Below are 576,716 nucleotides of genomic sequence, written 5' to 3'. Positions count from 1 at the left end.
TACAACTGAACCATATACCCAGCTCATTTTAATTTATTTTGAGAAAGGGTCTCACTAAGTTGCTTAGGGTCTTACTACCTGCCCTCAAACTTGTGATCCTCCCAACTCAATCTCCTGGGTCACTGGGATTACAGGTGTGCTCTACCATGCCCAGCTTAATTGTGTTTTTGAGTATTCATTTCATTTATTTACAAAATTATTGTCAAGAAGGTGTTTTTAGTATCCTAATGTAAGATGTGTCCGCTGGGCCAGAAGCACCAGAATCATCTAAGATTTTGCTAAAAATGTAACTTCAAGCCTGGTGTCACACCTGCTCAATCAGAAACTCTGAGTGGGGCTCCAAAGCATAAGAAGTCCTCCAGATGACTATGATGTGTGCTCATGTCTGAGAAGCACTGTGCTAGTGAAGCTCTACGACACCCCACAACTTTGATATGTAGTCTTTTTATTGTCATTTTATTCTAATTTATTTTTAATTTAAATTTTCATTGTGAGTTCTTTTTTTGTATGTTCTTTTTTGTTATGCAGACGGATTTTTCGCTTAATTCTTATATTTTTGTTCTTTTTTTTTTTTTTTGACCTCTAACTTAATTTCACTGTGGTCATGAAATTAGTCTTTTAAAATTTGTCTTAATTAAGGCCCAGGATACATTCATTTCTGGTAAGTTTTACAGGAACTAGAAAATAAGGTGTATTCTGCAATTTTGTGTGCAAGGTTAATATATGTGAGTTAGATCAAGTTTAGTAATCATCTTCAAATCTTCTACTTTGCTCTTTACTTGCTTTATCTCTGAAACAGTATGTTAAATCTTCCATTATGATTGTAGGTTTTTTTCTGATTTTAGTTTTGTTAAATTTTACTTATATTAATAAATGTATAAAAATTAATTTTTTCCTCTAAATTTCTTAGTTGACTGACAATTTTATCATTAAAATGGACCTCTTTATCTCTAATAATGCATTAGCTTGACCTCTACTTTATATGATGTTAATATAGCTAGTATAACTTCCTTAAGTGTTTTGATGGCATATCTTTTCAAAAATTCTTTTGAACTTAACATCTCATAATGAAGTCGTGTCTCTTGGAAACAGCATATAATTAGAGCTTGGTTTGTGTAAGGCTTATAAATTGTCTTAATTGAAGCTTTTATTTAATTTCATAAACCTACCATTTTATATCTGTTCCCCATTAATCCTACCCATTCAACTTTACTATTTCTCTCTGTCTAGCTTGTATTACCTGGGTGCACCTCCCTGCCCCCAGATTTTATTCTTTCTCTCATATATTGGCTTATTACTTTTGCTTCTTAAGTTTTTATTCCACTTTTAGTGATTAGCCTATTTCAACCTGAATTCTTGTCTTATTAGAACCTTCATTATACTGATAACAAGTCAATTTCCAGAAAGTTCAAGGACCTTAAATACTCAAGACAGGGAGACAGGGACCATAGGGACAAAGGGAAAATGGACTTCTGGGCCTTGGCTCATGGCCTGATAGCAAAACCCAGGAGGCTTGGTGGGTGCCACCCTTAAGCACTGTCAACGTGGCGTTGCTGAGGTCAAGGTACCCTGCATGCATTCTCTTGAACAGCTGCAGTTAATTATCTTTATCACAGAGCAAAATGCTTGAATTGAATACACAGAAGCCAATTAACATTTCCACCCCTGAAAGTAACCAATAAAATGAGCTCCTGTTCTTTCATTGGGAGAGCCAATCTGAAGTCTTCTTGTTGGAGCTGTGGTTCCTTTCTAAATGGAAGCCCCTGTAAAAGACTTGCCTTCCTGTCTATCGTGGAAGGTTTTAATTTCATCTTCCATCCTGAAGCTTAAAGTATTAAATTTGGGACTGTCCTTCAAAAAAAAAAAAAAAAAAAAGACTTGCCTTCGTGTTTCCTCACCTGACTGGATCTCATTTCCATTGTCATTAGGTCAAAAGATCCTAGTGTCCAGCATCACATTGACCTCTTTCAAAGGTTTGCATTCTCACCATCATGTATTTAATTCTACATTTTAAATTCTACAAGTTATTTTTTAATCCATTTAGGAACACCATATTTTTTTAATCCTTCCCATTATTATTTCTTATGAATTTAAATGTGCTTCCCAGAAGAGCTCCCTTTAGTGTTTTCATTGTTTGCTTAGACAGGTTTGCTATGGATAATGTATCTTAACACTTTAAAGATTTAAAAGATACATTTTAAAGGATTTTCTGGTTTTAAATTAGCAGGTTGTCAGTTATTTCAATAATTTGACATGCATTTTATGTTCTCTTTTGACTTCACTGATTTCTTTATGAAAGTAAGCTGACACTTTCATTGTTTCTCTGAAAATAGCATGCCTGGTTTTTCCTGTTGAATTTTCTCTTTTCTCTTGGTTTTAAGTAACTTGCAATGATAGCCTCAATGTCTTTCTTTGTGTTTATTCCCCTGAGATTGTAGTACTTCTCTTTTCAGTGGCTTGTTTTTTTCAGGAATTTTGACTTCTTAAATCTTTTCCTCAATACTTTCCATCAGATTTTTTCCCCATTCTTTTTCCACAGTCGGAAGTCACATTTTCTGTGTTTTGCTCTACAACTCTCAATGTATTGACTTTGAGTCTTACGCTTTTCACCTCATGGCCCTTAGTTGCTGTAGCACCTCCAGATCACATGTCTATATTTCCAGGTAAGAAGAAGGAGCAAATGAAAGTGACTATGGACTTTAGTTTACATTTTATTTGATTTCCATGTAGAAGGCTAGGGAAAAGTTTTTAGCTTTTGCACTTTACTATGGAGGCAAGCAGGGCAAGTTGAAAATTATCTTCAATTAGTAAGTTATCAACACCTGCCACAATGATTACTGACAATGACAATATCTAGGATTTAACAATGAAAGAAAATGAGTAACTGATGTCAAATAACAGATAAGTAAGAAATTCAAGGAACTGTTAGGCCTGGACCTAAAATGAATTTTCTACATGGATACTGAAATCAGCAATAATCAGATGTACTAGGAAAGAGAAAACTGATTTGGTACAAAGACCTTCCATACCTATGGTGGGAGACACTTGAAAAATAGGAGTAAGGGATGCATTGTGTGATGCATTTGTTTTGCAAGTAACTGTGTGTGTGTATATGTGTGTGTGTGTGAGAGAGAGAGACAGAGAGACAGACAGATGGAGAGAGACAGAAATAGTGGCCTCAACAAAGGAGATACTTACCATATATTTATACCTATTTTCTGAACATTCTGTCACTTCTCATTCTAACTCAATAAAAATGTAATGCCTCTTGAAGACACTGCTTCTTTTATTACACTCTTAAATGTCAACTTCCACAAACTTTCGCCAATGGCATGAAAATAGAATGAATTCACTTGGGTTTTTGCTGCTCCTTTCCTTTTGTCTCCCTGTTACTCTAAAAGTCACTAACTTTATGGAAACACTTGATATTTTGTGGTCATGGGTTTAAAATGAGAGCAGTCAATATGATCTCATACTTTTTTTTCCAGCCACATTCACCCAGATACATACTGAGTAAGCAGGAAGTTGATTATTACCTGGTAAGTATAAGGAAATAAAAATCAGAAAGACAAGGGTGTCATTTATTATAATACATAAAAACTGAGTTTATACTGAATTAGGAGAAAAATGAGATGTGGATCAAATGAGGGCAAGTACAAAAGGTGGTAGACTCAGGTGGAGTTGAACAATATTTGGAAGTGGAATAACAGCAGAATTAAGCTAAAATGATGGAAGATGGTAATGAGAGAACATAATAACTGACACTGAGAATAGGAAATGGTTTAGGTTAGCGGTAACTACAAGAGAGGTTATTCCCAAAATACAGTAGATGACTAAGGTAAAATGTAGGTCAAATGTAGGAATTGAGAAACCCAGATATTTGGAGTATTGCCTGTGTTGATATTGAAATCACCAAGAAGGATGAGAGGAACGCTGTTGGAGACAGACAGTGCTCTTGAACCTGAAATGTAGACCTTCAGGAAACGAAGAGTGAACAAAGAGCTCTACAGTTGTCTCCAACAAGGTGAGGTAAGATATGGTTTGCTTGGACAGAATAAGTTAGTGACTTAAATCAGAACCCAGAATATGGGCTGTGTGTAAAACACCATCTGAGAGCAATGTCACCATTTGCTGGGGAGTGTGTATGAATAAGAATGTATTTTTAAAAACATAATCTATTTACACAATAACATAACGAAGCAATATTTCTGCTTTTGTTATCATAATATTTGCTTGAAATTACTCCTCTTTTCTGACTACAGTTTACTTTCTAGCTTCTCCTTGATGTCTTCAATGACTTACGAAAAGATTAACATGATTTAATTCTTTGTTTTAAGTCTGGTCTCGTCCCTTGTTCTTGTAGGAAAAATCGTACATTTTGCTGATGTTTTGGCCTATTCTTATAAACTCTGCTGTCCGTGAAGTAGGAATCATTCTGACAGATTTTCTCTTTGGGAATAGAAATATATTTTATTGAGTCAAATATCTGATAAATCACATTATAGTTGAGTTTTATAGTTTTTATGGATAAACATCTTTACTTGGAAACCCTTTGTTGCTGACAGTGTTAATGCCCATGATTCAAACAATCCTTAATCTTGTCATTAGGACTATATGTAGAGAAGAACTCTTTGGGAATTTAAAAATGGCTTTTCAACACAGCTTCTTGGATTCATTTTTTCATATTTCATACATGATTCAAAATGAAAATTGGGCAGATTTAAAATAAAAGCACAAAACCAAGAGATTCTGCTTAATAAATACAAGAAAATAGCTAAGGTCTAGAGGTGGATTTTTAAGTCCCAAGTATTTATTTCAAGCTTGCTATCAATACCTTCCATTGTGAAGAATTACCAATTTGAGGACTAGGGATGTAGCTCAGTGGTACAGCGCTTGCCTTGCATGCAAGAGGCCCTGGGTTTAATTCCCAGCCTCACAAACAACAACAACAACAAAAGAAAGGATACTAGTAGCACCAAATAGAGACATAAACTAAGAATGCAGTAACACAAAACACCTGAGAAATTAAGTCACATAGGTTTTCATGTAGATCAAAATAGGCAGCATGAAGTTATCTTGCTAATAGTAGATAAATGGGTGGTCTGGGTTTTTTAGGATAATTATGATAATGATTCCTTCTACCTTTAGTCAGTTACATGCTGAAAGTTTTATAATAAAAGAGGCATAAGCTGAGGGGATGACTCTTAAAAGGAGAATAAACATTTCAATGGTTCAAGTAATTAGGAGATACTGAAATCGCACCTTAGAATTTTTTTTAAACTTTAAAATTCCACCTCACATTTTGTCTGAAAGGTCAGGCAACATCTGGATTTTTCAGCTCAGTTATTCAGGGCCTATTACAGACCACACAATTTTGATCTTCAAAAGAAACCTGAAAGAAGATGTAATTAAATTCATTTTAGAGCTGAGGAGACAGGTCTTGAAAGACCAACAGCTTCCCTAAAATTGCAGAGTGTCATTTGACAGATAGATTTTTAACTCAGGCCTCCAGGTTTCCAGCCTTTGCTCTCACTTCTACCGCTTGAAGGGCATCACACATTATTAGGTTGGGTTTTATATTTTCTAGATTGCATTTAGCATAATTCTGGGACTTAACAAAGGCTCAATAAGTGTTTATTAAATGAATAAAAAATGGCCTGGAGGTAATAAAAGTCAATATTTTATTTTATGGTTGTAACTTTCAAACAAATCCTATGATTATTCCTGGAATTTATTGCACACCACAAATCAAATGTACATAGCGACTTTTTTTTTTTTTTTTTTTTTTGTTAACCATACCAGCCAAATTGACATTGAACTTCCTTGTTGAATGATTCTGATGCAGGGTTTAAGGAAATTGTAAATGTGTTTTGGGGTTACAAGCAAGGATTGAGAAGGGAGATAATATTCATTTGCAAAGTTTGAGCATGTACAATCCTAGAAGCTCAGAAATAATTTATAGCCCCTATTCTAGGAGTTCTGCAAACAAAGATGCTGAAGAAATGATACATTGCCTATGAATACAGGAATGAATAAACAATGACCTATTGATTGCTTATTTATGAGAATTATTTCCTTATTAATATAAAATTAGAAGACAAAATCAGCTGTATGACTTGCACATGAAATTGAGTTGAGTGTAGGATCCTAGGTCAGAATGCAGCAGGATTTTAAAATACAGAACTGAGGCATGGTGGCACACTGAGTTGACCCCAGCAACTCAGGAGACTGAGGCAGGAGGATTGTAAGTTTGAGGCCAGCTTTACCAACTTCAAGACTCTGTCTCAAAATAAAAATAAAAAGGACTAGGGATGTGGCTCAGTGGTAAAAGGTCCCAGGGTTTCACTCCCAAGTACCCCAAATAAATAATAGAATAAAAGCAATACCTAGGAAATCTGTTAGTGTAGGACCAAATGTGAGTTCTGAAAAAAAGCCTAAACATGAAATACTTCTTTGCTCAACAACTTAGATAATACAATCTGCTGAGCCTCTGTGGGCTCCTGTATAACCTGGAGTTCAGATGCCTCTGCTGTGGAGCTACTGTGAGAATAAAACAGGACCTCGTGGAAGCATCAGCCTGTATAGGCAACATCCACTTCTGCCCTCTTTCAGAAATATTTTTATATTTTAGATATTAGTTGCTCAAAATACACTGAGCAGTTGGACCCTAAACTGCTCACAAGTGACATTCTAGAGGCACTTTAAAAATACTAGGCATTTAACCTTCTAGATGATATAAACTTTATAGTGGTTTTACTTCTCAATATTAACTGTTGAAGGAAAAAAATCATGGAATTAGGAAAAAGTGAAACTACCTTGAAATGATGGGAGTAGAGCAGAGCTTGAAAAAACCATGTTTGGAGACAAGTCACAACATAAACACAGATCCACATCCCACCGGTGGGCAGAACAGTGGAGTGTATCCACAGTGCCTTCAGAAGTAATAGAGTACACCACGATATCTAGTACAGCCTTCTCTTTCTCCTCTGTGTGCCTCAGTCCCCCCATCCTCTTTCCTATTTCACTTGTCTATCTCCTCACCTCTTTTCCCACAGGTGTAGTAAAGTTTCTGGTTTATGTGATACCTGTGTGGCTAGAATGCAGCAGCCACACGGAGGAGGTACAGAGGTTAACTCACCTGAGTGGAGCTTTTGGAAGCCCATCAGAATCTCTAATGTGGGAATGTTAAAAAGCATTCCCAGCAGATAGGAAGATTCCACATGCACAGCAGGGGCTCAGCAGATGAGAAAAGCTTACCTTCATTTTGTTCCTTTTCGCTGGAGCTGTAAGCTCCAGTCATTGTAAATGTTCTGTTTGTTTTGTTTTGCTTTTTGGCAATAGAGATCCAACCCAGAGCATTGTGCAAGCAAGCCAAGAGAACACTCTCCCACCGAGCTGCACCCCCAGCTTCTTACAACATTCTTTATGACAGGATCTAGCTTTAGTATTTCTGTTAAAGAAAATGCTTGACGACATTTGGAGATTCCAGGTTTCCAAGCCAAAGCAAGCATCAAGACCATATTCTCTTCTTGTAAAAAGAGCAAAATCAGTGCTTAGGCAACCTTGGCTGTCTGTATGTCTAAATGCATCTTGGATAATCCACCCCACACAGTGATAGTCTGATTCTGCGTTTTGGGATATGTTTTATAAAAGGATAAATCCGATGATTATGGTCTCAGAACCCTAATCGTAAGTCCATTTCTGACTTTTACTAATAGGCACCTACCTATTGGACATACGCTTTTCAAAGGTTTAGCTGTCTATGAAAACAAAGTTACTTCTATGATGATGACCTAGTAGAAGAACATAATTTGTATCGGTCAATGTACAATGTGCTAAAAAAAAAAAAAAAATTATCATCCTGTCAGCAGGTTTTTTACCTCAGTCTTCTTTTTCATAACATCAACTTATTCTTCTTTTTGGTGCCTACATCATCACTGGAGTCTGGTTTCTTTTTGTTGTGGTGGTGATGTTGGGGATTGAATTCAAGCTAGGCAAGTGCTGTACCACTGAGTGGCACTCCTAGCCTGGCAGCCATTTCTGTGTGCTAGTTGTCTTTGTTTTTTTTTGTTTGTTTGTTTTGTGTGTGTGTGTGTGTTTTTTTTTTTGTTTTTTTTGGTCCTTTTATTTTTTTTCCACTGTAAATCTCCTATGTCTTGCTCCTTTTCTCCTTTACCCTCTCCTCCTCCTCACATGATTCAGCTATTGAAAATACAAAAATTATTCAGTGAAACATTTCAAATCTATTTTCTCAGTAAATACTTACCTCCCCCATGGAAGGTATTTGCAAAGAATTTTCATATAAATACAAACCAGTAAAATTATAGATTTTCCTGTCTTTAAAAAATATAAGTAGTACCACATTACCCACATTTTTTTCATTCAAAAACAGATTGTTTTCAGTCCTTTGCTATTAAGAGTTGCAATAAATAATCTCATACGTGCATGATTTTACATACGTGCAATTATATTTTAGAATAAATTCCTGGAAGTCATTTTGATATATATTACCAGAAAGCTCACCAAAGAGGCTGTTCCAGTTTATGTTCTCATCAGCAATGAATGAAAAGCTCTCTCAAATGATCAATCAAGTGTGTCATAAACTTTTGGATTTTTGCCAGACTGAAAAGGGAGGGCAGTACAATGTTTTCCAGTGTTGTTTAAATTTAAATTTCTCTATTGCAAATAAGATTATCTAAAAATGTTTAAGAACTTTTTATATTTGTTTTCCTGTGAATTATGTTTGCATACTCTGCCCATTTATTTCCCAGTGAACTATTGATTTTCTGACCAGTGAGTGGGAGAGTAACACTTTGTGACATAAATAAGGAGTACATATTTCTATTTAGTTTGCCATTTTATTTTGACTATGGTTATGATATTGTTTTGTGCAATTTAAAAATATTTGATTTTTATGCAGTCAACTGGCCCTATTTTTTCCCTAGGGACTAATTAGAAAGGATCTTTCTTTTCTTTTCTTTTCTTTCTTTCTTTCTTTCTTTCTTTCTTTCTTTCTTTCTTTCTTTCTTATTCTAATTTGTTATATATGACAGCAGAATGCATTACAATTCATATTACACATATAGAGCACAATTTTTCATATCTCTGGTTGTACACTAGAAAGGATTTTTCTTAACCTGAGGTTATAAATTAATTTTTCCACGTTTTCTCATATGGTTTTGCATTTCACATTAAATACTCATTTAAAATATTTGTTGGCCTATAGTCTATATTATGGGGTAGTATCCAATGTTATTTTTTATATTTGGCTACCCTGACATACCTACACCTTGGTATTATTAAATGGTCCATGTTTTAAAAATCTCCTCTCCTGGGAAGATGAAAGGTACACTTTTCCCTGTTTCTACTCCCAAATATGACTGAAAGCATATTACATGTAACATAAACATGAGAAGACTCTGAAGATAGGCTTGCTAGGGACTTTGAAATCCAAAGAATGAAACGATGTGGAGTCCCCTGATTTTGTTTTTTGCCTCTTACTCTTCAGACTTGGAGCTGATCAAAAAGAAACAGAAAAATGCCGACGATTATAGATTTTTAAAAAGCCCCAATGTAAACCCAATCTCTCTAGCTAAATGACCCACCAAAGGAACAATGTAGGGACAGAAAACATTGAGATAACTTCTTAGCTAAAAACACAGGGAGGGAAAATGTGGCCCTACCTCCACCTGTACCAGTAAAGGCTGATGCTCCTCAGCAAAGCCTCCCCCATGACCCATGGTGTCAGAGAAGGCGCAGTAGAGGAGGAGTTCGCTTCTTGATATCTAGCAGAAGGGAGATCACCCCTCCTCTGTGGTGTCAATGACAGCCACAAAGGATTAACAATGTGACACTGCAAATTCCATGATTTTGTTTTTTTTTAGTGCTGCGTAATACTCCATTGTGTATAAATGCCACATTTTTTTTATCCATTCATCTATTGAAGGGCATCTAGGTTGATTCCAGAGTCTAGCTATTGTGAATTGTGCTGCTATGATCATTGATGTGGCAGTATCCGTATAATATGCTCTTTTAAGGTCCTCAGGGAATAGTCCGAGAAGGGTGATAGCTGGGTCAAATGGTGGAATTTGCAGGGAAATGGATGGCATTAGAACAGATTATGCTAAGTGAAGCTAGCCAATCCTTAAAAAGCAAATGCCAAATGTCTTCTTTGATATAAGGAGAGCAACTAAGAACAGAGCAGGGAGGAAGAGCATGAGGAAAAGACTAACATTATACAGAGACGAGTGGTGGGAGGGAAAGGGAGAGAGAAGGGAAACTGTATGGAAATGGAAGGAGACCTTCATTGTTACACATAATTACATATAAGAGATGGTGAGGGGAAAGGGGAAAAAAAACAAAGGAGAGAACTGAACAACAGCTGATGGGGTAGAGAGGGAAGATGGGAGGGAAGGGGAGGGGGATAGTAGGGGATAGGAAAGGTAGCAGAATACAACAGTCACTAATATGGCATTATGTAAAAATGTGGATGTGTAACCGATGTGATTCTGCAACTTGTATTTGGGGTAAAAATGGGAGTTCATAACTCACTTGAATCAAATGTATGAAAGATGATATGTCATGAGTTATGTAATGTTTTGAACAACCAATAAAAAAAACCAAAAAACAACAACAATGTGACACTTCTACCCTTCCCACCCAGGGAACAACATCAGAGGCTTAATGTGGAGCTATCACTGCCACCTCTCAGTAACAAAGAGCCCTGCTTTCCCTTAATGTCAATAGAGACTTAATAGGGAACCTGAAATTGTACCTTCCACCAGAAGATGCAGCTCTTTCCTCTCCTCCTGCCTGAGTTCTGTCAGAGGAAATTGGCTAAAACAGGTTTAAATATCCAGAGTCTCATAATACCCCAAATGTTTTGGTTTCAACAGAAAGTCACTCATCAAACCAAGAACCGGGAAAATCTCAAAAGGGCAATAGATGCCAATATGGAGATGACAGAGTTGTTAAAATTTTCCGATAAATATTTTAAAGCAGTCATTGTAAAAATGCTTCAAAAAGCAATTGTTAACATGCTTAAAATAAATTAAAAATAATAGTCTCAGTAAATGAATAGAAAATTTCAGCAGCAAAATACAATTTCTAAAGAAGAAACAGATAAAAATTTGAGAGCCAAAAATATATGAGCTGAAAGTAAAAACTCTGGATGGGTTCGATGTCAGAAAAGTATGAGAGGAAACACTGTTGGGTGTTGAAAATGGAACAAGAGAGGGCTGGGGATATAGCTCATATGCACAAGGCCCTGGGTTTAATCCCCAGCACCACCAAAAAAACATAACAAAAAACTCCTAAATTAGAGATATTTTTAAATATATAACAATAATGATCCATTAAATATTAATATAAATGTCATATATTTTAAAAATATTCTTCAAAACAGAAATAACTCATAAGAAGACTGGTACTGTTACATGTTTGCAAATCATAATGATGTCTGGCTTAATAGAACACAGCTGGAGTCTTGTATATGCTTCTGCATGCAATTCATTATGGTATATTGTTTTGGTTAAAGCATGTATATAAAATTTGTTTTCACACAATGTGTGTGTGTGTGTGTGTGTATTTGAATATGGAGAGTATTTTAATAGGTTTTATCAGATAATTATAAATGTCCTTCTTTGACATTTCACTAAAACTCAACAAGTAGTTGGGTTTTAAATGTTAGTTTTGTGAAATTTTTAAGCCATATCAATAGAGTTTTGGTGTTCTGTTACATTAAAATCCATCGTCTATGTTACCCTTTGAATGGATATTTTTGTAAAATCATACATTGGTCATTTGGGAAATATTGGTTCACTGACATACAAATCTTTCAAATATTGACGTGTTTTATTAGATAATATAAAAGATTCATAAACATTATCCCTGATCTCATTAGAAAAACCTTTAAGTATTAGAGAGCTGTCGAGCTCTGAGCACCAGGCATAGTTTTTGCAAGATTTTAATTTTGCTTTTGCCAGTGTTTTACCTTAAACTGTTAGGCTCACTTTGTCCACTTTCAAAAACATGTCTGCTAAATGCTAAAAGCAGATTAAACACAGATTTTGTCAATTATTCTTTCAAGTAAAGGTGGTGTTTCAGGAAGAAAGCAGCTTGTTCCACTCACAGCTGAAACTGTCGCCCAAGTGATTTTCCTTAAGATAACTCTCACTCGTTGGTGTGAGTAGAAGTGTCCCATGTTTCTCCTATTTTGTTAAACAAAATGTTAACAAGACATGTGTTCCAGGTCTAAGCTATAATAAAATTCAATTTTTTAATAGTTTCAATAGGATATACTCATATAAATCTGTTTTTTAAATTTTAATTTCAAGTGACAAATGCAATGAGTACTAATACAATTAGATATCACTGCTCTGATTTCTATTACAATGCAAACAATTTTATCCACTATATTTATGACCATTGGAGCAAATATCTACACAACAGAAAGAGCAAATAACAGTTTAAATTATTATGAAAATATGTTGACCTCATAAACCTCCTCAATCTGTTTGCCAGGAATCTGAGATTCAATGCTTTAAGAACCACTGGTCTAATAATGTTTTCAGTCAGTTTCTATTAGTTCTCTAGTAGAAGCAAGGGTAAAAGTAGCATATTTCCACATCTTTTTCTCCTTCCTTCCACCATCTGACTTTAGTCAGTAATGCTATTTTTCTTCATATTTACCTTTGTATAGTTGAGTCATAGAAGTTATTTAATAGATATTTGCTGAATATTATGTTCAGAGTGCTTCCTTTCAGGAACTAGGCTAGAATCCCAGAATTCAGGGATGCTGTCTTCCCCAAAAGGATTGAGGTGGGTACATTGGAATCAAAATCTTGAAAAATGACTGTGAAATGTGTTTTCATTTAAGTATACCCAGAAAGCTAGGGAAAATAAGGATGGAGATCAACAACCTGGGAAGGTAGAAAAGGCTTCCTGGAAAGGAACAATTTCAGCTGCAGAAGGAAAATACTGTAGAATGATATGGGCATTTAAACTGCACCAACGACTGAGTGATTCAAGACGATGGCAGAAATTGATGGGTGGGGCAACATGGAGAGATTATGCTGGGAGGGTAGGCAGAGCTCAGCTACCAGGGGCTTTCTGTGATGTGGTTGTGCTATTTGGACTCCAGGTACAGGAGAGTCGGTAAGGATTTCAAGCAGGAAGGGGAAGAAATCACTCACCAGCAATTGGAAGTGAATCCTCACCAGCAATTAGTATAATCAGTGTTTTAAAAAATCTTATCTAATAAGTCTATAGTGGTATCTTGTCTTAATTAACATTTTTCTGATGACAAACAGCATTGAGCATCTTTTCATATGTTTCTTTACTATCTGTATATGCTGGTAAGGTATTCAGCACATCACTTTGAATGGGTTTGTTTCCTTATTGTTGAATTTTATGAAAACATTTTATTTTTAGATATAATTCCTTTACCTTATATGGGTTGTACGAATATTTTCTCCCACTCTGCAGTTGATCATTTCATTCTTTAACAGTGTCTTTTGAAGAGGGGAAATTTTTAATTTTCATAAACTCCAGTTTAGTAATGTTTAGTAATGTTCTTTATTCCATGGATCATGTTTAGAGTATTTGTTGTATCTAAAAATTCATCCCCAAATCCAAGTAGATTTTTTTCTAATAGTTTTGTATTTTTGCAGTTTAAATTTAGATAATATTCAGTTTTTAGTTAATTTTGCTATAATACCTAAGAACTGTATCTAGGTTCATTATTTTGCTATGGACTTCCAATTATTCCAGCACCATTTGTTGAAGATTAGTTTTCCTACACCTTTGTCCAGATCAGTTGATTTTGTGTGTGTGTGTGTGTGTGTGGTGCCTACCATTGTCTCTTAGTTCCACTGACATATGTAACTTGACTTTCACTAATGTTATGCTACTTTAATTGTTACACCTTTGTAGTAAGTCTTGAAATCAGGTCATATGAGCCCTTTTAGTTCTTGGGTATTTCACTTACAACTCTTTAGCTGTTTTGCCTTTGTAGGTAAATTTTAGCATCTACAAAACAGTTTTCTGGGATCTGATTTGAATTGTATTGAATATATGGATCAATGTGAGAAGAACCAACATCTCAACAATATTGTGTCTTTAATTCAAGACAGACTCTATCTCTTTTTATTTAGGTCTTTTTTTGATTTCTTTTATTTTTGAAGTTTTCTACATACCGGTCCTATACATATTTTGTGGATTAATACCTAAGTATTTCACTTGGGAATATTTTGGAGTATCTAAGTATTTTATTATGTATTTCAATATAAATTGTTCTTTTAAAATACAAATGCTAATTGTTTGTTGTTGGCATATAAGAAAGCAGCTGACTTTTTGTTGACTTTCTATCCTGTTATATTTGCTTATTAGTTCTTAGAGATTCTCTTGTAGATTCTACAAAGACAATCATGTCATCTGCAAATGAAGACCATTTATTTCTGCCTTTTATTTCTTATTGCATGGTTAGGGCTCCAAATATTGCATAAAAATACCTTGTTCCTTAGGAGGAAAACATCTCATCTTTCATTCTTAATTATTATGTTAACTGTAGGTTTATTTGTAGATGTTCTTGATCAAATTGAAGTTCCCCTTTATTCAGGATTTCCTGAGAGTTTTATCATGAATTGGTTGGGTTTTGTCAATTGATTTTTATTTGTCAATTAAATGATAATATGTCTTTTAAACTAATTAATATAGTAGATCATCACATAAATTGATACTCTAATGTCAAATCAGCTTGAATATTGGGAATAAATCCCACTGTGTTACGGCATATAATAGCCTTTATACAATGCTGTGTTTGATTTGTTGATATTTTGTTGAGAACTTTTGCATTTGTGTTCATGGAAGATATTAATCTGTAGTTTTCTTGTAATATCTTTATCTGTCTTTAATGTTATGATATATTGCTCACCTCACGAAATGAGTTTGAAATGTTCCCTGTGGTTCTCTATTAAGGAAGAATTTTTGATCATTGGAATTATTTCTTTGATTGTTCAGGAGAATTCACTAGGGAGATTATTTGGGTTCTTGTGTTTTGTTTTTGAAAGGTTATTAATTATTGACCCAGTTTCTATAATAGATACAGGGTTATTAAGGTTATCTACATTGTATCTGTTTTCTTGGCTTTTCTTTCAAGGCATTGATCTGTGGTCTATAAGTAATCAAATTTGCTTGCCTAGAATTGCTCATAGAATTTCTTTATGATAATTTTAGTGTCTATGAGATCAGCAGTGACGATCCCTCTTTGATTTCTAATTCTGGTTTGTGGGTATGCATGATTGTGTGCATGTGTCTGTCTGTGTCTCTCTCTCTCTTCTTGGTTAGCCTGGTTAGAATTTCACCAGGTACATTAATGTTTCTAAAGAATCAGCTTTGGTTTTGTTGATGTTCTCTTATTTTCAATTTCACTGGTTTTGCTCTCAACTTTATTTTATTAGAATGATTTATGTTTTAGATTGCTTTTCTTTATCCAGTTTCCTAAGGTAGAAGCTTAGGTACTGATTTGAGATCATCCTTGTTTTCTAATATATGCTTTTTTATGTAAATTTGCCTCCAAGCCCTGTTTTTGCTGCATTGCAGTTTTAATAAATTATATTTGTTTTTCAATTAATTCAAAATAGTTTTTAATTTCTCTTGAGATTTATTTAGCCCATTAGTTACTTAGTAGTGTTTTGATTAATTTCTAAGTATTTGAGAATTTTTTCCCCAGCTATCCTTTAGTTTTTGATTTCTAGTTTAATTCCACGGTGATCTGAGAGCATATATTATATAATTGCTATTATTTTAAATTTGTTCAGGCATGTTTTATGGACCAAAATGGTCTATCTTGATGAATGTTCCATATGTGCTTAAGAAGAATATACGCCAACCTACAGTGTCTCCCAGGCTGAGAATTGAAACAAGAAAATGGAGGAGAAATGAAAGATTTTTGGAGCAGGAAAGTGGCAGGAATACTTGTATTGACAATAATAAATTAGAGGTGGAAGCCAGTCTGTATCTGGGGCAGGGGGTGAGGGGCCAAGGGTAGTGGGTGGAATTTCATGTTTGAGAGGACTGGAAAAGAACTGCACTCAAAAGTATTTTTTAAAGGAAATATTGAACTAGGCACTGTGGCACATGCCTGTAGTCCCTGTGGCTCAGGAAGCTAAGGCAAGAGGATCCATAGTAAGAAGCCAGCCTCAGCAACTTATCAAGGCTCTAAGCAACTCAGTGAGACCCCATCTCTAAATAAAATACAAGAAAGGAGGGCTGGGGATGTGGCTCAAGCGGTAGCGCGCTCGCCTGGTATGCGTGCGACCCGGGTTCGATCCTCAGCACCACATACCAACAAAGATGTTGTGTCTGCCGAGAACTAAAAAATAAATATTAAAAAAAAAAAAAAAGAAAGGACTGAGAATGTGGCTCAGTGGTTAAGTGCCCCTGGGTTCAATCCCTGGTAACAAATAAATAAATAGATAAATAGGTAAATAAATTGATTCTTAGTAATTGTAAGGTAATAGTGCAAGTAGTACCTAGGATTAAAAACTAAGGATTTTTTTTTTATTGTCCCTAAAACTTTGTGCTCATCTCTTGGCCACCCTCAGATAGAGATCATGTTTTATCAAAAATAAAGTACAGCAATATAATTTAATTCCAGCAAACTATTTTGGCTCTGGTGTTGGATATAAAACTTGTGCTTCTTTATGACCTTTTACCTCCAAGTTGTTAATGTTCTTCTTAATCTCTGTAATCCCCATTCATAGTATACTCCCATGGCCCAATTCAATTTGGGACTAAATTGTCATTAATCTCAATTTTTCTTTCTCTGGGGTTTAATCACATGTTTAATCAACATGTTTCAACATGTTTCCCAGTACTTTTGAAAACCTTCATTTTTCTGACAATCAATTTTCTCTTCAATCTTGGTCCACTTATTAAAAAAAGAAGAAAGAAAGAAAGAAAAATTTCTTTAATCTTTTCATTAACTAATACTGGGCAGTCACCTAGTTATACCTTTTGGGGGACTATTACCACTATGCATGGCCATTCTCTAATCTATAAAATCCATGTGGTTTGATCTGCCATTTCCCATCCTCATCTTCATCACAGTGATTTGTGGACTATCTCACTTCTTATTTCTCAGGGGCTTTAATAGCTAAATCATTATAATCCATTCTAATTTTGGATTTCAGGCAGCATTCAGTGTCTGTAACTGGACTATTCCATTCTCAAGCTTCAGTCTGTGACCTCTCTATTAGTCGTCATTGTCTTCTCTCCATATTAGCAACCCACGTATTTGACTACACTCTAAAAATCACTAAGATTCCAAAATAATCTTAAACTAGCTTTAACATCCAAAATTCACCTGCCATTACTCCACTTCCATTGAACTTCTGTTCATTTATTTATGACAACCTCCACGGCTTTGAATGCTTATTCATTTCCAAGAATGTCCATCTCAATTATGTTCTTGTTTGTCCACACCCAGATTGGGCTCCTTGATTTTCCATTTCAATTTTATTTTCACTTGTATTTCATTTGTTCACATCTCTTACTCTACCCTTTAAATCATCAGCACGGAGAAAAAGGAACCACCTCCTTTCTCCTTCCAAGGATCCACCCCAGATGCCCCCTAAGCAAATAATTAGTTCCATCTCAAATCCCCTGGTAATGCTCAATGATTATTTCTCTCTTACCCAATCCAATTCCTTTTTGTCCTCTTTGTTCGTTTTTCCATGCATTTTTATGCATTCTAATTTTTCTACTTTATTAGTCCCCTTATGTATCTGATATCTTCCTAATTTCTTAGAGACATCTTCTTCAATGCCTTATATGGCTCAATGTTTACTTACATTTTCTTCTTATTTCATCTTTTCACAAAATTAATTACTTCTACTTCCTCTGATTTCCCTCCTTTCAAATCTTGTCTCAGTAATTTTAATTAATAGTAATGATGTTTTTAACTATTTTATCTAATCTCATCTTTGAATCTTTCATTTCTGCCTTAGCTTTTGCATCACAGTAACCCAAATATACAACAAGAACAACTTAGAAAATGGAAAGTTTATTTGGGGATCAGGGTTTGAGGTCTTAGTCCAGTGATTCCATGGCTCTGGGCTAAGGTGAGGCAGCACATCTTGGGAGAAAGGCCCAATGAAGGAAAGCTGGTCCGCTCCATATGCTTGGAAGTTAAGAAAAAGAATAGAAAACAGAGAGAATGAGCGAGAGGGCAGGGGACCAGTAAAGATGCACTCTTCCAGGCTATATCCCAGTTACCTACCTTCTCCAGCCACACCCCATGCGTCTAAAGTTACCACCTATTTTAGTTAGCTTTGTGTCACTGTGACCAAAAGACCCCACAAGAAAATCTTTGTGGAGGAATGGTTTATTTTGGCTCAGAGTTTCAGAGGTTCAGGCCACAGTTGGAAACTCCATAGCTCTGGGCCCAAGGTGAGGCAGAACATCATGGCAGGAAGGGCATGTGGAGGAGGCAGCTCAGGACATGACAACCAGGAAACAGAGAGAGGGTTCTTCTCACCACACACAAAATATAAACCCCAAAGGCAACCTCCAGTGACCACTTCCTCTAGCCACATCTACCTCCCTAAAGTTAGCTCCCATCTAGCTTCCAATCGTGTCACTTCTGAAAATTCTTGAATTGTCTTACACCTGAGTTGGGGGAACACTGTAGAGCTAAACTATAATACTGCCTCGTGGGTCTACTGTAATAGGATGGACTGATTAAGTTTATAGCTCTCACCATCCAGTCATTCCACCTCTGAACCTCTGCATTGATAGGTGCTTTTGGAGGGCACCTTATATCCAAACCATAACAATTCCTTTTTTTCTCTTGAATATTTTCCTCAGCCTCCAAACATACGGCGCTCTTACTTTGTTGTTATGAGTAGGATCTGAAGTGTCCTCTGAAGGCTTCTGTGCTGAAAACGTTGCCCTGGAGGAGTTTATCTTCTTCCTGTCCCCTTCCTTCCTTCCTGGCTGCCATGAGCTGAGCAGCTTTCTTCCACCATACCCTTCTGCCATGGTGTTCTGCCTCACCTCAGGCCCAAAGAAATGGAGCTGACCATGAAATGAATCTTCTGAAACCATGAAGCTCCCCAACAGATATTTTAGTGACAGCAATGAAAAGCTTGACGAACACCTTTGTTTTAAAAGAATACATAAGAGCCAGGAGGATTGCTGTATACCTGTGATCCCAGCGGCTTGGGAGGCTCAGGCCGAAAGAACACAAGTTGGAGGCCAGCCTTCACAACTTAGCCAGATCCTGTCTCAAAATAAAACGGGTCAGGGGTGTAACTCAGTGGTAGAGCACCCCTGGGTTGAGTCCCCAGTGTTGCAAACAAATAAATAAAATAAAAGATACTTGTTTTCATTATTTCACCCCTCTTAGAACACCTTCTCTTTTCTATTCTGGAAAGTGTTATCTACTTTTTCTGCTGCCACGGGGAGAAAATGAAATCTGATAATGGTGTGTATACTGGATGAGCTGACAATGAGAGTTGCCTTGGTTTTCTCTCACTCATTATCAAGTCTCCAGCAATCTGGCTTTAATTCCTGTGACTTTACTATGACTGAACTCTTGATTGTTCTCATTAATCTCCTAACTTACAAAACATCATGTTATTTTGATCATGTAAACTCATTTTTCCTATCCTTAGAGGATAAAAACAAAGTAATATCACAAGGCAAAGATGGTAGTGGGTGGGGGAACTGCTTCATCAACTAGAGATTTAAATATCGCTGCATTTGTCCTTTCTGTGATAGTCACTTTAACATACCATTTTTTAATAGAACCGAAAAGCTTTGTGCCAAGAGTAAAGCAGACCTGGGCTTAACTCCCTAACTGTGTCACCTACTACTGTTGATGTTATCAAGCTACGTACCCTAAGCTTCAGTTTTCCCAACTGTAAAGGGTTCCTAATATCCTTTCCCAGAGTGCTGGTGAAGACTGAATGTGTGTAAAAATGCTTTGTTCATGAAGTAGGCACTGAGCAGTCCTTTTTATCTCTGGATTTACCTCTGTCTTGAAAATAGATTTGCTTCTCATGACATGTCTTATCATATTTTGTCCACTCTCCTCTTTAAGCAAACAGTGAGTGGCCAGTGAAGGGGTTTCTACCATTTCCCATGAGATAGTGTTACACAGATGAAGCGATCTCACTGCCATGGAATGTTTCTTGATCTTTGGCTGAAAGTAAATAGCCTCACTAGTACCATATATAGAAAGTTATGATGAGCAGGGTTCGTACTTGATGCTTTTCCATCAACCGTGCACAAAGAAAATTTAGGTTTCATTTAAAATCTTTGTCCTAACCACAGTAGTCCCTTTAAAAAAGAAAAAAAAGAGACAAAGAATTGATTTTCTTTATTCCCATTGTGAAAACTCGCTTGCTTTCCTAAGTGAATTTTGAATTCACATGTAAGGTTTTAATCTTTCTAAATAATTGTTTTAAGATGTCTCTTCTGGTCATTGGAGAACCTCATATATGGCTTACCCCTTGTTCTTCAGTAAAGCTCAACATTATGAGCAAGATGATGAATTAAAACTAACAGAAGTCATTTTATTATTTCATCATTTAAAGTTTATAGCATTTTAGCATGGAATGTATTTCAGCCATTATTACTAGGGCAGTATTCACGGAATACATTATTTCATTCAACCTCATTAATCTAACGTAGACTTAGTCATGAGTTATAGTTCCTTCACTTTAAATAAGAGAATCTTAGTAGCCAACTTTTTGCTATGTTTGACTATATAGTTTCACCCTAGTTCCTTTCAGAATGTCCTAAAATAAAATCTGCCATGAACTCATGACTAACTCGGGCAAAGTGGTAAGAAGTAGTTTTGTGACTTTGAACAATGGAAATAAACACCTTGGACAGTTTGCACCCCATTTCCCACTTTTTTATTAATAACATTTACTGAAAAGTCACACTGGATTTTTAGGTAATTGTCTCAATATTCTTCCATGTGACTGAGTAAACATAGTTAACAGATCTGTTTTACATAAGAACTGTTATGGAAAATTCAAAACATAAGCCTGGCAGAGATTTCCAGAGGTCATCTGGAGCATCTCACTTCCTCTAAGCAGCCTTCTTTTCTTGTAAATCTTTCTGTGACAGAGAATGCCTGTCTCTAGGTTCAGATTTGCAGATGACACAGGCTGAACGATCTAGCACATAGGATTATGATTTAAAACAATAACCAAGAAAAGGGAACTCTCTGCCAGTATTAGAAGAAGATGATAGTAATAAACGAGTTCTGTATTTCACTTCAGGTTCCAGTTGTGTATGTGGAAACTGTGGAGCAGTGAAGAAAGGAGAGAGCTGGATCACACCTTGTACTGTGGCCATGTTTCACTGTATGCACTGATGGGTTTGTTCCTACTTGACCTCAGCCAGCTGCTTTCACTCTCAATCTGGCAGGAAAATGAATGGTCTTCTACTACTTTAGATGCAGACTGACCATGAGAGAGAACAAAGGTGCCATATTCTTAGCTTATATGTTAAAATGACACTATTTAAAGGAGAATAACCTTTTTTTCTTCCTTTCTTCCCCTATAAAAGATTCTCTCAGCTACAGAGAAACAGAAAAGGTCCGATAGAAAAAAAAACAACTGTTAGGACTAGAAGCATTGTACAGAAACATCAGTGGTGAATTCTTCTTAAAATACAGAAGATTGACCTTCAAAAAAAATGGTGCCTTGGCCATTCCTTTGGAAAACTCTAAGTGTAGTTAAGATTGTTGATTCTATTTCTTACTGCCATCTTAATTGCAAGCTAAGCATTATTCCCACAGTAGATCATATAAAATTTGGGAAGAAGATGGGAGACTATCTAAATTCAGGCTTGATTACTGTTTCTCTAAATGATGTGTTCCATCCTCCCCCAACATTCTTGTGGGACCAGGCCACTGTTGATTTTATTCCTGATTGTATCCTGAATTAATGGATAGCCAAGCTCTTAACTCCAACTACTTATATGCTGCTACTACGTGATTGCATCTGAGGAACAGGGTGGTCATGGAGTAAGCTTTCTTTCTCTCAATGCCCCTTTCTTCTACTTCCCTTTACAACACCTTTAGGTGAAGTATATGGTTATATCAGACATAAGCTATATAGTTGGTGAAACAAAAAAGGATGTTCTAGATTTGGTTTTTGCATCTCCCTAGATTTGCTTTGAGTTCTAACTACTTGCTCCATAGAGACCTTCGGCTGTCTTTCTACTTTCCTCATCTACTGGTGTGGCCACCTGTTTCAGCCTCTCTGTGTGAGGTCTGGGCTGGCTGTGTCCCAGCCTTCATCATACCCACTAAGGTGAGAGCCATAGTGGCTTTGGCACCCAAGTCTAATTTAACTGAAGCCACAGACCATGCTGCCTCATACTACTGTCCAATTCAGATGAAGCACATCAGTGCCGGGAGTGGAATCTGGCTTCCCAGGGTGGCCAGGTACACAAGTGGGAAAGGGAGAAGACTTGCTTCCTAGGGATGAATTGAACTTAGATCAACATGGAAATTTAAAAGGATGGCATTTAAAATTTTCCACTTTCTTCAAATGTGTGACTCTTTCCACCCCTCATATTCCAGGGATGAATTTTGACTACTTCATGGAGAAAATTCATTATTTTATCTTCATTTTTTCAGCTATATGAGTACTCATTACTGGCTCCCAGTAACTATTTGGTGTTTAATAAATAAAAATATATTACATAATTATTGTCTCAGCTTTCTACTACCAAATCTATAAACCTAGTTACATCTGCTGCCATCCTGCCTCAGGTCTCCTTACATCTCAGTGACCATAACAGAGATCCATGATGTGTGTTGCTACAAGGCAGACTGGGAAATGTGGCACCTTGAAAGGTAAATGGGATTGGTGTGATTGTTTTAACCAAGTGATACTCATTTTCTGGAACTTAGTACATTGCCTCTCTGTATAAAATTATGGATTTGTTATCAAGCAAACTTGTAGAGCTGTGGTTTTAGGTAATAAAACAGAGGGCTTCTGTGGTTGAGGACTTGCATCCTCCTCCATTTGAGTACTATACACTAACCATGGCTCAGAATCATTGTTCTACCAACTCTGATATAGCACCTTCCGTGCATTTCTCCAATTTTAGAAATAGCATATTTTGAATGTTCCAAAGCTTGCTTAATTTAAAATTGTAATGTGACAAAAACTCCAGTGAATTTTGACCCTTAGTTGAGGAAGAAACATGTCTACACATTGACCATCAACCTCATCTCTCCTTCTAGAAAATTATTTCTTACAAATTGGTGAGGCCGCTTCAGTAAGACTATAAAGCAATTACTACATGATGATGTGATTAGGAATCTTTTAATACCTCCTCAATTTAGTAAGTTTTATTATGTTCCATGTCTAGTTTTCACTCTAACTAGTTTTCACTCTAACTAGTTCAGCACTCCTTATGATATTGTAGCTCAGATTGTGGCAATACCTCCATAGTGCCCTTCTGTTGTGTTCCAGGAACTATATGGCTTGGGTCTATTTGTCTATAGTTATTTTTTACACTGTTTTTCTACCAGTTTGATAATCATGGTGAAAATTTACTCCTGGGTCTAACTTCATGGGATTATTTTAATCTGAGATACAACTGAGTACTTGACTGCAAGTCTGAAATCTGGTGATAATTCATCAGGAGTAAACAGTAAAATCAACCTCCCTCAATGTCTAACCTTTAAGTGGAGTCACATTAGAAGGAAATATAAATTAATTATAGAATCCTTGAACCTAAAGGCAGAGTTTCCAAGGGAGCAGGCAACATACTACACACAGTAAGTCTTTCTAGATAGCGCCACTCCTGTCTTTAATTTCCACTATCACATGAGTTAATAAAAACTCCCTTTTCCTCTCTGAACACCAGGCAGATGCTTTCACTTATTTCCACAAGCATAGATAAAATGTTGTACTCAAGTTCCTATTATCCTGAAGTTTTTTCATCTTCTTGGTGCACTTTAACTCCTTGCAAAATTTACTTCTTACATTCTGAGTGCAATTCGATTTATAAGCAGCTCTCCTGGATTTTTGACCAATAAAGTTCTCTACCTGTTACAAAAACTACTGAGACATTTACACCTGATTCACTGACATAATTGTACTCAGAGAATCAAGAACCTCTATGTGAATGTCCTAATGTAAAACTGTGGTTGTAGGTTGGGAGGTGGACCAGACATCGAGATGGAAGTAGGAAATGTCAGATTGTATTGGAGATCAATGCCTATGAGGGGAAGAGGAAAGGAGCAGGGCTGAGAAGAGAAGCTGAACTCCAATGCAGACCTAACAAAGCCTCTGCCAGCCCGGCAAGGAACTCTGAAATGAGTACTGCCCACTGGAGTATGCTCTGAAATGGCAAGCTCTCTCAGTTATTAAATATGGAAGGTCCTGGGGAGCACATGACTGAGGCCAGACGACTCTGTTCAGCCAAGGTTGATGGAGATGATCTGTTGCCCACAAGCTTTTCAGCAGAGCAATGGGAAATTTCTGGAAGGGGAAGGAAGGCAGCACAATGAGTCTACCACAGTCAGCCCTTTGTGCTACTCAAATGGATTTCTCTGTGATTGTTCAGGAAGAAGCTCCTCTAGGTATCAGTTGACAATTCTTCTAGAAGGAGACAGAACAGGGAGGTAAATGGAACAAACTGCACTCCCTGTTGTATTTTATCTCAGAGCAGCAATTAATACTTTTCATCTCATCCCTCCATTACCCTCCATTTCTTTATACTCAGCATGTCCTTACTGGCCTTGATGGCTTACTTGGTGGTGTCACCTAATCTCAGGGACCTGAGGTGCTGGTCACCACGAGCTTCTCAGGTTGTGTTTACTGTATCTGTCCATTTGCACTCTGAATTGGGCAAAGGAGCCATCATGTCCTCATCAATACAGTCTTCCCCGACCTCGATGTATAATGGCATGTTTTTTTCTCCTAATGATCAGGATCAATTACCCCTGCCAAGTCGGTATTCATCTTCTTGCCTACTGGTCTTGGAAAGGGTCTGAAGTGTTCAGACAGCAGTTGTACCTTATAAGTCAATGGGATGCTTGCTGTGTCTTTTCACCAAAGTATATCCCCTTTGCAGATGTGGAACTTTAAGTATGAAGAGCTCAGAGTTGCAGGGACTGGATGCACAAAGTCCCTCAGTGGGCCTTTTGAAATGATAATAAGCAGGTCCTCTTTTGTTTCTATCCCTTGGTTCTTGGATCATTGTGTCCTTATTATTGAGAACATAGCACTATATTAAAGTCTTTGATTCGATGCACATATGGCATCCTGGAAAATGGCTTTCCATCTTTCCTGAGTCTTACCTGTGAGCCAGCACATGAACTATGCTCTCAGAAGGGCCCTCCAATGCTCTGTCATACCAGTGGCCTCCCAGTGGTACACTGTGTGATGTGACCAATGTGTGATATGTCATGTGCCCACTCACACATCTGTGTGGTTGTAAAGTGAGTTGCCTGGCCTGACTATAGTATTATGAATGGATCAATGCTTAGTTGTGCTTATTGAGGCTTTGCTGTAAGGATAGGAATTCTTAGACTATGCATCCCTGTGAGGACAAAAATCTGGGATGGTAGCAACTTGCCATCAAGTGGCTGGTTTATTCTTTTTGAGGAATTGTTCACATTAGGAGCCCCACATAGGTCTATATTGCTAGCAGATTGGACATTCAGTCATGGGAATAGACTAAAGCATCCCTGACAAGTGGGAAACCATACTGTTGGACCCATGTATAGTTTTCAGCCCTGTCACTGTGCCCGCCTTGTTCCTGTGTACATCGCGCCAACATTGATGACTTCAGCTGTAATGTCAATTGAGCAGGTGGTTTTGTCTTCCTGCTTATTCATTGCTTCTCCCACAGTGGATGCATTCTGTTGGGCATTAATGTGTCAGACAAAAATCTTCACATTTCATGCTCCCTCCCACATTCCTACCCTCATGCCTGAATCCCACACCTTATCCTGATTTTCCAGACTTTTGCCTTTCATATCTCTGAACCACTGGCCAAAACTTTTGCCCAGGAGCCTACATATAGATTCACTGCCTCTCCCAACTTCATCACCAGTGAAAGTTTTTACATTGATGGCCACCTTATGCCAGGGGCTGTGTTCCTTCCTCAGTAAAGGACTCCTCATTTCAGTTGAGGGACGAATAAGTGGTGCTCAAGTCCCATAGTATCCATGGCTTACTGGATCACTACTAGTGCTGATAATCACAGGTGAGACTGTCTAGAAGCAGATGCCGAGAGATTGGGTTCAAACAGGGAGTTGTCTAGTAGTAACTAACACTGGGAAGGGGAGGAAGTCAATCATGATCCAGAGCTGACAAAACCTTACAGACCCTGAAGGAAGTTCTTGGTAAATATGGTCCACAGAGTGTTCCATATTTGGGCCAAAGTAGCTCGCCCTATACTTCATCCTCACTCAGTCTCCAGATGAAGGCATGACTTTAGATGAGGAGGGTCTTCAGCTGTGGCCAACAGGGAAGGAGCTGACTGCTGCAGGCTACTACTAGCCCCACTGGGCTTAGCTGGTTAGGAAGCTCTCCTGGCCAGGAAGGAGATGTTTGGTGAAGGTAGTAAAGAGAGGAGTTTCCCTTTCCACCAATTCAAATTTCAAGAGGTTAAAAATCAAAGGAATGTGAGAGGAAGAAAGGGGTAGAAACTTGAGTCAGAGACAAAGGAAATATAGGACATAATGGGTCATAGCACACAGAAGAGAATGGATAAAAGAGAGGTTTACAGTTTGGAAGACGATGAGAAAAAATTAGGATTGAAGAACATTATCCTTTTCCGCATTGCTAAGCCATTTGGCCTCTCTGATTTTAATTGCAGCCTTACAGGGAGATGTGGCCATTGTTTGTGGAGTTCCTTGGACCTTCTATTTCCTCCTGGTCAGAAAAAGTAAATGGCATCAATGAGCAGCTGCAAGTGAGCCGGTGATTCTTAGTTCTGCATGGACATTTATACTCAGGGCTGGGTGTTAATGTTTCTGTGCTCGTATTTTAATCTTCTTAGCTGACTTGGAAAGATTTGAGTCTGAGACTTAACAGAGCCTGTCAGAGCTGATGGGATAATGTAGGAAAGGTTCACAGTTCTCACTACAAGAGATGCCAGTTCTCTAGAGCCTTGATTTTTAACACAGGGCTTAATGTTTCTTAGGTCAGCAACTAATTTATCAGAATTAAGAGGAACGAACAGGTGCACTTTTCTTTGTTGTAAAAAAGTTAATAGTAAAACTGTTAGTGTGCACTGTAAGCAGAGACCTCCTGGATGCCTGCCATGTGGCAAATAGCCTGAAAAAGTGTTTTCCTTACTACTTTCGATTCATAGGCTATCAAATGTCATGTATACATATGTAAATGCTTTTAAAAGAAAAATAGTACAATGCCCTAAAGGTGTCTATTTTCTTTTAACAGTATATAAGTTGCATCTATGTCAATAAATACATGACTAAGCTATCACTTTTAATGACCATTTATATCCCACTATATGTTTTGCCATAATTTACTTAGCTTAAAATTCTACATTTGTTCACTTTTTTGTTTGTTCAATTTCCTAGGCCCTTTATGCGTGTGGACTTACACAATTATTTCTTCACATTAAATTCCTACAAGTTGAACAGGTTTAGATATATTAGATATATATTAAAAGTTACTAAATACTTTCCAAAAAGCAGTATGAATTTATACCTAAGATGGATATATGTAAGACTGTTCTAAACTCTCCCTCACCAATATCATTTTTAAACCTCTACTCATCTGTGTTAACATCATGGTTGAAAATTATAATCCGTTTAAAAATATTTTTTTTATTATTAATTGGATATTATGTCATATATTTATTAGAAATTTATTTCAATCTTTTGTGAATTGTTTCCTCATGTTCTTAACTCATTTCTCCATTTTTATCTTTTCTTTAAAAGGCATGTTATATCTCAAGAACATTCCCTTTGTTTTGGCTTATATATATCTTTTTTGAATATCTTTTTTCATCACTCTTTCCATGTAAATTCGTATTTTAAAATTTAGTTTTTTAAAATTCAAAAAGAACTTCCTTTCTTGTTTCTAGCTATGGTCTAATGCTTATACAGACCTGCTGCAATATAATGTAATATAAATGCCCACATTTAATAGTTTGGTTTTGACAGTTAAAATTTTTGATACATTTGAAATTTACTTTCATGACAGATTTTAAGATATCTAAACATACCTTTTCCAGTTATTGGGATACTTGACCCCCAAAATAGTATTATTTTTTAAATAATTTATCTTTTTCTCATGGATATGGTTGAGGGGGGTTTAATTCTCTTATATTAATGTCTTTGTAGTCTATTTTCATTACTGTATTGCTCTAATTTTTGTAGCTACATGACATACTGACATACAATATTTTAATACCTTCAAGAAACAATGGCTATTATCACATTTCTTCTTTCACAGTAAGAGTGAAACTCAATTTTTCTTCAAAACTATCGACAAACTAACTTAAGCTGAGTTTAAACTAATGGAATCCAAACAAAAACAAAACAAAACTTCTCTTTAAGTAGAAGACTACTTTGAGAAAGTAAAAGCAGCAAGGCCTTAAGAACAAAGATGGTTTAGTCAACTTTTATGTGGCTCAAAATACCTGACAGAAAAAACTTTAGGGGAAAGAAAATTTATTTAGGGATCATGGTTTCAGAGGTCTCAGTCTATAGATGGCTGACTCAATTGCTCTGGCCCAAGATGAGGCAGCACATCATGGGGGGAGGGCCCAGTGGGGGAAAGAAGCTCAACTCATGGTGGTGTCAGGAAACAGAGACAGAAGAAGGGATCTCAGGAAGAACAACCTTTCCAGGGCATAGGTACAGTGACCCTCCTCCTCCAGCCACACCCCATCTGCCTATTAGCTACCACTGCTAAGTCAGTCCTCTTGAACTAGAATGAACTGATTAGGTTACAACTCTCATAATCTGATCATCTCACCTCTGAATATACACTTCACATTTAAACCATAACACGGGGAAAGTGGAGATAAACACTGATAAGTTTCTACCTCCTGAACATGTTGGCCTTATTTTCTCACTATTCTTATTCTTAGAGTGGGAAATTGACTGTTAATAGCTCAAAACTTATATTTTAAGGCCTCAACCACCAGATAGAATTAGTCTCTGTATTTTTAACTGGGATTGCCAGAATTTTCTGACCAGAGACAAGATAACTAACTTAGATTGGCTTCCACCATTTTAGGATGTTCATGGAGTTAGGGTTAGGAACTTAACTCTTGGCAGGAAATTTTGTAATGAGTTTTGGAATGCATGAGTAGGTAAAGTAAGTGGTAAACAAATCATTGTGCATCATGGTTAGAACTGTTTATTGAAATACCTGAATAAAAAGAAGTGCAAAATAATTATGAAAGAGGTTTTGTTTTTATCTGTCATAATGGCATATTGAGATGGTACTTTGAAAAGTGGGTCTACTCACATGGTTTAAATGTTTGAAATTTATGCTTAGTATTTGTTTGAAAGTAGTGTTCTAGAGCTGTTGGATTTGTTTTGAACCCTAGCAGTTCATATGACAATGGGCAACCATGATCTGGACACGTCAGTTAGGCCAACATACTCTAGCTATTGTAGAGTCGTGGAGAAATCATGAACTTCATGTAAAACTGATAAGTAGGAAGAGGAAACATAGATGTGGACTTTTCCTCTTTTAGTTCCTTTTATTAATACATATACATATATATGTGAATATTTATATGTTATATGTGTATATACCAAGCAAGAAAATTTAGTTGTGTTCAAATTAACCCAAGAGCAAGCTTGAACCATGCCTTTCATTTTTATTACATGCTCTATGAGTCCTTTACCTGTGTGGTTCCTTCTGTGTAACAGTCATAGCATTTGTTCACACACTAGCTTATCTTTCTCTTAACTCATCAGATAACTCATCTGCTATCTCTCACTGTTGAATAGTTTTCATTTTATAGGATTTTATATAAATTGAATCATGTAGTATACTTTTTTGTAGGGGGAGTGGGCTAATTTCTTCAACTCAGCATAATTATTCTGAAATTCATCCATGTCTTTCATGCATTATTCGTTCATTCCTTCTTATAGCTGAATCTTCTTCCATTGTGTGGATGTGTCACAGTTTTATCCTTTTTATCCTTTCATGGACATCTGAACTATTTCCAGTTTGAGGCTATTGCGTATGAAGCTGCTGTGAATTTCACATGTCTGTCTTTTCATGGAAGTTTACTTTCTTTTCTCTTGGGTAAATACTTCAGATTTTGATGACTGAATCATACAGTGCATGTTTAAGTTTTTAAGAAACTACTAAATTGTATTCCAAGAAGCTGGCTTATTCATCATTGGTTGTTTTTTTTTTTTTTTTACTCTCTACTCCCCACCCCCAGCAGATTTAGCCATTCTAACCAATATGTGATGCTATCTCTTTGTGGCTTTAATTTGCATTTTCCTTAGGATTAGTGATGTTGAACATCTTCTCATGTAGCTTTTGGCCAACCAGAGTAGTTTCTTAGGATTGTTATAATAAACTATCACAAACTTGGTGGCTTGAAACAACAGAAGATTGTTTTCTCACAGTTCTGAGGGCTAGATGCCTGGAATGTTTTTCCCTGAGCAAGGTAACATGGAATACAATCTATTCCCTCACTCTTTCCAGCATTTAGAGTGGCATTCCTTGTATTCCTTGGTTTATGAATACTTCCTCCTTCTTCAAATCTGGTGGTAGACATCTGTTCTTTCTCAGAGCCTTCTCTGTCTGCCTCCTACAAGGAACATGTGATTAAATTTAGGGTCCACTGCAGTAACCCAGGATTAACTCCCCAAATCAAAATTCTTAATCGCATCTACAAGTTTTTGTGGTTTTTTTTTTAACCAAGTAAGGTAATTTTCATAGCATGTTGGTCAGATCTCTGTCCGTATAACAAACGACTGAGGTAATCAACTTATAAAGAAAAAGATTTATTTCAGTTCACAGTTACAGCAGTCTCACTGTCCATTCTTTGGCCCTGTTGCTTCTGTGCTTGTGGCTAGATAGCATGTCATGGTGGTGCATGGCAGAGCAGAATGCTCAGCTCGTGGCCAGGAAGAAAGAGAGGAAGACCCTGGAACGCCAATATCTCCTTTGAGGACATATCCCCACTGATCTAAAGACCTACTACTAAGGCCCCCAACTGTGAAGCTTCTACCACCTCCAGTAGCAGGAAGCTTTAACACAGGGGCATTCGGGGGACATTCAAGCTCCAAACCATAGAACATAGGTTCTAGGAATGAAAATGTGGATACATTTGGGGAAGCTGTTTTTCAGTCTGCCACATTATTCAGTATTTCTTCTTTGGTAAACTGTATGCTCTTTTTTTAATTGATATTTTTTCTTTTTAAATTCAGTTTTGAGAGTTCTTTATATATTCTGGAGAAGTTTTTCATAAGATATAAACTTTGCAAATTTTTTCTTTTGGTATGGTTTGTCCTTTCATTATCCTGAAAGTTTCTTTTGAAAAACTGAAATTCTGGGCTGGGGTTGTGGCTCAGTGGTAGAATGCTTACCTAGCATGTCTGAGACACTGGGTTTGATTCTCAGCACCGCATATAAATAAATAAAATAAAGGTACATTGACAACTAAAAAAAAAAATTAAAAAAGAAAAACTGAAATTAGTCCAGTTTGTCAGTCTTTTTTCTTATATGGATCATGTTTTTGGTGTCCTAAGAAATCTTTGATAACCCCAAATCATAAAGATTTTCTCCTGCAGTTATTTTTTTCCCAGAAGTTTTATGTTTTTTAACTTTTAAATTTTTAGGGGATATGTGGGGTACTGGGGATTGAACCCAGGGGTGCTTTACCACTGTAAGTATCATGTTTAGATCTGTGGCCCATTTTGAGTTAATTTTCCTATGTACTCTAAGTACGGCTTTAAGTTCATTTTCTTACATACATTTTCAATTGCTTGAATACCACCAAAAAGCCAGTCCTTTCTGCACTTCCCTGCCTTTTCATCTCCATGAAAAACCATTTGTTTATATATGTGTGTATGTCTATTGCCACAAGCTCTATTTTGTTCCACTAATAAGTCTATCTTAACGCCAATGCCTCACTGTCTTAGATTACGATAGCTTTATAATAAACAAGGTAGAATTAACCCTCTAATTTTACCTTTTTAATATTCATCTGAATTTTATGTTTGTCAAATCCCATCAAGAGGAAAACTCAGTTTAGATTTTTTATATGATTATATGTAACTATTTATCAATTGAGGAGAACTTACATCTTCAAGTCTTCTTATCTTCTCATCCATGAACTAGGTATATCTCTTTTCTTAGGTCTTATTTAGTTTCACTCAATGATATTTTTCAATTTTCGGAGTATAGGCATTTGTGTATGTATATTCTCTATCTGTCCCAACTATCATAAAAGAAAATAAGATGATGATACCAAAGTCAAAATTTAATCCTTCCTCTATATTTCTCTGAAAAATTATTCTACTTGATTGAAATATAGATTTTTTTTTTCTTTTGGGATAGATTTCTGTTTTTAAAAGTATTTCTGTCAATATGTTTCCATCCAAATAGAATAATCAGTATCTTATCCTGAATTTCTATTGTATTTTACATAGCCTATTTCTTTTTTTAAATTTTTTTTCTTTTAGTTGTAGTTGGACACAATACCTTTATTTTATTTATTTATTTTTATGTGATGCTGAGGATTGAACCCAACGCCTTGCATATCCCAGGCAAATGCTCTACCACTAAGCCACAACCCCAGTCCCTACACAGCCCATTTCTTAACACCCTAAATATGTACACCCTAAGTATGATTATACTAAATATAGGTTTCTCCTTTATCTTTACATCATGTATTTGATGAAGTTAAATTAAAGATCCTGGTAGCCGAATGACTTAACAACTTTTCCAGATTCACAACTTTTTAAGCAAAGGCAAGTATAGAAATACAATACCTATTTATTTGGATTATAGGACCTCTGATTATATTCCAGTAAATTAAATGTTTACTGGGGGGATTAAAAAAACTTTTTTTCCCATTTTTTTTGGGGGGGGTACCAGAGATTTAACTCAGGGGCACTTAACTGCTGAGCCACATCCTCAGCCCTATTTTGTATTTTATTTAGAGACTGGGTCTCACTGAGTTGCTTAGCACCTTGCCATTTCTGAGGCTGGCTTTGATTCTCCTGCTTCAACCTCCCAAGCTGCTGGAATTACCAGAGTGCACCACCGTGCCCGGCTTTTCCCAGTTTTTAAGGACCATGAAGTAAAGCTTTAAACGATTTCCTATATATGTATAGTTACTATTTCAAAAATTATAAAAAGATTTCTAAATACTAATGCAAATAGTATAATTGCCAGTAGGCAAAAGAGCTAAACATAAATGTCTTTTTGAGGTCCAAATCTTGAAATACTTTAAATCTCTATTTGTACTATATTATAGTAATATGTATTACTATAGTAACATAGTGCTCTATTTGCACTATATTACTGAGATAAATCATATTTCTTATTTATCTTCAGTTTAAGTAACATGAAGAAAAAAAATTTCTTCTTACTGATTCTTAGAGGTTATCACACAAAAATCCCATCATGTTTGTCATGTGACTTATCAAAGGCCAAAGCCCAGGGTTACCACCCTGTGAATTAGCAGTCAACTTTGAAGGGACTGATGTAAATTGTGTAATCATCCTACTAGTTGTTTTATTGAATGTTGGTTTTTTCCAAAAAATTTATATAAATATAAGTTGATAGTATCTGAGGGCTTATTCATTTAAAATCATTAAATACTATACATCTTATTTCAACAAATATTTAAATAACATTTGGTTCCTTTAAAAGCACATTTATAGCAGTTGAAGTTGAATATTTCAATATGAGCAAAGTCTCAAATATTATGTCATGATGCATTTGAAAGGATTAAATTCTTCTAACCAAAAAAGCTCTCTATTTTTAAAATTTCAAGATAAATATAGGTTGCAGCATCCTATAAGATTTCTAAGGTAATTTTACCTTCAATGCAGTAAATGACTGTCATTATGAATTTACTAATCTTTTTTTTTCTTTTTTTTTTTTTGGTCAAAGGTTATTACTATTTTTATACCACCAGCCTGGTATGACAGTAAAAGTTTCTCACTTCATTATCATGCCGAGGCCTTTAGAATATCACTTAAAACAGAATGAAAATATTTGTCTACTTTGGGTTTGGATGTTTGTGAGCTTGAATGATTATGGTGAATCGAATATAGTTGTAAAAAAGGGTTTTCACTGATGAATCAAAATCCCTCAGAGGTATGGGTACATGTATTTTTAATAGGTGCCTTTATTTGATTACCATCAGCCATTTGTACTGTGTTCCAGTTGCTCCCCTGTTAACAGACTTAAGAAAATAGTTATTAAGCCAAGACTTCTCAGACCTTCTGAACAAGACTGACTTTTATTTAAATGTAAATTCAAATTTATAAAGTATTTCAAAAACTAAATTATGTTTTTAGCATTCGGCTTATTTTGGAGTTAAGGATTGACTGACTTGGATGATTTCTTGTGTTGCTCTTTGCTAAGTTAGAAATAAGCATTTGAAATATATGGCAAAAAACCTACCACTAAAGCATCTAAATGACCCATTATTAAAGAAACTTACTTTTAATAATTAGACACTGGATTTGTTTACATGTAAGCTTCAGAGTCCTTATAAAAACTAAAATCACACATTTTTTACTTTCCTAAAAACAATGGTGGGTTTGTTCTAACCAGCTTCATTTGCGTTTCATCCTAAGTTGCTTTCAGGGCAAATAACTTGAATCGCTGTGTTGTTCGGGTTGATAGTATATGATGATTTAACCCTCAGAACTCTAGCACTGTGTATTTTGGCTTCAGTCCAAGTCACCAGGAGATACACATAGCATACACATAGTACTTTGTCTTGGCTGAAATCATGAAAACATCGCCATTTCAGGTTATTGCTACCTGCTCCAAAATAATAAACTGCCCTATCTATTACCTTCACACAGGAGCCTATGAAGTGTTCCCCACAGTTCCTTTAAAACTAAATGAGAAATGTGCCCTGTCAGTGGATGTTCATATAAATGTGTGGATGTGTGTGCTGTTGTTACCTTCATTGAGAAGTGGATTTTCACAGGAAACTAGCAACGTTTCCATATGAAATTTAGATCTCATTTCACGTAGATAATTCTTCCTGCCCCTACGTTCTCTCTGAGCATGTAAAATTGAACACACAATTACTTATTTGTACTGAAAGTTATGAAGTAGAGTTTCAAGCCAAGAGCTGCTAGTGTAGAGCAGTCTCTTTTGTTAGCATTTGAACAGGGAAGCCAAGCTACAGAAGAGTAAATTTTAAGATTAACAATGTTTTGGGAGCACTTTTAAAAGGAATCCTAGGACTACATTTACAACTATTAGGCTTAAATCAAAGGACTCCTTCCTGGAGGAGATCTGCGAGATAAGAACACACAAAGCCTTGGTAGTAAATCAGGTTGACATAGAATTTCAAAAGGTCTAAATTCAGTTAAACTGAATTTTTCAGCCTACAGAATACCAAATAATCTGCTTAAAGAAATATCTCTAAGATTTCAGTATAGAAAACAAGAAATATTTTCCTATTAAAATTTAGAAACTGAACAATATATATTAAAAGTTTTAGGAAAGTTAAGTATTTCTAATTTCCTATTTTGAATCTTTTGTATATACTCATCAGTATTTAAAATAGCATAATATTTGAGATGCCTGTGATATTATATTATAAAACTGTCCTAAGATCACTTTGGCAAACATAGGTATATCACTATCTACATAGATATAAATAGGGGGGGGGGAGAAAGAGAGACAGGGGCGGGGAGAGAGAGAGATATCTCATGTATACCATGAATATCACATCTTTTATTATCTTAAAAATTTATTCAGTAAACTTAATTTACTGAATTTTATGTTCGGATACATGTAACATAAGCTCTGTCTCAAAAGGGTTTTATTTAAAAACTATATAGAAATCAATAAAATAAACTTAAATGAACTTCAAAACACTTTTTATATTATTATTATTGCCAGGGATTGAACCCAGAGGCACTCAACCACTAAGAACATCCTCAGCTCTTTTTATATTTTATTTTGAAACAGGGTCTCACTAAGTTGCTTGGGGCCTCCCTAAATTGCCGAGACTGGTCAAAGCACATTTTTTTAAACAATGTAACTATCATTCAATATATTAAGTATTAGGTCTCCTTCTCAAGTGAGACACAGTAATTTTTTTTTTATCATTCCTCATGATCTCTCAAACAAAAAGTTGAAACAGAATAAAAGAGAAAGTTTTTGTTCAGTGTGATGGTTCTCAGCCCCCTAAAATTCGGGAGAAAAGCTGATGCTCTGGGCTTGTGTCAGTCAGCTTTGCATTGCTGTGACCAAAATACCTGACCAAAACAACTTAGAGGGGGAAAAAATAATTTTGGCTCACAGTTTCAGATATTTCATTGCCTAGATGGCCGACTCCACTGCTCTGAGACCGAGGTGAGGCAGTACATCATAGGGACAGACCAAATGGAAGAAGGCTGCTCAGCTCATGGTGACCAGGGAGTGGGGACGTGGAGGGTTGTAGGGAAGATGCACCCTGCCAGGGCACACCCCCAGTAACCTATCTCATCTAGCCTCATCCCATCTGCCTATAGTTACCATCCAGTCAGTTCATTCAAATCAGGATGAACTGATTCAGCTTTCATAATCTAAATTGTTCAGCTCTGAATATTCCTACACTAATAGGAATTTTGTGGGGGCACTTCATATCCAAATCATAACAGGGCTCTAAATGTCACTATGAAACTACCCACTAGAATTATCCTCATCCTTCAACCCTCCATCTCTCTAGTTCCTGTGACTCTCGATTTAGTTTCAATGGCCCCATCAAGTTCTTTGGGCCAGGAGATAATTAGTTCTCATAGGCATCTCCCCATCTTAGCCTTTCTGTCAACTAGGAAAGCAGATGCCAAGAGAAGCATTTCTTTAAAAATTTTTTTTCATAGTTTCAAACAGAATGAAGAGATAGGACAAGGAAGAAGAAAGTCACAGTATTTGAAAGTATTTTTAAAGGTTTTTTGATTAGTTAGGTATTATAATTTCAGTAAAGTAGAGTAACAAAAGTTGTACTGATAGCAAGGTCTTAAAAAGATATTTGGTGGGAAGAACCTATAAGATTTGTAACAGTACTTGTTAGAGAAGTTTTGAAGCGAAGAGAGAAAAATAGATAAAAATAAAAAATATATGAAAAATAGAAAAAAATAAATAAAAATAAAAGGTCCATTTAGTGAGCACCTACAAAATGTAAGAACAAAATAGAGCTTGAATAAATAATAAAATAAATAATATATACTTTACGACGTAATATTTTTATATGTTCCTACTTAGGTTTCACTAAGTATTAAGCCAGCCATTGGGGGAATAAATAGATATATACCAAAATCAACTCATTTAAGTTTATTTTTTACTACATCATAGAATAAAATTGCAAACTTCTTGGATTTCATTCTCTAGCAATTAACAATATGTTTTCAAGCAAGCTAGAGCAAAAACTATTCTTGGAAGAATTAAAACCTTGCAAGTAAAACTCAAGACCAAATACTCTATGAGTATATATGTATGTATGTGTGTGTGTGTGTGTGTGTGTGTGTGTGTGTGTGTATGTACATACATATATATAAAGTAGTATGTAATATTTTGTAGGCAAAAGTAATTTTGACACCGACAAGGGATTCACATCCTTGATTTGATCAGATTTTTCTCTCTTGGAATCTATTCAAGAGGCCTGAAACAAAAGCAAAAGTAGATGAAATTCTATCTTTTTTTCCTTCTTTCTAGCTTCATCACCACATATTTATGTTCTGGGCACTGGACTAGGTGCCAGAAAACATGAGATGATTAAGATCTGATCCCTGCAATCTAGGGGTTTATAGTGTAGTAGAAGAAATAGAATAAATAAGTACAAGAAATAAAGGGTTGTGGGCTTTTTCATTAACATACATACCTCTGAGGGAAAATAAATAAGCAGGTAACTATACATAGATGATCTGACAAGGCTTTCCAGATAGAATGATAGTATGAATGATTATGAACTTGGATTTTCCAAATGGATAAAGTAAAAAATATTCCATGTAGAGGCAACGGCTTTAGAAAAAGAGAATTCAAAAGACAAGGCATGAATGGAATGGTACAAATACTTTTGGTATGGCTGGAGCATGAAATGTGAGCATGGAAGAAGCAAGAGAGAGGCACCAGGGAGGTTAAAAAAAAGGCAGCTTTGAAGGGCATGCCATTTTAGAAGAGCGGAGTTGGTGCTAAAGAGAATGGAAACCTATAGAAGAATTTTCTTTTTGGGTTTAGTAATGTCATTTTTGCAGCTATGTGGAAGATGGATTGCAGAGAGATTCCAGTAGAAAGAAGGGAGAAAAGAGAGATTCATCCAATTATCCAGGCAATGACTGGGATCAGGACTAAAGCAGTAGCTATTGTAATATAGGTCGAAGAATGGGCAGAACAAGAGGATTATCTAAGGAAATTGTGTCAACATCCATTGAGTGGAAAGGAAAAGGGGCTATCAAGAATTGTTTCTCCCAAGTTCACCCAGACTAGAAGACATGTAGCCTTGATGGGCTTCTTATATTTATGTAAAATATAATAAAATATTTGAGGTGGTTTTCTGTATAGCATGATTTACTTTTCCTCCCTCTCTCTTTCTTCTCTCTCTCTCTCTCTCTCTCTCTCTCTCTCTCTCTCTCTCTCTTTCTGTTGTTGTTTTTAATTTAACAAAGTTAATGCTGAGAAAGGGTGTTTGGGCCAATTTGAGAAAAGGAAACTCATTTCTTGTGTGTGTATTTATTCCTTCAACAAACACATATAGCACTGGCAGTGTACTATATATAAGAAAATTATCTAATCTGTGGATTTAACTCGAAGATTTCACAGCAGTTGAGGGAAAACACGGAAACCACTATAATATAATATCATAGTTCCATATGGTAGAATACATGAACTTCAGACAAAACACAAGAAAGTAAATGTTTGAAATTAAACTTGAGAAAGGAATGATTTAATATGAGAAAAGGAAACCAGAGTAAATACATTTTATATTTAAATTTTCAGATGAATAAGAAAATCTGTATTTAAAATTTCAGATGAACTAGGAGCCTTCATGACAGAATTTTAAAGAGTTATGACCTGATCAGAATTGCCCATGCAGAGGAAAAAAGAGGAACAACAGATAAGCCCGTGGGTTAGCTCTCAGTGAGCACTTAACATACACTCTCTCAGTATGATGCCGTGGAAGAGTATGGTTTTGAGACCATTCAAACTTGGGTTCAGATCTTTGTTATTGATTTTTAGAGTTGGGCCAATTATTTAAGTTATTTGAATGTCTGTCATCCTCATAATGTTTAATACATAACTTGCAGGGTTGTTATAAAGAACAGATGTTAGCTGTAAAATATATGATGTCTTAGGTGTAGTCATTACTGCTACTAGTAAACACTATAGGAGCTGACATTCAAAGCTGGGCTTCATTCCAAAGAGGACGTAAGACATAGAACTACTCAATCAGCATGTTAGAGCCCCTTGGATACCATGCCTGGTTTGACAGTGGGCATATAACTCCTACTCAAATTAACCCTGAGAATTATATAGTAGATATGATCAAATAAGCTGTCTTTTTTTCTGACAAATTTATAGCTGTGAGGATGTGAATATAGAAATCCTTGCTACCTTTGCCACCATAAAGCATGAACCAGCCAAGGGGTAAAGCCAAAATAGGAGGCTGAGTCAAAGGAATGACAGGAAGTCCTAGTTCAGCTACACCCGAAGTCAGCCCACACTATGAGCTTTTTTAGGTAAATAATAACAACAATAATAACAATAACATTTATTTTGTTTTAATTCCGTTTACATTGTGTTTTCCATCACTTACGCCAATAGTACTGACCAATAAAATTGGAATTAATAATCTAGAAGCTCACTTTGGGTCAGCAATAACATAAGGCTGGTGGTGGGATTGTAATCAATAACAAAATAAGTCAATAAATAAATACGAGTAAGTTGAGACAGTCCGTGTAGACTCCTTGTTCTAGAAGCTCAGCCATATTTTAAAAAAAAATTAAAAAGGATAAGGTGCAGTAGCTAGAGTGGAGGCAGAGTTGAGGAAGTATTTATTCCTAAGATGGGAGAGACTTGAACATGTTTATAGGCTAAGGGAAGAATGCCAGCGGGAAGAAAAACGTTGACAGTACTGAGAAGAGAGGGGATAATTAATAGGGGAACGTCTAGGCAGACGCAGGATGTGATGAATATTTCTGTTCCTGTGAAATCTCAAGTAAGGTCTAGTGTCTGTTCGGATGGTAAATTTGACTAAAAGTGTTCAAAGCTTGTTTCCCCCTCTTAGTTAAAAAAAATATATATCTTTTTATATTTTTTTGTATGTCCAATTATCCTTTTATGTCTTCTCTAGTCTCTCCTACTTTTGTAAATCATATGAAGTCTTATAACACCCTACTCTTCCCACCAAAAGCAAAAAGAAAACACAAAAAATACAAACAAAACCCTTCCATAAACAGAACTAAACTCAAATTCTCAATTTAAACCAGTAGAGATCTTCATGATAAAAATAAAATTAAATTTAAAAAGACCTCGGGATTATCAGAAGCACCTCAAAATAGTCGTTTTCCAGCCTCTTGAGTTCTGCTCTTCTCTGTCTGCCTGAAATTTTGCACAATCTGATGCACAAAAACAATGGGAAAGAGGATTACGTCAAACATATGAAAGAAATGGCAGGAATCCAGTGGGAAAGACATGCCCTCCACATTTGGCAGGAGGAGTGCCGTGAGGCAGTGGGTTTGTACAGTGATGAGTCACACTTGAGCAGAGGCTCTGGAAGGAATTAGTTTAGGAAGGCTGGAGTGTTCCCTGCACTGTATGAGTGCCTCAGGCCATTAGCAATGTGTGTGCGACCACAAGTTCAGTTAAAAGACACCCTGAGATCCTCAGACCTTCTTTTTGGAACCAGCAGAGAAAAATATCCCTAGCTGCTTTTGCCCCTGTCTTGGCTATAAAAACCACAGCCCTTCTTTTGCTTTAGGGAGAAAACATGTCATAAAGAGTACCTTTTAGAAAACTTGATCTGGGCCAAAGTCTATAATACGGTGTTTAAAATGTGAAGAGATATAGAAAGCCATGAATCTGAAGGGAAGACTGAGCTGCTCCAAGATCAAGTGGGCCTCAGAATGAATGAGTGTGAGAAAGACTGAGCAAGAGACGGAAGACAGGAGACAGGAAACCAACTTGTTTGAACCAAGTAGCAAAAAAATGTGTCTGACTGGCAACAGACAGCTGCCCTATGGGCAAACTCTAAAACAACCAAGCAAAGAACAAGACCAAATCTAAATATCAAAGTTACCTATTGAACAATATTGTAAATATCAAATGCTATATATTATGAATCTAAAGTACTCAATTTTGCACTAGTAAACTGCTCAATATTTAATACCTCAAACAGGAATGGGGCCATTTTTTGCAATAATTAAAAGTCAGTGGTTCTAGTTTAGGATCTTTATGATGGCAAGCACCCCTTCAGTATTAGGAGAGGCACAATACAGAAATAAAGATTTTATTACTTATAGGTCCTGGGAGGTTTGCAGCACATCTGACAGCCACACACACAGGTCAGGGAACACAGGCAGAGAGAGAGAAAGGGATGCATGGGCCAAAACCTTTATTGAGGGCAGGAGCACTATCCAAACAGGTTTCCATAGGGAGTTTTAACTGGTGGGTTTAAAGCCAGCAGGCATGAGTTTGAGGACACCGTCACACTGTGACTGAGAAGTGGTCACTCTGGTATGTCTGCATAGTTCACTTGGGCACTGAGGGTCAGCAGGGCCAGTCAAGTTGGCTGTATCTAGCTGTCCTGTAGGGAGGAGGTCAAAAGCAAGTTGTATAAGGGATATTCAGATTAACCACATGGAGGAACTAGGAGGTAGTAGAGAACTGACAAAGGTGTCAAGGGCTACTAAGCCCTACTTCTGGTGTGAGAAAGTCCGACATATATTCAAAACAAATGCTGAGATGATATAAAATTATAAGAACTGGCAACATAAGTAAATATAAATATCTTTATATTATAAATATATCTTTATATTTATATCTTTATATATATTTTTTAACGGCTATTTTCCTAATCCTATTTGTGTATTATTTTATTATATTTATATAACTTTGAAAAGCAGTAGTAAATTCTATTTTTTCAACAATGAATTACATTTTAAGTCTGAAATACAGAATAACACGAATCTTTGTTGTACTCTTGCATGTTCAGAACTGACCAGAAAATAAAAAGAAGTTAGGTTTGTATAGGCTGAATTTTCAAAATGTGACCTAAATCCCACAATAGGTTTTTAAGTGAAGTGCTATGAAATCAATAAAATTCTCTTAACAAACAATGCAGTTGAGTTTGTCAGTTGCTTCATAACATTGTATCTGATGGAGCATTTTGTTTCTAAAGCATGAAATAATAGATAAAGTGGCACATCTATGAAAGGATAGATGAGTGCTGGGCTACCTAAAATGGATGAATAATTGCTGGTACAGAGGCAGCTGTTCCGCAGTGTCAGAACACAGCTCCAGTGTGCCAAAACATCTGCTGATTTCCAGCTGTTATAAAGCATACTTCTATCATTTCAAAAACCCGACAATCTTGATGGGAGGAAGGGGAGATCTTCCTAGTATGGAAAATTTACAGTGAAGACACAAAGCCTTTACAAAGAAATTGTGATCCAATGACTTGAACATTTCATTATTGCACTTTCATTTGCTTAGAAGAATAACCTCAACATTGGATTCATACGGATTAAAATGGAAGCTTCCACAAACTATAAACATTCCACCATGTGACCAAAATGATGTCAGCAGAGCCAGTGAACTGAGGCCAACAGTGGACTGTGAATAGGTGTCCTCTAATGCAACTGAAGGGAGGTTGGTGTGGCTTTGACTTTTAAACATTGCCATTTGAAGGGAGCTGGAAGCTGTAGGTACATGAGAGCTGATTGTCTCCATTCTCCGTTTGCATGAAAATTCTTGACTCTTTGCCTGGTTTACTTTATAGTTTGTATTACCTCATTATTTTTCCTTTCCACTAGTGTCCTGCCCTGAAGAGCTTTTCCTGAATGTGATTTTTCTGTCTCTGTCTTCAGAGTTGATCATGCAGAAAAAATACAATTAAAAAATGGCCAAGTATTGCCCTCAGGGCTATAACAGTGACTTTTGCTTGGAGATTGCAATCTATGTATTGAATGTAGTACTTCTGAGGAGGCTTTTTGAAAGATTTCAATACTTTATATTTTCCATTTTACAGATTCAGAAACTGAGCTTGGCTGGAGGAGTGCCGGGAGGTAGTGAGTTTGTACAGTGATGAGTCACACTTGAGCAGAGGCTCTGGAAGGAATTAGTTTAGGAAGGCTGGAGTGCTCCCTGCACTATATGACAGGAGAAAATAGCAGTTCTAATGGTCAGGTACATAAATTAATATAGAGCTGACAATAGCATCTACTTTGTGCCTGATTCTCTGCAAGGTGCTAGGCTTTTTAAGTATGTTTGTTCTAATTCTCTATTAACTTTTTAAATTAAATGAGATTGTCTCCATTTGCTGTTAAATCCCAGGGCTAGGCTAGGATTAGGTCTCTAGCCCATCTTCTTCCAAAACCTGCTCTCTTTCATATCATACAATGCTGCCTTTCATTGTGTAGGAGGTAGTTTTTTTACATGTATAAGTACCAGTTTGTTTCTTAAGGCATTTAAAAAAATTATTTTGTCCTCATAAGAATCTCTTTAGTTTAATAGAGGTTAATGGGTTTTTGTCATTGAAGAAGAAACTAAAAGTAAATGATGACCTTATGACCTGTTTACAAGGGTTAATCATATTCTAGGAAATAGAATTCAGGTCTCTTGTGTTGGAACACTGTGCCATTTACATTAGACCACAATGTCTATTTTTGTGTCTCTTTATTTTGTGTCTTTATTTTGGGATGGATCCAAAGCAGTTAAGGTCAATGATACATCTATCAGAGTTTCTGCAAGTAGCCATGTAATTTTACATGCTATTTCTCAGGCTCTAGGTAAGAGGTACTATTACACACGCTAGAGAAAAGTACAATTTTAATTTTCCTGAGAGCAGGAGCCCTATACCCTCAACAACTAGCATGGTACCTGGCAAATAGTAGGTAATAAATATTTACTGAATAAATGGAGAATAATTAACATTTACAGTTTGAGATCTTGTTAATAAGGACAGAAACACAAAATTGAATAGGAAACACTGGTTTGTGGTTAGAATTGCAAAGGTATAATTTCTCAGCTTATCTGTGAGGCTTACTGATGAGAGCGACACTACCCTCTCTCAAAGCACTTCATTAGGCAAATATGGCTGGAGATGCCATTTTTAATTTGAATGTTTACATAATAACAATTCAATCTACAACTTAAAAATCTACTAGGTTTGTAAATGTGTAGCACTCTTTCATTGAATACACTATGTCCCCAAGGATTTGTTAATTGTTTCAATCAGTAATTAAACAAATTTTCTTGAGTGCCTACAATTTGTTAGTCATTGGAGTTACTGGAGATACAGCAGTAAACAAAAAATAGAAAAATGTTTATGTGTTTTTCAGCGTTTGTCAGTATAAAAAATGTCTGATATAACCAACTTACCAAAAAAAAAAAAAAAGATTATTTTGGCTCAAATTTTGGAGGTTTCAGTCCATGATCAAATGGCTGCATTGCATTGAAGCCTATGTGAGGGAGTAGCAGAGCAAAGCCATTCACTCTATGGTTGGAAAGCAAAAAGGAAAGGAAGAAACAAGATCCTATAATCCCCACTGAGGGTTCAACCCCAATGACCTAAAACCTTCCAGTTGGTTCTACCTCTTAAAGTTTCACCACCTCAATTGTTCCAAACTGGGGATCAAGCTTTTGAACACATGTGCCTTTCTTTGGGAGTCACTCAATATCCAAACCAAAGCAGCTTCTATTGTATACCTTACATGCTAGTACAATAGTGAATAAACAAAAGGGTATTATAATGGAGAAAAATGGGGCATGGGATTCTTGTGTGTGTGTGTGTGTGTGTGTGTGTGTGCGCGCGCGCGCACATGTATGTGTGTCTGTACATGAGTGAAGTTTTAAGGAGTCCTCAAAGAAAAGTCAACCAAAGTTGTGAAGTCAGGTCTTGCTCTCTTGAGGCTTTTCATTGTACTAATGCAAAACTAATACAGTAGAGTCATAGAGGCAGGATATGTATCATTATAAGGGCTCAGAATTTTCTCAGTATGGGGAACCATTAGTGAACTTTGAGCAGAAGAATGATAGGACTTAATTTGTGCTTTGTAAAAATTACTCTCACCACTTACTATTTTGTGTATGACCAGGGTCAACAGTGAAAGCTATCACGATAATTTAGATGAGAGATGATGGTGGCTTGCTGGGATGTTGGCAGTGAAATGATCAAAGGTGGCCATATTCTGGATATGCATATGGATATGCATCTGAAGCAGAAGAGCCAAGATTTGACAAAGGACTAGATATGAAGTGGGAAAGAAAGAGATGAGACAAGGATGTTGCAGAGTTTCTTGGCCTGAGAAACTGGAAAGATTGCATTGCCATTTACTGAGATGGGAAGGACTCCAGGAGGAAAAGGTTAAGGTGATTAGGGACTGGGTTTAGAAACACAAAATAGATGGCTGGATATGTGAGCCTGGAGCTCAGAGGAAATGTCCAGGCTTGATAGATCATCTGCTTATAGATGGTATTTAAATACCTGAGACTGAATAAGCTCAGCTGGGGAAGTCCTATTGATAGAGAGAGGAGGTGTCCAAAATTAAGCCAATGCAGGATTGAGGACAAACAAAACCTGAGAAAGAGCACACAGTGAGGTAGGAGAAAAAGCAGGAGGATTCAATATCTGAAAGCTGTGTAATAAAAGTGTTTTAAGGAGGATTAATCAGTAGTGCCAAATATTGCTTAAATACAACAAGAGATGAGAGAACTCATCAAAAGATTTATTTAGCAATGGGAGATTATTCCTGACCTCAACAATAGCTGTTTCAGTGGAGACAAAGGGCCAAAAATCCTGATTGGATTGAGTTAAATGAAGAATAGGAGGAAAGTAACTGAAGGTAAAAAATAAAGAGACAATCTTCTACTTTGTGAGAGTGAGGAATGGAGCAGGAACTGGAGAAGACTTAGGAAGGAGAAGGGAATTGAGTAGTCTATTCTGATGATAACTCTGGTTGTATATTCTAATCCTGGTGGACTTAAGGAAAGGAAAGGGAAAATTTATAGGAATTGTCAATGTGGGAACACTTACCAGCATCCATATCTGGGGTCAGAGGCAGAGAAATGAGCAGTTCTGTTAGAAGGCTGAATGGGAATCTATGTCCTCAGGGGTGAGACATTTTTCACTTAGAGTTGAAGGTGGAAGGAAGTTTCACTGACACACTTGAAGATCCAGGATATTTTCCCATAGGTCCTGAGGGTCTACTAATGGACTTAGGAGGTGGAGAATAATAGGAGACAAGATCAGCATACAAAGCCACATGGACCTAGGGTCCCAGAGATCAGTAATAACCTAAGAGTCAAGAGCCTCTTAAAGTTAATGGACTTAAACTTGATAGTCTTAGGGCAATCATAGGGATAAGGTTGTGAGTGTCAGAGATGAGAGAGGAGATGGGCATGTTGCCAGGAGTGCTAGGGGTTTTGTTATGTGATACTTGCAAATTATTTTTCTTTTTTATACATGGTCATTTTATAAGGCTTCTGCCTGATTCCTCTTAGACTAAAGGTATAATAGTTACTACAGAAATATTTGTTAAAAAAATGAAGAATAGCAGAATAAACACATCATTCCAGAAGATGTTAAAATGCTGAATGAGACCTCATCCCAAATGGGATGGAGTAACTTGTGGAAGACCAGGATTTATTATTATTAAGAACTGGAAAAGCCAGATAACATGATGATAGCTTGATGACATCAGAGGCTGCTGAGGAAATAAACACTGGAGAGATTAAGCGAGAACATTTAGATTTGAGGTGCGCCAATGATGTGACCTCAGGACAATTGCCAGACTCTGGAGTTACAGAGGATTAAAGACAGCAAACTGATGTCCAGTGTCTTCCCATTCTTGAAAGGTGTGGTTATTCACCCTGACTCAGGGAGGGCATGTAGTAACTTGGAATGAATCTCCCTAAGACCTTTTGGAAAAGGTCTAAGCAAATCACCGTGGTATATACTTTGCAGGATGTTATAGCTCCCTTATTCCAAGGGATCTCTCCGGCCCAGTCAACGGGTCCTAAATCTAAGAACTCTCTCAGATCTGATAACTGAGGAAGGACTTTTGGCATTTTATTCTGGCAAATGCCCTCTTCTTCCTATCCCACCTTTCTTTGTTAAACTGACTGTTAAACTGACTTTGAGTAGAAGCATTGCTTTTTCTCCTAGGGACCTCAGGCTCTACTAATCCTCTATATTGTTTCTAGCGGGTCAGGCTTGCTTGGCTCCCTGTCCACTCATGGTCTCATCTTGCTGGCCACTTTGGTAATTTCATCTCCAGACTTATGATGAAGTCTGGTCTCTATAATTGGTTGGAGAAGCCTGAAGATCATCCCCATGGATGTTAATGAGCCCAGTGTTGTGACCACCTTTCCTACTTTCATTTCTAGTTTACAGAGCGGAACTACCTCTGGGCTACTTAGTGAGGCTGGTTCCCTCCATACCAGTGCATGCCTGAGAGCCTTAGCGAATGTGTGGTCCTCGGGGCCCTTTCAGGGAGCATAATCACCTACTGGGGCTTCATCCTTATATAATATAGTCACTGAAGCACGTCCCTTTCTCTCCACCTCTTTTTTCCTTCCTGACTGCCAGGGCAATTCAAGTATTCCACTTTGCTGACAGTTTGCCATTGCTTTTTCCACCAGTGAGTTTTGTCCTCCTTCCCAGGGTTTCTGGCTTGGGCACTGAATTTTGATATGATCTGAACATTTTTTGTCAACTCCAAAATTTTTGTTGAATAAAATTTGAGGTTCTGCCTTCACCAACAGAACTACCGACCCTGATAAAAGTTCTTGACGGAGGGAGTTGGCTCTTTTTCACCCCTTTCATTTCTTCTGCTACACGAGGACACCTTGACAGCTCTTCACCAGCTATGTACCCTGCCAGCACTTTGATCTGGGACTTTTCAGACTCCAGCACTGGGAGAAATAAAGTTCTGTTGTTTAGAAATGACCCAGTCTTTGGTATTTGTTATAGCAGCACAAAGGAACTAAGTCCCATGTCCCTAGAAAGTGTACCTAAATAAATTTTTGCTTATCAAGTCTTACATTCTAGCTTCCTGGATCAAATACATTCTCAGAATTTAACCCTGGGAATATTCACAGGGCTTATCATTACAAGTTCACTGCAATTGTAGGTGTATAATGTTTTCCTTCCTTATCAGGTCCAATGCATCCTCTGTGAGGTTATGCTGGGACTCAACCCTAGTAATCAGCTTAGCAAAAGTACAAATGGGGACAGATTCTAAGTGGCACAACTGATGCCACTGGGGAGTTTTCTCCATGATCTTTTAGCATAGCAGAAGTGCTGGCTCTTGCTAAGGAAGGAGGAGGTGCTATCTTTATAAGCTCAGAAAACTCACAGGGAGTTACAGAATCTGTATTTTCAGGTGCCCCCACGCAGATGTCTCCATCTCATGTCTTGGGGTCTCAGGTTTTATCCATCAGGGATGAGTTCTTTACATAACAGGACTACTTTGGTTGAACTTCACACATCTCTGCAACACGACAACGCCAACTGAAGTCTTGAGCCTGACACTCCACTTGTCTGCCCTCCAAACACAAGTGATAGAGGTCACTGTCAACTCCCAAAGCTTAGCAGAGAGGCTGTCTAGTTCTCATACAGCTACCAACTTCTTGGTACCAGCCTTCAGTCTTTATGCACGATGCCAATATATTAGCAGCAACCAGCTAACTCTTCTGTGTTTTTAGGCATTTTCCTCCCTGTTCTTTCCATACCTCTCAAATGCCTACATCATTGCCCCTGTCACAGCATTCCCTTCCACTCACACATTTACCCAGGTCACCACTAGTGTAAATTCCGGTCACAACTTCGTGCCGGGGATTATCCGTGTTCACTTATCAACTAGGATGGTGCCCTGTAAATGTGCAAACAGGTGGTGATTGATCCAGTCTTCCACATTCCCATGTTGAGAACTGTTTTTTGGGGATACTCCTAGTACCATTTATGTTAGTCCAAGAAATAAGACACTAAGGCCCACATAAAACATGCAATATTTAAATGAGGGGGGAGGGGATGCCTGTGAAGGAAAACGGGCAAGAGACCTGGAAGACTAGGAGAGCCATCAGTGGGGTGGAACATCCTAGTACGTCTGGCCCCAAGTGAAGAGGAGAGTGAAGGAGCCTTGTAGATAAGGGTCCTAGAGTATTATAAAGTTCTAAAAGAAGATTTAACATTATTGTTGGTGAGAAAGTGAGCCCAAATCACCTGTCAGAGGAGCCCCTCACATACTATGAACAGGCCTATTTCAGAATCCCTGCAGTTTACAGTCCCCAGTAAGGTAAAACGGGAATATGGGAATAATACCAGAAGTATGGGCAGGGTGCAAATGTGACAATGGATTTCAAATTGTGGCAACTCGTTCTCTTGATCAATTACATTTCCTCTAGTTGAAGATCTTTCTGGAACATTCCTGTTGTAGCCATGGCTTGGTTTCAGTCGTTATTGACTAGTGATTGATTTCTGGTTTTCCCTTAATCTATAGGCTAGAACTTTTTCAGGTGTCTTCACAGAAAAATCTAGTTTTGTTTGTTTTTTGTTTCAATCGATATAGTCCTTTCTTCCTTAGCAGCTCTTAAACTCTACTATTTTTCTCCCTTTGAGATTTGAGATTGCTGATCTCTGCTTAGATTTTTAGCTTGTTACCGGCTGCTTTCTACTTGGTAACCTGGTCTCTTGACCAAAGCATAGGAAACTTAGATACATCCCTTGACCAAAGCATAGGAAACTTAGATACATCCCTTGAGGGGAAATTGCACTCATAACACTGGGTTTGCTTCTCCATAATTCCATTTAAGATATTGGCCTGTCAGGTCCTAGCTGCTTGGGTAGCATTGATAGGGAACAGAGAGGCATGAGTGGTGGGAACATGAAATTAACAGAATCATTCTACAAAATGGGCCCACTGTGCTGACTCCCGCGTACATTCTTTTCCAAGAAGCAATTTACCTGCAGCTCTGGCGTAAGTGGGCAGGATAGGACACATTCCTCAGCAAACTCCCTGTTATCTGCAGGAGAGATGCAGGCCTGAAATAACATCCATAAGAGGATCTCAAGTTACCCTGAAGGGGAGACTTTTGTGACTCTTTTCACAGACCAGATCCCAGAACTTGGGGAGATAAGGGTAATGCCTCCTAACCATAACACCTGTAAGAATTTATGGTTAAGAATCCAATGAGAACCTGTCAGCATGGGCCCAGGTGACCTACAGTTGTCATGACAGTGGGGACTTGAAAGTCATCTCGCTGTCAGTCAAAAGTCAAGATGTGGACCTGGGTGGGACTCTCTGGAAATTTCTCTGAGATTCCCAATAAAATTGGAGTGCAGGAGAGGCCCATGGTCCCTTTCTTCTCTAAGAGGACCCACTTTGTCCCTTGAGAGTGTCCCCTTTTCCTTTTTTCACATCCCTTCTAATAAACTCATTGCCTGTTACCCTGAGCAACATGTTTGAAATATTTCTGACTTGATCTCAAGAATTGGAGTTTAGGGGGGCCCTTTTCACTGCCTCAGTTTCCCAGAAGATCCCAGCCCTGTATTAGTACTGATTTACATCTCCCCAGGTCAGTGAAACTGTTGCCAAATCAATGTGATGATCCTTTCTATTTGGCCTCTATGCCAAAGTTAGTTTACCAGAAAATCCCTTAAAGGAAGAAAGTAATAGCAAATACAGGGCTCATCTTCATGATTTCTCCTCCTCCTGGGACCTTGGTCTCTTAAATTCTGGCTGCCTTGGTTGCTCTCTGATGCCATTTATTACTTATTCTATATTTTCTCAAGCTTCTTGAGTTACTCTAGATAAGTAATCTACTTTTTTATTAGCAATTCAGTCACAGGCAAGTCATATATTATTAAAATTTAAAGCATCTGAATTAATACTCTTTCCCTCTTAAAGACCTACTTCTCTCTGAACTATTTCAACATTCAGATTCACCCATACAAAAGAAAATTAACATTTTCTTTCTAAAGAGAATGTATTCTCTATAATCTTTTTCTCACCATTGCTTCCTGTCCCCAGCACACTGTCCTTCTTCAGATAGAATTTGCTTTGAAGTATAGGCTTTCAGTTTTCTGTGTATGAAGCAAGTCCTCAGGTCTCATAGTTTAAAAGAATTAACAAAACTGTGTGTGTGTGTGTGTGTGTGTGTGTGTGTGTGTGTGAGAGAGAGAGAGAGAGAGAGAGAGAGAGAGAGAGAGAGAGAGAGCGAGCATGCAGAAGCGTTGGAGGAAGGATTGTAGAGGAGGCCTGTTAACTTTGTTTCTGTCTTCTAGGGAAAATGTAATAAATGTAATGAAATGGTAAACTACACTTTAGTCAGAATTATGAGTTTTTGTGACATTAAATTTTCTGTTTTTCTTTGCTTAAATACAAAAACTTTATATTATTAGTAAATATACAAGCTGGGCTCAGTGGCACACATCTGTAATCCCAGTGGCTCCGGAGGCTAAGACAGGCGGATCACAAGTTCAAAGCCAGCCTCAGCAACTTAGCGAGTCACTAAGCAACTCAGTTAGACCCTGTCTCTAAATAAAATACAAAATAGGGCTGGGGATGTGGCTCAGTGACTGAGTGCCTCTGAGTTCAATCCCCGGTAACATAAACAAATAAATAAAAAAAAATATATACAAGGAAATATCACAAGGGTATCCTTGATATATTTTTTAAATAAATATATTTACTGATATAAATCAGTACTCATACGGTAGGATTTATAAAGGAAACTGTATTCTAGGTGTACTGTGAACATTACATTGCATTCTGTAATCTGAACTGTAGTTTTCCAAGCTAAAAATTACTTGTCAGTGTATTTTATTTTTCAAAAATATTTTTAGTTGTAAATGAACACAATGCCTTGTTTATTTAGTTGTTTTTTTTTTTTTTTATGCAGTGCTGGGGATTGAACCCACTGCCTCATGCATGCTAGGCAAGCATTCTACCACTGAGTCACAATCCTAGCCCTGTTAGTGTGTTTTAAATACCTAATAAATAGCTACTCAACTTCTGAATTTTGTAAGTATGCTTTAAAAGTCTTTTTTAGAAATTATAGATTATGTCACTGCATAGCTATTTGATAGGAAGGAGTGTATATTAGTCACTATATTTTGGGGAAATAAAGTCAGGGAGTTTTAAATAATCAGCTTAAGTTGTATGGGTATAAGCAGAAAAGCCAGGAATTAAAACCATGTAGAGTTGACTCCAGAGCCTGTGTTTTGCATTATAAAAACATAACACATCTAACATATGAATGGCACATCCTTCACTCAACATCCGGGAAATTAAAATGAATAGATTAGATGATCCAGTGTCTTTATTCCAAAAGATGAGTGTAATCATTTCATAATGTCACCAAAAATTTATTGTATTTGTTAAATAACCTCCACTCTGATGTTTTGTAGTTTATTATGACAACCAGCAACATTATTTTGCAGTTAGTTGAATGCAATATGAAAAAAATTTGCATAATGGATAGACAATCAGCCAGGGTGGAGTCTTTATTATTGAATTTTATGTCTAGATGTTTAAACACTTTTTCTAAAAGAAGATTTTTTTCTTTTCCTTCAAGTGACTATTTTTTCAACAACTTTTGACATCTTGGGTAAAATTACATGATATTAAATAAATGTAGTGAATATATGTCAGAAATGGATTAGTAACCCTGAGAGTTATAAAACATCAATATTTCAGTGTGAACACTTGGATGTGAATCCACAAAATTTGAATTTCAGACCAGAGATTTTGCTGTTAAGATTTGTACATGAGAATTCTCTATAGATTAGTGTAATTTGTACTATTCTGCAGAGCATTCTCTTATAACCTGTTCAACAGCATCCAAGCAAAACAGAATTTCTCTTTTAATTAATGAATACTGGCCCATCAAAAAAAATGATAAGCATAATACACAAAAAAGCTAAGGTTTCATTGAAGTTATTAAATTAGTAAATACATTTTAATATTTTACTGTTTTAAAAAGCATATTCTACTGAAAATTTCTAAAATCAGTTATTTTCATAGTATAATAACTTATCCTTTGAAATGTATATATAATATATATTATTAAATGTATATATAATATAAAGTTATATTAAATGTATGTAGAAAATATATTAAGCATAGCAAATTTTTTAGAAAAGAGAGTAGATTTTTCAGTCTTCAGGAATCAACATACACTCCATCTGCTTACTGGCTTTCTGACCTGAATAATGAGGGCAAAAATAGATTTCATTTTATATTTCTGAGGATGTTAGCCACATCTCTTTTTGTGTCTCTTGAAAATCAAGTATACATGATATAATTTGGTGCTCTCATTAAAAAAATACTTTAGGAGGAAATATTAAAACCTACCTTTCTCTTTAGAAAAGATTCTAATCAAATACCACCAGTATACCTAAACTCAAATACTTCAGTTTTTTTAATAGCCAAAGAGAAAAGAAAATTACCCCTAAGGACTTCATAAAAATATCCAAATCAATGATACTTTCACTATTATTTCTACTCCTAGTTTTATTTTCTTTCAATTGAACACTATGTTTAGGTTACCAAAGGGATTATAATGGATTTCCTATCACATGATTAGTTACAAATTATTATTAAGATTTAGTGAATAAGCATTTAAACAAGGGAGGAAAAGCAAAAACATAGTTAAACATGGTTATAAGGAAATACTTTAAAACTCTTTCCTTAAATGTCATGAAAGACTATTTAAAAATGTATTTTTCTTTTAAATGAAATCTGAGTAAGGAAAAGTAATCAAAATATTTGTAATAAATTTACTTTTTGACTCATCAGTATCACTTTTAATATTCATGTGCGCACACACACATTATTTGACCTTTTCCCTTAGAAATAGGTTTAAATAAGATTTTTCTGAGAACTGATGAATTTTGATGCCAAAAGATTAAATTCAGATGGGAAATGCAAAATTCTTGAAACTTAAATTGCTTCTAAACTCCTATACTAGTTTAAAATTATATACAGGTATCCCTCAGTATCTGTGGGAGATTGGTTCTAGGACCTTCCCAGTCCCTGCAGATGTCAAAATTCACAGATGCTCAAATCCCTCAAACAAAATGACTTAATATTTACATACACCTATGCATATACTTCCATATGCTTAAATCATTTCTGGATTACTTATAATACATAATACATTGTGGAAACTATGTAAATAGTTGCTTATGAAATAATACAAGAAATAGTTTATTTATATTCAATACAGACAATTTTTTCCAAATATTTTCCCATGGATAAGTGGGCTGGCTATAATGCTTCCTTTAAGATGATTTGCTATGATTGCTGATACATTTTTTTCAAATTACCTAAAACAAAAATGTAATTAATATATTAAGTGATTAAAATGTCTATAAAGTGATCAAAAGTATAACTATAAAATTACAAAAATAAAAGTATTCATAAGTTAAAGTACATGAAATTAAAGTCAAATAACAGACCAATTTGGCCAGAGGTTTGATAATAATAATATTAAGTATCCCTAGTGATCTTTATAAGTTATACCTTTAAAAACTCAAAATTAGTTGTCTATAATATAAATTCTTTATATAGTGGTAAAAATCTGAATTCTACATGCAATTAATTTTGTATGATAGATTACAACTGCCAATTGTTTAAGTGCTCTTTAGAGCACCAAAAATAAAGTAATCTTTGAAAGAATTTTAGAAGAAACATCTCATTTTTTTAGTAGGCTATAGAAACTGAGAGAATTACATGTCTCCAGTATTTCTGGGGAGCAACATTGTAAAATATAACATGCTTATACTCTTAAAATAGAATCTGCTCATAGCTAGCTGTATTACCAAAGTTTAGTGATAACCTAAAATATTTTGCTTTATTGATGGTGTATGATAAAATAAAAACCCAATATATTGGAATATTGTATAATAAATTCAAAGTGACAAGCAGGCACATCAGTTAGTTATGCTTATTAAACAACCTATAATCATACATCTATAAATCAAAAGTTATATATTCATGTTTTACCCCTTCAGTGATTTCAAAAGAGTTTTCATAGGTTAACAATAGGGCTTTCATATGAACATAAGTGCATGCCAAAGATTTATTGGACACATTAATGAGCAAACAAGGAGAAAGATATTTCAAAGATAATGTAGAAGAAACAGAAGTATTTATAGTGACTGAATAAAAGAATGGTATAGTAGGGTTGCAAAACTATCCACACAACTGAATAATGTCTCATAGGGCAAAAAGAGGGGTGTGGGGGTGACAGGAATAGGGAGGAAAATAACCTAGAGTTTAAGACACCAGTTGCACAGGACAAAATTGATTAGCATTGCTATCAGTGATGGATGTTAGATGTGTTAACACATGCCTACACCCTTGGACATTATTCATTCTCTCTCTCTCTCTCTCTCTCTCTCTCTCTCTCTCTCTCTCTCTCTCTCGTGTGTGTGTGTGTGTGGTACTGGGGATTGAACTCAGGGGCACTCAACCATTGAGCCACATCTCCAGCCCTGTTTTGTATTTTATTTAGAGACAGGGTCTCACTGAGTTGCTTAGTGACTCACCGTTGCTGAGGCTGGCTTTGAACTCGAAATCCTCCTGCCTCAGCCTCCCAAACCACTAGGATTACAGGTGTGTGTGCCACTTCGCCCAGCTAAACATTTTCTTAATTGAAAAAAAAAAAGAGTGTTTTCTCCAATTATAGATTTAGCAAAAGAAATTACATAACTTTCCAATAATATACTTTACAATTGCCTGGTTTAGTTTAAAATCATTCTTATTTGATTTTCTATTCGGAGGCTAGGCAGGGAATGGGACATGGTGTGTGTGTGTGGGGGGGGGGGGGATGTGATTTCCATAAGATTACAGCTGTACTACTTATGCATTTGTATGATTTTTTTTCAAGCTCCCTAAAATTTTCTAAGTATCTGGTGAACCAGGAATTGATCTTTTATGTCATCTATGAAGCTAGGATTCTGTAATCCATAGAAGACATCTAACCAGTTTCCTTTTACACTTTCATTCCACATCTAAATTACACTACTTTGTCCTTAATTTGTGGGCTTGTAGTTCTGATTAAATTATATTTATTCTCAGTTATGACAAGATTGTTTTATACATGGCCTTGTCTACACCATTGATTTGTTCACTGATATTCCTTTTTTTTAAATTTTTAAAATTTGTTCTAATTAGTTATACATGACCATAGAATGCATTTTGACACATCATACATAAATGGAGTGTAACTTCTCATTCTTCTGGTTGTACATGATGTGGAATTACACAGATCATGTAATCATATATGTACATAGGGTATAATGTCCAATTCATTCTACTATTGTTTCTACCCTTCAGACACTCTCCCCTTCCTTCACTCCCCTCTCTCTAGTATAAAGTACCTCTGTTCTCCTCTGCTCCTTGTTGTGAATTATCATCCGCAATCAGAGACAACATTAGGCCTTTGGTTCTTTGGGATTGGCTTATTTTGCTTAGCTCCAGGTCCATCCATTTTCCTGCGAATGCTATAATTTCATTCTTCTTTAAGGCAAAGTAATGTTCTATATATGCCATATCTTCTGTATCCATTCATCTGTTGAAGGGCACCTAGGTTGGTTCCATAGCTTAGCTATTGTGAATTGAGCTGGTATAAACATTGATGGGTCTGTATCACTGTGGTATGCTGATTTTAGGGCCTTTGGGTATAAACAGAGGAGTGGGATAACTGGGTCAAATGGTGAGTGGTTTCATTCCAAGGTTTCTAAGGAATCTTCATACTCCTTTCCAAAGTGGTTGCACCAATTTGTAGTCCCATCAGCAATGTATGAGTGAACCTTTCCCCCCACATCCTCACCAACATTTATTATTGCTTGAATTACAATTGTCATTCTGACTGGAGTGAGATGGAATCTCAGTATAGTTTTGATTTGCATTTCTCTAATTGCTAGAGATGTTGAACATTTTTTAAAAATATATTTGTTGATCAATTATATTTCTTCTTCTGTGAAATGTCTGTTCATTTCCTTTGATTGGTTATTTGGGTTTTTTTTTTAGTGTTAAGTTTCAAGTTCTTTATATATCCTAGTGATTAGTGTTCTATCTGAGTTGTGTGTGGTAAAGATTTTCTCTCATTCTGTAGGCTCTCTCTTCATGTTTTTGATTGTTTCCTTTGCTCTGAAAACCCTTTTTAGTTTAATTTCATTTCATTTTTTGATTCTTGATTTTACTTCTTTGTGCATAACTATTCTAATAATAATTTAAAAAAAAACAAATTTAAACTGAGCCTGAGGAAAAAACCCCTATTGTCATTAAAATTAAGATAGTCTAATGAATTGTGGCTCAGCAATAGGAAGATGATAAGAGGTTACTTTGTATAACCATCAAAAATATGGGCTGGAGATGTATCTCAGTGATAAAATGCTTGCCTGGAATGCATGAAGTCCTGGGTTCAATCCTTAGCAAAACACACACACACACACACACACACACACACACACACACACACACACTTCCCTTATCAGTCCAAATACTGTGTGGCTAGTTACTATTCCTCTTGATCTTGGGTTGGCAGTATGCATTCATGAAATTGTTGGCTTCTCAAATGAAGAAAACTCCCAACTCAGGATGTCACCTTCATCTCCAACGCCAGAACTAATGAGTCTGTTTCTTCGAGTAGATAAGAATATCTGCTACATGTCTTTCCAGGAGAATCCAGGATTTTCTTCCTCAAAAACCAAATTTCTGGCCTGTAGCAGAACCTTCAGATAAGCCTAAAAGAAAAGCATTAAGTATCTATGGATGATATAACTGAAAAGCTGTGGTTAGTTTATCACAGTAACCAATGGTGAATGAAGCAATATTCTTCATTAAAGTACATGTGCACTCTCTTACACAGATGTGATCAGTTTTCCCCTGAGTGTTACATAAGGGTAAAATGATCAAGCCTTCATTTTTAAATAAAGAAGAGAGATGTTTCTGCTTCCCCACTGCTCCTTTTTAGAATGCATCCTTAAAAATATCATTGGTTTGATAAAAGGCCCAATCTTTTGATATTACAGTGCAAGGTCTTAGCCTTCTGACCCTTGGAACTGCAAATACATGTAAAATAAATTCAGTAGTCTCTCTCAAGATATACAGGAGACCATCACAGGTACAGCACTTATATCTCAAGAAAATATGAGAAGTTTTAATTGTTATTTTCTACTTTTTTGTCCAGATTTTTTTGGACAGTTTTGCACTAACATTACAAACATGTAAGTCTGAAATGCTTATTCAATAATAACTTTGTTTTTCCTTTTCATTGTTGCTCTGACAGGTCTTTGGTGGGTTCCCTAATAGCTTTAAAAAATGGTGTTGCTACCCTATGAAATATGAGCAATTACTCTATTTATAAGTTAGTGAATTAGCCTATCATACTTTCATGGATGCTAGCAAAAGACAATAAAGGACTGTTTATTACTCACAGCAGAGCAAGCAGTATGATATTCATGCTTGTAACAGTTCCCTTGGCTAATCAATTCATAGAGGAGCCATTGCCAGTATAAAAAGGCCCAGGTGGGATATGGTACATGCAGTATATTTGCATCACAGCTAAGGAACTGAGAGTTTAGGAAACCTAAATCTTTTATAATGGGCTATAAGGAAATGAACTGTATTTACTAGAGGATGACATTAACTTCATTGTATTGACCGGTAAACATATCTATCTTCTACTCTAGAGAAAAACACTCTCTTCCAAGCCTGTTTGTTATACAAATATCCTTGGAAAGATAATCTGCAGCAAAGGTAATGAGTGCCACTACTCGTACAGAAATTCAGAGAAACCATGGGGCCTTGTCTTCCAATTAATAAGAGAAAATAATACTCCTAGTGAGGACACTGTAAAACCCAGGGCCTTCCTGAAAAGTGTGCAACTTCTAAAACAAATTTATTATAATAATAAGTTAACCATACAAGATTAACTATGGGATAGCCAGTGTCTCAGAAAGATTTCTGCCCTTCTTGGAGATTATCAGGGCTTCAGATAACACAAATGGATCTATAAGTAGGCAGATTTTTAGAAGATATAGGAAGGACTTGGGAGGTTGAGGCAGGATGATCACTAGTTCAAGGCCAGCCTCTGCAACTTAATAAGACCCTGTCTCCAAATAAAAAATAAAAAGGACTGGGGAATGTAGCTTAGTAGTAAAGCTCCCCTGGGTTTAAGGTGATCTCAGGAAAATCAACCAGAGATACGTAGAATAGAGGGAAGAGACTGGGAGAGGGAAAGGGGAAATGCTGGAGAATGATATTGGCCAAATCATATTGTGTACCCCTATGAATATGTAACAATGAATCCTACCATTATGTAAAATTATTCTGCACCAATAAAAATTTTAAAAATAGATTAATAAATAAAGTTTTTTAAAAAATCTCCCTGGGGTTCAACCCTCAATATGTTAAAAAAAAGAATAATATTAACTTTTCTGATTTTCTGAGGAAATAATATAAGCAGCTTAGGATGCTGAATTTAATAATCCCTTCAAGAGAAAATAAATCCAAATATTATAAAAAGCCATTTTACTTTTTAAAGTTTTACTCTATATTGATTGAATTAGGGAAATTACATTTTTCTTGGAATATTTTTAATACAAAATTATCAAATTGATCTGATTTGTCTAAGGTTCACGTTGTTTGTACTAACTTTGTTTCTTACAAGAAAAAAGCTGCTTTGGAGCTAGCCATTTTGATAAGACATGTTATTTTTTCTTCTTAAAATGCTAGTACATTTTACTATCTGAACTTTTGTGTATTTCTCAGAATATCAGAATTTTACCCGTATTTATTATTTTTTTTTACTTATCAGAACAGATATCTTATTTGGGGAGACTTTGTATCTCACATATGAATATTCTTGGAGTAGGAAAACATTTCACACACAATGAGAGGTCAAGCCTTTTCTCAACTATAGACAAGCACACAGAGACTTTCTAGCCTCAGTCTACAACATTATTCACAAGTCAAAATTCAACACATAAATAAAACATAAATCATTGGTCCAAATTCCAAAGTGCTTTCTTCTTTGCAATAAACATAAAATATTTTCTTAATTGATTTGAATTCACAGACAAGAAGACTAACCATAAAAGCCCTATAATTCAAATTTCTGACATCTGTCACCTCTCAGGGAATGAATTCCTCTTTTTATACACTACAAATCATTAAATGTTCAGGCCATGAAATCAGATTTTCATTTTGTGTTGCCCTATACAAAACAAACAAAAAGCAAATTTAAGACATAGAAAAAAACCATAGAATGAGAAAATAAAACAGAGAAACAAATCAGTAAGGGTAATTTTTACTGCTGATTGGCATATATATAAGAATGAAGAAAGGATATACTTTGCTTAAAACTCAAGTACATTTCATGGGATACTCAGTCATAGTGGTTGAGAAAGATGAGCTCACTTGGCATTTCAATAAAGCCGCTAAAACTGTTAAGGACAATTTTTGAAAGTTTAAAATATGCTTCCCATATAAAGTGAACACATGTCAAAGATTTATTTAATTAAGGGATAAAGAGACTTGCAAAGAACTTAGTTTCAAAAATACCTAAGAGATGGGTCAAACACTTAACAGACACTATGCCAAAGAAGTTATACAAATGCCAAGTGAGAATATGAAAAAAATATTCCAGGAAGAAAGGGAATAAAATAAGGAGATCCCTCCACACACTTGCCAAAATTGCCCAAATCAAGGTAGCATAATATTGGTAAGAATGTGGAGCAACCGTAGCTCTCATTGCTATTGGAAATACAAAATAATACAGTCTCTGGAAGACAAGTTGGTAATTTCTCATATTTCAATTCAGCATTTCTACTCCTTAGTATCTTTCAAAAAGAAGTCAAAATTATGTTTGTACAAAAACCAGTACATGGGTCTTCATAGTAGTTTTGCTTATATTTACCAGAACTTAAAACTGATGTGTTCCAGTAGGTAAATGGATGAATGGTGGTACATCTGGGCAATAGAATATCATCCAGTGATACAAATGAATGAAATATTGAGCCATGAAAAGACATGGAGGAAACAAAATGTATATTAGTAAGTGAAATAAATGAATCTTTTAATGCTACATACTGTATCATTCCAACTACATGACATTCTGGGAAAGACAAAACTACAGGTACAGTAAAAATAAATAAATAAATAGATAGATAGATAAATAAATAAATAAACTCAATAGTTTCTAGGGGCTGGTGGGAAGAAGGGATGAATGGGAAGATCACAAGATTTTTTAGGGTAATGAAGCCACTCTATAATTAAACTGGTGAATACATGTAATTATACATTTGTTCAAACCCATAAAATATACCCCAAGAATGAATCATAATGTAAACTATGGGCTTTGGCTGATTATGATGTGTCAATGTTACCAGTTGTAAAAATGTATCACTATAATGAGGGATGTTGATAAAAGGGAAGCTGTTCATATGTAGGGACAAGAATTACATGAGAAATATCTATACTCTCAACTTTCTGTGACTATAGAACTGATTTAAAAATATAAAGTGATACAAAACACACACATATAAAGGAAAGAGAAATGTATGTGTGTATGTATATACAGATACATATGCATATATGAAGTGGTGAGTGTTATGGTAAGTAATGAAGTTATGATGAAATAAAATTATGAAATTATATTCAAAACCATTTTTAATAACATTGTCAACTAGATTGGTTTAATTTTTATTTTGTATTTTTAGTTGTGGATGTACACAATTCCTTTATTTATTGTTATGTGGTGCCGAGTGTTGAACCCATTGTCTCATGTGTGAGGTAAGAGCTCCACCACTGAGCTATAACCCCAGACCCTCAAAACTATTTTTTTGAGGGGACAGAAAGGGAAGTTATTTATGGATGAGATTGATCAAATTTTAGACATGTAAAAATATGGCATAATAAATCTATTTATAATGAACCCATTATTATATATAATTACAATGCACCAACTAAAAAAAAACTAGTTAATGCCATAAAGGTAATAAATAATTAAAGTTCTTGTTTTGTAGTGTTTTCTATGTACAGGAATGATTTTTCTATTGATAATATAAATTAACCGCCATATTTTTAGATCAGAATAATTCATATGACTATCATATTTATACAAGTTTACAAGGACCCTTACAGAATTATAAAATAATTAAATTAAGAGCAAATAGTAAGCCAGGCATGGTGGCATACACCTGTAATCCCAGTGGCTCTGGAGGCTGAGGCATGAGGCTCTAGTCAGCCTCAGAAAAAACAAGGCGCTAAGCAACTCAGTGAGACCCTGTCTCTGAATAAAATACAAAGTAGGGCTGGGGATGTGGCTCTTATGGGGATATGACTCACACGGGGATATGGTCAAGTGCCCCTGAGTTCAATCCCTGGTACAAAAAAAAAAAAAAGAAAAAGAGTATATAGTAAGAATTTCATCCAGGTGATATACCAGGCAATAACAACAAAAAATAATGTAACAATTATTCCTAGATGAATATAATTACAGGAGTGTTTTGCGGTTCATTTAAGAAGTTGTAGAAACCCAGTAGAGCAAAAAGCACAAGTATAACTGAATGAAAAAGGGCAGAAGGAACAATTTTTGTGTTACCTTTGTCAGCCCATTCCCAGTCCAGCAGAACACCATGCCAAAAAGAATGCTCCTCAGCCATAATTTCTCCTGCAGAATAAAAGGAGAACAGAAGGCCCCAACAGTGTTTACTGCTAAGGATCCTGTATTTGCTGATGTGGAATTCAGCTATCAAAGCCTATACTGAAAGAAAGAAAGGAAAAACATGTGTCATGCGAAAATATTATTCCCAGCAAACCTATCCTTTGAAAGGGAGATAAAGTCTTTCCCAGAGAAAACAAAAACAAAGGGAGTTTGTCACAACTAAACAAGCCTTACAAGAAATACTTACACTAGTGTTCAAATTGAAATTAAATCCTGTTAAGTAAAAATACAAAGCATATTAAAGCATAATCTATTGGTAAAGGTAAGTATATAAGCAAAACTTTAATAAATAACATTTCTATGGTGGTACATAAATTATTTTTAAACATTGTATAAAAATAAGAGACAAAAATAGTAAGAATAACTAACAAAAATTGTTAGTTGTTGCATAATAAAGAAGTGCATTCTGCATTCTGACTTCAGGAACACAAAGTTGGATGAGATAGTAAGTGTAGAGTTTCCACATGTAATTAAAGTTAAGTTGTATCAATTTAAAATAGTTATAACTACAAGATAGTTTGTGAAAGCCTTATGATAGCCACAAAGGAAAAAAATGGTAAAAGACACACAGAAAATAGAGAAATAATCATAGCAAATCACTGCCAAAAAAAAAATCAACAAATAGCAACAAAAAATAAAGCAAAAGAAAAGTATGAACAAAACAACTGCAAAACTAATGAACAATAAAATAGCAAAAGTAATTCTTCACCTGTCAACAGTTACTTGAAGCAGAAATAGTTTAAAATTACAATAAAAATACAGAAAATAACTGAATGGATCTTTAAAAAAAATAAGATTCAGTGATACACTGTCTAAAGTGACTCACTTTATATTTAAGGACAGAGGCTGGAAGTCAAGAAATGGAAAAAGATATTGTATGTAAATAAAAAGCAAAAGAAGGCAGGGTGGCTGTACTTGTGTCAAACAAGACTAATCAAAACTGTTACAAGAGACAAAGCCATTGTATAAAAACAGGATCAATTCAAGAGGAAAATACAATTATAAATACATAAGTACATATTCCCCCAGTATCAAAACCCCTAAGTCTATAAAGTGAATATTGACAAATTTAAAGGGAGAGATTGAAAGCAATAAAACAATAACAGAAGGCTTCAGTAACCTGCTCTCAATAATGAATAAGAACATCTAGGTAGAAAATAAACAGCTGACTTCTACAGTGATATAAATCAAATACACCTAATAGACATGTACATAATTTTCCATTAAACCACAGAATACATATTGTTCTCAGGCAAAAATGGAACATCCTCCAAGATACACTGCATGTTAGACCTAAAACAAGTCTTAATCAAAAATCCCCCAACAAAGAAAAACCCAAGACCAGATCTCTTCACAGATAAATTGTACAATTCAAAGAAAACTAACCCCAGTTCTTCTTAGACTCTTATAAAAATAGAATAGGGAATACTGCCAGTTTTTGAGGCCAGCATGATTATTAATTTCCTTTTCAGATAGTTTGTTGTTAGTGTATAGAAGTGCAACTGATTTTTGCTTGTTGATTTTGGACACACTTTACTAAATTTATTTATTTGCTTTAACAGTTGTTTGGTTGTTATTTTTTTTTTGTCTTTAGGTTTTCTAGATATGTGATCATATCATCTGAAAGCAGATACTTTTCTTTCTTTCCGATTTGAATGCATTTTATCTCTTTTTCTTGTCTAAGTCTTCTAGCTAGGTCTCCTAGTACTATATGGAAGAGAATGGGCATCCTTGTCTTGTACAAATCTCAAAGGAAAAGCAACGTCAAAAAATAGCTCAAATCTACTCATTTAACATGAATCCCGAATTCCACGTGGTCCTATCTTTTTACATTTAGTTTTGTGGTCTAAGTTTTGTTGTTATATCCAAAAAACAATCACTAAGGCCAATATCCAGAAACTTTTCCTCTATTTTCTTTTCTAGTTTACAGTTCCTGTTCTGATATTTAGGTCTTTTATTCATTCTGAGTTGTTTTTAATGGATGGTACACAATAAAATTCTAATTTCATTCCTTTGAATGTGGATATGCAATTTTCTCAGCAAGATTTATTGAAGAGCCTGTTTTTTTCCCATTGTGTCCTCTTGGTGCTCTGTCAAAAAAATTATTATATTTATTTAGATCAATTTCTGAGCTCTCTATTCTGTTCCACTAGTCTATGTCTGTTTTTATGTCAGAAATGTACAGTTTTGATTACTATAGATTTATATGATTTTATTTTATTTATTGTACTAAGGATTGAAAATAGAGGTTCTTTTATCACTGAGCATCAACCCCAGATTTTTAAATTTTTTTTTTTTTATTTTGAGACAGGGTCTCATTTAGTTGGTTAGGGCCTTGCTAAGTTGCTGAGGCTAGCCTCCAACTTGGGATTCATCTGCGTCAATCTCCTGTCCTGAGTCACTGGGATTATAGGCTTGCGCAACCATGCCTGGCTATAATATAATTTTAAATCAGGAAGCATGATATTTTCAGCTTGTTTTTCTTACTCATAGTTATTTCCCATAATTTGTGAAGAATGTCATTGGAATTTTGATAAGGACTGCATTGACTCTGTATGTTGCTTTGAGTAGTATGGACATTTTAACAACCTTAATTCTTCTGATCCATGATCATGAGATTATCTTTTAATTTATTGTATACTCTTCACCTACTTCCATTAATGTTTTATAATTTTTAGTGTACAGATTGTTTACCATCTTGCCTGAATTTATTCCTGTGTATTTTTATTTTTGATACTACCATAGCTAGGATTATTTTCTGGAGTGCTTTTTTAGATAGGCCATTATTTATGTATAAAAACTGCTATAGATTTTTGTATGTTGCTTTGTATTCTGCAGCTTTACTGAATTCATTTATTATAATATTTAAATTTTAAGTATAAAACTTTAGTAGAGTTTTATTTTACTCTGATACATTTTAGATTTATAGATGAATTTTTAGAAATCATGGTGAGATGTTTAGTTGTTCTAGAAAAAGCAGCATATGTAAATTTTTGCTCAAATTCTGAAAAAAAGTATCTTCCTAATAAAATGCAGATAGTAATTTTGTTGTGTTTTTCTTGAGCATTTCATACTATTTAGTGTAATTCCCTTTAGCCAACACTATAATTCCCCCCCCACCACCACAACACACACACATATATTGGGTTCATGCAGGGTATAAATTGTGAATCTTGGCTGTGGGAAAAATCACCTGGAGTGGTTTTAAAAGAAATATTGATGCTTGGAACATACCTCACCACCTAAAGCAGAATTATTGGTGGTAAATCCAAAGTGTCAGTGTTTTCCATAACTTATTCACATTATTCAAATGTACAGCCCAAAGTTATAAATACTGATCCAATGAATTTCTAGGTGCTAGTTAGTTTATTACTGACATTTCCCCCTGAAGTTTTTAATACTTTAAGAAATTGTTACCTTGGGATTTTTTAAAATAAGAGTTCACAAAATTTTTATTTTACTCTTAGAAATAGACATGATCAGGGCTGGGGCTATAGCTCAGTGCTTGCCTCGCATTCTTGAGGCCCTGGGTTCAGTCTCTAGCACCACACATGTGTGTGTTCACACACATGGCACAAAGGGTAGACATGTTTTATTACTAACATTTGGAAAACTATTAACTAAAATATACCTTTATATAATATAAGGGTATGTCCCAACAGAAAGTATGCTGTTGGTCTAGATGCACAGTAAACTATTCACCCATATTTGCTCATACAAGTGACTTTAGTGTGTGCGAGGGAGGGGAGTATACAGTCAATGTTATTTCAAAGCAGAGAGCAGTTATTTTCAATAAAGGAATGATTCTTGCTTGCTATTGGAAGACAACCTAATTGATTTGTGTACTCTATAACCTAATCTAGATTGAGAAAGTTAAAGACAAGAAAATGCTATTCTTCATGAATAAAAAATGTGGGCTATTTTCATTCGGGGAAGAGTTGACAGGAATCTCCACTAACACACCTTTTGGTGAGGTGTCTGAGATGGTTATCTGTATTCATTGATGTGAAACTATGGGAGGAGGTAGAGTGATGCTTGTAACTAGTTGGGTAAAATCTCAGTTGAAAATTGTTTACAGGCACCTGTGCAGTGACTTGGTCTAAGAACCCTGGGAAAACTCAAGTGCCTGATTAAGATTTTTTTTTAATATTTTTTAGTTGTAGTTGGACAGAATACCTTATTTATTTATTTATTTATTTATTTTTATTGGTGCTGAGGATCAAATCCAGTGCCTCGCATGTACTAGGTAATCACTCTACCGATGAGCCACAACTGATTAAGTTTTAATTGTTTTATTTTTATATGTATTATATATATGATTTTCCTGAATATGAAATTTGAGTTTTTCACCCAAACCTTTAATAAAAAAAATCTTGTTAAATTCTATTGGCAGGTCTTAGCTATTGGGGAATATTCTGGGCCTGTGCTAGGAAAGAAGTACCAAAGTAGAGAGCAGCAACTGCCTGAAGGAAAAATCAGGCAAGGAAGTATGAGGAGAGAGAGGGGGGGAGGGATGGAGGAGAGACATCTTCAGACACAGAGAACAAGGTATTTGGTACAGGTAATAATAACCAGAATAGTTCTGGATCCTTTTTTAAAACATTCCTTGGTGATTCTAGAGGTACTTTGGTAGCAGAAAGTGTTCCAAGGTCAGACATCCAGTTATTGAAGATGGATGTTATTTGTGGTAAAATGACAAGGGACTTTCTCTTTTTCTTTTTCTTTCTTTTTTTTTGGGTGGGGGATGAATGTTGATAGCTGAGAAAGAAGAGAAAACTGGAATAATAGGGGGGAAAACCCCAACTTTATAAAAATATTCATTCTACCAGCCAGCAAATCATCCTTAATTATATTAGTTGCATATGTTGGTTCTATATTGCATATTCATTAACTGTATATATCAACTGGACCAGCTACCAAAAACTGATTTCTTTTAGAGGCGTGGTATTAAAAATAATTAATATATACCACAGCTATTTGCCAGTCATAGTACATATGAAGCTATTAATTATTACCTGTAATCTTATATCTTTGATAAGATGATCTTTAAAAAAATTACAAAAGAGGTTATTCTATACTAAGTGTGCACTTTTAAGCTGTAATTTTATGAAAAATTTTGCTTACTTGTTGTTTTCCTATATAATATTTCACTTCTATTTCTGGATGCAATTATACAAAAATGATTTGTCTAGGGACTGATCCATGGAGAATCCCTTTTAGCAGGATGACAGCATAATGAGAGAAGGTTAAATAGACAGCAGCCGGTGCAGCTGAGGATCATCACAGACCAGCATGGGAAGAAAATTCAGGATATAGAAGCCATCTGGCCAGAGGCAATTGAGCAAATCCTCACAAGGAAATCTAACTTTTGTTAATTTTAGGTACAATGCAGAACAGAAATATTTTTAATTCTTAAAAAAATGAATGATTCAGGGTTCCAAGAGATATGATGCCTTCAAATGATGATTCAGGGTTCCAAGAGATATGATGCCTTCAAACGTAGGGAATTTGAAAATTTCCCATTCTCAAAAAAACTCTAGCTAAAACTAAAAATGAGCTAGAGCATACTCATATTCAGCTACAGAATACATGATAACCACACTTTTTCTCCATGAGGAGACCTAGATTATAATCAAAGTGCTTATTTTACAGTTGACAACTTTTGTGATCAATGTTCACTGTTCTCTCTCTACATTTGTTTATATTTCCCTTCTTTTGGATCTTCACTCTTGTTTTCCTCCCAAGACTCCTCTCTTCTTGTACTTCTCCCATACCGACCCAATTTTGGAACTGACTTTTCCAATAGTGTTTCCCATAAAAAGAAGATATTGCAGAGAGAAAGAAACAGAAATGGGGGGGGGGGGCGGCGGATAATCCGGTGTTTATATAGCAGATTTTTAGCCCAATCTTTTAATTTATACCTGAAAATATACTATGACTGGGTTTACCATTTAAAGTGCTAAGGCATCTTGGATTCCTTGAAAATTGCATTTTTCTGTTCAACAGTTATTCATTGAGTATGTCCAACTACCAGACACTACTCTCGGTACTGGATATAGAGCAGTGAAAAAAATCAGACAAATATCCTGCTCCCACAGAACTTATATCTAGTAAGTGAGCATATCCATATCCAACTTTTCCTACAAATATTTTATTAGATATCTAACTTTTAATACACAAGAATGATATATTGGCTCATTTCTACCTATTCTACTGATGGCTTCCTATATTTATGAAGCTCATTTTGACTTTGATTCTTTCCTTTCTTACTCTGCCTTATCTCAGTTTTCTGCAACCAGCTAATAAAAATCAGGAAGAGGGAATCATTTGGGGCTAGTTTGGAGGCCGGGTACCCCAAGTATCAGTGACCAACACATTTCCTAACACATAGTGGTGTTTGCAGAGCCCAATGACACTGTTGTTCTTACTCCATGCTTGGCCAATTTTCAGCTCCATGACTTTGCTAGAGTTTTTTCACTTATCTGAAATGTTCTCTGTCTTTGGACCCTGCTTTATAATCAAGGGCTATTTTAAGGCTGAATATTTCACTTGGAATTGTCAGTATAAATTAACCATCAACACATTGATCATTACTCTTTTCTCCCATATTTATCATATTTTTTTTATAATTTAGTGTATGCTATGCTTTTGCATTCTATAAGTTGTTTTCCTGGTAGAACTAGATAATAGATTTTTCATAATCTAAGTTTGGGTTTTTTCCTACTTCATATTCAATACATGCTAAAGAGTCAACTGATAATTCTTTCAATTAGTAGTTAGCTCAATTTACTGAGTACTGACTATATTCATTAGTTATAGGGCAAAAACCTTAACATAATGAATGAGATCTTTTATAACTCAACCTTTCATCTACTTTTCAGCTCTCCCGATCTTCTACTTTATTCCCCTTTAAAATCTAGTTTTTCCGGAAGAACAGGCCCAGCAACTGGCACAGGGGAAAAGCCTGCTAGGTAGGCGGACCTGCGACTCACCAGCAGAATAGGCCCAGCAACCCGCACAGGGGCAGAGCCGCCACAGCGCCTGCTAGGTAGGTGGACCTGCGACTCACCAGCAGAACAGGACCAGCAACCCGCACAGGGGCAGAGCCGGCAGGGGCAGAGCCACCCCAGAGCCTGCAAGGTAGGCGGACCTGCGACTCACCAGCAGAACAGGCCCAAAAACCCGCCCAGGGGCGGAGCTGGCAGGGGCAGAGCCGCCCCAGCGCCTGCAAGGTAGGCGGACCTGCGACCACTGACAGAACAGGCCCAGCGGCCTGCAGAGGGGCAGAGCCGCCGCCCTCGCCTGCTAGATAGGCGGACCTGCGACCACCGACAGAACAGGCCCAGCGGCCTGTGGAGGGGCAGAGCCACCCCCGCGCCTGCAAGGTAGACGGACCTGCAACTGACAAACAGATCAGGCCCAGCAGCCCTTGGAGGGGCAGAACTGCCGCCGCATCTACAAGGTAGGCAGACCTGCTACTGACCGGCAGAACAGGCCCAGCGGCCTACTGGCATGGTAGGTACATTGTCCCAATTGGAGGAGGGGCAGAGCTGCCGCCCGCGCCTTCGAGGGAGACTTTGCAACTATACAAGAGCAATATAAATATATAGGGGGAAAAGTCAATAACACAACAGTTTCACCAAGCAGAAAGAAATGCAAGCAGTATGAAAAGACAAGGAAAGAAAGGACCACAAGCAATGCAGGTCAACTCAACATTAGAAGAGGTAATAGCTGCAGCAGATGGAAAGTCAGATAAAGAATTCAGGATATACATGCTTCAGATGATCTGGAGTCTCAAGGAAGACATTAGACAGCAAAATCAGAAAAATGAAAGATCACTTCAACAATGAATTACATAAACAAATACAAGAAGCAAAAGATCAACTATACAGGGAGATAGAGGTTATAAAAAACAAACAGAAATCCTAGAAATTCAGGAAGCAATAAACGAACTTAAAAACTCAATTGAGAATACTACCAGCAGAGTAGATCACTTAGAAGATAGAACATCAGACAATGAAGACAAAGTATTTCAACTTGAAAATAACATAGACAGCTCAGCAAGAGTGTTAAGAAACCATGAGCAGAACATCCAAGAAATATGGGATAACATAAAGAGTCCAAACCTAAGAGTCATTGGGATACAGGAAGGTATAGAGGTCCAAACCAAAGGAATGAGCAATCTATTCAATGAAATAATACGAGAAAACTTCCCAGACTTGAAGAATGAGACAGAATCCCAAATCTTAGAAGCCTACAGGACACTGAATGTGCACAATCATAAGAGATCCACACCTAGACACATTATAATGAAGATGCCCAACATACAGAATAAGGAGAGAATTTTAAAAGCTACAAGAGAAAGAAAGCACATTACATTTAGGGTAAACCAATCAGGATAACAGCTGATCTCTCAACACAGACTCTAAAAGCTAGAAGATCCTGGAATAACATATTTCAAACACTGAAAGAAAATGGGTTCCAATCAAGAATTGTGTATCCAGCGAAATTAAGCTTCAGGATGGAAGATGAAATTAAAATCTTCCATGATAAACAAAAGTTAAAAGAATTTGCAGCTAGAAAACCATCTCTTCAAAACATCCTCGGCAAAACATTACAGGAAGAGGAAAAGGAAAATAACAATGAAAACCAACAGTGGGAGGTAGTACAGTAAGGGGGGGAAAATAATCAAAGATGAAAAACAAACCATGTTAAGTAACATAAATAAACAAATATGGCCAGAAGAACGACCCATATCTCAATAATAACCCTAAATATTAATGGCTTAAACTCACCAATTAAGAGACACAGGCTAGTAGAATGGATCACAAAACAAGACCCAACAATATGCTGCCTACAGGAGATGCATTTGATAGGAAAAGACATACATAGACTGAAGGTGAAAGGTTGGGAAAAATCATATCACTCATATGGACTTCGGAAACAAGCAGGAGTGGCCATACTCATATCAAATAAAATAGATTTCAAGCCAAAGTTAATCAAAAGGGATAAAGAGGGACACTACATACTGCTCAAGGGAACCATACACCAACAAGACATAACAATCATAAATATATATGCCCCAAACAATGGTGCAGCTATGTTCATGAAACAAACTCTTCTCAAGTTCAAGACTCTAATAGACCACCATACAATAATCATGGGAGACTTCAACACACCTCTCTCACCACTGGACAGATCTTCCAAACAAAAGTTGAATAAGGAAACTATAGAACTCAATAACACAATTAATAACCTAGACTTAATTGACATATATAGAATATGCCACCCAACATCAAACAGTTACACTTTTTTCTCAGCAGCACATGGATCATATATTATGTCACAGGGCAACTCTTAGCCAGTATAAAGGAGTAGAGATAATACCATGCATCTTATCTGATCATAATGGAATGAAACTGAAAATCAATGATAAAAGAAGGAAGGAAAAATCATGCATCACTTGGAGAATGAACAATAGGTTACTGAATGATCAATGGGTTATAGAAGACATCAAGGAGGAAATTAAAAAATTCTTGGAGATAAATGAAAACACAGACACAACGTAGTGGAATCTATGGGACACATTGAAAGCAGTTCTAAGAGGAAAATTCATTGCTTGGAGTTCATTCCTCAAAAAAAGAAAAAACCAACAAATAAATGATCTCATACTTCATCTCAAAATCCTAGAAGAAGAAGAGCAAAACAACAGCAAAAGAAGTAGAAGGCAAGAAATAATTAAAATCAGAGCTAAAATTAATGAAATTGAAAAAAAAGAAACAATTGAAAAAATTGACAAAACCTAAAGTTGGTTCTTTGAAAAAATAAATAAAATCGACAGACCCTTAGCCATGCTAAAGAAGAGAAGAAGAGAGAGAACTCAAATTACTAGCATACAGGATGAAAAAGGCAATATCACAACTGACACTTCAGAAATACAGAAGATAATCAGAAATTATTTTGAATCCTTATACTCCAATAAAATAGAAGATAGTGAAGGCATCGATAAATTTCTTAAGTTATATGATCTGCCCAGATTGAGTCAGGAGGATATAGACAACCTAAACAGACCAATATCAATTGAGGAAATAGAAGAAACCATCAAAAGACTACCAACTAAGAAAAGCCCAGGACCAGATGGTATACAGCAGAGTTTTACAAAACCTTTAAAGAGGAACTAATACCAATACTTTTCAAGCTATTTCAGGAAATAGAAAAAGAGGGAGAACTTCCAAATTCATTCTACGAGGCCAACATCACCCTGATTCCTAAACCAGACAAAGACACTTCAAAGAAAGAAAACTACAGACCAATATCTCTAATGAACCTAAATGCAAAAATCCTTAATAAAATTCTGGTGAATCGGATACAAAAACATATCAAGAAAATTGTGCACCATGATCAAGTAGGATTCATCCCTGGGATGCAAGGCTGGTTCAATATATGGAAATCAATAAATGTTATTCACCAAATCAATAGACTTAAAGATAAGAACCATATGATCATCTAGATAGATGCAGAAAAAGCATTCAACAAAGTACAGCATCCCTTTATGTTCAAAACTCCAGAAAAACTAGGGATAACAGGAACATACCTCAATATTGTAAAAGCAATCTATGCTAAGCCTCAGGCTAGCATCATTCTGAATGGAGAAAAATTGAAGGCATTCCCTCTCAAATCTGGAACAAGACAGGGATGCCCTCTCTCACCACTTCTGTTCAACATAGTTCTCGAAACACTGGCCAGAGCAATTAGAGAGACGAAAGAAATCAAAGGCATAAAAATAGGAAAAGAAGAACTTAAATTGTCACTATTTGCAGGTGACATGATTCTATACCTAGCAGACCCAAAAGGGTCTACAAAGAAACTATTAGAGCTAATAAATGAATTCAGCAAAGTGGCAGGATATAAAATCAACACTCATAAATCAAAGGCATTCCTGTATATCAGCAACAAATCCTTTGAAATGGAAATGAGGACAACTACTCCATTCACAATATCCTCAAAAAAAAATAACATACTTGGGAATCAACCTAAAAAAAGAGGTGAAAGACTTATACAATGAAAACTACAGAACCCTAAAGAGAGAAATAGAAGATCTTAGAAGATGGAAAAATATATCCTGTTCATGGATAGGCAGAACTAACATCACCAAAATGGCGATATTACCCAAAGTTCTCTATAGGTATAATGCAATGCCAATCAAAATCCCAAGGGCATTTCTTGTAGAAATAGATAAAGCAATCATGAAATTCATGTGGAAAAATAAAAGACCCAGAATAGCAAAAACAACTCTAAGCAGGAAGTGTGAATCAGGCGGTATAGCCATACCAGACCTCAAACTATACTACAGAGCAGTAGTAACAAAAACAGCATGGTACTGGTACCAAAACAGGCGGGTGGACCAATGGTACAGAATAGAGGACACAGAAACCAATCAACAAAACTATAACTATCTTATATTTGATAAAGGGGCTAAAAGCATGAAATGGAGAAAAGATAGCATCTTCAACAAATGGTGCTGGGAAAGCTGGAAATCCATATGCAACAAAATGAAACTGAATCCCTTTCTCTCACCATGCACAAAAGTTAACTCAAAATGGATCAAGGAGCTTGATATCAAATCAGAGACATGGCCTCTGATACAAGAAAAAGTTGGCTACGATCTACATACTGTGGGGTCAGGCTACAAATTCCTCAATAGGACACCCATAGCACAAGAGTTAATAACTAGAATCAACAAATGGGACTTACTCAAACTAAAAAGTTTTTTCTCAGCAAAAGAAACAATAAGAGAGGTAAATAGGGAGCCTACATCATGGGAACAAATCTTTACTCCTCACACTTCAGATAGAGCCCTAATATCCAGAGTATACAAAGAACTCAAAAAATTAAACAATAAGAAAACGAATAACCCAATTAACAAATGGGCCAAGGACCTGAACAGACACTTCTCAGAGGAGGACATACAATCAATCAACAAGTACATGAAAAAATGCTCACCATTTCTAGCAGTCAGAGAAATGCAAATCAAAACCACCCTAAGATACCATCTCACTCTAGTAAGATTGGCAGCCATTCTGAAGTCAAACAACAACAAGTGCTGGCGAGGATGTGGGGAAAAGGGTACACTTGCACATTGTTGGTGGGACTGCAACTTGGTGCAGCCAATTTGGAAAGCAGTATGGAGATTTCTTGGAAAACTGGGAATGGAACCACCATTTGACCCAGCTATTCCCCTTCTCGGTCTATTCCCTAAAGACCTAAAAAGAGCATGCTACAGGGACACTGCTACATCGATGTTCATAGCAGCACAATTCACAATAGCAAGACTGTGGAACCAACATAGATGCCCTTCAATAGACGAATGGGTAAAAAAAATGTGGCATTTATACACAATGGAGTATTACTCTGCATTAAAAAATGACAAAATCATAGAATTTGGAGGGAAATGGATGGCATTAGAGCAGATTATGCTAAGTGAAGCTAGCCAATCCCTAAAAAACAAATGCCAAATGTTTTCTTTGATATAAGGAGAGTAACTAAGAACAGTGTTGGGAGGAAGAGCATGAGAAGAAGATTAACATTAAACAGGGGTGAGAGGTGGGAGGGAAAAGGAAAGAGAAGGGAAATTGCATGGAAATGGAAGGAGACCCTCATGGTTATACAAAATTACATACACGAGGAAGTGAGGGGAAAGGGGGGAAAAAACAAGAAGGAGAAATGAATTACAGTAGATAGGGTAGAGAGAGGATGGGAGGGGAGTGGAGGGGGGATAGTAGAGGATAGGAAAGGTAGCAGAATACAACAGTCACTAGTATAGCAATATGTAAAACAGTGGATGTGTAACCGATGTGATTCTGCAATCTGTATACGGGGTAAAAATGGGAGTTCATAACCCACTTGAATCAAAGTGTGAAATATGATATGTCAAGAACTATGTAATGTTTTGAACAACCAACAATAAAAATTAAAGAAAAAAAAAAGAAAAGAAAAGAAAATCTAGTTTTGCTGAATTTCTCAGCCAGTTGCAGGTATATCATTTGTTATTATTTTGTGCCTTCACATTTGCTTTTTCCTGCTCCCTTGCTACTTTCCCTCCCACACACAAATAATAAGCGAGTTTCAGTTCTCTCTTAGTGCTTTGCTTGTCCTTCTTATAGAAGATAGGCCAGCTGCCCATATATTCAACCATGTTGAAGTCCCAGAAACCAGTTTTATTCATACTTGCACACTCACAGCATAGAAGTCTAAGAGAGAGGAGGATATTGTATGGGACCAGTAGTTTCTACCAAAGCAGTTGGGAGGTAGCTATAATGTGTGTGTGGGAGGGGGGATCCCAAATATTTAAAATCTGGGTATTAAAAAGATTTCAAGAAAAATGGAGGTGGTGTGAAGAGACAGGTATATTGGCGGCCTCCACACTTGTCCATAGTACGGGAAATGGAACCCAGGGCTTTGCACATGCTAGGCATGTGTTACCTCTACCACTGAGCTGCACCCACATCCCAGAGACCTTCTGGACTAATTTTTCCTTTCCCTCATGATTCATCATGCTGTCTTTGTCACAGAGCAAGTTGCCATCTATTCACAAGTCTTCCATGGGTTTGTATGTCTTCCTGGGCCAGCACCATATTGTCTTACCTGTTCCCACATCATAATCAATACTGAACATAAGCAGCATAATACACATAATACAAAAGTAATATATGTTCAATGCAAAAAAAAAATTAAATAGGACAGAGTTGAAAGAAAGTAAAAATTACCCAGTAGAGATAAACTGTTAATATTCTGGTGTATAGCTTTATACTCTACATATGCTATATTTACAATTCATATTTGCATACGTGTACTCATGTATACATATACAACATATATGTATACATACTTTTTGCATATGTGTGTCATTAAAGAAAACAAAACAAAAAGAAAAATGGGTGACACATAACAGCAAGAACTCAAGAAGCATGAAGAAAAATTATAATAGAGGATTGACATAGAAAATGTCACCTAACAGCATGTAAGAGCCATGATGATACATGAGCAGTAATAAAGCATCAGTACTGAAAAATTGAGTTATTTCTCACTTATCAGAAAGTTTTGGCAGTGAGAAGAACGTAAATAATAGAATGGTTAAATAAAGATGTCAGCATTGGAAACAGAAATACTTTCAAGATGGAAGAGACACATTTGTTGATTTTAACATCTTCATCAACTTTTATTAGTAGTTTTTTAGCATGCCTATTTTTCCATGCCTTTAAAACAAGTAAGGAAAAATATAAAAAATATTAAAATAAATTATTAAAGAAAAATAATACCTAAAAGTAAAACACTGTTTTTCCCTGCTGTTCTACCCTTATCTCTCAACATAACCAACACAACCCAATTTGAGTGGCTCTCATTCCACACAGGGTTTTGTCTATGAAATATTACAATGATCAAGTATTTCTTGTTTATTTTAATTTTTCTCATTTAATTGAGCTTATTCTTTAACATGTATGTTAAATCTCACCATCTCTATGAAGTTTTCATAAATAGATTTAGTTGGAGTCTGTATGGAATCTCCCATATACTCCTACTACTTATTTATATTTCTTAGTAAAAGTAATTCAATCACTGAATCATGGTAGATAATACAGAGGTTCTCAAATATTCTTCATCTTCCACCCTCACTTTTATCTATTATAAAAATCTTGTATTGGTGTGGGACATTTATTTCATCAATGAACCAATTTTGATACATTATTATTATCTGAAGTCCTTAGTTTATATTTGTTTCACTCTTCATGTTGTATAGTTTAACGGATTTTTCCAAATATTTAATATCATGTATACCTTACAGAATAGTTACACTGTCCTAAAAATCTTCTGTGCTCCCTCTGTTCATCCCCTTCTCCCCTTTAATTTTAGATCTTTCTAAAAACAATTTAAACATTTTAATTATTTGCATAGTTTTACCTTTTGTAGAATGTTAAATACTTGGAATCATAAGTATGTAGCCTTTACAGACAGAATTCTTTCACATAGACATATGAATTTAAGCTTTCTCCATGTCTTTGTGTGGCTTATGAGCTCATTGCTTTTTATTGCTGAATAATATTCCATTGCATGCACATAGTACAAGCTATATAACCATTCACCTATTGAAGGAAATCTTGGCTGTTTTTAAGTTTTGGCACTTATATAAATAAGACTGCTATAAACATTTGTTTGCAGGTTTATATTTGGACATAAATTTTCAACTCTTTAGGTAAATACCTACCTGTGTGAATGGTAAATGCCTAGCTCTATGACACGCTGCCAAAACATCTTCCAAAGTGGCTGTACCATTTTGCCTTCCCACTAGCAATGAATCACAGTTTGTATTATTCCACATCTAACCAGCACTTAATACTGTTGTTATTTTGGATTTTAGCCATTCTAATAAGTGTGTAGCAGTCTTATTGTTTTAATTTGTAATTTCCTAGTGACATTTTATATTGGGGATCTTTTCATATACTTATTTGCTTTCTCATCTTCTTTGGCAAAGTCTCTGTTCAGATCTTTTGCCCGTTTTTCAATAGGGTTGTTTTCTTATTATTGAGTTTTGGGGATTATTTGTATATACAGACATACCTCCTTTATCAAATATGTGTTTTACAAATATTTTTCTCCCAGTCTGTAGCTTGTCTTTTCCATTTTTAAAAATGTCTATCATATTTAATTAAATGTTAGAATTGAGCAAAACGTTCTGTAGGGTGGGATTTTGTCTTAGGAATCTTTGTGGTTGAATTTAATTAATTTGCCAAAACTGGAAACATTCATGTCAGAATTCAGCTCCTGATGCTGTCATGATTTCCTCACAGAAGTGTGGAGCTGTTGAGAGCCTAGTCATCAGTGTTTTCTAAGGACGCAACTATTCATGTTTTTAATATGTAAGAACATTATTTTTCCAAGTGTATAAACAGTCAAATAGGAGCACATCATTCTAATTTTGTACATGGTCAACGTTTAACCTGCATATAAAATTTTCTCACCATATAGCTAGAAGATTAATATAATTGCTTCAGAGAAACTAAAAGAATTCATAACATTTAGTTTATCTTTTCTGTGTTCTCCATGGCTTCTGATAGAAAAACTGAAAATAACAGTAATGTAACTCTTTCAAACAACCAAATTACTGAATGGATTCTTGTCATACACAGAAAATGATGGTAGCTGGAATAAAATCCCAGAGCATAAAGATGGGGGAAAAAAACATGAAAAATCCTAAAAGAAAAGACGAGAAACATGTTTCGCAAACTATTGGCCCTTTGGGCTTCAGTAACTGAGTGAAATTCCAGTCCAGGAACTACGTTTCAACAGCCCAAATAACTTGGAAACATTTTATGTTAAAAGTTATAAATTTAGTTGCCAGTTTATTAATCTCCTTCCCCAACTTTTGAAGCATAAGCCGAGGAGCAAACAATATTTTTATCTACCTTCACAATGTATAATTTTTATTGTGTATGAGAATATAAACAATTTGTTTTACTTTTAAACACTTTTATTTTTTATTATTCCTACAACTAGTGGTAAAACAGATAAGGCACATTATTTCAAATTACTTGTCTCACCTGTTAGACACCTCCACCTGAAGGTTGCATGAATTCCAAATTCAATATGATCACTGTTTCCCCATCTCCAAAAATCTGTTATATTTTTATATTCCTGACGCAATCAATGACATTAAAACATATCCTGTCTCCCAGGCTGTAATCCTCATTTATACACACTCTCCATCTACCTCTCAGTCTCTCTTTCCTACTCATACTCCATCCTCTACATTGCTTTGAAGTATATAAATCTGATTCCAATCCCTAGCCTCAAAATTTTGACTAATGTCCAATTAACTATTTGAAGAAGTGTAAACTCCCTTTAATGTAATGTAAAGGCTCTCATAAGCAAGCTTTGATCAACCTTTCCAGTCTCATCTTTTTCTGTACCCCAAATACACTCTATACTGATTGCCTTGAACTTCACACAATTCCCACACACAATTTCTTTCTTTGATTTTACACTATGCTTCTGCTTTTTTCTCTGAACCTCCACTGTTTCTTTTTATGAAAATATTTTGAAGAATCTCTGTGACATGATTCATCTTTTCTTCTTGTATATTTCCTTTTTTTTTTTTTAGAGTGAGAGAGGAGAGAGTGAGAGAGGAGAGAGAGAGAGAATTTTTAATATTTATTTTTTAGTTCTCGGCGGACACAACATCTTTGTTGGTATGTGGTGCTGAGGATCGAACCCTGGCCGCACGCATGCCAGGCAAGCGCACTACCGCTGAGCCACATCTCCAGCCCTCCATTTCATTTTATTCCATTCCATTGGAGTTACTTTTGTGATTTCCCACCTAAACTATTAATTCCTTGAGAATGGGAACTAAGCCACTGAATTTAGTCTCGGTCACTTATCACAGTTGGTAGCATAAATTAAACAAACAGAAGGCTGAGTGAGTGAATGAGTGATTGATTGATTGCCAACATTTTGTTTCCAATGTCAAAATTTTTTTCTAGAAAGACCTCAGGGGAGTTACTTTATTCATGAGTACTCTATATTTATTAATTTATTTTTTATAAAACACACTCATGTGGTCAAGTATAAAGTACTATGTTGTTTCAAAAGTACCCAAGATATTTAAGGTCTAACCCTACATTCAGTGAGGGTTGTGGACTCCGGTTGGTGGATATAGAGCTAACTGACTTGGGTAGAAAGCAACGGGTACTGCAGCTTATGTTTCTGGGAGTGGAAAGGAAGGCAAAATTATTTTGAGTTTCATACAAAAAGATGGCATTTGCTTCAATTATTAAATTATGGGTGCCATTTAGACAATCAGAGATGCAAAGAAAACGCATTTTGTAGAGAGCAGCAGACGCCATGGCTGGAGAGAAGGGTGAGATAAAGCCAGGCATGATTCAATTGTGGAGGATCTTAAACATGGGGTTAGGGAGTCTGACATTTGCTCCACAAGTAACAGGGAGCGTTATGATTTCTGGACCGAGATGAGACATGGACAGGACTCTCCTCTGGGACAATAAATCTCTGAGATCAGTAGATTTAAAAAGTGGATTGGAGAAGGAATAAACTAACAGTGGAAAGAACAAAATAATGAAGTAATTACTGCAGCATTCTGCTTGTCAGACATGTAGATATTTGCTCCTTTTGCTAGTTAGTTAGTCTTCATTCTGTAGCAACAAAACATGGATTTTACATCTTCCCTTTACCTCTGGGGGTGGAGCATCTGACCTAGGTTTAACATTGGCAAACTATTTGGCAGTGTTGATACAATCTCCACCTCTTTTGTTCATTCATTTGTCCTGGCTGCAGGGATTGGTTCTAGGAGAAACAGTGACATTAAGGCAGAGCAATCAGAAAATTCCATACAATTCTGGACTGTTATAAATCATCCAGGAAACAGATTACCTTCTGATGGACTGGATATGGCTCTGTTGTGAGCTTGAATCTGCTGGGATCTTCCTATTGCAGTCTGAAAATAGAGGAAAGCCCAAACTCTAGACGATCTTAGTGATTGATATTATTATATGACCTACATCAAGCTTTGCCTCTTTATCATTGATCATCCACATGGTGTAAGATTTGGGGAATGAGGCATTTCAGATGTTTCTTTCCATTCTTCCCTCTTACAAAGAACTTCTAACAACTATAGTTCAAGACTTAGCTACAGGCAACAGTGGGATTTAGTTGAGCCTATTTCATGAATAATAATGACTAATAGATAATTAATGATTAATGAAAATAAAAAGTTATTTTGAGTTAAATAGCATATGTGAAAAACGTTTGTAAGCTACAAAGCATAACTCAAAAGTAAACTGTATGATACTCAATATCATTTTTTTGTATTGGTCTAATATTTATTACCTTTGCCTCCTGGAATTGGAAAAGTCTTTCTGTATTCTTCCTGTGCATGTTTGCTTTTCTCCATGGTCGCTACACTGACTTTCCTTGTTTGTCTGTCTGTTGCTTAAAAAAAAAAAAAAAAATAGAATTGGTAAAACTCATTTCTACAGAGAATTAGAATGAATTCATCTTTTCTCAAAGCCATTAAGAAAACATCAAGCTAACAATGGAGGCCTTTATTGCTGAGTGTTTTACTGATGATTTATACCCTTTAACCCTTGATTTTTCTATTTGATTGGCAGTTTTAACACACTCTCCACCTTTACTTAATATTGCCCTATGTTTCAGAAGTGATTTCACTAACAAATGAAACAACTTCTAAGCTAAGAAAAATAAATTTGAATTTATACTGCACAAAAACAGTTGCTGGGTGACACCAACAGAGAAAGTAGAGGTACATAACTGAAAGGAAATAGTCTCAAAACAAGGATACTGGCAGTTTATGAAACCTTATATAAATATTCCTTTTGGATCAGTCAAAGCTCAGAGCTCTCATTCTTTGAAATTCAAAAATCAGCCAGGTTTTTAAAAATATATTTTTCAACTTGGGAAATGTATTTTTATTACGAAGTTGAAATATTTTCTTTAAGCATGACTTGTCACATCTATTATTTAAGCTCTTTAAAATTAGCACTTCCTTTCTCTGATGGAATATTCCATTTCCTCATTTTTTTGTCATCTCATTTATTTAAATAAAGAATTATTTCCCCTGAGTCCTCTGAAACCCTTTATAATACTTTTTTTTCACCACTTGGAATAATATGCCTTTTATAATACTTACCTATGTCCTTGTTACACCTCCTTCACTCAATTTCTAAGGACTTTAAGATTAACTCTTAGTTTCTTCTTGTACTTCACTGTACACTCTTATCCCTTCACTGCCTGAAATCTTATTCCAAGTGCATGTAGAACAGAATGGGAGTGCAATGCCGGTTAATTTACATTTGTTTATTTTTTTGTTTTGTTTTGTTTGGGTTTTGGTGCTGGGGATTGAACCCAGGGCCTTGTGCATGCAAGGCAAGCACTCTACTGACTGAGCTATGTCCCCAGCCCTTGCTTATTTTGTTTATAAACTATCTTTCTCCCCTGTTTCCACAGTTCTTATTAGAACATAAGCTCCTTGAGGGCAGGGGTCTTTTCTTATTTCATTCAATGACATTTTCTGAGCATCTAAAATGTTTCCTCCATATATATTTACTGAAGAAATGAGTGTATAACTGAATGAATAATATAGTGCCTAAAAATGTCTGTCATTTTAAAAACTGAAAGTCACTACACTGTTTTTTTTTTTAATAAAAAGGTACAGTGTAGTCTCTATTTCTTGCGTGTATAATCCCAAAGTTACCATCGAGAATAAAGTTCTTTAATAAAACTTGTATGATAGCATAAGAATGGGAAAACAAAGGGTAAGCTTTATGTTTAAGCCACTTGATGCATATGCACCTGTTTGGCAGGCAAACACTTTCCTCTGCATTTCCTATCTGCCTTCACTTTGTCCTGTCTCATTCTTCCTATTTTTTTTATCATGTCTCTCCTCTGTGATTCTTCTTAAACTACTTTGTAAGTGTCCCAAATCCATCGAGTACAAGTTGAACCTTCTTCTCACAGGCTTTTCTACTCTTGGAAAGTGAAGAAATGTGCTGTTACCTGTTATAAAAGAGTAAAGAATAAAGAAAAATAGTCAATTAATGATGGGATATGAACTGGGTTTTGCTGCAAGTTGGAAAAAAAAAAAAGTACAGTTGACCAAAGCAACAAAAACAAAAATGCTATTTCATTACAGCATATCAGGACAGACTCAAGATTGAAAATGGAAATTTCAATTTCTGAGAGTACACTCTAAGCCACGGTGTTTATTTCTAGGATCTCTTCCAAAAATAAGCATAATAGATCCTTTTTATTTAACAAAACAAAATTAGTTCCCATGGTAAAATTATTGTTAAAACCCAAGATTGGTTAACTTTAACAAAGTTTACTTGAGCAAGGATAAAGATTGTAGAACTTTGTAGCCTCCCAGATTGAAGATAGCTGGAAATGGCCATTCTACCACATGTACAGGTTGTATTTATAGTCAGATAAAAGAAAAAGCCATACAAAAACAACCTGTTTGATTGGCTATAGTCGGCATTTGCCTTATATGGACATGGTTTGATTAGTTGGCAGCATGTGACTGGTTGAGATCTCTTGAAAGCTATGATTGGCTGGGACTTAGTTGCTTATTTACCAGGGTATATACTTTAGTTTAAGTTACAATTTGTTTTTTACATAAGCCAGGGCACAATTCATTATGTGCAGAGGCTGCTTTGCAACAAGTGTTATTACCTAGGTTGAAGGCTGGTTTAGGCAAAACTTACTTGAGTCTAACAGTGTTAAAATTTTGAAAGTTTGAAGAATAATCAAATGTGGTAAATTAATCAGACAAACTTTTTCTAGCTATTTGAGAAAGAAAAAGAAAGAAAGAAAGAAAACAATAAACAGCAGTGTTCCTTCTTTGAAAGTGGACTTTGGCTAAATTAATTTCCTAAGTAATGAAGTAGAAATTCAGTACATTGGAGTTACCTAAAATTTCAACAGACATTTCTATAACTTCTCAAAATTTAATAGCTACAAAATTTTCTCAAGAATCTTGATAAAATGTAGGTTGTCATTCAGTGAGTGTTGGTTGGGAACTGAGATTCTACATTTCTTAGAACTCCTAAGCATCTAGGTGATTTCAGTGATGCTGCTCATTGCAGACCAGGCCAAGTTAAAAGACTAGAAATTCTGGTGCTTTGCTTTATTTATTTATTTATTTATTTAGCAATGATTCAATTGCAATTCTCATTTTAGTGTGATCTTTATACTATATTTTTAACTTAAAAATATATTTTCTATGTTAGGTTCTCTTAGCTCAGCCAGTAACTGTTTCATTTAATCTCTTTTGTCTTTATGTGTGATGACTAAAAAACAAGAAGATGAGACAAGTTTATCTTTTCATCCAAGATAAAATAAATGAATGGATTTTACACCATTCATTTATTTTTCATTTTAGTTTAACAGGCAAAAATATTCTAAAGCATAAATGTCTAAAAATTCAGTCAAATGAAATTCATGTTTTACTTAAAGAACATAATAAATAAATGAAGGTGTTATGATTTGGATATGAGATGTTCCCCCAAAATTCTTATATTAACAGGAATGTTCAGAGGAGAGATGATTGGATGAAAGCTCTCATTTATTTATTGTGCTAAAAATAGACAATTTGCTGAACATGATAGCATATGCTTGTAATCCTAGCAATTTGGGAGACTGAGGCAGGAGGATCACTAGTTTGAGATCAGTTTCAGCAAGTTAGTGAGACACTAAGGAACTTAGTGAGGCCCTGTCTCAAAAAAAAAAAAAAAAAAGAGGTAAAGCTAGAGATTAGTGGTAATGAAACTTGGGTTCAATCCTCAGTACCTAATAGTAGACTTTTCCCTGTTCTCCCCTGTCTCCTAATTTAGGGGACTTTTAGTAACATGAATCATATACAACAAACTGAGTTGTATGTTTTCCTAAATGTAGAAGGTTAAAAATTTCCTCCCTTTTTTCTTTAATCAAATTTTTACCAACATATTCTTTACCTAAAAAAAAAAAAAAAAAAAAAATTGGAACCAGGTTCAGTTTTTAACTTCAAATGACTAGCTAATGAGGAAAAAATGTCTGTGTTCAGCAATGTTGATTAGAAACGTTTTTCTACTAGGTGCTCAGTTCTCAGAAACATGTTTAGTGATGACTGTACTGTTAATGAATTTCTGGAAACACCATTGGGGAATTTTCTCCCTAATGTACCACCCTCATTCTACTGAATGTTTTCAGGCCAGTGGTGAGGATGAAAGATGGAATTTAGAGAGATTAACCCAACCTGGCATTCTAAATTGCTTTAATGTAATGATGTTAAAAATATATACCTTTGAACAAATATGTCTGCTTATTGCACAAATATTTTTCTGAGCTTTGATTGTCTAGAAATTATAAAAACATTATTCGACAATGATTAGTAGTCCCAATTTTGTGGGGTTATATCTTCTCTAGCTTTAGTCTTCCCCATAACCATTTGTTTTTTGAACCATAACATTTAAGCCAGTTAATTAAACATATCAACATAGCTGTTGGAAAAATATAAGCACCATTTAAGTTTTACATTGAAGACATAGGAAATTATTTAATCATTAGACTTGTGGTGATTTTCTTTTTTACTTTGAGAAGAAACTATTGTAATTTATTCACATAGTTGCCAAGAATTATGTAGGTATTTGCTAACAAAATGTTTTATTTTTTAACCTATCTAAATTAGATGAGTTTGTCATTTCCTGCAGACAGTTTTGCTCTGTGTCAAAGGACACCTTCTACACTCCAATCATATGAAACTTCCTGCCTAGAATCTTTCAATAGTTTCCCAGAGCTTTGGTCCACAGTTCTAACTCTTTAGTTCAGCATGTCGCTTTCAATGTCCTGACCCCACATCCTAGGGGCCAAGTTTTGCTTTCTCCCATCACCCCTTCTACCTTCTTGTGTCCTGCCACTGAACAGTAGATTTCATCATAAAACACAAATGTAATACTTTTTTAATACTTTTAAAATTTCTTGACTATATACATTTCTCCATTTTAGAATTCAAAGCTCACATATTTTATTTTTTGTGTGATAGGTTTGTTTTTTATATGTGACAGCGGAATGCATTACAATTCTTAATACACACATAGAGCACAATTTTTCATCTCTCTAGTTGTATACAAAGTATATTATACCAATTCGTGTCTTCATAGAGCTCTCATATTTTAAATCTCTTTCTGTAGTTCAAGGAAGCAGTTTGCTCTTTTACTTTTCCTCATTTCCCCTCCTTGCAGGCAAGTGTGGGAGGGATATGTCGGCCTCTAGGACACTCTTTCCATCCCTTTTCCTGGTTCTGGCTCCTTCCGTAGTGTGCTGGGTAAAAAGGAGGGAGATAAAATGGATGCAGTCTTTTCCTTGTCGAATGTTTTTATTTTGCAGTCAGCTGTTGGTGGTTGCTGCTTCCGTGACCAGCAGTGGCCGGCTGTCAAGCCCTCTCTGCGGATGAAATACAAGTGCTTCAGCCCTTCAGCAGGCCCTTTCTGGGGCCTTTTAACTTGACACTTTCCAGATGTGGATAGCCAGCTCCACCTTGGCCCCTTCTACCGTGCCTGTCGTTCCACCACCAGACTCCTGCTGCTTGGGTCCCTCACCTGTCATTCTGTCCCGGGGATTTCAGCATGGTTGAGATGGCTCACACTGTCTTCCACAGTTCTAATTTGTCTGCAGACAGCACACAGGTTCTTAATGTGACAAATGGTTTGTTCAGGAGCTTGGCCATGCCTCTCCCCTTCCCTCCTCCATACCCTGGCATTTTTCTCCTATTCTCTTTGTTCTTGAGTTCAAGGAGGCACAGGTGGGAAATTCAACATGTCCATAATCTACACACATACCCAAGCAGGAAGCATGAGACCAATCTCTTTCTCTCTTGCCAGGAAGCCCTAATTTCTACAAATGATTCTCTTGGAGCCTCTTTTTGATGGGCTGTTCTTCTGGAAGATGGGGACTGCCCTCCCTCTCTTCTCCAAAGGAGAAAAGGAGGTGAGTCCTTCCATGTGAAACACTGCTTTCCCAGTCACCTCTCTCACCTCTCTAATTTTCTTCTTTTTAACTCAACAGCTCATGTCTTTATAGTCCCCCCTGGTGCATTCTGGAACTCAGGAAAAGCCCCACCTGACATGTGAACTTAGCACACGATGCAGTGTGCCTGGGTGTCCTGAAAGGGTCATCCTGCTCCCTCCTCTACACATTCTGCTTCCTTCTTCTCTTAAAGTCCTAAAAAACATACCCCATGCTTCCCCTTTTCAACAAGTCCTGTTATGGTAAAATATTTTTTGCTATATTTCAGTGCATTAATGAAACAGTGACTATCCCTCTGATCACTCATTATCACGGACATGTTTGTCTTTTATTTATTTGCCTTTCTTCCAGAAGACTTCTAAGTTTCTTGACATCAAGGACTATTTCTTAATGGATTTTATATCTCTAGCCGTTAATACCAAGATTATTGTACAGATTATGAGAAATGTGTGTATGTCAAATGAATACTTGAATGAAATATTGTTTTCCGTTGTGTTGTCAATAGCTTGAACTGTAGTTAGGAAATGAGATACAAATAAATTTCATGATTTTTTTAAAAATATTTAGTTAGTTAGTTAGTTTTAGGTGAACATAATATCTTTATTTTATTTTTATGTGGGTGCTGAGAATTGAACCCAGTGCCTCATACATGCTAGGCGAGCGTGCTACCACTTGAGCCACATCCCCAGCCCAAATTTCATGATTTTTAAAATTAACAAACACCAAAGAATGGAATTAACTATGTGTTACCTGTGCTCTGCTAAGCAGCAACTTTGCAAAGAAAAACTACCTCATATACATTATGTCTTTATAGCCATCCTTTTGTGTTGATAAGAAGACATGCTCAGGAAATAAAGGGAATAGTGTGATAAAACAGAGTTGGGACAGGTATTGAAATCTAAGACCTCATATCAAGTTGTTAGCTGGTAATCAGTCCCATACTTCACTGAGCAGAGATTGCCATATCCCGAGCCCTATATTTTGTATTTTATTTAGAGACAGGGTCTCACTGAGTTGCTTAGCACCTCGCCATTGCTGAGGCTGGCTTTGAACTTGTGATCCACCTGTCTCAGCCTCCCAAGCCTCTGGGATTACAGGCATGCACCACTGTGCCTGGCCTAGTTCTCAGTTTTGATAATGAACTAATAAGTTATCCCCTTTTCTGTGTTGAGTATATGTACCATTTCTCTGAATGTTTTTTGTTTTTTTTAATGTTAATTTTGCTCTGAATATTTTTTAATAGTTAATATTGATAGCTGATGACTCCTGAGGTTGCTTAATTGATAAAAAATATATAGTAAATTAATCCTAAAACTTTTAATTCAGTGAGAAACTATAGCTTCAAATGTTTCTAGATTGAAATTTAGTAAAGATCTATTTCAAGGATGTTCTTCAAAAGCAAAAATGCAAAATTGAGTGTGAAATCACTAATAAGAGAAATATTTATGGTTTTTCCTCCTCTGGTATTCCTTTCATCTAGAGATGTAGGAAGAAGTGTAAATTCTCTGAAAGATATTTTCTTTTCTTTCTTTATTTCTTTTTTCTTTTTCTTTCTGTTTTTTTTGTTTTGTTTTGTTTTGTTTTTGGTATTGGGGATTGAAGGATTGAATCCAAGTGTGCTTAACAACTAAACCATATACCCAGCCCTTTTTATATTTTATTTAGAGACAGGGTTTCACTAAGTTTCTTAGGCTCTTGCTAAGTTGCTGAGGCTGACTTTGAACTCAAGATCCTCCTGTCTCAGCCTCCTGAACCACTGGGAGAAAGGTATTTTCTTATAATGCTAAATCTTATTTTTGTCTTTCAATTAGGCTGAAAATCATAATTATTTCAAGTGCAATTAAAAAGAATAGAGTGAATACAATTTAAAAGTTTTCCTAAATTAGAGAGGTATGTTTGTCTTTCCCCACACTATATTTATGTAGTTGGAGTTTTCCAAACCAGAAAAGAAGTGTTGTCCTTTGGCCTAGTTTTATGAGCAACAGTGTATGTGTGAATATTTTTTTAAAAATTTAAACCAAATTATTGTTTTAAATTTTCAGTGAGTAGTCTCATTTAAACAATCCCTGATGAAGTATAAGAAACTGAGATGAGACACAGGAGAGAATTAGAAAAAGCTCTTGTAAACTTACAAAGCTGGAAGAAATACCTTAAATAAGAAGAGTTCACAATATAGAAGATTGACAATTGAGTAAGAATAAACCCAGTTGTAAGAATAACAATGGTTCACATTTCTTTTAAGCATACCTAATGTTTATGTGGAAGGGACTCAGCTAATAACTAATCTATTAACTTTACTTTTTGAAATTGAAATTGAAGATTTAAGCACAGACCATGTGTGTATGCATATGTGTGTGTGTGTGTGTGTGTGTGTGTGTGTAGCACATATCTGCAATTTGCTAAGACAATCTAATTAAAAATAGGCTTTAAAAAAATCCTATAGACTATTGATCACTTAAACTTTTCCAAGATGAAACTGATTTTTTCAGGCCATTAGGAAGTGCTCAAAGACATGTTAAGTGAGATACTTGGGTATCTTTACCATTATTAAAAGATTTTGAAAAAATAAATGCCAAATTATTGTCTAGGTCACACCATGAGAAACTTCCTCTTTTGCTTTTTTTTCTCCCATACCATTTCCTCTCCATCAACCTCCCTCTGGTCTTTTCCTCTAATGTACTGATCTTCCTTCAATTTTCATGAGATTACCCTCCAATATACACACCTTTCTTTTTTCTTTTTAACTTCCACATATGAGTAAAAACATGAAGACCCTTAATTTCCTGAGTTTGGCGTACTTTGCTTAACATACTATTGTCAAGTTCCACTTTTTTCCTGCAATTGAGATAAATTTCATTCTTCTTTATAGTTGAATAAAACTCCATCATGATATATATATATATATATATATATATATATATATATATATATATCCCCCACATTTTTAATCTATTCATCTGTTGATGGATACCTAGGCTGGTTCTATAGTTACTCTATTGTGAGTTGTGGTGCTATAATCATCTTCTTGCATATATCAGTGTAGTATGATGATGTTAATTCTTTAGTATAAATACTGAGAAGTGGTATAGCTGGGTCAAGTGCTGGTTCTATTCCTAGACTTTGAGGAACCTCCACACTGATTTCCATCATGGTCTTTTTTCTCTACATACTCTCCAGCATTTATTATTGCTTGTATTCTTGATGACTACCATTCTGACTGGTGTGAGGTAAAATATCAGTGTAGTTTTGATTTGCATTTCCTTAGTTGCTAATGATGTTGAACATTTTTTCATGTATTTGTCGCCATTTGTATTTCTTCTTGTGAGAAATGTTAGTTTATTTGCCCATCTATTAATTGGGTTATTTAGTTTTTTGGCATTTTTTGAGTTCTTTATATATTCAAGATATTAATCCTCTGTCGGAAGAGTAGCTTGCAAAGATAGTCTCCCATTTCTTAGGCCCTCCTTCACATTCCTAATTGTTTCCTTTGCTGTGCAGAAACTTTAATTTGACACCATCCTATTTAATAACTCTGGGCATTATTTCCTGAGTTGTAGGGGTCCTATTGAGAAAGTCGTTGCCTGCACATATAATGTGAAGTGTTGACCCTGTGTTTTCTTCTAGGAGTTGAGTAGGAGAAACTACCTTTTGAATAGCAGTGGCCATTAAGTCATGCTGTGGCAGCATCTGGTAGAAGTAGCTGAGTTTGCTTTCTTGCCTAGATCTCAATAAGTGTGGGGTAAAAGAATATAATAAATTATACTATATTTAGAATTGGGAAATGGCAGAGAGATACAGTTTTTTTTTAATTATTGAATCTTCTTTTTTTGATAATATACACTTGGTCTTGCCTCATCTCCACCCTTTTTACATTTTTCCTTTTGGAGTGAAAAAAAAAACAACAAGAACAAACAAACAAACATAAAAAACCAAGATACACTCATACATTGCTGGTAGGACTGAAAATTGGTGCACTGGTTCAGGAAAGCAGTATGGAGAATTGTGAGAAAACCTGGAATGGAACTACCATTTGACTCAGCTATCCCACTCCTCAGTTTATACCCAAAGGACTTAAAATCAGCATATTATAAGGACACTGCCACATCAACATTTATAACAGCTCAATTCACAATAGCTGAGCTATGGAACCACCTAGATGCCCTTCAACAGATGAATGAAATGTGGTATATATATATACAGAATGGAAAATTATCCAGCCATACAAAAGAATGACCCATGGCATATGCTGGTAAATGAATGAATCTGGAGATTATCCTGCTAAGTGAAGTAAAGCAATCCCCCCAAACCAAAGACTGAATGTTCTTTCTGATACACAGATGCTAATACACAAAAAGGGAGTGGGGAGGAAGAATAGAAGTTCAGGAGATTAGACAAATTGAAATGAAGGGAAAGGAGGGAATGGGAGTAAGAAAGACAGTAGAATGAATCAGACGTAACTTTCCTATGTTCATATATGAATACACCACCAGTGAAACTCCACAGTATGTACAACCACAAGAATGGAACCCAAATTAGAATAAGTTATACTCCAGGTATGTACAATATGTCAGAATACACTCTACTGTCATGTGTATCCAAAAAGAACAAACAAAAAATTAAAAAGAAAAGGAACCCAGAAAGTGTAAGCCACCTCAGCTACCTCTCCTCCTCCCTGATTAGCATCTGTCTCTTTTCTGCTCTGTTTTCTTTATTTCTCGTATTGCTTAGGACCAACATATCCCTACCACTGGCCTTAATTCCCTCTATTTGCCCCAAGTGCTTCTTCCCTTTCTAGCTCTTAATTTGCTCATGGCAACCCTCCTGTCCTCGATATTATCCCACTCTTCTTCAGAATTTAACTTAGCGGATACTTGTCTTTCCAAAGCTCCCGTTCTCCCCTGATGCCATTCTTGGAATACCTCTCAGCACTTCAGTTTGCTCTTAAAGAACAGAAAGAAAGTGTGATCAAGAAGTAAGATACAGTGTGCACATAAGCAGTGGAGAGCTACATATTGTCCTACACAACAAAACTTATTAAATAACTCTTTTCCTACATAAAATCTGGCATCACATATTTTCATTTGCTGCCTTTGTTCCCGTCCTCCCCCCCAAGAAAGATATGCCCATATCAGTGTTACTACTCACTCTAGGTTCAGTAGTACTTGACAAGTACAGGAGACCTGACCCAGATGGAGCCTGAAGCAACCCAGCCCAGGCCACTTGTAGACCCTTAGTAAAAATTCAACCCAATGAATTTTTAGACCTATGAGCTAGAAAGAAATGTTTGCAGTTATAGGGCACTGAGGTGCCAAGTTGTTTTTGATCACATCTGATTAATATAATGCCTTATGAACTTAAAAATTGTAGTGAATGTGAATTAAGTAAAATAAATAATTTTTTAGCGGGGTGGGGGGGAGAGAAAAAAGGAAAAGAAAGACTTCCTAAAGGTGACGACATTTACATTTTGTCCCTCCTCTTATTGTCATAACCACTATGATATACTTATTTTATCTTTAATTTATATATAAAGATTCTGAAGGATATACTGAATCTATCAGTAGACACATGTTGGAAATATATGAAGTGTGAAGGGAAAGGTACTGCTGAATATTTTTTTGTTTTTTTTTTTTACAGTTACTGGTTTTAAATGTGTATTTGTGCACTTCAAAAAATGAAACTAGGGTAGGAAAGATGGTGGAATGAGATGGACTTCATTACCCTAGGTATATGTGTGATTGCAAAGATGGTGCATCTCTATATCATGTACAACTGGAGAATTGAAATGTTGCACTCCATTTGTGTATGATGAATTAAAATGCATTCTTCTGTCATGTACAATTAATTAGAACAAATAAAAAAAGAAGAAAAATTAGAACTGGGGAAATGGTTGAGTGACAGGCACTTAGCGTGGGATCTAGCCTCTACATGCTAAATCCACATGCAACATTAATTCATGGCTCCCTTTATGCCATTGGGAAATATTGGGCAGAGAGAAGAGTAAGCCACTATGGGTCACTTTTCTGTTCATTGTGTAGGCTGACCTATCTCCACCTACCCACCTCCATCCCTTCTTCTCATGGAAAACCTTCCATTTTTTTTTTTAAGAGAGAGTGAGAGAGGAGAGAGAGAGAGAGAGAGAGAGAGAGAGAGAGAGAGAGCGAGAGAGAGAATTTTTTTTAATATTTATTTTTTAGTTCTCGGCGGACACATCTTTGTTTGTACGTGGTGCTGAGGATCGAACCTGGGCCGCACGCATTCCAAGCGAGCGTGCTACCGCTTGAGCCACATCCCCAGCCCCAAAAATGCAACCAAAAAATGCCCCACTGCCCCCAATTGTCAAATGTAGAGCCGAGTAGGGATGACACATGGCATTTTTGCCAGAAGGGATTGGTTGAGAGGTGACACCAGCAAGCCATTGAGATGATGATGGTTATGTTAAGCTGTGTATTCAATTGTATATTAGACCCCTGCTGTCCGCCTCAGCCTGCTACTTTGGAGTTCTTGCAGGGATTCCTGGGGAGTTCCAGCTGGTCCGGTTGGTGTGTGGCGTGTGGTGTGTCCCGGGAGAAGGCATGCGTGGAGTTCCTGGGAGTTCAGAAATAAAGTTTGTTACTGGTTGAGTGGCTCGTGATTTGTGCCCAGCCAGACTGCGGCAGAGCAATAGTATTTACACCTCACGTGTATCACAGAGTTTTTCCAGAAACCCAGCAAACGTGCTCTGAGGTGTTCAATGCTGCTGCATCTGGGCTACACATGGCCCCTCAGGAAGGTGCTGTCTACAATGGGAGCTTCCGAAGTGGAATAAACATGGATTAGAGAGCTTTGTTCCAGCTTTGTTCATTTGCTATTAAAGACCTTGACCCTTTTTTTGTTGTTGTTAGCAGTTCTGCCCTGGCATTTATATTCCACATCATGCTTGTTAACATCTAAGAATAGAATTTGGGTATTAGCAAAACTGAGAATGTTTCCTCATTTCATTTCCCAAGAATATATAGGGTGTGAAGATGATTAGCAGAATGTATTTCCTCATCAAGTCCTCTGCTGGTAAACAAATCTAGAGATTAAAACCATTCTCTCAGGCTTTCATCTCCTAACTTCAGAAAGAATCTCTGACATCTGCACTATTAGAACAGTGAATACAGGCTTATCCTAATACATTAATTAAATAAGAAGCATCTGCAGAAGGAGAAAGCATCTCTGGAACATGTCACCACATCTGACAGAAATCACCTTCCAGGATCAGGTGACCATCTCCAGTACCTCTTATGTGACTATACAGACACTGGCAAAAGCATAATGTATTTACTCCTGCTATACAACCACAGGATGCAAGAAAACTAATGTAACTATAGTCAACAATACTCAAAGAACCACTAGCAGTAAGAGTAGGACTTTCGGAATTTAAATGAGAAATACATCACAGAGAAAGGTCTCTCAGTATCCAAAAAGGTTTTAGCAAACTTACAAGCTTTGGTGATTAATTATTTTAATGTGGTGATGATTGCAATCTTGGCTTAAAAGGTGCTATAGAAGAACATTTCCAAATATTTATACACGGTGAGCCAAAGTTTTAGCAAAAGAAAATATTGTAACTTTCCACTAGGGATTATGGCTACATAGTCAAATTTATTTGCAACATCTTTTGTGCATATAGACTTTTAACAACAATCTTAACAAATTGCCAAATCACTAAAGAATAGAATTCATAATTTATTTTGGAATTCAAGACCAAAATATACTGCCTTCTTGCTTTTGCAACACATAATCAGTCTGTTTGGTAAATCAAAAAAAGGTTTTAACAAGTAAATAGCACAATTGCATTTTTTAAAAATTTTTGTAATAGATCCATGTACAGAGGAATTTTCTCCCTAAACAGTTCTAGTGTGCCACTAAATTCTGCTAAAGAGAGCTTGAGGCTGAATGAGAATTAGTATAAATCCTACCAAATTTGACTTGTGATAATAACCAAATATGAAACATCAGCCATAAAGTCAAGTGACTTGGCTGGGGATGTAGTTCAGTAATGGTAGAGCATTGCCTAGCATGTGCAATGACCTAGGTTCAATGCCCAGCACCGGAAAAAAAAAAAAAAAAAAAAGCAAGCGACTTACTGCACATTTACCTCAAGTGCCAGCATATTGTCCCCTTAAGACCACAGTAATCTTGACAAAGTTTTAAATGTGTTACACCAACAAAAACAAAGGTATGTCATTTAAAACCAATCACAAATACTGCTTTTAGTGTAATCATTTTGAAATCTAATATGGGATTCATGACACATTTCTCTTAACAGCATCACAAGCCAAGAAACACAGATGTAAGAAGTTTTAAAGATTTTTAAAAAAATGAAAATTTTCCTACAAAAAATTGAAGAAACTGAGAAGTCTTCCTAGATTATAAAAACAAAACTTTTCTTTCTCGTTAACTGCTAGATAAGAGAGACAATATAGTTATAAACTCATGGAAAATTTCACACTGAATTTTTACTATTTAAAAATAAAATAAAAATAAAAATAGTGCAGACCTCTTGCTGGGTGCAGTAGATTAGTCCTGCAACTGCAGCTAGTGGAGAGGCTGAGGCAAGAGGATCTCAAGTTTGAGATCAGCCTTAGCAATTTAGACTCATCTCATTTTTTTTTATACCAGGGATTGAACCCAGAGGCATTTTATCACTGAGCCATATCCCCAACCCTTTTTATTTTTGATTTTGATACAGGATCTCACTAAGTTGCTTAGGGCTTCATTAAGTTGCTAAAGCTACCCTCAAACTTGCAATCCTCCTGTCTCAGCCTCCTGAGCCATTGGTATTACTTTTACCATTAACTAAATAATTAACTAAATAGTTAATGGTACTTTTACCATTAACAGTCTATTTAAACCTCATATTTTACAAATACACAACACAAAAATTTGTGTTATCTTTGTATTCCTTGTTTACAGTGGCAGAATAAATAACAGTGAAACACTTATACATTGAGTCATGTTGATAAATGATTTTCTAATTTAAAATATCAATTTTAATGCCTTTTGACTGTTTTTGATTTTTTTAAACTGAAGATTCAAATGATTGAAATGCCAACTCCTAAAGAAATAGGTGTATACTTAATTCGTAAGAGCCAATATTTTTATAATTGCCCATTAATTTTAATATCTATAAAGAAGTGTGGATAAAAGAATGCATAAGAGTCTATTCAGTTGTCAATGACTTGGGGGTAGTTAAGTTGATTTGTGTTTAGACTTGTCATGCACATGTCCCATGATAAAGTTTCAGCACTAATAGAGGTCAACACAGTCAGAAGACAGATAAATGTACATTTTGAAGGAAAAAAATATACTAAGATTGCATTTCGAGGATGGAGCAATTTGCTTCTCGGTGTGAAATCTTCCATGAATAGATCTGTTTTTTTAGACAACCAATCAGCTGAGCTGTTGCAGAAATACCTATAGTTTCCCCTGTGAGGGCACAGGAGGCTGTAGGCCCCCCAAAAAAGGGAAGTGCTTCCCTCTGAAGTTGAAACCCACATTAAAGTTATGTCTTCTGTCGAAGTTATCCACAATATTGAAGGATGTAGAAATGATTATCATGTCTTCCAAAGGACTCAGTTAAGAGTGCAGGCCTCAGTGGAGGAGTACTTGTCTAGCATATGTGAGGCACTGGGTTTGATCCTCAGCACTGCATAAAAATCAATAAGCAAAATAAAGGTATTGTGTCCATCTACAACTAAAATAAAATTTAAAAAAAAAAATAGTGCAGACCCCTTGCTGGGTGCAGTGGATTACTCCTGCAACTGCAGCTAGGGGAGAGGCTGAGGCAAGAGGATCTCAAGTTTGAGACCAGCCTTAGCAACTTAGACTCACCTCATGTTTTTTTTTGTTTGTTTGTTTTGTTTTGTTTTTTGATACCAGGGATTGAACCCAGAGGCACTTTATCACTGAGCCATATCCCCAACCCTTTTTATTTTTTTATTTTGAGACAGGATCTCCACTAAGTTGCTTAGGACTTCATTAAGTTGCTGCAGCTGCCCTCAAACTTGTAATCTTCCTGTCTCAGCCTCCTGAGCCATTGGGATTACAGGTGTACACCACCACACCTGGCCCTGTCTCAAAAAGTTTTTAAAAAGAGTTGAATGTAGAGGTCTGGGGATGCAGTTCAGTGGTAGAATACTTGCCTAATATGTGAGGTCCTGGGTTCAATCCTTGTATTGACAAAACAGAAAAATAAACAAACTCCAAAACACCTTAAAAGCTCAATGTGAACTGGAATTTGTAAAATAAATTGTCATCTATCTGCAACAAAGTAAAATGAATGAGTTCATGGAATGACTGGCACTTTAGATAATTAATGAGGAATATTGAATATAAAGGAACAGAATTAGGAGAGTTATATCAGGGTTTATATAATAGTACACAAAGAAGAAAGAGAATAAAATCTAGTACTGCAACATTTCAAGCCCATTTAAGGGTAAGAACATATTTATGTCTATGCTCAAGAACAGGACTACAGATTATGGAAACTGACCTGTAAATAGAATTAAATTAATGAATTAAACAAATCGCCCCACTGGGGGGCTGCAGTTCACAGGGAGCAGTGTGGGGAGCAGAGCACGGGCAGGATTTCAGGTTCTGCTGGTCTATTGTCCCAGCATCTTTAAGATTTGTACAAATTGCACATCCCTAAATGGTGACCTGTGTTAAGTAATCTAATAAGCAAATGAATAAATACTAACAACATAAGACTTCTTCCCTGTTTTACAGTTTCTAAGCAGAATTACTAATAGCAGGATAAAAGTTTTAGTCTGCATAAATAACCCCCCAGGAAACTATAGAGATCACTTTTCCCTGATTCAGTGAATATCTTTCTGATTCATTATTAGTTGAATTAATCGTTTTCTAATTCATAATTTGGTTTCCAGCTACCCTGTTCCTAGGAATCTTGTAAAGGATAAGTATACTAATTGCAGTAGTTTTTATTCTTTTTCAATACATTTTTAGTAGTTTTATCTTGAAGATATAAAATTGAGTGCCATTTTCTTTCTTTTCTGATGCTTCAGGAAGGCACTCTTTAAGTTCAGCCATTGCAACCCCTGTTATTACTGTATTACCTTATGCATTTTTAGTATGCTATTAAATTTATTAAATAAATGTAGATGTAGAAAATAATTAAATCAGTCACTTGAGAATTTGGCTAGTATCAGTCAATCCCCCATAGACTAAATGCTTGTAGGTATTACTTTAATACATAATTAACAATGTACCTAGAACATCTCAAGTCCCCTGAGGGTGTCCCTGCCTCAGTGGGGAATTCTACCATTCTGATCATAATGGTGATGCTTGAAAATCTTGCATTCTGTTCCTTTTGTTGAAATAAAGTAGAAAACTTATTTCTGCACACTGGTTAAAATATAATGTAACTAAATATGTCTTATTGTTAAAGCAGTGTTTTCTTACTATCATAAGAATAGCAGCATATTTCAGTAGGCATTTGCAGAAAGAATTTCATTGTGACCTATGATACTTGAGTGAAAGAAATAGTACTAAAGCCATCGTGTAAAGAGTACATATCCTCATGAGAATGCCCCTGATAATCCTTCTGAAGACAGGGATGATATTAAGCTGGTGTAAATGTCTATTCGAATTCCTTCTGAGTAGGGTCGGGTCCATTCTTATAGGCTGGTGTCTGCCATATACCAGTTGCTAAACATATTGAGTAGCATCCCTGCAGCAGAGCCTGAATACCCTCATTTAGCATTCCTTCTGCTACGGGACCCCGTTTCTGTGCCAACAATAAATACCTGCATCCTAGACGTGGTTTAACTTTTCAACAACACTCCACACCTGGCCCAGGGTTATCAAGGACACAAATCACACCCTGTGCATAACATTATATTAAACAGAGAGATTTTCTCTTGTTTGGAATCCTGGGAAGTTACTTAGCCTCAGGTTTCCTGAGTTTCCTCACTTTTTAAACAGATTTATTGAGCCAGAATTCACATACCATATGTATTAGTCAGGGTTGTCCAGAGAAAGAGGACTAACAGGATATGTGTGCACATATTAGAGATCAAAAGAGACTTATTTTAAAGAATTGTAGGAGAATGGGGTAAGAGGACCTCGAGTTTAAGGCTGGCCTAAGCAACTTAGTGAGACCCTGTCTCAAAATAAAGAATAAAGAGAGTTGAGGATGTAGCTCAGTGGTAGAACACCCCTAGATTCAATATCCAGGATGGATGGATAGAAAGATAGATAGATGGATGGATGGGTAGATAGATAGATAGATAGATAGATAGATAGATAGATAGATAGATAGGACTATGGAGGCTTGACAAACCCAAAACCTTTAGGGAATATTAGAGGTTAGAGGCCCAAGGAAGAGTTATAGTTCAAGTACAAAGCTGTTTGCTGGCAGAATTCCTCCTTTTTTGGGTAGATCAATTTTTTTATATTAGCCTTCCAACTGGTTGGATGAAACTCACATTCTGGAAGTCAATCTTCTTTATTTAAGATACTGATTAAAATGTTAATCTCATCAAAAAATACCTTTACCAAATATCTGAGTAGCATAACCTAACTTAGCTGACATAAAATTAACCATCATACATATAATTCACCCATTTGAAGTATACAATTTCATGATTTTTAGTATATTCACTGGTATGTGCAACTATTATCAAAGTCAAGTTTATAACATCACCCTCAAAAAACCCCTCACACCTTCTGGATATAATCCTCCTATCTTCCCATTTCTCCCCACCCCAAGTAACCACTAATTATACTTTCTATCTCTAAAGATTTGCCCATTCTGGACATTTTATATGGAAAGAGTTATGTAGCATATGGTCTTTTGTGACTGATTTCTTTTACTTGACATACTTTTCAAGCTTCATCCATGTATTGGCAATATCAGTTCTTCATTCCTTTTTATTGTTTCATAATATTCCTCTGTGTGGCTGTATGCCACGTTTTGTTTGTCTATTCATTGTTGATGAGCATTTGGGTTGTTTTTATTTGAGGGCTCTTATAAATAATACTGCCATAAACAGTCATGTGCAAGGTTTTCATATGGACATATGTTTTTATTTATTTTGTGCATATTACCTAGGAGTGCAATTGCTGAGTCATATTATAATTCTATGCTTAATTGTTCAAGGGCGTGTCAGGCTGTTTTATCAAAGTAGCTGCACCATTTGACATTCCCAGCCGAAGTTATATAATGGTTCCAATGTCTCCAGGTCTTTGCTAACATTTGTTATTATCTGAATTTTTATTCTAGCCATTGTAGTGAGTGTGAACTGATGTATCTCATTGTGATTTTGATTTGCATCTCCCCAGTGACTAATGATTTGAGCATCTTTTCAACTCCTTATTGGTCATTTGCATATTGACCTTGGAGAAATATCTCATTTTTCAGTTGGGTTTTTTTCATCTGTTTATTATTAAGTTGTTAAGTGTTCTTTTTATATTCTATGCAATTCCCTTATCAAATATATGGTTTCAAATATAGTCCACCATTCTGTTGGTTATCTTTTCACTTTCCTCATAGTATTTCTTGGAAACACAAAATTTTAAATTGTTTTTTTAATTGACAAGAATTGTACATATTTATGGGGTACCATGTTCTTCCGATAACTACTGTTCTATTCTCTACTTCTATGAGATCAGAAAGTTTTGAATTTTGATGAACTCCAAATTATTTATTTTTCTCCAAATTATTTATTTTGGGATTCTTATAGGAATTTAATTGGATCTATAGATTAATTTGGGAGACTATTACAATCTTGACAAAATTAAATTTTCTGATTCATGAACATGGCATGTTTTTCCCACTTACTTAGATTTTCTTTAGGTTTTCAATCATGCTTTTTAGTTTTCAGAGTATAAGATTTCTATTTCTGCATATTGTTTTGAGGGGGGTACTAGGGACCGAACCCAGGCAAGGGCACTCAACCACTGAGCCACATCTCAAGTCCTTTTTTATATTTTATTTAGAAACAGGGTCTCACTGAGTTGCTTAGTGCCTCCATAAGTTGCTGAGGCTGGCTTTGAACTCATGATCCTCCTTCCTCAGCCTTCTGGCCATTTCTGCATTTAATCTAGTGTAACTATTTTATTTTGTATGATATTACTGTAAACTGAACTGTTTTCTGAATTTCATTTTTAGGTTGTTGCAAAAGTGTCTCTTCACCCAAAATAGAGCTTCCTTTACGGTCAAAGGGAGCCTCCTCCTCCTGACAGTACTTAACAGGAGTTTGGCTTCAGAAGCAGGGAGTTGGGAAATGGATGGGAAAACTCCTGTTCCTCCCGGGAGCAGAGGCTCACACTGGAGGGTGTAGAGAGCAGAGCCCTGTGCTCTGGGCTGTCTCCGACTGAAGTGGAGTCCTTAGCTTGCTGAGCTAGAAAGCAGGAGAAATGGAGAGACGGAGTGATCTCAGTTCAAACACCACCAACTCTCACTTTTCACATGGAATTTTGTGGATTTTCTAGGATTGGTGATTATTCACTTTCTCTGTATTCTTTCGGGACCATTTCCAGAAGCTGTAAATTGTTATGATTTTATAATTTTCACTGGAAAGTTTTTGCCTAGCTCTTCCCACTGTCATATCAGAATTTCCTGGTTTTAAAAATGGGGATAGTATTTCCTATTTAAGGGGATTGTTGTGAGAATTAAGTTTGTTAATACATGTACTATGTTTGGAAAAATTCGAGGTGATAAACCAAGGTGTTGATTAATATTTTCTATTAGTGACTATAACTGTCATCATTTCCTCAACTATCATTTCATTGGCTACCATTGACAATAGTGTAGAACAAGCCCTGAAGACAGAATTCTAACCTTAATTTTAAAATTTATTTAAGTTTTTTTGTTAATGGAAATAACACTGACAAACGCACCCAACGGGGCATAGTGGTGCATACCTGTACTCCAGTGACTTGGGAGAGTGAGGCAGAAAGATTGCAAGTTTGAGGGCAATCTCATCAATTTAATGAGATTCTTTTTTTTTATTGGTTGTTCAAAACATTACAAAGCTCTTGACATATCATATTTCATACATTAGATTCAAGTGGGTTATGAACTCCCATTTTTACCCCAAATACAGATTGCAGAATCACATCAGTTACACATCCACATTTTTACATAATGCCCTATTAGTAACTGTTGTATTCTGCTACCTTTCCTATGAGATTCTATCTCAAAATTTTAAAAAATCATAAAACAACAAGCAACAACAACACATATCCTTCTCACCTCCTCCCTCCAAAAAAGCCAGCACTATGACCTATATTTCTTTGCTTCTCATCAACCCATTCCCTTTCTCTTTTGACTCAAGTAATCCAACTCATGTTGGTTAACAAATCATTCTGAATTATGAAATTTTAAGAAAGTTTCTTTCAAAGATTTAGTCCAGGTGGCCTGGAGTTGTGGCTCAGTGGTAGAGCACTCGCCTAGCTTGTATGAGGTAGGTATTGGGTTCAATCCTCAGCACCACATAAAAAAATAAATAAATAGAATTTATAAAAGCAAATATTTGGGAATATTTACTATGCTATGATTCTTTATCATTTCCTTTATTTCTTATTATACCATGAAGCAGATAATACTAAAGAGTGCATACTGTTAAACCAATGCCATTCCATTGATATAAAGTTACATGCCTATTTCTGTATTTACATATATGCATAGAGAGATTTCCCACAATTTGTGAATAGTAATTACCTCTGAATAGTGATGTTTTCGTAATTTTTACTTTCTCCTTTCTATATTTTTAAATGTATTTTTCTCTCTTTTTGTAAATTGAACCCAGGACCTTGTGCATGTTAGGCAAACTCTCCACCACTGAGCTACATTTATTCCCAACTCTAATTCTTATTTTTTTCATGATGAACATATATCATAACTAGAAAAGGTAAAATAAAAATTGTAGTATAATTCTGCAGGCAAGAACAAAGCTTAGTTAAGCTCTTTATGACAAGCAATACCTCGTAACAAGGGTAATTAACTTGAACCTTTGTATTCTACTATTTTGAACCTTGCTCTGACTTCTATAATGTATTTTGCTATCTAGAAATTAGAAATCAACTAAATGTGTTCTATTAGTGTAATTAATTATATTTTGTGTGAAACGTCCTGGGGAGAATCCTGTGCTATGTATGTGTTTCTCTTATTCTTTTCAAGCCTGACCAAAGCCCAGCTTCTGAATTCATAAGCACCTGCCACAGTTCATCTGCCATTGAAATTTAACTTTCAAATTCAGTATCTGGAGGAGAGAATTCAGCCAGCTGTGGTGTTTTCTTGCTCTCAACATGACTTCAAATACTACCCTCTCCATAAATAGCTGAAGAAGGTGATCTCTGTGATACTTGTTTTTAATCTCTTTCAAGTAAATCCAAAAGGCTGAGTTTTGTTAAATAAGAAGATATATGGAAATAAATCATTCATGTCCTTTGAATAGACATCACAAAATTTGCTGCTGATTTTATTCACTTATCTAGTTAAAAAAGAAAAGACAACTAAAGCACAATTTCATAATAGGAGAATGAGACAACATGCCTTCTGATGCAAGTAATTTCCAAAAGTGAAATAAGATAAAATGAGAACTCTTCAATTTTGTAATACCTGAACTAAAGTTACTTAGGAATGTGATGACAGTTTTTAATACAAGCACCTCAATGAGTGTTTTAAATACTTGTACTTTTTGCTCATTTATCACTCTTTCTCTTCTATTGGCCCATCTTCTTTTTGCGAATGTGAAAAGGAACTTGAACATATTTAATTTATATTAAAGTAAATGGCTGTCATTCTAGTTGACTAAAAGGGTGAATACTAATTACCTCTGAATAGTGATGTTTTCATAATTGTTGTATGAGTGCTCATATATTATCAGAATGCTGGATCCAAGGAAAACTCTAAGATTAAGCCTATAGTGAAAAAATGAATTAATAAATTATCTATCAAATGCCTGTTTTAACATTGCTTTGTTTTGTTGTACTGGAGCTCAAACTCAGGTGTTCATGTGTGCCAGGCAATCACTCTATCTCTGTGCTGCACCTTCAATCCTGTTTTCAATTTTTGAGAACAAGCAATCTAAAATGCAAAATAGAGTATAAATCCGGAAATAATGTGCAAGTGTTCAAACTTTGGCAAAGATAATTATCAACATGACCTAGAGGCATGATATGGCTCTAAAGATTTTAATCAGCCAGATAAGATAATACTTCTAAAAAAAAAAAAAAAGCTAATCACTGTTGGAAGATTTTGTTCATATCATTCAGAAATGATAGACTAACTTTTCAATGATAGAATAACTTGGTTTTGCCCCCAACTTATCACTAATTGAATTATCTAAATCCACACAGTAATAAATTCATAGAACTGGAATTTCAATTGAAGTGTGTTCAGCAAAATGAAAACACTGAAAACAACCTAAATGTCCAATACTAAGTACTTAACTAAATAATAAAAAATTAAATCATGCAATGAAATATTATCGAGTTATTAAAGGCATTCTAAAAATATAGAAATAGTGGGGGACAAGCAATAAATATCTAATAAATTGACATTTATATTTTAAAAACTGATCATAGGCATAAGAAAAATGTTATCATAGTGGTTGTTTTGTGGTTGAGTTTTACGTATTTTTTGTTTTTGTCTATTTTTTTAAGCTTTTGATCCTCCCCCACACCATATTGCCATAACAAAGTACTAGAGACTGGTTGAAACAACAGAAGTTTTATTTTCTCATAATTCTGGCAGCTGAAAGTCCAAGATGAAACTATCAGCAGGGATGGTTTCATCTGAGGCCTCTCTGCTTGGCTTGTAGATGGCCATTTTCTCCCTGTTGTGTTCACATCATCTCCCTTCTTTGTGTTTATACTCAAATTTCTTCTTCTTGTGAAAACACTAGTCTCTTTGGATGAGTACTCACCTCGATGACCTAATATTAACAAGATAACAAGAAGAAAAAAAAAAAAACACCAGCTTTCTGTCAACATTCCTACTCTAAGTTAATGAGTTGGTCTTTTTATTTATAAATCTATCTTTTTCAGGTCTAGTTATTGGGAGTCTGTCCTTCCGAATCCTGATCAATTCTGTCTAACCTTTGAAACTTTGGCCTAAACTGTATGGATGATAATCCCCGAAAGACACTGCCCAACCGCATGCATTTCTTGAGGCAGCTGAGGACTCCACACTGTTAGTTTTTGAGCTGCAACAGCTTCCTTAGCTAAGAGGCCCCTAGTTTCACTTTTCTTGACAGGTAGAAAAAAAAAAACTTCCAGTTTAGTGTTAGAGGAAGCAATAATTCAAATCTCACACTTAGAAACTATAGTTATGTTTTCCAGGCCGTAGCAAGTAAAACGAAAACTGAATTCAAGAAAAGATTTTCAGAAGCCAGTCAATCAAAACTTGAGCCTTCTGTTGCCTGGCTTCTCTTAACATTGTGCTGTGTGGCACCCTGACAGGGAACTTGAGAAAAAGATGAGGAAGTTCTAGTAAATCACAGAACTTCGGAAACTCCTTGACCATCTCTCTTCTGGAAAGTATTACCTAGTTTTTGTTTAGTTAAAAAGAAAAAAAAGTGGGGGGGAGGGGTTGTTAAGGGGAGGGAGATTTTCAAAGGAAGAGTCTGAAGGAACAGCTGTGAATACAGAAAACAACTGAAATGGGAACCTGAAAAGGAGGCAGGTTCAGATTTACAGACTGTAACTGAAGAGCCTTGGGCCACATTTACTTGCATATTCTCTAAAATATGCTTGAAATCAAAATCTTGTGTAAATCACCAAAGAATATGTGTTGACATAAATTTATGAAATTTATTTTGATTATTCATCTTTGCTAAAGAGTGGAATCAGTATGAGCAAAGTAAATGGGAAAATATTTTTATAACACTCCACCAAAATCTTTTGTGTTGCTTCTTTGAATGACCCCTCCTAAAGTCATAAAGCATTCCCAGGTCATTTTTTTCAGTGGAATTCTCTTGTCTCAGTTATAAGTAAAGAGAGATTTACGGTTAGGAAAAGTGAATATGCCAAACTAGACCGTGGTTTCTCATTGACTTCCTCAGGGCTTATGACATGGTTTTCTTATTCTCAGGAAGAAAACAGTTTCTAAATATATATGCACATTAGAAACTGGCTTTATGTCCACTTTAATGTAAGTTTGTAATTTATGTGAATTCAAATGAACTTGAAACATTTAAAATGTATCAAGAATTTAAAAACACCATTAAAGTGTGAAGGAAACATGCCAGCGAAGGTAGAAAGTCAAATGTGTAGGCTTTAAAATCATCTTAAATACAGACCTGCCTTGACAGGGCGACATCCACATGGGGTGAAGCCATCAAATGTGAACTTGGAAAGAGAGGCGATAAGTTCACAAATAATTCTAGCAGCAAATTCTCATTGAATGGTTTCAAGTACTGCAGATCTCGCTCTCTCTTCCCGCCCTCCCACCTAGGTCAAAGAAACTTTGAAAGCAAATCTCTTTGATTTGGATTTTCTTCTATACACACACAATGTAAGCCTTCGGTTCTGTTCCTTGCTATATGTGGCTCTCATTTCTGTTCCTCTATCCTTGTTAATTTATTCATGTGTTTGTCTTGGGGAAAATGAACAGTGACTGAGCTCTGGGCCCTCCACTAAGGGAGTTTTTTTCATCCAAATAGGGATGCCATCTTTGGTAGTGTATTTTATTTCAAAAAGTTGGGCCTTCATCTAAGCCACTCTCACAAAGAAGTTTGTGGGTGGCAGCGTAGTTTACTTTCTCATTGAAAAAGGACCTGCAATGCTTTGGTGCTTCTGCTGTCCCAGAAACTTTACTTGGCACAGATTATGATAAGAAATAAATCACCAAAGTATAATAGCAGCCTCATGGTGTCCCCAACTAGTCCTTGTGGCACTTTGAAACCACCTTTCAGAAAAAGATCTGCGAATCTGCAAATGAATAAGATAGTAGGCCCCCTGGCAGGATCAAAATGCTTTTCTTCATCTGGTGTGAAATTCCTTCTATGGTTGCAGCTAGCTATGAAACCACAATAGAATTCTAATTTATGGCATATTTCTGGACTATTACAATACAATAGTTCCAGAATGTTCTGTGGTGGTTGAAACTGGGAACAGCTGAATTAGACACCAGGGTGGCCTTTAAGAATAGTGAAATTTAAAAAAGAATTTTTTTTTTTTTTTGTAGTGAACTGGGGAAAACATGAATTGTCCAGAGCTAAGCATTACATATGAAAATAATGTTGGAGGAAGTCCTGAAACATGAGAAAGTGGAGAAATGAATAAAAAGACAGACTATGAATTCTTCTGGAGAGAAAATTATTACATTAAGCTGTATCTCTTATTCTTTGGAAGGGCAGGCAATACAAGGACTTCTAGCCAAGCATGAGAATTATAACTCCTTTTATTTTTCATGTCTTTTACATCAACGTCTAGAACATTTTTAAGCATTTAGTAGAAGCACAGAACCTTATGAGGTAGGGGGAATTTCATCATTTAAGTGTAGATGGAGACAACACATTTCTTTTCTGATTCATTCTGGCAACCATTATCTGTTTGTGTATTGATGTCTTCCCATTGTGTCTTGGTAAGCTATTCAAAGTCCATTTCATGCATCATACCCATTTCTGTTAAACCCATTTCTGTTAAACCCATATGAATAAAAAGCAAGCTCCATGAAGGCTGGGAGTTTTGTCAGGTTTATTCTCTGATGTTTAGCTTGACTTAGGACAGCACCTGACACAACTGCTGAATACCCATTACCTGTGTGAATACATACAGTGGGAGCATAATTCTAGGTTCAGAATAAATGAGATGTTACAAAAAAAATAAATGAGATGTTTCTAAAATTAGTCAATCAATTATAATACACTCTGCCAAATGCACAAATAACTTGATATGTTCTGTATCCATAAGTGATTTAAAGCCTGATAGAGGAATCATATTGCATGTATACCATAATCCACTATCAATGGATACTTGCCACAATTTTTCAATATACAGCAGTGGGAGGAACTGTCCAATTTATAGAATGAAAACCTTGATAATGTAGTATTCTGAAAGCCGAGGGAAATGAGAATCCAAAGAAACTGAGGGCTATCACTAGAACAAGTACTATATTAATAGTAAAAGAAAGTGAGGTGGAGAAGATACATTGGGGTAAACTTTTAGGAGATTCACTTACAGACTCCATAGGAGGCTTCAGGTTATACATACTAAGAGCCTGTGCTCTGGATTCAAACCTCATAGAGTTCAAATCCTAGCTCCACTACTCAGTAACTCCATGTCTCCTCTATGCATCTGTTTCTTCATTTGAAAGATGAAGATGATAATACCTAATTCATGGGATCCTTGAGAGGAATAAATGTCCAAAAATATTTGTGATGCGTTTAAAATAATGCCTAATGTACTAGATAATCTTATATGTTAGAAATGTCAGTTTTATTGTTATCAAAATTGTGGGGAAAGGACCCAGGTTTTATGAGTTTAAGAGTACGTAAGGAAGTTTCATTCTGCCAACATTTTAGTAGGGAAAGAGTCACCGGTATAGGGCTCCTTAGGGTGCAGTCTAAGCAAAGCAATGTGTGTAAGACTTAGTAACTAACACCTGCTCCTGTTGGGTAGCTTCTGGCATGACTTTCAGTGATTATGGCCTCTTGTTAGTCACCCAAGAATCCTCTCTCCAGAGTGTGGGCCGGACTTTCTTCCTTTGCATCTTTCTCTTCTCACTCTTCTTCCCCCACCTCCTTCATTTTATTTCTTTATAGAGCACTTTTAGCTTCACCAGAAAATTGAGAGATAAGTATGGAGAGTTCCCACATACCACCCCCCACACACATGCACAGTCTCTTCCATTATCAACATCCCCTTCAGAGTAATAATAGTTACCATTGATGAAGATACATTGACACATCAGTGTTCATTCTTGATGTTATACCTTCTATGGGTTTGGACAAAGGCATAATGACACATATCTACCATTATATTTGTAGGCAGAGCTGTTTCACTACCCTAAAACTCCTCTGTGTTCTGCCTATTTATCCCTTTCTCCCCCCAACCCCTTGTAACCACTGATCTTTTGTCTTTTCCAGAATGCCATATAGTTGGAATTATACAGTACATAGCCTTTTCAGATTAACTTCTTTCATGTAGTAATGCATATTTAAATTTCCTCCATGTCTTTTCATGGCTTTATAGGTCTTCCTTTCTTCCTTCCTTTCTTTTGAACATTGAATAGTCAGTTTTTCCATTAATTTCCTGAGGGATATCTTGGTTGCTCCAATTTTGGGTAATCATGAATAAAGTTACTCTAACCATGCATGTACAGGTTTTGTATGGACATAACTTTTCAACTCCTTAAGTGTTCCTGCTGCATTATATGGGAAGATTATGTTTATTTTTGCAGGAACTGCCCAACTGTCTTCCAAAGTGAGCGCATCATTCATTATTCATTCATACCAAAAGCAAATGAGTTTCTGTTTCTGTTATCTTCTAGAAGTTTTGTTGTGTCATTTATTTCTCTTTTTATTTTCACTCACTCACTCAACAAAGGGTTATTTAGCTCCCACTGCCTTTTAAGTTTCTGATTTAGACATTGGACTACAAAAGTGGACAAAAAGATGCTTCTAGTGTAGCCTGTGAGAAAACTGTTAGTCATATTGTCACATAAATAGAAAATTACAAACTGTCAGGAGCACCACACAGGAAAGGTAAATCTAAAACAAAACAAAAAAAGGGATCTGACTTAAGGCAAAGAGTCAGGATGACCTGAAAGCTGAAGGATACAGAGTGGTTAACTAGGCAGAAAGGGAGGGGAGGGGACAGAATTCCATGCAGAGAGAAGCAGAGTCAGTAAATCTCTGATGGCATGCCAGGGAGCTAAGGGCAGTAAATGCTGGCTGAAGTTCCAAAATAGATGAGCGGAAGGAACAGAGGCCAGATGGATCAGGGTTTTGGAGCAACTGAAAACCACAGAAGAGTTTTGAGCAGAGAAAATAATATGAACAGATGCTTATTTTGAAAACAAAATGCAAGTGGCAGATAAATCTTCTCCTTCTTCTATAGTCACAAAGTTTCCCCAACAGGGGACCATCTAGGAAAAAGACTACATTTCCCAGCCTCCTTTGCAAGCAGGTATGTCTCTTGACTAACTTATGGCCAATGACATACACATAAGCAGAATTGGAATGTGGGTCGGCTTTTTAAGAATCTCTCTTTTGTTGTTGTTTTTGTTTTTGAGTTTTAAAAAGATTTTAGGATGCAGACCCACTAGGACAGGTCTGGTGGACAGCTGAGGGCAAGGCCCGTCCCCTCCCCCAGTGTCTGCAGGTAGGCGGGGGACTGTGAACAAAAGCAGAGCGGCCCCAAAGCCTGCTGAGGGGCGGAACCAGCCCCTCCCCCAGTGCCTGCAAGCGAGGCGACCCTGCAAGCCACGGGCGGGCGGGTCAGGCCCAGCAACCAGCCAAGTGACAGCAGATACACGCGCCTGCAGGGAACGCGGACTGGACCCACTAGGACAGGTCCGGTGGACGGCTGAGGGCAAGGCCCGTCCCCTCCCCCAGTGTCTGCAGGTAGGCGGGGGACTGGGAACAACAGCAGAGCGGCCCCCAAAGCCTGCTGAGGGGCGGAACCGGCCCCTCCCCCAGTGCCTGCAAGCGAGGCGAACCTGCAAGCCACGGGCGGGCGGGTCAGGCCCAGCAACCAGCCAAGAGGCAGCAGATACACGTGCCTGCGGGGAACGCAGACCGGACCCACTACGACAGGTCCGGTGGACAGCTGAGGGCAAGGCCCGTCCCCTCCCCCAGTGTCTGCAGGTAGGCGGGGGACTGGGAACAACAGCAGAGCGGGCCCAAAGCCTGCTGAGGGGTGGAACCGGCCCCTCCCCCAGTGCCTGCAAGTTAGGCGAACCTGCAACCCATCGGGAGGTTAGGCCCAGCAACCTACGGAGTGACACAGGTGCCCCTGGCGCCTGCTGAGTAGGTGGACCTTTGACCGACCAGAAAAGCAGACCTAGGGCCTGCCAGCATGGTAGATGGTTCACACTAATTGGAGGAGGATCACAACCACTACCTGCCCTGCAAGAGTGATTTTCCAACTATACAAGAGCAATATAAATAAATAGAGGGAAAATATCAAAGACACAACAATTTCACCAAGCAGAAAGAAACGCCAGCGGTATGAAACGACAAGGAAAGAAAGGACCACAGGCAATGCAGGTCAACTCAACTTTAGAAGAGGTAATAGCTGCAACAGATGGAATGTCAGATAGAGAGCTCAGGACATACATGCTTCAGATGATCTGGAGTCTCAAGGAAGACATGAGACAGCAAAATCAGACAATGAAAGATCACATCGACAAACAAATCCAGGAGGTAAAAGATCAATTTCACAGGGAGATAGAGGTAATAAAAAACAAACAAATAGAAATATTAGAAATGCAGGAAACAATAAACCAACTTAAAAACTCAATTGAGAATACTACCAGCAGAGTGGATCACTTAGAAGATAGAACATCAGACAATGAAGACAGAGTATTTCAACTTGAAAAGAACATAGATAGCTCAGCAAGTCTACTAAGAAACCATGAGCAGCACATTCAAGAGCTATGGGATAATATCAAAAGACCAAACTTAAGAGTCATTGGGATACAGGAAGGCACAGAGCTCCAAACCAAAGGATTAAGCAATCTATTCAGTGAAATAATACAAGAAAACTTCCCAGACTTGAAGAATGAGACAGAATCCCAAATCCTAGAAGCCTACAGGACGCCGAATGTGCAAAATCATAAGAGATCCACACCTAGACACATTATAATGAAGATGTCCAACATACAGAATAAGGAGAGAATTTTAAAAGCTACAAGGGAAAGGAAGCAGATTACATTTAGGGGTAAACCAATCAGGATAACAGCTGATCTCTCAACACAGACTCTAAAAGCTAGAAGATCCTGGAATAACATATTTCAAACGCTTAAAGAAAATGGATTCCAACCAAGAATCGTGTATCCGGCGAAATTAAGCTTCAGGTTAGAAGATGAAATTAAAACCTTCCATGATAAACAAAAGTTAAAAGAATTCGCAGCTAGAAAACCATCTCTTCAAAAAATCCTTGGCAAAACATTACAGGAAGAGGAAATGGAAAATAACATTGATAACCAACAATGGGAGGTTGGACAGTAAAGGGGGGAAAGTAGTCAAAGAGGATAACAAATCAGGTTTAGTAACATCAATAAACAAATATGGATAGAAGAACAAACCGTATCTCAATAATAACCCTAAATGTTAATGGCTTAAACTCACCAATTAAGAGACACAGGCTAGTAGAATGGATCACAAAACAAGACCCAACAATATGCTGTCTACAGGAGACGCATTTGATAGGAAAAGATGTACATAGACTGAAGGTGAAAGGTTGGGAAAAATCATATCACTCATATGGACCACGGAAACAAGCAGGAGTGTCCATACTCATATCTAATAAAATAGATTTCAAGCCAAAGCTAATCAAAAGGGATAAAGAAGGACACTTCATACTGCTCAAGGGAACCATACACCAACAAGACATAACAATCATAAATATATATGCCCCAAATAATGGTGCAGCCGTGTTCATCAAGCAAACTCTTCTCAAGTTCAAGAGTCTAATAGACCACCATACAGTAATCATGGGAGACTTCAACACACCTCTCTCACCACTGGACAGATCTTCCAAACAAAAGTTAAACAAGGAAACTATAGAACTCAATAACACAATTAACAACCTAGACTTAATTGACATATATAGACTATACCACCCAACATCAAGTTGCTACACTTTTTTCTCAGCAGCACATGGAACCTTCTCAAAAATAGACCATATACTATGTCACAGGGCAACTCTTAGACAATACAAAGAGGTAGAGATAATACCATGCATCTTGTCTGATCATAATGGAATGAAACTGAAAATCAATGATAAAAGAAGAAAGGAAAAATCAAGCATCACCTGGAGAATGAACAATAGGTTGCTGAGTGATCAATGGGTATTAGAAGACATCAAGGAGGAAATTAAAAAATTCCTAGAGTTAAATGAAAACACAGACACAACATATCGGAATCTTTGGGACACATTGAAAGCAGTTCTAAGAGGAAAATTCATTGCTTGGAGTTCATTCCTCAAAAAAAGAAAAAACCAACAAATAAATGATCTCATACTTCATCTCAAAATCCTAGAAAAAGAAGAGCAAAACAACAGCAAAAGAAGTAGAAGGCAAGAAATAATTAAAATCAGAGCTGAAATTAATGAAATTGAAACAAAAGAAACAATTGAAAAAATTGACAAAACTAAAAGCTGGTTCTTTGAAAAAATAAATAAAATTGACAGACCCTTAGCCATGCTAAAGAAGAGAAGAAGAGAGAGAACCCAAATTACTAGCATACGGGATGAAAAAGGCAATATCACAACAGACACTACAGAAATACAGAAGATAATCAGAAATTACTTTGAATCCTTATACTCCAATAAAATAGAAGATAGTGAAGGCATAGATAAATTCCTTGAGTCTTACGATCTGCCCAGATTGAGCCAGGAGGATATAGACAACCTAAACAGACCAATAACAATAGAGGAAATAGAAGAAACCATCAAAAGACTACCAACTAAGAAAAGCCCAGGACCGGATGGGTATACAGCAGAGTTTTACAAAACCTTTAAAGAGGAACTAACACCAATACTTTTCAAGCTATTTCAGGAAATAGAAAAAGAGGGAGAACTTCCAAATTCATTCTACGAGGCCAACATCACCCTGATTCCGAAACCAGACAAAGACACTTCAAAGAAAGAAAACTACAGACCAATATCTCTAATGAACCTTGATGCAAAAATCCTCAATAAAATTCTGGCGAATCGGATTCAAATACATATCAAAAAAATTATACACCATGATCAAGTAGGATTCATACCTGGTATGCAAGGTTGGTTCAATATACGGAAATCAATAAATGTTATCCACCACATCAATAGACTTAAAAATAAGAACCATATGATCATCTCGATAGATGCAGAAAAAGCATTCGACAAAGTACAGCATCCCTTTATGTTCAAAACTCTAGAAAAATTAGGGATAACTGGATCATACCTCAACATTGTAAAAGCAATCTATGATAAGCCACAGGCCAGCATCATTCTGAATGGAGAAAAATTGAAGGCATTCCCTCTAAGATCTGGTACAAGACAGGGATGCCCTCTCTCACCACTTCTGTTCAACATAGTCCTCGAAACACTGGCCAGAGCAATAAGGCAGACGAAAGAAATTAAAGGCATAAAAATAGGAAAAGAAGAACTTAAATTATCACTATTTGCAGATGATATGATTCTATACCTAGCAGACCCAAAAGGGTCTACAAAGAAGCTATTAGAGCTAATAAATGAATTCAGCAAAGTGGCAGGATATAAGATCAACACGCATAAATCAAAGGCATTCCTGTATATCAGCGACAAATCCTCCGAAACGGAAATGAGGACAACTACTCCATTCACAATATCCCCCCAAAAAATAAAATACTTGGGAATCAACCTAACAAAAGAGGTGAAAGATTTATACAATGAAAATTACAGAACCCTAAAGAAAGACATAGAAGAAGACCTTAGAAGATGGAAAAATATACCCTGCTCATGGATAGGCAGAACTAACATCATCAAAATGGCGATATTACCAAAAGTCCTATATAAGTTCAATGCAATGCCAATCAAAATCCCAACAGCATATCTTGTAGAAATCGATAAAAGAATCATGAAATTCATATGGAATAATAAAAGACCCAGAATAGCAAAAACAATACTAAGCAGGAAGTGTGAATCAGGCGGTATAGCGATACCAGACTTCAAACTATACTACAGAGCAATAGTAACAAAAACAGCATGGTACTGGTACCAAAACAGGCGGGTGGACCAATGGTACAGAATTGAGGACACAGTAACCAATCCACAAAACTACAACTATCTTATTTTTGATAAAGGGGCTAAAAGCATGCAATGGAGGAAAGATAGCATCTTCAACAAATGGTGCTGGGAAAACTGGAAATCCATTTGCACCAAAATGAATCTGAATCCCTATCTCTCCCCGTGCACAAAAGTTAACTCAAAATGGATCAAGGAGCTTGATATTAAATCAGAGACATGGCATCTGATAGAAGAAAAAGTTGGCTACGACCTACATGCTGTGGGGTCGGGCTCCAAATTCCTCAATAGGACACCCATAGCGCTAGAGTTAACAAATAGAATCAACAAATGGGACTTACTCAAACTAAAAAGTTTTTTCTCAGCAAAAGAAACAATAAGAGAGATAAACAGGGAGCCTACATCCTGGGAACAAATCTTTACTCCACACACTTCAGATAGAGCCCTAATAACCAGAATATACAAAGAACTCAAAAAATTAGACAATAAGATAACAAATAACCCAATCAATAAATGGGCCAAGGACCTGAATAGACACTTCTCAGAGGAGGACATACAATCAATCAACAAGTACATGAAAAAATGCTCACCATCACTAGCAGTCAGAGAAATGCAAATCAAAACTACCCTAAGATACCATCTCACTCCAGTAAGACTGGCAGCCATTAGGAAGTCAAACAACAATAAGTGCTGGAAAGGATGTGGGGAAAAGGGCACTCTTGTTCATTGCTGGTGGGACTGCAAATTGGTGCAGCCAATTTGGAAAGCAGTATGGAGATTTCTCGGAAAGCTGGGAATGGAACCACCATTTGACCCAGCTATTCCCCTTCTCGGTCTATTCCCTAAAGCCCTAACAAGAGCATGCTACAGGGACACTGCTACATCGATGTTCATAGCAGCTCAATTCACGATAGCAAGACTGTGGAACCAGCCTAGATGCCCTTCAATAGATGAATGGATAAAAAAAATGTGGCATTTATATACTATGGAGTATTATTCTGCATTAAAAAATGACAAAATCATAGAATTTGGAGGAAAATGGATGACATTAGAGCAGATTATGGTAAGTGAAGCTAGTCAATCTTTAAAAAACAAATACCAAATGACTCCTTTGATATAAGGGGAGTAAACAAGGACAGGGTAGGGACGAAGAGCTTGAGAAAAAGATTTACATTAAACAGGGATGAGAGGTGGGAGGGAAAGGGAGTGAGAAGGGAAATTGCATGGAAATGGAAGGCGATCCTCAGGGTTATACAAAATGTCATATAAGAGGAAAGGAGGGGCAAGACAAGATAATACAAATGGAAGAAATGATTTACAGTAGAAGGGGTAGAGAAAGAAAAGGGGAGGGGAGGGGAGGGGAGGGGAGGGGAGGGGAGGGGAGGGGAGGGGGGATAGTAGAGAATAGGACAGACAGCAGAATACATCAGACACTAGAAAGGCAATATGTCAAGCAATGGAAGGGAAACTGATATGATACAGCAATTTGTATATGGGGTAAAAGGGGGTGTTCATAATCCACGTGAATCAAACTGTGTAATATGATGTATTATGAACTATGTAATGTTATGAACGACCAATAAAAAAAAAAATGTAAGAAAGCTTTAAAAAAAAAAAAAGATTTTAGGATTTCTTTGTAAGTTCTTTCTGTTTTTTTTTTTTTGATGAGCATAGGAGAATTTATTTGAAATAAATTTGAAATTCTCTTTATTTGAAATGAAGTTGAAATTCTTTGATTTTTGTGTGCTTGAAAAATCTTCAAAATAATTTTTTTAATAAATAAAAGAAAATATACTGACTCTTTTAGAGTGTCCATTTCAAAATCACCTGGAGGTTATTTTCGAATTTTTTTTTTGGTTGTTCACAACATTACAATCTTTCTGATTTTAGGGTATATTCCACTAGGAATATACTGTCAAATTGCTGGGGTTTAATTTCATTTAACTGATTGCTGGGAGTATACTTAAGTTACCAACTTGAAACCCAGTTAGTTTCATTCATTTCATTGTGCTTTTCATTCTTATTTGTTGTTTCAAAGTTAAGTTTACAAAGTAAGATACTTTCAGAGAGATTTAGCTTTTCTCCACATCCCTACCATCTTGACATCTTTCTCCCCTCCCTCTAAAAATAACTTAAAAACAAAACAAAACAAAATTAGCTTCGGGCCATCCTTCTCACTTCTCCACTCTCTCGTTTTGTTTTGGTTTTAGGTTTTTTGGTTCTTTTTAGTCATACATGAGGTTTTGTATATTTTATTTAGGTCTGCGATCCATTTTGAGTTAGTATTTGTGAAGAGGGTAAAGGCTGTGCCCAAAAGGATTGATGAATTGATTCACATCTTTTGTTGTTCCAGCATCATTTGTTGAAAAGACTGTCTTTCCTCCATTGTACTGCCTTTATTTCTATGTCAAAGGTGTGGGCCTATTCCCGGTTTTCTGTTTCATTGATTTGTATGTCTGTTCTTTAAACAATTCTACACTATCCTGATTACTGTAGCTTTATAGTAAGCCCTGTAGTCAAGTAGTATCACTACTCCAACTTTGTTGTCTTCCTTTGTTTTGGCTGTTATAGGTTTTCTGTCTCTCTATGTAAACTTTAGAGTCAGGTTTTTTTTTCCAAAGCTATAAAACAAACTTGCTGGGATTTTTGATAATGCATTGCATGTACAGATCAAGTTGGGGAAAACTCATGTTTTGATAGTATTGATTCTTGCTATTCATGAACATAAAATATCTCTCCATTTATTTAGTTTTTTAATTTCTTTCAACAGAATTTTATAATTTTTATCATATAAATATTATATTTTATTAGATTTATACCTAATATTTCATTTTGGGAGAGTAAATTGAATGGTGCTTATAATTTCAGATTCCTCAGCTGTCTTCCCCCTTGAGATTGACCCATTCTCCCTTGAATAAGTATGTACTTTTCTAAATAAGCCTCTGTCTATGCCTTTGAAAAAAAATCTCAGAATCCTCTTGTTTATTGCTGATATATAGGAAAATGAATGACTTTTCTGTATTAACCTGTATTCTACAAACTAATCCCATGAGGTTTTTATTTTCTCAGGTCTTTCAAATTTTCTACATAAATGAGCATCTTCAAAGAATGACTGGTTTCTTCTTTCTCAATCTTTATACCTTTTTTCATTGTCCTGTCTTACTTCATTACCTGGAACTTACAATACTATGTTGAAAAACAGTTTTGTCAGGGCCGAGGAAGGCAGGGAAAGATAAGCCACTCTGGAAGGGGACATTCTTGCCTTATTCCTGACCTTATGGGAAAGATTCTAACCTTGAATAGCTGAAATAAATCCAACTTGGTCATGGTAGATTATATTTATACATAGTTAGATTTGCTTTGCTCATTTTCCTTTCAGTGCTGAGGCACAAACCCTGGTTCTCATGTATACTAAGCAAGCAGTCTACCACTTAGATTTTTACATCTATGTTCATGAGAGTTATTGAACTGCAATTTTCTTGTATTATCTTTTTATTATTTTGGTATTGGGTGATTCTGGTCACATAGAAGGGGTTGGGAAGAACTAACCAGTCAACCATCTGGGTCTGGTGCTTTCTGTTTCAGTATGTTAATCATTCTGTTTCAGTATGTTAATCATTATTGATTCAATTTCTTCTATAAATAGAAGACTATTCAGATTTCTTCTTCTGTGAGTTGAGAAAATTGCCTATTTGAAAGAATTGATTCCTTCTACCTAGTTTATGGAATTTTCAGGTGTAGCTTTATTCATAATATTCCTTTATTATCTATTTGATGTCCATGGGATTATAGCATGTAGTAATGTTCCCTCTTTTGTTTCTTGAAGGACCATGTTCTCTCAGAATTCCATAGCTTTGTACATGTTCTTCAAACTTAATTTATTATGATTTGAATCCAGAATGTCCATGTGCTCACATGTGAAGGCTTGGTCCCCAGTGCAGCAATGTTCAGAGGTAGGGTTTGGGGGAAGTGATTGGATCATGTGGGCTCTGACCTCATCAATGGATTAACTTTGAGAGGTGGTAGAAATGGTACAAAACAGGACCTAGTTGAAGGGAATGTATCCTTGAGGGTATTCTTCCCCTGGCCTCTTTTCCTTTCTTTCAGTCTCTGTCTTTGCTGCCATGAGCAGAGCAATTTTCCTCTGCCATGATGTTCAGACTCACCGCAGGATCAAAAGCAATGGAGCCAGCTAACCAAGGGCTGAGACCTCTAGAACCATGAGCCAAAATAAATTTTTCCTTCTATAATTTGTTTTTCTCTGATGTTTTGTCACAGTGTTTATTTCCCCTTTATTCATTAGACTAACCCTCACTTATCCTCTAAGATACAATTTAAAATATATTCCAAATGAAAAGCTTTCCTGGCCCTTCTTCATTCCATCTATTTTGGAAAGCTGTACATTTGTGTTCTGATAAAATTCTAAGGTTTTTTCTACAAAAAAAAAATTTCAAACTATATTATATGTTTAATTTTATATCTTCACCATTGGTCCGTGCATGTCTTTAGGGTTAAACCATGTTTCTTTCTTTGGAGGGGGAGAGGTACCGAGGATTTAACTCAGGGGCACTTAAACAGTGAGCCACATCCCCAACCCTATTTTTGTATTTTATTTAGGGACAGGTCTCACTGAGTTGCTTAGCAACTTGCTTTTGCTAAGGCTGACTTGAACTTGTGATCTTCATGCCTCAGCCTCCCAAACCACTGGGATTATAAGCATGTCGGGCTAAACCACATTTTAGTTGCCATTGAAGCTCTGACATTCAAGGAAGGAGGAAAACAAAGAAAAGAAGCAGGGAGAAAAGAAGGGAATGCCAGTAAGTCCGTTGGATTTAAAATCTGTTTCAAACCTCTAGCAGAGTGGACTAAATTATTAACCATCCTGAGTCTCAGTTTCCTCTTCTCATGAGGCTAGTAACTGTCCTTTTTTTCTTATTTATCATGAGGATCAGAGGAAATGATGCAGGTAAAAGTCCATGTTAATAGTGAGGTTTCATAGAAACCTACTGACAATGTACTATGTTCCAGGCACTGAGCTCAGCATGGAGAATAAAAAGAAGAATAAAATATGTCCCTGCCATTGAAGAACTTCAATCTGTTGTGAATGTCAAGGAGGTGGGAGAAGGAATTGTTGTCTATTAAGATGGAGGAGAAAAACAAGGAAAGATACAGACTGTGGCATTTGAGCAGGGCCATAAAGGAAAATGAAGCATTTGCTTGGTTCGGAATTATGAAATGATAATATTAACATGAAATATAAGAAACAAAAAGTGCTATGGGAGTAGAGAGAGGAAATGGATTAATTTCGCCCAGAGGAGTCTAATAAAGAAAGCTTCATGGAAGAGGTGACATTTAGGCTTGATACAAAAGAACAGAAAGTGTCTTCCCATCCTTCAATACTCAAGCAGGAGGAAGGAAATTCTAGGCAGCCCCTTACACTGGATGACCAGGTTAGTTTGCCCACAACATAGGATGTTATGTGAGGACTGCCTGCTAAGCCCTGAAGGTCTGAGCTGGAGTCAGTAGCAGTTGAAACCAAGAAGGGAGGAGAGCATGACTGAATGACAGATGAAGCAAAGTCACATGAAGACTGATGTGATGTAGGAAAGGCCAAGGCCAGAGGAATAAACCAACTGCCAGAAGGAAACCTGAGCCCAAAGACTGTAGCCATAAATGGATGGATGCCATGATGTCAACACAGAGGCAGGGCAAGTTTTCAAAGGCAAAAGTCGAGCAGCCCCACTGGGTTTGAGAACTCTGGGTGAACACCATCAGGGACAAGATTTCAAACAAGGACTGATGAGGCCAAAAAGCGAATCCAAGAAGGTTTAGATTTTGCTAGTATACATCAGCTGGTATCATTATTTCTAAGACTACAAAAAGTGCTTTCTGTGATGAAAACCTTTAGTTTCAGCTCCTAGCATCTGAAATTTCTACCTAATTTTGGGCAGCAAATGTGCTACTCATCTATGGGGCAATTATGTGTGTTAATGCCAGTATCAAGAATTAGAGCTAACAAGATTAGAGAGGGTCTCATGGTGAAGGGTCTAAAATGCCAGTGTGACAAGTTTCTCTTGATTTGGAAGGTATTTGGGAGCCATAGAAATATTTTGGGCAGGGAAGTTTCATGATTGAAGTTGAAGCTTCAGCAAACCAGCAGAAAAGACCATGGTAGAGTTGGGGATGTTTCCGATAAGTAGAATTGAAGTTATAAAAAAAGTCTAAATTGGACTGTTTGAAACACACATTAAGACGAATAGGTCATCAGTGTGCAAGTGTTCATTTATTAAAGTGGTGTTCCCCAACCTGCCACAAGGCCAGATGCTGCCATGTTCATGGACCATGAACCATCATCTTGCTCAGCATCTAGAGGCAGTGTATGTGTGGAGAGTGGTGGTGAATACTGTCTGAAGAGGAATCAGAATTCGAATTTTTATAAAATTCTGCATTACATCCTGACTGTAATGCCAGTGAATTTATAGGTAAAATTGGTCATGTATGCTGCTTATCCCTGTGTTGATGGCTTACTGTCAAAGAGAAACCTATTTGACCTTATTTCATTCCTTGGATTTGCTAGTTTCTGAAAACCCAGTAGGACCAGGGATGGAAACATCCTTGATCATGTCCAGGTGTGGTTCCAGGAACTGTTCAGTCTATTGTTTTCTGGTGACCTTTATCCCTTCACTCTGCGTCTTTTCATCCCACTAGGTCCCATCTGAAGTCGGCATTGAAGATACATCTTTGTCAGGGGATAGGGGCATTCTCCTATTTTTCTATATAGGAAAAAAAAAAGATGTTTTCTTAGAACAGATTCATGTGGTGGACAACTATAAACTCTCTTAAAATGATTGGCCTATTATCTATTAAATTCCATTTAGCAGGCTGTGTCTGTGGCTCAGCAATAGCACACTTGCCTGGCATGAGTGAGGTACTGGGTTCCATTCTCAGCACCGCAGATAAATAAATAACATAAAGGTCTAGCAACAACTAAAATATATATTTTTAAAAATTCCATTTAGTTCTATATTCTAATAGCCACAATTTCTTTTCAGGATATACTATATGTGTATATTTTTTAATACATAATCAGTAATAGATATTTAAATATTTATAAAACAAGTATAATATCTATATATGTATATATCTCTCCTATTTTCTCTCTTTGTCCTTGTGTTCCTCTCTCTTGGTCTGTTGGAAATACCGATGTGGTGGGGGAGTTACAACTTAATTTCTATTTACTGAGTCCAATATTAAGAATTTCTTGGGTGCCACCTTAATCTATTGAGAAGTTTTAACAATGGATAAACCACAAACATCTTGTTTTGTTTCTTACCACAAAGCCGAGTTTTTACTAGTCTTTAGCTTAGAGCATTTCTTTTCTTTCCTTATTTTAACTGCTAAGGCTTGAGAAATGATTGTCTCTTACATTCATACCAGATTCTAAAACTGTATCCTTTCCCTCTTTCCTTTCATTCCTTGTTGCAGATCAGTCTTCTGTGTTCTAAGACCATGTCTTTCTGACATCTTGTCAACAAGGGCTCTAAATTCTGCCTCTGACTTTTAGAGCTACAGGTTCATTAGATGTCCCACCTACCTTCTAGGCTACTGTACACTAATGGTTTGTCCCCTTCCCCCAAGATTCATAGGTGGAAACACATCCTGGGTGTGATGGGGATTAGGAGGCAGGGCCTTTGGAAGGAAATTAGTTCAGATGAGGTTGAGAAGAAAGAACCCCCAGGATGAGACGAGAAGGCTTTGCAAAGGGGCAGAGAGCCCAGAGCTCTCTCTTGTCGTCAGTATCTGAGGATACAGTGAGAAGAAGGTCATCTGCAAAGTAGGAAGTGGACCCTCATCAAGAACCTAAGTATGTTATACCCTGTTCTTGGAATTCCAGCTTCCAGAACTGTGAGGATAAATCTCCAGTTTAAACCACCATGTTTTAGCAGTCCAAACAGGCTGACCTAGCTATTTCAGTTGTTCATAAAATGATTGCTATCCTTTCACCCTGAAATATAAATTTCCTCTCTGCTGGCCGCCTTATCTAATGCTACATATTATGAGTTATTTGATACCAAGGATCACTTCTCAGTGACAATTCCTGTATTAGTGAGAATAAAATAGATAATGCTTTAGAATTCTAATCCCAAAGGCTTAGTGGCCTTTAGTAACAAAGGTTTATTTTAAAAAATAAAAGAGAGAGAGAGAGAAAAAAAAAACCTCATAAATCTGGAGTACATATGTCCAAGGCACTGCCATGATCTTTATATGTATTATTGCATCTATTCTTGACAAGGTGTTCATGATTGTCTCTATTTTCCATATGAAGAAAATGAGGTTTAGAGGGTTTCAGTTATTGTCCTAGAATACATAGATAGGTTACAGTGGTATTGAGATTCCAATTCAGGTCTTTTTAGATTCCAAACTTGCTCTTTTTGACCACCTAAAGAAGCTAAAATAAGAGTACCTTCTGCATAAATAAAAATCAGCTAGTCACATTCATTATTGGCCAGAGCTATGGCATGTAAGAAATATGCAAATCTGAGATATGCTAAACTGGGTGCAGTGGCACAGGCTATAATCTAGCTACTCAGAAGGTTAAGGCAGAAGGCTCACAAGTTCAAAGCCAGCCTGAGTAATTTAGCAAGACCCTGACTCAGAATAAAAAGGGATGGAGATATAGCTCAGTGGTAGAGTGCTTGCCTGGCATGTCAAGGCTCGGAGTTCACTGCCCATCAATGCAAAAAGGTAAAAAGAAAAATATCTGAGATATGCTGGTTAAATTTCTGCCTTTTTATTCTTTTGCCACTTAGTAACTAAAGGTGTGACTCACATCCATTTTGAGTATCTCAAATTGAACATTCAAATATTTTGTAAATTTCTTCTTTTAAAAAATTAAGATATGTGTAAAAATACTTTCTTTTGTTATTTTTTTTCTTTAAAGAATATACCTACAAAAATTGAAACAAAATTATGGACTATTTATAACATGGAAATAGTCTATCTTAAAAGCAATACTGGAATAACAAAATAACTTTACTATTAGGGAAGGAATAACAGTTGCACAGGAAAATTTTCCTACTGGAAAATAAAAATAGATAAGTAATAAATAAATAAGTGTAAAGAGATTGGCAATTTAATTGTACAGAAAAATGAAATATCCTTTTTAGATCTGTCCCTTTAACCTTTCTAGTTCGGATTTAGATGTTTCAATGAAGAAGTTTTACAAAACAGAGAGACCATAAATAGAACTTCCCCTGTCAAAAACTGAGCTGACTGGATGGCACAGGAAACTAAGTGACCTATACAGATGATTCCATGTAATCACCTGTCCATCAGATAATACCTGGTGGCTGTCCTCAGGCTCAGATCCAATCCGTTGCTGAACATGTTGTATTTTTCTCTTTACTGGTCATACCTGCCTGCATCATTCTTCCTTCTGAATTAGCCAAGATATCTCTGGTGAGGAAAAACTATTTTAAATGATGCTGATTTTTCAGACTATGTTTTCAAGTCTAGAAATAGTTTCAGTTAGTGTCAAAGTAATAAAAAAAAAAGCAACACCATTAACTTGGTGAGAAGTGGACTCATAAGCATCATTAAAGCAGTCCTTTCCATAATTTTTCTAACAATTTTAGGTTTAAATGAACCTTAAGTATAATTCAATGAGACATATCTTATGTTGGGCACCATGGTAGATATATGTCTACAATCCCAGTGATTTGGGATGCTGAGAAAGGACTATTGCAAATTCTAGGCCAGCCACTGCAAGTTAATGAGGTCCTGAGCAACTCAGTAAGACTCTGTCTCAAAATAAAAAATAAAAAGGGCTGGGAGTGTGGTTCAATGGTAAAGTACCCATGAGTTCAATGCAAAAAATCCAAAATAGTCCTGCTAGTATGAGATGTTTTCTTCCTTCTCTGAACTGTGATGTCATTTATTATGCAAACTGTACCTGTGGTAATAGTATATGTTATCATTAAATAAAACTCAGCATTTATGTACATCTTAAAATTTATAAACCACTTTGCATCCAAAAGCACACTTCTTTTCTTTTTTTGTACTAGGGAGTGAATCTAGGGGCACTTAGCCACATCCCCAGCCTTTTTTTTTTTTTTTGTATTTTATTTAGAGACAGGGTCTCATTGAGTTACTTAGGGCCTCACTAAGTGTTTGAGGCTGGCTTTGAACTCATGATCCTCCTGCCTCAGCCTCCCAAGCTGCTGAGATTATAGGCTTGCACCACTATGCCTGGCTCAAAAGCACACTTTTGAATGCATAAAAATCTCACACAAAAAATCAACATCCCCATTTGATAGTCAAAGAAGTAGGGATCAAGATAGATCAATCTACCCAAGTTCTTAAAACTAGTGAACTGGGACCCTTGTAATCGAAAGTTATTTTCACTGAAATTTACTATCTCATTTGTATGGTTGGGTAATTCTAACCACATGTATATTGACTATCAATAGGATTAGAGGCTTCTTGAGCAAACTATGTCTTGTGTAATGTTTTTTATAAGCAATCATTCACAGAAGGTCCTAAAAATGCAGGGTTGTCATCTAAAGAGTCTCTTATGGATAATGATATGGACCAGTTCCAAAAGTCTTTTTGCAAAGTAGGCTTACAAAACATTAGTCATCTTTGAGATGTATTTCCATTATACTAAAAATACATAGAGCTGTGGTGCATGCCTCTAATCCCAGTGATTTGGGAGGCTGAGGCAGGAAGATCACAATTCAAAGCCAGTCTCAGCAAATGAGCGAGACACACTCAAAATTAAAAATTAAAATTAAAAAAAGGGGCTGGGAATGTAGCTCAGTGCTAGAGTGTCCTTGGGTTCAATCCCTAGTACCATAAATAAATAAATAAATAAACAAACAAACTGAACTCACTTCCCAACAGAATTTTCTGATAGTAACACACCAAAATGTTTGCTTAGTCAATCTTTAAGCTTCTCATGGTAGGTTAAAATAAGTCAACAGAATACCTACTTACTTCAGTAAATTTCAAGTAAAATTAAAGTACAATTTTTGATACTTTTTTTTAAACTTTCTGAGAAAACTAATTACAGAAAAAAAAGCTACCAAAGCACATATTTAAATACTCCATTGGAGAATTTAATATAAAAATGTATTTTTTTGTTTCCTAATACAAAAAAATATGATGAGCTCAATAGTTAACGTCTTTGACAATGTACTTTTTATCAGAGGTAATTGATTTACAGTTGAAGGGAAACATCTCTGCAATAAAAGAAATATAATTTCAAATCTTAGCATAATACAAAAACTAATTCCTGTGCCTCTAAAGGTCTCAAAACTACTCAGCTCCTGAAAAACCTTCATGGCCTTTGTAAAAGAAGACAAAATGCATTTTTCTCTAGGAGATAATTTATGTTCAAAGAATTACCACAGAATGGGGCTCAGAGATTCAGTCTCTGTTGTCATCATCCACAAATCCAGCCTCTCTGGAAATAAAACCCACTGAAAGGCAGTCATGCAACAATAGACTATGGAAAGATTCCTTTAGGAGACTCCTAAAAGCAAACCAAAAAACTATGTTATTCTGCAGGAGATGTCTTTCTAAAGGAACGTACTTACTATCCTTGTTTGTACTGGAGAATTGTTCCAGTGTCGCTGTTACCATCACAACAGTTCTTGCTGAGAGACTCTGAGCAAGGGAGAAATGCACAGAAGGTAGGAAAAGAGCACCTCTCTACAGGGGCTCCCGTGATAATAGTGGTGATGCCACTGGGAGTCGTGGCCTTGTAGCTAAATAGCTGGATATAATTTCTACATGGCATTAATTTAATCCTCACAAGAATGCAGAGGGAGAAACTCAGGCAAGTATGATCCCCATTATGTAGGTGAGAACACAAGGCACAGAGTTCATTATGGTACCTAGGTCGTCGTCGTCAGCAGCCTGCCTCCTAATACAGGGAGAATTCTACTTATTCCAAGGTTAAACTGAGTAAATAGATTGATGAGGACTCCATGTTTATGGAAACAGAGGAGAGCTTTAATAATCTATAACCTCTATCCCATTACTACATAGATTCCCTCTATTTCACACAAATTTAATGAGTGTTCACCATGCTTGGGACACTGCTTAGTACTGGGTGACAGTGATAAAACAAATACGGTCTTTATGGAGTTTACAAGTCAGTAGGAAAAAGAAAGCAAATACATGCTGCCTCAAATACTTCAATTACATGTGTTATTTTGTTGCCATATGGAATAAGAAAATGCTTTACTAATATGAAGCACTAGCCCTATATACAATATAATGGCTATAAATACACAAATTGTCCTAATTTCTATGGGTCCATTTAGTTGCTGAAACTTCTTTCCTAATTTGTGATCGCTCTGGCATCTTCTCCCAGACCACCAGCCTGTGGGGTCTTTTCTTTCCAAGACTGTTCTATTGAAAGCTTATGTGTAAGTGTTCCAAGTCCGGTAGAGACAGTTTTCCTAGACAACTAACAACTGGGGGTTAAATGACCTCTACAATTGTCACTAATGCTCATGGCCAGAGCCTTATCCTCTCGTGTACACAGTAATTATGATGAAACCATATCAGAAAGACCACAGAACCGGGAGGCTGTGAACCTGGGATGAAGTTCTGGCTCTCATTACTTTAGATGCTATGGGACCAACAGAGTTATTACTCTTCATGCATCTCAATTTCCCTCCTGTGTGAAATGTTATCTTTAAATACTCTAACATCTCCTATACTCTAAGAAACAAACATACTGCTAATGAACTTCAGAATTTATTTAGACATAAGATTCTTGCAATGTATTTTATGGACAGATTATGGATTTAAATTGTTATTTTTACATAAACACTGTAGTTCTTAGAGAGGAGAGATTCATTTTGAATTCATATTCCTCCATATACAAAAGAAAACTAAGCATTTTTAGATTACTTAATAATTGTAAAAGTACCTAACAGTTAAAACTCTAGTCTACAAATAGCCATACTTTAGTTGATGTTAAATATACAAAAGCCCATGATGGTAGTTTTGTTTTTTTGTTTTGTTTTTACAGCCTATAATGGTCTGAATGTATCCCCCAAATTTGTGTGTTGGAAATTTAATCCCCAATGCAACAGTAGCAGAGACAGGGCTTTTGGTGAGGTTTTTAGATCCTAAGGGTTCCACTCTCATGAAAGGATTAAAGGTGATATGGAATGTCTTGACTGAAGGAGTTTCCTTCTGCCATGTAAAGAAAGTGCTTGTTCCTACAGGAGGATGTAGCATCAAGGTACCATCTTGAAAACAGAGAGCAGCTGTCACCAGAGAGTCAAATCTGCCAATGCCTTGACCTTGAACTTTGCAGTCGTTGTAACTAAGAGAAATAAACTTCTGATTGTTATAAGTTACACAGTTTTAGATATTATCTTCCAGCACACAAAATGTAGTAAGACACAGCCAAAGAGTTCTGAAAGTAATCTAGTGAGTTAGCATGAGAGAGAGAGAGAGACTATTTCCTGGCCCTTTCTCAAGCTTTTCACAGAAATCCATAAAAATCAGCTTGCACAGACATTCTGTGACATTTCTGTGGAGAAATATGAGCAATTTTAGTTAAAGTATGTGGGAAAGCTAGAGGAGACATATTAGCATGCAGTACTTAATGTGAGCACCCCTCTCCCTTTGGTGACATAAATGAACAATTTGCAAGCAGATTATTACCTAGCCAAGTGAAGAATTTTCCATCCTTCTTTTTTTAAAACTCCCTTTAAAGAAATTGATGTCTAGCTGGGGACAATTAAAAGAGATTAGCACATATGGCATAATGGCATAAGTCAAGAAGTTTTAACATTTTTATTTAATTTAATAACCATATTTAATGCCTTGTAGTTTTTGAAAGTTTATGCAGGGTTTAAATTAAGCCAGATTTTATTCTTTTCTTTTATATGTCCCCAACCCCATTGTAATATTAAAAAAAAAAAGAAAGAAAGAAAGAAAAATAATGGTCCATTTCCTTTACCTAAAACCTCATAGAAGCTTTTGGAAAAATTCTCCTCACTGAAGACAACAACAAAAACAGGATCCAAAAAATAATATCAGTAAGTTAACTAATAAGATAAGCACTCATAGATGAGAAGCAAAAACTGATAGGAACTCTTGAATTCCTCTTTGGTTCCTCCTCATTGCCTTTAGTACCAGTTGTGGCACTAAACTGCTAATCAAATGAGACTTGGCAGTGACTTTCCAGTGTAAAACCAACCAAAAACAACCCAGATTATGGGAAACTTCCCATAAGTAAATAAATTCTATTTCACTCCAGCCTTAAAGCAATATGACACTTACTTTCCCAATCAAGTTTTGTATATTTAAGCTAAACTGAATGTTTATAAAACTTGACAGCAATTCATTAACCTAAATAAATTTCAAGAGTTTTGCGTTTGTTATAATGTTAACTTTTTAAAGTTCTAATGAGAAAACAAGGCCCATCTCTTTAATGTGGCTAAGTTTTTCATTATTATATATGCATGTACATAGTTACACTATTTTTAGAGCCAAAAGGATTTTCCTCTCATATGCTTGAAACTCCTTTGTATCTCCATCATATATATATATATTTTTATGAACACAGTATGATCCTGTTTATCTCTTAAGGAGACCTTACCTTTTATCCCACAGGCAGCCTGTCCAAACTGAGCTCACAGTCTTTCCAATCAAGTTGGCTTCAAGAGCTCTTCTTTGCTCTCAGTTATTATAACCAAGTCAGAAGCTTCCAATTATCCTGGATTACACTCTACCCCTCATCCTCAGATCCAAAGATTGCTGAATCCCATCCACTGCAACAGAGAACTGTCTTTGAAGTTGAAGTCTCTTGCTCTTCATCTCCACAACTACAGCTGTGGTCCAGGCAAACTTTGAGAAGCAGTGCCACCCATTGTGAGCCCAGTGTTGAGCTAACCCTGCTAAGCTTTGTTTTCCTCAAATATCAAGTTCCGGAAGGTGAACTTACCCCAGACTGTGGCTGTGCAATTAAATGAGATAATGTATATAAACATTTAGCATATGTGTGGAATGTAGGAAGTTGAAGGTGAAGGATGAAAGAAAAGGGAAGGTTGTACTGCCCAGAGAGGATAGGGAATAAAAAGACTGAAATGTTTGAAGCATCATAGCCTGTTCAAGAATAAGAATTGCTTCCCAGCAGCTCAGAGGCTGAGACATGAGGATTACAAGTTCAAAGCCAGCCTCAGCAAAAGTGAGGCACTAAGCAACTCAGGAGACCCTGTCTCTAAATAAAAATATAAAATAGGGCTGGGCATGTGGCTCAGTGGCCACATGCCAAGAACACCTTGAAGAAAAGGACCCCCAGTAAGTAACAAACTGATCAGGCATCACCAGCTCCTAATAGAGAATCATGGGACATGATTACCAAGCTACTTTTGCCACACTTTATTTTCATAGTTGTTTATTTACAATATTAAAAATTAAAATTTGGGTATAAGCCCAAAAGTAGGGTAGCTGGATTAAATGTTGGTTCCATTCCCAGTTTTCCAAGGAACCTCTATATTGCTTTCCATATCAGCTGCCCCAATTTGCAGTCCCACCAGCAATGTATGAGTGTGCCTTTTCTCCCACATCCTAGCCAAAACTTATTGTTGTTTGTATTGTTAATAGCTGCCATTCTGACTGGAGTGAGATGAAATCTTGTAGTTTTGATTTGCATTTCTCAATTTGCAAGAGATGATGAACATTTTTTCATATATTTGATTAATGGGACACAGCCACATCAATGTTTATAGCAGCACAATTCATAATAGGTAAATTGTGGAACCAAACTGGATGCCCTTCAATAGATGAATGGATAAAGAAAATGTGGTATATATACAAAATGGAATATTACTCAGCATTAAAAGAAAATAAAATCATGGCATTTGCAGGTAAATAGATGGAGTTGGAGAATATAATGATAAGTGAAGTAAGCCATTCCCCCCAAAAAACAAATGCTGAATGTTTTCTCTGATATATGCTGCTTCATAATGGGGATGAGGGTGGGAGTATGGGAGGAATAGATGATCTTTAGATAGGGCAAAGGGGAGGGGGGTAAGGAGGGAGCATGGAGGTAGGAAAAATGGTGTAATGAGATGGACATCATTACCCTAAGTACATGTATGAAGACACGAATGGTGTGACTCTACTTTGTGTACAACTGGAAGCATGCTCTATATGTGTACTATGAATTGAATCGCATTCTGCTGTCATATATAATAAATTAAAATAAATAAAATTTTAAAAATTAAAATTTGTTGATAACTATACTCTCAACTTAAAATAATAAGTAATATAGTAACTTTAAACTGGTAATATATTTTTCAGTCTTTCAAGCAGGCTTCCCTCATTTGCAGTGATTATTTCTTTTTTTCTGATTTATTTCAAAAATTCATTCCTCCTCCTCCTCCTCCTCATTATTATTATTATTATTTTGCAGTACTGGAAATTGAACCCAGGAGTACTTTACCACTGAGTTATATCCCCAGCCCTTATATTTTATTTCACTAAATTGCCCAGGCTGACCTTGAGATTGCAATCCTCTTGTCTCAGCCTCCCCAGGAGTTTACAGGCAGATGTCCCAGACCCTGCTCATTCCTTTTACCTTAAATTGATTGGAGTTTATTATGTCTGCATCAGCCCAAAGAGAAGGAACAATCTTGGAACCAGTGCTGTAGGGCATGAATCACAGAGTCCAGTAGCTACTAGAATACAGAGGATATTAGAATTAGAAAGATCCCTGAGAGAGTCATCATGTGTCAGAGATTCTCTCTCTTCATCAGGTCCATTTTCCGGCAATCGATAGAGGACTTTCTATTCATTTTATCTGAAATCTGTATATGATTGTTTTTGTTTTGTTTTGTTTTTGGTACTTAGGATTGAACCCAGGGGAGCTTTACCATGAAGCTGTATCCCTAGGCCTTTTTATTTATTTTTTATTTTTATTTTTTTTGTAGAGGAGGGTACTGGGGATTGAACTCAGGGGCAGTTGACTACTGAGCCACATCCCCAGCCCTATATTGTATTTTATTTAGAGACAGGGTCTCACTGAGTGTTTGTATCTCGCTTTCACTGAGTCTGGCTTTGAACTCACCATCTTCCTGTCTCAGGCTCCAAACCCACTGGGATTACAGGCATGCACCACCGTGCCCAGCCCTTTTTATTTTTTGATAGTGGGTCTTGATAATTTTTTGAGGCTGCCCCTGAATTTGTGATCCTCCTGTGTCAGCCTCCTGAGTCCCTGGGATTAAGGTATGCCACCATGACCAGCTATATCTGTTTTTAAGTAACAGTGAAATGATCCTTTTCTTGTTTAACTTAAATGAATTGTTGTTACTCTCTCCTTTTACTGTTTTAAATAACTATGTTTCTAGCCATGGTGGATAAGTCTCTTTGTAAAATATAACTGCAATGATCCATGACTGCTCAGCAAGAATGGATTGGTCTATCCAAAGTGTCACAGAAAGTCCATTAGGTAGAAAATTATAAGGTCAATTAAATTTGTCTACCATGTTTAATAGTCCCCGAGCTTGGTAGAATTTTCTTTGTAGTTTTTTATTATTTTCTGTTTTCCATTTCTACCAGGATCTTTTTGAATTTAATACCATGTCTAAAATTTCTTCTGAGCCTTTGGTAGATAGTTTGTGTATCATATTTTCAAAATGTTTAATTATTTTCATGTAGTATCTTACAACGACTAGTAAAAATCAACATATGTAATAAAAAAATAAAGTCAGCTTAGTTGTAACCCTTAATTATACAGAAGATGATATTTAAGAGCAAGTTTCAAACAACAAAGCTTCAGGAGAAGTGAGGAATTTAGACTGGTTATGTCTAAGCAATGACAGGCCCCAAAGTGCTTTTGTAATTTCAGACTTTGGCTTTTGGTGGTGAAAGACTAGCACATTATTCCCAGCAACTACCTCAGCTCAGGTGCCAGGAGCAGGTAGATGGGAACACAAAGTGGCCACACCTCCTGGGTAGTGACTAAGCACGAGTCCCGGAGAGAGGCTGACACTGTTAACATCATATAAAAAAAAGCAACTTCCAATTCTAAAATTCTTGACTCAAGACAAAATTAGAGTACTTAAGTGTATTTTATTATGAAATATGAGTAAAAGAGATATTATCATAGGGAAATTCAACTGAAGAACAAGGAAATAGACATATGCTTACCATTTAGCTTAAAAATTAGAAAATTCACTATACTTATAGTACTACACTCCCATTACTGTGCACCTTTTTTGAAGTCAATATTCTAGAATTTGTATTTTCATGGTTAATACAACATATGTAGGTCCTAAAAAATATACTGCTTATCCATAATGGGGGAGGGGGCAGGGGACGAATGGAGGCACTTTGATTGGGGAAAGAGGAAGGAAGGATGGGAAGGGGGCACAGAGGCAGGAGAGATGGTGGAATGAGATGGACATCATTACCCTAGATACATGTATGATTGCACATATGGTGTGACGCTACATCGTGTACAACCAGAGAAATGAAAAGTTGTGCTCCATTTGTGTACAATGAATTGAAATACATTCTGTTGTCATATATACCTAATTAGAACAAATAAATAAATAAACCAACTCCTTAATTTTATCTATTTTTTAATTTTATATGCTAGTAATAAGTTACACTTTTAAGTATACCCTAGTGGTGTTTTCTCCCAGATATTATTTTTTGAGTATCATCCATGTCAATGCCATAGTCTAGTCATTTTTCAAAACTATAGGATGAACAATTGTATATATTTAAGGGTATCTAGTCTTTCATCTATTATTCCCATCTTTGTCTATTTCAAATCATGTCTCTATTGACATTTTTGTATGTTTCTCCAGATGTGCCTGCAGAGAAAGTTCTCTGGTATGTTCCTTGGGACAGAACTGCTGTTTTGGTGCCACCTTACATCAATTTTACCAAGTGATGCCTAACAATTTTCCAGACAGGCTGTAGCAATTTACACCCTTACTGGTACTTAATGAGTTTCTTTTGTACCCTATGCTTTCCAATATTTGTAATTATTAATCTTTCATCTTTTCATAGCTTAATAAAATTAAGCATTTTTCCCTGTGTTTAATGTCTATTCATTTTTCTTCTTTTGTAAAATGCCTTTTGTATTTTCCCATTTTTGTAATCTATTATCTGCTCTTACTTATTGTTTTGTGGGAATTCTTTACATATTCTGAATATGTGGTTTTCTTAGTCATATATTTTGAGAATATCTTTTCTTCTCTTAGTTTATTTTTTGTCTGATTCTTTTTATGGCCTCTTTCCATGAGCAGAAGTTCTTCATTATTTTAATTTATTAGAATATATTAACCCTTTCCTTTATGGCTTGGGCTTTGTATTCCTTATTTAAGAAGGTCTTCCCACTCTGATATGTTCTATGCTGTCAAAGTTTTTTTTAAGTCTGTTTCTTTAAAAACATAGTAAGTTTTAATAGTAAGTTTTAATCTAAGTAGAAGTGTGTATGGGGTATTATAAAAATCAGAGTTCAAATTTTATCTACTTTTTATGTATAGAAAATTATTCTAGTACTGTTTGTAAATAGTTCATTCCCTCCTGAGTGACCAGAATTTCTTTCGGTTCTATATCAGATAATCATCTATTCATAAGTCAGCCTGTTCTCTACCTGGTTCCTTGGTTTATTTTCTACACTAATACTACATTGTCTTAAATTTCCTTCAAAATATCTGATTTTTAATAAGACACTTTCTTTTTCTTATACATCTTGTTCTCCATGAATTGTTGGGCTACTCTAGATTCTTTCTTCTTGCATATGAATTTTAAAGACAGCGTGTCAAATTCCAAGAAAAACCTTGTGATTTTGATTGGAATTTTATTTAATATATTAATACATTTAAAGAGAATGACATATTTATTGAGTCTTTCTATCCATGGTGTATATATGTGTGTGTGTGTGTGTGTGTGTGTGTGTGTGTGTGTTTTGCGGAGGAAGGTATACTGGGTATTGAACATAGCGGTGCTTTATCACTGAGCAAAATCTCCAGTCTTTTTTATACTTTATTTTGAGACAGGCTCTTGCTAAGTTGCTGGAATCTCACTAACTTGCTAGGTCTGGCTTCAAATTTTTGATCCTCCTACCTCAGCTTCCCAAATCATTGGGATTACAGGCATGCTCCACAACACTTGGCCATGGCATATATTTTGAATATTAAGAGTATTTAAAGTCTTCCATTATAATTTTATTTTTTGCTTTCTATGTTTATGTATTCCTGGCTACCATATATTTTTGGTTCTTATTATAAATGGTACGCTTGTTTAAATTAAATTTCCTAACCATTGTTTAAAGACATAAAGAAATGTAATTGACTCTAATTGAACTCAGAAATTTACCATCTTCTAAGCCTTATCTACCAAAGGAAACAACTATTCCTCCATCTCTTCTGCTCTTCTCTCTTTTTTGCCTGACTAGTCAATACCTCCTCTATTGGTCCCTTACCTGAAATAATTGTTTCCTGAAAGGAAGGAAGTTCTCACTTAATCAAAATTTAATTAATTTATATCCCAACCCACCCTTGGGAATCAAATCCAAATTCACACTCTAAAAGACAGCACTCACACAGAAACTTGCAGACATCCTTTACTATGGGTTAGAAAATATTTCAGAAATATGTATAGAAATGAACTAAGCAATATAACTTTTAGATAAATTTGAATTTGCAAGTGCCCATCTACAAAACCCAGATTCCAGCCATTTGCTAGGTGGATTAAAACAGATTTCATTCAAAGTTGATGCACAAATTAAAATGAAAAGTGAATGGAAAATACAAACCAAGGTGGTAGGAATAATTGGAATATGCAAGTATATATAAATACATAAATTTGCCTTTTAGGAGACAAATTTTTAGAACATATTTGTAAAATCTCATCTACATGTCTTTAAAGAAACATAACTGAAACACAAGGACACAGAAAAACTGGGAAAAGGATACTTTATTGGTGAGGCCCTTTAGAGTCTGGAAGCAATTTCTCCCACATTTGGTGTCCTGCTCTGACCCTTTTACCAGGTGGCCTGAAAAGATGCCAACTTTCAGTGACACTCAGAGCAAGAGAAGGCTCCTAACTACCAGTCTGTCATACCAATGGCTTCACAACTAGGTCTTTATAACCCAGGAGGTACAATGATGTTGACTAACCAGGATGCTGAATGGACTAGCAGCCCTCATAGAAGAGTTGATATCCAGTGGAGTTATCAAGTAAAGCCAACCTCTTGATGGCAAATAGCTGTATTTCTGACAGAGTTTCTAGTTTACTACTGAGCTCAGGGGCTAACTGAATGCTTAAACACAGTATATTAGCAGAGAGTGTAACATGGGTTTGGTCCATAATCCCCCCCCCAAAACAGCCCAAACATTATAAACCCAAATGTTGAAATTCTGAAACATCAAAAAATCCCTAAAGTTCTAAATTTTATAATTCCTAAATTCCTAAGTTGAAGATGCTGAAAATTAAAATCTCAAAAATATAATTCTGGAAAAAATAATTTTAAAAATTATTTAAAAGTTATTTATTTATATTTTTAAAAAGGGATTTATTTGAGAAACATCAAAAGCACAACAGAATGCTTCATAAGTCACTCCACATGATAAAATAGATAATAGTAATATATATTTTTTTGTAAGCAAAAACACTCAAGTATATTAATGACAGTCATATAGGTATAATACTGATGTACTGACAAACCACATTCATAGAAAAAGTCAAAAAGTGAAATGTGTAAGTGCAAATAACTATGATTAGTAATTGTATGCACTCAGCTTTATAACTGTGGTCATATGAAATACTGTAACAGACAACCTAAGTCTTCTGATGAGACTGATCCAAAACTATGATGGATTAGCCTCTACATGCAATTCCCGAAGAGCAAAGGTCTCAAGAAATTTTATCTTTTACAAATGCAGAATTACAAAAAGGATATCTCTTCATTTACTGAGGGAGTTTCAATGATTTTATATGCATGCACAATGGTTACATAAAAAGTCAGTGTGATGATACCCTTTCCCAGAGGCAGAAACACACACACAAAAATGCATAAAATGAACTAGAACTCTCTAAAAGCCATTATACAATTTAAACTGCCAGTATTAAAATGATGTGGATATGAAATATGTAGCATAGAAATTATTTTAAAAATGCTAACAATTTATGATAGTGGGAGCAAAGACTTTAAAAAGAAAAAAATTAAATAACAAAAATAAGGAAAACTACAAAGAAAATTTAACACTCAAAAATGTGTATTAGACTTGGATTATGGGCAACTGCTTGGAGGTAGTCCATAATAGCTCACTGACTTTCATGATCATCAACTATATTTTGAAGGCTTGCATCATGCTAAATAGCTGTTTCTGCTCTTTTAGAGCATGAGTGCATAGAGAATATATTCACATTCATTTTCCACATGGTGAGGCTCTTTGAAATATATCATTCCCTATATACCAAAGTGAGCATTCCCTATTAAATTTTCCCATCATCTGTGTCAAGCTCTCTGTTGTTTTGAGTGCAGAGAAATCCATTCTGCATGCACTCACATAGAGACCATAGATTTGGCAGAAACAATACTGGCCATCAAATAGCAACACTGTGTGGTATGAGTATCATCCTCTCCTACCTGGCACATGATGATTTTCTAAACAATTAGTAAGTTCGCTGTTTTCTTCGAGCAAACGTGGCTTTAATTCATTAAGGGCACATGATGATTTTCTAAACAATTAGTAAGTTCGCTATTTTCTTCGAGCAAACGTGGCTTTAATTCATTAAGAGCTTCTGGAACTTTATCAGCTTGTAGGAATACCAATGCAGACAAATAATGCATTTTAAACTGATGTTTTTATCATCAATATATCCTAGAGACAATCCCTTCCCTAAAATGTGGCTTCTATGCCACTTATATAGCTTTTCTCCAACTCCAACCCCAGAAATTGCTGGTTTGGAAATTTAGGCTTTCAGATTTTAACTTATCAGACTGTGATTTTTGATACCTTAACTTCAGTGTTTTTGATCTGAGGGAATTTTAACTTTAGGGTTTTTGATCATGGGGGTTTCAATATTCAGGATTGTGGCATTTGGGATTGTATCTTTTGGGACCATGACTGGCACCAACAAGATCTTCATGGATTAGATACTAGCAGATCATGTATTTATCACTAATTGAAATATGCTCACCATCATTCCACCATTAATAGGAATTTTTTCAAGCTGTTTTAACTAACAGCCACTTTAAGAAATATTTTTAAAAGAGAGAGAGAGAGAGAGAGAGAGGGAGAGAGAGAGAGAGAGAATTTTAATATTTATTTTTTAGTTTTTGGCGGACACAACATCTTTGTATGTGGTGCTGAGGATCAAACCTGGGCCGCACGCATGCCAGGCAAGAGTGCTACCGCTTGAGCCACATCCCCACCCCAAGAAATATTAATCATCACTAATACCACCCCCTCACACACACACATACACTTGAAAAATGTTTTGCAAATAAACATACCTTTACTGGGTATAGTATACTGTGAAATTTTCTATTTTATTTTATTCTATTTAATTTCCAAATTCTGGTTTAAATCCGCTGTTTTAAAACCCACCAAAGAGCCAGGCACAGTGGCACATGCCTGTAATCCCAGCAACTTAGCAGGCTAAGGCAGGAGGATCACAAGTTCAAAGCCAGCCTCAGCAATGTTGAAGCACTAAGCAACTCAGTAAGACCCTGTCTCTAAATAAAATACTAAATAGGGTTGTGTTGAGGGCCACAGCCGAGTCGGGATGATGCATGGCATTTTTGCCAGAAGTAGTGGTTGAGAGGTGACGCCAGCAAGCCATTAAGATGATGACTTTTGAGTTCTCGCAGAGTTCCCTTTGAGTTCCAGTTGAGCTCTCAGAGGGATTCCTGGAAGAGTTCTCATTGGTTGGGGAAGTGCCGGAGGAGGGAATTTCCGGTTGGGGGTTCCTGGAGGAGCTGCGTGTCGTTCGGGAGAGTTCCCGAGGAGCGTGTGTGGAGTGTGCTGGTGGAGTTCAGAAATAAAGTTTGTTCCTGCTTCAATGGCTCGTGATTTGTGCCCAGCCAGACTGCAGCAGGGTTGGGGATGTGACTCAGTTATTGAGTGCCCCTGAATTCAATCCCTGGTACCAAAAAAATAATAATAATAAAAATAAAAAGATAAAACCCACCAAAGAGTGGTAACATCTGAGCTATCCTGCTTATATCTCACTGTCAGAGTTACTTTCAGTATGTGGCTGGGCCCTCAAGGGAGTCCCTTATGACCAGTTGACAAAGAAGAAAATATTGAGATGGGAGTAGTAATTTCACATGCTATGTCAATAAGCAAGCTTATTAATGAATTTCTCAAGTGGGTAAGAATTCCATAATAGCCCCATTTTCTGTTTTAAATGGTGAAAGATTGTCCCTTGATAAATCCTATTATCATTTGCTATCATCTTAAAGTCACTGCTTTTTTGGAACTACAAACAGGAATATCAACTCTCTTTTCAAGTAAATTACCTAGTTCAAGGAATGTCATCTTAGGTTATTTTACAATTAGTATTACATATCTGCAATCCTCTTAGTATCAAAATTCTTTACTACCGAAGTGGGTCTATAGAAATCAACTCTTAACTCCTCATTTTATTGATAGGAAAATAAAGGTTTGTAGAGAAAGAGTGACTTATTCAAGTCTCATAGTATTGAGTAATAGAGCAAAGTATACATTTCAGATCTGCTGATTTCTCAGCTAGTGTTCTTACATACTACTTGTGGGGTTTGCTTTTTCTTTATTTTATATATTTTTTTTAGTTGTAGATGGGTATAATACCATTATTTTATTTATTTATCTTTATGGGTGCTGAGGATAGAACCCAGGGTCTCACATGTGATAGGGGAGCACTCTACCACTGAACTACAACCAAAGAAGCTTCTCATTTTCAATCAATGTTTAGCAATGTGTGGGAAAAAGCACTTAGCTTCATCCAAATTTCCACAAGGGTGAGTCAATTAGTTACAAGCAAGTTCTAATGAGATCTATTGTTCAATTACTTTTCAGGTCCAGAAAGAGGAAAATATTCTTGGTATTGGCATATTATTCCACATGACTAGATCATTTAATAGCTAAAATAAAAAACACAAACAGTTCTCTGAAAAAAACTATATATATATATGTGTGTGTGTGTGTGTGTGTGTGTGTGTGTAAAACAAAGCAATAAGGGAAAATGAGCACAATATTAGGTTGACTTTTGGTGGGGGGGAGGTAACTAGAAATTTAACCCAGGAGTGCTCACCACTGAACTACATCTCCAGTCCTTTTTAGTTTTTATTTTGAGGCAGGTTTTTGCTAAGTTGCCAAGGCCAGCCCCAAGCTTGCTATCCTGCCTCAGCTTCCCAAGGAATTAGGATAACAGGCATGTACCACCATGCCCAGCCTATGCTGACTTTTACTGTTATTGCTTGTTTTTTTGCGAAGTGTCCTTTGGAAGCCAAATGTGGCATCCTTACACAAACTTACATGCATGATGGAATTTAAAATACTGTAAAAGAATGAGTGCTCAAACAATACCAATATTGGACCATCCCATTAATCTCATTAATTGATAGTCTCCTAAAAGTAATGACAAGGTAAAACTGAAAAATCATGCCAGAGTGAAAGTCATATATTGTGGACTTCAGATACTTCTTCATCTTTTACTGGATATAGCCCTGCTCATCTACGAGTTTACTAGCAGGTTTACTCTCTCAATTACCTTTCAGTCAGAAATAGTAAATTGGGAAGAAATTTGGCTGTTTGTGAAGATGTGATGCAAAATGGCAGCCACCAGCTTCATTTTTATTGCTTTATCCTTTATTTGCTCTTTCTACTATTTCTTTTATTTTTCTGATTCCTTACAAATTTGTGGTCTATTGTACAATACTAGAGTTTCCCACCATTATTGGATTTACTTTAAATATTAAATTTATCTCTGGCAAACTAAGAAACCCAGACATTGTTTTATATAAAACAAATTCAATAATACTTGGTATTGCTGTTATGGTCATTAAAAAATGCAGTTTTGCTAACATGTCTAAAGCCAAAAGAATCAAGATTTGGACAACATGACCTTTAACAGAATCATCAATTTCATAGTTACCAAGTTAGAAGAATTCAATTAATATCACTGTTATGGTTTAGATATTAGATGTCCCTCAAAAGCTCATGTGCGAGACAATGCAAGAAAGTTTAGAGGTAAAATTATTGTTTTATGAGAGCCTTAACCTAATCAGTGTGTTAATCCCCTGGTATCAATTAACTGAGTGGTATAGGCAGATAGGGTGTGACAGAGGAAGCTGGCCATTGGGGATGTGCCTCTGGGGTATATATTTTATTTTTGTTGAGCAGAAAGTGGTGTCTCTCTCTCTCTCTCTCTCTCTCTCTCTCTCTCTCTCTCTCTCTCTCTCTCTCCTGGTGGCATGTTTCCAGCTGTTTTCCTCTGCCATACACTTCTGCTATGATGTTCTTCTCATCTCAGGCCCTGAGGAATGGAGTCAGCCATTTATAGACTGAGACCTCTGAAAACTCTTCCTTAAAAATTATGTTGATCAGATCTTTCAGTCAGAGCAGTGAAAAAGCTGACTAAAACAATCATTATCAGCTTTGAGGGCATTAGCTCAATTACTCCTCACCATCATCTCGTGAGGAGGTACCATTAGTATTCCATCTTCAGTTCTGTGGATAAGGAAGCTGAGGCATATACAAATGTAGTTTTTCACTCAACACACAGTTGCTACTAAGAGAGGAAATAAGACTGTGAATGCAGGTGTATCTGCAACTACAGAATGATATATGCAGTTTTACACAAATGAAAATTAGTATGTCTTGGTTTGTTCAAGATGCTATAACAAAAATACCATAAATGGGATGACTTATAAACAACAAATATTTATTTCTCTTAGTGCTGAAAACTAAAAGACTAAGAGGAACTACCAAATATTGTTCATATTTGACTTTGGTCCTACTTAACTTTTTTTTTCTTTTTTCAGTACTTGTATTGAAGCTGAGCCTAGCTCATGCTAGACTACTATTCTACTACTGAGTTACATCCACAGCCCTTTTATTATTTTTTTTTCTTTTGGTGATCTTGATAAGTTGCCCAGGCTGGCCTTGAACTTATTGTCCTCCTGCCTCACCTTTCCAAGTAGCTAGGATTACAGGTGTGCACCACTGTGCCTAGCTCTTAAAGTCCACAATCAATGTGAAGTCAGATTCAGCATCTAGTGAGGGCCCATTTATCATAGATGGTGCCTGCTCAGCTGTGTCCTCACAGATAGAAGCAGTCAACAAGCTTCTTAGGTTTCTTTTGTAAGAGTATTAATTCCATTCATGAGGACTCTACCATCAGGGTCCCACCAATTTACAAAGGTACCACCTCTTAATATCCTCTCCTTGGGAATCTCAGCTGACTCTTAAGAATAGAGAGGGACAAGGTCAATTTTGACCAACTTAGTCTTAAACACCTGGCAGTAGGGTAAAGTCTTAAATCACAGTCCTATATGGACATTTAAATGGAAAAATGATGGCTTTAAAAAATGTAACTTAAGATGTACACTTGTGTTAGCCCTACCAAAAGTAAACAAAGTTGGAATCTATAAAGGAAGGATTCTTGTGTAAGAGTGCCTGATAATACTAATCACAAGAGTTGCAAATTTGTCCTGAATTAATTTGAGTCTGACTTCATAGACCTACAAATCTTCCTAACCTCTTATATTGATGAATTTGATCTGTTTTTCACTGATAAAATTATGAGTTACTATCCTTATGGTTTTCAGAGACTGGCTGAAATACCAATTGTTTTTGTGCTAATTGTTTACAAAAAATGAATGTTTTTCTGTCTTTATTATTGTCTTAGTATGATCCGTGGCCTACATATGCCTTGTCCAGTCACCTGCCATCTGCCACTGTGGACTCTGGACTGCTCTCATGCTAAATGCACTTAACTGTCCGTACCCCACCTGATAGAGAATCAATGTGAAGTCAGCTCACATTGATTTTGGGTTACATCCCCCCAACTCACCCCCTTTCAGCAGTAAGTAGCACAGAGATGTCATCGCCCACTTTCCATAGAAATGGAAGATAGAAATTAACGCTAGGGAATTGTAACAGGGGTTCATTTGATATTTTGCCTATATCCCTTGTGGATTTGAAACTTATGTATTTTTTTTCTTTTTCTCAATCTTCTTTTTCCTAAACTTCTCCTTCCTGATCTTCTTTTCCCTGATCTCCTCCTAATCTTATTTTCTCTGAATCACCACTTTAAAAGTCCCCTGTTCCTGTGGATGGGCAGAATCACAGATTTTGGAACAGGAGTCCCCTGTGTTTCTCTTTTGCTAGCAAAGCAATAACCTTCTTTTACCTTTTCTAAAAATAAAATAAAATAAAATAAAATAAAAATAAAAAATAAAAACTCATGTCCTTGGTGGTTAGCATTTTAACATATAAAATTGGGTGGACACAAACATTCAGGTGGACACAAACGTTCAGTTCAGGCCATAGCACAGAATATATAAAATAATTATAAAACAATTTCAGTATAATAAAAATGCTTCCAAAAACTAAGGCTATTTTTATACCTACGTTCAGCTGTGGCCAATGTTTGATGGTTCCCCTTAGTTGTGAAGGATAAGTCTTTTCAAAGGAGAAATGCTGCCTATTAATTGGGAAAATGAATGTAAGATTTAAAGTAGGAATTACAAACTGAAGTAGTAGCCAACTAGATAACGTTAGTGAGTGATGCAGAAAGGTTAAGGATAGACTGATCCAGTGGTTCACATGAACCCATGACCTGCAACATCAGCATTACATGGGTATTTCTTTGGCTCCACCCAGACCTACTGATCAAAACTCAGAGAGTGGGGCCTAGCAATCCCTCTTTAATTGGCCCTCCATGATATTCTGATGGATGCCAAAGTTAAATATTATCACTGGTCCCAAACCAATAGATTTGGCTATACGCTTTTTTTTTTTTTTTTTTTGAGTTGGGGAAAAAAATGCAGACCCTTTGCAAATCTTTCTGAATTTTCAAGACATGCCAGAAATATAGAATTTTATGTCAATTTTGAAGATATTTATTTCATTTTCTTCTAGCAAAAAGGAGTTGCTAATAAGAAGTCTGATATTAATCTTATTCTCATTCCTTGTTGTTACCACATGTTTTTTCTCCTTTGGAATACTTTTAGAATTTTTTCCATGATCCATCCCTTGTTCATTCCCTCAGATTTATGGATGAGATATGACTGAGAACTTTGGTTAAATGGATGATGAATGGCAAAAATAAGGATATCCTTATGTATTTGCGGGAAGACTGGCTAATGATCTTTATAATGGTCCATATAAGGAGATCCTTATACCAAGAGTAGAAGGCTTAAATCATTTTATGCCTAGGTTCTTTGAAAGTGTTTTCTTGCCTCCTTTCCTTATGTCTCTTGGGGGAATCTGAGGGACCTTACATTTTCCTTAGAATCTTTTACACATCCCAACTCCAGAAGATGTAATCCCTTTGTCGAGAGAGAAGATTTTGAAGTGTTGGCCTAAGCCAAGACAATCAGTGGCAGCTATGCTGAATACACAGTCAGTTGAAGAGGGTGAGGCATGCAATTCCCTTAGGTGATCTGCAAGCAGTTAAATTAATTTCCATGGTCTAGTTCTCTTTGCATTTATTGATTCTGAGACCTGAGCTCCTTCAGGGCTCCCATGTGACTATTAGTGATTGCTCCAAATGTTTGAACCATTTTCTTTTCTCTTTCTCTCTCTCTCTCTCTCTCTCTCTCTCTCTCTCTCTCTCTCACACACACATACACACACACACACACACACACACACACACACACACACTCTTTTCTAATTTCTCTGTCCGGAAGATCTCATCTGCTTTACCTTTTAAGGTTTCTTTATCAATGTGGTGCCATTTCTTTTCTGTCTTTAGAAATTCTTCAACATTTATGGTCTACTGATGGGATCTTTTCATATATATTATACTCACTTGCAAAATATGAATTCTCTCCAGAGAAATAGAACCAATGGAACATTTCTAGATAACTAAATAATTAATTATGAGAAATTGGCTTCCAATTATGGAGACTGAGAAGTCCTACAACCTGCCATTTGCAAGCTGGAGGCCATGATAGCTGATGTAGTTTCACTCCAAAGTCAAAGGACTGAGAACAAGAGAAGGCATTGGTATAATTCCCAATCTGCATCTGAAGACACGAGAACATTAGGTCCAATGGTATAAATCCTAATCTAAAAGCTCGAGAAACAGGAGCATCCTTGTTTGAGGGTAGGGAAGGTGGATGCCCCAGCTTAAACAGAGAGTAAATCTGTAATTCCTCTGCCATTTCATTTTAGTCAGGTCCTCAATAGATGGGATAATGCCCACCCACATTAATGAGGATGATCTTCTTTGGCCAGTTCACCTATTTACATGTTCATCTTTTACAGAAACATGCTCACACATACATCCAGAAATATGCTTTACAAGTTATCTGTGCATCCCTTATTCCAGTCCAGTTGATACATAAAATTTACCAGCACACCAAGCTAATTCTACCTTATCAAAGGTAGTTTCTCTCTATCCACTAAGTCTTTTTTTATTCTTCCTGACAGCTCCTTACTTCCCAATAGCATGCTATGTATTTATCTGTCTAGCCTGTCTACCACTCTATGTCTGGCACATGGAACAGTACCTGGCACTAGTGGGAAGGTAATAAATGCTTTGGGAAGTGAACAAATGAAACAGTAATGTCCACTACAAAACATGGCATCTGGATATTAAATATCTGTAAGTCCAATTTTATTATCTATTTCAGGCTAAGCAACAGAAAAAGTAAAAGATAATATTATTTAAGATACAGTTTGTTTCTTTATTCAAATAAAAAGTAGAGTAGGAATCACTACAATAAATTTGATAACTTTAAAATCTAAAAACATTGCTAAATGATGATGAAACAGATTATGTAACTGTTTCTGAAAACCCTTATTGAGAGTGTACAGCTTCATCATTAAACACCAGGAGGTGAAGAGACCATTATGCTCCTGCCTTCTGTATAGTTTATTTTCTGTTCCATTTATTATTTATAGGGTGCTTATCACCATAGTATCAATGCCTCATTACCAAAAGGCAAGCAAGAAAGGCAAGGGTTGAAAAATTATGCCCGCTGAACTACTTACTTTAAGGCATTCTACCCCAGAGAAAGAACCTCAAAATAGAATAACTGATGTTCTGAGTGACCACAGACTATCACTGTACCTGTCTCAGCCTCAATTTCTTCTTTGTGAAATGACAAGTTTAAAAGCAGATGATGTTTAAGATCTCCTTCAGCCCTAACCATTTGGATACACAACCATTCAATAACCCTAAATCTAGATAGTCTTAAATGCATTTCTGCAATTTTGCTATATTTGTTTTCTATTATAGTAATTACTAATTATGAAAATACATTTTTAAATCAGTGGTAAACATAAAAACAGTATAAATATAAAGCACACGTAAAAAAAAAAAAAAAAAAAAAAAAAAAAAAAAAAAAAAAAACAGTGTCATTTCCATCCCAGGATCTCAAACACAGCTCCCTGGCTTGTAAGACAAACATGTGGAAAGGCCTAAAATGTAACAGCTAACATCATGGAAACTAGAGCCTTTCAAATCTAGCTGGCTAGATTAAAATCTATTTTTCAACCTCTAGATAAATAACTTTAGACATGCTATTTAACTTCTCTGTACCTCTGTTTCCTTATCTCTGAGAATACTTCGAAATTTTACTATGAGAAATAAATTATTTCAATGAAGTCTTGAGAAATTAGTATCTAGAAAACACTAAATCTTTTTCTACTATTATTTTCTAATTTAAAGGGCTGACATGAGAATTAAGTGAGAAAGCCCAGTTTGAAATAACACAACATCTAGCAGAAAAAAAAATCCACTAGTCCTCTAGTCTCACCATATTTACTGAGGGGTTCCTCTATATAGACAGGAAGCTACATACCAGGGACCCAATAGTGAATTAAGCTCTCTGTGGTCCTGGAGCCTGCACCCTACTGGAGAGAGACAGAAAATGTACAAATAGACAGAAAAAGATCGTGTTTCTAGTAGAGAAAATGGCTAAAATAGAGATAATTTTGGAAGCCAGAGTGTCAGATGTCCTATTTTATTTAAGATAGTCAATGAAGTCTTAACAAGAATCATTTCCCCCCAAGTTAAATAATAAAGTAATGTCAACACCAGTCTCATCATCTCTAATTAAAATGCATTGTTATAAAGAAAGGTTTACAATTAGCGTATCCCTATGAATATTCTCATAAAAATCATAGTGATGATAAGTATCTACTTTGGATATTTCACTGATGCACTAAGAAAACATGCTATCATTTTAGTCACTTCTATTCAGAAAAGAGCACACAAATACTAATCCTCACAATTATGTTGCATGCCATATTTTCCCCAAAAGGAAACTCATTATTTCATTTTAGGTTCACAATTGCATATAAAACATTGAAACCTGGAACAAAACTCACAGTTAATAATACTACTGATTGTTATTTTCTGCAGCTCCTCAAGCTCAGTATATCTAACTAAAATCTTTACTCCCACTCTCCCACATATTGGATCTCTTTCTTACCTTTCTTGGCATCATCTGGGAACCTGAAACCTTGGAGACATCAGTGAACCCACCTGTTTCCTTATCCTCTTACCTACTTCACCACCATCATCTCTCCATTCTTGGTGGAAATACATTAGCTCAGGTGCTCATGGTTTTTTCCCAAAGCTATCACAATGACTTCTTTCTTAATATAGAAGAATCTCCAACCTGACCCCCTTATAATTCAATACAGCTAGGGAAGTGAGCCGGTCATGCTGATTGCCTAATTAACCATAAATACCCCACAGATCTTAGGATTAAGATCCAAACTCTCTCCACCTCAGCCTCACCAACTCAATCACATTCTCTTACTATTTACTACCTTTATGCCAAATTGACACATAGTTCTCAGAACACACTAGTTTTTCTTAGGCTACTGCGCAGCCCAGTACCTCTGAAAAAGAATGTTCCTTCCTCTTAGGCTGGGAGCTTGCATTCTTTCATGACCTGGGCCAGGCATCAATTCTTTTGTGTTCATGACTCTAACATCCTTGACTTGGTAGCGGAACCTCCCAGGTTCTGGAACCCTATTGCCCTGGCTTATTGCCATCCTGGCCGTTGTCCATTTGTGCCATGATTAAATATTTATTAAATGCTGAATTTCAAAGATAAATGACACAATCTATACCTTCAGTTTGCTTACCATTCTATAGTTCACTGAGGGAGAAAACTACACAAATTTTTTACCATAAGTGTTCCATTAATAGCAAGCCTTTAATGCTGATGCAAAGACCTCGTGTTTTCTTGCCCACTTCCAACCTCCTCATTTCAAAAATTTACTTTTCCCTCTTTCAGGACAGCAAAATACTTTACAAAGTTATCTACTCTGGACAGAGTGGGCCAAGCTCCATATAAAGAAGGTTAATGGATTTTTTTGTGTGTGGTGGGGGGAGGGGGCATTACCAGGTATTGAATTCAGGGGCACTCGACCACTGAACCACATCCCCATCCCTATTTTGTATTTTATTTAGAGACAGGGTCTCACTGAGTTGCTTAGGGCTTCATTGTTGCTGAGGCTGGCTTTGAACTTGTGAGCCTCCTGTCTCAGCTTTCCAAACTCCTGGGATTACATACGTGTGCCACTGTGCCAGGGGGTTAGTGGATTTTTGACTTCTCTGTTTTAACTGCTATGTATCTAGCTTATGGCTATTTGCTTTTGCCTCATTTTTAGTTTTCACGGGCTCCAGTGTATTACTATTTCTTACCCAGGCCCAAACAAATGACTAAGCCTTCTTTTTTTCCTTCCTTTACTATCTTCCTTCTTTCTTTCCTTCCAATTGCTAATGAACATTAATTGTACACCATGTACTGTACATTCTTAGTGTGGAGTGGTTCTAGTTTTAATAGAGCCTTAAGAATTTGCCATAGGAGCAGGGCATGGTGGCGCATACCTGTAATCCCAGCAGCTCAGGGAGGCTGAGGCAGGAGGATCACAGATTCAAAGCCAACCTCGGCAATTTAGGGAGGCCCTAAGCAACTCAGCAAGAACCTGCCCCTAAATAAAATATTTAAAAAGGACTGGGGATATGGCTCAGTGGTTAAGCACCCCTGGGTTCAATCCCCAGTAGCAAAAACAGAAAAAAAAATTGCAAAAGCTCAGGAAATAATACCAAGTGATAGCACCAAATTAAGTCTTCACATCAAAGGAAACAAGAGTATAAAGAGAGAACCTAGAGAATGGGAGAAAATCTTTGCTGATTACTCTTCTGATAGAGAATTACTATCTAGAATATATGAAGAACTCAGAAACTTATCAACAAAAAAACACCCCAATTAAAAAATGGACAAATGCCACATTTTTTTTTATCCATTCATCTATTGAAGGGCATCTAGGTTGGTTCCACAGTCTAGCTATTGTGAATTGTGCTGCTATGATCATTGATGTGGCAGTATCCCTATAGTACGCTCTTTTAAGGCTTTCAGGGAATAGTCGGAGAAGGGGAATAGCTGGGTCAAATGGTGGTTCCATTCCCAGCTTTCCCAGGAATCTCCATACTGCTTTCCAAATTGGCCGCACCAATTTGCAGTCCCACCAGCAATGTACAAGTGTACCCTTTTCCTCACATCCTTGCCAGCACTTGTTGTTTGACTTCATAATGGAGTATTACTCAACAATAAAAAATGACTCAGCAATAAAAAATGGAGTATACACAATGGAGTATTACTCAGCAATAAAAATGACAAAATCATGGCATTTGCAGGGAAATGGATGGCATTAGAGCAGATTATGCTAAGTGAAGCTAGCCAATCCCTAAAAAACAAATGCCAAATGTCTTCTTTGATATAATGAGAGCAACTAAGAACAGAGCAGGGAGGAAGAGCATGAGAAGAAGATCACCATTAAACAGAGATGAGAGGGGGTAGGGAAAGGGAGAGAGAAGGGAAATTGCATGGTAAAGGAAGGAGACCCTCATTGTTATACAAAATTACATATAAGAGGAAGTGAGGGGAAAGGGGAAAAAATAAGAGAGAGAAATGAATTACTGTAGATGGGGTAGAGAGAGAAGATGGGAGGGGAGGGGAGGGAAGGGGGGATAGTAAAGGATAGGAAGGGCAGCAGAATACAACAGACACTAGTATGGCAGTATGTAAAAATGTGGATGTGTAACCAATGTGATTCTGCAATCTGTATACGGGGTAAAAATGGGAGTTCATAATCTGCTTGAATCAAATGTATGAAATATGATATGTCAAGAGTTTTGTAATGTTTTGAACAACTAATAATAAAAGAAAAGAAAAAAATGGACAAATGAATTAAAAAGACACTTTACAAAATAAGAAATCCAAATGGCCAGCAAATATATGAAAAAATGTTCAACATCATTTGTAACTAGGGAAATGCAAGTCAAAACTACAGGGAGATTTCATCTCATACCAGTCAGAATGGCAGTCATCAAGAATACAAAAAAATAGCAGTGGCACATGCCTGTAATCCCAGCGATTTGGAAGGCTAAAACAGGAGGATTGCAAATTCAAGACCAGTCTTAGAAATTTAGACAGACCTTAAAGAAATTAGTGAGATCCTTTCTCAAAAAAAAAAAAAAAAAAAAAGGACTGGGGATGTGGCTCAGTGGTTAAGCACCCTGGGATCAATCCACAGTACAAGACAAAAAAAAATCAATAACAAATGCTGGAGAGGATGTGGAGGAAAAGGAGCACTTTTGCACTGCGGTGGGATTTTAAATTAGTACAACCACTATGGAAATCAGTATGGAGTTTTCTCAAAAGACTAGGCATGGAACCACCATATGACCCCGCTATACCAGTCCTTGGTATTTATAAAGATTTAAAGTGTGATGTCACGTGTATGCCCATGTTTATAGCAGCACAATCCCAAATAGCCAAAATATGAAACCAGCCTAAGGTATCCATCAATAAGTCAATAAATGAATGAATAAAGAAAAAGTGGTATATATGCACAGTAGAATTTTACTTAGCCATAAAGAAAAATGAAATTGTCATTTTCAGGAAAATGGATGGAACTTGAGACCATTATGTTCAATGAAATAAGCCAAAGTCAAAAGGTCAAGGGTCATATTTCTCTCATGTGGAAGTTAAAGGGTTAAAAGGAAAAGAAGATGGATGATGATCACATGAAAGTCAAAGGGAGATCAGAAGAACAGAGGAAAGGGACCAGGGGGTGTGAGGAAGGGAGGGAGCAGGGAAGATCTGGGGAGTGATATTGGACAAATTATATCATTATATTTCATGCATGTACTGATATGTAACAACAAATCCTACCGTTATGTACAACTGTAATGCACCAATAAAAAAGAAAAAAATAATAATTTACCATGGAATTAATATGAAATAACTATATTAATTATAATACAGGTTATCTTTTTAAAAAGAAAAAAAAATAATTTTTGCTGAAGAGGTTTTTAGGAATTTAAAGTTATGGGCAGTTTTTTGACAGAATGTAGCTTATGGTCTTTTTTCTAATAGAGCTGCTGACCTGAGGTGCATTCTGGTTACAGAAAAAAATTCTGATCTATTTCTCCAAACACTTTACTTCACTTTGAGTAGTATTGAATAGAAAGCAATCTCATTACTTGATTAACAACTTATGCCCTGCACACAAATACACACAAAATGCAAAAGTAGCTCCATTAGAACCTTTAATCTTGTCAAGCACGGTGGCATGTGCCTATAATCCCAGCAGCTCAGGAGGCTGAGACAGGAAGATTGTGAGTTCAAAGCCAGTCCCAACAATTTAGCAAGATCCTGAGCAACTCAGTGAGACCCTGTCTCTAAATAAAATACAAAAAAAAAAATGGCTGGAGTTGTTTAAAAACAACAATAATCAAATAAAACAATAATATTTCATTTTCACTTACAAATTTTTTTTATTTATTGAAGGATAATTGACAAATACAAATTCTCTTTCTGGTGTACATTATGTTTTGATATATATGTGTATACATTGTGAATTGATTGCCATAATCAAGTGAATTATAATACCCACCACCACAAATAGTCATCATTATTATGTATATTTGTATGTGTGTTGAGAACACTGAAGATCTACATTTTAAAATCAGTTTTTAAGTCCATAATCCATTATTATTGTTAATTACAGTCACCATGCTGTATGCTAGCTCTCTAGAACTCGGTCATCCTTTCAAACTGAAACTGCTTTGACCAAGATTTTTTTTACCTCCCTTCCTGTCAATCTCTGGTAACCACCATTCTGCTTCTAGGAATTTGAATTTTTTTAGATCCCACATATAAGTGAGATCATGCATATTTGTCTTTCTCTCCCTGACTGCTCATAGCATAATATCCTCTAAATTGTCACAAATAACAGGCTTTCCTTCTTTAGGGAGGCATGAATAGTTTTGAATCATATATACAACACATTTTCTTTGACTATTTATCTGCTACAGGACATGTAACTTGATTCTGTTTCTTGGCTCCTGTGAATAGTTCTGCAGTGAACATATTTAAACTGCAGAGTGTTGATTTAATGACATTAATTACTGCCAGGTATACTGACACATGCCTATATCCAACAATTTGGGAGGCTGAGGCAGGAAGATCACAGGTTTGAGGCCAGCCTTGGCAATTTAGTGAGATCCTAAGCAACTTAGTGAGACCCTGTGTCTAAATAAAAAGTAAAAATAGCTGGGTATGTGACTCAGTGGGTTAAGCACCCCGAGGTCAATCACCAGTACCAAATTAATTAATTAATTAATCAATTATTGATGTACCTTGTCAGTACAGGCAATGGCAACCTTCCAAGAAGAGGCATCACCTTAACTTTAATGACTAATTTGTGTGACCATATTTTAGTAGTAATTAAATGTATTGTGAAAGTGAGTATACCTTATCATGTATGTGAAAATCATGTAGATTGTTAATTTCTTGAGATATGGGATAGAAAGGGGTTAGCAGAATAAATTCGGACCCTGGAACTTGGTGGCTTTGGAATCTTTTTGTGTATATGGTACTGGGGATTGAGTCCAGAAGAACTCTACCACTGAGCTATGTCCCTAGCCCTTTTATTTATTATTTATTTTTAGTGGAGGGGTACTAGGATTGAACTCAGGGGCACTTGACCACTGAGCCACATCCCAGACCTATTTTTTTTTTTTTTCATTTTATTTAGAGACAGGATCTCACTGAATTTCTTAGCGCCTTGCTTTTGCTGGGGCTGGCTTTGAACTCGCCATCCTCCTGCCTCAGCTTCCTAAGTAACTGAGATTACAAGCATGAGCCACAGTGCCCAGAGCCCCTTTTATTATTTAAGACAGGGTCCTACTAAATTGCCAAAACTGACCTTGAATTTGTGATTCTTCTGCCGCAGCCTCCCCAACTTTTGGGATTACAGGTGTGCACAAATGGCATCCAGCTGGCTTTGGAATTTTGAACAAGTAATTAAACACTCTGTATTTCAATCTATTCTCAAATATAATGCGATAAAATTACTAGATCTGTTATAGGGATTAAATCTGCAGATATACACAAAGCGCTTAGCAGAGTACCTAGGATATAGAACATGCTCAATAAATGCAAAGTAAACATCATTATAGACTATTTTTCTTCCCAAAGACAGGACTTTAACCATTTAGATTTTGCACTGAGAATAAGAATACAATATATTTGATATTAATAGACTAGATTGTGGTAGAATAATGTGCCCCCCCTAATTTTTTTTCAGGTCCTAATTCTAAAAACATACCTACATAGCAAAAGGATCATGTGATTAAATTAAGGATTTTGAAATGGGAGAAATATCCTGAATTATTCAGGTAGGCCAATGTAATCACAAGAGCCCAGTAAGAGGGAGACAGGAGCAGAGAGGAGATGTGATGATAGAAGCAGAGGTAGGTGCAATGCTATGGCTAGAAGGGGGTCATGCAACCTGCTTCTAGAAGCCAGAGAAGACAAGGAGACACTTGGATTTTAGCTCAGTGCAGATGATTTGGGCTTCTGACCTCCATGACTCTAAGATAACAAGTTTGTGCTGTTTTATACCTCTAACTTTGTGGTGACTTGTTTGGGCACCAATAGGAAACTAATACACACAGAAGGACCTGAATTATTTTTTTTTTCTGCATGAGGCAAATCATATTTCTAAAGTTCAAATAAAATAACATAATACCATATACAAAATGCATAAAATCAATTTTAGTCTTCTTCACATGAGCAACTTAGAAATTTTTCTGCTCTAGCTAGACAGCTAGATAAACATATTATCTAGACCTAGATAAACATATTATATTTTCTTTCTTGCTTATCTTCTAACTCAGCATCATTGCAACTGGTGAGAACTAGGTATTCTTGCTAAGGATTCCAAATTTTATTTTCTCTTATTTTGGTGGCAGCAGGGGTGAGGGGGGTTGAGGTGCCAGGGACTTAACCTGGGCCTGGCACTTTCTAAGCGTGTGCTCTACCACTGAGCTGTATACCTCTAGCCCCTCAAATTTTAAGTTGAACCTTTTGAGATGAGCTGGTCCAGTGATTCAAGAGGCTGAGGCAGGAGGATCACAAGTTCAAGGTCAGCCTCAGCAACTTAGCTAGACCCTGTCTCAAAAAATAAAAAGGGCAGGGATGTGGGTCAGTAGTGGAGTACTCCCAACTTCAATCCCCAGTACAGATTAATAAATAAATGACTAAACAAAACAAAACAATTTAGAGTACAAGGAAGGTTCAGATACCTATATCTGTGTGTGTATATGTATCTTTATCTCCTTGAATAACAAATAAAAATAATTCACTCCACTAAAATTACTCAGTTGAATTTTTCCTAAACACTATTTTAAAAAATAAGATAAAATTTCTTTCAATTTCTGGTTTTTCAATTTTGACTTTGCCCCTCTCTGCTGATTTAATGTTTATTGTATGTATAATACTTTCAAAGGAGATAATATCTGGGAATGACTATTTGTGCTATAAAATAAATCAATGCAGGATTTCTTGAAATAAAAATTTTCTCCAGTGACTTTCTTAATATTTCAATTTTAAAAATGTGTATAAATGATAGATGTACATAACTTCTCTTGAACACAATAGTAAAAACTGAAGGCACCAGTGAATGTATAGTATCTGCACTGGGCATGTTTCCATGTATCAACTATAGTGTATGTATTTAAAAACCTGGCATTAAAAGGCAGAGCAATTCCTTAGGTTTATTTTGGAAGGATAAAACTATTATCTGTGTTGAGGTACAAAATGTTTACTCAGATTCACTTCTATCTCATCCACATTGCTTTATGCTGATGGAAGAGATAGAAAGTAAAGTTTCCAGACCTTAGCAAAAAGAAGGGATAGAGGGTTGGGGCTGTGGCACATGTGAAGCACTGAGTTTGATCCTCAGCACCACATAAAATAAATGAATAAATTTTTTAGAAAGGGTAAGAAAAAAAAAGAAGGGATAGAAAGGGGTTGGGGGGGGCTGTGTGAGAGAAAGAGACAGAGGGGGCATTAGTCAGTGGAATGTTTTACCTTTATTTATTTGCCTAAAAGAATAAAGGAGGGCCTGGTGGTTCATATCTATAATCCCAGCAGCTCTGGAGGTTGAGACAGAAGATCGCAAGTTCAAAGCAAGCCTCAGCATTTTAGCGAGGCCCTAAGCAACTTAGTGAGATCCTGCTTCAAAATAAAATATAAAAGCCTAGAGATGTGGCTCAGTGATTAAGCACCCCTGGGTTCAATTTCTGGTACCAAAAACAAAAACAAAAACAAAAACCCCAGAAACTCTTATTTAAAAGATGCAGTCTAATGCCCCAATATGTTGCAGATATAATAACAAAAATTTTAAGATTAACTTAAAACATCCCCCTGATTTATATATATATATATATATATATATATATATATATATATATATATATATATATATATATATATTTGACACCATAGCTTCAGAAGTCAAATGCAACTGAAATATTCGGTCTTAAGAATATGTATGTATGTATTTATAAATCTCTAATCTTTTCTCTGATTCTTTAGCATCCCCAACGCACACAGCATACTCCCTTGCCCCACCGTAATATAGACAGCTGCATGACTGCTGCAGGTTTTCAACAGCAGGGACTTGTCAATGCTGGATAAAGATTGCATGGCACACGGCAGCTCAAACATGGACATTTCCTCTTTCTGTTTTCCTGCTCCCAAAGGCCAGCCAATCCCTGGCGAAAACCCTCAGCTCTGGCACATTTGATTTAGAAGCTCAATACAAATGATTATGCTTTCATTCCAGCGCCTCTGCAGGTGACAGAAAGTAAGCTGCCTTCTCTCCAGGAGAGCCCATGTCTCTATGTTCGCAAGTGCTTTTTTTCTAAAAAGAAAAGTATTTACAATGCAGGGCACTGTTTAGAAAAATGGATAGGCAGCTATTCTTAAAAGCAGTGCTTCTGAAGTTTAAAACCATGGGCAGAAAGTAGAGAGGAATGTGGACTCTGGCTGTGGCTTCCTTAGTGGATTTCATATATAATAAATCTAATAAACTTAGATGTTTTTTTTCACTTTCAAATTATTCCCCATTATGACTGGTGTCTCTAAATCTTTAAATTTTCTGATAGAAAAATTAAATGCCAACTTCAGGAGAAATTCTACAGGGAATAGATAATTGTTTTCTTTTTATACATCTTAGAGACATTAATTTTTGCAATAAATATTTGTGGAATGTGAAAAAGAGATTAATGTGTATATTAGCTTTTTATTGGTATGTGACAAATTACCACAAATTTAGCAGCTTAAAAGAACATTCATTGCTGGGCTGGTGCACACATGTATTTCCAGCTACCTGAGAGGCTGAAGCAGGAGGATTGTAAATTTGTGATTCACCTGCAATTAGCAAGACCTTTAGCAAGACCTTGTTTCACCAGGGCTGGGTATGTGGTTCAGAGGCAGAATGCTCCAGGATTCAATTCCCCAGTATTATCCCCCACACCACCAAAAAAAAAAAAAAAAAAAAAATGGATAAGCTCACTGGATTCTCTGCTAAGGGTCTAAGGAAGCTAAAATAATTGTCAATTGGTCTGAGTACTCAGCTGAAAACTCTTGTGAAAAATTCTCTTTCAAGTTTATTTGGGTTGTGGGTGGAATCTAGTTCCATGCAGTTGTCTAAGTAAGGTCCTTGTTTTCTTTCTTGCTAGCAACAAGAAGACATTCTCAGATCCTTTTTCCCAAGCCCTCCCTGTTCATCTTCAAGTGAGCAATGACCTGTCAAGTTCTTGTTATGCTTCAAACTCCTCTGCTACCAGCTGGAGAAAAACCTCTGCTCTTGAAGGGCTTGTGTGATTAGGTTAGGTCCATTTGCATAATCTTCCAATTTTAAGCTCAACTGATTAATAACCTTAATTACATCTACAAAATCCCAGTTGCCATGCAACATAATAATCATGGGAACAACAATGGGGGTGGAAATCATGAGGGCCATTTTACCATTACCAGGTGTCTAGTTTAACACACCCTTCCTGGTTATCACCACCTTTTATTATCTTTGAACTATTTACAACTCTTTAGATTCCAGAAAGCGAATAATAATGCAGATGATTTTTTTCCATAGACATTTCAGGTGAAAGCTGGGTGTGGTTGTATATGCCTATAATCCTTGGACTGGAGGCCAAGGCAAGAGGATCCAGATCAGAAATTCAAGGTCAGTCTAACAAGCCTGTCTCAAAATAAAATATAAAAAGGGGTGGGGATCAGCTAGCTCAGTGAGAACACTTGCCTAGTATGTGTAAAGCCATGGGTCCAATTCCCAGACTGGATTGAAAAAAAAAAATAGCTAAACATGTCTGGGAGAAAATAAGTCATTGCTGCCCTATGGATAGACCACATTTACATATATTTGTGAACTTATGTCAGCATTCCCTACTGTTTATTCACATATGGTTTTTTAAATTTTTCTTTGAATTAATTTTAATATCTTACTGGTTCCCTCATTAAATATTTATATGTATATTCAAACAGTTTATATTTAAATGAGTTATGAATTTTTTCTTTAGATGAATTGACCCTTTAACAATATTTACTATATGTTGGACATTCTTGTGTCTCATTAGCACACAAAGATGCAATCTTAGATAAGTTTATATAAAGTTTGGTCTTTGGAAAATTGAAGCAAAAAGGTAAAATTGAGTGAAAAAAAATGTTATGTTTTAGGTGAAGTTGTATGCTATTGCCTACTAGAAGACATGAAAAGACTTGTGAGCCTCAATTTCAACAACTGAAGTATATATTTTGTTAGGGAAAAATATTGAATATGTATATCTAGTGATGTCAGCACAAGAATGACCTTCTTGAGCATTCATCAGTGCCTAAAGTCATTCTCTAACTGGAAGAAAGCCACAGGTGGATATGTTACAGGGGTTCACTCGATTTTTGACTATATGCCTTGTGACTTTGAGACTTACATGTTTTTTTCTTTTTCTCAATCTTCTTTTCCCTCAACTTTCCTTCCCTGGTCCTCTTTTCCCTAAATTTCTTCTTTCTGATCTCCCCTTCCTAATCTCATTTTCTCTAAATCACTCCTACCAAAAAAACCCTGTTCCTGAGGATGGGCAGAATCACAGCCTTTGGGATAGAGAGGAGTCCCCTGTGTTTCCCCTTTGCTAGCAAAACAATGACCCTTCTTTTTCCCTTTTCTCAAGACCTTGTCTTTGTTATAGGATTGGTGTCGAGGATGAGGACCAAGCTTTCCATCACAGGTAGACTTCCAGACTGAGAATCCAGAAAAGTAGAAGCATTAATCTCAACATGCTCGTGTTGTGGATAATATGACATTCATATGTGAAACTCTGAAACTGTCCCATTGTGGTTACCAGAGTCCTAGATCTGAGGTCTGACTCTGGGGATCCAACACACCAAGTCTATCCACTCCAAAAACAAAAAGAAAAGGTGAAAAGCATAAAAGGAATTTTAAATCAGTGTAGCTTCACTGGGAAAACAAAGGGACCCATGTCCTATCCCTGTCTTGGAGGGATTGACAATGAGCCTGAGGTTTTCCAGAAAGGTGAATGAGTGCCAGAGTCAGGAGTCTGCGTAGCTGGGGGGTTTTCCAAAGTAGGGGGTTTGCCAAAGTAGGTGATCTTGATCAGCTGTGTTCTGCCCTTTGTTATCTCAGGATTGGTCAGTGAGGGCCTTGTCCCTGATAAGAAAGTTGCTGTTGTGGGGTGGGGGTGGGGGTGTGCGATTCAACTCATCACAAGATGTTTATTCGATCAGACCTTGTTTCTGGAATCCAAGGTGACTCAGAGCAAAGGAGATGAATGCAAATGGAAGCAAAGATGCCAAACCTTTAATTCCACTTTTATCCACCTGTGGGACATTTGCAGACAAAAGTAAAGAATCTGATTTCCTTGTTACATTGTTATACTCCATCTTTTTTTTTTTTTTGGGGGGGGGGGTGCCTAACCATTGAGCCACGTCTCCAGCCCTACTTTTGTATTTTACTTAGAGATAGAGTCTCCCTAAGTTGCTGAAGCTGGCTTTGAGCTCACGATTCTCCTGCCTCAGCCTCCTGAGCCACTGGGATTACAGGCGTGTGCCACTGCGCCTGGCTCCATTTTATAATCTGTAGCCATATAGCTTGGTAGCCAATACTCAATAATTATCACAAAATTTGTAATTTCATTTCATTTGGTAATTGTCACATAAATATTTGCTATTCACTCTCATTAATTATTGTCTTTAGAGTATGTTGCTATAAATCAGGTAACTAGTATGCACTGAATATAAAACAGACACAGGTATTTGTCTTAAATGTTGCAAAGAATGGGCTCATCAATTAACTTATTTTCTGGTTGGAAAAAAAAAAAAGATATGACAAGTATATTTTTGAGTAACTGATTATGTTGCTGAAAGCTTGGTTCTTGTCCCTGATGCCAATCCAATAATGAGGACACAGTTTTGAGAAAAAGGGGAAAAAAAAAGTTTTATTGCTTTGCTAGCAAAGGAGAAACACACCAGACTCCTATCCCAAAGGCTGTGATTCTGCCCATCAGCAGGAACAGGGTGTTTTTAAAGAGGTGATTCAAAGGCTACATTCCACGTGTTTTACTTGTTAATCTGGGAGATAGTCATTTCTGAGATCTTTTGATGCCATCACCCAAAGTCTGGATTACTTTGTTCCTGTGATGCATGTGCACTCCAGGACAGATAACTCTGCCTAGGATGGGAAAGAAAGGTAATCTGTTTCCCTTGAGATTAGGGAGGTGGGGGAGAGAGTAGGGAGGAGCAGGGAGAGAGGAAGAGAAAGAAACATGTCCACTTTAAAAGTAAGTGCAGTGTAGCTATATTGTGATCCTGCAACCTGTACACGTGGAAAAATAAGATTACGTACCCCATTTGAATCAAATGTATGCTATGTCAAGATCATTGTATTGTCTTGAGCAACTAATAAAAAAAATTAAAAAAAAATAAGTTGCAGAGGCAGAGCAGCAAGGGTGGTATTCAAAGCATAAAGTGGACCACTATTATAATTATACTAGCCAATTTCAATGGCTCCACATCAAGAGCTTAAGTTTTAGACCAACATTTTTGTTCCATTTGTTTCAGGATATAACAAACTATAATGAACTATAATGGCAAATTATAGAAAAAGTATTTTTTTGTTTGAAAGCTCATCAGTGCCTAAAGTCAGTATTTTAGTTTGCTAAAAATAATCCAGGTGAGATTATCACATATTCTCTTTATGTAATGGTGTAACTGTGGGAGGAAAAGAAAGAAAATATAGTTAAATTTTCCTTTACTTTAGTCCTACCTTTATATTCAATTATTAGATGCAGACAGTAATATACCAGATGCTTTCTAGAAAGAATGTGTTTTTTAAATGTCTTCGAGTCAATGAAAAGTAGTTTATTCAGTAAGAGTATCTTAGCTAAAAGCTTTGTGAACTTCAGAAGGAAAATATAAGGCTATACTTGGCCTTAATTGTGACTGAGAAAAATAATTCTCAGAGGAAGCGTCCTACCATGACTCATTTACAGTTTTGCATCCATGAGAAAGGAAGAAGAAACGGACGCGGAACTCAGTACTAAATGGGTAAAATAAACTCATGAGATAGACTTGTGGGATTCCTCCAGCATGATGGATTAGTCGTCATTTCTAGATTCGGTGAGTAGCAAGCTCACCCTTAACCCTGCTCTTCTTGGCTGTTTTGGTTAAAGGCATTTGGCCAAGTAAGATCAGGCTGTTGTGTCAAAAATCACAAAGTACAAAGCACGACTTTTAGACTTTCTTTACAAGTAGAATACTTCAGTTTAAGTAAATTCTATGAATTGTGTTTGTTTTGTTTCTGTTCCAATACAACAAATGTTTGAGATGTTTTCCCTTTTAAAAGTGACCTAAGTATGATGCAGAAAATATTGATAAATCCAAGGAACAAATAAAGTCAATGAACACATTCCCCAAAATCAATAGCCACAGGCTGGAAATATTTCTTTTTCAAATATTATCTAAAACTGCGGTAAGATAGACTTGACATATAAATATTACACCTTTCCAGGATCATTTTCCAAAGCCTTTGAACAGTGGAGCTCTCTCACCGCCACATCAAGCTGGACTTTGAATTTCTTGCTTTGATGCATTCCTGATTTTATTGCTGCTTAAAGGCAAAGTTTGGGTTTTATTTATTTTAAAAGCATTAGAGAAATATTTGCAGAATGACTGGATTTATAATAAAGGCGTCTAACAAATATATCCGTTAATAAACCAAGAGAACGGCACCCTTATGGGTTCACCTAGAAAATGGTCATAGAATTGCCTACCTGATGAGTTTTAAACAAGAGATATTTTTGAGGCTTTTTAAAAGCTTTAGAGATTTTCCACACAAGGACATCAGTTTTTAAAATACATGCCTCTGTTTGGTTAGATTTCCACAAATGCAATACTAAAAAAAACTTGTTTAAATATGTATCATCAAAATAAAAGCCAAAAAGATAAAGGCTGGAACTCTATAGGGCCAAAATAAGCAATTAAAACAAGAAGAATTCTCTGTGTACACATGTGGCCTACGTTATGACAAAGGATCCGTAGGAGCTGGTTTTTAAACTAAGTTGATATTAGGACTCAATTCAAAATCACAAAATACTTTCCTTTGGCCAGCCCCAACTTCAGCTATCTCTTCAAGTCTTCTCTGACCTCCAAAGCATTATCCAAGTGAGATTTTCTCCGTGAAGTCTTTCCTGACTTGTAAATTACCTCAGTTTTTTCTCCCTAATAAGCTATCATCAGTATCATATATTTTTTCACTTCTCTACACACTGCATGTATTAGTTGCAAGGCGTGGGCTTGGGTGTGGGTACATGTACATGCGTGTGTGTTTCCAAGTACACTCCAATCTTGCAACTCCTTCTATGCAAGAGTTTGTGTTCCTCAATGCAGAGAGCATGGGCTTGTGCCTTTGTATTTCCCATACTGCCTGGTGCAGAACATGTTATGAAGCATGAAATGGCTCCACTGTAAAACTCCAGGCTGTTGAGGCCAAAGGGGTTTTTAATGGGGTACAGAGGAAGTATGCAGGAGTCCATGTTTTTGCCTAGTGGGGGATTCGTTTTCAACTTGGACCTAAGCTGGAATTTATTCTCCCAGCCAAAAAGCTGTAGAATATACACCCCCTCCTTGCAACTGCTACGGTGCTGGCACAACACAGAAGCAGTAGACAAAGAACACTCAGAGAAGACAGAAAGTTGCCCGGCTGCTCAGAGACAGAAGCCAGTCCCTGGATAATAAATACTGGCAGAAGTCATTCAGCTGACAGCAAGGAGCAAAACAGCCTTCACATTTAACGATATACAGTTATGAAGACTCTATTAAAATCTGAAAAGCAACTCTAGATAGAAACCAAGAGTTTTGTACTATTAGAAATAAGGAACTTCATACCAAGAAGTAATTATTCCAATTTAGAAAATCTAGGGGTGGCCAGGAGTGGTGGCACTGCCTATAATCTCAGAGACCCCGGAGGCTGAGGCAGGAGCATCACAAGTTGGAGGCCAGCTTGGACAATTTAGTGAGACCCTGTCTCGAAATAAAAAGGAGTAGGGATTAGTTCAATGGTAAAGCACCCCTGGGTTCAATCCCAGTGCCTCCCCACCCCCACCAAAAAAAATAAAAGAAAAAAGCTAAGGGTGTAAAGAAGAGGATGCATGTGACAAGGTGAATACAGATAAAAATTAATCTATGCTGTACCTGAATAGGCATGGATCTCATTAAGCTGGTAATACAGAACTGGAAAAGAACTTCCAAACTCTACCTACTGTTATTTCTATTTGGTTATATATAATTCTTAAGTATAAGTAAACTATACTTATTTAATACTTTTTGCATAAAGCCTTGATTTAAAGAAACCTTCTAGGTGTCATTAATGGTAGAAAGCTGAAGCTAGTAATGTGCAGGCGTGATTCTGGCCTGTATTTGGAACATACCAAGGTAGTGTTTTTTATAGAGGGCTGACGTAAGAAAGCTTATTCTTACAGGACACAGGACACTAACACTTGGCTGGCAAACACAGCTGTTCAATAAATACCTGTGGATTTGTTTAACAACCTCAAATATCATAGGTATAGGAATTTCGTCTTTTGAGTTCATCTCTAAAACAAAGCAGGATCACGCTACCCAGTCAACTCTATATATTTAAAAGAAAAAGGTAGATGAGGTTGGATACTTGATAACCCCAGAATTAAAAGTGAAAAACAGCTGGCTGTTAATAAGCCTTAGAGGGTGACATTTACCTTGGTCAGTTTACCTAGGCTCAGAGTTTGCCATTGCGGCCAAAATAATCTTGTCAGTCACCCAGAGTCTGTGAATGTCAGGGAGGCTAACTCCCATTTTCTGAACTTATAAGAGGCTGAAATATGCCAACCTTGTTCTGTTAGAACTGTTAGTGGCAAACTGTTGGTCCAGTGTCAAGCTAGCTTAAGCACAAAGTGAATTTATTGATTCGAATAACCAAAAAAAGTTTGGAAGTTTGGCTAGCTTGATATTGAGGCTGGGATGTCACCACAATTACCCGGTTCTCCACCTTGGATTGATTTATTTTTCCCCCACGTGTTGAATTCATTTGTAGACTTGATCTTCCCTCTTAATTGAAAACTTACCACTGCAGCTTCAGATTTGATATCCAGGGTGGAAAGAAAGGATAACCTTTCTTTCTCAGTCACCCTGAACCTCCTCCTCATGGATCCCACAGGTTATATAGATATCTATGACCCAATCACCAGGCCGGGGAAGATGGGATGTGCTACGTCAAGTTAGCCAGGCCTGATGCTGTGGGCTCAGTGGAGGGATTCATAATTACCCAAGTTGTTTAAAAGTAAGAAAGATGCTGGCGGGTGAGGGAAGAGAGGAGAGCCATTCCATTTTACAATTCGAAACACAACTGAATAAGATGTTGACCTCAGCCTGACCAGTGTATTCCTTTCCTCTACAACAAGCCAGAAATGGAGATAGAAATTATCAAAAATTGTCTTGGTGGACAAGGAATTACACTGAGAGAAAGGAGTTATACAACTCAAATATCATAGCAGTTACCTACTCTATTAATCTCCATAGTAATTGTACATCTATTAAGTGACCTGGACTTTTGCATGCAGGGGGCCTCACTGTACCCCTATTTGTCATCTACATCAGTCATATGATGACAATTCTAGTTAATTCTAGACGGTTAAGCAAACTCAATCTTAAATTTGAGACATCCAGTTTCAAAAGATTAGTGTTAGGACTTCAAGAGCTGCCCTGTCTGTGTGTTAGACTTCAGTGGACTCTATGGACTAGGTGATTTCCCAGCGTAGTACCATTAAGTGTAATTTCTCCCTCATTTTCTTGAAAGTAATATCCATTCACTAAGTGTGAAACTTTAGGCAAACAATTTAACCTTTCTGAATCTCAGACTTATCAATGGCAAATGAGACTTTGTAAAGTCTGTGTACCTTTCCATGTGCTCCATGATACTGTCTCAGTAAAAGAGGTCATTTTTTTTTCTAAACCAGGGACTGAACCCAGGAGCACGTAAGCACTGAGCCACATTCCCAGGCCTTTATTTGTATTTAGAGACAGGGCTTAGGGCCTCCCTAAATTGCTGAGGCTGGCTTTGAACTCTCAATACTCCTGCCTGAGTCTCCCGAGCTGCTGGGATTACAGGTGTTTGCCACCATGCCCAACTAAAAGAGATCACTAAAGTGTTTCTCTTAAGTATTGTATAAATTCATGTTGCACTTTTGCTGAGTTATCATACAGTAGCAATTTAACCCCAAATCTCAATGACTTAGAGAAACAGGTTTTCCATTTATGATAAGTCAGTTCCACGTCTTCTCCATTCAGGAACAGGATGAAGAAGCAACTTCTACCCACCAAAACTCTACCCACTTTGATGGCACAGGGAAGAGAAATGTGAATCCAGGGCCTGTACAGATCACTCCTCCTGTTCCATTGACTACAGCAAGTCACATAGCTAAGGCAAGTGTCAATGTGGTAGGAAATGAGAGTTTCACTCAGAAGGGCCAGTAGGTGGCTTTGAATATGTAATCCTCTTACAGGGAAGGCTGAAACTCAGCTAAGTGTTCTAGTTGATTCTGAATGCTCTAAGAGAGAACTTGGGGAAAGCTATACACTCAGCCATGATACCTACTGTCCAAGCACTTTACAAAGTGAAATTACATTTCCCTGTATTATTTTGTATTGCCTTATTTATGCGTGATAATATGAAATTTAAAAGTTCACCATTTTAGAGTCCCACATTTACAGTAAACTCAAGGGGTGAGCTAAGACTGTGGATCCACTTTGAGAAAAAAAATGTCAGTAAGAACCACATGTTTTCAATACAAGCTAATGATTGGTTGTGGTTTTAGGCAACTCAGTAGATTTGGGGGATGGTAATAAAACCTGTGGAGAGGGGGAAAAAAAAAAAAATATATATATATATAAGCCCTGGATTTGGGACTTTCCCTTTACTCCTTTTCAAATTCTGAACTTGGGTGGCACAAATAATAACTCACAACAAACTGAATATCAGATATTCACCAAGTAAGTGCCTTCTACAAGATATCAGTGGGTTTAGCATAAGTAAACATCATATGAAAACACAATATTGATGGGGCCTTGAGGATCTCCTTCTTCGGAAAGGTCACTGGGACAGCCAAGTCTGTCAAGTGCAGTAGTTCTCAAGGTCGTGGACTAGAGCACAGAATGAGCACTACCAGGATTTTTGTTAGAAATACCAATGTTCAGGCCCCTTTGACCTAGCGAATCAGAAACTCTGAGACTGAGGCTCAGCTAATTCTTCCAGTTGATTCTGAAATGAACCAGAGTTTGGAAACCCCTGGGTATAATAATAATTGTTCACAAGCCTCTGAGACTTCTACCCTACCCCTGTTGCTGAGTGGCTAATGGGGCATCAGCACCTTTTCCTGTTCACCTACCAGAATGTAGTGTCGTTTTCAATCTCCACCAGAGATTGTATCCTATACAGCCTGGTGTCCTAAAACCCCAGCTGAAACGTTGACATGGATTAGTGTGAGAAATATTTCTATATCACCACATATTTGCTTTAAAAATATGTTTCAGCTATTTGCTTCAGTAGGCCACTTTGACCAATGTTATGTGATCTTGAAATAAAAAACCTTGTCTTATTTTAGGGTTCTGCTTTGCCAAAAATATTTATGGCTTTCCCAGCTTTGCCAGGATAGGAAAGCTGCAGGGGTTTGGTTTATAGCAAGCCGACTTGACTTGGGTAGGTCAAGGAGGCCCGTGGAAAAATCTGAACTGTGCCTCTTTCCCAAACCAAATTCAGGCCATGGTCCAAACAGAGGGAAATAAACACTCAGGTGAAAAATTGTTCGTTTCTTCTGGAATATTTTAAAGATCTTTCCTAAGAAGACCTGTTTGGGGATAAGATAAATATGATTAAAAATAAGACTTTAGTGGGAATTGGTGAGTTTGAAATTTGAATTAGCTAATGCTTCATTTCCAACCTGTTTGAAATCTTCAAATCATCTTAAGATACCTCTTTAATAATATGTATTTTTTACTTTAATACAGATATATACTAAACCTACCAAGTTGCTATTGTTATTTTGATATATGTATATTAATATAATTTGGGCATTTTTTTGCAGATTTCTTAGGATAAACCTTATCTTCAGGCATTATCATCACCATCATCATCATCATCCTAGAGATTGAACCTAGGATTGCTCTACCATGGAGTTACATCTCCAGGCCTTTTTATTTTTTATTTCAAGACAAGGTCTCCCTAAGTTGCTGAGGCTGGCCTTGAACTTCCAATCTTACTACCTCAGCTTCCCAAGTTGCTAGGATTATAGGTGTGTGCCATTGTGCCTGGCTAGGTAGGACATGTGCTTTTAAATAAAAGGATAACATCTATAACTGAACATTTAGGGAGGGGGGTAGCAGGAATTAAACTCAGGGGCACTCTACCACTGAGCCACATCCCCAGCCCTATTTTGTATTTTAATTAGAGACAGGGTCTCCCTGAGTTGCTTAGTGCTTAGCTTTTGCTGTGTTGGCTTTGAACTCATGATTCTCTTGCCTCCTGAGTCCCTACGATTATAGGGTGTGCTACCAAGCCTAGCTATAACTGAACATTTTATGCTAACTTTTATTCTATCTTTGAAGTGTTTACAATTTACGGTTAGTTGTATGCCCAAAGTTTTTCCTGGTTACTGTAAAATTTTACATAATCATTTCCCTTTAGAAGAAAGTTTGAACTTGGGGCAAGATACAAAAATGTGTTGCTATGTTGATAATTAATGTAGAAGTGGAAAAGGGAGAAAAAAATAACTTGTAAGGTTTGTATATACAATCTCATTTTTCCAGGACACATCAGTTGAGGACACAGATACGGTGCTACAATCAAAGAATGTGGGTCAAAGTAATGAGAATGATGTAACAACATTCTAGCAAGTGCCATAGCTGCTGCAGTATCTCATTACCTCACTTTTTGTCTTCCTTACTTTTCCATTTCACCCACTGATTTGGTCTCATTTTTCCAAAAAGTCTAGCTCAAGTTTCTAAAAGGCTGTTCCAGAAGACAATCTGTATGATGTATTTTGCTTCTTTGCTCTCTTCTCTCAGTCTGTCCCAGTCCCAGTTAAAAAACAATCTATCAAGTGTGTGTCCCTTTTCTATTTTCTAGTGTCTGAGAAGTAAAGAGGTCACCATTTTTTGCCTATATTGTTTTTTGAAAATGGTAAACAGATTTTTTGTATTATAACAAAATCCCTTAGATAATCAACTTTATAAGAGAGAAGGGTTTTTTTGCTCACAGTTTTAGAGGTCGTAGTCCATGATCAGTTGATTCCATGCTTTGGAACTTGTGTGAGGCAGCACATTATGGTAGGAATATGTAGTAGAGCAAAATCATTCAAGTCATGGCTAGGACACACAAGAGAAAGAGGAAGAGGATTAGATCCAACCATCCCCCCAACCAGAGGGTGCACCTCCAATGATCTGAAGACCTTCCACTAGGTCCTATCTCTTAAGGTTACACCACCTTCCAATAGCACCAACCTGGTGGCAAAGCCCTCAACACATGCACCTTTGGGGGACATTTAAGATCCAAACTGTAGCAAATGGGTACCCAGAGCATTCTGCTGTGGCCAGTCTCCTGAGGATGGTCACACCTTTCAAAAATATACTCGGGGGACAAGTGCCATTAGAGATGACCAAGTTTGTAGTAAGTGTCGGCCCTTCCACTGTGACTCTGAACAACTAGAAATAGTCTTTTGTTTAGGAAATGTGAAAATGTCATTTATATAATTCCACTGATCATTATCTAGGTCAGACCTTCTGGGGTTCAGAGAAGGGCCAGGCTCAGGTTGCTTTGGAAGCATATGGTCCCTGGGCTGTGTCATGGAAGCCTTTTAACTTGATTATTGGTAACCAATTACTGCACCAGTGACGAGCAAAGCGACCTAAGAGCAGAAACCTAAGTAAGAAGGCCAAGATCTAAGACTAGATAGAATATTTTATTGAATGGAGCCTTGCAGTGAGGAAACTACTGGTTAAGAATGGGATTCACAGATATTAAAGAGACTGGTGGATCAAAGAGAGGTTCAGAGACAATTTCAGTTTCCTTTTCATTACTTGAAGACTTGGAATTTCTTAAACTTTACTTTGGGTGTTATCGTGCTCTGCCCATTCAATGCAACTTTGATCGCTGCTAATCAATCTTATTTTCCCCTTTATTTTGCCCATTTTTCTGTTGTCCACTAGATGCATTGCATTTGACAGCAATCTCCACTCCCAGTCTCCCCTTTCTTCATACTTGATGGTTGATTCTTTAGTAAATCTTTCTAAGTAATTATCTACTTTCTGCTAAAACACCATCCTTAACTCCCAAAGTTGTTGATCATGGTAAAGGACCATCCTTAACTCCCAAAGTTGTTGATCTTTCCATTTTCCAATGACTTTTGTGTTAATACATTCCTTCTTCTGTAGCTGGGTCACAAAAGTGTTTACCATGTGGTTTTACACTAGTGCACCTGTGCTAAAGAAAGATTCCAAACAGAGACACATAAGTGTTTACAGAAAGGAGCTATTGGCATTTACAGGGAAAGTGAGTACTGATGGGTGGGGCACTAACACCATCTGCTACAGTCCACCCCTGGGACCACCCAGTCCCACCCATGCCATGCTTTAAATTAAACTGCTCTGTTGCTAATTCTATAGAGGGGTAGCAAGTCGCCACTTCTCTTCCCCTCCATCCCCCCCCCACCACAATTTTTAAAACAAAGGCAACAGAAGGATTAGTGAGATATGCTACAAATCCAGCTATCGTAGGGGGCCAGAGGTTATAATGAATATTCACAGCTCCCTCTTCTACCACTGATTCTGAAGTCTCCTTTCCCCTCCCCAGGTCAGCACTTCTGCTGGCCTAAGTTGTTTTCCTGGTTAGTAACATGCACCTGGATCCAAGAAGGCTCTGGGCCCTAACTTGCCCTAATTTTGGCAGGTTATCCACTAGTACAAAAACACCAACAGGAACCTCATTGAATTGAATATGAGTTCCAATCATATTCTTTCCTGCTTCTCTTATGCAGAAGCAACCCTATCCCCTCATGATAATAATATAGTAATTCCCCCTTTTTGCCTCCTAATTTTGGCATGAGATGCCCAGGATGACTAGGTAGCAACCAAAATTGTAGGTGTAGTGAAACAGCCTCTGTGTTCCCCTGTGGAGGATTTGCCCCAGTCATCTTCTCCTTCCTCTTTGAGATTATCTAACATTCTTTTGAGTCAGCACCTTGGGACCTGCCGCTGTGTATGGATGTGTGTGAACCTAGCTCTCTCTGCAGCCAGAATAAGTCTCCAGGTGGAGACCAGCAGTAGGAAGTCACTGGTGGATACATCCTAAGGAATACCAGAGGAGAATCAATAGCATCTGCTATAGGATACTATAAAATATTTGTTAAAAAGGAGGTGTAAGATATAAATGTGTGCTTATCACTGTTCTATACTGTGGGCTGGACATTGATGTCACATAACTTTTTCTGGCTAGCTGGACTCTGTTGATTTCATCAATCAAAGCGTCCTTCTCTTAATTTTGTTATCATTTGGATGACAATTTTTTTTACATTTGGGAGAACTGAGGACAGAGAATAGGAAATAAAGAGAAACTAATTCAACCTGGTATTCTCTCAGTTTTCAGGACCTCTTAAATGAGGACAGAGAGAGGAGGTTGTAAATGTGAGTAAGACTTGAAATACTCTCTTACAGAGCACAACATATGAGTTTTCCACAATCAGTGGGAACAGAGAGTAGTCTGTTCTGATCTCACTTAGTTGCTGCTTGGGTGCAAGAGGAAACTTATTTTAGCTGTCAGCCCAAATATATTGGTTAAATTATTACCATTTTCATTTAAAGGCAGCTGAGAAAATATATGCCAATTACTCCCAGTGACCACTGGACTCAAGATGTCTTTTCATTCATTAATTATTAGGAATTGGGCTTTTGTAAGGAGGTGATGTTGAACTCTCTCTTCTTTCATTTAACACCTCCTTCATAGGGGTGTTGTGAGGATTTCTGCCTGTGTGGTAATGAATTTCAGTAGCCTGCTTGGAATTTCCCAGTGGAAAAGGTGTTATAAAATTTCAAAATAAAAAATCTACTACTAATAAGAAGGATGTTGATCTTGAAATGCAATATGAAAACCAAAGACTGGAAATTTAAAACTTGTAATGAAATGCTCTCAAGCTGTGATCTCTTTAGACCTTGGGAGTTCATCAGGGGTGGGCCCAAGGAAGACTTGGATGGAAGATGCTTCAGGATGTGGTGGCGGTGATTCAGTAGGTGGCCCTCTTCCATCCCAAGGTGGTCCAGAGCCAACTCCCAACCCTGGGTTATGGAGCACTGTGCTGCAAGAGAACCATCTATTGGATGAGATGTAAGACTAGGGTTCTGACCACTTGTGCTCATTAAAAATTCCAGGGCTTTTTTATAAGGTTAAGGATGTATCCTTGTGTTCTACAATCTGTTTCCAGCTGAGTAGCAATATTCTTAGTAAGATCTAGAAAACAGGAGATGCATGGAAATTTCAGGCACATGATTAACATTTCTGAGGAAGAAAACTCAGATCAAATTAAAATTTTATCCTGAACTCTTTATTTTCTGAAGTAGCAAAACAAAACACCTGTGTGAGTCCCTGTCTTACAAGCATATGAATGTATTTGTAGATGAAAAATTCACTTTCTCAAACCTATACAATAAGGGTAAAGTTAAGAAACCCTCTTCAGTATTTATATGTGGTGACGAAATGGATTATACTTCGGGGGTTTCTTCTGAGATTTTCCTCTGTCCCTTAAATAATTGATAACTTGAGATATGAAATGAAATAAGATATATGGTGAATAAGAATAATTCTTTAAGCCGGGCACCATGATGCACGCCTGTAATCCCAGGAGCTTGGGAGGCTGAGACTGGAGAATCTTGAGTTCAAAGCCAGCCTCAACAACTGCCAGGCACTAAGCCACTCAGTGAGACCCTGTCTCTAAATAAGATACAAAATAGGGCTGGGGATGTGGCTCAGTGGTCGAATATCCCTGAGTTCAATCCCTAGTACCAAAATAAATAAATAAATAAGTCTTTAATTTAAAACAATCTGAGAACTTTCAGTAAGCCCTTTTAACTATATGTCATCCATAATTTCCAGAATTCTTAGTTTTGTGTCACCTATAACTTTATATGTAATATATTAATTATAGAATAAAAATCAGAACAATAATATCAAATTCATTCTTTTCTCTTTCCTTTCCTTTTTTTTTTTTTTTATTCTTGGTACTGGAATTTGAACCCAGGGCTCTCTACTAATGAACTACATCCCCAGCCCTTTTTATTTTGAGATAGGGTCTGGCCAAGTTTCCTAATCTGGCCTCAAATTTGTGATCTCCTGCTCAGCCTCTCTAGTTGCTAGATTACAGGTGTACACCACCATGCCCAGTGCTCAAATTAGTTCTTTATGGTAAATGGACTAAAAGTTCACGTTAGTGGGTCTTTAGAAAAGCAAAGAACAAATAAGGAAAAAACAAGCAACTTAAGACTGGGTCAGGAACAGGAGGATGATGTTATGGTGGCACTTACCTGTAATCCCAGTGGCTCCGGGAGGCTGAGGCGGGAAGATTGCAGATTCCAAGTCAGACTCAGCAATTTAGGGAAGCTGACCTAGTGAGACCTTGACTTTATATAAAAAAAAAATTAAAAAAGGGCTGGGGATGTGGCTCAGTGGTTAAGCGCCTTTGGGTTCAATCCCTTGTATCAAAAAAAAAAAAAAAAGACTGATTAGTGGAGGAAATTTGTGCAAGTCTTACCTATGTTTGGGGGTTAATCCTTTTCTGGGATGGGAGGACCACATTGCTTTCTTCTATGCATCACTTGCTAGTCTGACTAAACTTAAAATTCCCCATTTCTAGATTTTTGGTTAAAGGGAATCCTTGCACCTAAACTCTGGATGTAATTTGCCATCTCTGTGGAAAGTTACCATAGTTCTGTGGTTTCAGCAGAATGAAAAAAATGCCTCAGAGTTTCAGGGCAGAACAACTCAGATTAACTAAGGTGCGGGCTCCTTCTCAGTCCCCGGATGTGAGGTATGGGTTCTATTGAGAAGCCCCTGCAATGCTTTCTTTTCTGGATGCTGAATTAGAGGATGGAATAACAGATATTAAGCTTTGTGTGTCTTTAAGTATAAATAATGGATATTTATAGACAATGATTACTTCTTTTCTATGATTTCTATGGGTAATTAGTTTTTAAATGCTGTACTTGGACACTTTTGTTCCCCTCTCACAGCATGGCTGTGAGTTAAAATCAACCAGACACACCATAGTATATAAGAGATAGTCCCTCTGGAGCCAGTGTTTTGGAGGAGTTGGGGAGTTGATAAATGCTATAGATGCTATAATACCTTAGATTCTGTAGGATCCAATGCAGCTATAAATAAAAAGTTATTCATGTGGAATAACTAGTCAAGCCACAGTATTCTTAAGTTACATTTACTGAAAGAGTGTGTGTGTGTGTACATTCATTTTTTCTTTTCTTTTTCTTTTTCTTTTCTTTTTTTTTTTTTTGTTGTTGTTGGATCATGGTTTTAACAGACCTAGATTCTAGCCTGAACTGTGGAGTACCTTAACGGAAGTACTGAAATATATGCACCACCTTTTTTTTCTATTTATCCAGTTGGGAAATCATCTATTCATTGTATATGTTTCATATTGAAAAGTGTAAATAAATTACCTCTGAAAGGAGAGACTAAAAGTAAACTTAAATACTTGTAAGCATTGTCAAATTGTCAAAAGACTAATATATTTTCCATTTTTAATTATAAATTGGTAAATTATTTTAATTTATAGGATAGGTACAATTCTTCAAAATAACCAAACAAATATCAAAAGAATACTAGTATTTGACCAGTAATAGAAAAATCAGTAATTTTTTTTAAATGAGAAAACTGGTAGTTCTTTAAATGACAAACTTAAGCAACAAAAGAAATAATAGTGATTTCCCCCTAGAATCAGAAATAATACCAGTGTACTTTTTTCTTTTTATATTGTAGATTCAAATGCAGTTGTAAGGATAATTCAGAGAGATCACAAACCTCACTCAGCATCTCTAATGGTAAGATCTTGAAAAGTACAGTAAAATATTATAAAGAGTTTATTGGCATTAATGCAATTAAGACTCATAATAGTTTCAAAATGATATATAAGTAGGATTATATATGATGATTTTGTGGAATTTTTTTTTTACTCAGTATAGTTTCTGGGGCATCTATTCAAGTTATTGTGTGTATCAATAGGTTTTTCTTTTTAGTTACAGAGTAGTATTCCACAAAATATACTTTTTAAACTCTAAATACTAGGAATGCTGCTTTATCTTGGGGTCCCTTGTTTTTGACAAATGTGTACATTCAAAGAAACAACATAATTAGAAAGCTATCACTTGCTGAAATCTATTTTTAAAATTTGTGATCATTTTAATGAATTCTGAGCGACAAAAATAATAATAAGGAGATAGATGGTGAACATAGAAAATGAAGGTTCCTGTTGCATTAACATAAATTTATATTCATGATCAAGGGAAGTAAAACAGTAGTTTTGTTCTCTTCTGTGTTAGAAAAATCAGACCTAGAGTATTTCAGAGTGATGTGGACAAGCAGACATGAAGATTGCAAGGATGAATAACCATGTTGTCCAATAAATCATTGTGCAAACCAGAATAAGACTTCATAGGGATTTTAAACATTTGAAATGCTGTTAGGTACAGAAAGTAACTGTTTTATTTGCCACTTATCCAAAAACAGAGCTGGAAAATATATTGGAGGAGGTGCAAAGTTTACTTCAATGCAAAAGACATTTTCCAAGAGTTCTCCAATTCCTATTAACTCTTAAGGTGGGGAGGGAGAGGCAAGGCCCTCAAGAAGGAAAAAAATCAACTTTTCAAAAATTGTGGTGGGACATCTAGATAGTCACATGCAAAGCGTGGAATTAAATTCCTACCTTACAACACAAAGAAGTTACCTCAAAATGGATCTAAGACCTTAATGTAAAAACTAACTATATAAAACTCTTAGTAGAAAACATAGGAATAAACTGCACGACCTTGGATTTGGCACTAGTTTTGTTTTGTTTTATTTATTTATTTATTTATTTATTTATTTATTTAATTTGTTCTAATTAGTTATGCATGACAGTGGAATGCATTTTGACACATTGTACACAACTGGAGCACAACTTCTCCTTTCTCTGGCTGAACATGGTGCAGAATCACACCAGTAGTGTAATCCTGCATGTATATAGGGTAATAATGTCTGTCTCACTCCACCATCCTTCCCATCCCTACACCCCCTACCCTCCCATCATTTCCCTTATTCCCCTCTGCACAATCCAAAGTTTCTTCATTCTTCCCCACTCCCCTCCCCATTATGGATTAGCATCTGCTTATCAGAGAAAACATTTGGCCTTTGGATTTTTGGATTTGGTGTACTTTGCTCAGCATGATATTCTCCAGCTCCATTTACCTGCAAATGCCATAATTTCATTCTTCTTTAAGGCTGAGTAATATTTCATTGTGTATATATACGACATTTTCTTTTCTTTTCTTTTCTTTTTAGAGAGAGAGAGAGAGAATTTTTAAATATTTATTTTTTACTTTTTGGTGGACACATCTTTATTTTATTTGTATGTGGTGCTGAGGATTGAACCCAGCGCCCCTCACATGCCAGGCGAGCGCACTACCGCTTGAGCCATGTCCCCAGCCCACCACATTTTCTTTATCCATTTATCTGATGAAGGGCATCTAGATGGGTTCCATAGTTTAGTTATTGGGAATTGAGCTACTATAAACATTAATGTAGCTGCAGTCACTGTAGTATGCTAACTTGGGGTATAAACCTAGAACTGGGATAACTAGGCCAAATGATAGTTCCATTCCACATTTTCTGAGGAATCACCATACTGCTTTCCAGAGTGGTTTCACCAATTGCAGTCCCACCAACAATGGATAAGAGTACCTTTTTCCCCCACATCCTCACTAACACTTATTGTTGCTTGATAATTGCCATTCTGACTGGAATGAAATGAAATCTTAGAGTAGTTTTGATTTGCATTTCTCTAATTGCTAGAGATGATGAACATTTTTTCATGTTTGTTGATAGATTGAATTTCTTCTTCTGAGAAGTGTGTGTTCAGTCCCTTAGCCCATTTATTATTCATGGGGTTATTTGTTTTTTATTTATTTTTTTGGTGTTAAGTTTTTTGAATTATTTATATATCCTGGAGATTGGTTGGCAATGATTTCTTAGAAGTAATACTAAAAGCACATGCTACAGAAAAAAAATGCATAAATTGGGCTTCATCAAAATTTAAAACTTTTGTGCTTTATAGGATACCGTCAAGAAAGTGAAAATAAAATGGGTGTGATGACACACACCTATAGTTTCAGTGGCTCAGGGGACTAAGGCAAGAGGATCACAAGTTTGAGGCTAGCCTTAGTGACTTTGTGAGTCCCTAAGTGACTGAGTGAGACCCTGTCTCAAAATACAAAATAGAGCTAGGGATGTGCTTCAGTGGCTGAGTGCCCTTGAGTCCAATCCTTGGTACCACCCCTGGTACCATTCATACAAAAAAAAAGTGCTGGGGACTTAATTCAGTGGTAAAGTGTCCCTGAGTTCAATCCCTCATAGAAAAAAGGAAGGAAGAATGGACGAAAGGAAGGGACAAAATATAAGCCAAACAATTGGAGAAAATATTTGAAAATTATGTCTGATACAAGACTCATACCCAGAATATATAAATAATTCTTATAACAGCATAATGAGTCAATGGAAATTTTTTAAGTGACAGAAAGGTGCACTTATAAGGTCCTTCATTAGCACCTAGATGGCCATCTTAAGTGACAGCTGCCATTTCAAGAAAAAAATTTCATGTTCCCTTCCAAAGGCATTGCTGAGAAAGGCTCCCCACACCCTCATACCAACCCAACCCCTAACTGCCTTGCATTAGGACCCACCCAGCTCTACTTCCTGAGCCTGCCCCATTCAAGTCCCAGAACCCAAGCCTGTTTTGCCTCTCTCTCCTATAGAGAGATGGCCTTTATTTGTCAGCTCTGACAAATAAACTCTCATGTTTATCTCTGCCTGGTCAATTTCATTTCTTGCTTACCCTTCAGCACTAATACATGCTCCAACTTGGATGAACCTTGAAAACATGCTAAGTGAAAGAAAAATCACCTATTGTATATTTTTATTAACATGAAATATTCAGAATAGAACATTGTCATAGAGATGGAAAGTAGATTAGCAGTTGAGAGGGGTTGGGGAAATAGCACATAAGGAGTGACTCCTAAAGGGTACAGAGTTTCTTTTAGGAGTAATGAAAATATTCTGGAATTAGATAGTAGTGATGTTTCATAACTTTGCTAATATTGTATAGGAAGTGAAGTATATACTCCAATGGGGTGAACTTGTGATATGTGAAGTATGTCCTAACATAAAAATTAAAAGTAGTGATATATTCCATCTTTGGAATTTTTTTAGCTGTAGTAAAAATTTTGACTAAGTGAAACAGAATTCTGAATTCTTTTAGGCTCAGGTTGTATTGGGGCTACATTTTATCTATTAATAACCAGCTCTGAAGCCAAGAATCAGAAGATTCAAGTTTTGTTGTTTTTGCTGCTTCATTAGCTTGAGTAAATCTCAATCCCTATGGGTCTTGATGTCCTTTTGTAACAGTGGTCTACTTTATGCTTTGAATACGGCCCTTGCTGCTCTGCCAATGCCATTTATTTTTAAAATGGACATGTTTCTTTCTCTTCCTTTCTCCCTGCTCCTCCCTAATCTCTCCCCTTCCCTAATCTCAGGGGAAATGGGATTACCTTTCTTCCCCACATATCTGTTCTTGAGCACACACCCACTGCAGGAATGAAGCAATTCAGACTTTGGGGTTGGTACCAGATGATCTCAGAAATGATTATCTCCCAAATGAACAAGTGAATTACAGAGAACATGTAGAATGTAGCCTTTGAATCACCTCTTTTAAAGCCCCTGCTCTCCTTGATGGGCAGAATCACAGCCTCTGGGACAGGAGTTCCTGTGTGTTTCTCATTTGCTAGCAAAACAGTAAAACTTCTTTTTCCTTTTCATTACTGAATTGGCATTGAGGACAAGCACCCAGCTCTTGGTTTGCATAAATTCCAGATGATAATAAAAACCTCACTGACATCACATATTCTGTGAAGATTAATTAGGATAATAAATATTAAATTACTTTAAAATCTGCAAAGCACAATACAGGTGTTATATTAGGATATTTCCAGAATTGTAAAATAGGCTCTTTTATGAATGATTTTTTAATCTACTTTCCAATTTCATTCTACCATTAAATATGCCTTCTCCTTAGAGTGTTTTTAAGGAAAAGAACAGCAGGCTATGGGCTATTCAGCATGGATCTAGTAATAAAATACCTGTTTTTTTTTCTGTCTTCCCTTTCATTAGTTGCCTAATTCTATACTTTTGATGGCTTATTAGAATTTCCTCCAAAATGATAAGATAATCCCAAACACTTCAGTCACCTTAGAAACATTGGTGGGTTTCATACAAAAGAGGATTAAATTCATAGACCAAAGATGCTTCTGTGCTACATAGAAATGTTGTCCTTGTGTTTTATGTTTGTATACATAAAAAATAACAGTGGGAATGCTATTATAGCTTTTAGATGAACTAAAAATAAACTTTAAAATTCAGTGGTTTTGAAATATAAAAAAGAAGTAGGCTAAACTTATATTTTCTTTTTTATCAGCTCTCAAATTTGTCCCCATAAATACAATTCCAGTTGAAGAACCATCCTTAAGTTCTTTTACTTATTTACTGGGGTGCTGGGGACTGAACTCAGAGGCACTCACCCACTGAGCCGCATCCCCAGTTGAAGGGAAAGCAAGGAATGAGAGACAGGTAACCAAAGAAATGAAGGTAGAGACCAGGCAGAGATACATACAAAAGTTCATTTGTCAGAGCTGACAAATAAAGGCCATTTCTCTATATAGCAGAGATAGGCAAAACAGGCTTGGGTTCTGGGAATTATATAGGGCAGGCTCAGGAAGCAGAGCTGGGTGGGTCCTAATGCAAGGCAGTTAGGGATTGGGTTGGTATGAGGAAGTGGAGAGCCTTTCTCAGCAATGTCCTTGGGCGGGAAAGTGAAACTTTTTTCTTAAAATGGCAGCTGTCACTTAAGATGGCCATCCAGATGCTAAGCAAGAACCTTTTATTTCCCCCCTTTTTGTTTTTTTTTTTTGGGGGGGGGGACAAGGACGCAGGTCAATTTTCTGTAATTGCTTCCCACTGGAAAGGGACTGCATTTGAGTTTCTCATTAGGGGAGTGGGATGTCATTGGAATGATGACAGAGGTTGAGTAGTAGTAGAATGCTGTCTCAGGTGGCCCAATTTTGGTGAGGGATTAGTTTTTTTTTTTTTTGGCAGATTTCACAGGAGGCAGAGCAGATAGAAAGAAATTGTAGGTCCTCTGGAGAGAGAGATTAAAGATGTGGTATTGGGGTAAAAGACATTGTGCAGGAAGGTAGGCATCTGTTGAGTGTCAGGTGGGGAAGAGTCCATCAGGGGACTAGCAAGGCAGAGGACCGCAGGTGGAGCAGGCTGTTGGAGGAGGGCAGTAGCCCTCTCTTCAGAGTCTGCCTTGTTGTTGCCCAGTTTCACAAAGGAGATGTTTGTCTTACGGGATTTACAATGTGAGATTCCAATGGCAGTGGAAAGCTTTGAGGCATGAAGGAGATTGGGGATAAAGGGGAATTAGTAATTGGGGTTCCCTTGGTGGTAAGGAATCCACATTCCTTTCAAACAGCAGAGTGAGAGAGAATTATGTGGAAAACATATTTAGAGTCAGTGTAGACATTGAGGGATGCTCCCTTTGCCAAAGTGAAGGCTCTGATGAGGGCAGCAAGTTCAGCCTGTGATTGGGTGTATTATCCAGGAGGGGAGCCGCTTCCACAACTGAGGTCAGAGAGACAATAGCATTCCCTGCCTGATGAACTCCCTCTGAAGGAAGGAAGAGCCATCTGCAAACCATGTGTATGTTGTCTGCAGGAAGGGGCCTTCCTGTATGTGGGAGGGATATAGAAGAAAGCTCCTCTAGAATTTCAATGCATGAATGAGTAAGAGGGGAAGAGGTGGAAGAGTCCTGAGGAGTGGGGAGGAGAGCAGCAGGATTTAAAGGTGAGCTCATGTGGAAAGTAAGACTGAGATCTTCCACCAGGGAAACCTGTAGAGATGAAAGGCGACCCAGGCATAAAGAATGTAAGCCCTTATAGGTGAGAAGTTCCTTTAGGTGATGGGGAGCCAGGATGGTGAATGGGACCCCAAAGATGAGTCTCTTTGACTCATTAATGAGTAGAGAGCTGCGGCCAATGTTGGTAGGCAAGGGGCCCATCCCCGAACAGTAGGGACAAGACCCTTCAATAAATAAGCCACAGGGGCAAAGGTTGGCCCCAGCATGTGTCCAAGGACCCCTAGAGCAAATCCCTGCTTTTCAGCCACGTAAAGGTAAAATGGACATGTTGGGTCAGGGAGATGAAGAGCAGGGCCCCGGAGGAGGACCTGCTGGAGCCTGGTGAAGGGCTTTGTAACAGAGTACAATAGGGGTTCAGAGAATGGGCCCCAGGTCATGTCATTTAGAGGCTTAGTCAATATAGAATAGTTAAGAATCCAAGCTCTAGGAATCCTGCCATACCTAGAAAGGAGAGAATTTTTCCTTAGTAGAGGGCATTGATATATTAGTGATAAGGCCCTTTCTATCAACCATGATGGCTTTGTGTGTAGGGGTCAGGAGGAGGCCTAGGTATGTTACCATTGCCAAGGAAAGCTGTACCTTGGATGGAGAAACCCTATAGTCATGGGCAGAAGTTTGCAGGTATCCTGTTGACTGACCTCAAAGGAGGGATTGCAAAGAAGGAGGTCATCAACATACTGTAGCACCATAGACTGAGTGAGATGTATGGATGCTAGGTCCTTAGCTAAGGCCTGTCCAAAGATATGAGGGCTGTCTCAGAACCCTGGGGGGAGAACTGTCTATGTCAACTGAGTGGAGTTATATGACTCAGGGTTTGTGTATGTAAAGGCAAAAATGTCTTGAGAGTCAGAATGGAGGGGAATAGAGAAGAAGGCATCTTTTATATCTAGCACTGAGAAGTTAGAGGCCCCAGAAGGAATGGTGAAGAGAAGGGTATAAGGATTGGTTACCATCAGGTAGATTGGGATGACCAGAGTTGTGGAATGGAGGCCTTGGACCAAGCCGTAGGAACTATTGAGCTTTTTTACTGCCAAGATTGGGGTATTATAAGGGGAATGAGTAGGTCTAAGGAATCCCTTTTGCAAGAGGTCTTGAAGGATAGCCTGTAAGCCTAGGAATTTTTATTGGTAGAGCAGGTATTGTGATTGGGCCAGAAAATGGAGGTTTTTTTTTTTTTTTGAGATGGATGTAAATGGGCTCATGGTGTGAGGTGATAGAAGGATTTAAAACATCCCAGATAGTAGGGTCCACCTCGGAAGCGGGTAATGGAAAGGCACTGGCAGACAGAATAAGGGATAGTCCTAAGGTAAGGGTGAGGATCAGGGGAGCAGCAGGTGAGTCTGGACAGAAGCATATATGAAGGGAGATGAAAAGTGTAGTCCCCAACTTTGTGAGGATGTCCCTTCCCATAAGGGGAACAGGGCACTGTGGAATGACCAAAAAGGAGTGGGTAAAAATTAAAGAGCCAAAAGCACAAACAAGTCTAGGTGTCTAGAGGGTTGTTAAGGTTTACCCTCTACCCAGACAATAGAGGCCATAGAACTAGTAGTAGGCCCCCAGAACTCCTTGAGGACTGAATATGTAGCTCTGGTGTCTAGGAAAAAGGAGTCAGGCCTACCTGAAATACGCAGAGTTACCCTGGGTTCCCACGGAGTGATGGCAGTGGTCAGATGATGGGGACCTGGGCCTCATCAGTCCTCTGCAGCCAGTCCTAAGAGCTGGAAAGGGGAACCAAAAGGTCTGGATAGCTGGGGGCTGCTATGGGCTCACGGACAGTCAACGGCCCAGTGTCCCTCCTGATGGGCATTTAAGACAAGGGCCTGGAGGCTTGCAAGGCTTAGGACATGTACAAGCCTAGTGACCCGTCTGATCACATTTAAAACAGGGTCCAAGCAGTCCCGAGGGCCTCTTCCATGGGCCAGGGGAACAAGGGACAGATGCTGAGGCCAGCCGGACGGCTTGAGCAAGCATCTGATACTTCTGCTTCCTCACCTTCTCTTCTCTCCCATTATATACCTTGAAGGCCACTCCCAGAACCTCAGCTTGGAAAGTTAGGGGCCCCCTCTGGAGGCGCCTTAGTTTGGCCTTAATATCGGGGAAACTATGGGAGAAAAATTAGGTCGTTAGTAGTTGTTTCCCATCTGGAGTTTCTAAAAATGCTGAAGGGGTTTCATTCTTCTCTTGGATGATTTCCTGGAGCTTTTCATAATTGATAGCCTTATGGGCTGCCTTTCTAAGTCCTGCCATGAGGCAAGTAATGAATTGGTTTCTACTAGTTACTCCTCTAGGCAAATTATAATCCCAATTGAGGTCCCAATTAGGGACTGCTTCAGTGCCAATCAGATGGGCAGGGGAGGTCTGATGTACCTCATCAGCATAACTTCTAGCTTCCTTCTACACTCACCTGCACTCCTTGGGCAGGAGGATATTAGACAAGACCATATGGACATCGTAGAAGGTCAAATCATATGATTGAGTCAGATTCTGAAACTCTTTGATATATGTGGTGGAACTTGAGGTATAGGACCCAAGCTGCTTTTCTATCTGTGAATGATTTGACAAAGAGAAAGTCTTATAAACCCGGATTACACCATCTACTCCAGCCACCTCATGTAGAGGACACAGAGATGAGGGTTGGGCAACAGCAGCCCGTGAGCCTGTGGCAGAAAGAGAGAAGGGTGGAGGAGCTGAAGAACAGTTGTCCTGGAGTCTTTATCAGAAAGAGAAATGTGGTATGGCAGGGGCCCATCCACAGGGTTGAAGGAGGAGGAGACCTGGGTAGGATCTTCTGTCCCTTTGGAAGAATTATATATAAGGGAGGTGAGAGCTACGAGGACCTGTGAGGGAGAGCAAGAGTTGCAGAGAGAGGGTTGTGAACGTAGAGAGAAGAAGGCCTGAACATATAACATCTCTTTCCATTTTTTAAAACACTCAAAATATTTGAAAAGATCCCTGATAATATTGGGATCTAGAGTGCCATTAAGCAGCCATTTAGAGTCATTATCCAAAGGATATTGAGGCCGGATCTGATTACACAAGCAGATAAATTTTGGGGGGTTTAGTTCAGGGGGGGAGGAGAGAGAAAGAGAGAGAGAGAGAGAGAGAGAGAGAGAGAGAGAGACTATAGGTTAGTCAGGAGGCAGCCTAGGGGACTATGGGAGGGAATGGATGAGGACCCACTCATAGTGAGACATAGAAGGTGAGTTTAGAGGTGGGGTGTCCCCCAGTTTCTAGTATCACCTAGTCAAGAGTATAGTTATGCTCAGGGGGTCGTCTCCACTGCTGGGTAAGTGTCAGGGCAGGAGCCTGTAGAGGTACTTGGGTGCTCAGCCAGGACAATGTAGTCGGGGTGGAAGCCTGTAGAGATTAACTCAAGGCCACGAGGTAGTCTCACTAGGAGCAATTCCCAGTCACCTTTGGTGGGCTTTTCTCAAAACCCAGGACCCAAATAAAAGACCACCTATAGACTCGAATGACATTAGGGATCAGCCCCGTAGCTGTGAAAGCTGTGGCTGGGGGTGCCCTCAACCAAATGAGAACCCTGGGAATGCTGATGTTTAATGGTCATTTCCCAGGACCCCTAGGTCATTGAGGTCGACCGGAGACAGGGGTCTTACCTGAAATGTGGTGGAACTTGAGGTATAGGACCCAAGCTGTCCAGTGGTGGGTTCGAGGACGTTCAGCAGAATGGAGAGCCTGGTCTTAAGATGGAATTCGTATTGGTCCTGGGGACACTCAGTGACCCTTGAAGAGGGGAGCAGGCACACCAGGAAACCTGATCCTGGGTTTCGGCACCAAGATGAAGGGAAAGCGAGGAATGAGAGACGGGTAAGCAAGAAATGAAAGACAGAGGCCAGGCAGAGATACACACGAGAGTTTATTCCTGAGAGCTGACAAATAAAGGCCATCTCTCTATAGGAGAGAGAGGCAAAATAGGATTGGGTTCTGGAACTTGTATGGGGCAGGCTCAGGAATCAGAGCTGGGTGGGTCCTAATGCAAGGTTGGTATGAGGGAGTGGTGAGCCTTTCTCAGCAATGCTCTTGGGCAGGGAAAGTGAAACTTTTTTCTTAAAATGGCGACTCTCACTTAAGATGGCCATCCAGGTGCTAAGCAAGGGCCTTATACCAGTTCTATAGATATAGGGCCTCACTGAATTGCTTAGCACCTTGCTTTTGCTGAGGCTGCCTTTGAACTGTGATCCTCCTGTCTCAGCCTCCCGAGCTGCTGGGATTACAGGTGTGAACCACTGCACCCTTCAAGAATCATCCTTAAATTCTAACACTGTAGAATGTTCTGCCCATCAGTAGCAGCTGTATAACTGACATGTGTATTTATGGAGTCGGTAGGGCTCAGTCTTGCACTATAATTTTACCAGTTCTTTCCTTATTCCAAAAAACTGGATATTTTGCATACTATTACATATTCCTTTCAAAGTTTAATAAAAGTTATTCCTCTTCATAAAATAATGGTTGGAGTATTCCTTAAGTAGAGGCCCATTTTTATAGAATAAAGGGAACATGGTTTTATGATATGAGGTGCCCCCCCAAAAGCTCATGTGTGAGGCAATGATCAAGTTATGAGAGCCTTAACCTAATCAGTGCATTAATCCACTTGACTGGATTAACTGGATGGGAGGTAACTGTAGGCAGGTAAGGTGTGGCTAGGAGAGGTGGGTCACTGGGGGCGTGCCTTTAGGGTTTATATTTTGTTCCTGGTGAGCAACAGCCCTCTCTGCTTCCTTGTTGCCAAGTCCTGCCCTGTGCCACTTTCTCTGCCACACCCTTCTAGCTCAACTTGACCCAGAGCAATGGAGTTGGGTGACCTTGGACTGAACACCTCTGAAAATGTGAGCTCCAAAACAAACTTTTCTTCCTCTAAATGTTCTTGTCAAGCCTTTTGGCCACAGCAATGAAAAAAGTTAACTAAAACACATGGATTGAAGTTCTTTCATGTTTTACTGAAAATCCCTGCCCACCCTTACCCTCTTGCATGTCCCCTGCCCAACCTTTTTCTCAGCAACAAAGCATTCCATTTCTTTGACTTATTTATACTATCATCTCTACTGTTATCATAAGACTCAATCCAAAGTCTAGTGGAAGAGATTTTTTCAAAACTAAAGTTAAATGGCCTTATAAAGTTTTCCCAAAAAGGAAGATTTAATACTCTGACTTCTGCCAGTGTATTGCTTGTATTTCAAAATTAGGATTGATAGTAATAATCATTGTACAGAAGTCAGGTTGTATTCAGCCAAATACCATCCTTCCACCGCCATTTACTTTAGTGCATACATTGAAAATTACTATGCATCATGATGGATCTGAGATGCTACAAGATTTGAATCACTGCTGAAATATTCAGTTAAATATGTCATGCTTTTCTTACTAAAGCAGAGAAGTGGAATAATGTATTTTAATAAAACTATTTAAGTTAGTAACGTAAGCAATTGCAAAGCTCTTATTAGTACACCGTTTGTAATATTTTGCTATTTATATAAAAGCAGAGTTACACATAAATGCATTGTTCACAATTCTCTCGATTCACTCAGGTGCTCTGCTCTTGTGATCAGTGATTTCCTTCTTCCCTTAATATCCTTGTCCACTGGGATTCAAACATGGTGCCTCCAAAGAATTCTGGAAAGGAAGCATAAGTTTTCACCTTCATATTGAACATCACTTTTTGACATATGCATGTGTGAGGCTACTAAATTAAAGCATGCTGATTTCACAAAAGAATTTATCATTAATTTGAAGACTTGAACAACAACATAGTATTTATGGTATTACTCAATAATTCAGTTGTCCAAGAGTTCTAATACTTGCAAGTTCAGAGGAAAAGTTATTGAGGTTATTGATGTTATGAACAGGAGCTGTAGACAAGATAGAAAACACCAGTGTGTGGTAGAAAAAATTTAGATTCTATATTTAGATTTGTTTTACAAATCAAGCAGTGAATTTCAACTAATCATTTTAAAATGAGATAAAATCATTCATGTGTTGTAAATCAAGTGAGGGAGTTTATGGAAAAGTAATAGTAAAAAAAATGCATGAAACTGTAAATATGATAGATCCTAAGATCTTGTAAGTTGCCTTATGTTTATTTTAACAGTCTTCTGAAGAAGGCTTTATATTTTATTAGTTGTTCAGACACTAGGTGTCTCAAAAAGATTCCCAGCTAGTGTGCCATAGGATGCAGGTGTGCCTAAGATTCGAATTTCCTTAGGCCCTGTGCCTGAGGACGTGTTTGCAAAAAGTTTTGTCCCTTTAACCTGATGTGACAACAAGGTATTTTCACATTCTGCAGGTGCCACAGAGTGAACAAGGTTGGGAAGCTTTGCACCTAATGCACTTCAATTTCCTTACAGACTTGTTGAGAAAGGGTGTAGCCAGCCATTAACAACTTAGGTATGATGTAGGGAAGGCCAATTTTGTGTCCAACAATGTTAGCATACTGGGCATGGAAAGTGAATTGCCCTGGCCATTTGTGCTACAGATGTCTGATTTATTTGTTGTTGTTAATAACAGGTTGGTTGGTTGGAACCAGTTCTTCACATCTTGGTTTTTGTCTTTAGTGTTTTTATGTTTGTTAATAATTATACATTCAAAGATGTTACGTATTTTCTTTGGAAATTAAAAAGAAGGGCCACACTTCACAGAAAGGAAAGAAAGATCATGCATCCAGAAATGCAAGATTTCTGCATTTTTTTTCCTATGTGTGAAATAATAAGTAGTAATGATGTCTTTCATGGCAAAATATATGCTTTTTGTTGAAATTTAAATTCAGCCCCTGTAGTAGAGTCAGTTGGCATAATTGGAGACATATAACACATATATTGTGTTATATGACTTTGTAGTTATTTATATTCAAACATCCCCTAATCTGGATTTCTCAGATTATTTGCTATCTAAATGCATAAATTTAAATTACATTTTCCCCTGTGCCTACCTGAAAATTGCTAAGCATTATGGACATTCCATCAGGTAATCAGTACAAAGTTTTCAAAATGTTGACTATTGCCAAATTCTCTAATAGATGAATAAGTTAAAGTGGTGATATTTATTTTTTAAAGCAAATTTCTGGAAAAGGTACTGCTTGCAAGATTTTGCTCATCAATCTACTCCAGGCAACAGAATCTTTAATGCAAGATTTAGAGGGATCTGTCTATGTGAGCAAATTAAATTTAAAAATATGTGGGATGATCTTTAACCTATGACTTTATAAAGATGATGAAATTATTTTATTTATTCTTTCATCATTTATCCACAAGGTATTTATTCCACAAGTGTCTATTGAGCATCCATCATCCTGTGCCAGACTATTCTGGTAATGGGAGATACATAGCAAACAAAGATATTTCTTGTGTATGGCACTTGCACCACGCTAAACAGAGATAGACAATAAACAAGAAAACAAGCAAATGAACAAGACCATTTTGGGTAGTGTTAAGTTCTATAAATACAATAAAACAGGACAGTATGCTAGTGAATGATGAAATGTATGTATGTACCTGGGATGTCCCACAACTTCTATTTTTTATTTTTTTTGGTACTGGGGATTTAACACAGGGATACTAGATCACTAAGACACATCTCCATCCCTATTTTGTATTTTATTTAGAGACAGGGTCTCACTGAGTTGCTTAGAACTTCACTTTTGCTGAGGCTGGCTTTGAACTCATGATCCTCCTGCCACAGCCTCCTAAGCCGCTGGGATTACAAGAGTGCAACATTGGGCCTGTCTCCCACAACTTTTTAATAAGATTTTAGAGGCTCTATTTGCTGCCTGAGCACCTCCAACCTGGGCCATGTACGTGTTCCCGGAAAGGGTCTGTCCCAGTTGGCTCTGCCCTATAGCCGCAGTGACCCTGCTTAGGCAAGTCAATGTCTGACCATGTGAAGGAGCAGATTTACAAACTGGCCAAAAAAGGGCCTGACTCCTTCACAAATTGGTGTGACACTGAGGGTCTCACATGGCATTGCCCAAGTATGTTTTGTGACCGGCAATAAAATCTTCAGAATCTTAAGTCCAAAAGACTTACTCCTAATCTTCCCCAGGATCTCCACCATTTAATTAAGAAAGTGGTTGCTGTTTGAAAGCATCTTGAGAGGAATAGAAAGGAAAAGGATGCTAAATTCCACCTGATTCTGATGGAGAGCCAAATTCACTGATTGGCTTGAAATTGTAAAACCAAGCGAGTCTTTCTTTGCATGAAAATTGAGCCTCTACCCTAGTGGCATAAATTTGTGTATGTACTCAAGCAATGAAATAATTGTTTAATTGAAAAACAAACAGACAAACAAACAAAAAACATTCTGGGAATTGGCCTTTCTAAAAAAAATAACATTTGTAGTTGGAACTGATGGAGAAGGAGCGAGGTGAAAACAAAATTTAGGTACTAGTTGAGGTCCCCCCAAAAGATTTCTAATTTGGTAAAGAACACAAATATGGCTTGAGATATGTGAGATGCACTCTTCATTACTGTAGTCACAAGCCAAGTGAGGCTATTAAAATTTAAGTTAATTTAAATAAAACACAAAATTGGGTGTGGTGGCATACTCCTAGAATCCTAGTGACTCCAAAGGATCACAAGTTAGAGGACAGTCTCAGCAACTTAGAGAGGCCTTAAGCAACGTAACAAGACCCTATCTCAAAATAAAAAATAAAAAGGGCTGGGGATGTGGTTCAATGGTTAAGCACCCCAACTCCCATCCCTGGAATAAATGAATAATAATATTACAAAAACTCATTTCCCAGTGGCACTAGCTATGGTTCAAGTGCCATTTGTGGTTAATGTGTACTATATTGGATAACACAGAATCCATTTCTGTCACTGAAGGAAGTTATAATGTAGCAGAAAAATTGGAATAAAAAGAGAGGACAGAGAAAGTGACTCTGGAAAGATCATGAAGGTCCTTGTGGGTTGTCAGGAGGACTTGGATCATCCAAGTGCACTAGAAAGACTTTGGATGCTATCAAGTAGGGGAGAGACATCATTCAACTTGCATTTTCTGACTATCATTCTGCTGCAAAAGAAAATCAATTACAAGTAGGGCAGGACCAATTTGTTATTGTGATTGTCATGATTAGACATGACGATGGGTTTCTGGATTGGTTATTATGAGAGCAGTGGTGAAAAGTAAATGGAATCAGGATATAGTGTAGAGGGAGAATCCAGTGGATTTGCTAATAGCATGGAAGAATTAACCAAGATAATCAGAAGTGTATCAAGGACAATGTCCTACTTGGGGCTTGAGGTAGGTGGTTATGTTCCTTACCAGATGAGAAAACACTGAGGAGAAAGAGTTTGGGTGTGTAGGTGGAAGAGATTAGAAAGAAGGACTTAGAAGTGGACGAATTTTTAGATGCATTCTCTTTTAGGTATCTTTCAGAAAAAAGAGTGTAGAGGTCAGGTGGGTAGTGGAGAATGAGTGAATCCATGTTAAGGAGAGTAACCTTTTTTTAAAAAAAAAATTTGTAGTTGTCAATGGACCTTTATTTTATTTATTCATATGCAGTGCTGAGGATTGAACCCAGTGCCTCACACATGCTAGGCAAGCACTCTACCACTGAGCCACCACCCCAGCCCAAGGTGGGGTGGGGGAGTAAACTTTTTTTTTTTATTAGCTACACATGACATTACAATGATCTTGGCAATTCATACGTTAAGCTTTTTTAAATCTTACAACAGTTTTACCTTAAGAGTAATTATATTTGGCAAAGTGCAAAGGATTTGTAGTTAGATTTGTTGTAGTTTGTATCTCCTCCACAAATTACTAATAAAACCACATTAATCAGATTTGGCTAAGTGAAGAGCTCATCAAGTCAAAGTTGAATTTTTCTTTCTATTGTTTATGCCTTTTCTTTTTCCACCTGTATATTTTCCTTATTCTTTTTCTGTTACGTCACTGTCTTAAAGTATTCATGCGTGATTGCTGAAGAATGTATACTGTAGGCATCATGGCTTATTTCATTAAGATGCTCTGCTAAATGTTCATTGTAAGTCACTTTGTTCAGTTAGCACAGGCTGTAGCTTTCTGTGTCTTTGTTTTTGTTCACTTCCCTTTGGTTTCTGGATGGTAACAGGGAGAAAAATCTACCTTCTATGCTTCTGGTGAAAGAAATAACTTAAATCAAAGTTTTGAAAAATGGAAGGGGAACCAGTGGTCAGGACATTGCTTCTGTCATACTATTGAGCTGCTCCAACGTGTCATTAACATACAGACCTAGTATTCTTGCTTTGCTGCTATTAGATAATGGCTTTTTTGTTTCTTTTCTATTACAACTTTTTAAAAGTTGTTTAAAAAATCTACTTTCCAGAGTTCAGATTTTGTGATGATGTTATCTTTTCTGAAGAAGGGAGATAATTGTGGAGTTAGAGGACAGAGAAAATGGAAATGTTCTAAAATCCCCCTCACTGTGATTTTCTGACCTTGATGTATGCCCAGAGTTCTACAGTTTTTTTCAATTCAATGTGCTGTTTTTGATGCCAAGAGATATTAGCATGATTTTCCAATCAAGGTTTTGCACTCTGAAGTGTCCCAGGTAGGATCTGGCATATGAATCATATGTCTAAAAAGGAAACTCATGAAAGTATGTGTGCATGCTAGGGGGCTCATTTGTCTTTGGCAAAGACCTTGCTATTCCTGTTTCCTTAATTATTAGACAGATGGTGCCACTGCCACTGACTAGCTGCCCAACTTGTACTCCTGTGTGGTCGCACAGTTCTGGACACGTGACACAGAGAAGCTGTATTATCACAACCCCTATCTATCCATTTATGCCATAATATTAATATGAATACCTGCCTCTCACTACAACACACAGTTTTCCATGAAGCTAAGTCTAAAACTATGCCATCTTCTTCCCCTGCCCCCATGAATTAATTTTATTTCAAGCACCTCCTTTTGGCATTTTTCAAGTCTTCATCTCTACACATAAAATACAGTGGCATTTTGAACCAATTATCCAAATACTCCAGGCTACAAACACACTTTAACCTGGAATGCCAAGATAATTAAGACAAAATTGTTTTATTATTAATATTAGTGAGAGCAAATGACATCTGAGATAGTCATATTAAAATTGAACAATTGTGGACACTTTTATTTTAAGAAGAAATCAGTTCCCAAGGAACACTGGAGGTTTTTTTTTTTTTTTTTTAAATTTCATTGAACAGATATTGAGTTATTTAAAACTTCTTTAGTTTCTCAAATACTATATACCATAGTAAATGAACATCCTTAATCCTTAATAACTAAGGTCCTGATTATTTTTTTCTCATAAGTTTAATCTTCATTATAGATGTTATATTTCACTATTTGGGCTTCTGAACTCTGTAAGCTTTTTTTTTTTTTTTTTGGTGCTGGAAATTGAAGTTAGGGGCCTTAGGAATGCTAGGCAAGAACCCTACCACTGAGCTACACCCCCAGTCCTTTGTATTCCTTCTTGAGGCATTAATAGTGCAATTTTATTATTAAGAGTGAAAACTGTTAATATTTGTACCTTGGATTTTTCTAAAGTTACACATTTTTTTTTTTAATGTATGATATCCCTTCCCCTTCTTTCTAATGCTATGGTGCATGGTCTAGATAACTGTGAGATTCTTCCATCATTTGAATCAAAAGGACAGGCTTGACTTCTCTGTTGAAAATAGATCTCTCAGCAGGAGCAGCCAAAGCATTACAATGTCACCTGAAACTGACTTGCTGTTGTACTTGAGAACTTACTAGCATCTTTAAATCAAGACAGTAGCTGTAGGTGTCATTTTCAATGACAGTAGCAAGTATGTTGGCTCCCATTGCTTGTCAAGTAGCCAAGCACAATCCTCATCCCCCACCCCCTCAGTGTCCTAGAAAGCTTAGTCTCAGTGCCAGACCCAGACCCCCTCATTCGCTGGCTGCCATATGCTGCGCGGTGGACCGGCCAAAGCAGCCACAGCAGCCCCTTCTCTAGCTTGTAAGTAGTAAGGGCCCAGCTGCGGGAAAAGGAGCAATCAAGCTGAGAGCAGCGCCTCCTCCGGGGGAGGGGCGGGAGCTCGGCTGAGAAAGCTTTCCTAGGGAGTTGCCTTAAAGAAAGAAAGCGGAATTGTCGATCACTCCAGTTGCCCGTTTAAATACAGTTTTAAGCAGTCATATCCACTCGTTTTCCCTTCTGCAAAACTGCAAATCATCACCAACCTTGTACCAAAAAAAAGGAGGGAAAAAAAGCAAATCTCATTCTCTCTTCTCACCCTCCCTTTCCTCTCACCCTCCCTTCCTTTCCAGCTCGATCGCTCTCCCGCCCTCCTTTCTCCTGCCGCAGCCGCCAGAGTCTCGGTCTGTCTCTCTCCGACGGGACTTAGCAACTTCTTGATTATTTCTCAGCCCTTTTCCCATTTTTTTTTCCCCACTGTTTGCCATGAACTGGACCGACAGACGCGGAGGAAGCTTTGCTTTCAGTCCCAGGGAATGGCGATTCGCGCCTCGGGGCCGAGCGGGGGAGGATCGGCCCAGGAGAAAGAAAGAGTGATAGAGAAAGAGCTGCGGAAAGAGAAGAGAGACCTCCATCAGCCGCTGGCCCGGCGCGCAGCAGCGCAGCGCGGAGCTGTGCCGGGAATGGCCCCGTGCTCGCCCTGCGCCCCCGGCTCCTCCAGCGTCAGACGCCCGGGTGCGCGGGATGCATTGGGCAATTTTTAAAATCCCGAAGTAGCAAGAGCCCTTTGAGTATAGAAATCGGGGTTGGGGGTGGAGCAGAGGATTTTCAAAAGCTATTCAAAGAGCGAAAAGTCAAAGCCTGATTAACTTGAAGAAGTCCCTTTGGAGCATCTAGCGTTCTCCTGGAGTTATTCGAAAGCTGAAACTTTCAGTGGATTGTGGGCCTGGGGAGAAGAAGGGATTCCGAGGGTGGGACTGGGAAGGGCGTGTGCACGCTCCCGTGTTGAGGGGTGGGGGCGTCGGTGGGGATTCGGTGAAGAAGGCACACCATGGCAATTGCCAGCGAGGCCGCCCGAAAGAGGGACGAGCCGGGCCACGGCTGGGTGAGTCAAACCCTGGTAGCTGGCCCGGACTGCCACCGTCGTGAGGATCCCCCATTGCCTCAGGGCTCGGGCTGCGGCGGCTGCTGGGGAGACCTGGTGCTGCAGCCGCTCCGGCGCTCCCGGAAACTTTCCTCGGCTCTGTGCGCGGGATCTCTTTCCTTTCTGCTGGCTCTGATGGTGAGGCTGGTCCGCGGGGAGATCGGCGGTGAGCTGGAGGAGAGTAAGGAGGCGGCAGCAACCGAGGAGGAGGAGGAAGCTGTCCCGGGAGCTGAAGGGGGCGTCTTCCCTGGCCCTCGGGGAGGTGTTGCCGGGGGCGGCGCGCCGCTCAGCCCTTGGCTGCAGCCCTCGGCACTACTCTTCAGTCTCCTGTGTGCCTTCTTCTGGATGGGCTTGTACCTCCTGCGCGCCGGGGTGCGCTTGCCTCTGGCCGTCGCGCTGCTGGCCGCCTGCTGCGGGGGGGAAGCGCTCGTCCAGATTGGGCTGGGCGTCGGGGAGGATCACTTACTCTCTCTCCCGGCCGCGGGGGTGGTGCTCAGCTGCTTGGCCGCCGCGACATGGCTGGTGCTGAGGCTGAGACTGGGTGTCCTCATGATCGCTTTGACTAGCGCGGTCAGGACCGTGTCCCTCATTTCCTTGGAAAGGTTCAAGGTCGCCTGGAGACCTTACCTGGCATATTTGGCCGGCATACTGGGGATCCTTCTGGCCAGGTACGTGGAGCAGATCTTACCGCAGTCCTCGGGGGCGGCTCCGAAGGAGCATTTTGGGTCCCAGCTAATTGCTGGGACCAAGGAAGATATCCCGGTGTTTAAGAGGAGGAGGCGGTCCAGCTCCGTGGTGTCCGCCGAGATGTCGGGCTGCAGCAGCAAGTCTCATCGAAGGACCTCTCTGCCCTGTATACCAAGGGATCAGGTAAGCACTGGAAGCTCCTTTCTCTGCTCTGGGGAAAACTTCAAACTCTTGGGAAGCGGCGCAAACTGAAGGGAATCCGGGCGTTGGCAGGAAGCTAGCCTAGGAAAGTGCTATAACTTTAGACTTAGTAAGAAACAAGCATATCGGGGTTTTGTTTTTCTTTCTCTTTTCTCTGAGTATTTTATAATCTGAACAACAGAAACACGAAGAAGTAACAAAACTAAAGGGCGGTTGCACCGTCTTTCACAGCTGGGCCAACTTTGCAAATATACTACACCTGGTGTTCTGCTTCCCTACAACTTTACTCTGTCCTTCTTCCCTTAGCAGAAATTTTATAATTAGTTTTTTTTTTAAGTAGTGGGTGATTTTCAACACATAGGTTTTCTTAGATTTCTCTCTCTGTGTCTTTCTTTTCTTTTCTTTTTTATTAATTTCTTATAAAGTGACAGGCAAACATTTACAAAACCAGTAAGAAAAAAGATTCTACAGCAAAACGAGGCATCCTTGAAGGTGAGGCATTGATACACACTTTGCTTTTGCAGGAAGTTTTATTTGGCGAGAATGCATCTGATGGTGCCCAATTGGTTTTTAAATATAATTTATTGACGTGCATTATATTATGCCAGTGTGTTTTGTATTCTAAACATAAACTTCAAATTTGGGGACTAATGCCTGAACTTCAGAATGGTTCCAAATTGTAGATTGTGCTGTTATTGTTAAGTAAAAATAACATTTTTCTTAGGTATTTGCATAATTAAGTGGATAGTTAGAAATTTAAATGGACTTATGCCTGTTTTACAGAAAATATTTATTCAGGAGGATATTTCTAAGGTTGCTGGTGATCTTTATATATCGTTCATAAAGGAGGAGGTGGAAGAATCTAGAATTATAAATGAAGGTGTGAATAAAAGTTTAGTCAGTTTGGGGAATGAATTTTCTTACTATCATTAAATTTTTTAAGTCCATAGAATCATTACTATAAATAGTGTCATAGAACAAATTCCAATTTAAAATACAGATTATACCTGAAAAGCCATACTTGTTCAATTCTGTACTTGAAGGAGATTTGACACTTGATGAAGAGGGTGGAAAGCTGGTAATGTACAGCAGTTGGAAATTCATGCTTTTCCTACTTAAATTTATGCCTACCTGTATGACACCATTAGGACAACTTCAGGGAGTTCAAGAATATCCTAACATACAGCAAGCTTTTTCTTTTTAGGTTATTCTGTGGATAATCATTTAAGTATTTCTAAGAAGTAGAAGTCACCATATGCTTTGGGTAACTAGTTTGTTTCTGAAAGGGAGTTGATTACAGAGATCTGTGGTTGGTTGACATTATTTAGGCAAGTGAAGGACAGCATCATAATCTCTTGTGTTTATTTTAAAACAAATGTACTTATTTAGCTTTTTATTTAGATAAAGCAAATATTTCTTGGACTTAAGCTTACTCTAAGAGTAAAGGAAAAAAAATAGGCCACTGACTGATACTTAGTTTGGGTAGAAATTTGGAGAACTTTGGAATAAAATAATATACCTATTTATGGGTAAACTAATTAGAGTAAAAACACAATTTAATTTGTTTTCACAGGTACAGGAGAAAATGTCTCTTAAATGAAGACATCGCTGGTTTAAATGTGTTTAGAACATGCTCTTCTTTAACTTATAGGGAAATTTGATTGTGGTTCTTGTAAAATTGAACCGTAATTTCTAAGAAAAAAAATCTGGACTTATGCATAAAAAACTTGACCCTAAATTAATATCATTTAGTCTCTAAAATTAAATTTCTTAAGTTTCTCTTAACATCTGAGGGAGTTAAGAATGGATTTAAGATAAGGTTCAGGTGAATGGCCTAGTCATGTTAATTAATTCATAGATTTTCATTGGTTTTTCTCTAGTTTAAATTAGCAGATGAGAATTGGAGTAATCTGTAAATTCATATAAAATAACAGAGCATGGCATTTTAAAATGTTTTGCTGATTAATGCTTTTGAAAAATGCATATTTGTTATGTATTTTGATGAATTTCTTGGGTTACTGGTTTTTTAAAGGCTGTGTTTATTAACAGTGTTCTAAAATGAGAGACTATTTCACATGGCTGAGGGTAAAATAAGATTACTTTTAGCAGAAATTTAGATCCTTGAAGTTTTAATGAGGGCATGGGTGAGTGTGCCAGTCACTGAAGACTAGTTTTATATATGACCCATTAAAGTTGTTGCTGAGTATAATTGTGGGGAGTGGGTGGGAACTAACATGGGATGGTATATTATGAGGGCGATATCTCATAGTTAACTGTGTGAAAAGTTCAGGAGCTATATAGTAAATGGCTTATCTGTTTTATCATAAGGAAACAAACTTCTGATGAAGGGTGCAAAGTGTACCACTGTCATTTGCATACTTTATGAAGTTAGCATTCAAAATAATTATAAAATGAATATAAAACACTTTCCTGAATGCTACCAAATAGTTCTTTTTTGAAAGAACATCTACTCTCAAGTCAAGACAATACTCATAAGCAAAAAGTGATTTTTAAAAAAACTTTATTCTTTGTAGTTATACATGATAGTAGAATACATTTTGATATATTTATACAAGCATGGAATATATCTTATTCTAATTAGAATCCCAGTGTTGTGGATATACACTGATGGTGAGATTCAGTATGGTAACAAGTGAATTTTAAATAGTGTAAGCACAGAGGTCTCCTGAGAATTTATTCAGAGATTGCTCATTGTGAAGTTTAAAGGTGAGAGAATTTCAGCATTTTTTTCCTTACGATGGATGACGGTGGATGTTTGCTTATGAATGCTGTCTTCGGTGTTTTTCAATCCTTAAAAGACAGAGAGAATATCTGATAAAATTCTCATAAGACCAAACAACTAACATGTATACCCCACCCCACCTTATTCCCTTCCTTCCAGAAATTTAAGTCTATAGAATGACTAAGTCTATAGTTTAGATGTTACATGTAGAATTAAGTTTTGCAGCAGGATGATAAAAAGATATTCTCAAGCGAGAAAGAAAATAGGTCTAGTTCTTGGTCACAAAATTAATCAGGAATTGGTTGATAAGCGAGGATTCAAGTGAATGTTTCTTCATTTTCAATAAATAAGTAAGTTTATAGCGTCTCTGTGGCTTATAGTTAAGTCTTACCAGCCCAGTATCCTCCAGACTGAGGCTGATTCTGTAGATGATTGTGTCTAACTGTACTTTCTAGACTGGCAGTGTTAAGTCCAGCATTCACCCCCTGTGGTGTATATATTCTAGTGGATTTTTACATTTGAGAGCAGGTAAGATATACTTGAAATCAGGATGCCACTGTAACCCTGTAAACACTGGAATATACAGAGGTACCTAGAATTTGTTGAGTTATTGGGTACTAATAATTAATAAATATGATTAATGTTTATTTTATGATTTATGATTAATTTGTTGAGTTATTAGGTACTAATAATTAATAAATATGATTAATGCATGATTAATAAATATTATTTTCAATGTAAAATTTTAGTTAACATTTGGAAACAACTGTATTTGAGGGATGTCTGTTCTCTTTGTATCATACAATATATATGTTGTTCCTCTGTAATTACTGTGACCACTTTTCTCATTCACTTTTGAAAGATTCCAAACCAAATGCAATTTTAGTTACATTAAGAAAAATTTCATATTTTTACCTGTGGTTTCACATAAATACAAGGCATGTGACTCTGTCCATGAATGCATTTAAATCACTTAATGATAAAACTCTTTGTGATGGGCAAAACTTCAGTCAGAAATGTACAGGTACATGCTTTATATTATGTAATTAACTCAGATTGTTTCCTGTGACTGTTTATCTAAGCTGTTAATTAAACATCTTCAGCATACAGTAATGTATTATTGTAGAAATATAAGTTGGTTTTTGTTATCAAAAGAATCAAATTTTTGATCCCTGATGTGGGGAAGACATTTTCAAGTAAAAAAGCAAACAAAACAAAAATAGGAAAAAGAGTATGGGTTTTGATGGCAGACATTGGATGGTAGGGATATGGTGGGTTTTATATCATTGGTAAAAGGTACAACTCACTTTTATAGATACAAACTACAGAATTTTTTTTTCTGAACATCTAGAATACATTATATTTTAAATTCTTAAATACACTGCAATATATTATATATTTCAAATTGAATAAATTTCAGAATTAATCATGGACTTTAAATTGTAACTTCTGTCATTTCCATAGCAGTATTCATCTTATGGGGTTATAAAGAGCAATGTTGATTATTTATGACTTGGTGACAGAATTAAAATTAATGCTAAATTCTTAAAATATCAAAAAGGAAAAACAAGATTTTTCTTATCTCCCAGGAAAGGTGAGGGAAAAGAATGTTTTGTTTTTCTGTAATTTTTTTTAAAATCATGATTTTATTTGTGAATATAGATATTTAAGGCATACTGAAAAACTTTTTTAACTGACAGAAATAGTCAGTGAATCTATATAAATTTACAGAGGTTGGAAGGAGTGAAAACAGTCATTTTACTCTTTCTGTATTGAGCCTGAAGTGTAAAAAGTTAAAACTGTAGAACTGAAAGAAATGCTGTGTATTCTGGGCTGTCATGTTAATTAAATAAACAACCAGAACACTGACTCTGTGTATGAAATACATTTTGAAAAGTCAGGGGAGGGGGTGCAGGCAGGCAAGGGTGAGTGACATTGGCATGAAAAAACATTCATTATATCTGTAGTGACATTTGTGTGAATTTGTAGTATTCTATTAGGAAATTCAGCTCTGAAAATAATCTCTTCAGGACTGTAGTTGAATAAAAACCTCACCAAATCTAATTTCACTTCTATTTTGAATATCTTCACATTTATTATGCTAAAGTAGGGTGTTTATAAAGTTCCAAATTATGACTGTATTTTTAAGTATTTTATATTTTAAGATTTTCAGCTAATACTGTTTGTGTCCGTAACAGCCCAGTAGAGTCTTTTGATTTCATTGAAAACTTGTGTTATATAATCTATAAAAAAATGAGTGTATTCTGGGATTAGGGTGGGAGCTACATTTTTCAGAAAATGTTATGAAATGTACCATCTTGGATATAGGAAGATGATCAATGCAAGTATTGTATGATGGAGTATCCTACGAGATTTTGACATGTTGAAACTGTGTCTTTGCATTGGGTCATGGGGAATGTTTCTTTAGCTTTATGAAATGATGCCTAACTTTCCATGTTTATGATGACTTTCTTAGTTCCTGTGTGTCTCCTGATCCGTGGAGTCTTCCTCCTTCCTCTTTTCTGCGTGGTATTGATAATCATATCTTCTAAAAAAAAGCCCTCAAATACACATTGAAAAATCAATTTATTAAATTCTACATTCATGTGTTTAACAAAGCTCTATCAAATAATTATGAAGAATGTCCAAAAATCTCAGAAAGTCCAAAAATCTCCATATTTTTATACTAAAGGTATATTCTGCTAATATTCCAATGGACATTATTTCTTTAGAGAGACAGTATACATATATGGTTATATATACTTGAACTATTGTGAGCATTTTTAAAAATGAGGGTGTATGTGTGTATATAAAGTAAGGATACCCTTGGGGATTATTCTAACTTTGAATTGAGAATGGAGGTTTGGGCCATTCTCAATATACAAATAATTGATGATGGAGGAAAAAAAAGTCTGAAAGATGTATCTAAGGTGTAGTTCAAAGGAAGATTTGTTGGGTAACTGTTGCCAAAAATGTTAGTTGGGCCAGGTGAGGTCACACACCACTGTAATCCCAGCTACTTGGGAGATTGAGGTGGGAGGATGGCAAATTAATTGGAGGCCTTTTACCTTGTGAGACAGGGTCTCACTAGCAACTTAGTGAGACCCTGTCTCACAAGGTAAAAGGGCTGGAGATGTAGCTCAGAGGTAGAGTCCTTGCCCTAGCATATGCAAGGTCCTGAGTTCAATCCCCAGTATTGCAAACCCTCCCCCAAATTAGTTGGCTATACTTGTTCATTGAAAATATGCTGTTTTTAAATGAGGACATTACACTTAATGTCACCTGTAAAGGCCTTTGGTCGATCAGTCAATCAGATGTCAAAATAACACATTTTATCTGTGCATTATGACGCCTTGTGTTAAATACCACAAAAATTGTACAGATATGACACAGCATCTCTCTCTCCAGGGTTTAGAGCTTATCCAGGATAATGAGGCATCCAAAGAAGAAGGGAAATCACAGCAAAAGATCTAAATGTCCCTGGAAGCAGTAGATGGAGGAATGAATACACATAATGGCTTAGGGTGGGTTTTTAACCTGCACTCAGGACCATTCCTTCCTTCTTTGAGAGTATATGTAGAACTTTGTTTGTTCATTTTATGGGGAAAATGCCTATAGTGTCATAGTTTTTTGGAAGTTCATCCCCACATCTAAAATGGTTTAGATATTGAGCAACTTGGCATGCGAGACATGGGAATTTTTTCTTTGTGGTGGAAATTAATTTTGTACATATACTATAAATACATCCTGAAGAAGTCTTTATACAACTTTACAAGATGTTTTCTGCACATCTGTATCATTCTCTTTCATTTGAGTATGCTGAGGAGGGAACCGACAAGAAGGAAGTCAGGCTAGCAGTTTGAAGTGTTTGTGTCTTGTGTGATTTTTACACATGAAGCCAACTCTAAATTCTCATTCAGAATTAAGGGGCCGAGTAATCAGATGGAATATCAGATGCACAGATCATAAAGCCTTTTTGCCTTTGCAGTGAGTCAAATAGTACCAAGTAGCCTATAGAATGTATTATTCTCGACTTAGTCCTTTCAATAAATACTGAGTGCATTCAGAAATCTAACTTTGTGTAGTCTTTATCTCATCACACAAAAGTGTTCAATGGCAGTGTGAATATTAACTTTTTTTGTCCATGTTAGTGTTTCAATGAATTGATTTGAAGATGTTCAGGATTTCAAATTCAAGGCAAAAAACAATCCCCAAATCAGTAAAACATTTCTTTGTTAGCAAAAACATTTTATTACATGTGTTCACCAAAATTATTTTGCCCAGTTTCTCAGAAATCCATTAAGATGTAAGCAAATAGAATGTAATATTGAAGGAGGTCATGAAGAGCATTGCTGTTTAGAGGATAGAAAGTTATTTGGGAAAAGTCTCAAACTAAACAACCTCTGCATGTTCGATTTTATTAGAACTGTCACATATTATTAAGGAAGTTATGAATGATTACGAATACTTTCAAGTATAGCCCCAGTCTCTAATAGAGTAATACAAGTACTTAAGGGAACTTGTGTCTTTCCATCCTAAGAAAATGAGTGGTTATGAAATGAACATTTTTTTTGTGTTGGGGTATGTGTACATATGTGTATGCATATGTGATCTTTTTTTTTTTCCCCCTGCCAGGAAATTGCCTTGGTTGTATCAATTTGGTGGAGAAACAGTGTCACCCAGTGGCTTTGGTGAAAACAGTTCAGTAGAAATTTAGTACTACCCAAAATACATATTTAATTTTGCATTTTCTAATAGTAACATGAAAAAATGAAAACAGGTGTAATTTATATTAGTATGCTTTATTTATATCAACTTGTAATCAGTTTTAAAAAGATAGTTTGTTTTTGTGCACTGGATCTAAATATATGTTTTGTACTTAGAACACATTTCAATTTGTTGTAGCCACATTTTAGCCATCCAGTAGACATGTGGCTAATGGCTGTGATATTGGATGGTGCTGTTGCACATTTTGAATATGGTGAAATACTTGAATAATGTCACCTCTTCAGTTATAGTGGAAAGTCTGTAGATTTAATAAAGAATCTTTCAGAGTTTGATCTTCATAGCTCATTTTTGTACTACTTCAACAGTTGGTTGGCAAGACCCTCTTCCCTGTTTCCTTCATTTTGCATTACTTTACATATTTAAAAAATGATTATTTTCATTGGAGGGGACACAGTGCAGTCGTTAATGAATTTTTATGTTTATCTGATTTATAATACAGTATCAATATTTCCAGTTCATTATGAATTTGTCTTTCATAGTCTTGTAGGTAACGGGGATTGCTTATGTGCAGTGTGAACACATCACATGTTCATGGTGATTAGTCTATAATTAGTTTATCTAATGTCTCTTTGGTAATGAAAGTGCTTATGTTTGTAGTGCAGGGTGTTATCTTTGTAACTTAGGAAACTAAAGTGACAAGCCTGTCTGTAGCTTTAATGGATGAAAATTATAGCAGTGCCTGTGAAGGGCTGATGATTTCCTCACCTTTACTTATGTAAACACCACCTCCATAGAAGGAAGTTGAAAATGTATCCATTTTGTATATAGAAAGGATTGGAGATTTGGCTAGTGTGGAATTTCTTACCTCAGTATTCAGATTAGGTGACTTTTGGAGCCCTTTTCTCAGTTTAGCCTGCAGGCTGTAATTTCAGACTGATTCAGGTGATACAGACTAGAAATAATTAATGTCGTGTTCCTCCTATCATTTCTCAAACTCTATGAATTCATTGTTTGTAGGTATGGTTCCACTGTTACATCAAGCATTAATGAGAAGCTGGGCGCAGTGGTGCACAACTGTAATCTCAGAAATTTGGGAAGCTGAGGCAGGATGATAGCAAGTTCAGGACAATCCAGGTCAATTTAGCAAGATGTTGTTTCAAAATAAAAACATAAAAGGACTGGTAATGTAGCTCAGGGGTAAAGCACATGGGTTCAAAGCTCAGGACAAAAAAAAAAAGTTTTTATTGCATGGAATGTTCTTTTATATGGATAGATAAATAGGTTGATTATTTTCTCCCCAGTACTGTGGGTTGAACCCACTGGTGGTTTACCTCTAAGCTATATCCTCAGTCCTTTTATTTTTCGAAACAGGATTTTACTAAGTTGTATGGGGCTTTGCCAAATCACCCAGGTTGGCCTTGAAGTTGATATCCTCCTGCCTCAGTCTCCTGAGTCTCTGGGATTTTAGGTATGTGCCACCATGCCTGCTCATAGGTTGAGTTTTTAAAAATCAGGCATTAACTTTGTGTATAGTGGTTTGTATCTATATAGGATACTTATAGTGACTTTTGGACAAGGCATATTAATTATCATTGTATTACAGAATAAAAATAATAGGATACATAGATTTTCACATATTACTTAGGAAATAATCTATAAAGTCCCAAAGGCAATAAAGTAATGGTCTACAAAATAGCACATTTGGATATAATAAAGTAATATGGGCTCTGGTTCACTTCCAGTGAAGCTGACTTATTTTAGACTTCTTGAAAGAGCTCACTGAAGCTCACTGTTAACTGCCATTGTAACACTCAATATTACTTGAAAGAGTTTGTACTTGAATGTAACTAGTCATTTGCCCTGGCTAATTTTGAAGTTGCTTTAAATTTATTCATCTTATAAAATTTTTTCACCCAGCCTCCTTTCCCTCTCTCCTTCTCCTCCTCCCTCTCCTGTCCATTTTATTTCATGTTCTTTTTATCTAATATATTCTTCTGCAGAGTGTGTTCAAAAATTAAAGGAATGTCTTTCTGTCCTCCAGAGTACCTTGTAAGAATATAGAAATGGTTTTATACAAGAAGCTTTGTGGTTTGGGGTTAATAGGATTTTAGTAAAAATTTCCATCTTCTGAAGTAAGTTGAATTAACTGAATAATTATACTGTGTTTGTGGCAAGTGTTTACCCTCTCTATGTGTGACCCACTTCAGTAAGCTTCAGAAGTGTGAAGTTGCAGGAATATTGTTTTGGGAGAATGTTTAATTTTTTTGGCAAACTGATGTCATGCCATGTGGAGGGAGCATCCTTAGCACATGTTTAAGCAGGTGTGAATACAAAGGAAATAGCTTTTCATTTTTATCTTAAATGTTTCAGAGGATCAAATTAAAGGCCCTCTTATGAAATACTCCTTAAGAGGCAGTGTTTTGTTCTTATGGTACGAATCACCCCCTTTTGGGAGTTAGTATTTCAGAGTTCGGTCTTGCCAACAGTCTCCCAAAATTTGAGCAAGGCCTATTGAACATTGAGAATTTGGTGTGTTGAGAATTTGCTTTCTAGGTTCTGGAACTGAAGATCAGATCATGATAAGTTTTTTGGGGTTTTTTGTTTTTTTTTTTTTGATACTAGTGACTGAACCTGGGCACTTGACCACTAAGCCAATCCCCAGTCCTATTTTGCATCTTATTTAGAGAAAGGGTCTCACTGAGTTGCTTAGTGCCTTGCTTTTGCTGAGGTTGACTTTGAACTTATGATTCAGCCTCCTGAACCTCAGGGATTACAGGTCTGTGCCACTGTGCTGGGCTTCATGACAGTTTTCATTACAAAATCACATTTTTGAACCTCCTTGTTTCAGTCATTTTTTAAAGAAAAATTTGGCCCAGTGCATTACTCTTTGTAGGTGCTGGCTACCTGGCAGGATAAATGCATGGAAAAGAAATAAGTGACTGTTAACCTGAAATATTTTTTCTTTCCCAGTTCCCTGATATTGCATAGTGACTGAATTCATTGAACCCATATTGTCCCATCATCCTAGATAGGGAACACCTAAAAAAATTAAGGTAATATTATATGATAATTATAATATAATAATATCAACAGTCATTAATATCAATGTAATAATATAGATAAGTTCTAAATTATGATTTCCAACCTATTTTAATGCACTTGTTTCAATTTCATTGAAATATTTTTGAATTGAAAACTTGGGATTTAATAGATTGAAGAAATTTCTGTTTAGAGATAAAAGGAAATAAACTATCAATAAATGTGTGAATTTAGAGTTTTAATATGTCTGCTTGCATTTTTGTTACTTTTAAAAACATCTTCTTATATATCTAAAGGGGTTAAATTTGGCCTGTTCCTTACTGGTAAGAAATTTCAAGTTCAACATGAGTCCTAGATATTTATTTTTAGTTCATGTCAAATGTAAATAAACAAGGCTACCAAGATCATTGTAGCATAAACTTTAGGAAGATCTTTGAAATTAGGGTCCAATTTTTTAGGAAAAAAAATCAATTTTTTTCCCACTTTTCACTAATAGAATAAACTGATTTCATTTTCTCTCATCATTGACACAAAGATTTGAAGTGTTCTGTTACTATTACTGATTTACATTTTTATTTATTTATTTTTGTACCAGGGAGTGAACTCAGGGGCACTGGGCCACTAAGCCATATTCTGAGCCCGATTTTGCATTTTATGAGCCCTATTTTGTATTTTATTTAGAGACAGGGTCTCACTGAGCTGTTTAGTGCCTTGCTTTTGCAGAGGCTGGCTTTGAACTCATGATCCTCCTGCCTCAGCATAGGCCTGCACCACCACACAGGGCTGGGCTTTTTTCACACTTTTTGTCTGCATTGTTTTGAAAGAGTTTTTTTTTTTTTACTCAATAGCTGTTTCTCCTGAAAAGTCAAATGTAAGGTAAATACCATTTTATTTTTATCATTTTTCTTTTTTTGTGTGTGCTGTGAACCAAACCTAGGACCTTTCTCATGGTATCCACCCTCATTTTACCTCTGAGCTATATCCGCAGCCCCTATTTTACTTTCTAATCGTGATCAGTTACAAAACATATCTTGAGATGGTTGCTCCCAGAGAAGACACTGTGAAATCGGCTTATTTAAAAATGTCATCCAGTTGCAGTGTGAAGTTTGATAGCATAATTTCAAGTCACGATGAGCTAAAAAAAAAAAAAAAAAACCAACAGTTCGTAAGTTTTTATTGAAAAGAAAATTTTAGTTTATCCAGTCATGTTTTTAAAAAATTTATTTTTTGCATATATGACAATGGTGGAGTGCATTACATACATAATTATCCAGTCATTTCTTTGGGAGGGTACCCTTAGTTTTTTTTTTTTTTGGTACCAACGATTGAACTCAGGGGCACTCAACCACTAAGCCACACCTCTAGTCTTATTTTGTATTTTACTTAGAGACAGCAACTCTCATTGAATTGCTTAGTGCTACCTTTAGTTTTTAACAGAACTTGCTTTGTTAAAATAAAACATTTTTGTCAATGGAAAACATTTTGTTGCTGTATTTTTTTTTTCTCCAATTCTTCTTGCAGTGCTGAGGATTGCACCCAGGACTTCAAGCATGCTAGGCAAGTGCTGTACTACTGAGCTACACAGACTGCTGTCTTAATGAAGATATTATCATATCTTCTTACTGAAATCAGAGATGTTTCTTTTGAGTTGTTATGCAGATTGTCATGAACTTAGATAACTTACAAGGACAATGTTTAGGAAAAAAGTTACTATCTTACGGCAACAAGTTTCTTTTTGTAGATGTCTTCTTGTCTTACAGTAGATTTTCTAGAAAAATTGCGGTTACTGACAACTTTGAGAGTTTAGAATTTTTTGAATAAATTATTTAAAAACAAATATTTTTGTATTTGAAAAAAATTGACAGATGAAGGAGTTATCAATTAATTTGAAAAATCAAAATGTAATCAAGCCATTTCTGAATTTATTAGACATTTTTATAAAAAGTTTAGAAGCAAAATCTTTTACATTTTTTGTTTGGGATATAGAGCTGTGTCTGTATTATCTTGAATAGTGACTGTTTCTACTCTCAGTGATTTGTTTTTGCTGTAGTTGGAATTGCTTTTGCTAGATAAACAGGACCTAAATTATTAGTAGTTGCTAAGGCAGTAGTCTCCTTTTATCCCCTTCTCTTCATTCTCCTTAACTTGAATAATAATTGAATTGACCCTTGTTAACCCCTTTAGAAAACTACAGCTAGAGTTTTTAAATGTTTTCAGTGGAACTTCTTTAAGCAATTAACTGGTCCTGATGAACAGCGTGAGAATTAGGCTGGGAATGTTAGATAACTTATCAGTGTTTAGTCATATCTTTATCTAAAAAAGTGACATTCAGAAATGGAAGCCCATGAAAATGTATTCACAAAACAATGTTAGTGCTTTGCTTGTGCAGAAAAACTTGATCAGGATCAAATGAATAATTCTTTAGTTTTCAAAATATATTTGTTGTATACTATTTTTTTTGGGGGGGGGCAGTGTATGTATGCTAGGGTTGAACCCAGGGATGGTTCAAGGAGCTCTACTACTGAGCTACATCCCCAGTCCTTTTCTTTTAACTTTATTTATTTATTTATTTACTTATCTATCTATCTATTTATTTATTTATTTAATGTGGTGCTGAGGATTGAACCCAGGGCATTGCACGTGTGAGGCAAGCGCTCTACTGCTGAGCCATAAGCCCAGCTCCCCCCGCCACCCAGTCCTTTTCATTTTTTAATTTTGAGATGGGAACTCACCAGTCATTAGAAATACAGGCCTGGGCCATTGCACCCAACTGTTGTATAGTATTTGGGGGAGAAATGTTGGTGCACAGAATCACTGTTGGGTGTTGGGCAGAAATTACAGACTTGCATTGTGGGCTTAGACTACAGTGGGATTTGTCCTTAGACTACCGCACTCAGGCGGTGCTCAGTGTAAGCTCTTAACAGTTTTCATGAACTTTTTGGACATTTCAGTACTTTCCAAGATACTGATTATTTAGTTTCTTAGCACATTTATCACTTTGATTTATAAATGCACCCTAATGGCAATCTTATGTGAACTTTTACCTTTTATGTGAGCAGAATTGATTAAATATGTCAGCAAGTAAGTGTATCTGACTTAAGATCTCAGACTCTGTACAGAATATTTGCTACATTCTAAGCACTTCAATATGTCTACATTCTTCTTTTCCCTGACTTTTCTCCAGTTGATGATTAGTCTTATATAACTATAATGCCATGTTAATCAAGGTGTCATTTGTGAATCATAACAGTAAATGCCTCCAATTAATAGATTAGTCAACTTCCTTTTAGATGCTTTTAAAGTCTGTGAGATTGCCTGACTTCACCTACTTATAATTACATATCATTTGGCACTTTCTAAATTGAGCTACATGCGTAATTCTCAAAATTTAGTGTGAATGAAAATCATCTGGGAAACCTATTAAAATGCAGATTCCTGATCCTATCCTCAGAGATCTGCATTTTTTTTTAAAAGGAGTAATCCAGATGCCTAAGTTGAGAAATACAGAGCTACGATCTTCTATCTCCTGAAACTATACAGGAAGTTCTGACCTGTATAGTCTGATTAGACTAATAGTAAAAAAGTATTTGACTTAGACAAGAAGCCTTAGTGTCATAGGAAAAACTAATTTGCACACACTGGCTGAAAAAATATGTATCATAAGGATGTACTATAAAAATAAGTATTACACAAATATTAAAAAGAAACCCTGAAGCAGACCTAAACCAAAAAAGACTAAATCTTTGAAATGTGTAGTAGTTTCTTGAATTTTCTGTGCTTTAGTGATCCTAGCTATATCATAGTAATAATCTAACCTACTTCTTAAGGTTGTGAATATTAAATTAATGGAAATGATAGACAGGGGTTCTTGTCCATCCAACTGAACAAGGATGGTGTCTGTTCTTGCCTGCTGAGGCTATCATTGATGAATGTAGGCTATATATCAGCACAATGTACAAAAAACAGACTTGCAAATCTTACAAAATATGCAGATTTTATGGGAGTTAATTAATGATGTTACAGAGATGCTTATATTGCAGCCAAAATCATTGACAAAAGAGGAACCCTTCTGAAGTTAGCCGAGGAAACAGTGGAAGGAGAGAAAACTGGTGGGGGTAGCCACATGTGCTTCAGAAGAAGATGATGTGATAGTAAAGCATTCAGAGGTTTTTAGGAAAGTTGGTGAAGTCCTTGAACATTTTACACAAATGGCTGATGCTACTGTTCAGAGCTAGCTGTTCAGTGTGTCACAGTCTTGATCTTTGCTTAAGATTTGATCTGAGCCGGGTTCAATGGCACATACTTGTAATCCCAGTGGCTCAGGAGGCTGAGGCAGGAAGGATCATGAGTTTAAATCCAGCCTCAGCAACAGTGAGGTGCTAAGCCACTAAATGAGATCCTGTCTCTAAATAAAATACAAAACAGGGCTGGGGATGTGGTGCACCATTCTTTGGTCCCCTACCCTTATAAAAAAAGATTTGATTTGTGCTCCGCCTGCCATCAAAACCTGTATTTTGTCTTGAAAAATAAAATTCATTTCAGAGGATTTTTGTTTGTTTGTTTTTGCAGTGCTGGGGATTGAACCCAAGGCCTCACGTATGCCAGGCAAGCACTCTACCACTGAGCTACATCCCCAGCAATTTCAGAGTTTGTTTTTTTTTTTTTTTCAAAGTAAACTCTGTTAACTTTTTTTTCTCATTATTTACTAATAGTACCATTATTTTCTAAAAACAGAGTCTTCCTGCTTTTTATCAGTCATGGCCCTCAGTCAAAGGCAGTGCCTGTTTATGACAATATTCCTCAAGGTTCTCCCTCCTTTTACCAGCTTCCTCAGGATCCTACTCTAGGCTTCCATTCTCAGATCACTTTTCCAGATTTTTCCACTTCTTGAATGATCCTTCAGTGTAGCCTGAGGTGGTTATTTTGGTTTAGCCTTGGCAGTAGGAAGAGTCCTGTTTAGTTTCACTCTACCACCTTGGGTTTCCATAGAAATTCCACTTGGGGTAGTTGTCTCTTTCCTAACTTGGTCATAGGAAGCCCTCTCTTTTTGTTTTGTTTTTTTTTTTCTTCTGTAATACAGGAGGAGGTATAGGAAGGTGAGGGGACAGGCCCAAAGACCACACAGGCCAGAGGGCGGTTTTCAAAAAGTATTGGTCCAAGGGGTAGAACTTCCTCTTTGCCCTCTGAAGGTTTGCTGGAATGAACTGACAATAGACCTTTTAATAGAGAAAAGATGTGAGAATTGATGAGCATGCGTGGTGGAGGAAGGCAGTGTTAACCCCATGAAGTTCAGATGCTTATATACCCTTCTTCATAGAGGAAAAAGGACTTGGAGGAAGGCAGGCTGTTTTGAGGGCCAGAAAATGATTATTAGGGAGAATGAATGGACCCTGGGAAAAACTTGTAAATGGTTTTCTTTAGAACTAGGATGAGCCTAAGAGGCAGACATTATCTTGTAACAGCAGAACCTCCCGGTGTGGTTACCTTCCTCAGCCTTGTTTTCTGTGATAGATGATGACATTTCAGGAAGGGGAAAGATGGTAGGTAATGCTCTTTTTGGTTGGCTCCATCTTAAGGCAGATAAGGGAATCTGCCTGCAGGAGAGAAAGGTCATGCCTGTGTGGGCAGGAGAAAGGGCATGGAGACCTTGATTTTAGAACTCTTTTTCCAGATCAGCCTGTGGAAGTGCCACACCTGAGGTTTTCTTTTCCCCCTTAAGAAAGGATTTTGAGCAAACAAAGAATGCAGTCAGATTCATTTGGAATGGGGTCACTCAGCTGGTGTTGTTTGAGAGTAGGTGTTAGGATGGAAGAAGGGAGACCAATGATTAGAAAAACTGGACCAAAATAGTAATGTCAGTGGGAAGATTGGTCTGTATGCTGAAAGCAGTACTAACAAGATTGTTATTGACTGGTGATCTTTGGCTGATCTGCTCTTTTTCTATTCTGTATTTTCTAAGTTTTCAACACTGTACCCCCCTTACTGGAGATTGAGCCCAGGGTTGCTTTGCCATTGAGCTGCACCCTGCCCACCCCCCAGACCTTTATTAAATTTACTTTTGAGACAGGTTCTCTTGCCCAGTTGTCTAGGCTTGCCTCCAACTTGACCTCCTCCTTCCTAAATCTCCTGAGTAGCTGCGATTACAGGAAAGTAAGTTTCTTTAAAGGTTTTTTTTTTTTTTTTTGTAATTTAGGAATATATATTATATTCAAGGATTATCTATTTTTGTTTCTTTAAAAAAATCAGATTGGGTTGACTTGTTTCACCTCAGTTTTAATCTGTGCCTGTGCCTTCCAAAAAATGTACCACTTGTGGGCCTGACTTTGAGGAAATTTCAAGATTTCCTCACATGGCAATGAATTTGAATCAAGTATCTCAACTCCTTCCCCAATTTTTGTTTGTTAGGATATTATAACATTTGGTATAATAAAGGTTAGTTTTGAAATTTTAACCTGATATAAATGTCTTTATGTCTTAAAATTTTCAAACCAAATTTTCATAAACTTAAGTATCATGTCCATGTTCTTCCTCTTAAACAGACATTTGTAGTTGATCCTCTGATATCTTAAGCTGTAAGATGGCAAAAACATTAAACCATTTAAACAAAATTCAAGGTTCTTCCTTTGCAACTACAAATGGTCTGGGAAGTTCCATTTCTATCAAAGGCATGTTGCCAATTCATCCTATGGAGGAAATACTTCTGTTTCATTTTCATATTAACTGAGGCCATTTGTCATCCTGCAGAGCACATCAGTGATAGGTGCTATGACAGCTTGATGGCACTGTAACTTTTCAGAGTTTGCTAATTCTACACTGTGTTTAACTTCTGAGTATGAAAATGTTTTACAAACTGCTTGGAAGCAACAACAGATAAGGATTTTAAAATGTGTGAAATGAAGAGTTTTTAATCACATGGGAAAATACTTTTGATGAGTGGAAAGAGAAATCAGGAAGCAAACTTTAGGTTAGGGCATATCTGGAGTTTATCATGCAGAGCAGAAAAGAGACTTGTCAAAATGTTAATAGTATGGGGAGTCATGGATGATTTTTGCTTATTTTTCTGTTCTGTATTTTCTAAGGTTTCAACACTACACAAATTTTTTTCAGAAAAACAAGCTTTATAAAGAAGTGTAGCTGGGCATGGTGGCTCACTCCTGTAATCCCAGGGGCTCAGGAGCTGAGACTGGAGGATCATGAGTTCAAAGCCAGTCTCGGCAACAGTGAGGTGCTAAGCAACTCAGTGAGACCCCGTCTTTCAATAAAATACAAATAGGGCTGGGGATGTGGCTTGGTGATTGAGTGTCCCTGAGTTTAATCTTCAGTACCAAAAAAAAAAAAAAGGAAATATAGTCATTTGATGTTTTTCCTTTGGCTATATTCACAGAAAAATTTGTAAAGGCCCTTTGCCTAGTAGTTGCAACCTCAGGTGCTTTTCTGAATGCTAATGTTAACATTCAGTACTGGATAAAACATATTTGGAAGTAAAAATCCTGATTCTTGACCCAGGTGGCTGGACAGGCTAAACGTTTCTTATTGGATTGCAAGCCCGCCTGGCATATGAACATCCAGAGGTAGGTAGGTTCCTGAAACTACAGATTGGCATCGAAATGGTTTTTGTGATTTTACCTAAAGGTATAATTTTATGAAAAAATACATATATATGTGTGATGAAATGTGCACATATATACTGAAACATGTCTCAGTTTTTAACTAAAGTTTTTTGCCCTATTTTGTTCAAAAGGTGGTAACAACACTTTACCACCACAGCCATGATGTATTGACATGAGGTTACTTAAGGGGAGAATTTTCTTTTTTTCTTTTTTCTTTTTTTTTTAAAGCAGCATAAGGAAAATGTTGAGCTACTTCACTGATTACCAGGCCATTAAGGTTGAAAATAAAAATTGGCTTCAAATGATTGTTTTTCAAAGTAATGAGCATATTTAAAAAATGTTCCTTGCCTGAAAGAATTCTTTGTATTACCTCACTTATTAAATACATAGCATATTTTTCCGATAATTTATGCATAGTACATAAATGTTTTTATTTTACATTTCAATTATCATCTGTAAATCAAGCAGAAATATTATGAGTTATTTCTCTATTTTGGTGTCTGAGGTAAATTTATATAACACGAATTTCAGTTTTCCTTCTCAGGATTATATTGATTATTCCTTGAATATGCTGTATCAGACTAGGAACTTTGTACATATCTTTTGCTCTTGCTTGTTTAAATAAATGCATAGGGAAAGAAAGCAATGTGTACATGATATTCTAAAAATTACTTCCACACCTAGGATTATTAACATATTTTTTCATATTAAGAGCTGTAAATTTCTGCAGGAATAATTTTTTAAAAATTTATTTGTGCTTTTTAGTTACATATGACAGTAGAGTCTATTTTGACATATTTATACAAACATGGAATACATCTTATTATAATTAGGATCCCAGTCTCTGGTTGTACATGATGTGGAGATTCTCTGTGGTGTATTCATATATGTACATAGGAGACTTAAGTCAGATTCATTATACTGTTGCAGGAATAAATTTGACACTATTAAGCCAGTTTCTGTAACTACCTGAGAAAATAGAGTATGGATCACATAAGAAAAACAAAACAAAAAACAACCTTCCAGAAATAAGTATAATAGAACCAGAGATAATAAGCAGAAAAACAAACAAAACCTCAACTTTACTCTAGCATTCCTCCCACTTTTTACCAAGGAGAGTTAGCTGGTTAACATGAGCTGATTATGTTTGAGATGGCTAAGTTAAGGTAACAGAGACTGGTAATCATTTCCTTTCTGAGTGTGTGAGAGAGGTTGGCACTGAAGTTAGCCTGTGGCTGGAATCCAGATCTTAACCTTGCAGGTCAGAGATGCAGTTTTTTCCATAAAACCAGAGGTTATCCATTGCTGAGGCACACTAATAATAAAACTATAACTCATCAATCAGAATGTCATGTTATTAATTTACACTGGGGAATTTAACTGTAAGGAAAACCAGAGTGCCAACACTTACTTATAAATACTTCTTTTTTTCTCGTGGAAAGTCACCTTTAGCATGGTTGGCTCCTAGTCTGCATCTGGGGATCTCTGGTTTGTGGGAATAGTCCTTAGAAAACTTCACTGTTTGCATCTTTTATTCCAGAAAATTTGAAGAGGGTCCACAATCTGCTAGGAAGGGGGGGGATTCAGAAATGGGCTCTCGTTGTACCCCTCCGTGAGCTCAGAGTAAAGATACTACATTAACAAATGACTACCAACAAAATGACAACCCTGCCAAGTGATAAATGCTTTGAAATACACAAAGTCATGAGAACTTTGCCCTCTAGAAAGGTCGTTGCTAAATTTAATGCTAGAATGCCATCACCCTCTTAACATGGATTTCTGGTAAAATTCTGCCTCATTTTCTGGCTTCTCTTTTAGGTTTATGTTGAACTTTCCCTTGTGTTTGTGTTCAGAGTAGGTGACTATAACCATCTGTGTTACAATATAAAGAACGCATCTGTAAAAGAATGTTTCTCTTTATTTCTCCTGTGGGCATGAGGCCCGGAGGAGAGGAGGGGAGGGTGAGAGTAAAGGTTGTGGTGGAGCTGGATGCCAGGTGTGGAGTGCATGTCTTGTTCTGTAGAAGGCACGTGAAACAGCCTAGATTTTGTGGTGAGGAGAGGTGGGGTGGTGGGAAATTTTAAGAGATAAGATAGGGGAAAATGAAGGGCAGGATGAAAAATGGACTGTTTTAAGACTGGGCTGAGGAATTTGAAAGTTACTTTGTATGCACAGATTTTTTTTTTTTTTTTTTTTTTTTAGACTGGGAAAGGAAGTAAATAGGGTAAACATAATTTTGATAGCAGTGCATAGGGACCAAATGGGCACAGAAAGAGACTGGAAGAGGCTCTTGTTGAAATTCTCTATACAGATATTGAAGTGTTTTTTTTTTTTTGTTTTTGTTTTTTTGTTTTTTTTGGGGTGTGTGTGTGTGTGTGTGTTAGGGATTGAATCCAGGGGTGACCTACCAGTGAACTATACTCCCAGCCCTCTTACTTTTGAGACAGGGCCTGGTTAAGTCCCTGAGGCTGGCATTGAACTGTCAGTGCTTAACCTTCAGAATTACTGGATTTCAGGCATGCCCCACCATGCCTGGCTGACACTGAGGATTTCTTAAGACAGTCGTGGCACAAAAGGAAAGACGATTTAATAAATACTTAAGATTTGCAATTGGCAGGATTAGTCAACAATTTATGGTGGAAGGTGTTAAAGAACATGAACACTGCTTGAAATTGTGACCATAGGAATCTAGGCAGATGGGAATGATGATCACTGAGCAGAAAAGCATCAGTTCAACTTTTTAGTCAGTTTGGGGGCGGGGGGAGTTGATTTGCATGTCTTCAGTGAGCTACTTTTGCAATCTTATATGATTCTTGTCTGATTTCATTTATATATAGGTAGGTGTGTGTGTGTGTGTGTGTGTGTGTGTTGTGTGTGTATAGTAGTGGGGGTTGGAACCAGAGGTACCGAGAGCACCACATCCCTTACCCTCTTTTAGTTTTTGAGACAGGGTTTTACTAAGATGCAGAGGTTGGCCTCTAGACTTGTAATCCTCCTGCCTCAGGCTCCTAAGTAGCTAGAATGTACACCACTGCACCCAGCTCAAGAAGTATATTTTAATACCTAGCTCACAAAATATATTTAAATAACTGAGTCATATTTGCTCACCCTGTTACCCTAATTGATATATACTTGCTTTTTAGAACTAGAAGCTGCTTGTGCCCAATCTTTAACTGCAAACACAAAAAGGTTGTCAGCTTCGGCCAGTTTAATAAATACTAAAACTATTCTCATATGATTCGATAGTAGGGTCCTAAATCTGCCAGGGCAGACAACTTTGTACTCTTGGTGCTGAATCTTACCAAGAAAAGAGATTACTGATAATAATCTCTGCAGCTTTTCTGTGGAGCTCTCTGATAGTCTTCAGGGTAATCACCTATCATGATCCTGATCACATTTTAAAAGTATATGGGCAAGGTTCTTATCCTGGGTCAGGTGACTGTTGAATCATTTGACTAATAAAGGAATTACTTCATTAATTGAAATAATCTATGCAGTCTGGAGCATTTAATCTTGTTATCAGATTTTCTACTTGGATTTATTTTTAAATAGCTATTCTGGATGCCTAGTATGATTTTTCCTTCTAAAAATTTTGTGTGTGTGTGTGTGTGTGTGTGTGTGTGAGAGAGAGAGAGAGAGAGAGAGAGAGAGAGAGAGAGAGAGAGAGAGAGAGCTGTAATCAATAATACTAGCTAACAAACACTATGGGTCAAGTTTCCATAAGCACAATCTGTTATCTATCTTTTGACCACTTACTGAAGTTTCCCATGTGGTAAAACCTCTGTTGCTCTCAATATTCTTCTTCACTTACCTTTATATATGATAGCAAATTTTTGGAGGACTTTTTTTCTGATTTATACATGTGGTGTTTTTCCTGAAAAGTATCATTGCTGTTATAGGGTTGTTACTGAAAACTTGGTCCTTGTCCCCCATGCCAATCCAATAATAAGGACATGGTTTTGACAAAAAGGAAAAACAAGTTTTATTGCTTTCCTAGCAAAGGAGAAACACAGGGGACTGCTGTCCCAGTGGCTGTGATTCCTCCCCTGGTGGGGGGCGGGGTGAGTAGGAGGGAGGAGGGGGCTTTTAAAGAGGTGATACAAAAGCTACCTTCCTGGTGTCCTTTGTCCTGAGTCGTCATTTACTTGTTAATTTGGGTGATAGTCCCTTCTTAGACTTTGTGGTGCTCTCCCTGAGGTCTATATTACTTCATTCCTGTGGTGGGTGTGTGCTCAAGGACAGATAACTGCCTAGGGCCAGGAAGAAAGGTAATCCTGTTTCCCCCAGATTAGGGCTGGGGGGCGGGCAGGGAGATTAGGGAAGGGGAGAGAGTAAGAGGAAGAGAAAGGAGCATGTCCGTTTTAAAAATAAGTTACAGTGGCAGAGCAGCAAGGGCTACATTCAAAGCATAAAATGGATCACTGTTACAGGGTTGCAGGGAAATTAAAGGTTGAGCCAAATTTAGGAATTCCCTAACAAGTGATCCTCATTCATCTGCCTAGTCACTTGGAGAAGGAACTAAGTTCCCTTCCATTCCCTTTCTGCTCCCAGTATCTTTTCCTAGCCTTTTGGATATCATGGTCTTCTGAAATTGAGAATTGAACAGTAGTTTAGATGTGGTTTGACTGGAACAAAGCAGAATGTGATTATCTTTTTTGTACTGAAATAATTTATCTTTTTGCAGCATATATAAAGGTTGACCCTAGACTTATTCTATATCGAAATGTGTGTGAACAGGGAGGAGGATGTGTGATTTTGTCCCAAGTCTACAAACGAAACGAACCACTAGTTCAGTTTGCGAGACCTTAGTATGCACTAAGACTGCACTTTCTATCTTTGTTTCTTTCTTTTTGTTCAGCAAAATAATCTATATAGTTTTTATCAGCTAAAACTTTGAAGACCTTCACCTGTTAACTGTATGCTTTATCTGAATTGTGCCTTTGGTACTTTGGACCTTCTGTTCTTATTTGGTTTAGATGAAAACAGGAAGATAGCTAAGGTTTCTGCTGTATTAAATATCTTCTGGTAATTTATGTATAGCTAAAATAATGACAATTGGGAGGAAGAAATAAAACATAAGAAACTTGGTCAAATTTTAGGGAATCATAGTGATTAAACCACTTTCTTTTTATTCAAAGTTAACCTTTAACACAATAGAAATCTGCAGTGTTGAATGAAGCTTCAGGTGTTTGTAGGCACAAACCTATACAAAGGAAAAGAATCAGTTTGGCAACGTGACATTTTGCCCACCGTTTTGCCCATAATGCATAAAACAGCTATGAAATCAATTGACAAATGTATATCGATTACTAAAAATCTAAAATGTATAGATATAAAATAAGACAAGAAAAGGAAGCTTTGAGATTTGATGCCCTAATTATGAGTGCTCCTGGAAATGTTATTGGCATATGGTGGCACTGCCAATGGTGAATGAACTTTCCATCCTAGGAGAGCGCTTTGCAATGGCAGTAACAATGGCTCTTTGTCTTCTGCAAGGGTAATTATTTCATGCTAGGCCTTTTCAAACACTAATCTGCCCTTGATTCTGATATGTTCTCTCTAGGGAGACCTCCCAACCTCCTGAATCAATGCTGTAGTGAGCCACAGTTACTGATGTGAGTGTCATATCCATCAGGTATGTTGATGTGAGAAAAAGAAAAGTTGTACATCGCAGCTCTATAACTTGATCCAAGAAGAGCACAAATCTAATCTATGGGCCAAGAGAGACTTCACTTTCCTGTACAACCTTCTTATAAGGAGAGATTTAAATAAAGATAGCTGAAGGCAGGGCCTTTTCATTTGACTTTGGTGAAATCTTGCCAGAAGCAATATTTGGTTTAGTATTTTCACTGGTCACTTGGATTTAACTTTCGACTTTTGTTACTGGTTTTCTAGTGTTGAATGGCAGACTATTTCATAATTTTTCCTTATAAAGTTACTTTCTATAGTTTATAGGTTAGTGCTTGTAACTTATAGGTTCATACTTGTAACTTAAAGGGAAATATAAAAAATAAGTTCACAGAGTAGCTAGAACTCCAAAAGGAGATCTCAGCATTAAAGGTGGCATGTATTACTTTTCATGAGTTGAGATTAAGAAGAAACCTCTTTGTGGAAATTCAGGCAATGAAAGAGGGGTTGCTTTATTTAACATTGCTGTAAAAAAAGGACTACTAAATTAAAGAGTTGCATTTGAAATAATTTTATCCAAGTCAAACATTGATTGGCATAATAAGTGAGCTATCAGAAAAGCATTTTAATAATCTTGAATTCTACATATCCTTCAAGAAGTACCCAAAATATTCTTCATAGAAGAATATTTAACTTTAAAATTCTACATATCCTTCCAGAAATACCCAAAATATTCTTTATAGAAGAATATTTAACTTTAAAATGTGAGTAAAATAGGTAAGAACTTGAATATCCAATTCTGTTTACTCTTTGTTCCCAAAGTTATAAATAAAGGATTGCATTAATTATTGACTGTGCTTAATTTTGCCAACAGGAAAAATTTGCTATTGTTCTGATTTGTTTTTAGTTGTTAGGACTTGGAGTGTGTGTGTGCTGATTTGACATTTAGTAGCTTGAGGCCAGGAATGCTGTTAAATATCTATCTTATAATGTGAAGAATTATTTGATCTCAAAGAGTTATATAACCTAAAATGTCAGTAGCACCAAGTTTGAGAAAAACCTTGAGTATTGTACATTTATGTTTTTATTTTTATTTTTTGAATTTTAAAAAATTTGTTTATTCTAATTAAGTATATATAACAGCAGAATTCATTTTGATTAATTGTACAATTGCAGCACAACTTTTCATTTCTCTGGTTGTACACCATGTAGTGTTGTACCTTATGTGCAGTCAGTCATACATGTACTTAGGATAATGATATCCATCTCATTCCACCATCTTTCCTGCCCGTGCATTTATTTTTATTAATACTCTACTTGGATGGAAAGATGAAACAAATGGTAATCGAATGTTTCCTTATTATAAGTATAAAAATAGTGATAGCAAGATCTGTCATTGGATGATTCTAGCATAGTGGCTAAGATGCAGGATTTGTTATCAGCTTTGGGTTCCAGTCTTCATTCTAGCCATTTATTAGGTGTCTGGCCTTGTGTGAAATGATTAATCCCTGTGAATGAACATATTAATTTATAATGTAGATATATTACTTTATAGACTTGCTCTGATCAGTAAAATTATGTTTGCAGTCTATAAGATATTAATGTTCAGCAAGTAGTCATCACTGTTACTAAGTTTAGAATGTAACTTAGGATTCATAGTATAGCTTTTATACTATAGTTTCAAAGGGAGAAAAATGGTAGACTATTACCAGTATAGATGAATTTCTATAATGAGTTGGGAATTTTTTTTTTTGCAGTTTAATGAGGAGATGTAGTTTCTGTGTGTATATAATGAGAAAAAACACATAATAACCTGCAGAGATCCATGAAGATGCTACCTTGAAGATAAAAAGCTAATGTTAAGCCAGTTGTGGTGGCGCACACCTGTCATCCCAGTGGCTCAGGAGGCTGAGACAGGAGGATCACAAGTTCAAAGCCAGACTTAGCAAAAGTGAGGTGCTAATCAACTCAGTGAGACCCTGTCTCTAAATAAAAAATAAAATAGGGCTGGGGATATGGCTCAGTGGTTGAATGCCCATGAGTTAAATCCTCAGTTAAAACCCGCAAAAGAAGAGACTAATATTAAAACAATGCTAGGTTATCAATTGATGTCAGTAATGAGGTTTATAAAGAAAAAAATCTTTTCCTTTTTTAAATTTTATATTATTCTATATTGTTATCTTGTTTTTCCCTAAAAACACATTTGATTTTGTAATTAAGAAAACAAATATTACAGCAACAATAAAAAGTTTCAACTTTTTTATTATAAATATTGAAAAATAGGATTCTTTTAAAAATAGTCCTCTTCTCTATTTTATAGGTTATCCTTCTTGCTGATTTATCTCTATTAGTTGGTTTCCCTCTGTAGTCACCTTTCTAAAAGTGTTTTAGCTGTGGGGCCCTTTAACATTTTCTTGGCGATAAAGCTGGTCATATTGATGCTTTTATCTTCTATGTTGGCATGTGGTGCTGTCCCTGAAGCTGGTGAAATTTGGTCTAGATCTTGAGAAGAGAAAGAGCCTAGGATAATCTACAAAGCTAGAATTCTTTCCTTGACTGGGTCCTCTTCAAGGGTTTATTACGAATAAACCCATTAAGAACATACTTTTTAAATTTGCAGTTGACAAAAACTGAGGGGCCTAGAGAATAGTTTAGATGATGGAATGTCAATTTCAGAATGTGCATAGATTTTAACAGTGGACAGACACTAAGACTGTAAAATTTAACAAGAGAAAATATAAACTCCTACTAAGTTAGTTTTAGAAATAATTTTATGATTTCATGAGGAGAGAGACTGAACCAGTATGGAACTCTCATTTAAATAAAGAATAAATATCTATGGGTTGGATTGCTGCTTGCTCAATGAAGTGACTGCCTCTAGACTAGGTTTTGATAGCAAACCCTACCCTTGTGTTTACAGCATTGGTGACCGTCCATATTTTAAGAGGAATATTGACCACTATAAAGTGGTCAGAAAGCCTGAAGTTAGTTAAATCCCCATTCTGCCACCTGTTAACTTGGTAGTTTTAGATAAATTATAATGCTTAATCTTCTATAAAAAGTGTTTTTGTTTTAGAAATTGACCAAGATGATGATGGTGCTAATAATAATAGACGTTGTACATTGATTGTTTTAAGTAAGGCTAAGTTGAAAAACATGCTTGCAAGTACATTTAATCGTCATTAGTTTTCTTTGAGGTTGGTGCTGTTGTTCCCATCTTACAGCTAAGGAAACAGGTACAGAGGCCACATATTAATGTCAGTATATTCTACTAATAAATCAGAGCTTAAAATTTCTGTGTTAGGCACTGTGTCATGTGCTTTCTTGACCTTTGCTGCCTTGGCCAGGATTAAGAAAGATTCTGTGGTCTGTTGTTAACTTAAAAAACTTGAAGAATTATACTTACAGTTTATCTCAAAACCAAGTTTGTTTCTGATAACTATAATTAAAGAAGTTTTATCAAGTTAATGTAGTAATTTGTATATACAAAATGTTTAAAATAGTAAAACATAAATGACCATACATTATTAAGTTAATATAGCATACCCAAAATCATAATTGGGTTCAAATACTATGATTAAATAATATTTCAAAATGTTTCTCAAACCTTATACTGTTCTATTTATACTCAATAAAGGTTTTAAGTTTAAAGTATAAATAATTGCCTTCCAGGTATATAAAGATGATCTATAAATTACATTCATTAATTGAAAGTTATGAAAATAGTCAATTCAGTCATAGAATCAGCGCATTTTCTTAATACCAACAAAGCTAATTATAAAAATTCTATCAAAAAGATTATAGTAAATGAAAATATAGGAAGGATTACTTATGACAGTTTTGATTAAATATGGGGAGGCTTAAAACAAGTAGAGGATTTGTCAAACACTTGTTGAACTATGTTTGATTTATAGAACATGTTGATTTATAGAACTCATTTCTCAATTAGAATGTCACATACACACACAAACAGTAAAATTAAAAAAAATAGATGGTTACACGCATATAACATAAAATTTGCCTTTTAAACCGTCTTTCAGCACACTATTCTCCCTTATCTCTGGGGATTATATACATTTCAAAACATCTCTTGAATGTCTGAAACTGGGGATAGAACCAAACCCTCTCTAATACCTTTTTTCTATACATACATACCTATGATAATGTTCATCTTGTAAATTATGCATTGTAAGCAAATAATGACAGTAATGAAACAAACGATTATAACAACATATTATAGTTATGTGAATGTGGTCTTCCTGTCTCTCAAAATCCTATACTGTACTCATTCCTCTTGTGATGACGTGAATTTATGGAGCATGCATGAGAAGATGATGTGAGATGAGTGACATAGCCATTATGATATCACCATAGGCTACATGGAAGGCTTTCTTGATCAAGAAAACTATGGTCCTGTCATTGTTGACCTAGGTTGACTGAACCCCCAGAAAGCAAAACAATAGATAAAGGGGAGCTAATATAGTCACATGACATGATGTTCCTATTGTAGGGGACCGTCCATTTCCAGAATATTTTCATCTTCCCAAACTGTGCCCATCAAATTCCCACTCTCCATTTCCTCTTCCCCCAGCTTTTGGTAACTACCATTCTGATTTCTGTCTTCATGAATTTAACCACTCTTGATCTTATCCTAATGGAACATTACAGTACTTGTTCTTTAATGACTGGCTGATTGCACTTAGCATGACTTCCGTGTTCATCCATGCTGTAGCCTGTGTTGGAATTGTCTTCCTCTTTGAGGCTGAATGATATTCCATTGGATTATTTGACTGTTGTGAGTGATTGCTGTGAACATGAGAGTACAAATAAGAAGCCTTTTCTATTGCATTGACATGGCAGTAATGTTAACTTTTTATATTCAACCACTATTTTGACTGAGGAGCTTCAACAAATGTTGAGGTGAGCATGGGAGCACTTAATAGTATTCTTAAAACTAGGGTAGTTTTCCAAAACTGATCCTGTCAATCACATCTTTATGGAAAGATGAGCGAGTGAGGACAGGAAGAGAATAAAAGATACATGGGAGACAGTTTTAGCATGTTAATCAGGACTTTTAAGTTTTGTGTTAAACCTGACATTTTCCTATTTGGTTATTATTAAAGAATGGAAAGTACTATAATTTTAGTTGTCAACTAGAGAAGCAAAGAAGTCTCAATACATGTCAAAAATGTGGAAATAAATCACATATTTGTTTCAGGAGCATAACATATTTGCTTTTCATTAAATTTTTTTTTTCAGCAAGGAGACGACGTTTTTTCTTCCCACCCCTAAGACCCATATAAGCAATATTCTGAATTCATATGGCTGTTCTGAGGATGGTCTAACCATTTTTGGCAAACCATTTACAAACTTTTTTTGAATGTTGCTTTAAGCACTCAATTTATATTAATTTTTTATCTCATCATTTCAAATGAGGTGGATTTTTATGCACCAATGATTAGACTGGACTGAAGAAGAGCAAGTTAATGTTTCTAGTCTCTGTAAGACCCCTCAGCTGACACTCTGCAGTTTTCTATCAGTCCTGTCCTGTCTCCTTCCAGTTTTGGACATTCAGAGGTAGATATTTCCCCTCATCCTGTCTCCATCCAGAGCACACATGAGTTCAGCAGCCAGGGATACGGGTGTCCTTTGACCTTCTCGCAGTCTGTTTCTGTGTTCTGGCACATCTTCCAAAGACCTTTATTTTAAAAAATAGGGAACTGTGAATCAAAGCCAGAGAGATAGGGAAAATGAAAAGCCCCGAGACATAGTCAGGTGCTATTGAGGTGGACTGTGCAGTTCAGTTCTTTGTTCTGAAAGTCCATGTTGACCTCTTAACTGGGTCTCACTGAGTTGCTTAGTGCCTTGTTTTTTTTCTGTGACTGGCTTTGAACTTGCCATCTTCCTGTCTCAGCCTCCTGAGGCACTGGGATTCCAGACCTGTGGCTGAGATTATTGTATCTCTTGGATTCCTGTTTCCATCACCTCATTATTGTACCCTGTCTCTAATGCTCATCTCTATCTTGATATCAAATTACCTTAGTTTGCAATTTCCTCATTTACTGCTTTATGATGCATTTTCTGATTATCCCAATTTCTAGTTCCTTTTACCTCCTCTGAGTCTTCATAACACTGTATCTGTTACTCTCTTATGACATTTATTTTCCAACTTGGATTATAAATATGAAAAGTGAGAGTGAATTCCTTGGGAGGAGTATATGTATGATTGAACTTATTTCTGCTAAGGCCTATATTATTTACCTAACAGTACTATGTAGATGATCCATAAGTTTTGTTTTTTCTTTTCTTTCTTTCTTTTTTTTTTTTTTTGATACTAGGGATTGAACCCAGGGATGCTTTACCTTTGATCTATATTCCCAGCCCTTTTTGTTTATTCTGAGACAGGTCTTACCCACATTGCTGAGCCTACGCTCAAACTAGAGGTCTTCTTGCTTAAACCTCCCAAGTAGTTGAGGTTATAGGTATGTGACACCCAGGTAGTCCACACATGCATTTGAGTAAATGAGATATCACCATAATTTACATGTGGACAGTACTTGGGAATTTAGGTACATTGCCAGGCACCGTGGTATACATATATAATGTAGCAGCTCCAGAGGCTGAGGCAGGAGGATCTCAAGTTTAAACTTAGCCTTAGGAACTTAGCGAGGCCCTAAGCAAATTGGTGGGAACCTGTCTCAAAATAAAAGATTTTTTAAAAGGGCTGGGGAGGTGGCTCAGTTGTTAAGTACCCTTGGGTTCAATCCCTGGTGGTGGTGGTGGTAGTAGTAGTACTACTACTAGTAGTAATAGTAATAGTAATAATAATGATAAAGAAAATTTAGATATCTTTTTAAATTTTTTAAAATTTTTGGTTGTAGATGGACAGAATACTTTTTAAAAATTTTGTTTGTTTATTTAGTTTTATGTGGTGCTGCTGAGGATCAAACCCACTGCCTCACACATGCTAGGCAAGTGTTGTGCCATTGAGCTATAGCTTCAGCCCCTTAGATATCATAAGTGCATATCATTCTCATTAAATCTAACGGTTAGTGTGAAATTTGATGGTTATCTCCAATTTATTGGTAACACTTGGAAGTTAACAGAGGTAGGGGCAGAAACTGTATATGTAGTCTTGTGAGTAGTTCTGGGGATTTTGGAAGAAAGGGCTTCAAGCTGAGTTGTGTGGGGCTGCCAGGACTGCCAGGTCAGGCAAAGCCTGGGTGCTTGAAGCTCTAAAGATTCTGATCTGATGACCTGAGGTGGATCCCAGACATTGGTGTTTTTATTTTTAATGTAACAATTTTGGAGAAAATTTAGCATTCTGAATTTTCGGGAAGAAATTTATGGATAGGATTTTATTATTTTATTGTAAACATTTGAAAATTGACTAATCGTTCACTTTTTCTTTGTTCTGTTTGTCTTTTATTTCTATAATATTGTCAATTTTTTTCCTGATGCTGAATTGAGAAATAAGCCTGTACCTAGTTGTAAGAGAATAGCCCTTCAGAGGCACACAATCCTCTGAAGCTATGAGAGTTAAATACCTCATGATGAGTACTATGGGTTGGCTCATATTTCTGTGAAACAAAGCTTGTGTACTAGTAAAGATTATATTTAAAATTAAGAAAGTTTTATGTATGAACGAGAAGTGTTTGATGAAAGGCAGTTATAAAGGAGTAGATAAATAATACAATCTTCCACTCATTCTATAGTAATGTCATATTTTTCTCTCTACTTAAGGAATGCCATCACATGAATTTTTACTGTTGATGTTAAACTGTTGATCAAATTCATCTATTCATTTTCTTAGTGTTTGGGCAAGTACATAGCACACAATAATTTTAATTAAGCACACTGACAAAAAAAAAGGTCAATTGTCATTTTATTTCAGAGCTATTTCCAATCTGAGTTTCAAATAAGAAAAAAGTGAGTACTGTCAATTATAACAAATTTTTATTTAGAGTTTTCTGGAACCATCAGAAATTTGATCTAGATTTTTCATACATAATACATATAGATAAATCTTGAGAATATTTACCTGGTAGACATTTGTTTTAGTTAGCTTCTTTGCTGATGTGACTAAAAGGCCTGACAAGAACAATTATAGAGGAGGAAAGATTGATTTCGGGTCTCACTGTTTCAGAGGTCTTAGTTGATAGAAAGCATGCTCCATTTCTCAGGTATTAAACTAAGGCAGAACATCATGGTGGAAGAGTTTGGTGGAGGGAAGCAGAGAATAAACTCAGCTCACCAAATATGTATCCCAAAGACACCCCCCAAAGACCTCCAGCTATACCCTACCAGACTACAGTTATCACTCAGTTAATCCCTATCAAGAGATTAATTCACTGATTGGGTTAAGGCCCTCATTTCACCTCTAAACCTCTTGCATTATCTCACTCGTGCGCTGTTAGGAGACACTTAATACTTAAATCATATATTATTCAATTTCTAAAAAGTTTTCATACTGTGAAGTTTAATTTAGTTAAAGTTCAATGTTAATACTATACTTCCAAATGAATTATTTCCTTTCAAAGTCTTTTCCTGGAATTTGTCGAATTTTTGGCATGTAAGTTTGCATATCTAAAGTGACTTCACTTGGCCAGATTTCTGAAAAACAAAATTTTAAAAGAAAAGTATAGAGTGACTTTTGAGGCTCTAGTGTTAAAACTTGGGGAGAACCTGAAGTAGAGACATCATTTGCCATATTGATAGGCATTTGTGTCATATTCTTAAAAATTCATTGATAATTTACTAATTTTGCTTCTTTCAATAAATTAGGTTTATTTGGAGGAAAAATATTATTTCCTCTCCCTGTTTTTCTGAGTTAAATTTTAGCAAGAAATGACTTAATTATACATTTAGAGCGTCATACTACTTAAAACTAGTTGAGTCGTGTACTCAGTAAAATCACACTATGTAGGAAGTCAAGTCAATGAAAGTTAAAAAAAAAGAAAGGAAAGAAACAGCTTTGGTAATTTTCTTTTTTTAAAAAAAATACTTTTATTTATTTATATGTGATGCTGAGGATCGAACCCAGGGCCTCACACATGCTAGGTGAGTGCTCTACCGATGAGCCACAACCCCAGCCTGAGCTTTTATAGGAAAGGTAGCAGAATACAACAGTCACTAATGTGGCAGTATGTAAAAATATGGATGGGTAACCGATGTGATTCTGCAATCTGTATTTGGGGTAAAAATGGGAGTTCATAACCCTCTTGATTCTAATGTATGAAATATGATATGTCAAGAGCTTTGTAATGTTGTGAACAACCAATAAAAAAAAAAAAGAAAAAAAATATAATACCATTAAGTTCCTTCCGGTCTGGAACCACATCTCTTAACTTGCTCTTCTTTCTGAATTTAACTTAGCACACTAATATGTAACAAGCACTCATTAAGGAATAAATTAGTAGTGATTTATTAGTTACAAAAGAACCTGTATGAATTCTAATATAGAACCTATTTAGAATTCTAGGTATTCACTCATGGATCTGGCTTTATCTAATATTTCTCTTCTGGAAATAAGGATCCCTAGCCATTCACCTCTGGGACCTGTCCACCTCAGGCTATCTTATTTGTGTATATCTAGATTATTTTCCTCAGCAGGCATGATTCACTTTCCTGGAGCTGTTACCTGCTTGTCAGGCACCCTTGCCCCTCCACATCTGTGTGGCTTGTGCTTGTTTTCCTGAACAGGACCAAGCACATAGAGGGCACATTTAGAGAAAGAATCAATCTGCTGGCTAATCCCTGGCCAGGAACCAATAATGCTGTTCTCTACCTCTTGCTGATTTGAACACAAAGTTTCCTGCTGGCCTTCTTGATCTCTTTTCCCCAACATTTATTCTGACAAATTGTTTTATTCAGAGGGAGAATGAATGTAAGATCAGCCTTGCTGTGTGAAGTTTTGAATTTGGTGCGAAGGAGGGAAAAGGAGAGGGGAAATAGGAACCATAGTACTTAAATGACTTTATGGTATTAATTCTTCCTCCCTCTCCTCATCAATTTTCTCTCCATCCCTGGGATGTGTGTTTTATCCGTTTCTGTTACTTGAGGGTTGGCCTCTAGAGTTTATAGCAGCCTCTCCCTGCTCTTTCTTATAATGTCCTATTTCCTATGAGCCTGCCATGGTCCTTTATACATTCATCCTCTTCCACGCCTTGGGATGACCTAATTTCTCTCCTGTACTTACTAAAATTCTGTTCCTCCTCATGACCTATTTCCAGACCTGTCTCACAAAACCTTCCTCATTCATATAGCTCATTCTTATGTCGCTGCGCTCTGTGTGCATAGAATCCTACAGTTGAGCATTTCCTTACACTGTTGTGTGGTTTTATTTTCCTGACCACATCATAGACTTCCCTTCTTCTTTTTATTTTTGGCTTTTCTTTTATTTTGTGGAGATATAATTGGTAAATAAAAATTGTAAGTATTGGTAATGTACAATGTCATGATTTGGTATATGTTTTCGTTGTGAAATGATTACCATAATCAAATTAACTAACACATTTATCACCACATAGTTGAGGGTGTGTGAGGACACTTAACATCTGTTTTCTAAGTAAATTTGTTTTTCTATCTTTCTTTCTTTCTTTTCTTTTTTTTTTTTTTTTGGTACTGGGGGATTGAACTCAGGGGCACTCAACCACTGAGCCACATCCCCAGCCCTATTTTCTATTTTATTAGAGACAAGGACTCACTGAGGAGCTTGGTACCTCACTAAATTACTGAGGCTACCTTTGAACTTGTGATCCCCCTGCCTCTGCCTTCCAAGTCACAGGGATTACAGGCATGCACCACCGTGCCTGGCCTTTCTGAGTAAATTTCAAGTGAACAATACAGTACGGTTAACTATAGTCATCACCTCTAAGTCACATCCATAGAACTTACTTATTGTATGTAACCAATCTCCCCTTTTTGTACTTTCCAGTCTTTGGAAGCCACCATTCTATTCTGCTTCTAGAAGTTTGACCTTTAAAGTTTCACATGTAAGTGAGATCATGTGGTGTTTGTTTTTCTGTGTGTGGCTTATTTCACTTAGTGTAATGTCCTTCAGGTTCATCCATGTTGCTGCAAGTGGTAGGATTTCCTTTTTTTTTTTTTTTAAATAACCGAATTATATTTTACTGTGTTTGTGTATACACACACACACACACACACACACACACCACATTTTTTTCATTTGTCAGTGGATACTTAAGTTAACCCAAATCTTGGCTATTGTAAATAATGATGCAGTTAACATGGAAGTACAGATAGTTCTCTGACATTGATTTGATTTTCTTTGCATACATACCCAGTAGTGGGATTCCTGGATCATATGGTAGTTCCATTTTTATTTTTTATTCATTTATTTTTGCAGTGTTAGGGTTGAACTAAGGGCCTTGCTAGTGTTAGGCAACTACTCTACAATTACCACTGGACTATACTCCCAGCCTCTTGGTGCTATTTTTAATTTTTTGAGGTCCCTCCATACTCTTTTCCATAATGGCTGTTGTTAACTTACTTGCCCACCAGCAGTGTGCAAAGATTTCCTTTCCTCTATACCTTATTTTTTCAGGTCATTATGTCGTGTCCCCCACACCCAACAAGAGACAAGCATTCTTACCCAGGTTCTTTTGTCTTTTGAAAATAGCCCTCCTAGGAGGTGTGCAATGATTTTTGCATTGTGCTTTTTATTTTCATTTCTCTGATAATTAGTAATGGGGAGCAATTTTCATATACCTGTTGGCTATTTGTGTGTGTTCTTTTGAGAAATGTCCATTTAGGTCCTTTGACCATTTAAAAAGTCTATTGTTATGCTCTTGAATTATCTGAGTTCTCTAAGTATTTTTGGATATTAATTCCTGATGAGATGTAGGTTTGAAGATATTTTCTTCCATTCTCAGGGCTGCCCTTCCATTGTGTAGATCATTTCCTTTGCAGTGTAGAAGTGCTTGAATGGGTTGCCAGGCTGCCATGCACACCATCACAGCAGGGAAGATGGAGATAGTATTTCCTGCTGTGTGCATGATGAAGAGGTCCATGGGAATCTGTTTGGGGGGACCCAAGGCGATGACCCAGTAGTACTTCTCCATTAGGATCCAGTCTATCTCCTGCACTCTGGTATCAGGTACTTGCTTGTCCAAGTAACCAACTGGGTCTAGTGAGTCTTCCTGGCTACTGCTGTGGTTACTTCTGCCCCTGCTACCTCCTCCAGGCCCACTCAGCTCAATGGGCCACTTCAACCATTGGCCTCAGGTGGCCACCAAGCCCCCCTGGGCTGTTATGACAATGGCAGCTTCCTGAGGTGGTGAAGGTCCTCAAGCAGAATATGCCTTTTTCTTCATCTGGTTAATGGGAACATTTTTCTATCTCCTAATGTTATTTCCTTAAGATAGTTTTCTTACAGCATCTACCAGTGTCAGGCTCATAAATACTTAGTAAGGTTCAGAATAGATGTTCACTAAAAGCTTTTTTTTTTTTAATTGAGCAATTTAGTTAAATTTCGATTGAGTTCCTCTATTTCTAGAAAGGCAAAAGAGGCAGAAGATAGTTTGACATGTCTTCTTGTAGGTGTTCCGGTTCTATAAAAATTGTGGCCTCAAGCTGGGGTTGTGGCTCAGTGGTGGAGTGCTTGCCTCACAAGCGTAAGGTACTGGGTTCAATCCTCGGCACCACATAAAAATAAATTAAAAAAAGGTATTGTGTTCATCTACAACTAAAAATATATATATTTTTTAAATTGTAGCTCTAATTCAGGTACAGTGAACTCTGTTAGGTTCTGGAGTTGGTTGCCAAGGTTCCCCAAAAAGGGCTGATCATGCTACTGGGTCTAGTTTATTAGATTAGATTAGACTGGATAGAAGCAGAAAGGTGTACCAGCAGGCCCCAGATAGTTCTAATTCAGAGATTCTGTGTCTTAGACTTAAAAGTTTAATTGATTGTGGAAGACTTCAGTTTAGAGTTTAAAGTTGATTTTTGTAAATTTATGACAGTTGATTTGAAAATTACTTCCAGTTCTGGCTTCTCCCACCCTGGAATTCATTATGTGTCAGACTTTTCTTGTACAAGAGTATAGTAAAACGTATTTTCTTTCAAGAAAAACTGTATTAGAAAATTCACATGTATAACTTCATATTTTGGAAATCTGTAAGGGTATAGATTAAGTTGAAAAATGTAAACGTGTTATCAGTTTTCCTTCATAAAATATTAGTACAGGACCTTTCTTTCTTGAATGAAAATTTACAAAGATTGATAGTCTTCATGATGTTTTACATTCTTGTATATGTACTGCTATTTGACTGTGTTTGAAAACACATCATTATTAGGGGCAACACTCTTTTACATGGAAAATTGGTTTAAGCTGACTTTAATTTATAGATGGTATTCACTGAAGAGTTTCTTTTCATGAGGGCCATTTATTTTTATTTCAAAGATGAAGTGGGTTTATAAATAATTTTCTTAACATAACGTCTGTTCTTACTTTTTCCCCATTCTGAATTTTCTTCTCATATATTCTGTGTTTATAATCTGTAAAATATACAAATGAGTTTTATACGCAAATATTAAATCCTGGGTGATTTTATAATTTATCACCATTCTTTTTCTCACTATAGTTTTCATTTCATTTGACACATTTCTCAAATCTTAACAGACTTTTTTAGTATCATGAAAAATTTAAAGTCTGTGACAACATCAATTATGTGTGCATACAGTTTCTGCTGAATTTCTCAAAGTGCAATTATGAATCCATCCGGAGTGAGGACTCAAAAGCTCCGAAGGAATGGCATGTGCCTTTTCTTTCCTTCCTTTCTTTTTCCCATTTCTCTTTCTTCCAGAAAGGGAATATCTGTGTCAAATGAAATCTTCTGTAAACTCATTGAATTTATAGGCTTCAACAAATTTGGTCCAGGCCTTTGAAGGCAGTGCAGGCAAGCCCAGAGCTCTAGCAACTTGGAAACATATCCACCTGAATTCCTCCTGGTGTAAGTCTTTGGTCTGATGCATCTGAAATCAGGAGCTTCAAAGTGATATTTACAAGATCTGTTCTTAATGATTGTTTGGTGAGTTAGTAAAATAGCACGAAGCTACATTCAAACTTGTATAGGTTTACTTTTTAAAAAATTCTATTGTAGCTTTTTTTAATCAATCAGTTTTGGTTACTTCTACAATTCCATCCAATATTTGCATATACTTACTAGTGTACTTATTTAAAGATGAATCAAATGTCTTTTCCTTAAAATAAAATAGACTTAAGAATGAATTCCTTAAAAGAAAATGAAAACAGAATTCTTACAAATATTGATGCTCTGGGTAATATTTTCTTTTTGGAAATGACCAAGATTGCAAATGTTTAATAGATGGGAAAGGTATTTATCTTGATTTATAATGAACACTTTCAAAATAAAGTTGCTGAATAAAAAAATAGAAAGTTCATGGAATATTATAGCTGGCAAACATTAGAGAGGCAAGAGAATAAATCTCTCACCCAAAGATGGAACTGTTGCTCTAGTATTTCTATGACACAGGCTTATTTGGTCACTATTTGAATACAGGAATGAAAGAGAACATACCACAATCAAATCAGTACAGACTGATGGGTGTATTAGGAAGAGGATGGTTTTGGATTAAATGCACATTGATGCAAGTTGTTATTCTGTTACAAGTTAATGATTTGATATTGGGCAAGTTGGAGTCTCTGCTTTAGTTTTTTTTATCTCAAATTAAATTTAAGTCCCAGCCTTTCAGATTTGTGGAATGCTAATATGAATACATTAGCTTATATATAAAGTTATTTAAGAAAATATTGCAATAGGATGGTTGTTACATTGAGTCAAAAATTTCCATTTTGACTTTGATGCCTTTTCCTTAATGTCTATTTTGTTTTTTCCTCCTAACATTTGTTTCCTGTTCTGTACGCCTCTTAGGATGCTCAGGTCTTCTCTCTGTTAACAATGTCCATTTCACTCAATTCTCCTTTGTTCAACGTGTTTTTTTTTTTTTTTCATCTCTTAACATCTTTCCCTTTCCCTGAGATGCACTTGTCCATTCTCTCTGTGGATTGGATTGTACTTATTTTGTAGCCTTGCTCAGGAAAGTCCTCTAGTTTGGTATGACTCACTTGACTCAGTGGGACCCAACTAAGCAGTTCATATTTGGATTCAGGAATTTGGTGTTGGGACCAAGGGAGAGTTAAGTCTGTCTTTCCCAAAGTGTAGTGTTAAGGAGAAAGTCAGTTTGCAGAATGAATGAATGGGAGGGGAGGAAGAGGGATTTCCAGTCATGATTCTAGCTCCTCTTTCCTGAGGCTGCCCTGTGTTCTTACCCCTTGTTCTATGAATAATTCTGCCCTAAGCAAGCTGGAAGTCCAGAGTTAGTTTCTGCTATTGCAACTACTATTTTCATCAAGACTATGCTTTTGTAAAAAGAATTAAGATGTACTCTCTAATATATGCACTGTGTGTGGTATTGGGGGTTGAACCCAATTTTTACTTGTAAAGTAGACTTCAATGAAGTTATTTAAAAAAAAAAAAAAAAGATGCCAGGCATGGTAGTGCATGCCTGTAATCCCAGCAGCTTGGGAAACGGAGACAGGAGGATCATGAGTTCAAAGCCAGCTTCGGCAAGAGCAAGGTGCTAAGCAACTCAATGAGACCCTATCTCTAAACAAAATGCAAAATAGGGCTGGGAATGAATGTGGCTTAGTGGCTCCTGGGTTTAATCCTTGGTACCCCTTCCCATTAAAAAAAAAAAAAGATGCTGGTTTTTAAGAGATTATTCCAATTCAGAGTTACACAAATACAAAAGAAATATTTTCAGATAGCAATCTATTTAAAAAATAAAGGCTAGGGCTCTGAACTGACATGATGATTGGTCCCTCTCTCTTCTCTCCAAATGGTGGCACTAAAATTAAAACCAGCGTATTTCCTGCTCCATCCACAGAGCCTTATCTGTTGTCTCCAGATGTCTAGAAAACATTTCCATTTAAATGTTGCCATCAGATGTGTTTGACCGTTCACACTCTTTTCCCCTGTGGGGCTGGATCCCCTTACATTATTTCTGTGGCAAATATTTACCCCATCTTTTAAGCTAGTGATCTAAGAGTAGTTAACCTTAATTCTCCTCTGACATTGAATTTTATTATATATTTTTAAATTAATATGTTAAATTGGGATATAATACATATGTATAATATAAAATTTATCACCTTAACCATTTTAAAATGTGTTTTGGTGGTATTAAGTTCATTCACAGTGGATGCACCTTCTGCCACTATCCATCTCAAGAATATTTTTCACATTTCAAAACTGAAACTGTTTATTAGACAACAAACTCACCATTTTTCGCTTCACCAAGTCCCTGGTAAATGACTTTCAACTTTTGCCTCCATGAATTTGATGACTTTAATTACTTCGTATAAGTGGAATTATACAGTGTTTGTCTATTTTTGATTGGCATTTTTCGCTTTGCATAATGTCCTCAAGGTTCACTTATGTTGTAATGTGTGAGAATTTTGACATTTGTTATGTTGCCATTCTTCTGCAACTTACTCTTTTCCTTTCATCTTTGTCTCTTTTGTTGACTACCATAGGGTATAAGTCTCACTTTGCACCTGAGTTGCTGAAATAATATCTTAACAGGTCTCTGGAAAGTCTCTCCCTCCTTTACAGCCATAACCTGTGATGCCAAGTCATCTAAACAATGACTATCTTCTGGTGGACATAGGACTAGCATGAATGGACTTCCATGGGTTCCATGGTTGGCACAAGTTAGAGCCCCTGAATAGCCCCCTCCTTGCTAAGATCATTATTCTTCCTCACTGGGTATTCTCCATTTAGTCTAGATCCTTCTCTGCAATTCCTGAGGGCTTCATAATCTAGTTTGAGTCTTCTTTAAAACGATTTCATTACTGTGTGCTTAAATGTATGCATTATTATTAGCCTAGGGCCTGCATAGTCATTTAATTTTCTTCATGTTTATACTTCTCTTTTTGCCTTTAATCCCTCTAAGATGAAAATTTCAACTTCCTATTATCTATTCAAATACCATGTTCAGAATAGTTCACTTCTTCATTAAAACATCACAATTGCTATAGCCCTGTTTATAGTTTACCTAGATACTCTTATTCTTAAACATCGATTATACTTTTGTGTTGTACTAGCTAATACTTTCCTCGGGAGAGGTCAGTTTTTTGAAAACTTTATGCCTTTTTCTTGTAGCATCATGTTAGCAAACTTTGCATAAAAATACACATTAAGTGGGGAATAAATATTTGTTATGTAAGTAGCATTTTATATCACTGGTACAATGGTGGGATAAATTATGGCTGGACTATAAAAGTGTTCATGATACAAGTGTCCTTTCCTACTTTGCTGTTTTTTCTAAACCATCCACCCTTAATTTTTGAAGGTGCGTTTCAGTTTGAAGACATATAAGTCAATTATTACTGTCATTTTTTTCTTCCTGAGAAGCACACAGGAAGCTTTCTTGATTCAATATATGTTTAGCCTAGCATCATGCCATCATTACAAGTTCTTGATATATCTATTTTCATTAGATACATATTCAAGAAAGGGAAAACCAGACACCATATGAATCAATAATATTGACCCAGGACATGTGAAGTATGTGTGAAGAATATTCTGTCGTCCTTTTACTTTTTACTTCTTCTGAGTTACTCCCTTTCCTTAATTCTCCTCCTTTTCTGAATGATCCTAAATTCAAGATCCTTGCTGAGTGGGAAGGTTGATGCTGACACTTTTTGTTCTTCTAGCTCAGGTAGATGGGCTTCATCAGCCTGATTTCCTTTCTTTCTGTTAACATTGAAGAACATCGTACTAACTGTAAAAGTCAAATACTGTGATATAAGCAAGGGAGTGCATGTTTAAAGTGAAGATATATTAGCTCATACAGTTCAATACTAATGCCTTGAAACACAGGTCCATCCTGTGCTGGAAATCAAATTATGAACAGAATAGCAGCAGCCTGCCTTTGTTGGTTTTATGGTCCAGGAGGAATATATTAACTAGTTAGAAGTACGTGAATTTGATTAAAGGCACATAAAATACTGAACAAGGGGTTTTATACTTTTCTATGGGGAGAGAGAACACTTTTGAGAAGGGACTCAAGAAACTAACACGTATAAGGGCCTGGGTGGGATAGCCGTGCTATAGAGGGCTGGAGGGCTGGAGGGCTGAGAGACAGGCACCTGATGGAGCCAAGCACAGAGAAGGAGTGACAGCCAACCCGAGATGTCAGGCAGGGCTACTTTTACCTGTTATGGACTTTGAAGTGAACCCTAAAGGAAGTTATTTGAAACTTGAGTCAGGAAACTGTCATGGTTTACATTGTGTTTTAAAGTTTGATGTTTCACCTGCATTACGGAGTGTGAATTAGAGGCAGCCAAGATTATATTTATGGACAAATATTTGCACATAGTTGTGAGTTGTCTTTATTGTCATGCTGTTCCCAAGAGCTATTTAGTGTTTTAAGTGTTCAAAGAAGAATAAATAGTGATTTGATTAGTAAGTGTGGTAGGGAAGGAGCCTGGACAATGGAGGATGGTGTCTTTGACCAGGTTGGGAGAAGGAAAATGGAGGGATTTCAGAGACTTTACTACATAAAAAAGAACTGTGTTCAATAAATTTTCCTTGATTTTAAGGGGTGACAAAAAGTTTTAGGAGGCAAAAATAGCTTTCAGGTTTCTACTTTCAAGAGTTGGAAGGTTATGGAAGATGGTGGAAAATAATGAAATATTCCCAAGAAAAGCAAAATTGGCAACAGTGAATTTGGGGAGATGGTCAAGGAGGAACTCTATAGTGCTATTTTATATTAAATGAATATAGAAAGATAAAAGAGTATTAAATATACTATATATACACATATATATGTACTTTATACATACAATTATATACACATACACTGTAAAATATATATATATATATATATATATATATGTATAATGGGCCTTTGAGTTATGTATTTTAAACATCTCTTCACAAGGTAAGGCTGTAGAAATACACAAGATTTCTTGGGAGTTTGTGAAAAAGTACAAATCTTGGGAATCTTGGGAATCCAAATATTTAGCAAGAAAATAGAGGTACACTTAGGGCAGATTTAGATTTAATACCATATAGGAGGAGTAAACCTTGTACATTCTCCAATCCAGTATAGTCAAAACAAAGGTGGATAGAATGAGACCATCTCCCCAGCACACAGTGATTTTTCTCTAAATCATGGCATGGAAAGTCTCTGAGGTCTCCCTTTCTAGTATAGGTTTTCAGAAATCAGATTCAGCCTCTTGCTATTTTGTCTGCCTTGAATTCTAAATTGTGAAGCTATAAGAATATTTTCCCTGTGTTTATAGTTAACATCCTTTGATAGCAAATTTTAAGACACCTCTTGAGTAATTGTGTTCAAGTAGGAAAAACAGTACTTGGCAAAAAAAAAAGAATGTTTGCTGAATGAAGGAAACAAATTTCTGAGACTATAAATTCTTTAAAGACACTCACATATTTATCTTTTCCTGGGCCAACTACAAATATTTGCATGTAGAAACACAATTATGTTGAGTTACTGTTTTTTCTTTCTAGTAGGAATCTTTTTTCATGGTTTACAACTAGGGCAGTTTTTGATATTTTTAAGAGTGAAAGGTTGATTTTTCTTCGTTTAATAGACATAAGAATGTCAAACACAATAAAACATTTTAGAATACTCATTATATTTTGATCTTAAGATCAAACCTTTCAGGATTGCTGAGAAAGTTAATAGCATCCTTTTTAACCCTCCAAAATATCTTTTATTTAAAGACTTTCTTTATTAACCACAGAAGGTCGAGATAGTTATGTGCTATTTATTGCTGATTTCTGTCTTTCTATTTTTTCCCTTCTTTTTGTATCGTGCCCATAGCAGCTGTTTCCCTAACCCTTACCCCAACCCACAGGCTTTCCCACGCTCCTTTTTTGGCTCCTTCTTGGCATGGATCCTTAGTTTGACAGATAAAACATGTGACTGTACTATAGTTATAGCCTGTCTATGATCCATCAGGTTTTCCATAGGGGTGGTTATGTTCAATTGATTCTGAAACAAGGAGGTCATTTTGAGATGAAGTATTCGGCTCACTTTAAACAAACATTTGACTTCCTTCTATTTAATTCCTCATTCCTCAGTAGCATGCTGACCAACGACTTTTGAGTTCTGTAAGTTCAGTTTGAGTGAAGCTCATGGGATATTAGAACTGGGGACAGTGACAAAGAGGCACCATGTGCTTCATTATTAGATAAAAATTGGTTTAGTCTAGACTTGGACATGAGCAAGATTGTGTTTCAGGTTCTAATATTCAGTTTCTACGAGTTTTAACCTTCTCTGGTATGAAATGAGGTAATAACGACCCGCCTTTTGCAAACTTTGATGCAAAGGAGTCATTTTGATGGAAATTATCACGATGGGACCCAGCACTATTTCATCTTGAAATAGAAAATCAATGTTATTAATTTTAAAGAATGCATCCATGGCTCAACACATACCCACAGAATAGTAATAACCATAGTGTAAAAACATCTCTGAAATTGATGTGTGAATGTGTAAGAAGTCATATGTGGACATAGAATAAATGACCTGAAACATGGAAATTCTCATTGATACCAACACCTCTGGAATGAAGGATCTTATAGTGAGTGTTCTAAATTTTATTATATAAACAAACTACTCTTAGGTTTTTTCCTCTGCAGCATCATTGACAACTAAATTAATTTGGTTTCTTGTGAGTTGTATTGTTTCCAGCAGCTGTTTAATATATTTTAAATGCTCAGGAAAGAATAAATTGTGGTTTAATCAATAAGTAAAGTAATAAATGAGTGTATTTAAGATATAAATTTAAATTCATAGATTTAAAACATAAGTGGATAAAATCCTTTGAGAGAGAGAGAGAGAGAGAGAGAGAGAGAGAAGAGAGAAATACAGAGACACACATTAAATGGTCACAGTATAAAATAAGGCTATAATTAAATATTCAAGAAACATTAAGCAACCACTATATGCTTTATAACTTTGTGGAGTTGTATAGTTATTTAAATTCACATGAACATCCTTTTAATTTTATATTCAAATCATATAAGGTGAGATTTTGTGTTTTTTCCTTATAAATTTGTCCTAAATATAATTGATCATTTTTATTTTAAAAAGACACACATTTTACAAATGATGGTTGGAAATTTTAAAGTGTGTACAATCTGTATAAATGATGAGACACTTGGTTCCTGCAACTGGAATTCATGGCTGTTTATACTCAGGGTAGATACATTTGATTTAACCTTACCCCTGTATTTCATAGGTCATTGTTTAGCAGAGCTATTTATATGACATTTATGTGGCATTCCTTAATTGTTCAGAAAGGGAGTTACAATGCACAAAAGTACTGTTACAGAAAAAGGTCATTCTAAGTCTGATAGTAGAATGATATTTTGTTCTGTTTTAGTTTGAATTTTTGAAATTGCCTTATTTGAAGTTAAATTAGTAAACCACAAATTATATCTTCAGATACTGATACATATAAGAATATTTTACAAAGCTATAGTAGCACCTAAAAGATAAAACTTACCCCTATTGTTAAGTTTTTTGGGTAGCAATTCACAAGTGAAAATTATGGTGATTGTGCTAAAAGCTTTGGCTGTTGTCTGGAGGAAGTTGTCTAATAATTGAGGAGACATCAAGAAGCGTGAATTCATCTACCCCAGTTCTAGCCAGAAATGCTTCTGAATGGTCCTGTGGCTCACTGAGACAATTAGAACACGATGATTTTCCTGAGTAAAGTCTGAAAGTGTGCATATACCCCATAAGTGTTATACAGAGGAGTAATAGTTAAGATGCATAAAGCAAAAGCATACTTGATATGGAAAAAGGGCTGGTATTTGTAGTGTTCATTATGTGATCTAGGCAGTTTACCTATATTGTTTCTGAGTTTTGTTCTAAAGATTAAATGAGTTAGCATAAAGCACATTTGTGCCTTGCACATACATGTTCTCTAATAATACAAATTATTGACTTAATTTTAAATTTTTATCACAAAGATTACAAAACTAATAGGTAGGAGAATCTGGATTTGAATTCTAGAGTGCTGAACTCCACTCCTCTTTTCATTGAGCTTTCACTAATTTTCCCATGTTAAGAATCTAGGATGTTAAAAAAAAGGTACCCAGAGCCTTCCTGTAAACCATCCTTACACAGACTTGAACAGGAAAGGTTGGCTTATGACCCTTGGAACTGCCTCTCACTAGTCGATGGTTTTGTATCAAGTTATCTCAACTGCTTGGATCTCTCCTTTTGTAAACTTGGGATAATAACGACACCAATCCTAGATGTTCTGGGAGGATTCAATAAAACATTGACTGCCAGTTGCCCAGCTCATAGGCTGCCATGTCACCAACACCCAGTGCAGTTGTTATTGGTAGTTTGAAGACTGGACATTGCGGGACTGACTGCATGGATTATCATGCTCAGCTTGTGCCTGAGTCGTGTGAATGACACTCGATGATAGGCATTTGTGAACTAACCTCACCCCTGGCTGTACCTTATTAGCATTCCTTTGCTTCTCTGGTCATGCATATTCCTTATCCTTTTAAGTTTTATTTAATATAGCTACATTTAAAAAAGATCATTAGTTAAAGAGCCAAAAGTAAATGATAATAATGATTATTACTGTTTTGTCAATTTTCTCCCAGTAATTGTTTAATGCTTTTATATTTTGCATAATTGGGATAGTAATATATATTGTTTGGTATTTTCTATTTTTAAATTAATGGTATTTTAGAACAACATTAAAAGTTTATAGACATAGTTTTTATACTTTTTAATTTTCCATGTATGATTATGCCATTTTATTAAGAATTTTTCTTTTATTAGGCTCATTGATCATCTCCAGGCTTTGTCATGTAAGTAATGTTGAAGTGAATATTTTTATAAATTCTTATTTGCATTTCTGATTTTTTTCTAGATACATTTCTATAGGTAGGGTTATAGGTGAAAGGAACTAAGAACTTTGTGCTCTAAAATAATGGCTTAACACTCAAGAGCTAGAACTGGAAGAAAATTCAATTTAAAATCTTAGAACAGTGTGATTTTTTTTTTTTTTTTTTGGAGGGGAGATGGGTACAGGGGATTGAATTCAGGGGCACTTGACCATTGAGCCACATCCCCAGCCCTATTTTGTATTGTATTTAGAGACAGGGCTCACTAAGTTGCTTAGCACCTTGCTTTGCTGAGGCTGGCTTGAACTCACCATCCTCCTGTCTCAGCCTCCAAAGCCACTGGGATTACAGGTATGTGTCACTGTGCCTGGCAGAACAGTGGTTTTTGAAGTGCCCTGAGACCACTCATTTGGGGTTGCTGTTGAGATGGGACAGCTGTGCACAGAAGGTAACCTTTCTTTTATGTCACTTTCTTATATCAACTAAAATTTTCTTTTTCACAACAAGGATGTATTTCAAAGTTTCAGGTTTGTCAAAAAAAAAAATAAAGTTATTGCTTCATATAGCTAATGTTTATCAGGTGGAGAATAGGTTTACTCACCAACTCACTAAAAATTTTCTTAGGGAAATATGAAAAAACATTTAGATGTTTGTAACAGTATGGAGAGAATACTATTCCCTACTCATTCCCCTTATTCCCAAAGGGCTTGGGTATCATATGGAGCTTCAGAGAAGAGGGAACATGTTTGCATTACAGAAAGGGACTGTTCTGGAATGTTCTTGGCAACATGCCGAGGGGGAGGGAGAGGAAAAAGTAGAGGGAAACAGGGGCTGCCAGGAAACTGCAGAGTGACCTTATCTATAAATCCCTAATTTCTCCATCCTAATAAGTCAAGTCTCATTCATTGGAGAGTGCTTCCTTACAAGTTTTACAGTATTTTTTAAGGCAGGAGAATGGTTGGAGCTTCATGCTGAGGTTGACATGATGTGGGGTAGAAGCAACCCTGGAATAAGCTGGCATCCAGGAAGAATGAAACTCAACTGGCAATTCCAAGTAGTAGGCATCTTGGCCAGAGTAAAGTTACCTCAGGAACTTTTAACTTGACTATGGAATTTGTAGACTTAAAGGTCTGTAAGAGACAGGAAGGCCCCATATGAAGGCTCCTCTGCACGATTTTTCAGGAGTCCTGCATAGGAAGCACAGGCCTTTCTTTCATTGTTTTTAGGGCAGAGTCTACAAAGAGTTGACTGCACAGATCTAAATGAAGTCTCCCTTTTTGTACACCAGATTTATCTCTAGAAATATAGGCTTTGGAGCTGGGTCCAGTGGCTCATGTCTGTAATCCCAGCATCTCTGGAGGCTGAGGCAGGAGGCTTGTGAGTTTGAAGTCAGCCTCAGCAACTTAGCAAGACCCTGAGCAAATCAGTGAGATCCTTTCTCAAAATTAAAAGGGCTGAGGATGTAACTTAGTGGTTAGCTGCACCTGGGTTCAATCCCCAGTACCAAAAAAAAAAAAAAAAAAAAAAAAAAAAAGGAAGAAATACAGGCTTCTGGACACTTCTGGGTTAAGGTGTAGTCATTTCACTTTGTCATCTGATTCCAGATAAGCTCTTGGGCAATAAAAGGCTGAATGTCCTGTCCTTTATTCATATGTCCTAAATCTGACAGGCGTTTGGACTGTACTTTGACTGGAATAGGGGAAGGGCAGGTATATGAGTGTTGTACTTGTTCAGTTTGTCACAAGTGGAAGGACTAGGACCAACAAACAGATGCTTTTTTACCATCATTGGAAGTGTATTAATATGAGCCCAGTTTTGTGGGGATAAAATAGAGGTCATTGGACTGGTCAAACCATAATAGTGTGGATAAATTCAATACAATAGCTATATTAGATGAATTTTCATGCTCCATGAGTCTAGAAATTGTGTAAGGTGTCAAATTAGCCACTTTATAAATACTACGAAGTTGGATTTTAGGTATATGTTTGTGTATTTTTATAGTATTTTTCCTCTCAAAAGCTGATTTTTTTTTTTTTTTCATTTGTTTTCCTCTTTCTGTGAATGTATTTTTTAAGGTTTTGATGTTCAGGAACCACTTTATTCAAACAGTAGCTCTAACTTTGATGATCAAATTAGTTAATGTTTTTATACTTGTCTTTATCGGAGTTAAATCTGTGTTCACATCAGATAACTCCAGACTGTGAGACTATTCTACTGGCTTTGAGGTTTGTTGCTTTAATTGCAGTCAAGTTAATCTGTAGAATTTAACAATTATACTGCCATCTGTCTTTAGGGTTTATAACTGGTATAAAATAAGCAAATACTGTAAAACACTTGTACCTATGTGTGCTGCTCAGAGTTTTATTGGTAATAAAAAAAAAAGAGAGAGAGAGAGAGAAAGAGGCACGCTCACTTTTGTGCTTGGGAACAGAATCCGTTTCTAACCTTTGCTGTTAACAGGAAGTGGGAGAGGTGAAGTGAGGCCTGGTTTTGTGGCCAGGCTAGAGCACGCTGTGTTCCTGAGAGAGGTATTCAGGTTGCATGTCTGTCTAGCTTCTTGCTCCTGTGAATAGCTGGCCTTTGAAGTCCTAAAAACATAGATTGGTAAATGAACGACATAAAGAGTGGGCAAATATTTGGAAAATCCAAATTCTGGGAATAGCCTGTCTAGGATAATTTGGTTCAGACTGTGTTATAACTATTTCCTTTTCCCACCTAAATTAGGAAGTTTTGCTAATGAAATAGAATAAATTTCTCACATAACAATAATTGAAAAATCTCATCTTCACTTGTAATTTTACATAGGGATGTTGCTGTATTTATTTTTCAATATCAGGGTAGTACTAATGACCATTTAGTCTACAATGATAATCCAGCCCTTAAACTGCCTTTTTGTGTAATCACAGATGAGTATCAGAGGAAATAATTCTAATATACTTTTTAGGTTATGTACTGAATCTAATATTTTTGAATAAAAGTAAACCTTTTATTCTATCATTGAGGGTACCCATTATGATATATACAGTGTATATATTTTTAAAATACCATCCTTGACCTCCCCAAAAAATGTTTAATAAAGAGTTCTTTCCATCAGGGTCCTGTTCTAAAAAATATACAGGAAGGACATCACAGAAACTCCATTTAGAAAAGACTGCTGTTTCATCTTCCTTTCAAGGAAAAAAAATGAGCAAAGTTAGTTAAATAGTCCCAAAGGAAAGATATATAGGAATATTTTTATATATTTAGTAATATATGAATTTTAAAAAAAGGCAATCTGAGTTACTGGCATATCTGTTTCATGCCTCAGAGACAGTTTCTTAAAACTGTAATTACAATTTCTTAGATTTAACTATCAGAATATAAGATATAATTTTTTGAACATAATTTTATAATATTGAAACCTTCATGTGATTTGTTATAACAATTATGTTAAAATAAACTCTATGTCATGGTATTAAACTTGGAATACTATAAATTCTGCAGCCTGTGAAACCTTGGTTGATTTTAGTTATTTTTGGTTTATTATAATGTCCCATTCTATATTCAGGTCTCTGAAAAAAATGTGGTGTATTTTATTTTTCAAAATGTATTTATGGGGGCTGGGGATATAGTTCAGTTGGTAGAGTGCTTGCCTTGCATGCACAAGGTCCTGGGTTCAATTCCCAGCACCACCCCCCATTACTTCCCCCCCAATATATATATTTATAAAAACTTTAGTAAATATACCTATTTATAAGGTATACTGAGGAAATAGATACAGATTTACAGTATAGTCCTATAAACCCTTATTTCTTCATAGGCTTAAAAGTTAGAAACATCATGGCAATTAGGTGTATGTCTTAGGAAGTCAATTTCCCTCTAAGTCTCTTTCAGTCTGTCTGTATCTATTAGATACAATGTGTACTCTTGTATATATGTGCTTGCATCTGTCTTGGCTGACTTTTTCTTGAGACTTTAATCCTGAAATGCTTCACACTACCCTTACAGTTAAGATTAAAGTGTTCTTTTTAAGAGCACACTTTTCATAATGCCTTGAACTTGTTTTTCTGTGGCAGAGGAAAACAACCTCATGCACCTGGACAAACAAAGGTGTTCCTTCAAAAACAGACTTTCAGAATCATTAATTCTGGTTTAGAAATAATTATAAAGGTTAAGTGGACTCTCATGCATAATTTCTTAGCGCTGGTGAGATCTGGGCTTTGCTTTTCCCTCATTTTCATCTTCTCTTCGCCACCTGCATTACTGTGCCTCTTCTTAGAGTTTTGAAGAGTTCCTTTCCTAGCAAGAGTGCCCAGGACAGTCCTCTGGCTTCCTGTAGCCACCTGATGGCATGCAGGGGTCAGGCTGAGATGACAGCACTGATGCCCAAACACTTCCCAAGGCAAGGGTAGGATGGTGTAGGAGGGGCTAGAGAGTGGATTTTTTTTTTAATTGATTTAGGTGCTGGAAACGTAGAAAGAGCAGATAGTAAATGAAATTAAAATTGAGTAAGAAGTAACTTGAGTGTGAGTGGAGTTATTGTGTTTTGTTTAAGGATGAAGATGGCCAGGTGTCTCCCAATGGAGTGGAAGTTGGTGAGATGGATGCAGAGTAGAAATGGAAAGTATTGTATTATTATATTTTTGTCATTTTAAAAGGATGATCATAAATATAAAAGTAAGCATTATACATACACACACACATACATACATACATACATACATACATATATAAATTTTTTCCCCCAGTACTGGGGATTGAATCCAGGGGTACTTTACTACTTAGCCATGTCCTCAGTCCCTTTTTCGTATCTTTTCTTTTTGTGTGTGGACAAGTTGCCCAGGCTGGCCTTGAACTTGTGATCCTCCTGTCTCAGCCTCACTAGTTTCTAGGATTTCAAGCATGTATTACTGCACTGGGCTCAAAGTAAAATTTTTTTAAAGGATAAATAATTTTTAGCTTGGAATTTTAATGTATTATAGTAATCCATTCCTTTAGTATTATAGAGTGGCCATAAAATAAGTTGGTCAATTTTTTCACTGTTAGGAATGTGTAGAGATGAGAAAGGAAAGAGCAGTGATTGATGCAGGGACATGTGAGCTGAAAGGAAACAATTTGCCCCTTTTTTGGGGAGGTAATTGACACCAGTAGACCTCTTTTTATGCCTCATTCTCTCCTCTTCTCTCTTTTAATAACTTCCCTTAGATTGCAAATTTCCATTTTCAGAGGAACATTATTCAGTAATTATAAATAGGTCTAGAGGAGCAATATATGAATCACTGACAACTGCTTTATAGGCAGAGAACTTGAACACCATGGGGTGTTATTTCATAAAAGTATCCTATCAATGGAAATTACTAACATAAATTCACAGATGAATCAACTGAAACACTGGGAGGTGGTGGAAATCCATGTTTGCACCTGCCTTATAGGTGGCTTCAGTAGATGCTGCCAGGAATGCATGTCAGAATATCAATTTAGTGGAAAGGCGTAGAAAAATAGGCAAGCTCTGTCACTCTCGTTGAAGAGTAAAACAACAGCTAATAACAAACTTGAATAAATCTTAACAATGATTATAATTAAAAAAAAACAGAGGCTCAACAATAATAGATGAGCCATCTTGAGACAGTAAGTCATTCTATAGAGGCAAGAGGATCCCATGCTAACATCCATTCATTGTGACACTCACATTCTTCTGTGTCTTTTCGCACAGTGACCATACCTCAAAGCCTAATAGGAGGGACTCTAATGCTCAGAGAATGCTAGTGATGGAATGCTTTTAGTATTGCTGGCTTGAAGCACTTAGTTAAAGGCAAAACTGACAGTCTACGGAATTTTGTGTCACTCATTTGAACTAATGAACATATTTGTAGATAACTTTGGATTAGCAAGAACTTATGTAGGTTGTCAAAAATATTTAGACAGAGGCATGCTCTGAGACTGGTTTAGGTGGTTGATAATAGGTGAAACGCATGATTTTCAAAGTAGTTTTTTTGTTCATTCATCAAACAAGGTGGGGATATACAGAAAGCTACTTGGGTTCTTTCTACCAGAAGATGGATGTCTAGAGTAGCTGAGTGCTTTTTTTTCCCCCCCCTGCCATACAATGTTTCTCATGGTCCTGCCTCCTTCAGTTCTTACCATGCTTTTCTTCTAAGAAAGTTTCACTTTTTAGAGAAAAATCTTATTAACATTTAGTTAAAAGTTTTTTTTTTTTGCTTGCCATAAGGAACTTCATAATTTATAAGTATGAATTTACATGTATGCATATTTGTATGAATGAATACATTTATATGATTAATATATAAAAAGAGCTTGGCTGGGTGTGGTGGTGCTTGCCTATAATCTCAGCAGCTCGGGAGGCTGAGATAGGAGGATTGTGAGTTCAAAGCCAGTTTCAGCAGTGGCGAGGCACTAAGCAACTCAGTGAGACCCTGTCTCTAAATAGAAAATACAAAATAGGACTAGAGATGTGGCTCGGTGGGGTGGTAAAGTGCCCATGAGTTCCATCTCTGGTACCAAAACAAACAAACAAACAAAAAAACCAACAACAAGAGCTTGTACTTACATTAGGCCAGTCACTTTGCTGATACTAATTTTCTAAAGTTTTCAGCAGTTCCTTAATGTAGACTTCATGTTTGGGATGGAATATAATGTCATGCATAGAATATCTTTGAACTCTACCTGAATAGTTTATCATGGTCTTATTTAGTAGAACTAAGACAAACGTATATGAATATGAATATGATATTCTCTTTGTTTTTGAAGTGTCTTTCACCAAGTATTTATTTGGGTTAGGGAGGCAGCATGATATAATAATCATGTGCCTCAGTTCTGGCCCTAGACTTCCTGGTTTTAAATTCTGGCTCTGCTTCTTATAGGGTTTGTGATTTGGGAGAAGTTAATTAAATTGTCTGTGCTATAAAATCAAGAGCTTACTTCAAAGAGTTGTTGTCCAGATTAAATGAATTAATATTTTAAAGTCCTTAGAACTATGACCCACACCTTAAATTCAGCATAATAATAAAATCCGTAAGTAGGTATTTGAATATTCAACACTACTCCGAGGAAAATAATCATTGTTGATGAAATTTTAAGCAGTGAGAATGGCAACTCGAACAGATTTTATAACAAAATATAGTGGATTATCCCACATATTTGTCCTTTTTTGGGCAGCGATACATCTGAGTTTTTTGCCTATTACTGGTTACTGGCTCTTAGAATATGAAAATTTTCAGTTTTGTGAAAAACATCTGGAGGTTTTACTTGACTACAAACTTAATATGAGCCAACTGTGATGCAGCGGCTTAAAAAAAATAAAAAAGCCCTCAAGACTTCCTTAGGCAGTATAAATAGAAATAAGAGTGTCCACATCTTGGGAAGTAATGTCTTTGACGTACTTTACACTGGCCGGATCACAGTTGGAATACTGAGTTCTGTCCAAGGCACCATAATTTGAGGAAGGACATTGACAAAACGGAGTGCCAGAAGTCTGGAAATCATGTAAAAAAATCAGAGGAAGTGGCACTGTGTGTAGCCTAGAGAAGAGAAGACCATCAGGAACTAAAACACCTGTCTCTAATTATTTACAAGGTTGACTTAAAAAAAAATGGCCACACTTGTGTATTGCTCTAGAAGACAAAAGTAGAATCACTATAGTGAAAATAACATGTCTATTTTAATTCAATATTAAGAGGGAAAACTAATGGGACTAGTTATCATTGTTATTCAACATGGTACTGATACTGGGTCCTACAAGAGGAATTCCTGTATATAATTAATGCTTATTATATTTACTAAAATCAAATTAATGTTTTCATATCCTTATTGGGCAGTAAAGGAACTAGATACCTGGAAAATGCATTCATATTTTTAAGGCTGTTCCGTGATTGCCTGGGTGATTACAATTAGACTTGATGGCTCTGTTGGCTCCCTTCCATAATGAAGGGAGTGGAAAGTCGAAGTGGTTCACTTTTATCCAGTCTTGTTTTTAAATCTTATTTTGGGATGAATCGAGGAAGACTGAGTGATCAAGAGCGACAGGGTGCCAGGGGATAGGTATGGTAGAAATTACTCTTAGTTAGCTTCATCGGGGATTCAGAATTCTTTCCATGTATGTCAGCAAAATAGCGTGATGACGGACTAATTGACAAGTACGTGGTATTGGAATCTGATCAGAGAAAAATCCTGGTGCTCATTCTTGATCTCTGCTTGCTTTAGTCTTAAGAAGGGTAAGAATGTTGTGGGTCTTTGAATATTATACTCGGGGACAGAGATGCACAGTGGGTAAAGGTCTCATTTTAAGGACTGAGTGAAAGGGAAGTGCATTCCCGTGAAATGGAACACAAGATACCTCCCGTATGGCCTTGGGATCCAACTGTGTGTTTTGTAGGCATGTTTTGTACGTATTTCATTCTTGTGTCTTCAAATAAGCTTTTCTTATGGCTAGGTGTATGTGAGATCTTAGAATTTTTTAAACTCCACCTTGTCAAAATGTAGGCCTTTACTGTACTAATATCACCAAGTTGTAGGTATTAGATGGTATCCAGTTTCAGCAGCCTTTTAAAAATTTCTTGGAAGCTATAAAATAGTCTTCATCATTATGCATTATTTTTTAAAATTTTTTTATTCTTTTTCGTTACACATGACAGTAGATTGTATTTTGACATACCATACATACAGTATCGTGTCCCATTTTCGTGGTGGTACGTGAGATGGGGTTACATTGGTCGTGTATCATTATGCATTTTTATTATGGGAGGTTGATATTTTAAATCTCATTTTATGAATGTAACCAAATAACATATGTATTTCCATAGAAGATTGCCTATGTAAAAAAAGTAAAGATTATTCAAATTCAGAATCTGAAAGGTACATTCACATTTCTTTCTTTTTCAGTGTTGAGTAATATTCATTTGTTATAATGTAGAGAATATGTTGGGCTCCTCAGACTGTTCAAGTGGGTCATGTTTTAATTTTGTAAGTATTTCAATGAAATTCACACAGGCACATTAAGATAGGTTGGATACAATAATATAGAGCTTATATAATTCATCATCATTCATAATAATGGTGAATCTTGTCACTAATCATTCACCTACTTTCTCAAAAAATATAACTAAAAACAATATTTACTTCAAAATTACTCAAACTGGTATATTATATTTATTGCTCAATTTAAGGAGTTCCATGAACGGGAAGACAAAACTCCATGTGTTAATCACCTTTGAAACTGGAATGGATCCATCTTAGGAATTGTGTTTGCATGTCCACTCCAGTCGGTTATTGTCCTAAGGTCTGACTTACCAAGATTTGGTGATGACCTGTCCTGTCCATGTCCTAAGCATAGAGTGTTTGCTTCCTGTTGTAATCTGTTAAATTGTGAAGAAACTTTGCAGATTAAACCATATTGTTTGAATGTTCATTTCAGTTTTTGATAACATTTTTTTTCATGTAAATGAGAAGATGAAAGAAAGCAATCATTTATATGCATGTAGTGTGTTTTAAGTGAAACGTGTACATTTTTGTATTTATTTATTTATTTATTTGGTACGAGGGATTGAACCCAGGGGTGCTTAACCACTGAGCCACATCTCCAGCCCCTTTTTTTTTTTTTTTTTGAGGCAGGGTTTTGCTAAGTTGCTTAGGGCCTTGCTAATTTGCTAAGGCTGATCTTGAAGTCTCAATCCTTTTGCCTCAGCTTCCCAAACTGCTGGGATTACAGGTGTGTGCCACTGTGCCCAGCTGTAGTCTTTTTGAAAATTTTCTAAGACATGGCACTGGATCTGTGCAATATTAGTGAGGTTATTATGCATCTAAAATTTCAGGTTGTAAATGTTTCCTTTGTTGAACTTTTGTTTAAAGGTAGTTGAATGGATGCCATCAATACAACGAACCAGCCTTGTTTTAACATAATCTTATTTGTAAAATGAAAACATTGTTAGGCAGATATTCTTAGGGAGGACTTGTGGAAGATGTTGACTTTATTTATTTATTTTTTTAATTTGTTGGAGATACACATGACAGTTGAGTGTGTTTTGATGTATTATACATCCATGGAGTATAACTTCTCATTCTTGTGGTTGTACACGATGTGGAGTTACACTGCTCATGTATTCATATAGGAACACAGGAAAGTTATGTCTGATTCATTCTACTGTCTTTCCTATTCTCATCCCTCCTCCCTTCCCTTCATTCCCCTTTGTTTAATCCAATGAACTTCTGTTCCCCCATCCTCTTATTGTTTATTGTGTGTTATCATCTAAGAATATAAGAATATTCAGCTCTTGGTTTTTTAGGATTGGCTTATTTCACTTAGCATGATACTCTGCAGTTCCATCTATTTACCAGAAAATACAATAGCTTCATTCTTCTTTATGGCTGAGTAGTGATACTCCATTATGTTTATATACCATATTTTCTTTATTCATCTGTCAAAGGGCACCTAGGTTTGTTCCATAGCTTAGCTATTGTGAACTGAGCTGCTATAAACATTGATGTGGCTGCATCATTATAGTATGCTGATTTTAAGTCCTTTGGGTATATATCAAGGAGTGGGGTAATAGGGTCAAATGGTAGTTCCATTTCAGATTTTCTGAGGAATCTCCATGATTTGACTTCAAATAACAATGTTATGAACATTCCTTTCCCATTCTCTTGTTATCATTTTGATTTACTGCATGAATTCTCCATCATGATCTCTGAAGAAAGTGACTAGTTGATCAAATGAATCAGCATATACCTAAGTCATGGTTTTGAGTATAATTGTGTTCTCTTGCTTAACATTGGCTTTGTGGAATACAGATTAGAACTATAGCATACATAGGTTCCACTTCTGATTTCTTTTTTCTTTAGTTACGTTTTGATTCTGTTACATTATATTTAACCTTTGTCTGACATTGTTGCCGGGTGGAGCGCTGCAACTAACTTATAATTCTTTTTCGAAAGGTTAAAAATGTAAGGGAAAAGGGCACAAGGTTAAAAATGTAAGGGAAAAGGGCACACGTAGGGCTGCCTCAGATGAGGAACATTTTGAATGCGAGGCTGTTTAGATGTGAATGTAGTGTTGGTCTCATCTGTGTTTGTGAACCTCTGTGACATGCTCTTGTAAGCCAAGAGCAGTTTTTACCCAGTTAACCCTGTGGGGTGGGAAGATGACCATAAGTAATATAATAGACTTATTTTAAATAAGTTGGTTTATACATGCTTTTCTGAGCACCTACTAGATTCAGAACACATGGGGAAGGAAGAATGATAAAAGAGAAGATACCATATGCATATCTTGGTTTGAGCAGTGCAGTGTATTTCAATTTCTTATTTTGTTTCAAATATTTTCACATTCATGTTCCATATATCCTCCATGCTGATTCTTTGTTTTTCTGACTTCCACCCAGCACCCAAATGCCAACATCTGCTACATTTTGCTGTATGCTTCCAGGCTTGAACTCTGAAATGCCCCCAAATGTTTTCAGAATTTATTTGTGTACATTTTCAAAATAACCTTCCTTTGAGTTCTCAGTTTTATGTGAACTGTAGTTAAACTCTTTTTTCCATGACTTGTAGCATATGGTATTTAACTATTTGCTAGTGTCGTTTTCTCAAGTAAACATATTTGTACAGAGACATTTTAAGAAAGCAGTGCACTTGAATCAGAGAGGAACTCCTTCAAGGTGACTCTCCTGCGTAATCATAGTTTAAAGATTTAAATATACATGGCTTAACACACTATTTCATTGTCTTTCAGAACTTATTAAAATATTTGACTTTTAGCAAAGCAAATAAGTGTTAAAATTTTTGAAGGCATATATGGACAACCTTTTTTGACTTCTATCCAGAAGTATCTGTCCCTAACAGAAGAAACGCAAATCAGTTGGCATTGTAGCCAGCCAGCATTGACTCTGAAGTTTTAAAAGACATCTATTGCATGTGGTTGGAGACAAACATAAATCTGGGATTGGAATTTTCTGACCTAATAGAGTATAAATTGCTTTCCATAAATTGTGCCCATTGAAACATTTTTAATTTTTTTTTTTTTAAAAATAAACCACCGAATTTCTCACATCTCTTACCTCATCCAGATTATCACAAAGAAAGGGCATTTAGCATTTTCCAATTCTGTTAGTCTTGCAACAACAAATTCATACTAATATTGGAATGCACATTCACTATCTAATTGTAGCTTCTGAGAGTGCAATTGTGTGGAGCGTTAGATGTGTTATCTGAATCAAAACACAGCTGTGAACATTTAGAAAGTGATTACATCTGTCATTTGTAAATCAAACATGTTTGTCACAGAATAGTTTGGAGACTTGCTCCAAATCCTTCCAATAATCAATGGCCCAGACTTGATCACTGCCCAGGTTTTTTAGTACTTCAGATTAATGTTTTCCCAGGAATCAGGTGATCAGACCCAGTGTGAAATAATAAAACAAGTTTGCAAACTCTGATTTTTTTCAGCCATAAAAAAAACTATGAAATAAAAATTTCAAAATTTGGAGAAAGGATAAAAATCATAAAAAACTATAAAATAATTTCAAAATTTAGAAACAATAAAGTGCTCAAGCATAATGTTTGTGTTTATGAGACCAGTGGCAAAATGATAGTGTGTCTCCAGAGCTGGGTTTTGTGTGGGTTTTGAATCTAGACTAAACTGGACTCAATCTTGGCCCTACTAATTACTAAAATTGTGGCCGTTGGTGAGTCATGTAGACTCCCCAAACTCTGGATTCATCATCCATAAAATATATGATAGTTACAATGTTATTGCAGTGCTTGAGAATTAGAGATGCTGTATTAAAACCACCAGACATCAATGCAAGAAACATGATTTTCAGCAAATTTGGAAAGATTGAGTATCCCTTATCTGAAATGCTTAGGATCAAAAGTACTTCTGTTCTTTTTTTTTTTTTTTTTTTTTTGGTTTGTTTGTTTGTTTGGTTTTTGCTTAGGATTTGGAATATTTACATATATACATAATGAGATATCATGAGGGTGGGACCCAAGTCTAAATATGAAATTCATGTGTATTTCATATACACCTAGTATACATAACTTGAAGATTATTTTATGCACTATTTCTAGTGTGTCTGTGCTTTGAAAGTGATCCATCATGTGAGGTCAGGTGAGGAATTTTCCACTTGTGGCCTCATGTGGATATTCAAAGTTTTGGGTTTGGGAACGTATTCAGTTTTCAAATTAAAAGTGCCAACAACATCTCCTGAAAGGGTAAAAGGAAATAATTATTTAAATCATCTTATTATTTGTCTTTTGTTAAAGTCTTGCTAAAATTCTGAGATAACATGAGCATAGGCATCTATGACATTCAGATTTTCTTAGGAAATTTCTTAGTTCTTTGACTATTTATTTTTCCATGGAGCAACTTTTACCTCTAGGAAAATGACAAAAACATAAAACTAAATATTAGTAAAACATTTGTGCAAAAATATAGTGTGTTTCATTTTGAAATTTTTGAAACAGTTCCTTGATATTAAGAAGACTCTGTTTTTTTCCTAGATGGAAATGTTTATGTAACGTTTACAAAGATGTTCTTTTGCTTATGCACCCGTTAAATGCCTTGAGGAAAGGGCTATTACTGGTTCCTTTGGAAGAGGAACTGAGCATTTAGTCTTTAAAGCAAAGTCTGAATTCAGGGTTGGAGAGCAGAACATGAGTCAATTATTTCAAATGGGGAAAGTTACTAGTTTGAGAAATTAGTTTCCTGAATTCTTAAGCATTTCACTTAATAATATGGAAGAAAGTTAAGTTTCACTTAACACCTCCTATGCCTTCATCACCCTGAATTTCTTCTGTGCGGGCTTATATGTCATCTCATGTGGTTAGTTTTCATAGTTTGAGAAGCAGTGAGTGCTGCCGGGAAACTGGCAGCAAACACCCAGGTGTTCTGAAGGCTGGAGAGCAATTTATAGTATGCTGCTTGCAGAAGAACAGGTGTCCCGACATCTATGTTCTAACGGAGATTAATGAGCATACATGTCTCCAGGCCATGCATAGATTTGGTGATCTACAGGGGTTTTACAAGTGGAGATCCCAGTAGCCTGAAGCATTGGATGCCTTAGATTACTTGAATTTGCAACCAGTGGTTCATCTGAATACCATGTGCCTTGAAACTAAGATTCCCTGTAGCTCCCTCTAATGGGCCTGGCAGATATTATAGTCTTGGATATTTCCGTGTCAGTCTCAGAGATAAACAGTAACTTGGCCCGTAATGGAGAGTATGCTTAACTGCCAAGCACTCTTTACCCTTGTATTTGTTCCATCTTTATGAAAAGAAAAAAATTATATGGAAAGAAGCAAAAATCCCACAAGTATTTTAAAAAGAATTGTAAAAAGACAATGAGAGGATTTTGGGGCTCCTCATTACTTTGATACTGGGGACATTGATGTGATGTGGTTAATCTATTACCTTGTCACAAGTTCTGAAAGACTGCTTTAAATATATAAAGTAGAAGGAAAAAAAATCCTGCGAAAAATTAGAAGACATTTATACCAATGATTAATGAATGATAAAAAGAAAAAAAATTACAAAACTTTATTCTTAAATAAGTGCTATACTGAGAAGACTCTTTTGTTTATTTCTACATCTCCTGATGCATCAGTATCCAAGCTCACATAACACACAAACCCCTGAAAAGATACCTGTATTCAATTAAATTTTTCCTGCAACAAATACATATTTTATTCCCTTCTGCATCATGAAATAGTTCTTCCAGGGAAGAAGGAAGAACTCAGGGTTTTGGGTATAGCTGATTCACAAATAATGTCCCTTCCAAATGCATTTGTTTTTCTGAACAAATTTTTTTGGCTAATATGAACAACTTGATGCAGGCTGAATGTCTTAAATCTGAAGTGCTCCAAAATTTAAAACTTCTTGAGTATTTTTTTTCAGTACTCAAAAAACTTTAGATTTCAGAGCATTTCAGATTTTGGATTTTTGGATTAGGAATGTTCAACTGGTAAAACTATGCATATATTCCCAAGTTCAAACAACTTCCAAATCTTAAATACTACTGGTCCCAAGCATTTTGAACAGGGATACTCACCTCTCATAGTGGCCTACTTCTTATAAACACCATGCCTTAACCCAAGCCTCTGTATTCTAACAATTTTTTCTGTCTGAAGGAAAATTAACCATTTGTTTTTGAAATGAATTATGCCACGTTTTAATTCTCTGCTTTGGGACAGAGAATAAGCATTATTTTGCTAATGGAGAGCAAATGTAAAATTTACATTTTACATTTATACTGGAAAGATCTGCAAAACCATAGATTTGAGTAAAGTTGAGAAGGGCTGCTGTATAGAGTTAGCATTTTATTCTCAAAAACTTCGTCTTTCAATGAATCATTCCCTCTTGTGTATATAAACATTGGCTGCTGCCGTGTCCCTGAACTCTGGTCCCTGCTTTTAACATCTAAACACTTTTTGCTGAACTTGAACGAATGGTGTTGTAGTGAAAATAGCATACACAGCCTCTGAGGAGGAGAACTATAGTGTGAGAACTACCTGGAATCCCTGTTGTTTAGGGTGTCCGTTGATTTCTCAACTCCAGGCAGGTCACTCTTTCTGGGTTGTCATTATTGCCACAGTACATAAATATCTGGTTCTGCTGGAAGATGGGTTTTACCTCTCTATCCTTCTAGGTCTGAGAGAGTGATACATCCGGTGTCTCATTTGTGGGAGGAAACATTATCTGTCCAGCCTTATCATTACCCCAGGATCAAGTTTGCATATTTATTTGTCATCTATAATTCTGTCTGAAACAGGTTGATTTTGTGTTTTGGAAATAAGAGATACAGGAGATGAGACCAGAGGAAGAATGGAGGAACCAAGAAAAATGGATTTGGGTCCTTTAATTTCTGCAGTTTCTCCTTGAAGGTTTAAGAGATGATGTTGGTGGTGGTGGTGTTGACTGAAGTGTTATATTGCCACATGGGTTCATATGTAGAGGGAAAGTCCTCATGTTGGAGAGGATAAGAAAGCTGTACATAATGTGTCATATTGGAGATGACAGGTTGTGGGGATGGTTTTACTAATTCTGTGACCCTGAGGTAATTGATGTAGCTGCCTTTGTGAGACTGTTTACTTCTGTTTAAAGTGGGGACATTTGAGTAGCCGTGAGGATTAAAGTAAATCAAATGAGTTAGGTGCTAGGACAGCGAGCCTGACAAATAGGGAAGGGTCAGGAAACACACACCATTGCCTTTTGGATACGCGTGTAGCTATAAGATGTCTAAGGTTTCCATGGTGTTAGGTTGTATATCAATTTTTTTTTTTGAAATTCAGTTAAAACTATAAAATAATAGCCAGGTACAGTGGTGCATGCCTGTAATCCCAGTGGCGTGGGAAGCTGAGGCAGGAGGATTGCAAGTTCAAAGCCAGCCTCAGCAACTTATTGAGGTTCTAAGCAACTTAGTGAGACTTTGTCTCAAAATATATAAAGGGCTGGAGATGGGACTCAGTGGTTAAGCACCTTGGGGTTCAATCTCCAATACTCAAAAAAAAAAAAGTGTAAAATAACAGAAGGCATGAAATCAAAGATAATGTACATGCCTTATCTTCTCGACTCTGTATAAACCCTTTTTTTAATCATTTATTATTTTTGGTACAGGACTGTATAAACCCTTTGAGAGAGAATGTATTCGTTTGATACATCAGTTAACAACACATTTTACGACCTCTGGAGGGATCATAACTTTCTGTTTGCAGAGAATTAAAGCAAAGTTTTAAAACAAATGAGACTGAGTAGCCTAGTGACATGACTGTACATACTAATGTCTGAGCACTTTCAATGTGCACTCTCAGCAGCCTGGTTTCTTTTATCTTTTATAATTTTTTTTTTGCCAAAAATACAGTGATAATGTGCCAATAATGATGAAATATTTGATTTAGGAAAGAAGTTTTTATTTACAGATGAAAAAGTTAAGTTTTTCTAAAAATTATTTTTTATTGGTTCTTTTTAGTTGTACATGACAGTAGGATTCATTTTGACATAATTATACAAGCATGAAAGGCCGATGGTGTTTAAATGATTTATTCTAGATCACATGGAAATGGTCGTATCTGATTTTCAAGGTCATCAGGTACCTAGGTACAAGAAGCAAAAAATTAAATCGTTATTGAATTAAACTATATTTCTGGAGTTATATGAGTTGCTGGAAAATGTCTTTTAAAAATAAGGAAGAGGGGGAAATGAAGAGGTGTTAGCCAACGGGTATGGTGATATAAAATGTTATAAGATGCTGTTATAAGAAGTCCCAGAGGTCTGTTTTAAAGCAGAATGTCTCTACTCAACAGAATCATAATAGTTATACTTAAAATTTTGTTAAGAGGGTAGATCTTATTTTAAATGTTCTTATTGCAAGAAAATAATTAGACAGGAGTAAGTTTTGGAGGCACTGGATAAGTTTATGGTATAGATTCTGGTGATGATACCACAGGTGTATACTTACCTCTAAACTCAGCAAGTTGCATACATCAAATATGTACAGCTTTCTATGTGTTGACCATACCTCAATAAAGTGGTTCTTCTTCTTTTTCCATTATCTTCACAAAATCCATAGGGCAGATTTCTTAGTTTATGTTGCCTTTTTTTCTGAAAAAAAAAAAAAAAATATATATATATATATATATATATATATATATATTTAATTAATTTGGTACTTGGAATTGAACTCAGGGGCACTCTATCACTGATCCACATCCCCAGCCCTATTTTGTATTTTATTAGAGACAGGGTCTCACTGAGTGGCTTAGCACTTCATATTTTGCCGAGGCTGGCTTTGAACTCTCGATCCTCCTGCCTCAGCCTCCCAAGCCCTTGGGATTACAGGCATGCAACACTGTACTGGGCTTGTACCATATGTTTTTAAAATCTGCATTATATTTCCAAAGCACTGTTCATGTGGTTTGCTGTTTAAACTGTTGAATCTTTGGTAAATTATTATTAAGTAATGAAATGTATCTTTCAGTATGTTTTTGTATACAGGATAATATCCAGCTGGAAAAGGATATACATGTTAATAGGCAACCTACAGTGGCTCACAAATGGAAGTCCTGAAGGTCTCAGGATTGATGTCATCAGGGAGTTCAGACCCCATTTTTCCTGAAATTCTCCTGATTGCACCCTCCTCCAGTGGGTAACGATGTAACTGAAGCACTTATAAGTACATGAAGAGTGAGGCAAAACTTTCCCAGAAGGCTTTAGAAATCCTCTTTCTGTCTTATGGGCCTGAATCTGGTTTTCTGAACAGTTCCCTGCAAAGGGCTATGGGTACATTCCCTGATCAGACCAACTTTTGGTGGGACACAGCAGACCTGTGACTCTAGGTTCATGGAAGGGGAATAGACACCCCAACAAATTGGGATTGTTTTAAGTAGGAAGAGAAGGCAAATGATGGACAGATGATGCTGCCTCTTTAAAAAAATGGAAATGTTATAATCCTAATATTAGAAAGTATAAGTGCATCTTTGAGGATCCATTATAGTGTTTAGAAAAAAATCATATTAAGATACCTGAGTGGCAATAGCCTTTGAAATTACATCAATTGGTGATGATGCATATTGCTTCTCAGTTTTGCTTGGGGGTTCTATATGCAGGATGACTTTATTTTATTTTATTTTTTTAGTAATGGCTTTAAAAAATAATTTGAAAAGTTTGACAAAAATTTAACTTAATTTCTCATGATGGCAGCTGCTTATTTATTTCCAATTTATGTAGCCTTTGGATTTAATAAATCCAAAACCAATAAGTAGGCTTGTATAAATATGATACCATATTTCACTTTTAGGAAAACAATTTTAAACACACAAACAATATTTCTGTAAGGTTGATAAAAGCATGTGCCATTGTTTTGTACCTATATAGATCAAGTGTGTTTTCTCTTAGAATTTTGCCTGTAGAGTCTTTGTTTCTGTTTATAGACTTTAGACACTGGAATTTCTCATTGATGGATTGTGGAGAAGGAGCTTGCGGAGATGAAATTCCTAGATAGTCCCAGTGTTACAGACAAGGTTGTTTTCCTCCACTCCAACTACTATTGAATGAGAATTGCTAGTTAAAGAAATTGGGTAATGAGTTATTTTTCCACTCTGAGATGTATTCTCATTTCACTTGAATTGGATTCGTTCTTCCTCAGACTCAATTTTCTGATGCAGTTGATATGAGGCTCATATATTTATTGTTAGAAAATAAAAAAGGTACAAAATGGTGGTATTTTAAAATATTATTGAAGTGTTTTAATCTTTGTTGGTTTGTTAAATCAAAATGAATATTGAAGGTAACTTTTTTCTTTTTCAGCATTTCAGCTGGGTTTCTGTCTCTTGGTATATAGCCTTGACTATTACCTATTCTTGCTCATGATTTTCTTGCTTTTCACCATCATATGTGGCCCAAATCATCCTGTGGACCAGGATGGGAACAGGCATTCACACTGTTGTAAACTTAGAATTTATTTCTGCTGACATTTTCCAAGAGTTTTGAATTTGTGCATTGTATTGTACCTCCCTAAAAGCTACTGAAGAAACCTCTCTTCTCGTTTTTCTTCATGTAAAGGTAGAGCCAGAGAGGCAGTTTAGAATTAAATTTTCTTTGTGGTGGGTACTTAGGGTTGAACTCGGGAGCACTTGGCCACTGAGTCACACCCACCGTCCTAGTTTCATTTTATTTAGAGACAGGGTCTCACTGAGTTGCTTAGCGCCTTGCTTTTGCTGAGGCTAGCTTTGAACTTGCGATCCTCCTGTCTCAGCTTCCGAAACTTCTGGGATTACAAGCATGAGCCACCTCACCCCGATAGAATATTTTTTAGAGAGCATTTTAAGTATTTTTTAGAGAGCATTTTCTGGGTTTTAGCAACCTCTAGACCTGGTAAGGACACGCCAGACAGGTACTGTGGTTACACGTGTGAAGAAAAGCAGCCCAATCCCTGTCCAGATGGGGAGTGTAGTCTAGTTGCAGGGACAGGTAAAGAAAGGGAGGTGTATGGGATTATGGGAAACCTATAATACACTTTTTCTAAAAATGTCGACTGAACCAAGATCTAAAGTTAAATGTCCACAATATCATGAAGGGCAGGCTTGAATTAGGTGTGAGTCTCTAGCTGTCTGTCTCTTAGTTGGGCTAACCTGATATTTGTGTAGAGTGGAATTTGTTGCATTGAGAATATATTTTTCAGTTGCTAGTCAGTTTGCAACGAGCAAAGTGTCCCTAGTTCTCCCAAGCATTAACAGTTCTAAATCCTCTTTCTTTATTTGTTCTAATTAGTTACACATGACAACAGAATGCATTTTGATTCATTGTATACAAATAAAGCACAACTTTTTGTTTCTTTGATTGTACATGATGTAGAATTTCACTATTCTAAATCATCTTTTGAACCATATTAATGTGAAAAAGAATCTGCCTATTAAGAGAGAAATGAGGGTTCACATTTAAACATTCTTTAGTAATTTATCACATTGTGTACTGTTATAAGAAGACTTTAGTTTATTTGATTTAAAAAATATTTTTGGAGTACCTTCTCTATACTATGCATTTTTCTAGGTGCTGGTCTATAGCAAGCACCAAGCAAAACAGAATGGCTTGGGGATTTCAGAATTTAACCTCCAGAAAGTCTTTCTTTGAGAATAAGATAGACAGGAGCTGCTTGTCGTATCTCATCATTACGGGGAATCCAATGGCCTTCCTTGTCACTGAGAAGTCACTGGGAGATTCCTGATTGTGGAGCATTTTCACCTAATTACTGACATTGATGATCTGTGACTGGCATTTGTATTCAGCTTGATTAAAGAAACCTCTCTGCTGCTGACTCGCAACTCGAAAATTCTCAAGTCTTCTATTTAGTTATATGTCATCCAGCAGAATTTAGGTCTCTTCTAGATTAAAAAAAAATCATTTAGGGTGTTAGGATGTAGTATGTACTGAAATAGCGAATCCGCAACAACCCCATGATGCCATCAATATGTGTTTTTTGCTTCCCATTGTACAATTACTGAAACACTAGTGTAAAGTATCAGAGGTTTGTCTTGGAGGGATGCGAGATGGGTGAGGTAAAAGTCAGTTTTGGTATGACTTTAGACTTAGGATTCCTGGATTTGACTTCTGCTAGTCAATAGAGCATGCACGTGTTGCTTAACTTGGTCAATCTCGTCTAAAATAGTAATTATATCTACTCAGCTCAGCTACAGGTATTCTAAGGATCATGTGAGAAATGCACAGATCTCTTTATATTGTAATATAAACACAAAGCCAGCAACTATCCATTTTTAGAGGAACATGGGGTCTAACCATTCATACTGCCATGTACAATATGGTGTGAGGATTGGGCAAACAAGTTATATCAGCAAAACTGGAGTGACTTTTCCTGCCCCTCTCTCCTTTTCTTTTTTTCTTTTATGTTTCTTACATTGTAGTAGGTGGATAAGATTGAGATTTTTGATGGGTGAAGAAATCTGTGGTGTCCTTCAAATTAAATTACATGGTAAATATGTGATAATAAATATGGATCATCTAAATATGGATTAGATCCTTGCCATTCCATGGGTCAGCAACATCCACACTATCTGGGAGCAGCTAGAGATGCTGAATCTCAGGCCCTACTTCAGACAACAGAATACAAAATTCTGCATTTTTAACACCCTCCCCCATTGCATACAGATTTTCTAAAGCACTAGGGTAGACAGACTTCTAAGAGTACCTTGTTCATTGCAAACAAAACAAAACATACCTCTTGGAAATATTACAGAAACTCTGACAGCAGTTGTTATATGCTGTTTCAGCACCACCTGGGAGAATAGGAGAGGCAAGAAAGTTCTACTGAAAAAAAACATGTTGCTTTCTGTTCCCAAGAACCATTTTAGGGGTGAAAGGTTCATATTCCATTATCAGTCCCCTGAGCCCACCAGTGTTCAAAAATGTTTTTTTTTTTTCTCCAAGACTTTTATGGAGCTTAAGTCAGACTTCTCATATTGGAATAACAGACCAAAAAATGACTGACAGTTATAGTGTCTGGGATTAAGGGGGAAATATTTAGTCAGAGGAACTGGGAATTTGTCAGGAGATATGTATGATTTCATCTCCAGGATTCTGGTTTCTAGTCACCTTTGCTCTCTGAAGGCTGCTTCACTTGTCTGTTCCAAGTTCCATGAGACGGACGTCCTCAGGGGCTCAGGGTGCTCTATAAAATACATGATGCTCTTTTTCTCTTGTGGAGGGAAATGGAGGCCAAGAGAGAGGCTTAAATTCTCAATTAGGATCACATGCATCTTTGAAAATTGGGACTAGTTCTTCAAATATGGAAAACCTTTTTAATGGCAAATTAGCCCTTCACTTCGGGCCTAAGCGAGGTTTAGGATGAAATGATATCATACTCAGAGCAGAGTTTTTCTTTACTGAACAGTCGAGCTTATTTCTATTCTCTCCTTCTTTGTGGAATGAATGCTTGTGACTTTTCTCCTCTGTTCCTCTTTTTCTTTCCCTCCTGTCTGGGATCCTGAGTAAAACTCAAGATGGTTTGTTGAGCTCATGCGCTTCCCCCGCCCATCTGGACTATGGTACTTAAAACTTGAGAATGTTGGGTGATGTAAGATAAATCAACTTTGAGACTCGTGATAGTGGCTCATGACAGTTTCAGGCCTTTGCTTCGTTGTGCTACAAATTAGTGAAAACCTTGTTATGTCCAGCATTTGGGATCTAGTGTTATCCCTGACTTCAGCCTTTACTTATTCAACAAATATTGATCGTGTCCCTGCTGTGTTCTAGTTATAGAATAGGTGTTGGGCCTAGAGTGGAAAGTAGACTTATGCCCACGCACCTTATGTTCTATTGAGATAGACTTCCTTTTGAGCCCAAAGTTCAAAGGTTTGAAATGGAAGGTTGTAACAGGTTGCTCATGTTAAAACATTTTTTTAGTATTATGTTGCTGCTGCTCCCTTTTTTATGGTTCTGAGGATTGAACCCAGGGCCTTGTGTGTGCTGGGCAAATGCTCTATACCACTGAATTACATCCCCAGACTCATGCTTCTTTTTTGTTGTTGTACTAGGGATTGAACCTAGGGGTGCTTAACCATTCAACCACATCCCCATCTCTTTTTTTATATTTAATTCAGAGACAGGGTCTTGCTAAGTTGCTTAGGGCCTTGCTAAATTGCTGAGGCTGGCTTTGAACTCCTGATCCTCCTGCCTAAGCCTCCTAAGCCACTGGGATTAAAGGCCTGGGCCACTGTGCCCAGTTCCCATGCTTTTGTGTGTGTGTGTGTGTGTGTGTGTGTGTGTGTGTGTGTTGGGAATTGAACCCAGGCCCTTGTGCATGCAAGGCAAGCACTCTACCAACTGAGCTATACCCCCAGCAATCTCCCATGCTTCTTTTTTGTACAAAGGAAAGTGATTATTTTTCCCAGTGAGACTACCAGTCAAATCAGGAAATCCTTTTGTTAAAAGTGTTTTCCAAATAAGATATATGCAAGGTGGTTGTTAATGTTCAGCCTTGTCTTAGAGTCTCCTAGAGCTGATTCTATCCTGTAAAGAAATCTTCTTATTCTTGGATGCAGTGTGTTGCTAAAAAACAACAACAACAAAAAAAAAAAACTAGTTGCATTTTCTGCAGGGTACGCCGACTTACTCCTATTTCTTTTTAAAGGAATCTCCTAACTATCCGTAGGTGTTCAGACTCCTAAAATTTCTATTTGTCTTCAGCACAACTAGCTTTTCAGTGTGTAGTGTGGGGCTTTAGCCATCTAGTGGGTCCCCCGTTAGCCAGGTCTGCTGGGTATAATGTTAAGGCTGAGTTGTTATGGCTTATCTCAAGCCAAAGATGTTTCTCAGCATTCCAAGGTCATGTGAATACACAGGAATAATTATATTCAGATGTTGACATTACATTAGTGATTTAGCAATATGAGAAAATATGATTCAAAAGTCATCCACCTAAAAAGTAATGCAGAATATAGTTGAAACAAACATGGTGTGTGTTCAAACACAGACCATAATAGAGAGACTTTGGAGCAACTGAACTCGCTTTATCTCATAGGATAGGGACAATGCTGTGTCTGAGTTAGCATGTTTCCTGTGATACAGCTAGATTCCAGAGATGTGCTTACTTCCTGTCAAATAACTGCTTTGAGTCACTGAATCAGACCAGTGATTCTTGGATTCTCTTGTCACTTAATGTGTTGTCTTTAAGTTAGCTTCAAAAGTAAAAAAATTGAAGTTTTTGCTTAATTTCAAATTATGATTTTTCTGCAGTTCATCATAATACAACAACATCACTTTAAAAGCTCTTAGCTTTGAAAGGAAGTTAGTTAAAGCAATAAGGAGATTTAATTCCTGGAGAAACCAAGACTCTGTTAGAAATTTTCTATTTTGATCCTAATGTTCATCTATGAATTATCATATACATTTTGTCTATTCATATCAGCTTATCTTCCAGGCAACATAGAAAAAGGAGAAACATGAATGAGGTTTTGTTATACTCATAGTATTGATTCTTTTCATTTACCAAAGAAAAATTATTTCTTACTAGTCTTTAAATTTGTGCAGTAACATTTGAAGAAAATCAAATAAAGACATCATTTGATGTGTTACTTAATTCCACTTGAAATTATAAAGGTCACTGAGTATTGCTGACTACTTATCTTGCTAGGCAAAATATTCTGATGTTATGGTATTGTCTATGCTGTGGGCAAAAGGAGTGTTTGCTAAGTCTTTACTTTCAAATACATGTTTCTGTTATTACCTTGGAATTTTGCAATGCATAAAACAAAATATTTGCAAAGGACAAGAAATTTATTGTTTAACTATCTGTTTCAAATTATAACTTTAAAAAGAAAATGGGACACCCTTCCCCATCCTTACCCCAGAGACAGATTTTCCATGACAGAATAGTTTTAAACATCAGGATGTTGCATAATTCAGTCTGGAAAAAAGTGGGACCAGATAGTTAGTACTACCTAATGGAGCTTTGCTTTTGTGACATTGCTTTGTTGTTTTTTTTTTTTTTTTTGTGTGTGTGTGTGTGCTTTTTTTTTTGTGCTAAATGAACTATCCATAAGTGACAATTTTCCTGCTTATTTATATATACTTTCAAAATCAGTAATTTTTTTGCTGACCTTTCTTCTGATTGATTTTATTTGAGCACTGTGTAAAAAATAAGGAAAAAATTAAAATCATATGGTGTAAGATCCAAAACAAAGTTTATAATTAAGTTTTGACACTAATGAATATGAAAGAAGCCTGTACCATGGATGTTTGAAAGAGTTAACATTTGTGATGAGCTGTGAAAAGCTATGAAAAATTAGTGATGTGCTCCGTTGAGAATATGGTTCTGCTTTGTTTTACAAGCAGTGGTTGGGATTTAATTTTTAAGTTTTAGCCTTGGAAAAGACTTACATTCCAAAATAATTTATAGAGGCAAATAAATTGGTGGGATGGCTCTGTGATCCTACAAGTTTGTTTGGGATCAACTCCAGAAGCAAGTTCAGGAGGAAGAGATGAAAGATCAAATCCTCTTTCAGAGTAGTTGCAATCAGGTGGTGAGCTTAGAACTGTTCTCTAAGCCCCCTTTAATTTTGTTTGATCACTTACCCTAAGAAACCTATGCTGAGGCAAGTGTTTTTCAGGTTACAAGGATCAAACTGCTGGTCCCATTGCTTTTTAAGCTGTTACTCAACAAGTCACATCCCTTACACAACACTTCTTCCCTACTTGTTTACTGCAGACAAAGGGTATCAAGGAACACTAAGTTTGCCTGGTGATGGAGTCTGGGGAAAAATCAAACTGTTTTCAACAGCCAGTTGTGTACACGGATCCTTATCTGCCTTGTGACATCTTTATGGCTCTGGGAGTGAAGAATGTTATCGGACCAATTGAGGAAGATTAGCTTTCTTCCCTTTCTGCTTCTGGAATGCAGGAGCCAGGAGTTTTCTATCAGATGCTGTAAATTTTCCTTTGGGATTTGCCATCAATATGACAGACCTTCCATTATTTATATGCAAAAGGATGAAGAAAATGACTGGCTTTGTGAAATAGTTGTTTATGATGCTTTTTGCAAAAAGAACACAGTATATATTATACCAATGAATTATAATGAAATTATTTGTTAGAAATGTATCTAATTCCTTGAATTATTCGACAGTGTAGATGAATAAGTTCAAGGCTTTACAATAAGTGCTACTGGGAACATAAGTGGATAAATAAGATCTCATACCGTCTGAAGAAAGCAGAGTACCTGCAAATAATATGGAATTAAGTGCCACAAAGCAGGTAGAATGTATGTTATGGTTAGGAATTGAAGGATTATTTCCTGGGACATACAGAGCCTTCAGAGAAGTCTTCATGGAGTAGACAGTATTTCAGATCCTGAACTGAGGGTGGAATTTGACATATGGAGATAAGGAAAAGACATAGTCAAAGGTAACATCAATGGTAGAGGAAGAATGAAAAAAAATATGGTATTGAAGGATAATGGCTTCTTTATGTCATTGGTCATAAAATGCACTGAATTGACAAGTGAGCTCTCACTGAGAGTCATGTGCTTTGCTAAAATAATCATTTTACATCTATTACTTATTTTATGATTAATCTAGAAGGTAGGAACTTATGGTTAAAGAATCCAGAATATTGTACTAATATCCTAATAATTTATCCAGCTAACATATGACAGAAGCTGCATCTAGAAATCAGAATGCAGCCTTGACCACTAACCTCTATTCCCCGATGTTGGAGAACATTTGATCCCACAGGGAATGATGTACATTTGATTCCGTAAGCTGTGATCACTCATGGGATCTTTGATGAGAAAGATGAGTAATGTGTTGCTTCCAGTTACTTACTCTAAGATCTGTCTCACTCACCTTCAATTCTGGTATATCCTTCTGTTCAACCCAGCCTTCAAATTACAGGAGAAATCTTTGGGAATTGCAGATCTGATCGAGTAGTACATCTGCTTACAATCTTACAGCATGCCCAGGATCTGCAGCATACATTTGTGCTCTTTCTTGTGGTGTACAAGGTCTTGCTTCATATGGAACCACTTTCCATGTTCTGAAATCTTCTTGTCACTTTTTTCCCTTTTTTGCAGAGATTGAGCCCAGGACCTCGCACATGCTAACCCTGAACTACGCCTCTAGTCCTCCTTGTCTTTTTTTTTTCCTGCTTTTCCTAGATTAGTGTCTCCTAGATGCTTCTTTCCCAGACCCCAATTTCTGGGAAATTTACTGTTCTTATTTAGCTTTAAATATCGAACTACTTACATCATGCAAAGTTTGAAAAATCTCTTTCTAGACGTGTAATGTTCTGCAAACTACTAAATCATGATGATCATTGACACCACACATACATATTAAAATGACCTTTAAGATTTTTTTTTTATATTTCTCATGTGACAGATAACTACAACTAGGTATGTACATGAGTAAGTTAACTGTAATAATAACAAACCACAAGAATCTTAGTGTTTTATAATAAAAAAGATTTCCTTCCTGTCCATGTGGGTTGGGAGGAAGATCCTCTTATAGTTACTTCTGAGGAAATGTCCACTTGGCAGGTACTTATGTTATGCTCGAATTCGGGACCCCCAAAGACCACCAGAGACCCAAGATCGATGTAAGTAGCAAAGAGGTGTTTATTGAGAGCTAGCTTGGTCCTCCGCATGCACACACAGCAACTAGTGACGCTGAGAGGCCCCAGCCCAGGGTTTGCAGCAGTTTTATACATTCTTTGGAGAAGGCAGGGACTTCACATACATCATAGCAAATCATCACACACCACGGGAAAATCAAATAACAACTCTAAAACATGATTAGCACATTCACTGGCGGGAACAAGTTGGGTAGGGGTGATTGGTCAGTACAAAAGGGGTATTCATTTGAACTGATTGGTTTGAGCCAAGAGGGGTGTACGTGCTGAACTACATGGTTTCCCAACTTGTTATCAACCACCATAAAATACTGGGAGGTTCATCTGGCATCCCAGGTATTTCCCTGTCTCATGCTGATTGGTGGCTGCTAGGGGGCTGCTATGGATCCCCACCTAGCCTGACTGAGTCAGGGACACCTGGCGCAGCAGATCTCTCCTGTTAATTGTAGATAAACAACTTAGCAGGGTGGGAATGTGCCTAGGAGTGCTCTGTGGGTTTTTCCAAGGACAAAGGCATGTCCCTTCCTTGGACAGGCTTTGCTCTGAGATAGAGGCTGGTTTTTCACTTCCATAATCATATTGAATGGTGGAGAAAACATGGTAAATTCTGCACCGGCTCTTGGAACTTCTGGCTGGTCGTGATGCATTCCACCTGGGCATACCTTCATTGACCTCACATGGCCTCACTAAAAGGTCAAGAAGAGAGGGAAGTGCACTCCTACCACTTGGCTGCAAATGGAAGACAAATGGAAATAGTTAACTGCATTGCCATGTGTTAAAAATTGAAAGTTGTAGGGCAGTTCTTTTGAGATTGGTTAGTAGTTTGTAAAAATGCAGTGAAATCTAGCAGTTTGGAAGTTAAAACTGAAAACAAACCTTAAGAGGCTTGATTATGTGTCTTTGAATATGGAAGCATATGTTTAAACTTAATAGATATAAGTATTTAATGGGTTGGAGCACAAAAATGGGTGTTAAAACTGTCTTGTCCACTGTCAGCATTAAATGAGAAGGGAGTATGACATAGCACATGTTCCGAGTCCTCCTTGGATGCACATATCATACTTGAAGGATCTTTTTGTGGTGATGTCATCATCTTTCATAATTCATAAGTCAGGGGTAATAAGCAGAATGTGAATGAGTCAGAATTCCACATTGTGGTGCTCCTCTATAGGTGAGCTTAATTCCATAAAAACAATATTTTTCATAATGTATGTTGGCCTTTGGTTTAGTTTTGTCAACACTAATTGCTGATTTTTATTTCTTTTTATAAGAAGGTATACAGAAATTGATTCAAGGGACATTATATGATTTAGATATGAGGTGTTCCCTGAAAAGCCAGTGTGTTAATGCAGGAACATTCAGAGGTGAAATGAGTAGCTTATGAGAGCAGTAACCTCATCAGTGGATTGATCTAGTTGCTGGATTAGTGATTGAATGGACTACTGGGTGATGAGTGTTATGACTGGAAGAAGTAGGTCACTGGGTGGTATGCCCTTGACTTATCCCTGGCTCTCATCGACCCCACCCTCCTGGCCATATTTCTCTACTTCCTGACTGTCATGAGCTGAGCAGCTCTCCTCCACCATGCCTTTCCACCATGATGTTCTACCTTATCTTGGGTCCAGAGGAATGGAGTAGGCCAACCATGGACCCAACCTCTGAAACCATGAGTTCCTCAAAGTTGTTTTTGTCATGTATTTTGATCAAGGGGAGGAAAAATTGAGCAACACATAAACAATATAAATATAACATTAGAGATAACATTTTATTCTATTCCATCTATAGATATTTTTAAACTGTGTCGCTAGCTGGTTCTCTCAACTAAAGTTTGGCTAACTGCGTGGATCTGAGGATGTGAGAGAGAGGACAAATTACAAGCACAGTTATTCCAGAATTACTTGCTGATACAAGCTACTTAAAATAATACCTTACCATGTTTTGTAATGAATAACGAATGTCAGTGAGTCGAGTATCAGATATAAAATGAGGAAATGTGAAAGAAATATATATGTGATCTAAAAATTTGACCAGTCATTGTTTTTTTCCTGTGTTCTTTTAATTGCACAACAAGGATATCTTCTTCTATTTTCTGCGTGTGAGTTACATATACCTGAGTAGATCCATTGACTTTCTCTTCTCTCACAGTAATTATGCTGAAAATTATGGAGAAGTACAATGGAAATCACACAAGAATCCATATTCCATGAAAATAATATTTGTTTTTTAAAATAAGAACAGGTATTTATTGTTGGTGTGCCATTTACATTCAGCAAGTGTAACATCATGCCTCTGCCTCTCAGAAAACTTCCCCAGATTGTTCAAAACTCCCGCTGCATGATTGCACTTGTGTAACCAATGGAGAGGGCAGCTAATTGTGTAGGTGCCAGTTTGTCGCCTTTTAAAGGCAGGTGCCTTTGTTTAGCTTCTTTGTGACAATAGGAGCTAAAGAAGAGCAGAGAGGCCTTTGCTGAGCTGGTCTAGGTAGCAGAAAGTTAAAGGAACACAGGAGCTTTGCAGTTACTGAGTGCATGGTAACCAAGTTCCTTTCCTAGGCTGTGTGGTACGAGTGGAAGAGTTTCTAAAGATGATACAGCACTTTGTTCCTTTCCCTTCTATTGCATAATCATGGGCAAATATTTATCAGATACCTGTTAGTTGAAAGTACCTGTGGGTGAGTTTTCATTTTTGTTCTGCTTTCCCTTTTCCTTCTCATCTAGCTCTCAGCTGGGAGAACCATCATGAATGTCTATTTTCCCTGTGCATTAAATCTGTCTTCCCTCTACTTAGCTTTCACAATGCCCACTTTTTCTTTCTGGCACTGAACACACAGAAACAATAACAACAACAACAAATAGTAATGTCTCTTAAACTCACAAGCCTTGTGGGGCAAGGAAAGGGGGAAGACAAAATTGGTTGTATTTTTTTTTTAATCAGTCTTTTACTTTTTTTTAGTGGATCATATAAGTTTATTTTTAAAATTCTAAATCCATTGACTTTATCCATTATTTACTCTGTTTTCTATATGTAGCAATTGGTTTAAGAATGTCATTGAGGTGATAGTAAATCATTGACATTTACAAGCACAAAAGTTAGCTTTCTGGTTTTTGAAATTCAAGAATTGAAAGCATTCATTCTCTGATCTGAACCATTCAAGAAGCAGCCTTGCTTCTTTTATAGGTCAGGCTGTGGAGGAAGTGAACAGGGTGATGGCGGTGTGTGTCTGGTGAATTAAAACCAAACTTGATTTCTGCAGATGAAGGGAAAGGGCAAGCCTTAAATTGTCTGCCTCGGAAATGATGAGAAGACTTAGGAATAGAAGCAGGAAGTGTTTACTGTGAAACATTAGTGTAAACAAAATAAATCAGTTTGTGTTCTGTTATGGAATCCAGCCTCCAACTTTGAGCAGAATATGTAGCTTTTGCACTAGGAAAAAAAATCTCATGTCGATCTGTTGAAAACACCTATTCTACCCAGCTGTCAGCAAACCCATCACCACAGCTAGTAGAATAATTCTGAAAGCAAATCAAGCTGGCAGAAATTGCACAAGTACATGGGTCACAAAAGAGTAAAATTGGTAACTTTTAGAGCATCATTTCATTGGGGCCCATATTAGACTGCTGACTTTAGAAACAAGTGGAAATCTAGAGGTGAAGCCTGGCATTAAATTCTCTAGTGATGCAGGAATAAGTGCTTACAGCTGGGCTTGTGTTCTTTTCCCCTGCCTTATCCTGGAAATATTTCACTATTTAAGAGAAACTGACTTTATACCTTGGGGAAAATATTTCTTTATTGAATTGTACAGGTCTGTGTAATCCCATTTCCCTCTCTTTTTGGAGTTAAATCACACAAGCAGTTGAAAAGCTTTTTCCAAATGCTTAAAAAAAAAAAAAAAAAACAACAGCTGAAAACATTTCTCAAAGACTTATGGTGCATCCAAGTGGTTGCAGAGTATAGCCAAATGTATATATGTGCATATGGAATGAAGCTGGTTTTTAAAATGTGGATGGCAGTGTCTGTAACTCAGACTTGGGATGCTTCACCCAGTAGCAGGAAATGGCAGATGATCAACTTGAAATTCTTTAAAAATAGATGGGAATTTGGAAAGACCAAGGTAAATAGGAATATAGCTTCACCTTTGATTTTTTTCACTGATGCCACAAATGCCTCCCTGGCTGTGTTGTTTATTGTTTCTTCCAGATGATCTTTGCATACCCGGTCCTTGGAGTATAGAGTCACTGCCCTGGACTCATTTTTTCCTTCCTGGAGATATAAATAGACCGATGACGCCCTATGCTCTCTGCAGCTTGTGCATCATTCATACCGTGCATCTCCTTTCTAGGTCACAAAGCTTTAAAAAAAATTTTTTTTTCAACGGTTGCAGCATGTGAGAAGATGAGCACATGACTCCTCCCTCTCACCTCAGAGTGAGCCTTTGATAGCATCCAGACAGCAGTGCATGGAAACATGACATTTGGTTGATGCAAGAGTATCAGAGGGGAAAATAGTCATTCTTACCAAATAACTTAAAAATAGCATAGTCTGAGTATTTTTCCCTCCACCCTTTCTCCCCACATGCCTGAAATGCAGCCCTTCCCATGCAAAGCATAGCTAGGAATTTGCATTTTGCGAGAATCTGAAGAGTCAGCCTCTCCTTCTGTAGCAGTCTTCTCCCTTTGTCCAGTTGAATAAGCTCAAGTCACGAGAAAATGTCATCTTCCTTATTCCTCTTTCCTCTCTGGTAAAGTAAAATGGTCTTGCATCCAGGCGGTCATTTATTATTGAGTGCCTACTAGTAGCGTGGGGAACAGTGTATTGAGTGTTTTGAGATGGGGCGAGAGAAGGGCATTATTTCTCTGCTTTCCTCTGGCTTTCTCATGATACTTTATATTTCATGATATCTTAGTCACCAATTCCTAAGAAAGATAGTTAATTCTCAGAGGTAATCTCACATTTGGGTAGGCCTGTGTACTAGTCAATCTTCTGTCACTATAACAAATACTCAAGAGAAAGAGTTTATAATGAGAAAGATTTATTTTGACTGAGTTTGGAGGCTTCAGTCTCTGCTTGGGTTGGTGCCATTGCTTTCGGGCCTGTGGTGGGGCAGCAAGTCAAGGCTGGAGTGTACTGTGGAGCAGAACCACTCACCTCATGGCTGGGGAGCAAAAAGAATGAGAAAGAGACTGGGGTCCCACAATTTCCTTTATGGACACGTTCCTAAAGACCTAAAGACCTCCCACTAGGCCCCACCTCCCAACAAAGCCAGCCGGGAAGCAGGCTTTTTATCAGGTGGGCTTTTGGAGGACACTTAAGATCCAAACTGTAGCAGGTTCAAAACAAGGTTAGTGAGTATCAATGACAGAGCTCTTGGAGTCACTTGAGTTTGTTCTCTAAATCCCAGGTTTCCATCATATTCTTTTCTTGATCTGTCAGTATCTTTTTAGGGACTATTGTTATAGTAAATACATATTGTGAGTCTACTATATCGTGCTCTATGTTAAACATTTGTAGCAGATAAATCTGTTCATTTTATAGTGCATTCTAACAATATATCAGGTGGAATAAATGCTACAAAGAAAAATGAAGCAGCTCCAGGTTTGTCTCCAAGTAGCCATAGGGTCTTTATTACTCTCTTATATAGTCACGAGGGAAGATGGAACTCAAAAAGGGACGATTGTTTCTCTCTGTCTTTATTTTAATTTTATTTTTGGTACTGGGGATTGAACCCAGGAGCGCATTACCACTGAACCACATCCCCAGCCCTATTTATTTATTTATTTATTTATTTATTTATTTATTTATTTTGAGGCATGATCTCGCTAAGTTGCTTGTGGCCTCACTAAATTGCTCAGGCTGGTCTTGAACTTGTGATCCTCCTGCCTCAGCCTCCCAAGTCTCTGGGATTACAGGTGTATACCAGCATTCTTGGTGGCAATTACTTCTTGAAAAGAGAAAGATAGCCAGGCACCTGGATATTTGGGGAAAATGCATTCCAGGTATTAAAAAATCGCAATAAAAATAGAAATGCATTCCAGGCATAAAAAAATAGCAATCTTACAGGTGAGGGCACTGCAGAAGAGCAAGGGCAAGAGTGCTGTGACAAGAAGTCGTAGAGGTGGTTCATGGGACACACCACGGAGGCCCTTTTTTTGAGGTCTTTGGATGTTATTCTGACCAACATGTGACATTGCAGAGGAATGGCATGATTTGATGTGCTTTTCTGAGGGGTAATGTGGAATGTAGATTATGCAGGGCAAAGGAAGGAGCGTCATGACACAGGGCTGTGTCTTGCAGACTGTTCAGAAGGCTGATAGTGGTGGCTAGGAGGTGAAGGGGGTGGGAAGATATCCTAAAGGCAGAGCCAACCGAATTTGCTCTTTGTGGAGCTGCAAAATATATATATTTGATCTTAATCTCAGTTTCCTTTTATACAGTTCCTAAAACCTTCAATCTCTGGAGGGATGAGTGTCTTTTTGTTTGTTAATAAGATGACCGGTGACTGGCTGCTCCCGAGTTAACATCAAGATCAGTGTTGGCCAGCAGAAAGATGGGTGCAAGATTAGAATGTTGGGACTTTCAACCCCACCTCCCAACCTCCAGGGAGGGAAGAAGGGCTGAATGTTGTGCTGATCACAAGTGGCCAATCATGCCTAGATAGCAAAACCTCCTTAAAAACCCCAAAGGAGAAGTTCAGAGAGCTTGGGCATAGCTGTACACCTGGAGATGCTTGGTGTGTGATGTATCTGAGAGGGCATAGAAGCTCCACACCTTTTCTCCCATACCTCACCCTAGGTATCTTCCATCAAGCTGCTCATCTGTGTCTTTTGTGATAGCCGTTGGGATGCATGGGGAAAGTGTTTTTCTGAGTACTTTGAGTTTCTCTAGAAAATTCATTGAAACCAGAAAAGGCTTCATGGGAACCCTGATTTGTAGCTGGTTGTTCAGAAGTAAAGGTCATAACCTAAGACTTGGAACGGCCATAAGAAGTGGGAGGCAGTCTTGTGGAAATGAGCCCTCACTGAGAAATCTGATATTGTCTCCATGTAGTGTCTGAATTGAATTAGAGACTTAGCTGCCGTCTTGTGGAGAATCGGGTGTCATAAGTGTTGAGTGGTTGTGGGAGTAGGAGGTACGCTTTTGGTTTTTCCTGCATCCTTTTACACTAATAGATTTTTGTTTTGAGAGCCACAAAGGACACACCTGTCATTTACTGAGATGAGGAGACATGAAAAGGAACCATTTAGCTGTATATTATAACTCCATTAATGATAGCAAGGCCAATAGTTCCAGGAAACTGGTGATCATTTTTTTCAAAGTGGACTGGGAAGCTTCTATGTAAGCCAAAACAATATTGGGAAGAAGACAGTTATTGTAACCTAGAAAAATTCTGAAGTGGGTATTTCACTTTTGTTAAAGGACCTTTCTGAATAAAGTACTTAAGGAAATTGGAGTCAAGTTATTTTTAACATTATCCCTTGATTTCCCTAACCTGAGTGGTTTCAACTCCTTTTCATGAATGTGAAGATGAACATAGGCACTTTCTCAAATAATTTGTAATATAGCTAATTCTGTTAGATTCTCAACTTCATTGAAAACATTTTTGCTTATAAAGAGTAATACTCATTCTGAGAGACAGAGGACAATACACAAAAGTTTCCATGCATTTAAAAAAAATGTTCTTTGGATCAGCATCTTCATATCAGAGAAAACATTCGGCATTTGTTTTTTTGGGATTGGCTTACTTCACTTAGCATAATATTCTCCACCTCCATCCATTTACCAGCAAATGCCATGATTTTATTCATATATATATATATATATATATATATATATATATATATATACACACACACACACACACACACACATACCACAGTTTCTTTTTAAAAAATTTATTATTATTTATTTTTTATTTATATATGATAGTGGAATGTATTACAATTCTTATTACACATATAGAGCACAATTTTTCGTATCTTTGGTTGTATACACAGTATATTCACACCAATTTGTGTCTTCATACCTTACTTTGAATAATAATGATCATCACATTCCACCATCATTAATAACCCCATGCCCCCCTCCCTTCCCCTCTAACCCCTCTGCCCTATCTAAAGTTCGTCTATTCCTCCCATGCTCCCACTTCCTATCTCACTATGAATAAGCCTCCTTATATCAAAAACAAACAAACAAACAAACAAAAATTAAAATAAAAAAGGAAAAAGAAAAATGTTCTTTGGTAATTGATAGAATTATTTTTTTCTCTGAATGGAGTTCGTTCATTCGTTAAGGCTCGTTATCCATCTTATCACATGCTTTTATCATCTACTAGATTGCTAAGTATGCTCCCCTTTATAAAAGTAATGCTGTAGCTAAAAAGCTGAATTTATGGGGTAGCAGCTAATGTGATTCAGCCATTTGATATTGTATTTTAATAATGGGACAGTCCAGACCTCACTAGTGAAAAGATTTTCTCCCTGAGACCTGTAGGAAGGGAAGATGGAAATATAGAGGAATCAGCTTATCTGATAGTCTTTATGACCTTTGCATAAGTGATAACCTGTATTATTCCAATTCTTTTTTATTGTTGTTTGTTTTATGGTGCTGGGGATCGAACCTAGAACCTTGTGCATGCAAGGCAAGCACTCTACAAACTGAGATATATCCCCAGCCCCCCAATTCTTTTTAATGATAGATAACCTTTAACTCATCTTAGTAGTTGCTACAGAAAAAAAAAAAGTTTTATAAGGCAAAATACTTCTTCTTTCTCCAGTCAAAAAGTTTGTTTCATTCATAAACCTGAACAATTTTGATGCTTAATTTTGTTGAGTCTGTTGTATTACTCATTCAGCTGCCTATTTTGAGTGTTTAATAGAATTGCCAAGTTGTCAAAGATTGTGCCAGATACTGGGGAACCAGCAGTGAATAAGACCTAGCCATCACTAGCAGGCCAGGGAGCATGAAGTAGCTCCTTTTCCTGCCTTTTGGAATTCTAATTTTAAAGGAGAGGCAGAGGAGTAAACGCCATAGTCTTAATTCCTTTATCTAACCTAGTAAAAATAAATTTGCATATATTTTTATTGGGCTAGCTAGATACTAACATACTTTGAGCTGTGTTTAATTAAAATGGAAAGCCTTTCATTTTGAAATTGTCTATAATATTTCACAAAATAATGTAAAAGGTATATGGGTTGAATATATGAATCTGCAGGGTAATATAAAATGGTACCTGGTCCTAACATTTTGGAGAATGCTATCTAAATGCCAGAATTGTACAAATATGTTTGGAAAACAAGTTGTCTTTAACAAGGCTATCTTTTCTCCAATGCAAGTTTTTTGGCTCCTTTGTCTAAAATAAGATAATTGTTATTTAGTGGGTTGGTCTCTGTGTCCTCTATTCTGTATCATTGGTCTACCAGTCTGTTTTGGTGCCAATACATGCTATTTTGTTACTATTGCTCTATAGTATAGTTTAAGGTCTGGTATAGTGATACCACCTGCTTCACTCTTCCTGCTAAGGATTGCTTTAGCTATTCTGGGTCTTTTACTTTTCCAGATGAATTTCATGATTGTTTTTTTCTATTTCTATGAGGAATATCATTGGGATTTTGATCGGAATTGCATTAAATCTGAATATTGCTTTTGGAAGTATGGTTATTTTGATAATATTAATTCTGTCTATCTAAGAGCAAGGTAGATCTTTCCATCTTCTAAGGTCTTCTTTGATTTCTTTTTTTAGGGTTCTGTAATTTTCATTATATAGATCTTTTACTTCTTTCGTTAATTACCAAGTATTTTTTTAATTTTTTGAGGCTATTGTAAATGGGGTAGTTTTCCTCATTTCCCTTTTTGAGGATTGGTCACTGATATACAGAAATGCATTTGATTTATGGGTGTTGATTTTATATCCTGTTACTTTGCTGAATTCATTTACTAGTTCTAGAAGTTTTCTGGTAGAACTTCTCACCAGGCACAAAACTCAAGTCAAAATGGACCAAGGACCTAGAAATAAAACCAGAGACCTTGTATCTAATAGAAGAAAAAGTAGGCACTAATCTCCATCATGTGGGCTTAGGCCCCAATTTCCTTAATAAGACTCCTTTGGCACAAGAATTAAAATCAAGAATCAATAAATGGGATGGAATCAAACTAGAAAGTTCTTCTCAGCAAAAGAAACAATCTGTGAGGTGAACAGAGAACCTACATCTTGGGAGCAAATTTTTACCCTTCACACATAAGATAGAGCACTAATCTCTAGGGTATATTAAGAACTCAAAATGCTAAGCACCAAAAAAAAAACCAAATAACCCAATCAATAAATGGGCCAAGGACCTGAAGAGACACTTCTCAGAAAATGATATATAATCATTCAACAAATGTATGAAAAAATGTTCATCATCACTAGCAATTAGAGAAATGCAAATCAAAACCACTCTTAAGATTTCATCTAACTCCAGTCAAAATGGCAGCTATTATGAAAGAAACAACAATAATTGTTGGCGAGGATGTGGGGAAAAAGATACACTCATACACTGCTGGTGGGACTGGAAATTGGCGTAGCCAATATGGAAAGCAGTATGGAGATTTCTTGGAAAATTGGGAATGGAACCACCATTTGACCCAGCTATTCCTCTCCTCAGTCTATACCCAAAGGTCTTAAAAACAGCATACTATAGGGACCCAGCCACATCAATGTTTATAGCAACACAGTTCACAATAGCTAAACTGCGGAACCAACCTAGATTCCCTTCAGTAGATGAATGGATAAAAAAAAAAATGTGGCATATATACACGATGGAATATTACTCAGCAATAAAAGAGAATAAAATCATTGCATTTGCAGGTAAATGGATAGAGTTAGAGAAAATAATGCTAAGTGAAGTTAGCGAATTCCAAAAAACCAAATGCTGAATATTTTCTCTGATACAAGGAGCCTGATTCATATTGAGGTCGGGAGGGGGAGCATGGGGGGAATAGATGAATGCTAGATAGGGTAGAGGGATGGGAGGGGAAGGGAGAGGCTTTAGGGTTAGAAATGATGGTGGAATGTGATGGACATTATTATCCAAAGTACATGTATAAAGACACGAATTGGTTGAATATAGTTTGTATACAACCAGAGATATGAAAAATTGTGGTCTATATGTAATAAGAATTGTGATGCATCCCACTGTCATATATAAATTAATAAAAATTAATAAAAAAGATATTTAATGGGTATATGTTCATATTTGGATGAATTTATCACATAAATTTTCATTGCAAGTGAAGATGCATGTTTGAATTTTGAGCTGAAATATCCTTACTAGCAGTAAGAAATATACCGTTACAGCAAGTGGGTACTGAAGAAAGATTTAGTGCTAACTTGGTTGTGCAAGAACTGCCTTCTGAGGGGGAGGACGTGTTCAAGGCAGGAGGGAGTTTTTAACTGAGTCAGGTGCAAATGTGAGCAAGAACACAGCCTGGTGACCTACAGCAATGTGTTTCAGTTTTACAAGGATTGCTGTTTCATCTCACAGTTAAACTTTAATCCCTTTGGATATATCAACAAAAAGTGTAGTATTTGGAAGTATTTGAATGCTTTGATCACTTGGGAAAGACTGGGGAGGACAGAAGTCATTGTAAAATGTCAGGTTTTCCAGAATGTTGTTCAAACTTCTAATCCAGAAAAGTTTCAGAGCTCAGTGTGTAAAGACTTCTCCTAAGCACTGTTCAGCACTGTGATTTTAGATTTTGTTTGTGACATTTTTGGATATCAGAGGGATCCTGATCTTACTTTTTTTTTTTTTTCTTTTTTAGGTGCCTGAGTTTGAACTCAGGGGCACTTGACCCCTGAGCCACATACCTATAGCCTTATTTTGTGTTTTTTTTTTTTTTTTTTTTTTTTTTTTTTTTTTTTTAGGGACAGGGTCTCACTGAGTTTCTTAGTACCTTGTTTTTGCTGAGGCTGGCTTTGAACACAGGATCCTCCTGCCTCAGCCTCCCCAGCCTCTGGAATTACAGGCATGCGCCACTGTGCCTGGCTTTGATTTTCCTACCTTTAATGCTAAAACATTGCATGGCACCATGGGGTCTAGAAGAATTTTTTCATGTAGGAGACAAGAACCCTGCACTTGTTTTGGAAATAGCCAGATTTTAGATATATTTAGAGATATTTGGTCCTATATTATGGTAGCACTTGAGCATACTAGACAGCTGTTTGTGTGTTTAACTTTGTGTTTCACACTGTCCTATGTGACACACCTTACTACCTTTCTTTTTGTGACATAGCTTTTACTTGATTCTCTGGGCCCTTGATATGCTCAGTCTGACTTGATCCTGTGTTTGAACAATCTTCTCTCTTATTGCCTGACCAAAATGCACGGCTTAGATATTACTTCCTCTTGGAATGCTTCCCTGAACAATGATTCCCACATTCCCAAGCCCAAGTTAAGTATTAGTGCTGTGTGATCCTGGCCCTCCTCTGTGCTTGTCAGACTAGTTCTCATGATGCTTCATGTATACTAAGTTGTGCAAAGGAGAGGATGGTCTCTTCTTGTTTATTGTTCTCATTCTTAGTGCCTCATTCAGTGTATGGAACATATAGCAGTCAATCTATTGCCTGATCCATGTAATTGAAACAAAATATATATATATATATTTCTTAAATTTGGAAGTTCGTTGTTTTAATATGTAATTTTCCCCCTGTCTTCATCATCAGTATTAGATCCGAAATCGTCTTTGATCATTTACCATTCCCCCTACCTATTCATTAAAATGTTTACAAAGATTTTATAATCTTTCTCTTGTAGTGTTTTTCTAAATGGTCATCCATTTTCCATTGTCCTAATTAGGCTCTTTTTTTTTTTTTTTGGTGGTGGGGGGAGCTATTGATGGAAAGCAGTTCATGGTTTAATTGCCAGAGGACCTGAAAAAAATTTTAATGGAGGAGCATTATAAATTTTGTACAGAGAGCATTTCTGTATTTGGTCAGAGTACCTTTTCCATCTCTGAGGACCTTATGTGGTTAATGAATTGCAGGATGCACCTGTTTATAAGATGGTGCAATCACCACCCATCGTTATCTGGGCAGAGCACTGTCTGACTTAGTGCTCGATTGCTAGCCTTGGGCAGCAACCACACGTAAAAGGAGCCTATCAGATCCCTGACACTACCTCTCTTGGCAGTTTTGTATCAGCTTACCTTGGTTAGGAATCAGGGCCTGGAGAAGGGAAGTATGCATCTTGTTCACCTGCTGAAGACACTGCTGTCTCTCCTCACAGTGGTACACTGTCTGTTTTCCTTGATGCTGTTTTTAAAGAGTTGACTTGATTTTAAAGTCAACTTTCTTCTGACAGATGCCTTCAGAAAGATTACCCTGGTACTTTTCTTCAATGCCTGCCTATACCACTAGTGCAGAGATCTCACAGCCAGTCCCATGGAAGTTGGGTGGCAAGCTTCTGGACTTTTGTTTACCAGATTTATGACTTAATTGATTTTTGGATACAAATTTGCTATCATCCATGGTTCTTTATGACTGTCTCTGTTCCTTTGCTGAGGTAAAGATATAGAAGTGGCAACAAAGGGAAGAGAAAATCATGATAGAGTATCTGAGAATTAAGTAAAACAAATTCAGAAAGGAGAGTCTATACAGTGTTAGATGTGATTTGCCCTTGTTTGGAAGACAGAGGGATCATATTGAGGAAATCATATTATTGACCGTCAATTATTCTGTTATACTTTTATGATGGTTCAGACACAGATTTTGGAGTCATTTTTTTTTCCCAGCCTATTTCACTGACATGGCACATTTGATTGATCTGTAAATTCTATTCTGCCAAACTTCAGAATGTATCAAGAGTGTCACCACTTTTTTCCCCTGACACAGTTGCTACCTTTTCTTGGTCACCATCATCTGTTGCCTCATCTATTTCAGTAGGCTTCTGAAAGGTTTTCTCTGCTTCCACCCTTCCCTTCTTAGAGTTCACCCATCACGCAGCGACAGAGCTCATCCTTTGAAAGGTGAGTCAGAGCATGTCACTTCCCTGCAGTCTTGTGACTGCTCCACTTCTCTTTCAGAATAAGATTCAAAGTTTTTGACCCAATCGATGAGTGCAGCATGACTGCTTTACCTTTGATATCTTTTACCTTACCTTCTAACACATTCCCTCTTATTCACTCTGGTTCCATCAGCTCATTGCTCTTGTTTGAACCTGCCTTTTGCATTTAGGGTTTCCTCTGCCTGGATTATGCTGCTTGTCATGGACAAGAACCAATATACATGGTTTGTTTTTTCATTTCCTGGCAGTCTCTGCTCATTTTCTTCATCAACAGAGTCTTCCCAGTACAACCTTATTTAAAGCAATTCACACCCCACTACTCCATCTTGACCTTACTCTTTCGGCATAGTCCATACCACCACCTGACACACGTTGGCTTATTGTCTGTATTTTCCAACCACCATGCAAGCACAATCAAAGGAGGATTTTGTTTATTTTATTCATTACTAAAATGGTGCTCGTAGCAGGGTTCCTGGCATATAGTAGGCATGTAATACATGCATGCCAAATAAATAATGATCAAAGAATATGAGCAAGGCTTCATGTTTATTGCAGCATTCAGCATTTAGTAAGATAGAACAATTTTTCATACCTTTGTATATAAAGTATGCTCGCATCAATTCATGGGGATGACTAAAATGTAATTGCCTGTTTGAACATTTATATCCAGGACATCTTGACCAACCACTGATGGTTCCCCTGTGTTATGGTTTGGATCTGGAATGCCCCCAAAGGCTCATGTGTTGAAGGCTCTGTCCCCAGTGCAGCAATGTTCAGAGTTGAGGAATTTTAGGAAGTGATTGGATAATAAGGGCTCTAAGATCTTCAAAGAATTACTCCATCGTGACTGAATGGACTAGGAGGAAGTAGTAGGAACTCTAGGGGGTGGAGCCGAGTTGAAGGGAGTGAGTACTGTGGGGAGGGGCATGTCTTGGAGACTATATCTTGTCTCTGGCCTCTTTTCTCTCTTGATTTCTCTGCTTCCTGGCTGCACCCAGGAGAGCAGCTTTCCTCGGCCAAACCCTTCTGCCATTATGTTCTGCCTCTTCCCAGACCCAAGGCCATGGAGACAGCTAACCATAGACTGAGACCAGGAGCCAAAATAGATCTTCCCTCCTCTAAGTTGTTCTTGTTAAATATTTTGGTGACATCACTGAAAGGGCAATAAAAACCCGCTCCATGAAGTGATTATCCCATATAACAGTATTTGTCCAATAGTCAGATGGTTTGTATTTCTGAACAGAGAGAATTAAAGGCACTTACCATGTTGTACCCTAAATAACTTTGCTACTGATGGGAGGAGGTCATATAACTTAAGTTCATAAAAAGGCAGGTAGGATATTATTTACTGTTTATTTATTGTGGTGCTTGGGATGAAGCCCTCACATATGCTAGACAAATGCTTAATCACTGAGTTACATCCCCCACTCTGGTAGAATTTTAAGACACTGAACTTGATACTGTGTTCTCTAGGACTTCTTTGGGAGATAATGTGATATAACATGTCACCAAAAGAGAGATTATATAAGCGCATTTGGGGAGGATTTAACCAAACATTCATATTTCACATTTGATTAAATTATGGCATTTGCAGGAAAATGGATAGAACTAGAGATCGTCAATGTTAAACAACATGAGTCAGATTCAGAAGGTTGAGTGTTGTATGTTTTCTCTGATATGCAGAAGCTAGAGAGGAAAATGAGAAAGGTGGGGATGGATCTCCTAATAATCAAAGGGAGATCAGTAGAGGAAATGGACCAAGGGCAGGGAGGGAGAAAGTGCTGGAGAGTGATATTGGCTAAATTATATTATTATATTGTTTGCATGTACAAATATGTAACAACAAACCCCAATAATATGTACAAATATAATGCACTAATAAAAAAGGTGGAAAAATATCACCTTTGAACCATATGCCATTAGATTGACTTCTTAGGAAATTATGTGTCTTAGATGTTGATGAAACCATGTTTCTTTAATGCATATGAACCAAACCCACATAACTTAAATTGATGACTACAAAGTTAAACTATAGACCAAAGCTGGAATAATTAAAAACATGACCAATTCAGGAAAATAACTGTAGACAAATTGATAATAAAGAACCCTTACCAAAACATTGGCTGGAAATCCAATTAGATATTTGCGTGTCCAGGGCAGAGTTGCCAGACATTGCAGGATAGCTGAATAACTAGTGACTGGGTGACTTCAGTTTATTAATATAGAATTTTCATAATCTTTTATAGCTCCTCCCTTTCTTTAGGGAGTAGCATGTTTTGTCACAGGTAATAAGAATTGAAGCTGCAGATTTGCCCACAAATGTAAAGCAAAGGGCTCCTGCTTTGGATTGTGTTTGCCAGCTGAGGACAACTCTGGGAATAGCTGTTTTCTCTCAGACTAGGTATGGGGATGCTTTTGTCAACTGACCTTCATTTTTGCTTTGTCCTCCCTTGGTCTGAGTTATGCCAAAATCTCCTACTTAGGAAATTTTTAATCCTCTTTTATGACAAGTCTAATAAAACATTTCATTCTCAGGGATGCATCAGTTTCTAACAAAAACATTTAAAAAACAAAAACAAAAAAATAACAAACCTGGAAACTCTATTTAAGAGACAGAATTTCAGGCAAAATCTGAGAAAGGATGTTGAGTGGAGAAGTGATCGTCTTCCTAATATGGAGGGTATTGCAGGGAAGGAGGTCTATTTCCTAGGTCTAAGCAGGGGAAGTTTTTTATTCATCAAAAAATTTTTTTTTTGGTATAGAGAATTGAACCCAGAGACAATTTACCACTGAACTAACTACATCCCCAGCTTTTTTATTTTTTAAATTTTGTTTTGGGGCATTCATTTTGTTTTAATATTAGTACTTCTATGGCTAGGTATTAAGTTTATAAAGGTAACTTAGATTTCCATAGGACTCTCAACAGTAGTCTTTCACTTACTGAGAAAATAAGGTATAAATGAATTAAAATATATGTATGTATACATACATACACATTACATGCACATGTACATACCTTAATTCATGTATGTTTTACCTTTTTATAAGATATTTTAACTGTAATTCTAGATACATACATTCTATACATAAGCTATTATTTAACTTAGTCTTATTATCTAAGTGGTTTATTCAGGATAGAATACAAGTTCCCATACTCTTACCTGGTAGGAAAGGGAATAATGAAGCATATAATGTTTCTATTCAAGGGTATTTAAGGATTAACCTACTTCGTTCTGGCAGATTACAAGTCAGAATATTTTCTTCTCAAAGTTGTTGTATTTGTTAAAAAATAACTCTTGGTATGATTAAATCTGTCATAGATATTTTATGGCAATGTTGTAAAGCATTTAAAAAACATCTGAAATATGGCCTGATTATATTAATAAACATGTCAGGTAGATTGTCAATTGGAAAGCATATTTCATTTCCCTGGAATTGCTATATCTCGAGCCTGTCTTCTCTATAAGTTTCATAATTCTCTTTATATAGTTAGATATTATGGCTATTCTAGTGATTTCATTAGATATTAATTTGTTAAGTAGCCCAGATTGGTCTTTGACATCTTTTCCTTCAAATTTATTTCTAGGTTTTTCCTTCTACATTTCAGGAACTTGGGAGTTAGTGAGTTTCCACCTTCCTGTGTGTGCTCATCCTCACATAATGTATTTATTATTTACAAACCAGTTAGCTGTGCTGCCTGTCACGAAAGTACAAAGGCCAGTGCCTGGTGACTTTGTAGCTTTCTGTCAAGGTTACTAATATGTTTCCAGAGAGTATTGATTGCCTCACATGTGGACATTCTGCCTGCTGTTTCCATTTCTGTTTAATGTACTATTGAATTTGTCACCACTATTTCTAATTTTTTAGTAAGTGCCCTTTTACTTATCCTAAATTTTATTAAATTGTATAAATATTAATTCCAGAAAACTATTTTAGGATGAATATGTAATATTGAGAAAATCTTTTGCATAAATTTAAGAGAGAGCTGGGTTCTAGTGTAGGAATGGCCTCTGGTCAGTAGCTCTCTCCCACGTCCCTAATGTGCACCAGAAACACAGGGAAAGATACATGCTGAAATCTGCAAGTGGGCTTTCAGCCTATTCCTCAGTCTGGGAGGAGTTTCAGCACTGTGGGCAGATAAACCTGTAATCAGCCCCTGGTTTTGCTATACTTGTTTGAATGTAAATAGTCAGACAAGCTGTATTTTCTGCAATTTTCAGAAACACAGAATTATTCCAGGAAAAAGGAAAGTTACAGGTTGGGGATGCTGTCTATCTATTGCATGAATACAGCATTTTGAGACCATCAAAACATTGTCTGCCACTACATTAGATAGTCAAGAATGTGGTTGATAGAGTGATTGAAAAACGCTTATGGAAAAATGTTTGGATCTTAAAACAGTTAATATATAAGAGAATAAAAAATATTTAAGTGAAAATGCATGGTTATAAGTTTAGAGGAACTGTGTACAGTGTTCAGAGTTCTTCTTTGTCAGACATGAAAGTTAGAGGTAACTTCCATAGTGTAATGTTTGTATTCTCATTTTTTTTACACTAAGCATCAGTTATTTGTAATTTGTGGCTTTGGGTATAAAGTTGCTCTCAACAAAAGAATAGGCAGAAAACTTATGAGCACCCCATTTTTAGCATCCATGATTTCAGGTAAAATTCTCAACATACTTCAAGGTAGACTTTTACCAGTAGTGTGCAGTTATGAAGTGGTCAGACTGGCATAGTCATGTGGTTGGACTCCTTATACTATACCTTCTTAAAAAAAGGAAATTATCTTGAGATAGGTTTCAAAGATAGAAATTATACTGAAAGACACTTGGTTGAGTAAAAATTTTAAAGACATTTTTGACGTTACTAGTATAATTTCTACTTAAACAATCTGCACATGTATATTTTCATGTGTTTTTTATTGAAAGTAATAACTGAAGAATTAGGAAAAGGAATAAATGAAGAAAAGTATGGACCATCAACACTGTCAATTTGACCATTGTTTAACATTTTAGAGTATGTTCTTCATATTTGTGTTGTGTATGTGCACGTGCATAGTCAAACATATATATTCACAAGTTTTGGAACTTCAACACGAAATATTCACAACTTTTTAATTTAATGCCAGAAATGATAGGAAGAGCAAATATTTTGGATTTATATTGGTGTTATGGTCCACCAGTAGTGCCCACTCAGACAGAACCCACTCTGATAGAAGCAGCAGGATATTGAATGAAAGGAATCAGTGACAAAGATAACAGACAGATGGAGGTGCAAAAGGGACAAGGGGTTGTTATCCACAGATCAGAAAGCTATTTCTACTCAGGGCAAGAGGCCACAAAATTGCATTTGATGTTAAATTGCTGGAGGCGTTGCTGCTTCTGCTGCCACTGTAATAGTGGTGCTGTGCTAATGTTGCTGAGTAGTCCCTCAGGAGGCAACTCTGGAAATATTTTTCAGACCATGAGGCTAGATTCTTCAGTTACTCACAGTGGTTCTGATTAGCCCTCTGCTAGTGATGGCTTTGTTGGAAGCAGAAAACAAGAACAACCCTCCCTCATACCCTTTCTCCCTTTATTTTTTGAGTCTCTAACCAGTCCCTCCCTCTGGCACAACTTGACATGAAGCCAGCTGGGAAGGACTAAGAAAAATGTAGCTTAGAGTCTTCCAGCCTCTTGTAAGTCAGAAAGACGGGGATGGAGTTAATAGCCAATGAACAGTCTACACACGTTTGTTCATTTACTCATTTTAGTAATTTCGTTCTTTTATGTTGCTTGTATTAATAACTGATTTGCAAGTAAATAATCGACATTAATGACAATTCATCTGCTGAAAGCATATACTCTAATTTATTAAAAGCTTAATATTATTAGGAAGTTAATGGTCGCAGAAATAGGATGGCAGCCAGAATGATATGCATTTCTCTAAGCATCACATACATAATGTGTAAGAATAATGCAGTATAAAAAATAGCATCCTGGTAAATTAGGTCTTCTTTCTTTGGGGGGTGGGTACTGGGGATTGAACATGAGGTGCTTAACCACTGGATAATATGCCCAGCCCTTTTTTATATTTTATTTAGAGGCAGAGTCTCACTGAGTTGTTTAGTACCTTCTTTTTGTGGAGGCTGGCTTTGAAATTGCAATCCTCCTGCCTCAGCCTCCTGAGTCACTGGGATTACAGGCATGCACCACCACACCTGCCTTTGTAGTAATATAAAAATTGTATTTATTCCTGGTGTGGTAGAATTTTCACAACTAATTGGTTAGAACAAAGACTATTATTTTATATTTATTTATTTATTTATTTATTTATTTATTTATTCTAATCAGTTACACATGACAAAAGAATGCTCTTTTATTCACTGTACACAAATGGAGCCTAATTTTTCACTTCTCCAGTTGTACCCAAAGTAGAGTCACACCATTTGTGCAATCATACATGTACCTAAGGTAATGATGATCATTTCATTTCACAATCTTTCCTACCCCCCCATACCTCCTCCACCCTTTGCTCCATCCAAAGTTCCTCCACTTATCTCATCCCACTCCCCATCATGGATTAGCATCCGCTTATCAGAGAAAACATAAAGGACATTATTTTATTCATATGGGCATTAATTTTAGTGGTTTTCTAAGGATTATTAGCAACACCTTTAAAGCATTTGATTTTGGAAAAGATGGCTTTCACCCCATTTATTTTGGAGGCTGTATTGTTTGTCAGGTTAAGTGGTGACATGGAAGAAGTGTTTTGCAGTGTTTCCTTCACCCGCCTTTTGGCTCACTGTGCCCATGTTCTGTCAATCACTACTCTCCCTCAGTCTTTCAGATCACCAATGAATGCCATTCTGGTTTTAGCTTAATCACCATCATTCTTGATAAAATGTAACTTTTGTACTTTAATAATACATGCCTGATATAATATATACAGTATTTCTTTTTTCTTTTTTATTAGTTGTTCAAAACATTACAAAGCCCTTGACATATCATATTTCATACATTTGATTCAAGTGGGTTATGAACTCCCATTTTTACCCCGTTGTTTACAGATTGCAGAATCACATGGGTTACACATCCACATTTTTACATACTGCCATACTAGTGTCTGCTGTATTCTGATGCCTTTACTATCCCCCTCCCCTCCCCTCCCCTCCCCTCCCCTCCCCTCCCATCTTCTCTCTCTACCCCATCTACTGTAGTTCATTTCTCTCCCTTGTTTTTTTCCCTTTCCTCTCACTTCTTCTTATATGTAATTTTGTATAACAATGAGGGTCTCCTTCCATTTCCATGCAATTTCTCTTCTCTCTCCCTTTCCCTCCCGCCTCTCGTCCCTGTTTAATGGTAATTTTCTTCTCATGCTCTTCCTCCCTGCTCTGCTCTTAGTTGCCCTCCTTATATCAAAGAAGACATTTGGCATTTGTTTTTTAGGGATTGGCTAGCTTCACTTAGCATAATCTGCTCTAATGCCATCCATTTCCCTGCAAATGCCATGATTTTGTCATTTTTTAGTGCTGAGCAATACTCTACTGCGTATAAATGCCACATTTTTAATCCATTCATCTTTTGAAGGGCATCTAGGTTGGTTCCTAGCTATTGTGAATTGTGCTGCTATGAACATCGATGTAGCTGTATCCCTATAGTACGCTCTTTTAAGGTCTTTGGGGGAATAGTCCGAGAACGGGAATAGCTGGGTCAAATGGTAGTTCCATTTCCAGCTTTCCAAGGAATCTGCATACTGCTTTCCAAATTGGCATCATCAATTTGCAGTCCCACCAGCAATGTACAAGTGTACCCTTTTCCCCATATCCTCGCCAGCACTTGTTGTTGTTTGACTTCATAGTGGATGCCAATCTTACTGGAATGAGATGGTATCTTAGGGTGGTTTTGATTTGCATTTCTCTGACTGCTAGAGATGGTGAGCATTTTTTCATGTACTTGTTGATTGATTGTATGTCCTCCTCTGAGAAGTGTCTGTTCAGGTCCTTGGCCCATTTGTTGATTGGGTTATTTGTTTTCTTATTATTTAATTTTTTGTGTTCTTTGTATACTCTGGATTATACAGTATTTCTTGAAATGAGGAGTCCATATCAGTGACGGTAGAAAAGACTTTAGATGCAACCAGAAATGAACATAGATAATAAGTTATTTGCTTTTTAGTTTATTCTAATATTTGTGTAAAGTAAGGGGAGCAGACTCAATTTGGTGTTAATAACCTTCCAAAACTTACTGATCACTTAAAAAAAAAAAAAACAGCAGGACTCGGGCTCAGACTTTGTAAGGAAATGCAATTTCTTGCTAATATTGAATACCTTTGCATTGTTTCTTATTGAATTTAGTTTTATGGTCACTTCTACTTACATAAAGCATTGCCTAGTGACATCAAACCTTAAATAAATTCAATGGAAGAAAATTTCAACTTAAATATACCAAGTGTATGATATTATGGGTGGTGGGTCTACCATATGGTAGAAATCACAAAGGTGATTGCCATGTGAAAGACTGAAATTTTGAAGAGTGAAATATAGCATATTTACTTCCACCTTATTTCTAGATACCGTTAACTTAAAAATAATACCATATATATATAACATATATAACATGTAGAATGATAGATGTATCAAGAAAAGCTATATTAAGATATTTTTGTCTACATTTTTCACTAAGTAAAATATATGAGTTCAACCCAGGAAGTGAAAGGGATGATGATGATTGATTGTTCATTAGATTGATTGATTTTTTATTTTCTTAAGTCATTATTTTGATAATTTCTATCAAGGTGATGATCTTGTGCAAATTTTCATGAATTTTATCCACTTGATTTACCAAATGCACAAAAAACAAATTCGAGTCAAAAATTTTTGATTTACAAGTTTCTAGTTACTCTTATTCTAAAAATGCTTTGTTATTTATCTGCAATATACCTAATTAGGAGATTTTTTGTAAAATGGCACTTAGACCAGAAATAAAAGGAATACACCTTGTTACTTTGCTCTCTACTTTGGGGCTCCCCATATTTGGCACCACCAAACAAGCATGATTACCAGTCCTGGATCTTGCCTATAATTTTAGGTAGAAGATATACTAAAAGTATTATTATTGTTGACAAGTGCTTAACTTCAGAATTTCCAGATCAGTTTTGAAAATTGAGAGACTAAAAATTAAACTACTGATTGGTGGTTTGTGAAGATTAAAGTTAGTATTAGGTCTCCTAACAAAATTGATTCCTTCTCTTTGGGATTGCTTTATACAGTCTTCTAATTTGTTTTTATTGATTTTTAACTTTAGTTTTATTTGCTTGGATTCTTTTAGATAATATTCTCTATTTTCCTAATCTTAGAAATTTTGGCATATTTTCAATGCTTGATAGCTATATAGCAATTATATTTCTTACGTGATGTGTTTGTATTTGTTATGTGATAGATTTGCACATCATGTAAGAAATACAATTTCTATATTGCTATCAAACATTGAAAATAACCCCAAATTTCTAATAGTAGAAAGTTCTAACAATGCCATTTTAAACATTGTAAATGGTATTGTTAATATCCAAAGTATTCCTTTTGTTGTCAATTTTCCTCAAGCTTTCTTGAAACAATTTGGTATTCATTAGTTAAAAAGCCCTTGAAAAGTATCCATATACTTTAGGAAAATCTAATCTGTACTCTGCTTATACTCAAGATAATCTTATCTATAGCACATTCCTACATCTGTCTAAAAATTGGAATAAGAATAGTTGCTGTTGTTTCCATTGAGGCTCTTTGAGAAAATATATGAAAATAGTCTGCAGGTAACTTAAGTTCCAGGCTTCAAAACTGATATGGTATGTAGGGCAATAGACTAGCACTCAGAAGACTTGTAGCTTAGCAGCAGCAGAGCTAGCTACATGTAAATATGTAGCTCCATTTCTTCATCTGTAAAATGACAATAATTACTTTTTACTTTCTTACCTTAGTCTATTATTTGCAGCAGTATGGTTTTAAGTAACCTGTATTTTAAATTTCAGACTCCACATAAATACTCTGTACTTGTTATTTGATGCTCACTCAAATCTTAATTCTCTCCCTTATAGCTGAGAAGATTGCAATTTATCCCTAGATGAAGAATCATATAAGCCTGTAATGCATATATCAAGAGGTGGTATTTCATTTATAACTTGGAAAACAATTCTCTAGATCTACAAGGATGTACATTTATAAGTGCAAAACAGTGTATATTTTGAGAGATTACTGATTTTATGCTTGTTTTTGTCTTTTCATATTTGTTTCAATATTCTCCCAGAGTATTTAAAAATATCACATTTTCTAATTATAAGAGCAGTCTGTATTCTCCAAGAAAAATGCAGAAAAGCATAAAGCGGGGAACAGAGCATCATGCTTAACCCACTCTTGAGGCTGGGCACTGTTCGTATTCTGGCTGGTATCGCTATTAATATTCTAGTTTCTTTCATTTTATGTGTGTGATTGTCATTCTATGTTGTATATATGTGAGTAGTTGTATTTTTTTGATTCTACAAAATAAAGATCATGCAATATGTAGTATATCTATTTTTATAGTTTGATTTTTTTACCTGATTTGTTTTTTTTCCCCTAAAGAGGAGAACTATTTTTTTATATTTATTTTTTTCAGTTGTAGTTGAACACAATATCTTTATTTATTTACTTTCATGTGGTGCTAGGGATTGAACCCAGGGCCTCGCCGGTGCTAGGCAAGTGCTCTACCACTGAGCCACAACCCCAGCCCCAAGAGAAATATTTAAAAAAAATTTCCTAGTTTAGGTTGCTAATGATATATTTGCTCACGATATTAAACTCACTTTTAATTTGATGTCATAATTGTGATTCTGCACTTGCCACTAGATGGCTCTATTCTCGGAGTGACGTTTTTCCTAAGACGAGTTCTTCTGTTGAAATGATGGGAAATTTCATTGGCTTTATGATCATTATATTGAAAATACACAAATATAATTGCATAATAATTCAGTGAATAGGTTTGAAATATTTTAAATGTATTTCAGGAGATCCATAAGTTTAGTGTACTCTTTCAGTATGGAGGTCATATCTATTTACAAATTCTAACAAGGCCCACCACCAGTTATTAAACCAATACCTGAGTAACTTTTCCACATCTTGCTTTTAAGACTATACCTATGATATTGAGTATATCATCATTTTGTCTATAAATGAACTAATTTTAATCAGAAATTTCTCTTGGGCACTTTATTATAGTCACAGTGTCATTGTCTAGACCCATTAGATATATTTTATGTATATTTATGTCAGACTTTTATTATGGATGGTTTTGAACATGAATCAAAATTACTTTCAAAGCATATATCTGTTTTTCTTTTATTTATTTTTTTTAATTACCAGGATAGTGTGTGATGCAAGTTTTCTTTTTCCTTGGAGACTGACTGCAGGGCCATGAATGAGGGAGATAGTCTGTGATGACATGAGACACAAGGATATAGACATTAGTTCCACATGGTAGACTAAGTTTTGTTCTTTGAAATGGTTTATGCAAGTATTGGGGGCATACCAACTAGTTACCATTAAACTATCTTACAAAGAGAAAATGAAGTATTTTAGGAGAAGCACTTCATTATAAACCTACAAAATACCACTAAGCAAATTTCAGTATTATAAATTAAGAAGCAGTGAGACTGTAAAAGTATTCTGAAGATGAAATTGGAAGCTTAGCCAGTGTGCATAATTGTTTACTTCTGTGTTTTAGTTTCATGGTATCCTATTTATTTCATTTTATCTTTAGAAACTTGAGGCTCCATGTAGCTTATAAAATTATGGGTATGTTTTTAGTCCATCAGACTTTCCTTTCTGAGGATAAAAGTTAATGAAACAGGATGTTGCTCTGTGGAATTTGTTCCCTGTATTAGTGTGTTTTTTCATTTCTGTAGTGTGTCTATTCCAAGAAGAGAATAGCCCCATGCTAATTCATATTAAGTTGTTAGATTACATGTGCTCACAGCTCTGATATCGTACCAAGTCCTTTGTACCAAGTTCTCAAGTGAAGTGCTGTGTGTTCTAGAATGTTAAAGATCTTAGATACTTTTATTAAAAATTTTAAAGTGGGTAGCATGTCCTGAATAAAAGAGAAAAAAATCCAAGTTGGAAGTCCCAGGGATGGATGGAATGGGTAAAGCAAATAGGACAAACAGTTCCTACTTCTTAGAACTTAAGAGACTATATTTAAAAGAATGTTCCAAAAGTGGGAAGCATTATAAATAATACAAATTTGTGCCAAAAAGTATTACTCATCTTAGAGCTCCATCTTCATGATTTTGGATCAATAATGAACCATATTTAAATAGAAGTGGTGCTGAGAGGCCACTGCTGAGTGTGAGGAGGCAGCAAACTAAGTCAGCAGGTTAAAACCTGACCCTCTGGCCCATTTATTTTTCTCTCTTTGGACTCTTGAAAAGCATGTTCCCTAGAGATCTATCCGAACAGTCCCCAGGAGTTTCAGGCCCACCCTTTGTGCAGTATGCTGAACTCTTATGCAACATGGAAATTACTCCCATTCGTGGTCCTGACAGCCTAACTCTTGGAAGTCAAGTGAGGAAAAGGATACTTCTGTGAAGTGCAGACACCTCTCCCTGTCTGCGTCGATCTGTGAATGAAACCATTTTTTTAAAAATTTTTTAAATTTTATTTATTTATTTTTACTTTTTTGGGTTCTGGGGATTGAACCCCTGGCCTACATATGGTAATCTCCTGTTCTACCACTAAGTGACACCCCCAGCCCAAACAGATTTTTTTTTTAATAAAATCTAAATGTTATAAAACACAGAAACAGAAAATTGCTTGACTCATTAAGAATTCTTCCTTACTGGAAAGCAACAGTTGTCCTGTGTCTCTGTAGTGAATGGGGTAGAAAGGTGCCCCTGGTGGACCATCTGACAGCACACACTGAGCTGTGTTTCACTGATTATGTGATCCAGGGACAGCCCCGAGTAACACTTTAAATGTGAATGCTTATTATTTTGTGTGTACATTTAAAGAAAACTTGTTTTAAGACCAAAATATGAATTAGTATGTAATTTAAAAATGTCTCATATTTGTTTATGTGGGGGTTCCAGCTCTGTTAGCATAGTCATTTTGGATATATCCAATCTGAATATAAAAAAAAATGACTGAATCCATTAAGAAGTGTGGTTGCCTGATTGTGATTTAGTGTGTACTAGGTGAAGTCTGAATGTTTCTGCCTTTCTCCTCACCCATCACCACCTACTCCAGTTATAAAAGGTACCTGGCTTCTCCCATCACTAATTTTTGGCTTGAAAGATAGAAAATCTTAGACGTATGCTTCTCATTCTGTGGTTATGAGGGCAAGAAATAAAGTGTCATTCACATTCGAGTGAAGTGCAAAATCTGTGGAAGTAAGCACAGATTTCATTAACTTTTTGGAGGCAGCTTTGTTTTTCTCATTGTTGGGTGGGCGGTCTTTATTAAGTATGCCTTCCAATGTTTTTTCTTGGTTGTTGAACTACTTGACTTATGTGTTATTTTAATGAGAACACTCAATTTTTATCTAATTGGGAGTAAAAGAAGACAGCTGTTAAACATAAATTCAGAGTTATTGGTTGTTTTCATCTTTTAAAAAATTCTGATATGAGGACTAGCAGATAGGCTTAGTTAAAATGATAGATTAGAAGTATGTGAAATGTCTGAAAGCATTTCCTTAAGGAAGAAGATTAAAGAGATCTGTGATAATGCCGTGCTTCTTTGTGTAGGAATCTTTAATTCTGAAATGACATAAATATTGGCTAACCAACCTCTCTTAAAATGGGTGAGATCAATGCCCTCAAAGTAATGGTTTCCTATATTCTTTACTGGTAATCTTTCCAGTATCCCATAACCTAGATGTTTCAGCATTAATTTTTTTTTTAAAAGGATTACCACTCTGGATTATATGAAAGTATTTTTTAAATCTCTCATTTTAATTTCCCCCCTAAGTACATGATATTCTTTTAAAAGTATTGAATATGCTTTCTGGCATCTTTTACTGAACTTTGATTTTTTATTCCTCACATTGTTAAGATATTCACTTTAATCTGACTATTTGAGCTAAACAGTGGAATGTCGGTCGATGCATATTTCTTAAAACACTTATTTCAATTAATAGCAAGCCTGTCTTTGGTAGCCAGCTTTGTGATTTTTGTCCCTTATGCTCAAGTAAGTAAATTGCATTGTTTGTTTTAAAATAGAAACATTGTTCTACAATGATTGAATTCATAAATTCATTATGGGGCATTTATTTTTCCATTTGCAATTGATTTCTGGATATTCCCTTTATGCTCTGGATGTCTCAGAATCTTTTTTTCATTTTAATAATATTTTGCATATTGCATATTTTATATTCGTATCTGTTGCTTATTATCATTAGGCTTTTGTCTGGAAATTAGAATGGCAGATGATTAAGGTCTGTAGTAGCCTGTGGTCTCAAGCAAGCTATTTAATCTCTCTGGATATCATGTTGTAATTTGTAAAATCATCCCAATAATGTAGGACCAGTAAGATTAATTTGAAAGATGAAACGAAAGGATAAAGATGAATTGCCTGGTGTGGTATCAGAATCCTAGTAAATTCTCTCGACTCGTGGTTCTATCAAGATGCAAGAGGCAATTCACAGAGCCTGTCGGTCCTTAATCAGTGCTCATGTTGCCTCAGAGCTACTTTACTCACATGTACATCTGCAGGCTACATATTCAGCATCGAAAGTGACTGACTTGTTCTGAATCTGAGAAATTAGTTCAGATTCTACTCTGTTGTTAATAACTATTTAGAAACTATTTTGATTTATAGACACCTCAAATTCCCTTCCAATAACCACAGATGCATTTACATGCCTAATTTAGAATACATTACATACTGAGTGATGTCTAGAAAAGTGTTATATTTGGGGGCATTATACAGTTTTTGATGATATCTAAAAGAAAATACATAGGAGGATTAGGGAAATGGTATTTACTTAGAAAGCAAAACCAGAATAAATCATCTAACTCAGCTTGTCAGTGTTGCAATAGTCAGATCTGAAGTTAAAGGGCAATGTGAAGAATGAAGGCAGGCAGAATAGAGTAGTTAGGATACTACCTATGGCTTTCAGGAGACTCTGATAACATTTTCTGCTGATAATGACTTTGGAAAATTCTGTTTCTTTTTTTTAATTGAATTTGCTTCCGTCACTACCTCTTTTTGGAAATCATACCTTAATTTTAATCTTTTTTCCAGGTTTGTTAACATGTGTTAACAAAACTCAATATATTTTTTGTGACTTTATTGGCAATAATTGTTCAGTATCATCTGTTATTTATTTAATTTTTTAGAGATTTTTAATATACCACAATTTTGCATTATGAAATAATTTTGCTGATGAACTCTTTTTTAAAAAAAATTAATTTGTTTTAATTAGTTACACATGACAGAATGCACTTATGTACTTTGATATACATAGATGAGGTCTAATTTTTTATTTTTCTGATTGCACATGTTGTAGAATCACATTGATAATGCAGTCATATATATACATAAATAATGTCTATTTCATTCTACTATCCTTCCTACACATATTCCTTCCTCTCCCCTTTTTTCACTCCCATCTATCTAAGTTAAGGTAACTCTATTCTTCCCTAGTGCCCCCATCCCCCATTGTGAATTAGCATCCATATATTAGAGAAAACATTTGGCCTTTGGTTTTTGGGGATTGACTTATTTTGCTTAGCACGATATTCTCCAACTCCATCCATGTAAAGGCAAATGCCATAATCTCATTCTTTTTTAAAGATTAACAATATTTCATTGAATATATGTACCACATTTTCTTTATGTGTTCATCTTTTGAAGGACACATAGGTGGGTTCTGTAGTTGAGCTGTTGTGAATTGAGCTGCTATAAACACTGATGTGGCTGTGTCACTATAGTGTGCTGATTTTAAGTCCTTTGGATATAAACCAAAAAGTGGGATAGTTGGGTCAAATGGTGGTTCCATTCTGAGTTTTCTAAGGAATCTCCATACTGCTTTCCATAGTGGTTGCACCAATTTGCAGTCCCACCAGCAATGTATGTGAGGGTACCTTTTTCCCCATATCCTCATCAACATCTATTATTTCGTGTATTCTTGATGATTGTTGATGAACTCTTATTCATAAAAATGTAGTCTTAAAAGTAGGGATGGAAAATAGGTTTCATCTTAAGAGTTGATCTTACTTGAACTGGAATACTGTGTTAAGAAGGGCTCTGAGGCTGTATCTCATCTCAGTGGCAAAGAGCGAAGTAAGAATTTGTGATGACTGACCTAGGTACCTACTTAGGAATTGATGTCCTAAGGACCTTCCTTGGTCTCACATTTGACTGCTGTTTGTAGAGGTTTCATCCTAGAATCATGTGATTATAGAACTCAAATTCTTAAAAGCTAATCTCAACTGCCTCTTAGAATAATATATATTGGATCAGGAAAGTGTGTTATTATGACATAATATTTTTTCACTTGAAATAGTTCAGACACGAGTGGGGAGCATTTTAAGGATGTGAAAGTGGGGGAGATGAGTTTTATCTCTTCCCTAAATGGAATAATTTCTTATTTTTGAATCTTAATTTTGAGTCTTTGCTGGGCATCAGCATTATTATGAGACTTTTCAGGTGCAGTTCGTGGTGTGGTTCACTAATACAGCACATGCCTAGCACAAGCAAAGCCCTGGGTTTGATCTCTAGCACTGTGGGGCAGGTGGGGATACAGTACAGCAACTGAACACCCATCCCCCTAACCCGCAACCTGTCCCATGTGGTGGTGGTGGGGGTAGTGGCGGCGGCTGTGGTAGATGTAATTATATTAGCAGAGAGATCATTGGGAGGTAATTAGGTTTAGATAAGTCATGAGGATATAGCTGTCATGTTGGGATTATCACTTTTATAAGAGTCAGAGTTCAAGTTTGCTCTGTCTCTCCAGCATGTGAGGACACATGAGAAGCTGCTCTCTGCAATTCAAGGAGAGATCCTCAAGTGGAAACTGACCCTGATCTTGGACTTCAGTTTTTATAACTGAGAAACAAAAAATGACTATTGTTTAAGCTACCCAGTCTGTGTTATTTTGTTATTGCAGCCTAAGCTGACGAATACATGCACATCTCCAGGCTTTATCCTGGAGATTGATTTAACAGGTCTAGAGAATAGCCTGGCATGTGAGTTATTAAGAATCTGTAGGATTTTGTAGTACACATTTAGGGTGAGGAGCAATTTCATCTTAAATTTGTCTACAGTGGGTTTCAATCCTATCTGCACATAAAAATCTCCTTTGGCACTTTATAATATGACTCATAAAAGGTTCCATCCCAAATAAGTTAAAACCAGGAAGGGCAAGAGTACTAGTGTTTTTCTAAAGAGCTCTTCAGCTGATTTTTTTTTTTTTTTTTTGCTGGAGGCAGGGCAGAGTATTGGGGATTAAACTCAGGGGCACTCAACCACTAAGCCACATTCCCAGCCCTATTTTGTATTTTATTAGCACAGGGTCTCACTGAGTTTCATAGCACCTCACTGTTGCTGAAGCTGGCTTTGAACTCTCAATCCTTCTGCCTCAGCCTCCCAAGCCACTGGGATTACAGGCATGTGCCACCGTGCCTTGCTTCAGTTGATTTATTATGCAGAAAGAACTCTAAAGCAATCCCTTTTCCTCTGTGCTTCTGCTGCATAATTCCCAGCATCTAGAAGAGGTGACCCTGACCACATTCTGTATTCTCGGATTTTTACTTTCCACAGTGCATTTCCTGAACAGCAAATGCACTGTTTCAAATACCTTCCTTTTTCTATTTCCTCAAGTTTTTCAGTATTTAAAATCCCAGAATCAGTACTGAAAAATGTTTTAAAATGCACATTTTCTAGGTTTTTGATTCTGGGCAAATTGGTGTTATTTATTTAAAATTCCACATTTCAAAGAAGTTATTGAATGTTAGATTTTATGCCCAAATAATATTTGATATATAATAATACGAGCCCTTCAATGTATTTATTCTGGTCTTCTTCAAAAAAATATTTATTGAGTACTGGCTACTGTATTTGGTATTCTTTTTGTTTTGTCTTTTTTTTTTTTGCAGTACTAGGGCTTGAACTCAGGGTCTTGCACATGCTAGGCAAGTGTTCTACGACTGAGCAGTTTGGCACCCTGGATATAATGGTGACGGTAACAGAATTTTTTTTTTAAACTAGCATTACACAGACATGGTTGACCAGAAAGGACACTGATCAGAGCCTTACATTCATATTGGTGCATACTGGCCCTGAATTTAACACTGAAAGGGACAGGTCCAACGTTGCCAGTTCAGGCCTGTAGTCCCTAGTTGTCTTAAATTTGAATGTATGTGCACATAATCTCTGTCTCTAGTGGCACCTTCATTAGTTCTACTGCAGGAGATCAGAGCTGAAGCTCAGGAATCTTCATTTTTAACATATTTCCTGGGAGGCTGGATGGGAAAAGACAACCAAGTTGGTATTTCCCAATTGTTCCATAAATCAATTTACAGTGTCTGTAATAAGCTCCATGCATTTTTGTCTTGCTTCTTTCAGGCTTTTTCGTGGAAAATCTCTATCAGCTGATAGTTGGCACCCTTAGAGTCGGTTTTATGGAGTTAGCTCTTGTACATTCCTGTAACTTCAGCTTCTCTTTCCACTCAACTGCAGGCCCCCATTAGGAAGAAATTCTGGAAACTTGAAGACAGATACCTTTTTATTTCTTCCTCCGAAAGGTGCAACTGTTGAGTTATAAAATCCCACACTTTTCGGTCGTTAAATCTCTCTGAATCTAGTCATCCCTGGAGTTTCGTTAATCTAAATGACCACATTTAGCACAGCTGCAACTCATCTTAAAAACTATTTCTTGGAAAAACAGTAGCTAGTGATTCTCTGTATGCTGAGAAAAAATAAAGAACAGTTTAAATTCTAAGTCTTATCAGAGTTTCCTCTGAAATTTTTTTAGATGTTGGAATGCGTAGTTCTTAATTTTATTTGGGGGAATTTAAAATTTGGCGTGCACTAAAGGGTCAAATGTTTGGGAACTATAAACAGCTTAAGATCTAAAAACATTGAAGAGTGCATATTTTCAGATTCATATTTTATTTAAAAAATTTTAATTGTATTTATTTATTTTTTTTTCAGTACTAGAGATTGAACCCAGGGGCACTGTCCTCTGAGCTACAACCCATAATAATAAATATTATTACTTATTAATAATAAGTTGTTATTTCAAGACACGGTCTTGCTAAGTTGCCAAGGCTGTCCTCAAACTTATGATTCTCCTGCCTCAGCCTCCTGAATTAGTGGGATTGCAGGTATGTGCCATCATGCTCAACTAAGTTTTGAGAAAACTTTTACTTAACTTTCTCCATAGGATGAACCTCTTAAAACCTCTAATGTTCCATTTTATTCTTTTTTTAAGTAAAATTAAATGCAAGTTTTGAAGGACTTCACATTACGTATTTCACATTTCTGGAATGGAATAGAACCTTTCTAGAACTGGAGAAATGGTCTAGTTGAACACCAACATCCATTGGAACTTCAATTTTATAAAGAAAACAATTCCTCGGAAACCACATCCATATTATATAACAGGAAAAAAACACTATCTACCTCTTCACTTGGGCAACCACTGTTTCCTAAAGGATTGAAAAGAAAATCATTATTTGGCTATTTCTTTAAGCTCATTAAACATAGGGTTTTGTCATTAGAAAAACTTAAAGTTCGAAAAAGCGGTGTATAGATGAGCTATGGTTACAAAGTGAAATCAAAGAAGGCAGAATTGTTTCAAAACAGGAAAAAAACTGTTGGGATTGGTGAAGTAATTAGTTAAAATTTTTTGAAAGGAATTGGTAGTACTCATATATAACAAAAATTTGCATTTTAAGAAGTGTTCATTGGAACCCTTTTAAGTAATACTAGATACTAATTCTCTTAACAAGGCAGTTGTATTATTATCTCTAAAAATGATCTCTGTGAAATTTTAAGAACAAAAACTCTAGATCATCCTCACGTTATAATCCAGTTAGTCTACTCTCCTTGTCAAAAAGGTAAATCCAAAACAATATATAGTAATTAGCCTAGACATTTTTAATGTGGCTCTCCTGTCTCAAATTTGATGACATTTTTCTTCCCCCAAATGATCTTATTTCTTTTCTTTTCTCCTCCCTCCCTCCCTCCCTCCCTCCCTCCCTCCCTCCCTCCCTCCCTCCCTCCCTCCCTTCCTTCCTTCCTTCCTTCCTTCCTTCCTTCCTTCCTTCCTTCCTTCCTTCCTTCCTTTTTTTACTAGAGAATGAACCTAAGGACACTTAACTACCAAGCCATATGCCCAGTCCTTTTTATTTTTTATTTTGAGACAGAGTCTCACTAGGTTGCTTACAGCCTTGCTAAATTGCTGAGCCTGGCTTTGAACCTGTGATTCTCCTGTCTTAGCCTCTGGGATTATAGGCATGGGCCACCCACACCCAGCTCTTATTTCTACTTTTATCCTGTCTAAATCTATAGCATTTATTATAATATTGTTACTTAAAGTATCCAAATAAATCTTTAGGCCCTTGGAAGTACATCATCCATGTATGTCTAGTAAGATAGGAGCTGCACAGTGGTCTGAAATGTATCTCTTGCCCAAATCTAGAGCAGTGTTCCAGCTTAATTACAAAGTCTGATATGAATAAGATGCTATCACACTTGCGGTGCAAGTAGACCCTAAAGTTTGAGTTTTTACTGATATTGAGAAATGTTTCCTGAGATTTACTGCAATATACCTTAACATCTCTTTGAGGTAGTTAACGAAAGAGTACTGGTCATTTAAACCCATAGTAAACAGTAGCATGGGTGAGATGGCTTGTCACACAGTGTGAGTTTGTCTTCTGCAGGGAAGCGCAAGGTAGAGCATCCTGCTGGATGGCTGCTCTCATTGTGCTGGATTTTAGTCCTTCTTTGAATCATAGTCTGGATCACTTTCCTCCCCCTCCTCTTCTCCTTCATTATTTCCTTCATCACAGCTATCACCACCATCATCAATAGGTTCTCCAGGAAAGTGTAACAGTGATCTTTGGCTTATGTGTTCACATACAAAGGGACCAGTTTTAAAGTCTGTGGCGAGGATAGCTTCAGCAGCAGCATTGGAATCTTCATCTGCAGGAACTTCAGGAGGGGAAAGAAAAACAGAAAAAGGTCACTGGAGACCCATTTTAATCATCATGGTGCAAACTGGCCTACGTTCGTTTTTGTTGTTGCTGCTTAATGATTTCCAAAGTGATGTTGTTTCCTGTTTTCCAATCTTCCTGGCATCCTATACAACTCATAATTTCTGGTCCATTACAAGAAAAAGAATTCAAATCATCTGGTTCTGACCTCATTCTGTGTATCTTTGTCAACACTTGATTTGTGAAATTTCTTTGGGTTCAAAGTGAAATTCTAAGACATAACAAGTAGACTGGCCAGAATCTGAGAATTTCACTTTAATATCTTTCAATGCTTTGAATAGGTTTGTTATTTTCCTGCACCACATTATTGTGTATTTTATCACTCCTTAAAACAGCCCAAACTGAGAAATTTCTTTGGGTTCTCCTTTTTCTTCATCCTTTTTCTCATTTTGATTATAACCTCTTCTTTCATTTTCTCTCATATTTCTTGCTTCCCTGGTTTCCATTCATATTTTTCTTCTGTGGTTTCATAAATTGCATTTCGTGACCTCAAATCACTTTCAAATAGAGGCTGAGAGAGAACAGCATAGGTCTTTTCAAGATCACAGAAATTACTCAGAATTTGGTTTTCTGTTTGTGCACACTGAACTTGAAGGCTTTTGAGAGTATCCATTCATCTCTTAACTACACTAGGCAAGTTTCTAATGTACCCTGTTGGTGGTTCTAGAAGACCATCATGTGTGGAAGGGCTACAAGAATCAGGGTTTTGTATCATCTTTAAGCAGATGCCCTTTGATTTCTGTCTCTTCATCGGTTTGTTCTACTGCTTTATTGTCATCCAAATTTTAGTCAAGTTCAGGCTGGTCTTTGTGTCTGTCATGTAAAAGCTCCAAATACCAACAGCCAATACCAGAAGCCAGGTAGCTAGAGGTGTGCAGACGGGTGACTCAGGGTAGCAGCAGGAGGAGCAGTGTGTGAGCAGATGGCACCAAAAAAAAAAAAAAAAAAAAGCTAGCTTTTCTGTTTTTGGACAGTATAATATTAGAATCACACTAGGTTTTTTTTCTTCTATGGCTATTTTTTTTCATTCAGTTTTTTTTTTTGAGATTCAACCCTTTTGCTGTGTATAACTATAGATCATTCATTTTTCTGTTGAATATTAATCATTGTATAAATGGTACCATAACATTTTTCCATTTTAGTATTGATGGACCTTTGGGTGTTTCCAATATTTTTTTTTTTGGAGTTTACTGTATAACAACATGAGTAAAATTGGATGTAACTTCTGGTGCACATATACAAGTATTCTCCAACATTTAGTACTCTGGGGAGTGAGATGGTTGGGTGGTAAGGTATATCCCTTTTGAGCTTTCTAGGATAGAATCAAATCATACCCCAAAGTGGTTGCAACAATATACACTGTCCCCAGAAGAGTGTGCAAATTCTAGTTGTCCTACTTACTAAAAAAATGTGATGAGTGTGAAATGAAGTTTAATGTGATTTTAATTTTTATTTCCATGATTGATGACGAGGTTCAATCCCTTTTCTTATGTCCAGGAGACATTCACGAAATATCTCTTTTTGTCTGTCTTTCTTTCTTTCTGCCCACTTTAATTCTTAAGTGGTTTGTCTTATTATTTCATAAAAATTCTTTATATATTTCAGGTAGGGATCTTTTGTCAGCTATGTCTATTTGGAGTCTTTTTTCCTTGAATTTTCCTTCTCTAAGATGATTTTGATGATTAAAAACTATTTTTTTTTCTATTTCAATGTAGGTGTGTTCATTTGCTGTGGCTTTTTATAGTATTTGTTATAAACTCCAACCACACACATTATTCTCTTCTAGTTCTGAAGGTCACAAGTATGAAGTCAGTTCACTGGACTGAAGTCAAGGTATCCTCAGGGCCTTCTTCCTCAGGAGTCTCTGGAGAGAAAACTATAATTCTTTCTTTTTCCAACTTCTAGAGCTGCATTTCTAGCATTCTATGGCTCCTGGCCTCTTTCTTCATCTTCAAAGCTAGCAGTCTGGTATATTGTTTCAGTCTTGACATTACTTTCTGTCTCTGAGGTCCTTAAACCTCCCTCTACTCTTTTTTCTATGGATATTAGAGGTTCCACTTAGGGCCCACCCAGATAATCCAGGATAATCTCCCCATTTCAAAATCTTTTATTTAGTTGCATCTGCAAAATCACTTTTTTCCATATAAAACAGTATTCATAGGATCCAGAGATTAGGAAGTAGATGTCTTTGGAAACAGTTTTCTTCCTACCATAGCAGATAAATTTATCTTTTGCTATTTTGTTGTTGTTGTTGATGGTGGTGGTGTAGATAAGAGAGTGCTTTGATGGTTGAATCTTCACAGATTAGCCAAATTATTTGTTAAGTAATCTTGAGATCACCTTTGATCAGAATAAGTGACAAAACAATTTCTGCCCCATAAAGATGAGGAACATTCTTTTTTCTTTACCACTTTTTCTTCTACCACTTGCATCAAATATAGGGGGGTATCCACACACATATTTCAAATTTCTGAGCTCCTCTCCTCTTTCCCACATTGAAGTATGTCCAAATCCTTCAGCCAGCTGCCTTTAGTAAGCTCACGCTTGCTTTTCCATGTAGACTCTGTTTTATGGCAAAAAATCTAAGGGTTAAGAACCCAACAAAGGCCTTTTGAAACTCCTTTGCCTCGCCAAATGATCCATTAATTTTAAGCATGCTTGATATTTAGAGCAAAGGATCGCCTGTTATTTTGTGTACCTGGGAATAAATTGGAATTTCATTGGGCAGAGACTCTACCTCTAATAAAGGAAAAGACCTAGAAACAATATTCTTGGAACCAGCGGAGGGAAGGAAAGAAGCTGGAGCTGGTTGGGCACTGGAGTAGAGGTAGGAGGACAGTGCACAGAGCCAAGAAGTCACCACACAAGAACTATGTAAATGCTTCTGGTTGTTTTAGTCTATGCTGGAAGTTACGAGTTTAAAATCAGGTGCTTTTTAAAATCTAAATCTCTTTATTTAAAATGCAGTTGATTAAAATAATTTATTGTATTTTGAGATATATAAGAAAGAATGTATTCTGACTTATTTTGAGGTTTGTGGCAATATCTAGAAAAATACTAGCCCAACATCCTTGCTACAGGCAAGCAGAATACTGATGTCACACACTTAAAATTGATCTAGAATATCTTTGGACTGAAAAAAAAAATAGTGTGTGCATAATATCTTTGCCAGGTGGAAAAGAGGAGACCTATGTGATATTTACATTGTGCTGTTTAATACTTGATTTTATGAGTCTTGAGTTTTGGGAGGATAGATTTGATGGATGATTAATAGAGATTGCCAACTCTTCTGGCAATAAAAATAATGGATAAAATTAAAATTTTATCTAAAATAGTGGACCATAAAAATAATGGATAAAAAAGTTTCAGGACTTTTGAATGAAACAAACAGGTAAATAATACTTCTGCCCTAAAAATAGGAACTTGAAGTCTTAGGTCTCTAGCCAGTCTCCATCATTGCCAGTCCTATTCCATTCTGTGGCATCATGCATACTCTAAGCCTGTTTCAGGAGAATACAGTTGACGTTGAAGGGAAATTAATTTTATGTGATTATCTAAATTCCCCGAGACTGAGCTATGATGAGTCCCTTGAACATATGCTTGGGTCTGCAGGAATCCAAACCAATGCCTGGGGGTTTAGATGCAAAGTCCTTCCCCAAAGAGCAAGAGGATGCGACAACAAAATTACAACCCTTGGCAAATTCCATCAAACTGTTTTGAATATGTGGGCTGAAAATGTCAGTACTCATTAAACTATACATAGAAAATTATTAAGAATAGAATTGCCGAATGTCCTCTATTCCTCTCTGTCATTAGCAGTGAAGCGGCAGCTGAGCATTCATCTGTCTGGTTTAACAGGATCACTGTTGATTATGAATAAAAAAAAAAAAGTAGAGTGCTAAGAAATTGCCTCGTCTCCTACTAATATGTTTGGGAATTTGGTTCATATGAGCTAAGCATTATTCCATCCAGACCTGTGCTGTGGAGCCACATTGTCAGGCGAGTCCCCTCTCCTGCAAACACATAGGCAGCACTTCCTCATCACTAGGGTACCCATGAGGAAAGACACTTTCCTGGGATTTTCAAATATTTCAAAGTCCACTGGATAACTTACGGGAGGAAAGAAGTAGTGTACATTTGGTTAGGATTGCCTGTGAAATCTGAAGCTACTAAGAAGGAATGTATGAATTAATATTTTACCATAAGTAGCTCTTTTCCACATTTTGAAAAATAATACAGCAAAAACACCAAAACAAAAAAACCCCCACAAAAATAAAAAAAAACTAACAACAAAAACGATGTGCCAGAAAATTTATACCTCCAGTTGTCATAATTATCATGCATTTTTCTCAAGAAAGATGGAATTCCTGGGATTAGGGTTGTAGCTCATTGGTAGAGTGCTTGCCTAGCACATGTGAGGCACTGGATCCAATCTTCCACATCACATAAAAATAAATAAATAAAGGTTAAAAGATGGAATTCTAGCCATTGACCTATTTTTGATCAACAATCATGATTACCTCCTCTATTGTTAAGCAATATATATTTATATATTATACATGCAAATATATAAATGTGTATAAATTACAAATATATTTATACATACAAATATATACACATGCACTCAGATACCAGAGGCACTTAACCACTGAGCCATTTCCTCAGCCCTTTTTGTGTTTTTTTATTTTGAGACAGAATCTTGCTGAGCTGCTGGGATTACAGGTGTGTGCCACTGTGTCCGGCAAAAAATATTTTTATAGAGACATAAAGAATAACTGTTGTAGCTAAGATGCAAATTATCAAGGTCAGAAGTCAAAGGAATAATTCAGTATCTAGCTATGTTAGCAGAATTTAAAAAATTAGCCCCAAGTTCTTCTAAAATATTTTTTTCTTTGACATAATACAAAAGACGATATCTGCCTGCTGGCTTGCTCTTGGGTGAATAAAAGTGGGAAAGCTACCGTTGGATGTGATTTTGAGGGTTTGAGATGAATGATCTGGTTTCTAAAGATTAATGCATAAGATGCAAAGAATCACTTTTTCTGTAATATGTTCTCTTCAGTGCCATCAAGTATTGCTATGTTCTCTTCCATGAGGTCAGTTTTTTTTTTTTGTGAGTATATAATTGGACTTTCTTTTTTTATTATTATTATTGATTGTTCCAAACATTACAGAGCTCTTGATAAATCATCTTTCATACATTTGAGGTCAGTTTAATAGAGAAAAAATTGAGGTTGACTGTCATAATATTCTATATCATAGGAGAAAGGAAAGTAGTTGTTAATTTCATCTGTATGATTCATGCATTAGCCAGACAGCTTAGGTCTTCTCTGTTTTTGAAAAAAAAAAAACAAAAAACCAAATATCTTAGTAACACCTTCCAAGTATTATTTTTGTCATGAAGAGGAATAGCTAAAGATAGGAATAGCTAAAGATTAGTTTAGTTAAGATTAGTTCCCACCATTCCTTTGTCTACAGTTGAATGTTAGAATTTCTCATGATTCAGAAAGGTTTCAATAAAATGTGATGAGCACTTATGTTTCCTTCTGTTTTGTATATGAAAAATTTCAAACATGATTTTTAGTTGCAAGGACTTTACTTTGAACACCTGTGCATGTAACAGCTACATTCCACTGTGGACATTTTCTAATATTACTGTCATCTATTTATCCATCCATCTCACCAATCCTTTATTCATTTACTGATGCATCAAATGTTTTTATGCTAATCTGCAGACATGGGAACACTGCTGAAATTTTTCAGCTTGCATATTGTCATGTAGAGTTCAGTATTTCCTTACAGTGTAGTTAAGTTTTGAACTGAACTGGTCTGTAGCTGTTTGGCTGGAAATGTATTTGTGGAGAATAAAAGCTGCCCCAAGTAGGAGCCATGGAGAATTGACTGGGAAGGAGCATTTGTATCTTGAAATAGCAATAGCTTTTAATCATTTACATCATGTTGTGCATTTTCTGCATACTATTTGATTTGATCCAAACACACTATAAACTTGTATTCTTTCTTTTATTTTACTCGTAAGGAAATGGAGATTGATAGAGATTAAATTATTTGACCAAGGTATCAAGACTAGAATTGTCTTGTGATTGATTTTTTTTGTTAATCCAGCATCTTGATCTTGTATTTTAGATCTTTGAAAAAAATTTTTTAACATATATCATGCTTTTAGAATTGCCCAGCAAAAATCTACTCTTTCCCCTGCCTTCTGTTGTACATTCTGTTGTACACTCAGAAAGGTTTTAAATACAGGTTTCTCATTCTGCAGTATAAATAGAAATAATACTATGCTGAATTAACTTGTCATTTATTTATCTTTTTATTTGTCTATAGCTGGTACCAAAGTTATTGATATTAAATATTTATTATTTAAATAGTAAATCAATGTCAAGTTATTGATTTAAATATTAAATTGATATTTCTTCTGTTAGAAACCTGAAAGTAGTCTCTTAGAGGAATTATTTCTAGTATAGAATTTATTGTTAAGAATTATACTAATTTCTAATCTATTTCTAATCTTTTTCTAATCTTGATTTTCCCCTATTTGTATTATTATGAGGGATTAAAGATATTAGTTACATCTGTTTTTAAAAACATAAAATTTGATGTTAGGTTTGGTGAGATAAATTATTACTATAAGTATTAAGTATATATCCATTTTTTTAGTTATAAGTATTCCTAAGCAAATATTGCTTACATTACAATGTAATATCTCTCTATATATTTTTGTTGTTGTTGTTTGGTTAGGTTTGGTACAGGTGATTGAATCCCGTGGCACTTAACCACTGAGCCCCATTCCCAGCCCTTTTTAATTTTTATTTTGAAACACAGTCTCTAAGTTGCTTAGGGCTTTGATAAATTCCTGAAGCTGACCTTGAACTTGTGATCCTCCTGCCCCAGTCTCCTGAGTCGAAGGGATCAAGGGGCTTGTTCCATCATGCCTGGCTAGAGTGTTCTTTTTCTTTAGATCAAGATTTCTTTTATTTGGCTGTTAGGTTGTAGAGAAGGAATAATGTAATTTTTACTGGGGGAATTAAAATTACATATGTAATTTTAAATCATCAAATTCTCTCAAAGATGCTTCTAAAAAAAGTTAGCCTTTTAAATTTTTCCCTAGAGGTGGGTGGAATGGATGCTAATTCTAACATATTAGTATATAATTAAGATTGTTGGGCTAGTGTTCCTCTAATATGTTATAAATTGGCTTGATAGATAAAGTAATGTCAGCTAAATCTTGTGTGAAGAAATGCTATACACTATTGACTTGACCAGTTCCTCAATTTTAATATTTTCCAAGAATACACAAGCATGTATTTTGTGGCTTACATAGGGAATTCATATTCCTTTGTTGTGAAGCACCCCTTTCCACCTTAGAGCCACTTCCCATATCATAATTTGCAATCCTGTGCAGATCTGTTTGCCTTTACACTTGTAATGTAGCATGCTAGAGGGCGTTAAAGCAGTGGAGGATTTTTAAATGCATTTAAAATATTTTTTAAAGTATTTAAAATTGTAATGCATTTTAAAGAAATTAAAATCTTGCTTTAAAGGAAACACCATTGTTCTAAGAGGAAGAAACCTAAAAAAAAATTCTGTTTACTCTGTCATTGAGTATGTTAGCCCCAGGAGTGAGATCCTTTAAAAATAATTGAATGCTTTTTGAAAAAAACATCCCATGTGCCCCCACTCCCCCTGCCTCACTTTCCTTTATAACAACCAAAAATGGAGCTTGAAAAGTCTTTTCATGACTCATCTGCTTCAACAGCTTGCCTGTCTCCTTGTCACCAGAGTAAGCAGCTCTCTCCAGATCTAGTCTTCTGCCAGAAGCCACAAGTTTGGCTTCTTGAAATCTCAGAAGTACTCATTTCTCAAGTAATTAATTAAAACAAATAAATAAAATGTGTAAGGCTTTAAGGTTCTACAGATGACTCATGTTCTTCCAAAATAGTCTGTCAACACTCTGGGTATTCATGATTGTGAGAGAGGGATAATTAACGTTAGGGATTGTTCTTCATCTGAAGTTGTTTTCTAAAGTGCTCTTAGGAATAAGGTTAGTTTGCTCCTATCGACAGCTTGGCTCATGTGGAATAAATAAATAGGGGAGCCACTTTGAGAGGCAGCATGCTAAATTGGAAGGTGCAGTGATTCAAAAGAGGATCCTGAGAAAATAAATACTTTGATAGTTGGAATTGGAATCAGACATGGACTCCCTGGCCATCTCTTTGCCTACTCCCATCAAATAATGCTTCTGGAAACAGTAAGTTACGTTACATAATTAATAACTGCAAGATCCAGAGCTTGCAATTCCAGCCACTACACATACTGCTGAGCAAGCCCCAGATGACTCTTCATCCTTTTGGTTTTGTTATTTTTGGTACCTGCCACCTTCAGTAAGGAGTCAATAAAACTGGGCATGTTCAACAAAATTAAAAACTCCTTATAAAGGCAAGTTTCAAAATGTTTATTGTAAATATAAAAATTTCTAAGAGCTAGCACTCATGTTGATGTACTACATATTTTGAAACAGAATTTAAATGAATTCCTTTCTTTATAATCAGAACAAGTTGTAATATTACAAAATCATTCTTTAAACCAGGATAGTGCCAGTATTTTATGGACTGTATTTTAATATTAACAATTTTAATATAAAACAATCTTTTACTATGTATGTCAAATCAATTCTGGGTCAGAATTTTGGTACATACATTTTTACCTAGATTTCTGGAGAATTAAAAGTCTCCCAGCTTTTTGAACTTTGTCATGCGTTTTCATTATCATCTTGATAAAGGAACTGAAAGTAATTAGAACATGTCTACTTTGGACATGTCAACATTATTTAAAACCCCTCATTTCACACAGCAGCTTTCTTATCTATACTTTTCTTTAGAAAATGGCAGTGAGCTGGGCCTGACCAGTGATTTTGCAGGCGGTGCTGCGAATATTTCTTAGGAGTTACTGCTGAGCTCTGGTATCTATTACTTCTACATATTCCTCCTTCTTAAAATGGTTTTAATTATTCTCTTGAAAAATAGCTGACACAGATGGTAGAAATTGAAAAACACTGAATAAGTCGTTTTTCTTCATATGAGCTTTATCAAGTATGCTATAGTTTAAAAAAGGTACCCTCCAGGCTAAAGGTCTGTGCATGGGTATTGTGGTCTGCTCTCAGTTTTCAGATACACATGGTCTTCAGTTATCAAGGTTCAAGTTATAATTTGTTGTTTTTTTTTTTTTACTTGAGAGTAGTGGGTAAGCGGTATGTATTCAGTAGGAACTTATTCTGAATTTTCATCTCTTCCCAGGCTAGCAATATGCAGCACTGTCTTGCAAGGCTGGACAGTGTTAATGAGCCACAGCTCCCTGCTGGCCACACTATCCCATGGGTGCCAGTTCTCTCCAGTGCACTGTTGCTCATCTATTCTGTAGTTCAGGTGTATTAAGTGCATTTTCATCTTACAATATTTTCAAGTTACAATGTGTTTATTGGGTGTCGCCCAGTTGTAAGCTGAGGAACATTCATGGTACAATTGTATAGATAAGCCCAGGGGACTTTTTCACCTCTCTTCCTCCTTGACCTGTATCCAAGTTCATGTACCTTCATACCTAAATTCCCTTTATTTGTTCTCCTGTGCTGTACTGTGAACCGCTCATGTCTCTGTTGTCAGGGCTGGAATGGGTGAACTACTCCTGTTTGGGAATTAAAAGGAAGTAAAAGAAAAGGAGTCCCATTGTAGAAAAATATTTTGATTATTCGTTATATCATCTCCATCTTGCTACTTTATGATCAAACACAAGCATATATGTTAGATGCTTTCCTGGGCCCAGTGTTGCAAAAACTGTTATTGGAAGTGCTTCATATTGTGCTGGGAATGCTTGGACTAGAGACTTCTGCAGCTGCAGTTGCTTAGATTTTTTACCAGTGCTTGAAATCTTTTATGATCTTTCCTGACTTGAAACGTTGAGAGTTGAACACTGTCTAACAACCTCAAATTGCTTTTAAGTGGAAGGCTTCAGCAAAGCACTGGTAGGCATTCAATAGAGCAAAAGTAAGAAGTTTGATGATCTAAGCCTGAAGACTCTGATTGATTAAAATGCTTCATTTGTCAAGATTTGATCATCATTTTGGGTCCTTTACATCACTGTTGACCACAGTAAGGATCTGAGGAAAACTTTTTAGCTATGGAGATAGTAATAAAGATGAGCTCCTCTGTCCATGAAATTCTTGCTGCTGCTGTTTTCTGTCCTCATTTAATGAGACCAATTCCCCACTGTTTTTGAAAAGAGCACACAAAATTTGACTCTCCTTTGACATGTGTCAGTGATTGGCCATTAAGAGGGATTTGGCAATTAGTGTCACTGCTATAAAATGACGTAGTGTTATAGTTAAAGCTTTGTCCCAGGGTTTCATAAACTGACTTCCAGACCACTCAAGTATAATCGAATCAAGCCTTTATTGAAGCACACCGGTGGGGGCTGACAGAACATAAAGCTGTTCCCCTGATCAGCCCAGAACAATTGCAAAGGCGCTCCTTCTAAGCCTGAAAACCGCAAAAGGGATGTTCAGGGGTCTAGCCAATGCAAGCAAGCCAGGTTACAGAAGCGGGAGAGTGCAGTCAAGGGGAGGGAAGCCTAACCAATCACAGTTAGCCCAGTCACCCTAGTTACAGAAACAGAGCCCCTTTACCCTAGTTACAGAAACAATGCTCCATTAGGTATTTCCGTGTTCTTAAAGGTTTCTATAGCAAAAGGAAAAGAACATTTTGCTCTGGTCATGACTCTTCTACTTGGCATGGTTGTTTTACAGGATGAAGTCATAAAACAAAATGGAGTCACGTTTGCTTGTACAATCACAGTAGTTATTATGGAAACATCACAGGATAAAACTACAAGTCAAATCAACACAACATCATCTTGCTTATATCATATTTTTAGCTGTGGAGCAGAGGCCCTCTGGATTCAAATCTTTGAAAAATAATTTCCTTAAATTCTTCATCATTTGTATAGTTTAATATTCAGAATTTAAAAATTCTGATTTTCGATGAGCTTCTGCATGTATAAATCATTGCACTAGGCATTATTTAATATGTTCAAGTGTGTCTTCAGGAAGAAAACATTTTCTCAGAAAAAAATGTAGCATTTACAAAACAAATACAGATGCTCTTATTGAAGTTCATCTTAATTAATTACCTTAATTAGTTGTAAGTCTTTAAGAATAATTTTCTTAACTTGACTTATGAATCTCATGGAAAGATTCAGTTCCTCCCTGAGGTTTGCATTGGATGACATAACTTTTTTTTTTTCCCCTGAAGCTATGATTTGCTGAAAAGCTATTTCATTCAGCTTATAAAACTGTAAGAGGACAATGAAGAGATGAATATTTATGAGTAACTTTTTTGGGTATTGGAGATTGAAACAGGGGCACTTAACTGCTGAGCCACATCCCCAGCCCTTTTTTGTATTTTATTTAGAGACAGGGTCTCACTAAGTTGCATAGGCTCTTGCTAAGTTGCTGAGGCTGGCTTTAAACTCATGATCCTCCTGCCTCAGCCTCCTGAGCTGCTGAGATTAAAGTTGTGTACCACTGCGCCCTGCATGAGTAACTTTTTCTATCATCGTTTCATAAAGATAAGTTCTAGAGAAAGAACCTTCAAAACTAACCAAACAAAACTGGCATTGATGGTGATCCTGAAAGGTAACCATAGGAGAAATGGTTGACTTGACGGTAACCAGTTTACCTGATTAATACTCTCTAGTTACTATTAAAAATTAGTGAATTGTGATCCTCAAATGAGTTTGTTGCTACACCCATTTTATACCACTTATCTTACTTATGCAGTTTCACAGTTTAATTAAAATTTCTATAAACAGTTGAAATATGAGAATAAAATTGTTGCTGTTTTTGTGAAAACTTGGTTGAATGCTCTCTTTGAAAGGATTAATGAGGGCAAAGAGAGCATTTCTGTTAATTTAGGTGTAGGTGATAGAATTGTGAAATGTGGAACAAACTCTAAAGATCATAGAACTCTGTTGCAATCCAGACATTTAAATAACCTTCCTTTTAAAGGTGATGTGGAATACCGTGGAGACCTAAACCTTGAAAGGTGAATGAATGTATGAATAACAAAATTTCACATTTAAACTGTTTGTGTTATGTGTATGTTAAACTCTTTTAAGGGATTCTATGCTTTAAGTGACACTTTGAACTGCATTTATTGTTTGTTTGTTTGTTGTTTTTTAACCAACTACTAGTCCTGGTCACCAAGACAGGAAGACTTATTTATATTAAATCTAACGAATCAAATCTGGAGTATTATGGGACCTCCCCTTTCCCAGCTGCATATTAAGTAACACACTGAAGCCGACAAAAACAGTAAAAGAAGCATTTTGATATGTATCCGTGTCTCTTCAAGGACAATAAAATGAACTTTATTGCTTTATTGCTCAGGGCAGATCTTCTCAAATCCCCTGAACTCTGCCCAGTTTCTCAGCTTGAACAATTGATTTAGACTCCCTAAGGATGTGACCTGGTAAATAGATATTTTTTATCACGTTCCTCAACGATTTTTCTCTGGCAAGTATGGAAAGCCCTAGATAATTTCTCCTTGTTGCTTTGACTCTCATGACTGTGTAATTGATTATTTAACTGGAAAACAAAAAATGTTTTAGTGACAGAAATTATTCATTACACACATGCATTCCTCTCTCAGCACAGTGAAGAAAGCTGATATAGGAGAACATTTTGAATCCATATAGAAACATAAATATTATTTGTTCTAAAATAACTGACCCGAAAACCATAGTATAGAGAAATTGTGTCTATTCCTATTGGTGTGTGTGTGTGTGTGTGTGTGTGTGTGTGTGTTTGTGTGTTTGTGTGTTTCCTCCCTTAAATGAGCTCTACTTAAATGCTTTAATTAGGAGCCTATGGGAAAGAAAAAAGCATGTGCAAGTTGAGGGGGAAAAATGAATTTGAGATGAAGAAAAACCTTCTGGCACATGGAGTTGAAAAACGCATTAAAGCACATTAAAGCACAGTAATGCACCAAGCTGGCCTAGATATAATACACATTAAAATAAAATAAAAATTGTTTCTCCAAGGACGAAATTGGAACTGTGTCTGTTTCAGAGACAAGCACTTCTCAACTTCTGGCGTTAAAAAAGAGAAGCTGGTGTTTATGAAAAAGAATCTGTGGACGAGCTATATGGGACTGTCTCTAATATATACCCGTTGAATCAAATGTCACTATGTTTTTTAATGTTTTGTAGTTTGATGCAGAAAATGTACTTTTATTTCTTCAGCAGCTGTCCTTTTTAAACGGGTGCAGCTGTATTCCAGTTTAATTGGCAACCATTGCTTAATCTTTAGTCAGTCGCTCCCAGTCTTTCAAAAGCAATGTTTCATGTTTCTCTGGCAGAGAAAGTCTTGTTTTTTTTTTTTTTTTTTTCCTAGAAAGTATGATTGATATAAAGAAAAAATTAGGCACATGAAAGTTTTTGCTTGACTGTCTTAGCCTTACTTTGCCTAGATACCTCTCTTCATACTACATCGATGAGATTTTGCTGTCTACCCACCAAAGTCGTCATCATCTCAAAACTTCTGAAACCCTTTATGCCAGAACAAAACCTGGCAAATTATTTGGAATGAAGGGGAAAAAAATCACAGACATTTACTTGAAATGTTATCTGCTTTGAGAATAAGCCGGTATCATGTATTTGTTGCTTGAATTAGAACTTTGACTTTGTGTTACATAGAGATACTTATATCTCGATGTGTTTCATTAATTAAAATTTAAAGCACATGATGTCCTTTTGCTGTCTCCCTACTCTTTTCCTACTATAACATTTAAGAATCTGCTTTCCTGCTTTGTTGCTATGGAGCATTCTGCATATCTTCTATTCCGTCTTTTTCAAGTCTAGAAGTAAAATTTTGCAGGAAAAGTCAAATGTTAATATTATAACATCTAATCTCAGTCTCGGGCTGAGGATGTGGTTCAGTGATAGAGTGCTCACCTAGCATGTGTGAGGCACAGGGTTAGATCTTCAGCACTGCATACAAATAAATGAATAAAATAAAGGTCTATCAGCATCTAAAAACTATTTTTAAAATATACTTATATATATGTATAAGTGTGTATGTGTGTATCCCAGTCTCAACATTTTTTAATTCTCCTATATTTTCATCTTCCAAATGAAAGTGTGAATATAGATGTAGAAAAATTTCAAACCTGAGTTTAAAAATGGGTAACACACTGAATCTGTCTTCATGCCAGGACTTAACCTAGCCAGGCCTAAATGTGTAAGCATGCTGAATGGAACTTCCTAGGTTAACTTGTTCCTTCACTTTTCCCTTATAAGCTGTAGTTTAGCAGTGAGTTTCTTTTAATTTATGCTTTTGGCATTTTAAATGTTGTCATTTAACAGTAACCCACTTCTTATATACTGAGTTACATATTGTAAATATCTTTACCAAATACCAACGATTTCTCTCTCTTCCTCTTTCCAATCTTTGTTTGTTTGTTTTTGGTAAAGGAAAATGTGATTTCTGAGATACCTCTGAACTCTGCAGGCAAAGTGTTTCTGTGTACAACTTAATGTGCCTTTTCTGTCTCACTTTAACATTGTTATCTATTGATACAGAGCTCCATTAAATTTGATAAACATTTTAGGAAACTCTTAACTTGAATTTTGTTTAAACTTTCTGCTTTGTCGTTAACCTTTTATTTTTTTATTACCCCATTTTATTTTTGTTATATCTAAGATCAAACATAAACTTTGAAATGTACTTAAAATTTATAAGCATAGCAGCAAAGTGTGCAATGGGTGTTTGTGGAAGTTCATTAATATGAATTGTAGATGATCAGAAGAGTCATAATTTAAGTTTAAACAAATCACTATACCATTTTCAAAGACCTTTTTTTTCTTCCTTCTGGAGTGTGTGTGTGTGTGTGTTGGTGGAGGGTGTGTGTGTGTGTGTTGGTGGAGGGTGTGTGTGTGTGTGTTGGTGGAGGGTGTGTGTGTGTGTGTGTGTTGGTGGAGGGTGTGTGTGTGTGTGTTGGTGGAGGGTGGGTGTGTGTGTGTGTGTGTTGGTGGAGGGTGTGTGTGTGTGTGTGTTGGTGGAGGGTGTGTGTGTGTGTGTGTTGGTGGAGGGTGTGTGTGTGTGTGTGTTGGTGGAGGGTGTGTGTGTGTGTGTGTTGGTGGAGGGTGTGTGTGTGTGTGTGTTGGTGGAGGGTGTGTGTGTGTGTGTGTTGGTGGAGGGTGTGTGTGTGTGTGTGTTGGTGGAGGGTGTGTGTGTGTGTGTGTGTTGGTGGAGGGTGTGTGTGTGTGTGTGTTGGTGGAGGGTGTGTGTGTGTGTGTGTTGGTGGAGGGTGTGTGTGTGTGTGTGTGTTGGTGGAGGGTGTGTGTGTGTGTGTGTTGGTGGAGGGTGTGTGTGTGTGTGTGTTGGTGGAGGGTGTGTGTGTGTGTGTGTTGGTGGAGGGTGTGTGTGTGTGTGTGTTGGTGGAGGGTGTGTGTGTGTGTGTGTTGGTGGAGGGTGTGTGTGTGTGTGTGTTGGTGGAGGGTGTGTGTGTGTGTGTGTTGGTGGAGGGTGTGTGTGTGTGTGTGTTGGTGGAGGGTGTGTGTGTGTGTGTGTTGGTGGAGGGTGTGTGTGTGTGTGTTGGTGGAGGGTGTGTGTGTGTGTGTGTTGGTGGAGGGTGTGTGTGTGTGTGTGTGTGTGTGTTGGTGGAGGGTGTGTGTGTGTGTGTGTGTGTGTTGGTGGAGGGTGTGTGTGTGTGTCTGTGTTGGTGGAGGGTGTGTGTGTGTGTCTGTGTTGGTGGAGGGTGTGTGTGTGTGTGTGTGTGTCTGTGTTGGTGGAGGGTGTGTGTGTGTGTGTGTGTCTGTGTTGGTGGAGGGTGTGTGTGTATGTGTGTGGTGGAGGGTGTGTGTGTGTGTTGGTGGAGGGTGTGTGTGTGTGTGTGTTGGTGGAGGGTGTGTGTGTGTGTGTTGGTGGAGGGTGTGTGTGTGTGTGTTGGTGGAGGGTGTGTGTGTGTGTGTGTGTTGGTGGAGGGTGTGTGTGTGTGTGTGTGTTGGTGGAGGGTGTGTGTGTGTGTGTGTGTTGGTGGAGGGTGTGTGTGTGTGTGTGTGTGTGTGTGTTGGTGGAGGGTGAGCTGGGAAGGAAAATGAGTCTTGGGAAATGTCTTGGTTATTGATTGTGAATGTGAGTGAAAAATGGCCCTGTTTCAGCACATGATATTGAGATCATAAGTAGCATGTGAAATTTGACAATGAAATGTCCCGGGTGAGTTCCTGTGTTAGTTTTCTGGGGACGATTAACAAAGTACCACCAATAGGGTGGCTGAATAATGGTGCCAGTTTTGGAAGTTGGAAGTTGAGGTCAAGTTGTCAGCAGAGTTGGCTTTCTCTGAGGGTTGTGAAGTTAAGGATTGGTTCTAGGCCTTTCCCCCAGCATCTGGTGGATTAGAGTGTGTGGATGACATTTTCCCTCAGACATTTTTTTTTTAAGCAGTTCTTGTGGTTGAACTTAGGTCTATACACATGCTAGGCAAGCACTCTACCACTGGGCCACATCTACATTCCCAGCCCCACATTGTCTGTGCTGCATTGCTTCATTTTATCAAGATGGTCATGTTGGATCCTAATCTTAACTAATCAGCAAAGACCCTATTTTCAAATGTTTACGCTCATAGGCAGGGGGGGTTAGGGCTTCCGTATTTAGGGGACATGATTCAACCCATAGCAATTCTGAAACATTTTATCCCTCTGGAAATGATTTCAATAAGCTTTCAGATTACCTTTTATTTCTATTTTGAGTGTTTAGAATAAGATAATGATTTTATTCAAGTAAATCAATTTATTAGATGCCATAATACTACATAATGAAGTAATCTATCTTTTGTTGCCTCTCTTATGCTGGCACATTATGAAAGTAGTACATTTTAAGGATTCACTCACTTATCTACATTTACTTGGAATCAATGCTCTTATAACTGATACTGTTTATGTTTGTGTGTTTACTTTTAAATAGTGTTACTATATTACATGCATTTGTGTTTTTTTTTTTATAAATAACAAGCTGTGAAGTACAGAGATTTATTTATTTTTTCTGGCTTATTAAAGAGCAAAATGAAACTGTAAATCTAAGAACTTAGATGAGCTCTTGGGAACAGTTGAGGATACTGTGGTTTCACCAACCAGATTAAGAATTGTCCTTCATTCCACATGCCTGGAACCCTAGTAACTCGGGAGGCTGAAGCAGAAGGATCCGTTTTTGAGGCCAGCCTCAGTAATTTAGTAAGTCCCTAAGCAATTTAACAAGACCCTGCCTCAAAATAATAATAATAATAGGCTGGGGATGTGGCTCAGGGGTAGAGTACTCCTGGGTGCAATCCCCAGTACAAAAAAAAAAAAAAAAGAAAGGAAAAAAAAATTTGTGCTTCACTTGAATATCACTGCCTGAGGTTTTAGAGGTATTTCACTGATTCTCCAAATAAAATCCAAGGGATTTTTTTTATAATGTCAAAATTCTTGTTTAATTTTATCTTATTTCTGGTAGGCCTTTAAAACTATTTTTTCTTGATATTTTATTGATGGAGTGCTGAATGCATGGGGATCAGCAATTCATAGGTTCTAGTGTGTATCTTCCTAACATTTGAAAAATGAAAATATGACAGGTATGATGTTTTAGAACCTGGCTGTCTTTGAATGGTTCACTTAAATCCAGAAATTAAAAACATATGTTTAAGAGCTAGATATAAGTGTAAAGACTTAAAGAATTACTTTGTTTTTTTTTTCTAAACTGTTTCAGACTTTCCCCTCTCAAATTATTGAAATAATTTATGTGTAATGAACAAATTTTGGTGAGTAGAGAAAAATAGGGAAAATAATTTACAATCAAATCATTATATAATCTTAATATTTTGGTGTGTCTTTGTACACACATGCCTATCTATACAGCTAAAGGATAATTATTAAAAATTACATAGTGACTATTATACAAATATAATATCTGCCAAAGAATTTAACTAATTAATTAATGATACCAGTAAGAAATTACACTTCATTCAAATGAGAAGTAGAAATATCATGCATAAAGTCAGAAATCAATGCTGAGATGAATTTATAAAAGAAGCCTAATTGGGTTAATATCCATTGGGTAGTAATCAGTTGCATTCCAATAGATGCAACATGCATTTCTGTGACTGTCAGATTTCTGATAGCAATTGCCTGGATGTCAGTTTTCTATTACAGAGTTGTAAATTGGCTCAGACTGGTCAGAGTACCCAGTAATTGGTTTGCTTGTTCATTTTAAAGTCTTTCCTAAATTTTTCATGCATTTTAGGTTAATATGGAATTATGTTTCAACATTTTTCCACCTAAAATGAATGTAATTCAAAAACCATAATGTATACTCCTCCTGATCAACTTTGATATTCTCTCCATACTTAGCTGGGAACATTTTGAAATGTGTAAGCCAGTACACACATATAAATAAAATGGAAAACCTCCTTCCTTATGTTTTTTCACTTTCTCCGTACTTGGTCACTCTTTCTTTCTTTCATACACCATACCCCACTTCCTTTCCCGTGAGTTCAATCCTGGCTCTGGAGTTGGGTCTTTTTGATTTACATGATGATGCAATTATCTCATTTGAGACAGGCATGCTAGGATCTTATTCAGCATTGGTGTACATGAACACTTAACAGTCCTTTGAAAATTCTGTTTAAATGCTAAAGAGTTTTGCCCAAGTAGTCTAATCTACATTCACCTTTTAAAAAATTCATCTTTAAGTTCCTATGAGACCAATGTCTCATATTTTAAATGAGCATACTATTAGGAAAATTAGCTCCTTCAGCATTAAATGCACCATGTCATTCTGAATGTTATCATGTTATTTTGACAGGAGTATGCAACAATAAAGCTGAGATTTTATATTTTAGCAAATATTTAAAATGTTAATTCCATAGGAATAAACTAATAATTATTCTTGAATTAATTACTTGAAAATCATCAAAAAGTTTCTCTTCCAAATACAATATTCTGAATCCATTAATACTCTCTGTATCCAAATATGATTGTTTTTAAAAGGGCTCACTTTGTGTTTAAGTATATATTTTTATTTATAGTTATTTTCTTGTAGTCATTTCTTTCCTTTGTTAAGGACTTTTATATTTTGTTTTTATTTGAGTGCATGAGCTAGAGAAGGGATGCATTCATTTTATCTTTTCCAGAAGTTAACATAGAAGATCCAGTTTGGCTGTGATTTACAAATGGAGGTAACATAGCTGCAGCCTTGGAAGTCTGCCCTTGATGGTATGAGCAAGCCTTATGGTGGGCATGAAAAATGATGGCTTTCCTTAAGCCAGAGCCTTATTACCATCTTGATTCAAGAAATGTTGCTTTGGCTATAAGTAAACTACTGCAAGCATAAAAATAATACAAAATAACCATCTTTTTTTACCACTATGTATATTCCATAGATTTATATGGTATAATCACTACCAATGACTATAGAGGTAGGAAAATAAATACATATATTAACGTTCAACTAAACTGTTTTGTGTATGATATGTGATCACGAGATATATCGTTTACTCAAAACTTATAGTCAATTCCGATTCTTGCCTCCCCTACAGACTAAAAAGCTTTATTCTAGTGATATCAAGTCTGAAAATAATGTTAACTGATTCAGACGCTGATGACAGATGGGTTTTATGCCAGGATAACGACTATGGCTGGGAGACATCGATTGTTAACATTTATGCTCCAATAATGAATGACCTGGATTTTCTGCACATGTTTGCCCAGGAAATACAGGGCTGTGCAGGTCTTGACGTCATAGAGGCAGAAGGATTTGGGGCCATAGTATATTTGCTGCTGGCAGTCATTCATTAGTAAATCCTCAGTGAGACGTTGGATTTGAGTGACATTTGGAGGCTTTTTGTGCCTAGAGGTGGAAGGATTCTGGTTTAGGGCATGTTTTTTTAAACCCCCTGGTAAGCTAGATTTGGCTTTAGGAAATACCACATATGTGATTGATGGATTTAACATTTCACATTGAGAGGGAGTGAAAGATTGAAAGAATTTAAGGAGGAGGATGAATCTTTTATGATTTCTTCTCTTGAATGAACTAGGCTAATTTAATGTTAGCTGCTAGTATAAAACATTGCTTGAACTATGTAGCCATCAGGGTGACATGTCTGTTATTAGTTATTAATGTTTAAAAATGATTAAAATTCCCTTTACCTCTAAAGAACAAGGATAGCAATAGTTGTCCTTTAATATTTGGAAAGGAAATCATTCCAAAGTCTGTAGCTGAGGCAGACTTTTTAATATTGAATTCCATTTTCTTGCTGGAGGCAAGTATTCCATTATACTGTGGGAACTTGCTGTGAGCACTGGAGGAGTGTGAAAACACTGTCTTTGTTGTTTGGAAAAGAAGAATAAAAACAAGGCTTCTCCATGGAATCTGATGGTGCCAGAGGATAGACTCTGGAGATGGACTGCTTGGGTTTGAGTCCTGTCTCTGATACCTTTGGAGACACAGTCACAGCAGGAAATGAATGACTTGATTAAAGGGGTCACTGAGGACTTTGAGGAAGGGACCAGTTATGGAAGTATTAAGAGAGGGAACAAGGAATAATGAGGCTACCTGGGTTAGGAAAATGGGAAAGCTGCTATCACCCAAAGGCCCAAGAAGAGGAAGCTGTTAGGCAAATCCAGTGAGGGCATCACCTGTGGGAAAGGGTTCCTGCACAGGAGCCAGGGATCACTGCAGGGCATGGAGTAGATGGGCCAGGCAGCAGGGGCTGGTTATGAACACTCTCACCGCTTTTCTTCCATCTCATATCCTCTGACTGAACAAAATGGAGTCAGTGGCTATGGAAAGCAGGTTTTATAATTTGTGGAAAATCAACCTCTTTTGGGTAGAGAGGAAAGGAGAAGATGGTGATGGAGAGCAAATGGAGAATTTCAAACAAAAATATTAACTGTTTGAATGAAAGCATGTTGTTTAAAAATTATTCTGTGCTTCAATTTCCTTATTGGAATTTGCCATTTTAGCAATCTCTCTTGCTCCCCTTCTTTTCTATCTATACATATGTGTGTGTGTGTATGTGTGTGTGTGTGTGTGTGTATATATATATATATATATATATATGTGTGTGTGTGTATGTGTGTGTGTGTGTATGTGTGTGTGTGTATGTGTGTGTGTGTGTGGTACACACATATACACACATGCACCTCACTTCTGTTTCTGCACACATTGACACTTACAAATTTTACTTTTTAATAGCTTCAAGGTAGCCCATTATCTGGATATACCATAATACATTTAGAATTTTCCTTGTAGATGAAGATTGGGACTATTTCCAATGCTATTAGGCATAATGCTGTGTCAACATTTGACCTTTGGACTCTTAATTTTCGATGAGAGAGAGCAATTGAGTTTTATATACTTTGAATCACCTAGATTAAATCATCTTCAGGTCACTCTGATGAGAAGGAATATAAATAAGTGCCATCAGTACGATGTTTAAAAAGTGGCCGAACCTTTTATTTTTCTAAGTTATAACCCCTTCAATTTTATAGAGAAATAAGACTTCTAGATTTTTTATATGACCTTTAACTTTATTGAATGACACTTTTTAAAATACTTTGTCAATACCATGATATTCCATGTATACTAGTTTTATCTTTTTAATAAAAGTACTGATGTATGTAATCATATTAAGGGCAAAATATTTGAGCTAGGTGATTTCATTGTAATAAGCTCAAAGACATACAATTATTGGTAATTGCAATCTAATGCTATGCATAGATAATTTTTTAAAAAATGGAATAATGAATCTTGTGACTACATTTGTTTTATAAATATTATTTTGGCCTACGTTTTTCCCTCCATGATGAGTTATGAAGTCAATCCTCCCTTTACTATGTAGTAAATTTTTATAAAACTCATTTGACCAACCAAAACAAGTGACATCTATTTCTCTCTCTCCTACTTCTGTGCAAAATTGAGATAGAAGGCAATACATGTCATTCTGCATTGAAGCAATTTAGAATATTTTGTCCTGTAGTGAAAAACTTTGGGGGGTAGGTAAAGGTTTCCATCTAGTTTTTGTTACCAAAAAACTAAGGAGAATTGGAGAAAATAATGTTTAAATGAATCTGTAAGAAAACTTATATTTTGGTGGCAATGATAACAATCTATCTTAAACACAGTACTTCTCTGTTTCATCAAATAGGTGATTTTGTAGAAATTTGATTGATATAAAGAAATAATATCTATAACCTTATTTAAGCATGTCTTCTGTCTGAAATCATTCAATTTGAGAATTCTTCCATATGGACAGTACAAAGAGTTACATTTCATGCATTTTCATTTGTTACCATTTCCCCTTGTGTCTGTCTGAAATATGTTCATTCCATTCTCTTTGGAATTCTGCTGCCATCCTCCTTTCTGGCTCTTAGAATAACATCCAAAAACTTGAAATGCTTACACTATACTAGTCTTTGAATCGCTCATCTTTATAACCTTACAACCATGAACTTAATGTTTTGAAAGTTAGGGTAATACAAAAAAGACAGTAACATAATTGAACGCTTATGATTCTGTGACTAGCAGCTAACATTTTATGTATTTCATTGTTTCACAGATTTTACATAGAACAAGAAGTAATTTTGAACATTCCCTTTAATCTTAAATCTATTTCACATCATTTTTATTTGTATTAAATGCTCAAAAATGATTCAAATTGTCATGTGCCAATTTGTTCTATGGTTGTGGCATTATTTTATTAGTCATTAGTTTGATTTGGTTATTTTCCCTATTACAAATAACAGAGACATAAAATTTGTGTGCAAAAGTTCAAGTTGCAAGAATCTCTTTATAAAAAATTCCTAGAAGTGGAATCAGTAGGCCAAGTCATATGAATACTTTTAAGCTTCCTGTACTTATTGCCAAACTGCTTTCAAGAAAATTGTATCAATTTACATTCCCACCAGCAGTGTAGAAGAGTGCCTGGCAACTGTTTAATTAGGTTTTTTTTTTATAGAAAGCCAAGAGGACAGCATTTAACTGATCATCAAAACAAAGATGAGAGTTGGTTGAAGTTGTTACTGTGCTAAAGGAATTTTGCATATTAAATTACATAGTTTTTATCCAAATGATCACACTACAACAATACTTTGAATTCGATTCATATTTCCTCCTCTTTGGTATTCTTTTTTTTAATATTTATTTTTTAGTTTTAGTTGGATACAATATCTTTATTTTATTTTTATGTGGTGCTGAGGATGGAACCCAGTGCCTTATATGTTAGGTGAGAACTCTACCACTTGAGCCACACCGCAGCCCCGCTTTGGTATTCTTAATGTCAATAGAAATAAGGTTAAACATGACTGTGCCAGGGTTCTGACCCCTTTTCTTTGTACTGGCTTCAGTGGTAAGAAGTGAGGACTAATTCTGTTACTCAAGAGATTGTGGACTGTACTGGCCCACACTGTCACCTCATCATGGGAAGCAAAGAGACGCTGAATGCCTGATATTCAGTTGGATGCATACATGCATGTATGGGTGAATAAATGAGGTGATAAGACACACAAACCTCATATTTGAAGACCAGAGTCATCCTGTTATTTGGTAAAGTTTCCTATTATAAATAATAACAAAATAAAAAGTTATGTATAAAAAAGATCCAGTTGCAAAAGATGGCTTTAGAAAATGTTTTAGGGTTATTTATACATTCACAAATTTCAGTATTTGGGCAGTCCCTTTAGCTGACAATGTGTTTGGCTAGTTAGAATTAAGGTTGTTAGAATCTATTCTAGTGGTTTTTGAGGTCACTGTGGTGGAACCACCCCCAATAACTAACCAAACCTAGTCCTCAGATCTACGTATTGGCTCTGATTCCTGAGAATCTCAGTAACCTGGGTGCCACCATATTTTTTCTCTACCACCTCAAGGGCCCAAAGCCTATGTATATCAATGCTAATAAATTTGTTTATTTTGTTTCTTCTTAATTAGGTATCTACATTCAGTTGTTGAAATTTGTCTAAAATGCTAGACTTTAGGGGCATAAGAAGTGTAACTTTTTAGCTTTTGATTTGCTTTGCTGCATTGGACAAGAGAGGTATTAGTTATGAACATTAGCTTTTGTCTCTCATGGACTTGAATTTCATGCTCATGGAGAAAAGTCCGCAACCATGGCTACTGGACTTTTAAAATATAGGACATATAAATATAAGCTATATATGAAAGTGACAGAGAAGTTTGGAAGGGTTCCAGAAGAAAATCATTTATATTACTAGTTATCCCTTCAGCAATGGGGTGGTCTAGGAAATGTTAGAGAAGCGAAGTTCCAAAAAGAAGTATGGTGCTTGGACATATCATCTGAAAGATTCAGTGTTATCATAGTTGTTTAGGGACCTGTTGAGGTTCTCTAACGAAAACTATGTGGTTACATCCTTCGATTCACAGTCTTGTCAGGTCACTGTACTAGGATGTCAATGGTAGTTTCCTGAAGAGGATGTACTATTTAGGAAATATCCTCATAAGACTTAAAACAAAAGCAACTCAATGTGAGTTTTACACAATGGATCACATACTTCATACCTGCCCATTCCAGAAATATAACCTAGTTGAAAAAAAAGCATGCATACCATAGTTTGGATTTTCAGTGTCTCTCAGGATTCATGTGCTGAAAGCTTTCTCTCCAGCTTCGTGCTGTGGGGAGCTGGTGGAAGGTGTTCAGACCCTTGGAGGCCCTGGGAGGGGATATTGGGACCCAAGGACCTCCTTTCTCTCTCCATTTCACTCTCCAGTCATGTGGTGAGCAGTTTTATATCACCGAATGCTGCTTCTGTGGTGTAGTCCCTCATCTCAGCTCTAAAAGTGAGGGACCAAGTGACCATGGACTAAAAGCTCCAATACTGTAAGCCAAATTAAGCCTTTTCATAAATTAATTTTCTCAAATATTAAAGTGATGGAAAGAAGACTAACAATGTATATAATATATAATAATTTAGGTAATAATTATTAATAAGAAATTATAAGAATTCAAATTAAAGTAGAATAAATGATATACTAATTATTTAAACTGTGATTATTCTTTGAAGTATCTTTATGGGCTCTATTTTGAGTCTCTTCTATTTCTATGAATACTATAATAAATATAAAACCTCATCTCAAAGAAAAGATGAAAGTGGTTTATCAGAAAGTAATAAAAAGAAGAGTCAAGACTTCAAAAAGGTGGAGGCAGGAGCTGAATGCATGAAAATCAGAAAGAACACACACTGGATGCTTCCTAGAGAGACTCCTTTATCATACATTGTATATTACTTCACATCTTGATCTGTTTAGCTGAGCTAGTGTATTTATGTTCTGCTGCTCTAACATGGTGATTAAATGTTACCATCTTGGAAAAACTTCTATAACCCAATGCCTCTTTTGCTTTCACCATCACTATTATCACTGTTAAGCAGTTCTGTATGAGCTAACTATGCAGAGACATGTATTAGAGCAGAAAAGATGGACTGGAGTTTCAGAGTATGCTAAAGGGAACACTGGGCCAAAAAAAAAAAAAAATGACCACTACTTGTGTCCTGCAGTTTTTCTATTTATTCATTTTAAGCATTTCCCACTATAATATGTTATATAAGCTGATAACTAGACCTATCCTGTTAAAGGAAAATTTACCCTAACATGAAATAACATAAAAGCCCAAGGCTCAGAGCCTTCTGGGCATTATGGAAGTAGATTTAAATATAAGGTTTCTTTGACCAAAGGAGATAAAGGAACTCTGCCTTCTCTCTTTTTTTTTAATAGAGCACAATTTTTCATATCTCTGTATATAAAGTATGTTCACGCCAATTCATGCCTTTATACACGTACTTTGTTTTTTTTACATTACAATTCTTATTACACATATATACCACAATTTTTCATATCTCTGTATATAAAGTATGTCGATACCCAATTCAAGTCTTCATACATGTACTTTGTATAATGATATCCATCACATTCCACCATCCTTGCTAATCCCCTGTCCCCTCCCTTTCCCTTCTACCTCTTCCCTATCTAGAATTCATCTAATCCTCCCATGCTTTCCCTCCCTAACCCAATATGAGTCAGCCTCCTTATATCAGAGAAAACATTTGGCATTTGATTTTTTGGGATTGGCTAACTTCACTTAGCATTATCTTCTCCAATGCCATCCATTTACCTGCAAATGCCATGATTTTGTTCTATTTTAATGCTGAGTAAAATTCCATTGTATATATATGCCACATTTTTTTATCCATTCATCCACTGAAGGACATCTAGGTTGACTCCACAGTTTAGCTATTGTGAATTGTGTTGCTATAAACATTGATGTGGCTGTGTCCCTGTAGTATGCTGTAAATCCTTTGGGTATAGTCTGAGGAGAGGAATAGCTGGGTCAAATGGTGGTTCCATTCTCAGATTTCCAAGGAATCTACATATGGCTTTCCATATTGGCTGCACCAATTTGCAGTCCCACCAACAGTGTATGAGTGTACCTTTTCCCCCACATCCTCGCCAACACTTGTTGTTGTTTGTCTTCATAATAGCTGCCATTCTGACTGGAGTGAGATGATATCTTAGTTTTGAATTGCATTTCTCTGATTGCTAGAGATGATGAGCTTTTTACATATATTTGTTGATTGATTGTATATCCTCTTTTGAGAACTGTCTGTTCAGGTCCTTGGCCCATTTATTGATTGGGTTATTTGTTTTTTCGGTGTTTAGCTTTTTGAGTTCTTTATATACCCTAGAGATTAGTGCTCTATCTGATGTGAGGTGGGAAAAAAATTGCTCTCAGGATGTAGGCTCTCTGTTCACCTTACAGATTGTTTCTTTTTCTGAGAAGAAGCTTTTTAGTTTGATTCCATCCCATTTATTGATTCTTGGTTTTAATTCTTGGGCTATGGGAATTTTCTTTATCTAAAATTATCTCAAAATAAGTTTTCTTCTAATATAAGACTTTTTTTTTACTTGATTCGTTCAAGTTTTTTATTATATTCTCTTTGTTAGAACCTATAAAATTGGATTTTGTATCTTTAATGTAGAATATAATAATGGTAAAAATATTTCCTGTCTTTGACATCCCTTTACTCCTCTTCCTTCTGGCTGTCTTCCTCCTCTTTCCTTCTCCACTGTATCTCTCCGTTATTTAAAGTGACTGGTTGCTGCCTCATCTTAAAACATCAAGGAAAAGAACTAAAGAGCACATGTGTATTAAGTGTTGGGAAAATTGTAAAAGGAGATACTTGCAAAATGTGTAAAACTCTGTTTTATATGTAGTAAGTAGCTTTTCTTTAGTTAGGCTTGTTTGAAGTCCTTAATTATTACTCATCTTTGATACTGTTGTTTCAATGGACTTTTACAAAAAAGTTGGAGATAAGCAATGAACAGAGAGACTTTCACAAGGATGGAAGTTATAATTTGTGGTATATTCCTGAAATTTTTCCTTATGTTGGTTCAGAATTTATAATGGCCAAAAAATGAGATTAGTGCACTGGGTTTTTTTCTTTTTCTTTTTTGTTATTATTTTTGCCTTACAATTCTTATACACTTTTATACCACAATTTATCATATTTCTGTATACAAGATATGTTGACACCAAATTCACATCTTCATACATGAATGAATGAGGGTCTCCTTCCACTATCCATTCAATTCCCCTTCTCCCTCCTTTTCCCTCCCATGGCATTAGAGCAGATTATGCTAAGTGAAGTTAGCCAGTCCCAAAAAACAAATGCTGAATGTGTTCTTGATATAAGGGGGCTGACTAAAAATGGGAGGAGGAGCATGGGAAGAAGAATGCACTGGTTTTTAATAAATATATGGAATAGATTTAAGAGTCAACTCTTAGCATTCATATAATCAGGTTAATAATAAAAAGACAAATGTTTTCAAACAAATCACTCTTATTAGCCTTGCTTAGTTTAATAGAATCAAGTTGTCCATGATATCTCTTCTTTCTGTCCACCCTGTTTTCCTACCTTCCTTTAATAATTTACCAACCTTTAGTTATTTTAATGTACAATTAGTATGCAGTAAGATGCATAGATCCTGGGTACAGAATCCAATGAGTTTGACAAATGCAACCTGAATGTATCACTAGTTCCTTTATTGTCATACAACACATACTGAGAGATAGCCAACATCAAGTATATATGTAGCATTTGACCTGTGTACTTACCAGCCTTGCCTAATCCCATATGTTCCACAACAGTAGTATTCACAATTTTCAGACTCAGTTTAGCAAGAGTAAGTGACTTTCCCAAAGTCACTTTGCACCTGGTAAGTTGCAAATCCTGCCTTTGAACAAAAGTTCATGCTGTTATCCACCATGCTGTCTTCATTACTACTGCAGAAGCAAGAGTCAAGGCTTTCTGAGAGGTTTAATTTGTATTCACTCTGATGAAGCAGATACACAATTTTTTTTTAGGCAAGCTTCTTATTTTATTTAGTGAGAGTATTTAAGTCAAGGCAGTATGTATGGAGGAACATTTGAGAGTTTGCCTGTAAATGAAGTGACTCTTGAAAATAGAATACAGAAATCGTATTATATATACATGATCTATGATAAAGATATTGAACCCAGGGTACTTTATCACTGAGCTACATCCTCAGCCATTTTTATTTTTTATTTTGAGATAGCATCTTGCTAAATTGCTGACAACTTCCCTAAGTGGCTCAGGCTGGTCTCGAACGAATGTTTCTCTTGCCTCAGCCTTGTGAGTTGATGGGATCTCAGGTGTGTGCCTCTGCACCCTGCTACCCTGCTATGAAGAAGTAGTTTTTAACATAGTGTTTAAAAGAAGAAAGTACTTTATACTCTGAAAAGCAAATTGGAGGTGTAAGCTTGGGTCCTTGCAATTTTTTCTTTTCCTAGACCTCAAATCTTTTTTTTTTTTTTTTTTCCTGTGTAACATAGTCTAAAATTCTTTCTTCCTTGAGGAATTTCCTTTTTCTGTGCTTGTGATTTGGACTATTTAGTCAGTTCGCTAAGCAGAAATCTGTAATGGAGTTGTTTCTTCAGATGAGTTTTCTCATATTCTTTCAAAAATATGTACATTGTATCTTATTAAAGGGCTTTCTCTAATTTTAAAAAACGTTTTATCAAAGTGTAAAAGGCTTTAATTTTTAATGTCAAAGAATTTAAAGTTATTAAAGGTAAAACAGAAAATAAAACATTAACATAGAATTATGACAGAAGCATAGGAATTTTCTCCTTAATACTGATTTTACAGATCTGTGAGCAAGAAGTGCAAACGTCTCTCTTTGGGCTAATAAACATTGTGAAGCAATAAGATAGAATAATTAAATCATACGAGAGATGATATTTGAGTCAAAGGTAATATTTTCTTCATTTATTTAAAGACAAGTCTTTATATTATTATATACTATTAATTTCAACATCATGTCAGGGTTTGTTTATTGCCTAGAAAGTGCAAAGTAAATATCTGTAAAATTACATTAATGAAGGCATCAGTGATTTGCATTTTAAACAGCTATGTACACTATTACCATTCTAAGTACATATAAAATTATTTCCATACTGTTTGCAACAATTTTTTGGCTATTCAAATGAAATAAGAATTTCCTTTTAGTTCAATAAAAGTGATTTGAAGTTATTCATAGTCTGAAGTAGCTAATTTTTTAATTATTATTTTTCTAGCAAAAATATGCCCAGATAATTACTTTCCGTTAGTCTAATGAGCTCTTATTAAAATGAAACTATTTTGTAGCAATATTAAATATTCTAAGTGATCCTTTCTGACTATTTTAAAAAATCCGAGTTAGTATACCATTTTGAAAAAGAATGCTAGGTTTGAAGAACATAAAAGTAATAGAAATGTTTGCCTTATTGCTTTTGGTATATGAAATATAGTGCATTAAGCTGTCATTATTTAAGTCTTGCACTAAATAGTTCTTAATTTTACATAATTCATTCCAATATTGTGTGATGATGTAAGACTCTATCCCAAAGAATAAGAGTGTATTTGTCGCATTTTCTAATTTGTATGACATGAACTTAGAAACACTAGAGAATGCAAATAATTGTTCATTACTTTGTAAATGATATTTTACAAAATAATATTAATCCAAAAGATTATCTTCAGATATACATGTTTAGAATATATTTGAGGCTGATGCAAAAAATAAAATTAATATTAGCTTTTTGGTAACTTCTTCTTGAATCTATATTGGGAATCTTTATTCCCAAATAGTAAATTTTTAGTTTAATTTGGAGGGTCTAGGAAATAGTAAGAATCAGCTGAGTGTTACTCATCATGTCAAACTTTTAAAAAGTCATCTTAAATACATTACTGAAGTGGGAGTCCATGAATTGTATACAAAAACCAACATTAGTGGAAAGGGTGCTGAGCATGGTTGGACTTTGAAGGAGTCATTTGACTAAGCCGCCTTACTCAGAAACCCATCCCCTAGGGTGTGCCTATAGCTCTGTTTTCAATTTATTTAAGTCACAGTTTAAATGTCCCTTACACAAAATGCCTTCCCCAAGGTAGGTTAAACCAAAAGTGTCATCTTCTCTCTCATCCTCACTAGAATGAGATTGAGTCTGGGACTTTTTTTTTTTTTTTTTTTTTACCTTGTTTGCTGTGGTACCCCTATGCCCTTGAGTGGGTGTGGCAAACAGAATGTATCTATGCAAGAAAGGACTGACAGAATGAATGAACTACAGAGATGAAAAGGACTTTTCACCTCATCTAATCTAACTTTTCTAATTTATATAGAGGAAACTGAGCCTCTCTATAAAGGAAACTAATGGTTAGTCGATTTCTTCAATATTCTGTAGGGACTAAGGAAATACCAGAATCTCACTGAATTATTTCATTTTGTGACATTCAGTTCTGCCTATAAAAGGTAGTTTAGAAGATGGTTCAGAGCTGATGTTTAGGATCTAGACAGACTGGGCACTGGCCAAAATTCAAATCTTAGCTATCACTTTCTAGCTGTGTGACTTTGTGTAGGATATTTAAGCATACAAAGTCATTTTTCTCAGTATAAATGGAGACAATGCCAGTCTCATTGGGACTGTGAAGATTAATTGAGAACAAAGCAAACTGATATTCTCATTGACATCTCCATCATCATGCTTAGTCAATATCACATAAATTATGTAAGCATTTTGTCTATTATTTCCTATAATATTATTACAATATCTTTCCTGAATTTAAGATTACTAAATGCACATAGTACAAAAAGTTTATTAGGTTGGCATACTAGATTAGACTAGTAATGCTAATATGAAATTAATTGTCTACACTAGTTTACAATAACAAAAACTCATATTTAGTGTTCATCAGTCTAGAGTTTCTGAATCCTGGGGCTTGAATATATATTCCACAGAAAGGCTATTCTTTTATCTCAAATTGATCTTAGACTAAGCAGGATATAAATGTAGCTCTAGAAATTGTTTTTAAACAAAACAAAACAAAACAAACCTTTGTTTCCTCATTGTCAATTTACTATCCAAAATAGAAACATTTCCATCAGTGAGGAACCAGTCAGAAGATATGGGTAATATTCTAGACTGAGATCAATTTTACAGATAACTTCTTTGTCATTTCTAAATGCATAATCTAATTTTAATTTTTATTTTTTTGAGACTAGAGTCATGTGTAATAATGTAATATTGTTAAGAGACCAGGTTTTTCAGGTACATATTCTTGTGTCATAACCAGCTTATCAATAAACTTCTGTGTATTGTAGCTTTGCTGAATTTGACTTCTAATTTTAAAATAGAAATCACTTTTATATTCATTAGAATATATATTCCAGTCTAAGATCCATCCTTATGGATCCAGTTCTTCAACTTTAATGTAATCTGTTATTTATTTATTTATTTATTTATTTATTTATGTAACCATTAGAAACTATGAGTAAGTTCCTCAGCCTGAAAATTTTTGTTCAAGAAACAAAATGTCCTGACAGCTAGTCGTCCTCAGAAGTGGTCTGGGGCTGATCGATTCATATGCTAAATATAGGAATCATTCATACCAGAATTTTAGGGGAAAGGCTTCAAGTTGCTTCCACTGTATTTAGCAAGAGAATACTAGTTGCAGCTGAGAAAGGAAACTGAGCTACTTTTCCTCACTTGTACAATTGGCTTAATTAATTTCTAAAATTTCTTCTCCTTTTCTTTTTCTTTCTCTTTGCTGACATTCTGCGTGTTACTGAGCATATTTGTAACCACAGGTGACATGAACACAGTAGCCAGTTAATACACGTGGAAGAGCTGTTTTTTTCATTCCTGACTGCCAAGAGTACATCATACTCCTCTTCAGCCTCCACTTCTAGAACCCAGCACATTTTTAGACTTTCAGTGAATATTTCTTGAATGAATTTCAAAATATGTTTTCATTTATGAAGCAATTATGTGCTTATGAGCAGTGTTCTCTTGCTACTGTAACAAATTGCTTAAGGTTAATGGTACTGAACTGTTGTTTATTATTTTATAGTTGTGTAGGTCAGAAGTCTGACAGGGATCACACTGGACTGAATGAAAATGCATTGTCAGGGTTGCCTTCCTTTCTTCAGTGTCTTCTGCCTTCTCCAGCCCAATTTCCTTGGCTTGTGACCCACCGCTTCCTCCACTATTAAAGCTAGTGCAGGTCACTTGAGTCTTCACATCAATCACTCTCACCTCTTCCATCTTCACATCTGCTCTGCCAACTCTTATCTTCCTACCTTTCTCTTGGGGGGATGAGCCATGTGATTCCATATCAGGCCTGCCCAGATAATCCAGGCTAACCTCCCTACCTCAAAGTCCTTAATCACACCTGCAAAGTCACTTCGTCTTTTCCCTTCATTAATGATGACCTTCAGATTAAACCCTTTGGTGCTAGGAGCTGACATTTCCCAAAGTAGCGCATCAAGGGCAGGACCCTGTGTGGTGGCAAGTAGGAGGGCATCTCACCCTGTGAAGTGATCTTGGAAGTGTACTCTAAATAAACCGAAACCTACCAAATGGAAGATTACAGTGTGACATAATGTTGCAATTGCATTGTATGAAAGAGCAAGTGACATAGGAAGGATCGTGCTCATATGGAGATGTCATCCTCTTGATGTTAGAAGTGTGCATTTATAGATGACCTCCATTCTTTAAGTTTAGATTGTATTTCAAATGTATAACAACCTATTATTTTCTGTAGTTCTGTATTTATCACCTATAACTCAAGTTCCAAATACAGTAAATTCATAACATTAATTACATAATGATAGGGTTCTATATGGTATATGGATAATTTCATGGAACTTAACTTTGCAAACCTGTGGGAATAAGTTGTTATTTTTTTTCATCACACTTCATTTGCTTATCTACAAATTATGTATGATAACTCAATTTATCTTACTCAGATCCCAGAAGGTCACAATAAAAAATCTTCTATAAAATGTAGAGCTCTCTTTCAATGAGATTTATGAGTTTTTAGGCCTTATTTAAGGGTCTTCTGGTACTGAAGTGTTTGATTTACTTTATTGTTTACATGCATCATCATGAATCTTTGTACATTATTGGAAATAAGTCACTGTTTTGTAAAATGTGATACCTACTGTAAATATTAAAACTTTTTGGTTAATTATACAAGAAGTTTTTTGAATCTTGTTACTTTTTTGGGGGGGAATAGTAAAATTAATTGAGGGATATGTTCATGGTCCCTTTTTTCTTTCTGTGGTTCTGTTACATAAGTGTGGCATGTTGATTCCACAATTCTTTTTAATTAGGATGTCTTCAGGGTAGTGGGCTTCCAATTTATCTTGTAAATAACAGAGCTGTACATGGGGCTGAAATATTCACTACTAAATACATATGCAGCTAATCTGAATAGGAAGATGAGAGGCACCAAATCCATTAGTTAGTGCCCCTCATTCTAGTGGTAGCTAAGACACCTCCAGAGGGTGCCAATGAATGTGTTTAAAAAATTTCATTAAGCACAAAAGTACTCAATATAATATATATTACATATAGATCAGGGAGCTTTGGGAACCCTAAAAGTGTGTGTGTGTGTGTGTGTGTGTGTGTGTGTGTGTGTGTGTGTACACCACAGATTAAATGAGTATGAGTTGTCTGTAAATTGATTTTTGTAAATGCTAATGTAAAGACAGTGTTTGTTCTCTGAATTAACTGCTCCTATGAAATCACAAACCACTTCTGAAAATTCTCATTTAAAGTTTCTTTCTTGCAATTTAGGTTGTGAATTAATGAAATAGGTAAGTATATATTATTTATATGTTATGTATATAGTATTTTATTCTAATATAATATTCCATATTGTTTTGAAAATTATTTCTGCATCTGCCCACCACAGGGAAAATAATATTTACAGTGATAGGCATTTAGTGTATAAAAGAGGACATGAAACATTTTGTTAATTAAGCATTTTTGTCATAATAACATAAAATATTTAGATTAGTTTGTAATAAAAATTCTGGTAGTTCTGTTTTTCTTAAAATTGGCATATATTGTAGTCGATTTTATAATTTCATGGCAGAATTTATTACTTGGCTTTTAAACTCTCCAGAAATGGCATTATAAATTTTGCCTAATTATCTGAGATCTGCAACTTGGGTGACTATGAACCTATTTGAAAAGTACAAGAAACTTTTAGAGTCGAGTATTTGGAAGAGACAATTTTGTTTTTGAAAAATAATGGGATCAAATGAGGGAGCCATGATTTTTGTGTTCTGTTTTTGAGAAACAGCCTGTTCTACATATGTGCACACAGTTTTGTTCATGTTTGGCACCAAAGTAAAATGACTTCTAAGAAAAAGCTGATTTTTCCAAACGATCATTTACTTATTTAGGAAATATAACTAAAATATTTTAAACATTTTGATTGAAATTCTAAAAGAATCTATTTTCATTATTTCTTTATAAAAGGTTCTAAAACTCATGTTTAAACAATTCACATTGAGAGCATTTGTTATGATAGGCGGGGTAATGTGCGGTTCTGCATCTACTTTTTGGATTCCCTTTTTCCCCTTCATCACAGTAAGAACTATGCTGCATTTCTCTTTGTATTAGACCTTGGAGAAATTACATAGCTAATGGTAAAAAAGTTTTATTGAAACCAACTTTGTCCTCTTTTAAAATTCATTGCCGTCAAGGAAGTTGGTTAGCCATAGGGAGATGCTTAGACTTTCTAAATGTAATGTACTAGTCCCTAAAAAGTTCCAGTATGTAAAAAAGGTAATTCATAAGAATTTCACATACCTTATAGGGTATGTGAAAGTGCATGATGTGATTCATGGCACCTGTTTAGTGAACAATGAGTGCTTTATGTCTTTTGCTGTTAACTAGAAAAATTAAATATCAGAGTGATAACTCCTAAATTTATATCTCCAGCTTGGGCCCCTCTCCTGAATTCCATATTTATCCAACTGTAATTACTGACCTCTTGACTTGGGTATCCAACACGTATCTATCTCAAAGTCCATGTGCCAAACATAACTTCAAATCATTTGTCTCCAAACCTATCCCACCAGCAGCCTTCCTTGTGATTGATTGACAACTCCAGCCTTCCTGATACTCTGTTTAAGATTTTGATGAAGTCATCATCCTTCTCTGTCTCTCTCATCAGGGCCTTACACATGGTAGGCAAGTGCTCTACCATAGAGCTGAATCCTCGACTTTTCTCCCTCTCTCACACATCACATCCAATCTACCAGGAATTCCATTGGTTCTGCTTGTAAAACAATCCAGAATCTGGCAACTTCTCATCCTCTTGCTACTACAACTCTAGTCACGTTAACACTAGTTGAGTTAGCCTTGGTTAGTAGAGAAACCTCTCAGCAGTTCTCTCTGTGTCTGCTTTTCCTTCCTTGCTGTCTGTTCTCAGCAGAAGAGCCTGAATGATCCTTCCAGAAGCTGTCATTTAATGTCACTCTTCTGATGAAAGCCCTCCAGTGACTTGCCATATCAGAGTCAAAGACCTTTTAACTGCCTAAGGGGCCTGTGTAATTGGGCTCCTTTATCTCCACCATTGCCTCATATCTTGTTACCTTTCTCCTTAGTTTCTGTCCTGCAGCTACACTTATCCTTGTTATCCTTAGTGCATGCCAGGCACAAGCTTCTTGCACTGGCTGCATTCGTAGCCTGGACCACTTTGTCCCCACATCTTTTAGTTTGTTTTCTTTCTGCCTGTGTCTTCATTTTTGATCAAATGCACCTTACTTAGGTGGCTTACCCTGAGCCCAAATTCCATTTCAAATTGAAAGTCCACCCCAATTACTATCAGTTCTCTTTATCATACTCTTTCATCCTCTTACGTGCTTATTGCCTAGTATATGGGTTTATATCTTACACTCAGTGTGTATTTTTTGCCTTACTTGAGTTTAAACTCTATAACGGGAGCCACCGTTTTCATTTCTGTTCATTGATGCTTCCAAATATGCAACAGTGTAGTAGCACATATTAGGCACTCAATAAATGTTCGTGGATTGAATTGGATAAACAACAAACATACCAGAAAAATGTGTACCTTTAGTTCTTTATGTTTCATCCAATGCTAGTTATCCACGTGGACAGTGTATCCTTTTAGAGTAGAATTTACAGTTGAGGGAATAACTTGGAAATAACCTATAAAAGCAAATGGAAGGTATGATAGTAGTTTGGGGCCTAATTCCTTTTCTGTTACCTATAAAGCTCAGTGCTTCAATTGTTATCTTTCTTTTTGTCATCCTGAGTACTAGAAATAACTGGCCAAACAGTTGATACTTGTTTTAAAAACAAGAAAAATCTTGGTTTTGCTATTGTCCCCCTGGTGCCTGTTTTTCTTACACATTAAATATTCATAAATGTGGTTATTTATCTTTTGAAAAACCTTTTTCTTTCAAGATAAGGATCATGTATCTTTAATCAGAAATGCAAAATTCCATCATAATTGGTTTGCATATGTCTCTTTCATCCACAGCTAGCATTTTTCATTAACTAAGTTGTGTTTTCTGTCACCAGATCTCAAATTGCTCTTCTTGTGTTGGATTTGTGACATTGTGCGTCATCAAGTGCTGTTCTCAAAAACACAGATTCGATTATGTCTAACGATCAGGTCAAATGTCTAATCTGCCACCATTAAACCTATATTAACCTTCTATCTAATGGGGCCTTGGCTGGGACCTCGAGGGAGACGACATCTGTGTCCACAGCTGCTTCCTTGTTAGCAGGGCCATAGCATAACATTCTAGATGAGGGCCTTTTAAAGTGTCTGTGGGTAAAACAGTTTTAGGTTGCCGGCAGAGCCTGTCTTTAGTGTTGGGACCTCTGCTTTACCTCCAGTTTTCCCCTTATGAAGTGTCCACTTTATCACAACCTTTTGAAGACTTACTACATAACCTTCCTTTTCCCCCAAACCTCCTTTCCAGAAATAATCTGTCATTGGTGGCATTGCTCAGGGTCAACTATTTACCCTAGGAAGTTATTTGCTTTTATAGTTGAATTTTCAATTCAATAAAATCATTGTCATTTAAAAATGGATATGAATATGTTGATGGAAGTATTTTGAGGAATTTTTGACATTATAAAAATCTTAACATATATTGTTAACATATGTTAACATATATTGTTATTCACTCCATTGTTTCATAATTTCTAGCCCTGAATTCACTATTACATATATCCTATTTTTTATTAATGGCTTTTGATGTTTTGATCCTGATTATTCAATGCCTTTTCTTCTTTTTAGCACAGCTTGGAAAACTCAGAAACAAAACAAACAAACAAACAAACAAAAAAAGTAAAAATCATACACTACTCTCTAGAAACCATTGCTACAGAGCTAGTCTTAATCCATGCCCTAGCATTGGGAGATATACTTGACTTATAAATTCAAAGGGTAGAAAAAGAATACCAGCTCATTTAGTATAAATGAAGCTGCTTCTGTTGCTTAGTCACTTGTATTTTGCCTCATGAATTTTGTGTTCATTGACATTTTAAATGTTAAGATTTACTCATTTTATGGGATGCTAAAACATTTTAAATGCATTGCTTGATTTAACATTTATTTAATATATTTTCAAAATGCAAATTTTTAATCATTTTATGGTTAGAAATTATTCCATTTTAAAAAAATTCTGAAGTGGCATTTTTCCATTCAGATAAAATTCAAGTTTATCAATATTTTCTCCTAGATTTTTTGGGCTGATTTTAATGTATTTCAGGAATACTTTGAAAATTCAGTTATGTGATTGGTAGTTTGCAATAATAAGCAAATTTTGAGATTTTTGTCTAAATTTCTATACAAGTTTGTCAGCTAGTTTAACTGAATAACATAAATGCCTTTTCTGCTCATTTGTGGTATGTTAGATCAATTGAAACAAATCGTAAAAATGAACTCATTGGGATTAGCAAATTAGATTGAAATCTATTATGTTTTATTAGTGATATGAGCCACAGAGTGGGGTGGAGAAATCAATGGGAGGTGAAGATATGGACAGATTTGAGATTATTTTCTTTCAAGGTACTGGGCTGTGAAGACAAATATAAAAATAGCTGGAAAGTAGTATTGGAGGATCTCAATCTGTATTTTTAAAAAGATGGAAGAGACTTCAATGTGCTTGATGATGACAGAGAGAGGGTGGAAATGGAGGGCTTGAAGTTGTGGGTGGATCAGGCGGGGGGTTGACAGAACCAGATGATGGAAGAGGGAAGGCACTAGGAACCTAAACTCCAGGTAGACCTGTTAACATTGGCCAAAGACAGTTACCTTTTCCACTATAGAAATAGATATCATTCTATTATATTTGTATAAGGGAGGGTCAAATATTGAGGAATTTCCCATAACATGGCCTCTTTTTCTTTTTTGAATTTTGAAAGAAAGTACTCTCTTAGAGTGAAGAAGAAAATCTTTGATGTCATTTATACGTGCACTCCTTCATTCATTTGTTCAACAAGAGCTTATAGAATGTTGCCTGTGCCAAGCCCTCTTCCAGGGTTAGAAAAAGTGACCAAAACCAAAGTGAACAGTGGCGTCCCTCAAACGACTTCAGTCATGAGTCACCCAGGCAGTCATATGGAGAAGTGGACTTTGTTATTTGTACCTTGCAACATCTTAACCACCCTCCATTCAAGAATGCAATTGTCTTGACTCAGGATTTGCAGTTCAGGGAGGGGAGCCTTTCAGTTTGGTTCATAACATCAAAATGCAAAAGGTTTAATATTGGTACTGAGGTGAACCCAGGGTAAGCATACATAGAACTAATACTGGAGTGCTCATTGCTACACTTGATGGCACTGAGATCTTGTTTTCTAATACCATCACGAATGAAAGGAACCTGGGCTCCTTGAAAAAGTGGTTTATTCTCAGTCTGAGTCAGAATACACAAGACAAGCCTGGAGCATCTTTTAGTACCTATTAAGTTCAGAAGTCCCTCTGACCCAAACATACAAATTGAAAGTAGTGTGTCAATTGGACACAGGAATCAACTGAGAGTTTCCAATGGCTAAAGCTGAGACAATCTGAGAAGCAAAATTAATAATGTACTGTTAAATTATAATCCAGACTATAAAATAAATTGTTATGGTTTGGATATGAGGTGTCTTCCAAAAGCTCCTGTTAATGCAGAAATGTTCAGAGGTAAAATGGTTTGATTATGAGATCTGTAGCCTAATCAGTCCAACCTAGTTTGAATGGACTGACTGGGTAGTAACTGTAGGCAAGTGGGGCAGAGCAGGGGAGATGGGTTCCTGGGGTTGTACCCTGGAAGGGGGCATCTTCCCTGTTGCTTCCTGAGCTTGACATGAGCTGAGCATCTTTTCTCATCTCAACGGGGCCCTACCTCCATGGTGTGTTGCCTCACCTTGGGCCTAGAGCAAGGGAGTGATTTTTCTGTGCACGGAGACCAATTAAACTGTGAACCCCAAATAGACTTTTCCTCCTCTAATTGTTCTTGTTGGATGTTTTGGTTACAGCAACACAGAAGCTGATTAAAACATAAATATTCATAAGTTCATACTGATACAAATGATAAACAAGTAAATTGACAGACTGAACAGCCTATCTCCCACACAAAAATTTCCAGGCCATTTATGGGGATATGCCCTAGTGGCAGCATTAAGCAGACTCCCTGCCTCTTCATTGTGGGCTGCTCATAGTGATTCCTTCCAAAAAGTACATGTGGAGGGGCAAAAGAAGAGTAATCCTTTGGAAAAACTGCAAAACTGCCTCAGGCAGGTGGTCCAGGTAGATATTAACGGCGATATCATGTTGATAGAATATCTCCAGATATGATAGGAGAAGAATACAAGTGTACTTACATGATGGTCTTTCCCCAAACCTGTCTAATCCTCAGAAAAACATCAGACAAACCCCTGTTGAGGGATACTGTCCAAAATACATGACCAAACTATCAAAGTCATTGAAAAGAGAAGTGGGTTAGCCAAGAGGAGTCTGCGAGATCTGAAAAAATCTAGGAAACTTTGTCTCCCAGAAGGGCTGAATGGGCTTCTTTTTAAATTACATTGTAAAATTTAAGTATTTTGCAGAATTTTACACATTTTAAGTAATAAATGAAATACTTTTCCAGGAACGTCTGAGCACGTGAGGGACTACATTTTTCATTATCAGAGGCACTAGAATACTCTGTAGTGCATGGCAAATCCATCATGTTAGATAGTTTCGTACAACTTCAAGAGTCACATCAGATTCAGAAGTGCCAGGCTCCATGGAAATTATTCATCGGGAGGTAGAGACTCAGTGTAATACATATTAATTATCCTTATTGTGACCTGTCATTATATAAATATGTCCATTTAAATTTATAACATTACTCATAGTTTGAGTCACTGGATTCTTATTCATAGTCATTTAGGCCTCTTCTAAATAAATGAATTTTGTTCTATTTGCAGTATTAAGTACACAAAATTATTTCTACCTTAATAGAAGGCCTGTTCCTGGCTATATGTTGCTCTTTTAATATATATGCCCTTCAGTAATTTTTCTTGATCTTTCACATTTTCACATCTTACCATTTATTATTTTAAAAGTCTGTTATAAATCAAACTATGTTTATGGTCATTCAATAAATATGTATTTTATATTTGTAGGATACACTTATACAATTCTGTCAGTAAACTGTCAACATGGTATGTTAGACATAGTTGAAGGAGGCAAGACTAGAGAAAATAGGAGATGTCATGAAATATTTAACATCTGAAATATTTAGTGCCTAATGGCTAACATGAATGGAAATATTAATTAGTTTACTATGTGATGGAAATAAATGGCAAAAGAGAGTATGTAACATGAGAGGATTAAAACAAAAATAGATTAATCTAATTGTTAAGAGGATTTATAAAAACTGTTTGTATGCCACCTACATACACCATTCCCTCAGTCATATGCTACTCTGGTATGAATGGTTTTGGGAAAGAGATTCTAGAATTCCATTTCTTTCTCCATATATCAGTTTAGTAGTTGTTTCTGGGAGTCATTTAATGACAACAGGAGAGCCTTTACACTAAGAACATTTGTCATGTTAAGTGAGATACTATTTCTATACTTGTTCCTGCATTTTTGATGCAAAAATTCTAGTTAAGAAATCTAAGATGATATCATGTTGATATCACTTTACAATCATGGCATTGTTTAACAGTATTTTCTATGCTTAAATGTTTAGTCAAGCTGAACTCAAAGGTATGCAATAGACTAAAATTTCTAATAAGTTTTGGATTGTGCCCTCAAACAGCTCAGAGCTTAGTAAGAGCTTTTAATACTTAGATACCTAAGTAGAAAATTACAGATTTTAAAAAAGTGTAATAAGAAAGGTAATAAAGGTAAGTACATGGTGTTTCAATAGGAGAGGGCCCAGAAGCCTGTTTAAGGAACAGAAAGTGATCATGCTTTGAATTGTGTACTTAAAAAGATAGAGAGGAGTGCATAGATTTGAGTAATGCGGAACAAGAAAATATTTTAGATAGAAAGAGCAATAAGCAAGAAAAAAAATGAAAATGCCAGGAAAATGCATTACTGATGGTCTCCGAAGCTCAGTTGCTAAGGCTTCTGTGATGAAAAGTGAGGTTGCAGCAGGAAGCAAGGCCAGGTCATGGAGGATTTTCCTTATCACCCTTAAGATCCATTATCCCGTCATGGAGAACGGTGCTCTGCCAAAGACAAAGGTGTGTTTCTAATCTAGGAGATCATTTTGGCTCTCATCAATCACTAGCTTAGGAATCACCAAGAAACACACATTTGAGGGGCTGGAGTCGTGGCTCAGTGGTAGAGCGCTTGTCTGGCATGTCTGAGGCACTAGGTTCGATCCTCCATACCTCCTCGAGGAATAAATAAAATAAAAAGTATTGTGTCCCTCTAAAACTAGGGGGAAAGAAAAAGGACCACAAATTTGAGATGAAAGTTTGGAGGTAGGAAAATCAGTTGGAACATATTTGACATAAACCAGGGGATTGAGAATGAGTCCTCAGCTGCTGGAGTGGGAATGGTAAGAGAGTGATTAGTGCTAGAGGAGATGATTGGTGGAGGGTGTGAAGATAGGATCCAAGTTATAGACTTAGAGATTGGGTGGCTAGGAGGGATGTGCAAGAAATAATTTTAAGGAAAAGAATCAAGTGTGGCAAGAGTGATTAGAGAGTTTGGAAAGATGATAAATTCATTTTGAATTTTAGGTTAAGGTGATAAGGGACATTTGGGTAAAAAAGTTCAACAAAATCTCAAGTTGAAAAGGGAGGACTTTCCGCTTTAGAAAATAATGGCAACGTTGAAGATAATATATCTACTTTCTTTGCAGAATTCTTCACTTTTTCTTTAGACCATCATTATGTGAGGTCAGTCACAGAATTTACAAAACATATTTGGGGAGTTGATATTTGTAATTTAATTTCTGTCAAGTTAAAACAGAAAATATGAAATAATAGATTATTTTTTGTTAGTCATAACTAGAACAAAATATCAAATACTCATAAAATACTTTATTGTTTAGTCCCAATGAAGTGTAATTATGAACTGTGGAGACTATTTTTCCTATGGTAAGGTATGATTTTCAAAAGTTGAAATCATGGATAATAGAACCAGAAAATGAATATATGTCAAAGATTTTGTTTAATTCCTAAATTAGTGAGGGAAATAGTAAAGTGTTAAACCCAATTCAAAATGAGAATTTGACTTGAATTCTCAGACAAATTTTGATTTTCTTTGATGTAAACAGGAATCCTTTACATGGCTGTGGACAGAAAACCTTTGCATTGTTAAACTTAAGGTTTGTAAATAGTTGTAAAATAGTCTAACCACAAACAATCAATGATGTACATTCCTACATATAATCTCCAGAGGAATTACTAGAAATCCCCCAGAATCCTATTGACAAGACACTGGTTAATCTCTTTTGCCCATTTCCTGATACTATAAAGAGCATATTAATGAGCAACTAGAAAAACTTTTGAAATTGGACATGTTTGTGATCATGAGAAATCAGGTTTTTTTTTTTTAAATGGTAGGCACCTCTTGTAAATATTGATGTTGCAATATATCTAATGAGAGATAGTCTTTTAATGACAGAAAATAAACTATTAGTAATACCTGCTTAGAATTTTTTAACAGCTAAAGAAAGTCATCTGTGATAATATTTACTTTACTTGGATAAAGGAATCTCTTCTTGGAATTGTCAAAAGGAGAGTTTTGTATTACTTTCCTTAAATAACAAACTTCTGGATATAATTTTCCTGATTATATTGGTTTCTTGTGGAATTGATGGAAATAACCCCTAAAAAAATTACTTTAATTCTTCAACATCCCCAGATTTTGGTGACTTTCTTATCTTAGGAGATAAACTCTGATAGGACCATGAAGAGCAGTTTTGGCACATTAGTTAATGATTCTACTGAAATGTCACTGAGGCAGTTTAAACATTTGAGACCAACTTTAACTTATCAGTCAATAGGATTTTAAATAACAGTTAAACCAGTTAAAATATTTCTGAATTACGATGCTATCAGTTTTAAAGTATAGTGTGATTCCCCTTAATCCATGGTTTTACCTCCCACTCTTTCAGTTACCCACAGTCAACCAGAAATGCAACAATGTTAAATGCAAAAAATCTGAGAATTGTTTTGAATTGACATGCACCTCCAAGTGTCATGTTAAAAACCTCTCGCCATCCTACTCTGTTCTGCTCAGCCCCTTCAGGATGTTTATCATCCATTGGTCCAGGGTATCCCTGCTATATATACTTCCTACCTGGCCATTAGTTGCTTGGTGGCCACCTAGGCCATCAGATGAACTGTGGTAGTATCTGTCACCTTTCTAGTGTTCACGTAACCTTCACATAGTAGCCTTAACCCCCGCCCATCACCATGCCTGTCTTTTGCCTCAGTTCATCTCATGACAAGCATTGTCTCGTCTCCCATCACCATAAGAAGCTGCATGTTAGCACATTCCTTTGAGGGAGACCACATTCATGTAACTTTTATTACAGAATACTTTTATAATTGTGATATTGTATTATTACTGTTACGAGTTTTCTACAATGCCTCACTATAAATTAAACTTTATCATAAATATGTATGTACAGGAAAAAAAAAGTATGTGGAGAGGCCAGATTATCTGTTTTCAGGTGTATACTCAGGGGAGAGGGGAATGCTTTTGTTGTGCTATTATGTTGTGCTGTTCCTTTTTTTCTTAAGATGTTTTTGTTTTAATTGAAAGGAAGAAAAAGGGTATAAAGCAACCGATTGGGACTTGGAAAACTATTCTGTGTGTTCCTCTTCCACGACTAGCCATCTGCAGGTCTCCTGTATGTACAGAAGCTCCCACTCTTGGCTATATAGGAAAATCCCATGGGGAAAGGTAAAATCCCCAGTAGCCAGGCTACTCCTGAAGCTGATTACATCCACATCATCTGGCATGGGGCCCCATCTTCAGTATTTTCAATGGTCCCCTGATGTTACTAGTATGCAGCCTTGGTTGGAACTGTCTTATATCAAATCACATGGCCTCTCCAACTATCAATCTTTTCTTCTATAAAAAGTTAGCCTATGAGATTTCTATTCTCATTCTATTTTCAGTACTCTGCTGAATATAGTTGCCAAGTTTTATTTTTTCATATGTTTATTTCCAGTGTTTGAATTTTTCAGAGAATATCAAAATGTCAAGACATAATCAAACAAGGCAATAACATATTTTAGTCTCTACCAAATATTTTGACTGTTTTTAAAATTTTTCAGTTCATCCTGGGATATCTTCTTTTGATTACTGAACTAATTGTTGTGGTTTGGGAAATAGTGTACTTTGAAAAGACCATCTTGTCTTTATAAACTATGCATTTGTATTTTAGTTTGTTTACATTTCATAAAAGTCATTGATCCCAAGAAATCTGCATAATTCTGTATGAATAATATTCTTTTGTATCATATTTAAAGTAAAGCTCTAGTTGTTAATACTTGATATGGAAATATATGCAATGGCAGTAAGTTTATTGTTCTATAAGAACCTTAAAGTCCCAAAACCTGTATCTCAGCCCTGTTTCTACTCATTCATAGCTATACAATCTTTTGTGTGTGTGTGTGTGAGTCAGGGTTTGAACACAGGACCTTGTGCATCTAGGCAAGCACCCTACCAACAGAGCTATATCCCCAACCCCCACATCTCCTTTTTAAAAAATTTGTTCTAATTAGTTATTCATGACAGCAGAATGCTTTTTAACTCATTGTACACAAATGGAGCACAATTTCTCATTTCTCTGGGTGTACATGATGCACAGTCACACCATTCATGCAATCATACATGTACATAGGATAATAATGTCCATCACATTCCACTATCTTTCCAACCCCTACACTTCCACCCCTTCTCTCACTCCCCTCTGTCCAATCAAGGTTCCTCCATTCTTCTCTAGCTGCCACCCCCACCCCCACCCCCATCCCTGTCTCCCTTATCCATCAACATCTGCATATCAGAGAAAAATTTGGCCTTGGTTTTTTGGGGTTAGCTTGTTTCACTTAGCCTGATATTCTCCAACTCCATCCATTTACATGCAAATGCCATAATTCATTCTTCTTTAAGGCTGAGTAAAATACAGTGTGTGTGTGTGTGTTTGTGTGTGTGTGTGTGTGTGTGTGTATCATTTTCTTTATCCATTCATCTGTTGAAGGGCATCTAGATTATTTTCATAGTTTAGCTAATGTTAATTGAGCTGCTATAAACATTGATGTGGCTGCACAACTGGAGTAGGCTGATTTTAAGTCTTTTGGGTATAAACCAAGGAATGGGATAGCTGGATTAAGTGGTGGTTCACTCGAAGTTTTCTAAGGAATCTCCATATTGCTTTCCAGAGTGGTTCTACAAATTTAGCTAGGGAGTCTTGAAAAAGTCATTTAAACATCCTGATTCTCAGTTTCCAGGTTTGTAAGTGTTATTTTAGCTTTTCGGTTACAGGTTTATTTAGTTGCTAACTTCACTTATAAACCTTATGACCTTATTGAAAGTTAAGCATCTTAGGAAAGCTGGAGAGTCAGTGAAGCCTAGTAGAAAGAAAATAATTTTTGAAAGTGTGACTCTTGCATTTGACCTCTTGAGTTGTGTAAGATATTTTCCACATTACCATCTTGGTCATTATTGTAAAGATTTAATGAGACTATGTGTTAAGAGTCTACTGCAGCATCTGGCACATAGTAGGTGTCAATGAAAGTTGATGATTATGTTTATACCCATGATGTGCGTCTGTATTGTTGCCTCAGAATACATGTCAAATATGTGATGCATTGCTTGATTTTTTTAGAAACCAAGTGTTGATGGATTTGTTAAGACTCTATTTTTTGTAACTCTGTAGGAAGTAATTGAGAAAATTTCTAGTGGACACCAATAGTTTGTGTTAGATAACCATAGTTTGGAAGTGCTACCCTCTGGGCACTTCAGCTATAACCCTGAGAATTAGGTTGCACTGAAAAGAATATGAAATAAAATAACCTTCCACTAGACACTTGGAGTATTCAAGCTAACTTAGGAATCCTAAGCAACACCATCCCAAGCTTTCTTGGTAGTGTAGAATCTCAGTTTGTTGTAGAACATGGCTTGCTTACTGCAAAGGGACATACCAAAGAATGTTTTTCACCCATGCTCAGATAAGGTAATGATAAAAGTGATCATAAGTATCATGGAAATTGAAGAAAACCACTCTATTATTTATTTTATTTTTTAGTTGTAGAAGGACACAATACCTTTTTTTATTATTTATTTTAATGTGGTGTGAGGATCGAATCCAGTGCTTCATGTGTGTTAGGCGTGCGATCTACCACTAAGCTACAATTCCAGCCTCTCTTATCATTTTCTTTCGTGGATTTTTATTCAATCTCAGAAGAAGGATGAATATTGAGTATTCTGTTTAGTATAAGTAGTCATTTTAGTGTAGTCTCTGACTTTACTAAACGCTAATACCCACTATGTTTGCTCTTTGTAAGTTAGAAATTTTATTTCCTGTTGAATAGGGTAGCACTTAAAATAAGTGGAAATTTAAACTATGATTCACTTGATGTGTAGCTTTCAAAGTGTTAGTGAAACAATCACATAATGTACACCTCTACTAGTTATTCCAGTATCTCTCAAGTGTGCTGTGATCAATGTAGTCATTCCCTGGCTTGTAGCATACCATGATATTTACCTATGTAGAAAAGATGGTCTCAAATGTCTTTGGATTTCATTGAATCAGTTCTTTCAGCACAGGAGATTCTCAAGTTATTTTCAGTTAGGTTTCTTTCAACTTTTCAAGTTGCCTTCACTGTGATTAATTTAATATTAAAAATGCTTATGAATCAAATGTTTTTTATTTTCTAAGTTATATTTTATTTTATGTTATTTAAACTTAATTACAAAAAATGATAGGACTTTTAATAAATCATCAAGGTTTATTACATTGAGTTAAATTTTATTCAAAAAACCCAAACTAAGGAAAATTATTTTATTCTGCAAAGCTAAAAGATATCATTAGCAGGAGGATCTTTTTCCTCCCCATAGAAATAATAGATTTTCAAAACAGTAAGATTATATTGTCCTGTGTATCCCTTTATAGGTGGGAAACAGCTCCAGGAGAGTACATGTTTTGTTGGGTGCCTTAGGCGTTTGGTGAATGGCAAAGTTGCCAGTAATGATGTATAACTACATCAACAAGAGGAGTTCTTCTTCCTTCTATTTCACACTTTCTAATATTTCTAGGAAGTGGCAAGTAGTTTTGAATGTTGTTTGATTTCTTGCAGAGCACCAGGTACCATGTATTGTTCTTGTTATAGTCACTGATGCATCCCTCCATCCATTCAACCAGGTTGGGTTAAATGAGCAAAGGGATCTAGGACTAAAACAGGACCACCTAAAAAGACCCTGGATCTAACAAATTGATACTGTAAAGAAGTGGTAAAAGGATAGGGATTATTGGGACTCTTCAAATGGGGGAGAAAAGGTTAAAATTACTCTAAAATTGCTTGATTTTTGTTTGTACGATTTTAAATCAGGGTTGCTTAACAGCTCAGCCACATCCGCAGCCCTTTTTACTTTTTATTTTGAGACAGATTCTTGCTAAGTTTCTTAGGGCCTCAATAAATTGCTGAGTCTGGCTTTGAATTTGAGATCCTCCTGCTTCAGTCTCTAGAGACCCTGGGATTACAGGCATGGACACCACTCTGAGCTTGGATTGCTTGATTTTAAAATCATGTGTTATTACAGTAGCTTATATTTGGGATATTTTTCTTAATTGTCTAATGGGAGCCATGGAAACATAAGTAAGTTTGTTTATTGACTTTCTGCTGTGTTTTTTAATGGCTCCCTGTATCAGCAAACTGAACATTAATTGCAGTCTAATTCTATAGGATATCCTTGAAAATTATTTATTTATTTATAAGTAGATTTATAAACAAGCTTATATACTTATAAAATGATAAGTTACATATGTATATTTTAAATAACCAAATAAAAATGTCACAGACTGTGATATGTTGGGTTTGTTGTACAATTTTGTAGTTGTTTTCAATACCAAGGTTGTCTTTCTTCAAGCTCATTAAAGCCAGGGATATACGACATGGGTTCGTTTCCCTTGGCCCTGCCATCATGATAATGGTTGTCAAACTAGAATGTATATGACACTCTTTTGCTAAATGGTTAAAATAAGCTTTCTAGGCCCCAACTTCAGGATTATGACTTAAAAAATTTGGCATCCTGGATGTGGCCCCCAGGAATCTATTTAGTTATTCCTTTTTGACAAAGGGACTGCTAATATGGCCCAAGACCACATTTTGTGAAATGCTAGGCCATGCTGTTTTCTGGACAGGGACCCATATCTCCCTCTTTGGCAACAGCTACTCTGGCTTCGAAACACCTATACACTAATCGAAAACCTCAATATTTGTATTTTTGCTAAAAATTGGGAGGAACAATAAATTTGTCTCATAATTGTAAATGGAAGATAAAATTCTCCAGTGTTTCAGAAAGAGCTGGTTGTTCATTCATCAGAGACTGAGTATAAAGAGAGATCTCGTCAATATTCAAATACATTATTGTTTATAGAAACTTTTTTCATGAGTGAATAAACTAAGAATTAGCTCATTTTTACAACTTAGGGGGACACTTTTGAAAAGCTTTCAAATCCTTAGTATACCAATAGCTGAACTTTTAGAACTTTTAGAGATAAAACTTTGAGAATGTTAAGTGTTGGGGGGAAAAAAAGTTTTAGAGATAAAACTTTGAGAATGTTAAGTGTTGGGGGGAAAAAAAGTGGGATCCATTTGGGAGAACTCCCAAGTACAACCACTTTTCGTGGCTATGAAAACAAACAAAAAGCAAAAACAATAGAGAGCCTGGATAGAGGATTACTTTTAAAATTAAGTACTCTATTATTAAGAAAAGTCTTTCTAATATTGGGTTGGAATATTTCCATGTTTGTAAACCAAGATTAACTGATGTTTTGAATCTGAAGGGTTTTTTTTTTCTCCCCTTCTGTTTTTTTTACTTTTATTTCTTTTCCATACAACTGATAATGGTGACCAATTGTTGGTAACAGAGAGTCAATAACCAAATTAATAATGGATTTAAGTAAATAGAGAGGCATAATCAGATTTTTAAAAAACAGATTTTCATTTTAATTCACTAGATGCAACACTGTTTAATAGAATTTTCTGTGATGATGGAAATGTTTTCTGTGTTTTGTGGGACTGTTGAACATGTGCACTGTGCTAATGCAAATGAACTCAATTTTTAATTTCAGTTAACGTCAGTTCCCACATGTGGTACATGAATACTGTATTGGCCTGTGTAGGAGGAAGTGTAAGATAGACTTTCCCCATAGTTTCAGGAGTGGTAGCTGTCATCTTTTTGGAGTAGAAAGTTCTATGATTGTTTATCATGGTAAGCCCTGGACATATAGTGTGAGTCTGGTCTTTTTTAACAGAGTAATCCTTTGCCTTTGTCACAGTTACAAAGATGGTTATTACTTTTCTATTATATTTTGAAAGGCTCTTTAAAACATGAGTAAATGTTATAAAGGGTAGTGACCTGTTCCGCACCACTGGGAATGGCCAAATTATGAATGGCACCCCCTGGAGTTGTGTCAATAGCAGGCCTGGCTCTGTCAGCTATGCCCTCAAGGCAATGCCACATTCATCCTTGTGGCTACAGCCCTGCTCTGCAGTGGATCCCTGATAAATCTGTTAAATTACATGGGAATGTGTATCTTGGTTTTAAAGAGCTACAGTAGCGAGAAGAGTGATTTTTTTAAAAAAATTGTCTTTTACCATGCGGTGATAGAACACATTGTAGAAATTTTCTTTGACCTCTATATTCATTAAATTGTTCTGTATTTATACTTTTCGGCAAATACTAATTATTTGAAATGCAAATGCACAATAAGTGCCTTTACAAGTTTACTACTGATTTACAAAAGAGAAAATGTAAATAAATGTGCAGTGTAGAAAAAGAATCAGTGCAATAATCAACATGTAAGCAAGGCATAATTTAAAATTTTCTGAGTATAAATTGCAAAGGAAGAGGAAGTAATTTTTGTCTGGTTGATGATTTCTCAGCCCTCTGGCAAAAAAAAAAAAAAAAAAGGAATACAGGCAAGGTAGGCTACATAAGAAAAGAATTTTGGGGGGGCATTTTAAATTAAAATATTTTTATTACCATATTAATTGCTCATATAATGGGGTTTAGTGTGACATTTTCTTACATGCATTGTATAATATGCAATGATGTATTCCAACTTGCCCCTTTCCATCTTCCTTCCCCCGCCCACACTTCCCAATCACTAGTAATCACTGTTTTACTTTGAGGTCAACAATTTTTTTTTTTTTTTTTAGCTTCCACTTATGAGGTAACATGTGGTACTTGTCTTTCAGTGTCTGGCTTATGTCACTTAATATCCTCCAGTTCCTTCCATCTTGCTACAAATGTCAGGATTTCATTCTTATTTATGTCTGAATAATTCTCTGTTGTGGATGTATACTGCATTTTCTATATTTATCCATCTGTTGCTGCACACCTAGGCCGAATTCACACCTTATTTGTTGTTAATATAGCTACAGTAAATAGGGGCATGCATGATTTCATTGGTATGATGATTCCAAGGACAGGACTTTGGGTGAAGGTTTGAAAAGATGAGTAGGAGCTGGCTTAGGTGTGGGTGAGGAAGGTAAGGCTGTCTGTGTGCTGAGTACTTGGCTTAGAACTTCAGAGACATTATGTCACTTCCCATTTTCACCATACTCCTGTACCTGGTGAGTGTTCTTGGATCTTTGTTTTAGTCATAATGTGGCTAAGACTCAAAATCTAGGAAGCTTGTGCAAGGTGACATCGTTACTCATGAGGACTTCTAGGTTTAAACCTTAATGTCAAAGCCAGTGCATAGCACCATAAGTCATCAGTATCAGTGACGAACAAGCCCATGTGTTTGGAGAATTCAAGTAGCAGTGTCTCTGACGCATGGGATACAAAGAACAGTGACTGAAGAGGTAGAGAAGAGGCATGAGATCATGATCAGCCATCTGTGCTACCATAAATACATTGAAATTTTTATGTAAGTAATGGGGAGCCTTGGATGGGTGTGATTTAATTTAGGCAATGACATCATGATTCCTGAAGAAATTCAGGAGCTAAAATCAACAGATTGAGTTAATTGTTTGATTTGAACTTGTATTTGAATTGGCTTTATTTTTTTCCTGAATTCACAGTTGCTGGGAATTGGTTGAGTTCTACCCTGGTGTGTGCCGGCTATCAGCCAACCTAGGAGTAAACGTTCACCATGATAGTCAGCCAAAACACACATGAAGAAACTTAAGAAATATTTATAATTTCTTTTCTTATGCTTGCCAGTGGAATGGGAAGTCTTTGCTGTATTTTGTGTTTTGATCTTTGGGTTGTCCTAATGTTTATGAAAACATAAAATAATAGGACAACAGATACTTGATCAAGTTGCCTAATTATTTCTAGCATGTGGCCCAAGATTTGAGGATTCCTCTACTGTTTCCTGGCTTTCTTGTGCTCAAAAGCACCAACCATCAGTACTTGGCCCTGTGGCAAATGAGGAATGGGGTCACAGTCAGACGACAGAAACCCTGGTCAGTTCTGAGAAATACTAGCATATGTTTTGTGCCATGAGGAGATTTCTGTTTCACACTTGACAATTCATGTGAGACTTGTTCTATAAGGTGAGGTTATGGGAATCAGGGATCGGAGATGGAGGGAATGGAATCAGAGGGGGAAACTTTGTTGATGGCACCACCCCTTTCTTACCTCTTTAGTGGAACATTTTTCATGTCTACCCACAATTTGGACTAGAGAATAGCCTCCGCTTCTCCTGGAGATGAAAACAAATTTTCTCCCAAGTGTAGTTCCTTGTATTTGTTGTATTTCGTCCCTTTCTGCCTTGCATACATTCCTGACCTGACTCCTGGCTGTCTTTCTAGGATTTTTCTCCTTTTCTTGGGTGTGTAAACATTGAATTAACAGGCAAGCATGTAGCTGGACACCTGGGCAGGAACTAAACAGGCAAAGGTAGTTTTAAATCTGTACACGTTTTTTTTTTTTTTTTTTTTGGAGCTAGGAATTGCTGCACCATCTAGTTGCTGTGGGATAAGAATGTGGGATAAGGAAAGAGGAGTGGTGACATAAGTAACAGAGAAAACAGTTTTAAAAGTCTAACCAATGATAGATGTTAGGAATGGCATGATACATTTTAGCTATTCATTTTGAGAGTGGAGTCTAAATAAATTGGGTGCTCAATTGTGGATTAGTGATTATTAAATGTGTATACCTTTTTGAATAACAGTGCATTTAATAATATGATTTCCATCTTTCCATTTTAAAAAGATGTATGTTTATATTTACACTTTGTCATGGAAGTGTTTTGAGATAAATTTCTTAGAAACTGATAACCATGAAAATAAGGTTTATTCCAAAATTGGTCATTCATTTATTCAACCAGTACTGTTGATCATCAGCCTTGTGTTTCAGACCAAGTGCTCTCTGGGTGCTGGGGATGCAGTGACCATCCGGACAGTGGCCTATATTCTGTAGGACAGTGTTTTCCAGTATTATCAGTATTATCTGGGCATTGCTACCAATGCTAGTTCTTAGGCCCCCTCAGAACTAGTGAGTCAGAAAGTTTGATAGGGTCAGGCAGTCTGTTTTTTTTTTTTTTTTAACAAGACCTTCAGGTATTGTGATTTTGAGAATTGCTGCAAAAACTTAATTAACAAATAGACTACATCAGGAAATGCTGAGTGCTTTGAAGAAAATTAAGCAGAGAAAGAAGATAGAGTAGAAAAGGGCACAGTTTTATATTGCATGGCCTAGAGATGTCTCTTTGGAGTGTTCTCTGAGCAGGTAAATAATGTGAGATTATCTGGGTGGGCCGTGATGGGGAGTAGGGAGGCTTTTCAATAATCCAGGTTAGAAGTTTTAGTGAGTTGAGGCATAGTTGAAATCATGATGTATTTTGAAGGCGGAACCTCCAGAATTTGCTGTTAAATTGGAAATGTGGAATAAGTGTGTCGGGCCATTCTAAGGTTGAAATCCCTCACTGTATAGTATGATGGAAAACAATGAAATAGGATGGGGCAAGGAAAAGCAGTTTAGGGGGAAGAGTAACACATTTGTTTTTAGAAACAGCTCATTAGCCACCTATGAAGCTATGTGTGAGTCTGCCACTCAGGAAAGGTTGGGGCTGGAAATAGTAGCTGGGAGTCACTGTCATTTATATTTTTTTGTTTAAAGGAATGGGCTAGGAGGAGATCACTATGGGAATGAGTGTGTCAAGGCCAGTGGTCTGAAGAAAGCGTCCTGGTGCATACCAACAGAGGGAGGCAAAAAATAGTGAAAATTTTAATGAGTGCTAAGTAATATTTTGCTATATTCAATTTGAGATCAGTATGTTAAAGCGGCAGCATCCTTCCCCATTCCCATATTTTGTTCCTTCCTTGGATTCAACCAGTTTGTCTGGTGCCCTCAGTGCCATGGTGTCCCTCTTTACTGTCGTATCCCAGGACTTTTTGCCCTACAGTCTGTCTTCCCAGTTCATGACATTGAGACTTCTGGCTCCATCTGCTGTCTGCTGTAGGCTGTCTTGGAAACTTGGGGATCCTGTGTGTAGCATACAGACCTCTGCTCAGAGGGAGAATCCTCCTTTTCCTTTTGTCTTGGTTGCCATCTTGAGTCTTCTTTCTCTTATTTTGTCTTCCTCTCGTAGACATTCAACATAAAAAATTGGTTGGTCCATGGAGCTACAGTAAAAATTGTTTTTGCTTTGATTTGTTTTTAAGTTAATAGTGTGTGGATCACTTTGATAGTTGACTTATTTAGTACCACTTACATCAGAGATCATTCTTAATGTTGATTCATATGTTGGTTTTTAGCATTCTAGAACTTGATGTTTTCTGATGTAATCATTTGCATGCCCTGAGCTATTGACCAAAGCAATAAAAAAATTCATAATTCATAACCAGGCATATAATTCTTGGGATGTACTTCAAAAAAAAACAATAGTTCTATGATGGAGCAGTATATCACTTAAAGTTTTTTAAAAAGCCTTTAACATTTGAATAATAAAAAAAATACTGTAAACAGTGGAAGATTCACTTTATAGAAAAGTTCTTTGCTTTAAAGTGATTAACCAAATTCTAATGGTATTGTTTAATTTTTTTAATTGTGCACACTCCTTGAGGAATATATATATATATATATATTATATAATGTTATTACTTTATTCGTATGTATCATTAGTACAAGATGATTTTAAATTTGTGAAGAGAATTAAGGTTAAGTGACTTACCCAAGGTTCCATACCGATTTCACAGGTGTGTTCATTTTTTATCACTGTGACAAAATACCTGAGAAAAACAACATAAAGGAGGAAAGATCTATTTGGGTCATAGTTTCAGCCCATGATTGGCTGGCTCCGTTGCTTCAGCCTGTGGTAGGCAGAGTAACAGGGCACAGAGGACATGTTGGAACAGAACTGTTCACCTCTTGGGGGTTGGAAAGCAGAGAGAGGAACCTGGGAGAAGTTATAGTCCCTACGGGCACACCCTGGAGGACCCACTGCCTACGTTAGATCCCACTACAGATTCTACAGATTCATTTCTTCTTAATAATGCAATCATAGTAAGAATCCTGAATGGAATAATCTATTGATGAGATTAAAGCCCTCATGACCCAATTCCTACCCTAAAGCCCTACCTCTGAACATGGCTGCATCAGGGACCGTTCTTCATTGAACCTTTGGGGAACATTCCATATCCAAAGCATAACAATGGGGAATCAAGTCTTGAACCCAGATGTCCTGTAGAAATGTCCATCACAGCCTCTGGGGGGCACCTTAGGGAAGACTAAAGGAGCCCAATAAGAGACATACTCTGTTGATTGAGCCTCTGTCACGACTACTGATGTAGCAGGTCATGGTATTACCCACAGTGTTTAAAAGTGACGGATTTTCTTAGCAACTGGGATTTCATTCAGTTCCTCAAAGTCTAAGAATTCTAAAGCAGGAAGATATTTTAAGGATCATTTACTCAATTTCTTTGTTTTTGAATGAGAAAGTTACAGACTAGAGTGGTTATTCTCAAAGTTTATTTCTTAGAAGAGAAGGGCCTGTATGGTGGCTCATGCCTATAATCCCAGCTACTTGGTGGGGGCAGCAGTGAGGCAGAAGGATCACAAGTTCAAGGCCAGCCTGAGCAACTTACCCAGACTCTGTTTTAAAATAAGAAAATGCTGGGGCCGTACTTCAATGGTAGAACACTTGTCCAGCATGTGCAAGACCCAGGGTTCAATTCCCAGTGACTGATTGACTGACTGATTTACAGATTGACTGACGCACTGATAGACAGACATACACACATATATCTTTTGGAATGGAAAATTCTGATTTCTCTCAAACCTTTTGAGATCATCTATTTCATTTTTTTCCCTGTGTACCTTCAAAATGTTCTTAAATGCTTCTATTGAAGCAGCAGGAAAAAAAAAATTCAAGCAAAGACCCTTCAATATCAAAGTCATTATTTCAAAACAATACCAGTCTCTGTCTATATGACTTAACTCTTAATAAGATTTCGCTGTTCTGTTGTGTACTAATAGTGTTGTCTGATTGCATTTGAATTCAATGAAGTGTTGTCATAGCTTTCTGTCATTGGGAACCAAGATATTCAGCTTAAAAGGAGGAAACATACAGTTTCCAAGGTTTCCCTGTTTGAGCCATGGTTTGAGCACAATACATTATGACAGGAGTACATTGTGGAGGAGGCTACTCACCTCATGGTGGTGTGGAGGTGAAGAAATAGGCAAGAAGGGGCCAGACCCGTAATATCACCTTCCAGAATGCACCTCATAACGACCCAAGTTTCTAGGCACCCAAGTTTCTAATGGGTCCATCACCTTGCAATTACACCAATGTGGCAACATTCACGATCCAAACTATTGCAAGGGTAGTATTAGAATTTGACAGACTTTGCAAAAATATATTACTTTGTGGGGATTTTTGTTGTTGTTGCTGCTGTTGTGTGTTTGCTTTTGAGTTGGGAAGCTTTGGAAACACTTCTAAGAGAATGAAAGGACAAATGTTTGAAAGAGATTTGAGAGTTGAGTTGGAAAATCAAGACTGTGAAACAAGAGGATGAGTAACCCCATAACTGCTTTCTTAGTTTGGGAGCCAAAGAGAAAAAAAAAATATTTTTACTCTTGAGATTTTTGCTCTTTCTCTGAGTATTTATGAATAAGGATGGCAAAACAATAAATTTGTTTTCAAGAAAAATACCCTTAAACTCTGGGACTTTGGTTGAGAATTGGGGAAACCTTGGATGCTGATATAAACTGAGAGACAAAGATAATTACCAGTAAGATAATTTGAGGCTCTTGATGCCACTGTTTTGTCTCTCAGTTAGTGAAAAGATTATTGCTTGAGATTTCTGTTGTGACAGGAACCACACTATGATTGGTACATACCTTCACCTCTTTTTCACATTGAGTCAAGTACCCAGTAGGACTTTTTTAACCTTCTGATCAGTGAGTGCTGTTTTCCCATAAAATTATTTTTCTCCTAACTAGTATTATTTTCTAGCTGACTTCTAGCCAGCAATTCTGTAGTCCCCTGTCTGTTGGCTTTCAGATTCTGTATTTTAACAAGCCAGCAATATTTCTTATTTATTGAGATTGTGATGGATCTTGTAAAAAAAAAATTCATTTGTTGTGATTAAGTTTTTAAATTGTATCCAGGCCCTATAAATTCACTTGAAAAGTCACCTTCCTATCAAATTGGGTTTAAAAAACGTGTAGCAATTAGCTCAAGTCAACAAAGGAAAATAAAGTAATATAGGCATGTATAATGTGCCATTTAAACCTCTAAGCATCTGGAAACACAGATCCATGTTCCGTGAATGATCTACAAATCTACTTAATGAGTTCATAAGAAGGCAAGTGGTACTTAAGGGTAGAAAAGACTCAGTAAAAGCTGTTATCCATTCAGGTTTTGAAAACACTTAATGCCATTTACTGTGGTGCTAGTCTTAAAAGTGACTTTATGTTTTTATTTGCTGAATCTCATTTTATGTCAATATGAGTTTATATTAATAATGCAATATTTGTAATTGATGATGTATCCAAGCCTCTCTGTGAAGTAAACTGTGATGCTAATTAGATACTGTCATATTTTGAGGCCACTAGGAAACTTTTTTACTTTGTACTTTTAACATGATAAATAGGACAGCAGAATCATAATTAGTGACCAAACATTTGAAATGATGAATGCATCCCCCCTTCCTAATAGATAGCCAGGAGAGTTATTTAAGCATTTCCTATCTTATATTGGATGATAATGTTTACATAACCTAATAGTTGCCCCCTTTCCTCTTTCTCTCTTCCTTAATAATAAAAACATTGCTTCTGGCATGAAACGAGTACCAGATAACCAGAAAGCCTTATGTGCTGTTTCTTTTCTTTTTTTCCTAGGTCCTTCCCTCTCCCACCCTGCATTTCTTGGCTTCTTTCCACTCTCTGTTAAGAGTCCTGACTGACGTAAAGGACTTGCAGAGAGTGACCCCCATGGCAAACCTGTAAAACATTATACAACTTGAATAGGAACTTTTTTTTTTTTTTTTTTTTTTTTTTTTAAGATCTGCAGCTGGCAGGGTGCAGACATATGGCAGCAAGGATGTTTTGGAAGAAAGACATTGCTGGACAAAAAACGCAGTCTCCTGAGTAAAGATTGACACTGGCACTTCTTGATGTTTATCAGACCTTCTGCCAGGGGCAAGATTTCTTCCCCTCTTATATTGTTATTTGACTGTTGAAACCTCATCATTTCATAGGTTGAGGTGGCTAACACGTAGAAGCAGACATTTTATTTGTGTCTGTATAATTTAAAAGGAGTAAAAAAAAAAAAAAAAATCAAAAGCCACAGACTTTCTCTGGCTCTGTCTACCCAGCTGGAAGTGCTCGATTCTCTGGGGCTCAGATGGAGGGTAAGGGAGTTAGTGAGTTGGACCCAGTCTTTTTAAAGTAGGATTTAAAATGATGATCAAAGGGTACATAGGCTTTCAAATACCCTGACAACTTTAATGGCCTTTCTGGGTCAATTGTTGTTATTCTTTTTATTGGGCATCTTAACTCTCAGTTGCTAAAATATCAGGCTGGGAAGAATTTGCAACCTAGGCGTTTTTCATGCTGATGTACGTTTAATTTGCCGTTTCTCGGTCTTTTCAGTGAAGTTCTGCTTTCATTTCATTCCTTTTCTCACACTGCAGCTTCTAGTGCTAGGAAGAACATGGATATATTTTTGTGATCTTCAGTAGCACACTGGTATTGAACAATATATTCTACCGCGTCCTGATGGTGGCAGTTGGGTAGCTGCCCCAGGAGGAATGATGACATTTTAAATCAGGAACACAGCAGCAGACAAGGGAAATGTAGTCTCTAGCCCAGGTAAATGAATGAAAGCATCCGCTTCTACGGAGGATTATGTACCTCCCTTAATTATAGATTATTTGTAACCTTGATGATGTTTATGTGTTCAGAATCTTTGATGTGGCCATTATGTTCCGAGTTCTTACTGAATCTATATTAATTTAGTAATCTAAGTTATTGCCAAATTGGGAATCTCATGGTGCATTCCTGTGGAAACTTTAACAAACCCATTGACAACTGAGGCAGGGAGAGATACCTGACCTTCCAAGGCACTCACCCTGGCAATGCAGGCTGAGCTAGCATTGCTAGGATTGCAACACCTAGCAAAGAGGTGCTCACCAAACTGTTAAGAACAGAGTGATTTACCTGAACAGTACGGAGAGGTATATATTTAGAAAAGAGAAATACTGTACAGAGAATAGATTCTATTTTTGAGAAATTAAAGAGCATTGGTAAAAGTGTTAATAAGAATATATTTGAGCCTGGTGCAGTGGCACACACCTGTAATCCCAGTGGCTTGGGAGGCTGAGCAGGAGGATTTCCAGTTCAAAGCTGGTCTCAGCAAAACTAAGGCACTAAGCAACTCAGTGAGATCTTGTCTCTAAATAAAATACATAATAGGGCTGGAGATGTGGTTCAGTGGTTGAGTGCCCCTGAGTTCAATTCTGAGTACCCTCCGCCCTGAAAAAAAAAAAAAAAAGTAAGAAATAATGTACTTGAAGGACTCCGGGCCATGGAGTTTTTCGGATTTTTAGGTTTCTGTGTTAGAATTTTGGGGGCAGAACAGATATGTCCGGATGCTCATCTGTATAAGACAAATTCTTAAAATGTGTTGTACAATCATGAAAGCAGATAACTATGAAGTTTTTGGATGTTATCTAGTCAAGGAGTTTGAAATCTCCAAATTAAATCTATCATATGAATCATAGGGTCAATCTTCATACTTAAAAGATCCTGCTCGAGTTTTTCTAAAAAGTTCAGAAGGCAGCATACCTCTCACTAGGATTTTTCACTTAGCAGGTTGCCATCAGTGCCTCCTTATCAAGCATATTTTTTTATGTTGCAAAAATGAAAATTGCTATTGGTGATTGGCTGATAGCCCCTTCAGGTACTTGAGTAAACTAGACTCATATAGGTTGACTGTGGCCCCTCAACTTGATGTTTGGAGGTTTCAGTCTCCAAACCTCAGAATGTGGTCTTTTTTGGAAATAGGGTCTTTACCGAGGTAATCAAGTTAAAATGAAGTCGCTGAGGCAGACTGTCATCTAACATGACAAGTGTCATGAAAACAAGGAAATTTGGGCATAGGAGACCGAGAGAAGACAGCTGTCCCCCCACCAAAAAAAAAAAAAAAAAAAAAAGAATTCAGATGATACATTTATAAACCAAGCAATGAATTGCCAGTAAATCACCAGGAGCTTGGAAGAGACAAGGAAGGATTCTTCCCTTACAGGTTTCAGAGGGAGCATGTCCCTGCCAGTACCTAGATCTCAGACTTCTGTTCTCTAAAACTGTGAGGCGATAAATCTCTGTAGTTCTAAGCCACTCCGTTGTGCCATCTTGTTACTGAAGCCATACAAAACTACTGCTGGTCCTGGTCCTGTGGAGAATGATTGGTAAGGTAATCAAGTCTGGAACCCAGTTTGATTCCCAGGTTCAGTGCTGCCTGTAGAAATTCAAAATATTATTTATTTCTTATAAAGAAAAATGTACCATATTTCAAAAATTGTTAAAGAGAAACTACCATCCTTGTATTGCACTTGTTGTTCTTTTTAGTTATCTTTGTACATGAATTATTTCATTTATTACAAGTATCTCTAACCTAATAATTTCAGTGATAGACTTTGTTTATTAAAATCAATAAGCTTGATGTAAAATTTATTCAGATATATATTTACACACATATATGTGTGTACATATATATATTTACTTTGTATAATTGATCAATGAAATCTAACACTATACACTAAGTTTTTTTTGCTTTTTTTTTTTTTTTTTTTTTTTTTAGTGTGGACACTCAAAGTAAACTTTCAAACTGCCAGAATCCATGATAGTCAAGGGATTATCCATGATAATTTGGCCTTTCTTTTTTGTTTTTTTTGTGGATGATAATGGAGATTGAACCCAGGGTTGCTTTACCGCTGAACTGAGCTATATACCCAGACCTTTTAGTTATTATTATTATCATTTTTATTATTTTTTTTGAGGCAGGATATTACTGAAGTTGCTTAGTTCCTTGCGAAGTTACCAAGGCTGACCTCAAGCTTGCACTCCTCCTCCATCTGCCTCCTGAGTTGCTGGGATTACAGTCATACACCACATCATTCAGTAAAACTGGCCGTTTTACTGCATCACCTGGGCACACTCTTCTCCAGATAGTGGAAATAAGAATCAGTAAATTTCATGAGATAAATCTAATGTGAGTGCCAAATCATAGTTCCAAAAATAATTTTCAAGGACTGAGTATGTACCTACAAATCTGTATGACTATAAGATGAATTTTATGAAGAATTGGCACTATGGAAAGAATCTTGTTTAAAACATTACTGTCTTTTTAAGTTAAAAGTTAATTAGTAAATAAAAAAAGAAACATGCATGCCTCAATAAGCTCAACAAATTAAAAACTAGAACAGGGAATCAATCAAGTCCCCCCCACCCACGCTTTTTGATTTGTCTACAGTAATTGGAATAATGCTGTGTTCATTTTGTAGAAAGTAATCATATTTGTTTATTTTTGTTTTTTCTTGTGCTGGGGATTGAACCCAGGGCTGTTCTACCACTGAGCTACACCCCCAGTCCTTTCTATTTTTTATTTTCAGGATCTCACTAAGTTGCTCCAGCTGATTTTAAACTTGCCATCCTCCTGCTTTGGCTTCCTGAGTTGCTGAGAGTATACTGGTGCACCACCACACCTGGATTTGAAAATCACCATATTTTTAAACACCTCCATGAAATGTAAATTCTGACTTTGTTTTGTTAAAACTTATAGTAAGTCAGGTTTGGGGTCCTGAGAATGAAGACAGATTTGCTGTCTGGTTCAGATTTCAGCCAAGAAAAGGATTTTTCCTTATGATGATCCAGAGGTCAGCTCTTTTGATATGTCCCCCAAAACCAGGCTGCTTGTGGCTCCCAAGCCCATAAGGTTCCTTCTTACCAGGACATGTTTCAGATACTTAGACACCTTTCTTCCTAGCTTCTTCCTGTTGGAGCCATTTCTACTTAGTGTAAAATTTATGCTATTGGGGAAAAATTATGCTACTTATATTGCTATACAAGATCAATTTTCACCTCAAGCAAGCAGTGCCCCTTGTGTTCAAGAAACTGTGTCTCTGTAACTACATTTTTCATAGTTGTTCTTGCCACATCATTTATAATGCAGGTTTATGTGAAGAGGAATAATCTTAAAGATTAATACAGATTTATATATGCATGTTATATATAAATCTATATAAATATATTTATACACATATTAATTTATTTTTTTAAGTACTGGGTATTGAACCTAGGGTCACTTTATAGACTGGTTTCCTTCCTCCCTCCCTCCTTCTCTCTCTCTCTTTCTTTCTTTTAGAGTCTCCCTAAATGGCTCAGGCTTACCTCAAACTTGCAATCTTCCTATCTCAGCCTTTGAAGTTGATGGAATTATAGGTGTGCACCAACCAACCAGCTAATTTCTGTAGTTATTTCTTATACTAAATTTATAAAATGTATAGTCAGTTCATTTTAAGAAAAATGTTTCACAATTTAAGTGGATTTCTTCTCATAATCATTACATCAGATTGGAAAGCACATTTGCTCCCCTCCCCTTCTCTCTCTTTTGCTTTTTTCTTAAAATCCCTAGGAAATGGATAAGTCAAATGGTGCCCCCCTTATACTTAGAAACTAAAGATCAGAGAGGTGAAATGAGTTTCTGAAATTTGTTTACATAGCAAAACCAGCAGTTTCAAGCCTTAGTGTAAAATTTATGCTATTGGGGGGAAAATGCACTATAACTTTATTTATTGCATTTATTTGAACTTTGGTAGGTATGACCTCATTAGGGAATGGTGGTGTCATTAAGACACTGTGCACCTATTAATTGAACGATACTATTATTTTAACAAAAGTAGCCGTGTCTAAACTACCTAAGAAGTTAATTGACACTCAGAGAGATTAACTATTCTCAGAGGAATTGTTTTACATTGAAAATTCTGAGCTATTCTTTGTTGCCTCCTTAAGACTTATATTTTTCATTCAATTTTAAGAACTATAAGTAAGAGTTCATTTGTAAAAATATGTTAGGTTTCATGCCCATGTCTAATAGATACTTCTTGTGGCTACAAAAAGATACATTTATACTTAAAATTCCCAGCCTCTCTGCCTTACAAGTGGCCAACAGCAGTATCTGAAGCAAGTGCATTGGAACCTTTAAAGAACTTCATTTTTAATTAGCTCATGTTCATTGACTGACATATTCCATGAATACAAAGTAATCATACAACTAGAGTCATCTTTGCTAATAGATAAAGAGCTATAAGTAAATCGAATGATAGCTATATAGACAAAAGAAAGGCAAACTTTGGCAAAGTATGAGATAAAGAATATAAAGATATGGATACTGGGCATTCATCAGATAAGTAATTATTGGGCATATTGTATAGGTGTTAGAAAATATTTTAAATTTTGCTTTGGAAATTATTTTAAATCATCACTATCAGCTGCACTTATTAGGAGCTTAACAGTGAAAACAGTGGTGTGTGTGTGTGTGTGTGTGTGTGTGTGTGTGTGTGTGTATAAAATGAGTCAGTCTCTGATGTCCTAACTTAACATTGACAGTACTGATGTGGTTAGACATGGCAAGTAAATTATCAGCTTCCAGTGTGAATATTAGTGATCCTGACACGAGACAGAAATATCTGGGTTGAACAGACACTTTTATGACAGTTTTCTGTGTATGAGTTCCTTTTTTTGTGGCTCTTACTCAACTCAGTCTGTAAGAACATTTTAAGTGTCCCATGTTATTTTGAGGAAACTTCCCAACCTAGGGGCTGGGGATATGGTTCAGTGGTAGAGTTGTGTCTATTGTAGTATACATGAGGCCCCAGGTTCCATTCCCAGCACTGGCCCCCCCAAAAAAAATTTTAATAAAATAAAATAAAATCATGGTATTAACAATATGATATATCAAAATATATTTGTACCGCTGTTTTGATCATTATCCCTTTGTTCATGTTCTATCATCACCTCAACATTTCAGTATTTTTGTATTTCATTAAGTAGCTTGATAGCTTTGGAGCCCCTATTCAGTACTAGACATAGTGCTAGGCTAGGGAATGGCAGGGTAGTTTGCCACAGGAGTTTACATTTTGTCGGGTAGGTATTTATAGTACAGTGTGTGATATCTTTTTCCTTGTGAGGCTGCCCTCTTTATATTATAAAATTCCACCTGGGAAGTGTGTCCCCCGCTCCTCTGTTCATGATGTCTTTGTGTTGACTCAAGTCCTGCTTTCCCTTCCCAGGCTGAAGGATTTTTCGTGACAGTTCTTTCTGCTGGTGGGCTCCCACCTTCAACAGACGCCACATCAATTAGACCTACTCTTGGAGATACTGTCTTCCTAAAGAACAAATCTGAGCCAAGCAGAGACCAATTGGCAAACCGAGGGTGCCCTTTTCCCAAGTTCTCCATCTGCCATATCAAGTCCTTCAAAATTTGCATTCAGAATTTACCACCCCTCTTTTCCTGCATTTTACATTCTACAGTGCAAACTGTTATCAGATGCTGCTTGTACTGTGCTAACGACCGAATACATACCTGAGTACTGGTTGTCAACAAGCTAACTGGTTTTCTTTTTCCTGAGCAAATCACCCAGGTACTTTCTCATCCACCAGCATTGGTCCTCCAAGGCCTTCTATCTCCTTCCATTTCTCTGTTAAAACCCACTTCAGTCTGTGAATCACATATTAAATGGTTTGTGTCATTGATATGGACTTAAAAAATACTGTAGTTCTTCATGTATATGTTCTGTGGCCCTCTAGAGGATGAGAGTTCCTTAGGCTACAGACTCACGCAGCTTTTTATCTCTCTTGCATAAACTGTGTCTGGCAGGTAGGAAGTGCCCAATAATTACTGCATTAATGAACAATGTTGTGTGTGTAATGTGAACCTCCTTATCAAGGAATGTCTGCTCTTGACTTTCTGAAGGCTTTCTCCATATGCTATTTCAACTCCTCCATTTTTGGGTCCTTTCTAGTCTTAGATGTGGGTGTGATTTACCTCTAATGGGTAGCAATGGTGCTAATGGCAAAGCATTTATATTGATTGAAGGGGTTGAAAGGATATATGTCATAAGGAAATCTTCTGATTCATATTTACATTTATACTTCCAGGGCAGTGTTCTGAGTGAGATAGTCCCTCACACTAATCTGTGTAATTAAAAAGAAAAAAATGGAAGTCTGAGTGCTTGGCAACGATGCTAGACCTTTGGGCGCATTTTCTGGCTTAGGGATCTTTAAGGAGGCTCAGGTTGCAATTGAGATTTCAATTACCTATTGAAATGAAGAAGAGTAAGACCTCCCCACCCCTTGCATTACCAATCCTGTCTCCTTTAGCTGGATTCTCTATTTATTATTTGCTCTTCTTTGCTTAATTATACCTGTTGACACTGTTGTAACCTCATGCAAATACACCAATGAGATCATGAATATTTTATGTCATTAATCACTAAGTGTGAAAGGTGAGAGGCTTGTATGCCAATTCAAATACGTCTTGAATTGACTAGGTTTTTCCTTTGGGGAATAGTAAGGGAATGAAGATGAAATTGATTTTTTTTTTAAATGTTATTTTGACTTTACATTTAGAAGGGGACTTCTAAGTGATTTTACCATCAGTTTCCTTCTTACAGGTTCCCTATCAGACAAACAGGATGCTGCTATAATGGTGGACTTGTCTTTGCTTTGCTCATAGAATTTGTACTTTGAAATATTTGGCATATATTCTCTTGCTTTTAAAATATATTCTGAACTTCTTAACTTCATGTACAAAGTTCTGTATACCTCAACCCCAGTCTTTCTAGAATTCTCCCACATCCCTGGTGGTTTCCTGTGTATACCTTAAAACCCAACTCAAGCATCACAGTTTTTTTTTTTTTTTTTTTTTTGGTATTTTTTTAAAGCAGGGCTACAAATTGAACCCAGGAGGGCTCTACTCCTGAGCTTCAACCCCAGCCTTTTGTATCTTTTGATATAGGGTCTCACTAAATTGCCAAGTTTGGTCTTGAACTTGTGATCCTTCTGCCTCAACCTCCCAAGTTCTTAGGATTACTGGAGTTTGCCACCGCACTAAACACCACAGCTTGTTTTTAGGTCTGCTTTCACCAATGCCTTTAGCTCTCAAGGAAGACTACATTAGTTATATATTTGTGATTTAAAAGCATTTTAATTCCTCATACATGGAGCAATAATATGTAGAGGGCAAGTGCTAGTATTCCAATGGTGCTCCTTGCTGTACACAGTTCTCTCTGTGAGACCTTTGTCAGATCTGAATAGTAGAATTCTCTGTATGTCATAGTTGCAACATTTATGAGAGATGGTGCTCTAAGTGCTATTTTAGGGGATTTAAAAAAATGCATAGAAGATATTTAGTGTATGTCTGCACACAGACCTGAACACTTATAGGAAAAAGAAAATATTTTGTGTGCTTATATTTTATTCTAATTTGCTCATTTATCTTTTTCCTCTATTAATATGAAATGGCCAGAACTTTGTCTGCAATGTGTAGGCCGCATCCAACAGCTCTTGATGTGTCCAGTGGTTGATGTGATTATTATTGTTAATACATATGAAAGGTCATGTATTGGTCAGAATATGAATTGAAACACTACTGGAAGGTTATTAAAATAAGTTTTAAAAACCTACCATAGTGCTGAAATTGGCTCTCAAATTATGTGTGTGTGTGTGTAGGGGGCGGGTGCTTTGCTAAGAGAGAAAAGGAAAATGAAAGCTACTGTGAGAACCACATTTATTAAGATAACAAATCAAAAAATGTTAGATACTGTATCTCTTCAGTGGAGAATTATTCCTGGAGTCAATTCAGAAATATAAACAATATAAGTACTTGACAAAATCTCCCTTTGGTTCGGACTTGGCAGGTGGAACTAGTGTAAGTGAAAAACTCCTAAATAATTCCAGATTCGCTAGTAATAGGAATAACGATCACCATGTACGTAGTTTGCACTTCTGTTAGGAATAAGCCATGTTTATATGCACTGTTTAATACCACTAAAATATCTTACACATAAAGAATTAACGAGAAGTCTCCATTCCACAGTATTTTCAACAGCACTTCCCAAATTTGAAGAGACAGATTTAACATTTATTGGTTTTTCCTTAAGGAACTCCTTTAGTGTGAGGTGTGTGTGTGTGTTTGTGTACGTGTGTGTGTGTACATGGAGGTACCACTGAAATATGATTCACATACCTTAATGCTTTCCCAGTGAAAGCATACACCTCAGTGGTTTTCAGTGTTTTCAGAGTTGCCTGACCATCATGACCAATTCAAGACACTTGTGTCCCATCAAGTAACCCTGTGCTCATTGCCTTTCACTTTCTATTCTCACTTGCCTCCCTACCACCTCCAGCTCAGGTGAACTCACTACCTGCTTTCTTTCTGTATAGATTTGCCTATTCTGAACTTATAAAAGGAATCAAGCTATTTGTGATCTTCTGTGGTTGGACTCTTTTACTTAGCATATGCTTTTGAAGGTTTACTCATGTTGTAGCATGTATCAGTACTTCATTCCTTCTTATTGCCGATATTCCATTGTGCGAAATACTCTGTTTCCTGTGGATTAATTTATGGAGTTTTGAGTTGTTTCTAGTTTGTTTTTGTTTTTCAGCTATTATTAATAATGCTTGCTCTGGATATTTATTTTCATGTGTTCATAGTATATTTTCCTTGCTCTTGGGTATGTAATACTCAGCAACAAAATTGCTAGATCATGGTAATTCCATATTTAACATTTTGAGATGCTGCCTAATGGATTTACAAAGTGGCTAAACTTCTTAGCAATTTCACTAGCAAAATATGAAATCTAATTCTCCACATTCTCATCAATGAAGAGTGTTATTTTATGTATATATTTACTTATTTATTTTTTCTCTAAGTAAATACTTTTATTTTTTATTTTTTATTGGTTTTATTTTTTAAAATACATGACAGTGGAATGCATCGCAATTCTTATTACACATATAGAACAATTTTTCATACCTGTGTATATAGAGTATGTTCACATCAATTCATGTCTTTGGATAATAATGTCTATCACATTCCACCATTCTTGCTAATCCCCTGCCCCCTCCCTATCCCTCTCACCCATCTTCCCTATCTAGAATTCATCTAATCCTCCATGCTCCCCCTCCTTACTCTACTATGAGTCAGCCTCCTTATATCAGAGAAAACATTCAGCATTTGTTTTGGGGGGATTAGCTAACTTCACTTAGCATTATCTTCTCCAACTCCGTCCACTTACCTGCAAATGCCATGATTTTATTCTCTTTTATGGCTGAGTAATATTCCATTGTGTATATATGCCACATTTTTTTTATCCATTCATATACTGAAGGGCATCTAGGTTGGCTCCACAGTTTAGCTATTGTGAATTGTGCTGCTATAAACATTGATATGGTATGTGTCCTTGCAGTATGCTGTTTTTAAGTCCTTTGGGTACAGTCTGAGGAGAGGGACAGCTGGGTCAAATGGTGGTTCCATTCCCAGATTTCCAATGAGTCTCCATATTGCTTTCCATATTGGCTGCACCAATTTGCAGTCCCACCAGCAATGTATGAGTGTGCCTTTTCCCCCACATCCTCACCAACAGTTATTGTTGTTTATCTTCATAATAGCTGCCGTAACTCAATTCAAAATGGATTAAGGATTTAGGAATACAACCAGAGACCCTGCATCTAATAGAAGAAAAAGTAGGCCCTAATCTCCATCATGTGGGATTAGGCCCCAACTTTCTTAATAGGACTCCTATAGTGCAAGAATTAAAACCAAGAATCAATAAATGGGATGGAATCAAACTAAAAAGTTTCTTCTCAGCAAAAGAAACAATCTGTGAGGTCAATAGAGAGCCTACATCTTGGAAGCAAATTTTTACTCCCTACACATCAGATAGAGCACTAATCTCTAGGGTATATAAAGAACTCAAAAAGCTAAACACCAAAAAAACAAATAACCCAATCAATAAATGGGCCAAGAACATGAACAGACACTTCTCAGAAGAGGATATTCAATCATTCAACAAGTATATGAAAAAATGTTCATCATCTCTAGCATTTAGAGAAATGCAAATCAAAACTAAGTTACCATCTCACTCCAGTCAGAATGGCAGCTATTATGAAGACAAACAACAATAAGTGTTTTTATTTTTTAACGTATTATTGTAGCCATCCTAGTGGTATGGTGCTCATTATGGCTTTGGTTTGCTTTTCCTCCATAGCTAATGAGGTTGAACATCTTTTCACGTGCTTAGTGACCATTTGTATACCTTCATTAGAGAAGTATCTATTCAATCTTTTGCCTGTTTATTTTATATTAATTAATCAATTAATTAATTTTTATTTATTTATTTTGGGTACTAGCAATTTAACTAAAGTGTATTTTACCACTCAGCTACATTTCCAGCCCCTGCACTTCCTGGGAGGAGGGAAACAGGCTCTTGGTAAATTTCTGAGGCTGGCTTTAAATTTGCAATCCTGTTTCAGCCTCCCAAGCTGCTGGGATTACAGGTGTGTGCCACTGCATTCAATTTCATTTTTTAATTAGAGTGTTTTCATTGTATTGTTAAAGTGTAAGAGTTCTGTATTCTTCATACAAGTATTCTTGACAAAAGTTCTTTATTATATTTATAATTTACCAAGGTTTGCCACCCTTTTTCTGGCTTGTCTTTTTACTTTCTTGATACCTTGGTTGTTCTGTATTTATTTTAGAAATGAAACTTCGACAAGATCTCAAGATTAGTGTTTATGGCCATGATTATTTGAGCAGTGCTTATTTTTTGTATTCTCTTAAATTCTTCATTTTTAAAATTAAAGATATAAAATTTTACATAACAGTTCTTAATTTCATTATTTCTCAGACTTTGTTTTATGGTATACAACATGCTCCATGATAAATAAATTTAATTTCTAAGATTATATTTTAGAAATGTTATTTGCTTTATTTTTTGTTCTCTTCGGTCACAATATTGAAGGCATGTGACATTCTATATGAAGAATAACATCTGTCATACCCAACATTTCTAAAGTCCTTTCCCCCAAAAAACAATCTCAATTTCAGATTCTGTAATGTGTATCAAACTGATAAGATAAGTTTGTTTTCTCTTTGTAGCAATTAGTTAGGATGTTATGCTTTTGCTTGGTAACAAATCCATAGTCAGTTAATGTATGTAGATCTTTTTCTTTTCAATTCTCAGGGCCTTTGCTGGTATGTCTTTGTTGGCAGCTGTTATTGCTACTGTTCCATAAGAAATTGTGTGTACTTGTATGCATATGTGTGTGTGTGTGTGTGTGTGTGTGTGTGTTTGCATTCACACATGTCTGCTGAAATAGAACTCAATGATGACATTTTCATGGCTTCTGGATGTTGGTTCAGAGGCTATTATCTTTGCCTCATGGTCACTTCATATCAGTAAGTCATTGCTTCATCTCCAGAATCCTGTATTGCTTCCAGACGGGCAGGATGGGAGGACAGGAAGGCCAAAGAGAGACGCTAGCCAAGGTTTCCCCCTTTTTAAAGAGTTTTCTTGGAAGCTTCACAAAGTGACTTCTTCTTGTATCTTATGGGCCAGGACTGTGTCCCGTGACCTCCTGATCTGTAAGAGAACTGAGGCTGAGAAATGGAGTTTCTTAGATGGCCCACTGCTCTCTCTATAAACTGGGGTTCTGTGAATAGGGAAGAACAAAATGTGTGTATGGTCCGGGAAAGTAGCAGTGTTTCTCACCAAGGGAAGGAACAACAGGTGGAAAGTTCTGAGTTCAAATGAAGGGCAAAGCCTCTTTTGTATTCGGATCCTTTTGTTTACATCCCTGAACTTGCGGCACCTCACACTATCTACGTTTTCACCAAGAATTGCCACTGGATTTTAAAACAATAGGTCTTTATTTGATTATAATTTTACAAACATATTTTATAAAACACTTTTCTGAAGCAAGAGAATTGGCTGAATGAAATTGAGGACCCAAAAGTAGTTTAACAAGAGTGAAATTTTTTGATCAACTCCTCACTATTTAAATTTCCAAACTACTTGACTTTCCTTATTGAATTTCCTCCTGGAAAGCCAGTCAGTCATTCTCTAAATATTTATTTTGACCCTTACTTGTGCCCTTCACAGTGCACACAACAAAGACCAAAGAGGCTTCTGCTATCATGAAACTTTCTAAATTGGAGAAAATCAAAAGCAAGTAATGAAATAATTAGACCAGGATCATTTTGTATTGCAGTAAGTGCAGGAAACAGACATGGTCATATGTGAAGAATAATGGGGAAAAGAGGAGTTTACACTGGGTAGTGTTTGCTCCCTACCCATCCCTTAGCACCAAGCCTGGTGTAGGGCAAGTTTTCAGTTCATATTCGTTGGTATTAGATGAATGGATAGTTTAGATTGATGTATACATGGATAATTGGTCAGTTGTGCAAAGTGTCTCTGAGGAGATGTTATTTGAAATGAAACCTGAAAATTGCAAATGAGCCTACAGTGCTAAGAAACCAGAAAATTCATTCTAGGATCAGGGTGAAGAGTGTTCAGTCCTTGTAGTTTATAGTGGTAAGTTCAAACCTAATTCCAAAACAAGGAAAAAGTCTTTGAACAGTCTTAACATTGATTATTTCATTTGTGCTTCATAAAGTCTTTGTGCTTCTTAAAGATTATGTCAAGTAGATAATATTATTATATCATCCATACTGTATAAATGAGCAAACTGAACCTAGAAATAATAGAGTAACTTATCCTGATCCATGAAGCCAGTTAAAGTGAAGTTGAAATTTGATTACAAGAAATTCAACTCCAGAATCTACCCTTGACCATTATGTGGGGTTATAAAGACTCAATAAATGCACCGAAATATATACAGTAACTTGAACAGGACCTGGATTGTTAAGTCAGCAAAAAAAAAAGAGAGTGACTTGGAACAAGATCTCCACCAATTTAATAAAGTCAATTTTTTTTTCAGCAGTTACACATGTTTATTTGGGACAAACCTGAAAATATGGGGGGGCAGTAAATAAATTCAATTTTTAAAACATTTTCTAATAGTGACTTATGAATCAAATATCAGAATCTGTCTCAAATTTCTCTTTCAAAAATAAAACTGCCTATATATAATAAATTAGGATCTGAACTATTCTAAGGGGTTCAGTTTTTCATTCCAGTGAAGTCTTTGAATACATGGAATTTGCAAAAAAAAAATAATTTAGGATTATGAACTATGCCTTGGCATAATTTACTGATTTTTTTTAAACAAAGTGAAGTGTCCATCTTCTGAGGAGTTTTTTTTGTTTTTTTTTTTTAGCATTTTGGGCACGATAGATATTAGCTTTCAATTTTCAAATGTGACTTTCTAATCATTTGTTGTTGTGGTGGTGATGGTGGTTGTTATTATCATTGGCTGTGTTGAGGATCAAACTCAGGGCCTTAAGCATGTTAAGGAAGCATTCTACCACTGAGGTAAATCTACCTGATCCACCTAACCTGCCCTGATTAGTTTTGAATTCTTTAGTTCTAATTCTTCAATCTCTCAACAAAGGATAAGAGACTAAAGAATTTTCTGTGGCAATTTTATTAGAGCATTTTGGCTATCACATGGAAATTTCTAACTATTTTGTTTGATATGCTCCATCCCACCCACACCCCACTTTTAGAATATGTGAACATGGTGAACCATTTTTTTTATTGTGGAACACTTAACACTCCAAATCACAGAAGCCAAGAAAATATGTTTGATGGGCTTTTCAAAAGTGGATACATTCTTTAAGATTCTAGTCTTCTGAAAATAATCCAGAGTTTTCAATTTAGATATATAATCAAATGAGCCAAGAATTCTATCCACTTTATATGATTGATTCCAATTGACAAGATCAAGGGCAAATCAATATGTCAGTAAAGTCCTCTCCCATATAAACCTGAATAATGGTTTTAAATAGCCATTATTGTGTTAGCTGTTTTCCTAGTTTCTTGAATTTCTTCTCAGGAGATTCACTTTGGATTCTTACCACTCTCCCACTCTCCCCTGTTTTTTTGTCCTCCTCCCTTTTATTTTTGTTTTGTCTTCAGTAAAGGCTTTGGTACATGATAGTTGCTTAAGGGGAAAAAAAAGAGTGAATAAGTCTCAGTTCTACTATGTGATGTAAAAACAAAGGCAGAGAAGTTCATAGGAATGTTAATTTTTTGTGTATTTCTACCCACCTTAATTAAATACATACGATTTTAACTCCCACTCTTCCCTGGCTTTCTTCCCTTTCTAATTTGCCATGTTATATTTTATTCCAGTTTCTTTTTCTTCATCCTTAACACACATAATATAACACACATAATATCATGTAAACAACATAATGTAACACCAAAAGAATAAATTGCTGAGACAACTTTATTTCTGCGCAAGAATATTGGTTTTCAGCGTAAATATACCCTTGAAATTACTTTTATTATATTAATTGGGTCTTGGAATAATGAAAGAGAATTGAAGGTCAAGTCAAATTTGGGAATGTAGATACCCTCTAACTCTGGCCTAAAGAAATGTCTTTAGGTCTCACGGTAATTTCCAGCAACACTTAAAAATCTGGAAAGAAATGCACATGGCTTGCTAAAGTCTACTAATTGTAGAAAGTAGAAGTCAAAGTCATATTGGTAGTAACAAATTCAGAGGAAAAACAAAAAAAAAAAAAAAAGAAAGAAACTCAGGGCATATAATGGGGCAGGCTTGTATGTTCTCTGCCCCTTAAGCTCTGTTTTTATCAACAACCCCCACCACCAAAGTGAAGTTGTTTGGGAAAGAGGAAGTAGCACGGAGAGCATTTGAAATATTGTCTTTTTTGCTGAAGCTTTTCTGGCACTGATGAAAAATGTGGCTAAGCTTTGAATGAAATAAGACTATAAAAATTTTGTAAAAAGCATTTTTGGAAAAATAGAACTTTCAGATTAAGAGAAATTGTTTAAAAATGAATTCATTGTTTTGTCATTTATAAGACTTAAAATCAGTTCAGTATATTAAGTCACATGAATTATTGAGATTTACTTTAAAAAGTTTCATGATTGTTTTATTTTTAAGACTGTTTCTAAAAAGAATGATTTACATAGAGAATTTTCTTTTGATTTATTTGGTTTTGTTGTATTTTGTATTTTTGTATTTTGTAACAGCTTAGAAGCTCAGTGGTTTATACACACACATACACATGCACATATAAAATACACACACACACACATCAGACATATGTATATGTGTATATATATATGCTTAAGGCTTTGTATAAATGATACATATATAGTTATATGTATGTAAATATGTGTATTTGTGGATATATATGTCTACTAAGGTAAACTATTTGGGGATCAAAGTAATTTTCCACTTTGAACACACATTATTCATTTTAATGCTAAAGTCAAGGAAATTGTGTTGTTTATAACAAATGCAGTAAATCAGAATATGATCCAAATGCAGGACCTCATAAATCTTGTTGAGTTAAAAACTTTTGCTCCAACTGAGGCTATGTCTGGATTTCATTATTTTCTCTAGGACTTCCAATTTTTTTTTAACCAGGAAAAGAGATCAATTTTATAGATTAGTTTCATGAGGTTTCCCCCAGTGGGTCTGGCTAAGTTTGAACAATTTTCTGAGGAAAATAGTCTTGAATGAGTCCTTTGATGGGACCTTGCATAAATGAAATCTAAATATATAGGGATATATGACTATTAGCATGATCCTCTGTGAAAATAACAGGTGAAGAGCTAGAAATAATACACAAGGCCTTTATTGTTATTTTAATTCTTATATTTCCTACTCAGTTACCTCAATTGGCAGGAATAATACAAGAGTTTAACATACTATAAAACACAAACTTATAGTCACATTCAGATGCTCACAGGTTTGGGTTTTACTTGAAGAAAAGTTCATAGAGTTAATAGATTAAAGCCATAATGCTTTCATATTTCATAAGAAAGCTACACTTTGTTTTGTTCTTAAAAAATATATTGTGTTATTTTAAAAACATTTCAATTGATTTTTTTTGGGGATGGGTACAGAGGATTGAATCCAGCAGTGATCAACCACTGAGCCACATCCCCAGCCATTTTTGTATTTTATTTAGAGACAGGGTCTTGCTGAGTTGCCAAGTGTCTTGCTAAGTTGTTGAGGTTGGCTTTGAACTCACAATCCTCCGTCCTCAGACTTCTGAACTACTAAGATTACAGGTGTGTGCTACCACACTCAGTTTCTATTGAATTTTGAGGGGTTTTGTTTATGTGTTTTGTTTGCTTGTGTTTTTAGATCTATCACTTGCATTAGATATTTGATTGTGTTTTCAACCACACAAGGTGCAGGTCCCTTCCATATTGAACAGGCAGACTCTCATGGCTCTCGTTCTAACTGAACTTCTTATTTGAAACTGATCCTGTCCTACTCTTTATTAAGCCACTCCATGCCTCTCATCACCAAGGGGACCCAGTAGTGTTAGTATGTGGATTTTCCAATTCTTATACAGAAAATCAGTCTGAGTCTAATTCGGTAGATTTTATAGATGCCATGGTAATGCACGTGTTACTTGTTACTCTTATGTAATGACACATGATTTTTTAAAATTATAAATTTGGTCAAATTGTATAAATTATATATTGAAGTGGTTAAGGGATCAGTTTTTTTTTTCCCATTCTGGATTAATACAGAGTAACCACATGTTATCTTAATTATGCTTTCCTTAAGGAATTAAAATATGGTGACCTCTAAATAACATGTAATTATTCATAAAGATAAAAATAGTAGCTAACATTTAATGAGTCTTTACTGTGCACCAAGATCATGTAACTGGTGAGACTAAACATATATGAGAGGTGGGATTTCAAGTAGTCAGTTTGATCTCTGTTGTTCAAGCACATTTCATTGGTACCAATTAATCATTCCTGACTTCATTAATTCATACACTCTTTCAACAAATGTTTACACATCTAGCTCCATGTTCTCTGTAGGCACAACAAATGTTTAAGTTAACAATTCTAAGTATCATGGGCTCCTGTAATATTTTTAATAAAGTACAGCATATTGGTTAAGCTTGAATGAATGAAGTCAGGAATGATTAATTGGTACCAATGAAATGTGCTAACAGAGAATTTGGGATAGCTAAACACCTGATTATATAATTCAGTATAGGTGTTCGGGTAATTCTGTATCCAAAATTTTAAAGTTTAGTTAGTTTATGTCTTTACAGAGAACTTTCAGAAACATTAAATGTTGCTTGTATTCCATAATTTTAAAGAAGTTGGAAACTAGATGGTAGAAAATGGATTTTGGAGAAATAAACTCATCACATTAACAACAGCCTCAAATTTCATGAAAGAACACAACATCTGGTGTCTTTTTCTCTTTTCTCACCAACATTCCCCAGTGCCAAAGACCCGATGCTTGGTTTGGACTCAACAATTTTTTACTGCTAAAAGTTGTACAGCAGGACAAAGTGCATGATTTGCAACCATTTGACCTAAGTTTTAATCCATGTTTAACCACTAGCTAGTTATGTTACTGTTTCACCTCTTTGAACTCCATTTCCATGTCCAAAAATAGGGATCGTATGTACCTCTGACTTTTAAAAATATAATGAAAGAAAATAAAGTACAAGAAACATATTTTTAAAATTTCAAAAACACATTGTTCCAAATGTGTTCCATGGAAAACTATTAATCTCTCTTTAAACAAAAAGGTTTTGTGATCAAATGTTTCTAGAAATGTTTAAATTAATTTCCTTTCCCTTAAGACTTTTCCAGATGTTAATGTACCAGGGTGTATTGAGAACATATATCGGAGAATGGGGTATGCAGATTTTCAGAAGCATATTTTACTTTATTGTCATTTCTTCATAGAAATACCTCATATGAAATTATTTAAGCACTATTGAGACTGATGTGATTGTATTATTAGTAATAGTGCCCAGGATGAAAATTAGCAATAAAAGTTACAAAAATTCCATGTAACCAATATAGGCAAGATGTAGTAAATGAAAGTAATGAAGCTTTGTAAGAGTAGTGTCAGCATACAGGATTAGGGTATTGATGGTCATTGTGGGTATAGGAACAGAAATAAAATTATGAAAACATTCTAATCCCAGGGGTGGAAACTTCATTATCAGCCTCATCAGAAATAGAGAACTCTGAATTCCACTCTGTCCAGCACCTCTTTACTCCCCAGTGTGGATGGAATTTGTACTTGCTGCTGGATTGAAATGTTCAAAGTCAGACTCAGGGATTTAAGTATTTGCCAAGTCAATGAAATTCAAGCGGTTATCACCAACTATAAAGCAAAAAAAAAAAAAAAAATGCTAATTTCAGTCTTACATTGTGATATTTTCAGGTTCTCCATGGTTTCTAAGAAGGGTCAATTCTAAATAATCCGTATGCCTGCTGATTTGTCTGAAGACTTAAGATTCAAGTATAACCAAAAGCTAAATTATCCTGGGAAATTTAGATCTTGGGTCACCTGAAGGCAGGAAAGGCGGGACCAGTAAATTGAGAGACTCACTTCCCTTGTCCCATCCAGGAGGTGACAGCTGCTACCCCCCCCCCAAATAACAATAAAACCCTCAAACAAAAAAAAAATCAGAAAAACCTTTGTGAAGCTCTGAGATATCCAGTGCATATTTTCACAGCTTTTTGCTGTATTGTGTATAATGTGACAGAGTCTCAGTCCCTCCATGGAATCTTCAATAAAATCAGTATCACTGCAAAGTGGGAGGGATTTGGGGGTTGTGAATGTGAAGCAGCAGTTATGAAGCTGCTTATGAGACTGGCTGCTAGTCATATCTGATTTACCCAGGAAGGGGGTTCATGTTGTCTACTAGTTTGTAAATTAAGTTACAAAGGAGGGTAAATTTTTTTCAGCACCAGCTGTATTAGGCATATCTGCATTAGAACCCAACCTCAGTGTAAAGCCTGGAGGGCTGCCTAACAGTGCCTGGGAGTTATGGCTGTGCAGTGATTGTCTTCTTAGCTTTTCTTCTTTAGCTCCAGAACAAGAGAACAAAAGCAGACTTCTAGTGTCCCTTTTCTAAAGAGCACAATGTAGTCTTGACCTTCTTACTGGATTGACAAGGGGCCAAGGAAAGGAACACCAAGGAATAAGAGCAATTTCCTGAAAGGACTAGACAAAGATTGGGCTGTCCTGAATGTTCTGTTACAGATCTGCCCAGTCCAGGGAACTTGCCTCTGGGAGAGTCCTTGGGCAGGGGTAGGCCCATTTTCTCTCATGGAGTTCTGGAGGGACAAAACAGATATGGAAAAATTCAAGTAAATGTATGCCAAGAGAAGCATCCAAAGCAATAGACAAAGCTAAAGAACATTTAATCATCAAATTGAAAACTCTATGCCCATGGTACTAAATATGTAGTTCAAAGCACTTGTTATTCATTTTATGCTTTTATTTGGTAGTTCTTGGGATTGAACCCCGGGCCTTAGCTCATTCTAGGCAAGTGCTCTATCACCAAGCTTCATCCCCAGTCTGCACTTTATGATTCATGAGAGATCACACATGTAAAGGAATGATAAAATTGTGCTATTTATTACGATTAATATAAAGTTGCCTTTGTACACCGTGGTGCATATTCTATAAATTCTTGTTGTATTGAATGGAATTATGTTAAGAGTTTGGTGAATAGAGAATCCTTGTTACCTCCATTTTTATCTAAAGAATATTCTGGAACTAATGATTACACTTTGGATCGATTTACAAATTCAGTGGAATAAGTGCTAGATATATGATTTGTGATTGCAAAGGTCTGATCACTTTATAAATTGATGCTTAAGATACACTTTACTTCTCTTCAAATGTACCATTCTTTGATTCTGCTTCAGAGACTTTGCCTGTGTTGATTGTTCTGCCCAGCATGATCCTTCGCCAGATCTCTGTGTCTGGATCTCTGTCTGAATCAAGATCTCTGCTAAAATGTCATTTTCTTACAGAGGACTTCCCTGATCTGCTTATGAAAACTATCTGTCATTCCACACTCCTCCTCCATCCTTTCTCTGTATTCTGAGCTTCTTTATACCTGCACCCTCATCAGGTAGATGTATGTTTATGTTTGTATATTCCTCTGTTCCTTCCACTAGAAGAAGAGCCGGGAAGCAGAGGGTATCTTCCTTCATTTACTGATTTATAAGTGTGATTTATAAGTTATGTGCTTTGTCCATAATAAGCATACAGTAAATAGTCAATGAATAAATGAAGTCAAAGTGGTTTGTATGGTAACTTTTGCTTCTTTAGATGTATATTATTTTCATGCTTTTGAAAATATGTTTTAGTAATTTTCAACAAGTGAAAGAGCATGGTTTTCTTGAAAGTGGTGCAAAAGCTAAGTGTGACTCTTCCTCTCTGTCATTACCTTTTTACTTCATATCTCAAACTCCTGGCCCTTTTTAAGTACACGCAGAAGATAGTTTCCACTTCCCCATCTCATCACAGCTTTCCTGCAGCTTTCAGACCCTCAGTAGCCGGCATGGTGATGTTTTCTCTCAAGACGTCCCTAAAAAGGCATTGATTTTTATATAAACAAACACCAGGAGAAAGTAAAGCAGGGAAGAATAGCTAGATATTAAATGAGAATATCTAACTTACAGAAATGTACTTTTGACTGTCTTCATTTCTCATGCTATTATTAAAATATCTGTGCTTGGATAGAACCTTTTTGTTTCCATGCTGACTACTTCACTGCTCCTGTGAACTTTTTAAATCCTGCATTTGGCAGCAGTTGTGTTTTCCTTGGAACTCCGTGCTGCGCAACATACTGTTAGCTGAGGACTGTGATGTAGAAATTTATTATTAAAAATAAAATAGAGGGAAGAATTTATTCCATAAGGATGAAAATGTCTCAGTGTCAAGAAGCTAGGATTTGCAAAGTGCTTTATATAACAGATTGTGTTTCTTGTCAAGGGAGCATAGTTGATTTGCTAGGAATATATTGAAAGGGGAGGGATTTATTTTGCCTGTCCTTAGTTCATGAGAGCTGAGGGATCAGGAAGGATACTCTTTCTTTCTTTCTTTCTTTCTTTCAAGAGGATTTCTTCATCAAATGGAAAGATTTTTGTTTGCCATGTGTAGGCATAACCTTTGACCTGTGTGTCCCCAGACCTCCTGGTAAGATGCTTATTAAAATGTTCCTTCCCAGAGGACTAATCACAAGTTCAGTAGCCAAGAGGGTATTCCTTTTTTTGGATGGTGAGAGACAAACATTTTTTTCTTCTTCCTGAATTAAGTAGCCATATATTCTTATCAACATGAATGTTTTTATTTTCTATGTTTTTGTTCATTTTTCCAGTTTTATATTTCTAGTATCCCTTCTATAACTAATCTTAAAATTATGAGCATTCTTCTTCCCAAAAGAGTGTTGTATTATGTTAATAAACTCCTGGACTTTTCCCAAAAATTGCACAAGCATCATGCTGTTTTTCCTTTATCTGGAAGATTTAGTCCACATGAACTAAATTGCAAAAAGAAAGTTTCAGCATCTACTTCTGTTCCCCATTACCTGGGACCCATTAATGTCTTTTATCATTCCCATGAGCATGTGAAATGAGTACTTTGGTCACTGGCAATTTAACACTAATACATCCGTTTGAATGAAAGGAGGTTTTGACTTCCTCATTGATAGAACATCAACATCGGCTTGCACTTAATTAGGAATTTCACTGATTTCATTCTGCAAGCTGTCTTTTTTACTCTTTATGGTGATTAACTGACAGTGTTTTTTATTGGTTATAATCAATAGTCTGGAGAGTGGGGATAGGGAAGCATCTATAGTACTTTGCAAAACATTTAGCCCTATAGTTCTGCTATACTAGAAATGTTCTCCACTGATTGTTCAGGTTAAATGGTCTATAGTATTTAGTAAGTCATTTCATCACATTATGGATGACTTTTTAAAAAGGAATACTGAAAATGTCCTGCTTATTTTATTCTATGCTTTATGATCCAAGGATATTATTCTTACGATACAAAAATAGTTTTACAGAATAAAATTGTACATGTTATTATGTGCTATTATAAGATGCAGCTTATTTTCCTTCTACCCCAATCCCCCTCTAGTTCCCAGTGTGCTATCCCCATGGAGAGAGGTAGTCTTGACACTCTATCCAGGTCTCATTCCTCTGCTGCCTCTGTCTCTGCATTAAAGAAACAAAATGACAGAGGATGCCACAATAAATTCTATACCCTGAAATAATAAATGATAAATTTTGGTTCCAATTATTTTAGTTAAAAATAGAATTTTAATACTAAAAATCTTTGTGTGGTTTTCTCAAGTCCAAAGGAGAAACTATCCTGTTAATTTCCTTTAATGCTCTCCTCCTTATTGACTAGAGAACGTCCTAGCATCTCGTGTATCACAGGTAGAGTTATTTTTCTGTTTACAATATTTCACCTAGCATGTAGATTTCTATAACTTTATTACTTGGAAAAATGTACCAGTGGTGTGCATTTTAAGCTTATGTATGTGTTCAACTTATAGCTTTCAAATATAATAATATGTAATATAAATGCATAAGAACAGGACAAAATAGAATTTCTTCACTCTAAATTAGTCTGTCATATAATGCTAGGAAATAACTTTGATACTTATCACATTTCACAAATTGTACTATTTTATGCTTTAAGGAAAAGACAGATTTAGACATGGAAGTTTGTTTTACAAGTTCAACTTGTGATTTATCAAATTGACTTTTCTGTGTTCATTGATGACCCAAATGAATATACATTTTGAATGTTTTATTTTTTTGATATTCTTTTTAGTTGTAGATGGACACGATACCTTTATTTTATTTATTTATTTTTAAGTGGTGCTGAGAATCAAACTCAGTGCTTCACTAGCACTAGGCAAGCACTCCACCCCTGAGCTACGACCCCAGCCCCTGTTTTTGCTCTTTTAATAACACGAGCTAGTTACTGGAAGAGGGCACTGAATTCTGTGCTCTTCATATTTTAGTTCTGGCCCTAGAAAAAATGTGTACTTCTTGATATATTGTCATTGTCAAATATTCTTTTTTTAAATCAATATATTTTGAATTATAATTTGCATTTGGTATTTAGTTTTTTTAACTGTGATACCCATGCAGAGTAGAATTTACTATTATTCCAACCCTGAGAGTTTAAACTCATCCATAACAGCCAGCCTTTTATAAAATGTTTTTAGAAGACTATGATAAATCATTTCACTTGCAGCCCGGTGCTCAAGTTTATTTTATCGTTAAAGTTGCCAAAAACAAGCATCCAGTCTTCCAGTTATTAATGCAAGATATTCCCAAGTTCTTAATAAGGCAAATGATTGAAATGTGCCAAGAATTGCTTTTGATAGTTCTAGTTAACAACTAATTAAATGTTGTAATTTAAATATTTCTAAATCATACAGTTTCTTTATTTGATTAGTGTTTGTGAACCTTATTATAATCAAATTTTAATTAGTATTAATGGGTATTCATTAGCAGTAATGCCAATAAATTAGAATAATTTAAAAGCTAAATTATTAAAGAAATATCAATTATATAAGCTTCTAATTTTACATAATGATCATCTGAGTTAATTTTTCTAAAATTGTGTACTAGTCAAACTAACTAAAAATAAATCATTGAAGAAATTTCAAGGCCTACAGTGATTGGCTATGTCTTATCTAAAATGAGTAGGTTAAAATTATTTTGGTATTTTTTTCACATACTAAACTGTATTTCTCAAGTGTTTTTTTTTGGAGGGGGGGCAGGGACAGGTACTAAGGATTGCAACCAGGGCACTTTATCACAGAGCTACATCCCTCATCCTTTTTATTTAATTATTTTATTATGAGATAGGGTCTTTCTAAGCTGCTGAGACTGGCCTCAAACTTGCCATCCTTCTGCCTTGGCCTCCAGAGTTGAATTGCTAGTATTACACGTGTGTACCACCTCAGGCGCACAATGTTTGTGTAATGGCTTTGAAAGCCTAATTTTAATTGCTGTATATTATTCTTTTGTATACTATCATTTCTTGGATAATTTCTCATTTGTTGGAGACACAGTGGTTAACACATTATAATTATTGGATTTTTACATTTGGTTTTACTAGTTCAAAGGGTATGAATTTCTAAGGCTATTTGGGTATATGTAACTATATCCATGTTTTATAAATGTTTGTAAATGTAATTATATACATTAAGTATGCATATATATGTTGTAATCTAGCAATGTATATGCTTACATTTCTCCCTAACTCATCCATTTTGCATCATGATTAATTTCCTAATTTAATAGGCAGCAGTAGTATTATATTGTTTATACTGAATTTATTGTTTATACTGAATTTCTTTCATTTTCCATAAATGAATCAAGTACTGATTTTTTTTTCTTCTGTAAATCGTTCCTATCCTTCTCTCAAGTTTTCTATGAGAGTTGTGTTTCTTTCAAATTCGTCAGCACTCTTAATGTGCTTAAACATTGTATTTTACCTACTATTTACTGCAGGTATTTTAGCAGTGGCAAATTTGTAAAGACATTTAAAAATTTTATACAGCCAGATCAATTGATCCTATGTTGTGATTTAGGGTGGAAAAAGATCTTTAAGGAAACAGTTTAGGGCTGGGGTTGTAACACAGTGATAAAGCACTTGCCCAGCATGGATGAGGCCATGGGTTCAGTTGCCAGCACTGGAGGGCATGGGAGAGAAGAGGAGGGGAAGGGAGGGAATGGAAAGGAGGGAGGGAGAGAGAGAGGGAGGGAGGGAGGGGGGGGAGGGAGGGAGAGAGGAAGGAAGGAAAGGTTCACATTTATTTCAAGTTTGATTTTTATTTTCCAAAGCAGGTTAATATTTACCTAGATTTTTATTCTATTTTATATTTACCATTTCATATTTTAAGATAAATTGATTCTTTCAAATGTAGAATTCAAATTAGTATTTGTTATAAGGTTAAACTCATAATGTTTTCCCCCAAAAAAGCCTGTTTCTTTTTTTTTTCATTTGTTGAATAATTCATTAAACTCTTGTTTTTTTAACATTTTATTTTTCATCATTTTGGTGCGAAATATACCTGTGTGTATTTCAAACAACCCACTATATTTCATTCATTTGTATTTTGGTTATCCACATGTGGGATTAGGTTTTTAGAAAATGTTTTAATAATCAGGAGGCTGTTTTCTGCTTTGTAATATTTTCTAAGTGATGCTCTTTCTATGGTTTAGACATAGCTATACATCATCATGTGTTGATATCAGTACACATAGTGAGGTGATAACTACAGTTAAGAAAATGCCCTCGTCTCATCTCATTGCATTAACTTTCTCTGTTCTGTTCTTTTTTTTTCCTTTGGGGTGTGTGTGTGTGTGTGTGTGTGTGTGTGTGTGTTTTAATAGTGTCTAGGATTTACTCTCTTAACAAATTTCCAAATCTATAATAAATATTACTAACTTTAGGTCTTATGTTGTACATTAGATTTTTAGATTTAATCATTCAACATAATGGATTCTTATATGTTCCCTCGGGTAAAATTTATATTTGGTTGATTAAAAAATATTTTTATTTAAAAGTATTCTATTAACTGTTCTATGTTCCTCAGTAAAGATTAACCTTTTATCATTATAGAAAAATTCTTAATAACATTCAGTTGATCTTTTTTATTGTTTTATCATGAAAAACTTACTTCTAAGAAGCCATTGCTTACAGAAAAATAAATGATGTCTATAAATACATGTATAGCCCACCTTGGGGGTACAGTACTTTATTGCAAATAGTTCTTTGGCTCTTGTGAAAAGCGAGTGTGTTGGGTGGACAAATGAATTTCAGTACCCTCAGTTGATATCTTTTCTTTCTTTAATATTCTTTCTGTAAATATTATTTTCTTTCTTTTTATTTGTGTGTGGGTGAGGGTAGGGGGAGGGTACTGGGGATTGAACTTGGTCTCACACATGCTCAGCAAGCCCTCTACCACTGAGCTACATCCCCAGCCCTTTTAAATTTTATTTTGAGTCGGGGTCTTGCTAACTTGCCGAGGCTGGTCTCCAGCTTCCATCCTTCTGCCTCAGACTCCTGAGTAGCTGAGATTGCAGGTGTGCACCACCACATCCAGCTCTTCTATAAATGTTTTTCTAATAAATAAATAACCTGCTTTGTAGGCAGAACAGCTGGGGGCTATTACAACAATGGAAATAACTTGATATTTTATAGTCTTTGTTAAGAAAAAAATAAATGTTGGGATTTCAGGGGCATCTTTCACACTATATCATACTATTATTTTTAGAACTCTCATGTTTTGGTGATATTACCAAAATAGAATTAAAGATTATTGAAATGTTTTGAGCTTCTGGTTCTTATTTGTGACAATAGGTCAGACTACACTATTAGATCACTCAGCATATTTTCCTACTTAACTGGAAAGCTTCATGCTATGCAAATAAAGCTTTACAGGATTTGACATCTATCTAGAATGTTCCTGGCAAAGAACAGTAAAGTTATATATTTGCCAGTTCTTTTTGTCACCTACTGATGTGCACCTTCAAAATAACTAGAGGTTGAAACGCTTGCTATCAAACTCCAAGTTTATGTCTTCAGGTGTGTGGATTTATTCACAATGATTATTTAATGTATTACTATTAGAACACAGATTTCAGTAACTTCATTGTTCTTCAAAAGAAAGAATAAAAAGATTGATCACGTCACCTGATCATTTAATTGACCGTAGTTGTAATGTTACCTTACAGCTCCTGGGACACTCGGAATGGGACCACAAACGAGGGCCAAGGGGCTCACAGGTAGGTGCCTCGGCCTTCTCTTTTCCCCATTTTGTTACTTAATGCTTGGAGCCATGAGTTTTCTGAAACTCAAGAAATGACAGTAAGTCGAGAGAGGAAGAAGCACCGTAATCATGCCATTTGTTTTTATTTAAGTTAGCTGTAATTAAAGTCTGGATTTCCATCCCCAAAGGCGGATGCCAATATATTCCTCCTGAGAGCTTTCTGGCATCCCCGATGGCTCGTGTTTATGTGAACAGAGATTTTATATTCGTCTTGTCTCTGCAGAAGACATTTTGATCAACAACCCACTCTCTTGATTTTTTAATTCACTTCCTTTGATATTTTTTCCATGTATTTTCTGTTTTCCTCTCTCTCTGTCTTCCTGTTTTTGGTTAAATATTTTGAAATACAATCAGGGTAAACTCTGAACTAATTAAAAGATTTTGTCTCTAAATTAACTGTCTTCATCTAAGGGAAATAGAAAGATGAAAGGACCTATTATTTTTGAAAAGAAACAAATTTGAAACCTTTCTATATTACCAGACTCTTTTCATTGTCTTACTTTATGTCTCAGGCCAGGAGAAAAACTTCCATGACGCATTTATGCTTTTTTAATGACCTAATTAGACAATGTGGATTTGTTTTGCTTCCATAATTACTTGGCCTGACAGCATAAAGGCTGAGTTTTACACTAAGAAAATTATTTCTCCTCCTAGTGTATTTTTTAAAGAAATATAATTTTTTTTTCTCATAGCACTTGATGTTTACCTGACTCTAAACATACCAAATAAAAATGAAGTGGGTGGAGATTTTTACTTCTGCTGATCACTTTTGTACATGCTACTAAAAAATATTGTGAAAAGAGAGTCCCATGCACAGTACTGTAAGTGTGAGTTCATCATAAGTGTGAGCTTTCCCCAAATGTCACATACACCTGGTCAGAATGAGTGTATGGATCACTGTGTTTACCTCAAGTCACTGGGAAAATAAAACCAAATTAGTCTGGTTGTTTGAGTTGAGCTTTCAGTGGGTATGGTTTTATTTTTGTCCATTATTAATTTGATTATTAAATAATCTAAACCAATTCAATAAGTTAGGGTTCTCTCACAGAAGGTGTGCTTTGCCCTCTCTGCCTCAGTCTCCTCCTTATCTCTTTTCCCTCAACCATGCTCACTCTGTACACATCTGTTATATTAAAGTAGAATTTGATACAAGGTTGATGATGAAATAATATTAATTATAAAATTAATTAATATTCTTAATATTAATATTAATTCTTGGTGATTCAAAACCAATAGTAAAGGTAAGCCCAGATAAGGAAGTCCATGGTGTCTGATCATTGCCACCAAAGATGTTTTGATATTAAGAATGACGGAGCAAGTTGTTGAGGTCATGTCCCTTCAAAATAATGAAGCGCTTTGATAATAGTACTAAGTGTGTGTGAGAGTGTGTATGTGTGTATCAATTAAAATTATTGCTTAAAATATATTACTTCTTATGTGGCATAGTTTGCCATAATTTGTCTTCACATTGGAATTGGTCACTCTGTCATATAAATTGGAAAGATTATTTAAAAGTACAAAAATTTAATTTTAAATGTAATACACAGAATCAAAAATAATTTAAATTCCAGATATTGTTAACTAGAACAATTCAGAATTATACACACAAAATATTTTTAATAACTGAAGTTTGATGGAAGTTTAGAGCCTGAAGTAGTTGTGAAAAGCAAAAAAGTCAGAACTATCATGAGCATCAGGTTCTGTCTTGGATCTCTCAACTCACGAGTAACTATTCTAATTGTTATATACCTTTGTCTACTTTAAGTCTTTTTTTTTATCAAATCAGATAAAAACTGTTAAGGTGATTTTTACCAAATCAGATAAAAACTGTTAAGGTGAAAATCAAAAACATATTGCAGTCAAACCAATAATAACTGCAACCAAGCTGTTAGTCTTTGGAAATTCCAGATAGATAAATTAAGCTTTTAGATAATAAACTCTTTTCTAAATGTAGTTCTTCACTTTGGGGGGGGGTGTTATGTTTTGGATCTTTGAGGTTTTTGACCCCTTCTTTTCTGGCTTTTTGTTTTTTAGAGATAATATGCCCAATGCCTATCAGCCTTTCAAACAGGAGCACATAGCTCTTAATATTTACTGTTATTCCAAGGCCTAGCTCATATCCTATCTCAGTTTAGTTTAGTTTGTTTCCTACCAGGGATTGAATTTAGGGCCACTCAACCACTGAGCCACATCTCCAGCCCTATTTTTTTTTAATATTTATTTTTTTTTAGTTGTAGTTGGACACAATACCTTTATTTCACTTATTTATTCTTATGTGGTGCTGAGGATCGAACCCAGGGTCTCACACGTGCGAGGTGAGTGCTCTACCGCTGAGCCACAACCCTAGCCCCCAAGACCTATTTTATATTTTATTTATCGACAGGGTCTCACTGAGTTGCTTAGCACTTTGCTATTGCTGAGGCTGGCTTTGAACTCACGATCCTCCTGTCTCAGCCTTCTGAGCCACTGAGAATATAGGCGGGTGGGCAGTTTCATTGAATTTGTCTTGGTTTTTTAAAACTCTTACTGCATCTATAGCACAGTTATGGATCTAACTTGGAAGAAAACTTGGAAAGATAGTTTACTGCTTTCCAAGAGGTCATAAACTACAGTTAGAACAAACTTCTCTGTATTATTCATATGCAAGTCAGTCTGGTAGATGAAATAGCAAACGTATAAATAAAGTGTGATGGGATTTAGGTGAGAGAGAGTAGTTCTTCTCCCTGGTAGAACTAGGCCATGCTTCCATGTTTCCTAGAATTCATTCTGGCAGAGATGAGCCTTCAAGGATGGGCAAACTTTTGAGTAGTAGAGAGAGAAAGGTGAATGAAGATGTTTGGGCAAAATTCTGAACTGGGAAGAGTGGGGCACATTTGGATGTAAGTGAATGTTCTTGATAACTTCTTTATAAACACTTACTGGATTGAAGTTCTGTAAAGGAATGATCTAGAGAATGATATACATTATAGCTGAGGAGGTAGAAGTAAGGAAGATCAAGAGTTTGAAATAAAGCCCCGGAAGAATTAGTGCCATCCACACAGACTACTTGAAAGGGAAGATGCACAATTCAGGGTTAGCAATTTTAAGAGAGAAGTGGTGATGAGAATTTGAAAAAGGAGCTTCCAATGAATGCTTGAGGGACCACTCTGATGCTCTATCACGAGTAGAGCAGAAGGTGTCAGTTTGGGAATGCTGATCATACCTATGATAATTTATCAACACCAGTAGATAGACTCCCAGAAGGAAAATATTAAGAGCAAAAAACACAGAAGTAAAGCTGGTCCTTGGAGAAAACTTACTCTTAGGACTGAGAAGAAGGGAGCTACTGCATGTGCATGGTCTCACCAGGGACCAGCTGGAGAAGTGATTCAGAATCAAAAGCAGTGTACACCTGCTAAGGTGTACACCAAGGAGAGCACTGAGACCACAGACTCAAGAAAATAAAACACTTGGAAAATGCCTTTGTTTTTTCTGATTAGGCTACTCGTGAACTTTGAGAATGTGATTTTGATAAGTAGTGGTGGAAGCAGAGTAGAGGAGTTGAGAAGTATAAGATACCATGGAGATGGCTTGAGGAACTTTGTAAAAGAAGGGCGGGGTTGTAGAAAGGCATGGCAGCAGAAGTGAGTGAGGGGTTTTATTGTGTGTGTGTGTGTGTGTTTTAATGCTAAGGTGCTAAATGAGTCTTAACAATTCCTGAAAAACAAAAAGAATAAGTGTGGAAAAGAATAAAGCTAAATTTCTCAATAGTGAGCTGGTTAAGGATTGAGAGAATGGTGCTCTCCAAGGAGAACATGCACCCCCACCTTGGTGTTTGACACCTGGTTATGTGTTTTTCTTACAGTTGAGTCCCACCCTATCCCACCCTACCATTGACACTACTTCAGAAAAATGGGCCATATTCTAAAATGAACAACTTAGTAGATACCCAAGCTTTGGAAAGATAGGAGAGACATCTGTATCTGAATAAGAGAAAAAATAGGGACATATATTATTAAATGGAGAAAATAGTATGACCCTAATGATTGCAGTTTTCTCGATTGATAAAAACTGTGTAAATTTGGAGATGTAATAGTGGGAAATTTGAATGGTAGAAAACATATGGAATAAATGTCGTTGTAGATAGCTAAAAAGGAGAACTGGCTTGATGTCTGAGTATCAAACCATGGCTAGGTATCAAGGGTAGACCTATTTCAGATGGGCATGCTTGCCTGAATGACAAAGTTTAGTATATTTTACTTTGATGTTTAAAAAAAAACATGAAAATATATCAGGTAATTTTTTTTCAGTCTTGCAGAATCAAAAATGTAACAAAACAACTTTCGCTTTCAAAAACTGCCTAACAATATTTAGCAGCATATAGAGGTAAGCTGTTTCTTTTCCTCTGGTGCTTAATAAGTAACAGATTTTTCTTAAATTTGTCTTCATCCTTTAAAGTTATACCATATATGCAGTATCACAAGATTTAAGAAAGGGCACCCTTCATAAATAATACCTTTCATGTAGAAAACAATACTTGTCTTTGTTTAGATAATTTCAATTTAATTGCATATGACTTAAGACTTAGCAAGAATTTCATTTAAGTTGATTTATTTTACTTAATTCTCAGTAATTCTCTGGTAACATTTGTCAGCTCCATCCCAACTTTCTGGTTGGTTTTCCTTATTTTATTTGTTCTGTTGAAAAACAAATGATAGTAGAGACTATCTTTCTACCATTCAAATTTTCCACTATTACGTCTCCAAATTTATGCAGTTTTTATAGATCGAGAAAACTGCAATTATTAGGTTCATGATATTTTCTCTACTATTTTCCAAAGAAAATAGTAGTTCTACTCTCAAATAATAGATCATTCAAATGTAGGAAAGATGCAAATGATAATCTTGCAAAAGCATGTAGAACTTTTTTATCTGGCTGTGTTCCCAGTAATACCAACTGATGTCAGGAGATGACATTCTCAGAAGGCAATTAGGACTTTTTTTTTTCCCTCTCTTCAAATTCTTGAAGAAGTTTTCCAGTGGGAAATTGCTGTCCTGTAAGTAGAAAATTGCTGTCCTGTAAAAAGCATTAAAGTGGTAGAAAGAGATTCCAGGGAATCCATAATTTACATATCACTTGGTTGAGGGTCATTATGGAAAAGATTAGTTCAGTTTGTGAATTTGTGAACCTGCTAGCATTTTAATATGCTGGGAACCTACAGGCTTTTATTCATCAATAGTCAAATACCAGCAGGTTCTTTTGTCACTTGGTACATTATTAATATCTTACTTCCAGCCAAGCTTTATAAACTAGAATTAAGGCTGCTTGCTGAAAGTTCAGCTTGTTTGTATGATCCATCTAGTTCTTCTTTAGGTAATGTCATTCTAGTATATTTCCCTAAATAATTGAATTTTTTTTTTGTACAATAAAAAAGAAGCAGAATATATTGGTGGAAAAAATGTTATGAAATGCACTAGCCTATTAGTATGATTGAAAGTTATCTGTGGCCTTCTTAGAAGGATGTTTTTAATTGTCCGCCAAAGCACTAGAGATTCCAGTCTGTAAAACTATTAGAATAAGAAGCAGCCATTCAGATGGGGTAGCTTTTGTAATACTGCTTTAGGGCTTAAGGATGAATTTTGTTGGGAAGTCATTCCTAACTTTTTTGAGTACCTGAGTATTCAAGAGTATGAATCTGTTAAGGTTAGCTACTGATTTGATTAACCTAATCCCTTGTTTGTTAATGTCTGATTTAGTGACAGATCAATTCTTTTCTGGGTTAAATTGTTTGATAATGTGAAGAATAACTAAAGCATATTCCAGATTTCTCTGAAATAATGCCATATAAATTTATTAAAGTTAACTCCTAACACATTTTAGAGAAATGACCAGCCATATTTTCCAGGAATTTATATTAAGGAATTAATATGAGTAGATTGGCATTCTATTGTTTCATTTCCGAAATGTCCAGCATGTTACCACTCAATAGCAGTTTATGCTCTAGTTAGAGCTATCTGCCAGGGTCACTCTTTTTCTGCAAACATAAGTGTCTTTTACTTGCATTTTATTCTGCTTTTTAAATTTTCCTTATATGAATTTAACAACTGTTAACTACTAGATTAGAAATCTTTCCAGCATTTGTTTCTTTCTGGGCATTTCTTTAAGGAATCTTTTGTTTGTATTGTTCATGAATACTTGTTGTGACATTTCTTTAAATTTTTCTTATATGGGCAGGAACCACACAACAAATACTTATCAGGGTTCCATGCATAGTAGGAGCAGCCTTAGCATCTTATGCAATAGTGGTGAGAAGGTACTAGAATATCATATCCTTCACCTTTCAATTAGATCTACTGCATTGGATACTTTTCTTTTTTCTCTACTTGAAGTTTAGTATGACAAACTTTAAAAGATATAGACGTAGGAAATTTGTCTTATAGGTACAGTGTTCACAGTATCCAGAGTGCCAAGAAAAAGAAGACATTTGTCTTTGTCCTCAGAGAAGGAAAAATAGTGGCTAGTCTTTAAAAATGGAAAGAACTAGTGAATTTCTTCTCTTTCATCCTTGGTCTTTACCATTAGATGCCAAAGGCAAACCCAGTTATGATAGTGAAAAATGTTTCCAGATATGGTTAGATGTCTCCTGGGAGGCAAAATTGCTTCTGGGTAAGAACTATGGTGAATACAGCATATTTTCCTTACCAAAAGTATGGAAGATGGTACACAAATATGTATAAATTTTGACAATTCATGTGAGAATATTGGAAATTCCTCCTTTAAGCATTTATACTTTCATGTTATTAGGTTTCATTTGTAAGTCTATCAAATAGAAATCTCAAAAAGCATATTCATTTCCCTATGAAGTAATATTCTCATGGTGGAATTGTGTCCTAGAAAATGAGAGGTGAAATCCATTGTTCCCACACTTATGCGTTCAAGTGACTCAAAGGAACAGGTGGAGAGAGAATGTGGCTCTGTCCACACAGTGGCTGTATGGAACATATGTTTCTTGGTGAACTGATGGATGACCTTGAGTATGTCACTCTTTATTAAAAGTCCTGATCTCTTTAAAAGAGCATCGATGAACAGGAATTCAACAAGTCCACAGAAATAAAAGGAAAAATTGCCACTGGCATTTATGCTTTTATTTCTCCCCATGTTTATGGATTAGTAGACATGCTATTTAATGTTTATTGAATGACCTCCTTATCGTGAGGACAATGGACATCATTCACATGATAAGTGGGTGTCCTTATGCTTGTTTTGCTAAAGTACAACCTTGTTATCTTATGTGAAATTGAACAAAGCAGTGAACTAAGCTGTGTTAATAATAACTCTGTGTCTGCAGAAGCTGCAAATGGTTGAAGCAATATTTACTAAGGGTGCAAATATAATAATACATTAGACCTTATGCCACAGTTATTGACAACTTTTGCAGTTATTACTTTTATTATATTCTTTTCCCCTTGAACATGTTGATGAGATATTCATTAAGAAAATGAATTAATGCAAGTATTTTATGTGTAAGTTCCAATAAAGTAAATAAACATATTCTGGAAACTAATTTTGTTGCTCAAAAGTTTTGCCTTCCTCTTACTTTCTAGAGCAGTTAATTTTATCTTCATAAAATTTCAGTATCTGACAAAGAGAAATAATTTTTTTTATCACATGCTGGGTGATTTTATGCAATCTCTTTCATAGAGTAAGTTTTTTTTTTCATTAAATCTGAGAACATATTCTACAAGGCCATGTCAGGGGATAGAATTTTTATTTTCACTGTATTTACAGATTAAACTAATGAAAGCAAGATGGTGGAAATGTAGCCAGATTCTCCTAGAAGGCAAAGTCAAAGGCGAGGGTATACTCACTAAGAACAAATCATAAGATAAAAAGGTAGGTAAATGTGAGGTGAGGTGAAGAAGGTCATGTGTCAGTTAGAAAGCCAGTTACCTTCAGGGTGAATGGAGGTAAAGAAAATGGGAAATGGTTATGGGAAAATGTTAATCTTTCAAGATGAATCTAAACACCTTTTTTTGTTCTTTAAACTAAAAAGACCAAGATACAGGATTTTAGTTCTTTCTTGGTACAACTTTTGAAAATTTGGAGGCAGTGAATGTTTTTAGTTAATTTTTTTATTAATGCCGATCCAAATTATAGGTATAAATATGTATTTTTAATAGTATTAAAAACTTATTTATGATACAGGAATTTTTCTTTGTCTCCATTCTAGGGGAACAACTAAAAGATTGTTGATAGCATTGTTCATACAATTTTATATTGTCATCAAAGATACTGATTTTTGTTTGTTTGTTTTACACTCAGAGAAAGATTGCTTGGCAGCATTAAATGATTCTCACATTTTCTGTAGAATACAGTCATCCTGTAAACATAAGTAAATGTGAGGAACTGAAGCTACTAATTAGTTTCAAGCTCTGGAACAGCATTAGAAATATTAATGAAGTGAAATTATCTTAAAGGTCACAAGAATGAAACTTGTCAGGTTTGATTTTTGGGATCATAGGGCTTTTTGATTTTGAAGGGTGTGTGTACTGATGCATTATGCAATGACCAATTCCTGGAAAACTCTGGATGTTGCAAGTTGAAGTTTGTTCTTATTGGAAACCTGCAGTTATCAAACTTGAATCAAAAGCCTTTGCTTGCTGAATCCTGTGGTTTTTATGGTTAAGTACTTCTGGGTGACAGTTCACACTTGGATCACTACAACTATTTCCATTTTAGAATTTTGTAACCAAGTTCTTTTCTTGTCCAATCATTTTAACCCTGAGTTTACAAAAGGTTGTTCATAGATTTATTAGCGATACGTGCTTAAAAGATCAATTTATAAAATAAGATGAAACTAAAAACCCTCAGAAGATTGTGTGACCAACAGATGGAAACATTTCAAAAGGAAACCAACAGGATTAGTCTGGAAGATGAAGTGCAGACACATGTAAAAGCATGAGTTCTCAGAATATTAGGAGCAAAGGAAAGAAAGAAGTTATATATCAATGTTGATGCAGCAGAATGGAATAAGTATTGGTCAGTATAACTATCTCATAAAACAAAATAAGGACATGAGCATTTCAACCATGTTGGGAAGGTTAGAGTATGTATGAAACCCTTTTATTGGGAGCTTTGGCATGTCTGAAGGCCAGGTTTATTACTTTTTGTCCCCAGTTAGGTTTTAACTTGGCGCTATGACTTGTTGACAGTTTTCTTCTGATGCTTCAAAAGTGTGGTGGTACAGTGCAGGTGCATTGTATCTTCAGCCTGTGTGTGTTTAAATTCTAATTCACCATATTAGTTTGTGAAGTCTAATCTGGGACAATTTATTTTTCTTTTTCATATAGAAATATATAATATGACTTTAAATAAATTCTTAAATCATTTAAGCCAGTGTTATTTTATTCTGATGGTGGCCACCTAGCATACAGTGAATTTTTAATAAGTACTTAAAAATGAAAACGTGTTATGATTTATGAACATAAGTGAAAGTAAATGAGCTTGGGTGTTTAATTTATTCAAGCAAATTGTGCTGAACCTGGGTGTCTTGAGGAATTTTCTGTTAACACATAATAAAATAGAGCAGCCCTCTAGCAATTGATGAACTCCTCTCTAAAGCGTGAAAAAATAAGGTCCCAAAGTCTTTTGTTTTATTTATGCTGTTCTTCTGCTTTCAGACTTATTTTTACAGCTTCCAGGTGAATTGAGATTTCCTAACTTTACTATCTTTGGGGGCCTTATTATAGAATAGTGTTGGATTCTATATCATGATAGCAGGAAGGATTTTTCATATTGGCTTTGATTGGAAGATAGTATTTAAATGCATTCTTTCCGCTATAGAAGCATGCCTTGTCATTCTCAGGGCATATGGCTGCTACCTCCCTCTCCCCTTCCCCTTTCCCCTTTTCTCTTCCCACATGGAGTTGTTGAGTATGGGAGTGATCCTGTCTCATGCTGCTCAGGGAACTGAAATTTACATAAGGACTTTAATAGAAACTCATGACACATGATATGACCAGGCTTTTCACTATTTTTTGCTATTTATTTGGCTTAAAATCAGTGGAACAAACTGAACTTGGCATTGCTATTTCTGTTCAAAAAGAAGAAAAAATATATAATTTTACCATTTCTTATGTTTTGGTCTTGGCACTGTGGCTTTTGTTTATGGAAAAAGACAGGAGAGGAAAGAGCATTATTTTAACTTCACATGATAAATAATCATACCAAACTGAAATTTCCTTAAACAGTATGATACTTTTTTCTTATAATTACAATGCAGATTGCTACTAACTCAGTGCAAGTTCAAAATAAGAAATAGCATTCATAACTTCCTTAAATAGCATTATTGGTTTAAATGTGTCACTATGATTACATCTTTATGGTGACATTCATTAGAATGCAACCAGTTTCTGTGCTTACCCATGAGTCAGAGAAACCCTTTTATTATGGATGTTATTTCCTCTTGATAAGTTCTTTAAACATAAAGGAAAAGTATCACAGTTAATTTTAATAAAACTGATAGCTAACACTTTTTGTTAACCTCCTTTGTAAGTGCTTTATGGACATTATGAACTGAATTAAAATATATTTATCTGAAGTGTATTTCTACCAAATATTAATAATAAAAATAGGAATATTATATGTTTATGACTCTTAAAAGTATTTATGCACTACTGTGCATAAAAATCTCAATTCATAGACAAATTACAGGAAGTATAAAATTTTCCCAGAATGAATAGTATATTTATTATACATATTATTTGCATTGCCAGAAGTATGGGAGAGGCTCCTGGATTGTGCATGGTTAGATCATGAGCTGGTTACAGCTCTCTCTTCTTATCTATATCTATCTATGTATCTCCCTCTCCCCCTCTCCCCCCCCCTCTCTCTCTCTCTCTCTCTCTCTCTCTATATATATATATATATATATATATATATATATATATATATATAAAGGTTTATATTTATATTTAAAAAGTGCTGGGGCTAGAACTAGAACCCAGGACTTTGCTCATGCTGGACCAGCACTCTTGCATCAAGCTAAAGCCCCAGCCTATAGTATGCAATATATTAAACATATAGTACAGTGAATAATATACAAAAAAATATATACTTGCCACTTAGATTCAAATTTTGTTAATTCATAGCAAGGCAATTAATTAGAAATATTCTTATTAAATTTTAATATATAATTTTTTGTTATTAATATATTCTTTGGATAAATGTTTAAATTACATTTGACATTTTGGGAATTTAAAGGATATGAAAAACATTAGAGAATATGGAAAACAATATGAAAAAGCTTAATTTTATTGGGTTTTAAGTGAGACAAGCAGGATAGATCAATTTTTATAATTTTGATCTGACTACGCTGATAAGTATATAGAAAAGTAATACCTAATTTAGCACCACCTCAAAATGCTGGTATGTGATCATTAATAATAAATTAGCAGTCTGGTGCAGTGGTGCTTATCTGTAATCCCAGTGGCTTGTGAGGCTGAGCTGGGAGGACCTCAAATTCAAAGCCAGCCTCTGCAAATGCAAGGCATTAAGCAACTCAGTGAGTTCCTGCCTCTAAATAAAAATAGGGCTGGGGATATGGCTCAGTGGTCAGGTGCCCCTGAGTTAATCCCCCTGTCCCCTGAATAAATAAGCATACAAAAATGTGTTATGTGCATTGTGTGTGTGTGTGTGTGTGTGTGTGTGTGTACGTGTGTGGTGTATCTATCTCCTATACTACAGATAAAATCATCTCTTTGGAGATATTAGCAGATTCAAGAAATTTTGTTAATACTAGCTATTCTTTCCCATAGAATAGACTAGCTTTGTTAATCACACATAAACATATTTTTCAAAATCATGTTTTAGAAAAAAAAATCTTTACCAAATTAACTTCTTCAAATGAGTTGCATTTTTCTATAAAATTGGAAAACTGATGTTATATTGCTACAATATCTTCTACAGTGTTATTTTCTGTGTATCATAAGTAAAATTTAAGGATTATTTTAACAAAGTAAAGTGCAAGTATGTTCTATACATTTTTATTTTAAGTTTAATCATATGTGGGGGGGTGGGACTACAGATGGTGTATAATCTCCTTCATAACCTTTTAGGGATCATAATATTTCCATTCACAGTAGAATAGTTTTTGTAGCACATAATCACAGGATAAGGATTATAGAATTTATTATGGTATCATACTATCTCATATATCATCAGTAACTAATACAGAGAACAACACACATGCATTGTGGCATTAAACATTAGGATATACAGCTAGCAGGTGAATGACAGAGTGATGATTCAGAATGTTTTCTCTTTCAACTCTGCTTAAAGTACTAAGTTGATTAGATTGGGAGGAAATAAAATTTTGTACTTAAATTTTTAATCAATTTCAGTGGAGCAAGTGCTTGCATGTTTGTTTATAACCCAATAAGGAAACATAAAAATAAGGCTTAAAGGTATAGGTTGACTTCAAGCCTAGAATCATATGGCTTTTGTAATAGCAAGTACCACCTTGGGCTTTGTTAGCAGTAATCATGGCATCTGGAGCTGAAGAATTAGCTCAACAAAATCTGTATGAACCAGATGATCCCTGCAATAGTGTATTCATTCTGGAGGCAAGATGTTAAGGAGGTTGTTCAAGGAAAGTTGGTGCATTCATCTGGATGGGTAGTGTATCTAGAAATGATATCCCAGAAGATGTACAATTTTCACATAGAAGAGACCCTGTGATGAGGGGCAAGGGTGGAGAAAAGCTGTGCTGTGCTTTCTTGAATCATCAAAAATGTTAGAATATAGAAGGGAAGTGAGGTTTTTTTTTTTTTTAAATATAGTCCTATAAGATACTGTGTAGACAAATGAATAGATCATAGGGCAATATGAATCTGAATAGGAGGCTAACATAGCTGGCTATTCAAAAGGATTTAGAAATAAAAATATAATAAGGTATAGAATATTCCTGAATAGCAATGGTTTAACTCATTGTTACACAGAAAAGTTTCTATCAGAGTAAATGAGCTAATTTCAAAAGAGTGTATTTCTTTTGGGCTTCTGAACAGAAACGAATCATCCAACAATTCTAAAATCTTAATATTCTAAATTAGTGGGTTGCTCATTGTGCCTCAGAGAAGAGCCCTTTAGCTGTGCTCTTTACTTAATGCACATTTGCACATCCAGGCAACCATGAGTTTTACTTTCAGATCTGGGCTGTATTCTGTGTGGAGTAGCTTCATCAATTCTGCTTGGGCCTGTGCTGTGAAGCAGTCATGCCTGTGGACTGCAGACCCACTCAGTGCCACCTATGTGGCTTACCAGAGAGTCTAATTGACAACGTTTAGGTGGAGCTAGGAAATTCTCCTTTTCGAACGTTTCCTAGTTGATGAGAAGAGTGGCCATATTTTTATATCACTTTTTAAGTTGACAGTATGAGTAGCAAATGGAGTTCAGTGCCGAAAGCAATCTTTGTATCATCTACTTGAAAATCTAGGGTGAGAGCTGAATATCTTTCTAATCCATGCTTGTTCACCTACAAATTGTGGGAGCTTGGGTTTAGCTTCATATCAGTCATATGTCCATTAGTATGCACAAAGGATAATGAGAATAATATCCTTAAGGGCATAAGGACAATGAAATAAAGGTATTAAGTACAGAGTTGAAATACTCAAAATGAACACTGAGGACATTGATGTGGGTTTCTTGTTTAGCAAATTGGCACCGAAGCAATAATGTTTCATAATTCCAACGAGGGTCATTCACATCATAATCTTTGTGAATGGTGCCTACGGGAGTTATGTAGTACACAATATGTGCAGCTGTACAAATGACTCCCTTTTGCCTTACACTACTTCTACACTAAAAGAACAAAACTCTTCTAAAACATAACCTTGATTATATCACTTTATTTCGCCATTAGAAAAACAAAGTCTGTTATTTTCTGGTTTCTAGATTTTGTAATGACATTTGCCTTCTCTGTCCACATGGATCAAATAGTGTTTTACTCTATGGAGAGAGAGGGGTGGCAGGCAGTAGCAGGGATTGAATCCAGGGGCTCTTGACCACTTTTTAAGTTGTCAGTATGAGAAGCGACATCCCTAGCCCTTTTTATTTTTCATTTTAAGACAAAGTCTCACTAAATTGCTCAGGGCTTTGCTATGTTGCTGAGGCTGGCCTTGAACTTGCTGTCCTCCTGAGCGGCTGAAGTTACAGGCATATGCCTCTGCACCAGGCTTCCATTGTTGTTTTATAAGCACATTTTCTCTGCCTATAATAAATACATTTTCCCTTTTTTTATTTTCTCAAGTCCTTCATAAGTATAGTTGAAACAGTCTGGGTCCCAACTCTTACTTAAGCACTGATTGTACATTTTGCATCCAACTGACTTTATCAGGCTCTAGAGCACTGTAGACCCTCCCACTAGCCCAGGCTTCCCACAGCCAAGACCTGTCTTGGTTCATCTTCTTGACTGCGATGCAGGCCGAGTGAATGGGATGTGCCCTGGGAGACATGAGCATATAGAGCTCTCTTTTAACCTCCTTCACACGTTGGCTGTGGCGTGCCTTTGCTTTAATCAGGGAATGACTAGAATTCCAATCAGTATTTCTGAAAGCTGGTTTTATGGAAAAAAAAAATGAGAATCATTCTAATAGAATCTGACCTTTAAAACACATGTTATAACTGATTATACATGGTGACAATGTTTTCCAAATTGTAGAGTTACTGCTGGTAAGAGGTATGAATAACCTTTTTGTTCTATAATGATTTTCAGTAGAAACTATATTAAAGAAGGGTAGTTGAAAAGCTTTTAAACAGAAATCCAGAGGGCAATTCAAATTGTTTATAATAAACTTGTTCTACCTATTTCATTAATATATTTTTTGTTAATTATTAATTAGGTTAAAAATAAAACCTAGTTCCAAAAAAGAAAGAAAGAAAAAAATAAAAACAGCTTTACCAGATTCTAGAACCATTTCTAAGGTGTTACCAAAGTACCTTAGGATGTTAAAAGAATGTTTTATTAGTTTATAGCTCTTTAACAAATTCCTAAAATCAAAATAAAATCTTCTACCCCAAAGTAAAAGAAGCTTTATAATATTTATCAAGTTCCAATTTTACATTGACCTAAAGATTGACAGTGTCAATTCTCATTGCTTCCTGTACAAAACATAAGAAGGTTTAAATAAAAAATTTTAAATATACCTTGAGTTAACCAAAGAAAAAGTAAACAAGCATTTATTGAAAAAAAAAATGCTTTTGCCAAATTTTGTGCTTGATTCACCTACAGAATGATTCTGGAAGGCAGATAACTTACTTATTTGATTAAGGTATTGAGTACCAGGGTGTGGGTCCCATGCTAGTGGTGAGGCAGTTCAAGGAAAACAGGGCAGACAAATATTCACCCTTCTTAATGCTTATGGTATAGAATTCTAGGTACTATTATCACATCTTTATAAATGAGGAGATGGACTAGAACAGTTTTTATGAGTTGTCAGACCAAGCTAGAAAGAGGTAACTTTGGATTGAAAGTCTGTCCTGCTGACTTCAAAGGCAGATGTCGCCTCTGCCCAGTGACTGACTCCTTACCACAAAGTTGTCAAAGTGCTTCACCAGACAAGGTAAAAATTCAGTTCTTTTGTACTGATGCTGATTACCTTCTTGTAAAACAGAGCAACTCTTTATGTAATGATTTGCTAAACCTTGAGTTTAACTAGAAACATAAGCCCTCTATTGTGTTGAAAGTTATAAATTTAGTTTCTGAAATTTAACTTCAATGTCAGTCTTTGAATAGTGGGTTTTCCAATCAGTCTCAAAAACACATAGGAAACAAATATTTCAGAATTTCTTTTCTAACAAAAATAGTGATTTTGGCCAACAGAAATATAATAGTGCATTTTTTGCTGCCAAGCCTGCTTTACAGAAATGAGATTTAGGTACAGTACACAAAGACATGCCACACCAGAACTTCATGGCTCTCTGAACTTCCAGCTTCTCATGTGTGTAGCCCTACTGATCGTGAAGTTAGTTTGTTTGTGATGGAGTTGAAATTACCTTCAAATATGAACCTTGGAAGACCTCTAAGAGTGCCATATTCTCTAAGTAGAAGCAACCTGCAGGGGTAAAATTTAGTTCTTAAAACTACACATCTGTGAAAGCAGAAGGTTATACAGAATTTTTCTTGTAATATCATGAAACGGTATGCTTTAAAGTATAGTCCTTCAGAATTCCACATGAGTTGAGCTGAAACATGAGTTAATGTGACAGTGAAGGCTATGGCCTTTGACTTAAAAAAAATCCCAGCTCTACTATTAAAAGCATTTGTTACCTTGATGAGATAATTATCCTTGGAAGTCCTGGTTTTCCCATCTGGAAAATGGGATCATATCTACTTTAAAGTTTTTTTTCCTCTGGATAAGTCATATTGTAAGGTATTAAATAACAAGAATCTATACAATAAACACTGTCCTTTAAATGATAGCTTTTAACATGTTTTACTGTGATCTGTGCAGTCTGCATAAGGTGATGAGCCCAGGCTTGCCTTCTCATCTGGTCCACCAGAATATCTACTAATGCTTCCCCCAGGCAGCGGAGAATCAGATGACCAGGTCAAGTTTGTATAAATGTTGTAATGTTTGGTACATTTCCCTTTCGTCTTTGTCTACCAGAAGCAGCAAAATCTCTCAGTATTGTTTTTCAGCAGTGAGAACTTATGCTCTGTTATGAACTATTTCTTCCATGATGAACAGGAGCCCACCATTACGCAGACTTCTTTGATATATGAGAGATGGCATCATAACTGAGCTCCAGAATGGAAAATCTTCCTTCCAAGATTCTGTGAACATTGTTCAGCAGATTATTTATTGAGTTATCTCTGATTACATGAACAAGATAAATTATTTGTCTGACTTGGAATGCCTGCTTCTTAAGTAATTTATAAAGATTATAATATCATCCATAAATTATTTCTCAAGAATTTTCAGTGGGAATACTAACTGTGACATCTGCATTTTATTTATTTATTTATTTTTTGGCACCAGAGATTGAACTCAGGGGTACTCGACCATTAAGCCACGTCCCCAGCCCTATTTTCTATTTTATTTAGAGACAGGATGTCACTGAGTTGCTTAGCACCTCGTCCTTGCTAAGGCTGGCTTTGAACTCGCAATCCTCCTGACTCAGTCTCCTGAGCCACTGGGATTACAGGCATGTGCCACCGCACCCAGCAACATCCTGTATTTTACAAAATAAATTAAGACAAACTTGTCCTTACTAAAACGAATTTAACCTTTTAATTCTTTTTTTTTTTTACTTACATCAAAGAATAAGTAAATTTCAGGTGAGTTAATTGTTAAATAACTATTTCATTAGGGCTAATGTATAATTTAAGATTGAAATATAAAATTAATTATGATTAAACTGTATGAAAATTCTGATTGAAAGCAGGAAAAAATAAAGTTCTGATTAAATAGGAAATTACATAAAATGAATTTTTTATCTGCCATACGAAACTTGTGAGCACCTCATAAGTTGATTTTGTTGTGTATTTTGTGTATTAATCAGGCAACTTAAATCATCCTCTTGTATATACTGATAAGAATGTATCCTCATAGATAGGGACAATTTGGGAATCTATATTATTACATAATATATAGTACATATACCCTCTCAGTTTGTTTGGGATCATCTACAGACTCCTACATATATAAAATAGCTCTTTTCTACTTCATTCTGAGGAGGTCACAAGGCTTAAGTGTGGATGTTTATATAATTTTCCGTGGGAGTTGTTGGCCTTTCTTTCACCCTCCTATCTGTGTAAACTAAAAGTGCTTGTTTGACCTGACAAATGTGATCCAATTACAAATTATAATCAGATTTTTATTTTATTTTTTGTACTCGGGATTGAACTCAGGGGTACTTAACCACTGAGCTGCACCTCCATCCCTTTTTTATATTTTGCTTAGAGACACCATCTCCTAAGTTGCTTAGGGTCTTGTGAAGTTGCTGAGGCTGGCTTAGACTTGCATTTGTGAAATTAGTTTGTTTATGATGGAATTGAAATTACCTCTGAATATGAACCTGGGAACATGAACCTCTAAGAGTGCCATATCCTCTAACTAGTAGCAATCTGTCGGGGTAATCAGCCTCCTGAGCTTCTGGGGTTACAGGTGTGCTCCACTGTGCCCAGCTATAATCTGATAATTTCACTTAGTATCTTATAGGAATATGATTGGAAAGGGTTGTTTTATTTTAAATGTACAACTAAACTCCCATTACCCCCCCCAAAAAAAAACAGTAGAAGTTAGGTCACTATTTACATGAACTCAGAAATCAAATAACTTATACCTAGAAACCATTGCCACATCTTAGTTTGAACTTTTATTATAATAATTAAATGAATGTTGGTGTGAATATTGCTTAAATTTTAGCATTAGTGAACTAAGTTTTCTAAGTGTGGCTTTGAAGTAAAATATTATCTTACCTTTCTGAAACAAGGAATTTCAGAACAAAATTAGTGTCAAATACTAATTGAATTGTGAGTACTATTTCATATGTTGTAATTTTTATGTTCAAACTACTGAAAGTTAGATTAGCAGGAAACAGACAACAAAATCAACTAAAATGAGGATGTGAACATCCTGAAATAAAGACAGTGCTATATACAAACTAATTAAAAACAGAGGGATGAATAGTTTGGCAGAAGCATTAAGATATCTGGAAAACAGGAAATAAGGATTGGCGTGGTCTTACATAATGTGAAAGGCTAAATCCTCCACTGGCAATAAACAGAAGAGAGGAACTGAGTCGGTCAGCACCAAGCCGTCCTTTGCCAATGGAAATGAGATGAGACTGTCTTCATTTTATGTGTGTTTAATTTTTGGAAATTCACGTAATTTTTCACATAGAAAACAATTTTCTCATTAGTTATCTGAAGGTATTTTTAGTGAGAACAAATATCTTGTGATATTACATATCCTTCTTATCCATGTTCTGTTATAGACACATATTGGCTTTTCACATTTATCAAATGCAATGTGTCAATTTTTAGAATACAAGATTCAGCAACCTGGAAAGAGTGGCATGAAGTTATGCAAAGGAGTAAAATAAAAGGATATGTAGATTGAAAAAAAGAAATGGATGAATGTATGTCTTCCAGTTTCGACTTTGAGATCTTTGAATTTCAGAGACAGTCCATAAGTTTACAACTGGTTATTTGTAATTGTTATTATGCTTGCCTTTTGCAGTACCATTAGGAAACACAATTTTTAATATTAAATGTTCATTCAGAAAACATTCTTTGAAAGCCTATTTTGCTGTGTCCTATAAATGCAGTGTTAATTAAGTATGATTCTTGTATATCTGAAAAAAAGCAGCTACACATTATTCATTCCTGAGCCTTTCTTTCAATACTGTCTTCATGGGGCAGACTCTGTGCTATGCATTGGAGATAGGAACACAAAATGGATTTGCCTCATCCTTAGTCTTCTGGACAATGTATCTACCATGCAGTGTGGGTGCTACACTGTTAGCAGAATGCTCTGAGAAAGCTAGGCACTTGTGAGAAGGATTTATAGCATCAAGGAGTGTCTGGTTGCCAGCAGCTACGTTTGAGTTGACTCTTGAAAGGTTTTTAGGAGCTCTCAAGGGAAGGGTTTGGAGGTTTTGAGTAAAACAGGACAGATTGCTCGTCAGGTGTGCTGACATTGATGGAGGTAATATCTTGCAGGATCTTGTATTCTAAGATGACATTTTTCTAAATCTTTTGAAGGACCTCCTGCTGGAATTAAAATAATTGTATCTACGACTTACAATTTAGGAAGATTGTTCTAATAGCAACATAAATAGAAGACAAATTGATCAATGCTTTTAAAAGTTGTTCTCATAGCAACAGGAACTTAAGACAAAAAGCTTGAGGTGTGAGACAAGCTAGGAGACTGTGATGGTACAACAGATACATGCCAGCAAGATCCAGTGTTGTAGAGAATTCAGGGGGAGACTGTGTCATGTTATGCTGCCTTCCACAACCCTCTCTAAATTAGGTTCTCTTCTGCTCAGACATCATTATTATTTCTTTCTGATTATTTCATAATATTTACCATAATGTATACTGATTTATCTCTGTAAATGGGCTGAACCTAAAGTATGCAATGTTCACCATCATGTTCCCAATGTCTGACAAAATACTTGGCATATAGTAGCTATTTGATAAACATCTCTCTCTCTCTCTCTCTCTCTCTCTCTCTCTCTCTCTCTCTCTCTCTCTCTCTCTCACACACACACACACACACACACACACACGTACACACACACACATTGACTTTCTCACACACTCTCTTTCTCACACACACACACAATACACATATACATACACACATGAGAGAAAATAGGTAAAGCCTATGCTTTTGGTTTTCCCCACCCCAAATCAGAGCAATTAGGTATATGTATAAACTAGTCATTGTGATGGGAAATGCAGGAAGAGTAGCAAATTTGGTAAAGGATATGGATTTGATTTAGAATCAAATATGATTGTAAAATTTGTAAGAAAGGGCTGGACTAGTAATACAGATTAGGATTTTTGTGAATTTTTTGAATCCAGATGAGGTCACTCTTGTGCTGGACAGGAAAGCAGATGGTACCAGCAGTGCAGCAGGGCTGCAGCACCTGGACTGTCATTAAACACAAGCACTTTGAAGGAGAGAAGTATTGAATTGTACCAGGGTGTTAAGTAGGAACTAGAATAAGAACTGTGCAAACTACCCCTGAGTGACCTGAATAAGAAACCACAGAATATTTTTCCAGTTGTAAGGAGGAAGAGCAAAGTTCCATGAGTAGGCATAACCCTAGGGACCCAGTGCTCTAGGTACCCAGTGATCATCAGGCAAGATCTTCTCCTGGAGCATGCAGTCCAGGTGGAGTATTGTTTGATCAGTGAGTATTCCATTTAATGTTTTTTTGTGTGTGTAATTTAGATAAAGTAGCTATCAGGAGATGTGAGCTTCAATCCTACCTGGCTTATCCCCTGAGTAACTACATGATCTTGAGCCAATCAAACAACTCTTCGTTTTTTAGCTTTGTTAATCTAAAAAAAAATCACAAATATAAACTGGATTATCCCTAATTTCTCTTCTTGCTTTAAAAGTTTGTGATCATGTTATATGGCACAGAAATGGAAATTGGTGTAGACTCAAAATGTGCCATCATTTTATTTAGAAAAAAAAAACAGTAAAAAGTCTTTTGTTCCCTATTGTAGTTAAGAGAAACCTATTGGAAAATGTAATTAATTTTTTTTAAGCAATAGTTTCCAAAAGATGGGGAAGAAAGTAAAGAGGTGAGCATTCTTCCAACATGGGGAGAGGTGCTGTCCAATGAGAATTCCATTCATCTCATTACTTATTCCAGGGGAGAAACTGAATAGTTTAGGGTTAATGGAGTCACAAGAAAGTCTTAAAGATTATTTATGCATTAGATTTCACTTCCTCTTGGGGAGTCTATACTATTTCAAGGAAGGAGAAGAAAAGAGTTTAATATGCTCCCCAGAGAAGCCTTCATAAAAATCTGTATTCCTTATGATCTTTCTTTTTAATTCAAGGACAATATTAGGATTGCTGAGTGGGTATTCCAGTATTGAACAGATTCCACTCTCAGAATCAAATTTATTTTCTGCTTCATCCGGTGTTGACTGCTCTGCCTTGGCTTGGGCTCTGTTCTGTATAGTCCTCATTCCAAGAGAGATGGTGGAGCAGCCACCATCCAAGGCACTGTAAATCACAGTGGCAGAAGGGAGGAAGAATGCTGGTTGGCAATTAAGTGCCATGTCCAGGAGATAACAAATATCATTTCTCTTCACTACTTATTGGCCATAATTTGTGGGATGACACCACTAAACCCCAGAGGCATCGGGCAGTGGAAAACCTTCCACTTGCCCAGAAACAAGGGAATTGAGAAATAATTTGTAAGCAGTACTAATGTATTTCATCACTGGGCTCATTCTTCCCAGTGTAAGAAAAACACACTAATGTCCTCAGGAGACACCAGAATCTTCCCTTTAGACTGTATCCACAATGCTTAACAGTTGCCTTATTAGAGAGCATATGAGTTTGCTAGAGCTGCTATAGCAAAATGCCATAGGACACTAGTCATATAGAGTTAGGACCACCCTAATGATCTCATTTTAACTTGATGAATCTATGAATACCCTATGTATCTATAAGAAGGTCACGTTCAGAGGTAGTGGGGGTTAGGACTACAACATGAATTTGATGGGAGGAGGAATACGACTCAACGCATGACTTGGAGTGATGTGCAGTGATTGCTGTATCAGATTTGAATGTCCATTTAGGCAAAGACCATTATATGAAAAAGAGAAGTCATTAGCCTTTCCACACACACCCCAGCTAACATGTGCACACAGGCAGGTGGAAAACAGGATCATCATTATAAACACTATTATTTGGAAAAAGAATAAAGGAAGTCATGCAGTATTGCAAATCTGAAGCCATTCCAAAATCTTACTGGCAAACTATTTTAAAGTCACTTATTCTGGGTCAGGTACATTTTTTATTAGACCCCTGAGTTTACTTGCCAAAAGAAGGCTCTCTTGACTGTTCTGTGTCTTGGGCTCCACCCTCAAAGGTTCCTCCTGAACTGATGACCCTCTATGGCTCCCTGTGAAGCAAGCACTAGGAAGGATGCCCTTCCAGGGGGCTTAGTGGCTTTATTTGATTCCTTCCTATTCACAGATCTTTAGGATTAGAAGAGTCATGTTAAGTCCTGAGCAAGTGATTCTTTTCATAGTACAATCCTCCCAAAACAACTGCTTTGTAAAATTATTCCATACTGTGGCTTAAACTAAGTAGCCACACCTGAGGTTTTCTTTGAAGTATTTCTTCAGTTTGCTATTTCTTTATCTCTGGGCCTTATACTTCTCACTCCCAGTTTAGATGCTGATAATTTGAGACTTTCAGGCTTTGTTGAGAGAACCTGGCCAACTCTCTGTGAGGAAAGCGTCTTTAGTCTTTTTTCCCTGATTTATTTTATCCACCTAAAAGGATATATCAAATACTGTTACCTTCATTTGATTTTGCATGAGGACATCCTAATCGACTTAAAAGTTTCAAAACGGGTGTGGTGCCATATTCTTAATTAATTCTTACCAAGAGCGAGTTGTATTGGACAGTCTTAGTTGGGTGTCCTCACTTGTTCTTCAGCCTTGTAAGAATGGTGAGCAATTGCCTCTTCCTTGTTCTTGGACTTTCTGTTCTGTTTTCTTCTGTTTTGCAAACAAATCTAGTCTTTCCTGTATTCATTTGTTTCTTGTCATACCTTGTCAAATACAGCTCACAGTAACCGGCAGATGACACTCACATGTTGTTTTCCAGTGTCTGCTAGAGCTGCAAGTTCATTAAGGTCCTGCATCTGCCTTCCAAGATGTACAGGCAACAGTGTTACCATATGTTCCTTCTCCCCATCATATGGACCCCTTCTTTCTAGCCACCAAAGGCAGGCTTCTCACTCATTGCCATCAGGCCCTACTCTGTGGCCTCATTTGTTAGGGACTTTTTTATAATAGCACTCCACGTACAGATGGCAGTTTCTGAATGTCTTGCTGCTGCTTGTTTGTTTGTTTTCGTGTTGCTGGTTATTGAACTCCGCTGTCACCCATACTAAGCATCTGTTGTACCCCTGAGGTCCACCTACAGTTATGATTGCCTTTCTTTTATGCAATTACAGTTTATACAGTGACTCAAAGTCACATCTTAGGTATAGTCTTGTCAAAAATTAAAGTTAAATTCTTAGACTTACTCTGTCGTGAAGAGAAAGCAACTGGAGAGCCAAGTAAAAATAAAGGGGTGCAGGCCTTTTGACAGGAGGAAAAGCACCAACTAGAAAGATTGGCCTAGATTTGATTCATTCAGAGGGTAAGTTATTAAAGCTTAGGAAAGAACTTAGTGTTTGGGATGTAGAAATGAGACCATGCACGTTCATCAAAATTTAATAAAGATGAAAATAAAATACAACTAATTGTGCAGTTAGTATTAGAGAAGTATCTGTTTGATCAAATTAATTCGCTATGTTCATGTACTTTTGAAGGTGGCCCCCAAAGTTCCTGTGTTGAACAATGTTGAGAGGCAAGGCTCTGCCGTGGTGAACACATCACTGCTATTGCCATGGGAGTGGGTCAGTTACCCCACATCCTGCCAGGGGGCTTCTGGTAAAAAGATGGGTGTGGACCCTTTCCTCCTCTCCTTCTCGTGTGTGTTCTTTTGACATCGTAACAGTTTAATGCTTTTATAGTGACTGTAGTGGGTAGAAGTTGGAGACGAGAAAAATGGGAATAGGCTGAAGTCTTCAGGTTCAATTTCATAGAAGCTGGTGGTTTTGAAGGATGAATAAAATTTGATTGGGATGGGAGAAAAGAAAAGGTCATTTCAAAATTCAATTCTGAGTAACCACATGGGTAATATTAAAAATATCCTAAGGTTCAAAAGCATTTAGTCAATTTAGTGTTATGATCATAGCAATCAATGAAGTAGTGTGCATTTGGACAAGCAAGGGCCTGCTGATTCTTTTCTGTTGCTATTTCTATTGATCATGGGGCCAGGCAAATTGCTGCAAATTATGTTTTGCTATTTATTTTTTCGTGACACCAAGAGCAATAGTGTGTGCTAAGTCAGAGGAATAAATGTGCAGCCTCGTATTAAAGTAATGCTCCTCCCCTCCATGCACTCACAGGCTTCTTTTCTAACAAACATGCAAATATGCAAGCATTTCCTAAAAGTGACAGCTAATGGTATAAATTAACTTCTTGCATCTGGTTCTGGCATTTTCAAAACTACTGTAGCGCATAAAAGATAATTTTGAAATATGAATAATAAATGGAAAAAAGAATGACGTGCCCTCCTCCTGCTTTCAGAAGCAAATGGAGGGTTTCACTATCTAGAAAATTATAGCTTCTAGGTTTGTTTATTACTGAGAATTTCAAACAACCTTCCTTACAATGAACTAATTTGTGTTTGGGAAAAAAATAGCAGGAGACAGTTCTTTCTACATTTCTATTTAAAATTATGAAAAGCACTCAGAATATTGGATTTAATCACCAGCAGAAAACAAGGCAAACTAGAGAGTTTATCACCATGAAAACATATTAAATTTAATTAGAATAGCAGGTAAAAATTTAATGTGAAATGTAATGGGTTTTGTCCTAAATTTTTAGGTCTTTATGACTTAAAGGTAAAATTTTGGTGTTTGTTTTGATAAAAGTTTGTATTTGTCACGATATATGTATGTAATATTTGCTGAAGTACAGGCCGTGGCATAAGAAAGGTATAAAGAACTAAGCAGAAGCTGCTTCATAGCTTAAAGACAGTGTCTCCTTACCACCTCACCAATGGCCTTTCTTTCCCACATCAGAATGTGTTGTTAAACCATTTAAATACATCCAAAAATATCACCCCCCCAAAAAAAGCATAAAAGAGATTGTGATTTTTTTTCTTCCTTTGGAATTGAGCACGTAGTATATAAATATATACATTACTAAATCTAAAATCTATACAGAAATTGTAGAATACCAGAATTAAAATTAAAATATTTTAATATTTTATATATTTATAGAATACCAGAATTTTAAAAAATGTACACAGCTTCACCAAAAATATAAAAAGAACACAATCTTTTTAAACATTTAATATCACATTCTAAAAATATGTATTTGGGTTATTGTGTTTGAAGATTTTTTTGTGCTGTGAATTTAACCCAGGAGCTCTTGATCACTGAGACACATCCCTAACCAGTTTTGATTTGTATTTTGAGTCAGGGTCTCACTAAATTGCTGAGGGCCTTGCTAAGTAGCTGAGGCTGGCCTTGAACTTGGATTCTCTTGCTCTTGCCTCAGTTACTGACAAAAGTAGCTGGGAATACAGGCATGTGCCACCATACCCACTTGGGATTTTTTTCCCAAAACTTCAACAGCCTTTGTTTAATAATTGAGTCTTCTAGAGATACATCTTACTAAGAGACATTTTCTGCAAATTAAGACCTAAAGAAATACCTGTCCATGATTAGTGACTTTAAAAAATGGATTTAAAAGAAAATTATTTTGAAGGAGGTTATTTTGGAACTAAACCATTTTGAGTATTAATGCTTATTAAATTATATTAAAATATTACAGAATACTAAAGTAATAAAATAATAATTTTATTAATAAATAATTAATCTTAGATGGTTTGTCCCAATAAATTGATGTTACACACTATAATCTAAAATCATATTCATTTCAACTGCACATATTGATACTTATACATTTGAGACTGTAGACTTTTTCTATAATTGCTTTTGTCTATAAGTGAAATATTTTTTCTAATGAGACTCTTGACTTCACTCAAAAATAAATGTACTTTTGTAAAGTTCATGTAGAAATAAAAGTGAAAGACTAAAAGAAACTATATTTAAAGGAAGGAAAAAAGCTAATTTTAGAAACCTCTAAAACTTAATTGTTCTTGGTAAGCCGACTCCTGTCCCTAAAGAACTCTTGAATTCTGTAGAACAGTTTAAAAATTACAGACTTATTCCCTGCTCCTTCTTTCCCCTTCCCCTCATTGAGAACTTGCTTTCACTTGTAATATGTCCAGATTCTACTCAGTCAAACCTCTGCCCTTGATCCTGGTTTGTTAGTGTTCTCTTCACACTCAGATTCTGAAAGTCTCCCTTAATTCTTCCTTTACCACATTCATAGTGTAAAGTGGGTTTTTTTGTTTGTTTGTTTGTTTGTTTTTTCACTATAAACTTTGTTTTTAAATCATTCACAATTTCTGTCACTGCATCAATACTTTGAATGTAAATACCTTAGGGAATAGGTATATAATTTTTCTAGTGACTTTTAGATTGTTGTCAAGGAATTATTTTATTTGTCCTACCTTAACTCCTCCTAGTGATTTCATTAGGAAAGAGAGGATTGACAAAGATCTCTTTAAATTGCACTTTAGTGACAAAACTGGACCTTAATGGTTGAGTCACAGGCTTTAGATTCAGAGTGCTTGGGCTCAAATCCAGCCCCATCACTCCCAAGATATGGGACCTTGGTCAAGTTATGTAAACCCTATGAGCTCATCTGTCAGATACCTATAATATCAATACCTACTTCCCCGGGTAAAATGAAAAATAAATGAAAAGAGTCCACAGAAAGTGCAGAGACTTGTCCCTGGCACAAGATAGGCCCTCAGTAAATGCTGTTGTTTTTTTTTAAATATAATTTACTATTTGATTTGCTTTATTCCATGCATTGATGAAAATTATTTTAAGAAACTACAAAAAGTAATTTTTGTTCATATAGCCTGAAATAGTAGAAAAAACACAAATGATGGGAGATACTTATTATTCACGTAGAACAGGGGAACCACTTCATTTCTCTGATGAACTGAGATGGACAAGAGAGGATTGACTGACGAGGTCAGGACATGGCTGAGGTTCAGATGGAGTCATTTGATCTTCAGGTGCTAGAAGGGCTCACTGCATGATACATGCATTCCTTGTTTCTCTGACCAAAAGAGAATCTAGAGCAAGGCTGGTTGCTCTCACATCAGAAGTGTTTCTTGTCAAAGACATGATTCTTGCTTTTGCAAGTTCAGAAATGCATTTTTTTGTGTGAGAAAATCAAGCTCTCAAATATCAACTCATTAGAAAAATGGCATAGGAGTGAGGTGAAAGGTTATTAGTTCACAACTGCACGAGAGTTGTCAGGAAATTATATATTTAGATCAAAGGCAAAATTCGTAGAATTACAGAATCTATAGATTATAGCCTTGCTCAAAGCATTGCACAGAAATGACACTCAGAATCACAAATTGGTGGAAGGGTTATAGAACATAAAGCTAGTAGAGTATGAATGCAATGCTTTTAAGTCTCTTCTATCTTTAGAGTATTAATCCGCATAAGATTCAGCAGTGTCATTCTCAGGATATCTATCAGAACCTGCTTTTCATGTTGATGGGGTTTTCACACCTGGATTCTTTCAGGGTAGCAATTTGTATTCTTAATGCAGAATGACAGACTCTTGATTAGATTTTCTTTTAGGTTAACTACAAGTCTATTGAATGAGGTTTATTTTCCTCTCTTAACATTACAATCCTCAGAAACAACTTAGAAAAGCATGACTATGATAGGGAATGTTTTATGTTGATTCAAACTTAGACCAGTTCTTAGTCCAGAGAAAGCCTATTTTGTGGCACAGATCCATCTCAAATGTGCTGTTAAAATTCCAAATATCTTCTTTTTCTGGGATTCTAATTTTTCATGTTTTTGCTTTTCCTCCCCTAAAACCATATGTATTTTCTGAATGGTTTTGGAGTCTCTATTCTTGATTTTTGTGTTAGTTTAGAAGGAAAATCATTGTCACGTGAAGGTAGTTATGATTAGGTAAGACACCCATATTTTTTTTTTACTTCTTTGTTTTATTAGATACTCTAGAAAATATTAGACCTTTTGACTCATCATTAAAAGCTTAAAAGTACAAATCTATTCAGAGTACCTCCATCTTGCTCTTTCTCTAGTTACTAAATTGACATTTTCCTTTGCCTGATAATGTCAGAACCTCCTGGATTTCTTATTTTCCATCCCTAAAACCAACATGCACAGCTCATAAAAACCAGTAGTTACCAAGTGACAGGTGTTTTTGAAAATCCTGTTTAGTTTATACATTCGGTGAAGATGTTCCCTCTAAATCATCAGTTACTAATGACCTTTTGTTCCAGGGAGCTGTTAGAAACCCAGATGAGGTCTTGGAATTGAAGTATGGTTTAGACTTTATTTAAGAGTTGTTGTTTTCCAAATGTACCTTGTTGAGATTTTGTTTTATGCCCTAATACATTTATTCTTAAAATTGTCAAGACTCACCCCAACTTTAACAATAGGTTATTCATTTTCTTGCTGCCTTTTCTCATTCTCTCAGACTGTTTCAACCACAACAAGTTATTGGATACTCTGTAAGGTAAGTTTCAGCAGACCTGCATTTTATTCTATTCCCACCACTTATCAGCGGAGGGACCTTCAGTAAGGAATGAAGCCTATGATTCTGCATAGAAAAGTGGTAATTAACAAGTCACACTTGTCCAATTTTCGTCAATTATTAAATGGGACAATGTGTAAAAATGTCTAGTGAAGACCTACACATGTAGTATATGTTCAGTAAGCCCTGATTCCTTTCCTACAATTCTTCTCACTAAACCCAACCACTCTTGTATTTTTACTGTCTTAGCTATTTCTGTTCATAAGACTGTGTCATATGCCTGAAAAGAGTTGGAATAGGATGAAAAATTTTCTAGGTAAATGGGATCTGTTGAAAAATTAGTCTAGAAGTGATTTAATCATACATGTACTTTAAAAATCACTCACCTTGGGCTGGGGATGTGGCTCAAGCGGTAGTGCGCTCACCTGGCATGCGTGCAGCCGGGGTTCGATCCTCAGCACCACATACCAACAAAGATGTTGTGTCTGCCGAGAACTAAAAAATAAATATTAAAAATTATCTCTCTCTCTCTCTCTCTAAAAAAAAAATCACTCACCTACCTTTGAGGATTTTCATGAGAAATTATGAGACAATGATATTAAAAGCCATTTTCAATATTAGAATGCTTAAGATTTTTTTTAAAGCCAAAAAGCAAAATTTAAGAATGAAAAAAGTATTACAGCAGTATATCTAAACAGTCCCACAATAGTTATTACTTTTTCTTAATATGATATGTAATATTGTTTTTCAAGAACCTTTTTATCTGATAATGTTCTACCAAGTAATAAGGGCCAATAATGGATGAAATTATAGGATCTCATTTAAAACTATAGGAACTCATTCAAATATGTATTACCCTCAGGAGTACTCCCTTTGGAGCCTAAAAAGGGACTGATTTAGTACCTTTTTAATTTTTATTTTATTTTATTTTATTTTTTTTTGTACTGAGGATTGCATACAGGGTGATCTACTAAGTTCACCAGGACGCCCTTGAACTTGCAATCCTCCTGCTTCAGCCTCCCTAGTTACTGGGATGATGGACCAGTGCCACCACACCCAGCCTCTTTTTGTCTTTTCATGAACCATTTCTCTCTTTACTGTAACACTGCTGCCCATTTTTAGAAATAAGCTGGGTTTTGTGAGTATCCAACTTCTTCCTCATAAATAAAAAGAGGCTAATAGTAAACAATAACCTCTTAACGTTACTCTGCCCTTCTACCTATGTGGACTTTTTTTCCCCTAATTATAATTTCAGGAAAGGATTTGTGTTTGGTGTTTGTTCTGCTGCCTCTTGGACAGGTAGTACAAACATTCAGTTGACCTGTTTGCTTTTGTTAATAATTTTTCTTTAAAAAAAAATGTATCTCATGGAGTTCATCTAAGGCAAAATAGTGTGTCATGAGACTTTAATATTGAAAAAACAAAACAAAACAAAACAAAACCTGTTCGTGTAAGCTTCTAGTGAACTGTTGAAATAAGTAGGTACGTATTTGGCCTGGGGCTGCAACTTGTTCTCAGTTGAACACTGGGTGTTTACAGTGATCAAAGACAGCATGTCTTACATCAGAAGTTAGATTAATTTTTCTTTAACACCTAGACTCTCTATGTACTTTGAGTCCTAATACACAAATAGAAAAGGCTTTAAAATTTATTTTGCATGGAATAATCTATATAACCTCTAACTGGAATTTAGAGAATAGGTCCAGATAGTAGTCTGACTCTGCTAAAGCTATTTCTTAAAATGGAGCAGACAAAAAAAAAAAAAAAATAGAGAAAAATCTTTCTAAAGGGCTACTTTGCCTCTGTCCTTCTCCATAACTAAAAGTTGGAGCTTTTGCCAGGGAGGAGGGAAAGCAAGACAGGGGGGGTTGGAAGGGATGATGAAGAAGGCAGTGGGGGCAGTTGTTTTTCTGTGCCTGCTGACGTCAACGAAATTGCCAGATGGCATTTGAATGCTTTGCAAAAAGACAGGAGCCTTTTATTACAGCTGTCACATGGGGTTTCATTCATTTGCATTCCCAGAAGTGGTCTAAAGCTTTCCCTAACTGTAGGAGTAATGAGGACTCTGTACCTTCTGAGACCCAGAGGCCTTTTGTAAGATGTTGTTACCTTAAGTGGCTCTGATAAGGGACACATGCTCAGAGAATGGTGTGTTTCAACTGTCAGCTTCAGAGGGAGCTACTCAGCTTCAATTAGAACTACAAAAAAAAAAAAAAAGAGTGGGGGGAAACCTCTTCCGAAGGTCTTTGTGGGTCCTGACAGTCCCAGAAACAGACTTAACAGCACCTGAAGGATCTAAAAATGGCTGTGGTGGGCAACAGTTCAAAACCCCAGATTCTGTTAATTGATCCCAGGACTGAGAAATACCTCAGGTGCAGTAGGCTTGAGCTTATTACAAACAGCCTTGTTCACACCAACTCGCCTCATGAGGCCTGATCTTCCTCCTCCCTCTCCCATTTTGGAAGACCAAAGAAAATGGAACTCTTAGAAAATCTGGAGATTCTTATATAGAAGAAAGAAAGGAGCTTTCAAATGCTAGAACCTGCTTTCAGAAACCAACCTCTAGGTCACACTCTGAGGCTGGCTGACCTTACCTGTCTTCTGCAGGCCTCATCCCTTCCCACTGCCAGAAGTTTCACGTTTTACTTTATTTTCATGTCTGGGATTTGTCAAACTTTGAATTCGCTTCTTTTCTCAAGTACGTTATTTTCATAATATGTCTATATATTTCTGGCATGGTTAATTGGATGAATTGATTTCCAGAGCCAATTTGAAAATGAAAAACAATGTAAAAGATTTAAGGTTTTTTTTTTGTCATTCTTGCTGTAACTAGTATTTTTCATAGTAATAATTTGACATATTAAGTTTGAACTGAGCTGTGTCTCTCAGGTTTCTGTCTTCCTTAACTTCACCTGAAGTTGGTGATGTGATACCCATCTCAGAAGTTTTGGTACCCTGTTCTCTGTGCTATGCTTAAATAAGAAGCATCAAATATGTGTTACCTAGTTTTAATCTTATGCCAGCGCTGGTGTCATAATTGGGCACTTACAGTGGAACTGATCATCTCTGGAATCAAATATCTTAGGCTGTCATGTTGATGTCAACATAGTCCATGGATGGTAAAGCCACTGGCTTGTCCTAGAGCCATTTTCCAAATTCTCTGTTCTGCTGCAAATGAAATATTCTCCCTTGCCATGCTACGCATTAAATGCATATAGGCTCTGCCATAGAAGTTTCCAAATGTAAGCACAAAGAGTGAAAGTGGAATTTCCAGGCACAGTATTTGTTTTATTCCAATTTCACTTTCTGCTTCTGCTTCAGGGTTTAGGAACATAAGAAGGGATGAAGAATCTCTTTCTTCTGACCCTTTCCCCCTTTCAAATGCAGGAGACAGGGGATACCTAGGGGCAAGATCTGATCTGTATGTTGTATTCATGAGCAAGCTCCAAGTCTGTGAAGTGGCATGAGGTCAGCAGCAGGGAACACAGGACCAACATCAAAGCATAACCCTTAGGAGAAAAGTTTCAAGAAATCCAAATGGACAGGGTGATGGAAGTGAGGGGGACACAAATTTAAATCATCCACTCCAAGATATTATGTAGACTACATGAATTTTGGAAATGAGTTCCTGGATATTTCATACAGAGCATACTTGGGCATAATCCTGACAGTATTCAGGTCATGGTAGGTCTGTGACACGTGCCTCCTGCTTCCCCAGGAACAAACCTAGGAAAGCTTTGGTGATAATAGCTGTGTCCTACTTTGCATGTCCCAGCTCCCTGTCCACTTCAAAAGCACAGAGCACTTGTTCCAGGCACAAGTGTTGCCATTGTTGATGTTATAATGGCAATTATTCATATTTACTTCTCTAACAAGGTTTGCCAGAACACTACCAGAATTAAAACAATGTGTTGCTGAGTGGACCAATAGTCCTTTTTGGTGTATTATACCACCTCCATCCTAAAATTGTAAACTTATGTCTCATTTATTTCTCAGCTATGGAAAAATTATATTGTTAATTCAGTTTCCTTTGTTGTGAAATAAGTTTTTGATTGCATAATAATATGGTATGTTGCATACACATTTGTTGCATATATACAACTTGACAGTGCTACACTTCAAACACAGAGTAAAACTAATGTATTTCACTGAAAAATACTTTACGTGCAACACAGCTGAGCATACTCCAAACAGCTTTACTCTCACTAACTTGCCCTATGCAGCCTGGTCATTTCCCTTCACCTTTTTGAGGGAGGAAAAAATGGAATCTTTAAAAAAACAAATCTAGAGATTCATATACAAAATAAAGAGAGGAACTTAGGAATGCTGGAAACTGCTTTTAGAAATTGATCCCAGGGCTATACTCTTGGGCCAGGCTACCTACCTGTCTGTCTGAACAAACAAATTAGTGGATGAATAAAAGCATTTATTAATTTGGCAATCTTTGATTTTTAAAAGTTTTAGCTTTTTAATCGACACAAAATTATACCTATTTATGGAGTAAAAAGTGACAATTAAATACATATATACATTGTGCAATGAATAGAACAGGGTAATTGGCATATCCATCACCTCAAAAATTTATCATTTCCTAATGTGGAGAACATTCAAAAACTTCTCTACTAGCTATTTTGAAAATTTCAATTCATCATTATCAACAGTAGTTATCCTACTCTGAGTAGGAATTTTGGAAATTATTCTTCTTATCCAACTTGGAATATGTACTTAATAGGTATCCTGTACTGTGGTAAGGACTAGTGATAAAATTAAAGAAAATATAAAGTATAGTGCTGATGGAGCATATTTAGATAAATCATTTGAGTTAAGTGTGATGATTGATATATAATGAGAGTGTTTGGAGAATACTGATAATGGGTACCCTAGCTAGTCTTGGGTGTAATGGAGTCAGAGAAAGTATTTTTAGAAGAATTAAAGGTCATATCGTATTAGGAATAAGCCAAGGGAAGGTGATAGTGAGGGCTGGGGTGCAGGGAAATTTGAACTTCTAAGCACAAGTAACTATCTTCACCAAGTTTTGTATGATTAAAACAGCATATGGAACATATAATTAGTGAAACTTGTTGGAACCAAAGTTTGTAAAATGGGTAGGAAGAGAAAAATAACAGAACTCAGTAATTCAGGAAATGAGGAAGGGGAGACAAGGGCTTCAAGTGTGGATTGGAAGGAAGTTGGAGCCCCTGAATGAGATTATACAAAGTAGGGGAATGCAAAATTTGGGTGGCAAGCTTTGAGGAGTCCTCTCCTCCTAGAATTCAGTGATAGGACAAAGTTTTGAGCGTAAGTTGGAGGAAGGACATAGTTTAGGGATTGTCAGCAAGGAGAAATAGTATAGATCTTATGAGAATAAGTGAACAAATTAAGAAGGAATTTATAGAATGAAAAGAACACAGGCTATGAGGTGGAACCTCTGTGAATGGCTTTTAAAATGTTGGGAGATGGGGGAAATTAGATCAAAAACCTGGGAATTAGACCAGAAACTGTGCAACTCCTAGAAGAAAACATAGGGTCAACACTCTAGTGATTTCCTAAATAGGACCTTTAAAGTTCAGGAAATATGCCAAGAGTTAATAAACGGGAGGCATCAAGTTAAAAAGGTTCTGCACAGCAAAGGAAACAATTAGGATGTGAAGAGAGAACCCACAGAATGGGAGAAAGTCTTTTGCTACTCTTGACAGAGGATTAATATCTAGAATATATAAAGAGCTGTTTTCACCAGAAAACAACCCAACTAATAAATGCAAAATGAACTAAACAAACACCTGTCAAAAGAAGAAATGGCCAACAAATGCATGAGAAAATGTTCAACATCATTAACAATCAGGGAAATGCAAATCAAAACTACACTGAGATTTCACCTCACAGCAGTCAGAATGGCAGTCATCAAGGATAAAAATATAGTAAATACTGGAAAGCATGTGGGAAAAAGGTGCACTTGTACACTGTTGGAACTGTAAGTTAGTACAACCACCATCAAAATCAGTATGCAGGCTCCTCAAAGCACTAGGCATAAAACTACCTTATGACTCAGCTATACTACTTCTCAGTATTCATCATGAATAATTAAAGTCATCTTAGTATGGTGATAAATGCATACCCATGTTTATAGTAGCACAGTTCACAATAGCCTAATTGTGGAACTAGCCCAGGTATCCATCAACAGATGAATGGATAAAGAAAATGTGATGTATGTACACATACACATACACCCCACACACAACAATGAAGTTTTATTCAGCCATAAAGAAAAATGAAATTATGGCATTTGTAGGAAAATGGATAGAACCAGAGACCATCATGTTAAGGGAAATAAGTCAAAACTCAGAAGGTTAAGGATTATCTTTTTTTTTTTTTAATATGCTGAAGCTAGAAAGGAAAAAGGGGAAAAAAAGGTGGGGGTGGATCTTTTAAAAGTCAAAGGGAGGTCAATAGAAAAAAGGATCAAAGGGTGGAAGGTGGGGAGGAAGTGGGGGAAGTGTGACATTGGCCAAATTATATTGTCATGGTGTGTGCTTATAAAAACACATAACAACAAATCTCATCAAACTGTACAACTGTAATGCACCAATAAAAATGTAAATTTTTTTAAATATTGGGAGATGGGGAATGAGGGGCAAAAAGAGAAAGAATACTCAGAGATAGGGAAAGAACTAGTTAGGCAGAGGTGTGAGCTGAAGGAAGACAGAAGTTCACACACACACACACAAAGTCACAAATATTGCACAGTTGTGAGAACAAGTTCCAGAAATGGACCAGGAAAATATTATTTGAATATGGTTATTAAAAAATACTAGTGATAATATCAAGGACTATTCTCTAAGGGTTTTCCTAGGACCTAGGCTTTGATGGATTGGGATATGGAGGGAAAGTAAGAATATGAAGAAATTGGGTCCTTACTATTTCAAAAATTTTGGTATAGAAATTGGATGGTAGTTGATAGGGGTGTGGAGCTCAGGTGAAGGATATGGGAATAAAGAAAGTGAAGGGATGTCCTTGCCAAGGAGATACCCGAGGGTAGCTAAAAGGAAGGGATTGGGTAGATGGATAGGCTAAGGGCAAGACACTGATATCAGAAGTTTGCTTGGTTAGCATAATCCCAGAGTAAAGAGAACTAAATAATTTTAATGGTCATTGTCATCTTGCCATTAGCTTAATGTATCCTTATCAATGTCAGTGTTTTATCTGCCAGCTTGGAAAACTCAAGCTTGCCAGTTGAGCACATTAGAGATTCACTGAAATACACTCTCCCTTTCCAGCTGCTCCTTTCTCATATTCCCTGTTACTCGTCAGCAGAAATGTTTACAACAATAGGCTCTTTATGACAGACATATTTTTAATCCGGCATTTTCAATACGGAATAAAATCTCACAGATACCAGTAAGTCCTCCAGGCAGAAACACAATTATTCACAATTGTAGGTGGGTTATATTGTGGAAAAGTGCCATTAGTCTCATCTGCTTAAGGATGTAAGTTTAGATTTGAGGATTTTTTTCCATTTCCCAATTCTGAAGGAACAAAGAATATTGTAATCACACATGGGACCCCCTACGTGCTGATCACAGTGGAAAACTCAAAAGATAAGATTGTTTCAGGAATCCCAGGGATGGACTGGATCTCTACAATACCTCTCTTTAAAGGTGTTTAGCTTATGACAAAGAAAAGAAAATTTAGCGTTCAATGTAGCCATTCTATTTTTAAAAGTTATAGTATCAAACTATGTTTGCAGTGAGTCAAAATCTGTTGAGTCACTTTTTTCCTTTGACGTTCTAGAATTTTCTAATGATGTGTTTTGTTGCTACGAAGAAAGACCACTTTGTGTGATGTGTCCACCTATGCTTGAGTACTAATCATGAAAAGGAGTTCTGACAATGAGCAATGAGCTAAATAGTCAGGGCCAAATGAAATTCAGGGAAAACCCAAAGGAAACGAGTGTGCTTTGCTTTTGGTTTGTTGCTCTCAGGAATTGCTGCTGGATGGAGTGTGCTTATTTCAGACACTTGCCTTATATAAGAGAATTCTCCAAAGGAAGTTGTAAGGACTGGAAGGAGGTCTTGCTTAAATACAAGGACCAAAGAAGCACACTTTTCAGGCTGATAAAAATAATTGGCATTCTCTAAACTTCTGAGAATCATTTGTAAGAAGAGCATATTGTGTTAGAAGGCAATTAGAGCTCATTCATTTAACAATTGTGGGTTTTTTTTTTGGGGGGGGGGTTGAGTTCTTACAGTATCCTGAGCCCTAAGAGTATAAAAAGGAATAAAATTGTTGTTGCCCTTACATTAACAATCTGGCATGGAGCTTGGTCACAATTAGCAATAGCACAGTATACTAAGAGATGGCTGCACAGGCACTATGGCTACCTCCAGGCTGAAGTGATTGATTTGATTGTTAAGGAATACAGCTGAGATTTTTTTTTTCTGTCTTTAAGTTAGATCTAGATCATTAGAAATTATGACGAGAGAAACAAAACCCTTAATGTAAGTAACATCACATGCAAAGCATGGGACCATGTTTGGGGAGATAACCAGGGATGGCCGGAGGGATGAGATGTTGGTAGAGTATATGGAGGTGTAACTGGAAAAGAGGCGGTAGAGTTAAACATTAAGACACTTACTACCATTCCAAGAAATTGAATCTTGTTTTCCCACTTTGGAAAATCATTGAGTAGAAAGGCAGCTTCTTAATGTTTTTGTACTTGGGAAACTGAGCCTGTGACAAGAGAAAATGGGAAGAAAAAATTTGCAGCTATCAGTTATCCTCATGTGAAACAATGAGAGGTATTGTAATGCAGGGGTGAAAGAATTTTGAAGACTCTTTGGTAGAAATTTTGAGATCCGGTGACCAATTTAATGTTGGAGTTGAGAAAGCAAAACATAAGTTTAAAAAAAAAACCCTCTCCCCAAAAGCAAGAACTGATATGCCCAGTTTTTTTTTTAATTTTTTAAATTCATTCCCCTTAGTTGTACATAACAGCAGACTGCATTTTAATTCATCCTATACAAATGGAGCACGACATTTCAATTCTCTGGTTGTACGCCGTGTAGAAACGCACATATACCTAGGGTAGTGATGTCCATCTCATTCCACCATCTTTCCTATCCTCATAACCCCTTCCCCCCTCCCCTTTGCCCAATCCAAAGTTCCTCTATTCTACCCATACCCCCTGCATTATAGATCAGCATCCACAATTCAGAGAAAACATTCGTCTCTTAGTTTTTAGGGATTGGATATGCACAGTTTTTTTGTGAGTGATTTTATTGTTAGCCAAGAAAGAAAAGATAGGCGGAAAAGATTTGAAAAGATAGAGGTTTAAAATATTGTCTTTGGAAAGTTGAAAATGAACTAGCCCTGGAATATCTCAGATGCAGCTGGCCAGTCTCAGAGGAGTGGCCCATGTTGGAACTACAGAATAGCGGGTCTTCCTTATAATGTGGGGTGAGAGCTGGGAGGGAAGGGTGAACACTAAAGTGAGAAAAAAAATTAAAAGGAATGATAACTAAGGAGACCGGAAGAACCAGCAAAGCAGGTGGAGAGAGTGTTACCTGACAAACTGGAGAAAAGTCAGGCCAGAGGAGAAAAAAGAGTCCATGATCTGGGAAGCCAGGATAATTAACACATTGATTGCACATGATAGGGAATTTGTGACAACAGAGCTCTCCTTCTTGGGGCTTCTAAATTCTAATAGGTTAGAATTTTAAAACAAAACCAAAAACAGATGGCACCTCAGAAAGGACTAAAGAACGGTTTTACTAGTGGGAAATGCTAACAGTATTTTTAGGGTAAGAGGAAGAAGAGAAAGAGATAACACTAACACTATTAGAAGGATGAGACTAAAAGAACAAAAGTAGGATATTGATATTTTTACAAAAGAAGATTATTTGCTCAATAAAACAGGAAAGTTGAGAATTATGAAGACCTGTCTACATTTAGAAATGCATATCTAGTGCATTAAAGTCTCAAGATAAATGACTGGATAACTTCTTTTATATATTTTGTGACAAGAAGACCTGGAAAAAGAAATAACTGAAAACACCTAGGTAACATTTGCTGAGCTTGGTGCCTGAATAAAGTATTGTCAGGGTGGAAAGTAAATTAAAAAATATATACTTTCCATATTTAATAATCTCCCCAATCCACCCAGGTGTCATAGAGTATCTTTTCTCAAGCAGATAAATAAGCAGCATTTTTATTATTGCAAATCACCTTGAAATCTATGGCACATGGTAATTTGTAATTGAGGCACAGATGTGGATATGTGCTAGGCACTGCTGTATAGAAATAAATCAAATAACTAGAAGAAAGTAGCCAGTGCTCAGCAATCCCAGCCCTTCATGGGCTACAGGAGTCAACTGACTTTAGATGATCTTATTTTTTATGGTCTCATAACATTCTGAATATAAAAAGATTACAACTGAAACCAGTTTCTTAAATTGATTAACCCAGACTTCTAAACAAATATATTATGAAAATTTATTTCCATTACCACCTACTTACTTAGTAAAAATTTTATGCTGTGTCAGGCATGGTGGTATACCCTTATAATCCCAGTGACTTAGGAGGCTGACTGGAAGATCACAAGTTGAAAGCCAGCCTGGGCCAGTTAGGAAAATCCTGTCTCAAAATGTAAAAGCACTGGGGTTTTAGCTCAGTAATACAGTGCCTCTGAGTTCCATCCCCACTACCTCCCTCCACCCCCTGAAAAAAAAATCCAGTATTACTTAGGATACTTCCATCCATACATAAAAAGAAAACTTTGTTCAACCTAGCTATAGCAATAAAGAAATGTTATTGTCTTTCATAATAGGGAGGTCAGAGGAGAAAACACTTTAGGGCTACAAAATTCAATAGCTCAATGATATCATCAGGGACCTATGTTTTTATTCTCTCTACTGTGCTACTGTCTACATATTGGCTTCATTTGATTGCTGATTCCACATGTAATCCACACGTGGCTACTGTCAGCAACATGCTTCCTTCTGAAGGGAGGCATTTCCTTTTCTAGGAGCACAAAGTTCTCTCTGTGTTTCCTGGACTCACATTGACTTAGACCACTCATCATTGACCAATCCCTTCGTCTAGAGTTAGAATTACCATGCTTGGTATAGAGTCAATTATGACTCTACTTCATAAACTTTGGAGAGAGATCAGAACTGAGGTGTTTCTGAATGTCTCTGGACACATTCATCTTGATTTCCAAATGTCAGCATAGACCATGATACAACCATCCGGGGCGGGTTAGTTGATCCAACAGCTGCCACCATGATTGATGGGTATTTGAGAAGACATTGTCATCTTTTGAGCAGTGTACTGTGTCGCTGATGATAGAGATTACATAGTAGCTTAAAATTATTTGTTTGAAATATTGAAGCCAACAAACAGTTTGAGACTTTTTTTTAAAGTTCTGTCTCACTGTATATTAAATTTCATACACTATCTGGCCATCAAAGCTGGAACCTGAATGGTTTCATTATTCTGTGTCTGTTTTAATAAAGCCTTGCTTATTTATTCTTATGACACAGTTTAATTAAAGATTTTGTTCCTTGCTTCAGTTTCATGTTCTTATTTTGAGCTGAAATAGAACTAAAATGATAGCTAAACAGGAATTTGATATCTTTTTTTTTTTTTTTTTTCGGTCATCATATCCTTTCTCCTGATTCTCAGGGTGGAGGAATGAAGGGACATATTTTAAACAGTAATTTTATTAATCACTCCTAAAGTTATTTTCTCTTATTTGCATGGATTTTTTTTCTTAAAGAACTGATGCCAAATCATTATAAATTGTTGATTCTTTGTGCTTTTTAAATCTACTTTTATTGCTATAACAAGGGCCTATGGAAACATTGACCAAACTAGCAATTATACCCACAAGGAGAAAATCTATGACATAAATCCTGAGTGACTCACCATTGTGACCAAAGGACTTATTGACTTGCCTCATTTCCTCCTTTACTCAGCAACCCATTCTTGATAAACGTGTGGAGTGGAGTATCATTTTGAAATGCTTCCCGTACAGACCCTTGACAATCCTGCCCAACATCTGCCTGTTAAATATCTTGGTGAGACACCATGGTCTGCTGACTCTAGGATAATCCCATTTTTTAATTGTCTCATAACATTCTAAGTATAACAAGATTATAACTGAAACCAGTTTCTTAAACTGAAGTAATTAACCCAGAGTTGTAGACAGATCCATTATAAAATTTTATTTTCATTACCACCTAAGAGGAAAATGAAGACAAATGCCTTCCTATTATGGTAACAGAAGGCTCCAGAAGAGCTCACAAGTTTTTCCTTCCAGGGGAAAATAATAGAAAAGATCTGGTTTACATATGAAAATTAAGGAGAAAGAACAAATAACATTTTTCTTGATGAAGAAGTATTTACAGTGGGTCTTCCTTGAGGCTTAGTTCTGGGAAGAGCCTAGTTTGACATTTTCAAAAAAGCTACAAAGGAAAAGAGTTCAGCATGAAATCTTGGATTTTACTGACGATGGTAATAAGTTTCCCTTGATAATGAGAGCTTAAGTTGAAAAAAGATTAATTGTAGGAAGATATTACGAAAAAGTATGTCACAATTTGGCACAGATATTTTCATATCATTAAAGGGAAGTGACCATACTTAGGAACAGTACCCCAAAATACTGACAGGGAATGTGGGGTGTTGATTAGTAACACAATGGGTAAAATTAACTTGGGTCGAGTTACTTACCCTTTTATGCACTAGTTTCAAATATTGAAAGTCATTCCCTTTATAGTGACACCTTGGAACTGAGTAGCATCTTGGAAAACAATTGTGCATAGTTTTTGTACACATGTAAAATTGGTCACAGATTCGCTCCCCTTATCCTTTAAAACCAGGCAGTGAGATCCATAAGTACTCTGAGGGCCAGGGAGCTTTGAATTCCCTACTCTTTATGAGGAGGACAGGAAACTGAAGAGCCTGAAGCCCATGTTTCAAAGGTAAGACTGGTTTCACAGATACGAGAGTTTTATGGGCTTGGGATTTTGAGGGAAATGCCAAGAAACCAGAGGTTTCTGTTTGGGTGGGGAGTCTGTTCCTTACCTATCCCTGACCTTTCTCAGGATTCTTTTCTCTGGACAAGAAACAATTCTTTTGTTTCCATGCTATTTTGAGGAGAGGTACAGATGATAACCTGACTCCGTTCAAGGTGTCCATTTTGAAAGTTTGTGAAAAAGGACCAGTGGCCAGATACAGGTGTTTTGAGAAGCAACTGCTTTCACTTTAAAACAGATGTCTTTCACTCCCCTGATAAGGAGTGGAAGTTGTGGTACTCAGTTTCATATTTTATCCTTTGATCTTTTTCACTCTCCTAAACATCATTCACTAAACCACAGGTTGGTTGGAGGTTCGCAATTGTTCGCTCATCTCCATAGCCCTGGGGTGGAGACAGGACTAGAAATTCAGTAGATGCTCCTTTGGGATTTGCTGAAAATCTGAAGCAGAAATGGATGTTCTCCTATTAACTCTATATTCCCTTTTTGAACCATACATACCATTGATAAAATGTATTTTTCTTGTCAAAATATTGTAATGTTGTTGAAGAAGAGAGAATTTTTAACAAAGAACAATGAAATGCTAATACACTTGTTATGTGGCTACATAAGCTTTCTGTAAGCTAACTCTGGAATTTCATCATTTATAACATTTCTTTAGAAAAAAAATACATCTGGGTTCTAAAAATGTTGATTTACCTCTGTTTTGGAATTCTACCTCTAAATTTGGAAACCTTCTTACTTAGTTTATGATATCTTTGGTTATAGAAAACAGAATTGGTTGAGGTTTTTAGTACATTTTGAAGTGTTTGCTACTGTATTAATACAATTTCAGGCTTAGCACAAGGCACACACCTGTAATCCTCAAGACTCAGGAGGCTGAAGGAGGATCATGAGTTCAAAGCCAGCCTCAACAACTTAGTGAGATCCTGTCTCAAAATAAAAAATAAAAAGTGCTGAGAATGTGGCTCAGTGGTTAAGTGCCCCTGGTTTCAATCTCTAGTACCAAAAAAAAAAAAAAAAAAAAAAAAAGAAAACAAAAGGTGGAGGTGGTCTATGGAGAGCATTCATTACCCATGATTATTTACATTATAAGAGTTACTACCATGAGATATCAAAAAGAGAACATTTTCTTGGTTTACAGATTAAGTGAATTATTCAAATATTTTTTTTTGCAAGGCTTGGAACTCTTAAAAAATAAATTACTGAAAGACAACTTAAAAATTATCATAGACTGCAGGAAAGAGGTATAGGAGTACCTATGTTGTATTTTTCATGCCTCCAATCTGATCAGTATGCAGGTACAGTCAATTCTCTTTGATGCTGCTTGCACTCTTTTTCTCCCTGCTAATGGGCATTGCAGATACCCCTAGTCCCACATGCTGACCACTACCGCAGCCCTGCTCACCTTGTCTTCCTTGAACATGCATGATGTTGATGTCATTTTCCTTCTTGAACATCTTTCATCAGCTAATCACCAACTAATATAAATAGAAAACTTTGTTTTTCATTCATGGGCATCTGAAATCTGGCCTCATGCTTCCTTTTAAACCTGTGTTCTGCTAATAAAAAGCAAAACTCTTCCAGGCCCTGGATGGAGGCCAGTCTGTTAGAAATGGAATCCTGCATCATCTTTCTCAGGCACCAGCTTCCCTTTCCCAGCTTGTCTGCCCTGCCCTTCACCTGTACTCCTTGGACTTGTCCTTCCACCTCGCTAGATTCCTGGTCCAGGTAGCCAGTCTTGTCTTATTTCTTTCCTCTCTGTTCCTCTCTGGCAGACACGACTTCAACACTTCTTTAAAAAAAAAAAAAATACTTTGTTGCCCTTTTGCGTGAAATTTCACACTGTGTAAAAAGAAAGGGAGAAGATTGGAGCCCATGCTCTGTGACCTCAGAGGGGTCTTCAGTATTGTCTGAGAATCCAGCCAGCTCTTTGTTATTTTTCTTTGAAGAGTTCCTTAGTCTGCTTTGTATCTGTGACCTCACCACTGTGCACCGCACATTCTGAGCAAAAGACTGGCTGCCTGGCTTACAAAGTAAATAAAAGCCAAAGTGGAAGAACTCCTTCAACATTGCACCTATACCTCTATAAACACTCCTCTTACGTTATTGTGGAAAAGGCAGCTCCCCTTGGAAATGTCACTGCCTCTCTGCCTCACCTCTCTTGGATTTGTATTTACTTATTATCCCATTGTCCTTACTGTTTTCCACTTAGCTCTCCCCTTCTACCTCAGCTCCTGCCCCCATGCTCAGCAACTCTTCATACCACCCCATGCACACACACACTGACTGGATGCCTTCCATTTTACATCTAGTTTTCGTGAGAGTTGTCTGCATGATTTTCATTGCTCATACTGCAGTGTGACTGGCAATCTGGGCCCTTCCCTGAACCTGTTCTCTCCTTTGTTGCCATTAATTTCCCCAATGCTAACTACTGGACATTTCTCAGAATTTACTAATCTCTCAAGCATTGGTCACTGCTGACCACTCCTTCCTTCCTTTACAAATGCATTTCCTTGGCACTTTTGATAGTAATTCTTAGTTCTCAATTGCTTCCTCTGATTTTCCTGTGTGGGTTTCTCTTCTGCTTAACACTTAAAAGTTGTCATGGATTTTGTCTCTGTTCTCAATCCTCTTCTCCTTTCTCTTTTCACATTTCATGGCAGCATGCTGTTGAAATGACCATATGTATGTCATGATGCTCAAATGTCTTTCCAGTCCATCTCTCTCTCTCTCTCTTGATGTGCAACTTGAATTATTCTGTGAGCACTGCATGTTTAGTCAAAGGTGAGTACTTTGGCATCCCCTCCAATTGAATTCCTTCTCTTCTTGGTGAAAGATTCTTAACTACCTGTTGGCCCAAGCTGTGGTCCTAAAAGTCAGCCTGGCTCCACTCTCCATGCCAAACTATAATGTCGCTCTCTTCAAGGTTTGGGTTTTAGTTAAAACCCTTGACTGTGGCTTGCATTCTTGCTGTGAGCTATTCCTTCTGATTTCTCCAGATTGATCCACCAGTGTGTCTGTCCTCCTTACCTGAATGTTGTACCCAAGGGCCATTCTTTCTCTGCCTCTAGGTCTAGCAAAAAGATTTTCTTATTCTAGGAAGTATCCATATACCCTAATTCTTGGCTTACTCTTTTCCTGTATATACTAGATTACAGAAAAATTTTAAAAATTTCTTTATCAATACTATTACTTCTCCTTGGCAGGTGAGTTGTTTTCTGAATATTTTCTACTCTAGCATCAGCTTATTGAATGTTAGTTTTATTCATGAGTCTAGTTTTCATTGTCATAGTTCTCAATTGTAAAGAAATTAAGTTTGATATTACAACATGAAATTGTGCTAGAAGATGGACTGTGTTTCAACAGCTGCTGGAGAATGTAATGATTTGTTTTAAGGAAGACCTGGAGCACTGTGATTTATTTGCCCTTTTCCATTTCTTTAAAGCACAGAACTGGAGAGGAGTGATCTATGGAAAATTGGAATGTGTTACTTATGTGTTCATTATTTCTAATACCAGAAATACTAGGCTCCAGGTTTGAACTGGCAGAGGAAATTTAGCATTCCCTTTGTTCTTGTACAACTCAGAGCCTCAAGGAGGAAAGCAGATCTTCATCAAGTAACCACAGAGCAGAAGTCGAATTGAGAACTATGACAGGTGTTATTCCAAAGAGAGTCTATGCATACACCCGAAAGGTGGTAGAGATGCAAGATTTCTTAAAACAGACAGCTCCCACGATTTTCCACTTGTTTGTCTTTGTTTTTAGTGCTTCCAGTAATTCAAATAAAGATATACCTCAGCAGGCAACATGGAGATGAGTTTGGATACCACTAGAGCAGTGCAGGGCAGATATTCTGCACTACAGCAGTAGAGGTAAATCAGTGGCATAGCTAAGTGCCCACTGCCTACAAGGCTGGATAGAGTGTAGTACGGTAGGGATAAGACAAATGTTACTGAAGGCTCACAAAACCCTTGTGTTCGGATGCACATTTGATGTTTCTGTATTATGAATATTTTAATCACAATAGAATATTTCACATGAAAAAAAATTTCATCAAATGTTCTGTGGAAAAGGGTCATGTTTCCATTGTGTCTTATTAAAAATAAGAGAAGTAGAATGGGGGCCATAGCTCAGTGGTAGAGTCCTTACCTAGCTTGTGTAAGGCCCTCAGTGTGATCCTAGCTCAGCAAAAAAATTAAAAAAAAATGACTAGACAAGCCTATTAATTTTGTGATCTTGAGGGATAAAGTATAATTGTATCTTTTTATTCATTTCTACCAATAGTCTCATAGAACTTATCCTCTTGTTAGTTTATTTTTGTTTTCTGTGGGGAAAAAAAAAAACAACAAATAAAAAACCCCAACCTCTGCCTGTTAATGATGAAGCTCCAAGTCATTCCAGAAGAGATGGTGAGACAATTAGGATTCTCTAAAAAGGCAGAACACTGCCATCTGTTGTCCGCTGAGATTGTTTTTAGATTAAGTCAACAGAATACTCAAATTCAAGCAGTTCTTAGAATTTAATAGTAATTCTTAAAATTCAACAAAAATTCCCCAAATTGCTCAACTTTCTGAGTTCATATTTATTTCAGAGATTCTTAATTTTCCTCCAATATTTAAATACCCTTATTTATATCTGAGAATCTAGTTCTCTTTGCTTCTTCTTCCAAGAACAGAAATAGTCTTACTATTTATGTAGCAATTTTTATTAACCAAGCCTTCCCACATTCATTTGTGTGAGCAGCCACATGAAGAGCTCATGGTCAGAATTCCTCACATATGTGCCAGTCTCCCCATCTTCTAATTAGGAGAGAGAGAGAGACAGAACCAGCAGAAGGTCAAAGGCAGCTAAGGTTATCTTCTCAAAGATATGGGTGCTTAAATACAGTAAGTGTTTTAACAACTTTTGTTTTCTAAATAATAAATCAGTGTTCTATGGTAATTCTTAATTTGTGTTTTGGGATGAATTCACCAAGTGTCTGAAAGACACTTAGAAAAAATAAGTGGAGAATGTTGGGACAGTAATGGTTTATTTGCAGATACATAGATTGTAGGGAAGTATGTCAGGACATCAAGTCATGTTCTATGTCACATTTGAGTATTCTTTGAACACAAAAAGAGAAGGAAGTTAAGAATTCCAGCAATGACTGGAGTTTGCTACGTCCCATGCCCCCAAATGGGACCTGTCAATAGAGTTAATGTTGGAAATCAATTTCATGGAGGGCTCTATAAGTTTTCCTCCTACTGTACATATATATATTATCTTGAGAATAAAACTCTAACGTAAACTCATGTTCCCTGCCAGAAAATTAAAATAAGCAAACATCTGTTTTCCTTAGGATGGCCTTTAGCCAAGATTCAGCCTACAATGAGTTACTGCAAAATTTTCACATGATTTCATTTTTAAAAAATTTCCCATCCAATTGCAAGTCTAAAATTATAAATGGGTCCTAGGAAAGTATAAACACATATGCAATTTTGCTGGCTCTGAAGCCAGAACCCATCAATACACCAAATATCATTTTATTGAGTCCCGCTCATCTTTTAAATTAATTTAGTACACCAAAGACCAACATACTGTTTCCTAGCATCACTGACAGACTCCCAGTGAAAGATTTGGAGGGGATGAAATGGCAAACTATTCTATAGAGATGTAGGAGGCAATAGTTTCCAAAAACCCATCAGGCGACCTTTCCCAGCATTGAGGACCAAAATTGGGTAAGAAAAGTCCCAGTGACTCTTCCTTCTTATGTGTCATCTCTTGTACTGTTTATTCCTCTCTTATCCCAAGTCCCTTTTCACCCTGAGAATGTTCTTCCCATGCTGTTTGCCTCCCAGGGTGCCTCCCAGGATGACTAAATACAAAGAAAAAAATACTTCTAACAATAGAGCTAAGATGCCTGCTCTTAGAATTCTTTTCACATACTGTGTTATAAATCATAACAGCGCAACCAACCTTGGACTTTTGTACCATTACTTTTTAAAAGCCTCAAATTAATCTCAGAGTTATTATGAGCACTTGAGAATAGGGAGTTCAATCTTTATGACTATATTTACCTAGATAAGAAGTGAGAATATTTGGGGTTTTAAAAAAATTGTTTTATTTTGGTTTCGTTGCTAGGGAAATAATCTCTCTACTATCTTCATTTAATCATCAGAAATACTACATAGTAGGTATTATTATTACTCCCTTTTTAGAGCTAAGAAAACAAGGGGTAAAGAGATAAATTAATTTCCCAAATTTTAGCAGCCCTGACATTTGAACACAGGCAGTCTGACTTTAGATCCTATGTCCTTAGCAGTTTTGTGAAATAAAAATGTGATGCTGATGAACGAAGGAAACTTCCTCTCTCGTATCCCAATTCCTGCAAACTTTGCCTCCCACTTTCTCACATATACAGCCTCACACATTCTGCATGTGATGAAACACGCACTTGTACCTTCTTGTTCCCTGTGTGCTAATTCATTAACCAAGTTTCACTTTCCCTTTCTTGATCCAGGAATGGTTATGAATAGCTTTAGCATGACTATTATGTTATGCTTCATTTCAAGTGAAAGGAAATGTTAGGTTAAAAGTACTGTGGAGTAGTCTCAACATAATTAGGGCCCGCAGTTGGTTGGGGGAATTCAGTAAGTTCTAAAAGTTGAGAATCCAAAATCTGACAAAAAAATTTCCATACCTCTAGTAATGTATTCTAACTTGATATGGAAGTAGAAAGGCTTCTGCACATCTTTGATGAAGAGCCAAGAATTTTTTTGAGTATGTGTCCACCATATAGATTTCAGTTCAAGTTCTTTCTTATGTGTACCACAACCCTACTTCACTGTACAGATTGCCAGTTTCCGTCTCTTTATAGTGGAAATGACTTAGGAGCTCAAGAGATTTTTCTAAGTGGAAAATCCTTCAGATATGTTACAGTTTTCCTTTGGAGCTTTTAAAATTATATCTTTGCTACCTCCTTCAATGAAAATCTATTTCAGGGCCTAACCTTTATGAAGTCTACTTAAAGTGTCTATGGAAATTTATTCAACTTAGTATTCTAGGAAAGAAATTTCATTTGTGAATTCATATCATTGGTAAATGGATATCCTGTTAGCATATGTGATTTGCAATGACAAATTCAACTGATCTAAACAGATTTGAGACCAAACAAAACTGAGTAGTGAGAGAGAAAAAATCAAGTGTATGTTTCAGAGAAAAGTCTGTTCCCAGTGAACACTTGGTGTACACTAGGCATTTTACTATAGAAAGGAAAAAGCATCAGTAACTCGGCAATAAATTGTAGTCTAGAGCTTGGGGCAAAATTAGCAATCAATGAAGCAAGAACTTTTCTTTTTTTCCCCTTCTTTTGTTTTCTTTTATACCAGGGAATGAACCCAGGTATGCTTAACCACTGAGCCACATCCCCAGCCCTTTTTATTTAGAGACAGTGTCTCACTGAGTTACTTAGGACCTTGCTAAGTTGTCGAGACTGGCTTTGAAATCTTGATCTTCTTGCCTCAGCCTCCTGAGCCACTTGGAATTATAGGCATGCCTCACCATGCCTGGCAAAACTAGAATTTGTTAAGTCTTTGTAATATTTTTTAAATCTACCTTCTCAGTCTTTTTCCAGTTGTTCCTTTGAATACCTTCAGTTTAAGTAAAATGATGTGCATTTGCATCTGTGTTTTCACTTGTTTTGTTCCCATAGTTATTTCCTATGCCTTATCAAAGACACTGTCTTTTAGAAATTCTCTGATCTGCATATTTTTGTATGAACCCAAGAATTTTTCTGAGTATGTGTCCACCACATAGATTTCAGTTCAAGTTCTTTCTTATGTATACCACAACCATACTTCACTGTACAGATTGCCAATTTCAGTCTCTTTATAGTGGAAATGACTTAGGAACTTAGGAGGTTTTTTCTAACTGGAAAATCGATGATGCCAAGAAAATAGTTTTAAAATCACTTCCTTCTTTCTTTAATGTGTGTATGTGTGTATTATGGAGGAAAATAATTTAGATGTATAGAATTGGAAGGGATCATCAAGAGATTCATCCAGCCCAAGTCTTTGATTTTAGAGGATGAGCCTTAGTATCCCCTTGGATAGTGTTGCCTGTACATGGTTTTGGAAACCATCACAAAACTCAAAGTATATTTTGGGGTGGCCTAGGTAAAGGTATATAGCATTTCAAGCAGGTTATCTAGATACTTTCTCAATTCTAGTATTCTAGCAGGTGTAATCCTGCTTCAAGTTTCACATAGACTTGTGAAGAGAATCTTTTATGCTGCTTCTGATTCTTTTCCTCTAGTTAGAATTAATTTCCAAAGCAAATGATATATTAAATGATTCACTGAGTCAGAAGACTTCAGAATTATTTCGTATGCTGCCTCTGGGCAAGGATGTATTCAACCTATTTCATTAAGTTATCAATTTTAACCTTTGCTTTAAAATATGTAGGAAACAGATCTGTAACTCGAGTATATTGGTACCAACTCTAAGGAATATTTTTAAGAACTAAAGGCATTACCCTCACCTTCCCCTCCTCCAAGATGATATTCCTAATTCTTTTGAACAGTAGGTTTCTGTTGACACTACCTTCTCAGTCTTCTTCCAGTTGTTCCTTTGAATACCTTCACTTTAAGTAAAATGTTGTGCATTTGCATCTGTGTTTTCACTTGTCTTGTTCCCATAGTTATTTCCTATGCCTTATCAAAGACACTATCTTTTAGAAATTCTGTGATCTCTATATTTTGATATGAGCCCAAAACAGCACTGGAGCAAATAATCTGGCATCTTACTTGCAGATTTATAATTTCATTTTGCATTGTGTAAGTGGCTTGATTACATAGACTTATTTGTTAGAATTTTTTATAATTGGCAGCTTGTGATAATTGAGAAACTCGACGCCTTTTATAGAGTGCAATTCTTTCTCAACCCCACATATATTCAAAGATTTCCCCCTTTATCATACCAGTGCAGCAGTGTCAACTCTGTAGCACAGTAGTAGCAGTAAGAGTGACAACCATTTTCTGTAATTGAGTCAATAGCCACATATCTAATCTGGGAGTTATGTTTAATGTTGATTATATTTGTTATCTTTTAAACTTCTTACTTATAGCCCCACATTTTCCAGCTTTTTGATTTATAATGATAAAAGTTACTTGGAAGCAGTCCCGACCATTTATATCTGTGAAGGTCAAAAGCCAGCATTAGGTAGGACATCTGGAGATGGTAAAGGAGATTGGATGAAGATAAAGGGGAGAGAGGAAGATGTTTAAAACTGTGGGTGCACTGAAAAGTAGAAAATGTGCCAAGAGAATCCTTTATTTTTGCCTTGATATATTAAACTGCTCTTTCCTCCACTGTTTATCAGATTTAAATACCAGATTTTCTATTTAAAGGTAGTAATCCAAATTTGGTGGTCATTTAAATGGTGTCTAGGGAATTACACTTGCATTTTTTTAAATGTTAAATATAAATATTTCTATTATAAAGAAAGCTTGTGAAGTAGAATGTTTTATATTGCTTGGCAACTTTTTTTTAAGGAAAAGATTTGTTTGATCTTCTGCACCTTAACAAGACTCAACTGTGGTTTGATGCTTAGGGTAGCTAGTTACTGCCCCAGAAGATGATTTCAGGGTGTTGGTTTAAGACTTTCCTTTAAAGTGACCTTTATATAAACTTAACTTTTAGTGTTTATTATAACTATCTAAGATTTCACTAGCTAAATGAAACGTTTCTGACTAACACTGGTCTGTCTAGAAATTTAATTATATTATTATTTTTGAAGTTGAATAGTTGTGGAAATACCTTCTGAGTGAGTCTCTTATTTTTTTTTCTATTTTGTATGTGACTTAAAGCAACAAAAAACTTTGATGACCAAAGCCACTCTCCCCTGAAATTCTTTTTTTTTTGTACTTTTTTTTTATTGATTGTTCAAAACATTACAGAGCTCATGATATATCATCTTTCATACATTTGACTCAATTGGGTTTTGAACTCCCTTTTTTACCCCAAATACAGATGGGAGAGAGAAGGGAAAGCATATGGAAATGGTAGGAGTCCCCTGAAATTCTTAATGGTGACTCGTGGATGTGTCCATGTCTTTATGGCTTCTCTGCTCTTTACTGAAACAGCAGCCAGCCTATCTTTCCGCCTTTTGGCATTTCATGTGTGGTTAGGCTTGGCAGGTTTGTTGCAAACAAATCCGATTGTTGGTTTTAGATTTCATGCCTCATTGACGCCTTTAGTTATTTGATCCCAAAAGGTGGTGATAACTTCTTATATATGCTGTGACTTATGACTTCCACAATTCTATTCTTCAATCAGAAATCCAATAAGTCAGGGAATTGATTTAATAATAACCAGGACATTTTTTTTCCCAACAATGAAAAAGTGGTCACTTTGGTTCCTAGCCAATCTCAGTTTGGATAATTTGATTCCTGTTGGCCTGATTCTTGTCTTTGTTTTCACTTAAGGACCTTTGATTTGACAAAAGCCTCAGCATATTAACATTGAAATGTATAATGTGTTTATTTTTCATATTGTTATGTAACATGTTCATATAAGGATGATTTTTCAATTCTGTTCTTATTTTCAAGTTATTTTTTTATTTTAATATTTATTTTCTCTGACTATATAGAAAGTAGATCTCTAATTTTAAAAATGAAAATATACCATTAACAAGACATAAAACTAGAGACTTGTCATCTCACCAATAATATATCTTAAAAAGTCTAATTTTAATTGTCAATAGATAGGGTCCTCTTTTTCTTCAGATTTGTAGATATTACATACTGAAAATATTTTAAGAAATGCTTTATTATTAGAGCATAAACTGACAATTTTATTGTCAAAAAGTCTTAAGTTTACATTCTATAAACAAAGATTGCCTTCAAATTTTAAATATTTTGGGAAGCCGTCCAGTAAGTTACTAGTTTAAATAGTAGAACAACATGGGTAGGAATTGACATTTCAAGTTTAGAGGATAACATCAGGGGAGTTTTTCCAGAAGTGTAATTATTAGAGATGCATTGAAAGTACATGTTGTTAAGGTGTGGTAACCCAGCGAGTGACATCTTCATGAATATTTTTTTTAAAAATTAACAATGTAAGTACAAACATGACATGCATAGTTACATATCCTAAAACTTAATATGGCACTGAAATTTTTCTGTTGGTTCATAGTAGATAATTATTCATGTGAACAGAGATAAAAACCACAGGTTCTATGATTAAATAAGACATTAAATAATTACATATATATATGAAAACATAAGATTTAAAGATTTGACACTTATTTTAGCATACTGGTCCAGAACAATTTGAGCTGTGGAATCGAAATGTTTGTGTTTGCACCATGGCATTTCCAGCTGTCTGATTTGGGCAAGTTATTTATGACTAACAAAAATGAAGTAAATCATTATACCTACTTTGTAGCCTTATGCTCTGCAAATGTCAGTTGTCATTATTATTGTCATTACTGTTATTGTTATTCTAGTGGTAAAATACATACCTGTTCTCTATGATGGCTTTGCAAAACAATTTTTCCATTACTAATAGTTATTATAAGACTAGATATTTTCATGGATGTTGAGTGTTTTCAAGGTACATACTCACTTTTTTTTTTTTTAGTTATAGGTGGAAACAGTGTCTTTATTTTATATTTATGTGGTGCTGAGGATTGAACCCAGTGCCTCACGCATGCTAGGCGAGCTCTCTGCCTCTGAGCCACAATCCCAGCCCCTCACTTTTTTTTAATGGCATACATTTTACCCCTGCCGAACAATACTTATTAAGCATTTATATAAGTAATCATTTACGTGTCTATTACTCAAATCTTTTAAACAAGTATGTGTAAGTTTCAAATACAGTTACAATACAACTTTGTTCATGTAGTTTTCCATGGATTTTCATTTAGTGGTTATGGTCTTTTGTTATTGTTGCCAGAGACTGCTAGACCCTTTGTGAGCTTGTTTTTATGTCTTTACATGCTTGCAGAAGTATTTCTTTAGACCAGATGTCTTAGTTTTGCTGGATTATAGGATACAGACATTTAAATTCCAAATTGACAGGGTCAGCAGAATTTTCTTTGAAACATAACTGCACTATTTTTCATTCACTGCTCATCTTCCCCAAACCATTGTAAATGTTTGTCTTTTATTATTTGGCCAATTAGGTAAGTAATGGTTGCTTTTCTCATATTAATTTGCATTTTATTTATTAGAGAAGTAAATCAATTTTTAGGTGTTTGATTATTTACATTTTATTTAAATTGTCTATTCATTCTCTTTTTCCACTTCTTCCTTTAATTAATTTTTAGAAGCTCTTTATTTGATCTGTTTTGTCTTCTCTGTGTGGTTAACATTTGCTCACAACCTTTTTCATTTGCTTATGGTATGTTTTCTTATGTAGATATTTTTATCTTTATATAGTCAGATCTGTCAGATGGTTCCTTGGCAGCTTATGATTCACATTATTTTTTTAAAGGTTTTATTTCCCAAATTAAAAAATATCCTTGTTTTTCTAATAATCTTACAATTTTACCCTAATGTCTTTGACACTTAAGTCCATTGTGAGAGAATGATTACAGTTTGTTTTCCTCTGAATACATAGCCAAACTCCTGATAGCTTCTTTTTAATAGTAACTTCAGAGTTACTATGACTATTTATAATTATTGTTTATATCATGGCCATCATTGAAGACCAATACTTGCTCGCACAATAGTAAGCATTTTACATGTGTAATTTTTTTCTAAGTCTTGTGATTACCTTTTGAATTTGGTACTATTGTTTTTTTATCTGTTTAATTTGTGGATGAAATTGCAGCATAGAGATACTAATAATTTGAGAGACCATGCAGCTAGAGAGCTATAGAGTTAGAAGGCAAAACCTCCCATTTCTAGAACTGTTCCTCTAATCACCAACTGTCATGAAAAATTAAATTTAGGTGGGTTCCTTGTGGCTCATACCAGACAGATTTCAGTATTAACAGTGCCCTGCTCCCTGCCCTAGGCTTCATCTTCCCTCCTGGCCTTGACCCTTCACCTGCGCCCCCTCAGTTCCTCCTCTCCCTGCCTGTATTCTCTCCTGACCTGCAGGGGCAAGGTGCATTCCTGTCCTCTCTCTCTTGTAGTCGTCATTTCTTTGTGAGTACAGAGTAATGTCTCTGATCTGATTTTGACAGAATATAACACGTGTGTCACAGAATTCTAGAACTGAAGTCTATTTATTCACCAACCCTAAGAAGAGAGATCATGAATCTGAACACAAAATTAAGTTGCTTTTCAGGCAACACTAATATTAATATCAGTTGAATAATTCCCATACCAGGCTATGTGTCACATTAAAATATTAATAAAATTAAAATTCATGGGATGTTAATGTTACTTTCAAAATTAAATTTTAAATAATGTACATGTAAAACGTTAGGCTCTTCATGAGGAGTGTTTGACATGAAGGTTTTTCCAGTTCTCTGAAATTTCTTATCTTTAAAAACTAGTGTTTTTTTAATCTCTTCAACTTTGTTCTACCCTTTTCCAAGTTCTATCATTTAAAAATATGCCATAGTTAGGAGACGAGGGTTCTGGTGTTCTCTTGTACTGCAGGGTGGCTATAGAGGGTGATAATGTGCTCTATATTTCAGAAAACTAGAAAAAAAAAGATTTGAATGTTTTCATCATAAAGACACGATAAATTTTGAGGAGATAGTTCTGCTTATCCTCATTTGAACATTATGCCATGTTTACATGTATTGAAACATGACATAGTACCTCATAAAGATATATAATTTTATATGTCAATTTAAAACATTAGGATAATTAAAATGTAAAAATTTTTTAAATGTGTCATGAACACAGAAAGAGTGAAAGCCAGGGAGAATTTTAGCAGAGTTTCTAATAGAAATGTGATTTGAATTTTATTGTACTGAATTTTATATAGTTAGTCCATTTATTTTCCAATGAAAAAAACCCCAGTTTAACTCTGTATGCTCCCAGCCTCAGGCTTTTTCTTACTCTGTTCTCTTGGTTTGGTGTCTCAGTCTTCAGGAACCAGTATTACTGTGGATATTGCTGTGATGGGCGAGGCGCATGGCCTCATTACCGACCTCCTGGCAGACCCTTCTCTGCCCCCAAATGTGTGCACGTCCCTGAGGGCTGTGAGCAACCTGCTCAGCACGCAACTCACCTTCCACGCCATTCACAAGCCCAGAGTGAATCCTGTCGTTTCCTTCAGTGAAAACTACACCTGCTCTGATTCTGAAGAGAGCGCTGAAAAAGACAAACTGGCTATTCCCAAGGTAGGTACTGAGGACACACCCTTTAAAGGCTTAGCCTTTTTATATTTTAATTGTCTCTTAGGTTTCCCTCACAGTCCCTCCAAACCCATCTATAGATTCATATCAGTTACTTCAAGAAGATGAGTTGATTCTGGTGGCAAAAATAATAAAACCTTAAACTCGAACACTTCTGTCATAATACTTGATTACTTTCTTCAAATAGAAAACTTACCCTTTTTATTTATACTTGGTAAGAGGTTTTTTTGTTTTGTTTTGTTTGCTTGTTTGTTTGTTTGATGCTGGGGATTGAAGGCAAGGCCTCATGCATGCTAGGCAAGTGCTTCACAATTGAGCTATACTGTTAGCCCTAGGATTTACTTCTGTGTGCTTGGCTGTGTTGTAGGCGATGAGGATATTGCAGTAAAACACAAACAAAATAACAATGAGAAGATAAAAAAGAATACCTGCTCTGTTCTCATGTGAATTCTGTTTAAAGCACACTGCCTTGTTCCTTTGCTCTTTGATTTCTTAGTGAGACATATTTCAAAGTGCCTTTATGAATTTCTCAAACACGTTTTGAACTCAGAATGGTTTTAGTTATTTAAGATTATTTAAGGTATAAGGTGGCCTTACTGATTTATATATATACTCAAGAAATGATACAATTCCTTCTTTTTACAAACAGGTTGGACATCCCTTATCCAAAAATCTACCCGAAAATGGTCCAAAATCCAAAACTTTTTGAGCACTAACATGGCACTCAAAAAAGTGCACATATTGGAATATCAGATTTTTGTATTGGTTAGTTTAACTGGTAAAATCAATACAAGTATTTCACAATACAAAAAAAAATCTCCAAAATCTGAAACACTTTGGGTCCCATGCATTTCTAATAAGGTATGCTCATCCAGCTTAAGAGAGGTATTTTTCAAAAGTAAATAGTACAGGCATGATCCTATGCCTCCTTCAGACCTCAGTATTAGTTAAAATTAAGTTACATTAAAGATAAAATGTCATTGTTTCCATGGCCTCTGGCACATGCAGCATGGTTGTTACTCAGTAGACAAGCAGCTGTGCCCTTGAGCTGGTGGTCAGTCAGTAGCATCCATGTCTGCCATGGAGTCTCTTGGGCCAGGAATGTGATCCTTATCATTTTATCAATTGAGTATTTATAGAGTTTCTTTCAAACATTCAGTTCTCCAAAAAAAAGATATACCAAAGCACGATATGAAAGTAAAGAAATGGAGAGAAAGATTAACTGATTCCTTAGGGTCTCAAAAGAGTCGTAATTCAAAACTTGGCAGATGAAAGTGTTTGTCTTTTCCTCCTTAATTATCTTCTTGAATGCATATTTACGTCTTTAGGATACATTGGAAACTATTGAGTGCCAGACTTGTTCTTGAATCCCAATGGGTCACCTACTTCACGTCTCAAAAGTTTTGGCATCTTCAGAAGAGCAGAGAGTGTCCTTGTAAACAATGGCTACACAGTTGGTTTACAGGAGTGATTAACCAGAAATAAAAGTGGGTGGAGGATCTGCCTCTGAAGCCTGTTACTGAAGTTGCATGGAGAGCACACCTTCACTTTTGTTTCCAAGATTGAGACCCTCTTGAGAGTGCTGGTGCCCATGATGGCAAGCCCGGGCCTTGACCTCAATGCCCATGGTACCAGTCCCACTTAGGATATGTATGGACCACCAATGGCACAGAGAAGAAACAGCAGGTTCCCAGCAGGGCTTCTATTCAGAGAAGTTGATACTGGTAGATTTACCCCTATCTCTGATGACTCAATCACATTACCATAGGGAAGTGGTGTTTTCTATGAAAAAGTCCATTCTTAGCTCCTATGATTTCTCAAGATAATAAAAACAACCAACAGAACTTGTGTGTATAGACCATTATGTGCAATGATATAAATTAATCCATGTCCCAAACAAGTGACTTTGTGAAAAATACTTCTCATAATAACTAATATAATATGTGTATATAGGTCTATATGTCCTATAATAATGTAACTATAAAATTTCTCCAGAGGTAATTTAGTCTCATTCCTATAATCTATATTTGTACAAGCATTGCAGAGCAGACCCCAAAATGTTATTTTTTAAAAATGCAGTCATTTTGGCCAGAAAGTATTTTATTGAATTTCTGCATATCCCAATTTTATATAGGCAATATTGAACCATTGTGGTTTCATCATTAATTCCAATTAAAAATTATTTCTTCTTTTACATGGAAGTTAGTGATACAAATGTGCTTGGTAAATAAAATCAATACATATTTCTTCCTAGCGCCTCAGAAGAAGTTTGCCCCCTGGTTTGCTGCGACGAGTTTCATCAACTTGGACAACCACCACTTCAGCCACAGGTCTGCCCACCTTGGAGCCTGCCCCAGTTCGGAGGGACCGTAGTTCCAGCATCAAGCCTCATGATGCACCTTCTCCCAGGTTAGTCAATGCTCCTGCTGGTTTCATGTCTCTCAGAGAATGTTCTTAACCAAAAGGAATTATAACTTATGAGAGAAGGGAAGCCTAGGTAATTATAGTTGGTTATAGACCAGCATTATCAGTGGAAACATTGTGTAACTTAAATCAGATAATTAGGCTTAAATTTTGTTGTGGGACTTCAAGTATAAGAAGAAAGTGTGCCCTGAGATGAGCCCTGCAGTTGTGACCTTGAATGGAAAGGGTTGAGTCCAGGAGTAAAATGTAGGACAATGAAAGGTACACAGAGATGCGTACATCAAAAGCACCTAACCTGCCGGGACTGTTGGTGCACAACTGTAATCTCAGTTGCTCAAGAGGCTGAGGAAGGAGAATTGCAAGTTTGAGATTAGCCTGGGAAACTTAGCAAGACCCTATATAAAAATTTAAAAAAAAAAATTATAAAAGGGCTGAAGCTCCCCTGGATTCATTCCCTGGTACTGCCAAAACAAAAACAAAAGCAAAAAACTAGGCTGACATTTGCAAGTCATTGTTAGAGTCCCCTAGCTCATCAGCAACTGTCCTATCTCTGTAGGAAAGGCAGAAGGGTAGATCACCATTCTAAGACCAACCATTCTGTTCAAACATTTGGTAATTTAAACATTTTTGTTTATGTGTGTGCAGTATTGGGAATTGAACCCAGGGCCTCGTGAATGCTAGGCAAATTCTCTACTGCTGAACTGCATCACCAGTATAGTAATTCACTACAGAGCAACTTTATTTCGTAAACTAATTCCCATTTTTTACAAAATGACTATTTAGCTTTTTGTCACGGTGATAAAATATCGAAACAATCAACTTATTAATTTAAAAGGTTTATTTTTACTCACAGTTTCAGGGCACACACCCAGTGATCTAACTTCTTTCCACCAGGCTCTACCTCCTAAAGTTTCTACCACATCTCATGGACTGGTGACCAAGACTTTAATGCATAGGCCTTTAGGGGAAATTCAAGATTCAAACTGTAGCAGTGACTTAAAAGCCAGAAATACTAAAGCTAAAGAAAAGATAATATTATGATCATAGAATGAATTTCTAAGAAAACATCTACCAAAAGAAGTCCTTTTACAGGAAGCTATTATGTTTGTTCTTTTCTAATTGGAAGAAAAATAGCATTTTTATATGAATTCAATAATTCTGAGAACATATGCCATATGATTTCAGGATTTTGAAACATATGTCAGTTAACCTAATGAATGAAAAAGATCCTTACCCATTGAAATATATAATAGCAATACTAGTAGTAAATTTCTCCTTATCTTAGTCTCTAATATAAATAAAGTATCATGCTGACATTGCCAGAGAAATTGAAATGTTCCATCTAATAAGAATTTAAAGACTGCTCTATGTGTGTAATAAGAATTGTAATGCATTCTACTGTCATATATAAATTAAAAAAAAATAAATACTGCTAACTTTTCTTGCTTTCTTGATTAAAGATGTTTAATTGGTTTCTTTCGTATAAACGTTTGTGTTTTAGTAAACCAATAGAATCAGAAACAAACTCAAATGATTCTTTCATATATCAGTGTAATTTCATTATGTCTTCTTACCTGGAATTTTGTAAACTTATAAATGCCCATGGGAGAAAGTTACTCACCATTCCAGGAACACATTTTAATGGTTGAAACAAAACGAGAAGTCATTGCTAATATTTTTCTTTAAAATGCTGGCCATTTTCAATTTCTATAGCATCATATATTAAAAAATGATAGCACAGAGTATTATAGTTAAATATTGCATAATAAAATGAATTATGTCCTCAGTGTATGTCATTACTTATTTTACCAATGCATTTTAGTAAGTTCTCTGTGAGAGTATAGTTAATTTCTATAGAATGACATGCATTCTCAAATGTCTTCTTTCCTTCTGTTATTCTTTGTTATTTCTTGTCAAATCTCATTTCCCCCATTCTTTTCTTCAAGTCAATTATAAGAAATTGGAGGCTGAAATTGAAATCATCATAAGGAAGAGGGTTCCAAGAAAAGTTATGAGCTTAATTCCCAAAGATCCTGTCATTTTGCCTCATAAAATAAATATGCAGACTCAAATATTTGTAAAGAGATAAGAAATAGCTTATCCCACTCAATCTCTTTCCCATAAAAATAGTTCTAGATGTCTTCTTGGGTATGGTTTTTCCCACTGTCTAAACTACTACCTCTAAATTTCACTATCCTGTTAAAAACTCCTGATTTAAAATTTGAAAATGATACGACTTTTTTCACTATTATGAACACATGAAATTGATTCTGACAGTATTTAGCCCTTTAAAGAAAAATCACATATAAGTTAATGGCCATAGTACCACCATTAAATACAACTGGTTTGAGTCATTAGTTAAAAGTCATGATTAAAACCCCCTTCACCTAGGAAAACTGTTATTCATACTGCTGATTGATTTTAAAACTGGTTTGAGTTTTAGCCCTGAAGTTTCTTCCCTTTTAGCTTTTTATTTATTTATTTCTACATTTGACCTTTCGTTGGAACTCTTTGAGAACTTCAGTGATCCAAGGAAGGAAGTGAGAAGTAAAAATTAAAAACAGTTCACAACTTACATGACTTTAGGTATGCAGCTGGATAGGTTCCTCCTGGGAAATTCTAAACACAGTCTGGTAGAGAGGACCATGGACTGAAGGTCAGAAGGATCTGGACCATGCAGACATGTGTGTTCCAAGAGGCCATGAGCCTCCGTTCCCTCTGAGAGGAGTCATTACAGAAGGAGACTGTAACACAATTGCAGGGATAGACCCGATGGAGGGATACAAGTACGTGGTTTAAAAGTGTAGACTTAGAGAAGTAGAAAATGCTGACTTAAATCATGTTCTAAATTATTCCAAGTTGACCTTGAAACTGGCCTCTGTCTACTAGGGAAAAAAGGAGCAATTTACTTGACAGTAGACTGTTACTCAGTAGGAGTTTTCATACTGGAATTGTTAGAACTGGAGGTATAAAAATTTACTTTTGTGAAAGAGGGTTGTAATCTTCCATAATAGCCATAGATGATTTTCCTAGCTGTGTTACCATGAGAAAACCACATAAAGATTTCCCTAAGCCGTTTCATCTGCAGAATCCAAATTGTTCTTTTGTCATGAGATCTAAACTGGAATCAAGAAGTGAGGGTCAAAATAGGAGAATGGGGGTCAGAAAGACGGTGGAAAGAGATAGACATCATTACCCTAGAACATGTATGAAAACACCAATGGTGTGACTCTACTTTGTGTACAACCAGAGACATGAAAAATTGTGCTCTATTTGCGTAATGTGAATTGAATTGCATTCTGCTGTTATATATAACTAATTAGAATAAATAAAATTAAAAAATTAAAAAGAAGAAGTGTGAAGGTCAATGAAAAGCTGAAAATTGCTGTGCAGCAGATCACACAAAGCAATGTATGAAAGTGCCTGTAAGCTGTCATACATTTATATAAAGAGTATATGTAGATTTAATCTAATTTAATAATATTATAAATTAATATATATTATATTAAAATGAGATAGCACTGGCTGGGATTTTATTTATCTTGACTTCATTACATCTCTACACATTAAGGTTACTATACTATTGTGCCTTTCAGGCTTTTCAAAAAAACATTTTAAATGTTTTTATTTGGAAAAAGCCACAGTAATAGATAGTTTTTGAGCTAACCTTCATCAGAACACCAATGAAATATTAGAAATGATAGTAAGGTCTTATATTTTAAAAGTTCACATAGAAGAGTGATCATTTATTCATTATATTGTGGACTAAGAAATGAAAATATTTAGGCTACATATACATTGCACAAAATTTATTCACAGTAAATCTTATCAGTTAGTCCAGCAAAAGAAACTAGTACCATAAGAAAACAGTTGGCTAGTTCTCTGCCTCACACCCTGGTTTTCTTTGATTTATTATTTACAAAATTCAAACCATTTGTGAAAGACTTAGGATGAGATTTCTAAGAAGGACATGAAACAAATATTTTACATGCTTTCTTTAATTATATTGGATAATTTGCTTAAGTTCATTCTGCATTTTGGATATCTCCTTTATGATAATATATGGTTGACCGTTATTAGAAGTAAAGAGAAAAGTTGAAGTACCTGGGTCAATAGTTGAAGAAAATTTCTCCAAATATAAAGAGAGAAAAAATGAAATATACCATAAGTGTCAATGCATCAGATTGGCCTCAACACAAATTACAAATGTCACTAATTATCCAGTTTACTGATAATACAAGGATCCAGGCAGTAGCATATATAGCATTCTTTCCTTTGAGAGACCTGAGACTGTTCTTGTATTGCCTAAGTGTCCCTTTTATTCCATATTGGCTTTTGTTCTGGTTTGGATTAACATGCAGGATTCTAAGCAAGGGAAGCATAATGTTGCTGTACTCTGGGAGCCACTTTGGCTATAGACCCCTTAAGATTATACTGCATTAATTATTCAGCTATACAACAATCTCTATCTATGGATGACTCCAAAGTTCTACCAATTTCATGTTTACTTACAGTAAGCCATCGGGAAAGATCAGGCATATCCTGCCCACAGTGCCAAACTAAAATCAGCTAAAGATCAAATTGTCACATAATATTCATGCAGACTAAAGATTTTTACCAAATTAACAAGTATATGAACTCGATAAATAGGAATGTTATCTCTTCTCTTACTTTAAATGGTATGCTTTGTGAATCACTGAAGTATCCCCTTCAAGAGACTAAGCTCAGATAACCTGTTTTGTCATTTGAAAGTAAGCTCAGTGAGCCTGAGCCCATATCCAGTTTGACAAGTCTATTATGAAAATTATGGTTTTGTTCTGGTAAGATTTGCCCAATAGTTGAGTACTTTATTCATTAGTGGTAAATTCTGTCTTTACAGTGCTATTAATTCAGATTCTTGGAATAACCCAGTGATGATGACCCTCACCAAAAGCAGATCCTTCACTTCATCCTATGCTGTTTCTGCAGCTAACCACGTAAAGGCTAAAAAGCCAAATCGACCAGGTTAGTAACTTATGAGGAAAAGAGTTTATACTCTAAATGCTCTGTCATGGAGTGACCAAACTTTGAGTTTATAAAAATATTATGAAAGGAAACTAAACTCAGATGTCTTTGGTTCAACTACTCTGTAAATTTCAATAACCGATTATTTATTTAAATTTCCACTTCATGTGATCATACAGATTCTTCAAGGTTGCTGTACCAGATTTTCTATCTTGAGTTTATTTAGTAGGAAATCAGATCACCACTAAGGATAATTTCCTGAGCACCACCTTTTAAATGTCAGTTTTACTTTTAGCGTCTGTTAAACATAGATTACTTTTCAGGAGTGTGCTGTATGTGTATTTGAGGAAATGCTTCATTTACTATACATGAGCTATGACAAGGAATTTAGATATCACAATTAAGAATAATAGAGTTATAGATAAGGAAATGAAATGATTTGGGGAAAGATTATCTTTTGGCAGAGCACTGAGCTATATCCTCAGTTCTTTTTTTATTATGAGACAGGATCTCCCTAAGTTGCTGAGGGTCTTGCTAAGTTGCTGAGGCTGCCCTTGAACTTGTGATCCTTCTCCCTCAGCCTCCCAAGTTGATGGGATTACAGATGTACACCACTGAGCCCTGCAGGTTACCTCATTTGACTGGACTGTGTGCTATTCTGTCTCTGAATTGCTCTTTTCCTAGAATCCCAGATTCTAGGTGTATTTACTAGGGTGTTTACTCTGACATCGTCCTCTTTAGAATAACTAACTCCTAAGTTTTTACAGCTACGTAGAAAACTTTAACAAGATTTTAGTTACTTCCTGCTTGGTTTCTTAATTTTCTCTTGAGCAGCTAAAGAATTCACCAAATGGTTCAAGGGAAAACTCTCCTTTCTTACTGGGATAGTAGACATTCAAATTATGACTGCCATCAGGGCCCCACTCTCCCAATATTTTATGTTGTCACCCTCATTTCTGCTAAAAGCTCTGCTGGCTTCCTTCCCTAATGTCTTCATGCCTCTGCCTACATTCTTAGTCTGTCTTGTTTTTTTTGACCCCAATTTTATTTTGATTTTACATTTTTTTTTGTATAATCGTTTTTGACTAAATGTGCAGAATAAAAGTAAAATACTCTGATAATTACAGACATAGTTACTAAATGTGAGTAAGTGTTCTTTTTAGCAAAAGAGAGACCCAAACAATTACATCACATGAAGTCCAATTCTATCACTGTTAATTTATTCAGAGGAATTATTGGCCACATTTGCAAAGATTTTTTTACTATAATTATTATTGCATGTTAGTTGAATAGATTAATGACTTTGTGACTTTTCCATACATGCATTCATTGTGTTTTGATCATATCTACCCCTCCCACTAGTACTCTCCCATACTTTCCCCTCTCTTTGTCTTGGTTCCCTTTCCCTTCTCTTTATAGTCTCTGTTGTACTCATGTCATTTTTATTCTTTCCACATGAGAGAAAACATGCAGGACTTGTCTTTATTTGTCCAGCTTATTTTGCTTAACATGATGCGCTCTAGTTTCATCCATTCTCCAACAAATCACGTGATTTTATCCTTCTTTATAGCTGAGTGATACCTCATTGTGTATATATACACACCATATTTTCCTTATCTGTTCATCTGTTAATGGCTACCTAGGCTGATTCTATAACTTGACTGTTGTGCATAGTGCTGCAACACACATAAGTGTTCAGGTATGTCTTCAGTACACTGACTTCATTCCCTTCAGGTATACATCCAGGAGTGGTATTGCTCTATGATATAGTAGTTCTCATTTTAGATTTTTGAGGACTCTTCATACTGTTTTGCATAGTGGCTGTACTAGTTTCTATTCCCACAAACAGAGTATAAAGGTTCCTTTTTCCTTACATCCTCACCAGTGCTGGTTATTTTTTGTTCTTTGGATGGTTTGCCATTCTGACTGAAATGAGATGGAATCTCAATGAAACATTGCTTTGCATTTCCCTGACAACTAAACACGTTAAACATTTCCCCTATATTTATTGGACAATTGTGCTTCTTTTTTTAATGAGTGCATTTTAATTATACAGAATAATGGGTTTCATTGTGGCGTATTCATACATGCAAATAACATACTTTGATCATGTCCACCCCCAGTATCTCCCTTCCCTCACTCTTTCTGATCTCCTTCCTCTTCTGTAGTAGTCTCCCTGCTACTCTTGTATCTTTATTTTTTTTTTAACCTCAGTTCCACATATGAGGGAAAATAGGCAATGTTTGTCTTTCTGTTTCTGCCTCACTTTGCCTAGCTCTATGATCTTCAGTTCTATCCATTTTCCTACAAATAATGTGACTTTGTTTTTCTCCATAGCTGAATAATACTTCTTTGTGTATGTTTACCACATTGTCTTTACCACACTCATCTGTTGATGGGCACCTAGGCTGATTCTATAACTTGGCTTTTGTGAGTAGTGCTGCAATAAACATGGGCTGCAGAAATCTCTATACTATACTGACTTTAATTCCTTCCAATATATACCAAGGAGTGGTATTCCTAGATCATATGGTATTTCTATATTAATTTATTTTTTGAGAAACCTCTACATTGATTTTCTTTTTTTTTAATCACATTTTTTATTGTTCTACAAAGGTAATAGATTTACTTATCATAATGATGTAATACCCTCTTTTTTTGTTATTATTTTTTTATTGGTTGTTCAAAACCTTACAGAGCTCTTGACATATCATGTTTTAAACATTAGTTTCAAGTGAGTTATGAACTCCCATTTTTACCCCAAATACAGATTGCAGAATCACATCGGTTACACATTCACATTTTTACATAATGCCATACTAGTAACTGTTGTATTCTGGTACCTTTCCTATCCTCTACTATCCCCTTCCCCCATCTTCTCTTTCTATCCCATCTACTGTAATTCATTTCTCTCCTTGTTTTTTCTTCCAATTCCCCTCACAACCTCTTTTATGTAGTTTTTTATAACAATGAGGGCCTCTTTCCATTTCCATGCAATTCCCCTTTTCTCTCTCTTTCCCTCCCATCTCGTGTCTCTGTTTAATGTCAATCTTTTCTTCCTGCTCTTCCTCCCTGCTCTATTCTTAGTTGCTCTCATAGTATGGAGATTCCTGGGAAAGCTGGGAATGGAACCACCATTTGACCCAGTTATTGCCCTTCTCGGACTATTCCCTGAAGACCTTAAAAGAGCATACTACAGGGATACTGCCACATAGATGTTCACAGCAGCACAATTCACAATAGCTAGACTGTGGAACCAACCCAGATGCCCTTCACTGGATGAATGGATTAAAAAATGTGGCATTTATATACCATGGAGTATTACGCAGCACTAAAAAATGACAAAATCATGGAATTTGCAGGGAAATGGATGGCACTAGAGCAGATTATGCTTAGTGAAGCTAGCCAATCCCTAAAAAACAAATACCAAATGTCTTCTTTGATCTACATTGATTTTCATAATGGCTATAGCAACTAACTTTCCCACCAATGGTCTATGATGGTTCCTTTTCCCCTGCAACTTCAGGAGCCTTATTATTTTTGTTACTCTTGATGATAGCCATTCTGACTGGGATGAGATGGAATCTCTGTGTAGTTTTAATTTGTATTTCCCTGATGGCTGAAGAAGTTGAACATTTTTTCCTATATTTATTAGCTATTTGAACTTTTTTTGAGAAGTGTCCTTTCAAAACTTTTGCCCATTTTTTTTTGATTGGACCACTTGAACTTTTGTGGTTAAGCTTTTTGAGTTCTTTATATATTCTAGATGTTAATCCTTTGTCAGATGAAGAGCTATCAGATTTTTCTCCCATTTTGCATGTTGGGACAACTTCTGTTGATTATTTCCTTTGCTGTTCAGAAGTCTTTAATTTGATGTAATAAAGTTGTCAATTCTTACTATTTCCTGAGCTATAGGAGTTCTAGATAGGAAACTATTGCCTGTGTCAATATCTTGAATTCCCTGTTTTCCTCTTGTTATTTCAAACTTTCAGGTTTTACATTAAGATCTTTGTTCCTTTGAGCTAATGTTTGTACAAGTTGAGAGATAGAGGTCTAGTTTCTGTTTTCTCCATCAATATCTAGTTTTCCCAACACCATTTTTTCAAGAGACTGTTTTTCCTCCATCATTTGTCTTTGGCACCTTTGTTGAGAATCTTATGGTTGTAGATACATGAGTTTATATTTTGAAATCGGGTATTGTGATGCCAGAAGCATTGTAATATTTGGCATATTTTTGTGCTTCTATGTGAATTTTAGGATTGTTTTTTCTAGCTCTGTGAAGAATGTCATTGTCATTGGTATTTTGATGGGGATTGCTTTGCATCTCTAGATCCCTTCAGGTAGGTTAGCCATTTTAACAATATTGATTCTCTCAATCCATGAACATGGAGAAGTCTTTTCATCTTCTAGCTTAATTTCTTTCTTCAGTGTTTTATAATTTTCCTTATAGAGGTCTTTAACCTCCGTGTCTAGGTTTATTCTTAGCTATTTTACTTTTCATTTTGAAGCTATTGTGAATTGGACTTTTTGTTCTTTTTTCTTTCTCAATGGGTTTATTGTTGGGGTATTAAAAAACCTCAGATAAGAAGCTGTGCTATGTGTCAAAATGCATTCTAATGTCATGTAAAACTAATTAGAACAAATTTTAAAAATACAAAAAGAAAGCTACTCATTTTTGTATGTTGATTTTGTGACCTGAAACTTTGTTGGCTGTTCTTCAGTTCTGAGGGGTTTTTTTGTTGACTCTTTAAGGTTTGCTAGATATAGAATAATACCATCTGCAAACAGAAATAATTTGACTTCCTCCTCTACTATTTGTTTCTCCTTTATTTCTTTCTTTTGTCGCATTGCTGAAGTTTCCAGTAACATTTGAAAGAGTACTGTGAGTGTACACCCTTATCTTGTTCCTGCTTTTAGAGAAAATGTTTTTAATTTTCTCCATTTAGTTTGATATTAACAATGGGTTTGTCTTATATGGACTTTATTATATTGAGGTATAATTCTCCTATACTTTGTTTATTCGGGATTTTATCATGAAGGGCTGTTGGATTTTGTTGAAGGCATTTTGTGTGTCTATTGAGATGTATTTTGTGCTTGATTTTGTTTATGTGGTCTATTGCGTTGGTTGATGTGCGTATGTTGAACCAACCTTGCATCTCTGGAATGAACCCCACTTGATTGTCATATAGTGTTTAATTCGATTTGCAAGTATTTTATTGAGAATTTTGCATGTGTATTTATTAAGGATGTTGTTTGGTGATTTTCTTTTTTTGTGGTATCTTTATCAGGTTTCAGTGGAAGGGTACTACTGGCTTCAAGGGATGAGTTTGGATGAGTTTGGAAAAGTTCCTTCCTGTTTTATTTATTTATTTGCAATAGTTTAAGGAACATTGTTATAAGTTCTTTAAATGTCTGATAAAACTTAGCTGAGATTGTATCTGCTCCTGGGCATTTTTTTTGTTGGGAGGCTTTTTATTATGGCTTTAATAATAACACTTCTTATTGAACTATTTAAGATTTTTTTGTTTGGTTGGTTGTTTGTTTTAATATTCTCTTGGGTTTGGTTTTCCTGGGACATAATGTACTAGAAATTTCTCCATTTCTTCTAGACTTTCCAGCTTATTGACATATAATTTTCTAAAGAATTTCCTAGTATCTTATGAATTTCAGTGATATCTGTTGTTAAAATCCTCTTTTTAACCTCTCATCTTACTTACTCGAGTCTTCTCTCTCTTTGGTAGTTTGGCTAAGGGTTTGTCAATTTCACTTATATCATTTCAACTCATTGTTTCACTGATTCTTTATATTGTCCTTTTAGTCTCTATTTCATTTATTTCTGCTCTGATCTTTATTATTTCTTTCCTTCCACTGACTTGGGGTTTGGTTTGTTCTTGTTTCTCTGATTTTGAAATGTATCCTTAGGTAATTTATGTTACATCTCTGTTTTCCTTTTCATTAATGACATTTGATTCTTTTCTAATTCTCCTTGACTTATCTACCCTTCTAGTGAGATTTAATCTTCGCATGCTCCTGTAGTTTTACTTATTTTTTTTCTTTTATATGTAGGATTCCCTTAAGTATTTGCAATGCTAGTTTTGTGGTCATAAATTCCTTTAGTTTATGTTTATCTTGGAACATAAACTAAAGTACTGCTTTCACTATACTGGTTCTGGTTATGTTGTCTCCATTTTTTTGATTCTAGGAATTTTTTTGTTTTGTTTTTTGGCAATGCTGGGGATTGAACCCAGGGTCTTGTGCATGCAAGGCAAGCACTCTACCAACTGAGCTATATCCCCAGCCCCCTGGATTCTAGGAATTTTTAAAATTTCTTCCATGAATGACTGTTCATTCAAAATTGGGATTTTTTTATTCTCCATGTATTTTTATATTTTGTTGTTGTGAACTTCTTGTTTCATTCCATTGTGATCTGGTAAGATGCAAGAAATTTTTTCAATAGTTTTCTATTTGTTAAGACTTGCCTTATGTGTCCAATTGGAAAAGTTCTATGAGTTGACAAAAAGAATGTGCCTTCTGCCAGTATTGGTTGGAATATTCTGTGGATGTCTATTAAGTCCATGTGATCTGTAATGTAATCTGACTCTGATGTGTGCTTGTTGACTTTTTGTTTGGATGATCTATGAAAGTTGGGTATTGAAGTTGCCCACTATTTTATTATATTGGGGTCAAGCTCTCCCTTTGTGTCCTGTAGCATTTGTTTTGTGAAATTAGGTGCTCTTATGTTCAGTACATATTATATATTTTGACAATTGTTAGATTTTCTTGATGACTGTCCCACTTAGGAATAGATAGTGTCCTCTTTTTGCTCTCCTGACTGAATTTGGCTTGAAGTCGATTTTCTATGTAAGTACAGCTACTACTGCTTGCTTTCAAGTTTCATTTGCTTGAAATGTAATTCTGTGTCCTTTCACTTTCAATCTATTGTATGTCTTTGTCAGTGATGTAGGTTTCTTACAGGCAGAAATTTGTTGAATCTCATTTTTTTTAATCTATTCATTCAGTCTGAGTCATTATTGGAAACTCAAGACCATTTATTTTCAGGATTATTATTAAAAGGAATGTTCTAGTTTCTATCATTTTGTTGTTTTCCTTCTGTTGTTTCAAATAATCTATTTGCTTCCCTCCACCCCCTTTGCCTTAGAGGTTTTTTTTTTTTTCTGCATTAATGATATTTGATTCTTTTCTAATTCTCCTTGGCTTATCTACCCTTCTAGTGAGATTTGTTCTTTCTCATGCTCTTGTGGTTTACTTATCTTTTTCTTTTGTATGTAGGATTACCTTAAGTATTTGTAGCAATGCTAGTTTTGTGGCCATAAATTCCTTTAGTTTGTGTTTATCTTGGAAGGTTTTTATTTCTTCTTTCATTCTGAAGAATAACTTTGCTGAATATAGTAATCTAGGTTGGCCAGTTTTTTGTTTTGTTTTGTTTTGTTTTCCAGAACTTGACATATATCATCCCATGCCCTCCTGACCTTTAGAGTTTCTGTTGAGAAATCTCATATTTTTCTGATGGCTTGTCTTTATAAGTGACTTGGCACTTCTCTCTTGTAGTTTTTAACAGTCCTCCTTTGTTCTGCACTTTTGGCAGTTTAACTATAATATGACGTGGAAAGGTTTTTTTCCTAGTCATTTCTGTTTGAGGTTCTAAATGCCTCTGTTCCTGAATATCCATTTCTTTATTAGGATTTGGGGATTTTTCTGCTATTGTTTCATTGAATATGTTTTCTAGGCCCTTAGTTTATAGCTAATCTTCCTTTTTTCCCCCAGTTTGTTTGGTCTTTTAATCGTGCCCCATATATCTTTATGTTCCATTCATTATATCTTTTTTTCCCTTTATTATTGTCTATATGTATTACTTCATCAGTTTTGTCTTCAAGCCATGATTTTTTTTCGTCCTTTTGATCTAGTTTATTAGTGATCCTTTGAATTGAGAGGGTTTTTTTAAATTTTTTATTTTTTTAAGTTGTAGATGGACACAATACCTTTATTTTATTTATTTATTTTTATAGGGTGCTGATGATTGAACCCAGTGCCTCACACATGCTAGGCAAATACTCTATCATTGAGCTACAACCCCAGTCCTGAATTGAGGTTTTTATGTGACTTACTGAGCTTTTTATTTCCAAGATTAGTGTTTGCAAAATGTCTATTTCTATATTGAATCACTCTTTCATTGCCTACATTTTCTTTCTTAATTCATTGAGCTGTTTATTTTTACCATATTTGAAATGATTGATCATTTTTAAATCATTCTTTTAAATTATTTGCTTATCATTTTATTCACTTCAAATACATTTGGAATCAATTATTAGAGAGTTAAAAACTTTCAGTCGAATCATTTTTTCATATTTCTTTTGTTGCTGTGTCAAAATTTGTGCATCTGTTAGGATGGATATCTCTTTAATTTTTGTGAGAGAATTTTCTTAGTGAGCCGTGTTCTCTTTAAGATGTGTCCTAGGTTATTGGTATGTTGTGTGGTACTGAGGTTAATTGCAGATGAACTTTGTAGTGCTGTTCTCTTTGGCTCCTTTGACTGTAATTAATAGGTTTCAAAACTTTGTATACTATGTCAGAACCTGAGTGTCCCATTTTGTGTATAGGACTTTCAAGAGTAGAATCCCTCTGGTAGATCAGGCTAGTGTATTGAGGACAGCAGAGTATATGAGGTACACCTTCTGTGGTTACTCCTCTAGTCTTATAATAAGTGTGCAGTCAACATCAAAGACAAATAGATACATATGTACATATACAACTGAATACCTTTCCTAAAAGGATCACTTGACTTTTCTCTAACTTTTAAGTTAGACCTTTTCAGGAAAGGTAGTCAGTTTTAGAGAAAACTTGTTGGTATAGAATCACAGCACTGTAGAATATTTTCTGCAGCATCCTATAAGAATAGCAAACTTAACCTTGTGTGCCTGACAAATCTGAGAGAAGTAAAGACATTCTGAGAAAAGTAAAAAGTTTAACACCTATCAAATTTTCACTAAAGATATTTATGATAGACATATTGTAAAATGAAAAATATTAGAGAGAAAGTCTGAGACCTAATAAAAATGGTGTTTTGAAAACCATGGGTCAATCCAAGCAAACCTGATATGCATAAATATTGTTTCCAGACTTGTGGTGTTTTTTTTTTAATCTTAAGGACAGAATTAAAATATAGTACAATAATAATATCTAACTCAAGGATGAACTGTGAATTTCAGTGTTCTGTATTCTTGTGTAGGTTAGGAAGGGGTTTAGAGAAAGAAAGTGAGGCAGAGAATGGTGAAGTAATTTGCCCAAGACCATAGATTTAGTCTTCAATCCTTTCTTTTGTCCTAGTGATTTCATATTAGAAAGAAAATTTAAAAAAATTGATGTCATTTAAAATAAGGATTTTGTGGTTCTTTTTTTCCCTGAATACAAATAATGAAGGATTTGGTTTCTTTTCTATGTTTCTTCAGTTAGGTTATAAAATAAAAAATATTAACTAGCCCAGGGTGATGAAGAGAAGAAGCTGAAAAGCATGGTTAGGGAAGACACTGGAAAATAACAAAGCAAAGGATGGAGCAGCCTCATACTCCTGTGTCCTGCTCCCCAAATGGAGAAGAAGGGACACAGTGTAAAAGGAAAAAGAATGCCCATGTCATATGCCATAAGGACTGAGGTAGAAGCTAAAGTCCTGCTGTAGCCAGAGTCTCCCTTCTTTCTTGCCATTAAGGGCATAAGGATCTCCCTTGGGATTACTTTGAAGGGGACTTTGCATTGTGGTGTTTTTAGCACAGAGCCATGTGTTTATCAAATAACCTTGCATCCTATGTGCACTGAATTCAATTTTTAAAAAACCCCTGAAAGTCTGCCAAAAGGTAGAAAAACATCTATCAAGAATCAGTGCTGGAATTAGGTTGCAATTTTCCCGGGTCAGGTGAGTGCTTCTGATTTAAAACCCCTGTGTCCTAGCATGAACAGCATGCCTGGGTTGAGGGTGGTCAGGAGGTATGCTGTGTTTGATGTGGTTTACTAGGATGTCACCTGGTTTTCAATGAACTATGTGGAAAGAGGCTGGGGAAAGCCCCTCATGGGGCAAAGAGTATAAGCAAATGTAATTCAATGATGTGTGAAGAGAGTTTGAGGAGGAAGTGTTAGAGCAATGGGCAATGAGGTGGGGAGGGAAAGCAAGCATGAAGTAAAACACAAGCAAGCTAAAAGATAAATGACCTGTTTTCAGAAGGGTTTAATGAATCTGTTCTTTGCACAAATCAAGTAAACAATGTGTCCTCTAGCTCAGTCAATCAATGTTAATTTTAAGTAGCTGAAACACAAGAAATTATTATGCAGTCACTAATATAAAATAAATGGATGAAATCACAGAGGAGTCCTTTGATTAAAGCATAAAGCAGGAGATTTAAATGTAATTTGCATTTTCAATCTTGCTCCTCTTCTGTAAATCACTGACAATGGGAAGCTACCATGACGTCATTCTGTCATTCTGCTTTTCAAATTCCTCTAATCCATAGTTGCTGTATCTTTCAAGTTTGGCCTGTTATATTGAGTGCAGATATCTCTACACCTGTAGAGAAGACCAAGTTTTTCCTACAAAATTTTGAAATAAAGGAAACAATTCTTTAGTTTCATTTTGTGTTTTGGAAAAAAATATTAGGACTGGTCATTTCCTGTAGGCATGGAAAAGAGGCATGGATTTATCAGACAGGCTGGTTCCTTTCTTGTTCAATTAAACTGAGAGAGTTTTGTAGCACAAAACAGATGGATTCACTTAAAGAATTCCCCTGCGGTACTGTTTATCTTCTCCCTTTGATTACCCACAGTTCCTTATGTCTTGACCACATTTTCACATGCTCTCAATAACAAGGAATTAAAGACTCACTCAAAGGAGTAACTATTTTAGACAATTTTTGTTGTTGTAGTTTTAAATTTTCTGTTTTAAGATAATTTTTTAAGTATTTCACATTAGGAAAATTTGTATCATTCAAAGGCTTACACTTCAGAAGCTATGCCTTTTACTCCTGGAGTTTCTAAGAGTGATATAAAAGATGAAGAAAAATATATTTGAGAGAATGCACTTCACAAATGTTTGTATCTGTGTGAATGTGCAACATACAATTAAATGAGGCCTAGAGGGGTTATGATAGTCATCCCTGTAACTTTAGACATGATTACATTTGAATTATCTTAGGAAATCTGTTTTCAAAGATTTGCAGAAGAAGGTTATTCCTCACATTTCTTGAGAGAATCCCCTTCAAATGTCAAAAATCATTTATTTATTCTTTTCTAAAAAGAAAAATATTTGGCAATCACAGGTTAAACATTCCAAATGTAACAGTCCAAATTGGAGCATTTTAGATTTTGAATTTTTGGATTAGAGATACTCACCTGGTAATGTCCATGTAAATATTCAAAAATCCCCCAAATTCTGAAATCTAAAACACTTCTTCTGGTCCTAGCATTTTAGGTAAGGGATACTTGATGGTATCTACATTTCTCTTTGGGGGTGGTGGCTGGGTGGGTATATATTTTTCCGGTGGAATTCCTAATCCTCTGGGTTTTTAAAATTTTAAGTAAATTTTATACCTTTATCTTCTCACGTACAAAATAAAAATATCCTTGCTTCTTAGGGTTGTTGCCAAGACCCATGCTTTTAAAAGAGTTCAAAACATGTTAACTAAAGTACTATAAAAGTAAATTGGTTCTCCTCTGTTACAGATTTATTTAAGGTTTCATCCCAGGAGTCTTAAAGTCTGCTTATTGGTTTAAATTTAGTTAAGTGCAAAGGTCCAAGAACCCTAATGGTTATATGAATTTTAAATGTGTATTTAAGAGTGAAATGTATGTGTCTGAGTCCGTCAGCTGGCAACTTCTAAAAGTTAGCAAAGAAAAAAAAAAGATCACCATTCACATAAATTGCCTTCTGAAAAGCCGTATGTGGAGACATAAATGGAGAATGGTCCCATGGGCTTTGAACTGCCATTCTGGGGCATGGGGTGTAGGACTAGTAGAAAACTGTGCCCAAACTCATAATTTTCTATCAAAATAATTAAGTGGCTGCCTAAAGAAGGTCTATCAGGAGTTTACTTTTTTAAGACATAGCAAATTAAAACACTGCCAGGGCCCTGCTCAACCCCCACCAGGCATGCAGAGCAGCCCCTCTGCGTTCCTATTCCCTGCCCTTTTCTTCCTTTGTGCTAAGCTGACAGCCTCTGCCCTCCCCCTGGTGAGTCCCTCTTTCTGGAACATGCTTTCCCCACACTCCCGTCTGAATATCATCCTTACTTCAGCAGGCCTGTGTTTAGATTTTATGACCCACCGAGGTCTTTTCAGACTGTCTTCTCTAAAGAGCATTTCTCTCCTCTGTTCTCTACCCTCTACATTGCTTGTTCTTCATATCACTTGGAATTACATCCATTTCCTTTTCTTTCTTGTTTATTGATTTTTATTTTGTTGTTTCTGCGTCCCTGGAGAGTGGGAGCTCTATGAGAACAGGGGCTTCATTTTCTACCACTGTATCCCTGGAACAGGACACATAATAGGTATTTGTTAAGTGAGTGAATCATTGAGATGCCTCTTCAGTGCACATACCTTGGTAACCTTTATATATCACCATACCAGGATTTAGCTCCTTTATGGTTACATGGCTTTTCTAAGATTATCTGTAGTCTCTGGCTTAATCCTCCACATAGTATAAATCAGACCACCCTTTTTCAACCTTTCTTCTTCTTTTTTTTAATCATAGCCCACTTGTATGTACCTTTGTAAATGTGATAATGTGATATATCAGTGGAGAAATGGAAAGCTTGGTGATTTAGAGCTTGGTGAAAAATATATTTCCTTTATTTCATAAATTTAAAATGTAACAATCATATTAGAATATTAAAAATTGAGTTTACTCTGGAGCTTTCATACAAAAACCTTTCTTTTTTTCTTTTAATTTATAACCATTAATTATCTCATAGCACTCTGACAAACTCACTGGCAGTACATGATACTATATTTGTTGGGAAGTTCTGAGTTAAAAATTTAATGAATTTTCTTTCAATTCAGGAATCCATGAAGCATTAAGGTCAGTATCTTTGCTAAAATAGCTAAATCTTGCTAGTTGAATCAGAATATAAACCATCAACCCAGTCACAAAAATCAGTACAAATGCTGGTAAGTGGATGGTGGATTTTTATTCTCCTTTGGATGGTTTCTGATAGAAGCCTGAGCTAATAAATGAACCACATTTTACTCAGAATAGCTGGGCTCATAGCATATTCTCTGCTTCCTAGAACTGTGACCCTGACAGGGCTCTTTAACCTCTTTGGGTCTAAGAGGTTTCACTTGTTCAGGATCAATGCAAAAGTTTGATAAGAATGAAGAATGGAAATAAATGTTAAGCAGAGGACTAGGAGGCGGCTGCTCCCCACATTTGAGCAAAGGAAAAATGAGATTTTTCATCTTTTAAAACAAAACAGAAAAATAATAGTGCCAAGAAGAAATATAAAAATAAATTGCAAAAACCCTTCAGCAAGCTTAATATTCCTTTCAGTGGAGCAGAAAACCATTGGGTGTGACAAATCAAACTTTTGAGGGAACTGGATCTTGGAAACAAACCCTGTTCTAAGCCAGCTGCCAGTTAACCCCCCCCCCCCACACACACACACACACACAGTGAGAAATAGAGAACAACTCAGGATGATTCCATTTCATGCCCCCTAGAGTAGGAGGTTCAGCCATAAAAATCACGAAAAACAGTAAGCATGTAGTCCTCTGGAAGGTACATGTTTGGTGTTTTGTTTTTTTCTTTTTAATTCCAAGCATAGGCCACCTTCTCTGTGTTCAGAGAGAGCAGCTTCAAAAAATATCCTCCTCCTCCAGCATCAATGCTTGCAAATCCAAGCCAGCATCCTGGATAATTCTCAAAACCTAGAGAAAACACATTTCCAATGTCTGACACACACACTCACATTTGAAATCTATGATTTAGGTCTATTGTTTGATATGAAATGGATCACATTAGATGTTTAAATGTTTTCTTCAAGAATTATTTTGATCAAAGCACTATTTCACATAAAAAGTTGCTGTTTTTCTGAGAACACAAATGGTTAATAAGGTTAATTGCTCCTCAAAAAATTTATCTCCTTTATTTTCAGAATTGCATGCCTAGCACACTGAGCTTAATGTTGAAAACAATAGTAAATCTGTCCCCGCTAAAAGCTTCTCAGCCTCAGAGAAAGCAAACACAGGAGAAAAGTGTAACGGTTGTTTTCAAGTCAAAATGACAAGAAACAAAAATGGGAGGAAAAATATCCTTCTGTCCTGAAGTTACTCCAGGACACCAAGGCTTTAGCTGGATGCGCCAACATTGCCACCAATTTTTCATGATGATTCATTACTCTCATTTCATGCTGTGGAGACACCCCAACCACACACCCTGCCTCCAGATGGTGGCATGTGGAGACCAACTCAGTGGCCTGAGTTTACACGTGGCTGTTTTGAGTTTACTGGAGCAGGGTGAAGTGCAACAGTTGCACATTTGCATTTCAAAGACATATGTTTAGTGACTTAATAACTTTCTTTCTCAGGTGCCCTCGCTAAAATTTCACCTCTTTCATCGCCCTGCTCCTCGCCTCTCCAAGGGACTCCAGCCAGCAGCCCTGTCAGCAAAATTTCCACAGTGCAGTTTCCAGAATCTGCTGACACAACTGCCAAACAAGGGCCAAGTTCTCACAGGGCCTTAACCTATACTCAGAGTGCCCCTGACCTGTCCCCTCAGGTCCTGACTCCACCTGTTATATGTAGCAGGTAAGGATTTTGTGGTGTTAACTGAAGTCTAATAATAACAGTTTTCCTCCTCAGAATGCCACCTATCTATACAGTTTGATGAAGTTTGCCAAAAGAACAAGAAAGTGTAGGATGATATGATTTGGATTTAATAGACATGAAGAGAAACTGAATGTTTCAGTGGTTTTCTATCAATAGAAAACTTAGACTCCATGCAGTCCACACAGTTAATCTTTGGAGATGTCTCCAAATAATCTGTTGTTATTTTGTTACAAATAATAATGATTACAAAATAATAATAATTCTGTTACCAAATAATAATAATTTTGTCTGCAGTTGATGGAGCATGCATAAAATATCTAATTGAAAAATTACACCAGCTAATCTGATATCATCTGACACTGGGTTGAAATGTGTTTTACTTGTTCTCCTGGGAGTACTTTACATTGATATTAAAGATATTTTGTCTGCACTTTGCATTTCCAATTTTAGCACTTTAAAAATGCATCAATGGTGTATGGCAAATTATGGCTAGACGCTAATAGTTCTCTGCGTGCTATTAAGCAATTGTTTGTACCACTCTGTCTTGTTGAAAAAGAATTATAAAAGATTATTTATTAAAGGATAAGAAAAGAGGGTCTAACATGGCCAAAGTAATTACTTTATCAACATTATTACTAAGAAATTAATCCTACTGATTAATATATTTTTATTGTTCTTCATTAATAGCTTCAACTTCAATAATTGGTCTTAAATCATTAAATATTTATAATATAAAATAGTTGAGTGCTTTAAGTATAATCATGAGAATTCCTTCATCAAAATGATACTTCTAAGGTTAATGAGGAGAAATATTTGAATAAATTCGTAACATGTTGGTTTTCAAGTAGCAAATATTGGCTCATGGACCCAGATTTTATCAGTATATTCCATTTTAAGAACTAGCAACTGATAAGAAGCTTCACAAGTTCCATTTTCTAGATTTTGTTCATAAACTCTGTGACTTAGTCAGTTTCCGTCTCTATGACAGAATACCTAACATAAATCAACTTAAAGGAGGAAAAGTTTAGTTTGGCTCACAGTTTCAGAAGTTTTGTTCAACGTTTGCTTGACTTTAGTTGGTTTATGGCTTGTGGCATGGCAGTACATCATGGCAGAGAGCAGATGGCAGAGGAAACTGCTCATCTCCGGGTGGCTGGGAAGCAAGAGTAGAGAAAGAGGTTCAGGTCCCAGTCCCTTCTAGAGCACACACCCCCCACCAATGACCTAACTTCCTACTCAATCCCACCTCTTAGTGGTTCTACTTCCTTCCAGTATTACCACCGGCAGTGATCAAGCTTTTAACTCATGGGACTTTGAAATATAAGTATAGATCCAAACTAAAGCACTCTAGAAGTTAAATGGGTGTCATTTATTTTATAATCTTTATTTTTATTTCTTAACATTTTGCAAATATTTGTAAACAGGAAGTCAGTTTTGTGTGTTCTTTGGGTAGGGACTGAGTTGAAAACTTAGTCTGCCATCTTAAAACGGTTCCTTCCTCTCTTTGTCAGCCACTTCTAATAAAATATTTCTGAAGGACACTAACTTCCCCGAAACACTTGTTCTGTAATAGAATGTCTAGGAGACGCAGCATATTTCTCTGTTGGAGACTCTCAACATGAATCATCTTATTCAAAGCTCTGAGAAGTTGTGCTAAAAGAACACCTCTCAATTTTTATTTTATCCCTTGTGTTCTGAACTTTAACGACAAAGCCAGTTTCATGGGCTAGCACCCTATCCTTGCCCAGGAATCTAATGTCAGACAGGACTAACTGAAGAAGCAGGATTTGTGGGTATGCTCTGGGCCACAATGGAGCCCCTTAGAGCAATCTGCATTGAGGACATCTGCTTCCAGCTTTTCTAGGGAGCCCTCCCACTCTGGACTCCAGACTTGTGGGAAATAAGCTGCCTAAAGAAAGGAGAGGGATGTTCAGGAAAGACCTTCCTCCCATGGAGCTTTCCTCATCATAGCCTATTTTTTTGTGATCTTGGCGGGAAGAATGTAATGGGATTTTTATAAAAGAGGTTTCAGAGAAAAACAAGGGGATTTCACTGTCTACTTGTTCAGTAATGTTTATAAATCCAGTAGTGTGTGTTTTATTTGTTTGGGCTTTATAAATCTATAATTCAAACCAGGTTTTATTATTTCCTTCAAGGCAGCCACCCATGTAGGCACAGAGAGGTCCAAAAACACACGACTAATTATTGTGGTTTCCCCTGCTGAACTCGAAGGGTTTGGCATTGAGTCCCAGTCTCTTGGCTGCTGTAATGTCTAAGCAACAAGCCATTTTTTTTTTTGGCACAGGAGCTGATATATTTGAACTCTAATTTCAGTATTACTTTTTAGGTATTATCTTGCAATGAAAAATCTGTAAACTAATAAAACTCTCCTTCTACCAATCTGCATCTGAGAATTGAAGACCATCCGTCAGTTGCATGCACTCCCTTTTTCTATTTATTCTCTCATTGTCTTTTGATTCCCTAAAGTAAAGAGATAGTATTTCATCCTTTAAAAAATGATTTTTATATAATGCTTTCTAATGACATTCAAGGGTTGACCAGTAAATTTACTTAGTATGAAGATATTCTCTAGCCAGAAAATGCTTTTCTTTATTGCACACACATGCATAATGGAGAGAAAAGTGATGAGACATTTAATATATTAGACAATAAACTCACTCATTTCTTTTTATTTGAGTGGGTGATCTGTAAATAACTAACAGACCAAAAAAAGTCTTCCAAGACTCTTGGTTAAGAGTCTTCCATAGAAGATCGCATTCTTCATCTTTTCTATAAATAGAAAAATAGAACTTAGTGGCAAAATTCAGAATTAAAATTTAATCATGAAGTGTCTCAAAAGGAAGAAGAGAGGACCCCATCTGCCCAACCATTTGGAGTTACTTTTTAACTAATAAAACAGGAAAGTTGTTGAGAAAAGAAAAATATATATCCCACATTCTTCAACGCCTTCTGCTAAGGGGCACCATTCACCTCCCAAGTGTTTTTGATGTTCTTGGTCACCCACACGGTGCCTCACTGGTCCATCTTTCTCAACCAGCACCACATCTAGTCAACCATACATTCACTCATCACCAAAGTGTTTATCTCTTGGTTCATTTCCTTAGAGTCTAGACAGGTTACCAATTGATCTTAAAAATGAATTCGCTTTCATTTTTTAGCAAAAATAAAAATTAACACATGCTTTCTTAAAATATCTGTAAAAATAAATCTAATACAGAAATTTTTAAGCAGGTAAAAAGATATTCCATCAGCCTCCCCAGAATCAGCCTCCCCAGAATCACTGCTATAAACAGTTGGCAGCCTACCCCAGTTTTCTCCAAATAATGTAACAAAATTTTACCACAATTTTACCTCAAATATGGTCTAGACTGTAGAGAGAAGGAGAATGGGAGGCAGATGAAATTTCTAATCCCTCTGTTTATTATTCTCTCACAAAAACAAAAGCAGTCGACTGCCTGTTAGCATCCATGTATAAAACAAAATGAATTTTTCCATGACAAATAAGTAAAAGTAAAGAAATGTTATTGTAGATGTCTGTCTTTTGTTCTGTGGTACTGGGAATTAAAGCCAAGGCCTAGAACATACAAGGCAAGAGCTCTGCCACTGAGCTACATCCTCAGCCCTGTGTCTATCTCAGTGTACACAAAGATTGTGTATATGTTTGGTATTTTGAAAAGAGAAAGATATACTTATGACTTTTCCAATATTTCTCAGCTGTGGCAGACCATATTCCCAAGGGAATCCTGCTGATGGGCCCCTGGAGAGAGCTGGCACAACCACTCTGACAGCAAGCAGAACAGGTAAATCATCGTTTTGGATCCTTTTCCACAAAATGGGAATTATCTTACTTCATTTCTTTTCCTGATCCAAAAGGTAACCCATTTTCCTGTGTGTTTTTATTTGTAAATTTAAAAATACAAGAAAGAAAATCAAACTTATTCATAACCCTATTATACAGATTTAATCGTAGTAAAGTTTTGGTGCTAAGCTGTCCATAATGTTGCTATACAAATTGTGTTGTTGTTTTTTTTTTTTTAAGTGAGAGGCTATTTTACAAGGTAATTAAAACTACATAAAAAATGTTATTTTGTTTGTCCTTCTTTGTACATTGGAGAGTCATTCACTGTAGGTTCTCTTTAGAGAATACCATCACAGACCCTGAGAAATTACCCTCCTTTCTCACTGTAAACTTAATGTGGGTTTTCCTTGAGGAGGTATTATGGAGAGGATGAGAAGATGGGTATTGCATCCTGGTTCATACCCCGATTCTGTAACCTGCTTACTGATAATCTAGATCTAGTTCCTTAACTGCAGAATACTAGAATACCAATAGTACCTACCACAGAAGACTAAGAAATTAATTAAAGGAGATGAAACATTTATTACTTATTATATCATCTGGTTCACCATAAGTGGTTAGTGTTTGCTGGTAATTACTATAATGATTATTTTTTATTTTTGTTCATACAGTCCTAAAAGTACACAAAGTTGGAAATGTCTATGAATTATAGACTTTAGGGTAATAAAGCTATCTCATAATTATCAGTTATCTGTTCCAGCATTTCTTGGTAGCCACTCAATAAATATTGAGTGATATAATTTTTCTATGATAATATTGTGCTGTATACAAAGGGGGAGAGGCATAGGGAAGGAGAAACCAGTGGAAAATTCTCTGTGCAGTGCTTGTTTGATAGTGGAGCACTATGAGGACTCAGAATACTTTGTGTGTTCCTGATCTTCCTCTAATTCTATTGGGGCTGATAGAATAAGGGAAATATTTTACCTTTGTGGTCTCTTGAATGTGGCTTCTTCATTTTTTATATAGATTCTGGAATTGAACCTTGTCAATTACATTTTCATACTGTACCTAAGTGCTTTTTTTAGTACCAGGGATTGAACCCAGGGGAACTTAGTCACTCAGCCACATGCCCAGCCCTTTTGATTTTTTTTTATTTTAAGACAAGCTTCATACAGTATCTAATTTTAACATAAAAGCAGATGCATGGGAAAGAAGAAAGATGAGTCTTTGGGAAAATTCTGTAAATATATTTCTGACTAGAACAGGCTCTAGAACAACAGTCATTATTCACTTGCAATTTAAGAAAAATCAGTTACTATATGTATAAAGACACACAACAAACCTAGACTACATAAAGCAATCTTGACAAAGGAGAACAAAGTTTGAGGGAGGTACACTTCCCTTGACTTCAAGACTTAAGCTATAGTCATTAAGAGAGTGTGGTTATTGACCCAAGAGTCAGCAAGCAAATCAAATGGACTAAACCAAAAATCATCAAAATAGACCCAGACCTGCATGGTCATTTGATTTTTCTACAAAGATGTCAAGCAATCCAAATGTGTTTGGGAGGAAAATGAACTTTACCTTTTATCTCACACCATGTAAAAACACCTTTTAAGTGGAGCACCGACCTAAACTTAAAAGCTGAAAATGATAAAGCTTTAGGAATAAAACTGGAACAAATCTTTGTGATTTTGGAGAAGACAGAGATTTTATAGACCAGGGAAATCACAAAAGAAACCAAAGCTAGACTTAATCAAAAACCAAGTATATAAACTCTATATAGAATCAGATTTCCCGAGCTCAAATTCTAGTGGCAGAATTTATTGACTGTGAGTGTAAGCAATTTACTAATTTTTTCTTTTCCTCTGTTTCATATCTGAAAAGTAGAGATAATAGTAATACAATCCTATACTTTCCCCATGGGATTGTTGAGAAAATTAAATGTGTTAGTAAAAAATCAAATGCTTTGAGCCGTACCTAGCACGTAGCAAGCACTTAGTAAACTTCATTCAGCTCCTAGAAAATTATTGATCTCCTTGTCCCAGGAGCATGTCCTCTAGATACTTGGTATTTTCTGGTTAGTCATTCTATCAGCACAGTTTGTGGCAGTGGAGGAAGGAAGCCAAAGCCTCCTAAGAAATAAGATTGGATACATAGGGTCTGCCATGCTCCTAACCACATTCCGTTGCTTCATGTTCTATCCACCATTCCTAGGCGTGCCGCTCAGTTTCTCCCACCTGAGTCACCATTCTAGAATTAGTGTATCAGTTAGCTACTTAGTGGTTTACTGTATTGGGAGAAAAAAAGAGGAAACTGAAATATAAAGTCTGAGGATTTTTAAAAAAATACAAAGTACTGGTCTAAAAAATATTATTGAAGGATTATTGAATGTCACATAAAGCACAGATTATATTTCCTATCTATTTTATTGGGGTGAAACCTGTCCTTTTCTTACTTTATGATCCTGGTATGTGAGTACCTGAAAACAATATTCCCCTAAATGTTATGGCATATGGAGATGAATCTTAGGAAATTTTGTTACATGAGACCCCTTCCCCCATTGCAGGTCCCATGGTAAGCTGTTCTCTTTTCATTGCAGATGACACTGCCCAAGTTACCTCTGATTATGAAACCAATAACAACAGTGACAGCAGCGACATTGTACAGAATGAAGATGAGGCCGAATGCCCAACAGAGCCACTGAGGAAAACATCAGCTTGTGGCACCTACCCTCCAGAGGCCATGATATTCCTGGTAGCTCCTTATCACTCAACTCATCCATTTACTTGAGAAACTGGCTTCAGTTACAGAGGAGATTGGCTTAGAAGTAGTTCCCTGAATCATTAGATTTATAGATGCATCTCATTTGGACCTCACATGTTGTGGCCCTACCCATGGATATCAGTACAATGTCTCCAGCTGAGCCTATTGATCTCTTTATGGTTGTAATATTTGGTGGTGAAAAGTGCAAAGCATTTATCTTTATAAATAATTGTAGAGATTTCATACCCAGTCAAGTAGTCTAAATCAGCACAGGAAAAATGAATTATGTCATTTAGTTAAATATTTTATAAAGAAATAAGGAAATACAGGAAGAGATTTTCTTAGTACATCTGCTGTTTTTTTTCTTCAGCACCTCCTTGATTTTGGAAGAGAGCTGCTATTTATTTTCCTTGTTCTAGTAAGGAAGATTTATATTGACACTTGCTAAGAGATTCTTAAATGATGACTTATTTTGTGTGTTTGAAGAGATTTATATAAGAAGGTTGGAAGCATATTTGAGTCAGATTAATTTGCGGGAGACAACAAATGCCAGAAAATAATTGGCTGTCACATGATCATCAACTACTGCCATCATTTTTCTTTTCCTATATTTACCACTTATATTTTAGAGTCAATTTTTCAGGTAAAATAGTATTTTCCTTATGTTTCTTGGGGAGAGGGCAGTAAATGTAGGCTTATGACTGTCCTGATTTGGGTCCAGTCATAAAGTGTCTTTCCATTTATGTAGTGCATTTTTCTCAGCAAATAGTAGGTCACATAATTAAATTAAAATACTTTAAAAATGCAGGAACTGGAATTCTACAGGATTAATACTGATTTGAAGCATTGCTATGTATATTCAATTAATTAAGTAGGGGTGATTAGCGGCCCCCTCCCCACTCATGGGTTTCTCTTGAGAGTCCAATATGAGCCAGCAACCTTTATCCCATGAAAACTTATACAAGAATAGAAAAAGATATGTTTATATAAAATTTCAGAGTATTCTGAAGTCATTGAGTCTTTATCAAAGAACCTTGCATAGATGCAAAAGCAATTACTTTGACTTGTGGAAGAATCATCCATGTTTTGCAGGTGTGATATGGAGCAGGGACAGGCAGGCACCTCGCCATGTAAGATTCACAGTCCAAAACCACATTAGATTCTTTTCTCTTCACTCTGGGGCCAATGTTTTGCCCATCTTGATTTGTCATTGTTGTCTTTAAGATTCACTGTGAAGTTTTAGGCCAGTTATTTCAGATAACTCAGTTGTTAATGGGATTCACCAAAGCATGCATTGTTTTGTAGAAATCTTCATGTCATTAAAATATTTTAACCTTCATTATAGGACAAACCAATTCTTGCTCCCGAACCTCTAGTCATGGAGAACCTGGACTCAATTATGGAGCAGCTCAATAGTTGGAATTTTCCAATTTTTGATTTAGTGGAAAATATAGGAAGAAAATGTGGCCGTATCCTTAGTCAGGTAAGAAAATTTATTCACACATTTGACTTTGAATATCAGCCACACAATCCTTCAGTTGCTGAAAGCATTGTATCTTCTTAACATCTGTGGGTATGTGTTATATGGACAAAGGAAGTATTTCTGTTTGTTTGTTTGTTTGTTCTGGTACCAGGGATTGAACCCAAGTGTGCTTAACCACTGAGCCACATTCCCAACCTGTTTATTTATCTTTTATTTAGAGAGAGGGGCTCATGAGTTGCTGAGGCTGACTTGAACTTTCAGTCCTCCTACCTCAGTCTCTGGAGCCGCTGGGATTACAGGCATGTGCCACAGCGCCCAGCTCTGACAAAGGAAGTTTGAGGACACTACAATCTGTTACAGTGGGCTAACAAAAGAAATGGGAACTTCCATTGAGCAGAATACCATATTCTACAATTAAAGTTTTATGTACCTTTTAAAGAGGAATTAGGGGAAGGAGGATGGGGAATCATAAGCAAGATGGACACATTGATAAAATTCATAGAGTTAAGCAAAATAATAGGTGATTCAAGCCCCCAAAGAAAATATCTATTGACAAACACTAATTTATTTTCTATGATTACTTTTTGTGACTATTTTTTAACTTCTCAATATATTACCCTGGTTAGTTCTCATCAAAAATAAAATATTATACAGAAATGTGTCTCTGTATTGTAAGAAATACATCGAATGTAGTTCTCTGTATTTGAACATCAAAAAACCTTTTATCACAAGAAATATAGAAGGCGTAATGTTACTGTATAACAAATCTTTTAGTATTGTTTCCTTTAAGCTATGCTACTTTTGAAGTTTCCCAAATAAATGTTTGTTTTGCTGAGGGAGAAAGAAAACACACCGAAATTAAGAATTTGGACAGGTTTTTTTCAAAAACCAAAACAAAGGGATGAATTTGCTCAAGTACCAAATACCTACCAAAATATACACAATTTTAAAGGGCACGATTCAGTAACTTACCAGCTTATTTAAAATATAGATATGGATAAATATAATAGCAGAAATATTAAAACAACTAAACTTTGTACAGAGAACTAATCTAGTCTTCAGGGAGAGAAGATTTTCCTTGCCCTGATGGAATTCACAATCTAGTAAGGAAGAGGTATCAAAATAATGGCAGATCCATTAGGTGCATGCAGAAGGGGTGTGCTGGACTCATAGATGGACTAGAAACTCAAAATTATTCCAGTCTATGCAATGTGCAGCTGTGGCTTCTGCTGGACCCTGACCATGAAGGTGTCAGGGACTTCATGGCAGTCCTTGGCTTTTCCTGGGAGTTGTATGTCCCTTCCATCAACTTCCTTTCTCCTGAGTGCTCAGCAATGTCCTCCATGCTCCTTATCTTGAGGTCAGGTTCAAGGACAGCTTTTTCATCTGGTCCACAGTAGCCTTATAACTCCCAGGACATTTTGTATGCCATTTTCTGAAACCGATTGCAGTTCCAACCCTGAGTGAGGGGTCCTTCCTATAATGTTGCCACAAGATATTGCAGAGGTTCAAGAAGTCATCTTCCTCTTTTTTGGTTGGAGATTGTGTTTCCAGCTACGGAGACAACTTTTGCATCATTTGGTGTTTGATAGGTGTGTTACAAACTCTTGAATCATCGTCAATTTGGTGCAGGATTTTTTTTTTTTAATCTCTATTTTACAGAAGAGGAAGAAACTAAGTCTTGAAAGAGGATGTTTCAGAGTCATAGAGTAAATATGTGGATTTATTCATATCAGAACCTTGGAATTTTTTACATTCAGGTTCTTCTCAGCAACTTGTAAAGCATATTAATTTATTATCTCTCTCCAAAGTGGGAGTCTGACAAGCAGACAAATGGTTATTACAGCAGTCAGTTTTATAGCATTTGTGACAGCATACTGAACATCAGTGCAGGTGCTTAAAGTTCTCAGAGCTGGAGACATCTGAGGTTCGAACTTGACCAGTATTGTTCAAGTGCTTTCCTTTTTTTTTACAGTGCTGAGGGTCTTGCCATAAGTAAACACATGCTTTACCACTGAGCTCCCCCCAACTCTGACAAAGTAGTTTTCAAGTGTCAAAGATACCACTAGAGATTAGAAAGATTCCGGGTAATTAACATGTAGATTTCAACAAAATTCATTTATGTATCTTTTTATCAGAATTTACATCAGTTACTACTGTCCCAGTTTGCAAAAACACTGAACTTTGAGAAAGTGCAGATTCCTCTGCCTTGCTAAGTAGAACTTTATGATTTTTTTTCTTAAGTTTACAAGTTCAAAAATCCTGAAACTTTGATTACAGGAAAGACTTCTTCTTTTTCTTCTTTCCATCTTCCTCCCTCCCTGCCCCTAGTAGTGTGATGTAAGGACAGCTGAAATGAATTAACATGGACATTCCAAAAAATCACCTTTTGGCTGAGACTACACACAGAAAGTCTCACTTCAAAAGATTTTTAAGGAGATGTGTGCAATGGAAACAACTTCTCAGCCTTAATACACTGCTTCTCTTTTGATGAAGATTATCATGTTTATTCTAACAAATTTAAAAGGACATTTTTCAGATTTTGAAATTGAGTTTACTCTTTTCAGTTACCAATATTTACCCAGTCAATAATGTTCTTTATTTATGAGTTTGGACTTACCATATATAAAATTATGAATGGTTGTTTTTAGTAACTTGTTGCTGAAAATTCTCCTGTTTTAAAATCATACTTTAAAATATCCTCTGGTCTTAATTTTTCATTTTATCTTTGAAATGTTTAAAGGGAACCATAGGAAACTTTAATTTGCAATTCTAACAGTGTTGGTTTCCCAGTATAAGGGCAGTGGTTGGGTGTTAGGATTTGAAGCAGTTAAGAGTACAAAATCTCAAACCAAAATGTGTGGTTTATCTATCTGTGTGGGTCTTATCTATCAACCAGGTAATCTTGGACAAGTCACTCATCCTTTCTGTACATTATTTTTCTTGGCTTTCAGATATTAGTAGTTAGTGCTAGATGATTGATTTAATGTAAATAATTATTTGTATAAACTCCTTAAAGCAAGCTCCTCATTTAATGCTGTATGTGTGTGAGTGTGTGTGTGTGTGTATGTGTATGTGTATGTGTGTTGTAGCTATTGCTGCTACTCTTGCTGCTATTACTATTAAAGTCACATGCATAGTTAAATCCCTTCTATGCTTATAAACAAGAAAACATTTCAAAGATAAAATGAAAAATTAAGACAAGTATATTTTAAAGTGTGATTTTAAAACAGAAGAATTTTCACCAACAAGCTGTTCAAAACAACCATTCATAATTTTACATATGCTAATTCTGAACTCATAAATAAAGAACATTATCATCTAAGCAGTAGTGCAGAAGAGATCACTAAAAGAAGAAATAGCTTGGAATATTGTACAACAAAACTGCTGTTGCATTTTTAAAGAAAGAATGTAGAGTTGTTACACAGAAAAGGAAAAAAGTTAAATGTCCTTGTCATTCAGAGTGGAGAAAAGTCAGCAGAAATTGAATTGAAGATTGTATACAGTAATATCCAATCTTTTCCTCAAATGCAGGCAGGGTGTTCCTTTTAAAATTAAGACCAAGTCTTTTCACTTCTCCAGTCTCTTTGGTGACTCCTTGCCTCACTTATTAAAAGTGCTTACCTGGGTTTATCTGGCTGTAAGTCACTAAGACGGTCCCTGCACCAGTCTCACCCTATGGGACTTCTGTTTTATTCCTGTCCTCGGTTTCTATGTTTTGGGCATACCAACCTGCTTGCTGTTTCTTAGGTCTAGTGAGCATACTTCCGGGTCTTTGTACTGACACTTTACATAGAAAAAACTTTTCTCAGGTATACATGTGTCTCATTCCACACCTCCTTCAATTCTTTGCTCAAAAGGCAATTTGTGAATGTGATTCTGCCCAGTCTAAGCACCATATTTGAAAGCACCTGTTCTGTCTTCCCAGTTCTTCATACCTACTCTTTTTCTTTTCTTCATGTGACTTACCACTTTCTGACATGGTAATAACATATTTGTTATGTCTATTGCTTCCTCCTCTGCTAGGCTATAAGCTCCAAGAAAGAGGAGATCTTTATTTGTGTGTGTATGTGAATTTAAATGTATATACATATATGTTTATGCATTTTGCATATTAGTATCACATACATATATGCTACAGGCCTAGAAAATTGGCATATAATAGGCATTCAATAAATAAATATTGGAAATATATATTTATACATATTTTATATTTTATAAATATTTATAAATATTTTATAGTATTTGTGTATATGTATATATACAGGTATAATGTATATGATTCATAACTACTGAATATACAATTAGAAGAATAGTAGTGAATTTGAATAGACATACTTACAGTAAGAAAAGATTCAATATGAAGTAATATATTGAAGATTTAGAAGTAATATCTCAAACGAATTTTAAGAAGGACTGTAGGTAATAAAAAGAATGAATAATTCTTTCTGAACATGTCCTAAATTGTCCCACACTAGGACTTTGAGTCAAAGAGTAAGGCCATTTGGGATGGTTCTGTCCTCCATTCTGCCACATAAATGACCATGTGTGTCTTCATTGCCACCTTCTACTCCATATTAGGTTTTTTTTCTTTCTCTATCTTTTGCATGTCGTATGCACTAATTATTTCCAAAGGTATTTACTTGATGTGAGTCCTCAGAACTGTGAAAACAACTGGAAGGAAAATAGATATTTGAAGAACAAAGAGAAAAGATCAGTGAAAGAAAAGAGCTACACTCCGTTTTCCATAATGAATTATATAATAAATCATTTCCCTCCACCTGTATTAATCAAAGCTACCCTTTTGCTCTCCCCCGTAATTCTTTCTCTTTATTCTTCACCAGGGCACAACTGTGAATGCTTTATCTCTGAAAAGCTTTCTGCTGATGCTTATTATTATTATCATAATCATTATTATTATTAAACATAATTCACCAAAGTTAAAGCTTATCTCACCCTTTAGTTCTTACTGTGTACATTATGCCATCAGCCACTTAGTATGCATCATTTCCTGTTTACCAATATCCACTCACTTTGTTGGCTTAGTGTATTACTTTAGTGTATACTAGGGATCTTTGAAGGTTTTTGGATGCATGCATAGTCTTTGCTCTTAAATCTAGGTGACATATCCCTTGTTGTAAGGAACTGCAGGGCTCAGCACATAAAAGTCCTCCATGTGAACTTGATTTATTATCCCCAGGCGGTTTCTCTATTGGTAATAAATTAATATTGTTGATGGAATGCATGCTTTGTTCTCCTTAAGTCTAACTCACTGAGGGATGTTTTGCAAGGTTTTGTCTTTCTGTTCTACAGGTATCATACAGACTTTTTGAAGATATGGGTCTCTTTGAAGCTTTTAAAATTCCAATTAGAGAATTTATGAATTATTTTCATGCTTTGGAGATTGGATACAGGGATATTCCTTGTAAGTATAAATGGTTTGTGGAATAATGCTGTCAAATTTGCTGTGGGTGTTAGTATATTGAATCATTAGCAACTAATGCAGAAAAAGTAGGATAGTGGAGTAGAAGAAAGAACAACACTAGACCCCTTGAGAAAGTCTGGCTGATGAGTCTGTAGAAGTTGGAAGAGAATGATGAGAGAGGATTGTTTGAAGGCATCTTGAGATAAACCTTTCTTAGTACAGTTTCCCAAAGGCTCACCCTGGTTGGATGCCAGTGATTGACATAAGTGTTAGGGATTTCTTAAAGTCAAGGAGTTATGTAAATAAACTTTTACAGAAATGAAGCCACGGAAAGCACTAAGAACAGCTAGTCAACAGACTGAATTTTTAAATAAATGTTGTATTTTCAAATACATATTAGTGATACTATTAGTCTTCGCCAAGTTTTATTGAATCTGAATTGATATTAGACTCCACAGATAAAATAACTCCCAATTTTTCTCTAAGTCATGTATCATTAAATGATAGTGAAGAATGGCCAGTATTCAAGTACAAGAAATTTTCAGATTATGTAGTCTATTATTCAGTTTAATTTTCTTATTGTACTTTTATGTGCTACAAATGAATTTTTTATGTGATAGAAAGTTCTGCATTCCGTATCAAAAGACATTGCGAGAATAAACTTACTTGTGCTATAGAAGTCCCAGACACTTTTTATAAAGAAATTTATTTACATTTCTCAGGAAAGATTTTGATTGGTGATCACTTTTATGGGCTGGGGTTATACTTTAAGACTAATATGGTATTTAGTAAGAGCTTTACGTATTTGTTTTAATTAGCACATACAAAAATTTGCTCTTTAGCTAATTATTTTAACATTTGCTATTAAATAATTATATTTATAATGGCTCTATTTAAATAAATCCATAAATAATAAAAAACTAGGAACCAAAGTTAAAATAGAAATGTGTTCACTTTAATAGGATAATTAATGAAAATATTAGAAACTGATTTTTTATCATAATGCTAAGCACACCTTTTAAAATTTTCAAGAGACAAGGGAAAGTGTAAATGCTTTTACATTTTATTTATTTTTTATTTATTTTTTTTTAAAGAGAGAGTGAGAGAGAGAGAATTTTTTTAATATTTATTTTTTAGTTTTCGGCGGACACAACATCTTTGTATGTGGTATGTGGTGCTGAGGATCAAACCCGGGCCGCATGCATGCCAGGCGAGCGTGCTACTGCTTGAGCCACATCCCCAGCCCCTACATTTTAAATTTTGACTAAAAATTGAATAATCTGGAAGCAGATGTGAGAAGGAAATAGGGAAGAAAAACTATGAAGTGGCACTGGAGAAAGCCATAAATATAGTCAACTCACTGATATAAATGTAATTTTTCACATCTTTTAGCATAAACTATTAGCACAAGTGAAGCATGGTTGATACTCATTTGTACAGGGAGGTAAATAATAATATTTGGTAATATTCATAATCCTTTTCACCTGGGCATTTTGGCTACTAAAGAAGATAATCATCAAGTCATGCCCCTTCAAAGATCCAAAGGTTTGGGGATTTTTGTTGTTGTTTGTTTGTTTTTAGGATGCTTTTTCTGATTGCAAAGACTTTCCTCTCTATAATAGATTTTTTTTTCTTTGTTGAATCTTCTCATTCTTATTGTTCCAGTTTGAGAAGTGTGGAGAATGGAATGGCTCAGAAGTGCCTATGGTCATGGAGCTATTAATGTCAGTAGTGAGAGCAGAGTCGGCCTGTGTTAACTCAGTTCAGTTCAGCCACAAGTGAAGGACCCACTGATCAGTTAGATGCTGAGGTGACATGAAACAAACTGGAAGGGCAAAACTATTATAGTATAGATACATTCCAAAGTGGGGGGAAAAAAAAAACTGCTCTAAGTGTGCTTTCAGCCAGGCATGGTGGTGTACACCTGTAATTGCAGCTACTCAGGAGGCCAAGGCAGAAAGATCACAAGTTTGAGGCCAGTCTCCACAACTTAGCAAGACCCAGTTGCAAAATAAAAAAGGCTGGGGATGTAACTGAATGGTAGAGCACCCCTGGGTTCAATCCCATAGTATTTCAAGAAATAAAAAAATTTAAAAATGTTGTTTCTATTCATTACTACTTTCCTTTTCTTTATGGTACATAGAAGCACAGATAGAATTTTCAGTTAAAAAATCTATAAACTTGGTTCTATAATCTATAAAATTGACATACAACCCCAACCCCTCCACTAGTTCAGGTCAACTCTGCTTTTTAGTTTATGGAGGAAGTTGAAAAATATCAAGGTAGAAGAGGGAGATGGCCAACTCTAGAAAGGTGGCAGGATGTGTATTACATGTTAGCGTGTACTTGTGTGTTTGTCAAGGAAGGAGGGCGTCTTGCCACATAGGTGTGGGAATTACTAGAGTTTTAGGGATTGGTCCAAAATGCAGAAATGAAATGATAAGGATGATAAAAAGGGTGAAATAAAAATAGTCCTATTAATCTTTTTTTTTATTTTTTTTTATTTATTTTTTTATTGGTCGTTCATAACATTACATAGTTCTTAATACATCATATTACACGGTTTGATTCAAGTGGATTATGAACTCCCGCTTTTACCCCGTATACAAATTGCTGTATCACATCAGTTTCCCTTCCATTGATTGACATATTGCCTTTCTAGTGTCTGATGTATTCTGCTGTCTGTCCTATTGTCTACTATCCCCCCTCCCCTCCCCTCCCCTCCCCTCCCCTTTTCTCTCTCTACCCCTTCTACTGTAAATCATGTCTTCCATTTGTATTCTCTTGACTTACCCCTCCTTACCTCTTAAATGACATTTTGTATAACCCTGAGGATCGCCTTTTTTTTAAAAAATCACTTTCAGTTCCTGGCTATGGCCAGAACAAATAAAAAGAACCCTTTGAGCACATTCATATATTACATGAAAACCTCTCAATGTCTTAGGTTGACCTGGCTAGCTTTTTTCCTAGGTGCTCTTGCTTCTGAGCTGGGTCACCAGAGAGTTAATGCAAAGGCAATAGAGATAGAAGCACTTGGCATAATACTTGGACATAGTACATATCTAAGTAAATATCTGTTTGGCAAACGTGTCATTAACTGCTGACAAGGCAGATGGTTTTCCTTTCTGCTTACACGATTGAAGACAGAGTAATCCTCCTAGAAATATGCATATATAACTAGACATGTGTGTTTAAGCAGTTAGATTTGGTAAGCTATTGTTTTATTTACTACTTTTGGACCTATTCTCAGAAAACAAAAGGAGTCCTTCTTTTTTTTTTTTTTTTTTTTTTTTTCCTCATATGCTGGACCTGTTCTCATAAAATGAGTTTGGCAGCTTTCCTTCTCTTTACACTTACAGAAGCAAATCATTAAGATGAGATTGTTTGTTCATCAAAATTTTGTAAAAATGACCCATGAAATCTTCCAGGCCTGGCTCTTGAGGTAGACAGGATAGGAGAGGGGGCAGTATGACCCAGAAGGCTCTGCCTATGCTGTTCCTATCCTCCCTTGCAATGCTGGGCTCATGCACAGGCTATATGACTTGCAGCAGGAATGGTACCACCTTGCATGCAGTCATCTCTTCAGTTGCAACAGGAAAGGAAATTGAGAAGTTTGCTCCAAACAGTGGCACCCTCTCTCCCAAGTGACATTCTTCCTCTACCAGATTATCACAGTCTCCTACCTCCCCAAGCACTTAGAACAGCTATTATTTGAACAATTCAATTCTTTGTCTTTTTGTTTTGTTTTTACAAATCCATCATTAATTGTGGGAGAAAGCCAGTGAACTGCACATTTGCTGTCTTGTTCTACATCAAAAACATTTTGTTTGGGGATAATATTGATCATTAATATTTATCATTAATATTTCCTCCTCCAGGAGACTCATCTGATAGGATGGTAGCTTACTGTGTATTGGCATTGTTAACACATAGTCCCTTCTGTGATTCTCAGAATTGTATGATGAAATTGGCACTATTATCCCCACATTTTTTAAGAAAAGAAAATGAGATCTTTAAAATGTATCTTGATTTCATGATAAGAAAATGAGTTTTGAGTAACTTACCCCATATAATGTGGGTAATAAATATCAGAGCAGAAGACAAATCCATATCTGTCCAAAATCCAGAAAATTCTAGTATGATCAACTCTGCATGGCATAGGTACAGACATAAACTGATAGTAATTGTCTTATCTGTAAGTTATCTATAAATGTAATGGGCTTGTATCATTGAAGATAATCTATGTTCAGGTATACGGGCTCTAATCTTAATAAAACTGCTCTTGGATGACTTTTCAATACCACTGTTCACATCCAGCAATGACACAAGGGCACAGGTTTTGTTCTTTCCTTCTTGGGAGTCTGGGGAGGCAAACTCTAGGAAAGCTCTCCTGGGGAGATCTTCTCAAGCCCAAACCCAGGCCCCTGGATTTAATTTCTGGGGTGTTTACCTATGATTTAGCAGTATGTCATCACTTCAAGACAGATACCTCAGTGTTGCCAGAGATATAGGAAAATAATGGGAACCCTCATTCTATTCACAGATTAAATCTGGGTTTCCATTTGTCAGTTATGAATTGTAATGTGATCTGCTTAAAGTCTATCAAGGCTCTTTCTTTTGCTTTGACTCTCTGCTTGGCCTCACACAGAGGATGAAAAGAAAACACTGCAGTTGTTTTGTGTAGTAAGTTTCGTGTAGTAGGTTTCTGATAGACTCTAGATACAAATTTTTCCATTTTGAATATCATGCGTACTGGATGCAATGAGTATTGTTTTTTTCTTATTAGAAAGCATACTAGGGAGTTGTGGAAGAGTAATCAAAAAGATTTGAGAGAGTATAGCAGGCATTCACTGGGGTGTTAAGCGAGGACCAAGCTGTTTATCCAGTAGATGGCACTCTTAGTCCTTGGTCCCCAAAGTTCACCAGCCGATGACAGTTCCTTTGCATTGGTTACAGATCACAACAGAGTCCATGCCACTGATGTGCTACATGCTGTTTGGTATCTTACTACCCAACCTATTCCAGGCCTCTCAACTGTGATTAATGATCACGGATCAGCAAGTGATTCAGGTATGTATCCAGCACCTCTGCGCTCCCTTGTGCCAGATAGGAACACATGGTTTTATAATAAGGAAGTCAAAACAAATATTTTCAGTTCCATAGGTTTTAAAAATTTCTATTACTTTAATTTTTCTCTTCTCAGATTCTGACAGTGGATTTACACATGGACATATGGGATATGTATTTTCAAAAATGTATAATGTGCCAGATGATAAGTATGGATGTCTGTCGGGGAATATTCCTGCCTTAGAGCTCATGGCTCTGTATGTTGCTGCAGCCATGCACGATTATGATCACCCGGGAAGGACTAATGCTTTCCTGGTGGCCACTAGTGCCCCTCAGGTAAATCTTTAGATTTTGATTAGGAGAGCTAATCCAGTGTAGAGCTTTCTCTGAAGAAAATTAATTTTATACATTTGGCTTATACCAAGTAAACATAATCAAATTATACTTATTCATAGGATAAAATTCTTAAAGATCATACTGATTTTGAAAAAAAAATCATTGTTCCAAGATATTCATACACACACACACACACACACACACACACACACACACACACAAAATCATTGTTTGTTCCAAAGTCTTCATGGTGGTACATAACTTTATTATGCATAAGAATCCTTTCTAGTTTTCTTCTGAAGAAGAAAAATCTAGTTGAATCCATGCTAATGAACCTCTTCAACAACAACAAAAGGCAACCTATGCAAATGCCCCTTTCTGAAAAGATTAGAGAAACCAAATCTTCTTGAACTTTTAAGAATGTAAGGCCTCTTTGTATACAAATCTTAGTCCTTGGAAATATATTCATGATAACAACTGTGAATTCTTAAGGCCTATCAACTGGCTGGTAGGAATTTAATATCAGTTTATTCCATTTGTTTGAAGGATTTTTTTTTTTTACCTAAGCATAGATTGCAAAAATGAATAGCATTAGAAAGTCATCTTGGTGTGTTTGAGTCAAAAATTAATCACTAAATATCTAGGCATCTTCACTTATACAATTAAGCCCAATCATTTCCCCCTCTATTTATAAACAGTTGACTCAAGTTACCAAACATCCTGAGGTCCTCTGTGCCTCCAAGAGGAGCTAGAGGCCAGCCTAATCCTGTGTTTCCTTGTTTGCCTTTTGTCTTTTATCTGACTGTCATCCATTTCCCCAATAGTTTTTCTGGACTATTCCATGATTTTTCTTGAATCTATATACAAGAACAACCATGTTTTCCCCCCCAACTACCTACTTTATCTTCTTTCCGCATACCCTTCATACACCAGAATTAGTTTCCCTAAAGATGGGGAAATCCTCTTGCCAGCATAGTTTACTCTTCAGATTTTCCTACAGGTCTGTCTTACTCACCTTAACCTGGATATTTATGTGCTTAGCCTTTCCCAGTCCTATATCTTTTCTTCCCTTTGTACACTGTCTCTCACACTAGTGTTCAAGCATTTTTTTAAGGCAACTTCTCTTTTTTCTTACAACTTCTCATTATTAGAGATTTCCAAAACAAGCAGATGTATATTTGTATCTTTAATTACTAGATATTTCCCATGGCTGATTATGGGTAAAAATGTTTTAGGTTGAGGCACCCCTGGGATTTCATTCCTCTTCACTAGTTGCATATGTTTAAGAGGAAGTAATTCTGTTGCCTGATACAGAAAGTAACCGAGTTACCTTATAGGGATAATTGGTATATGTATATATACGTATGTGTACAAAGATACGTGTCTGTTTAAACTTACAAATATATGTATATGATAAATTCCTGTGCCCTGCAAAGAAATCTAAAAAAAAAAAAAAAAACATTTTAAGGAATGCTGACTCTATTAAGATAGGCTACTACCCCTCACTTGTGATTGTTTGGGCAAAAGTTTCAAGGAAAAGAACTTAACATGACTGAAAAGCATATTTAACCAAGAAAAGGAATCAACAGTCAAGATTATCAGTAGTAAATGATTCTTAATAACCAGCACTCAAAACACATTTTCTTTTTTGCTTTTCCACGAAAAACAAACAAAAAGCTATTTCAGAAGCATCGCATATTCTCCTTTATTTTTGTGATTCTTTTTTAAACTTACCCACTGATCTCTTGAACTCTTACTCTCCCACTCTTGCCCAGGCGGTGCTATACAACGATCGTTCAGTTCTGGAGAATCATCATGCAGCTGCAGCTTGGAATCTTTTCATGTCCCGACCAGAGTATAACTTTCTAGTTAACCTTGACCATGTAGAATTCAAGCACTTCCGTTTCCTTGTCATCGAAGCAATTTTAGCCACTGACCTGAAGAAACACTTTGACTTTGTAGCCAAATTTAATGCCAAGGTAACTACATTTGTATCAGTCTTCATTTTATGGCCATAGGGAAAGATGTCATAGAAACAAACTGTTGAACAAAACTCCATCAATTCTTATGTATCAATTGGGAAAATGAAATCCAGTAACATTTTTACCACAGCGGAAATAGAAGGTAGTGGTCTGAATCTAGCTATCTTGGGAGTTAAGTCTCTATGTAATGTATTATACTTTGTTCTACAGAGAAATAATACATTAGAGGTGTGATTTTTGTTTAACTTTCTCTTCTGTCTATGATATAATTACATATGAATTATATGGTAGTAACATAGGCCAAAAACTTGATATAAAAGATGTCATGCGAATATAAATGCCTAAATATTACTTAAAGATAACTTTTTTAATCATTTGTAACTATAATATTTTACTGGCAATAAATATGCTGATTTTAAATAGCACTTATTATCAATTTCATTGTTCATTATTTTACTTTTTTGATTAACTATTTTACTATTTCTGGAAGCCATTGTCTTACTCTTGAGCTATATCCCCATTCCCAATAACATTATTTAAAAAAATCTCAGTTCCTAATTATTTGGTATTCTGATCTCTACATAGTAGAAAGATATGTGTATTCTATTGCTTTTTTTCCTCCTGTTCAATTTTTGCTTTGCTTGAGGTAAATCATTTTAACTGTATCCTTTAAACAGGTGAATGATGATGTTGGAATAGATTGGACTAATGAAAATGATCGTCTATTGGTTTGTCAAATGTGTATAAAGTTGGCCGATATTAATGGACCAGCCAAATGTAAAGAACTCCATCTTCAATGGACAGAGGGTATTGTCAATGAATTTTATGAACAGGTAACTACTTGAACCATTTCATCTATCCAAACCTACACTTTTAGGCTGCTTGTTCATTCACCAAAGCTTCTGAAAGGCTGCTAGGAAGTATGATCACTCTCTTTTATATCATGCTTTTATTAAAAACAAACAAACAAACAAAAACCTGCCCTGTTTTGAATAGCAGTTTAAAACTGACACATAAAAAAGACTAAACTATACCCATAGAATTCTAAATCAAAGTTATTTATGGCGTTTGGGGAAAAGATGTTGAAATAATTGAATTACCTAGTAAACATTAGAAAGACCCTTGAAATACTGTTTTTCAGTAGATTTAGTATAATAAAAAGCTAGTTTAAGTTTGGAGGAATATATAATACATTAAGTTCATTTACTTTTACGATATAGTTAATAACAATAGTGCATAAAAGCTAAAATATTGGCATTCTGTTAGATATAACAAGGAGAGTTAATAGACTACCAGAAAAGACCCCATAATAACATAAGTGTGGTGCAATACTGCCCAGGTTACCCTGCGTTGACCAGATTAAGCTTGAAGCTTTCTGTCCATTGTTGTGAATTTCTCACTTAAGAAAATGTGGAGGTGAGGGATCATGGGTGAAGGACAGGAACCAGTGACATGAAATAGCATGAACAGAGAAGCAACAGAGGTAATGGAGTGATTGTCTTCAGATGTCTTAAAAGCTCTGTACAAATATAGGAGTAGATTTATCATAATGTTGGTGTCAAGATTAAAAATGGTAAATTATAAAAAGTACTCAATACAAATCCGATTCATAAGAAAGGTCCAATACCTCTCTGCTGCCTTAAATGTGTATTAATCAGTCTGTAAAAGTTTCAGGAGATATAGCTTAGATAGGTGTCAGAGAGAAAATAATAATACTAAAGATATCCCATCATAGGGTGAGGTACCTTATAATAAATATCTGTCATTGGATATGTTTAAACAGGGATTAGAATGAACTTTGGGTATTATGGGTATTATTCATATACAGAATAAAATGGTTCATTTTTTAACAAATGTATGTTGCCTTTTCTGGGATTAGGATTATTTCTTGATAAATGCACAAAAGCATGAAGGAAAAGGAAAATCCACTTATAATAGTTGTACTATTTAGGCATAATCTTTATTGATATTTTTATATATTATCTTCCTTAAGTTTTCTAGGTAACCTGTGGTTTAAGATCTGTTATTTTTTCCAAGAAGATCTAAAGTTGTTCAAAACAAAACACATATACTTTAATACTATTAAACATAAAATAAATAAGAAAACATAATCACAGAAGATGTCATTCAAACAAAATCTAGGGTAAAGTAGCAACTTGAATTGAGCAATAAATTATTTTAAGCTTTCTGGTAGCCAAGGCAAAAAGAAAAAACATGATAGATTATATTTGTTAGAGTAACATTCCCAGCATTACATTTTAAGATGCATTTGTATTCTCCTACAAAGGACCCTGACTAGTGTGATAAGAAATATTATTTGCTGAGATATTAAGCCACTTCTTTCATTTCTCCGTGATAAAGCTCAACATCACAAAATTAGTTAATGGAAGCAACAAAGAATTGCTCTCTGAATCTTAGAGATTTGGGTAGAATCTCTGAGCCATCAAGTAAAGTCAGTTGAGCATGAATATCCATGCTCTTATATATCTATATATTTTAGATGACAAGGGAATGTTGACTTTTTTTGGTATCTTGGACTCTTCTCATTCACCTTTCTAGCTAACTATTCATGCTAACTCCCTGTTCCTAGGGTGATGAGGAAGCCAGCCTTGGGCTGCCCATAAGCCCCTTCATGGATCGGTCAGCTCCTCAATTGGCCAATCTTCAGGAATCCTTCATCTCTCACATTGTGGGTCCTCTGTGCAATTCCTATGACTCAGCTGGACTCATGCCAGGAAAATGGGTGGAAGATAGCGATGAGTCAGGAGACACTGATGACCCAGAAGATGAGGAGGAGGAAGCAGCAGCAACAAATGAAGAAGAAACCTGTGAAAATAATGAATCTCCAAGTAAGTTACAAAATCCAGCTCCAATATGTTTTTCCTAGGATTATTTTCTTACTGAGGTTCAGATGAATTTTATGCTTCACAAAAATTACATGTTTTGAGGCCAGAGATTATCTGCTGGATTTGATAATGGACAACTCCCTTCAGGGTTGTATATATTACACAAAGATATATTCTCTGACATGAAGTTAAATAAAATTCAGAGTTGAAGCCTTTGCTTTGGGATATCTTAATGGTTTAGAAATGAATTGCATTTCTGTTACTATGAAGACCAACCACAAGGTTTTCTGGGCTTGGTCAAGGGAAAGTTCTATGAAAAGGTAAGAGATAGCATTCCTTCCTTCATTCAGCAAATACAGAGCATGCACTCTGTGCCAGTCATTCTTCCAGGTACTGAAGTTAGAGCTACGCAAATCCTTGCTTTGTAGACTTGCACTCTAGTGGGGTCATCAGACATTAACAACACAGATCATTACATTTGTAGTATGTTAGGTACTGATAGATACTAGAGGGGAAAAATGGGAACATATGAAATATTGTGGAGAAAGTTTATTTTTCTAAAATTGTAGATAGCCAGGGAAGGGGAAATATGAGTAAGAGAGAGAATTTTAAAAAAAGAAAAAGAAGACCTAAAAGAAGTAAAGGAATAATTCATGGGGATATATATGAAAAGAAGGATTTCAAGCAAAGGAGAAAGTAACATGTGCAAAGCTCTTGAGGTGGGATTGGCTGAGGCGGTCAAGAGCCTTCAGGAGACTAGAAAGTCAGAGGCAGCCGGAAGCCACATAGTATAAGAATTGAAGGTAAGTCTCTGTAGGTTACCATAAGGATTCTGGTGTTTATGCCAAGATGTGAATCATCAGTGACTTTGACAAAAGTTTTTGTGGACTCAACTTACATTTTAACCAGATTGCATCAGCTACCATGTTTGGAATATTCTTTTAGGTTGAGGTGGGAGAAGTAGAAGTAGGTATTGTTTAGAGGACATTGTAGTTTCCTGAGTGGGGTGTCTATGACTTTGGACCAGGTGAGTGGCAATGACAATGAAAATAAGCTACAGCTCTACTTAGCTTGGGGTGCATCATGCAACCAGTCTAATCCACTTCAATGAAATGAATATAAAAAATTATTTATTTCTCTTATTTCTCTTGCCATGAGACAAAAAGTAGTGACTGATAGCATAATTAGTAAAACTCATGAGCTTTAAAATGCTAGCGTGCAGATACTGCCCCTGCTTTCAGGAGAACACAAGTGTTTTTCTGTTGACCTGCCCAGGTGAACAAAGTGCAACTTTAATATTTTTCAAAGACATGATTAAAATATTACCAATAAAAAACATCCTGATTATTTCTCCCCTATTTTTATCATAGCCAGGATAATACCTGCCTTAGTTCATCTCAACCATCTAGTAAGGAGCCTCTGTATGTTGTAAAGATTAATTTTCCCTCTTGTATATAAGCCCCCGTTGACAGCACACCCAGCAGAGGTGAAGAGGTCATTTTCAATTTAGAAGAAAGGCAAATTTGGCTTTGGGCCAGATTATTGTTTGTCCTATCCTATCTGTTAATTTTTGTACAGAATGGAGTGTAAAAGAAAAAAGCTGTTTCTATAAAACAACAAAAGTTGTATTCTGTAAAAGTTATTATATTTCTGTGATGCTTATAAAAAGATTTCCATCAGAAATTTTGTGTTGGCCTTGGGATTCAGAGCCCAGAGGCAAGACTTTGAATTCATGAGTTATTTATTCATTTATTTAATAACCATGTGTTAGTTTTCTCTTCAAAGAGCCAAGTAGCTTGCTGTATCATTAAGAATAAGACAGTTTTTCCACTGAATGACATTGGAAGGTGTTTGTCACTTAGCCTCTGGAAGAGCTTTTTTCCCATGGGCCCTGACTGGTTGCTGTTTGAACTCAGATACATTAAAAACAAAAAAAACAATCCAGGGATCTGGAATGCAAGGACCCAGACAAGGACCTTATATAAGAGACTCAACTGATCAACCTAAGGTAGCAAGTGCTGAAATCAAATAGTTCCTTCCATTTTGTCTGGGGCTGGTTCACCATCCTGACATCCAGATTCTGATATGTCAGTGTTCTGATCTTATCATTTTTATCAAATTCACTAAAGCAGCAATGAGAATTATGTGGATTCTGTAATGCCTTTCAAAATTTAACTGGAACCTTTCATTAAAATTTAAAACACACCACCCAGTGGAGCGGCACTGAAGCATTCAAAATACTATCTTTAAAGTATTCCTTCACAGCCAAAAAAAAAAAAAAAAAGGTAAATGTTGATTAATGTGAGCATTTCTAAATATTGACCACATAGAGTAATGGAATTTCAGTTAGCTCCCTCATTTTAAATATAGCTAAACTAAGGTTCTGAAATTTAAGCAGTATCTCCAGGTTATAGAACAGGAGGAAGAATCCAGTTTTTCTCACTTTTAGCTCCGTTGCTTTGGGCTCTTAGTAATTTTAATTTCACCATTCATATTGGCTGAAATAGTTACTTTGATTTGGCCTGACTTAGATTTCAGAAAAGAACTAACTTAATGTGCATTGATAACTTCTGCAATTTGCAAAACTTGGAGATCTCCCAGGAAACACAGAATAAAATGTTTCAGTATGGTGTCCTAGGGAATGAAGGCTTTTACCCCACCTCATAATTAAATCTGAAAGATTCCTACAGCGAACTAAGAGGTTTCTAATGAAGTACTAAGCTGCATTTAGAATTTAAGCAATGAAAGGCTCTTTGTTCTCATTTCAAAAGGTTCCAGTGCTGAACAATTTGGCTCCCAATATAGGCATGTTTTAGACCACCTGCAGATTCTAATCTACGCACATTTATTTGGTACAAACTTTCTTCTACGTCACCTTATTCAGTATAATCCCAGAGAGGTTTATTCCTAATGTTTAACAGCATTAATAAGAGAACAGCTGCTCTCATGGGGACTGCCCCAAAAGGAAAAGGAGAAGAATTGAGCTTTTGTTAGTTTCTTCCCCATAAGTGTGTACAACTTTAAGATGGAGTGATCACCTTGAGCAATAGCATGTTTCCTATAACAGTGATTCAAAACTGACCTTTAGCCAATGGTCATCTGTCACTCCTTTGATTCAAAGGATTAAGTAAAAAAGCATGTCAACATTTTAAAATTTCTCAATAGAAGCTAATTTGTGCTGAAATGCAATGAAATCAAAGTAGAAATAGGTGAGTAGATGGCTCTGATAGAAATATTTTCTAAATTTGCTTTTAAAACTTGGATGTATGAATATTTTTATTGACCTTGATAGAAAATTTAAAAAAAATTGTCATTAAAGAAATGAGGATATGCAATGAAGTGTGTATATATTTTAGGGTTTTTTTTAATACTGTCCTTGTGAGGAACATTTCAGATGAAGAAATGGAGATATGAGATCATTCCCCAGAGCCCCATGCAGTGCTGCTGCCCCTTCTTCATCCAGTGTGGTGAATTTTCATGATTTCCTTCCAGCTCAGGTGCCCTGTCTTTTAAAAAGAAAAAGAAAAAAGATCTCTATCTATTGTCCCACAGGTTTTGTCTTTTGCAGTAGTTTGATATATTAAAGAAAAATAACACACAACCTTTTTAAAATGGCAAGGAAATCATTATTCAGGATAGTTGCAATTGGAGTCTAGACTATTGCAGTAAAGGAGAAAAACAGAACTGTTCTGAAACAAAAAGCAGGAGAGTTTTTAAATACTGACTGTAGCTAGTTAAACTGAGAGGCCTTGCTGGGAGTTGGGTGATGTTATGAGGCCATCTGTGTGCATTAATTGGTTCATATTGAAGGTAGGCTCCTGCTGTCCTAGGACTTTCTTCTCCTTCCCTTCCCAATTTCTTTCTCTCTTCCCTCTTTCCCTCTCTGGTTTCTTTTATTTCCCTTTTCCCCTTTCTTCTCTCTCCTTCCTTCTTTCTCTCTCATTTTAAAAATTCTATAATAAGAATATTTAATATTAGATCTACTTTCTTAAAATAGTAAGTGTGAAGTTGCTAGACATCTGGTGTATTTATAGTCATCAATATTGTATTGGCATTATCTTTCTTGATTACCATGCAAAGGAATGTGTCCCAGGTCCCTGATAGCAACATTCCTGGATTGTAAAACCGGCTACAGGCTGGGAGAAGATTCATCTAAATTGCACAGGTACAAAGAAAGTTTACTGTCTAAAGTAAATGCTCTAAAAAGAGGGAAATTGGGGCGGGGCGGGGGGGTGATGACGAAAACCACTCTGTATACTTTTTTCCCCTATAGACAGGGGGGAAAAAACTTTCTAAAATTTAGTCAAGGTGAGAGCAATAGCACTGCAGTATTGGCCACATGTGTATGTCTGTCTGAAGCTGCACAGGTATTCGTTCAGTTTCTGCCTTCTTGCCTTCTCTCTTAGAGTGTGAGATGTTTTAAGGCAAGCTGTGAGCCTAATTGATCTTTGTTTCAACAACATCCAGAGAAGTGTTTGTCACTTAGTCAATACAAGTTTGATTGATGGGTCCATGTCATGAATAAATGTTAAACATATAAATAAATATTTGAAAATTCTTGCTCATAATTCTTCTGTATTCATTTTCCCTAGGACTTATTCAACTTAATGATTTTTATGTGTCTGTGTGGTTCAAAAGAAATTCCCTTTTCTATACTGTGTTTTAAAAGTTGATCTTATTATCTTTTAAATGCAAAAAAATTCTGTTAGGTATTTTATAAAACTGTTAAAAATCACTAGCACTTCCACAAAAATGTTGGTAGGTGCCTTCCAAGAGGTCTAGATTCTTTGACACATCCCATAGCAATTGGCTTTGGTTTTGTTTCTGTTATTAATATCTGCCCCCTCCCCCCACCCGGACTTTTTTCTTCTTTCCAGGATATGCATTGTAAACCATAACTATTTTATTAAGTAGACCCCGATACCCCTTTTGATCATGCACTATTACTAGTTTAATGTGGTCTCAATTGGATCAGAATTTCCTGTGGACTCTTATCGTTGTTATTCTTACCTCTCATCCACACTTCATCATTTACCTGCAACAATGGAATGTAAGTAAGAAAGTGAATGTAAGCAAGAAAGTATCTTACTGGATACTTGATAAAGTCTGAGGCTTGCTTTATACACAAAAGAGGAGAAAAGAGCTGCTAAGCTGGGCAAGTTGATAGTCTAATGGTAGGATCTTTGTCTAAATTCTAAATTCTTGGCCTAAGTCTAAAAATGTCGCTCAGAGGAAGGTACCAAGAATTATATTCCAGTTGCTTAGCAGGGAGGTCTGTTCTTTCCTAAAGTGCAGAGCCTCTGCCTACTCTACCTCTCTCACTGGGCTCTCCCAGACACCTCATGTTCTCTGGGTCCTATTCACACTCCTCAGACCTGCTCCTCATCTAATGTATGTCTTATTACCACCATCTTCTTACCTGCAGAAAGCTCAAGGTTATATTGACTCCTCTCTCCCCTTCATTCCCTACCTCTTAATTGGCTCCCAAGTCCTGTTGATTCTACCTAAGAAATATATATCGTAATACTTACCATAATTTCCATTACCCTGTCCTGGTCCAAGCCACCATCATCCTGCTATCTCCTCCCACATGGATCACCTTTCAGAGACTTGGTAAGATTTGAAAAAGATGTACCTACTCATTCACCCCATCTTCCCAGTGGAGCAGGCTCCTTGTTGACATATATTGTGTAGGTTAAGTCTCCCTTACCTAACATACTTGGGTCCAGACTCCTTCAGATTTGGTATTTTTCAGATTTCACAGTATTTGCATGTATATAATAAGATATCTTGGGGATGGGACCCAAATCTAAATATGAAATTATTTTGTGTTTCATATTTATCGTATATCTTACAACCTGAAAGTAATTTTATATTATATTTTTAGTAGACTTCTGTTTTGACTATGATCCATCACATAAGGTTAGTGTAAAATTTTTCACTGGTGGCATCATGTTCACACACAAAACGTTTTGGATTCTGGGACATTTTGCATTTGGAGTTTTTAGATTACAGATATTCATCTGTAATTAGTCTTTTTTTGTCTGTAAATCACCAGAACCTAGCACAATACCTAGTACCTGTGACGTGCTTATAATTCTGAAAATTCATCTTTAATATTTTTTTCTTTTGCTTTTCAAAGGCATAAATGGGATTATTTAGGGAAGTAGGTTCACATTCAAGGGTGAATGGGGCAATCTCAAAAAAGAGACACCCTTGGGGTAAAGCAAGGTCTTTTAATACTTTCAAATTGAAAACTGTTCCTGGTAACAAGAAAATGTAAATTATTTATTGATTAAATGCTCAGCCTTGTCATATAAGGTCTGTATAGGTCTGAGCAAAGCTCCATCAAAGCATCTATAATTTAGAAGATGATCTGATACCTAAAATATATGAGAACAAGGTATGTTCTTTAAGGAGGGACATTATTCAAGACTCTTTTTGTTATAAATTACTAATTTCCCATTGAATGGGTATATTCTGAAAGGGAAAAATATTGGTTTCATATAAGTAGAATGTAGGCCTCTAGCAGTATTTACTTGCTTTTATTCCTGTCTGCCTCACCTTCCCATTAATTTGTTATTTTAACTTTACTTTTTTCATAAAGTAAAGCCAGCTAGCTCTATAGCCAGCTCTAAACTATAGCCAGCTCTAAGTTCATATCATTCCAGATATGGAAACAGAGGAGAATAGATTCCAACCCCCATCTTCCAACTCTACATTCATTCTGCATCACTAGAAAAACTCCTGGGGAAGGAATCTGATTGGCCCAACTTGGATCACATGCCGACCCATTAGCCAATCACTGTGACACAGCTCATGCTGTCAGGAGGTAGTTGGGGAACTAGTCTTTGACACATTTTCTAGAACTGCATAATTGAAGGAAGGGAGGTGACTTCTTCCCTAATAATTTTGAATATGCAGATACCAGAAAAAGAGATAATAATAACAAAGAGGGGAAAAAAAGAAATAATGTCTACTCTAGAAAGTATTATGGAACAACATGAAAATTTTAAGAGGAGAAAAGAAATTATTTCTTAGAAGTAGAATCCAGTAAAACCTAACTAGAGGTTATTTTGATGAGTGAATATGAACTTTTAGTGATTAAGACAAGCATTTCAGAAGGAGGAGCAGTATCAGCTTTCAAGTGGAAAAGTCCAGGGTATGTAAAGAAAACAGATCAGTCAAGCATAGACAGAGGTCAGGCTGTAGAACAGGAAGACCATAAAACTGAGTTTGTACCAGCTTGTGGAAGAACTTAGAATGGAGTTTGAAATTCGTTTTTTAGTTCACACAAAGCAGAAGTCTGACATCAAAAACATTTTAAAGGAGATTAGCTTTGTAGATTTATTTGAGAGTTGAATTCTTTGACAAAAGAAGACCTAACAAGCAATTCCAGTGGTCCAGGTGAGAAGTTTTGAAAGTCTAACTGTCGTAGGAGTAATACCAAGACACCAGCAGAACTCTGTGTGGACATTACCCAGTACTGGATACTGTGCACAGTTATTTCTCAGTGATGTTTTAATAGTTATTTAGTTATTATCATTTTCTCTTATTTCCTTATTCTTGAAAGCTCCATATGAATCCATTTGGTTCTTAAATCCTATTAATAATATGCAAAGAAATAACTTCTATGTGTTCAGCACATGAATAAGTCATCTAATTTTATGGCCTTTTTTAGGAAAGAAAACTTTTAAGAGGAAGAAAATCTACTGCCAAATAACTCAGCACCTCCTACAGAACCACAAGATGTGGAAGAAAGTCATTGAAGATGAGCAGCGGTTGGTGGGCACAGAAAACCAGTCCCTGGACCAGGCTCCTCAGCAGTACTCCTCAGAGCAGATCCAAGCCATCAAGGAAGAAGAGGAGGAGAAAGGGAAACCAAGAGCAGAGGAGAGCCTGGCCCCAGAGCCAAACCTGTGACCATGAACAGAACAAGCTGTGTTTCCAAACTAAATTTGTCACAGACTTTTTTCATGCCAGCACAACACTTAGACACAACACTGTAGAAATATGAGAAGATGGGCAAATGGCTATTGCATTTTGGGATTCTTCGCATTTTATGTGTTTATTTTTACAGTGAGGTACCTTGTTGAAAAACTCTTGCTCAGAGAAGCTTTCACATTTGCAACACCAGCTTCGACGGATTTTTTTTTTAAGGAGGATATATATATATATATGTGTGTGTGTGTATATATAAGGTCCCACATAGATACATGTACAAACCTTCACACACATGTGCGTATACACACAAACACACTGAAAGCCAGGATCTCTGGCTCCACAATTAAGTAACATTCATATTAAGAAATATAGTGGTCACTGTGATATAATAAATCATAAAGGAAAACAAATCACAAGGGAAATGGTGCAGCTTAGCAACGATGTGGTGTAGCAAATGTAGGTTACCAACTAAGCAGCTTTAGCTCTTCATACTGAGGGATAAAAGTTCCAGAGCATTATTTGGATTCTGATACATCCTGCCAACACCGTGTGTGTGTGTGTGTGTGTGTGTGTGTGTGTGTGTGTGTGTGAGATTGTGTATTAGTTGAAAGAGTGCTTGTACACATGTGTGTGTGTATGTAAAAGACTTTTGTGGGTTTAGTAGTTTGTAGAATAGCTGTAGCAGATGTCTCAGTACATGTGAACAAGAGAAGGAAGTTCACTCTGGAGTGTCTTTGAAAGGCAGTCATTCCAAATGCCCTCCTCCAATTTAGCTTTAATAAAGGCCTCTTGGCAGATGGAGGGCATTCATGGGCCATTTGATGGATACTACTGCTATACACCACTTGGAGGCGCTGTACCACCAGCCTCAAACCTGGAAGACGAAGGCATTTTCCAGTCTACTAGCCTAATGAATGTATAGGAGCCGTTTGTGAGTGTGGGCACTCACAGAAGATCAAAACACCATTTAAGGGAATGGCATTCTTTATACATAAACACCTAAAAGGAACTGGAGTCAGGTGGTTTCATCAGGTGAGAGTTCTAAAACGATGCCAGAGAAGGCCTGGGAAATTATATTTAACAAAGATCTCCTGTGCCTCCTTAATTTGCTGCAAAATGTGTAGTCAAAAATGAAAAGACAAATGGAAACCCACTGTGGGTTATATAGCAAGAGATGAGGGATAAGATGGCAACCTAGGGTTAGGGCGTTGACATAAAGAAAGCCTGATCTTGGCAACTTTTAAAGGTTGACTTTGGGGTTGAAGGTCAGGCTGTACCCCCTGTTGTGGTATTTCTAATGCTGTGCCATGGGGTAGTTTCCATCTCAGTCTGGCACATTGTCATGCTTTTTGGCAGGGAAGATTACTGAGGGATTGTTTAGGGACTGGGCTGTTATTGAAAGTCTTTTTTTTTTTTTTTTTTTTGGTTTGTTTATCTACACTTGTTTATGCTGTGAGCCAAACCTCTATTTAAAAAGTTGATACTCACTTTCAATATTTTATTTCATATTATTATATATGTCATGAATAGTTATCATGATGTAAATATGAAGATTTTTTGTTTGTTTGTTTCTGTAGATACTAAACACTTTTTTAAAGAAAAGAAAGGGAAAAGGGAAACATTTTTATAAAGTTATATTTTAATCACCATTTTTATACATTGTAGCTATCTCCAGGTCCAGTAAGAGGGTGTAGTTCATTGGCATAGAGGTCTGTGGACAACTGCTCATCTACCTATTCTAATTTAAAAGATAACCTGATAGTTATTTTTGCCAATTAAATGAGGATGCTGTAAAGAATTTTTTTTTTTTCCCAGTAGTAACTCTTGCTAACTGAATGCTAACTAATTTTGGGTCTTCGCCTCCCAGATGAAAGACTTTTTAAACCAGTATCAAATTGTTGTAATTGATGTCCATTTCTCTCCAATGTTTTTGGGACTACAACTCTTAGTTCTGTATACACACTTGCTTGTCACCTAACAATCTCAGCTTCCAAGAAAACCTAGATTGTGATTTCTACTTTTAACTTTTCCTGAAGTCAGAAAGGAGTGTTTACATGAAAAATCCCTTTGTTTCTCATGACTGGATAGTGTATTCTTTCCTTCCAAAGCATGACTTTATAATAATTCATGGAATTTTTTTCAAATTAGGTAAAGACAAGGCAAATTTTTCTATTAAGTAGGAAAATGTAAAGATGATCAAATGGATGCAAACAATACCTAAATAATTAGTATATATTTCAATTTGTATTTCTGAGTTAACACCAGGTCATTATTTAGCATTTGCTGAGTTCCCGTTTTCTTAGAATTGCCTGTGTTTCTCTATGTTTGCAAAATGTACTGTGAGTCAAAAACGTTTCCCCAATAAAGTTAACAGTTACCCTTACAAATAAGAAAGAAAAAGGAATTTATAATCACATATTCTTTGCATCTGTGTACTTAGAATTAATCTTTTGTCCTTCTCCATATGACTATATATCTCTAAAATGAATAGAAATAGAGGAAAAAACAGGTGTGGAGTGAGTCGGGTGGCAGAGCCACTGTGAGAGTCCCTTCTGTGTGTAGGGAGTGTTATTCTGCAAAGCTTTCTGCTTAGAAGCCAGCCTGGCTGGCACCATGGAGTTCTTAGCCAACTGCCTGGATTTTTTTTGTTTGTTTGTTTTAAGGTACATGATATAATCGGAATAATAATGACCAAATCAATTGGACCCTCTTATTCCAGAATCATGTTCATCAATCCAGGCAGTTTAGTAACTTTTTCTTAAAAAATAAATTACCATTATATGTAAGCTAGAAGTCAATTGAAATAAAGGAATGGAGATCCACCAGGTGTGTGACTTTCATACACACCTGGTGCATCTTAAAAGATGCACCTAGGGACATAACCAGATATTTTCTGCTTGTGATGTTTTCCCCCTCCTTGGTGACAGCAATATTACTGTGTTCACTTCCAGATCCAGAGCTTACTTCCTGTGGTGCCAATGTCTTTGTTGCAATTTACTACATTTTTATATGAGCCTACTTTTTAGGTGCCATATTAGATAAACTCAGGTCTTTCAAATGAAGGAACTTCCAGCCCACTTAGGGAGAAGGATCGTTGTATAGATAGCCATAAAATCAATATTAGGAAAAATTGGAACAGGTTGTTCTCTGTCAAGAAAAAGTCCAGGTATATTCTCTCTGTTATCAATGTTATTTTAAGCATGCTAATAGATTGTCTGTCTTTCTAGTGATATAGCTAAGCCAGACTTTTGAATATTATTTCCTTGGTGAAAACACCACTTTTGCTTTCTTCGTTATCTGTAATTTTTTTTTTTGGTCATTTTATAAGACCTGGTTTTGTTCTCAATAAAGGATGAAGACATTAGCTCTGTACAGGAATATGTCTATATTGGTCTTCATCTGACATGTGAAGGAATTTCCTCATATTTTAAAAAGTATCCACTTTCTAAAAAACATACTGAATTTTGTTCCATTTTAGTTGGATTCCAGAACAAACCCTAACCATTGCAATCCCAGTATAAGAAAAGGAATTGAGTATCATGCAGATGTTCATTAGATGTATGTAGACTATTAATTTGTGACTTCCCCATGTCCCTTGCCTTTCTTTCCCCAGAGAACTTTCTTGAAGGTAAAAACTGTGCAAAAGGCATGAGACTCAGGCCTATTCTTTGTTTAAATGATGGAAAAGTATAAATTATTTTCTAAGTAATAAAATATGAAAATTATCATTGTAAATAAAGTCTAAAGTTTGAAATGACTGCTTTCTAAAATGAAGTATTTGTTTGATAAACAAGTTCCGACTAATGAGAAATAAAAAATCCAGAAATCCTCATATTCTATTTTGGGAGGTATTCTTGGTGCTTCCAAGGGATCACTTCTATCCTCATTACCTACGATATTTCTAGAATAATATTGAAAACTATAATAAAAGTCTTATTGTCCTTCTCTTTCTTCCTAACCCTGATTCCCATTTAATTCCTTCCCCAGTTTCTATGCCAGTTTTAAATAAACTGTGTTTTCAAACTGGCAGAAGTTTCCAATAAGATAAGGTCTGTAAACTTTCATAGTCTAGAGTAAATCAAGATTTTCCTCATTCTACAGATCTATCAGCTAATATGTATAGAAAAAAATCCAAATTTGCAAATAGCTCAAATCCAGATTATTAAATGCCAAATATATCTATTTTGAAGCCAAACTGAACTTCTATCATCTCTGCTAATAAGCAATGAAATATTTTAAGACCACTGGAGTCATGATCTCTCTCATGATTTCCACATGAAGTAAAATGATGAATTTGCTGATATGATCATTTCATTAAAAAAAAACTAAGCAAATTCAAATTAAAATTAGGAAACCCATTAACCACTTTAGGTGACGAGCATTCCAAAATTAATTTTTCTTATAATTTCTAATGGAGGGGAAATACTAGTTTGGGGTTGTATATTCAGATTATGTAAATTTGTTTTAGAAAATATTCAAATTCTTATAGGAAATTCAGTTGGAAATAAGCTAAACTATTGTCACCTAACAATCTCAGCTTCCAAGAAAAACTTGATTGTGATTTCTACTTTTAACTTTTTCTGAAGTCAGAAAGGAGTGTTTACATGAAAAATCAAGTTAACTAAATTAACTAAATTGCTAACTATGACTTATGTAACTTAAATCAAGTTTTGTGTAAGCATTAGTATGTTTTATACCAATGAACCATTATCAGAAAAAGAGAATATCTTTTTTCTCTATATCGTGCACCATGGATGTTGGGCAATTTGTGCTATTACCTAACATATTGTATCTGTTTAAACACTATTTACTTTTACCTTATGGTGCTTTTTGCCTTACCTGAATTGATCTTTATGTTCACATTAGAAAATTCTATAGCATGATAACAATGGTGATATAAAAGATGGGAGCTTTTGTATGTGTGCTTCTGTGTTAAGTATGTTTGAAGACATAAAAAAGAAGATTGCAGCTTTATTGACTTGGTGAAACTCAATATGCTTATTCAAGAATATTGATACAATATAACTTATCTTAATGTGCATAAGACCAAAATATATATGGAACCATGTATAGAAGGAAAACAAAATTGTCTTTAACTCATGCTTAAAGATCCGAAAAGAATCCAAACTTCCTATCTAAAGATAGCCAGTTCTTCTCCATATCATGTTTAAGGTTGATTACCTTGATATATATTGTTCCCTCTGGATTTCTGCTTCCTTGAAGAGGGGAGCAGACCAGAAAAGCCAAACCTTCTCCTTCTAGAAATGTTGGTCAGGTCCATGTTTGAACACCTTTCCTTATTGCTTCACTTCAAGAAGTGGTTCTTTAATCATGAAAGTAATTCAATCAAAATACATTGCTTCAAAAAGAGTAATATCAAATCTTCATATGTAAATACTATCAAGAATATTTAAATTTGTTTTCTTGACTCAAAACTATTTTAAATGTTTTTATTAAACTTACTAAGTAATGTTCCATGGTAAAAGGATGCTGAATATTTTAACATAACCAGAACTATTAATGAGAAAACTTGAAAAGATTCAATTATATTTCCAATGTCCTCATACTTCATGAAGAAAAATGAAGGTACCATAAATACATAAGGTAGATTAAAATGTATTTCCCCCAGAAATTTAAGTATTCAAACTATAGTCTGAGCTCTTCTGAGATATTCCAAAATGAAAGAATGTCTTACCCAGTAATTTATCATGGCTTAGTTTGCTATAAAATAAGTGGTCTATTACTATAGTTTTTAGAGTAAATTCTAACATAGTTAAAAACCCAAATACTGCCAGGCACAGTGGCACATTCCTGTAATCCCAGTGGCTCAGGAGGCTGAGACAGGAGGATCACAAGTTCAAAGCCTTAGCAACAGTGAGGCACTAGGGATGTGGGCTCAGTGGTCGAGTGCCCCTGAGTTCAATTCCTGGTACCCAAACCAAAACCAAAACAAAACAAAACAAAACCCAAATACTTACATACTAGGAAAGATTAAACATTATTTATTTTGACTTTCAACAGATGAAGCATTGACTTGTAGATTATCCATATCTACTACATTCATCTGCCAAGCATGGTAGGTTGGAATTGGAAATCCATTAATAGAAAAATAATAAAAAAGTTTTTAAAGCTTTACATTTTCAGTGTCATTGAGAGTATCTCTTTCAAATGAAACCAAACACAGCAGGGAATTCTTCCTTCTTAAAAAAGGCAAAAACAAATGAGCAACAACACATCAAGAAAAAAAAAACTAGTTAAATTTATAGAGAAAAAGTATGACTTTGTGTCACTTTTACGTCTCTTAGCTCAATATTAGTAAAGAGAAATGATGAGAAATTCTCCTGTGCCATAATAAAGAATGCTTTTTATGTTATGTTCTAAGTCACCCCACCAGGTTTCATTGTAAAGTCCATGATACTTAGCACAAAAAAAAAAAAAAAAAGTTGAGGATTGTATGTGAACATCACATAAAATTCAAAGCACATCCCAGGCACCCTTCTGTCATCATTACAAACCAATTTAGCTATGACCTAATGGATCCATATTCCAGTCCTGATTTCATTTGTTACAATGCTCACATATACATGTTTCTGAATGCTGAATGTGAATTAGCCCTTAGAGCTTAGAAACTGCTGCTTAAATATCTCTTAAAGAGAAGAAATTTTAGTCTAGTAGTTTTACACCCTGAATAGTACCAGACTAGTCAGATGTTTAATGTGAAATTTAATTGTTTAAAGATGTTCTCTTTGTATATATAACTGTTGGTTGGTAGAACTTCCCTAGTCAACTCACTTTTAAATTTTTTCAACTGATTATTTCTATGACTTAAAAACCACATATTACTCCACATATTTCATTTAAGCTATTTAAAAGCATAACCCAAGTACTATAGTATTGGTATTCTTCAGTAATAACCCTAATAATATCTATACATTACTTGTGGTGGGGGTTTTAATGGCTTGACTTTTAATATATATTTGTTTGTTAGATTAAAAATCACTAATTTGTATACCCTAAAATATTTGCATGGCATTTTGGGTATATTATGTTTGCTTAACTGTTTTAGTTTTTGTGTATGAGTGTCAATTTATATCCTAATATATTCTCATATAAGAATGCATACCATTTTTACTTTAACAAGGACAATTTGTGAGTTGACAAGCACTGGAAATAAATATTATTGAACCCTCACACACCCCGACGTTTCTTTCTAGAGATTTTTATAATACAAATCATAAAATGAAAATTGGTGCTTTTATAAATATTCTGGATCTCTAAAAGCATAAACCAAGTTTTTTATGATGATATTAGGATATGTAACCAGAAGAACTTTAATCTGAATCTAATGTTTTTGGTTTTGATTGGTCTAATTGATTTGGTTTTTGGTGTGAAAATCTCTTCTGATTCCTGATAGAGCAGTTGTTTTGATCAATCATTACCTCTTTCCAATAAAAACCTGTTATTGATAGTTCTTATTAGTATATCTCAAATATTTGACCTTTTAGAATATTTTTTAAGCCCGAGAGAATGGGGTTAAAATAATTTAGTGTTCCTAAGAGCAATATTTTCAAAGGACCACGAACCAAAGTGGCACCATAAGGGATATCATTTGTACAAGACAATTTTTAACAAGGTGATTCTTACCACTTTCAACAAACCTGAATTTGTTCATTAGTTAATAACTTTGCCAAATTTATTAACTTCTTTTAGAAACACAAGAGTGAACATTGGAACTTGATCATTTTGCAATTGAAATAAATTTTGTTCTTTCATCTGTACTTTGCACTTAATATATGTAGCAATACTTAGTGTCACCCAATTACAAGTATTTGTTAAGTGACATAGTTTATGGCTGATAAATGTTTTGTAAAAAAAAAAGTAGAATCTGTACAGAAAAAAAAACTTAGATAAATTGTATTTATTTTTATTACTTTTTAGCTTAGACACTATATACTGATGCTCTCTTTTTGCCAGAATTACTGGAAGTGCCTCTTGGTTTTATATATATATACAGTGCATATATATTCAAAATTATTGAAGTTGTGTCATAAATGATCAATGTGGTTGTTACAATGTGAAGGTAATGTATAATATAAAAATAATTCTGTGGTACCATGTTTGATGTAGTTATTTTTGCAACCTATAGTCTCTGGTCTTCTGTAAGTATGTTGTCCTCCCATGTCAAGTACAAGGCTTAGCACCCAATCCACTCCCTAGTGAGACATCCATTGGCCTTCCTATAGACTCTAAGGACCCTCAAGAACCTTGTATTCCTTTAGTAACATCTCCCTATCACTTATAAATTCTTAGCCACATTAATTAAAATCTAACTTTCTGCTACACGCGTTAACTTTTCTTTAATTAAATAGCCTCAAACCAAGATACCCACATTTCTGGCATTCAGTTTCAGAATCCCATAAAATAGTGCTGCCATTTATCCTATAAATTCTATAATTCTGTAAATATTATGGATGCCAACACATGGAACATTTGAATTACACAGACTCAGTTATTTTTGTTCTGCATCTTTGAAAATAGAATAGTTTAATGATTTAAAACACTCAAGACAATTTCAACGAACTTATGTGTAGTCCTCAAACAAAATGCAAACCATGATTTCTACCCAAGGAATTCATTCTTTCATCTACACATTGATTTTCCCATAACTAGAAAAAATAAAACTCCAAGCTCTAAGCCTGTTCTTTTAAAATTTCCCTTAACACTCACCTGAAACTACCCTCCCTTCAAAAGGAACAAGATATTTAATAAGAATATAAGTCATGTAGAATGAGATGGAGCGACACTGGGTAAGTCTGATGGATCCTGAGATCCATGGCCAAGGAAAGCAATGACTCTAGCCACTACCTGAAATAAGAAGCTTCAGGGATCAGATTCGTGTGTCCTGGTCACACCAACTCATGCTTGATGCAGCTCAGCAGATCATCCCACACCTGCTCACCATGTGAGGAGGAGGTTGGAATATGGGGATGAAAACCTGACCAATGAAAAGATTAGAAATGTTGTTTTAAATAACTAGAAAACCTTCTGCTTGTTGGAAGGAATGTAAGCAACAGTTGCTTATTTGTGTCTGGAGCTATTTCATGTCCTGAACCTTCTTTCTGGCATCATCACTGGCTTAAAGAGGAGCTCCAGGCCCACTTCTACTCAGATCTGTCAGATTCAAAGTCCTGTTGTCCTCCTCGGGCTCTCTGGAATCTTCTGGGCAGCTGGAATGAGACAGAGCTGGATTGTGGTTGTGGGTAGAGCTAGTTTGCTTCACACTTCCGTTAGCACTTAGGGTGGAATAGCTGTCAGTTTGGGTAGCTTTTTCCCTGTCAGGTGTCAGAGATGAATTCATTGAAGGCTTAGTCTCTAGTCTGTGGATATTGATGTAGACAAAGATGGTAGTTTCACTTTCTATGTCTGCTATAATAAGTTGCAACAAATTTGCAGACTTAATGCAAATTTATCAGCTTTGTGCATCAGAAACCCAGATGCAACTTTGGTGGAGTTCTCTGCATTGGGATTCTCACAAGAACAAGAGCAAGGTATTTGCCAGCCATCTTCAAGGATGCAGGGCGGGAATCCACTACCAAGCTCATTCAGGTTCTTGCAAAACCATTCCTTGCAGCTAGAGAAATGAGTTCCTTTGTTCTGGCTGGCTGTCACTGGGAACCTCGCACAACTCCTTAAAGCCACCAGCCTTCCTTCTGACATTGCTCCTCTCACCATCACACCAGCAATGCCCAGGTGTCCTTTCCTTTTCAGACTTTCTCTTCCAAGGTGTCCTTTGTGCTTCCTGCTGTTTTGAAGGGTTCATGTGATTATTTGGGGGCCCTAATAATCTGGGAGGTTCTCCTTAGGTTTGTAACCTGAATTAACATGAAAATCTGTCTAGAAATGTAACTTAATTTATTTATAGTTCCTATGAACTAGGATATGAATATCTTTGGAAGCTATGATTTTATCTTCCACAAATCAAGAAAAGAATGAAGAATACAATAAAGATATAGAAAGAATAAGGGCCACATAATCATTTCCTCATGCCCAGCATGAAGGTAGCAGTCCAAGTACAAAAGCCAGCACTGGCAATGGGAAAAGCAGAGGACTCCATTTAAAGAGTGTGTAACAAGCCTTTGAAAATTGAGTCTGTATACTCACTATAACCCTGTGAAACTGGGGCCTGATCTGATCTGATACAATATAGGCTCTTCACCGTCCACCAACATAGGTTGTATTTGTCCCATGGCCAGAATATGTGGGTAATGGGATTAAGGGGTGGGAATAGGAATGATTTCCCTTACTATTTTAGCTACTAACCAACGTATTTTGTTCCCTATCTCTGAAACTCGTCTTTGCTTATTTAGAGGAAATCATTGCCAAGTGAGAGGTGATTTTACCATAGTATACACTGGTCCCATTGCCGTGGAATTGAAACCTCTTGGGTCATTGTGTCCTCTCATATTACTGAACCATCAGGAGAGAAAAAAAAAGATTGATCCCAATTTATCAAGCTGAAATATGATTTCTGATATAAAATCTTGGCCAGAAAGACTGTGTTTGTAACAGAATTCTCTGTGGAGCCTTCGACATTGAATAGTAAATGAAATGAGAAACTAAATCCACCTAATACAAACAGGAACACTAAGGAATTTGACCTGAAGGATGAGATTTTGGATCATTGCACCAGTTAAAAAAAAACAAAAAAAAAAACCCTCAACCAAGTGATGTACTGAGGACAAAGAAAATATGGAAAACAGAAGTTCTATCACTTTTAATTTTTAGCCAATTATAGAAATGGATTGAAAATTCATCCTTGAACATTTTTTGTATCTACCTACCTTTCTACTACTTATTTAAAACCTCAATTATGAGAATTTTTAGATATATTCAAAGTAGTAAATATTATAGTGACCACTATGTACCTGTTACTCAGCTCCAACAATTGATATTTGAATAATCTGTTCTATCTATAACCCCAAACATTTAGCTCTTCTCCTCCAAATTCAAAGATATCCTATGCAATATACCTTTTTACTTAGAAATGTTTTGTTTAAATAAAAAGTATTTATCTTTAATTCCCCCAAATAGCTAATATTCACACAGTCTTCACATTTTTGAGTTTATAAATCTTTCAAGAAGATTATGGAATCTTCTTGTTATAAAGTATTTACTTTTGAATAGGGGTAAAAACATACATTATAATTAGTTGATTCATTTCTTAAATAGTAATATACAATTTATCCCCCAAGTCCCCCTAACCTCTGCCTTGTACTTCTTGGTTGGGAAAAAACAAAACAAAATAAAACTAGATTGGCTGTCCCAATGACATCCCCCGCTTTAGATATTGCTGATTGTGTTTTTTTCATATTCTTCTTCCTCCTCTCCTTATTTAGATCCAGTCTGTGGCTAGATAAGATTTGTGTTTGGGAGTAAGAAAGAAGACTCTTTCAAGGGTGATGATTCAAGCTTGTAAGTTCCATCCAGATGTCCAAAATGGCTGTTTCTTCATGTGTATGTGATATTATTGGTTGATGATGATCATTATCTAGATTCATTAAATTGTTAGGAATTCATTAGGTTTGAAATGTTTGATATTCTAATTTCTTCATCCCTTTTTATTTTTGTATTACTTACATAGGAATTTTTCCATTTTAATAACTAGTAAACACATGGAATAGGAAAGGCTGTACAAATGCACACTTTTCCCCTGTGTACTAACAATTTTAAATGTATTAAATGTTATTTAGAGTCACACAAAGGTGAACATATGATGTTTTTAAGGTGCTATTCCAAATTCATGAATTTAAAAATTTTATGTGTTTCAACCATTGCAATTATTATTCTTTTTTCATTCTCAGGTTTTCCTTTGTTTGGCTAGCAGAAGCTTGTTCAAGTGGATCCTAAGTTCTATTGGCACAATCTAGTCTTCAAAATCTTCTAGGACAAGATGATCCAGACTCATAACCCTAGACCTGGGATCAGTCAATGTCAAGGAGCTATGGTTCCTTTGTGGTTTTTTTATAGACCCCAATTAAATGCTAATTAGTTAGTCACTGTTTCTAGATCTTTTCAATGGAGATAGATGGAGGCATGGGCACACGTGTGTGTGTGTGTGTGTGTGTGTGTGTGTGTGTGTGTGAGAGAGAGAGAGAGAGAGAGAGAGAGAGAGAGAGAGAGAGAGAGAGAAAGTGTTTGCACATATACATATGTGGGTTTGTTTTTCAGACTAAAAACTGCTTAATTCAAATTTGGGACTGCAAAGCTTTCCTTAACCTCACTGATCTACTCTATAGTTGATATTTAAAGCCACGAGACTGAACAAGGTCGTAAGGGAATAAGTGTTCATAGAGCAAAGAAGATATTCCAAGGATTGAATTGTGGGCTATTCTAAGCAATGAAGTCCAAAATGACCACTGAAGTAGAAGAAAAAGATCAGGGGAGTGTGGTACCCTGAAACCCAGGTAAACAAAATGGACAGAAGAGAAGGGCAGGTCAATAGTGTACAATTTTTCAAGTAGATCATTTGAAAATGTTTGGGAATTGATCACTGGATTTATCAATGTGAATGTCTTTGGTGTTACTGATGAAATAGTTGTGGTAGAGTGAGGGAGTGGTTGGAGAAAGAATTGGAGGAGAGGAATTTGAGATCTGAGTATAGACTCCAGCTTGGACTTAGAAGCATAGACTTTGTTCAAGAAGCAGAGAGAAAAACAGATTATGCATACACATGTAAGGCAGAGAGTAGATGTGGCCATGGCAGCTTATTTTATTTCTCCTGTTTTTTTTTTTTTTTTGTTGTTGTTGTTTTGTTTTGTTTTCTATTTTGTCAGTGAATTCCCTGTGGAAAGCCACCCATAAAATGTTCGTGGACCAGATCAGCAGAAGCCATTGAGTGGGAAGATCTGGTATCTGGGAACTCACAGCAGCTCTCCTGCTGGGGACATGGCCTGACACATGTGAACTCCCACCAGTTCTGCCAGAGGGTCCCACACAACACCAGAGACGGGAGTTACCCATTAAGAGCCAAACAGCCTTTCTACCCCCACCTATATCTTGTTTTTCATGAAGCAGCAAGCACCGAGACAAGACTCCTCCCACACTGAGACCTTATACCTACCAATCCCCTTTGATCTGTAGCACTATAAATAAAGCAAGCACTGGCTCCATCTTTGTTAGAAGATGTACCCATCTGGTTAGCTTGGCCCATTGCTGCCCCCACTCTGAAACTATATTTCTGGGTCCTGTAGTTATTTCATAGTACTATTTTCTTAGCTTTTATTTCTCAGCCAGCCCATCCCTCTGGAGGGGAACGCTTTCCCTCACCCACACGGGACTTGTGTGAGAATTCCCTAAACAAGTCCATCAGATAATAATGGATGGAGGGAAAGGGTTGAAGCTTTGAAAAACTCTTTCAAGAAAGAGGGAAAAAAGGTCATTAAAAGGTATTCTGCCTATGATGCCTCTACTGTCCAGTGAAGTTAGTTATATTAAATTATAAAATAAGCAAGGGCACATTAGTGAATTGGTCTCCAACCATTTAACAGAGTAGATACAAACATGGAATAGACAGAAAGTTGGATTCAACCTCAGGGAGGTTTGCCAAGAAAGAACAACAAATAGGAAAAGGAACCAGGAATTAAGGAAAGTGATTAAAATGATTGATTGCCAGAAACAACTCAGGTATGAATCAAAATGAGAAAGTCAGTGTTATGGGTTAAATTGTGACACCACAAACCCTGTAAGTTGTAGTTCCTTGTATCTGTGAATGCAGCCTTATGTGGAAGTAGAGTCTCTGCAGATGTAATCAAGTTAATAAGAGGTCATTCTTATAGTCCAATAGGTCTTAGCAGCATCCTGTTAAGAACTAAAAGTATAAACTCACGGGAGAAGGTGACTGTGTTTATGGAGGCAGAAATTTGTGTGATGCATCTGTCAACCAAGTAGTACCACAGATATCAACACCAAAAAGAAGAGGCAAAGAAGGATTCTCCCATCCAGGTTTTAGAGGGAGCATGGCTCTGCCCATACCTTGATTTTGGCCTCCAGAAGTGTGACACAGCATAGTTCTGTTGTTGTAAGCCACCTACTTGGTGGTATTTTGTCATTAGGTCTCTGGAAAACTCACTTATATATGGCAGAGCTGAGTGGCTGTGATAGAGATTTTTAGAACAAGTCTGTAAAAGAGAAAAAGATCCCTTGTCCCTGGTCCAAAGTATGAAAGTGGGAATGAGAGGCTGAGGTAGGATATAGTCTAATGCAAGGCTCCATATAAGAAGCTCTGACTGAAGTGAGATAAAATCTTAATCTTAGCATTTCTCTAATTGCTAGGGATGTTGAACATTTTTTTTTTCATATATTTGTTGATTGATTGCATTTCTTCTCTCCAGTCAGAATAGCAATTATCAAGAATACAAGCAACAAGGTTGGTAAGGCTGTGGGGGAAAAGGTACAATTATATGTTGCTGGTAGGATGGCAAATTGGTGCAACCATTATGGAAAACAGTATGGAGATTCCTCAGAAAACTTGGAATGGAAACACCATTTGACCAAGCTATCCCAGTCCTCGGTTTACACCCAAAGAAAGGACTTAAAATCAGCATACTATGGTGATGCAACAACATCAATATTTATAGCAGCTCAACTCACAATGACTAAACTATGGAACCAACTTAGGTGTAGTATACTGCAACAGATAAATGGATAAAGAAAATGTGGTATATATACACAATGGAATATTATTCAGCCTTAAAGAAGAATGAAATGATGGCATTTGCTGATAAATAGATGGAGCTAAGGATTATCAGGCTAAGTGAAACAAGCCAATCCCAAAAAACAAAGGCCAAATATTTTCTCTGATATGTGGATGCTAATTCACAATAGGCAGGAGGGCTAGGGAAGAATAGTTACTTTAGATTAGGCAGAGGGGAGTAAAAGGAGGGGAAGGGGGTATGGGGGTAGGAACAATAATAGAATGAATCAGACATTATTATCCTAGTTGCATATATGATTATATAACTGGTGTGACTTTTATATTATATACAACCAAAATAATGAGAAATCATACTCTTTGTATGTGTCAAAGTGCATTCTACTGCCATGCATAATTAATTAGAACAAATTTTTTAAAATAGTAAAAAATAAGCCCTGAATGCTGAGTAAAACAAATATTCAGTACACACAAGTGTGGTAACAAGTGGGCTGTAGAAGAAAAGAAATCATGTTAGAGAGTAAAGTTGAATAAGTTGCTAATACAGCAAATTATTTTCACGGGGAAGAATTACATTTCTTGGTGCGTAAAAATAAGTTCTTTGTACTTTCAACCTGTAGGTATTATATACCTCCTTTAATCTATCACACCTATAGACACTGAAAAGTCTAATACTTATTAAGATGTTTACTCACTATTGCTGATGGCAAAATCTGGTTTGATTGCTAAAAAATACTTGGTTTTTCAGAGTCTGGATATATCACTGCTTTGTTGTAAGGTTTAAGATAATTCCCACTTTCTTTGCCTCTTCTTTAATTCTTTTGTATTTAAACAAATATAGAAAATATTAATGATTTACATAAATACATATGTATTTACACATATATTTATGTATTTATACATACAACACACATATTTATTTATTTACTATTTTATATTAGTTCTGGGAATTAAGCTCAGAGGCATTCTACTACTAAGCTACATCCCCAGTCCTGCCTTTTAAAAATTTTTTGATACAGGATCTTACTAGGTAACAAAGGCTAGCCTTGAACTTGTGAAAGGCCAGCCTCCTGACTCAGCGTACCCAGTGACTGGAACTACAGGTGTGGCTCACCACGCCTGGCTGATGATTAATATTGATTAGTCATCCAGAACATTGTGTGAACTGAAATTATATATATGTGATAATGATACCTTCTGGTCATTTAGTGCTTGGTTATTTGAAATGTATTTTTAAATACATAGTGTAATTTGATCCTTAAAGCAACCCTGTAAATGTTTTTTTTAAAGAACAAAAATTTTGCTTCACAGAAGAAGAAGTTGAAAGTCAGTAAAATTAAGTGACCAACCAGAGTCACGTTCATTTAAGAACTGAATGAGTCTTGGTTGATTTGGGTAGCAAATTCATTTATTGACAGAAACCAAAGGCCAATTAATACTGCTCAAAATCCTCTAAAATTGTTCTCCTGGAAAGGAATGGATTAGAATTATACAATCTCTCAGTGCAAGGAGTTCTCTTTCTTTAGAATTGGATATAATAAGCAATTGAATGCCAAAAAAAATTCAAAGAAAAAATTTTTTTTCTATTTTCAAGACTCAGAGAAATTGTGGATGTGAACAACTGATCCTGTCTCTCTGAGAATTAACTCTTTCTGGAGAGCTTTCATCCTGACCTAACATATGGTCCCTGCAGATTCTAGAATCCCAATGGGAAAGGAAACCATGCAGCAACTTTGCCCAAGAGCTTTTTTAAGTAAACAAAACAACAAAGAAACAAACAAACAAAACACAAGGATCCCAGTGATGTCCCTAAGGAATGGCTGGCTTAAAAACTTTTTGGAAGGAGAAGGAGGGATCTTTGTTACAAACTTCCGTCCCTCCTCTGGCTTCTGTTCCCTTACCCTCTGCCCCCTGCAGTGTTGTGTTTTCTGGGAATCAGCAAGAAAGATCACAAGTGGTCTTTTCTTTTTTCACTCTCTCCCATAAAGAAAGCTTTATCACGTGTGGCCTTAAACTTGCAGCAAATTGCAAAGAAATGGCTCAAAGGCTTCAGCTCTTTCTGTGCCCCGGGAGCTGAGATGCACGTCAGTGGCCTTGCCAGCGTGGCCAATTCTCTGCAGACTGCCAGAAAAAAGAGGCCAGTTGGAAAGACGAAAGAGAAGAGATTGCTCAGGGGTGAGACCAGATCCTTCATCTTTTATTTCCCTTAATCTGCTCTGTGTCCACCCAGGCTCTCCTGACCTGGCAGCACTGCTCACAGGGTTGCTGTGGAATTCACCTGGGTTTCCTCTTTCAGCCTGTGGCGTGTGGTCTAGCCGCACACGTGAGAGGAACTGGCTGTCTTGCATCTCCACCTCCAGGTAAGATCTGGTTCTCTTTTGAATTTTGTGACCTTACCACTGATTCTCACAGGAAAGAAGTCCATAAACCCTTGAATTCTGCATTACTCATGGGTTCCAAAGCTCTTCAATGAGAGTTGATGGTGGAAATAGGAGAGGAGACTGGTTGAAGAAGTCAGATAAGCCCAAATCTGGGTTCAAATTTTGACTCTGCTGCTCATAGTTGGGTAGCTTTGGATCAGCCACTTAACTACTCTGATCCATATCACCTTCCAAATGGGCTTATAATGCTAATCTTTGGGGGATTGTTCTAAGGATTACAAAAAGTACATATATCACCTGGCATCAATATAGTACTTATTAAATCTGACATAAATAGTTATTTTTAAGGTTGGGGAAAGAATGAGCCTTCTAAACAACACTCACTCCTTTTGAAGGTGGGATCCCAAAGTCCAGAAGCCAAGCTGGTACCTAGGTTTTCCTCATGCAAGATGGTAAGGAGGTTACTGCCTTTCTGACTTTCTCTGGAGTCCTTGGAGGCTGCCTGCTGGAGAGTGTCTTAGTCATCATTTCAGACTACAGGGGTCAAGTGCATCTGTGTGATTCAACTGCAACATCTCTCAGACACCTGCCTCTAAATTTAAAGACCAGAGGACTAAATTTATAAGCCCATGGAAACAGAGAGTTCAGGTTTTTTTCAGCCTAAAATGAAAGAAAAACTGGTTGGCTAGTTTAACTTTTGCTTCCACATCCCAGGGTACTACATGAAAACTTTGCCATATGTCTTTCCCCACAATCTATTCAAATGATCAATTAAGCTTTTGCCCAACGTAAATCCTGCTTGTTAACCGTGTCTTCTAGCTCTCTTTCTGCAAAGACTATTGAAGAAAGTTATTCTGTGTGCTGAGGATAGTTCCATTGATATCATTGAGCTTCTTTCCCTCTGTTTTCAATGGCTGGAAATCTCCATGCTCACAAACTGTAGCCTCCTTAGAACATACTGCATTTGCAGTGATTTGCAGATTAGCCATCAAGATGAAACTGCATTTTCAGCAAAACTCTGCAGTGTCAATATTTTAAGCTAGGTATTATTATGCTCTACTGCCTTAACTATGATCACTGTAGATAGTTCCCTTCTGCTATCACTTCTAGATTCCAGTTAAAACAATTTTTATATTAATACCTCCAAATCTAAAAGAGACAATGTACTTAGTGTCTCAAGTTTTTACATATTATTTTCAACTTTCTTCTCATTAGCATTAGCATATTAAAATTAATCCTTTGGATCTTTAAGGATAGATTCAATTTGAGTGTTAGTAGATTGTAGTGTTAAATATTTGTTATTTGAATTTTCTTGTCACTGGCTTTAATATTATGGCTGATGGGAAATCATATGAGATATTAACCCCTAAAATAATAAGCCAATATGAATTATATAGTGTAATTCTTGGAGAAGTATTACAACTTAAGCTGTAGATTTACAATTTAGTATTTAAAAATTTTCTGGATTATGTCTTTTTTACCTGGTGATATTTTTACATTTTAATATCTTAAAATATTTTTCATATAATAGTACAGGTTTATTGAAGAAAATAGAAGATATACACAAAACACTTTTAAAAATTATTTGTAATATCACCAACCAGAAATGGTGTGTTTTGAAGCTTTATTTCTATTGATATACATGTGTGAATATTTATTTATTTTACTAAATAATTTTTATATACACTGTTTTGTACAATGTATTTTTAAATCTTGCTCTGAAATACCCTAGATCTACATGCCTATCATTACTTCTTCATATTACTTTCCAATGGCTTCAAAGCATTTCATTGCATGAAGGTATTGGATTTTATTGGACTTATTCTTGGGTTATTTGATCATTCAATTTTTCACTGTAAGCAATGGGTCTTTCTAGGAATTCAGTCAAAGGCACTCATTAGTTTCGTAGTGAAGGAACCTATTTAGTACTGTATAACTCAGTGTTTTGCAACCTCCCACCCCCTTTTTGTTTGTTTTCTGTGTCTCCTCTTTTAATTGTTCTGGAAAAACATTGTTCTGGAAAAATAATCTTCCTAACTCAGTGTATATGAAGTACCTACTCATATCAAGTACTGGTAGAAAAAAAATGCTATTTTTTAAAAATCAGGAATGGTTTGAATCTTACCACCTGATATTTTTGCATCAACTAATATTTTATTGTTTTAATTTTAATAGGTGAATAAATTTTCTAGTCTTCATCAATTATTTAAGGTTTTAGAATATTCCTAGCTGTAAAACATTAGTTTATTCACCTATATTTGCTAGCATTGTATTTGAGATTTTATAGTTCATGGGCTTTCCTGAAGCATTTCTTTTTATGCTGTCTTTATGAGATCTAATTTTCAATATAATTTTAGTTTTGTCAATGAATGAAAACAACAATACTCTGGTTCCATTTTCTACTATCTTCCTTTGAAAGATAGTGATTGATAAAGCACTCCTGTTATATCAATATATACTATTATGTATGTTGTATCATATATACCAAGATATATCTTGGTGTCTTTGTTTAGGGCATAATTTCAATTTATTTTTGTCAATGTCTTTCTTGGTTATTTTTCTCTTATGCTCTGTGTCAATATAGATAATTGATATTTGCTAGAAAGTTATCCATTTTGTCAACATTTTACAATTATTTTTGTATCCTGTACATAACTTTTGTTTTATGCTCCTACCCATCGTGTTTTTATCCTTGTGTCATCTTTTGATCTCAATTAGCATTATCAATATCAATTCTGTTTAGTTTGTTTGGGTTTTGTTTCTTGTTTTTTGGGTTTGCAATATTTTTGTTTCGTTTTTCTTCTCCTTGTACATTTTTTGAAATTTAAAGTTATACATGTTTTTATATAATGTAATCTATAAATATAACAATAATTTTTGAAAACCAAACACTTGCCTCACCCTCTTTCCCCTCCCCAGACAAATCCTCTTAACTTTTGAATGGCTTAGGTTTTCTGATATTAACTTCATATTTCCAAATAAATTATTGATAATACTATTACTTGATTTTTTTTCAAACAATGAAGGTTTAATAAACATAGACTAAGCATTACATAAAGTCAAGATCCCCATCCAACACTCAGAACAAACCTCAGTTTCCACCACAACACATGACTTTTACTCCAATTGTCATTTCTTTTGTTAGTGTAACACATATATGGAGGATCTCTTAATATGGAATTGTGTTACCTAATAATCTTTAGGGAGATCCAGGGGGTATTTAATTTTTTTTAATCCTTTGATATAAATTAGCTTATCAGGCATGCACTGAGTCATGCAGAATCCTAAAGAAGTGAGGCCATGGGATGTGCAAATATTGATATGAAGAGAGAGAAATAGGTTCAGAGAATGGGATGCTGTCAAGGGTTTGATCAGGACAAAGGAGCAAGGGAGGGTAGAAAAGTAAGCACAGCCCCCAATATGAGTTATCACAAGCTTATTGGTAAAATAAACTTTTTTAAAAATCATACTGAAGTATGTTTTAAATTTGGTTCATTTATAGAAAGTCTTTACTATAGTGTATATTTTTGTAAAATTAGAAATAAACATTGTAGTTTCATTTTAAAAAAAGAAAGAAAATTAAGCATGGGAAGGGAGGCCATCTTTCTTACTGTAAGGCAGACCCAAGACTATACTTTCTTCTGAGTCAAATCCAAGCCTCAGTCATAGATAATTCTTCTTCCTACTTTGTCAAACTAAAATGATACACAAAATTGACCTCTTAATGCTTTTGCAATACTTTAAGCCTTAATTTGGCCCTACAGGAATTACAAGGTACTTTAGGGACCTAAGGTGGGTATCAACCTCTTCTACTCATTCTGATAAGAAGGCAGATGTGAAGGCTTTAAGATTAGGGCAAGTGAATCAACATTCAAATGGTTGAATTCCTCTTCTTCCTTTCCTGCTTGCTCCTAGTTTAATCTGGCAAGACCACAAAGTTAGCAAAACTGTGCCTCTTTATTTATTCCAAAGGCAACATTTAAATTTATTCTTTGCTATAATGAGGCTTAAACCAGTAGGATTGAGAAAGAATGCTGGCAACAATGTCCCAATAGCAGGATTAGTTAATCAAATATCCTGTTTGATTTTAATTGAAAGAATTTGCCAATTTACTATGGTTACAAAAGATGTCTTCCATAAATGATGTCTATAGAAGTGAAATAAAATATGATATAATAAATTGTGTAGATTTGAATTATTTGTTTAATTTTTAAAATCAACTTTGACAGGTTAGAGTCAAGAAGCAATTTCATAATGGACACTTCATCCAAAGAAAATATCCAGTTGTTCTGCAAAAATTCAGTGCAACCTGTTGGAAGGCCTTCCTTTAAAATGGAATATCCCTCCTCAAAGGGAAAACAGCCCTGCTGTGGTGAACTAAAGGTAGAGTAATGAAGGATTGTGTGGAGGTTATGCTCTTGGCTTTCTATTCAACTATCTTCTGTATAATAATTTAGAAGTGAAAACTGCTTTCCTTTTAAAAATAAGATTTTTATATGCAGCTTAATAAAACCACACCTTGCCTGGCCATGGGAACAATCATTTCCTAACCATGTAGGTTAAATTAGTTTCTTGGGATTTTTTGAATGTACAGAAAAGGGGAGAAATATTAGAAAATAATAATTATTGAATTTTTACCATGTACCAGATATTTTACTAAGTAAGCACAGGTATGATATTTAATCTATGAATCACCCATATTATTTCCATTTTATAAAAGACTTTTGACTTTCATTGCTATACAGTAAGGGACAGTGTTGCTTTTTAAAATGGAACTCTGTATGACTCAAACCTCTCATCTTTTTAAAAATTTTTTTTAGTTGTAGATGGACACGATACCTTTATTTTATTTACTTATTTATTTTTATGTGGTGCTGAGCCACAACCCCAGCCCAAACCTCTTATCTTTATACCAAATATTCACTTAGCAAATACTTACATTTTTTTCACATTAATGCTAATCTAGATGCAGATGGATATTGCACCACACACCTGTCTAGCAAAATACATAAACCAGATACCAAGAAACGTTTGCCATTAAGAAGCTTGTTGAGTACAAATTTAACACACTTGAACTTAAACATGAGGGCTGTTAGTTCCTTTTTTTCAGTATACTGTGTCCTTGCTGATATAGCACAATCACTGAGAAATACAGAATTATTAGTGTTAGACTTGTGACAAGATGCCAGCTGTTTGGTTTATGGTTTTCATTTGTTTTATTTTGTGACCCATCAATGACTCCTTCCTCTCTTTGCTTCATATATATTGATCTTCTTTTCAAAGCTAGACTCCTGTAAAACATCCTTTGGAGAAGGGAGAAAGATAGGAAGAAATGGTATTCAACGTATTTATTTTGAATGAAATCAGCATACATTTCAAATTCCAAGAAAATTTGAACTTATTTGTGAAATCTGCATGAGCTTGGGGTTGAATGAAGCCTATAACAGTGGTTGAATTAAATCTTCAATAATAAACTTAATGTTATATTTTGCTCTTAGTTTGTGTTCTTATATGTTTGCTTAGTAAATTTTCCAATCTGTGTCAAGCTACAGTCAGACTGTAATCTGTTTTATTTTTCAGGTATTCTTGGGTGCCTTGTCTTTTGTTTACTTTGCCAAAGCATTGGCAGAAGGCTATCTGAAGAGCACCATCACTCAGATAGAGAGGAGGTTTGATATCCCTTCCTCACTAGTTGGAGTAATTGATGGTAGCTTTGAAATTGGTAGGTATTGCAAATGCCCTAACTTTTACCTTTAAGCCCAAGATATTCTTATGGCTGGGTGACTTTCCTCTCTCCATTCTGTTGTCTGCTGTGATCTGACCTGTAAAATCTTGTTTGGACAGAATTTGCCATAACCTTATGCTACAGTAAAGGCAATTTGCTCTCTCAGAGCACCTAGCAATGCATTTCCTACCCTAGGTATTCATTATTGTATGGCTCATACAATTTAGAGTCTCCAGTCAAATTGAAAGACTTTCGTAGAGAAGAGGGTTCTGAGAAACTGATTGGTATTTTGAGTTATAGGAAAGCAAATTACTGTTAATTCTTCTAGATTATTCTAAGAGTGAAACTTCTGTATTGGTTGATGTGCTTTAAAATGGCTTAAAGTTCTACTGTTTCCATTGAACACCTTTATCTCAAATATCACAGGTTTGTTCTAGTTATTTGCAATCCATGGATTTCCAGACAAGTTAGTTTCCTGACCATAATCCCAATTTGCTTCTCTTGCCTCGTTCTACATTCCTTCCTCCCAGGATTCTGGACTCACTCCCAAACTCCAGCTCTCAATCATTCCATTTTGTACAATAATGTCCTTTATTCTTGGATATCTCCTGGCATTACCATCTAATTTCTCCCCAAGTGAAGCATTTTTTTGTAACAAAGATTTTTTCCTAAAAATGATAGAATTGGCCAAAAACAATTATAGGTTTTTTGTATCATAACTTGGTAATGTTTCCAGATATTGATTCTTTATTTCAAATTGTTCTCTATACTTTAAGTACATTTTTTTTTCTTTTTGGCTGAGTAGAATTTCATTCTCTCTCTCTCTCTCTCTCTCTCTCTCTCTCTCTCTCTCTGTGTGTGTGTGTGTGTGTGTGTGTGTTCTTTATCCATTCATTCTTTGGCATGCACTTTAAACCTAACAAGCCACATGTAAACATAAATAACACATTTTAATAAAAAGTATATTTTTCCACCCCCCCCATCCCCCAAAATAAAATAACTAAAAATATTTTTAAAGTTTTTTTTGTTTTGCTTTTTAATGTTTTACTTAAATGATCTTGAAATAGATTTTTATATACTGTGATACAGAAATCTGTTCATATTATCATAACCAATTTTCTAATCACCATTAATTGAGTATATACTTGGTCCAGTGATTTGTACCAATCAATTTTGGTCCAATGATTTGTCTTTTTTTTTTAATCACTTATTAACTTAGCACTTCTTTTAAATCTGTTTAGATGTTTTTATCCTTGACTCAATATAAGACAATTTTAATGATAATAGTTTTATAATTAACTTCGCTATCAGGCAGGAAAATAATCTTGCTCTTCAATTTTTCTTAGATATACTTGGATAATAATTTTCTGGAATATCTTAATTGTATAGAACTTATTGGTCAGATCTGTTAGCTAGCATTGTATGACAATGAATCTTCCTAACCATGAATGTAAAATAACTCTCCATTGAATTAGGCCTTTTTCTTATCATGTTCAATTTTATTTTGTAATTTTCTTCATAAACATATTACTCTTCTTTTGTTGGATTTATTATCTATTTAAATTTTTGTTGCTGTTTAAAAGAATTTTTGTTACTTTTTTTAAATTTGATAATCCTAGAATAGGGGTACAATATTGATTTCAAAATGTTAACTATGTGCAGCAACTTCGCTGAACTTATGTTATTAACTTATGTTAATTTTTCTTTTGTGTGTGTGTATTTTATTTAGAGACAGGGTCTCACTGAGTTACTTAGCACCTTGTTTTGTGAGACTAGCTTTGAACTCAAGATCCTCCTGCCTTAGCCTCCCTACTACTGAGATTATAGGTGTGTTGAACTTATGTTAATTTTAATTGACTGACAATAGAAGAAGCTTTAGTATTTTCTGAGTAGACGATCCCATTGTCTGAAACAGAAGACAATCTTATATATCTTCCTTTTTAATTCTTAAATCTGTAATTTTCTTGTTCTTGTTTTTTTTACATTGGCCCCACGACTGTGTTAAATAGAAGAAGCAGGGACAATGGCAGTGGATACCCTTCTCTTATAATTGACTTAATCCAAATGCTTTCAAATGTTTATTATTTAACAATATCCTTGCTGCATGGTTTTTATGTATATATTTCAAAAATTGATTTGCTCATTAAGTTATGGTTAATTGAATTGAGTACTTTTACTACATTTATTATGATAAACATGAAATTATCTTTCCACTGGCTGCATAATGATTTGATTCATAGATTTTTTTTTTCTTACTTGATCATACTCTTGTACTCCTGGAATAAACAGTACTTGGTCAGCAAGTGTTGTTTTTGCTTACTGTTTAGTTCTCTGATATTTTTGCTTGGGATATTTACATGTATCAATCATCATAATTAAGCTTGAACTTTAATTGTCTTTTATATATTGTGATACAGAAATCTATTCATATTATCATAATCAATTTTCTAATCACCATTAATTGAGTGTCCTGGTCCAGTTTTGGTTTCAAGGGTCTTATGACATGACTTGAGTAACTTTCTTTTCTCCTATTTGAAATTTTTGCATGTGTTTGCAGACAGGGAGTGAAAGAAGGAGACTCTGATACTTTAAAGTTAGGTAAAACATATTTGTAAAACTCTCTGGATTTGTCTTTTTCAGAGGCTAGTGATGGTAGGTGTGGAAGAACTTTGATAACCAATTTGGTTTTGTTGTTGTTGTTTATTAGTTTAAGATTATTGATCATCATTTTTTCCCCAAGTGTGTCTTGAGAGCTCACAAAAGGTATTAAGTAAAGGAAGAAAAAATGTCTACAATATCACAGATATCGAAATGGCATCATCTTGTATGTTGCAGAGCCATGGATGTAATCAGGAACAGCCTGTGACTGAGTTCTTTGCTGTGAAGTGTTGATACAGGGCAGGTGGGGTAACTGAAAGTCAGCTCTCTCTTTACTTTGGTTTATTTACTGTGGCCCATTAAGAAACATATAGACATCATTATCAGTATAATGAGATACAAAGTGTCTTCTGCTAAATACTTAAATGCCAAATGGGAAATCTCATGCTTACTTAAAAAAAATATGAAATACAAAAATAAAAAGCTTAATTCTTCCTGAAGCCAGAAAGCATAGAGCCACTATACAAGCTGCTGTCATTATTATTATTATCCTCAAGGCTAAAAAAGCTACTGCTCTTTTTCCAATTGGCTAAAGCTGGCAAGGTGACTGAACAGTAGTAAATTAAATGATTGCTTACAGATGTAAGGAGATACACTCTTGCTGGAAAATTGAGAATTTCAAAGCAAGGAACCCATCAGTCATCATCATCAATTGTTGGGGAAGTGTTAAGTTCTTCCTCTTTCTAGTTCTGCGGTTCTTAAAAATAAATATACCAGATGAAAATAATTAGGACTCTAAAGCCCCCTGCAAGACCCTAAACAACATTTATCAAAGCATGTTGCAGGATGGTCCTGTCAATGCTCTTGAGCTTGTTTTAGAAATGCAGATTTCTTGGCTAGCTCCTGGTTTCAGGGAATCTGAAACTGTTTGGATCCGCCAAGAATGTGCATTTTTAACAAGTTCCATTTCTCCCACCACCTCCTTCCTGTAATTGCCATACACAGCAAAGCCTGAGAAATCTTCCCTGAAGCTATTTAATCACATTGACCCTCACAATCAAGTACAAAGTAACCTTTCACATGCTTCACTGGAGACATTTTAGAAAGGCTTAATTCTTACCTAAAGAAAACACATTCTTTAATTATTTAAAAAAAAAGAGAGATGGACATGTTTTATAGAGATTTTTGTATTTCATAAAATTTGTGTTACATGTGTACATTAAGATCAATATAATTACTGTGTACCAAAATTATCTATGTGGAGTAATTTTATTTCTATTTTGAATCTTTTAAAAGTATATAAACAAATGATAAGAGCTTCATAATTTGATTTAATTTAAAGTGAGGTACAGTTATGTCTGTTTTATTGTTTCTGTTGGGGATATCAGCTAGGGAGAGAACATATATATATTTCAAGAGCAACTGGAAAACTAATAGAAGTTTTAATAGAAAACTTGAATGAAGAAACAGCAATAAGTTTACTTCAAAATCACTAAGGAAAATTTAAGCAAGCAACTCAAGGAATCCTTCAACAATTTAATTTATTGATAAAAATACTTTAAAGGGCAAATAAGTAAGTAGCTTGGGTGAATGTGATGGTAATTAAAATATTTGCCTGAAAGGATAAGGTGACTGAAATAGCGTATACGGAGCCAATTTCAATAGTCATATTAAAGATAAAAAAGGTAAACCTTGGGGACCATGGTGGGGAGCTGGTGGACTCAAATCATTGCTGAACCTGCTGTGTACACTCATGTACTGAGCTGCCTATCAGCTGTTGTCTGAGTTCTCTAACTTTGAATGCTTTATTCTTTCCCCCAAAGGGAATCTCTTGGTTATTACCTTTGTTAGCTACTTTGGAGCCAAACTTCACAGGCCAAAAATAATCGGAGCAGGGTGCCTGATCATGGGAGTGGGAACATTGCTCATCGCAGTGCCTCAGTTCTTCATGGAGCAGTAAGTCCAAAGCAGTCACGTCCCAACTTACCCAACAATTGTCTTTCTCCCTTTTGTGATTACAGTTAATCATTTAAAAGGGAATTTATGCCATATAGTTTTATGTCTTATTATATATTCTTTGGACAAAATTTCAGAATAATTTTATAATTTTATTAGTGATGATAATCTAGGAAAATTATTGATGTCAACACAATTAAAGAAAAAGTTTTTAGGTATATTTTGAGTCAAATGCTGTAATTGAGCTATGGAGGCAAAATATATACATAAGAAAATTAACATGTGCAATAAATGTCAAGTGGGTGTCAAATGAGTCATGAATGAATACTATATATAATAAATACTATCTCATGTTACTTAACATTTCTTGGCCTGAGTTTATGCATCTTAAAAGTAATAAGTAGCTCTTAATGCTGCTGCAAATTTTAAGTGAGATGACACAGGTAAAATGCTTATCAAAATTCCTGACATAAGCAGTAGCTATGTTATTATTGTTGTATATTTTAAGCAATTATCTTTCGCTAATTCTACCTTATTTCAACCAGTAATCAACAATGGTTTTATCTTAAAGGTGTTGCGTTCAGATGAACTTTTTTTAACTTCAAGTTAATTACAAATGTAGGATAGCAGTACAAGAAAATCAGAGTATATATGAGAGGTGGGATAGGCAGGCTAGGGCTGACAGAGGATGCCAACAGGACAGACTTAGATTCTTGTCCACCATCTTTTATAAATTAGAGATGTATTGGTTATTTATGATTTAGTGTTTGCCACTTGCCAGGTACTATGCCAGGAATGGGGCTATTTCAGTGAAGAAACAATACAAAAATAAAAATATGCACAATCTCTTTCCCTGTAGCACTTGCTATCTACTCAGGATTATTATATAACTTCTTTTCAACTTTTCATAGCATTGGTCACAAGCTGGGTACTTATTCAGTGTGATTTCTTGTTCTCTAAAAAAAACTATCTGCCTAGGAGAAATATCCTTGATGTCTAATAAAACATACAAATCATGCATACCAATGAGTAAGGACCTGTCCCAACAGATGAGTTTAGTTTTATGTGTGTTAGCTCAAGCAGCTCATGAATTTATTAAGTCCATATTGATCATGATAAAGGCAGTGAAGACACGGTAATGAAAAATAATCTCTGTTGTCATGGATCTTATGAAGAAGAGACAGAAAATTTAAAAATAAATAGTAATACAGTATGTTTGATAATGTCAAAAACTACAGAGAAAAATAACCTAGTTAAGAAAGGTAACCTAGTAAAAAGTATGCAGTCAGAAATGTGGTTTGCAATTGATAGTAGGGTGTTCAAGAAACAGCTCACAGAGAGAGGGAGTGATATCTGAGGACCTGAAGAGGTGAAGGGTGAGCCACACAGGCATCTGGGTGTTTTAATCAGCTTTTTCACTGCTGTAACCAACAGACCTGACCAGAACAATTTTAGAGAAGGAAAAATGTATTTGAGCCTCACAGTTTCAGAAGTCGATAGATGGCTGGCTCCTTTGCTTTGGGCCTGGGCCCAAGATGAGGCAGGACATCATGACAGAAGAGTGTGTAGTAGAGGAAAGCAGTTTTGTACATGCCACCAAGAAGCAGAGAAAGAGAGAGAGAGAGAGAGAGAGAGAGAGAGAGAGAGAGAGAGAGAGAGAGAGAGCGCTCTGCTCCATAAGGACATACTCAAGGGCATACATACCCCAGGGACTCACCTCCTCCAGCCACACCCTATCTCCTACAGTTGCCACCCAGCTAATACCTATCAGGGAATTAATGCACCAATCATTTCACCTCTAAACTTTCTTGCATTATTTCACACATGAGATTTTTGGGGACACCTAATACCTAAACCATAACAATGGGACAAAAGACTTCCATCCTAAATGAACAGGGAATGCAATGCTCCTTCAGTAGGAGGGAGTGTGGTGTGGATGAATGGCACAGACAGGGGCCTGTGTGCCTTATGGAATGGCAGGGGGAGTGCATCAAATATGCAGTCTGAGAAGTAAATGGGAATGGGAGAATATATCTAGCTTGTTTCCCAAACTTTGATGACTACTTGAGCTACCAAAGTACAGATGTTATTCAGTAAGCCTGGAATCAGGGCTGAGATTCCCCTGCCCCTGCTGGTCTACAGACCATCCTTTGGGTAGTAAAGTTAGGAGCCATTGAAGCACTTTAACTTCTCTTCTGAAGAAGATGGGAAGCCACTGGAGAGTGAGATGATCTGACTTACATTTTTTAAAGGCTCATACTGACTGCTACTTGGAAAATTGACTCTGGTGGGTCAGGCTTAGAAACAGGACCATTTAGAAGGCTACTATAGACTAGCCTGGTGTTAATGAGTCTTTCCTGAGGAAAGCATTCTTTTTATTCAGGTACCGATATGAGAAGTCTTCTTCTTTTTCCAATGCAACTCTGAGCATCTCTCCATGTCTCCTAGAGTCAAGCAGTCAATTACCAATCTCAGTTATGGAAAAATCCAAAATAAGTAATGGTAAGTTGATGATTGAAGATGATGATTTACTTTAGCTTTTATATATGCTTTAGTCTGGACCAAAAAAAATCTGTATATTTTTTTCCTCTCAAAAACTTTACTACTTAAATTGAGATATCCTAGTGCCATAAAAATTCCTAGAATATAAAGCAGTATATGATGAGGTCCTAAGAAAATATACAGATGATCAAATGTTATGGAAGGGAGCCTTTGTTGCTGGTGACTAGGAAAATCTTCCAGTGATTCTAAGTTAGATGGGCCTGGAAATCTGGGTAAAATGACTCCAACCCATACATATCTCAGTCCACTGCTCAGAGTGAAAGAAATACAGATTTTCCTCATAAGTACACTTAATTTCTCATTCATTCTCTTTCCATCAGAATGTCAAAACCTTAGTTTTCATTTGTTCCTGAAACTTGCTCCCTTTTTCTCAGGGGTTACTTACACAATAGGGGTGCACTTGTAGCAGGGGCACTCTTGATATTCTCAGTTGCCTGTCAGTTTATATATCTAAATTCCCTCAGGTCAGTGTTTGCTTATACCAGGTATCATGGTGGGGTCATATTACGTTTCTGCCTTTCTGAGCACAGCAGGTCCCTTTGGCACACAAGTGACAGTTTTGGACACAGGGAAATAATTCACTTTGCACATGAACTAGGCTGCAGGGAATTTTGTCAGCATGTCTAGCATTCCATTATGGCTGCACATAGCTCAGTGATGCCAACTGAGTCACACTGGGAACAAGGGAATCATTTCTTCTCTATCACCCTAGACATGGAAGCCCTATGAAGAGCCTCCCTCTCAGAATCTACACACTTATCCACAGGTTGTTTGTTTGTTTGTTTGTTGGGTACTGGGAATTAAACCCAGAGGTGCTTAACCACTGAGTCACATCCCCAGACCTTTTCTATGTTTTATTTAGAAACAGGGTCTTGCTGAGTCGCTTAGGGCCTCACTAAGTTGCTGAGACTGGCTTTGAACTTGTAATCCTCCTGCCTCAGCCATCCCAAGCTGCTGGGATTACAGGTGTGTGCCACCACACCTGGTGCTTATCTGCAGGTTTTTGCCATGTCTCTAGGACTCACTATGAACAGAAAGAATGAATTCCCACTTCTGTCTTCAGTATCTCATAAAGGTGATATCTCAGTGCTGCACACTCCTTCCCCTCCACCCCACCCCCAACTTGCTCCCTTCTCCTATCCTGGGGAATTGGTTTCTATGCAGCCAGTATAGAAGTCCTTCTTTCATGTCAAATCTTCTATGTATTCTGTAAAGCCTTTTGGTTCCTCTAATATCCTCCTTAATACTACTTGTTAAGATGTCTTTTCCCTGGGCAACAGACTCTTAAAATCTGGCTGTCCAAGTAAAAAGAAGGACCAAAGTACTACAAGAAACATGGCTTAGGGAAGGAAGAGTGGATATAAAATGTAATAACTTTACCTTCTCCTGCTATGGGAAAGGAAAGCATTCTAGAAGAAGAACATGTAAAAGTGGGGACAGACATTCAGTACATTTTCAAGCCAGTGGATGAGAGTGGAGGACTTGTTGATGGAATACAATAGATGGTCAGTTCAGTTGGGTCCTCATAAAAAGACAAGTGGCTGACTGAAGAGTTGAGCTCCATCTACATGCAATGCAGTCAGTAAAGACTTAGTTGTTTGCTTTGGACAATCAGGAAAGAAACATGATAAAAATGACAAGGCAGCTATTTCGGAAAAATGGAAGACTTTGATGGAAGAATGTAAAACATCCAAGTTTAAAGTCCAGGAATTAGAACATTTTTAATGTAAAGGGACAAGTTACCAGATAGGTACACACCTCTTTTTCTGTAGTGGAGGTTCCAGTCCCTTAAAATCTTTCCCTTAGACACAGTGGACACAAGGTTCACCCCAAACATGATAGTGGGGTTAAATACAGGATATGAGGTTTCTGCACAGTAGCTCAGCATGTCCTGATACTGCTCAGCTCACATAGTCTTTCCTCCCACAACACTCTAGGCATTAGCTGCAAGTGACTAGTGGGTACTCTAATGTTGCCAGTGTGAGCAAGGAACTGGATTTTTAACTTAATTTTTAGCAATTTGCATTTTAATAGCTATTCATGACCCTTGGACACTGTGCTGGGAGGCACTGACCTAAGGTGTCCACACTTAACTACTAAAGCTTATCACCACATTTCTATAAATTAAACAAATGGTAGGGCCAGAATCAACGTTAGATTTAATTTTTAGAAAAGGAATTCACATCACATTTTGAGAAACAGAGAAGAAATTGAGAGAAGATAAGTGAACATTCCATGATCACCTTGCTACTTTTCTAGAAAAGGCAGAAGCAGGATAAAATCTCTGTGAGGGTGCAGTCTCCCATTGCCCTGCCTTATCCAGAGTTTGAAAGATGTCCACTTCAATTCTTCATGAACCATCATCACAATCAAAATTACTTTAAGGGTTATTAACAGGTGAAAGTAACTCCCGCCTCATTAGATTATTAGGAGGATTCAATTTTAATATGCCTGCAAACCACTTAGCCTAACATGTGGCAGAGAGGAGTCATTCAGATGGGTGATTACTGAAGACAGTTAATATTATCAATTGTATTAAGTGGCTAAACTGTTAAAAGCTATACTTCATTTATGATAAGAGGTAATTAATTATCCTACCTCATATGGTCATATTATGACATGACTTGAATGAAAGCGTCTAAAAATTGTTAGATTTGAATTTTACTATGAAATTAGATTTGAATTTTACTACCCAAAATGTTCTTTATGTTGGAATATTTATACTGCTCAAACCTATAGGATTTGTAGGGGTTTGTTTTGTTTTGTTTTGCTTTTGGTATTAGGGCTTTAACCCAGAGGTGCTTAACCACTGAGCTGCATCCCCAGCTGTTTTTAAACATTTTTTTATTTTGAGACAGGGTCCCACTAAGTTGCTTAGGGCCAAACTAAGTTGTTGAGGCTGACTTGTGATCTTCCTGCCTCAGCCTCTCAAACTGCTGGAATTATAGTTGCATGTCACCACACCCAGGCTAAGGTTTGTAATATTAATGAGTTTGCTTCCAGAGACCTAAAACTGGTTAATCACTAACAAACAAACATCATTGTAGGCAATTCAGCCCAGTGTTGCAGTATGAACCATATGAAAATTTTGAATTTCAGATAAAACTTGGTCAACAATGTAATTACTTGTGATTTCTGCTGAAAAAATAGGAAAGTTGTCTAAAAATTAAAATGAGAACGTCTTTGTTAAAAATTTGCTTTCTCCAAATAGAATATTCAGTGTTATTAGAATGTAGGGATTCAAATAACTCAACGTAGGTATAAAATAAAGACAGAAAATAAAAAGTAAGTGGTAGCCAGGCATGGTGGTGCACCCTGTAATCCCAGGAGCTTGGGAGGCTGAGGCAGGAGGATCTCAAGTTCAAAACCAGCCTCAGCAAAAATGAGGCACTAAGCAAGACAATGAGATCCTGTCTCTAAATAAAATGCAAAATAGGGCTGGGGATGTGGCTCAGTGGTTGAATGCCTCTGAGTTCAATACCCAGTAAACCCTCCCCCCACCTGTAAGAAAAAAAGAAGTAAAGGAAACAAAAACAAGTAATAATAGAGTTGCTTAGTCTGGGGGATTTAACTGCCTAAGATTGAAACTGCAAAATATTTTTCAAACCTACTCAAACTCCTATCAAATTAGGACTGTTGCAAATTTCACTTTTGCATTCTAAATTTAGAACCAATTGTAGAAATGCACAGTAAATAAATTTGATAGTGATCCAGGTTTTTTGTTTGTTTGTTTGTTTGTTTGTTTTTTGTGATGCTGGGGACCAAACCCTCGTGCATGCAAGGCAAGCACTCTACCCACTGAGCTATATCCCCAGCCCAGTGATCCAGTTTTAATTCGCTTGTTTGTTTTTCTTTCAAGAATGTGAAGGGGATGCCAGCTCATCCATGTGGGTGTATGTGTTCCTGGGAAATCTTCTCCGAGGATTAGGAGAAACTCCCATCCAGCCTCTGGGTATTGCCTATCTGGATGACTTCGCCAGTGAAGACAATGCTGCTTTCTATATTGGTAATGCCATCTCAGTCACCTAGGGAATGCAAGTGCCTGGTCTGCTCATTCCATTCTCTGCTAAATTGGGTGTGAAAGGTTTTATACTTCATTCCCCATTTCTTCAGTCAGCAAGCACGCTTTGAAGCACACCCAGAGGATTAGGATGATAACCTCATAAATTAGAAGGACCTATTTCATTAAAGAAAGAAATACCAAAATAAAAAAAAATAGCTGTGAGTTCAACTGCAATGACATATGACTTGTGAAAATATCTTGATGGGCTTCAGATTTCATAGATTTTTAAAAATAGGATAGGTATACCACTGAGCCTTTTAAAAAATTATTTTTTTTCCACATCCCTAGAAAATGCTTTCCATTCTATGAGCTCTGATTATTTAAAGTGTCTTCTTTTCCTATGAGTGATAGGCAACAAGGAATTCTGGGGTCTCGGCAATAGGCAGAGTTGGACAAAGGAAAGTATAAAGGATAAGGGCAAGGCCCAAGGCTAACCAATCTCTGGAGAGATCCCAGAGAATAGATGAGCAACTAAAATCACAAAACCAAAATAATACAGCAAAGGCAAACTCTTAAGATGTATCTAAGCAACATTTACTGGATGCCTCATATTCTGGAACTAAGATAGAAACTAGAGATACACGGCTGACTAAGACTTGTTCTCTCTTTTATGCATCAGTCTTTATTTCTTGGAGTTCTGATCTTTTGAAGGCCTTGCCTTCAGGGACAGAGGGCAAGATTTAAGCAGAAAAGGAACCACACCTAGGTTCACTGTATAAGCTTGCCCCGCCTGTGCATTGCAGAACTCCAGGTATTCTGCTTATAGCCAAGCAGGTTATAATTAAGAACAGGTTCTTGCTCTAAAGGAAAGCTGTAGTGTAAATCAGAAACTGGAACAGAGAAAAAGCTCAGTGATATATGCACTAGGCAATTACTCTGGGGACTAGAGGAAAGGTTGCAGCCAAAAAATCATGCAGGTGCCTAAGTGTCCTCTTCCACTCCAAGAACTTGGAGTCTGCTCACTCTTTTAGCCTTGCTTCTATTCTAAAAAGGGCCTGGTCATAGTTAGTTTCCCCTTCAGGTAATTTTACCACCCAAGAATATGTGTATGAAATGGAAGGTAGATGGTAGATATTTGGCAGGCAAGAGCTACCTTTCTGTTTATTGGAAACCAAAATCTGTTCAGTCTGTTCCACTTACCTTCTAAGGCCACCCTTGCTGGTCATGAGCATTCTGAAGAGTACTTTCCCTGCTCCATGGTCTAGCTTCTTTGCCAGCTGCTTCTATTAATCTGTGTGGGTACTGCAGAACCTCATAGTAAATGGATACACTTCTCAATAAGGTAGAAGAAATCAATTTTAATGTCAAGATAGATGTTATGCTTAACTGACCGTAAACATTTTTGAAAGACTATCAAAATGAGACTAATTCAAATTTTTAGCCATGGAGAATCTAAATGGGAACTAAAGTTTGCCCATTTTAGGAAATTAACTACTTCAGAGTCTTGGGGTTATTTTCTAACTAAGGGATAGTTAATGCATTAACAGTGTTCATTTATGTGCACGTTTGAATATAGCATAATGAATCCCACTATTATGTAGAACTATATTTCACCAATTAGAGTAAATAATTAGCTGAGTATGGTGGTACACACCTGTATTACCCACAACTCAGAAGGCTAAGGCAGGAGGATTGGGAATTCAAAGCCAGCCTCAGCAACTTAGTCAGGCCCTAAGCAACTCAATAAGACTTTATCTCTAAATAACATTTAAAAACTGGTTGGGGATGCAGCTCAGGGGTTAAACACTCATGGGTTCAATCCCTGGTACAAAAAAAAAGTAAATAATTAATTTTTAAAATGTGTTTATTCTCCAAAAGCAGAGAAATATTTATTTCCTGATTCAGTACAGCTGAAAATTTGATGAGTTAAACACAAACAAATGAAAAATTGAAACATTTATAGCTAACTGGATCTCACATTTCTTGTTTAAAATTTTATTAATATATCAAAGAAAAAAATGGAAGTGTTTTTCTTTTTCTTTTTTTTTTTAATTTTCTGCTACAGGGTGTGTGCAGACGGTTGCAATTATAGGACCAATCTTTGGCTTCCTGTTAGGCTCATTATGCGCCAAACTATATGTTGACATTGGCTTTGTAAATCTAGGTAAGGGGTTTATTTTTGCTTATTTATTTATCTTAGTTACTGTAGCTTTTTAAATGGGGACAGTGTGGAAAATATCAAATTTCTTTTATTAATAAAATGACAAGTTGTAATCTTTCATAAAATGAATGTAACTCCATGTAAATATATTGATATGATCATCACATACCTTAGTAAGTGAAATAAGAAAAATGAGCAGTGATCAGAATGGGATGACCCCGGTTTGTTATTCAGTGTTCCCTTTCTCACTTCTGGTTTGCCAGACTCAGTGCATCTCAGCATAGTGAAGGAAGACTGAACACATGGTTCCTTGTTGGGTCTTGTTGGTTTCAGGTGTGTCAACATTAATCGCAGCTCCATGAACTGATAATATAGTACAGGGCTTGCCAGAAACACCTATGATTGAAAGTCTCTGGCAACCAAATTTCTCTCTTTTTTTCTTACCAAACAGCATCATAACAAGACTGGTATTCCATCCAGAAGATTGCTCATTTAGAAAAGAAATATATTCCCAGCCCTGTGAGATGTAACCTCAAGAAACTGATGGCATTTATCTGTTGTTTTCTTTTTAAAAATAAGTCCCCAAATTACTTTGAAACAAGAAAATGAGTCACTAGGAAAAAATATCTGGAATTGCACATTGGAATCATGTATTAAACTCAAGTATAAAATTTTTACACTTTTTAAATAAAATAAACTCTAAAACACGTCCTCAAAATGTTGTTTATTCATTCACTTACCCCCTCAACATGATTTTATATTTACTGTATCCCATGTTATTCTACAGCAGTGAACACAAGAGTTGAATTCTTAGTCTTTGTGAAGTTTTAAAATCCAGTTGTAGAGACTCATATATAGGAGGAAGAATAGATGTGATGAAGACTATAGAGGAGAATTGTTAAGTGGAGCAGTTAGCGTGCAGTGATAAGCTCTTAATAACATTTACTAGGTAGAATGCAATGGCAACTGAGTCTACTTGTCAAAAGACATGTATTTATTTTGTTGTCCTTTGAGTGTGAGAGAGGTATAATGATATATTTTATAGGTTCCTACACAGAAAAAAAACCCACTTTGTTTGATTCAAAAATTCCAATATTTACTTTTTAGTACCATGAGAGATGATGTGCAAAAGTAAAGTTTTTATGATACAGAAGATTGAAGTTTTATTTGCATATACAAATCTGGCTTCAGACCTAGAATAGCTCTGAAATATTATTAACCATATTAACCAAATTATTATCATTTGATAAATAACATTCTCTTGATTTAACCTCAATAAGTCTTAAATTAGTCGTCTGTGTAATGAGAGATTTGTACTAGATTTGGGCTGGTGGGTGCATGGCATAACTCTGAGAAAAATCAGGCAGATATTCCATAGGTAAATCAAAAGAAGGTGGTACTGCTATGAGGCAGCTGGCACATGAGGTTTTGATTGGCCTCTTCCTGCCAGGATTTTCACTGCAGACCCACAAGACACAGCTTGAGAATCATAAGACCCCTTCCCCAGTTTAGACTCTATACTGTTAACCAAAGGAAGTTCATCCTTCACTAACACCCTATTTCCTTCAAGGAGTGAGATAATCATAATGTTCAGATTAGGAAAAAATATCACGTATGAATTATTAGGTATTTTACGATGTGATAGAGATGATGCTAGGATTTGATTTTTTTTTTTAAGTAACTAAGTTCAATGCATTGGCTTTGCTGCACGTGCTACTTAGCCATCTTCTCTTGCAGACCATGTAACCATCACCCCGAAGGATCCCCAGTGGGTTGGTGCCTGGTGGCTTGGTTATCTCATAGCAGGAACCCTAAGTCTTCTTGCAGCTGCTCCTTTCTGGTGTTTACCCAGGAGTCTGCCAAGACCCCAAAGTGCAGAGGACTCCAATTCCTCCTCTGAGAAATCCAAATTTATTATTGATGATCACATAAACTATCAAACACCTCATGGAGAAAAAGTAAAAGTAATGGAGATGGCAAGAGGTAAGGTGAATTCTCCTTGAATTTGAAATACTTTCAGTTTTCCTATTAGGACTTTGGGGCACTTGTAAAAAAATACCATTTTCTTCCCTTCCTGTGTTAAATATAAAAATATAAAAGAGAGAGAAAAACTTTCAGGAAGTGGAAATGGAGTTCAAAACATGAGCTTTATATTACAGGAAAACTGATTGGCCCACATGATCAGAAGTCTGGACAGCCTTCCTTACTTATACCCATGCTCTCACACCCCTCCAGTTTAGTCCTGCTCTTGTCTCCACCTGGGGTTGCTGCATTCTGTCAGTCTGAGTGGGCAGAAAGGAAGAGTGAATCTTCAGGGTTTTCAAGCCATTAGCAGCCAAGAGCCATCCATTTGAGAAATGTGTACCAATGCATGTCTCCCACTAGCCATCAAAGGAATCAGTGTGGAGCAGGCAAAAAGGCCTAGTGAATTCCCTTCATGGAAATGGGTGGCCAACAAATCCTCCCCTTCCTCATTTCCCTTAGGCAATATTGTATTCACACTATAGAAATTCTTCAGTTTCCAACTGGTTGGCTGCATAATAGGAAGAAAAGAGAATGTCCAAGCTCCTTTCTAATTCTGAATACATGTGTGAAGTGAAGGTAACATCCATATTTCTTTCCTTGTGATTGTGATCCCCAGTTTGAAGACTAAAGACCAAAAAACACCTGTGACTCTTATTTGGACGATGAAAGGTTATTCTCATTCCTTTGGTTTTAACCCTCATCAGGGTTCCTAGCTGATGTATAGCTCTAATAGTCTGTCTTGCATGCTTGCAGAAGCAACTGTCTATGTCTGGATAGAACCTGACCAGATTGGAGTCCAGATGTGTACATATGACATGTTTGGGAACCACATTGAATGCTCCTGAACACTATGTCACAGGGACCCAGCTATCTACATCCTGCTGCCATATTTCTGTCTTCTACCAAGGGTGACACTGTTTTTAATTATTTCATGTTATTTGTCTTACAGATTTCCTTCCATCGCTGAAGACTCTTTTTGGAAACCCAGTGTACTTCTTATATTTGTGTGCAAGCACCATTCAGTTCAATTCTCTCTTTGGCATGGTAACATATAAACCGAAGTATATCGAGCAGCAGTATGGACAGTCTTCCTCCAAAGCCAACTTTGTTATTGGTGTGTTGTCCTTCATGATTTCCCATGATTACTGTCTTACATGCATCTTGCTAACTTTAGTAGTCATAGATTGTATCAATATTTAGACTGAAGGTAACTTAAGGTATTTTAGATGAACTTTAAAAATAAGTATAAAAAATCCAGTAGAGTAAAATACTTAGTCTGTGGCAAAACTGTGTAGCAAGAATTATTTGTAACTGTGAGTGTGTGACCCAGAAAGAACTGCTTGCAGTTTTTGAAGAAATAGTATCACATAGACCTACTGTGTACTTTATTAAGACATTGTTAATGCTGGATATTTGTGTTTCAAGTTTAGCCGAGACATCACACCTATGGCCATTTTGCATGAACAGTTTCTGGGATTATATAAAATGGGTATTTAGATTAGGTTAAAGGGTATTCACCAAAAAACAAAGTTTATATTTGCTCAGAGTCAAAGGATTTTTCTGACTCCTGCCATTATAGTTATTTAAAGGGTTTGAATTCTGGCACTTCAGTACAATCAGTAATGAGAAAAAAATTTAAGGACTAAGAAAAGCCTGAAGAAATGAATGAAGAGCCAGAGTCTTCATATAAGTGAGCAACTGGAAGTAACTGGATACCTTTAAAACCTACATTATTCCTTTTGTTCATGAATATATCATTTAATCTTACTGTTTCAAGGCAGAAAATATACTCTATTTCTTATGACATGTTCTTTTATTATACTCAATGATTAAAAAGAATTTATTTTTCATAAAAAATTTTAAAAATCTTTTCATGGCTGGCACTGTGGCACATGCCTGTATTCCAAGCAATGTAGGAGGCTGAGGCCAGAGAATCACAAGTTCAAAGCCAACCTCAGCAACTAAGTGAGGCCCTAAGCAATTAAAAAATAAAAATAAAATAAAATAAAATAAAAATTAAAAAGGGCTGAGGATGTGACTTAGTAGTTGAGTGTCCCAGGGTTTAATCTCTAATATTAAAATAAAAAACAAAACAAAACAAAAAACCTCTTCATATATCTATTTCTGAGAGAGGAAAGCATATTTTGTACTTTTAGAGATATAATTTTCCTGTAATGATCTCTGATAATGGGCACTTAGCAGATACTAAATTAATCAACCCTTCAAATTTGGGTTACTCTCCAAAATTCTAGATGATAAAAGGTTTGATTACTAAACTTTTTTTTTTGCTTTAAACATTATTGTTTCATATTATTATTGACCATTTGACCTGAAGAAACATTTTAGAATTATTTTTCCCAAACCCCATCTAAGTCAATCATGAAAAAGGAAAAGGAAAATGAAGAAGACCATCTTCTCCCCAGGGATTGCAGTGCCAGGACACACCTTAGCGTGTGCATAATGATGAATAAGTTTTTTATTTTCAAATCATGGTACATCACTTAGCTCCAGAGGAAATGGAACCTGGGACAGAGGGAGAGCTAGCTGTTTCTATCTGCACATTTTAAAAATTAGAAGAAAATATTAGTGTTAATTAACTTGGCTCAAGAGTAACTGCTTCTGTTTAATTATTTTCTATTATCTGTTTTTGTTTTTAAGATACTAATCAAGTGCCTTTTAACTGACTTTTGTCACTTTGGGGCTCTGGAATACTCTCATTTGCCACACCCACAAATATCAGTTCAGCTGGAGAAGCATTTCTCCAACTGCGTGATTATGCCCCCTTCAAGCTTGGAGGCTTTCTAATATGGTCATTTTAATGCTAATTCACGTAGCTCATATTCGTCTCAAAAGGGATGGAACAAATTACCCTTGTGTTAATATCTATCCACATGTGATGAATGCATTTTTAAAATAAAGTCATATAATAGTAAGCTAAAAATAATTATATATTTGATATTTTGGGTTCTATAAAACTTAGTTAAGAGGCTGAACATACAAATTTAGAAAGAAAGAACAAAAGAAAGTAGGTGGAAGGAAGGAAGAAAGGAAATTTGCTCATTGCTCATTAGAGATAAAACACTAGATGTCAGTGTTTTGTTTTCACTTAACTATTTCATCCTGGGTTGTGAGTCAGAGGCTTGAGAATTTGAGATGATTGTTTATCACAGCAAATGCTGAGTTTGTAGTTGTACCTGTCTGATGGCTAGAATTTATACAAGTTTCCGCTTTTCTTAGTATTTTGAAAAAAAATTATTGTCTCAAAACCTGAAAATAATGTGGGCATCAGGATTGACTGATACACAGTATGAGAAATGAATTCTAATTAGCAGAGAAGTTGTTTACTGTTGAGTGCCAAATTGTTCTCTGTTGTTACACCTTTTATAGACTAACCAACAAGGTACCAAAGAGCCTCTTTTCCCAAGTCTTTCCCAGCACAGAGATTCCATTCTTTATTCCACTCCCAATACTCTTTGTAAATCTGATAGAGATTAATTTTAATTGTGCCAGATATTGTGTTAAGAACCTTTCATGAATAATTTTAACTCATTACCTTAACAACATGTAAAGGTTGAGCATTCCAAATTCAAAATGCTCACATGAAGCCACAAGTGAAAAATTCCATGCCTGACCTTAAGCATCTGTCACAGTTACAAGTTCAGGCACATCTAAAGTATTATATAAAATGACCTCCAGACGATGTGTATAAGGTGTACAGGAAACATAAATGAATTTCTTGTTTAGAATTGAGTCCCATCACTGAGATGTATCATTATGTATTGGCAGATATTCCAAAATCTGGAAAAACATAAAAATAAAAAATCTAAACTATTTCAATCCCATTCAAATAATGGATGCTCAAGTAGTAACTCCACATGACAGGTGAGGAGACATGTTTAGAGACATTCAGAGAATGATCTGCAGTTGCACAGCTATGAAGTGGCAGAAGGAGATCCAAACCCAAGCATTGGGGTTCCCAGGGTTCAAGCTCTTCACCATTCTGTGGGATCTCTTCCTAGAGTTGATTTTAACCCACGTTTATCTGATAACTAAGTGAGGTTTCTTACTATTTATCAAGGACACTATCTTCCAAATCCCTTGAAGGTGAGATGGTATATTCTAGTCATAGAAAGCCTGAACCTTGACTTTGGACTCCCTGCTTCCAAAGCTAGCTTTAGCAGTTGCTAACTATGACAGTGAACAAACTGCTCTCTGAGTGAAGATAATAGTATGCCTACTCTTGTAGTGAAGAATAAATGCTTAGCTAAGTGGACTGTACATTATAAGTAAATAAATACATGGTGTTCTTGTTGTTACTGGGAAGGAGACCAGCCAAGGGTCTAAGAAGCTGGACCAAAAATAAATAAATAAATTTTGCTGGGCCAGAAAATGGAAACCGATACTTCTGTTCTTTTAATTCTCTACTTTTCATGTGTCTATTATTTTTTTTAATGTAAAACCTTAAGGAGCATTAATGGTAACATACTTGCCACCTGACTTTAACTGCTAACTCTGGGATTAGACCAGAAAGACATCAATTCATAGATTTATTGATTAATCAATTTATTGATTTCAGTACTTATTCATTTAATATTCCATGTTAAACATTATACCAGGCAGAGTTTTGAGACTCTGACTCCAAGATTTTAATGAAAAACTCTTGATACATGTTAGTGAATGATAGTGGCTGAATATTTCTATAAGTTAAACTGACAAAACAGTCTAATATTACATCAGGAAATATTTCCTTTTTTGGTATAATTTTTTGGGAGATCTAAGTGAGTGCACTTGAATTTCTTGGAGATTCACAGAATAACATATTTTCCTTGTTCCTCAGGGCTCATCAACATACCTGCGGTGGCCCTTGGAATATTCTCTGGGGGAATAGTCATGAAAAAGTTCAGAATCAGTGTATGTGGAGCTGCAAAACTCTACTTGGGATCATCTGTCTTTGGTTACCTTTTCTTCCTTTCCCTCTTTGCTCTGGGCTGTGAGAATTCTGATGTGGCTGGACTGACCATCTCCTACCAAGGGTATGTTTCTTCATCATACAATTTGAGGAGATTGATTTGTTTATTAGAGTTTTTAAATAAGGTAATTTTACTTTTAAGTATCATAACTATGGAAAAGGAATTATTGCTTTATTATGGAATAACTCGTGATACTTTAAAACTTTTGTTTTTGTTTTGTTGCTGTCACCAAAATTTGTCATTTCCCTTATATTTGAATATCTTTTGGAAGCATAAAAGATGTCAAATCCACACCTTACATTAGAAAAATCAACCTGATAAATGACACAGTCTGATTGTGGAAATACAGACATTGAATCTTGCCTCTGCCTGTTCTTAGTGGAGTGATGTTTTATGGGTTATTTAAACCAGTCCAGCTTCCATTTCCCCAGTTTTAAAATAAAAAATAATAATTTCCTGTTAAGGTTTTCTAAGGCCTAGTAAGATCTTGTAGAACAAAGTGATTAGTACTTGTCTGACACAAAGTAAGTGTTCCATTGCAAGCAATTGTTTTTCCTCCCTTAGGGAATTTGGGTAACTAGACTGGTCTCTCTGCCATCCTCTATGGTCTCTGTTGAACTCAAATCGCAGGGAATTTCAGGAGAGAATGGCTGTCCCTACTCTAGTGACGCCCACAACAGCTAGGTGTCTTACAGTGGATCAGAAGAATATTTCCTATTTATATTTATTGTACCACTGTCATCCATGGTGGGTGAATAGATTGCTTAATCTCCAGAGTCTGTCTCTCTTAATACAAGGCTAGATCTTGTGGTTCCTATTTCACCATTTTCTTTATGGGTCCTTCCCATCTCTCTGCCTCTTAACACAAGTTTCCAGAGGTAACTTCCGTCATTCTTTCACCCATCTTTACATTATTTGTCCCTTTGATGGACCAGGCCAACCTCCTGGATTATATCTGCCTGACTACCTGGACCTCTGCCAGGGGCCCAAGACAAGCACTCTGGGCACTATTCTAAACCTATCTGTTTGGGCTTCTTGCTTCTTGCTCTCCAGCTCTCTTCCTACTCCTTCTTCCATGCTTATCTGTCTTGTCTTTATGCTCTGACTTCTGTTGCCTTCATTGAACTGGTTTCTTCTGTTGACTGAGCACAAGTTTTACTTTTTACCATTTAAGATGTTCAGGAAAAACAGTGTGAAGTCCATAAATTATGTCTTCTGGGAGTTCTTACAGTAGTGTCATTAGACTTAACTGGGTAAATTGTCACCTTGGTAATCAGCAACATAGATTTAGAATGTTAGTTGTACATATTAAATTAATTGTACATATTAAATTGTACATATTAAATAGATTCTGGACAGAGTAGAAACCCTGTGTCATTTTTAACAGTCCCTATGATCCTTATGGTAGATGGACAGTGGGAGACAAATTAATACTTTTTACTTTACAAAACATGCTTTTATTTTCTCACTTGTATCCTCCAAATATCTTTATAAGCTTAGTTTTGTTATCTTTGTAACTATTTTCCCCAAATTAAAGTCTGTCAATGGTAAAAATCTTGAATTTGAATACATGCATGACTCAAAGTCTAGTGTAGTTTCTACAAGAACATATTTTTCTAAGTTATAAGCAAACATAAACAGATAGCAACCTCAATAGCTGTTGAGGTTTATATTGAAAGTATATTTACATAATCAAAGATGATTATGCTGCTGCTGCCAACAATGCGATTTTGGTATCTGGGATTGAACCCAGGAGTGCTTAACAACTGAGCTGCATCCCTAGCCTTTTTAGATTTTTGTTTGTTTGTTTGTTTTTTGAGACAAGATCTCGCTAAGTTGCTTAGAGCCTAGCTAACTTGCCGAGGCTGGCTTTGAACTTGTGATCATCCTGCCTCAGCCTTCCAGGTTGCTGGGATAATAAATGTTCACCCCTGTGCTTGGAAAAGATTAAATATTTTTAAAGAAATAAAAGGTAGTATATTCTTTGAGAATTAGCCTTTTCAAAGCAGTCACTTTGAAAGACCATTATAGCATTGCATTGCAATAAGGCAATTGTTTAAAACATTTTGAAACTCCTCTTTTGAAATTGCTTTCCACATGTTTTACAATATCCACAATAATGGAAAATACTTAACTTTTGAGAATTGTTTTACTACTGGAAGCAGCCAAAAGAAATGGCAATATCACTGAGAAAATCTTTCACCTTTCAACATAAATGTTTTGAAAGAAAAATTTCATTGGGATTTAAACATTCTGGCATATTTGTTAAAAGTCTTCTTATAATTAAAATATTGAATTACAACTCCACTGTCAACACTTTATTCATAAAATTTGTATGTGATTAATTTCTTCCTTAGGTGTAAATTTAAACTTACTTTCAGTAATGTAAAATAATGCTTCCCATGAATTGCCCCACAATGCTTTGTTCCAAAAGAAAATTTTTATTCTGGACACTTGAAAAAACACTGTAGACAAGCTTTAGATGTGGGAATGACAGAAACCTTTATTCTGTAGTAATGAGAGTAACCCTGATGTGAGATAAAAACCTAGAACCAAGGCGCCTGGAAATGTTCTACTTCCAGGTTTGTCACCAAAAAATGATGTGATTTTTGAGTAAGTTACCTACACACTTTGGACCAGACCTTCCATTTGTCAAATGAGAGACTGGCCTAAATTACTTTAAATTTCTTTCCAGTTCCAACCTTCCACAATCTCAGCCCCATAGTATTCATAATGGCCTGATTTTTGACTTTCAGACTAATTTTAATAGTTTCAGATACTAACAGCCTCAGCTAATAGTTAATACTTTATGGAAGAAAATAGGATTGAATATTCCTGTAGGACTTTCCAGGGGTCCTGAATACCCTTTCACTCTTTGGAGTGATTTTTAGATGATCAAATCCATAGCAGTTTGAGGGCCATGGAATTGAGGCCAAATGACTGATTCCTTCTCCAAAATAAAATACAGTTTTTTCTATGATGATTGACTTCCTATAATTCTTATTTCTTAGTCTACCATGTGCAAGGAATTCTTGATGCTAGAAATGAAGGAATGAATAAAACAAATGGATCTTACCCTCATTGAATATACATTCCAGTGTGTTATTTGTTCATATAAGTCCCTCAAATATCTTTGTTTAAAAAAACAGGGGTAGGCATGAGCAACGACATAAATAAATTCAAAATGGAAGAGGAAAAGGTGAATTATAAAGACCCAATGGGTGTAATATAGGGAGCATATATAAGTGGTTATCATTGCTATAGTGTCCTTTGAGAAGAACAGAGGGCTACAAATAGTGCAAAAGAGTAAGAGTTAAAGTGTTAGACCATCTGGCATGAGGAAAATTGAGGGAGGGAGAATTCTGATAGAGATGAAGGGAGAATATGAGAGAACAAAATAGAACAAAAGGAAGGGAAAGAAAAGAGAGAAACCAATCAATATACAGAATAACCATAAAAAAGAGCCAGCACCTTGAAGGTAAATATTGCTTTATTCGTACTTATAGCCATCTTCCATCTTCTGAAAGCTAAAATTAGGAGGTTTCAAATAAAATTTTAGGACTAAATGATCAGGTAATTTATTGATATAACGTGTGCAATCAGTAAGCAAGAATGATATAAGACATGGAAGAGATCCATACTGTGGAGAATATACAGGAGGAAGGACAGGTGACCTTAAAATGCACTGTTGGTAAGACATCAACAAGTAGATGGGTAGCTCCTACCAAAGTTGAAAGTGTGCTGGATGCTAACTGTTTGGCTGTTTTTTTTCCTGACATCTTACCATTAGCACTGTTCATTCTATTGATATTCAGAAAATCATGAAAGAAACAAACCCCCACCCACACGCACCTGAATTGCAATAAAATTGGGTCAGAAATGGTTCTAGAAGTTTACTTTCCTCCCTTATAGTCATGTTTCTGCACCTTTGCATATAAACCCATTAGAGGATCCCAGAGGCAGGAAACTGGAGCTAAGTGGGCATTGTGTGAATTTGTAAGCTGTCAAGATAACTTTCAAGAGGAAGCTGGGTAGTAGTCAACTCATTTAAGTATCAGACACTAGCATTTCTGATGACAACTGTGTTTCCAAAAGGCAACTTTGTTAGCACTACCATGTATGTCTCTCAAGAACATTGACTTTTGAAAATAGTAGGGTGCTGCCTGCTAAGAGGTAATGATTTATGCTGTTGCATTTCTTTTCAGAACCAAACCTGTCTCTTATCATGAACGAGCTCTCTTTTCAGATTGCAACTCAAGATGCAAATGTTCAGAGACAAAATGGGAACCTATGTGTGGTGAAAATGGAATCACATATGCATCAGCTTGTCTTGCTGGTTGTCAAGCCTCCAACAGGACTGGAAAGAGTGTTGTAAGAACCTCCTCCCCCATAGTATAAGATCATAAGCCTGTTATCCTGTAGAACTACCCTCCCTTCAGGGACCCAGCAGCAGATCACACTGATAGGAACCCTGGCTCTTACCCTTCCTTTCTCTTTCATGTGAAAATAGGAAATTCATCACCATTCCTAGTAGATCTAAAGTAAACAGTGAGTAGTCTATTTCTCTCATTTTGCTTAGAAGGAGTATTAGTCATGAATAATGAAGTCCCCATCTTATGATTATACCAAGTTTCCTTACCCAAAGACCAATAGTCCTTGGAGATTTTAGGGGCATGACAAATAGAAGCCTGTGGTAGGCCGTCTATGTCAAGAGGTGTTGGCCCACGAGTCCAGGAGCTGATTATTTGAGAAGGTTGATAGTTGGGGAAAGTTCTGAGATAAGGAAATCTGTGTGGTAATGAAAAGGATAGGTGGGATAGAATAGAGGAGAGATATGAGCTGGAAATCTCAGTAAGAAGCTGTCTCAGTTAGTACAGACTGCTGTAACGAATACACCATAGACTGGGTGGCTGAAACAACAAACATTTCTCATAGTTCTAGAGCCTGGGAAGTTCAAAATGAAGGTGCCAGCAGATCAAGGGCCTTAAGAGAGTTAGCTTCCTGGTTATCTTCTCCTTCTTCCCTCAGCCTTCCCTCTCTGCCTCAGCTGACAGAGAGGGCGGGCAAGATGTCTCTTATGAGGGCTATGACCTCATGACCCAATTCCCACCCAAAGGCCTTCCATCCAAATACCATCACATTGGGCATTAATATTTCAATATGAGAATTCAGGACAAGCATTTGGTTCATAATGAAAACCAATTGTGAAGGCTATTATGCTCTTAAATCTTAAGTGACCCTTGTAAACACGTTTTCATTCCTGCCCAAACATGGGATCTTCCTGACACTCACTGCGTCAGACCACTTGTGACTGATGAAATCTGCCTTTCTTTGGCAGTGTTAAAGGGCTGAAGGGTGAAGCACGTGTATATGCTTAGCAGCTGAATAGAACTGCTTAGGTAAATGCACATGAAGATAAAGTTTGTTGATTCTTTTCTCAGATGATTTTTCTGTTGTTTTGGCATTTTATTCAAATCAGAAAGGATTGGCCTCTAGCAACAGTGAATAAGACTTTGACCTGTCTGATATTTGAGTTTTCACCATCATCTTCTCTTCTATTTCCTTTCCATTTGTTCCTTCCAGCTACTACTCTTTTGCCCAGAACTGCATAAAAGATCTTAACTTGAGTACCCATTGCCACCACAGAATAAGATAGGTGCTTTAAAAACAAAATTGCATTTAAATCTTGTGGTCTTCAAGTAGTTGGGTATTTTATATATTTTCTTCATGTGAGAATTGAGACACTGAGATACAAGGAACTAATATCACACATCTAATGAGGGTTAGGAGTCATAATTTAAACATTTTCTTCCTCCCCCACCCTTTTTTGGGTACTGGGAATTGAACTCAGGGACATTTGCCCACTGAGCCACATCCCCAGCCCTATTTTATATTTTATTTAGAGACAGGGTCTCACTGAGTTGCTTAATGCCTCTCGATTGCTGAAGCTGGCTTTGGACTCACCATCCTCCTGCCTCAGCCTCACCTCAAGCCTCTGGGATTATAGGCGTGTGCCACACCCAGTTTCTCAAACATTTTCAACTTAACAACAACAAAAACTATATTGCTACTCTTCCTAAAAAAGGAAATGCCAGCTTTATTTTAATTCTTTATCAAAAATCACAATTCACAAACTCTTCTGTGATAAAAATGACAACTAATTATAAATATATATAAAAATATATATTTAAGAACATATACATACAATGAAATGAAATTTTACAAATGATTTTTACAGAAATAAACTATTGAAGGTTTTTAAAAGTTGTCTCTCTTCAGTCAAACTTCAGTTGAAATTTTATGTATCATGATTTTTTTTCCTAACGACCAACATAAATTCCCCCTAATATGCACATTTATTCAACAAATTTTTATCAAATACCTAAAACAAAGGGTTAATTGGGTGTCTATTGATAACAAAGCAGTGTCTGTCTGTATCAAGATTGTATTCTAATGGGGAAATAATGTTTAACAATTGAAAAACAAGTAGGTGATATCTGGATAGGCATTGTGAAAAAAATAAGTTAGGCTGAGAAGATGGAGTGATGGGGGGGTGCTATTTTGAATGAGTGGTTGTGGAAATGCTCACTAGTTAAGTATCTGAACAGAAACCTGAAAGGAGGGTACCATCCACGTAGTTTTCTAGGAGAGGAGATATGTTGACAGAGGAAATAGCAAGGCCATGAGGCAATAGGTAACTTTCCATGTTGGGGGGGGGGTGTCAGGGGCAAGGGCCATATGTGTGGTCAAAACAGGAGAGCAGGAAGGGCATTGATCCACATGATGGAGAATGTGTAAACAACTATAAAGATTTGCGATTTCATGTAAATGTATTAATGAGCAACCACTGAAAGGTTGAAGATATTGATGCAACCTAAGTGCCACTTTTTAAAAGATTTACTTTGGTTAGTATGCGGAAAACAGACTATAGCTAAATAAGAGTAGAAACAGGTTGACCACAAAGAGACCACTGCAATAATCAGAGCAAGAAATAATGTGACTTACACCTGGAAGTGGTAGTAAAGGAGGTCAGGTGCGGTTGGATCTAGTAGAATTTTCTTGATTGTTCTGCAAGATTTGTACTTTTTAGACCAACCATCTGCTCTTTGATATTGGAATATCATATCTCTAGGGATTTCCCCTTGTGCAATATACTTTAACATGTAAAAAAAAGACTATTTTTTCCATTTTTATATAATGAATTTATACTATACCGTAGAATCTTTTTAAATAATTATCTTTGATTTTATTTCATTATTTCCTCAATAATTGGACTTTCCTGTATTGTATTGCAGATATTTTATAACTGTACCTGTGTGGGAATGGCAACCTTTAAATCAGGAAATTCTTCAGGCGTGGTGGGCAGATGTCAAAAAGATAATGGATGTCCCAGAATGTTTCTGTATTTCCTAGTAATTTCTGTCATCACCTCCTATACTTTATCCCTAGGTGGCATACCTGGATATATATTACTTCTGAGGTGAGTACTGTTTCTCTCCTCACCAATTTGATTTAAGACATAAATTCTTTTTCTGTGGAATCATCATGACACCTCATAACCTTTTCAGGGAATTTGTCCCACACCCTTGTTCCACTTTTATGTGGCTTCCACTTTAGTATACAAAATGTAGATGAACAGAATGTTTTGGTAAAAAATGTTTGGAAACTGTTGGTCTAGAGCAGTGTTAGTGCCTTTGTCACTGTAGTTATTCAGTAAATACTGTAGGTTGTTTCTGATGTTGGTGATAGTATTAACTAGCACAGATAAATTGTGTTTTAGATTAAATACACTTTTACCAAGTTATGGGAGATATAATTTATAAGATAATTCTAAAGTTCACCTAATACCACAATGTTTGTGTTTATTATTTTGATCTATAGGTTATTATTTTCTGCATATTCTTTCAGTTTATTGGAATTATCATGGGTGATTTCATGTCTTTGAATCCATTGAGATTCCCAATCTATGCATATCATGTCAATGCCTAAACATTTTTGCATATAAAACCCTGATTTTTATAATGATGCATTCCTTTGCATGTTTTAAATTGATATGTAAAAGGACATATATAATAAATTGAAAAGTCCAAATTTACTGGAAATCAATCTTCTGTGACATGACTTGAGTGGTTTTCAAATTAATTCTCATATCCAAGGATGAATACTAAGTTTTTCTAGGCTGAAACTTTTCAAAAGTATTGCATGCAGTTTTTAATTTCTCAGTTTTTATTATGGAAATCAATTAAGAAAGAAAAATAGGAAATAGAGCTTACCATCTACAAATTTGCAATTCTCAATGGTTTAAGAGATATCTGTGTTGAAAATTGGGAGTGTGAGTTTGAGAAATGTACAAGCTTTGCCTTTCCATTTTCATACCAGTGTGGCTACTTCTTTAACACCTAATACTGTGCCAGGTCGTTACCTGGGCCAAGTGAAAATCAGATTGCTTCCTGTAGAAAGGAGTCATTTGAATGAACCATGGTGAATGGCAATGTTAGAAGGACTCTCTTGGACTGAAGGAGAACAATCATGATGTTTGCCTCTTTTAAAACAGAAACTAAATGGTGTGATTTATTGGAAGTATTTAGCGACATAGTGGTTATACATCATTATGATTACTACTATTAAAATCCACAGGTCTAATAAAGTCATAATGTCATATTAATGATGCTCTTGTTGTTTTATGTATTCTTGTACTTTTCTGATAAGTTCAGATCCCCATTATTTAGCAAAAATGTTTAGCATGACATAGTGACTTATCAAATTTGTTCAAATTGGCTCTGTGCTCTTAGATCAAAAGTCACAAAACCTAGTGACAGCTTATTGATCTTTTATTATTGCTTCAAATTCTTGCAATTTCTTAGGGAAAATTTCTTTTTTCTGAGCTTTGCTGTGTTGCTAATTAAGCTTATGATTGTACTTTATCCAATACCATTTGAGTATGTCATCTAGGGGTAATTTACCTTCTAGAAATAGTAACTCTAAACTCACTGAAGCAGTGCCTATGACGGAACACAGCTTTTACACATTTCATCCTCTCCATGTGGGCACCTAGTAGGTTCTCTACAAATGCTGCTTGAACTCGAACATGATTTTGCGTGTGTTAAAGTGATTGTCATTAACATTTCTACTTGTTTTCATGGGTCTTATTTATTCATTTGTAAGAGTACTTTTGTTGATTTCAGGTGCATCAAGCCACAACTTAAGTCTTTTGCCCTGGGTATTTACACCTTAGCAATAAGAGTTCTTGGTAAGTATAATCTATGATCTAATTTAGGGTTCCCATCATAAGTATATTTTGAAGACTTTTCTGAATATTTTTAGAGAATTACCATGCATAGCTAAATAATACAGTGGCTAAGGCTATATTCTTTTTCTTTTCTTCCTTTGTTTATTCTTTCCTTAATTTCTTCCTGGGTCCCAGAATTATTTACTGGGTTCTGTGCTATCCTTGAGATAAAATAGAGATTTTGTGAAAGGAATCACAGTTTTTGTTTAACACTCTTCCAACACTTTTCTGTCGTCACAAAATCCATGGCCCTTATGACAGAGCCCTCAGAGAGAAAGCCAAATATTACTCAATAAGAAAGGCTGAAGACTAAAAATATTTTTTTCAATTATTAAAATGGAAAGAATCCTTTTGAACTGCTCTCAATGCTCATCCCTAGGATATGACATTAGTTAGCAAGATCATTTAAAGAAAACAAGGGGATTTAAGTAGACAATTCTATAAAATATGATTGAATGTTTTTCTGACTATGCAAATTTTTAATATGCATTGGTTAAAACCCAAATAAAACAGTGAATGAAATTGATAAGATTTCTGTCCTTAAAGAGTTCATAGTCTAAAGAAGAAAATAAAATAATTGTAAACATTCCTCTGAAATTTGACAAAAGAGAACTATATAGGAAGAAAAACCTGAAGCTTTTTAAAAATTGAAATTTGGTTTACATAGATCTTGATATCAAATGGTTGTGTATGAAGATACCATATAATCCTAGTGAAACTGGGAAAGAAACAAATTAAGGTAGTGCCCTCATGGCTCCCTGCAGTTCTACAATATAAAAACAGAGATTCTCTAGAAGAGATCAGATGTTGAGCCTGAGTTATATCCCTGGCTGGAACTTATCTGTCTTTAGGATTATAGATGTAACCTACAAAGTAAAAACAATTCTAACTAAAGGAAATGATTTATAAAATTGACGTGATAATGATAATATTTGAAAATGCCAAAAAGTAAACAGAGTCAAGAAACAAATGATAATCTGTGAAAGTTTTGTCATTTATATAACAAATATATAATATCTCCATTATAAAGAGATTTAAATTTTAAGAAAAAGACCACCAAACAAACAAATAGAAAAATGGCTAAGTCTGGCGTGGTAGTATGTGCCTGTAATTCCAGCAGCTCAGGAGGCTGAGGCAGGAGGATCACAAATTAAAAGCCCAGATGCAGCAAATTAGTGAGGCCTAAACAACTCAATGAAACCGAGGGGTGGGGATGTGGCTCAGTGGTTAAGCACCTCTAGGTTCAATCCTTGATACCAAAGGTGAGGAGGGATAGAAGTCTCACCTAACTTCCTTTCTTCCATAAAAATTTCAGTATGTACTTCTAATTATAAACACCATGGTTTCCTTTGGTCTAATGATTATCATAGCTTAAAATAACTTTTTTTTTTTGTATCAGTGAACATACACTTAATGTTCAGCTTTTTAAAATTATATGTTTCCTTATACATGCCTATTTGAATCAACAAAGTTCACACATTGAACTTAGCTCATATATCTCTTAAATATCTTTTAATCTGTAGGTTTTACTTCCTTCTATATTTTTTTATCCAATTATTTATTGTGAAAAACTCTTCTAAAGAAGATTTTTAAAAAATTATAATGAATGCCTATATAGCCTTCATTTGGATTCATCATATGTGTCAAAAAGATACTAAATTCTCTTTCTTTCATCATATATATATTTTGCTGAATCATTTGTAAATATGTAGTGGACATTCTGACACATCACTGCTGAAGACCTCAGTCTGTATTCTCCTATGAGAGCAAACATGGTCTTATATACCCCTGGTACCATTCTGGCACGTAAGAAACCCAACATTGATATGATACTTTGTCTATGATATATTTCACATTCAAATTTCTTTTGCTGTAACAATAATAACATCTATAATACTTTCCTGCTTTTGATTGAGAGTTTATCAAGGGCCATATCTTGTATTTAGTTACCTTTTTGTCTCTAAAAATCCTTCATTTTTTAAAAAGAGGCAAAGCCAGTTTTTTTTTGTAGAATATTCCATCATTTGCAATTATCAGTTTGCTTTTTTCCCCCATAGCTTTATTTAGGTAAAATTGAAGTACAATAAAATGCACATATTTAAAGTATGCAGTTTAATCAGTTTGACATGTATGTAACCAACATGATCAATATTAAAAGAATTTCCATTGCTTTTTAAAAATTTTGAAATCATACAGACTGTGATTCCTGCATGATTTATCACACTAGAAATCAATCACCTTAAGATATATAGAGTCCCACCCTCACATGTCAACTATTTCAAAATTAAATGGCACACTTATAAATATCTCACAGGTCAAGGAAGAAAACACAAGAAAAGTAAATAAGTGCTTTGAACTAAGTGACATTAAAGGCTTAAAATGTCAAGATCTCTTGGATGAAACAGTACTCATATGAACATTTATAACTTAAAGTACTTGTATCAGAAAGAAGCTAGAATAACAAATTATGTTCAAATTATGTAGTAAAAAGGAAAAAATATGGGAGAAGAAATATATGAAATAGAGAAGAAATAATGCAGCTAAAATTTGATAAAAAATTGAATAAGTCTAATCAAGAAAAAGCAAGAACACAAAAATTAATATCCATGGAAACAGACCTATGAAAATAACCCTACAGACATTAAAAGGTAATATTAAGGTAATAGTACAATTGTATGCCAACATATGTGATAGCTTACATAACATGGTCTATATTAGAGATGGATCTGTGTGTTGCTGAGAAGAACGTGTATTCAGTCATTGATGGATGAAATATTCTATATATGTCTGATAAGTCTAAGGTATCAATTGCATTTTTTATTCCTGTAACTTCTTTATTTAGTTTTTGTTTGGAGGATCTATCTAGTGGTGACAGAGGCATGTTAAAGTCACCCAGTATTATTGTATTGTGGTCTATTTGATTCTTGAAATTGAGAAGGTTTTGTTTGATATATGTAGATGCTCCATTGTTTGGGGCATAACTATTTATGATTGTTATGTCTTGTCGAAGTATAATTACCTTAAGAGTAGGAAATGTACTTCTTTGTCTCTTCTGATTAACTTTGGCTTAAAGTCCACTTTATCTGATATGAGGATATAAACCCCTCTTGTTTTTGCAATCCACATGAGTGATATGTTTTTCCCAATCCTTTCACCTTCAGTCTGTGGATGTCTTTGCCTATGAGGTGAGTCTTTTGGAGACAGCATATTGTTGGGTCCTGTTTTTTAATCCAGTCTGCCAGTCTGTGTCTGTTGATTGATGAGTTAGGCAATTAATATTCAAGGTTATTATTGAGATATGATTTATATTCCCAGTTATTTGGGTTTATTTCTAGTTTTTAATTTGAATTAGTTTCTCCTTTGACTATTTCTTTAGTGTAATTCCTCCCTTTGCTGGTTTTCACTTTTTTTTCCATTTCATCTTCATGGAATATTTTGTTGAGAATGTTCTATAGTGTAGGCTTTCCAGTTATAAATTTTTCTAATTTTTGTCTATCATGTAATATTTTTATTTCATCTTCAAATCTGAAGCTTAGTTTTGCTGGTATAGGATTCTTGGTTGGCATCCATTTTCTTTCAGAGCATGGTATATGTTATTCCAGGACCTCCTAGCTTTGAAGATCTGGGTTAAGAAATCAGCTGAGATCTGAATTGGTTTCCCCCTATGCATAATCTGATATTTTTCTCTCAGAGTCTTTAAAATTCTCATTATTCTGTATGTTAGGAATTTTCATTATAATGTGCCTTGCTGTGGGTCTGTTTTAATTTTGTTCATTTGGGGTCCTATAAGCCTCTTCTATTTGATTTTGCATTTCATTCTTTAGGTTTGAGAATTTTTTCTGATATTATTTCATTGAAAAAATTGTGCAATTCCTTTGGTTTGTATCTCCATGCCTTCCTCTGTCCCAATAAATCTTAAATTTGGTCTTTACATGTTATCCCATAGTTCTTGGAAGTTCTGTTCATGGTTTCTTAACATCTTTTCTCTGTGGTCAAATCTATCTTCAGGATTGTATATTTTGTCTTCATTGCCAGTGGATTAGTCTGTTGGTGATGCTGTCTATTGAATTTTTAAGTTGGTTTATTGTTTCCTTCATTTCAAGAATTTCTGCTTAGTTCCCCCCCCCCAGAATCTCTGTCTCTTTATTGAAGTGATCTTTCACTTCTTATATTTTGACATATCTTCCACTTCCAATGTGGTGTTGATGGATTCTGTTATTGGAATATTTTGGTTTGTTTGGGGAAATTTGTTTCCTTGTTTTTTATGTTATTTATGTGTCTACCCATCTAGTAGTATGGATCTGAGGCGATAGAGTTTCTACCCTGTGGACTAATAGTTTCCCTGAATGTTTCTAGTACTTCACTATTTAGGAGGAGAAAAATAATAACCACCACCAATGCAAACAATATACAGCATTAAGCCAAAGAGTTCCTACTATGATGCCTACAATTTTAATTATCACAATAAACAGAAATAATATGTCAGTTATTGCCTATTGTAAAAACAGCAAGTTTTCAAAAGAGTTTATAATTTCAAATAGTGAATGGGGAGAAAGAAGAAGTCATATAGGGTATGATGATTATGAGGGAGCAGGAGAGAAGTGGTAAAAAAAATTAAAGGAAGAGTAAAAGAGAGAACAATAGAGATTGGCTGTTAGCAGAAGAAAAGAGAGGATCAAGGGAAACAGTAAGGGAAACATATACATATATAAAGTAAAAAATAAAAACATTAAAAATAAAGTAAGAGAATACAAAACTAAAATTTTCTAATCAAGCATCCTAGTTTACAAAAAACTAATCCATGAAAAATAACTGGCTTTAAAAATGTTAGAAATGAGGAAAAAAACCAAATATGAATATGTCTAAATGTACATGTAGCATTAAGGTTATAATTAAACAGAGAAAAAAGAAAAAAAAAGATCTTGATGAAAGTTAAAGAATTCTTTCCATTGGAGTTCAAAATGTTCTGGAGATTCTAAATCAGTGCACCTCCAGGACCCAGTAATTGCCAGTCCACCCTGAAAGACTCACCTGGGTTCCACTCATGTGGTGGAGGAGCCAATTCTTAGTTTCCAGTCACCTGCGGCCCCATGTTTCCTGATCTTGGGTTCCATCTCCAAACTCAATCTCTCCAGCCCCTGCTCTTCCAAATTCCTGGCCAGGCATGCCTCTCCCAGGTGATCCTGCAAGTGGTCAGATTGGAGGAGAAGGGGTAGAGCCAGGTGGGTTTCCATGACAAGTTGTCCTCTGTGAAAGCCTCTTTCCCCATATGATTTTTCTCCTGGTCACTTAAGCACACTCTATGTCACTCAGTGTGTATTTACTGGGCCTGTATTTCAGGTCAAACTTGGGTTTGCCAGAAATCGACCCCCTCAGTTGCCAGCCCCTGTGCAGCATCTGCAAAATATTTCCTTCCTTTGTCCTCTACACACCACCTGGAGAGATGGAGGCATCTTTCTCTGTACATAGATATTGTGCAATGCATCTTTCGGGTTTGCCAGGCAATGTCCTTGATCTCTAAACGCCCTGTACCTGGATATGCCTTGGGTCTCCCAAAACTGTGGGTTTCTTTAATTCCCTTATCCCTCCACTATGCTCATGGAGGGATTGCTCTGGCTGGTGCTTCCAGCCCAGCCATGGCAGTGGTTGTGCTGCTGGAGATTTCCTCCTTATTTTATTATATCCAACCTCCTGTGTCCTCGATTTGCTTTGAGTGTCCAGTTTTACATTTCAGTAAAACTTACCCCCCACACTTTTTTTTTGTTCACCCCCGCTTGCTGAGTAGCTGCCTGTCTGCTTTCTTGGCTTCACTCTACAGAGTAGCCAGGAAGGTGAGCTCCTTTATTCTGCCATCTTGAAAAAAAACTCAAGATGTATTCTTATTGATAAAAATACAGAAGTCATCCAGACTGATGGACAATTGAGTACAGAGGAATACCATGAGACAGGTAGCAATATATTCAGTGGCAAGTAAATGGCTTCAATAAAGAGAAGCTGTTTGGTATGAACCTCAAAGAAGCAATGTTGAAAGAGTTAGAGCTTGGAGGTAGTGACAACGTAGTAGCGTGTCAAACCCCACTTCAGATATGGTCCTGTGGTATGTAGAAAATACATAAAGAACATTCCCCACCAAAGGGAGACACAGGGTAAGTGGTATCTTGAGGAAAAAGAATGTTTTCATTTAAGAGAGAAAGTGGGAGAGTTTTCTTGGAAGGGAATTTGTTTCTGAATGAGAATTTCCTAAAGGGGATTCCCTAAAGGTCTGGGAAGGAGCTACTTGCAGTGGGGATTTGTGGGGAGGAGTGAGCACAGAGCAGTATGGAAATGAAAGGATGATGACAGAAGATGACCAGAGGGGCATCATCTTGGATGGTGGCCAAATATGATGAATATCTATCTTTTTGCTTTTGATAAAAAGTAGATAAAATATATTTGGTGAGAACGCTATGCAGGTGCTATTATATGCTGCTTGGTACATCCCAGTGGGAAGCACATGATTTCAATTTATGTTATCACTTGACATTTAGGTTGTCCTCTTGATGAAAGTAGTGTCCACCAATTTTGTCCATTGTAAATCTTTTGTAATTAATAAATTGTATGACATCTTGAGATTATGTGAATATTCTGTTACCCCAAAATCTTTCACCTAAAATTTAAGCAACTTTTGATGATACTGAATTGAATCAATTATTACATGAGTATTTGTAAAACATAGGCAGACTTTCCAATCAAAAATATTTAAAAATATTTCCTACATGTTATCAAAGAACAAATTGATAATCTCTTTTGGAATTGTCATTAATGTGCTTATGTGACTTAAAAAGTTTTAGTGTTAGTATACTATTCTGTATAATTACACAAAGTAATTTATAACAGAAGAAAACATATAAAAGAGACTAAAAACTCCAATGCCAAAAATGTCCAGGCAGTTGATGGAAATAAGTAAAGACGGCAGCAAGAGAGCAGATTTGGATCTGGAGAATGAAGTCCACATGGACATAACGGGTGGGTGGAGAGTCAGGGTGGAAACAGCTGCTATTCAACTCCAGCCAGCTGTTACCATGAGCTGCTGGATAATGCAGCTTTTAAGAGAATTTAGAAATCTACAATTTCACATGAAATCTCCTGACACTTAAATATTAGCTACTTATTAAAAACACAAACTTATGCAGATCAAATAACAGAAATTCATGGACTACCAGTTCAAAACATGAAAAAACGAAATTGAGTGGTGAACACATTGTATTTATCTCCTAATACTTTTGTTAAAATTTGTATGTGAGAGATTGTCTTTTCTCTAGAAAGATGAGTTAAGTTCTCAATAAACTGATTGAGAATCTATTTGAATTTATAGCATGCATAAGAAAGACAGGTTTCCTGCTCCCATATAGCTTTCATTGTACCAGGAAAGGCAATTAAACAAGCCATTACAGGAGAATTAAAGGTTTTGAAAGGAGTACAAGTGCTGTGTGATGTAGAACAAAATGATTTAATACCATTTAGGTCATCAAAATAGCCTTTCCTGGGGGAAAACATTTAAAGTGAAATCCAAAGGGTGAGTGCATTAAGAAAGGGAAAGGATAAAGTGGAAAGTGTTTCAGATAAAGAAAATTATAAAAGGCATTCAAGCAAGTGGGAAGCAGTGAAAGAAATTCAGTAAAATTCAAGTTTTTGAAATATAAGATAGTGAATATTGCCCAAATGAGGCTAGAAATATACATGAGACCCAGTGTCCAGTTGGCAATGCTTGTCTTAAGCAATTATCTGCCTAATTGAATGACCCAACATCTTTGTGGTTAATGGACTGCAGAAGGTTAAAAAAAGAGGCAGAATCATCAATCCTCTATTGTTTTACATAAGGGTATAAGTCATGTCAGAAAGAATAGAGACAAGAGAATGTGTTGTATCTGGGAGGTGACATTGGCATGATTTAGTATGGATTAATGTCGTGATGAACAGAGAAAGGAGATGGTGGAATCAAAGGTGACTTCCAAACTTGTAACTTTAGTGCTAGTTGCCAGGGTGGCTACTAAAAAAAGAGACAGTTCTTTGGAGAAAGAAGCTGTCCTGTATTGAGTTTGACGTAATGGGAGACAGTCTTCTGGAGGTAAACAAATGGCAGCTATTGCATGAGTTTGGAGTTTATGAGAAAAGACAGAGATAGAGAAAGAAGTTTGTAGACTTCAGCATATAACCGATAGCCTTTCATCTCCCACACATTAATTATTGTACTAAAAGTCAATGGTTTCAGATAACACTTATAACCAAACGTATGCATGTGCTTTTAGGAGTCATTATTTGTCTTCCTCACAGCAGGAATTCCAGCTCCAGTATATTTTGGAGTTTTGATCGACACTTCATGCCTTAAGTGGGGATTTAAATGTGGAAGTAGAGGATCCTGCAGATTATACGATTCAAATGCTTTCAGGTACCATATGTTCCAATTGGGATGTTGCTTCTACAACACCAATGTGACTGCCACTAATAAGTCCTCATGTAGTTTCACTGCTTGCAAAGTGAAGAACAGTCTAACCAAAAAGTCTGTTTTATAAATAATTTTACTATTTGGTTCTATGCTAGGTATTTCATTTTCCCCATTCCTTACATAGATTTTCACTTTAAATGAATAATCATTTAAAAAATATGTTAAAGATTCCAGAATATAGTAGCATTTTAGAAGTTCATACACACAAATGGGTAAGTAACTCCCTGAAACTCAGAAGCATTTAAATTTGGGTCACATTTTGGATTTAATTCTATTCTTTTTCATACTGAGCCAAACTGTACCATTTACGTCAGTTATAATCCCTTTGGGCAAGAGTTGAATTTGGCTCTGAATCTCTCCTGCTCTTATTGCCAAACTGATGTTCAATTATTTCAGTACTTGAAATGCATAAAAGTAAAAGGTTTCCGCTGTGTGGGTGAGTGTGTATGGGGTGGAGGGCTTGTTATTTTCACTATAGTATCATTCAGTTCAGTTCATCAAACATTTAGTCCTCTTGTTGCTTAAAGCAATGCTTCAATAGCTTAAAAGCAAGAGGATTTTCTAAAAGACTTACAAACTGAGCATTTCTTAGAGAAATAAACTTGGTGCTGAACCATCTAAGTCGGATGTGAATTGGGCAGACCATCTCAAATAACCATGTTTGATTTAATAGGCTTTGATGTTATGTGTGAAATTTATTTTGGTCTTTGAAAGGGACCTGATCTGTGAGTATAATTTGGGCTTTGCTCATTTGCTAAGGCTGTATTCACTTTAGTGTGGAGACAATATAATCCAGAGACTGAACGTACTTTTAAAAGGTGACCGTAATGCAACATTTACCCTGCCTTTCCCTACCTTCGTATTTTCTGTCAGAATATGGAACCTCAGACTTCTCATGGAAGAAATTGATTTAAACCTCTGGTTCATTCTTAAGTCATTCAGCTTTATTGAGGGATCCAATTCCCCTTAGCATTGTTTCATGCACTTGTTTCATAGAAATGAATTTGGGAAAGATCTGAGGATGGGGTAACCACACAGTTTCTCATGCAAATTGGACACTGTTGAGAGTGAAAGGAGGCATTATTAAAGTTACACTTGTGGCTGGGGCTATAGATCAGTGACATTACATATATCTGGTAGGCTCAAGGCCCTGGATTCAATCCCCAGCACCGCAGGGTAAAAAAAGAAAAAAAATTGCAAAAATAATATTACCATTGAAACAATGCTAACATATACTGGGGCTGCTCTGGGCACACAAGGATGTGGTTATCTGGTCTAAGGGACTCATTTTCAGAGAGCATAGAGCTGATTACATGGTTTGTAGTAACTAAAAATGATAGTACTGCTGAGAAATTTCTTTACATTAGCATGTTGCCTTTGATTGGCTGGCTACCAGTGTTCATAGAAAGGCATTTTATAGCCACCATTCGACTCTAAAGCTGCATTCATAAAGAAAACCATCAAGATGATGTCATTACCTTCCTTGTACATTTTATTTCAAGTTAGGTAGTTGCAATAATTCTGACTGAAATTCTCTCCTCTTCCAGACACATATATCTGGGACTAACTATGATACTGGGCATAGTATCCATTTTCCTAAGTATTGCAGTACTGTTTGTTTTAAAGAAAAATTATGTTTCAAAACATAGAAGCTTCATAACCAAGAGAGAAAAAACAAGGGTGTCTCCAAGATTTAGGAAGGAAAATTGTTCTCCAAGTGATCATTTGCTACAGCCCAACTACTGGCCTGGCAAGGAAACACGACTCTAGAAAAGTGACAACTCAAAGGTGTGTTCTCTACTGTGTGGAAATTCAGCAAACAAATAAAAGTTTAATCAAAAGGGTTTTGAATGTGTAATTTCTTTCTTCATGCAAAAAGAAAAAAAATTCTACTTTGCTTTTGACCCTAGGCACTAGATAATATTCCCATAATCAATATCATTAAGCAGAACAAAAGATGCAGATGACAAAACTAGCTTTCTATCTTTTAATTTATACACAGACTCCTTGCATTATTTATGGATTCTGCTTTATCTTGCCTAATGCCCATTGATATGTTAGCTATGTTTCTAAAGAACTATTGTCTCTACTGTATGATTGTTATCTGTAAAATAATTTCTAAACTTACTTACTTTTCAAAAGCCAGGTAATACTGTTAGAAAGTTAAGTCATAACTTAGGCTCCTTCAAGTGTTTTCTTAACAATGATGTTAGGATGGACTCCACATGGAGAAGGAAATTCATTTTTAAGTTCCTCTTTCCTTTGAAATACAACAATGGATACAGAAACGTGTTTGGCAAAGTGATCTTGAGAGATTGGAATTTTGGATCATTCATTCTTCTACTAATTATTTGCATGTGTTTTTTGTGTGACACTATAAGTAACTGTGTTTATAAATTAATAAAAATTAATGTTAACATGTATTAGTGTCCTATGAATTCAATGGGTTGAAAATATTAAGTAAATATTGTCCATGTTTTAATGCTTACAGGCAACTCTCTACTTATGTGTATGATGTGTTCCTAAAATGCATTTGGAAATTGAATTTCTGAAAAATCTATGATAATCTTAGATATTATAACAGAGAAACAGAGTAATGGATTGAGTGACAGTAGGCTGGCTATGGGGCCTTTTGGTATCACCTGTCTCCCATCACAGAGCCTAGTCATTCCTGGGAGGAAGCTGCATAGCCTGCCAGGTAACCATTTCTCCACAACTGGAAAATACATCACACCCATTGCCTCTTTCCTGGCTTTTTGGTGCTCCTCCGACGAGGCTTAGTAGATTTATCAGAACACCATCTTTAATATTTAACTCTACTCTGTATAATTTTTCTTTCTCCAATATAACTTGGAAGAGCATTCTTAAAAAAAAGACAATTTAGGATAGAGACACCCACCCTGCTCCAGCGTGGCACCCTGCTCAGCCAGCTCACCAATCCAATATTGTCCACGTTCTGTGAGTCCTGCCCAATCTGGAGAAGACCAGGTGGAAGGGAAAGTTAGGCTAAGAATGTAAGACTGAAGGGTCTTCAAATCTGAGTAAGACCACAGGGTGCCTCAGATGCCTAGGAGGAGGACCTTTACTTCCCAAGGAGATTTTCAAAGTCAAACTTGGAATCCTTAACTAGGTATTATACCAGCCATTCTAGGAACGTTATTACTTAATCTTTACAGCATTTTGGCATGAGAATCCCCATTTTATAGCTGATGCAACTGGGTTAAGCAAAATTAGATAAACTGCTTAGCCTTGGAGATACACTGCCAGAATCAAATCCAGGTCTAAATCTAAAGTTGTCTTCCCATTATAACAACCTGACCCAATAATGTGATAACTAAATAAACTGTTTTTATTATTTTTAATGTCTCTACATTACTTAATTCAGTCTGCTTGGGTAGCCATCTTCATGTGCATAATTCAACATCTTGAAGAAAATCAATGATCAATATAAACCACAGAAATAATTTACATAGCATATTCTTTTCTTCAAATGCTGTTGCTTTAAAGTTTGAAATGCTTTGCTTTTTAAAAATAGATAAACCCCAAACATGCCATTAACTTAAGTCATATGATGAAGGATGATCCTTTGGAACTGTGAAGACTCTGAGTGCAATGCATTCTTAGAGCCTTTAGAACAAACAAACATAAAAAGGATACTCGCAGTTAATCCTCTGTGTGAGGTGTTTTTTGGAACCTAAGCCTGGCAAGAAGGCCCAGATGAAAAATTCGGTACCCATACTTAATGCAGTACAGCAACTAAATAATACAAACTAAATTGTTTGCAGTCTTTTAATTTTCCCTTTATATGCCAATTCTGCCAATATGAATGGGAAGGGAAAGTTTGAGACTGTAGAAGACAGAAAATGTCCCTTGAATGTATTTATTAACTTTGTCATTTTGTTTGAATTCTTGATTATTGCATTATTTTGTTGTTTTTGAAAATGAACACCGATGTTTTGTTTCCAGCAGGCCTGCTTCAGACCTGCTGCTGTCTGCCAGCCGAGCAGGAATCCTTTTTGTCTGTAAGTCTTACCCATAACAAATATTTACTGAATGGGTGAGTGAGTGCACTCATCAAGGGTTTTCTTTGTAGAGATGTAATTCAAATTCAAATTCAAATTCTCATCCTGTCTCCCACATCCTCTTTATTTTTCAAAGCTTTTTGTAGCAATATCCTGAAAAATAACTCCTTTGCAAGTAAATTGCTAAACAGAATCCTTTCCAGTTTACTCTCCAATAACTTGAAAAATACAAATCAGCCTAGAGGATGATGAAAGGATGGTCTCTTTCATAAAGGACTGAATGCCAATTAAAAGGAAGTGTGTTTTTACGTATGACCATTCATTCACAGTGGAATTATGTGTACAGAACTCAGCTGCATGGCATCTGAGAGCATCATTTAATAGGGAATTGAAAGGACTAAAAGCAACCCTGAGATTTTAGATAAATAAACTCATCTGACAGAAGTAAGCATACTTTTTATGCCCCAGAAAGCACATGATTAATTTTTTGTTGTTGTTGTTTTAAAAACAAACCAAACCCCATTTCAGAGATCAAAACACTTCCCTTAGTCTTAGGGCCAAACATCCTAGGCAAGGTCTTGATTGATGTGTGGGATCCCACAATTGTTACATGGTCAATGGGCCACTTTATTCTCTTCTATAGTCATGTCTCCTAGAGGTGACAAGCTCTTAAAATTAACATCTGATTACCTCTAACCTTTAGGCCAGTAGACTCTAGCAAGTCTACCTGCCAGATGGTGTGATTTAGATTAGATTAAATGACCTGCGCAAGGTAGAAGCAGGCAGACTAATGCTGGTTCTTTCATTACATCAGGACATCTCAAAAGCAGGCATTTGGCAGGGTGCAGTGGCGCAAGCCTGTAATCCCAGCAGCTTGGGATGCTGAGTCAGGAGAATTGCAAGTTCAAAGCCAGCCTTAGCAAAAGCAAGGCAGTAAGCAACTCAGTGAGTCAGTGAGATTCTGTCTCTAAATAAAATACAAAATTGGGCTGAGGATGTGGCTCAGTGGTCGAGTGCCCCTGAGTTCAATTCCCGGTACAAAAAATTAAAAAGCCAGCATCCAAAACAAACATTTCAAAACCTCAAAAAATTGTTGGAAGAACTTTTGTAACCATTTGCATTGAAGGAATTTCCACCTAAATATCACATACCTATACTCATACATAAGGCAGCTTTTTAAGGAATAAATTGACTGTAACATGTACTTGAGAATATTTATTGTTTTTATAATTTTAAAATAGCTATTAAATACAATATCAAGAATTCTCTGTGCCAAGTGCTTTAGATGTTCTCACTTTCAAAGATCACAATAATTTCCTATGCTATGTATTGTTACTGACAATTTCAGAGGAAGAAACTGAGGCTTAGAGAGTTTTCATAGTTTGTCCAAAGCCAACAAGTTCTAGCAATTGGTGGAGCCACAATTTAAACTAAGGTTTATAAAATTTATAGTCATGCTGGGCTTTTATGTCCTAAATCACTAGTCTTCAATAACTCCTCTAACAGTCAATTCTGTATATCTACACTAGGAAATTTTAGTATCTTAAAGCATAAACATGGCTAAATAAAAGTTAAATGATGTAAAATTTTTTAAATGAGAAGTAACAGTCTTCGCGACCTCACTTCTGTCCAGTTTGGTTTTTTGATCTTTCTGATGGTCACTTTCATATCACTTTTCTTGATCTACCAAATTTGGGCAACATCTATTAACTGTCTCTTTTTTGTATTTTATGTTAAAAATTACTTTTTAAAATTAGATTTTTCAAAGCAATGGTTTTGAATTCTGTTTTTTTGACACCTATAACTGATTAACTTTTGTTTCTTCTTTCATTACTTTCTTCCTTCTACCTTCATTAAATATACTTTAAAAAAATCTTTACCCAGATTTTTGATTTGTAGCCTTGTAATCATACACTATTTTTATTTTCTTGAAATATCATGAATCAAACAATAAATACTATCTATTGACTCCAGTGCAAGATTAGAAAGTATAAATGTTTTACAACAATAAGTGCTGTGGATGTGGAGAAAAAGGTACACTCATACATACACTGCTGGTGAAACTGAAAATTGGTGCAGCCAATATGAAAAGCAATATGGAGATTTCAGTACATTCCAAAATTGGAAAATTGGGAATAGAACCACTGTTTGACCCAGCTATCCCTCCCCTTGGTCTATATACAAAGGACATAAAAACAGCATACTACAAGGACACAGCCACATCAATGTTTATAGCATCACAATTCACAATAGCTAAACTGTGGAACCACCCTATATGCCCTTCAACAGATGAATGGATAAAAAAATGTGGCATATATACACAATGGAATATTACCCAGCAATCAAAGAGAATAAAATCATGGCATTTGCAGGTAAATGGATGGAGTTAGAGAAGATAATATTAAGTGAAGTTAGCCAATCCCCAAAAACCAAATGCTGAATGTTTTCTCTGATATAAGGAGGCTGATTCATAGTAGGGTAGGGAGAGGGAGCATGGGAAGAAAAGGAACTCTAGATAGGGCAGAGGGGTTGAAAGGGAAGGAGTGGGGCATGGAGTAATTAATGATGGTTGAATGTGGTGATCATTATTATCCAAAGTACGTGTATGAAGACACGAATTGGTGTGAATATACTATGAAAAACTGTGCTCTATATATGTAATAAGAATTTTAATGCATTCTTCTGTCATATATAAATAAAAAAGTTTGAAAAATAGGAATTAGTTAAATACAATATTATACATTCAAAATGAAAAAAGTATAAATGTTTTAAGTTCCTGTCTCCTACTCACAATTCCAAGATTTTTTGCTACTATATTCAAGAATGTAAGACCAAATCTACTAATAAATTATTTTTACTTTATATGTCTTTTTTATATAAAAACAAATCTATAAAGAATACTTCTTGTATACATCTTTCCCCTTATTTTTATATAGTTAAAATGGGTTCCTGGAGATGATGTACTAAATAAAGGAATACTAAATAAAGGCATTCGAATAAAGAATGGCAATTGAGCTTACCACAGCTTTGAAACCTCTACCAATTTTTCAGTTTTATAAATTGAAAAATAAGATTTCAATGTTTTGGGTTTTATTTCCTTGCTAGTGGTTTAAACTTTTGTTAATCTACTGTTCATATCTATTCTTTTATAAATTAGTCCACAGCCTTGCTTACATATTTATTGTTACAATTAGTAATGATGTTAGCCTTTAGAAGATCCCATGAACAATTTTATTTGGAAGCTTAATTTTAAATTTTGTTTCATGTGATTTTTAACTTGCAGATTTAAAACTGTTTATATAATCATGCATCTCTTTTATAGATTCTATAGTTGCATGTGTGCTTAAGATGGTTTTCTTACCTTAAGATGAAATGATTACCTAGTTTATCTACATTTTATTGTTTAATTTGTAAATTAAAGTATTTACTAGGTATGGATTTATTTTCATATAGTATTTTGAAATAAGGAAACTAGTCATTTTGACAAGTTAGTCACTTGTTCCAATACTGTTTATTAATTAATCTACATTCTCTATGTTTAGTTACTATATTATGGGACTTTGGTGAAATTTCGTATTTTATTAATATGCCTACTTCTGTTCATGATTACACTATATAAGAATTACATGTAGATTGTAAAAATACATTTTAAACCAGTCACAGTGATACACACCTACAAACCTAACTATTCCTCCGGAGGTGGAGATGGGAGGATCACAAGTTTGAGCCCAGCCTGGGCAACATAGACTCTGTATCAAACAAAACAAAACAAAACAGAAACACCTATTCACTTAAAAATAATGGCTAAAGAGTTCGAGGTGTAACTCAGTGTACAGAATGTGCATAGCATAAACAAATTCTGGGTCTGTTCACATTCCCATAAATCAACCAGAGGTTAAATCAAGGCATTTGAAATTTAAGATAGAATAACTTTGGATAAACACTAGTTCTGAGAATCCTTGATAACTTTGTAAATAAAACGCTCACACTGCCGTAGCATGTAATTGTATTTCCCCAACTCCCAAAAATGGTTAAAAATACACTTTAATTTCTGACAGTTTATTGTCTTCCTTCCTACGATTGAATATGTTCATTCATTTTTTTTTCTTCTAGAGACATTCAAAACTACTTTCTTCAGTTTCCAAAAGTATCCATTAATCTTACAGTTCCAACCTTAGAAATGTCTATATTTTTATAATATTGAGACTTCCCATCCAGGGATATGGTATATGTCTCCATTTATTAATGTTTTGTGTTTCTTGGTAAAATTTAATTCTAGTCTCTAGTTTTTGTTGTTATTGTGATTTGAAATGTTTTATTCAATCTTATTTGCTAAAACTTATTTAGAATCTTTTGTTTCATTTTATATGTAAAAGATTTAGCAAAACTTTTAGTTGTTTCATGTTTGTAGTAAAATGACTTCTTAACCAAATTCTGTTATTAGCTTTGGTATTTCTTTTGTTGGTTGATTTTTTGGGAGGTTTTAGGGAGTATCTACAAAAAAGAAATATTATTTTAACTCTTCTTCAAAGTTAGCACTTTTTTGTCCCAGAAAATTCAGTGATATTTACATCTGTCATATGTCTAAAACTAGGTCTTGTTCATAATATTCTGCTATTCAGAATCATCTTGGAGCTCCCAACACATTCAGGAGATCTCAGAATTCTTAGGAAAGTGTAGCCTTTCAGGATCTGGTCCCTGACAACCTACCTGTAGTTTCCTAAATGTGCTTCATTGTCCCAAAAACGTATAGAAAACAACTTCTTCTTCCTTTCACCTTTTCTCAAGGCTTTTCAAACTTTATTATGTTTATGAATCATCTGTCATGTTAATATGCAAGTCTGATCCAGTCATTCTGGAGTGCAGGGCTGAAAGTCTACATTTCTAACTGGCTCCCCAGAGAAGAAATATCTTTAGCATCATCTTTAGCAAGGCGCTTGCAAACTACTACTCCTCTTTAAAAATTCATTTCAGTCACCTCTGCTCAGCTCTCTCTGAACCCTCACCCCTACAGTGCCACACACAGACTTCATGGTAAGCTAGTCTATTCCACAATTTTCGCCTTTATTTAAAAATCAAAATTGGTTTCCCATGTTTTCTTTTTCCTTTTTTAAAAAAATTTTTTTTCTAGCCCAAGTTCTGGGTTGCCTAAAATATTTGACTCATGAAAAGAAAGAAAGGAAAGTGTTTGGTAGGTCACACCCTGAAGAGAACTTGGTAAATGCAGTTAGAGCTGACTTCTGAACACAGAGCAACTCCTACCACAGGGATCAGAATATCAGCACTAGAAGGGGATCTAAGAAGTCATTATTTGACACACAGGAAGATTTGGATTTGGGTTACAAAGATGAATTGATATTCCCATAGTCCACAAAATCAAGTTACTTAGTAATTATGTTAAGATTGCTAACTGGGTGCCCTTACTTCTTGTCTCATGTTCTCTCTATGGAGACCTGCCATAAATCAACCAGAGGTTAAATCAAGGTATTTGAAATTTGAGATAGAATAACTTTGGATAAACACAAGTTCTGAGAATCCTGGATAACTTTGTAAATAAAACTCTCACACTGCCATGGCATGTAATTTTCAACATTCATACATTCAGTGTTGCCCTTGGTTTTACAGAATCTGGGTCAAGCTCTTGCTCAGCTCTAGGTCCTTCCTGCCCCCCACTGTACTCCTTGGGCCTTCTATCTGTTCTTCCAACACACCAAGCAGCCTCAGTGTCAGGGTCCTTGCACTTCCTGCACCCTCTCTCTGGGACAGTTTGCTTACTGTCATTTGATTCCTCAATCTGTTTTTGTCCAAATCTCTTTGTAGGCCTTCCCTGAAAGCACTATTTTAAATTAGCATTTGGGTCTAGGTCGGCCCCATTCACCTGACTTAATTTGTAAAATATATATCTTAATACTCAATTTCTTGTTTATTTATTTACTGTTTGCAAACTCCACAAATTGTCTCAGAATAATTATTCCTATTGTAATGAGCTAGAATAGAGTGGGAAGTGGCAGGATGGATAGAACATCCCGAAACTTGAGAGGAGCAGGATAACAATAAAAATTGGAGCTGTAGAAGACATCTTGTAGAGGGGAATGGAGGGTGGGGGGATGCTGGTTTTGTGGCTCAGCGGTAGAGCGCTCACCTAGCAGCGGTAGAGCATTCGCTAGCACATATGAGGCCCTGGGTTCGATCCTCAGCACCACATAAAAATAAATAAAATAAAGGCGTTGTGTCCAACTACAACAACAACAAAAAAATATTTTTTTTTAAAAAAAGATATCTTGTCTCCATTAAAAAAGAATCAACTTGTTCTTAAAAATGTGTAAATATATATCACATGTTTATTAACAAACCTTTTACCCATAAGATTTACACAAGTGTCATTTTACAGAAAGACTTTCTTAGGGTATTATTTACAATTAATTAGACTTAACTGCTGAGGTTACTCATGTGGGTCTACATATAAGATTCTTTAATAAATAGCATTTTCTAACATTCAGCCTCTGACATTAGTACAACTCAGATTACACAGTGCTTTAAGGCCAGGTCTGGCTTGCATTAAATCCATATTTTAAAAATCCAGGCATTGATTCATTTCATGCCTAAGGCCAATAGTATTGGAATATACTCCATGCTTCATATGCAAAATCCAAAGCAGTGAAATAGTCTAATTCCAAGACAAAGTATTCAGTAGATAAACAAGTTCATCTGTTTGGCCAAACTTAGAAACACATGTTAAAAAATAAAACAATAATAATAATAATAATAATAAAAACTGCCAACACTGTGGCCATTTGGAAAGGACCTATCTCCTCCTGCAATTCTGCTTGTGATGAGTGTTTATTATTGTGCATTTTTTTAATTCATGAATTTTCAAATGGAATCTTTGACATTCTAAATCTGGGCATGGTTTGCTTGGGGACTGGCAAAGTGTCATACCTGTGCCTGGACACCACTCACCACCCTTCTGCCCACTTCATCATACTCCATTTGTACTTGCATCAGGGGCTCCCTGATTCTTTGTCTTCAAACACTCTGTAGTCCCTAGGAATTTCCTAGATACCCACGGGCACCAGGAGCTGCTAATCTACCCTTATTGCTGCATTCTTTCTTCTAGTTATTTCCATACCTTCATGTCCTCCATCTTGAAGGCCCAGGGCACTTTGAACAACTGATCTTTCTATACCCAGAAAATTTTTTTAAAATCTGTATCTGAAATAAAATTCTCTAATTTTTAGCCTTCTGTTATGTTGCATTCCTACTAGTCAGAAAGTTTCTTTATAACTATTAGACATTATAATAGACAATAACAAAAAAAACAAGAGAAATAAAAACAGCTCTCTTGATCCTGGAGCTCCCTAGATTTCCTGTGTTGTCCCTCTTTCATTGTAACCACGTTTACAAAAATATTACTGCAGAATATTAACTATTATTCATTAAATACTATATATACAGGTACTGTGCTAACTCCTTTTACCATATCACCTCACTTAATGGTCTGGATAATCTAGATGTGTATACAGTCGTTATCTATGTTATGCATGAGGAGGACAGGAAGTTTAGAAAGGCTAACTCACTTACACAAAACTATAAACACTCTGGAATTCAGATCCAAACTCTTACCACTATGCTTCCAGGTTCAAAGATAATCAATAGATCCTGTCTGCCTCAGCTCAAAATATATATTTACTGCAGTTCATTCAATTCATTCTACAAAAATCTGATTTCCAGATAACAAAGTTTATAATTTAATACATAAAATTTGGGCCTCATTTTTCTTTAGCACTTAATGTCCTTCACATTTTTTTAAGCATTTTTTTTTTCTCTTGGCGTCTGTGACTACATTCTCTCTTCGATTCCCTGCTACTGCTCTCACTGCTTTCTCTCAGGCTTTTCCTTCCTTGATATCTCTTCTAAATTTTTATGTATCTGTTTTCATATTTGCATATTCCCTTAAGAGGTCTCATCTGTCTTCAAAGATTTCTTCTACCAGCTCTCTCTTAATGATTCCTATGTGACATCTTAAATCCAGAACTTTCACCTCAGTTCCAGATCCTGAGCTGCTAACAGAATAAATCCCTACCAAATCCAATAGGGCTCATCTCTACTGAATCACAGTAATTGATCTTTCTATGAGGAAATTACCCCTATTGCTATGTTTACACGTGGCTTTTACAATGACAGAAAAACTATAAGGAGAATATTTTATTCCTATTTCTATGTGGGACCATGCATGAAGGATAAGGTAGGTCTTAATGTCATTAGCCAAGACAGAACATTTTGACTGGGAGAATGTAAAGTAGGTCAGTGAGAAAAAGGACTCAGGCTTCAGTCTGAATCTAGACATCAAATACTTGGTAGATCACGTTTTACCTGTAATAGGTATTAAAGTTTTAACATGGGATCCACCATAGGGAATAAACCCATCAATTTATTGTATAAAATCCTCCAGAGACTGAGTTAGCCAACTTTTTCTTTAAAAAAAAAAATAGTACATATTTTAGGGAGTCTTTCTGATCTTTATCACGACCACTTAATCTGCCAAAGCCTGAGGTATAGTAGGAACTTGAAAATATTTGAATTATCAAATTAACTAAAAGCTATTTCTACTATTTAAAAAAACACACTTTCAACTGTATCAAGTTTTCTTCTTTAAATCACAGATAGAGAGAAGCTATATGGTCATTCTTTCCTCAGGTATTAAGGTAAAGAATCTCTCCTGCAAGACAGTGCTAACTTTTATTATTTAGGAGACCCAACTTGTAAAATTAATTGGAACTTTACTATCCCGTGTGGGATATCCAGTACTCCTCCATACCATATTACAACAATGTACTAAACAAAGAAAGTACATTTTATCTTTCGAATGCTAATATAAAAATGTACACACGTTTTAGAAACTGCCTTGAATTATTTTCTATTGGAATCATTTTAAATACCTTGAAAAATATGTTGTATTTATTTTCTAAGGAAAAGCTTTTATGTAACAATTTGAATAAACTGTAAGTCATCCCCAGAAGTAAAGATTTCAAAAAATAACATTAACATAAAGTAATGTATAAATTCTGACATGTTACTAAGTAACACTTATGAATATTCTAGAAACATCTGGAAAATTTGCTTATGTTTCACAAGGGCACTGACCTAAAAAGATGGTTAATCATCATTCAACTGATTAAAAATTTAAAAAGCCAACTATTTAAAGAGGAACTTCAACAACAGATAAAGGATTAACTTATTGCTATAGGATTCTATGTTCAGGTTGGAACCTTTGAGATTCTCTAATTTCAACATTTCTTCTATATAAGAAATTTCTAAAAATCACAAAGGAAAATTGCTTCGGTGGCCATGATAGTTAGTACAAATTTTATGCCTTGTGTCTTCCATACACTTTTATTCTATGCCCTCAGAAACTATTAACTATCCCTTCGAGAGATAGATGTTCCTCAGGTTCATACAGTATTAAATTATATAAAGTCATACATTCATAATTTTAAAAAGAAGTTTGAAATACTGTTTTTATTACTTTGTAACTAGAAAAGCTTCAAGTCTGAAGATGTGGACTTCTAGTTACCTTCCTAAAATGTGCTGAAAGACAATTATTTTCACGAACTACATAGAATTATTAGAGTAGACTCCCTGTTTCTTTGCTTTCATCTTATCTGGTAATAAATGGAGGGAGTTAATTGATAAACATAATTGATAAACATAGATAACTAAAATGTGTCCCAAATTCACTTAACCACTTTGACTTTTCTGATTTCAACTTGTTATGGTGAGATTGCAATAAATCACAGAATCAATCTCAAAGCAGCTGGCAGGCCACAGGGCAGGCTGCAAGTCTTCACTCTTCGACCCCTTCAGGGGTTGGAGCACAATATTTATAGTTCAAAATCACAAGTAAAGCATGACAGTACATTAATCATAAGTGGCTGTTGCTATTATTCAAAAACCACACAAAAAAAATCACAAGATCTAAAATCATAAGCAGAAAGTGGGTCAAAACAACCCAAGTTGAATATAAGTTAAAGAATGGTTACTAATGTGTAGACAAACATTAACATACTATCCGGTTAAGGTACATTGCACAAGTACAGTGTATAAGAATAGAAGGAACAATTTTTCCATTTTGCATTGCCAAGTATGTTATGCTAAGCAATTGTTGGTGGATACAGAGGTAGGGTTTCCCATGGGAGAAGTATTTATTACAGGAGTCTCAGGGTAAAATGGAGTCTCTTTGGTGATTGCCCATACAGCTTGGTCCATAACAAACTGAAGTTTGACTTAGATGGATGGAAGAAGAAGAGATCCTCTAGATAGGTAAGAAATGAATCTTGTCAGCATACTTCCTCGCACAATCTGAGCCACTATAAATGTCATTTTTCTTCTCTGCTTCAGGAAGGTGGCTGTCCTTTTAGGATGATTTCTACTATGGTCAGTGGGAGGTGGGTATGGGCAGGCCCCATGAAGGGTTTGAGAACATAAGGAGTACTGTGTTTCCCTTTTCCTCCTTACTTCCAGTAGGCATATT

General features: G+C 36.1%; 2 protein-coding genes and 1 non-coding gene across 6 annotated transcripts; 2 read left to right on the top strand and 1 right to left on the bottom strand.

The window, feature by feature from the left end:
* The first annotated feature begins 194,047 nt into the window (after positions 1–194,047).
* Pde3a (phosphodiesterase 3A) lies at positions 194,048–502,715 on the top strand. The gene is made up of 16 exons (XM_026391920.2): positions 194,048–195,010; positions 390,977–391,027; positions 447,106–447,363; positions 449,633–449,787; positions 454,682–454,806; positions 469,389–469,608; positions 473,365–473,450; positions 476,052–476,206; positions 477,561–477,698; positions 483,012–483,123; positions 488,080–488,193; positions 488,327–488,526; positions 490,302–490,505; positions 491,186–491,341; positions 493,099–493,357; positions 501,036–502,715. Exons 1-16 carry the CDS (start codon positions 194,048–194,050, stop codon positions 501,275–501,277), a joined length of 3,438 nt encoding a protein of 1,145 aa, XP_026247705.2. The 3' UTR covers positions 501,278–502,715.
* Trnaa-ugc (transfer RNA alanine (anticodon UGC)) lies at positions 461,030–461,102 on the bottom strand. The gene has a single exon. It is a non-coding gene; the product is annotated as a tRNA-Ala (tRNA).
* A 19,928-nt stretch (positions 502,716–522,643) lies between the features above and the next one.
* Positions 522,644–563,933, top strand: Slco1c1 (solute carrier organic anion transporter family member 1C1). Of its 4 annotated transcripts, none has more exons than XM_026391949.2 (14): positions 522,644–522,772; positions 523,970–524,111; positions 528,536–528,668; positions 531,052–531,170; positions 535,090–535,236; positions 537,299–537,397; positions 539,132–539,377; positions 540,369–540,533; positions 544,257–544,452; positions 548,595–548,760; positions 551,685–551,869; positions 553,575–553,639; positions 561,995–562,106; positions 563,711–563,933. In XM_026391949.2, the coding sequence occupies exons 1-14, from the start codon at positions 522,644–522,646 to the stop codon at positions 563,931–563,933; spliced, it is 2,127 nt and encodes a 708-aa protein (XP_026247734.2). The 4 variants fall into 4 exon arrangements, with proteins under 4 accessions (XP_026247734.2, XP_026247733.2, XP_077655265.1 ...); XM_026391948.2 differs by having other exon boundaries at positions 561,992–562,106; XM_077799139.1 differs by having other exon boundaries at positions 561,992–562,194; positions 563,711–563,812.
* The last annotated feature ends 12,783 nt before the right edge of the window (positions 563,934–576,716 follow it).

Source organism: Urocitellus parryii, chromosome 5 (assembly GCF_045843805.1).
Source record: "Urocitellus parryii isolate mUroPar1 chromosome 5, mUroPar1.hap1, whole genome shotgun sequence".
NCBI classification, from domain to species: domain Eukaryota; kingdom Metazoa; phylum Chordata; class Mammalia; order Rodentia; family Sciuridae; genus Urocitellus; species Urocitellus parryii.
Note: the sequence above shows the minus strand (reverse complement) of the source record. Positions and strands in the feature narration are given on the sequence as shown.

Bases quoted from the DNA above. Each gene is read 5' to 3' on its own strand.
- Slco1c1 (XM_026391948.2), top strand. From the start codon at position 522,644: ATGGACACTTCATCCAAAGAAAATATCCAGTTGTTCTGCAAAAATTCA. The intron at 522,773-523,969 runs GTAGAGTAATGA...TTTATTTTTCAG, and splicing joins CCTGCTGTGGTGAACTAAAG to GTATTCTTGGGTGCCTTGTC. The intron at 535,237-537,298 runs GTAATGCCATCT...TTTCTGCTACAG, and splicing joins CAATGCTGCTTTCTATATTG to GGTGTGTGCAGACGGTTGCA.
- Pde3a (XM_026391920.2), top strand. From the start codon at position 194,048: ATGGCAATTGCCAGCGAGGCCGCCCGAAAGAGGGACGAGCCGGGCCAC. The intron at 488,527-490,301 runs GTAAATCTTTAG...ACTCTTGCCCAG, and splicing joins TGGCCACTAGTGCCCCTCAG to GCGGTGCTATACAACGATCG. The intron at 490,506-491,185 runs GTAACTACATTT...TCCTTTAAACAG, and splicing joins TAGCCAAATTTAATGCCAAG to GTGAATGATGATGTTGGAAT.